Raw genomic sequence first — 576,716 nt, 5'->3', positions numbered from 1 at the left:
ACGTCTGAGGAACAGTTTGGGGGGGGGGGGGGAAGAGAAATAAACTTGGGGAAATAGTTTTGCTTTGTTTAATGATACATCCACTCCCAGTCTTTATTCAAGCCTAATGTAATGATGTCCAGTTTGCAAATTAATTCCAATTCAGCAGTCTCTCGTTGGAGTATGTTTTTGAAGTTTTTTTTGTTGGAGAATTGCCACTTTTAGGTCTGTAATCGAGTGACCGAAGAGATTGAAGTGTTCTCCGACTGGTTTTTGAATGTTATAATTCTTGATGTCTGATTTGTGTCCATTTATTCTTTTGCGTAGAGACTGTCTGGTTTGGCCAATGTACATGGCAAAGGGGCATTGCTGGCACATGATGGCATATCACATTAGTAGATGTGCAGGTGAATGAGCCCCTGATGGCGTGGCTGATGTGATTAGGCCCTATGATGGTGTCCCCTGAATAGATATGTGGACAGAGTTGGCAACGGACTTTGTTGCAAGGATAGGTTCCTGGGTTAGTGTTTTTGTTGTGTGGTTGCTGGTGAGTATTTGCTTCAGGTTGGGGGGCTGTCTGTAAGCAAGGACTGGCCTGTCTCCCAAGATCTGTGAGAGTGATGGGTCGTCCTTCAGGATAGGTTGTAGATCCTTGATGATGCGTTGGAGAGGTTTTAGTTGGGGGCTGAAGGTGATGGCTAGTGGCGTTCTGTTATTTTCCTTGTTGAGCCTGTCCTGTAGTAGGTGACTCCTGGGTACTCTTGAAGTGGTTGATGTAAAATGAGGGTAGAATTTGGCCCATAGGTCATCGCTGCTGCTGACTTGAGACTTTTTTTAATCTCTTCACCTTTCTTATATATAGTCTTATCATAAAACTTACAGGAACAGTAGTAACAAGGAGTCTGGTGGCACCTTAAAGAAGCTTATGCCCAAATAAATGTTAGTCTTTAAGGTGCCACTGGACTCCTCTCAGAGTAACAGCCGTGTTAGTGTGTATTCGCAAAAAGAAAAAGGAGTATTTGTGGCACCTTAGAGACGAACCAATTTATTTGAGCATAAGCTTTCGTGAGCTACAGCTCACTTCATCGGATGTTTTTGTAGATACAGACTAACAGGGCTGCTCCTCTGATACTAGGAACAATAGTGCCACCTACTGGCAGCTTCTAATATTGCTCAAATTAATGCAGTAAACCGTTCTCAAAGATGACCCAAGCTATATATTTATAAAAACTTGAGCCTGGGACTTTTATTTTGGGTTGTATGATGTACAGAGAAGCCTGAAAAGAATTTTTGAAATTCCTTCATGTTTTTTAAATTGGAAGTTTCAGAGATGTCAACCCTAGTTTTGCTGGAGGATTTGTTGGATTTGAAACATTATTCAGGTGCGTCTCTGGTCAGCTGAGATTGTATTAATGAAGAACTCCAGCAGTTGCTGCTATCTTTAGTAGAGCTGTGCAAAATATTGGGTTTTTTAAAAAAGTTTAATTACAAGCCCCAAAATTAGGGAAGAAGTGTCACGAGCATTGCAGATATTTGCAAGCGCAGGGTGAGCGTTGTGAACTGAAGTCATGTATGCTTATTTATAAGATTGGGTGTGGGTACCATCAAAATTATTTTTATAAATTTCATCACTTCAGAAAACAGCTGGTGCTTGGTTTGGCTGAGTGAAGTCAGAGATTTCTGAACTGGCTTTCACATTTTTCCTGTCCGTAAGCTGACAACTGGCTTGCAAGTAATGAAGCTGAGTATTCAGGCAATCATGGCTGAAATCAGGACTATACCACTTCTTAGGTATAAAGAAGTAAAAAATATTGGTACTGTTTAATATGTTCAATTAGTTGTTTTAATGTATTTTTGAAGTAATGTTAAGTGAATCACTGGCTTTAATAGAATCTAATATGAAGTATATGAACTATGACCCTTGGACTCCATCTTTGTAAGCAAACCTGTTTACAACTTAGACACTGGAGTCCTCTGGCTCAAACCAACTTTTCCTGCCAGAGCAAACCCCCAACATTCTAGTCCCTCAAAACTTTTCCCATCTTAGAGATTATATAAGATCTTGCTCAGCGCCTGTGTGGTGCGGGCCATTTCAGCAGCAGCGAGTACATGGTCGGGTCTTCCTAACACTCCAAAGCTAGAGAGAAAAGTACCATCTATCCCGCAACAAGGTTGAGGAAGGAGAGACTTGTCATCACTATCCCTGTCACAGCGAATCGAATCCATCTTACCAGGGAGGGTCCTGCTTTCCTGGTGTCCAACATCCCACAGGGTCTCCCCACCTGTGACAAAATTCAGCAGTTGTCAGGACTCCCCAGTGGTCCTCCTCAAAGACTTCCACTTAGCCGGAGAGTAGAAAGTCCTGGGCCTCTCGTCCATGCATAGTGTTCACTAGGCCTAAATCATAGAAAAGGTTTCTGTATTTGGGTTTCATTAATTGTTTTTCTGAAGGCCAAAGGACGTTTTCTGGGTCTCAGCTTCAAGCTCTGAAAGCCAGTCACTAAATCACTGTATGGTCAAGTTTTGTGTTTCTTCTCTCTCCCCCCCCCCACCCCATTTTTCTGTACTTTTGCCCTTAATACACTTACCTTTGTTTGCACCATATTACCTTGTCTTGTCTTCATTTTTATTACATCGCACAGGGAGGGGGAGAGACCCTTATTGTAAGCTAAATCCACCGATGACAGATACGGAAGAGAGTAGAGTCTGTCCTTCTGAGAAAAGGCGATTTCCTTTTATCTCCCCTCTAACATTTCTAAAGTTTTCTTTTCTAAAGCGTTGCCTTATTCCCCTTGAGGTAACACACTGAAGGACATCTTGAACTTGCATTTATGTTGTTTGGAATAATTATGAGAGTGTCAAGGTTTTGAATAATTTTGTAGCTTCTCTGTTCAAATCTTGATTGAATACTGGACATTTTAAAATCAATTACTTTGAAGTAGATGTTGTGACAAAGTTCCTCCTCTGCCTTGGTAGGTCCTATGCTTATTGGCGGATTTGTTCGCCTCAGAGGTTCACGGTAGCCCTCAGTTTGGCCACTTTTGTGGCTCAAATCTGCAATTCACTCAGTTAGCCTCATCACTGGCCAGCACGGGGAAAAGGAAGAAGAACAATCCCTGCAGTCTCTGCTGATCCACCTAGTGGATCGGGGAACAGGCCAGAGACCTTCCCCTCTGGTGGAACCCACAGTCCAGGTCAACTCCTCTGGTACCAAGTAGGGAGTTGAAGGGAACCTGAGCCCGCCCTCTACTCCGGGTTCCAGCCCAGAGCCCTGTGGACTGCAGCTGTCTACAGTGGCTCCTGTAACAGCTGCGTGACAGCTACAACTCCCATGGGGAAGTAGCCCAGGCCTCCTCCCAACACCTTCTGTATTCTCACCACAGGACCTTCTTCCTGGTGTCGGATAATGCTTGTACTCCTCAGTTCTCCAGCAATATGCCTTCTCACTCTCAGCTTCTTGCACCTCTTGCTTCCAGCTCCTCGCACGCACACCACAAACTGAAGTGAGCTCCTTTTTAAACCCAGGTGCCCTGATGAGCCTGCCTGTCTTAATTGATTCTGGCAGCTTCTTGATTGGCTGCAGGTGTTCTAATCAGCCTGTCTGCCTTAATTGTTTCCAGAAAGTTCCTGATTTGTTCTGGAACCTTCCCTGTTACCTTACCCAGGGAAAAGGGACCTACTTAACCTGGAGCTAATATATCTGCCTTCTCCTGTAGCCATCTGGCCTGACCCTGTCACAATATATTCATAAAATTCCTTTGCTGAATTTGGGTAGCTGGTTTCACCTGTCCCCATTTGTATTTTCTTGGGACTTTTTCTCTTCCTTGGAAGCTCAGGCATACTGACTATCTCCAACTTTAAATTTTTCTGATGTGTTTGTTTCCAGAACACCCACCCACTGTACAGCTTGCCCAGAATCCCAGGATTCAAGATCTGCATGGCTTGCCTTTGGCTTTTCTGGTCAGTGACAACCATGGCATGTGCCTCTATTATATCAGGGAAGCTCATATCCCCTCTAAGTGCAATATCTGCTGGTCTTTTCCTAGCCAAACCCATCAAGCCCATGAGCACAGGCTTAGAAGATTCCTGATGGACTGTGCAATGAGGCCTCAGTCTGATCCTGGCCTATCAGACCAACCTGTACGATGGGCAGAGGCACCAAGAAGCTCACCTCCCAGCATGGTGGTCTCTGGCCTGGGGACTAAAGACTCTTCCAGACAAAAACCATGAGGAAGGTGAGAGTAAACATTCTCACAAGAAACATGAGAAATGCTCCTCCATGTCCTCATCTAGAAGAAGCCATCCTCTCCCACACTCTAACTTGGGTGGACTCTGGTACAAGAGTGTCCAGAGCTTACAATGAGCACAGTACCAGTTTCCTGGCACTGAAAGGCCAGGAGTGCCCTGAAACCATCCCTAGCCAAAGACACGGCACCATCCTTGGTACTGGCGAGAGACAGAAGGTGGCAGGTGCCTCCTACACTAATCAGTACCAACACAGCAAGAGAAGGAGTCATTGGTTCTGAAGCCATTAGCTCTGGCACCACCCAGGGACAGAAAATCCCAGTCCACTCTCCAGTATCAGGGCCTAGATACACTGCCCTGGAGGACATTACTACACAGATCTGGAATCAATGTGGTTGGATCCAGTCCTAACCAGGCATGTCCCTAGACCATTAGCCTTGACTGAGCCCTCAGGCAATTTGTTCTAACCGGTCTCATCCTCTTGGTTGACAGGACCTTATGTATCTGTGTGACACTTTTTTTTTTTCAGGAAATTTTCCCTTCTATGGCTACAGGCTTAATTAAGAACAGTCAACATGCCAAACAAGCAAACTCTGGACAAACTGATCTCCCCTTCTCCCCCCAAGAGTTCTGAGTTCTCTCTCCTGGTGGGATAACAGGGAGATGGGGTGTGTGTGTGTGTGTGTGTTTCCTTTGTCCCTTCCCCACCCACATAAAGACTGAATATAGATGTCTCCCTACTAGGGAGGGGAGCCCATCAGGACAAACATGTAGCTCAGGGTACCTGGACTCATCAAGCATCCCAATTGTACATAAACCTGTCTGGAGCTGCATGCAGCATACAACGCCTACAAATGATTTTGGACTTTGCATGCTCAAGTCATGTTGGACAACATGACAACGATTTACTATATTAACAAATGGGGGGGGGGGACGGGGGGCAAGGGCCACCCCTCCTTGCAGAGGTTGCCAATCTCTGGAACTGGTGCATTTGTCACCAGATCACACTGTCAGCAGTGCATCTTCCAGGGGTGCACAACATGTTGACAGATTGTTTTTCAGAGTGTGAGATTAAAACCCAAGTTTCTGGGGTGTGGGGCAGCCAACACCTCCATACCACTACACAACAGCTATGATAGGGCCATATGCATTATCACATAGACCCTCTGGAGATAAACACTACAGGAAGTACCATCTTGGAGACCAAACTGAGAGCTTCCTTCATGGCCTCTGAATGGTCAAGGGGCCCTATTTAAATCTAGGAAGAGCAGACACAGTACCTATTTTTAAAAAGAGGAAAAAGGAGGATCCAGGGAATTAGATGCATCAGCTTAACTTCAATACCAGGAAAGATACTGGGATAAATTATTAAATCAGTTTGTGAGCACCAAGAGGATAATAGGGTTATAAAGAATAGCCAGCATAGATTTGCCAAGAGCCAAACCAACCTAATTTCCTTCTTTGACACAGTACTAGCTTAGTGGATGCAGGGAAAGCAGTGGACATGGTGTCTATTGATTTTAGTTAAGCTTTTGACGGAGTCTCACATGACATGCTCATAAGAAAACTAGGGGGGGAAATGAGTGCAGAACTGGTTGAAAGACTACTCAAAAAGTAATTATCAATGGTTCACTGTCAAACAGTGGGATGTATCCAGTGGGGTCCCAGATGGGTCAGTCTTGGCTGGTACTATACAATATTATCATTAATGACTTGAAGAGGGGAGAGTATGCTTATAAAAATTTTGGATGACACCAACTTGGGAAGGGGCTGCAAGCACTTTGGAGGATAGGATTCAAATTCAAAATGACCTTGACAAATTGGAGAATTGGTTTGAAATCAACAAGATGATATTCAATAAAGACAAGAGCAAAGAGCTACTAAGTTAGGAAGGAAAAATCAAACATACAACTGAAAAATGGGGAATAACTGGCTAGGTGGTAATAGTGCTGAACAGCATCTGGGAGTTATAGTGGATCACAAATTGAAGCAGTTGTAGAAAAGGCTATTATCCTGGGGAATATTAACAGGAGTGTTCTATGTAAGACACGTGAGGTAATTGTCCCACTTTACTCCAGCTGAGGCCTCATCAGTGCTGAGTACAGTGTCCACGTCTGGGCACCACACTTTAGGAAAGATGTGGACGAACTGAAGAGAGTCCTGAGGACAGCAACAAAAATGATAAAAGGTTTAGAAAACTGGACCTGTGAAAGAAGAAGACGACTGAAGAGAACAGACTTCCCAGGGAGGTTGTGAAATCCCCTTGAATGTGTCTTCCTGACTGGCTGTGCCCACAGGACCATTCCGTCATTTTGTGTGTCTGTATGCAAGTGTGCCTCCTGCGATTTGGCTGAATAGGATACTGGGAAAGTTCAAAATTATAATATACACAATGTGTAAAAATGCTACTAACAAACGCAATGAGCTGAGTTCTGCCCAGTTACACCCATAACTGGCACTGGTGCAACCCCTGGGAATGCACGGGGCTGCATGGATATACCTGAAGGCAGAATTCAGCCCAGTGAGTCTTTGTTACTGGGAACATATAAAATCAGAATAAGGTGTTGAGGGCCTGATTTTCATCAGTCTGAAGACTGAGAGGCATGTCTATTTGTGCATCACTTTATCCATGCATTACTTCAACTGTGCATGGATCAAAATATCCTTCTGGGTGCACAATTGCCAGATTTCCAAATGCAGTCACACGCATTTGTGTAAAAAGTAGGAGTGTAATTGTCCATACAAAGATGCATGTGGACATTAGGTCTCAGATCTATTAAAATCAAACCCTGGAAGTCAAAACACTTTTCATAGATCCAAATATTTTTCGTTTGAGCTGATGATTCCTTTCCCTTTGTGAAACTGTTGTGTGATTACAGGCCAGTCGCAATTCTCTGGCTCCCCTTGTTGGATTTTGGCTTCATAATTTGCTACATTGTCTCAGAGTTGGGAAATGACTAATTTTCTGTGCCTATTTATCATCTCTGCCAGAATAAATGATCCAATAAAATCTGGCGGAAGACAAGATGAATGTGCAAAGGAACTTTGTAAATAGGCCAGTTCTCAAACTGACAACAAACGGTAAAGACATCCTGGATAGCTGACATTTATTTTGTCTCGTACTTCAAATTCACATGATGCTATCTAGCAGGTGAGGTATATTAAAACAGTGGTTCTCAACCTTTCCAGACTCCTGTACCCCTTTCAGGAATCTGATTTGTCTTTCATATGCCAAGTTTCACCTCACTTCAAAACTACTTGCTTATAAAATCAGACATAAAAATAAAAAGGTGTCACAGCACCCTATTACTTATAAATTGCTTACTCATTTTCTGTATGAAATTTTAGTTTGTACTGACATCGCTAGTGCTTTTTATGTAGCCTTTTGTAAAACTAGGTAAATATCTAGATGAGTTGATGTACCCCTCAGAAGACCTGTGTGTACACCCAGGGATACAGTAGTTCTCAACCAGGGGTATGTGTATTAAATCAAACCTAATAACTAAGGGCCTGATCCAAAGTCTGCTGAAATCAGTGGAAAGATTTCCACTGATTTCAATGGATTTTGGACTCATCCCTAGATCCTTAATCTAAAGAGCTTGCAAACTAAATGAAATACCAATAGTGCAGATGACCGCCAGAGAGTGCCATGTGGGCACGTCACTCCTTCACAAAACAGGTGTGCTGTCAAAAATATTTTAATTTGAACGTTACCATTTTGAAACAAAGGAAGCATTCTCGGGGTGTATTGTTCGCAAGCACACATCAGAATTCTGAGGCAAAGGGGTTCTATGCTGATAAGACAGAAACAACATACTAGGCACAACTGTCATATTAATTTATTGCTCCCTGGGTATTCCTGGCTTCACTATAGCAGGTATATATACCACTTTGATTATAACTATAAGCAATACATTCTTCACCAAGGTAGAAAATGATAGATGCTCTGTTAGACTGAAATCTGGTATAATTTTACAGCCATAAATATATCTCTAGTCCAGTGTATGGTAAGAATAGTTGTTGGATACTTTTAATTGTTTCAGTGTAATTGGACCCTTCCTACATAAAAATCTTTTAAAACAATGATTCTTTTATAATTAACATTTGGGGGACTCTCCATTACCAATTTTTACATAGGGAAGTCCTTTTTCTTTCAATTGATATAAAGGTAGCAATGAAATTTTCCTTGCAGAGAAAGTTGTACAGGGGCTAATAAGTTGTGTGCGTCAGTGGCTGGGCACCTTAAAAAATGGACAAGAATACTGTCACTCTCTGCCCCTTCCTGGGAACACACCTTGTTCAACACTGGTGTCTCTGGTTGCTAGTACAGCCAGTCTCCCCCACTAATCTTCCCCTCAGGACACCTGTCTGTGTATATTGTTTTTTGTTTCCCCCCGGACTGGGGCATGCCTTGGTCCCCGGGTTTTAAACACTGTGTAGTGTGCGGCAAGTCTATGCCCAGGAGTGACCCTCACATTTCCTGTCTGAAGCGTTTGGGGGAAAGCCACCAAAAAGAGCACTGCGAGATCTGCAGGGGATTCTGTCCAAGGACTCAGAAGGCCAGGGATCAGCGCCTCACATCCTTCTGATGGAGGCTGCTCTCTGTCCGCAATCGGACCCCAGATCAGCAGAGCTGACGCTAAGCACCTCATCCTTGGAGCGCAGTGCGCCAGCAACAGATGAGTCAGCCCTGAGGAAGGACTCCGCCAGAGACCCTCGGCACCATATGTGCTCCACTCATAGGGGGCTCCATGCATGTCAGTGGGCGGCACAGTTCCCAATCCCTGGTTCCCCATAAGAAGAGGAGACCTGAAAGGGGCCATTCCCCTACACCCAGACCGACACACAAGGAGCCCGCTACCATGAGACCCATATCGGGTCACATGAGTTTGGCTCCACAGAGTAGGGTCTCATAGAGTCCGGGCCCACAACACTCCCCTACCTGGGAGAGCTGCGACCTACAGTTGCCATCCATGCTGTAGGCATTTGAGGCGGCCAAGGACCTCATCGCCCTCGTGGCACCGCCTTCCCCTCCAAGGTGGGACAAGTCTCCTACATGGATGCTGCCAAGACCAAATGAGACCCTCAGTGCCATCCAGGAGCAAGACTGCGATGCCACGCCAGTCACAGTCCCCTCAGAACCGGTCGCCAATGCCCTCCACCAGCGTTCACATAGGGGAGCCGCACCAATCCGAGTTCCTGGCACCAGTCTCTTGCACTGACGGGCACCGCCCCTCCATGGTCTTCCTACACAGAGTCCTCAGTCAGAAGCGGAGTCTTACCGGTCTAGGAGAGCCAGGAGATCTAGGTTAGGCAGGCGTAGACAGCAGCCTCATCCGGAAACGTGGCCTGTTCAGTGGCAGGCTCCTGCCCGGTGGCCATTCTGGACCCCCTGGGCATTCTGCCAGGGCCAGGGTCAGCATCAGAGGTCCTACTCCAGGTCTGCATCGGTGGCCTCAGCATCGTATGTACCTCTGGCATATTAGCAAGACCAAACAATTGCCCCGACCACGCCAGCACCAACCACACTGGCCCAGGCACCGATTGTGTCAGCACCATCCGCACCAGCTGCAGCACCGATCACACCGGAAGAGCAGGTGCTGCGAGATTCCCTTGGTGCCCAGGGCAGGGAACAGCACCCGCTCCCGGATAGGGCCTCGTTCTCACTTGATGAGGTGGTGGCAGGAATGTCGATGGCTCCTACCCTGGAGGACAGCAAAGTGCCTAGCAACTACTGAGGAGGGTGGTGCAGAACCTGGGAATCCAGGTGGAGGTCATTGAGATTAGATCCCATGGTGGACATTCTCACCCTCTCTGGTCCCTCCTGTATTGCTCTGCCACTGATTGAAACTATTAATGATGCCACCAAAACATTGTGGCAGACCTCCACCTCCTTACAACAGCAAAGAGGAATGAACGAAAATACTTCATTCCCTCTAAGGGGTTCGAGCACCTCTATACTCATCGTCTGCCAGACTCCTTTGTGGTAGCCGCGGCAAACGAGCGGGAGTGCCAAGGCTACCAGGGGCCCTCCCCAAAAAACCGTGAGGCTAAAAAGCTGGACCTCTTCAGGAGGGGAAAAAAAACTACTCCACTGGAGGGCTCCATCTCCAAATATCCAACCATCAGGTCTTCCTTAGCAGGTATAATTAAAACTCCTGCGGAGCTATGGCAAAACCTACAGAGTTGTTGCCAGAGGACTCCAGGGTAGAGTTTTCCTCCTTCGTAGAGGAGGGCAAGCTCGCTGCCCAAGCTTCATCACAAGCTGCCCTTGATGTGGTGGATGTGGCCACCCAGACTGTAGCCTTGGGGATAGCCATGGGAAGGAGTTCCTGGCTACAGGTTTCAGATACAACAAACTATTCAGCGTGACGGGTTGGGTCACAAAGACCCTCTTGGGACTGCCAACTGATGTGCTGAGACTACCTCTGAGCCAGTTTTCCCTGGCAGCTTGGGCCTTCAGTACCTTGCCTGATTGTGCCAGACACACTAGCCTGCTACAAACACAGACCCAGGTCTGTACTACGTCCCCCAAAAGCTGCAGGCTTAACTGAAAACAGCTTAAGAAGTGCTTCTGTCTCCAACACCCAAATATCCAGTTCCCACTGGGATCCAAACCCCAAATAAATCCGTTTAACTCTGTATAAAGCTTATACAGGGTAAATTCATTGTGACTGAGTAGGGAGGATTGACCTGGGGATGTTGCGGGGGAGTTTCTGGTACTGTCTGCATTGGTGATGGGATATCAGAGTGTGACCTCACTTGAGGGACGATACCTGAGCCCAGGAGGGGAATGGGGCCAGGTGACACCTTCTGCCCGGGAAACTGGACAAAGGCTGGAGGAGGAGCCATGGGGTGTGGCTGGGTGAGACTGCTGGGGGGTTTAGTTTGGAGCTGGTTGGGGAAATGGAGGGAGACCCAGAGCCAGGGTACAAGCTCCCTGCCCCCCCAATATGGACTTGACTGAGGGGGTCCTGTTGTCTGTACCTGCAAGCTCTGTTTTGGACTGTATACCTGTCATCTAATAAACCTTCTGTTTTACTGGCTGGCAGAGAGTCACGGTGAATCACAGGAAGTGGGGGGTGCAGGGCCTTGTCTCCCCCACACTTCCTGATAACTGGTGGCAGTGGTGGGATCTACTGAACCCCGTGCATGGCGCTTCCTGCAGTAAGTGACTGGGGAGCAGTGAAATGAAGGGGGATTGATGAGGACCAACACACAGGCCTTCAAGTCCACAGTAATGTGGGACCAGCGGGAAGATGTATAACCATCACCTTAAGAGGGACCTGGTCAAGCTGTGAAAGCGGAGGGGGCTGCGCATTGGGAAGCTCAAAGAACAGCTGATTGCCCAGCTGGATGAGGAAGATCACTTGGATGAACCGATCCCTGTCTCTGAGGGAAGCAGCCCCGCAGACGCAGGGCGGGCACTGGGGTCTGTCCCGGCAGGGAGGGCATCCCAAGACCCCTCCTACCTATGCCTAGGAGAGGGGCTGGAAGGAGCCCAGGGAACACCGAGGGCACCCTGACCCCTGCGGCCAGCAGGGGATCCTCCCAGCAGAGCTCCCCATCACTGGAGCTGAGGTGGCTGGAATGGGTGAGGGAGCTAAAACTGAAAGAGCTGGAGCTGAGGCAGCAGGAACTAAAGGAGGAGCGGGAAGAACGGGAAAAGCAGTGAAAGGATCGCGAAAAGTAGCATCAGCATGAACTGGAGCTGGCAAGGCTGAGGAGCAGAGAGCGCCCTGCTGCGATGAATGAGGGGGGACCTAGGACTGCATGGAGCTTTGATAAGTGCATCCTGTCCTAGCATAAGGAAGGGGAGGACCTAGATTAATTCCTGATTGCCTTTGAGTTGCACAGTGTTGACCCTGCAGACAGGCTCCGGTTCTCACCCCCTTACTGGGCCCCAAAGCCGTGGGGCTGTACAGCCGAATGGAAGGGGTGGAGGCAGGAAACTATGAACTGTTCAAAAAGGTCCTGCTACACGAGTTTGTGAAGACTCTCGAGGTGTACCGGAAAAAGTTCCTCAGTCTGCATAAAACCCCTGAGGTCACGTATCTGGAACTGATCCTCCGAATGCAGGGATGTCCACAAGTGGGCAGATGGGGCCCAGACTAAGGAGGACATGGTTAACTTGATTTTACTGGAACAACTGTCTGAACATTGCTGAACTGACCTGAGGATGTGGTTGGGGGACAAAAAGCCAGAGGACCTGCAGCATGCAGGGCAGCTGGCCGATGAGTTCGTGGACCGTCCTTTTCAGGCGTGGCTGGTGTCAGTGTATCGGCCAGTTTGGGACAGTCTAGACAAGATTATCACTCTTCCTTGTCTGGTCCTCTACTCCCTGATATGGTGGCTCAACCCGCAGGAGATGTGTGCGAGTGTTCCCTTTGCCAGACCACAACCAACCCTCTTACTCGTGATGCATGCATCCGCGTTGGTTGGGGTGCCCACATGGGAGACCTCAGGACTCAGGGCCTCTGGTCCCAAGCAGAGCTCTCACTTCACATCCATGTCAGAGAGCTGAGAGCAGTCTGTCTGACATGCCAGACATTCCAAGTCCATTTGGAAAGGAAATGTGTATTGGTCATGATAGACAATACAACAGCAATGTTTATATAAACAGGTGGGGGTGGTGCATGCTCCTCTACCCTGTGCCAGGAAGCCCTCAGACTGTGGGATTTTTGCATAACTCACTCAATACACCTGGAGGCGTTGTACCTCCCCAGAGTACAGAACAAGTTGGCAGACTATCTCAGCAGGTATTTTCACGGCCACGATTAGTCCCTATGCCTGGATGTCACGATTACCATCTTCCAACAGTGGGGGTTTCCCCAGATAGACTTGTTCACCATGCAACACAACAGGAAGTGCCTACAATTCAGCTCCTTCCTGAATCACAGCCCAGGCTCCATCGCAGATGTGATCCTCCTTCCCTGGAAGGGACACCTTTTGTACGCGTTTCCTCCATACCTCTCATTCTCAAGGTGCTCCTCAAAGTTCGAAAGGACGAGGCCGCAGTGATATTGATAGCTCGGGCCTGGCTCTGCCAGCACTGGTACACATCTCTCCTGAAAATGTCTGTGGACAACCCAATAACCTTACTATTCTTCCCAGACCTGATAACTCAGGATTACCGCCATCTCCAGCACCTGAACCTGAGTTGCTTCACCTCACGGTATGGAACCTCCATGGCTGAACTCAATGGAGCTCGCTTGTTTGGGTCCAGTCAGAGAAGTCCTCCTGGGCAGTAGAAAATTCTCCACTAGGGCTACCTACCTAGCCACATTGAAAATATTTACAATTTGGTCATCCCAGTATCTCGTCTCCAACGCGTTCGTCAATATCGATTATATTAGACTACCTCCTCTACCTCAAACAAAGGCTTTCCATATGGTCAATAAAGGAACAGCTCGCCACCATCTCTGCCTTCCATCCAGGTGTGGAGGGCTGTTGAGTCTCTGCCAACTCCGTGGTGAGTAGTTTCCTAAAAGGTCTAGACAGACTATATCCTCATGTACAACAGCAGATCCCTGCCTGGGACCTTAACTTGGTCCTTTCCAGGTTAATGGGCCCACCCTTTGAACCCTTAGTGACATGTTCTTTGCTGTACCTCTCATAAAAGGTGGCATTCCTGGTAGCGATAACGTTGGCCTGGAGTGTGTCAGAGCTCAAGGCCCTAACATCTGAGCCTCCTTACACCGTGTTCTTTAAGGACAAAGTCCAGCTCAGACCACATCCCACTTTTCTCCCTAAGGTTGTCTCCCAGTTCCATTTTAACCAGGATATCTTTCTTCCAGTTTTCTACCCTAAGCCGCATGCAAGCAGCAGGGTGCAAAAACTTCATTTGTTGGATGTTCGACGGGCATTAGCCTTCTATATCAAGTGCATGAAACAGTTTCAGAAGTCCATTCAGCTGTTTGTCACAGTAGCAGACAGAATTAAGAGGGTTCCAGTTTCCTCCCAAAGGATTTTGTCATAGATCACGTCCTGTATCTGGGCATGCTATGATCTGGCAAAGATACCAGCCCCTCTGCTTACAATGCAGACATCGTCAGCGGCGTTCCTTGCCCCTTATTCCAATACAAGATATCTGCAGAGCTGCAACTTGGTCATCTATACATACATTTACCTCGCATTATGCTATGGTAGGCCAAAAGCCTAATGGGGAAAAATTGGCTCAAGTAAATTGTACTCCATTTTGCTTTGTATTCCATTTTGCTAGCTTTGAATTAGTAAAAAGAAATTGTTCTGAGTTTATTCTTTGCTAATTATGCTAATAATTCTTCTTAGAAGAATAGAATTATGGCTGTAATTATTGCCTTATTTACTGTTTGGTGTGTGAGTGAAGAATGTATGGTATACTGATTAACTGAGAAGAGACAGCTGGGCCAGATGGTCAAGAGGGGAGTGGAGGAGTTGAGAGGCACCAACTTTATTATCAGAATTACCTGGATGGCAGATTGATGACCATAAAGCAAAGGCATACACTCCAGGGGCAAGATAACTCCTCCCGGTAACAACTCAAAATAAGGCTGATTTAAGAACAACCTTGAATACCTCATGATTAACAGCTCCAGTGTGACACAGCAAAGTCCATAGGCTTGTATGGAAAATTATTACTATAAAAGAAGGGTGTATTGCCATGGGACTTTGGGTTCTTCCTGCATCAACATCAGAGCTTCGAATATGTTCGACAGAGACCCATCTCCCCTCCCTCGTGTGCAGTTTCAGCTGACTACTGGAACTGACCGAGCATCACTAAAGACTAGTAACTATAAGATCCAGCTGCAGAACCTTTTGGGGGGTGGGTGTGTGAGAGAGAGAGAATGCATATGATGATTTTAATGCTTAAATTGTACTCTCAAACATGGCATATTGCCTTATCCCCTTAGATTCCATGTGCTTCTTGTAAGTATAACACTATTACCCTGCAGGCTAGAGACAACTCAGCTTTTGGGAAGGCGGTGGTTCAGTCAGTGAACCTTTGAGCTCCAACCCTGCCTCCGAAACCTAGGCTTGGTAATCACCTAATTGGAATTGACATGAGCAATCACTCGAAACAAAAAAAATGGTTACCTACCTTCTCATAACTGTTGTTGAAGTTGTGTTGCTCATGTCCATTACAATACCCACCCGCCTACTCCTCTGTCAGAGCAATACGGCAAGAAGGAACTGAAGGGGCGGCGGGGCAGCAGGGCCCTATATTCAGTGCAATTAAGGCACAACCTCAGGGAGCGCCTGGGCCAACCCCCCGGGTACTGCAAGGGGAAACGCCTTCCAGCTGCTGCGCACATGGCGTGCGCACACCTACTTCGAATGGAGATGAGCAACACCTCTCAAAGAACACCAATTATGAAAGGTAAGTAACAGTTTTTTTCTGTTACTTGGATTATTACATTTTTTTCTTCAAACCTGTTGTTTTCCAAGGTGAAAGGACTAGAGCCTCCTGCATGATTTGATGTTGCCATCTATTTAGTTTATTTGGCAGAGGAGAAAAAAGGAGGAGGGTTTTTTTTATGCTCCTGAAATCTGAGTCATTATGTCCATGAGTAGAGGTTACATAAACCTGATAGATTAGAACAAGATTTAGTTGCATAAACACCACTATTGGACTTCAATCTGTCACAGAGTCAACCCTGCAGATTATTGCAGACAGAGCCAACATGGAGCTCAGATTCCATCCTCCTGAACTACCTTTGGCAGGGTATGCGCTTGATGTATCACTATATTCCTTGCTCCGGTTTTTGTTCGAACCATCTGTACTATTTTATAGCTCTTATTTCTGCATCTCCTATCGAACATATAGTACCATTAGTCTGCCTTTGCAAATGTGAACTGCTACTCAGACATACTGGCTGAATAGCTTTTATTCTGTATTTCATCTGAGCAGGGGCCATGCCTCTAAATGTACTGTAGGCTAAATTATTTGGAAATATTCTAAGTCAAAGACGTAAACAGAACCCTGATTAGGGCTGCACACCATTATACTAAATAGTGCGTCAAGGCTGCAGTGCTTACACCACGTTAACTAGACCCATACTTCTTTTTTGGACCATTATCCCCCATTTTACAGATTAGAGCTGAGGCACAGAAAGACAGCCCAAAAATGCCAAGTGTCCACTTTCCAGGGGAAGAGTGAGGGCAACATTTTCTTCTCATTTACATTGGAGCAACCGCCTTGAATTCAGTGAAGTTGCATCAGTGTAGCTGAGAGGAGAATTTGACCCTGTGTTTTTGGAGCTGAAGAACATGGGTCCAGAGGCGTTTTTCCTTCCGGAGTGAAAAATATTTTTGGTACCCCAGAAGTAGCCAAACAAAAAAGAAACTAGCAGAATGATTTGGCAACTGCCCTGATCACCTGTCCTTAAGGTCAGTCCTGTACCTAGGGCCTGATTGTTCAGAGTATTTAGCATATTTATAGCATGTGTGACAAAGTTCCGAGCCTGTAATTGTGGGTCCCCACACTTCCTGGTGGATTCAGGGGCCTCAAACTCACTAAGGCCCCAACGTGACCTTCCTTTCAGTGTAGTGGCCAGAGTCACAGCCTATTGAGTTACTTTCATCACAGGCCAGTATGGGAGATGGAAAGGGGAAACACCCCACAGTCTTTGTTGCTCTGTAGAGCTCAGTAGGCACAGTTCGCCCTCCTGAATGGGCCGAGTCTTGCTTCCCCTCTTAAGGGGATCTTCGTAGAGTATGGGGGGGGGAGGAGGCAACAGAACCTGGGCCTGCCCTCTACTCCAGGTTCCAGCCCAGGGACCCTAAGGGTAGCAGCTCTTGGTGGCTTTCCCTCCACCGCTAAATGCTGCTTTGATTCCCTGGGCCACTTCCCCCATGGTCCCCTCTTCCTAGCTTCACCCATACCTCAGGATACAGCAATGCTGCTTCCTCCTCCAGCTCCTTTCACCTGGGCTCTCCAGAGAGAGACTGGAAAGGAGAGCTTTTAAGCAGTGTGAGTGAGACCTTGATTGGTTCCTCCTGTCTCCATTAGCCTCATGACCTTAATTGGTTAATTGGCATCAGGTGTCTGATTGGCCTGGAGTAGCCTTTGTTTGGCTATCCAGGGAATAGGGACCTGCTCAACCTGCCTTCTACGCTTTTGAGGTCATCCTGCTGGCTGGTTGCCCCCCTGGCTGCTGCTGCCGCTGTGGGGAGGACTCCGCTGGTGTGACCCTCAGAGGGTAGTGCGAGGCCTCACTTGTTCCATCTGTTTTGGGGACTCCCCTGGCTGGGCTGCTGCTGCCCTTACTGCTGCGCTAGAGAGCCTGTCGCTGCTGGAGCTGAGGAGGGAGTTGAGGGGGCCTTGTTCTGTGGAGGGGGTTTGTTGTAACATCTTTGCTTCCATGGTGGTAGGTGCCTTTGCTGTAGGGAGCTGGGGGAGTGGCGTGGAGCCCTCCCCCTGGTCTGTTCGCTCCCCTACTGCCACCGCCATTGCCCCCTCCACCTACATTCTGGCTCTATTCTCCACTCCCCAGCCCAGCAGTTTGCTCTGCCTTTCTATCCAACCGAGACAGTAGCGGCAGCAAGCGGGCACTTGTTTCTTGGGCACCCGTGGGTGCATGTTTCCTTTCCCCTCCCTTGGCTTTGTCTTTCCTCCCTTGCGGCATTTGGCAGGTGGGCCCCCTTCCCCTCTGCCTCGCCCACTGTCCTGATCTTGCAGCTGTTTGCCCCCTTTCCCTTTGCTGCCTGCTCCGCCTGCCTCCCTTCTAGCCACCCCGTTTGCTCTGTTTTGCACTGTTCTGTTTTTTGGTCCTTGGTTAGTTTGTCTGCCCCGTCCTTGTCCCGTGGTGCAGGCATGCTTGCCAGCCCCATTCTCCTCCCATTTTGTTTGTTTGTTTTTGAACCCACCCTGTTTTTTGCTCCACACCTGTGGCATACTTGTTCTGACCCCTCCCCCCCATTTCAATCCCTTGCTGTTTGCTCCCGTTCCTGGCAGAGGATTGTGCCCCCCTCACTGATCCAGTGGAGATGCGCGAGAGGGCCAGGGCCTTCTACGCTGGCCTTTTCTCCCCAGATCCGACCGATGCCGAAGCCTGGAGTGCTTTAGGACGGACTCCCGACCATCAGCATGGACGACGGGGAGCGGCTGGAGCTGCCTCTCTCTCTGGCAGAGTTCTTGGAAGCCCTCCGTCTCATGCCCACCAATAAATCTCCAGGCATGGACGGGCTGACCGTGGAGTTCTACTGTGTGCTCTGGGATGTCCTTGGCCCAGACCTTGCCACTGTCTGGGCCGAGTCTCTGGAGAGTGAGGTCCTCCCTCTGTTGTGCAGGCGAGCGGTGCTCGCCTTGCTACCAAAGAAGGGGGACCACTGTGATCTCCGGAATTGGCGTCCCATCTCGCTCTTCACAGCACGGACTATAAGGTTGTGGCGAAGGCCATCTCGCTGCAGCTGCAGTCCGTGCTGGTGGACATGGTCCATCCAGACCAGACCTACACCGTCCCGGGCCATACCATCTTCGACAATCTTTATCTGGTCAGGGATCTCTTGGTGCTTGGGTGTAGGGATGGTCTGTCATTCGCCCTCCTGTCCTTGGATCAGGAGAAGGCTTTCGACTGGATGGACCACGGGTATATCCTGGGCACTCTGCTGGCATTTGGCTTCGGGCCCTGGTTTGTGGGGTTTCTCCATGTGCTGTATGCCTCCGCGGAGTGTCTGGTCAGGCTCAACTGGACCCTGACAGCACCTGTCAGGTTCGGGCAAGGGGTGCGTCAAGGCTGCTCGCTGTCGGGTCAGCTGTACACTCTGGCCATTGAGCCCTTCCTTCGTCTCCTGCACAAGAGGTTGACGGGGTTGGTGAGCCGGAGGTGCGTCTGGTCCTGGCAGCGTATGCCAACGATGTGCTCCTTGTGATCCAGGACCCGGATGATCTGGTGCGGGTGGAGGCCTGTCAAACTATTTATTCGGCTACCTCCTCCGCCCAGGTCAATTGGGTCAAGAGCTCTGCCCTGGTGGTCGGGGCCGGGCGAGCTCCCTCCCACCTGTGCTTCAGGCCATGCGGTGGAGCGCAAGTCCACTGCTCTATCTTGGCATTTATCTTTCTGCCACGCATCTGTCTCTGCCGGAGAACTGGCATGGTTTAGAGGACAGGGTGATTAGGCGGTTGCTTGGCTGGACGGGACTGCTCCTGTACCTCTCCCTCTGGGGGAGAGCGCTGGTGCTTAGCCAACTGGTCCTGCCCATGTTCTGGCACCGACTCAACACCCTGTGCCTGCCCCCGGTGTTCCTGGCCAATCTCCAGAGGCTGGTCCTGGAGTTCTTTTGGCCGGGACTGCACTGGGTCTCTGCAGTTGTTTTCCATCTCCCCCTGGAGGAGGGAGGACAGGGCACGCAGGTCCATGTCTTCCACCTCCAGAGGCTTTATAGTGTGGGTGGCTCGGCATGGAGAATATTGGCGCATGCCTTCCTCCGCCGCCTGCAAGGGCTCCGATATGACTGGCAGCTCTTTTTTCTCCACTCGAGAGATCTTCCGCGAGACCTCTCCAAGCTGCCGGTTTTCTACCGGGACCTCCTCCGGGCCTGGAGGTTGGTTTCAGCAACCAGGTCCTTCGTGGTCACCGAGGGGCTAGATCTCCTCGCGGAGCCCCTACTACACAATCCCCATCTTTGTGTGCAGGTGGCGGAGTCCCCCTTGGTGTGCTGGAGGTTGGTCCTGGCAGGAGTCACCAAGATTGGAGACCTCCTGGCCTAGGACCTGGGGGGTTGGGTGGGTCCCCAGGTGCTCGGTCAGCACATGGGCCTCTTCACCCTTACAACTCCCTGGCGCATACTCCAGGAGGTGGAGGCAGCCCTGCTTCCTGCGGCTCAGTTTTTCCTCTAGTGGGTCCTGCGAGAGGGTGCGCCCTGCCCACCCCTCACTCCAGGCTCTCCAGATCTTTCCGTTGGCTCCCTGCCCCATGAGCCTTCCCGGCCTCCCCCTCCTTGTACCTCAAGCCGGCTGCGTACAATGCAGCCGGTTTGTTTCCAAACCGCACCAAGAGACCAGCTATACACACTCGTGCTGCACACACTTTGCTACCCCACCCTTGTGTCCTGCCCTGATACCAAGTGGCGGGACCTTTTACCAGCCCTGGGGGGTGGGGAACCCCGGTGGGCCAGTTTATATTTCATCTTAATCCCACAGCCCGCTGGGGATATCAGCTGGTGGCTCCTCCATGGAGCTGTGAGCATAGGTGTGTACTTGGCGCAGTTCACCTCTGTCCCTGAAGCCTATCCCTTTTGAGGGAGACCCTGATGCACGCATATCTTCAGTGTGCCAGGCTGCAGCCCCTTTTCCAGCTCCTCCAGAACCTCTTATTGATGTTCTGGCTGCACTTTTCCCCGTACTTGTTTATTTATGCACACCCGCTTCAAAGACCCACAAAGTCGCAGGACCACCTCGTCAACCTCCTCCTAGCCATGGCCAAGGTGGCCATTCGTAACACCAGGGAGAGGAGGTTGGCAGAGGGGGTGGGTCTGTGACTGTGGGGCTGTTTTTCGCTCCTTTATCCATTCACGCATCTGGGCAGAGTTCCACTGCGCAGCGGCCGCAGGCTCTCTCACTGTCTTTGAGGAGCAGTGGGCACTGTCTGGGGTTCTCTGCTTGGTGTCCCCTTCAGGTTCCCTAGTTTTGACCCTCACACCTTTCCCGTTATTGCATTTGTTGTCCCCCAAACTCAGTTGGGTTCCGGGTTTAATAGCCCCTCCCTAGGCTGGGGGAGGGGCTTTTAGGAGTGGGCGAGCTAGCTAGCGCTTGCCCATGTCCCGATGCTCAAAAGGACCACTCTCTTGTATCCTTCTGGTCTGACTCTGTCACACGTTATATGTTCAGAGCATAATTCCAATTGACTTCAGTTGCACCTGTGAGTGTTCAGTGCTTCTAAAAAAGAAAAGGAGGACTTGTGGCACCTTAGAGACTAACCAATTTATTAGAGCATAAGCTTTCGTGAGCTACAGCTCACTTCTTCAGATGCATATTGTGGAAACTGCAGCAGGCTTTATATATACACAGAGAATATGAAACAATACCTATTTCCACCCCACTGTCCTGCTGGTAATAGCTTATCTCTTATCATGTCCCAGTGTATCGAGCTGGGCATGCAGAAAACCTGTGAAAGTTTTGGTTTAAATGGCTTCCCCAGCATTACACAGGAACTTTGTGGAAGAGGCCAGAATATAATATGATGCTCCAGAATGGCAGTCAGCTTCTTCAGTCAGGAGACTATCCTTATTTCTTTCTGCAGTCCCCTGGCACATTTGCCTCACACCTTCCGACATCTGCACCAAACAAGTCAGGGTCCTATAGACAATAGCGTCACATACTACAGAACTCTGATTCCCATCCAAACTGTTGAGTAAATAAGGTGGGGGTATTGTGAAAAAAACAGTATGTGCTCATGTAACAAGAGACTATATAATAGTACATTGGGACACAGGCGCTGAATTAAGGTTGCACAGGCATGTCTTTATTTTTATACTTGATTTGGCAACCTTATTTTTATATTTTAGTTGGGGTAGGATTTTATGTAATTTCCTCAGATTTTTTTTGTTTTTATAAGATGAACTGAAATTCCATGCATGTTGGAACCAAATTAACCTCCAGCTCAGGTCATAAAGAGGGTTCAAACCTTTAGCTCCACAGGACAGACTTCCATCACTTGAGATAGCTGCCTACTATTGCAACCAATTTCTGAGTGGCTCTCTGTGTGGAGCAGCCACTACAGGGGAGGATGAGACCTATATATGCTTTGCCTGTGGATTTCACAGCTAATTGCTAGACAGCAGAGGAATGCTGAGACTCAAGAATCCTGGTTTGAAGTCTAGGTTCTGGAATGGAGTGTTCTCTAGTTATTATAGACCTTTCTGCTTCTGTTCCTCTAGCTTGCCCCGTTCCACTCTGCTCTTATGCCCACCCACTCCTGTCCTGTTACCTTCAAGTACTATCCACTGCCCCCAGCTCCTGTACCTGTTACCATCCGCTCCTGTTGCTGCCAGCATATCTCTGTCCCCCACCTACTTCTTGTCCCTCTGCATTTAAGTCCGGCTGCATCCTCCTCCTCCTCCATGCGGCTTAGGTACCAGCAGGGGGAGCACTGAGAGCACAGGAGAGTCTCCCCAGTCAGTTCTGGTGCCTGACACTAGAGCAGCACATGAGAAATGCAGGGGAAGCTCTCTTCAAGGGCTGTATCTCCAGAACAGAGCAGTCAGGGACTTGTATTGGGATTCATAGATTCCAAGGCCAGAAGGGACCATTGTGATCATCTTGTCGGACCTCCTGTATAACTCAGGCTGTAGGACTTCCCTGAATTAATTCCTGCTTGTACTAGAGCAGATCTTTTAGAAAAACATCCGGTCTTGTTTTTAAAATTGATGGTGTTGGAGAATCCACCAAGACCCTTCGTAAATTGTTTCAATGATTAATTACTCAATTTAAATTTGCAGCTTTTTGCTGAGCTTCATCTTTCAGCCATTGGACTTCATTCTACTTTTATCTGCTAGACTGAAAAGCCCATTATCCAATATGTTTCCCACATAAGTAATTATAAACTGTGATCAAATCACCCCTTACCCTGCTCTTTGTTAAGCTAACTAGATAGACTCAAGGAGCTCAATCAATATAAGCCACATTTTCTAATTTTTTTAATCATTCTCAGGGGTCTTCTCTGAACCTGCTCCAATTTGTCAACATCCATCTTGAATTGTTAACACCAGAACTGGACATGGTATTCCAGCAGTGATTGCAGAAGTGTTAAGTACAGAGGTAATTATCTCTCTACCCCTACTTGAAATTCACTTTTTTATATATCCCAGGATCATATTAGCTCATTTGCCCACAATGTTGCACTGGGAGCTCATGTTCTGCTGATTGTCCCCAAGACTTTATCAGAGGCCCTACTTCCCAGATTAGAGTCCCTCATTCTATAAATATGGCCTACACTCTGTCCCTAGATGTATAACTTTAGATTTGGCCACATTATACATATTGCTTGCTTGCATTCAGTTTACCAGGCAATCCTGATCTCTCTGTATTAGTGACCTGTTTTCATGATTTTACCACTCCACCAGTCTTTGTCATCTGCAGATGTGATCAGCAATGATTTTAGGTTTTCTTCCAAGTCACTAATAAAAATGTTAACTAGCATAAGGCCAAGAACTGATCCCTGCAGATCCCCCCTAGAAACACACCTGTTCAATGATGATTCCCTATCAGTTAGCTAGTTCTAAATCCATTTAATGTGTGGCACATTAATTTTGCATCATTCCAGATTTTTAATCAGTGTCCTGAAGCATGAAATGCATGGAAGGAACATGTGTAAGCTAATTAGTACATAGGAGCTGTGTGGGAATAGAGCATGCTCAATGCATATGGAATCTTTGGAAAATAATGTTCTGAGTCTTTATAACAAACTGATTTTTCAGAAGCTATAATATTGCCAAGTTTGGGTGGAATTTCACAGGAACAGCATTTCTGACAACCAGGTAACCCTCCCTCCCAGCCACATTTCATATCCCTGCTCCAAAACAGAGATCATTCAAATTATTTTAACATGGGCAAAACGATGTGTTTTCCCCTAACCTTGTTCTAGAAAATGGCTGAATTGTGTTTCCTGAAACTTAACAACAACAATATAAGGAGCCTGAAGTACACACATGACAAATTTCAGCCTGAACCGTTAAAATTTGGCAAAGCTATAAGTAATTAAAAACAGGGCCTTACCATGAAAAGTGTTAGGCAACCTTAACTAGCGTCATTGCTATGAGTGCTACCTTTGAGCCAAATTTAGTTATTGGTCACATAAACAGAGCTCTTATTGACTTCAGGGGAGTCTTGTTTACACATACATGGGCAGAATCTGGCCATATGCTGTTGAAAGAGAAAAATGAAGACATGCATGTAGACACGGGAGTTTGATTTCAGCCAGCCATGTCCAGTGTACTCACAAAGCACTTAATATTACTTTCCACCTCCCTATCTCATCGCTTGTGACAGCACCATCACTGCACAACCTTTTCTTTATGCCTCTCTCTCCTGGCAGTTAGGGCCTAATGCTTCTGCTGAAGCTGGGGGAGTTTTGCCATTTGTGTCACTGAGATCAGAAGCAGGTCCCTGGAGTCACGGTCTTTCCAACACACTCTCTGTGAATGTGATGGGGAACTGTCAAGGTTCCTCCCCCACTCTGAACTCTAGGATGAAAAACCTCCTAAGCTTATCTTTACCAGCTTAGGTCAAAACTTCCCCAAGGTACAAAATATTCCACCTGTTGTCCTTGGACTGGCCGCTACCACCACCAAACTAATACTGGTTACTGGGGAAGAGCTGTTTGGACACGTCCTTCCCCCCAAAATACTTCCCAAAACCTTGCACCCCACTTCCTGGACAAGGTTTGGTAAAAAGCCTCACCAATTTGCCTAGGTGACTACAGACCCAGACCCTTGGATCTTAAGAACAATGAACAATCCTCCCAACACTTGCACCCCCCCTTTCCTGGGAAATGTTGGATAAAAAGCCTCACCAATTTGCATAGGTGACCACAGACCCAAACCCTTGGATCTGAGAACAATGAAAAAGCATTCCGTTTCTTACAAGATGACTTTTTATTAAAATAGAAGTAAATAGAAATAAAGAAATCCCCCCTATAAAATCAGGATGGTAGATATCTTACAGGGTAATTAGATTCAAAAACAGAGAACCCCTCTAGGCAAAACCTTAAGTTACAAAAAAGATACACAGACAGAAATAGTTATTCTATTCAGCACAATTCTTTTCTCAGCCATTTAAAGAAATCATAATCTAACACATACCTAGCTAGATTACTTACTAAAAGTTCTAAGACTCCATTCCTGGTCTATCCCCTGCAGAAACCAGCATAGACAGACAGACACAAAGACCCTTTGTTTCTCTCCCTCCTCCCAGCTTTTGAAAGTATCTTGTCTCCTCATTGGTCATTTTGGTCAGGTGCCAGCGAGGTTACCTTTAGCTTCTTAACCCTTTACAGGTGAGAGGAGCTTTCCCCTGGCCAGGAGGGATTTCAAAGGGGTTTACCCTTCCCTTATATTTATGACAGGAACATACCTCTTACTCTTACCTCCAAAATCATACTCAACAGCTCTATTATTAATTTATGCAGTTTGGTTCAGAGACAAAAAACACATTTCCTGATTCACAATCTTTAAGAAATTCAAGAGATTTATGATGTGCATTAATGTGTGTTATTGAAAGAAGCCCAGTCCACATTTTGCAGGAGTGCCTTGGTGTACACGACCTCAACAATGAAGAATTTTTAAGGTGATCGAGGTGTGTAATTTTTATTTTCATTGTTTAAATGAGTTTTCCAAATTGTGCTCTTTTGAGCACTGCGTGGTCACTTTGCGCTGACTAACCTGGTTTCCCCTTGAGAGAAACAAAGCAGATGGAAGGGGGGCAATGAAACACACAGCAAAAGTAAACAGTGTGATTAACTTCTCAAAAAGGAGAAAAACACTTATTGCACTAAAGGCAGCTTAAATCTACCAAAATACTGTAATATTGTCCTAATATTTTTCCATGCAAACTATTGCTGTGTTTGCCACAGGAACATTATGCAGTTGTGGATGGGAGGGCAGACAGTCTGGCGATAGTGCATGGGAGGGGAAGCGATCTGGGTGAAGGTGAAATGAGAGAGGAGATGGCCATGAGACAATCTCTTGATTAAGATGTATAAACCAATTTTTTCCCAGTGTGAAGCACAACAACTATTAAAAAGAAAAGGCAAACAAGAACATGTTGTAATCAACCATTTCCTTGGTTGAAAAATCAGCTGCACTGCCTTGTAATTTGCAAAGTCTTTGAAATGTTTACCCTAAAAGATTAACTGAATCAGCAGCTCCACTGCAAACTGCATAGGCTGACTAGAAGCAGAAGAACTGGTCTGCTTAGCTGGAAAAGCTGCTTTTAAATCCAGGGTGATAGAGGAAGGAGGTGACATAGCTCAAAAATACCAGTCTCCACATTACTAAAGAGCCCGAAGGCTTTCAAAAACATTTCCCAAAGAAAAGAACACCACACCCATGCTGCTCCTTGAAAGAAGGGATGATAATACTGTTATAACATTATTCCCAGGGAAGCTGAATCTATAAAGCCTGCCAGAATTCAGTCATGACTTTATGGAACCAACAGATGAAAAAAGACCACAGGAATCATCTACCTTCTTCATTCACAGAAAAATAAAATTACAGAATAGAGGCTTAGTTCATAGACTGAGCTTGAAATAATTAGACCATCTAACCAGCAGTCGTCTTCTCCCAGAAGGAAGAAATGAAAAAGTAACTCTGCTGCTGCTTATTAGGTGAAAATGCCCAAAATGAGTCTGACAAACCATTCTGTGCTAGGTTTCAGAGTAACAGCTGTGTTAGTCTGTATTCGCAAAAAGAAAAGGAGGACTTGTGGCACCTTAGAGACTAACCAATTTATTTGAGCATAAGCTTTCGTGAGCTACAGCTCACTTCAGCGGATGCATACTGTGGAAACTGCAGAAGACATTATATACACAGAGACCATGAAACATACCTCCTTCCACCCCACTCTCCTGTTGGTAATAGCTTATAGATAGGAGAGTGGGGTGGGAGGAGGTATTGTTTCATGGTCTCTGTGTATATAATGTCTTCTGCAGTTTCCACGGTATGCATCCGCTGAAGTGAGCTGTAGCTCACGAAAGCTTATGCTCAAATAAATTGGTTAGTCTCTAAGGTGCCACAAGTCCTCCTTTTCTTTTTGCATTCTGTGCTAGCATGCTTCAGAGCTAAACAGACCACATCTTGCAAGGCATAAATGCAAAAAAATCTTTGCACATTACAAATTAGTTTTCTTTTACTATTGACCTACCTTATACTGGATATGCTTGAGTGCTTATAGAGTAAGCCTATTACTGCTTTTCAACCACAAAGTGATTACTGGTCATAATTGTTCATATGTATTATAATTAGACAAATTCAAGTAGTAAGACATGCAAGTCTTTGCAGTCTTGGGTCATTATAAATCAGGTGCTGTTATAACCAAGACACTGGTGGTGTGGATGACTTTAACCATCCCAAGAGTGCAAATACCACCTTGAAAGTGCTCTTCCCAGAGCTCTTCCTGTTGGTGTAAAATGAAATTACCACATAGAAATGAGAAGAGAGATCTAGGGTTGCCAACCCTCCAGGATTGTCCTGGAGTCTCCAGAAATTAATCTTTAATTAAATATTATGTCATGTGATGAAACCTCCAGGAATCCAGCCCACCAAAATTGGCAACCCTAGAGAGGTCAGAACTGTATATTTTCTTCTAGATGTTGTAAACATGAGTGTGAAGTCACTGGCATCAAGTCAGAAAGCTCCAATTTTATTCCACATGCTAAAACTATTTCATGTTTTACTAATCAGATACATCTCTGTTCTGAAATGGCAGATGGGCTGCAAAGAGAGAAGCCTGTAGCTCCTCAGATTTTTAATGGAACATAATACTGGGAGCAGTAGGAGATTTGGTGTGGATGCAGTGTGGTCCAGGCCCTGTGTATGGAGAGACATGAGCACAGCTGTTCTGTCATATGTCACAACATCATGACACTACACCAGGGGTGGGCAAACTGCAGCCTGCCAGGCCTTTTAATCCAGCCCTCAAGCTCCCACTGGGGAGTGGGGTCTGGGGCTTGCCCTGCTCCATGTGGCTTCTGGAAGCAGCCGCATAGCCCCACTCCAGCCAGGGTGCAGGGTCAGAGGCCGCTCCACACAGCTCTTGGAAGCAGCAGCATGGCCCCCCCCTCCAGCTCCTACGCATAGGGGCAGCCAGGGGGCTCTGCTCTGCATGCTGCCCCTGCCCCAAGCAGCACCTCCGCAGCTCCCATTGGCTGAGAACCGCAGCCAATGGGAGCTGCAGGGGTGGTGCCTGTGGACAGGGCAGCATGCAGAGCTGCCTGGCCACACCTCCTCATAGGAGCTGGAGAAGGGACATGCCACTGCTTCCAGGAGCTGCTTGAGGTAAGTGCTGCCCGGAGTCTGCACCCCTGAGCCCCAACCCCCTGCCCCAGCCCTGATTCCCCTCCCACCCTCCACACCCATGGATCCCAGCCTGGAGCACCCTCAACCCCTCATTCCCAGCCCCACCCCAGAGCCTGAACCCCTTCCTGCATCCCAGCCCTGATCCCCCTCCTACCCTCCAAACCCAAATTCCCCATCCCCAGAGCCCACATCCCACTCCCCTGCCCAATCCTAGAGCCCCTTCCCATACCCTGAACGCCTCATTTCTGGCCCCATCCCAGAGCCTTCACCTCTCCTGCACCCCAACCCCAATTTTGGGAGCATTCATGGTCCACCATACAATTTCTATTCCCAGATGTGGCCCCGAGGCCAAAAAGTTTTCCCACCCCTACACTACACCATCATCATGATGCAAATCAATCTGAGGCCTTTACAGGCTTAGTGCATCCCTGCTGGGAAGTTTGAAAAGTAAAACAGGACTCAGGAAACTGCAGATTTATTTCAAAATTAAGCTTCGTATATTATATTGGGCAGTTCATGCATGGTCTAGGGGATGCAAACATGGCTAAAATGCTATTATTTGGTTTTGATGCTGTCACTTTTTTTTTTAAAACATATCAGTATGACGCTTTGGAGTTCACCCAGGACATTAAGGGGTTCAGTCAACAACTGCCTTGAACTCTGCATGCCAAGAATGCTACATAGCTCTGACACCAAGAGCCAACATACAGGCATGTATGTGACACTCTGGCTTCCTCTGCCTGGATACTCTTTGCAATGGGGACTTCAACAACTCTTCGAGCCCTAAGTTCTCCACCCAAAACTTCTTTCTGCAGTGCACAGCCCCTCCCACTATAGCACTCAACACATCTTTGCAGATCCTTTAAAGAGACAGCACACAGCAGCCTGTTAATTTAACTTGGCTTAACACACCCTTCCCTTCAGTCACAGAACTGAGTTGGATTGTAGGAAAAATAAAACAAGTTTATTAACAAAAAGACATAGGCTTAAGTGATACCAAGGAGAAATAATAGGGATAGAAATGGTTACAAACAAAGAAAATATGATACTCAACAAACTAGAATCTTTTATTTAAAATGTTTTTTTCACTATAGTCATTCTTCCAGCATGGCTGGCTAGTCCTTAGCCAGAATCCAAACATAGCATTCAGTTACTTTGTCCCACAGCTGAAGGATAACTTTGGGGTTTTCTCTCCCCCTCTCTTTATAATCCAGGAAACCTTTGAAGTGTATCTTCAGAAGAAGGTCCTTTTCCCTGCTGGGTGAAGTGCCATAAGGGTTCTCATACGCTTGAGATTTTTACAGTGTAAATTATGATCGTCCTGCACTTTCCAATACAAATGAATAGTACCCTGTCCTTGGCCATACCTGGCTTGAGGTGTCAGCCCTTTTCCTTCATCTGGAAAAACCTGTTTAACAGTTTCCCCTGTGGCAAGATGGCCAATGTTAGTATGGTGGGTCCTGCACTTTTCTTGGCAGGGAGCTAAGACACCATACCTTGCCCCTGCTCTTGGGGCACTGAGGTCCCCAGTAGTGGTCCAGGAAGGTGGTAAAAGAGGGAAGGGGTCTGGTTTTGCTTCTCACGCTGAGCCCCAGCCCCTCTCAACCCCTGCAGGTTCTTACCCTCAGTCCTTAATTGCTGGAGGGAAGGGAGTCTCCCTGTCCTGCTAGGCAGGGTCTTCCAAATCTCTCAGCATACCTCCAAGCTCTAGTCCTTCATCCTTCTCCCCTGTCTGCCTGAAGCAGGGGGTTTTATTAGGTTCCTGACAGGGCTTAATTGACTGCAGGTGCTCCAATTAACCTGCAGCCACCTTCGCTAGTCTACAGGGAACCATGCCTTAATTAGCCCCAGGCTTATATAGTTCCCCTCTACCACTCCATGACTGCTCCTTCTGTATCAGCCCCCTGCGATACCTGGTTTAAACACATTCTGATCACATGTGGCCAGCACATCTATAGAGTTCTTTGTAAGTTAACTGTACATACATCATGCAAGAATATGAATGATCAGTGAGTTTTTAGTTTTCCAATACTATATTACATGCTACTTTTTGGATAAATATTGACAACGGTATCTGAGGTGTACTGAGCTGTTGAGGCCACATGAGTCTCGCTGCTACAGATCAGAGAGCTCTATGCCATCTGGCACTGCGGTGCTCTAAGGATCACAGTCAGAACCCCACAATGAATACATTATCAGAGCTGGCCTATTTACAGCTTCCCAATTAATCATTCTTGTCTACAAGTGGCCACCGCTTCTGTAAGTAGAAAATTAATATAAAGTCAAATGAATTCTACCATTAAAATTATTGCTAAGCATGCAACATAGTCTTGTAATTGAACTAAAAATTAAGCATGAAATGGTTTGTAACACCTGAGAAATGGAATAGATTTATTTGTAAAATTCCTATGTCAAAAAAATTTCTTTAAATGTAAGTATTTTATATGTCAAATTTGAAGTCCCTGCTGGATCTACAAATTCAAATGATCCCAAATTTTCAAAGTTAGAAGTGCACAATTATTTGCATATGCTAACTTAGGCATACAAATACCTGCTGGGCATGGACACATACCTCATTTCTGTACACACAGGCTATTTTTGCATACACAAATTCATTGTTTGCAAATAACTACATGAGCCAAACTGCAAACCTGGGCACTTAATAGCTCATATCACGTCCATGAATGAAGGATGTTAGACTTGACTAGGAGTTAGCCAGTGTTCAAATGGGAGAGCTTCTAACTGGTGTTGTGTAATAACATTTTACTGTGATTTCTAAGATAGAGGTACATCGGGTTGTGTTGTGTTAAGTTGTGTCATAATGGTTGAGATTGCTTTAGATTTCTTCATAGCACAATCTAACCCTTTAAAAATTTACAATATAAAATCTTCAATATGACACCTTGGAGTTGATCCAAATTGCTGGTAGCAGATGGAATTCAAGGAAATGAGCAATGTAACCTACAAAATGGCATATCTTCCTGGAGGGCTACATTATTTTCATAGAATACAACAGATAGTAAAAATACATTAGGGGAAAGTCAGCCTCTTGGTGCTGGCTACAGGCAGCCTGGTTGCAGGTGCAACTTCACTGGTTTAAATGGAATAGACTCATGTGACAGTGAGTAAAAGCCTTCCTGAACCCTCTTTAGCAGAGCCTGCAGCCATGATATACTCCACACCCCTGTGGCTCCCATAAGGGAAGAGCCCGCCTTGCTACAAAGCAGAGGAGGGGCTTCTGTGAGTGAAATCCAAGCTGAGTTTTCCCAGTCAACTGAGAGAGGCACTTCCAACTGAGCCTAGTTAGGCTGGGGAGGTAGGAAGTACTGGCTTGAAAGCCAGGATGGGGGTGTTCGAGAAACAGATGGGGGTGCTCTGTTTGCTTATATTGGTTTTGTGTGTACAGATAGTTCTGGATTTGGAGTTTAAGGATTTCAGCTGCACTCAGTATTGCCAGTGATGAGGTGCCAAAATCTTAACAAGTTCCCTCCTCACCACACAAAGGGGGTGTGGCCTGCCCCGCCTCCCCCCGGGACTCCTGCCCCATCCAACCCCCCGTGTTCCTTGATGCCCCTACCCCGGGACCTATGCCCTATCCACCCCCTTCCCCTGTCCCCTGACTACCCCCAGAACCGGGCAGGAGGGTCTCGTGGGCCACTATAGTGGTGCCCACCCTGCCTCTAAAAGCCAAAAGGAACTGCCGGGGGCAAGGTGGGGAGTTCTGGCGGTGTTTACCTGGGGCAGCTCCCAGGAAGCAACGGGCAGGTCCCTCTGACTCCTAGGGGCAGAGTAGCGTAGCTGGGGGGGAGCAGGGGGAGCGGCCGCTCCCCCCACTGATCACATCAAAAGTGGCACCTTAGGTGCCGACTCCGTGGGTGCGCCAGGGCTGGAGCACCCACGGGGAAAGGCAGCTCCCGGCTCCAGCTCACCTCCACTCCGCCTCTGCACGCACTGCCCCGCTCTGCTTCTCCACCCCCGCTTCCTGCGAATCAGCTGTTCGCGTGGGAAGCCAGGGAGGGCTGAGAAGCAGGCGGTGGCTTCACACTCAGGCCCAGGGAGGCGGAGGTGGAGGTGAGCTGGGGCGGGGAGCGGTTCCCCTGTTCGTGCCCTGGGTTACCTGCTGTGGCGCGGGCGGCCCTCCTTGCGCCCACCCCCGCCCCAGCTCACCTCTGCTCCGCCTCCCTGGGCCTGAGCGCAAAGCCTCCACTTGCTTCTCAGCCCTCCCAGGCTTTCCACGCTAACAGCTGATTCCCAGGAAGCCGGGCGGGGGCAGGGGTGGAGAAACAGAGCAGGGCAGTGCGTTCAGGAAGGAGGTGGAGTGGAGGTGGGCTGGGTGCGGGGCGGGGAGCTGCTGGTGGGGGCTCTGCACCCACCAAATTTTCCGTGTGGGTGCTCCAGCTTTTGGCTGGAACTACTGGTTCCAGCGAACCAGCTCCAGCTCACCACTGCGTATTGCCATCCACATGTGTTCAAACAGCATGAGTCAGGCCCTGCAAAATGACGAGACAGGTTTTAAATCATGATATTTTTGAAATAACACATGTTGGGTTCTTTTTACCTTCTGCCCTCTGAACCTTCAGGAGTTACATTTTGAAGCTTTTGTTCACTGCACTAAGGGCTAGAAACTTATTTTACAAACCAAGCAACACCGCTGAGATTCTTATGTCATAAAACGATTCAAGGAACTTGGGCTCTAAGAAAAACTCCAAATACCCTGAGAGCTGGCAACCATGCAAGAATTTTATTTCATAAGAACCCTGTAAAAATAAACCAGAAACCCCAGGGAGAGTGAATTTAAGCAAAACACAATCCTGTGAAGTTTCTCCCCACCTGCCCAGACCCTATGTCTCACCCAAACCCTGCCACAAACTCACGCTAGGTTTGGATAGCATCTGAGGAATCCAGAGACCTACAATTAAAAGGTTTTTTTTTTTAAGTAGCACCCCACTCATAGAACAGGACTGCATGGTGCTAGGTGCTGTACAAACAGAGAACAAAAAGATGGTCCCTGTGCAAAGAGCTTCTGATCTAAGTAAGTATATAATCTTTTATATTCAGTTCTCCTTCCATTGTGAACTATTTTAACAAAGATACATTGAATAAACTGCCCCAAATTGAATTTTTAAATTATTTTTGTTCTCATTCAGTGTAAAAGTAAAGAGGCATATGTGACCAACAATAAATTGTTGGGTGTGCCAATAAGGGTATGCATTACTGAACTATGGGGTGAAATTCACACTTGTGTGACTGGCCACTATAAAGCCTAATCACCACTTTAATCCTACAATGCCTCAAAATAGTCTCTTTGCCACTCTTTATGGCAGTGACCTAGGCTCAGGGATATTTTTTGGTTTTGGGTCTCTCCATCTCAGAGCACATCTCGCCCCATCAATCAGTGAGTTTTCTTCCTTCTCATTTTTTCTGCTGCTGATTGGCTGAGGACCATGAAGATTGTCGTAGAGACTGAGGTAGAAGAGAGAATTTTGACACTCATGGAAATATAATTATTAAAAAATAAAAAGTCAGAAGTCACCAGAATCCTTCAGTATCCATATAATCTGTATTTTGCTACTTTGAATGCAAACAGTCAACAGTTTTGGGTATCTGTGTTCCTGAGCAAATCCAAAACAAAAACTAGAAGGCCAAATACCCCCTCCTGCAGAGGGCCTGAGAGGAAAGAAATGCTTTAAGATATGCTTCAGAGAGTTTTCTGTATATTGTTCCCTCTAATGTTTGGGAGATTGTAGAGGTTGGAAGGGGTGATTGCTCCCAGCCTCACAGAGCATGGAGAGTGGGGGTTTGCAGAAGCCAGGGTGTCACTGACTGAGTTCTCCTATACCTGCCCAGTAACACCTATGGAATGCTGCTGGTATACCAACAGTTACCAAGGAACAGTGCCTTCGAGAACAGCCTTTCCACCTCTGCCCCTTTGGCACCTTGGCCGAGGATCTCTTGTTGGGGGCAAGGAGTGAAGAGAAAGTATAGTGGAAGTGGCATGCCCTGTCCCCTCCCGTACAGACAAGGGAAGAACTGCCCACAGAGCATCCCTGCCCTCCTCTTGGGCACACTGAAGGGGACATTCTGGACCATGCTGATTTGGTGAGCTCCTCCCTCACATCCCTGAGGTGAGCCCCAGCAGCCTACTATAAACACCTGTTTTGGTTTATTGCTCCAATAAACATTGCAGATTAAAAAATGCTTTACAGACTCCAAAAGGCTGTTGCTCAATAAAACAAAATTATTAACCCTTGATTTGCAGCACAACAGCGGCTACTGCCCTACAACTTTACAGCCTGAGGTCAATTCCTATGTGTGGGGAGAGAATTTGCCTGGAAGGATGCAGATAATCACCTTATTTTGGCAGTAAAGCCCAGCTTTGAAGGCTGAGAGAGAGCCCCCTCCCCTTCCTATTCATCTCTTTCCGGGGAAGGGGAAGCGTCAGAAACTGAGTCTGCTCCCGCCCTCTCCCAGCCAGACTGAGATAAGAGTGGTGATGAGGGTTTTATATGAGAGCTTAGATATAAAGAGAGCTTATGATGTCAATATTAAACAGGAAAAAAATTAACACATTCATGACCAGGACAAATTAAACAGGTCATGGAGTTTTGTTTTTGCTGTTGTGAGACTCGATTTCCTTCTCCCTGCTCCACTTGTTTTCTCCACCCGCCACCCCAAGTTCCCTCCACCAGAAACCTCCCCACCTTTCTTCCTGCTGCCCCTTCCTTTACCACATAACCCGCCAGTCTTGTGGGGGAGAAGGGAGAGAGGACCCAAAGGAGAGGGGATGGGCCACAACAAAATAGAAGCCACCTAATTACACGGGGAAAATAAAAGATGCAGGGACAGGAGTGGGTAAACAGTAAAAGGCCTGGGAGGATACCAGGCAAAGAAACCTGGACAGTGTCCACTTCTTGCGCTATCTTGTTTTTCCTAGAGACACACCACCTTCCCCTCTTATCACAGAGACCTCACACAACCTCCTTCCCCTCACTGCTTCAGATTCCCTCACCAGGGACATCTCCCACCTACTTGCCTTGCTTTATGCTTCCTTTCTTCATCCACCATCAAAGTACTCCCTTCCCATTGCCTCGTTACTGTTCAGCCCAATTGGGTGTAAGAGACCCATCCACCATACTAATTCTTGTTTCTGTCTGTTTCTCTTCCTGCCCCCCCCCCCCGCACCCAACCTGCTGCCAAAACACCCCTCCCTCAATATTGCACATTTCCACCAGGCTATCTTGAATTTCCCCTTATTTTCTGGTGCTTCTTAGTAATGGGTTTGGAGCAGGTCTGTGTTGCCTAGGGTCTAGACAAAAGAGCAGCAGGCTTGATGGCTGTTTTCTGAAATCACCAGAGAGGGCAGTCTTTGACCTGAGTGTCAGAAAAACAGCTTCAGATAAGGGGAAGCCTTTTGTGGCGGGGTTTTGTGAAGAGGGGAGAATGAGAGAGAGAGAGTGCTCCATGAGTTTGGCTAAGTATCTCAAGTTCAGCATGTTTATCCAAAACACCCCCCAGACTTCTAGTATTGAATGTCTTTGTGGGTATTTGCAATGTTGACACTGGGATGTGTGTTCTTGAATGTAGTTTTACGGCTGATTTTGTGTGGCTTTTGCATGCACTTTTTCAGTATGGAGCTAGGTTTTATGAGTATTCTCTTACCATATGTGTTTTGCAATGTTGAGTCTGTGTGTTGTGCATTTTCATAAACGAATATTGACAAGGTAGTGACTGGATAGTTGGATATTGTTCACTTATGTATTTCTGCAATATCAAGGGCTGGGTTTTGTGCATTTTCTTATGGATTCTTGCAAGCTAGAGGCTACACTTCGTGTGCCTGGTTATATTTTGGCAGTTCCAATGCTGATAAACGTATACTTTTAAACCACTTTGGTTCAATGAAGATTTTTCCACAAAGTGAAAATGACCTCTAGAAAATAACTTTGTGATAGAAAAATCATTTTGATTTGTGCCCGTTCTATCTGTTGCTGACTAGTTTATTCACTGTGTTGGCCATCCTCAGGCCTTATGTTTGTAGTTCTTTTTGAGGCCCTGATAATTACGAGATTCAAATTTAAACTAAAATTTACCAGACCTCTTTTCCCCAACTTCTTAGGGGAGTTAACCCGAGGGGTGGGAGAAATAGTAAAGCACTAGCCAGAATGTCCACTGGGCCAGCCGGACATCCCTTGTCCTCCTCCTCCTCCTCCTATTCAACCCAAGCAGATGCTACTCCTCTGAATTTACCAGGAGATTCCTGTTTCAAATCCATGCATGCAAAGCTGCTGTTTATTTCCTTCTTTACAGCCTTTAGAGACACGGAAGCAGCAGGTGTTTCCCAGCCATATTTTCCAGTCTGTGTGAGAATAGGGAGCAATTATGCCCCAGGTAGCAGCAGCAGTCCCTCTGTGCCCGGGTACCCACACTTTGCCACATCGCTCTCATAACCATCACTGTAGTCACTCCTCCCCCTCCCACCTTATTCTCCTCTCTTCCCTCCCCACTTTATTTTCCGCCTGCTCCTCCTCCTCTTTTGTGACCCCCCCCACCATCTGCTCCTCCTTCTGACCCCCTCTCTTTCCCCTCTCCATGCTTCCTTATCCTTTGCTGAGTTGCTAGCTATGCACAGGCCCAGTCTCTCTAATCAGATGAAGCAGCAGGATTATCTCTCTCCCTCCCTCCCAGGCTCCATTTTGTTTCTTCTTTAGTCGTGTGTGGGGGGGGGGGGGGAGGAAGGGGTAGGAAGAGGCGTCACCTGTAGAAGCAAAGGAAACTGCATCCCTTAATCCCTTCTCCATTTGTTTTGATGGTCTTCACTCCCCACTCCTCTCTCCCCCCGCATACACCTTGTTACCAACAGGAGGAGGAGCAATCTGAGTTTTCAGAGGAAACCTAAACTCTCCTGGCTTTGATTTTCTCATTTAATTACTGAGCATCTTTTGAAATCCTCCCCCACCCAGGTAACCTGGACTGGCAAGCTGGATGTAAAATCTCTCTGAGTAGGGGGAAGGTAAGGACCACAGGAGATACATGTTCTCTTATTTTCTTCTAATACAATGAGATCTTTTCATTTTAAAGGCATGTCTTGGAGAATAACAAAGCAAATTGTATGGAAGTGAGAGGAGCTGCAGAGAGACAGACCCAGAGTTCTGTGAGTATTGTGCTGGGTGGGGGCTGATGATAGCTGGACTCTGAGAGGGAGACCTAAAATCCGGTGATTAAAACTGAAATAATAATTAATCTGCAGAGTTTTATTTTTTCCTAAAAAGAGAGGAGGACCTCTCAAAGGTGGCATTTGTTTTGAGTTTTAAACAGATCTCATCCAGCTCTGCAAAAGGCGATTCTCTTTCCATGCCAAATGCCTGAAAGATTTAATTAAAATGTGTGTCTGTTTGTCCTTTAATCTCTGTGTGTTCTATGGTATTTTGTAGAGATTTTAAAAGAATATAAATACATTAGGTGTTTCTCCCCTGAACCCTTTGGATTGTAGGGATGCTCAGCTGCTGTATCCAACTCTCTTGTGTGTGTTTTACTTTTATGGTACCAAAAAAGTTCTGCTAAAAGGAAGAGGAGATAACTCGTATAGTAGTTTTACTAACTCTTATTTCTTGGGTGTTTTTGCTGTAATATTCCATCAGAGAACAACCTTCCCAGCACTGTACCACGTGGTCATCCCATACATTTTTGAAGCTGTCAGCAAATTAGTGCACAACAGCAAATGCAACCTGAAAAAAATCACTGCTCCACACTTGCATTATACCATTGTTTTAAATGATGTTATCGGCTTTATTTTCTCTGTTGCTGCCCTATGTACAGGATCCATCATGGCTTCAGTGGTATCTTTTGTCTTCAGCTGTTTAGAATGACTGACTAAAAATTTGCTCTGAGCTGAAACCTGGTTTTCAAAAGTCTCAACCCAAGTACAAATTGATTTAACAAAACTCAAATGGGGGGCAATTATTTTGCTGTGTTGAAGTCCGAGACTGCAATAGGGAATTGTGTTTTGTGTGCATTATCTAGCTCATGAAGTCCCATGTTAAAATTAAAAACTTATACTCAGTGCATTTTAGGGATTAGGGGAAAGAAATGAAGAGAAACAAGCAGGTTATTTTTATGTAGTGGCTTGTACACATGAAATATTGACTGGGAAGAGAGAGTCATTGTATAAGAACTTATTTTTTTTAAACATGGGGAGGTACACAAACAAGGCAGAACATATAAATACAAAAAAAAATCTATTTGTCAATAATCTATGTATTAAATAAAGTAATCATTTGATGCAAAACACCAGTTGCTGTATTGTGCCTACCTGCAAAGGTGATGGTTGAGGTCCTGAGCCTGTGAACACTTAGGCATAAACTTAACTTTAAGCACTTGTTTAATCCCATTGGAAGTTAATCATGCGGGCAAACATTTTCAGGATTAGGGCAATAGTTTGCCTAATGCTCAAAGACCTCTGCAATAAGACAGAACAGGATTTAAGAAGTGTCTTTTTAATTTTTATTTTTTAAGTTCTGGCTTTTGTTGACTTTTTTAAGCCGTAGTGTTCTGTGTGTTCTTTTCATTAAGATGTATTTTGTTACTACTCTCAGGGGAATTGTAGTTAAAATTTAATTTTTTATTTGATAATTGCATACAAACACTTAAACATTAAGAGCAATCACTTGTTCATAATGTCCTTGGGCTTTTTATTTGTGCTTATTAATAAGATTATTCATTCATTAGATAATGGTGCCAAGTTAAAGCATCAGAAATATATTTACTCTTTTTACAGTAAACTAAGTTTTTGTTTTCAAATAATCAAAATCAATTTGAAAAATAAGAGCTGGGGGGAGAGGAGAGCTATGATAAAATAGCACAAATCAGGTGTAGCTTTAAAATGTCCAGAGGAGCAGAGCCATTTGGTGCATTAATGAGATGATGTTACACCTGTCTGCATGCTGGGTTAGTTCTGTGCAGAACAGCAAAGGGTTTCCTCCTCTTTCCCTTTCTGATAACTCCTTTTTTTTTTTTAACCTAAACAGGTTGCGTTCTTAGCTGCCATTCCCTGTAATTAGAATCTTAAAAACAAAACCTCTTATAGTCACATGTAAAGCATCGCTTTAATCTACTACAGCAGGGAGATTCCAGAGTTAAAGCTGAAACTTTAGTCTAAGGCCACCTTCTTGTGCTTGAACATTACAAAATGTTATATAGTACATGGCATGAGAGATCCCTCAATGCACGGAGACATCTTCCAATAATTACAAACAGCAGGGTGAATTGAAGATACTATGTTAAGTCTTAACTCTGTTTTGTTTTCCCCTGGTTTTTATTGGTTTAAGGGGTATTGGTTTAATACATTTGAATTAAAAATTGTATTTTTATTTGTGGTTTGTTTTGTTTTTTTGTCACAAGGTCAGTGTAATTGTAAGAAGTCAGAGGAAAAACTATTTCTTTTTTTCAGTTTGCTTGGTGCATTTGACCACAGTATGTGTATAGTCAATTTTATTTTTTCTTATACAGTCAGTTTCCTCCATTGTGTGAGTGCTTTGCACAGCAGTAAGGGACACTAAAATAGAAAAAGACGTGATTGTAAAACTACGAAAATTGGCAGGTGGACTTTGCAAGGTAGAAATGTGGACTTAGATATTATGCTGATGCTCACTCTAGAAAACCATACGATAATAAATAGTGCCTGACACTGCCTTCAACTTCATATTTTTAAAATTGATTTGAGTTCATGTGGACAGTCTCCCTTGAAGTTAGATCTTGAGTATATATGGAGGCTGGGGTTTAATATTTTTCCATATAATAGAGTGAAACATGTCACTAATCTTATGTAGCTATCCTCATGTAGATTCACAGTGAAGCTATTATGATGTATACTGTAAAGGTGTATGTATAAATCTTGCATCCATTACAGCAAATCTGTGCCAGTTATGTGAAAGGGGCTTTTGTTTTTTCCTGGTAGCTCAGCTGTTTTACTTAATTTTCAAATTCTGAAAGGTTTGAATCCACAATGAACTCTAAATATTAATTTTGTTTTTTACAAGAGTCATTTCAGTGACAAGCTATATTTTTAACAAGAAAATTGTCTAAAACCAACAACCATTTATTTTACACTTCTGTGACCTCAACTGTTTTTGAGAACAAGGGGAGGGATATGTTGAAGGGGCAGTGGAGTGAAAAGATGTTAAACCATTCTCCAGCTGAGAACGTTGATGCCATAATTCTTATGGATGAATTAAAACTACTAAATTAATCTAATATAGAAACGCTTTATGGGTGCAGCTATAAGCAAAGAATTACCTTGGAAGAATGTTTTCAATTTGTTTTTAAATTGCTAGATCTTACAAAAATTCCATTCAGAAAGAGCTCCTTCAGCAACAGAAACATCTGTTAATTAAACTAAAGCCATGTTGTGAACCTGTTTTAAGTAATCCCTTACTCAATTAGGAAATGGGACTAGGGACAAGCTAAGTGTAGATGAGGTTGACACCAGCAGACATCTCAGCCTGAGCAATGCTATGAGCCTACTCATTAACTATTAGTGCTTTGGTTCTGCATTGAAAAGGGACTGTAAAAATAGCACCTTCTTACTCAACCAGTAGTTTCTTTGTGTGTATTTAAAGTCACATCTGCTCAGACAGATGGCGTTACTCCTGTTTGTGCTGTGGTGCTAACAGCACAGAGGAATGAGCTGGATTCTTTCTCCTTGTGCAAAATGTTTACCAATTAAACTCCAGTGAGTCTACACCTGTGTAATCAACTGAATGGAATGGGGCTGAATGGATGTAAATAAGGCCTTAATTTGGCCTGCAGAATCTTCTACTATCAGTAACGCATGGTAGTGAAAGAACCTAGTTTGCCCATGTCGAATTAGTAGGGATCAGATCTTTTTACTTATCAGCTAAGCAAATTTTGATCTGGAAAACAGATGGTAAATGTGCAACCCCACCATGATATTTTTTGTTATGTTTAAAATGGCACCCTATTCTAAAAGATTTCTTTGCTCATCACTTTCTGCAAAACATGTATCTAACTAGGGTAAGGTGAATGTACTGTATCTTCAGTGTATTTTTTAAATTCTGCCAGAGAAGATCTTTCCTATTTGTGGCCTTCTTCCTGTTCTTTAGTTCTTAAAACAGTTGCTTTCAAAGAGAGGTTTTGATACCTGATATACAATGTTGTGGTATCCCGAATGTTGTCTTGCTGAATTATTTGGACTATGATCACACTGAAGTCCATAATATAATGGAAGTAACAAACTATATGGTTTTGGGGTGTTCCTGACGAATTGGGAAGACACACTAAGACTTTACTGTTTTTGTGTGCGTTGACTTGATCTTAATGTAGAATGTAGGGGGAAATTCCTCTTGTTAATGCTTTATCTAGTGGTTTGTTGTCTTAACCCTTTCAACAAGTGGTGCAAGTTCTACCAACAAAAGAAAAAAATTAACTTATGATACAAAATGTTAGTAACCCATGTATAGATTCATGAATGGCAAACATGCCATTGTCCAAATGTTGGGCAAAGGCCCAAAATTAAGGAGACAAGAAAATACTAGTTCAAATATCTTAAAATCAAAAGAATTGCGATAGTGGAATAGACCAGTTATTCTCTGGATCAGTATCTTGTCTCCAGCAGTGCTTAATAGCAGTTGCTTCAGATGGTCATCTATAGTTATTTGATATAATAAAGGTGGGCAAGGTATCTTCTTTTACCCAAGCTGATGTTAGTTTTGAAATGTTTAATCTTCATGAGCTGGAATGAATTTCTTTAGGGCTCATAACACTTTCTATCATTATGCTTCAAAATTTGCTTTTCTGATGTTAATAACAGATGGTAATAAAGAAGTGGGGGATTCTGTAACTGACTGAGCAGTCAGTTGAGAGAAGCCATTGTCTTCAGATCAGCCAAGCAGTGGGGAAGCACACCTGTTCCCACAGAATGGGAGATATATTTATTCCTGAAAATACAGTAGCTTCTCCTCAGAATTTTAGACATACTGTGAACAATGCTGATACCATGTTTGCAAATTATGGTCTCTAGTTGTTGCCACACCTTGTGGTTTAGGCTTTTTTGGCGCTCTTGGTTGATTGCAGACAGTCTTTTGTAGGATCTTTTGAGAATGGACATTCTTCCATCCCATGGCTTCAGCTAAATGCTCCAGTACAAACATTTTTTCATCCCTTCCTCTCTGTGTCCTGGGAGAACAGATTAATCGTTCTTGTCTCTGAAAATGGTCCACAGTGACTGCCCAAATAAATCTAATTACAAGAACTCAAAGTAATCATAAGTAAGAGGCATAAAATACCTACTCTGTTCGGATATGTACACCATCTGATGGGGTCAAATTGTTGTAGTTATAGTTGAGTTAAGCCAAAGAGTAAAAGCTTTATGTTCTTAGGAGCTCAAATGAGCCTTAGGGCTTCTCTACGTTACAAAATTAAATCAACTTAAGTTGACATACAGCCACTGCACTAATTACAGCAGGTGGTTCAAGTCCATACATGCTCCTTCTGTCGGCAGTGTGCATCCTCACGAGGAGCGCGTCCATGACTGAAGTGGGCCACTGACAGCTTGAGCCTGGCCTGGTTGACAGCTTGGGCTGTAAGTGCTAGGGAGGGGTGGAGGTGGAGCTCCAGCTGTCAGCCCCGCTCAGGGCTGACAGCCAACAGGTGATGTAAGTAATGCAGTGTCTACACGGACCCTGCGTTGCCCTAACTACATTGACCTAAGCACTATGCCTCTCGTGGAGGTGGAGTTATTGTATCGATGTAGTGGGTGACTTACATCTTGCAGCATAGACACTTACATAGTTAGGTCAATGTAAGTCTCTGAGGCTGCTGGGATTTATTTCTTGGACTTTAGTTATGCCTCTCTGTGGTGGATCTTGTAGTTATGCTGTAGGCTCACTTCGGTGTTTAGGTATGAATATCCTGCATCATCCCATTCTAGCCACAAGTCATCATCTTTGGCAACACTGATGATATTTTCTCACTCCCAATATCTCTGAGTGAGGTTATCACCTGTTTATTTGCTAATATGATAACTGTTGCACCCAATATATAATTAAACAAAATTTCTAGATGGAAAGTCTTTCTGTCCTGTTCCCCCTTCTCCCCATTCCACTTCATGTGACCCACAACATTTCAGAGGAACAAATCCTTTGTATGATACTTCACATTAATTAGGTAGACTAAACTGTATTTACATAACTATTCTTGTTACTCCTTTTCAAACCAGTTCAACCTTCTCTTGCACAGATGCATGCTCACTTCTCCCCTCTGGGCAGAGATTGCTCAGTCTCTGCCAGTGCAAAGACGTACTGCTTTTGCCATGCTATTGGTACTCATGAAGAGTTTAGCATACTAGAATAAAAGCTAGTAAGTGAGTGAATCTCTATAGGTAAGTCTCCAGATTCTGATGATTTTTCACAGCTCTGTTCTTATGGACATAAATTCAGCATGACTCAAATTATGATAAAATATTACATCATAGTTCACCCCTTGTACCAGTGTGTGTGTTCGTGGTAAACCCTTGCATACTTGAGCAGGAGTGCTACATATCACCACGTGAGGATATAGCTATGAAATAGGGTGCAAGCAGCATAAAACTGACCTATAGGCAAGTATAATTATGACCTATAGCAGACAGATCCTGCCTCTGGTTTATTTGCTGGAACAAGATTATTCCAGCACAGATAAAAGTTGTTGTTTTTTTAAAGTCAGTCCCAGCAGTAAGTAAAATGCTTATTCTGTGGCATCTGATGGGAAAGGCATTTGAAGACAACTGGTTTTTATACTGGCGCTTTCTTATTGGAGAAATTGTCATCTATGGTGAAACAATGTTACTGTTCAACTAATCCTTGCTTTACCTATTCGAAATCCTTTGGATTAACCACTCTGACCTAACACTGGGAGTCTGAGGAAGTGGATAGGTCTGCACTGATGCTGGTAAGGAGTGAATAGAATGTAACCATTTCTGATAAGGTAGTTTTCTGTGAATGTGGCAGAAAGTTCATTATACTGAAGAAACTAACTAATTATTTCAAGCAAGGTCCTTCTTTTAAAAAGGTAAAAAGATTTTTCTCCTAACATCCTTCATCCAAGGATTTCGAAGTGCTTTGCAAGCATAAATTAAGCCTTGCAAAACCCCTGTGATGTATTTTTCTTATCCCCATGTTACAGATAGGTAAGCTGAGTCTCACAGAGAGGGGGTGACTTGTTCAAGGTCACACAGTGAGTCAGTGATCCAGACATGGAGATAGAAACCAGTAGTCCTGGTTCCCATTTCCTTTCTGCAATCACTGCACATTCCTCACCCCTTTTCATAATTTTAAAATCTATTTTCTTTTTGTTCCATGTTGCTGCTTAGAGTAACTTTAAGTAACTTTTGGAACCTCAAAGTCTAAATGGGTACAGACTGTGGTATAGGAGATAGAGAAGGAAAATATGAGAGCCAGGGAGAGAGAGAGAACCTATTAGGGTATTTAGTCCATCTGCCACCTATAATACTGATGACACTGGGTTTGTGAAAGAGACAGAACTGTCTTCATCCATAAGAAGATAAAGAGAGCTTCCCCACTGATCTGTTCGGTGGGGCATCTTTCAAGCATGTGAGCATTGGCTTCCCTGGGTGTGTGGAGAAATTCTGGGATCACCACCCATCTTTTTCCTTTATATTTCCAGTGTCATTGCTGCTACCACCCACTGCAATTTATAAAAACAACTGCCGTCTTTCTGCCAAGCATGATATCATGTGAGCATCTCCAAGGACTACTGTCACTGGAATGTGTGGCAAAGAGCTCTAAATGTATAGAACGCCAGGCACACTGTTGTCCCTTAGTCTGACACCTTATTGTTGTCCTGTTCAAGCTCAGCTAGCCAAAGAAATCTTAGTCCTGAAGTTAATGTTGAACTTGGGACTTTGATAGATCATGACATTAGGCCAGATCAAATTCATTTCTTTCCATTTTAACTGTTGCTGTTAAACTTCCAAACCAGCAGTGAAACAAAAAAACAAAACACACAGGAAAAAAAAAACCCTGCAAGAATATCAGAGTATTTTAAAGCAAGTATAATATTAATTTACAAGTGCATATAAATATTTCAGTCATCTAACCTCTTGGAGTGGAGTGGGCTAGGTATGCAAGACATGGGTGGTTGCATGCAGCCTTCTGTAAACAAATTACTTTAGTTTGGCTTCCTGCTTTCTTCGTTACACTATCAGCAGCAAATCATGGCTTTTATTGTTTTTATTTCTATTGATTTCCTGTGTGCATGGAGCAGCCCTGCAGACAATCTCAAAACATAGGTCCCTGACTCAGAGTTTTCAGGTCCCCAATCCTGCAGGGACTGAGATGGGTGGATCGTTGTGTCTGCACAGAGTTCAGTTGTAGTCACTAGGTGCAGGGGTTGATCTATGTGGTTCTCTTTTTGGGACTGGGGACTGTGGCCCTGACCTTGCAATGGGGTTTACCGAGGTGGAGCTCATCAGAGGCTCCAAGCCCAGAGTTCAAACTTACATCAATGCCAGCCTGGAAAGACTGGGGTGGGGTTTGTGGAGGACAAGGGTTACAAACTTTGTTGATGCCTTTCACTTTTAATTTGCATTTGTCTGTACATTTTTGCTGTGCTATATTTTTGATGGTTGACTTTGATTTTAAGTTGGATTTTAAGTAGCACCCAGTGTTAAGGAGTTGTAATTTATTTTTTTGAATCATTCTGCATTGTGGTTGGGAAGCCAGGTATTGGTCACTGTCACGTTTGTGCATTAAAGAGTTGAAGTCCTTAAGAAACAGCAAAATGCTATACCCACAAAGACTATTGTTTGCTGACATTTAGCTGAATATAAGTTGCAAGATATTCCTACTTAAATGTGGCAATTAGATTAAGTCTCTGCTCTGTGTAACTTTAGTCTGTTGTTACAGTCTAGAGACCGTGTGTTAATATGTAAATTCTGCAGACAGCAGAGCTTTCACTGTGAGTATAGTACTAGGTCATCTCACTTCTCACAATATTTGATGTTTTTCTTAAAGCCTCATCTACTGAAATCAGCTTATTACATGAGCATCTAGCTTTCATTTTAAAAAAGTTTTTAGCCTTCATGGTTGTGGAGAAAAGCTTGAAAACATGAACCCTAAATGCTCTAATGACGGGAGGCAAATTAAAAGCACGCAACTTTTATTGGATTTCAGAATAATCAGATTTAAAATATAGCATGGTTTTTTTGAGACCTGACTCATGATTTTTGGCAGTTGGCAGTGCTCCAGGATGTGGTGTGTGTGGGAATGTATGTATGCGTGCGGATGGAGGGGACATAAAGGGCAGAATTTATTGGTCATATCCATGTGTAGTAAACCCCCAGGTGAGTACTGCAGGCCATCCCTGGATTCATGAGCAGAGGTCAGGCAAGGTGGTCAAATGTCCGTACACTAATTTATCACATGAATACCATCTCCATTTGTGTGATTTTGCTTTGAGCACATAAACTATGGACATATGGAACTTGTCTTTGTGATTTGATTGCATTTTTTATTAACTCAGTAAATATAGAAACCCATTCATTTTTTCCACAAAATAGCTATTTTCATGTTATTGTCATTGCAAGGTAATATTATAAGCAGGGTTTCCCTGATATGTCATTGTTTTGGGGAGTCAGTGAGAGGAGAGAGCCCCTTGCTGGAGCTTTGAGTATTCCCAGACACTTCCTCACTTGATACAGAGTGACTCAGGCACTCCTGCTTCTTCCTTTGACTCCCTGTCAGTGGGTAAGTGAGATGTCTGTCTGATATTCCACACCTTAGCCACGCTGAGGAACAGGAGGGTAGTGTTGGAAATCAAAGGAAGCTTGCTTGGAGTTAACCATTGTATAGCTGATAAGAAGTAACAGACGCAGCTGATCAGCTTATTTATATGTATATGGAGTGTATACGATCTAGGCTTTTGTATTGAACTCATCGAGTGCCTGTATAACATTCTTGTTATGTGCAAAGAACTCTAATGTGGGGCACACTTGTTTTTTCTTGCACTCCCATTATGATCTCCTTATTTTAATTGCTTAATCCGCCCAGCTCTAAAATAAGGAAATGTCAGATATTTGAAAAAGGAAAGCTCTTTAGACATTTAAGTATAGTAGTTTTCCCTCATGGGTGACTACAACAGAACTCTGTAATGAAGATGCACTCTGCACTTCTAGTATTGATGTACGGTATTCCCTCCCCCATCCCACCATGCAGTCTGTAACTGATCACAACTGCTGCTGCTTGGATTGCAATGAAAGTTCTTGAACGTTTGCCATATGCTGTCATTAATAACAACTGTAGCCTCTCTCAGGCCATTCTTCCTGAGCAGTATGTCAGGGAATTTGCAGGTTACATTCAGGGTGTCTGTAATAGGCTTAAATAGAGTTAAGAACCTAGATATAGCAGCCTTCTACTGGAATAAATCTTATAAGTAAATTAAAATCACGCTGCCCTCTTGGTATAAAACATACATACATCTGTCCTGGTGTTAAAGAAGAATTCAGTGCCCTGAAGTTGTAGTGCTGTGAATGTTCTGCTGACAGACTTTTTGAAGCCTTTCATGAGGTAGTTTAATAAATGCTGACACAAACTAGAATCAAGATTTTAAAAACGAAGTCGTAATTTTTAGGTGCCCAACTTGAGATGCCTTAACAGGGCCTGATTTTCTGAAATTCCTGAGCACCCAACCTCTAAAAATCAGGCCCCTTTCAGTTGTCTCCTGTTGGAGACCCAAAATTATTAATCATTTTGAGACTCTTGGCCTAGGTCTATTATAGAACTCTTTCTTTTAATTTCACAGGTATTATATAGTCTCCATTTGTGGCAAGGATGGTTCTACTTTGAACAGATTTACTCTGTAATCAGAGGCTGAATTTGAAGGCATGGAGCAAAATTTTACAAGGATCCATTGCTGTGAGATCTTCATAAAATACTGCCTTCCTGCCTGACTTTAAGAATAGCTGGAGGAGAGGAACGTGCATTACAAGCATAATACCCAAAACCAGTGCTGTCTGGGTTTCTTATAATAGGGTTGTCGGCTCTGCCATCATTATTCTTTCTCTAATTATGTGCATTATAGCCAGTTTGTGTGTTGAATATTACATTTATGTAGAATAAGTAATCCATAAAAAGTTATTGATATAGAATATGGACAGTAATCACTAGGGATACTGGAAATGTGCAGGAATTTTTACAAGATGGTGGTGAATCTGTAATGCACTCTCTCCTTGCCTCTTGCCAAGTTCTGCAGAGAATTCATAATGTACATATTTAATCTGTTTTTGAGAACTTAATGTTAGCACCACACGTTTCCAATTTACAGAGCAACGAGTTTAAAAATGAGCACAGCTAACCATCAGTCACTTTAGCGTGACATAACTAGCTAAATAAAGCTGCTGCAGATTTCTAGATGACAATATTGTTTCACTTGTTTCACAAGGCCTCCTTCACCTACTGGAGGAAATGCAAACATCCATACATCTCTCGTCAGCATACCCCTTCCATATATACTAGTATCAAACCTTTATATTGCACTGTATTTTTTGTATAAGTCACAATGTACAAAAAAATTTTTTTTTCTGTTTCTCTCCTATTTATCACATTTCTCCATCCATAAAGAGAGGTTCTCTTAGTATCAGCTATCCAGCTGTATGGTATCTTGGGATAACTAAGGGAGGGAATTTCCAAAGTGCACAGTGTTGACCTAACTCTTGTCTCTGGAAGTTGTGGTAAAAATCTGCGCTTCAGTGGCTGCAGCATTAGTCCAACACTGAGCTCTTTTAAAACTCCTGTCCCAAAATGCAATAAAGGCAGCTTAGAAATGATCTAAAATAGCTTTTCTATGTATGTTGTGTTCTAAAAAGTCCAGTATCTTATGTGTGTTTTTTCCCAAGCCCCCAAACAAATCTCATTCTATTAGCGAAGAAAGATTCTTGGCTTTCTGTTGGTGGGAAGAACGAGGAGTACTTGTGGCACCTTAGAGACTAACAAATTTATTTGAGCATAAGCTTTCATGGGCTAAAGCCCACTTCATCAGGTGGAAAGTTCCTGTTTCTAATCCTGATAGTTTGTTCTCAGAGTGGGTCAATATCTGAAAGACAAATAAGTGACCCTGTACTAATGACAATAGAGGGCTGTATGTTATCTGTTTGAGTGAGTACTTCTGTTTGAAATGTGTTCTGTTAACATGTTAACCTCAACCCCCACATGGCATCTGTACCTCGGTACAGAGTCAAAACTGGGTTTTTTGCATCTCGTGCACTATCAACATAATAAAGGTGCTGTGGTCAAATTAAACGTTTAGTAACATTGGTGCAGCTTTACTGACTTCAGTACGGTTTCACAGGTGTAACTGATTATAACTTAGAAAATAATAGTGTTGACCTTTTAAATGGAAAAGAATGTTTAGTTCTCTTAGCTATGTTGGTTCTGCAATGCCAACAAGAGTAAAGAGAGCAGTCAGAGCTCAGTACGTGAGCTGTGTGTATTGGCAGTCAGATTTTTTGAATAAGATGGTGCTGTTTGGATATAGTAATTCTTCAGAATTGCACTTTAAACCCTTACTCTAGAACTGAATTTGACTTGTTTAGTATCAATTTAATTTGGAGGAATAAATCCATATTTTGGTAGGGTAGGGGGCAATGAAAAGTTTTAGGGACAGATTTTATAAAAAAAATTGTTAGAAGCTTGTTAAAAAATTGTTAGAATGCTATAGACTTCATGATTAGATCTGGAATATTTTCTGACAGAGATGGACTAGGGGACAAAGTACAGGTGAAGCAACCAAATGTTCATGATGAATGCAATTTATCCCCAGGTTATCACTAGCATAGATGAAGTGTATGTGTAGAGAGAGAGAGCAAGATATATATTCAGTCTTAATACCGTTTAGAAGCTTAGTACAAAATATTTGGATCCCCATAATCAAATGTTTCAGTGTGAAATGCAGAGCACATGGATTAAAAGTGGTACAATTTCTGGAGAGCTCTTTCAAGATTACTACCATCTGGTGAGAATTGTGTGTCTCACCCATTTTTGTGGCAGGAAATGGTACACATAGTGCATTTTCACAGAGGATAGTAGAATTCTGTTTCATGGAAAGTTCTTTAGAATTCAGTGAGTCAGGTAATCATTCAAATTCCTTTTCACAGGTATAAGAGATTATTTATTTAATTTGTGTAATGTGAGGTTTCATGCCAATTGTGGCTGTTGCACAGGCTTGGTACAGGAATGATGGGATTGCGAAGCCAAGTAACTGAAAATAATCATTGTTCTTTGGGCTGGAGAGTATTTTTCAAGGTTACATTCTAAAATCAAATCAAATCCAGATCTGAAATCAGCTACTGTAACAAATCTGTGTGTATATGCTGTATAGAGCATTAGACATTGTGTTATTTACATATTCAATTAGTTAGAAGGATGCTGTTGGGTTGACTTAAAGCTCAAAATATAGAGTGTATTTTTTAAAAGAATAATTTCCATTGCTTAAAGTATATTCCAGTAAAATTGGTTGTATTTTGTCTAGACCTAAATATTTTCCTGCAGCATTTAGTACATGCAAATAGTACTACACAGTGTTACTTCATGAGAACCAGAAAATGAAAATAAGTCTCTTTAATTATACAAACTGAGTAAGATGAAAAAATAAACTGAATCAGTGGTTTAAGTTTTTTTTTTTTTTAAATTTCACTTTTATCATCTAATGTGCAATTAGTGGCACACACAAATCTATTATTAGTTCAGATTTTAACAAGATAGTGTCCCTTTCTTAAACGTGCCATGGCAATAAGTGGATGAAACATAGGGTAAATCACATTTTGGGTGGGCTTTCTAAATCATGAACTTAGCAAATAAATTTTCCTTTAGGTCCCAATCTTGCAAACAGTAATTCACATGTTTAACATCACCGGTGTGTGTAGAATCAATGATGTCAACAACTGCATGACAATGAAGCACCAATGCAAGTCTTTATACAATTGCAGCTTAATTTCTGTTTTAGTTCCTCTACAATGTGCACAATAATATTTCCCTATCTCACAGGGCTATTGTGAGGTGTCCAGATATCATATGTGACAGGGTCGGGCCAGATGCCTACAGGAGAGTGATAGAAGGCAGATATATTAGCCCCAGGTTAAGCAGGTCCCTTTTCCCTGGGTAAGGTAACAGGGGCAGTTCCAGAACAATCAAGAACTAGCTGGAACCCATTAAGTCAGACAGGCTAATTAGTACACCTGGAACCAATTAAGAAGCTGCTAGAATCAATTAAGGCAGGCTAACCAGGGCACCTGGTTTAAAAAAGACCTCACTTCAGTCAGTAAGGGGCACATAAGGAGCTGAGAGTGAGAGGGTGTGCTGCTGGAGGACTGAGGAGTCCAAACACTATCTGGCATCAGGAGGAAGGTCTTGTGGTGAGGATACAGAAAGTGTTGGGAGGAGGCCATGGGGAAGTAGCTCAGGGAGTTGTAGCTGTCACACAGGTGTTACATGAAACACTATAAACAGCTGTGATCCACAGGGCCCTGGGCTGGAACCCGGAGTAGAGGGCGGGCCTGGGTTCCCCCGATTCCGTCAACTCCCTATTGGATACAGGAGGAGTTGACCTGGACTGTGGGTCCCACCAGAGGGGAAGGTCCCTGGCCTGTCCCACAACCCACTAGGTGGACCAGCAGGGACTGTTGGGATTGTTCTCCTTCCTTTTCCCCATGCTGGCCAGTGATGAGGTTAGCTGAGTGAACAGCACGTTTGAGCCACTAGCAAAAGTGGCCAAACTGAGGGCTGCCGTGAATCTCTGAGGAAAGCAAATCCGCTAATAAGCGCAGGATCCACCAAGGCAGAGGAGGAACTTTGTTACACGTAGTGACAAGCATCCCAGAAGAGTCTATTTAATGTCTTTAACAATGCAATATATGAATTGTGACACAGCAATTTTTCAAGGGAGAAGAGTACTAACTACTCAAAGAGCTATTAAGCTATTAAACTTTTGTGCTATTTATAAACAGATGAGAGTTTAGAAACTGGTTTGTTCTCCATTACCACAGTTATGAGGGTGCTAATAGGCACTTGGCTGCTAGGATGAAGGGGCTATAAAAGCAACTAAATCAACAAATATTGTATGTCATATATTTTCTCTTTATTGACTTGGTTTGAAGTTGGGCATGTGCAGGGAGTGCAGAGTTGGGACCCACTGATGCAGTGTCATCTTCCCAGATAAGCAGACAAACAGCACCTGCTGCTCCTCATAGCTTTCCAAAGCCATAGCAAACTGAAAATTGCTCTTACTAATTTTCACTCCTACTACTAGAACACCCTGCGGGAGGCAGGAAAACTGACAAGAATCAGGTCAGTTTCATGCTAATAATGCTTGTGAAAACTCTGAAGAGCTGCTGAAGCAAACACTGGGTAAGAAAATTGGAAAAAGTAGCACCATGGGAAGAATCCCTTCCTCTTCCCCACCAGCTTGGGGCACTTGGTTTCTCACCTGGCTGTTGCCCCTGGGCAGTGACCCTATAAGTGAGGGACAAGGAAAAGATACACTATCATCTGTTATGGAAAAGATAATGTGTAGTGAAGCCAGGAAAGGAGTGGAGCTATAACAAAAGCAATTGAGGGGTAGTAATAAGTAGGGCTGGTTTAATAGTATTGAGTAAATTGATGCGGACACAACGGCAGAATGAAGACCGATCGATAGATACACTCACGGAATTAAGTGGTAACCCACAACTTTTATTAAACTTTTAGCACAAGGAAGGAGTACTACCTGCTCACTACCCACGCTTGCCTATGCTAGGCATTTAATTGGTTCCAATGTAGGTGTTACAGGGCTCCTTACCATATAACCCATAACTGGTGCTAGGGTTACAGGGCTCCTTAATATATAACCCACAATGTGGGGTAAGCTCTCCTCAGCCTACCCCCCAGGACTCAGCTCTCTCTGAATCCTACCTAGCACCCCTCCCTCCACGAGGGGGACAGAGGGTGTAGCAGGATAGGGGACCTCGGCCCACGAGGGCCACAAGGTCTTACCCACGGCCCATCACCAAATTCCAGAGCCACCCAAAAGGGGGGCAAATTGGGCAATTTGCCCCGGGCCCTGCAGGGACCCCCACGAGAGTTTTCAGGGGCCCCCATGAGAGTTTTCTGCAGCACACCCGGAGTGAAGGACCCACCACTGAAGTCCCGCCGACACTTCTTCCGCTCCAGGTCTTCGGCAAAGTGCTCCGAAGACCCGGAGCGGAAGGACCCCTGCTGTCGAAGTCCCCAGGCCCCCTGAATCCTCTGGGCAGCCCTGCCAAAATCCCAGGTCTTTTATCTCTGAGAACTGTTCATTTTATTCTCTCAACCACACTGGAAACCGGCTACAAGTTGTGACGAATAAGTAACACCACCCCAGTTAGGTAACATGTGTTCCTACTTAACCCCCTGTTGCTTGCAGATGCTGTGTAGAAGGCAAAACAACTCCCTGGTCCTCCGCCAATTTGGCCCGAGAAAAAATTCCTTCCTGACCCCCTGAACAGATGATTGGCTAGACCCACAGCATCTGTCAGGCCAAGTTCTCATTCCTAGTTTGGGTGGGTAGGGTGGGCTGCTGGAATGGAGCTGAAAGAGGCTCCACATGGCCCCAGTGCTGGGCTAAAATTTGGGAGCTTGGGAATGCTGGCCAGTCAGCACCCCTCTCACCCTGCTGGCCAATGGGTGCCAGAGACCCCATGTGAGGCTATTGTTCCTTGGCAAGTGCCTCTCTTCATCACTACTGGGAATGTCCCCCTTTCACCTCTGGCCCCATCAGTTTCCCCTACCTGTTGATGCGGTTGGGTGGCATTTTTTAATGGATCTCACTGGTATTCGTCCAGCGTTGTAACTGCTCAGATAATTCTTGGTGAATATACTATATGACACATATGTGTAAAAACTCACTGACAAATATATTTTACTGTTATTTGGTCAGCCCGAGTGATAAATTATGTTTTAAAAAAATTAAACTGAAAATTGATCGGCAAGGTTCTAGTTAAGCAATAGCAAATGAAACACAAATATTTAATTTATTTAAATTACAGATGCACATGGCGTGGGGTGCATGGGGATACAGGCATTTTGTACTTTGCTGAGTAGGATTATCCTGGAGCTAGTAGGTGTCAGGTACCTGATTCAAACCATGGAAGAAAGACTTTTTAGTACTATTCATTTTGCAAGTGATAATTTTGATGAAGACAAAACTTTGTCTATGTAGAAAGATTATTGCTGGTATTGTGTGTAATGCCACTTGCTTTGAAAACTTGATCCAGATGCCAACATGGTTTTATGGATTGTTTTGCATTTTATCCATTTACGTTCTGTTTTCAAAATTGTAATTGAAAACATATGCATGAAATATAAAACAAAATTGAGAAATTCATTTAGGCATAGTAATTTGTCAGTAAATCTCAACTAGTAAAATGCACAAAATGTAATATCCTTATAGTAAATTTACTAATGCATTAAATAGGTCACAACTTTAATCATAAGTCATAGAAAACCACACAAATTTGTTGCTTTCAAGTAAAGTAGTTCAGTGGAATTAGTGAAAGCATCCTAGATCCCCTCATGCAGCCATCTGAAGCTAAGCCAAAAATAGTGGATGTTAATTCCATTTCTATCCTAATCCTTTCTGTGCTTGTCTAACAATTTTGTATATACTCCTAACATATCTACTTCAAATGGCATGCTTTCTTGTTCGTGTATCCAAGTGCAGACATCTTCAGATTCTTGAACTAAAACTTTTCACATAATGTCAATGTAAACAATAGATATCTTTAAATAGAATGAACCTCAGGGGTGTGTTTTGTTGAATTTAAAATAAAACCAAGCAATTCCCTCACCCCACACACTGAAAGAAAGGGACTTCAGATCTTCAAGTTCCCCAGCTTTAACTCTACCTTTATCCTTTTCCATGCTCTACGTGTGTATCCGAGTTTCTGATTCGCTTCTGCACAAAATGCAAAAGTGCCCCACTGACTGTGTAAATTACATTAGCAGTGATCCACATTTTTATACATACCATTCTCATGACACCAGTATGGCTTTTGTGAAGATACACATTTTGGTATAATTGCTGGGATGTGTGCCCACTCCTTTCCCCTCTTCAAATGGAGAATTTCTAGGTACACTGTACGTAACCCAGTATGTGGAAGAGAATCTCTCTGGTGTATATTGGAAGGATGAATGGTATATAGAGTGGTGCCTCTATGCCACAGGGACATGGTGTATGGGGAGATGATGATGGGTTTTTCTGGACTTTGGAGGTTCAAGTCTGCAGCATTTTGTAGGCTAGTCGCTAGAATGTAGAGTTTTGGAGGGAGGATGAGTGTGTGTGATCTGAATTACATACCTGCCAGTCCCTTGTGATGCAAAGCAATTTCATTTTAAGTTTGTGTAAAGTACTGCCTGATGGCATGGCAGACCCATCCCCAGGGGTGCCATTTAATTAGTTCTGCACCTACCTCCCTGCCCCGTGTCTACATTTCAGGAGGCTCTGAGATGAAAGGACTGGGCGCTTCAGTAGCGCTCCCAGGCTTTTGTGTATGGGTTAGTGACAGAGAGAAGGAGAAGGAGGCAGCTGCTCAGCATATGCAGCAGCATTGACTGGCTGTCCTTCCCCATTATCTTGCTTACTGAGAATGCAGCCAATCAATGTGCGATTTCTCTGTAGAATGACTGGGTTTCCCCCATTCACCTACAGGAGAGTCAGAAACCCATAGTGTTGGCGGGTCTGATTGTTAGAAGGAAAGATGGAGGGTAGTAGAGGGAAGGTTAAGAAGCAGGAGTGAGCATCCCTTGCCCCCACTTGGGAATAAAGGTATATCATAGTGTAAGTAACACAACAATGTACTGTTAACTGCCAAGTGACCTTGGGAAAGTCTCTTCACATCACGGATCCTCAGTTCCTCATTTTACAAATGGAAATAATGATGTTGCTCCTCTTTTGTAAGGTGCTTTGAGATATGGGTGAACGTGCCTTATAAGAGCTAAGTATTAATTATCAACTCAGACATACATATCTTAATTCTGGCTCACATAGAGTGTATTGACTGAAAGAGAACTTGGGCTATGGCCAGTATTTGGTGGGTGGTTGATTGCTCATGGATTATTACATAGGACTGAGGAGAATAAGATTTACAGGTAGAAAGAGGGCGTGGAACTGGGGGGAAAGATGAGGATGTCTGTGGAAACTTTACTTTGAATTTCCTGATATTGGTGTGGAGGGCGGGGGAACATGTTTGTAAAGTATATTGTTCTAATAGAGGTTTGTTCATCTTGTTGGAAGGTATATCTTTCACCATCCTTAACTCTGTCTTAAAGTTATTGTTAGGGAATTTCCCTTTTTGTATAATCATTTTAAATTTTTTTATTTAAGGAATAAGAAAGTGACTGTTTCCATTATTTTGCGGTCCTATGGTCCTGGGTGCCAAGAGCAATATTTATCCTCGATCACAATTGAATATACATGTATCTGAACAATAACCAAATTTAGAGTGCTAGGTCTGTAAAGCAATAATTTACTTGCTGTCCATAGAGTGAAATAACCACGGATGTGAGGTTGGCTTTCTAATCTACTGGTGTTCAGTTACTCAGTGTAGCTGTGTTTAAAATTATCTGTAGGTGTGGATAGCATCAAGAGAGACAAACACAATTTTATAAAGTAGTTGTTCCTTTTTGGAATTCTATTGAAAACTTAAACTTTGAAGTTTTCAGCTGATGTTGTTATTGGCAATAGATCATAAGTTCATGTAAAAGTATTTCTGCCATATTAGTGATTCTTCACCTGAATTTGACATTCAAATCCCCCCTCAGGCTCTCCTTTATGTAAACAGTTCTCTGTTGCACTGTTTACTGTAATGTAAAAAGTTTTGTTCATACTTTGATGTGTTAACAGATCTTTACCTCCCAAGTCTTACAAGTTTCATGAGTTGTGTCCCTGGAAAAATTCCTGTAGACTTCAGTGGGAGTAGGATCAAGCCCTATATCTCTACCTTCTCTTTGTTGTATTGGAGACTTCCTCTCATCTGAGACTTATAGATCCTGTGGCTGAAGAAATGTACATTGTGAAATATTGGTTAGCACCAATGGTGTCTTAGGGTCTTTACAGATGTGTAGGAAAACAAGATCGCTGCCCTAACAGTTTAAATCTAAAGCCCTGACTTTGCAATCAGTTATGCCCACGCATACAGTTGTACTCTGGCATTTAATCCTGTTCATTTCATTTAGAGTACATGTGGAAAGATATGCTAGCCGGTGTATCTGTATGCAGGACTGGGCCCGTGTGTGCATTGTGAGAGAGCTGGACCAGTGAAGTGTGTTTAAAACTAGATATCATTTCTATCACATGCTTCACTTCTCATGTGCTCTCTGAATGGGATTTTCTAAACACTTTCAGTTATGGGGTAGCAGTAGAGTTGTAAAGAATGAGTTATTCATATTGACAGCAAGTGGTGGTTGTCCATCATTCCCTTCTGACTGTGCTCTCCAGTACCTATCACATATTGCTTTTGTAGCAGATTAGTCATTGGGAACATCATGTTGCTGTCACAGATGATCAGAGTATGAAGGGTATAGCACTGGGGTTAGGTAGAGGCAGTTCTGAGCACTTTACATCTCTGTGGAGCCAGGACTCCAGGGGTTCATGGCCCCTGCAGCCCTTGCCACCCCCCATTCAGCAGCACTGGTTAATGCCCTCAGCAATCTCGTGTATGAGCTTTTCTCTGAATTTGGGAGACTAACCGTTGGGTGTGGGAGAGAAGGGTGACTGAGTAGGGGTTAAGCAACAGGCAGGTCTCTCAGTCCCAGACAGCAGGGACAGTGGAGCATGGGCTCCGTAATTGATCAGTGGATTTTCTCCACTGTTGTTCCATTCTTGGACAGCAGCAGAGAGAGCGGGGGAAGCCTTTGGGGCGCCAGTAGTGTCCCAGCCCCATGTATTTCCGGCTACATCATCTGAGGGAACAGTTTACATTTATTAATATTATACATATGAAAGGAATTAATCCTGCTAATTAGGGAGGCATTAGTTTGTACAGAATTGGGGAATACAAGCAAACAAAATATGAAAATAAATGATAGGCAATTATATATTTGTATCACAGGACACCTAGAAGAACAGTTAGAGCAGCTCAACTCTCCAGTTGTGCTAGCTGCTTTGTACATAACACCAGGGCAGTCCCTTCCCCAAACATCTTAAAATCGACATTAAAAGATCTTTTAAAACCCCAATATGTAAATGATTGGGAACTATGTAAGCACATGAACTTATTCCTGTTACTCTCCTCCTCCTCTGCCAGCCAGAAGAAAGGTGGCTGTATTAGAAGCCCTCACCTTCTGTTCAGGGATTGGGCAATTTACTGGAGAGATGAGCAGAGTATTTTGATCTATTTACAGGGTATTTTTGTTCTTGTGTGATGAACTTATCAGTTACATCTAGCTTTCTTGTCCCAAGAATTAAAGTTCTTTTTTGAAATGCATTCTAATGGCATGAATCGTGTATTTGCAAATGCTTTCTTGTTGCAAAGCCAGAATATGCAGCGTGCATTTCCTTAAAAGTTCTTAAAAACATTGGGACTTACATAGTCATAAAGGTTAAGGCCAGAAGGAACTGCCAGATCCTCTAGTCTGACCTCCTGGACATCACAGGCTGCTAATCCCCACCCAGTTACCCAGTATGGAGCCCAAAAACCTGGTTTAGACTCAGTATTACAGTCCTCAGGAGACTAAAACATTGTATGCTACAATAGAAAATAGGAGAAACCAAGGTGCACAAATGCCTGAGAGGCTGCTGCAATGGCAAGCAATTGATTTGGTTAGTTGCACCCTGATTATCCTAGCAAGCAACCAATGCCCCATGATACAGAGAAAGACTAAACCCCCACCAGGTTCCTGCCAATCTGATTTGGGGCAGAGTTCCTCCCTGACCCCCAAAATGGTGATCAGTACAAGTCTGAGCTGACTGAGCACGTAAGAAAGATCCACCAGCCAAACATCTGCATGAGAGAATTCGCCATACCACCTCAGAGTTCCAGTCTATCCTTTTCAGTGTCCCATCTCCAGCCCTGGCCCTTTTTGATGCTTCAGAGGAGGAGTAGGGAAACAAACCTGAAATACATTGGGTGGGGAAAAATATTTCCTTCTGGACCTCACAATCCTCTGAAGCCTGAGGCATGAAATTTAGGAACACTTTCATCTGTACTTCTATATAAAAAAATACTTAGTATTATTTGAGCTGGCCACTTAATTGCATGCTAATAAATTAAATGCTGCAGCTTGATTTAACTATGTGTTGGTTGAAAAATTGAGTGTGTTCTTTTGAATACATTCTGTTGTTGCAGAAAGCTGTTAAAATAATTTCGCTTCAATTATACATCAAAGTGTCTGGTAAGAGGAGGGAAGGTGAATAGGCCAAATAGTCAATGCAAATGTTGCAACAGCAGGAGAATAGAATAAATGACATTAAAAAGAAAGCCACTGGAAGAAGCTACTTTGGGCCTGTTAAAGCTGGTTAAAAACAAGACTGTTACTATTACAGTTTCTCCTAAATGAGGAAATACTAACATAAGCATTTGTAGGGGTCACAGGGGCAAATAGTACTATACCAGCCAGTGGAAGCAAGTATGTTCTTAACAGAAGTTGGATAGTTCTCTTGTCAAAGACAGAAGAATTGTAATATTTCATTTGAAAATGAGCATTTTTCACCTTGCTGTTGGGTATTAGCTTCAACAGTTAATATGAACTTCTGGATTCTTAAGGCAATTTGCAAAAGGAAACCCTGTTCTGAGATGCAGAGCTCTTCTGGTTTCAGCTGGGTAGCCGCGTTAGTCTGTATCAGCAAAAACAATGAAGAGTGCTTGTGGCACCTTAGAGACTAACATTTATTTGGACATATGGGCTATAACCCACTTCATCAGAAGCACGGAGTGGAAAATACAGTAGGCAGGTATAAATATACAGCACATGAAAAGATGGAAGTTGCCTTACCAAGGGGGGGGGGTGTGTGTGTCAGTACTAATGAGGCCATATAATCAGGGTGGATGTGGCCCATTCCCAACAGTTGTCAAGAAGAGCTGAACTTCATGTCAACTGTTGGGAATGGGCCACATCCAGCCTGATTGAATTGGCCTCGTTAGAGCTCTTCTGCTAACTCACCTGGTGGATCCTATAACTGCAACCTTGAAGTATAAATGGCCATGACAGTCTCTCTGAGGTAGGACAGATAACAGGGGAAATCCAGCAATAATCTGAATTGTTGTGGTTGGGTGGGTGTGAGTGTGTTAAGGTAACTGCCAGGAAAGGGGTAAATTTAGACCATATGCAGTGTGTGTTTGTACTGCTAGCAGCAGAATGGGAAAGCCACATGACTAGTCTCTTTTACCTCTTTTACCTTTTTTAAACAATATTTAAATAAGGCTTTAAAGGATTTTCGGCTTATTTGGGGGAGGGGGCAGGGCAGGAGAGTTGATTTTTTTTTTCCAATTTAGAAACTTAAATCCAGTTTATGCTTGAAGACTCGATGACTGGATAATTTGTGAAAATCATGACATCACAAGGAACTAAAAGCTGAACAGCTGTGAGAGGAAAGGATTTTTAATCTTGAAAACATTTTTGTGTTTTGTTTGTCACAACAGCTGTTTAACGTAGGTTCCGAATAACTTTTCTCCTGAGTGTTCATCTTTGTTTAACAATGGGCCTTCCCTTCAGTTAAGTTGTGGGTGGTCACAGTGCCTGTCTCTGGACATCGTAAGAAGTGGTTTTCAGTAAACTCAGGAGAGACTTGACTCTCCTTCTGTATCATGAAGTACAAACCCAATTTGGGAAAAACGTCCTTTGTATAACAATCTTAATGGTAAAAACAAGCTGATCCACTTGAGGATAAAGAAAGATGTTGTACTTTGATCTCTGGAGGCACATGCTTTTGACTATAAAAAGCAAGGGAAGCCTAAGCAATGGCTCCATAGGGATGATAAGTATTTCCTGATCTAGAGTATTGCTAATTACACATTCCTTCTTGAATTGTTTTTTAAAGTCTCTTTCCTTCCTGCAGGTCTCTTATTTGCCATGGCAGCCAACAGCCACCAGGTCCCAACCCATTCCCCTCAGGAAACACTAAATTCTGTTTGCCACCATCCCCTGAATCTGAACAGCCACCCTCTGTCTAAGAGCTCCTCAAGTCTGGCGTGCCTTGGGCAAGTGAGTTCTGATGAAAGACAGAGCAGCAAACAAGATCTCAAGAAGAGCCTCAGTAGTACTGTCTGCCAGACACAGGTGAGTGAGAATGATGTTGGAAGTACCCCTAGTTCTGAATGGTCTTCTACACAGTCGGGAATGGTGGAAAGTTCATCTGCTGTCAGAACGACGAGTGATCATGCACAAGGTGATAATGTGCAGAACAGAGCTACCACTACAAACCGTTTCCTGACCGTTGACCAGATTCCAATATCCCTGGAAGAAAAGGACACTAGGATGCATGTCAAGAGTAGCACTGTTGAAAACATTTCTTCAGTCTGTGATACACACCAGCAAAGTGTGACTAGAACGGAAGGACTGGAAGCTGTAGTTCAGAGAAGCCATTCTGACCTAACATGCAGTTGCAAGCAGCAGAGTTCTGTCACCCACATGGAAACCAGTGCCACACACTCCATTATCAGTTCTTCTGGCAGTAGTTATGATACATCAGTGCATAACACCTCTTTCCTAAGACCGAGATATGGCTCTGGAACATATGAAAATACTCCTAACTATCAAAACCAGGTGACTCATATTCCCACGTCATATAGCGACCAAAAAGTGCCCACAAACAGCTTTGACAGTGGCGGTATAACATATAACACTACCATTTATACAGATCCTGGAACGTTTCACACTGCCATTCTAGGACCACACATGCCAGGAGGTGGTTTCCCAAACAGGACAATGTGCAGTCAATCAATTGGGCTTAGTCAAGGTGGCATGACTTACAGTAACGTATCAAGCGGTATATACCCTGCCACAGTGATGACAATTCACAACAGCACTGCTCTACCCTGCAGTGCAAGGCAGGACTCTGCTATGAAGATAGACGGCACTGTTTCTGCCTATTGCCATTCTTTGCCAATACCATCTCTTCAACTTGTTCCAAGGTTGGTATGCTCAGTTAGTGAATCGGGAAGAGAACAGGTAACTCCTGGATATCGTCAGTCCTTGCCTACTTCAGATATCATGACCTTTCCTAAACTTGTGTCATCTGTTAGCGAATCAGGTCTGGATGCAAAGCGAATCCTGAAATGCTGTAGTGTTCCTGGGGAGCATCTGTCACATGCTCAGCACTGCATTCAACAGAGCAGAGCTCAACAGGAAACGAAGGCTTCTTACATTGTGTTGCATGACCAGCAACGTGCAGATTTGATAATGAAGACTAAAGACACATGGACTATGACCTCTATGAATGACTTAACCAAAGGACTGAAATCTCCTCTTCAGTGCAAAGATGCAGAGGTACAAACCCTTTCAACAGTGGAATGCAAGTCTGTGGCCACAAGCCCATCTGTTGTAGCTGAAGGTCACCCTCATGTGTTCCCAGAGGTTAATTTAGAACATGACCAAGAGGCCCCAAAGTCTCCAGTACGTGAAGTGAGATGGGATGATGAAGGGATGACATGGGAAGTATATGGGGCAGCAGTGGACCCAGAAGTTCTTGGATTAGCCATTCAAAAACATCTTGAAATTCAGATAGAACAATTCCAGACAGAGCCTATAGAGCTCTCTAGGAAAAGTACTGAGGAGTCACCTCCAGCTAAAGAGGCAAAGAAAAGGCCATTTAGAACAATGATGCACTCTTTGAGACACCCAAGCTGCTGTGCCCGTTCCAATACTGTTGTGGAGTGAACATAGCTACATGACTGCAACATTTAAACTGTCTTGTAAATAAACATTACATCTTAAGACTTAACGCAGCTAGTGTGGACAATCCAGTCACTTTAGAATAGGGTGGGAAACTGTGAGTTGACATAAAATAAGAAACTCCAAGGAGATCTATTACCTGAGAACTCAACAAGAAACTCCAAGGAGATCTATTACTGGAGAAAGCAGAAGGGTTGTATATTTGTAGCTCCTTGACTTTTTTGTTTACTATAGTATTCCTCTGTCCTTGTGTATTAGATGTGAATAATATTACAAGCAATGATACACTTTTTTTTCTAAAAGACAGATCTTTTTAGGTCATGTTATTGTACTTTGTACTTTAATAATTTCTAGTTAGGAAAAGTTTTTAAAAATACAACTTACATTCTTTAGCATCCTATTAGATTGAAATTGTTTGGGGAAATAGTATGCTGTTTTTAAAAACTATAACTTAATTGCATTTTAGACTTTACAGAGCCATAAATACCACTTTAGTAATATATAAAGGGCATAATATTAATTACACTGTAATTGCTATATAGTTAATGAGTAAGAGTGATCTGTAATATAAATGTGCAGAGTAACTTCAATTCTGCTAGTCTGACTTAATTCTATACATCACATATGTCACGGACAATGTATAGATAGACGACACTACTGCAACATCACTTAAATTAGTCTATATAGTTATAATGAATTACACGATAAGTATCCAAAGGAATTAGTACTTGCAATGTAACTAAGACATAAATGTACAATATTGCCAAAGATACCTAATGAATCATGAATGACTCATGTAATGTGAATTTTATCCTGAATAACTCTTTCTTACAAACACATGACACAAAAAAAGGATCTCAGGTTAATCTGTCATACTGTGTCTATATTACAGATTATACGTGGTCAGTTTGGTTTCCTGACATTAAATGTAATTTTTAGTGATTTCTGGATGTGCATCTACATTGAATTGTGATTTTTTTAAAAACTGCATACGTGATAAATGTATAGTCACAGGGATGCCTATTTGGATGTGTACAGTACACTAGCGGGGGGGCCATCCTGAACAACTTGCCCTCCACCAACCTCGTGTCCTCATTTGGCTGGAGTGAAACATGTTCCTAAAGTCTGGTTTCTGTTCATTTGCTTTTAATATAATGCAACTTAAACTATAAGGTTAAAATTTCCAGCTAATTGATTTGCCATGTGAACTGTAGGATCCCCTCTTCCCAAAATGTGTGTGTGTGTTCACACACAAATTTTGGGAAATCATTTGAAAATAATGGGATAGTTCTGATCACTGTAATTTTTTTCAAAATAATTGTAATAAGTCCTAAAATAGTATTGGTATTGATTAGAAGGGAATTGTAAGCGGAAGAAGAGACCAATTAGGATCAATGTCTCTGAAACAATGATAGGCTGCTGTACAGTGTAGATTAGAAGCTAGTACTACAACTAGGAATAGCTCAGTGGTTTGAGCATTGGCCTACTAAACCCAGGGTTCTGAGTTCAATCCTTGAGGGGGCCATTTAGGGATCTGGGGCAAAAATTGGGGATTGATCCTGCTTTGAGCAGGGGGTTGGACTAGATGATCTCCTGAGGTCCCTTCCAACCCTGATATTCTATGATTCTATGATTCTACTAGGTTATATAAACCGCTGCAGTGAATAAACCTATAGTACTGTACTGGCACAGATTTGCTCCTACACTACCAATATCTGATTATCACCGTAGGAGAAAAATAAACAGCAAATGCAGGGGAAGGACAGCAAGGCAATCAGGTCAATGTCTTGCTAATCAAAAAAAACAGATGCTCCCTTATTTTGGGCATTTCAGGTCTTTAGGCTTCTAATTGAGTCACTGTGGCTTGTTAACAAATATAGTGTGTGCATCTGCGGATTTCCTTTGCTTTTGGAAAGGATTAAAATAGAAGAGATTTTTAATGGGAATTTAGGAAAACTAAAATATTCATCTGAATATTAACTCTGTGGATGAAATATGAAAACTGCCTCTTTTTTTAAACTGCCTCTTTTTTCACTTTGGATGTGGTCCTTGGAAAGTTACTTTTCGCATTTTGAATCTAAATGCCTGTCAGGTAACACGTTCATCGAATCTTTTCCATTTTTGACCACTGTTCAAAATTCTTGTTGTGAATGTTCATGGAACTGGGGTGTTAGATTTATCAGAGGCAGAAGAGTAGTTTTTGACTTCTGAGTTCGAATGACCTGGAATGCTGTAGATTCAGGCTTGTCTGCATTTAAAATTTAACTAACAGCTGTTGAAAGAGAATTGGCACCAAATTTATGTTCCAAAAACCAGAAGATGCTACTCTGGATAACAATTGGTGCTGACCTGTCTAGATGCTGGGGAGAAGGGCATGTTGGAACTATCAAGATAGTGGCTAATTAATAAATTTTAGAGAATGGTAACTTAGCACTAGAAGGACTAGCTAGAAACTGAACACATGGATTCTGAATGGCTCACGGCTTGCTTAAAGTATAAGTTACAAAGCTGTTCCCTTCTAGGTCACTGGTTCAGCTCTAGTCCAAATTGGCGTTGATTGAGAATAGGTAATACCTGATGTGGGTGCTTATTAGGTAGTATGTGTGAAATGAGTTACCTTAGTCCAGTTACCAATAAACAAGTATCAATATCATTAAATCTGCTCTTTCCAGTCTTGGAGAAGAGGCCAAGAACTGAATTAGACCCTCTCTCACTTATTGAAAGTGGCCCCTCAAGATCAGTATTAGAGATTAATTGGGCTAGGCAGTGAAGAAGAAACTTGCAGAATAACCATCTGTGCTGTACCTGTTCTTGGTTGGAGTTCTTTGATCTCCAAGACTTTCATGAGCACTAACCAGGCTCCAGTTTTTTTGAGAGACAACAAATAACACCAGCACTTACTAAAATAATAAAAATAAAAAATATGCCTGTTGATCTTTTTTTAATCTGGCCCTGGGATTATAAACCATATACTCTGAGCTTGGTGCACCTGAATCTGCACCAGGACTCCAAGATGAGAATTTCCATCCCCAGAGGCTCCACTTGCCTTCATGTGAAAGAATGCAAACTGGCAATGAATTCAAGACAACCTGGTATTCTGCCTCCCAGTGTGACTAATTGCTGGTACTTCAGAGGAAAAGAATCCCTACTCCCTATAAGGCAATTAGCCAGTTGTTCAAAGACATATGTGTTTGGGGAGGCATTTCTTCCTGCCGTCCTTATGATCTGAAGCAATAAGAAAGGATCACTTCTGTGGTGGCAGGCTCATTACACAATTATTTAGCTTTTTTGTAAATCCAAGGAAATAGTGATCTGCCAGTAAGCGTGGTGAGGTAAGAGGTCCTTGGTGGGACAGAAGGTTGTTTGTTCCTTGTTAAAATTAGAACAAAGTCATATAGTTCTTTGTAGGAAAAACACTTTTTGGGGAAGGGTGCGGCTAAGCCATAATGTCTGATGTGGGGCTCTTACCACAAGGTTGGGAGCCAGAAATTTCTGAGTTCTAGTCTTGGAACTGACCCTTACATTCTCTGTCACTTGGGCAAGACACTGCTCTCATGAGTTTTCCCAGCTGTGAAGGTAATACTTGCAACTGTTCCTTGCAGCCATGTTGAGGAGATTAATTCATGGTTTCAAAGCTCTTTGAAAATGAAAAATGCTATATTAGTGTTAAGTAGTATTGTTAATTGGAAAAAAGGGGTGGGAGAAGTATAGTTTATTAGATGGAAATAAGTACGTTCAGTAAACCCTTAGTGTGGGCTAAATAACCATACAGAACTCTTCATGACACTAGTCATTTATGTCTTGCTTTCTTGGCTAGGAAGATAGAGATTATGGGGTTTATTTGGTTTATAAATTACATTTTTTTCACTTTCTTCAGCAAAATAGCTTTGAAATGAAGGGCTCAATTAAAAACCAATGTCTAATCCACATCTTTTTTAAAATCTCACCCCGTTAATAGTTCATGTTGCTGGATTCATCTAGCCATTTGAGGATAAGAAACCGGTGACTGTAAGTTCTTCTGGACAGAGCCCTTATTTTTCAATATGCCTGTAACTACTGCACACCCTTGTATCACTACAGACAATGAAAATGAGTAGTGCTGTCTAGCCTCCTGTGTTGAACTGGACATTCTAAATAGGCTAGCTCTGCAATAGGGCAGAAAGGTAACAGGATGTGTGTTCATTTTGCATGGAGAGTGTAATTTGTAGATGAACAAGATCTGTGTTTTTCTCATTTGGAAAGATGAAATGTCAGTCTTGCAGCTAAAGACACTGGTTGTTTTAAGAATGAATGTTCTCACTATCACCACCACTTTATAAAATGAGAGATTCAGCTTCCTGGCCTAGAGAGATTGCAACTGCCATTGGGGAGTACTGTACAACTGGTTCATTTCCTCTTCCTGTCACCCCCTTTCAGGGCTGACATGGGCTTGCAGAACTGAAGCTCCTGTTTGGAAAAGAAAGCCCCAAAGAATAACGGGATTTAATTAAGAAAAGGAAACTTAGGTTGAATATCAGAAAAACCTTTCTTATGGTTATGTGGAACATCCTTTCAGGGGAAGTGCTGGATGTCCAATTTCTTCACACATTTAACTCTTGTCTGTATCAGATCAAGAAACACACTTGCAGGCTTTGCTGCAGTTGTTTGAATGTACAGTTTCTGCCTCTCTAAAGCTCTAGAAATTCTGGGTCTTGAGCTTACAGTCATCACATGCAGAAGGGTCAATGCATTCAGATAGCAGAGTACTAAGCTGCAGTCTGTAAGTCTTTAGAAGCATTAATCCCAAATAATATGTGACTTAAACAGATGCCATCTATCTTATTATCAGCCATCCATATACGACAGAATACATTGCTCAAACAACATTTCAAGGGAATTTTTAAAAGGAAGGGAATAAACACGAATGAGGAAATGATGCCAAAAAATCTTAACCCTCTTCCAACCACATACTGTTTTCTTACTGGCAAAAAAGCAACCCCAGCAACAATTAACCACATGGTTTTGCAAGCTGTTTAGCCTCATGAGGAGAGATTTTGTTCCCTATGTGGTTAAAGGTAGCATAATTTAATGAATCTGGGTCAAGAGCTTTCAATGAATTAAAGTGTGTTTGTGTTACTTCATAGAAAATAGGTTCCCTAGCCCCATCTGCTGCTCAGTGGTTGGATCTGCCACTCATTTTTATCAAGTAATAAAAATCCAATGGCTTTCTTCATTTGAGCTTGTAAATCATTAATCATAAAGTGGATGTTGGACCAAAATTCCCTAAACATACAACAGTACCTTGCAGAAATGCCCATTTTGTTTGTGCCTTCCAGTGTAAAACTGCTGATGAGAACCACCCTCCCACAGCCAGTCATAACAAGAATGCTAACCACAGGCAGAACCATCCAGGGCTTGGTGTTTTGATCTGCCCTGCATTGTTTTGCTGTAGTTATCATGAAAGTAACAACAAGCTGTGGTGTTTATGGTCCTGTCCCTCCAGTGTCATGTTCAGTAATAACACTTGTGCTGCAGTACAAAAATTCAGTCTCTCTTCTTTTCTCGTCTGATCAAGTTCTTGACAATGATTGTAGACGGTTTGCTTATGCTGCTGTTAGTGCTTTCTTTAGCACAAGCATCTTCAGTCCAGAATGCACGTCATCCCAAATTCCTGAACGTCGGTAAGTTGACACTACATGATCTCTTTTTTTTTTTGAAAAAACTATTAAACAGGCTAATGCCATTAGCCAGTGGATTTTAATTCAGCAGATCCTGTGCACACGCTTAAACTTGTTTGATAAGCTCGTTCCTTCCCTGCTTAATAGTGCTCTCTGTTGCCAAATGTTCCCCCTTCTCCGCATCTGCAATATAATTACTATAAATATGACTTGATTAGTGCCATAACACTGTTGGCTGTTAATGATACCAAACCCTAATGGCTGCTCCCTAGAAACTGGCAAAAAAACCCCAAAACAACCAGATAATAATAATAATTAATACCATGAGGTGAAACGGGGCACCTCGGGTCAAATCAGAAGGAGCTATTTGGGTTCCATGGGGATTTCTTTCTTTGGTCAAGTGCTCAGCAACCCTACCTAATAGCCCAAATAAGTCATTTCTTCTGCTCCTAGGTCAGAAGTTGCCATTTCTGTTAATATTTTGAAAGCCCCATTTTAAAAGGGAAGTCTTGGAGACTCCAGTGACGGCACGACACCTGGCAAGATTGTCATGCACCTGATTTACACACTGGAACCAATTGTGTGACTAGAGATTGCAGGATCAGGCTCCTGATGAAGGGTGGGCTATTTTTAAATACCCAACTATGTACTTTTAATTCACATTTCTTCAAACCTGTCAAGGGCATTTGTCCCTATTGCCTTGTGCATCCATGGTAAATATGAAGTTTCTGAAAGATGCAGTTTGAGGTATCTGAGTGAAAATTCAAAAGAATGTGTCCAATAAACCAGTAACACAAAACCAATAAAAGATCTGAAAATCTTCTCACAATAAGATATCTCCAAAGTAGTCAAACAGAAAGTGATCACACATTCCAGAGAAACAATCATTTGTAAATTGAGAAGCAAAAGGAATTTTGGCCCAAAAGCAAACTAGTCATAGACATTTGAAAATAGCAGCTGTGGGTGTAAAAACTAATAAGCTCACACAATAAACTCTTCCATGTATTTTATTGATCTATTTGAAGTTTTAAAATCTATTAACTTTTTTACTATCACTATACATGCATGCATAATTGTACAAAAGAGAGTAATATGAATACAAGGCTGGTGAATACAGTACATTGTTAATAATTGTCATTTTACCCCATTTTTCCAAATTCTCTGCATGTTTGAGTTGCATGCCCCATCATTTCAGAATCAGCCTACTACTGTTAGAACATGATCTTGTGGACTTCATTTATTTAGCTATGTATTTTAGATTGGCCAACAAACTGTGGTGTTCCATATGTTCAACCAAACACGGTGGAGAGGATTATATCAGGCAACGAAGTAAGGCCACATTCTTGGCCTTGGCAAGTCTCATTACAGGTAACAATGACCTTTAGACAGAGTAACAAACCTGGCTGTCCTTTGTCAGTACAACATTTTTATTGAAGTCAATAATAAAGTTATTAAGAGTGTGTGTGCAGCCAAGCAAGTGAATGTAACTTGTGTCTCTATATTGTGCCACAAACTTCTCCTACTGAAGTCAATGGTAAAATGTATGTATAGATAAAGAGTGCTTTTCACAAATCTTTTAAATAAAGGGATTGCAGTCTAGGAACTATTTATATAATTTTATATATAAGTAGTTTCTTATGGTTGTAAAATATTTGTGAGCTACAGTATGTAGCCATCAAACCTGAATTGAAGTATACTTTCCAAAAAGTTGATGGAAGCACATTTAATTAAGGATTTAGTCATCCCAACCCCCCTGAAACCAACTGGTGAAATTTTCTTTTCTCTCTTTAACTGCCCTGTATATTTAATAGTAGGAGGACTGGCCAGTTTAAAAATAAATTTTAAAACCAAGAATTGTATAGCAGCTTCATGGGAAAATAATTCCCTAGAAAATAATGAAGACTTGGTTACAGACGCAGGCAAGAGGGATGAAATAGAAAGAAGTATGACATTGGTGAAAATACAGAACTTCAAGACAGCAACACATTTTCATCATTAGTAATATAGTCTGTTTTGTATCTAAGCAAAGTAGATTGGTATGTGACTGAATTATTCCACCACAATAAAAAAGGAGATCATAGTCTCCTTCATCCAGAAGGAGTCTTTTATAAACTGGTTTCTCCAGAACCTCTAACTCAGATAGTCCCCTACTTTCCACCACTGATACATTTTTCTTGGTCATCAAAGAAGACTATATTTCTGCTGGAGAAAGCTCAGTCAGGGAAGAGAATGGGATGTATATATAAAGAATCAATAATCGAAGTGTGGCTGACATCTGATAATTTGGACGTGGAAATGGATAACATGCAAGGGCAAATGGAGTTAAAAATAACTTACCATAACCTATGATTTAAATAAAATGAGAGATAATGGGCTGTGATAGGATTCACAAACAAAACACAAAGGAGTCTTCCGTGCAAGATTCTTCTGTCCTTGTCTTCCATATTAATGTTGTTACCCTCCATGTGTTTACTGCAATGTTGGAAGAGGAACCAACAGGGGGATGCAAAGAAGGGAGTGATGTGATGAGAACAACAAACAAGGTAAATGATCCTTGCAACAATGTTTTGAATAGACTTGAGGGGGCAATAGGGCTGGCCTCAATGCTAGAAAAGACCAGATTACAGCAGTAAAACATAATAATGAGGGCTTGGCAGTCTGGACATACAAATATCTTCATAATTATTGCTTACTAGTTAACAGTGGTTTTCACTACCCCATCTTTATTCCACAATGGCATTAGCAGACAGGTCTTTCTTAACAATTCTTTAGCATCATTTTACACACAGAAAAAAGAATGCCGGGGTAAACAGATTTCTTCCACAACTGCTAGTAACACATATTGCTCCGTAGAGGGCACTTTAGTTCATCCATTAGCCACCATTAGTTCATCCATTCCTTTCAAGTGCCCAAGAATGAAATCTCCTCTGACATAAAGTTCTATTATTTTCTAACTTTATTTTTCTTTCTAGGTTTGGACTAGAACAAATAGCAAATTTATTCATGTTTGTGGAGGGACTCTCATTCACAAAAGCTGGGTTCTCACTGCTGCCCACTGCTTCCAGAAGTAAGTTTTACATTTGCAGTTTTTGCTTGAGTTCTTGGAGGTTATGGAATATATTTTTGTATACTCATTACCACTGAAAGCAGAAATAAGTGCAGAATTAGATGTATTCTGTACTTCAGCCATTGTGACTCAGAGCCACCATGAAAAGGGACATCAGAAAGACTGACAGAAATTAGGGTTACCGTATTTGAACATTCAAAAAAAAGAACATTCCATGGGGGTGGGGGGGTATTTGCTCGCACCCCCCTGCCTTGCCCCAAATCCACCCCTTCCCTGCCCCCATTCCAACCCCTTCCCCAAAGTCCCTGCCCCAACTCCATCCTCGGCCCGGCCCTGCCTCCTCCCCTGAGCGTGCCGTGTTCCCTCTCCTTCTCCATCCCTCCCAGCCACACGAAACAGCTGTTTTGCAGCACAAGCGCTGGGAGCTAGGGGGAAAAGGCAGGCACTCTCTCGAGTGATCAACATTCACTCTCTTTCTTGAATGATCAACTCTTCTTTGGGGAAAAATAATAATGGCAAAATTCCAGACGTTTTCAGATATTTAAAAATTCCTCCTGGATGGTGATTTAAGAATCAAAAAGCCAGACATGTCTGGGAAAATATGGACGTATGGTAACCCTACTGATCAAGGGAAATTGTGCACACCAGTGGGGTGGTTCTTAAACTTACTCCTGGGGCATTCAAGGCAAAAAACTAAAAATTCTGGGCACAATATTTTAAAATTCTGCAGATTTTATTTGTCAAAATAACACTACATAATCACACCAGTTTCAATTATTTTGATAATTTATTTCAAAATACCTGTCAGCAGGTATGTCTCTAACAATACAAACGCACAAAAATTCCCCCAGGAACAAAGAAACCCTATGACAACCCAGTTCCTATTTCTCTTTCACCTTCCCCACCCACCAGAGCCCAGTGGGGGGGAGGGGAGGGAAGAGCCTAGCTGCACGGCCCCCCGCAGCCAATACATCCAAACCCCCTCCTCCCCAGAGCCCAGCGGTGGAGCCCCCTAGCCCAGACACCTGCCTCCCTACCCGCCAGAGCCCAGGGATCCAGAGGGAGAAACAACCTGATGCTCAGTGTCAGGTTTTCACGGAGTTTCCTGCGCACTGCCCTCTCCTTCCCTCAGGGCATGCTGGGAACTGCAATTGCCAGGAACCCTCTAGCTCTCTCCCCCTCCCTCACAGCGGTGTCTTCTATGTGTGAGCTGTGCTCTGCTGGGTCCTGCAGTCCCTAGTGGCAGCTAGCAGCACTGCAGCCCATTTCTATGGGGCAAAGGAAATTCTGTGTGCTCGTTAATTTCTGGAAAATTCTGCATTGCGCAGTGGTGCAGAACTCCCCCAGGAATATAAACTGGGGAACACAACCTAGAAATTAGGGTGTTAATAGCAAAAGAAAAATCCATCAAAATGCAAAAGATGACAACCATGGGATATTACTTGGGAAAATATATTGAAAGAAAGCATATAAATGAGGTCAAAAGAACTTCTAGTTTTTTTACGTGGACTGAGAAATATACCATCACAGAAAGGAATAAAATCAAGCAAATATGGATTTACCCAGTTCTTAAAATGTCTTGCTTTCTGCGATCAATGTTCCACACTTGTTCTTGAACAAACAAAAAACCACTATTATTCTTTCATATAATGACACATAAAGCAGTTATTTTCTGTACTTGGTAAATTTTCTTTGTATTTAGTGTTCCTTTTCTTGTACCATGTATGATAATGACTTGTGAATGTGTCACAAATTTGGTAACTCCCCTTTTAAAATAATTGTAATGTAGTTTTTAGTTTATACAGTATGGAGAAGCCATGCAGGTGAAGTACAGTGTAAAACAAGTAACAATAGAAACTAATGCAATTGATCTTGCATTGATCTTGTTCAACAATAAGTCATTCCAACTATTCAGTAAGTTACAGTCTAACTAAGAAAACTTCAAACTTTCTGAAAAATATCTGGCCAACCTCCATGCCAATATGTAATTTGGTGTAAGATTAAAATTCACCCTGTTGCAAAGACCCTGTGTAAAGCCTGTCATGCCACTTCAGCTGCACGGTGGTAAAGCTTGACAGATTCAGTAGCTAGAAATCCCATCTAAAGCTACAAGTCCTATGTTCTGCCCATAGTTAGAGCAGTGAGGGAATGAATTCCATTCTCTCCAGTCCTCATTTAGGCCTCAACTCAGTAAGGTTCTTAAGCATGTACCTATCTTTAAGCACAGGAATAGTCCCAGTAAATACTTCCTGAATGAGAGCTGAAGTTCCTGGTATAAAGCACATTTACTCAGGAGGAATGCATTTTACCCTAAAGAAATGTATAAAATTCATTCCTTTTTCTCAGTCAACTAGAAATGGTACTGAATCTTTGATCCAAAACCTTGTTATACATTCATGTGCAGTGTCCAAAGGAGAAGGACAAGTGCACTAAGCCTCTAAACCTGCTTTTTATTGTTGTATTTTATAGATACTTCCTAAGCATCTATAATATGTTTATTCCCACTGTATATGGAGGCCTGCTGTAAATAATGATGCATTGTTTCCTCCTGCAGTGAAGAGTCAAACTGTATCTTTGTTGCTGTTAAATACTAGGAAAGCTGCTTTTTACATTTATTGTGTCAGCAGAATCCTTTAAAGTAATTTCTAATCTACTTCTTTGGCAGGATCTCATTTTTCATCATAAATATACCCCCACTCATTTCAGCAGGCTACCATTTTGCACTTCTAAACAATGTCATTTTAAACTCACAACATTTTATTTGTCAAAATAAAACTACATAATTGCAAGTTTGGGGTAAACAGCCTTCTGGTCAATTATGTGAGTGTGGGGAGTATTGCACATAATTAAGTGGAAAAAACTCATTAAAAAGAGGGCATTAGGTTCAATATAATGACACCCTATGTTGTTTTAATTTTTTAGAGGAAAGGTAGAAGATGCAGCAAACTGGCGAATTCTCCTGGGCAAGCATAACCTTAATCGTACCGAATCCACAGAGCGAGTCTACCGTGTGAAGCGAATTTATCAGCATGAGCATTTCTGCTACCCTCACCTAAATGAGCTGGATTATGACATTGCCTTGGTCAAGCCTGTAGAAGACATTATAACAAACCATTTTATTCACTATGCCTGCCTGCCTAAGAGAGACAGCACTCTTCATCCAGGACAATTCTGTTGGGTGACTGGATGGGGGAACACAAGAGGTACTTCTGAGTGCTTCTCATAGCATGGGTTCAGAGGTTAGACTTCACGAGTCTGTGGAAGGTGAATGCCTGTCAGAGACCAACTTTTAGCCAGTTACTCTTTGAAATTCCAATGATATAGAGGAGGATTATTTTAAAAGCACATAGCAATATAGGCAGGGTACCTTCATATATGCTGAGGCACAAGAAAACCAAATAGCTTACCTAGTATAACAGCACTTCTTGAAATAGGTGACTGACTTATTCTCTTAAATGTTACTGTTATAACAGCATAACCATAGCACCTAGGAGTCCCAGTCAAAGTCAAGAACCCTATTGTGCTAGGTACTGTATAAACACAGAACAGTCCCTGCCCCAAAGAGTGTACGTGACATTTTGGTAACAGTTACTGCCCATGCTACCATAATACCTGCATACTTGCACAGCTAAATCTTTCAACAACCATTCAGATTTTATTCTGGGGTTCTTCCCTGTTTTCATGTTTATGTATGTATGTATTTATTTATTTATTTTATATTTGGGTAGCACATTTGCGGTTCCAGTCTGGATTACAGCCCCATTTTAAGCACTGTACAAACATCTGTGATACAATCCTTGCCCCAAAGAGCTTATATTTTAACTAATGCCCATGAAAAGTGCCAGGCTCTTTAGTCCTGGAGACTGAAGTCTCATTATCTGCAAAACAGATAAAACATGGACAGCAGCATTACAAACCTCCCTCTACTGCCCTGCCACCATACCATGACCCTGCCCAGGGATGAATGAATAGTTGGATCCTGTGACAATAAATTGTGGGGAAATGCAATTTCATAGTTGACTATACTTGTGGAATAAACACACAATATGACTATTTAAAACAAACAAAAAATCTGAATTAACAAATTGGAAACAAAAGTGTAATGGTGGGAATCTTTTAATCTGGAACAAAGTAGACCCAAGTTCTTGTAACTTGTACATGAATACTGTTAAATTACATTCCATGTCACTTGAAATGTTCATATTTAGAACGGAAATGTTTTTCATGTTCCCTTTTCTCATCTATTTTATCTATTTAAGGTGGGAAAGAAAACCTGGCTTTGTCTGAGGTTTTGAACCAGGCCAAGTTACCAGTCATAGATTTCAGTACATGTCGCCTAAAGAAGTTCTGGGGAGACAGAGTTCGGCAGTCAATGCTCTGTGCTGGATTCAGGGACACTGGGGAGCCTCCTGCTGCCTGTCAGGTACAAAACTCAGCTGTTAATTCCAACTATGAATGAAAACATCAGGCTGTTCAGTACAGGGGTAGCTAACATGTAGTTTGTGGCTTTCTAAAAAACGGCCTGCTGCTGCCCCTATCTTTAAAGAGAAGTGTGTGTGGCCTGTGAATATTATACTCTCAATATGCAAGGGTCCATACTGCATGCTGGGATATGTAGTTTTCAAGGGGCATACTCCCATGTTTGGGATAAAGGCTGTTACAAGCTTCTCTGTTAAAAGCAATTAAGAGGTTTAAACGTGGTATTTAGTAGGACAACGTTTGGACATCCCTCATACAATTGGAGAGAAATAGTTTTAAAGCAGTGGCATAGATTAGGATTGTCAGAGGCCTTAAATTACAGAAGACAGTCCTGGTTTGCAGCATTAGTTCTGTATCCTGACCTCAATGTGGGGGGGAGTGGGAGTGAGAATTGGGAAGAGATTATTTTAAGCCCATTGCAGTTCAACGATATATGGAAAAATGTTCATAGCTGTATATATCCTTAGAAAAAAGGTTGCTAAAAATGCCCCAAACTGCTGCAAAGGTATCTCTTGTCAAAAGCTTGTGTATTATCACTTTTTGACTAGTCAAATTAAAGGTATTTAACTTTTCCACCTCTTTGTATTATAATGAGTGAAAGATATGTACCAATTCCAAGGTAATTTCTAGGAATATATTATTTCATATATTTTATGATGATTTTTTGGTCAGGCATTACTTAAGGGAATTAATAAATTGTTTTATTTTTGGATGTGGGAAGACTTGGGGAGTGTTAATTTTTAGTGCTTGTGAAAAGTGACTGGTAGCCCTGAATACTGAAGTTATTTGTATTTCCCATAGATCAGCTACAGCACAAGCAGCTGTAGTGCAAACTTCCCTACACAATGCTGCCAACATGCCCTTTACCCTCTCTGGATACATCCCTTCAAGAATTACTAAAGTAATTGGCTCATTGGCCTATGCAGTCCTTGACCTCTCTGCTATGACTGCGCCCAACTGTAGGGCATATTAGTGTCAGCAGAAATGGTTTTTGTGATCTGTACATTTTTCTAGTAGGAATCGGATCAAGACCACTAATTCACTTCATGTGGGCCACTGAACACCCATCAGATGTTAGTAATGACCAACCTAGCCTTGATCCAGACCTATGATATAAGAGATGAAACACATTGTATACTGTTACTACATCTTTGAATCATCCACTTTCTTAATCCAATAAATGATTAGACAGCTTTAAAGAACAAGGAGATGACTCAGTCTGCATCTAATATCCTTATGTGTTTGGCAGAAAATGCTGTTCAGGTGGCCCATGTTGTTTTGAAACTGTGCAGTTTAGGTAATCCTAAAGAGGACTCTAACCTGACAGCTAAATCTCATCAAGAGTATCCTTCTAAAACATGGTGCTTTCCTCGCTTCTTGTAAGTAGCACAAGATGCCTCAGAGTTAAGAACTCCAGTGTAGCTCTACATCCTTTTCTATACCTTAATGACACCTGTTAAAAATAGATCTAGGAGTGTTTTATGCATTATGTGACATGCAAAAAGTCTGATTTGCTCTGTTTGTTAATAGAGCTATTAAAGAGCACAAAGTCATTGGCATGTAAGCAATTTCCTGCAATTCCAAGTCCTGTCTAATGGTTGTTTGTTTCTTCCAGGGAGATTCAGGTGGACCACTGGTCTGTCAGATTAGAAGAGAAAAGTGGGAAGTGCATGGTGTAGTTAGCTTTGGACCTATTGGATGCAAAGTGGAGAACAAACCCAGTGTCTTTACAAGGACTTCTGCTTACATTTCCTGGATTGAAGCAACCAGAATCCGGGACTTCTTTTTGTAAAGACATGAGATACAACTGAAGTGGGGGGAAAAATAAAAATCTTTTACATAAATAAATGTGTTCATTTCTAACTTTGAGGTTAATTAGGCTCTTTGCAGAGGGCAAGATAGATGAACCTGCTGTAGTCTCCACTTGTTTCCTCTTTCCTGAGTACCAGATATTAGGTTAAATTTTCAGTCGTGTAAAGTTCAGGTAGCTGTCTTTCATAGACTTTTTCCCTTCTCATCTTGTGTCTTTTTTTTCTCAGTCCGCCATCTTCTTTCTGTCATTTTTTCTTCTTGGACCCCAAACTCTAATTCCCCATGCCTCTACTCTCTTCTGCAAACGTTGATCAAAAGGAATAGGCTGCACACCAGACAATACTGAAGGCTGCACGAGGCAACAACAAATTATGGGACAGCCTTAAAAAAGAAATTCAGGATACTTAACAGTTCAGCGTCCCTTGCCAGGTCGTTTGTTCAGTGATTAAGTAAAGGAGCCCTGTGTTTATTATGGGGATTTGATGAGCTACCATATTTCAATTTTCTTAATTAATAAACTTGAAAAACATTTCTCTTTCCATAATATATGGGGTATAGGCTTGAAGTTGCTTTGGGGAGAGAGGGAGTGTGCTCCTTCAAAAATAGTTAAAAGATGGGGAGAGGTGGATGGAGATTTTTGGAGGTTGGGGAGAAAGCAGGAAGATAATGGAGTTATTTCTGCAAAGTGCTTGATCTCTAGTTCTGGGTGTAGCTTTGACTTTTTCTGCTTTAAAACATTAATCTTTATATAGTTCCATCCAGTATGCAAATTAACATCTCACTGCAGTGAAAAGGGAGTGGTGAGGTATTGTTCACACCTTTGTCTATGCTATTGTTTAGGAGATGGGTTTCCTTGAGGGGGTGAAACAGCTCTGTCACCCCTCCCCCACCCCTCCTCATATCTCTGCATCTATTCTTAAAATCAGTAGTAGTTCTCAAACTATGGGTCACAGAAAGCTGGAAAGTCACAGTGACTTCTACAGGCATCCAGCTATTCTGAAAAATTAGCTTGAAACAAGTATGAGGAAACAGCTAGTCTTCCTCCACCAGTGGACAGAGAGGATGGGAGAGTTGCCCTTGGGAACTGGACCTACCCAGTGAAAAATTTGTTAGTGAAAAATTTCTGAATAAGGTATTTTCTACCCAAGTATGTGCTGCAGTTGCCACAGGGATGCTATTGGATAGTGAGTGGCAGTGAAAAAGCAAGATGGGCAGTGCCATGTGGTTGGTGACAGAAAAATGAGGTAAGGCAGTCTGGATGATGGAGAGTGGGAGGGGTGACTAGGCTGGGTGCTTATGGTTGGACATGTTGGCCTATGCTGAATGGGAAGGGAGGCTTGGTGCTGATGGGTAGCTGGGGAGGCTAGGCACTGGTAAGTAAGTGGCCATAGGGTTCTTTGCCTCAAGCTGTGGCCTCCTTTGAGACAGCCTGACAGTTCTGCCTTAGACCAGGCTTGCTGTGGTTTGGGAGCTGTCTTTAGGGCTGGGCCACCTGCTCCCCTCTCCCCCACACTCATTGCAGCTCGCCCCATCCCTTCTCAGGTCCCCCTCCCTCAGCCGGATGCTATGCATAATAGCAAGTTTTAGAGGTAGGTGGGAGGGCTACAGCTCTCACCCACAATTCAGCCAGGATCTTGCGGACAAACATGATGGGGCAGTCAAAAGAGATCTGTGCCACGTGCCAGCCCTGCCTTAGTAAAAGCAGTGTTAGTGATGAAGACATTTCTAGGCTTTCTCCTGGTCTCTGCTGCCAGTTCCATTTTTGTCCCATATGCCAGGATCCCTAGGGCACTGAGGGGGGATTTTCCTTTCTTTTTTTGGCTACTGAAAACCTGCCAAGGAATTCTTTTGACCCGCCCTCCCAAACTGGTGTATGATAGTGTGCTGGGGTACTAGCTCGTCTCATGCCAGCGGGGGGTTCCTGAAGTCCCAGCCGCGGGAGTCCCGTGATTCGTGAAAACTGAGGGCCTCAGGCAAAGAAAAAAACAGATGTTTCTAGCCCAAGGGCGACGCGAGCGCACCCCACGCGCGCTGTGCTGCCAGGCCAACGCGACCCAACCGCTCCGTGCGGCCCCAGCCTGGGATTCGGTCAGTCTCGCTCACTCCTGCCTCCTGCCACCTGCCCCGAGAGGCGAGGCGAGGGGGAGGGTTTTACGCATGCGCAGACCCAGTTCTAGCGCAGCAGGGAACTCGGGCTGGCAAGGTGCCCGCGTGCGTAGTGGCGCCGCTCTGCCGCTACGGATCAGTGCACGCAGAGTGCTCCACGCGAGGCTTTACGACGGGCACAGCTCTCGCGAGAGTAGCCGCTCGTTCCCCCCCTCCCTTTTTGTGCTGAGCCTCCAGGCCGTGAGGTCAGACCGCTGCGTCTGTGGAACCTTCCTCGCCCCCCAGCCCGGTAAGTGCGGAGCGCACCGGGACCCGGCACCCCCGCCGCGCAGCGCGCGGACGCCCCGCCTGCGCCCACCCGCTGGGGAAACGCCGCCGGCTGGTGCTCGCCTGGAGCCGAGGGTCCGCCTCGCGTGCAGGCCGGCCGGGCTCAGCCCCCGTGTGCGCCGGGGGTGGCGCCGCCGCTCCGGCCTGGCCGTACGTGGCTTTCTCCCGCCCTTCCCGCGCCGCTAACTGGCGGGCGGGCGGGCGGCCGCTCTGGGCCGCGCTTCCCCCGGGGGCTGCGTCCCGGCGGGGTGACAGTGACTCCTGTAACGCGGCGGCGGCGGCGGGGGGGGCAGCCGCGCAGGCAGCCGCGAGGAGAGATGTTGCCTGGACTGCGTGGGCGGGGAGAGGCTGCCAGGTGCAGAGAGCGGAGTGGGGCGGGGGCGAGCGCGGGGGGAGCGTAAGCGGAGGGTGCGGGAGGTGGGAGGGGGACTTTGGGACGGCGCCCGCAGATACGTTTCCTCTATTTGAGGAGCACATGCTGGGGGCTACCACAGTCTACATCAGTGGTTCTCAGCCTCTCCAGGCTACTGTACCCCTTTCAGGAGACTGATTTGTCTTGTGTACCCTCAAGTTTCATCCCACTTAAAAATTACTTGCTTACAAAATCAGACGTTGAAAACACAGAAGTGTCACAGCAGACGATTACTGAAAAATTGCTTACTTTCTCGTTACCGTATAGTTATAAAATCAATAAAATATAAATATTGTACTTGAATTTCAATGTATAGTATATAGGGCTGTATAAACGAGTCTGAAGTTTTAGTTTGTACTGACTTTGTTGGTGCTGTTTACATAACCTGTTGTAAAACTAGGCAAATACCTAGTGAGTTGATGTACCCCTTGGAAGACCTCTGTGTACCCCTGATTGAGAACCACTGATCTACATAAAAGGAGCTTGTCAGTTTTGTACTCGCCTCATTGCAAATGTAAGGAATATGACTGTTCTTTTAAAAGGTACCATTTGCCAAACAGACTAAACAAAACAATTCTCTATTTGATGCACTAATAAAGAATAATAAACAAGGTGATGGGTGTACAATATGAAAGCACTAGTTTGTTTACTCTGAGCTACACTGTCAATTGAAAAAAATCTTTTAAAAATTAAGAATCAGAAGCCTGGTTGGTTTAATAATTTATCTTACAGTTTATTATGGGTGGCACTGAGCCTCGTTAAATTAAACAGTTTTGAAAATGAGATTTTTCTTTGTGTTCAAATAGTGAAATAATTCCTGCATCCTAACCTACACAATCATACATAAAGATAGTAGCATTTCTTATCATGTGTTCTTGGTAAATATATTTGAGCATGATCAAAAATCTTTTTTTGGCTTATGTTTGTTAGTTAGATTTAGGGCAAAATTTTCAAAAGCACCTAAGGTTGTCTCTGCACCACAGCATAGCTGTGTCGGTGCGCCAGCACAACCCTGTACTGTAATGTGGAGACATGCTATGCTGACTAAAGGGGTTTTCTGTTGGTGTAGGCTCCTCAGTAGATGGTGACTGGGTCCATGGACTTCTTTTGACGTAGCTGTCTACGTCTGGGGGTTAGGACAGTATAGCTGTGTGGTCAGGTGTGTGGTTTTTTCACACCCCTGGCAGCTATTTTGATCTTTTCAGTGTAGGCCAAGCCTGAGTCACTGGGACTTGAGCATTTTGGAAATTATCTGTAGTGATTATAAATTTGCTTTTTAATACAGTGCCATAGGTGCATAGTGTTCTGCAAAGAGTTTAACTCCAGGCTAGGTAAGACATAAGATGGAAGAATTCTTAAAAAATTGCAGGTAGGTTACAGAAGTGCTTAGATTTGAAGGGAGGGTCAATATAAGTAGCTGTCTGATGTGGTTTTTGAAGGGCGAGAGGGAGGCTGTAGTGAAAATAAATGTGGGGGTACATTCCAGGTCTCAGGGATAGCATGGGAGAAGGCAGAGAGGTGCTTATGGAAGTATAGTACCAAGAGAAGCATAATTGGGAGAGCAGGGCTGGAGTAGAGAGTGGTGAAAAAGATGATGAATATGGAAGCAGTCTTAACGGGAAGAACATTTGGATTTTCCTTGTAAGGTCACTAACAATGGAAATACGTTAAATTCCAATAATTTTAACTATATCTTGAATGCCTCCCCCCTGTAACCAGGTTAAGGGTTAGGTACCACTTCACTTCTCACCTAAAAAGTTAGTTTTTATTTCAGGTCCTAGTGTCCGTCCTCCTGCATTGTGACAACCCACCATGCATCATGTTGTGGAACTCCCCAAAGTTATTTCTTTTGACATACTGCATGTTTTTTTTTCTCTGAAAGCCTCTTTTTTTTATATATATATATATATTCTAAAAGTATAAAATATAAGCAACGTTAATATATGGCATGATGTTTTTCAAGGGAATGTGCCTCACATTCCATACTTCATTGGGATTATAGAATAGCCTTGAAGTGATGGAATGACTGGTGGATATCATGTTAGAACAGAAATGACTATAACAGGGACAGACATAGGGGGAATCTGCAAAGAGCTTTCATTTAATGGGCAATTTTTTCCATTTAACTTGGTTATTGAGGGGCAATCAGCATATTGCTACTGGTGATAGGATTAAAATTACATTTGCAAATCACACTAAAGGAAGACTGATCTCCATTTAGGCCTCCATGAACAAACAGCTCAAATCAAGCTACAGAATCAGCCAAATGGACTCGCAGTAGCTATATTGGTGGGGAAATCTCTCCCATTGACAGTGCTGTCTACACAGGGAGTTCAATGTAGTTATACCGACCTCTCAGGGGTGTGAATATTTTACACGTCTGAGTGCTATAGTTATGGCAATATAGGTCTGTAGTGTAGACCAGACCTGAGTAAATTTTCCAAACCTGAGTAAGTTTCCCAAAGCTCTGTGTAAACTCAAAAGCTTGTCTTTGGCCCCAACAGAAGTTGGTCTAATAAACAATATTACCTCACCCACCTTGTCTTGCTAATGTCCTGGGAGAGACTGTACTCCTGGGGGAATTCTGTGCCAAAAAATTAAAAATTCTGTGTACAGTATTTTAAATTTCAGCAAAATTTGGCATATTTTATTTGTCAAAATAACACAGTATAGTCACACATTTAAATTATTTTGGTAATTTATTTCAAAATACCTGTGAGCAAGTATGTGTGTAACAATACAGACAAAAACAAAAGATTCAGGAAATGTTTTTGACAAATAGATTCCTTACTAGGCATGTTAATACAGAACTTTTGAGTAATTAATTTAAACTACAATACAGAAATGTATTTCCTGCACCCCTCAGAAGCAGTGCAAAGGCTTGGGGGAGTTGGGGTAATGGAGGAGCTGAGGGAGAGGGAAGTAATTGCTGGGAAGGAGCCTGAGAGTGAACTTGGAGGTTTGTCAGGTGTGGGTGGGAGAAGTATGGAACAGGGGTTTTTTAGTGTGTTGGGGGAAGGGATTGTTAGGGAGCCTCTTCCATGCAGACCCTGGCTGACCCCTAGCCTCTCATTCAGTCAGCCACCCTCTTCCCCCATCCTCATGTGTTCCTGCACCCCCACTAAGCCACCCTCTTCTACCCGTCTCCATGTGTCCCTGCACTCCCATTCAGCCCATGCCCCAGTCCGTCCCCCCACTAGCACTTCTGAACCCCAGTCTGTGACACCCAAGCAGCTCCATGTGCCTCACGCTTTCTGTACCCCCCCATATCCCGTGCCTCCTGGCCCCACGGGCAGGCACTGTTAGGAACGCAGCCTCTGCTCTTCCCTAGCCGCAGCTGGGGCTGCCCGGGAACGGCTGTTCTCTGTTCTGGTGCCACACTGGGTGACTGGGCAACAAAATGGCAGATGAAATTCAATGTTGATAAATGCAAAGTAGTGCACATTGGAAAACATAATCCCAACTATATGTATAAAATGGTGGGGTCTAAATTAGCTGTTACCACTCAAGAAAGAGATATTGGAGTTATTGTGGATAGTTCTGCTAAAACATCCACTCAGTGTGCAGCGGCAGTCAAAAAAGATTGTTGTGGATCATTAAGAAAGGGATAGTTAATAAAACAAAATATCATATTGTCTCTATATAAATCCATGGTACACCCACATCTTGAATACTGCGTGCCAGTGTGGTTACCCCGTCTCAAAAATGATGCATTGGAGTTGGAAAAGATTCAGAAAAGGACAACAAAAATAATGAGGGGTATGGAACGGCTTCCATCTGAGGAGAGAGAAATAAGACTGGGACTTTTCAGCTTGGAAAAGAGACAACTACGGGGGGATATGATAGAGGTCTATAAAATCATGACTGGTGTGGAGAAAGTAAATTAGGAAGTGTCATTTTTTTCCTCTCACCACAAGAAGTAGGGGTTACCAAATGAAATTAATAGGCAGCTGATTTAAAACAAAAGGAAGTATTTCTTCATATAATACACAGTCAACCCGTGGAACTTTTTGCCGGAGGATGTTGTGAAGGCCAAGACTATAACAGGGTTCAAAAAAGAACTAGATAAATTCATGGAGGATAGCTCCATCAGTGGCTGTTAGCCAGGATGGGAGGGATGGTGTCCCTAGTATCTGCTTGCCAGAAGCTGGGAATGGGCGACAGAGGATCGGTCACTTGATGAGTACTTCTTTTGTTCGTTCCCTCTGAAGCACCTGGCATTGGCTACTGCTGGAAGACAGGATATTAGGCTAGATGGACCTTTGGTCTGATTCAGTATGGCAGTTCTTATGTTCACAGCGGCCCCAGGTGGCCAAAAGGTGTAACTGCAGCACATTTTGGCAGAATGAATTTTCTGCTGGGGGAAAAAAAAATCTGAGTGGCACATGAGTTCTGCATGTGTGAAGCGATGCAGAATTCTCCCAGGAGTAAGACATGACTGCAACAACACTGCATGCTAATAATGAGTATAAGCAACAGTTACCCCTCTGGTGCTGAAAAAGGTTTACTTTTAATGTAAATGCCATAAAACCACAATCAGGCTTTCAGAAGGGTGCTGAACTTTTGTGTCCCAACTACATTACAGACTTCCAACAATTAAAAGAACCATTTCAAACACCTAGAACACATGTAAAAGACTTTTCACACTAGTGTTTGTAATGACAGGTTTCAGAGTAGCAGCTGTGTTAGTCTGTATCTGCAAAAAAAAAAGGTGTACTTGTGGCACCTTAGAGACTAACAAATTTATATTTAATAAATTTGTTAGTCTCTAAGGTGCCACAAGTACTCCTTTTCTTTTTTTTTAGTGTTTGTAATGTTTCTCAATTGTGTATTGATATTACTGCATTAACTCTGAGCAAATCTTATAACTGGTTCAGTCTGAACTATTCCAGCGTTAGTGTGAATGGAAGTGTAGCAACACAAGTTCACTTGATACAATTCCAAAATGGCATGGGTAGATAAAGAGCACGTCTAATCTTCAGATTTGCAAAGTGCATTATGTGAAGCATTTTTTGTTGTTGTTCATTAAGGTGGTGATTCCAAATTCCTCTCATGTTTTGAGCCTACTGCAGCTTCTGTACCCATGTATGGCTTCTGTTTTATAAGGTACAGCATACAACAAAGACCTGTGTTTTGGGGAATGCTGACACCAAGTTTTATTAAATGCATGCTATTTTAGACTGAAAAATGCTTATTATAGGGATTACACTTTACATTTTGCTACAGCACTTCTCCATCTGTTAAGAGGATTTGTGGGGCTTGCATTTTGGGATGGGTACTTCAGGAGAACCACAATTCATTGGTACTATAATGGGAAACATCTCAGTCTTTTAATATAGACAGAGTCCCAGATCTCAAGCCAATTATTTTTGTCCTTGCTGAATAGAATAATAAGATTTTGATGTGGACAGATTGACTCTTATGTAAACTGTGGAAGATTTGGTTGAACAGCTAAGTTACAGATCTTTCTGAGAAAATGGATCCATATTTGTTAGCCAAACCACATACACAGATTGCATGCTTGGCCCTAAGCAACTGTGTGCAGGTTTGGTAAACAAAATTCCATCTTTTAATTTCCAAAAGGGGATTGTTTAGAGACCAACGTTGCCATACTTCCAGTTTTCTAAGACCCCTAATGTGGCCTTTCCCCTTTGCATTATCCTGTTGGACAGAGGTTAGAAAGACTAAAGTCCATAAGTGTAAGGTGTGTCTCCAAGGCAGGGAACAGGCATCTTGCTCAGCAGCAGAGCTGTGTTCTTTTTGTGCAGCAACCATGCAAAGTAAAGACTCCACTCCTCTAGAAGCTTATTTTAATAAAACTGTTATTAAATCTTAAAAAAAACAGAAAACCCTCCCTGAGTCCCTCCTCTCTCAGTATTAGCAATCTGGCCGCCTCTCGCAGCTTTATGGTGCAGCCTCCCTCGGCTTTCTGTTCAGGCCAGTCAGAGCTCTCTGCTGCTACGATTGTTTCCAGGCGTTTCCCTTTGGTGCCCCCGTAAATCCCTCCTTTTTGTGAAGACGTGCAAGACTGAGTATCGGCTGTGGCTGCCCTGGCCACGTGGGGCTCGAGGGGTGGGCTTAGGAAGTAAGCTGCGCTGGCAGATTCCAAAGCCTGCTCAGTGCTCACAGCTGATAAATTTGCAGGGGCTATATAAGAGCTTGAGAACCTGGGCTCGTCGTACGGGAGGGCAGACGAACAGTAAACAGGTAGGACAAGCAGGCTTGGCTTTCAGGCTGCAGGGATGTGACATAAAGTCAGCGGTATGGGTGTATGCTTTAAATATTTGTATAAAATATTTACCACAGGGATTTGTGATTGCATGGATTTCTGTTAGTATGTTGCGTTTGTTATATTCAGAATAGAATGATAATGAGAAAGTTAAACAGCTCTGGGAACACTCACTTAGACACAAGCAAAGTCTTTGGTTTTCAGACTTTTTTTTTTTAAGCAGAAAATTTAATTGCATTATCTTGTATGAAGAATTCATGTGTTGCTGCCTCTGCACTAGAAACCGTTCTGTGCATTCTTGAGCAGATATGTGTTTGGAACAAGACTGCAATTTTGTTTAAAAGAGGTTTTGGGTGAGCCCTAGAAAGCTGTATGAATCAGTGGATGCTGAAAGAGAAAACACTAAAAAAATGTGTATTGGAAGCAGTGTAATTCAGCCTTTCAACCAAACAAAATTCTCACTCCGATAACTGTTGTGAATGGGAAAAAAATAAATCATACCTTTCAGAGTAGTTCTGTGCCTCATTTAGGGTTGTCCTGACTAGCAAAAAGATAGGATGTAGTTGGGCTTAGCTAAATTTTCCTACCTAAACTCAGCCTAGACTTGACCACTTTTCATAATCAAGAGAAGGCCAGAGATACTGCACATTTCTGATAGTCATTTGAAGTGAATCTCAAGTTTTATAGCAAATCTCTGAAGAATCTATTAGCTCTTGTTCTAAATTTGGCCTCTCAAGAGTACAGTGTTTTCTAAAAATTCCCTAATGCTGCAAACATAGGTTCGGCTCCACCAGTGACAGAAAGTTTTCTCCTCCTATCCCCAAAACCACAAAAGGTCTTACATATAAAGTGTGTCACCCAGAACTGGACACATTACTCCAGCTGAAGCTTTACCTGTGCCAAGTAGAGTGCACTGTTACCTTCTGTGTCTTACATACAAGACTGCATTTCAGAGTTACATTAGCTTTTTTTTTTTTTTTTGCAACAGCATCATGTTGGCTCATATTTAAGGCTACGATTTGATCATGGAGGTCGCGGAAGTCACAGAATCTGTGACTTCTGCAGATATCCGTGACTTCAGCCTGTAGCCGCTGGGAGCTGTAGGGTACCCCCACCTCCTGTGGTGTCCGGAAGCTGCGGGGTACCCCTGCCACCACCAGCGGCCGGCGGGGGAATCCCCGTCAGCTCCCCCGTCCCCATGGGCAGGAGTCCCCTGTCCACTTCATAGCCACTGCAAGTGGCAGCAGATCTCTGCAGTTCCCCAGCTGCCACAGATGCAGGGGACCTATGCAACTTGCAGCAGCTAGGGGATCCCCTGCAGCTCCCCAGCCGGCACAGATGGGGTTTCTTCCCAGCCATGAGGCAGGGACTGCAGCCACAGCAGGGCAGGGTGCTTGGACCCTCCTCCCTCCCACTTCTTGTCATGGACCGTTTCAGGGACAGGTCACGGTTTCCATGAATTTTTGTTAATGGCCCGTGACCTGTCCCTGACTTTTACTAAAAATGTCCATGACAAAATCGTAGCCTTACTCCTATTTAATTTGTGATCCTTTATAACCCCCAGGTCTTTTTCTTTTCTGCCTAGTCAGTTTTTGCCTAGCCCCATTTTGTATCTGCATTTAATATTTCCTTCCTAAAGTATAGTACTTGCATTTATTGAATTTCGTCTTGTTCATTTCCGACTAATTCTCCAATTTGTCAGAGTCCTTTCAAATTCTGGTCTTCCAAAGTGCTTGTGAACCCTCTCACTTCGGTGTCATCTGTAAATTTTAAAAGCATACTCTCCACTGCAATATCTAAATTGTTAATGAAAGTATTGAATAGTATCGGACCGAGGATAGACCCCTGCAGGTCCCCAATAGATAAGTCCTCCCAGTTTTACAGTGTACCATTGATGATTATTTCTTGACTATGGTCTTTCAATTAGTTATGCACCCATCTTATAGTAATTTCATGTAGACCACATTTATCTAGCTCGCTTATGAGAATGTCATGTGTGACTGTCAAAATCCTTACTACAGTCAAGCTTTATCAAGTCTACAGTTTTGCCCCTACCTTCTAGGCCAGTAACCCTGTCAAAGAAGGAAATTAGGTTGGTTTGGCACGATTTGTTCTTGACAAATCCATGCTGGCTATTCTTTATAACACTATTATCCTCTGGGTGTTTACAAATTAATTATTTAATAATTTGAGTATCTTTCTAGGTATCAGAGTTAGGCTGAGCTCCCGGGTCCTCTTTGTTCCCCTTTTTAAAGATAGGTAGTATATTTTTCCCTTCTCCAGTCCTCTGTGACCTCTCCCATCCTCCATGTCTTCCTTAGCTAGAAAAAAGTTTAAAAGTATTGGAAAACAGAAATCTAATGGGGAAGTTTTAAGCATGTAGATATTTAGCAGAACAGTGTATCTTCTTTTTATATTGTTAGTGTGGATAAATTACTGTGCTGAAAAATTACCCTGAAGAATCTCAAGATCTCAATGTGACCTCCTCGTTAATATTTTTCCAGATAATTTGTTTTCTGTAGCACATCAGATATTGCAAATTACTATGTACCAAAAGTAAACTGAGAGGACAACCAAGGCAAAGATTGGTATATTCAGACATGCTGTCCACAGAGGTGTACAACTTACTGGACATTACTTTCTTATAGCAGTTTTTTTAGTATTCGGTATCTTGACCTCTAGAAAAGTTACATTTCAAATGTGTTTTCAATAACAAATTAATATTACTCAGGTAGCAGATGCAGATGACTGTTCAGAATATGCCCTCCTCATTCTTATCCTTTCAGGGACTTTTGGAAATACTTAAGTTTCACTGTTGTTAAAACAAAATTTCCTTGTGGTTTAGGAACATTATCAAGAATGAGCCCACCGCAGGATAGGAGTGGAAACTCCTGCAGTAAGGAGCCCCTTGTAAAGTGCCTTCAAGCTCAGAAAGACTTGGAGACAGCTATTGCTGGAATTCTCAAGGCTGAACAACAAATTAAAGTGAACTGGAGAGAGGTATTTAAAATGTACTTTTTAAATGTCTAACATTTCACCAGTTTTGGTTGGTAGTTCGACAAGATACTTGGTGTTCTGAGACAATAAACTGAAATCTGTCCTAGAAGCACCATTATTAAGGCTATGATTTAGTCATGGGTATTTTTAGTAAAAGTCATGGACCAGTCACAGGCCATGAACAAAAGTTCATGGCCTGTGACCTGTCCATGCTATAAATACCCCTGACTAAATCTGGGGGGTGGGAGGAAGCCTTGGGAGGCGGGCTAGCAGCACCTATGCCAGTCACACGGACCCCTGCTCAGGTGGTCCCCCGGGGCCAGCCGCACAGGGCTTGCTGCAGGGCCACCTAAGTGGCTGGCTGCAGAGCTGCTCCAGCAGCGGCTGGTGTGGCTGGCCCCGGGGCTACCTGAGCAGCTGACCCTTGAGCCAGCTGCTTGGGCAGCCCAGGGTCAGCCACACTGGCTGCTGCAGAAGTGCTGGAGCTTGCGGAAAGTCAGGTCGCGGGAAGTCACGGAATCCATGACTTCCTCAGCCACACTGGCTGCTGCAGAAGTGCTGGAGCTTGCGGAAAGTCAGGTCGCGGGAAGTCACGGAATCCATGACTTCCTCAATCTTCATGGCAGATGCAGAGCCCTAACCATTATCTCACTATAATCCTTAGAAGACATAAGCATTTGAGTATTGCTAACCTCACCAGGCAAAATAAAAAGTGCAGTTTGTCAACATTTTTTGTGTTAATCGTTTCTTATTTGTAATGGGATTTTTTTTAGTGATTCACTATTTATGCTACTGGAAATAACTTCTTTTTAAACAGAATGATATAAAGGTGCTACAAATAATATGTAGTAGTACGGCTGTTTTAATAAACTGATAATCCTTTGTGTTTGGGTACTCCTTCAATGGAAATGGTCTTGGAACTTTGAAGTGGGGTAACTGGTAAGTATGTTGGGTAAAAGCCCAAGCCTTTGATGAATAAACATGCAATGACATGGATTTCAAAATGGTTTGTATTTGTATTTTATGGGGTGAGAAGAAGATGGTTGGAGGCTAATGTCTGTTTGTGTCACACTGTATTTCCCCCCCTATCCCCGCTGCCTCTGCTTGCCTGTGATACATGGTGGTGCCCAGATTCTGATGAGGGACGCTGGGTGTTACTGTGATATGCATAATTGACAAATATTGCTATTTAATATTATCTGTCTGTGGAATTGGGTAGCCTCACATGACTTTTGTGAAAGTTTAATAATAATTGAAACTGCATTTGTCCTAAAGAATACTCAGACTTGTGTACAATAGTGTTAGGTTTCTTAACCCAGCCAGTTGTGTGTGAATTGTATGTTGTGATGTGTGAGAGTTGGTGACTTCGGTGTGTTCTTTGAACAAAGAAATTTCAGGTTATGGTTCGAGGTGATTACAATTAGTACAAAAATATTAGTATGTAATTTCAGTGTGCGGTTTCTTCTCTCCTCTCTTCCCCCATGAAACATTGGGTATGCTCTGGTTTGAACTACTCAACAGGCATTCTAGAAATACTAAATGGAGCCGGTATTTATCTTGCAGGTCAAAGCTCAGGTTCACAGCTGCATAAGTCGTCATATGGAATGTCTGCGCAGTCGTGAAGTTTGGCTGCTTGAACAGGTAGATCTCATTCAGCAGCTCAAAGAAGAGACCTTGCAACAGCAAACACATCAACTCTACTGGGTAAGATGTGTGTGTTTAACTCAGTTTAGCTATATTGGCCCTTTCAAATACACTGGTCTTGCTAGTATGTATTCATGGTAAAGAAAAAATCTTGAACAGGTATATCCTGTGTCATGTATAAGAATGTGAATTTGAACATGTGATGCCTTTACTGGAGCTAAGGCAATAATATTGTTTTGTTTTTCATATAGTTGCTGGGACAGTTCAACTGTCTTATCCACCAACTGGAACACCCCCATAGCAATGACCTAGTCAATCAGATTTCTGTGTGCCTGGAGAGGTAAAAAATATTACGTGATCTGAATAAATGAGAGTGCTATTCATTTTGACTTTACTTTGAATTTAAACTGTTTTCTGGTCATAATATCTGTAAACCATCTCTTCTACATAGTTAGCTTTTCTGAAGTATGTATAATACTTTACTGTGAGCTATTTTCAGTAATTGCTAAAAAAATTAATGGTGAGATTTCAAAACAGTCTAGGATAGAAGATGAGTATGGCTAAATACCCAGGACTGCTTTGAAAATCTCAGTGTAAGATTTTTAAATTGATCCTTTAAAGAGAAGTCAGGATACCATAAATGGTAATGCAAGCATAACTATTTGTGCAGGTTACTGCAGAGGTTAAGGTTTGATGTCATTTGATTTGAGAGGAATAGTAAGTGAGGAGAGGAGTTTGCTGTTTTGCTGGATATTTCATTTTTTTCTGTTTTTACTGCATAAGAGCCTTGGATGGACATCTTTTTTATTTTTGTGTAAAAAGCTAAATAAATAATTCAAATTAGTTCAGATTTTTGGCTGTTTGCAACAGAGCCAATTAAAAGCCTTTATACAAATATTGGCTCAATTTTATAAGCTTAAAGCTAGTGAAACATTTAACTGAACTTATGGGTGAACTTTAATTTTTATTAAAGATCTCCTTAATTCTTTTAGACTGGGCAGTCTGACCCTCAAACCAGAAGAGTCTTCCAACCTGAACTTCGAGGCTGATACGTCTTTCCTTCGCCAGGCCATCACGTCCTTTGGCTCAATTAAAACAATGGTGAGTACCAAGGCTTTTATAGTAGGATCACTGTTGAAAATACTTGATTCAGATATTTTTAAGGGGAGAGGGTGTCTGCAGATCCCTGATTATTTATTCAACTGGGTTCATTTTAAATCTCTAGTTGAAATAAAATATTTGTGTATGTTTTATTACAGCTTTAGGCACATGAAAAAAATTGCTATATGCAATATTAAATTAACTTCAAAAAGTCTAGAACTTCCTGATCAGATAGATTATGATCACCTAGGTGGGATGTGATATTTATATACAGTAATAACAAAACCCAAGCTATAGATGATTTGTCAAGAAGTCTGTTTCAAAAGTATCTCCTCAGCTGCTGCACAAAACTTTACATATATGTTTTTGGCAGAGGTTGATTGGAAGGTTAGGGTGGGGTGGAGGGCGGCGGGTATGTGCTCTTGCTCTTTGTTGTAGCAGTTGGAATTTAATGTGGGGATTGACTTTAGCGGATGCCAGCTGTAGGCTATATTGGTGAAAAAGGTACATGACCCAGCCTCTGGGAGCATTTACTTTTATAAAAGCAGAAATAATTCTGCTTAATTGCTCTAGACTGAAATTTGCCATAATATCTTGATTTTGAAGGCTCCCCCACTTTTAAAAAAATTTTTTTTTCAGTTACCTTGAAGTTACAGGGATATAAAAGGAGTTTACCAGTTGTAACTGTGCTTTTAATGCTGCTTCATTTTAGTCTTAATGTTTAAACATTTGGTTTTTTTTATTAGAGTTGAGTTTTAAAAATGAGGAAAGTGATATTCTTCTTTTTTTTTTTTTTGTTTAAATAGCAAACTCCTGAGACAGAAAATGCTTCCCCTTGGATGTCAGTGCAGAACTGCACGCTGGCCCAACATGAACAGGTAAAATGAATATTTGTCTTCTGAAAATAGGGTTTGACTAAAGGTAGTATAAGCATAACCTTGCTAACTATCCGGTTTCCTAACTGGTAATTTTCATGGCAACGGTTAAAGTATTGCTGTTTGAGTATTCAGTACCAACGTGGCAAGGTGCATGTCCCAACGAAATGCCTGTTGGGTGGATGTTCTAGTTTCCTTTTGCCATCTTCCCTTACATCAGCTCCTTGACTATGAACTTGAGTTAATTTGTCCCTGGGGATGGAATGGGGCAGCTCCAGCTTGGCTTTTCTAGTCCAAATACTAGAGGATAAATGGAGTTGAGTCCTAAGTGTGCCAGACAAGGATTTGAAACTGTTCCAGTTGTATTGCAACAGTTCACCTGGGAGGCACCATGCTGGGTCCAGCACAGAGATGCAGCTAAGTTCGAGGTATTTTTCCATGTAGATGGAGAGACTATACAGTAAAAAGGGCTGAAGTGATCACAGGATCCAGAACTCCTGTGGGTCATAGGTCATACAGATTAACTGTACACATTTAACTGTTTTCAATCAAGTTTCTAGATAATTAGAAACAATTGGAAAAGCAAACCACACAGCAGTAAGCTTTTTTTTTTTGCCACATAGATGACTGTGAGGCTTTTGTGATGATGGTGTGAGAAGGGACTTCTGTGGTTCTTGTTTTGGTTAATAAATATTGGTACACATCGGACACACTGTACATTCTGAGATTCTCTGTAGATTGCCTCCACAATGAAATAGCTATGTTTATAACCTGGAGACCCCATACGTTCTTTTTTAGCAGAAACTATTGTCTGGGACGTTGGGTTCCCCACTCAGTGACTGGCTACTTGGAAGCAAGTCTGCTAGCATTCGCCAGGCTCCATATGTTCCCAGCATCAACCCTGAGGACTGGCTAATGAAAAAGCATGTGCCAGAGACCAGCCAGGTAAGCTCTTCACGTATTAAAGAGGAATGTGGTTTCATGCTGCAGTTGAAATGGAAAGGGGGGGAGCATATCCATTATACTTGTTACATCTTGCTTGATTCTCAAAATATTCTGAGCTGTCACTGTACAAACAGCTTTTTTTTTTTTTTTTTTTTAGGATTTAAACTCTTCCAAAGTCTGTTATTTTGAGGAAGCCTGGGGAAATCTGAAAGATTTGGAAAATTGGCTCCTGCAGAATCAGCAAAGAGAAGAAAATAATGAAAAAACAGATACCCATAAGCACAGGAGCTCCAGTCCCACCACCTGCTCCTTCTTTTCCACTGAAAAGGTGGATGAATTAGAGTTCCTTGAGCAGGAAGAGATGGACATTTCTGACTGGCTGCTTACTCCTTCTGACCCAGAAAATGGAGGTAGTGCCTCAGAAGAGAAATGGAAATGTGTCTTTCAACCTTTTAGGGAGGAATATAACATAAATGATTGGCTTCTCAAAGCTGACTCCTGCACTTACTGTCGTGGCAGTCAGGCCAAGAGTGTAGAGATAGAAAACCTTGGAAATCTTAAGTGCCTGAATGAGCATCAGGATGTGAAGAAATCCCCCACAGTATCTACCAACAATGTCTGGCTCCTACAGCACCCCCAGACTCCATTTAAAGTGGAAGATGTGTGCAAAGCTAATGAGCCATGCACTAGCTTTTCAGAGTGTGTGTGTGATGACAGCTGTGAAAAGGAAGCTTTGTGTAAGTGGCTCCTGAAGAAAGAGGGGAAGGATAAAAATGGCATGCCAGTAAGCCAGATACCGGTGGTGAACCCTGAGCCTGAGAAGCCTAAATCTGCTGTCAACATCTGGCTTCATCCCTCCAGGCAGCTTCCAGAGGAGTCAGCTACTACCACAGTGAAATTGGATAGTTCAGTGAAGGTTGTAGAACCTCTAAAAGCATTGCTTGAGAGTCCATTGACAACCTGGCTAGCCAAATCAGAGCACAAAGCAGCAAGCACAGAAGAAAAGGCAACCCGGGAGAAAGCAGAAGTTAACTTCAAGAGTCCCTTTCTAGACCTCCTGGCCCCATTCCACCTTCCTCTGCATGTCAACAATTGGGTGTTGTCTTCAAAGAATATAGAAACTGTCAACGAGCCTCCGGTGGAAGATAAATGGCTGCTACGCAAGAAGGCACAAGTGAGCATAGTCTTTAATGTTTATTCCTAGATAATGTGTTAAGACAGTATAATTACCAGTGTTACTTCTTGCCCTGTGTTTACACCAAACTCAAGTTTTTTCTAAAAAATCTTGTCTCCTCAATGCTCAACCACTATTTTAAGAGTGCTGAAATAAAACAGATCTCAGTATTGAAATCCAACTAACTTTGTAAAGCGAATGTAGCCAAGATTCATCTCACAAGAAATATTAGATTTAACTTTCTTTGATCTGACCCCTTTAAAAGAGTGCAGACCCACAGGAAAACTAACTTAGATGCATTTTGGACATAATTATTAAGGACATTCCCTTTTTCAGGACTGTGGCCTTCCTACAGTTTGTGATCTTTTTGCTTGTATGAAACTGAATGGAGATAGAGAAAAGTGGCTGTACCAGACCCCTTTACAGGTAAGATTAATCAGTTACACAAATGCATTGCTAATAAACACAGTTGTGCATTCTATAATCCTTTAAGATATCTACAGTTAGATGTTAAAAGCAACATATGATTTGCTTTCTATATCTATTTTTAGCAGCTCCACCTATTCCTTTTTCTCCGTTCCCACCCCTCCTGGTCCTCCCTCCATTGTTCTTTTCCTTATCGTCTTCTGCCAGGGGAGATTGACGGAATCATTCCCCTGTTAAATAAATTGATATTAAATATTGACTCTTTGTATGGTTTATGGTAAATTACACTCTAATTTGGGATTTTCTTAATTTTTATGCATCACATTGGGGTGTCTGTCATATAGTTTAAGCCAGTGTCCTATATTTGGCATTTGACAGATGAACACTCTGTTTTTAACTTACTGGAAAGCTCTGTTGCTGGCAAGGGAACAGCAAACCCATCAGAACCAAGAAACTTAGCCCCAGAAGCAGTATCTTTATGTGAAGCATTTTCAGCATCCCTTTTGTTCTTGCTTCTCTCACAGAGTGTTACTTTCTCCTTTACCAAAGAACAAAATAAAATAACTCTGTATTTTGAATTGTTTTGTTCTAGAAGTGAAGAACCTGAAGCATTAGAACCACGTTACCTTCCTGCTGATTGCCACACAAACATACTATGTCATTGCAGTCTGCTGAATCATTGTGTTTGTGTCTGACTAGTCTGCTTTATTTTTCTTCCAAACGTTTAGCTAAAAGACAAACTATATTTATATGTAACTGAGTTATGGTGCAGAAAATGCCTTTGTGTTATAAATACTCCTGAGTGCAGGCCTGCTGAATATAAGCACACTGACACAATAGGCATTTGTAAGATTGTATCTTTCATAGGCCTATGTGAAGCTTCTTTTACGGGTTTTCACTTGAAGCATGGTGAAGCTCAGAGCAATTGTAAAATGAAATGTCTTTGCTGTGAAATCTGCATCTCTGGTGCTTGGACTGTACTATATAGCGTTGCAATTTTCCTACCCAAAAGATTGCCCTTCATATTCTAGAACTTTATTTTGAGAAGAATTCCATCTTTTTTAGATAGCTTATTCCTTAGGTGGAAGCAATTTTTTTGTTAACTTTTGAAGGATGGCACTTGTTGCATGCGTCCTATGTACAGGTCAGCCCAAAGTTGTCAAATGTATTCTAGTTTTTGAAAGAAATATACTTTTTTGGCCCCTGATGCATGATGAGAACTGTTAGATGTGTTTTTAAAGGAAGACCTTCCTGTCAGTGAATGAGATCTTCAGCTACTGAGAACTGAGACATATTTGGCCCAGATCTTTTTAAATTGCTTTTGAACTGAAAGTCTTTTCGGTGCTGTTTAGTCTTTGTGAATTGATAGACTCTGAAGCTAGTAGGTGCCCAGCATTTGATGAGGTAACAATTACTATTTTACTGAAACAATTTGGTCTACAAAAAAATGTAATAGTGATGCAAAGATGTCTTATTTTTTAGACTAATTGGCAGTTAACTTATATTCTATAAACTGCTGGTAGTTATGTTTCCTTAGCTGGTTCATAGACAAATATAATTATAAATGGAAACATCTCGGAATGCTTAACAAAAACGGAACTTTGGATGCTTGAGAGCCTCCAAGTAGGATGTAATCTTGTTCAATGTGTTTTCCAGAGGGTGGCCTGCATAGATCCCACCACCTTTTCCATCTGTTTTCGATAGTTAAGGTAACTATCACCTTGATATCAGAGTTGGGTCAGATTAATTTTGATCTGTGTAGCAGTGGACATAGCATGAATATATCTCCCCTAGTATACGTTTTATTTAAACCCTTCTGAAACAGTGCATACATTGTCTGAAGCCATTGGTGTACAAGGTGCCATTGGGCAGTAGGTTTGCTAGCTTGCATGAAGAATTAGCAAAGTTATTAAATATCTGCACAGTTAATTTCCCCTGTTCATTTTCATTAACTTTTTTCTGATGATTTTTAGATAATGTTTTCTTAAAGCTTGTCTGGAGTAAAAATGACCTCAACTTTTCAGTGCAGAAAGGAAATCTTGTTAGAAGGATTGAAACTTAATACCACTTGCCTGGTGCTACACAGTAAAAGTATTCATGTGTGGTATCACTGTGTTCAGATAGCCTGTGAACTGATGTTTTTAAAAAATCTTGGCCCTTTGCACACTGAAAATAGACTCTATAAGGGCTTTAGATTAGCAGACCACTTAAGACCTTTTCTTTTAATAGTTTGAGTTGTCTACTGAAATCAAACTTCAGTTTTTACCTGACCATATTGCCTGTTGCTGCATGGAAAGACTGCACTATGACTAACTCCAATGATAACCCATTTTGATTAGCAGTTGAATTTAATGATGTCTGATGTGCAACTCACCTTTATAATCCTTTTAACCTTAGTCAATGAGTACTAACTTCATAGTCAATTCATTACGCCCTTAAAACTTTCTGGGGGTGTGTTCATTTGCTTTTCACAGAATCCCAATTTAGTTAATACTAATAAATATTTATGTAAACTGTTGATTAGTCTTTTCCATTAAAAAACATTGCAGCCAAAAGTGGGTGTGGTGGTTATTATTTCTTTGTGGAAAGCTGTATTTGGGGAATTTTATAAACTCTTTGCTCAGCTTTCTGTAACTTAAATTGTCCTGTTCCCTACAGCCTCCACCATCATTTGTGGCTCTAAACACAAACATTTGACAGATTTGCACATTGTCCTTTGACTGATATGGGACTATCCAGTAGGCTACATGGGTGCTCTTTAATATAGAAGCTACTCAGAAGAGGTACAGCAACAAATGCCTCCTCAAGAATACTACTGGAAGGTCTTTTCTGTTGCTGTAAGAGGGGGTCTGTTCTAGGTTCCTTGCAGAGGGGAAGATGGAGAGCAGGAATGCCATAAGCAGAGCAACGGGCCACTTGAAGATCTTTTTCATGCAGGCATAATAAATTGTAGGCTGGTCCTGGCTGCCTCTTGGACAGCATGCTTGGCATGGGGAGAGGACAACCCCTCACTACCAGACCCCCGCACTCCCCACTGTTCCTCAGACGTACTTGTCAACTGCTACAAAAGGTTTTTTCCCCCCTGCTCTCCTGATGGCAATAGCACACCTTAAGTGATCACTCTCGTTACAGTGTGTATGGTAATACCCATTGTTTCATGTTCTCTCTATATAAATCTCGCCACTGTATTTTCCTCTGAATGCATCCGATGAAGTGAGCTGTAGCTCACGAAAGTCTTACGCTCAAATAAATTTGTTAGTTTCTAAGGTGCCACAAGTCCTCCTTTTCTTTTTACGGATACAGACTAACACGGCTGCTACTCTGAAACTAGAGGAAGCAATTCATGGCCTGGCTATTTGTCATCACTTCCCAAATTCTTGCAGCTTGAGCAGGGCAAAGCTTAAGGCCAGCCTTAGGTAGAAGCTTCCTTAATACCTGCTTTTTTTTTTTTTTTCTTCCCATCCTTTACAAATGCATTTCAGAGGGTCCCTGCCCCTTTATCAGTTGTTTAGAGTAAGTGGCTAGTAGATACTTGCCACAAGCTGATTATAAAGATAGGTAAGCCATCTTTAATATAAGATGCAGCTCAGGTTCATGGAACTCAGAACACTCCTGTAGAGAAGGAAGTTTCTGAGGCTTTGTCTACATGGAATTCTAAAGTCATTGGAGTAAATGTAGTGGTGAAAAGCCCTAGTGTAGACAGGGTAAATGCTATAAGCTGCAACTTTCACTTGCTTGCCTGAAATTGGCAAATCTGCAGTGTAGACAAGACCTTAGAAATCCAACAGTTTAAACAACATAGGTGAGGGCTGCCTCTTGTGTTTATAGGTTTAGTGATGAGTAAAAATTCAAGCTACCCTGGAGTTTTCTGCCATTTTGCTTATTAGCTGTCTAGAAATGTCATGTATTGTTGTAGTAGACCCCACTTCTGTAAAGTTGCTGTACAAATCTTTTAAACTTCCCTGCAAAATAGACTGAAGTGAGAATTCCCTTCTCTTTGGACTGCTTCACAGCTTCTCTAATCAATCTTTTGCTAGGACCTGGCCTTTGAAAAGGTGTATCATTCTGCATCTCCTCACATTTTAGTTCAGGGAGAAGCTGGGCTGACAGTTACAAGTGCCCAGAGGCTAGGAGTGTTAGCACCTTAACTGCTTTCATGTACATACCCCTATGGTTCAGAAATACACTCTGCCTCAACCAGGAACTATGGGGCTGGGAATTCCAAATGCAATCTGCTGAAAGGTACTTTAACAAGTATGGCTGGAAGAGAGAAGTCATGTGAAAGGGAACAGCAAAAGAAGTTTGTCTTTGGCTGCTCCTTATAATGAATGAATGAACACCTTGCAAACCTGAAAAAGTATTTCTTTACACCTGAAATGTCACGATCTTGCCAGGTTGCTTGGAGTAAATGTTCTCAAACTGATGAGTAGAGTTTGGAGAGCTGGCTGCTCATAGGGTGGCAGCTCTGCACATTCCCAGTTACAATGGAGAGTAAAAGTAGACAGCATGATTAGCTTCTTTCAAAAGGACAAAACAGCTTTGACAAAGAAGATAAAAAAGAACTGCCATGACCACCTTCTCCCCCCCTTTCCACTTACCAGCCATCTCCCACTTTTTCTTTAATCTTTAAACGCATGTGAGCAGTTTAAAACCATTCCCTTTAATTATTCATCTTGAACTGCTATAAAACCACTTCTCTCCTTGTCAAGTCTCAGGGCCTGTATTTTATACTAAGCCTTCACCTCTCTCGTATGTTGATGCTATTATTCCTTCTTGGGTACGAAAGCCAAGGGAGGACTAAAGATTAGCATCCTCCTCCTAGTGGACATATTGGAATGTAGTCAAAGACACATGACTAAGTAGCTGTGACTATGATGAACCAAGGCTATTTACTTACCTTAAAAGTAAAATTAATTAAACTCCTGTTTCCAGTGACCCAAGCCTACTTTGCTTTAGTGGGGACATCACTTCAAAGTAGTTTGAGACTTTTTGTAGGATAGATTGACTGTAGTTAGAAGTCTAGTAAATCTAGCCTTTAATTATGGCCTCAAGGCATTAGTGAATTTGAACATCATACAGGCTAGTAATTAATTTTGCATCTAAGGAATTACAGGTGACCTGCAAAGGAGACAAGAGGCCATCTCAATTTTTTGGGGCCGAGGATCCCAATTAACTGGATAGAGAGTAGGGCTAACATCACAAATCAAGTTTCAGAGTAACAGCCGTGTTAGTCTGTATTCGCAAAAAGAAAAGGAGGACTTGTGGCACCTTAGAGACTAACCAATTTATTAGAGCATGAGCTTTCGTGAGCTACAGCTGAAAGCTCATGCTCTAATAAATTGGTTAGTCTCTAAGGTGCCACAAGTCCTCCTTTTCTTATCACAAATCAAGCAACTGAAATCTAATTGAGGGGAACTATTTTAACTTGCTTTCAAAACTTCAGTTTTCAGCTAACTTGCATGCCCCTCTCCTGCTGGAGGAGTCCATCTGTTAAAGCTTCACAACCTCTTCTGCTTTAGTTAAGATCTGTGAGCTATAAGGCTACATTTCAGTCCTCCTGAAAAAATCTTCAGCAAAATAGGAGGAAACTTTACTAAGTCCTGATATTTCAAGCAAAAAAACTCCCACCATCTCAGATTTCCTTTAGATACCATCACAAAAGTGCAACACCCCCTGCCAAGTATTAAAGGTGACCAGCACAGGAGAAAAAAATGAAGGTGGTGGGAGAGTTGAGGGAGTTCTTAAAAGGAGCCACATGCATTTTCTTGCTCATTGTCAGCTGACCTGTCAGATGTGCTGGATAAATCATCCCTCTGTATCCATAAAGGATGCAGATAGTATGGTGATATGGCTGTTTAACTCTCTACACTGATGGATTATGCTATTCCAATCTGAGCATGCTAGAATGGAGGACAAGCAGCAATTAGGGAGAAGCAACAGCAGTTACTTTTTCACATTATGCACTTATCAAGGAAAAACACAAAATCTAGTTTTAAGTAGCTCCAGTAGCAGAGCTCTGGGGCTCTCAGCTACATCCAGTTATAGTGGTGATATTAAACACCTGCTTGGTACTGTGCTCTAATGACTGATAATTTAGGTTAATGGGTGTCAATTATAAGGCTTGTTAGCTCTAGATAAAAGCTGGTCCAAAAGGCATTTGCTATGGGGTAAAGTGAGGCTCCCCTTTCAAAGGAAGAAAGTCCTGTGAAAAGCCACATCCTTTCATCTCCTCTTGTTGAAAGAAGAAAAGGTAAAATCAAGCCAGGAGCAGCTGCTTCCTGCCTTTATTGATCTCACTGCACTGAGGTATGAATTGGGATGCAGAACTGTTGTTTCAACTGGGAGGTGTTTTTTTTTTTTTAAAAATTACCTTTCACAGGGGGTTGCAGAAATGAGGAGGAAGCTTTTGAGTGTCCATTGTCCTGCTTTCAAACAGTACAAAGGGCTGCTTACTAATTCACAGGCTCTACCTTAAAAAAACAATGGGCAGGGGGGAGTGGGGAGCTACAATACAATAACCCCAACTCACCCTTTACTGTTCCCTTTTCATCCTGATTTACTGCCATAGCATAGGGGGTTTTGCTTTAATCCTGAGGAAATTGACTAGGTCTCAGATGGACATGAACCAGGGAGTGGCTACAACAAAATTAGCAGTAAAAGTAGGTAGGAGAACCACCAAAGGAACTAGAAGACTGCTTGCTGCCTGCAGTGAATCTCCTCCCATACTTTCCAGTGACAGGAACTACTTTTTCACTGAAAGCCAATTCTCTGTGTTGTAATAATTTCCTGGCACGATGCAAGAGCACTATTGTGGTAAAGAGGCTTCCTGTAGACAAACGATCAACAGCCAGAAGATGGGGTTAAGAGAAAGCAAAGAAGGGTTTATTTTAGAGAGAAGGAATTGTGTTGGAATAGAATCTTAGTCCTATATTGGAATTTGTAAGTGCACTGGATTAATATGCACTTCTGTAATGTGGCTTACTGAGGCATATGCTCAACTGTAAGCATATGAAGTTAAGCATAGGCTGCAGCTGTTCCTATTACATTTTTGTAACCAGTAAATGTTAATGTATACACTTAAGGAATCCACTACTCTAGTCATAAGTTCTGCCCATATGATGGATGATTCGCCTTTCCCCTTTCCACCTTGTACCACCAGTGTTACTCCACTGATTTCAGGGGCGTTGCTCCTGATTTATGTTAGTGTAACTGAGAAGAGACTCAGGCCCACACTTCTCAGTGTGGGTGTATTAAAGACAGCTGTTGGAGAAACTGTCCTTTACTGAGAATGAAGGTTCAGATTTCTTCAAAAAGCATAAACATTATCCTGCTTGACTCCACAGAGAAATTTTCACTAGGTTGGAATGGATGGTTTAAACAGAAATTGCTTTCTGAACAGTACTGTTCCGTTTACTTAGTTCCAATTTACTAACCAAACCAGTTTCCTCAACTTATCTTAATTTTGAAGCACTCGTGTTTTAATAGTGAGAAACTATTCTGCAACAGCACAGAGCTTTCAGTTCATCCCAACCACAGCCTGCATGAAGAAATGAGTCCCTCTATTTGTAGTAATAGAAACAAACACAATGCCCAGTCAATTACCCCCTCTTTAAAACTATCACCCTACCATTTATCTGGCAGCAGGAGTCAGTTGGCCTGTGGCTTTTCTATTCCACTGATTCCTATGTATTGCCCTTCTGTGACCTCATCACATTGCTCCTTCAAACAAAACCACGGGTTGGCCCCACCATGTTGCACGATGGACACTTTATAAAATTACTCTACTTCATGAAGGACATTGGGGGATGGGGGTGGGGGGGAGGGGAGTTATGTCATTCAATGTTTCTTGAGAAATTACTACGGACCTCAATTTTTAGCACTGACAAGTTCCTGAACAAACTATTTAAGAATCAAACAAAAACCACTAGACTCTGCATGTTTCTTTGCCCTGTCCAGACAAAAGAGGACAGCTTAGAAAAAGCACATTTGTACCATGCTTCTATTTACTGCCCGATATACCTATTTACAGTTTTCACTATGCTTTTACCATTAGCACAAACCTTGCCTTGTGCTAACTGCTACTGACAGACTCCACCTCGCTCCAGCTGAATTAACAGTGGCTTACAAAACCATTTTTATTTATGTTAGAATTGCAGCAGTTACCTCTAGGGACTCAAACATTATTGGCTAGAAAGTAGCACAATTATAGTACAGAAATAACCAAATGAACCTGGTGGCATAGCACTGTCTACGTGAGCCGAGTTAGGGGACCAGATCTTGGAGCTTATGTCCAGGACTAGTAGAAAGTGAGATGCTGGGGAGACAATCTGTGCCTTTTGAGGAGAAGTTAATAGCCACATTGTAATCATTTGCAGACCCACCAGGTACTGCTGCCTCCAGTAGTCTGCTGGCTAGAAGAGATGTGCCAGTCCTGGTAAATGATGTCAATGAACTTCCTCACAGTACAATAGCTTCCATTCAGTTTCACACTAATTGTAGATAAAATAAGAAGGGACATCACCAGACAGATTTTGCAATCAATTTGATTGGTGAACTACATAAGTGTCCTATAGTCAGTCCTCATGACCCTGCTCAGAGGGATTGTCGTTGTACTGAGCCCTTCATATGCTCCCAGTTATTATAGAGAGCATAGAGGCCAGTAAGCATCAAGCCTACAAGGCCTCCTCGTGCTATTCCACGCACTCCACCTAGAAAAGAAAAATAAATAGCATTAAATAATACCGAGAGTAAGTATTTAGTTAGAGCAATTGGCACCATTTCATCTTAGAGGATCTCAAATACAAGACGCTCTACGTGACTGCGCCTTTTCCCCTTTAAAGTCTAAGCTTATTCATAAAAGCAAAGCTCTCCCAAAGAGTACTTGTAATTTTACTAGACTGGATGATATAATGGGTCTTTCCCGATTCCAGCTTTAATGCTGTTCATATAACTGCCTGTACAATTATTAGCTTTACTTATTTTAAATGGACGGTAAAGGGCTTTTGAAGCAAACAAAAAACTCTTCATAGGTCATATCTTCCATGTATTTCTCTTGTCCTTATGACTGGATGTTGATATGCAGAGGAGACCTTTGCTGCTTTAGAATCAATCTCATGTTTATTGTAGCTCACCTGAAATCCTAATCCTGTCTCTCAAATAAGGTAACTAAGGGGGAAGAGGTGAGGGGACAAGCAAACAACAGCAGAAGCAGATGTGAACTTCTGCAACAGAACTTCTTTGTCTGGCCCAACTCCTTTAATTAGAAATTGAGAGTTAAACAGAATTGCATCTAGGTTTTTATAGTTTAGCTAATTTTGGTAATTTGGAATAAATTGGGGAAATAGGATCAGTCATCAAGCATTTGAGGGGATCATTGAATTGACTGACTTCACTCTCACTAGTATCAGGCAGCTGAGGTCAAGAAAAGGCAATGAAAAAACAATTTATCCAGCTACCACATAGTCGCAGAGAAATATAATAAAACCATTTTAAATGGCTCTCCTATTCCAAGTTTAGTTTAAAAAATTTCTACTACTAATGGTAAAATGTAGGTTTAGCTACTCAATGGTCATAATATAATCAGATGAAGTTTTTCAGTCATTTGACAGTTAGCATTTCAGTTCTATGCCCTATTTAACCATCTTGCTCTGTTAATCGCTGTCCGATTTCAGCTTTCACCCATCTAACAGTAAAATGGAGACTTCTGCAGTTTCCAGTATCTAATACCTAAAAGCTTCCTGGGACATTTCCAGGAACACACTGTACATGCAATGGTATTAGGGACCCTGACCTTAAACTGTCAGGAAAATGTCACTAAGTATTGGAACCTTCAGTGTTTACCAGGATCAAGCCAAGTGAGAGAAAAAGTCCGACACTTAGAAATGGATCACTTTCAGTTTTAGAGCTAGATATGAACTGCCTGCTAGATGGGAATTAGCAGAAGTACCAGGGGAATTTCACAAATTCTTCAGTCTTACTCATTCCTTTTTCTGTTTGTCATGGTAATCTGTACCAATTAATTAGTTCCTCCTAGGTTATTAGTTGTCTCCCCCTAAACTGCTCAAGGTTTTGTAGATCACTTTTAGTGGGGCAAATTGTTAGTTTCATCTAGATTAAGACATTCGAGCATTAAGATTAAGCAGAATCCCTCTGGAGCTGCTATGTCTTAAATCTATTTACATTGGCCTAGGCATGTAATAAAACCAGGGAACAGCACAAGGAATAACCGGTGACCCAAGTTACTTCCAGTCCTACCTTCTGTAACTTTGCAGCCAGAGTAGCTGTGCTTACCTAGCTACAAGATCTCTTGTTTGTAAGTGGGTCAAGAACTCAATTCTGGTTAGGCTCCTAAATAAGTGGGTTGATTCTCAGAAGTACTGAGCCCCCAGCAACATTAAAAGTTATCCTTATTTACCTAAAACAGGATTTAGGAGTGACTCCTATTCTTGAAAATTTGTCTTGAGTACATAGCACAAGAGGAGGTAAAAAGCTGACAGGACATTTGTGCAATTAAGATAATCATCTTGGGGACAACAATAAAATTTTGCCCCTTCCCCGCAATCCTAAGGAAAAACCCAAATGAAACCTTAGCTTGTGCTGTGGGAAAGGATTTGCCATGGAGAATAAATAAGGGAAGGCTTTAACCAGTTAGGTGTAAAGGCAGATGAAAGGAATTTGCAAGGTTTCACCTATTCGCAGAACAAACACTACAGAAGCTAAAACACAGGGTAACCCCTCTCTTCTAAAAATCTCATTCTCCCACTAGAGGGAGGTTGCAAGAGGGTCTGGACTGATTTCTGACAGAAGGAAGCTATTTATATAAAGACAGAATTTATTTGGTTGTTGCAATGAGTCACTTGCCATGTCTAGCTATTTTGTGTGCAAGTTTGGACTCTTCAATTTTCATGTCAATGTACTGCTTAGAGCATCTGATGCAGGGCCAAAGTTTTCATGTGGGCAGGTCAGGCAGTTGAATAAAACCTCACACAACCTTTTACAACCCTCCAACCACCACATACTTCAGTGCAGAGTGGGTAGCTTGGTACTTCTTGTACTTTGCTGAAAGATTTAGAGTACTGTTTCAGCAGAACAGCTTGCTTCATGTAATGGAAAGTGATGCATATGGTTTATACAATGAGCCTTCCTGGTAACTTGAAAGCACATAGGAACTGGGCCCTAATACATACTTAAGCCCCCAGCTATTACTATTGAGTTCTACAATTTCACTCTTGTTTGGTGCAATTTGCCTCTGCTCTCCAAAGCATTCATAAACAGGAGTGCACTGCTAAAGGAGTATTATCCCATTCTGCCAAGTGGGTAGACTGTATTTGAGTAAGATGTTAAATCCTTCCAGCTCTGGTGAAACTGCAGTTTGCTGGCTAGAGCAAACAAAACTAAGTTACTGGGCAGGAAATGCTAAGTGTTCTGACCTGATGACCTTGCTTAGCAATTATCCCACCCCCATCCCTGGGGTGTAAACTAAGTGATAGGCTAAATTCCCACTCCTCCCTTACAATCACGTTCTGTTAGTCTTGATAGCAAGTTGCTTTGGCACACCCCACCAGACATACATAGTTATGCCATTATCTCACTTTGACATGAGCAAGGTGAAGCTAAAAGAATAAAAAAAAAGAGGCTTAATTTGCTAGAATCTAATATTAAACCAGATCTTTAAGGGTTAGCCAAACAACAAAAGTTATTTAAGGAAATGGCCAAAGTTTCTAAGGATACATTTCCCAGACCTTAAGTTAGATGAGCTGTTGTATACTTTTAGCTGATCTAGCTTATCAAAGAATCCTGTCTACTTCCAATATCAGTGAGCATGCATATTCATTCTGTCCCAGTCCTAGTATTAGACTTTATTGTACAGCATACTTGCAGTACTCAAGGAGCGCAACTATCATACCATTTCAATTCACTGCCTCTTCACAAAACTGGAGCTGACAGAGCAGGAGGAATTATGTGCGCAAGCTGAAAAAGCTGGACAGGCACATTTTTAGCCTATAGTTTTCACTGACTCAAACAGGTATATAGGTTTCAGGCAACATTAATTCCTCATCATTTCCTGAAAGTTTAAAAAAAGGAAAACGATGGGTCAGGAGCTGAAGAGAAGAAAATGCCAGCATTGATAACTGCTGCCTATTACCTGAATAGGTAGGCATTAAAAACACAAAGCCAGAAATCTAGACTTACAAAATATGTCAAGTAGAACAAGGCAGATAGTGAAATCTAAACATTTCATGGCTTCCAGCATCTGCCTCCCAAGAACTTAGAATGAGAAATAATCCTTTTTTTCTTTTGCAGCCCGTAGAAGAAATAGCTTCAAAGGTTTAAAGGGCCTGATTTTCAGAGATGATCAACACCTTCAACTCCCACCGACTTAAAAAGAAGCTGTAGTTAATCGGCATCTCTGAATCTGGCCCACAGATTTTGGGCCAGATCTGGCCCACAAAACAGATTTTTGTTTTTTAATATGTACATTTGTGTAGTTAAATGTAGGTCTATGCTAGGAAAATTTTCTAAAAGTTCACTACTGCCCCTGAGAGAGTTTGTAAAAGTTGCCAGGGTAGGAAAGGTCCGCTGGTATAGAAATTACGGAGGGAAAGCTGAGCTGAAGAAATGAAATGTTCTAGAGAAACAGCTCTGATTTCAGACTGCTGTAGCCAGATGCTAAGGCACGGTCCATACTTAAAACGCAGGCTAGGTCCAGGCTACAGACCTTACAGGAGCACCACTGCAGCTGTGTTGCTGTAAGGTCTCCCACGTAGCCACTCTATGTGGACTCGGCCTCGCACTGTCTACACCAGTGCTTTTGTTGGTGAAACTCACATTGGTCAGGGGTGGGTTTTTACCTCTCACACCCCTGACCGACTAGTTTGAAAGACAAAAGTGCTAGTGTAGACATAGCCTTAAGTTGACCTAGTTACATCTCTCAAGGCTATGAACAATTTCACACCCTACGCAATGCAGCTAGGTTGACCTCCCTCCTCACTGTAGCTGCATCTTGGAGAGGTGGATTCCCTACATCAACAGGAAAACCCCTTATGTTCGTCTAGGAAGCATCAACACTACAACAGCACAGCTGCAGCACCTAAAACTAGGAAACTTTCCTTGTTTGGTGGTGGTGGAAGGGAGACAGACTTCATTTTCTAAAGAAAATGAATTTTCCACTTTACCCCACCCCCACTTTACAGCCCCTTAATGGTTGTTAGCATCACCTTCTATATATTAACCAATGCAGTGTTATCTTCCCGAGTCTGTTAGACAGCTCCTGTGTTTCCAGTGGTGATATTCAGAACCCTGCAAGCAGCAGTGAAACTGAGAAGGTGGTCTATTTTACACTGTGCTGCTACTTGAGAGAACTAAGAACAGGCATAAGTCAGAGGTAACTGTTTTACTCAGCCATTCAGGGGTTAAACCCCCAAATGGGTTGTATTTGATCATCCTCCCTTGCGATTGAAAATCAAGTATTACTGCCCATCATTATATGTAACATACCAGTTTGTAGTAAGATCAGACATAAAAATACCCTTCCCTTCTTGCACCAGATGTGGAACATCTGTTGGATCAGAGCATGATTAAGAGTGAATCTGTCCACAACCTAATTCAGTTGAGTTGATTTATTTGGAACTCATGTCAAAGTGGCATCTAAGATGCTGACATTATAAAGAAGGCAGACCACACTGGTTGTTCATTATGTTTCTAAAGCAGGGGCGGGCAACTTTTTGGCCTGAGGGTCGCATCGGGTTTTGGAAATTGTATGGAGGGCCGGTTAGGGGAGGCTGTGCCTCCCCAAACAGCCAGGCATGCCCCGCCCCGCTTCTCGCCTCCTGGGGACTCCTGTCCCATCCAACCCTCCCTGTTCCCTGATGCCCCCCCCCCCCACCTTCCTTCTCGCCTCCTGGGGACTCCTGTCCCATCCAACCCTCCCTGTTCCCTGATGCCCCCCCCACCTCCCATGCTCCCAGTACCCCTGCCCCTGACTGCCCCCCCCCCGGACCCCTGCCCCCATTCAACCCCCCTGTTCCTCGCCCTCTGACCACCCCGACCCCTATCCACACTCCCGCCCCCTGACCACCACCCCGAACTCCCCTGCCCTCTATCCAATGCCCCCTGTTCCCTTACCGCGCTGCCTGGAGCACTGGTGGCTGGCAGCACTACAGCCACGCTGCCTGGCTGGAGCCACCCATGCACCACGTAGCACAGAGCACCGGGTTCTGCAGCTGCGCTGCTCCAGAAGCTCACAGCCCTGCTGCCCGGAGCATTGCGTGGGGGAGGGGGAACAGCAGAGGAGGGGCTAGCCTCCAGGGCCAGGAACTCAGGGGCTGGGCAGGAGGGTCCCACAGGCTGTAGTTTGCCCACCTCTGTTCTAAATTATCTGAATTGATTTCAATTTACAGCTAGGAAGCAAAATCTTCTACAATTTTATGTAGATTCTGAAGACAAGAAATATCACAGACCCTGTATCTACAGCAGGTTGCAAAATACCTCAAGGGTCTCTCCCTGAAGAAATATAAGGGGGTTAAAAAAAGAGAACCTCTACTTCCTAGCAGATACAGATTTAAATTAAAAAAAAGAAAAATCAGACTTGGATCAAGGAAACAGAAAACCTTGACTGGAACAAATCAGGCCTGTTTGCAGGGCTTGCTGTCTTATGGTTTGTCTGTGTGGCTTCTTTTACAGCTAGACCAGTTCTCCTGAACTTCTGCCCATTACAACTACACCAAATTAGTCTCTAGATCTGGCTTGGTTAGACTTTGTATTGGTAGCAATAAAGTGATTAGTCCTGTTTAATGAATTTAGGATTTGTTGACTTTCAGGGTTGTGTCCTGTATTTCTAAAATGATGATTGGTCCATTTTAGCTATTAACATGTATGTCACTTCTGTTCAGATGGACCTCCTGATTGCAACAAATTTATATATATTTATTGCAATAGATTTAGGATCCAGAGACTCTAATCAGGATCACAGCCCCATTGTACTAGGTGCTGTACGCATACATGGAAACAGTCCCTTTCCCAAATGTTAGGTCTCCCTCCTGCCTCCCCAAAAGAAAAAGCTAAACACACTAAGCCATAAGGAGGGAAAAGGAAAGTAATTTACAAACTCGGCTCATGTTTTATGTTAAAGGTTAAGTTTCCTGCTCACTCAATTCACTGTGCAAAGAGCTTTGCTTTCATAGCTAAACAGGTAAATTGAAAACTGCCAAACTTGTTTTAAGCTTGACTGAAGTTTTCAGTGACCCTTGTTTCTGAATCAAAAGAAAGGCTGCTGAATGAATGAGCCCATACAGAGATGGGCTCAATATAAGCTTGAGTCTGAACATGTATGCATCATAACATCCATTGCAGTAATTCTGACCACAACGGATCAGTTCTTATTTCTGCCTATTTATAAGTGGCAAAACACCCAACAGGCAGATTTTTTTAAACGGGGGAGGAGGGGGAGAGACACCTACCACCTTATTGCTTTTACGGGCTTTTCTGATCATTTTATCTGCATGATGCCTCCCTCTTCAACAAGGGGTTTTTGGAATGTCTATAAGGAAGTGAGACTTTGAATTTTAACCACTTCTCCGCAAACTATGATGATGTTGTGCAACCCAAGAAGGGGGAAAAAAAAAAAAAAACAGGAAGAAGGAAGTGTTGACTGGCCTTTTTCTGAGATTATAAATCTGTTTACAAGACCACTTTTGGCAGGCAACAAGTGGGGGGAAAAAATCAGTCTATAACTGAGAGGCACATGCTCCCTGATGGCCTAGAGTGTTTTCCCAACAATGCTCCTGCTTATAATACTGGTAAAAGGAATAGGAGAGGATTTCCTTTGTCTATCACTAACTGTCTACATTCAATTTACTTGAGCATAAGCTTTCGTGAGCTACAGCTCACTTCATCAGATGCATACTTTGGATAATAAGCTATTACCAGCAGGAGAGTGGGGTGGGAGGAGGTATTTTTCATGCTTTGTGTGTATATAAAAAGATCTTCTACGCTTTCCACAGTATGCATCTGATGAAGTGAGCTGTAGCTCACGAAAGCTTATGCTCAAATAAATTGGTTAGTCTCTAAGGTGCCAAAAGTCCTCCTTTTCTTTTTGCGAATACAGACTAACACGGCTGTTCCTCTGAAACCTGTCTACATTCAGTGTGAAGTATGATCTCAAAATGTGTCCCAACAAGCTGCAAGAGTAGTGTAGCAGTTATTACTGTACTTAACTAGCTCCAGTTGTAAAAAGTCTCTAATCACAGCACTTAAGTTTATGCCACAGTATAAACAGAAAATCTTAGATAATTTTGTCCAGAGTGGTCAAACAGTGCATGGTTCCGAAGTTCAACTCATTTTGTTGCTTAGTCATTTATAAACATTTGCTAATCTAGACCATGTGGAATAGCTAAATTCTGCAAAGGATTTTGTTGCAACATAGTTTCCTAGTCTGATCTTGTGACATCTTTGTGCATTTAAAACCATCATAAGGGCAAAATGTGAGATCAAGGGTTAGTTTGGGGCAAGAGTTTTCTAAGTAGCAGCATAATGCACTAGACTCCAACAATGGCCTTCCCAGGAGCTATTTCTGACCAGTTTTCCCCTCATCAAAAGCTCAGTCAAGGCAGTTTTACAAATCCAGTCAATAAGCAAGCTTCATAATGCAGACACAGAAATGTTCAATCCCGCAAGGCTACCACTGATACTGAGTCACAGTGCTACATCCATGCACTGCTGGCAAAGTTAATGCCAAATGTTACATTACTGTATATAAATTGTCCATGAACTCATTGTTAAACAAAAAGAGGGTGGCCGTACGAGACCTGTGCACCACAACGCTGCCTCCAACACAAATGTACCCATCCTTTCTGGATTATAGAATGGAGCTAACTTTGAAACTGGGCACGATCCTGCTTTGCCAGCTGCCAGTAAAAGGTGTGGGAGAGGACACACCATGAACATATAAACCTCTCCTGTGGATATTATCAATTCACACTGGTATATAGTGCCTGGGCTCTTCACATAACAAGCAAAGTCATGGTCCCCATCCTGAGAGCTTAAATCTAAGGGCACGTCTTCACTAGCGCTGTAAAAAAACCACCTCCCCCATCCTGAGAGCTTAAATCTAAGGGCACGTCTTCACTAGCGCTGTAAAAAAAACACCTCCATGAGGGGAGTGGTGACCAGCACTGGGAGTACAGCTATCAGCACTGGTACGCTGCCACTTTACAGTGCTGAAACTTGCAGTGCTCAGGGGTGTGTTTTTTTCACACCCTTGAGCGCTGCAAGTTTCAACGCTCTAAAGAGGCCTTGTCTAAACTGCCAAAGTTAGATACATGACATGACTGATTTGAATCAGTGAAATAACTGCTTGTTTCTGTATGGTACACATGAGCAGTTTTAATTTATTACAACTAGACTGCATTAGGTTGGAGAGAATGTGGAAATGAGAAGTGGATTTGAGATGGAGGCTATAATGTATGCAGGAAGGACATGACTGGCATAGGGGCAGCAGGGGAAAAAGGTGAGTACAGAGGTATTCATGTGCAAAGAGTAATAGGAATAAAAGAACAAAACTCAGGGAAGGGTGGGGGAGGAAGGGGAAAAAGTCAGAGCTGTGTAGAACCTAGAAAGTGAAGATGGAATTCATTCCCTTCAACAAGCGTGAATATCATCTGTGATGTTCTCACTTAAGTTTTGATTCCTTATCATAAACCTTGGAAAGTTTCAATCACACCTATAGTGTAGCAGCTAATACTGTACTTAACTAGGTCCAGTGGAGTTGAATATCCCAATTGTTCTTAGGGTTTTTTTTTGCATGTGGCATTTCATATGTAACAGAGTATAGAAAAATTGCCTGAAGTGATATATTGGCACATACAGTGCTGTGAACATAGGCAAACCACTATCTACACTTCCATTGGCTCAGTAGCTTTGGACATTAGAAGTTAAAGAAATACAACCCTTTTTCCTCTTATTTGTCTTAAAAAAAAAAAAAATCAAAGAAAATCAGTACACTGAAGATATACTGCAGGAACAATCCTGTATTGGCAAGGGAAAGGCTAGGTGACCTTACAAGTTATCCATGCCTGTGCCACCCCAAGACTGGATTAAAGCAATGCATGCTCCATGAGATGGCTAAGAGGGGCTATGGATAAAGGTTTATAAAATCATGAATGGTGTGGAGAAAATGAATAAGGAAGTGTTATTTACCCCTTTACACAACATATGAAGCAGGGATCACCTGATGAAATTAATAGGTAGTAGGTTTAAAACAAACCAAAGGAAGTACTTCTTCACACAGCGCACAGTCAACCTGTGAAAATTGTTGCCCAGGGTTGTTATGAAGGACAAAAATATAACTGGACTAAAAAAAGAATTAGAGAAGTTCATGAATGATAGGTCCATCAATGGCTATTGGCCAAGATAGCCAGAGGTACAGCCCCTTGCTCTGGATATCCCTAAGCATCTGACTGCCAAATGCTGGGACTGGATGACAGGATGGATCACTTGATAATTGACCTCTGCTGTTCATTCCCTTTAAAGCATCTGGCATTGGTCACTGTCAGAAGACTGGATACTGGGCGATATGAACCATTGGTCTCACTATGATCATTCTTATGGTTTTACACTTGAAAACCAATGGGAAACTTCTGGTAGTGTAAAGTATGCCAGCCTGCTTGCTTAGTGGTGCTTCCTGTAGGAAATATCCCATCATCTTCCAATGCTCACTGTCTGGCTGCAATTCACAGTGGTGTTTGACTCCATGTCCTAATGGCTTAGGAAACAAGTTACACAAGAAACAGTGTAAGGTCTCTACAAAGGGTGATGTAATTATATTCCCAAAATTTATCTCCCACAATATACTAATTTGTTTACTAAGGTGGTTTTATAATCCCCCTGATTACAATACCAAATTCTCTGTTGCCTTAAGGAAAAAGGCTACTTCAAATTCTTAGGTTTTCATTTTTGTAGAATTTCATTTTCCTTTGAAATGGTTTGGTTACTATTATAAACAATATGTACTTAGGGTTGTACTGTAATGGTAATGCCAACACAGATGTAACAAGCCTTGTTTATGCGGGGGGAAGTGGTAGATGTGGTATACCTTGATTTTTATTAAGTCTTTTGATACCGTCTCATGTGATCTTTTCATCAACAAACTAGGAAAATACAACCTAGATGGAGCTACTATAGGTGGGTGCATAACTGGTTGGAAAACTGTTCCCAGAGAGTAATCATCAGTACACTGTCAAGATGGAAGGGGATATCGAGGGGCCGTGGGGGTACCGCTAGTACTTATGCTGGAGCATGAAACAATTGATTTAAGGAGTCATCTTTTTTATGAAGATGAAATCCAAAACAATGCCTACTATAGTTGCACTGTTTGTCTATCTAATAGGATTTTATTGGTCAGACGCCCCTCCCTCCCAACATTTTGTTCCCTTAAACAATCTTTACCTCTCAGGTGGCTGAGGATTCACACAGTCTTGGGCCTCATTTTGCCTTAACCCTAAAATCTCTGGTTATAGCAACAACAGGCACAACACATGTAATTAAGTGGTTATTGTGAATCTACTATATCACAGAATATATTCTTCCACCATAAACATTTCCATACTTTTTAAATGCTAAATCATGCTCTAATTCTTAAGCGTAAGTCTACTCTGAAAAGTGACTTTAAAAACAGCACTGTGGAGATTCATCTCTGTTTAAATGATTTCCAGGTTACATTTACCCAGTTTACATAGGCAATTTTCCAGCCCTACAAACTCCCATATGGCTTCTTCCATTCTCACACATCAGCACTGACAGATTCTGCAAGCAAAACTATGCCTTGAGTGCCACCTGTGTAACCACATTGTCTTTAGAGGCTTTTAACAAATATATGAAGGAATAAAACGGCTCACATTCTTTGCTGTGTTGGTTGACACTAAAGTCCTGTGTGCACTCAGAGTTGTATCTGTGGAAAAACTGAGTAAAAATATGCCCTTTTTATATAGTCACTCTTCAGAGCAGAACTGCACTTTAAAAACCTAAGTTTACATTCATGCTTTACATATCTTTGGCAAAAATATTTATATGATCTTCTCAGTCTACCTGTGCATTTGTATAGCATTCCTGTCATGGTCCCAGCAGCTACTGTGTTCAGGTCATCTTCTGCACCTCGTGTTTTCTCTATGACGACTCCAAATGCGCTGTAAAGCAATGCTGGGAGAGGAATTAAAGTTATTGGTAAAATATGAAAACATTTGCACCAAATTACCTTGCCATCCATGTTCTAGAAGAGATAAGATTAACCAGGCCTTGGATTCTGGTGTCAAATGCAGCTTTCAAAGCTATCCATCCTGAGCTCACCATTCATATTTTTCATTTCTGATGGAGTCTTTGCAACTTCCCTTTACTCCTACTATTAATGCCTTAAGGCTATGTCTTTGGCCTTTTCAGTCTTTAACATTACATCATTTCTATTCTATAAGGAGGACATCTATGTCTTCCCTCATTCTAAATTAGGATATTCGGTTTCTCAGAATTTTCAACTGTACTATAAGCTCTTTGTTTCTATCTGCATATAATAATTTTGTCCCTGTACATGAAGAGTGGCACCACCTTACACACTTAGTTAACAGGAAAGCATCAATCTGAGGGACTCTCCCCGTAGCAAAAGGAAATCTATGCATTCTTAATATGGTTGCATGAGCCCAAGCCAGCAAACATAAAGTAATCCCTGGTATAATGTAACAATATCTAGAATCTTCATACAGGGCGAAGAACTTCATATCACTCAAAACAATATAGATACAATACTGTTAGTTATTCTTGTGGCTCTAAAAGCCAGACTATGATACCTTTACTCACATGATTGTACTTTACTCCTCCAAAAACAGCCCCACTTAAAATGTTACTGAATATTAGCAAGGATATTGATCTGGCCTTAAGGGTGCAGTATTAGAGGAAAAAAAATTCTTGTTCAACAGAATCCTTCAAAATGGATCACTCCATAAGTGGACAACTGTAACATTATTGAACCATCTCTGCTTAGCAGAGACTCTTGAAAATTAACACAAACAGCAAGGTGGAAGAGGAGAGGGTTGCCTCTCATTTTTGACACACACATACAAAGCACTCCACACTGAGAAAAAGCCTGGCACTTCCCCAGCACCTAGCACAGGAGAAGCCAGAACCAACTCTCATGTCATGCCTGGCACTCCAAAGGACTATAATATGCTAACCAGAAAGGTCATGTTCTATATGAAATTTGCACACTAGTAGGCCACTGGAATGCATGCCAATATAAGGCAAATACTGAAAAAGGAAGATTACTCAAGAAAACAAACACAGCTGTAAAAAATCTGTTAATATATCACTCATCACACTGGAACCTTGAACTGCAACATGCAGCACCTTTTTCAGACATGTGTTTTTATCTATATTGTTTTCCAGTTTTATAATCAGCTAATAGGTAAACCTAAAAGAGAACTGCCATAATGGAAAAGACCCAAGGTTCATCTCTTCCAGTATCCTGTCTGACAGTGGCCAATATCTTATACTGCAGGGTTCTTGTGCCTTCCTCTGAAGTACCAGATGTGGGATAATCTGCTCCCCACATTGGGTCATCCAGATTTCTAAGAGTTACAGATAGATATTGAACCTGGTGCTTCAGGATTTAAGCTTATTCCAAAAATTGGTGTAAATTATAACTCTGGATATCTGTGAAATTATCCAGTCCCTTTTAGAATCTTAAATTCTTGGCATCAACTTCCTCTGACAATAAATTCCCTAGTTTAATTACACATTCTGTGAAAAGTAATCCCTTTTATCAGTTTTTTGAATTTCCTACCTTTCAATTTCCTTGAATACCCCCTTGTTCTTGTGTGAAACAGGGAGAACAGAAGTTCCCAATCTACCTTCTCTAGACCATTCATTTTATCAACTTTTATCGTGTCCCAACTTTAGCCTTATTTCTAAGATAAACAACCCCAATCTTTTCAATCTCTCTTCAGGCCCTTGATCATTCTTGTGGTTCTCCTCTGGAGTCCCTTTAGTTCTGCAATGTCTACACTGCAGCTGGGAGTAAGCCTCCCAGCTGGGTAAGACTGCTAGTTTTAGCCTGCTAGCACAAGGCTAAAAATAGCAATGTGGACTGACATTACAGCTCAGGCTTTCAAGTTTAGGGGGTTGTGTGGGCTTGAAAGTCTGAGCTGCAGCCTGAGCCCTGCTAGCTTGAGTCTAGCTGTGAGGACTGCTCCGGGCTGCAGTGCAGACATACCCTAAGAAACTGGATGTCCAATACTGTACATAGTATTCCAGATGAGGGTGCACTATTGATTTATACAAAAGCATTATTTTATTATCGACCATCCCATTCCTTATGCATCCTAACATCTTGTTAGCTTTTTTTAACTGCAGCTGCCCCGAAGTAGAGGTCTTCACTGAGCTTCCTACACCACAACCAAGATCCCTTTCTTGGGCTGAGATAGTTTTGCACCATACAGGGTTCTAAAATTAATCAATCTATATGTCGCTCCAGTGTGCATTGCTACTTTGCATTTAGCAACACTGAATTTCATTTACTATCACTTTAGGGAGACACACAAAGAAATAGTTTTAGGATGTCTATTGTCCTTAATTACTGGCATTGATCCAGCAGACCCACAGATTTTTGTTCAGTCTTCTTACTTCTGATGTACTAAAACAACCCATTAGTTGGTTATTTTTACACCTTTAGTCTTCAAAATCCATTTTGGACATTCAAATTTCTCTTAATGTATGTTGTATTTTTCAGAGACAAAAAATGGTGACTAATTAATGACTAAGCAATTGTCATAATACAAATGAAAGGCTGAAAGAATAAGGGCAAATTAATTTTACAAACGTCTCTCTGATCAGAGGATTAGAGAATTTGGGTGCCCAACTTCAGACACCTGAAAGGGGCCTAGTTTTCAGGCATTGCAGAGCACCATTCTCTGAAAAACTGAGCCTTTTAGATGTCTTAAAGTGGAGACCCAAAATCACCAGCTGTGACTGAAAAATTTAGCCATAGGCTACATCAACTCATTTAGTGTGCCAAGAAACCAAAAAGTTTCAAACCCTTTGTACATTATTTAGTTTGAGATAAGTTGGACTTACCTAAGGATCCCAGAGTGTTGGCCCATAGAGCTCCTTGCCTTGTCACCATATTTAGAATTCTGAAGATTAAAAAAAGGCACTATTTAATAAAACTTAAATACCTTATTTATTAATCAAGTGCCTATGGGCCCCAATCAAGATGAGGACTGCATGGTGCAAAGCACAATGGAATACACAGAATTCTATATATTTAATATGGTAATAACTATAGTATGAAGATCTAATATAAAGCCATTCCATCATCAGAGGAGATTATGTAGTCTTAAAACTTTGTTTTTATATAGAGAGACATACGACTTCCTACTAGCCTGCCTGAAGTTTAAACTGATACATCCCTGATGCCAGTCCTCATGTCAGGAGACAATTTAAAACAAATTCTCAGGTTTGACCGCTGATGCTGCTGTTCAGTTTACAGTTGTCTACACTAGCTCTTTTGTCAGTCAGGGATGTGGGAAAAAAACAAACCACCTCACTGACAGAAATAAGCTTCAGTGCTATGTCGGCAGGAGAAGCTCTTGGTATAGCTACTGCTGCTCATTAGGGATGGTTTAATTAGCTCTCCCGGCGGCATATAGCGGCTACTTGAGAGACATTATAGTGACGCAGCTGAAGGGGTACAGCTGTGCTGCTGTAAGGACTATAGTGTAGACATACCTTAAGGCTCCCCTAATGACTTAAGAAGTAGGGATGAGAGGAGGGAATTAGACAAGGAAGCCAATCAATTTTCTTCTTGCTGTGTCATTTCTACCTTGAATGCTACAAATGAAAAATTAGCCACTCAATATTGAGTACAAGTATTTGGCCCTGTCAAGTCCTAAACAAAATGGAAAATATCCTCCTTTCAATTCCCACTCTCATCTGGCTTGTACCTCTCCAAGTAATCCAACTTCTCAGTTTTAAAACACGAGTATACTACAGCTGTGAATGACCTGCTAGCTCAACTATAGCAATATTAGTTGCACTGGGTAATTTGTGCTCTTTCCAATGAAAATCATGACTGTCAATATACAGTAGCTGTCAACCAGCCACACAGAAGATACCAAGGCACTCAAAATTGGAAAAATCTTGTAAGTACAGTGAGTGACATCTCTTCATGACAGTTAATATAACAATCTTTGGCAATTAGTGTGGTATGCATTGGAAGGACTGTGATTATGTAGCTAGATACAAGAACCATTATGCACCATGTAATACCTCCAACAGGCTTGAATGATACAGCCATTGTTACCAACAAGAAAAGCTGCGCAGAAAGCCAGGATTACTTTCTAAGCTTAAGAAAAGTCTCCCTTTCAGCAAACAAATGGATGAAGTTTCAATTTTCTCAGACCCTATCAAGTCAGAATCTGATATAAAACATTAAAATTTTAGGCTGGCTGCAGGTACAGTAACTCCTCACTTAATGTTGTAGTTATGTTCCTGAAAACATTGTTTTGCTTAAAGTTACATTTAAGCGAATCCAATTTCCCCATAAGAATTAATGTAAAGGGGGGGGGGTTAGGTTCCAGGGAAATTTTTTTCACCAGACAAAAGACTATATTATGTATACACACAAACTTAAGTTTTAAACAATTTAATACTGGTACACAGCGATGATGACTGAAGCTTGGTTGAGGTGGTGAAGTCCGTGGGTGGGATATTTCCCAGGGGATGTCTTACTGCTAAATGATGAACTAGCAACTGGCTGAGCCCTCAAGGATTAACTGGTTGTTAATGTTGACTCACACACTCTACAAGGCGGCACAAATGGAGGGAGGGGAGACAGCATGGCAGACAGAGACAGTGAGTGTGTGTGTGTGTGTGTGTGTGTGTGTGTGTGTGTGTGTGTGTGTGTGTGTGTGTGTGTGTGTGTGTGTGTGTGTGTGTGTGTGTGTGTGTGTGTGTGTGTGTGTGTGTGTGTGTGTGTGTGTGTGTGTGTGTGTGTGTGTCATTTCCCCTTTAAGTACGCTGACCTCACTCTTAAGTATTTCATGTGTGGTTCCAGACTAGCATTAAAGAGTGAAGGCAAATGCCTAGCACACACTCATGGAAGCATAGCATTGTTCCACACTGGTGGCAGCTGCCTTCAGAAGCGTGATGACAGACAGATGAAATGGCCAGTATCTTTATCTCCCACCAGTTTAACAATGTCATGGGCATGGCACTGCCGTGGACAGCTTACTGCCACTGGAATTCAGTGTCAAACTATGAAAACATGTTTTACATGTGTTTGTTTCTGAATTATAAAGCTTGTTTCCCCATTACTTTCCTTTGTAACACTACACTAACTTTTCACTGAAAGACACAGGACAACACTGAATGCTGCTACATTTAAATGAGTTGAAAGGGCATGGAGAAGTTCATTCTGAAACTATCTGGTGTAGTACAATAGAGAAGAGGTGCTCAAGTATATCCATCTATCCAGAACACATCAACACCCTCCATTTTCCCAATTTATCAGTTTTACATCAAGCTTGAGCATTTAAAGAGTCAGGACATGTTTCAAATAGCTGCAATGTTAAATAACGTCTCTAGCTGTATTACTGAGTTATTTTTAAAAAATATTTACATAAATGTAAATTTAAAGTTAAGAATATAGATATCTCTTTAAAAAAAAAGCAAAGCTCATTTAACTGATAGCATACTTAACTAAATATTTCTGTACACCACTGGTCTGCCCTAACCATGTCTGGAGCCTTCACTGGTTACCTTGCTTTCATAAATAAGGTATGGTTTGATTTAAGTCGATGTTATAACCAGATAACAGTATAAAGAGACAGATTAATAAACTACAGGCAAAGAACAGAAATTTATGAAAAAGCCTTTGTAATTAATTCAGTTATTGGCAGCAATTAAAATTGAATTTATTAGCAAGATTAAATTAAGCAAAGACCTTTCAGTGTAAAGTCATTAGAGGCATCAGGCTCAGTCCTGCTCCTAATGACACCAGTGTCAAAACTTCCATCAAGTTTTGGGAGAGGACTGTGCTGCCTCATAAACAGACAGAAGCTCCTGGCATACACTAGTAATAGAAGATATTTCAGACATTTTTCAAAAGTTTGTTCACATTCTTTGTGATGGTGATTATTAAGGATACGACTGTCACAGAGGTCATGCATTCCATGACTTTCCAGGACCTCTGTGACTTCTTCCAGAGTGGCCAACACACACGAACTGCAATGTGGCTGGAGCAGCTACCAGAAGTCAGCGCCTGGTAGCACTCCGACTGTTAGTTTCCCTCTGTCCCCTGGGGATTTTTAGTAAGAGTCAGGGACAGGCTTCTGTGAATTTTTTTTTTTTTTTTAAATTGCCCATGACCTGTCTGTCCCTGACTTACTAAAAAATCTGTGACAGAATCTCAATCTTAGTGATTACCTAATACAAAATGTAGTGTGAAGGGAATGTAACAAAATGAAACTAAATTTCACCTTATAAAAGAGACGTGTGCGGCGTGTCTACTCCTCTAGCTGAATATGAAAGAGTGGAACTGAGCTCATGATTTCATTGGCCTTGCATAAGACAAACTTAGGTGGAGTATGTGTGTCTGTTGCCCTCTGCTGGCTCAACTTGGTAAGTTTGACAGTCTCAATTAAGTCTCAATTAAGAAAAGTAAATAGTTAATTTTCTTGCCTCAAGTTTGCTCACTATGCCCCTCTCCCCCACAATCTATAAAGAAAGGATCTGTTAATAAATCAACCATTTAGATAAAAATAAATTTAGATTTATACTATAGAATATTTGGTTTATATGTTTTCATTTTATACACTGTGAAGGAGGAAGGAAAAGGATACACAAACAATGCTCAAACATGAGCAGTCAATGGGGGGGGGGGGAATCACTAGTGAGTGCTAATTTCCTCCCCCAGATGACTAATTCCACGACAAGGTACTATAGCCAACTTAAAATTACGTTTTTCAACAGTTATGCCAATCCAGTTACGAGAGTCTCCCCAATAAAATCATTCTTGAAGGGGAGGGAGGGAAAGCAGTATATGAAGCCTATTTGTCATACAATCAGCTCACCCTGTTTCTGGAGTTTAATCTAGAGACTTGGAAAGAATATAGCCTGTGCAACACTGTAAGGTGAGATGAGTGCTAGGGATCTCAGGAGTAACAGCACACTAGAACAAATTTTGTGCCTTGGACTGTCCCACAGTGGAACTTCCTCCTGCCCCCCCAGGAAAATATCCAGGTGGACCCAGCTGTTTGCTTTCTGTGCTGGCTTGGAGACTGATTCTATTCTGAGGCTGATCTACACTTAAAACTTATATTGGGACAGCGATGTCTGCCAGGAGTGTGAGAAAAGACATATCCCTGACCAACATAATTATGTCAATAAAAATCCCAGTGTAGATGCAGCTGTGCTGACTGAAGAGCACTTCTGTCTACATAGACAATGTCACCTGGAGTGGTGGTGTTCCTACACCGGCAGAAAAACTCCTCCTTTTGGCATAGCTGTGTCTACACTTGGGCGCTATGCCAGCACAGCTATGCCAACATAGTCTTTATAGTGTAGACGTAGCCTAAATCTCTCCCTGCCTGATCCTGCAAAGGCTGGGAGTACTGAAGAAAGAGTACTCAGTTCCAGATAAGGGGGAGGGGAAAAAAAAAAAAAAGCAGCCTCTAGACAACTTGTAATCCCTTTGGGAGTACTTCAACCTGTAAAAATATAGTCTTGATGCAAGGTGGGTTTTCAATAAGCATCCAGAGAATGACTAATGTTTCACTTATTCTCTTTCCAGACCCCTGTGAGAAGGGTCAAACACCCCCACAAAAGCTCATTTGAAAAGTAAAATTAGCACTTAACAGATTAACCAAGGCATTTCACAACTCAATTTACCTAACACTGCATTTACGCTTTGTACACCTTGTCCCACAGAAGAGGCAAATATACTTTTAATTTTGTTATTGTAATATACTCAGTTAGCTTTGAGCCATTCTAATAATGATGGGGTGAAAGTATACATTCATAGGTACATTTATATACTCACTGTACATTTCTAGGTTTGGACCAGGCCATGCTGTGTGTCTCCTTCAATCCCAGCCGCAAACCATTCAGTGCACCAAATGCAGCCCCTATCAACAATACAGTAAACGGACAAACACATTCATTCCCAATCTATAGGACAACATCTCTTCACTTTTATTGTGTCTCATGTACTTGGGATTTAGTACAGTAATATCAATCTTACATTAAGATATTACCTGTCATACAACACCCTCCAATGGTAAAAAAGGCCAGCTCAAACCTTCCCCGAGTTTTGTTTGCTCCCGTGGGTAAGATAAACTCATCTGTATCCTGAAACAGAAGAAAAGGTAAGTGTTTATACATTTGTACTTTCGAAGTAGGCATGGTTTCAGACACATCTCAAATTCTCTCTGTTGGCTTAATCATACTAAGGTTAAAATACAAAACACACACTTCCACATAAATGCTGCTGAACACCATGGGTGGCAGGGGGAAAAAAAAAAAAAAAAAAAAAAATCAGGAATACTCTTGCCTCTCACTAATTATGTTACAAAAAAAATTCAGATTGGAATAGATTAGATACAAAATCTAAAAAAGGGAGATTTTAAATCTGCAAGTTTAAATCTGAGATTCTCTTCCTAGACTAGTATTTCCAGCTAGCTCAATATGAAGTGAAAAAAAACAAGAAACTCAGTATGCATTAATTAATCATTTGTACAATGTTTATTATTACTTATGCCTCATAGCAGGCAATTCAATGTCTAGCCTCTGAAAGAAAGCAACAGGACAGCTGCTTCACCGAAGCCCGCACATAAATAATAAAAGAATTCAGAAGTAAGATATGTTTTTACAATTTGTTATGCAGTTTACAAGTCTAGCACAATATCTACCCTTTAGCCAATTAACATGTGAAAAAGAACAATTGTAGTTTCACAGTTCTGTATTTTTTCTGACTCAATATTGCATCTTCCTTGGTAATTTATATTTTCTGTGGTAAGATTTTCTTTAAGGTAGATAGTAAGTTTCCTTCTTCACTCTAGACAGTAGATATAGCATCTAACAGCTTCCACTTTCGTTCTCAACACATCAGATGTGGGAGAGCAAAGCAATCAATGTCTGCATATTTTTTCTAGCAAACTCCTCCTTTGCCAAAGATAGATCATAAGGTGATCCTGGTTGAGAATTCACAATATTCCCTAACAGTGTTGCTGTAGCATTTGATATTAAATGTATTGTTTGTACAAAATCTATGGAAATTTTCTTTTGTATTTTTCCAACATTATGACTTGTCAGAAAGAAAATGTGTTGCTTGGTTCAAAGATATCTGTACTCCAGAAGTTTAGTAATTTTTACAGTTAGTTCAATCAGAGTGGGTAGACTTGGCAAAAACACACAGACTTCAGGCCTGGTCCACGCATAAAGTTGCACCCGTTCAACTAAAGATGTGACATTAAACTGATTTAGTTAAACCAGTGCAATTTTGTGACCTGACACTCTTACACTGATTTAAACTTGGTTTATATCCATTTAGCTTGCACCTGAAATGCATAGGTGCAAACTAAACAGATAAACCAGACTTAAACTGCTGTAAGTGTCCACACAATTGCACTGGGTAATAAATCAGTTTAATGTCACACCCCTAGTTCAACTAGTGCAATTTCTCTGTACAGATTAGTCCTCAGTCTCTGCTAAACCTTATGTCAGAAAGCACAGTTAAGATTTTTTTTTTTTTTAAATTATCTCCTTCCCCTGTCTGTTCTGTTGGGATCCAAACAATTCTTAGCTTCATTATTCCCAAAATCACTGGGGACATTGGATAAAATTCTAGAAAATTCTGGCTGTCATGTTATGGAACGCACTATGAATTACAAAATGAAACGTAGCGACACTCATACACCATGATGCCTAAATAGTGTATAAGAGACCAGCAAATTCAGCAAGGCTGGTGCACGGTCTACACTGGTACTTTACAGCGCTGAAACTTACTGCACTCAGGGGTGTGTTTTTTCACACTCAAGTGAGAAAGTTACAGTGCTGTAAATTGCCAGTGTAGACAAGCCCAGAGTCTGAACATGGCATTCACTACAGGCTCTGGGCCCAGAATGGACCTGGATTATGTTTTACCCTTCATTTCTCTATGCTAACCTAAGGACTTCCTATGCTGTGTTCCAGTTGACTAATAAAGCCTACTGCTTTGACAATGCCATGTGAGAGTCACTGCAGATGCTTGGTGAGGTGTGTTAATCCCTGAATATACAAGTCTCTACCAGGAGTCTATCTCAGTTGGATTCGCTGAACAGAGCTCACAGTGTGAAACATGAGTGCTGGAGCTCCACATGTTCAGCCTTAGGAGGTGGTGAGGCCCGGTGGCTTACTTTGAAGGAAGAATGAGCCCCTATGGGGGGTCTGGCATACTGAAGGGATTCCTCCAAGAGACTGTTCCAAAGCTGGGGGCATAGCACAGATCCAGTGGATTCATGATACTACTCTCTCAGTTAATATTGGTTTGTTATATCAAAGCAACAACATTTGTTGAGAACTAAGAAAGTCAGTGTAGAATCCTTACTTTTCAAGGGAAAGGGGAGAGAAGAAAACATTTCTCCTTTTCCACTGAATCTTTTCATCAACACTTTGAATTGAGTTTTCTGAGTGAGTTTCTGCAACACCCTATGGACTGATTACTACTCCTGAGGGCATTCTGTGCCTAAAAATTATATACCAAAAAATAAATATGCGCACAATTATTTTAAAATTCTGCAAATTTTATTTGTCAAATAAATGTGGAGGCTCCAGCATGGCATTGGGGAGCACAGGCTACTGGCTGCACAGAGGTGGGAGATCACTCTGCAGCTTCCCCCACCCCCAGGACACTGGCTCAGCGGTGGGGATACACCGAACCCTGACGCAGCGCAAGGACTGGACCTGCCCCAGAAACACTCCAGGGCCTTGCCCCTCTGTGCCAGGTACACCAGGTGTGAGCATGCAGGCTCAGCAAGGCACAGTCCAAGTGTGGAGGGACTTAGTGTGTGGGGGATCTATGTGTGGGTTGAGAGGATTCTGTGTGAGGCAATCTGGATACAGGTGGCTCAGTGGGGGGATCTGGGTGCAGGGGAGATCTGGATGCACAGGGGCTTATTGAGGGAGGTTCTGGGTGCAATGGTAATGGGACTCTGCAGTGAGGTCCAGGTGACGGTGGTTGGGGCTTGGCGGGAGGGTGAGGGGGTGTGTGTCTGGGTGTAGAGGGTTCAGTGAGGGGGTCCAGATGCTGGAGGAGTGGGACGGGGATCCAGGTGTAGCTATTTGGCGCTCGGTGGGGTGGGGATCCAGGTACAAGTGGCTCGTAGAGGTGGTCCAGGTGAAGGGGGAGTGGGGCTCTAAAGGGAGGTTCTGAGGGCGGGGAGGCTCGGCAGGAGAGTCTAGGTAGGAGGGGATCTGGATGCACGGGGGTTAGGCAGATGGGGGAGCAGCTCCCCATACAGTGATCCCACTTCCCTGTAGCTGAGGAGCGATGGGCGCAGGAAGCGGGCAGGGAGGTGGGAGTTTTCAGAGCTTCCTGCAGCCTGGGGAGAAATCTGGTCTGACCCAGCCCTGGATGCTGTGCACGGGAAGAGGAAGTCTCATCCTCCCCAGCCCAGCTAGGACTAGCAGCTGAGTCCAGGGCAGGGCAGGACAGGAGCCACCAGCCAGGTCTTCCCCAGTCCCGCACCCTGCCCCACAGTGATTTACCTCTCTGCCAGCTGCCCTGGGCACCCAAAACATACTGCTGGGAAGAGTCGCATGACTGCTCTTGTGGCTTCCCAGACAGAAAGTCATTCTTCTGCAAGGAAGCAAAGAAATCTGTGGGGTACATGAATTCTGCGCATCTGCAGTGGTGCAGAATTCCCCCAGGAGTAGATAACCAAGGCAAATCTGCCACCAATTCTGGGCCTGGCAGTAGGTGTAAAGACTTCCAGGATTTTCCAAATTCGAGATGACTGACTACCCTAGACATGTCGATATAACAGATGAAGGGGATATTGTAGAGAGAAAGTAAGAAGTCAAGTACTATTTTTATTGGTTTATACACTACAGGTTTTTACTTTTAAATAAAATATTTGAATAGAATACAAGTACTGTTTTCTCTTACTTAATTTAAATTTGATTCACCACTGAGGTTACAGAACATTTACTAAAAGAAAAGGAGTACCTGTGTGCCTCCTGAAACCCCTGTAATTCCCAAACTCACTGAATGGAAGCTCTTTTGAAGGGAGTTGTTACTTTTATTATCTTAAGAGTGAATATGTGTTAACACTCATGCAAAATAAAAGACTGGCGCTAGATCAAGAGAGTAACACATGCTGCTGTACCTGTTTAGCCAAACAGATTTTCTTAAGTAGCAGGTCCCTCCCCTGACCCAGCAAGGCTCCTAGTTATTTTAGATGTGACAACATGCCTTTATTAAGATCATAGGACAAGCTATTTGCACTAAACACCTGTTCAAAACTGAGGACATAATCAAAGAAGTAGCTATCTTATTAGGGATATTTTTGCCATATTTAATATAACTGGATGAAACTGGGAAGCAAATGAGGTTTTCTGTAATAGTTTAATTTGATTTTATCTTCTGATAGTCTATATAATTTGCATATTACCTAGATCTCAGGCAGATTAAACAACAGTGAAGCTGGGAACGGGCAACAGGGGATGGATCACTTGATGATTACCTGTTCTGTTCATTCCCTCTGAAGCACCTGCCATTGGCCACTGTCCAAAGACAGGATACAGGGCTTAATGGACCTGTGGTCTGACCCAGTATGGCCATTCTTATGTTAACTTTGTGCAAGATTAATTTTGCAGACAATTTTAGCAGAATTATTTTTAAGCTTTCTTAAAGCTATATTTAATTTAGTAATATTTGTGTTTTTAGTTGAGAAATACGTTGTACTCAGTTGTGCCTTTTGAGGTGACATCTAGTCTACACTGCCCTTGTACACTAAAAATATTTGGATATTCCCAAACCATTTTTCTTAAACACTATTGTTTCATAAGTCAACTGAGAGTTATTTTATAAGGGATACTTTTAAATTAAACTAATTCTGACGTAGGTGATCTCTCCTCTCGGGTGTAGGATCCAGCAAAGGGAAATGATTAAGCGTAGTATCAGTTTCACAACTGATACATCCTCTTGTTGGGTACTAGATCTTGACCTGGAAGGAAGCATGACTTAAGATTCTAGAAGTTCCATTTCTAATTTGAACTAATTCACACTGTGTCCCTAAACTGGATTTCTCCTCTCAGACACTGTGACATCAAGAAGTTGTATTAAATACTGTGCTGAAACTTTGTTCTCAGACTTCAAGTGATGAATAGTATAAAACTTAATATGGTTCCATACAAATTTTAAGTTTGCAGCTTAGTTCAATTTGTTGCTGATACAGGAGAGAAAAATCAGACCTCTTTACTTTAGGAAAAGCAGCTCTACACAAGGGAGACAGTGACTCATTTAAGATAACTGACTTAATAGAATCAAAATAGAAACATGCTTCTTACCTGTATTAAATATCTGGGATCCACATTTAAATAAGGAGACAAAGGGCTCATTCCAGTTACTGAATGAGGAAGAAAAAGAACTTTGTTACTGGTTTCAGAGTAGCTGCCGTGTTAGTCTGTATTCGCAAAAAGAAAAGGAGTACTTGTGGCACCTTAGAGACTAACCAATTTATTTGAGCGTAAGCTTTCGTGAGCTACAGCTCACTTCATCGGATGCATACTGTGGAAACTGCAGAAGACATTATATACACAGAGACCATGAAACAATACCTCCTCCCACCCCACTTTCCTGCTGGTAATAGCTTATCTAAAGTGATCACTCTCCTTACAATGTGTACGATAATCAAGTTGGGCCATTTCCAGCATAAATCCAGGTTTTCTCACCCTCCGCGCCCCCCCCCCCCCCACAAACTCACTCTCCTGCTGGTAATAGCCCATCCAAAGTGACCACTCTCTTTACAATGCGTATGATAATCAAGGTAGTCCATTTCCAGCACAAATCCAGGTTTTCTCACCCCCCCCCGTAAACATCTTTGTAAATCAATTTATTTATAGACAGACTGGTACAGGTTGTATAGATTATTATTCTTAGGTGCAATAGTTACACATTTCTTTTATTTTTCTTTAGCCTATAGCCAGGCTGAGATGAGCAAGATGATATTTTGTCCGAAATCAACCTGACGACCCCCTAAAACAGGACTATCTGACAAGTAATTAAATGCTTACTACAGATCCAATTGCCTAAGTCATACTTAGCTGTCAAATCCATTCAACTATATATAAAGTCTTGTATAGGTCATCTCAAAAACTGAAGTTTTTCTCAAACTAAGAAGCAAGGCCCCCTTATCTGCTTATCACTCCCAACAAGGACGTGATCATTTTCACGTTTCTGTGCCAAAAGCAGCTTGTATGAATAAATCCTGGCCACGCTCTCAGGCGCCACGCTAGTAATAGCGGATGGAAACACTGAGAGACAGTCAAAGTGCCCAGGGCCTCAGCTCGCACCCTCGATTAGTGCTTTCGCTGAAGACCGATGTATTGCGTGCCGGCTCTTGACCCCCGCTTCTCGGCCACTGGCTCCCCTACGATTGCACAAGACTCGGAGGCCGCAGAGGGCAGCGCACCCCGCCCGGTACCCGTGCAACGCTCGTGACTGGGGCTAGCTGCTTCCCAGGGCTCGAGACAGTGCCCGCTACCGGGGCGCGCGGGGCGAGAAGCGAGCGCGGTCGCCCCCGTCCCCCCCGGAGGGTTACTGCACCTCCAGCTCCTCTATTTCCCCCTCCCTAGAGCCAGTTCTCCTCCTCTAACCCCGCCGGCGCGCCCCGGTTCTGCCCCGCGGCCTCGAGTCCCGCCCGCCCCCGGGGATATTGGGGGGGGGGGCTACGCCGAGCGTGGCGGGAAGGGCAAGAGGCCGGGCCCGGCCGGCCGATACTCACACGGCACCCCGGCCAAGTCCGCGTGGGAATAGCCCGGGCCCCCGGCTCCGCCAGCACCGAACAGGCCGCCGAGGCCTGAGCCCTTCGAGTTGCCACCCTCCATGCAGCCGCCTTTGGACAGGGTCTGGCCTTGACCGAGCCAACGAACAACCGCCCTGCCGCCCCCTCCCTCACCCGCTGCTACTGCTGCCGTAAAGCGAGTCCTCAGCGCCGCAGCTTTTACGTCTCCTGTTCCGCTTTACGACGACCCCGGGCATGTGGCTTTCCGGCCCAAGGAGGCGGGGCGACGGAGGAGCTGTTGCTATGGGGAGAGGGGGAGACATTTTGAGGTGTGTGGCCGCGGCCCCTACCCCCCCATTGGCCTGAGTCCAGCCCTGTGCGGGTCCCTGTTCCCTGTCCGCTCGCTGCTGCCCGGAAGGTCTGGGGCGTGGGAGAGCCGGGCGAGCTGCCCCCGACGCACCTTCGGCAGCAGGAGGATGTGGAGGGGAAGGGCCCCCGCCTTCTCTCCCTTGGGGGCTGCCTCTCCTCCCTGGTGAGCCCAGCGCCGCAGCGCGTTTGGGGGTGCGCGCAGCCGGGGGGGTGTCTCCTAAGCATGAGTGCAGGGGCTGAGTGTGAACCCCCCAGGAAGAGAGTCAGGTTGGCCCCCCCCGCCTCTCCCAGCGGCAGCCGCGGGTCGGAGGAAGAGCAGCCCCCTTCCTTGGACAGAAAAGGGACACTGCAGCCTCCGTCTTCTCTTCCCCCTCTCCCCCGGGAACGAGGGCCCAGAAGCAGCGGTAGTTGCCAAAGCTTGGCAGCCACGGTGGGGAACAAAGGTTTGTGCCACCCGCCTCCTTTTAACCTTCTTCCGTGCATCTCTTTCTGTGGCTGGTTTTCGTCTCTTGTCTGACTGGGGAGAGTCTTTCCCTGTATGTGTGTGTAATTGTGATTCCCTTCCCCATCCCCCCAGCCCCATGTCCATCGGAGAAGCCAAGATTGTACTAAGTGCACAGAGACAAGTATCAGAGTGGTAGACAAGTGCACAGAGACAAGTATGTTGTTCAGTCTTCTGATTGTTTTGTTTGCTTTCATGTACTTAAAATAAACAGGGCAAATGATGTCTTCACTAACTACTCTCTACTAGTCACCACCATGCCTGTAGAAAGAGTTCATTTCCCCCTTTTTTCTTGGAGTTAGGCTTGTTAAGATTTGATACTTTTTATAATCTTTCAGAACATAGTTTTGCTAGGTGTATATTGAGAGCAATAGTTAACCTAGCTAGAAAACTGACCACTTTTCAAATATTTAAAGCGCTATATGCGTGATGAATTTAATGGAGAGAAATGCTTATGTTAAATTATAAGGAATTCACCTGTTTCAGTGGCCAAAAGTTTCTCATGTTCATCCAAATCTGGTCATCCATTGGGATTACAGGAAGTAATGATTGTCAGATTTAAACATTGGAGGCCATTGCAGTGATGAGATTTGGTTGTTGTAGAGGTGAATGGAAAAAGAAAGACAGGGATACGGACAGAGAGTAGAAATGAAGCCAGAGGAGGGAAAGTACTGTACCCCAACAAATTAAGAACACTATGACTTGCAACTGCTGAGTTTCTTGGCTGCTCTGCATGTTTTTATTCCACCAAAACTTCAGATTGTTTACTGGAGTAGCCAAGTTAGTTAAAAGGCTCCAACTAAATGCTTTATGTAGTGGGTTGTTTCAAGGTGAAGATTTAAGTCTTACTGGGTTGTACCATCATATTTGGGGCTTTTTAGCAGCAATCCAGTTATGACAAATACACAGATTGTCAATTACTTTAATATATTTTGAACTTAAAATTCTACTTCAGATTTAGAAATCAGATTTTTTTTGTTGTAAGATTTTGGTTTATAAGAGAGATTCTCTTCTACCTTTCCTTATGTGCTATCTTACCTTCATAATACTAAAATATAAAATAAAATAACAATAAATGGTAGCATTCAGTTACATACACTTGAAAATACAAATTCTAAATTCTGTTCTTCCTAAAACTGGACATGCATTTCAAGAAATTTTCTGGTATGAAAGGATGGGTGGATTGTACATTCACAAAAGAAAAAAGGACTAGATTAACCCAAAAGAGCAAGTTACATACATTCTCTATTTTGAACTTTGGAACAACTGAGTACATAAACTGAGGCTGCTCCAGCTCATTTTTAATACTCTCAGTATTACTAGGCCCATGTTTCATTGTACAATGTGCACCAATTGGCTTTATCAGTCAAGTATATTACGATACTAAAATTGTATGAAGAGCAAGGGAAATTCAGCTTAGTGAGGATGCTGAGGATCTTGCTTCACCCCTTCTTACCTTCTCCCCCTGCCCCAAACATTCTGAGAGTTCAGTGGCTAGAATGTGTCTGTCGGTGTTCACTGCTTGTGGCTATGCGTGCACGACATAGACTGTGTCACCATAGCCCCATATAGTAAACGCAGCCTGAACTGACAGAAGAGGTTTTCCTGTTGGGGTAGGCCTCCCTCAAAATATTAACTGAGTTGTCAGAAACTCTCTTCTTTCAATGTAGCTGCGTCTGCTTTGAGGTTTATGTCGGCATAGCTATGTAATTTTCTATGCCATAGCTACATGGTTTTTTACACCCCTGATCGACAGAGCTATGCCAATATAATTTTCAAGGGTAGACTAAATCTAGCCACTGATCAATAGAGTGGAGCAGTGGTGGCAGTAGAGAAGCAAGATTGACTATCTTAATTTTGCCATTTAAAGATCCAGGATGTGTCTTTTTCCAGTATACTAAAGGTGTATGTTGGTACCAATAGCTAAAGATACAGAAGCATCTAATTTTCCTGTCTGAGAAGTGAATACATCAAGAGCAGCTATATGGGTAAGGTAATTTTCCAACCCATTCCATTGAGTCCAGCCAATTACTTTGTATTCATTGTGAATACTAAGTAGCCAATGCACTGACCCTGCTTTGCAGATAATCCTGGGATGGGGAGGAAGGGGAGGAAAGAAACCTGTGACTGTATCCTAAAAGCAAGCCTGGAGTTTACAGGGAATACAAGAGCTAATTACAGATGTTAAATCTACATGTGTTGTAATATTACATCATTAGTCTGGATCAGGGGTTGGCAGCCTTTCAGAAGTGGTGTGCCGAGTCTTCATTTATTCACTTTAATTTAAGGTTTCGCGTGCCAGTAATACATTTAAAAGTTTTTTAGAAGGTCTCTCTCTATAAGTCTGTATATTATATAACTAAACTATCGTTGTATGTAAAGTAAACAAGGTTTTCAAAATGTTTAAGAAGCTTCATTTAAAATTAAATTAAAGCGCTGATCTTACACTGCCAGCCCGCTGCCAGCCTGGGGTTCCATTCACCTAGGCCGGCAGCAGGCTGAGCGGGACCTGCAGCCGGGACTCCGGCTGGAAGGGGCTGGCAGCCAGAACCCCAGACTGGCAGTGGGCTGAGCGGCTCAGCCCACTGCCGGTCTGGGGTTCCATCCGCTGGCTCCTGCCAGCAGGGTCCCAGCTGCCGGCCCCTCTCAGCCCACTGCTGGTCTGGGATCCCGGCCCTTCCCACATAGAGTGGATACCTACCTTCTCCCTGGTTCTAGCCCATTCTCTTCCTCTCTCTCTGCACTGAACTGAGGGTGGGAGTGCACCGAGCACAGGGCTGGGGGTGAAGGAGCAGGCTGGGGGTTAGGATGCAGGGTGAGGCCAGGAGCTAGAATGTGGGAGGGGGCTCAGGATTGGGGCAGGAGGTTTGGGTGTGGAGTACTTACCTGGGCAGCTCCCATTTGGTGCGAGGGGTGCAGGTGGGAATGTGGGGGGGGCGCAAGAGCCAGGGCATGGGGTGTGGGGGGTGCAGGAGTCAGGGCAGGGGGCTGCAGGTGTGTGAGGAGAGTGCAGGAGTCAGGGCTGGGGGCATGTGAGGGGGTACAGGGGTTAGGGCAAGGGGCTGGGGGGTGTGTGGGGGGTGTAGGGGTCAGAGCAGAGGGCTGGGGGTGTGGGCTAGGGTTGTGGGGGTGCTCCCAGCCCCCTGCCCAGAGCGGCTCAAGGCAGGGGGCTGGAGGGGATATGCCCTGTTTTCAACCCCCTTCTCCAAGGCCCCATCCCCACCTCTTCTCCGCCTCCTCCCCAGAGCAGCAAGCGTGCTGCGGCTCTGCTTCTCCCCCTCCCTTGCAAGGGCCATCAGCAGGGAGGGAGAGGAGGAGGGGCAGGAACGCAGCATGCTGGGGGAAGAGGTGGGGGAGGGGGGAGCTCGCCTGCCCTGCAGCAGCAGCTGGCAGGATCAAGCTTCTTCACCCAGCCCCCACTGGGGGGATGGGGGCAGAGAAGAGCGGGCCGGGGCGGGCAGGATTTTTAATGGCCTGCTACTGTCTGCTGGGGTCCTGGCCTCGGTTCGGCAGCGGGCTGAGCGGGGCTGGCGGCTGGGGCCCGGCAGGCAGCAGCATGCCATTAAAAATCAGCTCGCGTGCCGTCTTTGGCACGCGTGCCAAAGGTTGCCAACCCCTGGTCTGGATGATACCTGAAGCAGGTATGGTAATGAAAACTTAATTTAGATGTTTTACTTGTAGCTAATGGAAAATGTAAACTTCATAGTTTTTGGTAATATTGCAGTTTGTGTCATAATATACATATTATGGTTTTTCAGTTTACAAACAAAGGACAATTACCACTTGGATGGAGAATAAAGGACCCAAGACAATAGAGTTAAAGAGGTAAAAGCTATAATATAAACTTCTTGAAAGATATTTTTTAATTAATGGAACAATTCTTTTAACTGTCTCTAAAGAGGATTTGGGTCAGAAGGTTTATTATAACTTACTAACACAATCATTTTATTCTGGAATAGAAGTAGGACTATTGTAGATACGGCTCTGCTTTCATTGTGGTATAACATAGAGCATTAATAAATCAAAGCTCTTGTTGTAATCCTGTTTTCAGCAAATAGTTTTGCTGTTCCTACAGCTTTTAAGATCATATTCAGTTCTGATATAAGGTGGTGCATCTCCACTGACTGTGATCAAGTTGTAGCTGCTCAAATCTGGGTTTAGTTTGGAACATACTCTTCTTGCTGAGTATGAATGCCCAATCTTGCATTCATAAACTTATTCATAGGCTGGTGTGACAGCATCACTATTACAAATAAATGTAAACTTGATGTACAATCTTCATCTTTCTGCTGGTACAAGCTATTAAGTATACTATCTAAAACATAACTAAACCCACAAAGGTTTAATTTATGTGGTATCTGGCATGAAGTAATATTAGGCAATCTTTTCGGCAGAAAATAATAACCATTCCATTCTCATAATTATCATGTCAACAGATTTATTTTTCACAATAACAAAAAAAAAGCACTGGAAAAGAAAATTGACAGCCATGATGATAAAATAACCAGCAAAAGCAAGGAAATTCTATTAAAGTGATTGATTAAGTGGTGCCCGTTGTACCTGCATATTACAGGGCCTCAGATTGCTATGTGATATCATGCGCCATACATGGTGAAATACTTGACACAAAAAGGTGAATGGAATGAGAATCTTTATTCCAAATTCCCTTTCTAGCTGTGGCTCTAATGTGAGGCCTCTAAAGGGACATGATCAACTTGAAACCTAGTCAGTATAAAAAATAATGAAAAAGTAGGAATGGTACATATATCTGTTCCATAGTCCTTCTGCCAATTTTTATGACTTTTGCTCCTATTTTAAAGACTTGCACAAAGAGGGAAAATTCTGTCTCTGCAAGCCGTTCTACCCAGGTAGAGTTCTGTGCCCACATGAAGCTTGCAGGATGGGGTCCTGACTTTCTCTGTAGTGGAAACTGACACATTGGATATATATAAATGCTGCCAAATATACAAAATAAACAAAAACAAAGTTTTTTTTCCCCACTAGTCTCTTTCAACTATAGTCAGCATAGGTGTTACTTTTAGCAATACGTTGTTTAAAATTCAGATAGAAGGTTGGTTTTTTTTAAGTTGACAGTGTCATTTCAGTATTTCTTGAGAAGTAGACAGTAATATAATCAGAAATATCAGTGAGTAGAGAAACTGATCTAGGTATACAGATTAATGGAGGTGGATGTGAATATTGTAAGATGAAAGCCACTAAACTCTTTTTAGTTGTAACTGGTGTTCTTGTAGCTTCTGCGCTTTCAGTGTCAGGTCTTGAGCAGTGAGTCATTTATCCTGTTTATTTGTATTGCTTAGTTCATAGTACACAACAAGTAATCCATTTATTCATCCATAGTATCTTCTAAGAACAGCAGAATCTTATCATTTGTTGAGGTGGCTGCTGATTTTCAGTAGCTTATCAAAATGTGTTTAGTCAAAGAGTTCATAAACTGTAACAATCAGTAATTTCCCTTTTTTATCTTTTAGATGATGAAAGATTAGGGAAATACCCAACAAAGTACTGTCTAACATTTGATATATGTTACTTATAGACAATTCTATTATAGAACCTTCTATTTGAAGATCTTAAAGTGCTTTATTAACATTTGTTTAGTTTTACAGCATCTCTTTGCTGTAGGTATGTATTTTTATACAGATTTACAGATGAGCAACAGAGAAAGGTGAAGTGACTTGCCCACTGCTGCTTGGGTGCATGCTGGGAATATAAACTAAATCTTTTGATTCACAGGCCTGTTATTTAACCAGCAGATCATGTCTCTGTTCAATCTTAGTGTAATATTTAGTCTAGAACTGACTTAGTTGTAAAATAATAAAAGATTTAGTAAATATCATTTTTTATTAAACTGCAGACTGTTTAGGACTGCTGCATCCAAGAATTATTATACATAAATGTATAAACTGAATGTATGTGGAGTGGGAGTAGAGGTATATACAACATTGGTGAGAAAACAACTAAATTACTATGTCCCGTTCTGGTGTCCACACTTTTTTAGAAGTGTGTAAGAAAATTGCTGAGTGTTCAGAGAAAAGGTACAAAAATGATTTGTGGTCTGGGAAACATGACTTAAATTTAGCTAGTTAAATCATATTGTATTTAGATTATCAAAAACAAGGTTAAGAGATGAGTTGATTGTGGCCTCGAATTACCTATACTGAGAGAAAAGAGACCTCATTTAGGAGGGTCTTTAAGATGGCAGAAAAGGCATAACAAGATACTTCCAATTAAATTTTTCTAAGATGCAACATTTTAACTGTGAAGATAATTAACCACTGGAACAGATGACTGAGAGAAGTAACTAATTCATCATCTCACTTGGAACCTTTAAAGGGAGACGTGTTATCTTTCTAAAACAGGGGTGGCCAACCTCTGGCTCCGGACCCATATGTGGCTCTTCAGAAGTTAATATGCTGCTCCTTGTATAGGCACCAACTCCGGGGCCGGAGCTATAAGTGCCAACTTTCCAATGTGCCAGGGGTTGCTCACTGCTCAACCGCTGGCTCTGCTACGGGTCCTGCCCCCACTCCACCCCTTCCCACCTCCTCCCCTGAGCCTGCCATGCCCTCACTCCTCTCCCTCCCCCCCAGAGCCTCCTGCATACCGTGAAACAGCTGATTGGGAGGTGCGGGGAGGGAGGGCGAGGCGCTGATCAGTGGGAGTGCTGGTGGGTGGGAGGTTCTGGGAGCTGGGGGGTGGGTGTTGATGGGGTGGCTACTGACACATTACCGTGGCTCTTTGGAAATGTACGTTGGTGAATTCTGGCTCCTTCTCAGGCTCAGGTTGGCTACCCCTGTTCTAAAAGATATTCTCTAGTTTAGCTGTAAGTTATTGGACTTTACTGCTGGTGTTACTGGGGTAAAATTCTGTGGTTTGTCTTACATGGTTGTAGTAGTCCCTCTGGCCTTTAAATCTACAAATAAGAATTTCACAAGAAACAATTAAACCCAGCTTTTTACATCTTTTCTTCCACAGTTTGCAGAGCAAAACTAATAACACAGGAGCAGATCCCAAGATGACTTCTGTTAAAAAGGATAACTTGTGTGAGCATGATGTTAAAAAGCTGGAGAATACTTGTCCACAAAGCTATCCAAGAAAATCCGTGGAAACGAGTACAAAATATGTAAATCTGCCACAGACTGGAAACCCGTGTAAATGGGAGGCAGAGGGGCCGTGCAGAGATCAGCCATCAGACACAGAGCCTGTCAAAGGGACCTGGTCTGGAGATCAGTTTAAAAATGCCAATATTGATCAAATGCACAAAACTGGCAAGCAGGTTCACAGAGTTAGTGAAGAAAATAGTGACAATTGGACTCACAGGAAATTATCATCAGGCAGGTCTGTGAAGATGGCAAATAGAAAACATCCATCAAAAGACAGTGAAACAGAAGGAAAAGTGACCTCATGTAATCCACAGCAGCTAAAGAGCTGCAATCCTGTCCATGTAGTCTGTGTGACTAGTGAGCAAGATGAGGTGGATGTAGTTCCAGAAAGCCCACTTTCAGATGTTTGCAGTGATACCTGTGTATCTGATATTGGAGATACAGGAAAACTGAACAAATATCAAAGTAGTTCAGGAGATTCACATGCTTTTGAGAAAGAAAGTGAACCTGAGTCACCAATGGATGTAGATAATTCTAAGAATAGCTGCCAGGGCTCAGAAGCTGATGAAGAAACAAGTCCATTTCTTGATGAGCAAGAGGATGTTGACACATCAAAAGCTGCAAGCAAATCTTCCAGGTTTCAGCGAGGGAATGCTGACCTGGAGTTGAGAAAGTCACCATTTTCTTCCAAATGTTGTGAAGGTGCTCGATATAACCTCCATTTTGAGGGGATGGGTGACTCTGTCAAAGAGGACGAATTGCATACAAAGTCATATGGGATCTCTCCTGCTCTTTCATCAGAATGCAAAGGTGCAAAACACTGTGGGAAGAAGGACTCGAAAATCACTTCCCATTTCATGAGGATACCCAGAACAGAGGAGAAAAGGTAACCTCTTCCTTCTTTCCCTTTTAAATATATTTCTCTTCAGTAATAGCACAGTAGACTTTTATTATCCTTTAAGCAGTTTTGCAAAATTGTACATAAAAGTGAAGAAACCATTGATTTTAAAAATAGCAGATGAGTTAAAAAATGTTTATATAACCTTCTTTCAAGGATACACAATGACAGCTTGTCTTGTGCCATTTGTAGAACACAGAAGAAATATTAAGGTCAGGAATTAATACTGACCTTCTAAAGCCAGAGTACTGAAAGGGCTTCTCTGTATATCTTGTTAAGAAATAGTTTAGAATAATGAGATTTTAATACATGGTGGCACAGGACATCATTGACAAAGAATAGCTTTACTATTCATTGTTTAGTAAATTGTGTAATAGCAAGATCCTTCTAAAATAAAGAGGTGGTATGTATTTTCTTTTGATATATCTTGGCAAACGAGTACTGTGAGTTGTGGAAATACTTCTGAATGTTATATATATGAGCTTGAATACAAGTGAATTTTTCTTTCTAAAGCATTAGTATGATTATAGGACCAAATTAAATTCCTAGTGTAATTCCATTGAATTCAATAGATTTATAGCAAGGATGAATCTGGCCTACTGATCTGTGACACAATCTAATACAATTTATTAGCTTTGAAAGAGATCCAGTGGACCAATTCTTAAATACATGGATAATCTATTTTTGAGGTGTTTGGGTAAAGAATTTAAGCCATTGATCAAGAAGATTTCCTTCAAACTTCAATTGTTCCTTTGTCAATGATCTATATTAAAAATAAGTTAGATTTTTGTGTGCGCATTCATCTAATGGCAAAGAAGGCACAAGCTACAAAATTCAATCAGAACACATGGGAGAAAGGGGCTTTTGTTTTTTTGTTTTTTTATTTGTTTTTTCAATGCTTACATTACTCAGTTAAACAAACAAACAAACCTGACTTAGTTTTGCTCAAACTTACCAAAATATTTACCCTTGGGTTAAGACCAATATGGAAAATTTCAGTCCAGAAAACTTTGAGAAAGATATTCATAATTGGGAAATGTAGTGGTGATGGTGCTTGCTGTTTGTTTTTGTTTGTATTACCATAAAGCATAGAAGTCCTAGTCATGGATCAAGACCGCATTATTCTGCGTGCTCTGAAAATACAGCAGAAACACAAGCTGCCCCAAAGAGGTGCACATGCTTTATAATAGGTTTCTCTAGCTTATTTTTGAAGAGGTCATGTGAGACAGTATCACAATCCTTTCTAAAGTCAAGATGTCATTATTATCCTGTCAGAAGACTATTAGGTTGGTTTGACATGATTTGTTCTTGACAAATCCATGTTGACTGTTGCTTATTACCTTATTTTGTTCTAGGTGCTTACAAATTGATTGTTTGATTATTTGCTCCATTGTCTTTCTGGACAACCAAGTTAAGTCTATAAGTTGGTCTATAATTCCCTGGGTTGTCCTTATTCCCCTTTTTATAGATACTGTATTTGCCCTTTTCCAGTCCTCTGATATCTCTCCTCTCTTCCACGAATTCTCAGAGATGATAACTAATGGCTGAGAGATCTCTTCAGACAATTCCTAAGTATTCTAGGATGTATTACCTCAGGCCCAGCCGACTTGAAGACATCTAACTTGTCTAAGCCCTGGGCTACACTGCAAACTTACATTGATATAACTGTGTTGCTCAGGGGCGTGGAAAATCCACTAAGTGCTACAACCCCCTCCTGTCCCTGACTGCCCCGACCCCTGTCCACATCCTGACAAGCCCCCTGGGACTCCCACGCCCTATCCAACCTCCCCATCCCCTGGCCGCCCCCCCCCCGAACCTCCACCCCATCCAACCGCCCCCTCCTCCCTGTCCCCTGACTGCCCCCCAGAACTCCCTGGCCCTTATCCAACCCCCCTCTCCCCGCCCCCTTACTATGCTGCTCAGAGCGGCGGGACTAGCTTATTAGAAAGCCTGGGAGGTGGGTGAGTGCAAGCTGCTCTGCCTGGCAGGAGCGGCGCACCAGAGTGCTCCCCGCGTGGCGGCGTGGCTGTGGGGGAGGGGCTGGCGGTAGCCTCCCTGGCCAGGAGCTATGGGGCCAGGCAGGATAGTTCCGCGGGCCGTAGTTTGCCCACCTCTGTTCTAAAGAGTCTGTTTCTCCTTAACAAATGCAGGTAACTCCCATGGCATTAATGGAGTTGAGGGAAGAACAGATCCTTTTCAATACAGTATACAAAATCTTTTTGTTAAATTAGATCATAGAGGACAGTGAATGAATTTGGGCCAGATTCCGATTTCAGTTTCACCAGTGTAAATTCTGAGTAATAAAGTGGACATACTAGCAATTTGTGTTCAGAGAAGTGTTGTTTGCTTGACTATATGACATACTGTATTTTAGCTCGATATTAAGCTGCATCTGCCAGTGGCACTGCGTCTGTTCTCAATAGCAAAGAGCAGCAATTGGTAAAAAATCACTTGTGCAAGTAGAAATGTAAGTTTTTAATGAAGTAGATCTTAATTTTTTAAGCAGCAGAAACCTTGCTTCACGAGAGTATTGTATGCTACGCCTATTCCATGGAAACAGAATACTTGGAAGCTTCTGACTTTTTTATTGAGTAATAATATAATTCAAGACTTTGTTTTCTGCCGTGGCTCTTTAGTATGTATCTAAAACTATGTGCACACTTTTATTATAGTTTCACTACTTCATGGTGCACATTGTACTTAAGGTTGAGTCCCAGTTTTTATTTTACTCTACCCCTTGGTGTAGACATGCCCTTACTTTTCAGGACTTTCTCAAACTTCTGAAATTTTCTGTACTTCATCTTTGATTCAAGTTACTAGATAATAGAAATCCATTCTTCAGGTGGCATTTGTTTATCTGTAGCAATTTTCTTGGCTAAAATCTGATAAACAGAGCTAGTTAATTTCTTGGAGGTCTAATCTAACAGAAGAAATTAGTAATATAGTTTGTCAAAATTGTTATGTAGATCTTTTGACTTCTGAAGAAAATTCAAATTGGGATTTTTAAAAAAAAATTTTTGCCTTAGTGGCTGATAATGAATGAGTACACCAGATTTTAATGAGACCATGGAATGAATTGCCACCCATCCATTACAACTGTTGGTTTTATACGAAATAGATTAGCACAGAGACCTCTGGATAGTTTGTATTTCATTGTATAGTCTGGTAGAGATGCTCACCTTACCGTAACAAATGAGTCTTGCACAAGGGGAATTTCCTCACAAGTTAATGTATATATTATATATAGATGTATATTTATTATAGTTTTAGTAAATCTAGATTCAAACAAAGCTTCAGGATGCTATCTCTTGTATCTGTTGGGCACTGAGCAGACTTTTGGGCAATGAGTTAATAAATAATGAAGTGTTCACCAAAATCAGTCTTGTTTCTGGAGATTCTTTGGTTAGTTTAGCCCCTGCCAGCTTCAAGAAATTGAGTCAAATTATTGCTCTAAATTACCTGTGTAAGTCTGAAGTAATGCCAGTGTAACAGAGAACAAAGTTTGGGCTTGTTTCTATAATCTTTCCTTGTGTGTTAGGCCCAATTCACTATTGCCCTACGTTTTGTGTAGTCACTTATGCACATGCAAAGTGGGTGTAAATCATTACCTACATAAGGTGAAAGGCAAAGCTGGATTTTGAAATGTGTAAGAGCATTTGTAGCTCCCATTAATTTTAATGGCAGCTGTGAATGCTCAAGCACTTCTGAATATGCATCTCTACTTCTGATTGAACACTCAGTCTGTGCTTCCACCTTGATAAACCCTTTTTTTTGGTATTCAGCTAGGATGTTGCTTGTCTGTTAAACTGAGATCTATAATCACTCTGAAGTTCTACAACTGATGATTTGTGCCAGGTCTCTACAGTGTCTGCTTAAGCCTTAGTACACAGGTGGAATACACTGGAACTGTTTTGCTGCTGTTTGAGGACAAATACAAAGGCTGTTCAAACTACTGACTTAGGAGTCAATATGTTCCATACCACTGGTAGTGTCTGGGGAGCTGGTGGTACAGGTAAATGTCATCTTGAGAAAGCTGTTGTCCAATACAGTGTCCTGATGGGTTCATATGGTAAAAGCACTTTTCATCATGTATAAATAGAATATTGCATTGAACATGTAAAGTTAACGATTAAACTGATACTTAGATTCCTGTTAATGGGGACCTTAATGGGACCAATGCCCCTGGCTAAGGATTGTGTTCCATTCCATAATGTTTACAATATTTGGAGCAGTTTTGAGGATGGCTTTTCTGCTGTTGAATATGCAACAAAACACTATGGAAAACTGTGCATGTTGCTGAAAACAAGATGTTTCTGGATTCAGCTTTTGCTGTGTTTTGGATGCTGTTAAAAAGTATTTTAGAAAAGAAACTGCTTAAGTGACATAAATTTAGTTTGAAATCTAATGTTAATACATACATTTAGCTATAGAGTTTTCCATTGTAAATAAGATGTGCTTCAATATATTCTTTTTATTTTAACAGCAGAAAAGAACCTTGTGAATTCAAACACCAAAGGCCGGGAAGGAAGATTCCTAAATATATCCCACCTTCACTTCCCACTAATAAGAAATGGTTTGGGACACCTATTGAAGAGATGAGGAGAATGCCTGTGTGTGGGGCTCGTCTTCCTCATTTGAGACCATCAACCAATCACACAGTGACCATCAGAGTATGATAATTCAAAATATTATTTGAAAACACAACCTTCTTATTAAATTGATGGCATAAGACTGATATCCTGCCATTTATCAGTTTTGCAGCTTTACCTGGTTGTGGAAACTTTTGACTTCTCATGGAAAGCTAGCTAGAGTATCTAATATGCTTAAAGATGCCTTGCCTTCTGTGATACAGAGGTCTTACAGTTTGGTTGAGTAGGGCTGCAGAAACATGATTAAGATTTTGACTCTGGCCCTTATGGGACAAACTTTTATTTTAGATAGGTTTGTGCCTCCCCATTTGACTTCCCGGTTCTGGGAACTGCAGGATGTATATCTGTATCCAGAATTGGTCAATGTTTTCCCTTTTCAAAATTTCTCCATTTTGGATTCAAGGTATAAAAGTGAACGAGTGAAGAGGAGTATAAAGGAATCTTAGCCTTGCATCCAATCCTAACCTAGCACATATATATGTGTGTCTGTGTGTGTCTGTCTCTGTCTCTGTCTCTCTCTTTGAAATAATGTACAGTTAAATAATTGTTAAAGTGAAATATATGATAAACTGGCAGGATGTCACAAAGCACAGGTAAAGAAAATCGCATTCATTCTCAATAAATTGACATTTATTTGACTTACATGTTGCTTAAAAGGCATGTGGTCTGTAAGGTGTTCAACTGTTAATGCAATGTTATAAATAGAATTTACTATCAGAAAAGTCAGGAATTTTAAATATATATCCCACTGTATCCACAACTAGTTATCACCATGTGCAATAATAGAGTGTGTTGTCCATACACATAATTGGCTACATTTGGAACCATAATTGTGTGACTTTTCTGTATATAAATTTCTAGCCATATTGGCTTAGAATAGCTTTCAGTATTTTTTACTTTTAGAGGGGAAAAAACCCTAGCAGGTGATCAGACATTGGAATGATTGCATATATTACATTTATTTCAAAGTGCACTAAAATGATCACACTTTTTCATAGAATGTTAGGCTAGAAGGAACCATTATGATTGTATAGTCTGACCTCCTGCATAACACAGGCCATAGAAGCTCACCCAGTAATATCACACTGAGAATTACAAATGTGCTATGTCTGGAGTTTTTAAAATATATCCATGTTTGAGTTATTAGAAAGCAGAACAGCATATAATACATTTTGTAAAAGCATGAAAAAATAATTTTCTGCATTCTGATGGCTCAAAAGAGGCCAAACTAAATTGTACAATTTTTTTTAATCCACTTTTGGGCTGTGTATAAAAATGAATAGCTTTTCACCTGTAAAAGGTGTGTGCTTTCCCTGTGTGACCCATGTGGCCAGATACGTGCAGGAGATACACCCGGCCGCAATGTTTCCAACTGTATCTATTAGTAAATCCACTCTAAAGAATCCAGGCAAGGGTAAGCTGAAACAACATATGTATATCCCCTTTAATAAGGTCTTAGGGAAGGAGCAGTTGTAACAGCAGTTCATAGGCCCTTACCAGATGACTCTGTTTCAGAATTTCCAAACTAAAAGTCCACAAAGAAATCCTCTAGCTGGGTTAGGCTAGCCCTCTGGATCGTGAGGGAGAGACTACTGTCCTTTTCAGCCTGGAGGGCTTCTAGACCCATTCCTTCTGCTCAGTTTCCTGTTCCTGTTTAAATTACCAAGCCCTAAGTTGGGCAGGGGGCCTCCTTTATTACATCCAGGCTGTCTTGGTTGTAGGCTCAAGCCTGCCTCTTAAAAGGGGAAGTATGCTCCTCCAACCCAAAAAGAAATAATTTCAGAAAATGTTATGTAAATACCTGAAAATGATCAATTTGTAATGAAAGTGTCTTCTCCACCAAAATGATTGTTTTCTTACTATAATATCCTAGTGTCTTAGACTGAAAACAAGTGTAACCCACACCAGCACAGTGTGGCTTTTTGTCCCCTTCTGGTGGCTAGACTGCATACAGAAATTTGAGTCTACTACTGCTGACCTATTTGACCAGGTGCTTTAGCTCAGGCAGTAGCTGCACTCTGTTTTAGATCCAGAGTCCTGGGTTCAATCCTCACAGAAAACCCAGGCAGGAGCAGTGTTACACAAACGTGTGTGTCTGAGGCCATGTCTACACTACTGCTGGATTGATGCACCGCTAGTCGATTTAACGGGTCTAGTGAAGGACCTGCTAAATTGACGGCAGAGCACTCTCCGATCGACCCTGGCACTCCACTAAGAACAAGAGGAGCAAGGTAAGTTGATGGAAGAGTGTCTCCCATCAACCCAGCACGGTGTAGACACCGCAGTAAGTCGACCTAAGCTATGTCAACTCCAGCTATGTTATTCACTAGCTGGAGTTGTGTAACTTAGATTGACTTACAGCGGTAGCGTACACGTAACCAGAGTTATGTCTAAGACTATATAATATGGGTCAAATGCCTGCTCTTAGATGTTGGGTATAGTTGCTGTTAAACTTGATGGAACGTGTGGAAAAGGATTTGTGGCCAAAATTTGGCTGTGTACTCACTTTTCATGAGGATTTCTGTTTCTTATTGTTTAGATAGCTTTCACAAGCACTTTGCATAGCATGAATTTTCTTTCTATTCTTTGTTGCAGGTAGATCTATTGAGGGAAGAAGAGGTGCCCAAACCTTTTCCAACTCATTATAAAGATTTGTGGGATAATAAACATGTTAAAATGCCTTGTTCAGAACAAAACTTATACCCTGTAGAGGATGAGGTAAGATTAAAAAAAAATTTCCTTACAAATATGAATGAAAGTTTGGGCAATAAAACTGAGACAGATATGGTAAGGAGTTGTGACCCTGCCTTCTACTACAGTTGCAGATGTTCAGTTTGCCATACTGAACCAGAACACTGGTCTATCTGGTCTGGTAGCTAAGCTTCAGACAGAAGAAGAGAACTCTTCTGCCAGCCGATAATTCATTTAGCCATCTGTATGATGAATAGTATACATGGTAGGGAAAAAGGCTGAGGGGCAGGTTGGGCATGGAAAAAAGGAGAGCTCCCCCCCCGCCCCCCCGGATCCTATTGGGGATGACCATTCACCTTGCAGAATGAGATTGGTTCGGTTATAGTTTGTCACTCAGTGTGCATGTGTTCATAGTTTTCAAGTGTATCTTCTTTATTATGTTACTGGCTAAACCACAAATGGCCTAGTCTTGCTAGGTTAAAGATTTTTTGAAACGAGTATCCTGTTACCACTTGGGAGACTTGTGATTGAGAGATCCCTTAGTTATAGGTTAACAAATTTTTGGAGATGGACCTGTGTGGAGACCAAATTATATTGCCTCTTGACAGCTGTCACACATGTCTATAGCCTAAAGGCTTTTTGACTTTCTCCGCTGTGGTATTTTTGCTGCAGCTGAAAAATTAATAACTAATGAATTGGTGCTTCATAGGAAAAGGATTCATGAAAACCCTATGGCACCACTTAGACAAGACCATTAGCATGACTCTGAAGAGGTCAACTGTCTTGCCCAGCCCCCTCATACCAGCCTCATGAAAATTGCCTGTGTTTACACAGAGTAAGCATTGGAGTTTTTCCAAGTATCTTTTTCTCTCTTTAGGCATATGGCCTTAATTTAAGTATGTGGAAGAACGAGCCAGACTTTCTGTACCTTAATCCCCCTATCTATACTAGAAAAAATGACTGCTTTTGAAGTATGAATTGTTGAATTAATATTCTGAGTGTGAAAGGAGATTTTGGGGGATTTATTAACTCTAGCTATATTATGTCATAATCAAATATCCACTTTATCCTTACTGCTGAAACTTTTGTTCAAGTCTTGGTCATATCGCTCACCTTGCTAATTATAACCCTCCCATTTCTCACCTCCATTTCCAGATGGTCCAGATCTTCGCTAGCAATTTCGTCTCCTACTGCTTTGATGATACCACCTTTCCTTGCCTAGTATAATAAGCATAGAATACCTCTGATTTTTGTGAATTGTATTTGCTTTTCTTCTGATTCTGGGTGTGATTGATGGTGGTGTTTGTAATCTGTAAAGCCCTATGTCATTTGGGACTTGGCTCGTTTAGGGACTTTCTCTTTGCCACTTTACCATTTTGGTAGTTGAGAGGATATATAAGCCACTTTTGCCTACTGTTCATGGATGTGCGACCTTTGGGTCTAGAGGCAGACTGTTTGTGGTGGAGGGTCTTCAGCTATTAAGCTCACTTCTTCCAACAGTGGTCTCCTTTAATAATGTTTTGGTCAACCATTTCCTGCATTAAGGTCCATTAATGCATTATTTATGGCTGAGGGGGTAGTATAGAAAAGACTAACTGTGTGGTCAGTATGAAGGAGAGCACTTTATATATTGTTTAACAAATGTCCCAATTTAAAAAAAAAAAAATTAAAGCAAAATGCAGTGTGATTTGAGACATTAATTAGCAAATTACACAAGTGCTCAAAGCATAGTTCTTTCTAAAAGTGGGCAAATAGAGAACCCCTTTTCCTTTTCTCCCCTCTACAGTTATACTGTGGTATACTGTCAATAACACTGAATATTTTACTGCTACGTGTTTTTTGGCTTGGGTGGTCAAATACAATTTTATTAGCTGAAGTGTTTTCTTTGCTTTGTTCATGTTTTTTATTTTATTTTTTAAAGAATGGTGATAGGACTGCTGGAAGCCGATGGGAGCTAATCCAGACTGCACTACTTAACAAGTTCACCAGCTCACATGATTTGAAGGTAAGGCGGCAATCTAAAATAAAGTCAATGGTCCTATATCTGTCTAGGAGTGCCTTTGCCAATCCTAGTTTTTTTTTCTTTTTTTTCTCTGCTGATGAATGGACCCACATAAACAACTGAAGAAAGTGACCATACAGGGAAATGTGAAACTCATTCTGCAAAATGTGCTGTCAAATGCACAAAGTAAAGATACTGGAAAGAGAGATATTTTTTCTCTAATCACTGTTCCCTTAGGTGTGTTTGATAACATTAGTTTAAAGAAACATAGCAGGCAGGAATGTGATTTTTTTTTTTTTTTTTTAAATGATGGTATCCCTTTATGTAGTGTAGTAGCAGAGCTATTTTCCTCACTGCCTGGTTAAACACAATAAATGCCTAACAGCATTATCCTTAAGTCACGTTTTGTTTTTTGTTTGTTTTTTCTTTTTAAAGGAACTGTTGATTTAGCAATTTAAAAAGAAACCAATCCTACCTGCTCATGGGTTTGAAATTTGAATACAGAATCTTAACCTACCATCTAATTGTTTTAATAGGCTAGACCATTTAAATATGGAAGAAAGCTGGAAAAAATAGAATTTAGGTCAGATTTAGCTTGTGTGTGTGCGCCTTCCTTCATTTTCTGGTTAGTTTTGTGTGAGATAGGTCCAAAACACATCAGGCAGTTTCTCTTTTTAATGTGGTTATTTGTATTTATTTAAATCATAAAGACGCTAGTTCAAGTCTCTAGATGCCATAACACAATAAAATGCCAGCAGCGTTAAATAATCATTTCAACATGTCATCAGCTACCTACAAAAATTCCTTTCTTCCCCTTCATTGTTGTAGGAAGCACATCTTCAGCCCTCTCCAAAACTCCATTCAACAGAGGACACATGCAGAGTAGCAAGATGGTCCCCAGATTTGGGCTATTTTGGACCCACCAAAGAGCAGATTCCACTCTAAGTCCTCACTGAGCACCATGGCATTTTTAACACTCTGAACTGCTTTTTACTCAAAAGTAGCAGGTCTTGTGTACCAGTTTTCAGATGTAAATGGAGATACTGAAAATGAGCAAGAGACATAAGTGGTATTCTTCTAAATTCTCATAAATATTTTCTCTAGTGCCTTTTCCTCAGCAAGCTGCACTGTAACTTCTCCAAACATACCTCCTTGCACATTTGCTTCTCAAGCCCTTGTTTGGAGATTTTTCCAGTAACAGTACTCGTTCAGCCTTCATGTGCGCCATATGCCTCCTTGTGCTGGACATTGAAGCCATAGATGGATGCTTGGGAAAACCGCCCTCATTTCCTTTTTTACCGCCTTGGCCTCAGATGGAGCTCTAGCATGCACTCCTTGAGCGTGCCTCAGTTATTTCAAATTATATTTATAGCTTAAGTTTTGTGAGCGTAGGTCGTTGTTAGTAGTAGTTAGTTACTTAGTGAGTGTTAGTAGTGAGAGGATTGGTTTTTTTCCCCCCTCTTCTCTTTTTCCTTGGGGAGCCTTGTCTTTCTGGCAGGACATGCCTGGCTCTCCAGGCTTCAAATGTTGCCTTTCCTTCTGAGAGGTTATACCTGTGAGCAATAGCCACTCTAAGTGTATCCATTGTTTGGGGCGGTGCAATTTCTGCCTATTACTCAAGTTGAGGACAAGGAAGAACAAGAAGGTTAAGCTCAGACTCTTAATGTTTGAGTGCTCACTTCAGTGTCTGAGTCAGGTCAGGAGATTTCTTCTCCCCCCTGTTCCCCCCCCCTCCACCTTGGCACAGGCTCCCCTTAAGAAGTGAATGTTGTTGGAGGCTTCTGAAAGGGCTCCTAAAAAGGAGCATGGACTCTCATCTGAAAGAGCCCGCTCCAGAAAAGCCCAGTCCCCTTTGAAGAGCTACAGTCTCCAATGCCTTGACCTCTTGGCTTGGTACCATTGAGTAGAAGGACTCCTCATCTGGTACTGGTGGAGCCAGAAAGCCCTGGAGCTCGAGGGAGAGACATGGCTCTGACAGGGAGAAGAAGGGAAAGCATAAACACTGTTGTCCGGTACTGTCAGTTCCAGGTCCATGTCGGCACCTACCCATTTGGCACCCTCGGTACCGAGGAAGCAATGGTGCCAGACTCCATTAGTGTCTACGCTGGTATGCCTGCCATCGGTGATACCGTCAGCTTTGGCTACCATGTCCATAGCTACCACATTGGTACAGCTTCCCTACTCCGTAGCCTCAAGAGTTCAGATATGTGAGGGACTTGTCCATAACTAGGGCCCTACCAAATTTACGACCATGAAAAACGCATCATGGACCGTGAAATCTGGTCTCCTGCCACGGTCTCTGGCCTTTTGTGTGCTTTTACCTTCTATGATACAGATTTCATGTGGGAGACCAGGGTTTCTCAAATTGGGGGTCCTGACCCAAAAGAAAGTTGCAGGGGGGTCGCAAGGTTATTTTAGGGGGGTCATGCTTTTGCCATCCTTGCTTCTGCGCCGCTGCCTTCAGATCTGGGTGACCGGAGAGTGGCGGCTGCCGACTGAGGGCCCAGCTCTGCAGGCAGCAGCACAGGAGTAAGTGTGGCAATGCCATGCCAGCCTTACTTCTGCGCTGCTGATGGCAGCGGCTCTGCTTTGAAAGCTAGGCTCCCGGCCAGCAGCTGCTGCTCTCCAGCTGCCCAGCTCTGAAGGCAGTGCTGCCACCTGCAGAAGTGGGGAAGTAAGGGTAGCAGTACCCCCCACAACCCCCTAGCAACCCCCCCCCCCAACTCCTTTTTGGTTCAGGATCCCTACAATTACAACACTGTGAAATTTCAGATTTAAATAGCTGAAATTGTGAAATTTATTATTTTTAAAATCCTATGACCATGAAATTGACCAAAATGGACTGTGAATTTGGTAGGGCCCTATCCATAACATATGAGCCGGAATCCCAGTTCCTCGTCAGCACTGAGTGTCTCTCAGTACTGAGACCTCAGTCTCCGGACTGCTGTAGTCCCCCTGTACCTCAGGGTTCTCCATCCTTTTCTATGTCCTCCATCGGACAGCGTTGAGGAGGATGAAGGGGTCTTCTATTTGAGTCCAGGGTTCCCCAACATAGCCTGTCAGGAACCCATTCTTTGACAGTCATAGGGAAGAGTGTAACCATCATCAAGGGTGGTGGAACTAACCCTATATGCCACCCCCATTCCTGTATCGGCCCCTTCAATGGGCATACTAGGATCCCTGGGTTGCTTACTGACAGCAATTCTCTAGCCACGAGAGTAGGGTTGTTCAGTCCTCTCCTCCTCAACCAGCTACCCCATACCCTCCTCACCCCAGGAAGAGACACTTTTTAGGAACAGGAGCCCAGGGCAGATGAAGAAATCACCCTCAAACACCAATTTCATCCTCTTCTCCAGGCGAAGCAGTTTTGCCTCCACCATCTTCCAGGGCCAGTGATTTTCAGCAATTTGAAGACCTCATAAAGAGGGTAGCTGACACTCTTCAAATTCCACTTGAAGAGGTCGGGGATTCACAACACGCATAAGCTGTTAGATATTCTACTGTCAACAACACCCTCCAGGTGGCATTATCTATCAGTGAGGCACTCCTGGATCCCGCCAAGACTGTATGGCAAACATCTTCTACTATTCCACCCATGTGTAAAAGGGCAGACAAAAAATATTATATTTCCCCTAAGGACTCTGATTTCTTGTTCTCCCACCCTCCACTGAGCTCCCTAGTAGTGGATGCAGTAAACAAGTAGGGCAGGCAGCACTTCTCCATTTCTGTTCCACATGACAAGGACCATAAGAGACTTGATCTTTTTGGACAGAAGTCCTATTCATCAGCAATCCTGCAGTTCAGGATCATGAACTATCAGGCAATCCATTTCAGAAACTATAATAAATTGATGGCTTTTATTGAACACCTGGGATAGGAACATGGGGAGCAATTCCAGTCCATTTCAAAGGGGCAATTATTGGCCAGCACTGTTCTTCAAACATCCTTAGTTGCTGTGGACACTGCTGCCAGGTCCATCTCCATGGTGGTAGTTATACGCAGGGCATGATGGCTCCAGCTCTTGGGATTTCCAAGAGAAGTACTGAAAACTGTTGAGGCCCTCCCTTTCAGTGGTTGTAGGCTTTTCTTGGGGACAACAGATGAGTCTTTGCATACACTGAAGGACTCTGGAGCTACTTTATATTCCCTGGGCATATATACACCTACTAATAAGAGACAGTTTAGTAGGTCACAAGCTGCCTGGAGATCACGTCCTGATCAGTTCTCTGGATTCCATAGGTCCACTGAACGCCGCAGGAAAAGACATAAGTTTCAGAGAAAAAGGACAGCCCACCTGCCCTCCATGACCACTCAACCATCTCCTAAGCAGCGGTTTTGAGAGGCTGGTTGAGAGTTGGGATCCTCCTGCATCTCTGGTTTTACAGCTGCAACTGTTTGCCCTCCACCCTCTCTTTGGGGACTGCCTTTCTGATTTCCAGCATGCCTGGAGGTGCATTACTACAGACAAGTGGGTTATAGAGGTTACAACATCACACTATATCATCCATTGTATGTCACTCCCTCCTTTCAATTCCCCTTCCCCATTCCTCTTTAGGGACCCCTTTCATGAGGTTGTATTAAGATGGAAGGTGAACTCCTCTTTTAGAAGCAACAGAGCCAGTCCTTGCCCCTCAGAGGGGCAAGAGGTTTTACTCAAAGTATTTCCTCATATGAAAGAAGGATGGAGGGCGGAGACTGATCTTTGCTCTAAGAGTTCTGAACAAGTTTGTAAAGCCTCAGAAGTTCAGGATGGCGATTCTGGCAGCTATAATTACTTCACTAGAGAAGGGGGATTGGTTTTCAGCTCTCGACCTGCAAGATGCCTATTTCCATATAATGATACATCCTTCGCACAGGAAATATTTATGATTCACTGTAGACCAGGATCATTTCCAGAGTACTTCCCTTCAGTATCTCCTCCCCAAGGCTGTTCTGCAAGGTCATGGTGATAGTGGCTGTTTATCTCTGACAGGAGCCAATCCTGGTCTTCCAAGGGCCATTCCTATGAAACAGTGCTGTCTTCCAGCCACCTGGCCCTTGCTCTGTTTTCAAGGTTGGCTCAGAATGACATATTCTCCAGTCAGAAACACCTTGGACAGACAGGTGACTGTTCCTCTATAAGTGAGGAACTCCCTGGATTGATGGAAAGATCAATTCAACATCTTCATGGATATTCTCCTCTGTCACCCAATTACATCACTGACTTTAATGACCAATGCATCGCTATTGGGATGGGGAACTCATCTCAATGCTCTCATGCCTCAGGGCAAATGGACAGCTCAGAAAACCAATCTCCACATCAATCTGTTGGAGCTCAGGGCTGTCAGGAATTCCTGCTTCTATTTCTATTTCACAAGAATTGAGGCTGCTGGAAAGGCTTTAAACCTTTTTTAAAAACAATTAAAAAAAAAAAGCCTCTATGCCCTGTGATGACTAAAGAAAATGCTCAATTTTTATATGTTTCATGAATGACATAGCAACTATTAAATTATTTTTTTGTCAACAATTCCTAGCGTGTGTTTTGAGGCTGACTAATTTCTTGAAGCAGTGTAAAATTGATATTTTAGAAATGTTGTTCTTTGTTTAAAAAAAACAAAAACAAAAAGTGAGTTTAAATTATACAAAAAGAAATCATAAAGTCAAATACACACGCACAAAGAGTAAATTAAGAACTAAGTCAGTTTTTCTTGGAATTATTTTTGGTAAGATTATGTTTAGGCCTGGTCCTTGTTTCTCTGTTTTTAATTGTTCTGCTTAACCTTGCTATGCTTTTGATTCTCCAGTGCCCTACACATGCAAAAGCTCCTGACAACTACACGGGGAGTTTTTTGTCTGTATAAAGCCTTCAGGTGAGGCCCCAAGATAGCAAGTTTGTTGTGGGTTAAGATACTTTTCTGCCAGTAGATGGTGCTATTTCTTCGAAAAGATAAACTTCAGTGAATTGTCATATGCCAACCAAGAATCTGTATTCCAGTATGTGTGTTTTTTTCCCCATAGGAGGCTATATTGAGATATAATGTTGCTTATGCCAAGAAGTGGGACTTTACTGCTCTTACTGACTTCTGTGATAAGGTAAAGAAAGTTTACTTCAAAACTGAAAATGTAAAAGATAATTCAATGAATTCTGGCTATATTTACTATATATCTTGTGTTACTTTTTTTTTCATTTTCCCTTCTAACAAGAGTCACGAGCTGCACATTTCTATAACTGGCCCAAATGTAATACTTTGGTTAGTGCATACAAGGCATTTGCTTCATTCTAGATTTGCATGACTAGCTCAGAAGTTTTAGAGCATTCCTGAACCGTTTGCTTCCAGGAAAAAATCTGTGATCATCCTGCTATGCTGCCAGATTTGTTAGTAAACTCTATTGTGTTTTTCTAAAGAAACATATTAAAAAGAAACTTATTTTTATGTTTCTCCCCAGTTTCATTCGCTGACACAGAGACTGGTTGTAAGTCTAGCAGTATATTTTTCTTTTAAGGTACGGGAGGTCTTGATTTCAAACTTTAGACAAACCCTCGTGAAGATGGGGCAATTGCTCTATCTTCAAACTTTCCCCCTGGCAAGAGGATGGGGGAAGAGAGCTACAGGTGACTGATGCTAGTAACATTGCTTAATGCACTTCTGCAAAGTGCTCAGATGCCATGTTGATGAAGGCAGTACAAGAACTTAAATAGACTACAAAGAAAGGGTTTGTATCTTGAGTTTAAGAGCTCCAAAAAAGACACAGATTCTGAGTTGGAAGGAGAGAAAGAAATGTATTTGGAAAATACACAAGACTGCCTTTGTTTTGGTGATAAAAATTATGGATGGGTCTCCATCCGGGGGCTTCTCCAGTAGGTAATTCAGGTATGGTTGAAATTGAATTTGATTTGTATTGAATGTTATAGTCAAAATAAATGTTTTATAAATGAGAATTTGAATATGGTATGAACTTGTTGGGAAGTTTTTGGTAGTCCATTACAAAGATATGCCAGAAAATTTGAAATATGCCTGCTTTACTATAAAATATAGAAGAAAATGTATTTTCTTTTGTTGACCAATTTGTACAGAAGCAAAAATTTCATAGGAGAAACAATAAGTATCCAAAAGTAGCTGTGCATTTAAACAATTGGTGTTTAGTAGTTTTCTTCATAATTCATGTGTTTGCCTTTTTGTAAGTTCATACAGTACGTACGTGTAAAAACGTTTGGTCAACTTGATCCATGTGGGAAAGCAGGCTGTTCTTTGCAATACCTCTCTTATGCTCATAGGGACAGCTGGATTGGAGTGGGATTTGGTTCTGGGACAACATGGCGGTGACACTACTGCAGAAGGGCAGCTGTAAAAACTGCTTATGGGTTCATAGGGAGCCCTCCTTGTCAAGATTGTCTTGAAGAGGTGCTGAATCAGTCTGTCTTCAGGCCTCTCTGGAGCTGCCCCCTCCTAGTCCTCGTTCATCTTCTTTTGGGGCTGCATTGGCTAGCTTTCATGCCACTACCTTAGCAGTGGTTGTGGGTATTTTTTTGCATCCTTGCTCCTGGTGTGCTTTCCACCACTCAGGGCTTGCAACCTTGGCTGCACCACCAGAAATTAATCTGGTCTGTTGAAGATGCTCCCTATAATATTGTCAAACAATATAATATTTCAAAAAATATAACAACTTATAAAAAAGGGGTGGGAAAACCCCTGTCATAGGACGACCCTGCTGGGGTACCCTCCAGCAGCAGGTTGTGGCAAAACAGGCCTACTGGCCTTAATTTACCTCCTTTAGAGTCACCTGCAACTCTGTACTAGCTTTCTTTACTCTCTAATATCCTCATTGGGGCCAGTTTATTACCAAATATAGTGCAATTTAGTCCATAACAGAAGGCTTAAAACATCATGTATTACTTGCCCACAGTGTATGTAGTTCTTTAAAAATTTCATGACTTCTGGTCCGTTAATTTGGGACATACCACACTCTAGTGTATTCTACCACACCTGGGTTTTTCATTAGTCTTCTACTGACCTTCTGCCAGGACAGCTATCCCTGACCTTCCAGCAGGGATGCAACCCTGTTCTTCCCAGTGGAGAACACACCTCCCTCTTCCCCCTACAACGCTTCTCTGCTGGAAGTTCATCCTCATCCAGGAAGCAGTCCATGACTTCCCCTGCTCCATTAACCTCTCATTTCAGACAGGCCATCAAGTAAGCTCCTCTGCTGCTTATTTCCCATCAGCCCTTTCTGGCCCTCAACTCCAGCTTGAGAGTCAGCCGGCAGCTCCCTCTGCTCTGTTTCTTGTCTTCATCCCTCTGCAGCCCTTTGGCCCTGGCCCTGGACCTTGGGGAGGTCAGCTGGCAAACCCTTCTGCTGCTTTCTTGCATTCGTCCCTTTCTGGCGGTGGCTCTCCCGCTTTAAAGTCAGTAGGCAACTTCCTTTCCTGCTCTCAGCCATTAGCCCTGGCTCTCTATCCTAAGTGGTCAGTCATCAAATCACTCTTACGTCTCTCCTGTCAGCCTTGCCCCAGTAACCTATAGCTTCCTTCAGGGAATTCCTACAGTCTCCTGGTCTCTGGCAGCTCTCAGCTGCCCTTTTTCTGACTGACTCCTTCACTGTCTTTGTCTCTACCCAAATATATGGCCCACATGCCTTGCTTTAAGCTCAGCTGGGGTCAACTGACCAGTCACAGATGACCTGGCCTCTTCCCTTTAAAGGACCAATATCCCCCTGTTTCAATCCCCAATGTTTTTTTATCAAAAGTACTATTGAAGAATACACTCGAATGTTTGAAACTGATACTGCACAGCTACAAATGTTTCTGAGCTTGTCATAATCCCAAGTGATGCTGTGGGAGTTCAAAAACTGTGGATGATCAGACTGGGAGATCATCAGCCAGAGGCAGTAAGTAATATCAGCTGGTACTGGAGAAGATAGGAACAATAGGGAAATAAACTACAGTGGGCATTAATCCATGCAAAAGTGGGAAGGCAGTTTCTGTCACACAGTAACAGTGATTTATTTGTGAGATTCCCAGAGAAATTGAGAAAAGCTGTACCAAAGTCTGAGCTGCAGACCAGGCTTGAATAGTGTGTGTTGGTATACTAAACAAAGAATAATGAAAATCACATAAATTGTACAAAAAGGGAATAAATCCATCCCCCGGTTCAGAAATTAAATGTCTAGAGCTATAGCACAGGAAAATTTCCCTCTCCAAATTTTCTAACTTCCCCATTACTCTCATAACTAAATCACTTCATGGAAATGCATGTATTCATACATGTTAAAAAGTTGAATTCCCCAAAAAACTATCAGAGTCATAGGTGAGTGAGGTAGTATATTTTACTGGACCAACTTCTTGTGGTTAAAGATTCAAGCTTTTGATCTTACAAGTCTGAAGAAGAGCTCCGAGTAAGCTCAAAAGCGTGTCTCTTTCACTATGAGAGGTTTGTCCAGTAAATTATATTACGTCATCCATCTAATATACGGGGAACAAAACAGATACAACAACACTGCAAACAAAAAAAACTATATATTTTAGATCGAGAAATTATTTTAAATCAGTTTTGGACTGAGGAACATGAAAACTTTGAAAGGTTCCATAAATTATCAAAACCTCTTCTTTTGCTTACTTTGCAGTACCAGAGCACATGAGCTATTGAATGAAAAGCTGAGCTTCTGTGGGCACTCAGTGGAGATGGTTGCAGATTGACCTAAACATGCCAGCTGGAGTGAAGTGCAGAGTTTGAACCTATTGACTTTGGGAGCTAGCACTTACAGTTTTACTGATTACTGATGCTTTCTCCTATTTACTAAGTCCATTTGAGAGGGTAGGATGAAAGCAAAACTAGCTGTAGTAGTAAAAGTCCAGGGGGTGGCAAGTCACTTGACTAAGAGGAAATAATTTGCTGAATATGGGTCAAAATTAGTACAAAAAAGTATAAAATTGTGATTTTGTTGTTAGAGCTGGAGACTAAGACAAGAACCTTTGTTTTCATTCACAGCCACTGCTTACTTTCTGTGGTTTTTTTAACTAAGTCCTGTACAGTCTGATTTTCAGAAGAGCTGAGCCTCCACAATTCTAACTGCATTCCACTATTGTCCTCTGGATAGCCCTGTCTGCTGTAATGGCACACTGGGGCCCGTTTGTATCTGGGTGTAACTTTTAGGCCATATCTGTATATCATAAATATTTAACAATGTTATTCCAAAGAACGTTGGCATTGCAATCTCCTGATGCATCTTCTGTGTGCTCAATGCTCCTCACCCACTAGTTTGTTTCATGCTATCCTATTAGCAAATTCTTGTCTTGTGCATCTGCTTGTGATTTTCTTAATTGTTATATAGTCAAAATACAGGGTCATTCTTTAAATTTTTAAATGTAAAATTCAAATTAATTTTCCTTGTAACAGCAATACTTATTAAGATAGGTATTAAACCTTTGGGTGAGTGTTTTAAATATTAAAGCTCCTTTGGCTTTTTAAACCGGTTTAGAAACAGATTCCTGTATGCAACTCAGTGTCTCTATCATTCTCATGTGGGAAAGTTTCAAAGTTCTAGTTTGCCAAAGGTGCTGCTAATTCCAAAGGCTGAGTGATGTAAGGAGGGCAAGATCAAAAGGGACTTCCCCTGTTGGCTGTCAGAATGATAATGCACAGGTGGTCCATTGACATTGTATAATTCTGTCAGCTCAACCTGTATACAGCTAGTTAATTTTTGAAGGTCATTTGTTTCAGTTAGGTAACAGTAAAAGAAGGGGATGATGGTTACTTTGTAGAAAAGTGCATGGGGGTACAATATACAGCCTGAAATGTGTTTAAGAGATCAGATCGATGTGGCTTGGTGATGCCCTCATAAAAAATACCCAAGTATTTTTGAATTGACTATTCTTGGTCTCTTACCTGATTATAGGGCTAAATTACACAGTCTGGTTGTGGGCCTTGGGCAGGAGCAAGAGCTTACGATTTGGTGGCCCTAAGCAGATGGATATAATTCTGCTAGATATGCGGGTGCTTTCATTGAGAATATATAAAATACATTTTATAACAATGGTAAGGTTGCAAAGTCAAGCACTTGAAAGTTAAGAAATGGCAGAACTTGGTTCCTTGTGCAATCTTAAATTGACCCCATTGTGTGTATTCATTTTCATAGTCTGGACCAACGTCATATTGAAAGTCTGACAGAAGTAGCAGAGTCCCAGCTCAGCTGTGTCCCAGTCCAGTGCCTTAAACACAAGAGAACATCTTTTTTCTCTACTTGAAACTTTCTGCCTCATTCATTGTCCATTCTGTGCACTGAATGACTTAGGGGCCCTGTAAAACAAATTATAATTTGAGTTTATAATACATACATACATACATACAATCGAGGTAGTTTAAGTTTGCACAGGAAACCTCAATTCTTGGATTTTGGCCATTGACAACTGATGTCTTAAAAGGCATGAAATATTGTTGTTTAGCCTGGCATTGCTAAACATATTTTGCTGGTTAGTAAGGTTGAATGCAGAGAGAGATTTTTTTTTAAATGTTTCAAACTAGGGAATATGGTGGATTTTATTTTATTTTTTTATTGAATCCATCTTTGGCAGAGTAGTGTCTCTTCTGCCGTATTCACCTAATCTTAATCCCTTTTCTTTTTTGAATTTCTAGTATTCTTTTGCTCACATCTGTTCGGATGGAAGGATTTTTCTTAAAAGGTGTTAAAGAATATTACTAAGTATTCATTTTTTTTAAAGCAAAAAAGTTGAGATGATAGTTTTTGGATGTAGGAATACATGTTTACCTGGACTAGATATTGCAATTGACTCTCATACTTCCTCAGTTATACTTGTGGGATTTGACTTAGAGTATAATTTAAATTCTTCAAGATAGGGAGTGTCTTATACTCTAAACATTTGTTACACAGTTGTAAAATCAATTAAAAAAAAAAAGTATCTACATTATTTAAAAATCCTGGCAACCAGCACAAAGGGAACTTGCTTAAATGCAGGAAAAACAAGGAAATTTGTAGGAAGTAAGCCTCCTATAAGTAGAACAAGTGGCATGCAGTTAGGTAACTCCCAAAGTTACCTCCTTAGAGACATAAATCAGTCTTGAGGATGTAAAATAGCTATTTTATTCTACATAAGCAGCAGTTTTCTTTGTGGTTCATTGTGGCTTTTATGTCAACTGAGCTGTTTTGCATCCCGGTCTGTGGTGTAGGATCAGTATAGTAGGCTTATTAGCTGATCCTGATAGCCAGTTTAATATTATAAATACAGATGTCTTTTAGGGAGGAGTGGGTGAATTTAAGAAATAAAAATACTGCCCTCCAGCCTTCCAAGCCCTGTAAAGTGCTATAGATTGAAATCTTCAGGAGTTTCATATGTCATTAGAAAGTGAAAAGGGATTTGAGGGAGGAAGTATTTATCTAGATAAAACAATAACTGTGTGTTTGTAATGGATTTAGTCATATTTCTATTAGAATGATAAATTGCAGTTAATATGTTCACCTTTACCTTATTCTATCTGTGATTAGAAAATTAAAATGTAAAAAACACTAAATATTGCCACTTCAGCTCAGCACCATTTTCAAGTGCTAATGTTGGTCTTCCTCTCTGCCAACTGCTGAAAACAGCAGAAGCTAACATGCTTTGTTTTATGGCTCTCCTGTTAGCGTTCCACTAAATTAAATCCAAAACACTTGCCTAATAACTTTATATTCTCAATGAATCAATATTCTTAATGTGGCAATTTTTCACAGGAATATGTGACAATACATTACAGAATGAAGGTCGCCTGTGCTAATGCATTCAGGGTGCTTTTGGAAACGTGTGTTTTAAGACATTCCTCTTGATTTTACCACTTATTGTATGCCTAGTACATTTGAAAGTGAAATTTACATTGTTGAAATAATGCTCTGCATCAGACAGCTTCTAAAAAACAGTTAACCTGAATTAACATCGTCTGATTCCAAATAGAGGATTTTCTTCCTCACAGCGTTCCTAGATTTAACTTATTTGGATTTCTAAGAAAAAATGTAGTGTGTTTTGGATTTATCTTTAAAACCTTTGAAACAAATCTTGAGCGTAACACACTTTTCCTAATCCATGTATTGGATTCTTTTTGGGAGGCTGCAGTTCTAAAATAGATTTTTGTGGTTTTGAGGTGAGGGAAAGTAGAACCCATGTTAAACCCTGTTGGTCTGGGGAGAAAGTGCTATGGTAGGAATTATTTTTCCTCTACGTCCTGACTGATCCACAAGGGATACTCCTGTCTAATGCAATTATTTGTTGTATCACACAGCTAAAAGGAGCAGTAGAGTGAGGGACAATGCAAGGTAGAAAGCAAGTCATAAATAGTGAAATACTGAAGGTGAAATTACAATAATTTTTTACTCTTAAGTTTTTTGTAAGAAGTCAAAAATGCTTTTGAGAGGCACAGCACTAATTGCACAAGTAAGCATGAAAGGCTAAAATACTAACATCAGAAGTTATGTAGATTTGTTTCTTTTAAATTATGTTGGACTGAATCATAAAACATCTGTTATGTTATGGCTGGCATTATATGACCATCTGGAAAAGTGTAGGTAAGATGTTTTTCCAACCCATCAAGAATAAAGATGCCTTCATTTTTGCACTTTATTTTCAGATTATTTTATAAAAGCCATGGCTAATTAATTTTGAAAGACGCACGAAGAGGCTTCTGTGGTATGAATTCCTGAATATTTCTAGCTTATTTATTCCTTTTAATGGCAGATTACTTACAGAGTAAGAGTTAACACTTGATTACAATTTGTAGCTCTACGTAAAGCTCTGAGAAACACTGATTTGATAGCAGAAACAAAAATACGTTTGCATATGCATATACTTTTGCACACATCTCTTGACAGTGAGTAGGAATACCAAGGGGAACAATGTATTGTTGAATTCACCTATGTGCACTGGAAAGAAATACTTAGTGCTGCCTTTCGTATGTCACTGGGGGATCCGATGTTTATTTTCCCCAGGTAAATCCATTGGGACATGTTTCCTTATTATCTGTTTTTGTTTTGTTGGGTGTTTTAGGTCAGGCTAATTATTTTATTTTTTTTCTTTTAATAAACTGTACATCACATTTGATTTTTGTATGTTTTTAATGCAATCATTTAACAGGACCTAGGTCAGGGGTGGGAAAAGTTTTTGGCCTGAGGGCCACATCTAGGAATAGAAATTGTGTGGTGGGCCTGAATACTCTCAAAATTGGGGTTGGGGTGGGGGAGGGGAGGGGATGAGGGCTCTGGTTGGGGGTGCAGGCTCTGGGGTGGGGCTGGGAATGAGGAGTTTTGGGTGTAGGAGGGTGCTCTGGGATGGGACCAAGGGGTTTGGCGGGTGAGAGGGGAATCAGGGCAGGTGGTTAGAGCACGGTGGGAGGCTCAGGGGTGCAGGCTCCGAGTGGCGCTTACCTCAAGCAGCTCCTGGAAGCAGCAGCATGTCCCTTCTCCAGCTTCTACGTGGAGACGTGGCCAGGAGGCTCTGCACGCTACCCCATCTGCAGGCACAGCCCTTTGCAGCTCCCATTGGCCGCGGTTCCTGGCCAATGGCTGCTGCAGGGGTGGCGCTTGGGGCGGGGGCAGCATCCAGAGTGGAGCCCCCTGGCTGCCCCTACGCATAGGAGCTGGAGTGGGCAATGCCGCTGCTTCCGGGAGCCACATGAAGCAGCCCCCAACCCTGGTCCTCGGCAGGAGAGGGGCAAGCACCAGACCCCGCTCCCCAGTGGGAGCTCAAGGGCTGGATTAAAACGTCTGGCGGGCCAGATGTGGCCTGCGGGCTATAGTTTACCCACCCCTGACCTAGGTGCTATTGTTTATAAGATAATGAATGTGTGATCAAGCTGCTTATAAACCTCATAGTTGACTTTAGATAATTAAAGTGTAGTAGCATATCTTTCAAGCATAAGAAGTTCACTATATATAATTAATCCATGCAATATTTTGACAAACCTATTCACTGTGTTAGTATTTTTGCTTAGATAAATATCCTTATTGTGTATCTTGTGATGACTACTTGAACATTTCACGCCTAAGGTCCTGTTCGATGCTTCTCTTCCTGTACTATATTATCACAGTTGAAACCAGTGATAGCGGTACAGCTTCCTTATTGTAAATGGGAGGGGGATTCTATCTGGGAACTCTTCAGAAAAGTCCTTGGACCTTGCTCTAGCAGTCTTCCACTCTCTGGAGCCATCCCAAATTTATTAATCTTCTAGGCACGCTGCAAAGTCCATGAAGTGTTTGAGTGGGCAAAGGATTGGATTTATTTTATTATCCCAATTTCTGTTAAGGTGGGGTGATCAGTCCATTATTATTATTTTATTGGTGTTCTGTATATTTATGCAATAGGCTCCTGTGAGGGCATTTATAAATTTAAATAAACTTAGCTGAGACGGATTTCATGCCCAGAGGAAATCTGACCTATTAACTTTTTTAAGTTATTTCACTTTCCCAAAAAGACAGGTGTAAGTAATGTTTGCCCAGCACTTCTGGAAATTTTAAGTGCATAATATAAGCGCTAATTATTGTCATTAAAACTTATGTTTAATTTTAATATTAATTTGATTAATAGTTTTAAGTACAAAAAGTGTTTTTTGTTTTTTTCTTTGAAAGACTATTTTCTCAACTATCAAATGCATGTCACCAAAGCCTAAGACAAGTAATGCAGATCAGTCAATCAGCACAGACTGACATAAAGCCTGTACAACATTCTGAGACCCTAATCCTGGAGACGGATCTGCAAGTGCTAGTGTGGGAAGAATCCCAGTCCCTTTAATGGACTGACTGGGACTATAGAATAGCAGGATTGGGGCTACAGAATACTATTTTATGCATTATATATGTGTGGCAATTAACTGAGATACAGTACAAACATGCTAATAAAAAGGACTGAATTTTTACATGTATGCTTGGAATGCTGTTTATATTGTTTGCGAGTAAAGCTGTGGAAGCAAGTTATCAAATATCAGTCTTGTACGACTTATAATCATGCTTAAGGTTGGTTTTTTTTTTTGGGTATCTCTTGGAATGTGCCTTTTCAGGTGTGTGTTCTGCAAGTTTTGTGGTCTCATAGACTTGCTACAGCCTCAGGGGTGACTGCAAACCAGATATTTTGAAGGTAGTCAGTACTACAAATATATTACATACTTTTACAAGATGCCACCTGACGTTTGTTTTCTCTTTGTGCTTTGGAATCTCAGATTTAAAATTTAATGGAAATTCTCACTCTTTCTGGACTCCTTCCCAGCATGAATCAGAGGATGTTTTAATCAGTACAGACTGCATTATTTTACGGCTCAGTTTAATTTAATTAAAAAGGACTGTTTAAATCACAAGGGAGCTAATCAGAGCCATTAGATAAGATGAGCTAGACCTAACGAAGCATGACATTTACATTTTGTGTGTGTCGTTAAAACAGTTGAGGCATTTTATCTGAGATTGCTATATATTACTTGTACTATTCTAAGAAATCTGAACTGTGATATGAGCTGAAGAAGTGACAACTTAGATATCAAGTGCTCTTGGTACCTTTTAACTCCATGGATCTTCACTCCTTGAGTGCCACGCTTTTTAAGGCAGGCGGTGCCTGTGGAGCTGCATGATGGTGTATGTGTCTTCTTTGGACATGCACTGTGTTTATAGGTTAAGTACAGATATAGGTTGTGCTTTCAATGCATCTGTGTAATTCATATTTGAAGGGAGTTACTCTTTACAAAGGGGGAGATTTAGTGCTTTACCCCTTCCCTCTTTTGCACAAAGCCTGTCGGCTTTGTGGGAGAACTAAGCAGTGTTGGAATATTTTATTTTTTGGGAGGGGGGCAACCTAGAAACTATCTCTGTGACTGTCCTGCTCCAGCCTGGAGGCTGGAAGAGCAATTGTTGCCTTTCCATATTCTTGTGTTAGAAGTCCAGGGTCTTACAGCCACTGACTCCTCAAAAGTGCTGTCTAGTGACCTCTTTCTGTGGCTTACCCCTGATTGCTCAATGCCATGTTAGTCTGTTTGGAGCTAACATAGAGTCAATTCTGTGTGATTGTACTCTCCTCCCCCTAAATGCCACTTTGTCTTGCCTATGTACCAAAGGACTTTTGCTATGTGGAGGGCCGTACACGTATGTACCGCCTGCTCAATTGTTTCATTTGAACTGTTAAAATACAGAACTTTAGAAGTAAGAGTTTTAACATATTGGACAGTACTCCATTAGCCCAGACCAGCCCTTACTTGTGAACTTTGTCACTGAACCCATAGCATTCAACTGGAAAATATATCAGCTAGAAGAAACAAACACCCTTTTTCCGTAATGTTAATTAAACGCATCCATATGCACATCAAACAATTTGTGTTAGACATTTCTCATAGAATTATTCCTCTGTGTCGTGGCAGGATCAGTTTAATTATCCCTTAACTACCTTGATGGATGGGTAGTGTACAGTCTAGTTTTGATTATCCCCAGTGATAGTAATTCCACAGGCTTTCTTGATTATCCCCAGTGATAGTAATTCCACAGCTTATTCACTGTCTGGTTTTGATATACTGCCGTGCTTTAATACACACTGAGCATGTTCCATTAGGTTTATATAGTACAAACTATTTTGCTTTGTCATATTGATCACACTATTTACCAACTTAATCCTTACAGTTTAAATTTTTTAACCTCCTGCAGCAGCTTTGAACTACAGCTAAGACAAAACAAAGATGATTATTTTATATTTTCTAGCCACCAGACAGTAAAAAGTGATTAATTGACTGATTTATGTGCAGTTCATTCAGTTTTGTCATGTACAGCTCTTAAATTGTGGTTTCAGGGGCATAACTGTAAGGCCTGTAAGCCTGACTTCAGTACCGGTCAAACTGGTTGAAACTATAATAAAGAAGAATATTGTCAGACATATAGATGAACATAATTTGTTGAGGAAGAGTCAACATGGTTTTAGTAAAGGGAAATCATGCCTCACCAATCTACTGGAATTCTTTGAGGGGGTCAGTAAAGCATGTGGACCAAGGGGATCCAGTGGATAGAGTTTACTTAGATTTTCAGAAAGCCTTTGACAAGGACTCTCACCAAAGGCTCTTACGCAAAGTAAGCTGCCACGGGATGAGGGAAGGTGCTTTCCTGGATTGGTAACTGGTTAAAAGATAGGAAACAAAGGGTAGGTATAAATGGTCAGTTTTTAGAATGGAGAGAGATCAATAGTGGTGTCTCCCAGAGGTCTGTTCTGGGACCAGTCCTATTCAGCATATTCATAAATGATCTGGAAAAAGGGGTAAATAGTGAGCTGGCAAAATTTGCAGATGATACAAAATTACTAAAGATAGTTAAGACCCAGGCAAACTGCGAAGAGCTTCAGAAGGATCTGTCAAAACTGGGTGACTGGGCAACAAAATGGCAGATGAAATTTGATGTTGATAAATGCGAAGTAATGCACATTGGAAAGCATAATCCCAACTATGCATATAAAACGATGGGGTCTAAATTAGCTGTTACCACTCAAGAAAGAGATCTTGGAGTCATTGTGGATAGTTCTCTGAAAACACCCACTCAATGTGCAGCGGCAGTCAAAAAAGCCAACAGAATGCTGGGAGTAATTTAAGAAAGGGATAGATAATAGGACAGAAAATATCATGTTGCCTCTATATAAATCCATGGGATGCCCACATCTTGAATACTGTGTGCAGATGTGGTCGCCCCATCTCAAAAAAGATATACTGGAATTGGAAAAGGTTCAGAAAAGGGCAACAAAAACGATTAGGGGTATGGAACAGCTTCCGTATGAGGAGAGATTAATAAGACTGGGACTTTTCAGTTTGGAAAAGAGACGGCTAAGGGGAGATATGATTGAGGTCTATAAAATAATGACTGGTATAGAGAAAATAGATAAGGAAGTGTTGTTTACTATTTCTCATAACACAAGAACTAGGGGTCACCAAATGAAATTAATGAGCAGCAGGTTTTAAACAAATAAAAGGAAGTATTTCTTCACACAACGCACAGTCAACTTGTGTAACTCCTTGTCCGAGGATATTGTGAAGGCCAAGACCATAACAGGGTTCAAAAAAGAACTAGATAAATTCATGGAGGATAGGTCCATCAATGGCTGTTAGCCAGGATGGGCACGAATGGTGTCCCTAGTCTCTGTTTGCCAGAAGCTGGGAATGAGCGACAGGGGATGGATCACTTAATAATTACCTGTTCTGTTCATTCCCTCTGGGGCACCTGGCACTGGCCACTGTCGGAAGACAGGATGTTGGGCTAGATGGACCTTTGGTGTGACCCAGAAGGGCTATTTTTATGTTCTTGTGTATTTTTTGCCATATTACTGGCTAAGAAAAACTGGTTTAAATCCAAATAAATTGCATATTGAGTGTCTGCAGGTGTTCAGAATGAGACTGTTTGTTTTTTGTTTGTTTGATTGTTTGAGTGTTTTTAGAGCTGGCCAGAGGATGGTTATTCCATTTCGTGGCAACTTTCAAGGCTTTGACGTTTGATTTTGTTCCACATCAAAACAAAACCTTCTGAATGTTTTCTCCTTCCCCTCTCAAAAATGGAGTTGTGTTGAAATTTCCACTTTTGGGCTTGAAAGATGAGCTTTTGGATTTGCAAGTGAGTGGAGAAGAGAAGACTGGTGATTAGGGAATTGGCCTGGGATGTGGGGGACTCGTATTCAAGTTGCTTATTTGCCTGATTCAGAGCAGAGTTTTTTATTCCAGATCACTCTGGGGTCTCCCAAGTCTCAAGCCAGTCCCCTACCCACCAGACTTATAGGTGTCAGTATCTCTCTTTCTCAACTTTCCTGACAAAAACTTTTGTTGAAACTGATAAGTCTCTGTGATTGTTGTAGCCATGTCGGTACCAGGATATTAGAGACACAAGGTGAGTGAGGTAATATGACCTGAAGAAGAGCTCTGTGTGGCTCAAACGCTTGTCTCTCACCAACAAAAGTTGGTCCAATAAAAGATATTACCTCACCCACCTAGTGTCAAGTCTCCTTTAAACATTTTGGTTTTGACAAAACGTTCCAAGTAGCTCTAGTGTTTTTCCAACGCAAGAGGGAGCTCATACACTGTTTTAGGAATAGTCTCTTTCAGGATGCAATTTAATGTGTGAACGCAAAACTCACATTCCAGAAATAAGGAACATTGTCTTAAAACATTTTGTAAGAAACAAAGTTAAAATGAACACTTTACTTTTTTAAACATAACTAAGTAGTATTGCACAGAATTCCTCCTAAGTCAAGATGGCTCACTTATCCCTAATGGATGCTACCTAGGATTGATATCTGGTAGGTGGACAATTCTGTTGACGTGTATGGAATTGACACACAGTTTTCTCTTGTTTTCTAACAGTGGCTAACCACGTGTGTGATTCGTTTGCACATCATTGCTAATATTGTCAGCTAGATCATGAAAATCTTGCTGCTTGAAAATCATGCTGGGCTCTAATCAGATGGCAAGGAGGAAAAGTTCCAAAGTGATAGGAAAGAGTAGGCAATGAAAGTAAGGGTGAAGAGCAGGAGGTGGAAAGGGGGGATGTTGCTGGGGTTGGGGCTGTCGCAGTCCCAAGCTGAGATGATGATAACCTAATGGTGGTGGGGCTTCACTATATGACAACAGACCAGTGGGTTTTATTTAATGGTCCCCTATAAACAGTGCTCTGTTTATTTTTGTAACCTTTTTCCTTTCCTTTAGTGTATATTTACCATTCCACTTCCAATTATCATTCTCTGAGTGGGCAAAGGATTGCCTGAGCCAAATCCCAAGATCTGTGAAAGGCTCCACCTCCAATTGCTTCTGCTTTGTCTCGGGAAGTTAATTCCAAGGACAAAGAGGGTTATATCTGCTAAAGACATCCTTTGTTACTTCCTACAATTTTTAAACTTTTTGAGCTTAAGCATACTGTTGATGCTGCTTGGTGAATTGCTCTTTTGTTGCTTGTGACTGCGCCATTCTTTGAAGAGTTGGAGAAACTTTTGAATTTTAAATAGACATGGCACCGTTGTACACACTGTTGGAGTGACCAGTGCAAAAACAAAACCCGGCTTGCAAATTTAGTTTTGTTTATATAGAATGTAGCAGAGACTTAAATGAGTAGGGCCAAATTGACACTCCATTGATTTCACAAATTGGAGGCTTTCTCCAGCTTCAGAACCCAGTCTTCAGTAGAATCATTGGAATTCTGCCAGAGTAACCAGCAGAAGAGTTGGCACAGAGTTTGTTGTACACTGATTGTACAGGGGAGTTGTGTCAAGCTCAGAGATTTCTGACCTCTGTATAAAACTGAGCAACCATAGCAGCAGTACTTAAACTAACAGTAAAGCTGCTGGTGAAACAGCTCAGGACTGGAGTCAGAATCAGCTTCCCTCCTTGAGAAGGATCTATGGGTTTTAATTTTGATTTTTAGTAGTAGAAAATAAATGTCACCACTGCCAGAATTTGCTGCAGACTAAATCAATTGCTAAGTAATAGAAATAATGTACTTGCCTCTTATACTTAAATGAAAGAAAGGAATCAAAACCAAAAGACCCAGTGATCATATCTTGCTTTATCTTCTACTGCAGAGTGGGGTGGGAGTGAGACACCAGTTGTCTGCTGTGGTCTTGTCATTCTATACATGCAGGCAATGAGTATATATACTTCAGGACCCTCCACACTTAATGGATGGATGTTTGTGTTACCTCATTCGGTAAAAAAAAAAAAGGTTAAATGTTCATATTAAACATGTCATTAAAGGACAAATTGTCAACTTTGTAGGTTATTCCTACACAGAGGTTTGTAAATGGAAAGTCTGGACTCATGAAGTTCCTGACTGATTTTCTGTGAAGAAAAGAGATGAGAAGTGGGAAATGGCCAGCAGTCAGACTGAGGTGGGGAGAGGAAGTGGTGGTGATACTATTATAAGCTCATCCACAAAAATGAAACTTCTCCCATGTGAATAATCGAAATGAGTGTAGCTCAGACTCCTTGAGCTTAGCTCCCCTTGGTGGGGCTTGTACATGTTTTGGTGGGCTCCTTCTTGATGTGGCAGAAGGGAAGTGGTGGGTTCACGCCAATACCCCTTGTAGAACCAAAATGATGTCACTCAAGAAATGGAAAAGACCTGTGATCTACCCTCTCTTATGAGGAATGAAATAATTTAAATGTCAATATGGTTTACTATCACTGGGCATCTGAGTTGAGATGAGTGGGCAGCTCACACCTCTCTTGTTCCAGGCTCTCCACAGCTTACATCTCTGCATCAGCTAAACTCAGTTCAAATTTTTACAGCTTTCTTAGCAACCCGAATAGCTAGAAACCTTTTTAAAAAAAAAAAAAAAAAGGCAGCTGAGATATTGCTGCTACTCACGTTTTTCAGAGAGATGCCGGTATGGTGTGTGGGCACACACTAGCTGTTTCCAAGCCCTGGATTTGGTTATGCAGATTAGGAAGGGAGGATTTCTGTGCCCGATGCCTTGAGTGTCAGGAAATTTGTTCAAGACCAGGTGCGTCCATTCTTGCTCTCAGTTTCCATTTAAACACAGTTCCTTTAGGAGGGACTCTATGGCTCCCAACCCTCCTCTTTTATAGGGTTTCCTTTTTTTGTGTGGGGGAAGCTGCATAAATGAATGTTGATTCATTCATCACTTACTTGGGTACTCCTTATGAGGCTGGGGATGGTGACATTGCCCCAGAAATGGGCTAACCTTCTGACCCATCCCTTCCCAGATACAGAGCTCAATCTTTGGAGTCAAGGGAAAGGAGGGTCATGCCATAAAACCAGTCCTCCCTCTTTTCTGGTCCTTTGCAGCTCGGATGCACTTTATTTTGGCTTTAAGATGCTAAAATCTGCTGTTCTTATTAATTTATTTTTAGGATCAGTCAAGGTCTATACCATTATATAATTTCTGGTAAAATCTATAGAAAACAGAGAGTCAGCTGTCAGACTAAAACAATATGGCATAATTTGTCAAAGGTTAATGGAAATAGGTAAATCTTTATGTAGCTATAGCAGCAGAAACAAGTGATCTGTCCTGTTGGTCATTCAGACTGAAGAAATAATTCTTTTTTTCTTTTAATCCTCACCTGCTCATCTTTTCGTTCTAGCTACTGGATCCTTATGAAAAGTATGGCTCTGTCATGGTGTAAGGTTCCTTGTTTTCTTTCTTTACATACAGATCTGTGTCTGTGAATCTTGACTAGAACATCATTGCATACATCTTATTTTGAATGAAAATTAATTGCTTTATTGCAAATACGTATGTTTTTCTTCATTAACATTTGTTTCTTCTTTATTATTAGCAGTTTTAATTACAGCATACGTTGAATCATACTCGCAAATGTTTTGCATTTACACAGATCTCAATATCTAAATTTTGGCTTTGCAATACTTATGCAGGTATGGGCAGAAAGTACTTGTTTACAACAAGCTTGTAGAAAGGTTTCTTTTAGTTTTTTTGTGTAGACTCCATGTAAATTCAAGTTCATTGCGGTGGAACCCACTGCAATGGGCCTCTGATTCCATTATTCAATATTTTGCACTCCAGAATTATTTACAAATGTAAAATATGGCATAATTTTATTATTGAGGTAGACCTTTGCAAATTCACACTTTCTGGGAAACCTGTTACTGAGCTGGCTAATTTAGTGACTAAAAACACACACAACCCAAGATAATGCATTACTAAATTTACTTTGTTCATTTATTTGATAAAGGATAGTTTCGTTTGATTTATACTACTACATAGTGTACTAGTACACGTGACAGTATATTTTGTAGAAGTGCTGATGTTTAAGTAGTAATATTTCAAACAGAGTAGCCATCGCTCCATCAACTCTTTTAGAATTAAGGAGCAAATCTTGTGTGCAAATGATGATGGTATGCAGACTAGCACAGGTCAAATTAGTATGGCTCTTCTGTTAGAGGAATGGTCTGGTCATAAATATCAGTAAGCTGCTTCCTCCTTTATATGGATGAAATCAATACGGTCCTGTCTAGGTAATAATATACTTCTATAATCTTTCACTGGAAGATTACAAAGAGCTTCACAAACCTTAAATAATTAATCCTTGCCATCTCATTTATCCTTATACAAGTGTTAAATTCCTCACTTTATAGATGATGAAATGGAGACTCAAGTTAAACAACAAGCCTAAAGGTCACATGGTCATTTAGTACCAAGATCTAGTTAGAATCTAGAACTTCTGACAGCAGTCCTATTCTCTAGACTATACTCTAGTTTTGAAAGATGTTCATCTTAAGAACACATAACTAATATTCGGTACATTTATCTTGCAAGAATGATTTAAGTGTCTGTTTACTAGGGGTGTGTGTATGTGTATATGTATATATGTGTGTGTGTATGTATGTGTGTATATATATATATATATATATATATATATATATATATATATATATAAAATAATGGTTCATGCAGTTACTTTTCTGTATAACTACCAGCCTTCACATAGGGAAGACTGGAATAGTCCTTGATATGTTTTTGTTTGAACCAACTGCTTGAATAAATGAGTGCTGTAATCAATGAAACCAGAATAAAGGAAAATCTAAAGTACAGGCTTGTTGTACTGATGACTGGGTTTTTGATAAATTATCTTCGTAATTGGCTGGACAGTGCTAACAGAAGTAAGCATTGTTGAGAGAGGTCAGCACTACAAATGTAGGCTTTTTAAGCAAGAAACAACATGTCCTAAGGCCTGAAATAACCTATCCACTGCTCCATTCTGGATTTCATATTAGTCCAGATGTTTTGAAAAAATTTCATTACATCAGATTAAAAAAGAGTAATCTAAACTGAAATGGTTTTGTGAATGTGCGGTGGAGGGTTTTCTGTTCAAAGTAGCAGAAATGAATTTTTCCCCATACCGAACAAAATATAAACATCTCTAATATGTGAAGAACTGAAAAAAGTTAGCTCAAATATTGGAAGTGTATTTATCTGAAATGTACAGATTTAAAATGTAGAGGCTAAACATTTTAGACAATAGCAATAAGGATTGAATTACAGGCATATAGGTGATTTTCCATATCTATCAGTGATTATTAAAAAATGGCATATGCAGGCACCATGGTGATGAGCGTGGCATAGAAACAGATTTGCCTTAAGTGGGGTGGGGAGGAAAGTAGGCTACTCACTTGTAACAGATGTGGCGTTATAATTATGTTATGTGCGCATAAAGTTTGTACATATGCATTAAGCCATATGGAAAGGTGTATTTTAGATTTTTAAAATGCAGTGAAACTATGCAAGAGACCGCTTCTATTAGACATCTAATTAATTTGAAGGTACCTATATACGCAGCCTTCATTTGAAAGCCACCTCTGCTCATCAGTCAGATTTTTGTCAGGCCTTTTGAGTGGTTGCTTTAGGCAGATTTTACTGTAATCATTAGGTTGTATGAAAACTATGCCATTACCCACAACAATTCCTTGTCACAAATGAGTGAGCTACAAGCTCTTTCATCAGAACATTCCTCTTCTTGCTTTATTTCATGGTGTCTCCACATAATAGGTGTCAGAAATAGTTGTGCCACTGAAAAAGTTTCAAAGGTAAAATCTTTCAAAACTTTGAAGTGCAGTGCTATCCTGAAAAGTGGCTGTGGAAAAAAATGGCAGTGCCATTTACAGATATTTCCAGTCTGTCTTCAAAGTCCTATCTGCTTATTCTTGTAACTGAAGGTTTTTAACTGCTTTTTTTACTCCTGCTGTCTCCTCTTAGAAAGTGACTTGGAGTCTATTCCTTATAGTATCCTCATCAACAGAATTGCTTACCAAGAGCTGTCTACTTACTGAAGGCCGTGAGTTTGCACCAGATGTTACTGGGGTTCTGATTAGGCACATGGCATCTTTATTACTAGAGATATTGTTCAAGTAGGGCTCTCTGTCATGTTAGGTGTGCAGTGCTGGCAGCTGGGAACACTGATTCAAAAATGGACCGTGTTAGTAGTGAATGAAATTTGTTAACATAGGTTGCCTTTTTCGTGGCATCCACAAATCAAGTTTTTGGTGTCAAGCCTGTTCTTGGTAGACTTTTGAAAAACGCTACCATTACAATGCTTTCTGACACCGTTTCAAAAAAATTTATTTTATTGGGTTCCACCCGCCCCTATGAGAGAAGAACAGAGAATAGAGACAAAAGACCAAAGCAGTAAAAGAAGAGGAATGGAAAGGGAGGAGGGGAAGCAAAAAAGTGACATTTTGGTTTCTATTTTGTAGAGATTAATCAAAGATTCTAAAAAGTTAGAGCAAATCTTTTCAAATGTATCTGAGGTGTGAGGTAGTTGTTTGGTTTCAAGCACTGCTCTGGAGAACCAAGCTTTCTGTGAGATGGAGATTTTCCAAGATGAAGGGATAAATTGCTAAACACAGTGTGGGAAGTAATTTTTAAGGAGATATCTACTATCATATTAATCTTCCTACTTATTTCTAGCCAAAAGGATTGTATCAGCTGCAAAACTTTTGAGACTGTGTGTGGCTGCAGGAAACCCACATCTCCAGCAGGAGTCTCTTTTTGGCAAGGCCTGTCCACAGTAACCTATATGGGGACCAGTATCAATGAAATATAATTCTCTGCTGGATAGAGTTTTTAATGTTTTGCAAGGCACTTCCCCATTGGCTAGTGTTCAAGGATATACATGCATGGTTTAGGCAGTTAAATTAGGGAGGGTCTTTAGGGCCTGTAAGCCATAATGGGCTCCGGTTGGTTGGGTGAACTTAATGAAGCTCTCACCACATCAACAACAATTCTGAAGTCTCTGGTCCTTCCAGCGCATCAGGCTCAAATGTCCTTCAAGAGATGCTTAAGCTGCCGGTAATGTCATGCAGGTGGACCGAGTAGATTGCAGGGTTGGAGTTCTTGGAATAGGAGAAACTGATCTCTGCAATCAACTGAGACACCCAAATTATCCCCTTATCCATCCACTCTACCCATTAATGATTTCTTGTCCATTTTCAGCAATGGGTTGACCCAAAGTACAGTATGTATGTGTCAAGGTTCCTCCCCCACTCTGAACTCTAGGGTACAGATGTGGGGACCTGCATGAAAAACCTCCTAAGCTTATCTTTACCAGCTTAGGTCAAAACTTCCCCAAGGTACAAAATATTCCACCCGTTGTCCTTGGATTGGCCGCTACCACCACCAAACTAATACTGGTTACTGGGGAAGAGCTGTTTGGACGTGTCTTTCCCCCCCAAAATACTTCCCAAAACCTTGCACCCCACTTCCCGGACAAGGTTTGGTAAAAAGCCTCACCAATTTGCCTAGGTGACTACAGACCCAGACCCTTGGATCTTAAGAACAATGAACAATCCTCCCAACACTTGCACCCCCCCTTTCCTGGGAAATGTTGGATAAAAAGCCTCACCAATTTGCATAGGTGACCACAGACCCAAACCCTTGGATCTGAGAACAATGAAAAAGCATTCAGTTTTCTTACAAGAAGACTTTTAATAAAGAATAGAAGTAAGTAGAAATAAAGAAATCCCCCCTGTAAAATCAGGATGGTAGATATCTTACAGGGTAATTAGATTCAAAAACATAGAGAACCCCTCTAGGCAAAACCTTAAGTTACAAAAAAGATACACAGACAGAAATAGTTATTCTATTCAGCACAATTCTTTTCTCAGCCATTTAAAGAAATCATAATCTAACACATACCTAGCTAGGTTACTTACTAAAAGTTCTAAGACTCCATTCCTGGTCTATCCCCGGCCAAGACGACTACAGACAGACACAGACCCTTTGTTTCTCTCCCTCCTCCCAGCTTTTGAAAGTATCTTGTCTCCTCATTGGTCATTTTGGTCAGGTGCCAGCGAGGTTACCTTTAGCTTCTTAACCCTTTACAGGTGAGAGGAGCTTTCCCCTGGCCAGGAGGGATTTCAAAGGGGTTTACCCTTCCCTTTATATTTATGACAGTATGTGTGAGAAGAAACAGAATTTAATATTTCTAGCCAAACTGGCCCACGCTTCTCTGGTAGCCAATATTATTGGGGAAATTCTACAATCAAAAAGGTAATAGGTTGAACCTACTATTCCTGCCAGTGGGAGAGGATGTATATCAGCTTTTTTGGCAGTTTCAGCAGTACATGTGTCAAAGATTTGAGTAGTCATGGAAGCTGACTCCTAGAGACGATCTGCTCAGGTGAGTGGTGGAGCACGTTGGATGGTCAGTGTTGGGAAGCTTGCCTTGCTGCTGCTGCTGCCTGTGCTGCAGCTCATTTCGGGTAATGCTTCAGACTCCATGACTTCAATCCAGCATCTTTCAACTGTAGTACATAGTTACTAGGCTTTCCCTCGTAGGGGTCTGCTGGTGCTCATAAAATGATGGAGCTCTACTCTTGCAATTTCATGGTGACAGAAAAGCTTCTGGAGTAAATTAGTTTTCACTCACGGGCCATATAGTAAAGAAGGAAGTCATTAAACATTTTAAGGATAATGGAACCAAGATGAGTGGGGGAAAAAATATAGACTGAATATCAGAATGCCTGATGATGAAATCTGTTAGGCTTTTGACTAGTCTCAAAGTAGGTGTTGGAAGCCCCATCACTTGGACAAAGGAAAGTACTGATGTGAACAATCCTTCATAGCTAGGGAGATGGCTGGTTATTTCACATAAGTGACTTTCAGACGTCAATGACTTTCAAGCATTACTGATGCAGACCAGCAACTGAGATGTAAAAAGTATAGTATGTCATTCACCAGACCCAGGTTGATGTCCATGCCCATGAGGGAAATGTTATCTTTCCAGTACTGTGGTGAAATATGAACTGTTTTTTTAAAAAGTACATTAAAATGAGTCATAAAAATAAATTTAATACACTTTTTATAATTATTTCTCATTAACCGTTTGGACTTTATTTAAAAATTTGAAAAACTGTAAGAATGAAGCTGCAGTTGTCAAGGTTGATAGACCTGAGAGATCATTTCAGGGTTCAGTTGGCAGGAGACATATATGAGCCTGCAAAAATTTTAAACAAAAATGAATTAACTTCTCTCTTGTAACCTGTCTTCCTTTTTCTTTTCAAAGTGTCAGTTTGTGGTTTTGATAAATGTCAGAAACATTTCTCTTTTTTTCAAATAAAGTTCTTCTCTGCATAATCCTGTGTTGTGATTTTTTCTCATCCCTCCAAAGATTACTTTGTTCTTCCTATGGTTTCTCATCGGAAGAGTATCTGAGTAATGGGATGGAGTTGACAGCAGAGTGTGTTTCCTACTTAATTAGTTTCATGTGATAACTTAAAAAGGGGAGAGGAGGGAGTTCATTTGTTTGGCTGTTTTTTGTTTTGTTTTCCTATAGTGTTGGAAATTCATTAACAATTCTTAAAGTAAGAATAAAAATAAAAGCCTAAACACTTACTGTTTTTTTTGCTGCCAGGCTGTAGGCTTTCTTGTCATGCTTTCTACAGTGTTTTGGATAAAGACAATGATTAATAGTTTGTTTTACATGGTACAAGGCTATATATGTATACTTATTAGAGAACTGCACCCTCATATCTGTGTATCAGTCCCTGACACAAACCATTGATAAAATGTGTAGGTGTGTGCTGGCACAATGCAGTCAAAGTGGAATCATAATTATCTCCCAAGCAAGAAGCCAGGGTTATGTGATAGACAGCAGTTTGAGTTAAATCACTGTTTATAAAGTGTCCTGAGGATCTCTTCTCAGTCAAACCAGGAACAGGTTAGATTAATATGTAGTTTATAAATATTTACCAAATAAACTCATAGGCAAAATTACTTTTCGGAATCCCCAATGTTTTGAATCATTTCTGTTTTAGCATTTATCATATGCCTCTTGGGGAGTCCTGAATGGTTATCGATGAGGTTATTCTTCTTTCTGGTAAAATATTGATGTATGATAGAAAATTGTTCCGTTTATATTGTGGTAGCACCTAGGACTATCTGTCATGGACTGGGACCCAACTGTGCTAGGTGCTGTACAAACACACAACAAAAAGATGGTCTGTGCCCCAAAGGGATGACAGTCTAAGTAAGGCCCAACTTGAATTGCAGGATGATTGTCAAAAAATTGCAGCTGCTTTGTGGACAAGCCGTGGAAAATTGCGGAAAAGTCCATTATTACTTTTCCACGATTTTGCACTGTTGATTGCCTGGGGCTCCCGTTATCAGCTTCTGGGGTCTGAGAGCGGGGACTCCCAGTGTCAAAATTGCGGTGGAAGTCTAATATTGCGAATCTGCTATATCGAAAGTTAAGTAGGGCCTGAAGTATAAGACAAAAGACAACAGATCAGGGAAGCACAAGAAAACAAGGAGCCAGTATTGGTTAATGTGATAGGCAGTTCTCATAGGACTCCAGCTGCCTAACCATTTTAAAGTTTGTTTTTTTTTTGTAGGCTTCACTGCAAGGGATAGTTTTAAGGAGGTATTTTGAAGGAGGATAATGAGGTAGCTTTACAGTTATATACAAAGAACTCTTCCAAAGCACAAGAAAGGTAGTCTTTTGGAAGCTTAATGAGTGCATGTTGAAGGGTGACATCATTGACTGAAGGGAGATGAGAGTCAGCATCTCACTAGTGTATGAGACATGATAGGCAACTTTGGGAATAGGGCTTGAAAATGAAGACAAGCAGCTTATATTTGATCTGATGGAGAAAGGGAAACTGATGGAGGGATGCAAAGTGGGGTGACCTGGTCGAAGCGATGAGCTAAGAAAATGACCTCTGCAGCAGTATTTTGAATGTATATAAGCAGGACAAAATTGTGGCCTTGGTAAAGAAACAAACAAATTAAAATCTGTAAATTAATATAGTAAATGCTTATTGCTCCCTCCCCAAATGGGAACAATGTGTTTTACTTTTAATTATTATTGCTCTGCTTTATTTTCTTTTCCATGCCCTTATCCCTTTGATACACAAAAAGGGACTGAATTTTATGAATATGACTTAATAGTCAAATGACCTCTCTGCACTTTCTCTTCTTATGGGAGTAAAATTCATATTAAACTCCTTTAACCCAGAATTTCAGTTTGTTCTTACTTTGTAAATACAAGAATAAAATCTGCTTCATTCATATTTTTTGTTCATTCCTGGAACTATATTATTGATTCAAAATCTCTCTGCTGGCTTCTGAATGTGTGTGTATGTGGCTACTGAGTGTGCACATTTATTTATTTATTATAATATAATATAATTTATAATTAATATATATGTAAAATCCAGAAATTAATATTGTATTGATTTTATTAGGCACTAGGAATATTGAGGGTATTTTGTTTAGGGGGAAATAGTATAGTCTGCTAAATTTAAACATAAAACTCCTTAAGTTGAATGCAGTAGACATGATATTACAATGTCACATAAAATCAACAATAATTGTTTTAGCTGTAGAGTGGTTACCACCTCCATCTATATTGCATCTACTGTTACAATAGTTGGCGAAACTGCTTAGCTGGAAAGGCAGGTCATGACAGTAACTAGTATTGTGGAAACTGATTCCAAATATGAAACAAGATGTTTTAAAACAGGAAAAATGTTTTCTTACAAACAATACCACTGCAGTTTGAAGAGCAGAAAGGAGTAAAATGACCAAAATAAATTACAGTTGGGAAACACAGATTTCATCAGGTCTGAAGGAAACATTCATTTTGTTACTGAAGTGTTGTTCAGTCAGTCAGCATCCTGTCACAGCAAGTTAATATGGGGAAGAGAAAACAACCAAGTAGAAAATGTTAAGCCATTGCTGTCTCTGCATGTTGTTTTTGTCTTTTTGGCTTCATTATTCTACCTTCTTATGTGATGGATAGAGTTGTCTAAGTGCATGTTTCGTATGTTTAGTTTGTTTGGTTTGATGGGCTGTCAGATTTAGATTTAAACTCCCTGCCATCACTACCACCACATGCTACCTCAGCCTCTTCTCATTTGGGCTGTCAGGCACATTTGTTCATTATATTTGGAGGACCAGTTTATATTGACAAGCAGTCATTACTTATGGCAGTGTTTAGTCGGGCTTCTTTTGCTGCAGTATAAATGTTCATTTTGCTAAATTGCAAGTCAAGTATGCTTGGCCAGGAGCTCTTACCTCTGCTACAACTCATTAAACCATTTGCATCACTTAAGTCATAGTCATTTAGTCAACCACTCAGGTGCAAACCTTGATGAAATTACCAAATTATATTTGGCAATTAGTAGCTCATGTTTTGTAAATAAACCCTAGAGCTTCCCTGAGAAATAAAACCCTCCTAAAAAGATCTTAAAGCTTTAAATATTCCTTCAAAATTTTTGGTGATAGGTAAAATACACTGTAGATTTCATTCAGTTATATAACTTAGTTTCAAATCCAGTTGCCCAAAAAATGCCGCAAAGGGTAAGTACATGTTAAAAAAGTAAGGACCTAACTGGTCAACTATAGGTTTTTATTGCTAATGTTTTTTATTTCCCTCTATCAAGAAAAATGTTGGCAACAATTTTTATGCTTCTGTACCTTAAGTTAGAAAAAGAGAAATAATGTAAATTTATCCACAAATGAGCATGGCTTAATGTTCCAAAGTTTGGGCATCTGCAATCAAAAAGAATAGATTTTCATCATTTGAATCGGATCACAATATTATTATTATTATAATTAAAGTATTGTATCACTTTTTCTCATTGCCACTGTCACAGAGTGAGTGGACTTGTAAGGAGGTTAGAGTTCATCTACACCTGAGCCCGCCCTGCCCCGTGTCCCCAGGTGGAAGAAATGAATTAAAGTCATGTGACAATCAGATGACTAGGAGCTGGGTGCACTGGGAGATATAAAGGCAGCATCTCAGTAAGAGGAGAGCCAAGTAGAGAGGACTCCCGGGAGAGGAATCTTGGGAGTCTGTGCTCTATAAAGAATTAGGAGGGCAGTCAGGAAAGCTGGTAGTATAGAAGAAAAGAGAAGCAAGACAGGTAGTGGTTATGGGGTTCAGTCAGTCCAATTTTTAGTGTTCCCCGGGCCAGGAATCCATAGAGGGTGGGTGTGAGTTCCACTTGTACTGCCACTCTGTTTGCACTCTCCCACCCTCAAATGTCCCCTTTATATAAGTGGGAATACCGACTGAATAGAGCCCACAATGTCTTGTTGCTGAGCCTGGGAAGGAAGGGCTGGAATTGAGGTGACAAGAAGACAGACCCTCAGGAAGGAATGACTGGAAGACTTCTGTGTGTGTTTGGACTTCAGAGCCCAGAAGGGGTTCTTGTGACTTGGCCAGAGGGTTAAGTCACCTCAGCAGTGGAACTGTGCCGATGGCCAAGAGAATTATTGGTAAAAACTAGGAGGGAAACTGAGTCACAGTGGTTGCAATGTTTGGCAGGCCATAAGGGGGTGTGCTCTTGGTCTGCATCCTGCAACAGTCACGTTAGTGTGTTTTGTTTCCACCTGAAAACTTGATAGTTTAGTTAAGTTTAGAAGTGTTGTTGAGAAGATCTAGTGGGCTGGGGAAAAAGGGGAAGTACCCCCTTCATCACCTCTCCCCCCCCTTTTCTAGGTTAAAGCACTGTGAATCTATGGTGAAAACTATTTAGGGAACTCTGCCTTGTAAAAAGGAGAGGGTTGAAAGCAATGATGATCCCTAGAGAAAAAGCTGGGAGATCCTGGGTATGCTTGTGGATTTAGTACCCAGTCTTGTAGCCCTTACTCAGGTAAATGAGTTCTGTTAAAATAATCAGTGGGATTATTCACTTGTGTGGGTGCTGTAGGATTAGGCCTTTAGGTCCTGATACTGATAACGCTTATTCCATGCTTAACTTCATGTACGTGAGTAGTCCCAGTGAAAGTACTCCTGTGCATAAATGTCTGTACTTTGCCTCATGATTTGTACAGGGAGGATTCCTAATCAAACTTATAGGTGGGTAAGAGAGACAGAGGAAGATGCTCTTGTAGGGGCATAAGGAGGGAAAAGAAAGGGAAAAAGGAAAGCAGAATTGCAGAGTTTAAAATGTGCACTTATATTCATTTAATTACGCATTTGCCATCAGACTTGTGAAGTTGCTGGCCTTGGTTCTGTTTCAGGAAGGATGTGTGTCATACTATCATTACATTTTCTGCAAAGGAGTATAAACAAAAGGTTGAAGTGTTGACAGCTATGACAAAGTTCAGTACCATAGTGTGTCACCAGATAAGTGATACTGTATAGTTTGTGACAGTCAGCAAAGCATGGCGGCTACTATTCATGTGTCAGTTTTAAAAGACAGGAAGCGTTACCCAAAGGAGAGAGAATATCAGAATTTGACAGCCTGGTGACACTTAAGGTTAAATGTCTTCTTTTGAATAGATTTAATTTATATATGTATTCATTTTATTTTATGGCTTGAAGTCTGAAATTCCAGACTTGCAACACTTTTTTGTTTATCTCATTATTCGGGGGTGTTCGTGCTGTGGGAGAACAAGCCAACATCTTTAAAGTTTCCTGCTAAAATTGAAGGGTACTAGATTTTAGATAAAAAGAAAAGGAGGACTTGTGGCACCTTAGAGACTAACAAATTTATTTGAGCATAAGCTTTCGTGAGCTACAGCTCATGCTCAAATAAATTTGTTAGTCTCTAAGGTGCCACAAGTCTTCCTTTTCTTTTTGCGGTTACAGACTAATACGGCTGCTACTCTGAAACCTAGATTTTAGATGTTAACTTTGATATCCATGTTTTTTACTGCACAAAAATGCAAATGTACATGAAGCCAACAGCCAGCCACTGCAGTGCAGTAGGTGCCTTATTCAATTTTTATTAAGACATGTCCCGTTTCTGAAAATAATATATTGTTAATAGATTGATATATAACTTGCACTCAGTTGCTCCACTGCAGCCAAATTTCCTTCAGATTTCTCAGACTTGCAACTTTCTTTGCAAGATGAGCTTTAATTCAGAGTGTTAAATGGAAATTTAAAACTCTACATCATAGTCTTTTTTTTTTTTCACATGAACATCTTATAATAAGATTCTAGGATTGTCATTCTGTCCATGTCTCACTCTGAAGCCTCGGATATCTGAGTCAGTACAAAGCAAAGGAAAAAGCTTCAAGGATGGTTGAGTGCTCTTTTTGTCTAGAATATCATCAGGCTCAATCATTACTGGAATTCATGGACTTCTATGTCCAATTTTTAAGTTTTCAGCCATTTTTGGCTTTTTTACACTTTACAAATTTACCCCGAATGACAGCACGGACTTTCACCTAGTTATAAATAATAAACTAGAGCCACACTATGTATGTATTAAGGTTGTATTATCCTCCTTTCTTTCACATATTTAGTTTGTTCCATAAGTTCCATAAGTTCCTTTAACTTCCTAAGCACTTATATTCATTCCTTCGCATCTCCTGTACATGCTGTAGAAATAATTTGGGGAAAATTGAAGGCAGAAGTTTTAAGGGAAGAACAAGCCACAAAGGTGAAGAACTGAAGTAGTATATGGTGGTCCAGTGGAAGCTAGAAGGTCCCCTTTGCAAGAAATCTATCTGCAAAGTTTCAAAGAGACTTCAGTGTGTAGTGAAATCATATAATGGACACTTGAAGCAGGAAAATTACTAAATATATGACTAAAAAGAAATATTTTCTTTGTAACTTTTGATTATTTAATCTCTGAACTCTTATGCGTGTCTAAAGTCAATAACACTCATCAGTGTTTTTCATATTAAGTCCACTATCTACTATACATATTTTTGGTGTGTACAATATATAAAATATTTAGAAAGCAATTCTGGATGTTCTAAATTGACAATTTGGCTTCAAAACTATGGAATACTAGATCTCCAGATTTTGGGGGTCGTTGTTGGTGAAGGTAATGATCTTAGTTGCCTATTGGAGGGACCCAACTATCTTGCTCTTCAGATTCCTTCAGTGCCTTGTGTTAAACTAGAATAAAATATACACAGATGGAGTGACATCAAATAAGAAGAGGGAGGAGAAGAGGAAATTGGCTGAGCCAAAAAAAAAAAAAGCATAGAAGAACTACCAGATGTATTCAGACCTGCCACTTCCCCTCAAAGATTGTAGGCCACATCCTCAGCTGCTGTAAATTAATGTAGCTCTCTTGACTTCAGTTGAGCTTAACCAATTCCCCAGTTGGTATAAACTGGTAATCTTGAGTGAAAAGTTCCTGGGATTTCCCTGACCCCCATTTTTTTTAATCTTCCACACAGTCTAGCCAACGTTAATTTTTCTCTACTGCAGCTTTTGCCACCTGGAACATATACCTCCCAAAATTTCAGGTGGCTAAAGTGGTATGCAGCACCACTCAGGTTTGGTCCATCCACATAGAGATGGAAGGACAGACTGGCCAGATTTGATTGATGTTGCAACCTAGCACATGGGATTGCAACACCAATCACATTTAGAGGAGAAGCGGAGATGGAGAAGCAGACAGGCCAAATGTGAGTGGTGCTGTGAGACCCTGTGTGCCATGTCACACCACCACCACTGGGTTTGGGGCCCCTCTCAAAGCGGGGTCCAGGGCAAACTCCATCTGCAGGGCAGCCCTGAATGGAGGAAATGTTCACTTCAACCAGGACAGGGGGTTTTGGGGATCAAAGCAGGACTGTTCAGTTAAACCCAGGACAGTTGGGAGATCTGGGAACATTCTTCCTGTTTCTCTCTCCATCAGCAATTCTTCATTTCATTTTAAATTACAGCTAGAAACATCTCTTCTCCCTTGCCTATACGTCTTAGGTTTCTCTACCCTTTGGCTCTTATTTCTTAGTAACTTTATTATTTAACTCTGTAAAGTGTCTTTGGATAACCATTGTCTTGTCTTTTATTACATTAGAGATTAATTAGCGGCTAATTGGATTCTACGTTCACCTTGTCATTTCCGTCTTATTTTGTCTTGGACAAGTCACTTAACCTTTGCTCTCATCATACATATAAGTAAAATGGGTGGATAATGGTTACCTACTCTGTACTTTACAGATTATTGGGAAAGATAATTAGTTTGTAAAGTTAATTGAAAACTTTGGATGAAAGATGCTATAGGAATGAAGAGATTATTAAACAAAATAATTTAAGATTAACTTGCCTAATGTTTACTATTTTCCAGTGTGAAAAGTGGACCTGTGCAGTCTTTATCTTGTTAATATCAATCACATTTTTGGTGCAAAAGAAATCTTTCTTTTTGTAGGTGCTCGAAGATGCAGAGTCTCAGCATTTGTTCCAGTCCATCTTGCCTGATATGGTGAAGCTAGCACTTTGTCTCCCTAGTATCTGCACTCAGGTAAGTAAGCACAAATAGGTACACCCCTGGGGCAGATTAATTTCCTATAAACTATAACTAATTGCTGGGGTCAAAATGCCATAGCCATGTTACGTTTCTTATTGAAAGCTATGGTGGTTCTGTCTCATTTAGCTGAGGCCTAGGGAACAGGGAGGACAACACACACCCACAATGGTACAAAAGAACATTAAAAACTCACTGTCTCATTTCTGAACCTTAACTTAAGCCATCAGTCAAAATTCTATATATATTAGAAATTTCTTGTTCTTTCTAATGAAATGACCATGAAATTTTTAAACTTTGAAAATATTTTAGTTGATTTTTATAGCCTTTTGGATTTGAAACCACTTTTAAAGCTATTTTAATCTTATGTGAATAATGCTTCAGATAAGGCTTCTTCTTTTACGTATAAAAATACATGATTATATTTACACCTCCACAGTGTCTGTGAATATACGGTTCTCAGTAATGATCATGAATGTTTTACTTTATTGTAATAGGGCCAAATCCTTTAGGCACTTCTTAGTTGGTATAATGCTTACTGCTGGGAATAGTCACCTCAAACTCAATAGGACTGTTCATGTGAGTAAAGGCTATTTAGATGAGTAAGCATTTGCAGGATAGAGCCTCTAATTAGTAAGCACGACTGTCTCAACTTTTAAAATAGGTTTTTCAAAAGTAAGGTGTTTGTATTGGAATAGAAAAGCATTGCCCTGCTTAGTTATGCTAAAGAGGATGTTTACAAAGGACATGAATTCAGAAAATTGGAATATTTTCTGGTCTTTTTACCAGTCATTTGGCTGGAAGAACTTTTCTGACAGCTACAAAGCTTTTAAAAGTGAATTCAGCATGCACAGGACACCAAGATGATTAAATTATGCATATTTTAAAGGAGTTTTACTGCCTTGAAATGTTTCTATTTGAGAGATGAGTTATTGACCATTTTATACTATCTCTAGGTCACTCTTTGAGTTTAGAGGTAGCTGAACTTGAGATGCAGTAGTGAAATCTATTTTATACACTGAAATGACTTAATCTACAACAGCAGTATAGTTTAGCTAAATAAACTGAATTCTGTGAAACAGGATTTTTCAATCTTTCTTCCATTTTTTCTTCTGTGATATCATAACCCAGTCTTACAGAGCCCTAATATGAACAGATGAATATATGGAGAAAGAAAAACCTGTAGCCAAAAGAGAGATCTAAATTCAGTGAATATAAATTTAATAACTTCACATTTTATAAAAATATGTCAAAACATTCTTAATGGAGATTTCATTTATTGCATGTCTCCTAGGATTGTATATCCAATAATTCTACTTATTGCACCTGTTCACACAGGAAATGTCTCTACACAGCTAGTGCTAAAACCTAATGACCCAGCTCCACTGAAGCTGTGCTTGTTGCATTTGCGGAGAACCAGAAGCAAAGATGGCAATTGTTTAATTGGGAGGGAGGAGCTAGAAGAAGGGATGAAGAAATGTATTTTCATTTGATTATTTTTTAAATGACTATTACAATAGCTACTAGCCCATTACTTAAATAATTCTAACTTATTTTGTAATATTGTGTCAGATATAAAAGTGGTTCTTAAACTAAAATCCCTTGAATGTTATGGGAAAAACTCAATGAAGGAAATTTTTCAGACTTCTTTTAATGCACAGTAAAATTTTTCATGCTGTCAGCTATGATTAAAGGATAGCAGGGTCTGCTAGTTTGATTTCAGTTTCTAAAATCTAAAGAGCATTAATTTCATCCTGTTTTTCAGATGTGTAATTGCTTTTGCTCGTATGAAAATGTGGCTTTTCAAACTCTGCATCTCCTGAAGTCAAGTTACCAAACCAAAATGACAGGTTTCAGAGTAGCAGCTGTGTTAGTCTGTATTCGCAAAAAGAAAAGGAGTACTTGTGGCACCTTAGAGACTAACAAATTTATTTGAGCATAAGCTTTCGTGAGCATGCCGATGAAGTGAGCTGTAGCTCATGAAAGCTTATGCTCAAATAAATTTGTTAGTCTCTACGGTGCCACAAGTCCTCCTTTTCTTTTTGCAAACCAAAATGGCAGTTGAGAGCCAATTTGGTTTCCTAATCTTATAGTAGACATGCAAGTAGATTAGTAAAAATACAAAATGGTCAATTTACTAGAGATGAGTGGGAATCTGTACCCGTTTTTGAAGGTCTCCTTAGAAACTAAGAATGATAGCCAAGGATTTAATGCAGAGATTATTGATGTGCTAATACATTCGTGAAAATGCTGCATGCATCTGAGGCTTTTGCTTTCTCTTGTGTTGTCTAAAGGTATACATCTCTTTTTATTCTAACACATTCTATTCTGCCAGTACACAGTTTCTCCTCTTTAACAAAATGTTTCAAGACATTTTTATAGCTCTGCAACAGTATTTCCTAGTTAATGCTGAATAATTACTCTAAATCAGAAATGTCAAAAACATAGCCCCTGGCCTGGATTCAGCCTTTCTAATGTATGTTTTGTGTGTGTGTGTGTGTGTAAGAGAGATGGCATGTTCACATCCTGCAGAATCCTAACTTCCACTGGGGAAGAGGAAAGTTGGTTTCTTGTTGTTGGAAAGCAGACATTGAAAACATGGATCACTTTGCACAGAACTTGAAACGGTAGCTTGGAGAAGTGTGAACTCCATCACCCCCATTCATCTAATTGATTGGTTAACTCTAAAACCTAGTGATCATGCTTTAAATGTGAGCATTAACTACTTCATTGCTGATCATTTTCATGGGAGTGAAGCTCATGGGAGATGAGAACTGGAAATTAACGCAAGGAGGAAATGTGCATTGAAGAAAAGAGGAAAGACACGAAGGAGAAAAACAGGCAAATAGAGAAGGAAGAAACACAAAGCAAAAATGGGTGTGGTAGTAATGGAAAGCGTATTTTTTTCACTGAATGGTGTGGAATTTAATGATAAAATTAACAGTAATAACGTAAAGCTTAGTTTTTATATAAATGCTATAGTCCACCTTTTGAGTTTTGTGTAAAGTTCTAATTGCACTGTGCAAACTGAATGCTCCTTTTGCAGTCGTTTTACTTATCAAAAAGAGACAACCTCCCCGCCAAACAAACAAAAACACCCACTTCCCACTTATTGCCAAAGAATTTAGAGAGAGGGAAGCTGATATAAATCTCTGTCCTTCAGTCTCTGCAGTGGCTCCAATATGCTTACCCTGGTTCTCTCCTTTTACCCATTCAAGCCTTTTGGAATTCCTACAGCCCTACCAGTAAAGTGGCTGTCCCGCATAGCTGCCAGCTGGGGTGAAGACCAGCTTCCTGCACTTACCACCCCTCATACTTACAGCTATCTCCCTCTTATTGTAGGTGTGCTGTTTGCAGGGAGTGGGGACAGAAGATACCCTTTCAGAGATGCTTCCATTGTGTGTGTGTGTACTGCAGCCACAGGGTGTGGTGGCAGTTCAAGTAGACATACCGGAGCTAACTTTAGTCTAGTTAGCTTGGATCCTGGAGTAGTGAAGCCACAACAGTGTGCACTTCAGTGCAGGCTAGCCCTGCGAGTAATTACCCAAGGTTCTTGGGCTCATACAGCTCATGCTGAAGCATGTGCTGTCATGTCTTCGTTGCTCCAGGACGCAAGCTAGCTTATTAAAGCTAGCTTGGGTATGTGTCCACTTAAATAGCAGTCGCATACTCTGACTGCAGTATAGACATATCCTAAATCTGTGGCTGCTGTCTAGGGGAAGGTAGCATTTCTATAAAGGGGCAGAAACCTGCTCCCCTCTCCAGGTCTTGTAGAGCACTCAGAGAAGCAGCTCATGATGATTTATAAAACCAGATACTGAAGATTCTTTGTAGTGTATGACCCCTGTTAATTTGTTGGCAGAACTCCCAAATAGAGCTGCCAGCAAGGAGAGTCTGCTTTGGGTTATAGCCCCTTTTAAGTTTCTTTAGCTGACATCCTGTTCACTATAGAACATTTTGTGGAGGGGAAAACTTGCAGAATATGCTTAGTGCATCTGTTAACATTACTCTCATGAGTTTAAAAGCCATATTTGGTGTTCAGATAAGAAGCAGGGACCATCTTCAGTGGCCACAGATGTTTCACAGCCATTACTAATGAGCAAGTGCCTTGTCAGAATAGTGAGCAGATTCAAAGACCTGGTGAACACTAGAAAATTAGGTTGGTTTAACTACATAGGCTGGGGTGTGAAAAATCCATGCTCCTGAGTGGCATTGTTAAGATGACCTAAGTCCCCATATAGACAGCACTATGTCAACAGAACAATTCTTCTGTCACCCTCACTACTGCCTCTCGGGGCGGTGTATTACCTACACCGACAGAAGAACCCTTTCTGTCGGAGTAGGTAGTGTCTACACTGACGTGCTACAGTGCTTGCCACTGTAGTGTTTTGTGTGGACAACCCCAAAGGATAGTTTTGTCTGATGTGAACTTATAGATAGGGAGGGGGGAAAATATTCTTTGTAAGACGCTGTTCTTTATTAGTCTTTACTTAAGACTTTTTGTTTTTTTCCTGGATAACTTTGAAAGTTGGTGGCTCCTGTTTTCAGTATTTCTTTTCATTTTCTGGCCCCCAAACTTTTTTGTTTTGTTTTGGTCTTCATTAGGGTTATTTTAATAATAATAATAAAAAAGTTACTGTTCCATTCTGGCTAATTATGCTTCCCTTAAAGTATTAAATCTTTAATTATGTTGTCCTGGTCTTCATAACATTCATGATGTAGACTTGTAAATTCTTTGGAGAGAGGCATCTTCAACCTGAGGATGTTGCATGGAATTGTGAGATTAAGATGGATTGAATATAAGTGGTAACAAATGGTGTCAATAAAGGTTTAATCATACAAGTTACCAATGTGGATAGTTGTAAGTTGGCTCTGTACAACCTTCTCGATTCATTTTTGCCAGTGCATGTCATTCCTGATCTCATCCCAGGCCTATTCACAGCTCTGTTAATTCACTTTAGTCTTGTCCTGTAAATGTATTGCTAAATTTGGTCCTTTTTATATCATGGACTGCTAGTTGTGCTAATTTTTGTGCTGTGGACAGATGCCCACTTAGAATGTAGAATGAGATTCTCCAAATTGGTTTCCACCTGTGATCAAATAAGATTTGAACAGTGATTCCTCACAGGAGTGAAAATGGTGAACTAAATTCCTCTCCAACTCCTCCACTCCATCCAACATCTTCCTCCTCAGGCATATCATAAAGGGACAGAATTTCTAATTTATGCACTGCACATGTTTTATAGGGTGGGGATAAAGAAAGAAGGCCTTCAAATTGATAAGCCAGTCATAAAATAAATATATAATAATAATGGTGCTTGTTGTGTGTGTTCTTGAATTCAAATTATATTTGAGTCTTCTAGTTATCCAAAACACAAAATTGGATGAGGGAGTCAAAATAAATCGTTGAGTAATTAAATTTTTTATAGTTAAGGTGACATTTGTCCCCTCATTTTACAGCTGTAAATGGGTGAGTGCTGTAATAATATATTTTCTTTAAATTGTGCAACAGCATTGTGACAGTATGCTGAGGTTCCCAGACTTGAGAGTTAATGTTAACCCTCTCAGCCTCAGCAGCTGAGAGTTTTGGTATTGCTAAGAAGTGTGACAACTCACTGACACACCAGCTTCTCAGCTTTCCCAGTAAACTCTTCAGGACTCTCAGTCCAGCTCTTGCCTTGCAGGTAACAAACTCCCCCAGAGACTTCCCTAGAGACCTCTCAGTGCAATGTCCAGTCTCCTTAGTGAACAAACAGAAGTTAAATTTGTTGCTCCTTTAAGGAGACAATATACTGCAGCCTGTTAGCTTAAGTGGGTTTTACACTCCCTTCCCTTCAAAAAGTGCACTTAATAGTTTTATAGTAAAAGTAAAGCAAATTTATTTAACAAAAAGGACAGAGGATTGAATGATGCCAAGTATAAGGATGAAAGGTTACAAACAAAAGTAAAAATACACTTCTAAGACTAAAATCTGATTCAACAAACAAGACTCTTGTTCAAAGAAGTGTTTCTCAAGTCTCTTTTCTACCATGGCTGACCAGATTCTCTGGCCAGGACCCTTCATAGATCTCAAAGTGCTCAGTTCCTTTATCCCTTCTGGTGAAGGATGCCAAAATGGCCTTTTCTCTCTGCTTATATCTTTCCAAAGTTCATTGACCCTGCTTCAAGAGATAGGTGGGCTTCCTGGGGTGCAATCTTCATCCCCCATTGAGATTGCTAAATGGTCATCTTTCTCCACTTGCTCTCCTGATGTCTTTGTTTTCTTGCATGTCAGTGTGCTTTTCTTTGTCTTTGGTCACATCTTGGCTACTTTTCAACGGAGAGACATTCAAGCAATCAGAATCATATTCCTTTGAAACAGTTGTATCTTAAGCATTGCTTGCCAAATACATTTTAAGAACATAATTCTGGAACATATTCATTACCCTTTGTGTACACCTCTTACACGCACCATGCAATGATTTTTGGGACAAGTATGTTACCAGTTTGTGTAGATATATTACATAACACCTTTTAGATACAGATAATGACACCAATGTGTGGGGTACAGAAGGTATGTCAGGCCTGACAAGAGTTGCTGAGACAGAGTAGTGAACTACCCACAGGCATAACTTTAGAATCCAGCTGCTGGAATAAATAAAATATAATATATATATCTTACTTGATTTTAAGATTGCCCAGTTATTACTATGTTCAGTCTGTTTCCACCTCTGGAGCCTGTTTTTTCTCTGATAAGTTGTGCTTTGTTGGCCTTATTGTTACTGATTAGAAATCTGCTATTTGTCAAACAAGCTAGTTCCCAATCATCTTAGTTGAACAGCCCTTGACTTTAATGGTGCTGCTGATTTAAGGACCAACCAATGGCCCTAAATTACCCTTGCTCTAATTTAGCAAATGTAATTTTGTGCTCCTGCTTTTTTTTTTTTTTTTTTTTTTGAATTGCTAAACTAATTATTTCTCTCTCTCTCTCTTTTTTGTCCATTCTATTCTGGTAGCCAATACCTTTACTGAAACAAAAGATGAATCACTCCATCACAATGTCACAGGAGCAGATCGCTAGTTTTCTAGCCAATGCTTTTTTCTGCACTTTTCCACGACGCAATGCCAAGATGAAGTCTGAGTATTCTAGTTATCCAGACATTAACTTCAACAGGTATGGCATTCTTGAATAAATGGATCAGATGACCCTTCAAGGAAGATATTGTAGCCACTTAGGGGAGAATTCTGTTTTTTCTTTCACATCAGTAAAAGGCAATTAACACCAATTCAGTAGTTGATCTTTGCCTCTAAAATTATAAGGAAAAAACAGGAAACAATTTAATCACATTATCTATGGGAAATATGAGGGTCTTGTGGATGAAAAGTTAATGCTTGATAACAAGGTTGTCCTACCCCAATCTATTCACAAACTTGCACTGATTTAATTAATTGACTGCAACCCCCCCTGTGGACACTCTTATTTCCATTTATGAACATTTATAAGCATGAAAAGTGCTATATAAGAGCTAGGTATAATTCTTATTAAAGAGTGCCTTACTTCTTTTTAGCTTCAGCCTGTTCCTAGAAGACTTAAGTGAAACTGAAATAAATCTGGCTTAAACTGACTGTGTCCACACAGCCTTTTGTGATCTGGTTTAACTACAGCAGTTAAAATTGCACCTTAAGCTAAAACCAGTGGAATTCTGAGTGTAGACAAGCCTTTAGTCTCCCCTTCATGGGCTCAAACTTGCACTGAAATAATTAAATTGATCTTAATTCACAACTTTTGTTAAATATTATATTGGGCTGTGCCATGTTGTCTGCCTGTAATGCCTGCCTGTCCCTCTTTTTTCTCTTTAAACTCTGCCCATCAACCAATATAAATTCCTACATTGTTTCATCACCACTTTTTAAATCAAAGTATCTCAAACCTCCTGCTCAGAACATACGCTAAAACAAACTAATCCCTTTATTTACATAGGGCAGAATGTTGCATGCATGGAAGGCTACTGACGCTGGGGAAAGGAAGAGAACATAGTGTCCCTGAAAAGTGGAACTGTCTTTGTTCTTAGGGCTTATCAGAGTCCCTGTTGATTTTTACAAAAAGCGTGTTTTGTCATGGTTTTTGTAAACACTTGCAAATTTTGACCATTGGAGCCGATGCAGTTACCTGTTTAGCCAGTCTGATGTTATCTCACCACCATCTCCCCTAGTTCTGTTACATAGTGGAACCATGGGTATGCAATCCTTCATAAGTCCTTGGGCTACTCCTCCATTGCATTAGAGTCCAATCCACATGGAGTTGTTGTCTAACTCTTACTCCAGGCAGTGCTGTAAGTGACATGTCGACAGAAAGATCAGCTGTACTGCAGCCATTTGCTTGAAGTAGTAGTCATATCCTCGGCCACCATGACCTCTGCTTCCTATCTCCCTTGCACCAGTAATGAATAGACTAAGGAAGGGCACCTGGTGTGGAGGGAAAACAAGCAGCTGACCATGCATAGGGGAGAGTGAATAAATATAGCAGAGACAGGGAAGGATTAATAAGGCATGAGCTGTGGAGGAAAGCATACAAAAAGTAGATTGAAGGATGGAGGCATTCAACCATGAGCACTGGGAGAAACTGACCCAGAGGAGTAACACTGTTTCCTACCTCACCTTTTACTGTAACATGGCCCCATTTGTATTTTGAAAATGGGGAGAGGTAGAGAAGGAAAGCGTAGAGTTTGCATCATTTTCTTCCTACCCTCAATGCCACTGTCATCTTCTCTCCACATTTCCTGGTTTTTGAAAATATGGGCATGTCAACAGGAAGGAAAGGGCAATAAAATAAATGTCTTTAGCCATTAGTGGTGTTGCATGCTTGTAATTAGGGCAGAATTTGTCCCAATACATTCTATAAGATTTGAAAATACAAACAATCATTGACAAGCTGGCAGCATATGTACAAAATGTACTGGGCAGTGTCCAAAATCATAATTTGTGATTGTTATAACAATGCACTCCACTTTTAAGGAATATTGGGGGCTTTTTTCCTACTGTGGTTAGAGAGGGATATATTAGAAGTTGTTCTGCTGCAGCAACCCTGCTTCCCCACAGCAAAGTGCTATGGCATGGAGACTTAAATTGTGTGGAAACTACTACGTTTTATCTTCTGCATAATGGAATGAATTCCTTCCATTACCTGTAGAAATTAACGTACTATACTCCTTTAATGAAGCAGAATAATTGTGTGCATATTAGCAAATTTTTGTGATTTTTTTTTCTTTTAACAAATGCATTATTCCATAATTAAACTGACTTTCTGCCTTCCCAATGTTTGCATAATACACATTTTTCTTCCCACCAAATCTTTAAATAATAAAATTTGCAGCTTAAGGTAAAAAAATACATGTGCATAAGAAATCTGTTAATCAAATGTCTTTAACTTCATACAGTAGTCATGTTCCTAATCTTTGATTATTAATTTGTTTTATTCTACAAAGAAATTACTAGGTATACACATGTTCAGTGATTGTTTTGGAAAGGACTATAAAATCGTCGGCCAAATATAGGTATTTTCAACCCTGTTAATTTTAGGGCCTGATACTATGTTTTGCTATTCAATCTTGTATCTTACTGGATTCTATGGGAGTTGATGGTGCTCTGCACTTCACAGTATCCATCCCTCATCGTTAACAATGATGGACTTTTGTTTCAAAGTGAAAAAGATCTGTACCCTCATAGTTGTGTGGATTTGGCTTTTATATCAAATTGCAGAATGAATTATGCCCCTTTAACCTCTATTAATTTTAAACACATTTAAAAATTGGTACTTCATAGATGGTTAAACTGAGAAAGATCTTAAGTCTAATTTAAAACACTTTAAATCTGCTGTCAGAAAATGTCCCCCTTTTCCACTCTAGGGCTTGGCCATTTTAGGTAATAAAATGAAATGATACACTTGGTATGTACATATTAAATAAAAATTGTCACTGTTTGCTTACTGTGATTTGACAAGGCTATCAATCTGTTTTATCAAACAAGCCATACTTGGTACAAGAGACCTGCGACATACCATTTATTTTATTTTCTGTAAACCATCTCAAATGTGCCACTCCTTGTTATGTGCTGATGAAGGCAAGTTTCCTGAGTGCTTTTCTGCATGCTGACCGCTTTATGGTCATCTGGAAGGGAGAATGCTTATACATCAGCATAACATAAGCCATTTTACACTTTGCTCTTTCCAATCCAACTCTTGCTATTGTCACCTAAAATAAATATATATGTGTCAGTACATCTTTGATTTTGTGGTGCTTAACTTTATAGTACATTGTAACATTTTCATGTAAATTTAGATTGTACTTCCTCCTACAAACTAAGAGGCTATTAAGTAATAATATAATAAAGTAGTAAAACACTTGCCAATGTGATTAAATACATCCCTTTTAAACCTGGCAAGGATGTGCCTTTTTGGGTTTTTAAAGTTGTTAATAGTATAATATATAAATTAGAAGTATATCTGATGAAATGGAATGGTCTCTAAGACTCTCTTTAGATTACAGTGTTAAAATGTTGCCTTAGAATTGTAATTAGGACAATGCCTATGCTGTTTCCTTTCAGAACATTTGAAATGTGAGTAAAAATATTGTGAGCAATATTTTAGAAGGGAGAGAGAGAGATTAAGTTGACATGGAAAAGATGCATTTTAACTTGTCTGAATTAAAAAGAGACAATCGGGGAATTTAGGTGTTATGGTTGAAATGCCAATCTTATCTCCATCACAAAATAAGTAGTCATTAAGTTTGTTGTTGTGTGACACCCTTGTTGACAGACTCTGCAGAGAGGTCAAGCACCAACTGTGCTTAGAGAATGAATTACATTTTTCAGTTCTAAAGGTGATCCTTCTAGAACATAGTTGAGGCACGTTGTTAGGGTAGTTGAAGAAACTTACGCTGCTTCTGCTTACGGTGTATCTGTTCTGTGAATAGACAGAGAATCTGAGTTGTGTCCAGGGCTTATCTATCTAGTACCTTTTTAGGGAACAAAATATTCCTCCTTGTTCCCTCCCTTGTAAAATAAAAAAATAAAACATGTATGGCCGATCCTTTGTTCTTTAATTTCTCTACTTTTGTGTGAGGATTGCAGATGAGAATGGTCTCTGTCATGAGGGTTTGTACTGATTGTGATACTGTTGAGTTTGCCTGTTGTTCCTATTGAGAGTTATTAGACTTGCCTCTTAAATTCCTAGACTTTGGGAAGCCCCTTCATGATATTTGGGCAGTTTTTAAATAAAATTGAGTTTGAAGCAGGTTATGAGGGTAAAATACGTTTTCTTCTCAAAGTAGTTTTCTGGATAACTGTAAGAGGGGTTGAGTGGCTTGTCAAGAGCTCATACGCTTTACTTATGTGGCTCTGATCTGCCAGCAGTTGTTGACTCTTAGCTATGGTATGCTGCTACAGTAGCTCCTTTCCCCGTTTTCCTGTAACAAGAGACTGTGCACATTAAAAGCGCATGGTTCCAAGTCACAAATAGGCTTAGCTCAGATCACAGGGTTCAGCTTCATATTTTAAAGTGGTACATACACCGGCATAAACCTGGAGATTTTTTGACGCACAATTAAGACAATAAAATAAAGTTATATAAAATTACATCTAAACTGTTGTGCATTTCTGCAATAGTGACAATATAATATACTGACACCACCAATATGTATCCTAAATTTAACTCCAGCCTTGTCAGGCAGGATCTTTAAGCTAATTATTTTAGTGAATGGAAATAGGAAAAAATTTACACTAGTTAAGATATATGCATCTTTTATGGATTTTTTTTAATATAGGAAAGGAAATGGGCAAACTGTACAGACACTTATACAGGGGAACTGAAATCTGATTTAGCAATAATGCAGTTGTCTCGTACCATAAACAACATCAATTTCATAGCATTGAGTATTCTCTGTGGAGTAAATTATCCAGTGTATTTGAGGTGATCTGGTTAGGGAATAGGAATATATATTGTTTCTATAAAAAGTGGCTCCAGTTACCTCCTAACCATAAACATTTCATTGCAAAGAACTGAATATTGCTTTTAAGGGTTTTTTTTCCCCTTTAGGATGATGGCTGTGGATTCTATTAATCTTCATTGTAGATGGAAATGTTTATTTTTAAATGCGTAATTTTCTGTACAACTTACAAATATACATGTGAATTTGGGTTATAAAATGTGGTCTAAATTTCAAAATGAAAGTTCTTATATTCTTAGAATAATTAGTAGAGCAAACTCTAATGATTGGATAATGAGAATTTGGTTTAATGCTTAAAGCATAAAAACTTGAGTTTTGGGTTCTATTCCTGGTTCTCCTATTACCCATGGTCATACAGTGAGTTAAGTCACTTAAGGTATATCCACACAGCAGCTAGACACCCGCAGCTGGCCCATGCTAGCTGACTCGGGCTGGTGGGACTTGGGCTGCGGGGCTGTTTCGTTGCTTTGTACACTTCCAGGCTTGGGTTGGAGCCTGGGCTCTAGGGTTCTGCGTTGTGGGCGAGTCCCAGAGCTCGGGCTCCAGCCCAAGCCCAGAAGTCTACAAAGCGCTGAAGCAGCCCTGCAACTCAAGCCCCATCAGCCCGAGTTGGCTGGCCTGGGCGAACCGCAGGTTTTTCTTTTCTATGTAGACATACCCTACAATTTTCAAGTATTTACTAATTTTGAAAGCGTCAATTTTCACATGCCTAACTCATGACCTAGGGCCTAACTTTCAGTTACTGAACTCCCACAGTTCCCTCTGACTTCAGCGAGAGCAAGATTTGCTCCTTAGCGTAAATTTGTGGTTCTTAAGACTAAAAAAGATCCCCAGTAACTTTAAAAAAAGAAGTTGCTATTATTTTCTTTGATCCAGTTCACTTACCAAACATGGGAAAAACCCAGAAATGAGAGATGCCTCTTTTTTGGGGGTGTAGTAAGGGAGGGCAGTGTTTGCAATTGGATTGACCAACAAAAATTACATTGCTCCATGTATATATGTTCATACAAACCTTAATGAAAAACATCTTTGTTTTAAAGGTAAATTTCTAATTACACATCAGGTTGTTAAGTGCTCTGGTTTTGTCTGTTTCGCTGACAATATTTTACACCTGTGACAGTTAATAGTCTGCAGTAACTAAAAGAAGAAATTGCCAGTGAAGTTAAATGGTTGAAGTATAGTATGTTTCTTCTCTTTGAGGCCAAGGGGAATCCCAAACCTCTAAGCTACTCTCTATGTAAAGAAAGGAATAGAAGGCAGGTTTTAATGTAGAAAGGTGGGATTTACTTACTTAATTTGAAAAGATATACAACAGCATCAAATCTATTTATTTCACAGTGCCTTGTGTGTTTGACTTGTATAAGTCTGCTCTGAAGTTTTTCCCCACTAGAAAACATAATAGCTCGTTAGATAATTTCATTTCCTCCTGCATTACCACAAGAGTGATAATTTGCAGTCTGCTTGATACCCATCATGACAGGTTTTCTCAGAATTATCACCTGGATTGTTAGAGATCAATTATTTGGGTAAAATTTTGACACTGTAAAGAACATTCTTAACATTAATCCATTTGAGAGACCTGTTTTTCCACAAAAACCTCATATTAGTGATTTACTAAAATCTGTATCAGCTTGTACATAAAGAGTAACATTTTCAATAGTATTAAAGAAACTTAGGAGCCTGATTTTCAGTGAGACTTAAGGTCCCAAGTCACTTGGATGTTTTTTTAAAATATTTTATTCAGCAACGTTATTTTGTAGTTACCATTTTTTAAGTTTGAGTGGTAGCCATGTTAGTCTGTATCAGCAAAAACAACGAGGAGTCCTTGTGGCACCTTAGAGACTAACAGATTTATTTGGGCATAAGCTTTCGTGGGCTAAAACCCACTTCATCAAATGCATGGAGTGGAAAATACAGTAGGCAGGTATAAATACACAGCACACGAAAAGATGGGAGTTGCCTTACCAAGTTGGGGGGAAGGGGACAGTGCTAACAAGCCAATTCAGTTAAGGTGGAAGTGGCCTATTCTCAACAGTTGACAAGGAGGGGTGAATAGCAAGGGAGGGAAAATCACTTTTATAGTGCTAATGAGGCCAATGCAGTCAAGGTGGCCCATTTAAAATAGTTGACAAGAAGGTGTGAGTATCAGCAGAGGGAAATTAGTTTTTGTAGTGACCCATCCACTCCCAGTCTTTATTCAGGCCTAATTTGATGATGTCCAGTTTGAAAATTCATTCCAATTCTGCAGTTTCTCATTGGAGTCTGTTTGTTGAAGAATTGCTACTTTTAAGTCTGCTTTGGAGTGTCCAGGGAGATTGGAGTGTTTTCCCACTGGTTTTTTAATGTTATAATACTTGATGTCTGATTTGTGTCCATTTATTCTTTTGCGTAGAGACTGTCCGGTTTGATCAATGTACATGGCAAAGGGGCATTGCTGGGCACATGATGCCATATATCACATTGGCAGATGTGCAGGTGGATGAGCCCCTGATGGTGTGGCTGATGTGGTTAGGTCCTATGATGGTGTCCCTTGAATAGATATGTGGACAGAATTGGCAACGGGGTTTGTTGCAGGAATTGGTTCCTGGGTTAGTGTTTTTGTTGTGTGGTGTGTAGTTGCTGGTGAGTATTTGCTTCAGGTTGGGGGGCTGTCTGTAAGCGAGGACTGGCCTGTCTCCCAAGGTCTGTGAGAAGAGTGAAGGATCGTCCTTCAGGATAGATTGTAAATCCTTGAAGATGCGCTGGAGAGGTTTTAGTTGGGGGCTGAACGTGATAGCTAGTGGCGTTCTGTTACTTTCTTTGTTGGGCCTGTCCTGTAGAAGGTGATTTCTGGGTACCCTTCTGGCTCTGTCAGTCTGTTTCTTCACTTCACCAGGTGGGTATTGTAGTTTTAAGAATGCTTGATAGAAATCCTGTAGGTGTTTGTCTCTGTCTGAGGGATTGGAGAAAATGCAGTTGTATCTTAGTGCTTGTCTGTAGACAATGGATCGTGTGATGTGGTCTGGATGAAAGGTGGAGGCATGTAGGTAAGTATAGCGGTCAGTAGGTTTCCAGTATAGGGTGGTGTTTTTGTGACTATCGCTTATTTGTACTGTAGTATCCAGGAAGTAGATCTCTTGTGTGGACCGGTCAAGGCTGAGATTGATGGTGGGGTGGAAATTGTTGAAATCCTGATGGAATTCCTCAAGGGCCTCTTTCCCAGGGGTCCAGATGATGAAGATGTCATCAATGTAGCGCAAGTAGAGTAGGGGATTTAGGGGATGAGAGCGGAGGAAACATTGTTCTAAGTCAGCCATAAAAATGTTCGCATACTGTGGGGCCATGCGAATACCCATAGCAGTCCCGCTGACTTGAAGGTATCAATTGTCCCCAAATCTGAAATATTTGTGGGTGAGGACAAAGTCACAAAGTTCAGCCACCAGGTTTGCTGTGACATTATCAGGGATACTGTTCCTGATGGCTTGTACTCCATCTTTGTGTGGAATGTTGGTGTAGAGAGTTTCTACATCCATAGTGGCTAGGATGGTGTTTTCTGGAAGATCACCAATGGATTGTAGTTTCCTCAGGAAGTCAGTGGTGTCTTGAAGATAGCTGGGAGTGCTGGTAGCCACAGCTAATTTCCTTTGTTTTCTTTCTCAGCTCTTCCGTGGAGCGGGGGGTGAAAGGGCTTGAGGATACCCCACAGGGAGGAATTCCCAAGTGCTCCTTCCTGGGTTCAAAGGGGTTTTTGTTTTTTTTGCATTTGGTTGGCAGCAGTGTTTACCAAGCCAAGGTCAGAGAAAAGCTGTAACCTTGGGAGTTTAATACACACCTGGAGTGGCAAGTATTAATTTTTAAAATCCTTGTGGGCCCCACTTCTGCACTCGGAGTGACAGAGTTGGGATTTATACATGTGCTAGCAAGTATGGCTGTGTTTTATCTTTTCTATTGGAGATTAGAATTTCCCATTCTAAATTTCTTTACGTTTCTAAAGATCTCTATAGACTGCCATCCTATGCTCTGTAGTTGACGCTGAACTACTTAAAGCTGTGCAACATACTGTTGTCCACAAAAGCACTAGTGGAATGTTGTGGAGACCATTTCACTTGATGATGGGAATATAAATAACAGTAGCAAACACTTATTGTAGCTCTTTGTTCTTCACAATGGCTTTGATGAATAACTGATTCCAGCACAATTTCATCTTACAGAACTCGATCAATATCTGTGATGGAACACAAAATATGTAAAAATGTAAATAGAAAATATTTGTTTAAAAAAAAAACCCTATTGTCTAAGGGTGACTAGAATGATAATACTAATCAACTGCTTTTATTATTAGCCTGAAACTTTTCAAAGGTAGTTGCTGCACTTATATAAAGAAACATTGCAATCTGCAAATACTCTGTAGAGAGATTCTCCTGATTTTCCTGATACAAAAACCTAACTCTGTGTGGTCTCGGACAATGGTTCTCAACCAGGGACCTGAGGCCCCTGGGGTGTCACGAGCAGGTTTCAGGGAGGCCGCCTAGCAGGGCCCAGGGCAGAAAGCCAAAGCCCTGCCACATGAGTTTGAAGCACAGGCCTTGAGCCCCGCCACCCAAGGCTGAAGCCGAAGCCTGAGCAATGTAGCTTTGCGGGGGTTCCTGTGGCGTCAGGCCCTAGGCAATTGCCCTGCTTGCTACTCCCTTATGCCGGCCCTGACTTTTATATGCAGAAAACCTGCTATTGTGACACAGGTGGGCCATGGAGTTTTTATAGCATGTTGCGGGGGGCCTCAGAAAGAATAAGGTTGAGAACCCGTGGTGATTAAACTTGCTTGGAGTATAATTGAATGAAAAGGTCAGATAATGCTGATGATGTGACAGGATACTTATTGAAAGGTTTCAGGCAAATGTTTATAACAACGTAAATTGAAGTCTAATAGATCTTTAATAAGTGAAAGAAAAGATGGTTTTGAAAAGAGAAAACATTTCTGTTTGCATAAGACCTCTGTTTTCCTTAAGCAATTCTATGGGTAGGGGGGAGAATCTGAAGTCAAGTTGCATGGTTCGAAGAAATAAGCAATGATAGTTGAAAGCAAGTGCTTCTAAGCTCACTAGTTAGCCTAGTAGATGATGATGTTAGTGTTTTCCCATTTAACCCCTGGTTTTTCTCTTTGGGCCTTGTGAAGTGGGGTGGAGTGTCCACATCTCCCACTGACATCAGTAGGATCTGAGTGTGCTTAGCTTAGTAAAGGATAAGGCTCTTAATACCTAGTAGACTTAAGTGTCGTCATAGCCATGTTGGTCCCAGGGTATTGGAGAGAAGGCGGATGAGGTAGGATCTTTTATTGGACCAACTGTTGATGAGAGAGAGAAGGTTTTGAAACACACAGAAGAAGAGCTCTATATGGCTCGAAAGTTTGTCTCTCTCACCAACAGAAGTTCATCCAATAAAAGGTATTACCTAACCCATCTTGTATCTCTATGTAGACTTAAATCAGTCTTCACGAAGGACATACAAGCATAATAGTTTACCTCCTAAGCAGATCCACCCAATAAAATGGACTGTGATGATAATAGCTTATTATTTGGGGTTCAAGTATTTGGTCAGCCTATGCATTCAAATGAACTTTTGCTTAAAGATGTGTTGTATCCTTCTGATATTTTTGAAATGGAAAAGTGAATATTCCTTATATGCATGGCAGCTTTCTTTGTCCCAATAACATATTATTCTCAAAGGATGAAATGGATCTTTATGCCAGCTCCATTTAAGTCCTATATTTTAAATTTCATTTTAAACTATTTTAAGGTCTTAAGTAGGACTTCGGTGGTACATATGTGCTGCCCCCCCGCACAGGAGTAAATGTCGTCATCCACTGTGAGAGCATGTTAAAATCCAGGAAACAGCATGAGTAATCTGATTTTATGTTCAATTGCATCAGCAGAGATCAGTTTTTTTCTTGATGAATAGGGTTGACTGCAGAATTTAAATTGCACTCTCTGATAACTTTACAGATTGAGGTTGTTCAGGGAACCATAACTAGTGTGTTTGGATACATGTAAATGTCCTGGAATTACAATCAATACCATGTATCTGTGAATGGGAAATTTTATATTGAGATTTGGCGTTTGAGCCATTCTTGCCATAAAATGCAAATCTTTAACCATTAGGGTAATTAACCACTGGAACAATTTACCAAGGGATGTGGTGGAATATACATCATTTAAATAAAGATTGGATACCTTTCTAAAAAATATACTGTAGATTAGCCACAAGATATGATCTTGATGCAGAGATTACTTGATGCAAGATATTATCTTGATGAAACTCTATGGCCTTTGTTATGTAGGAAGTTGAACTAGAATAGATGATCATAAGGGTCCCTTCTGGCCTTAAAAATCTATGAATTGGGACACAGTTTTTGGAAAAAACTTACTGGAATAGTGGAGTTGCCTGAATTCCAAGTTTCAAAATTAGATGATTTTATTCTGATTTAATGAAACAGAAGACATTTTCAGAACCATTTACTTCAAAGGTTCAACTTCTTTCCATTAGACAAAACCCATGCCCTGTCAGTTTTTTGTAGCAAATAATGTAGTGTTACAAAATTAATATACTTATATTGACATGATGACCCACTATATTTGAAATATTTTTTGCCTTGTAGTTTTGCCATGAAATGTCTATAAAATATGATATCAGGAAATTTATTGTGTGAACATGGCACCATGATATTCAATTAATCTAATCTCAGTATGTCCAAGTCAGAGCTGCCTATATTTCTGATAAATATGTACGTTTATTCCTGTAAAACAGCAGTGAGATGGAAGGCTGGTTTTCTTTCTTAACTAGCATGTTACCAAGTTTGTTTCCAGTTCCAGAATCTCTCTTGCTGACGATAGTGAAGGAACCACAGAAAGAACACAGCCCAAACTAACTGGGCGAGGCCTTCAGAAAAGCCATTGAGCACATTCTTAAGTACTTTCCTGAACTGGAGCTGCAGCCCTAACAGTTGGGGTGTGGGAGAAGTTTACTTGTAAAAGTTGTAAATTCTATGTAGAAGTAATTAGACAATAAACATGGAATCTCATGATGTCATTTTAAAATCAAATCAAAATTTTAAGCAAAGTGGAGAATTAAAGAGTGTTTTTAAAATATTTTCTTTGTTTCTAACCATATAGTATTGAAATTGTTTATTTTAAATACTCCTCATCACTTACTCTGTCATATTGCATATTTTTGTGGCATTCTAATATATTGGAACTAGAGCTGTCAATTAATGGCAGTTAACTCATGTGATTAACTCAAAAAATTAATCGCAGTTTTAATTGCACTGTTAAACAATAGAATACCAATTTACATTTATTAAATATTTTGGATGTTTTTCTACATTTTCATATATATTATATTCTGTTATAATTGAAATAAAGTGTATATTTTTTATTATAAATATTTGCACTGTAAAAATGATAAAAGAAAATAGTATTTTTTCAATTCAACTCAGACAAGTACTGTCTTTGTCATGAAAGTACAACTTACAAATGTAATTTTTTGTTACATAACTGCACTCAAAAAGAAAATAACGTAAAACTTCAGAGCCTACAAGTCCACTCAGTCCTACTTCTTGTTCAGCCAATTGCTCAGACAAACAAGTTTACATTTACAGGTGATAATGCTGCCCTCTTCTTATTTACAGTGTCACCAGAAAGTGAGAACAGGCATTTGCATGGCACTTTTGTAGCCAGCATTGCAAAATATTTACGTGCCGGATATGCTAAACATTCATATGCCCCTTTATGCTTTGGCCACCATTCCAGTAGACATGCTTCCATGTGGATGATGATAGTTTAAAAAAAAAAAAAACGCGTTAATTAAATTTGTGACTGAACTCCTTGGGGGAGAATTGTATGTCCCCTGCTCTGTTTTACCTGCATTCTGCCGTATGTTTCATGTTATAACAGTCTCGGATGATGACCCAGCACATGTTGTTCATTGTAATAACGCTTTTACTGCAGATTTGACAAAACACAAAGAAGATACCAATGTGAGATTTCTAAAGATAGCTACAGCACTTGACCCAAGCTTTAATAATCTGAAAATTATTCAGATTATTAAATAATAATAGATTTTATAATAATAAATAATAATAGACTAGATTTTGGCCTTCCAAAATCTAAGAGGGACGAGGTGTGGACATGCTTTCAGAAATCTTAAAAGAGCACCACTCTGATGTGAAAACTACAGAACTGAACCATCAAAAAAGAAATTCAACCTTCTGCTGGTGGCATCTAACTAAGATAATAAAAATGATCATGTGTTGGTCCACACTGCTTTGGATTGTTATTGAGCAGAATCTGTCATCAGCATGGACACATATCCCCTGTAATGGTGGTTGAAGCATGAAGGGGCATACAAATCTTTAGCGCATCTGGCATGTAAATATCTTGCGACACCAGTTACAACAGTGCCATGAGAACACCTGTGCTCACTTTCAGGTGATATTGTAAACAAGAAGTGGGCAGCATGATTTCCTGCAAATGTAAACAAACTTGTTTGTCTGGGCAATTGGCTGAACAAGAAGTAGGACTGAGTGGACTTGCAGGCTCTAAAATTTTACATTGTTTTATTTTTGAATGCAGTTTTTTTTTTACATAATTCTACATTTGTAAATTCAACTTTCATGGTAAAGAGATTACACTATAGGACATGTATTGGTGAATTGAAAAATACTATTTCTTGGTTTTTTACAGTGCAAATACTTGTAATCAAAATTAAATGTAAAGTGAGCACTGTACACTTTGTGTTCTGTGTTGTAATTGAAATCAGTATATTTGAAAAAAGTAGAAAACATCCAAATATATTTAAATAAATGGTATTCTATTATTGTTTAACTGTGTGATTGTGTGTGATCACGATTAATTTTTTTATTTGTGCAATTAATCACAATTAATTTTTTTGATTGCTTGACAGCCCTAGTTAGAACATAACCACTGTAGTTTTTTATGATTTTTTTTGTATCAAGTGTAGGATTTATATTCAGAACATAATCACTGAAAACAGTTGAAGATTAAATCAGAAAAGATTTTGTTTGGCTGCTAATGTTAACTGAATGTCTTGTTATGTTGCTCCCACAAGTCTGCTTACTTTTATTATTGACCTTCACTTCTGCCTGTCCTTTGGTTCCTCAGAATACCTAAATATCTATGTAAAGGGCTTCAATTTGATAAGCATTGCAGCTGCATTTGTTGAGAAGCTAGAAGGTCAAAGATAAATTGTAGGTTGCCTCAGTGGTCAGCTCGGCAGACTTTTGGCATCTGTCTCCTTACTAAACTGAAGTAGCTGTGTGGCAGTTTGACAGAACATCTTGCACAAAGCAAAAGTGGCTTACTGGATGAAAATATGCAGTTGCAAGTAATTTATCAATTACTTTAATTTAAAATGGGGTTTGCAGTGCTTTGAGTTTGATTTACAGTGCAGTTTAGTTGGATGAATTCTTAAAAATTGTATTAATGGTTTCTTGCCGTGGATTCTTATATTGGTAAATTGATAATCTACATTCCACTCAGGGAATTGCTTTTTTGTGATCTTGTCATACAGAGCTCAAGAAAAATTCCAGTTAATATATATCATGCCCTAACAAAACCTATTCTTTTTAAAACTACAAAACTCTGTACTTGAAATAAATGTTTCCATGATGTTGCATATTGACCAATTCACTTTAAGTTTCATGTTAGCAAGTACAGGTGTTAATGAGACCTCACCATTAAATTAATATTTGATATTTCTGGTTCTACATAGAGACAGTTGATACTCTAGGTTGTTGTATAACTGTCTATTAATATTTTCCCAGTGTCCTAGTAATTTCTATTAGTGCGTTAGCGGCAAAGTGTCCTGTGGCACCTTATAGACTAACAGACGTATTGGAGCATAAGCTTTCGTTGTCAAATACCCACTTCGTCGGATGCATGTAGTGGAAATTTCCAGAGGCACGTATGTATATGCAAACAAGAATCAGGCTAGGGGTAACGAGGTTAGTTCAATCAGGGAGGATGAGAAACCAACAGAACTCTACTGGCCATCACATACAGTCCTCAACTATAAAACCTCTCCAGTGCATCATCAGTGATCTACAACCCATCCTGGACAACAGTCCCTCACTTTCACAGGCCTTCTACTACATGCATCCGACAAAGTGGGTATTCACCCGCGAAAGCTTATGCTCCAATATGTCTGTTAGTCTATAAGGTGCTACAGGACTCTTTGCCGCTTTTACAGATCCAGACTAACATGGCTACCCCTCTGATGCTATTAATTCTTTGTCTCCATGTTGGAGATTTGAAAGATATTTAATTGTATGATGCATATGCACTTGAGACATGATTTGTTCATGTGGTGTTTGGACTTTTTCTTGGTAGGGAATGTTGCATTTATTTAGATAAAATATTTTTGTGTGTGTCTTTAGTTCATCTCCTATCCCCTGCCTTCAGGAGAAAGAGCTCTGCTCTTGCAATTGAAAACTTGGCTCTGGAATAGATTCACTTTCTCAGACAGAGAATAGAAGTCTGGGGTCTGATTTCTTTTTTATTTTATTTATTTATTTTTTTTCTTCAGAGGTTCTAAGCACCTAAAACTCAGATTGCAGTCAATGGGAAAATGTGGATCTCTGCACCTCTGAAAATAGGGCCTTTGGCTTGTCAGGATGTGTGGAAGGTGGCTGACCTTACAGCCCTTTTGAGCACTTTGCAGACAAGTCTGGTGTGGGAAGAAAAAGTAGGTGGATTTAAATGGAGTTTTTGGAAACTAATAAACTGAGACTGTTTAGTGTGTGTTAAGATTTGGGTGTACATATTAATATAGATGAAATTTGAGACTTAGCTCGCCAATAACTTTTTGGGCAAGATTTTTAAAAGCATTCATCGTTGTCCTAATTTTGCTCCCATTCATGTTCATTGTAAAATTCCCACCAACTTCAGTGGAAGCTTGGTTAGGGCAATGGTGTGTGCTGTTGAAACCCCCACTCTCTGTTACTATAGTAATAAGCTTACTGCCATAAAAAATGACCTACTGCTTTATAATTTATAGGGAAGGCCTAAGAGGTTGTTTGTACATTTGTTTGGGGGGGGATTTTCATGAAGATTTCATGCTTGCTTTTGATGTTATAATCCAGCTAGTTCTGTAGTCATTCAAGGAGCCCTCCGGCAATGTAATTTATTTTTAAATGTGAAACACTTTTAAAACCCCAACAATCTTTCAAGTGTTCATTCATCACAATGTCACCCCACCCCCAAAGGCATGTACCTCCTTCCCTCCCTCCCTTCTGCAGGGACAACAACTTTAATGCTGTTTGGAAGTCTTCTAATTTGATCATTTAATCTCTTTGGACACTGAAAAAAAAAGATATATGAAGTAAACTGCATAGTGAGATTACATTTGGATGCATTTTCATAAACTGATAAATGTAAGGATTTAGGGGCTGATCCGAGGACCACTATAATCAATGGGAACTTTTTCACTCACTTCCATGGCCTTTGAATCGGGCCCTGAGTTTCTAGAGATGTTTCTGAGCCTCAAATGAACAGAAGTTTCCTGTCCTAACTGTCTCAACGTTGCAAAGAACCAAAATGTTTCTCTCATTCTGTTTTGTATTGTTAAGTGACTTACAAAAAGTGTGGCTGCTATATCACATTTTTGATCTGTATTGACAAACTCACTAATTAATAAGCCTACATGGAGATTGTGAAATGAATCCTAGCATATTCATCCAGTATTTTCACTCATTGTTTTTTTCACTTAAATTGCCACTCCAATACTTCATTTGGTGAAACTCTTTGATTTGAACAAACATTAATTGTGATGAATTCAGAATTATTCTGATTGGAGTGAGCATGGATTTGGGGCTAGTGTCAGGGTTACATCTTTCTTAACAAGTAAGTATGGAACCACTGGCTTAGGGGAGGTGCACTGATTTACATTCTCATCTAACTAGCCTTTGCCCATGAAATCCTTTTTTCCACTTATTGCCATGGAAAAAAGTTTTAATAATGAAGGCTTTATCTTAAATATAAACAATTAAATTGGAAACGAAAAAATATTTTATATAAATGGACTTCTTGATTGTAAATATAACTCTCCATTGCTTTAAGAATGAAAAAAAAAAACCTGGAACTGGGAGAAGGAAATAGGAAATCAATTAATAGATTCTAAGGCCAGAAGGGTCCGTTTGATGATTAGCAAGTCTCTCATGTTTAGGAAATCCACCCAAATACTTCTGAAAAGATACTCTGTGTTGGTCTGAACTCCACTCAATTGAAATCAATTATAAAAATCCCATTTACTTCAGTGAGAAAATTAGGCCAACAATGAGCACTGCTATTCCAGTTCTTGGCTTTTTCTGTACAGAAGCTGTCTGTTATCCTGAATCGTTGTTGGCTTTGTGATGTGGACGGCCATCCACTGAACATTTTGGTTGAGATTAACAAATTTATTTGCAACCTAAACATTATTTCAATTTAAATTGAAGAGGCAAAAGGCTAGTGTGCGCATTATTAGTCCTGTATATAAACTGTCTCAGATAAAGAGCACAAATATTAAAATAAAAAGTCAGAAGTTTTTAGAGGAAAAACCTTTAACAGACACCTAATTTGTTTTTATTTGTTTTGCTGAGTCAACTTGCCTCCTTAACTCTACAATCACTGTACTTTATTAGTGCCTGCAGTAACACCATTTTAAAATGGGGTGTACAAGTAAAATTTGTTTTCCTGAAGTCCTTATTTACAGGTCCTCCCCACTGTCCCTCCCGATTAGTGAAACCAGGAGTAGAGACTAACCTTCTCTTCCCTCCTCCCCAATTAATTTTTTTATTGAATAATAATTTCCCAGTAAAATTAATCTGTTCACATTGAATATACTCGCTTCACATAGTTCTTATGTAAGTCGTCTTTTCTAAATATGAAAAATCTAATCCATTTCAATACTAGAAGGCTGAATTCACCTAAAGCTTTTTGCTTTTGAAGCAGGGTTGTCTTTATGTTACATGGAAGTAGATGAATAGCATTCTGTCACTTTGCATTCCCATTCCCAGCCAATTTTGCTGTACTTTAAGAATGGCTTTCAGAAATGAGATCTTAAGCCCCAAGGGCTTCTACTGTATCCAACATCTTTTAGTGAACTTCTTACTGAAGGCATATTGCTTCCAAAGCCCCCTATTTTCTTCCCTCCAGACAAATTGCATTATGTGTTACCAATAACAATGCCATGTCATTTTGTAGGAAACCAAATTAAGCAATGCAAGTGCAGGTTGTTGGAAGATAGATGATGCAGTAAAAATAGTATTTTGGTTAACACGGAAAGAATGCATTCACTTAATGGCTAAAAGTAAGGACGTTTCTTTTTATTTCTTAGATTTTCATAAATGGATTTCTGTATGTCAGAAGTAGCCCTCTTGGTAATTTAAAGTACAGCTTTTCTTGTTTTTATTTTGTTTTTTAATCCAAAGAAAGGGTAGCTGGTGTTGTGTTTTCCCCTTGCAATGAAATTTCTGAAGGCCAATGTTATATTATTTCCGTTCCAAACATGATCATTGAAGTGTAAGTAGATAAAATTCAGTTTTGACTGGAGGAGTTAGATGGCTTAGGGTACTGGAATTTGGATTTGCAGCTTTTAACTTCTTGGTTCCTAGTGCCAGTCCTGTGCAGAGCAGTATCAAAACAAACCCTCTTTAATATCTGCTAGTCCAGGCAGCCAGTATGTAATGAATTAGTAGTTTCAGCTGCAATTCCCAAGGACAGGTTTCTTTTTTTAACATTACAAAATCCCTGTAAATAGGACTAATTGGTGTTCTTGTTGGCAGTCTCATCAGAGAGACCAAGCATGGCATAGATATAGCAAGCAAATGAATTTTTCACCCCAGAGGTGATCTCTGCAATTCAAAGTTGAAAAGTATTTGTGGTATAACATAGAGAAGCTTGCATTCTTGCTGCCCATACTGTAGCTTTTCTGTAGATAGATCCTAGTTTCCACGATTGTCAGTCTGGTACCTTTCATGAGCACTAAGGTCATGAAAGAATTTTGAAATTAATGAGCAAAGCAATAACAATATCAGTGTAAACTTCTCCCACACTTTCCCGTCAATATTTGTCAATCCTGAGCTTGGAGAAAAGAAGGTAGACTCCATAGTTTGTGCTGCTTTTAAGTTCTGCGTTTTAAGTACAAGGAACAAAGTGTGTTCTAATATTGGTCCCAGTCCTGCAGTTGGATCTGTATGGGTAGACCATTGTGTTTGTGTGGCATCAGATTGACTCCAGTGGGATTCTGCACAAGCCCCTGGGTCTACCCATGTGGCTCCAGGTGCAGAATCATATATTGGAAACTTCTGTTTTTTCAGTTCTCCAAAAAAAAAAAAATTTCCCCCCAAATTTATGGTCTCTCAAAATATTTTGGTGAGTTCATTCATCTCTAATTTAAAATATTGAGTTTCTGTTGGGTTTGCTATTCTCTGAATTAATTTTAAGGTGATATCTACTAGTATTTGTAGATGTACCTGAGCTCAGATCTGTCTCTTTATGAAGTGATGTATTTAGTCTTGTAGGGATGAGGTTATCCAACAGATGCTTTACCAGCTTTTCTGTGGAACACACATTGGCCTTGGTGCCAGTTTTTAGTTAGCAGTACGGAAACACAGAGGTTGCCAGATTCTGGTTGCCAGAATTAAATAAGGAGAAGTTTATTTCAGTCCTTTCTTTAATTTTGTTGTCCATGGTAGCACAAAGGGGAATTTGAGGAGTGGGAGGCTGTGGGACATGTGGTTCTAATTAACCCATGTTAGGGAATAAATGAGTCTTCCATAGATGGGTATATATTTGTCAGTTAAGGATAACTTTTTATTTATTATCATATAAGTGATTTGTTATCCACAACTGTCCTCTTACAAGCTGTTGTTATAAAGTTACCAATGCTAGAGCAAATGTACATTATAATGCATTTTGAAGGAAGTAACCGTGGCTAGGTTGAGGAGTAGTTGTAGATGATCTGTATATTTACAAACCAAATAGAATGAAAAAGAACTAGAGAAACATATGCCCTTTGTCACATTGACCACTTTGTTTGTATTTCGTATGCCTTTTCCTCACTTGTCATCTGCCTTTTGTCATTTTAGGAGCCAATCCTGCAAACAAAAGTGTACCTTTTCTCACTTGAATAGTCTTACTGAAATCTATGGGGAATACTTCTCTGAGAAGAATTAAAGAGGTGTTTCTAGGATCAGTGCCTTTCACTGTAAACTGTTTGGGGCAGGGACTATATGTCTTTACAACTCCTGATATATTTTGGGTGCTTTTGCAATATAAATAATAATGTAATGGAGGATAAATAGGGGAAAAACAGGGAAATATGATAATTGGTTTTTTAACAGATTTCTCTGAACTTCTAGTTCTAAGGCAGGAGCAGGCAAACTTTTTGGCCTGAGGCCCACATCGGGTTTCCGAAATTGTATGGAGGGCTGGTTAGGGGAGGCTGTGCCTCCCCAAACAGCCAGGTGTGGCCCGGCCCCCACCCCCTATCCAACCCCCACTGTTTCCTGATGCCTGCCCGCCGGGACCCCTGCCCCATCCACACACCCCCTACCTTCCCCACACTTCCTGTCCTGTGACTGCCCCTGGACCTCCTGCGCCTGACTGCCCCCCGCTGGCCCATCCAACCCCTCCTCTCATTCCTGACTGCCCCCCCCCAGAACCCCTGCACCATCCAACCACCCCTTCTCTCTGTCCCCTGACTGCCCCCAGAACCCCTGCCCCTGAATGCCCCCCCACCTCCTCCCCATCCAACCCCTCCTCTCATTCCTGACTGCCCCCCCCCCGGACCCCTGCCCCCATTCAACCCCCCTGTTCCCTACCCCTATCCACACCCCTGACCACCACCCCGAACTCCCCTGTCCTCTATCTAACCTCCCTGCCCCCTGCAGTGCTACAGCCGAGCCGCCCAGAGCACCAAGACAGGCAGCCGCGCTGGAGCCAGCCACGCCAGCACACAGCACTGGGTCAGGCTGTGGCTCTGCAGCTGTGAGCCCGGCAAGAGCTCGCTGCCCTGCCGCCCAGAGCATTGTGCTGGCTGCACAGTGAGCTGAGGCTGTGGAGGAGGGGAAACAGCAAGGGAGGGGCCAGGGGCTAGCCTCCCGGGCCAGGAGCTCAGGGGCCAGGCAGGAGCGTTCCACGGGCCGGGTGTGACCCTCAGGCTATAGTTTGCCCACCTCTGTTCTACTGGCACCTATTTCTAAGGAAACTGATAACATATTAAAAGGTTTAGTGTCTTGGAGAACTGAAGATTACAAGGAGATCTGAAGCTTTAGTTGTGTACTATTATCTCATTAAGGATTTTTTCCCCTTTAAAATAAGGATGGGAGTATTCTTCCATTTAATCAACCAACCAAAATAATTTGTTGTTTGAGCCACTTAATACTAGTGGGATTAAATTAACCCCACTCTGGAGGGCCAGTGCAAGGCTATCTGTACCACTTAAACCCTGTAGAGGTTCCCCAAGGCTGTCCACTGGCTGAGCAACCATGCAGGTATGCCTCATGCCCCCAGGGTGCTGCTGAAAAGGTCTCTGCACTCAGCCTGCATAGACCAGCATGTAAATACAACATTGAGGGCAGGCCAGGGGAAGGCTGTATATCCACACCCCATACAAATGCTGTGGAAGGTCTGTGGTTTCAAGCTTGTAGACTGGAATAGTGGCTGTGGAGGGGCCTTGGAACCTGACACTTGGTTGTTGGGTGGATTTTTTCTCCTCAGTCTCTCTACTTCATCTGCTTAAAGCTAAAGTATTTGGGCTTTATGCAGGCAACGAGGATTTTAACTAGAGGTGTAAGTACTACTAACTGATTAAAGAGAGAAAATTATGCATTTGATTTACAGCCCTCTTTGAACAGAGAAATCACATTTGTTTTCCATGTTACTTTTCAATTTAAATGGGTGTGACACTTTTATCTTATTAAACATCTAGAGAAGCCTCTTGAAGTTATCCTTATTACTTTCAAAATCCAATCAGATCACTGTTATTAAACAGCTTAATTATTACTCTGTGTGCCATTGAAACTAATACAGTCACTTTTCTATCTTTCTTTTTATTCAGATTGTTTGAAGGGCGGTCGCCAAGGAAGCCTGAGAAGCTTAAAACCCTTTTCTGCTACTTTAGAAGAGTCACAGAAAAAAGTATATCCTCTTATTAGTTCATTTCTTTTGAATGCTGTGAAAAATGCCTTAGTCTGAGTTGCAAAGCAAACACATAAAGAATGTATAATAAATGGAAAAATCTACGCCAATACAATGTTATGGTGAAGGTTTTGAACAAAGAAGTCAAGAAATTGAAAAATATTGGTTCCCACAGGAACTGTAGCTTTGCCCTGAGGTACAGACTATATAAAGTGTTAAATTATTATGTAAGATGCTAACTGCCATGCACATGCACACGTGTTCTCTCTCTCTCACTCACACACATGCTTTAACACTTTGTGTATGTATATGTGAGAGGATGCAGTGTAGTAGCTGTGTCAGTTCCAGGGTATTAGAAAGACAAAGTGGGTGAGGTAATAACTTTTATTGGACAAAATTCTGTTGGTAAGAAGGACAAGCTTTTGAGCCACACAGAGCTCTTCTTCAGCTATGAGTACCTTTCCCAGACCTGAAGAAGAGCTCTGTGTGGCTCGAAAGCTTGCTTCTTACCAACAGAAGTTGGTCCAATAAGAGATTTTTACCTCACCCACTTTGTTTCTCTAATGTGCGAGGGTATGGCAGTTAGCAGAATATTCAGTAATTAAAATATATGTATTATCTTAATTATTCCATATGCTGCTAACTGCCATTCTTTTTCTTGTCCATAAAAAAGGAGAGAGAGCACTCACGCACATAGCAGCAGTTAGAAGCATATAAATACACACTCTCACTGTCAAAATAATGGTTTCCGGGGAACTGTAACTTTGACTTTACTGGCTTAAGTGTGTCCAAAATCTCAGCTCTGATATTGCAATAATGCAGGTTTTTTCATTTTTTCCCCAACCACTTCTATCCCCTTCTTCCCCAAAAGCTCATAAGAGAGCTGACCCATGTTTAAAATAAACCCACTAAATGAGCGACCCAGCGAGATGTTGGGCACCCTCAACTCCCATGGAACTTAACTGGATTTTAAGGTATTCAGCCGCCTGGCAAGATAATGCTCAGAATGTGTGTAGCTGGACAGTCCAATAAGATTATATAAGCTATCTGAGATTCAAGTTAATGTACCAAGTTAAAGCTTCTTACATGGTCATGGAGTTGCACATTCACATAAACGTGTAAAAACACATATATGTGGCTGAGCACTTACTGCAATAAACATGTACCTATGATGCTCTAGTTGTATGCATAATCATTAAGGCTAAGATTTAATAATGGGTATTTTTAGTAAAAATCATGGACAGGTAAAGGGCAAAAAACAAAAAAATCACGGCCTGTAACTGTCCGTGACTCATACCATAAATACCTCTGATTTAATCTTAGTGTGGGGGGGGTGCTGTGAGGGGAGGAAAGCCCCGGGCAGCCAGTGGCAGCTCCGGCCACTGCTGGGGGCAGGAGGGGAGTCCCAGGCAGCTAATGGTATCTCTGGCCATCCTAGGATGACTGCAAGGAGCCCCTGAGCTGTGGCTGCTCCTGCCGCCCCTGGGACTGCTGATCAGGTAGTCCCCGGGGCCAGCTGCATCAGCCACTGCCCAGGGCTGCTCCAGCAGTGGACGGTGTGGCTGTCCCCAAGGCCGCCCAAGCAATTGGCCCCAGGGCTAGGTGCTCAAGCACACCAGCTGCTACAGAAGTCACGGAGGTCACAGGAAGTCATGGAATCCGTGACTTCTGCGACAAACATGGAGCCTTAATAATCATTCATACAATATGTATCTTAATTATATCTGAAGTATCATATCTTGGTCTGGTGTTAGATTTTCTGATGGCATACTCCATATGAACATCATGATGTTTTCTACTCTTAAACTTTATTTTAGAAAATCATTTGTTCTAACATGTAGAGAATAGTAATTTTCCCTCATAACTAACTCATACCAAATCAGAAGCATTTGTTTTTAAAAAAAGACATTTTTGAGGTATTCAGGTGCAAAATGGCATTAAAAAAAGCTACTCCCATACTTGGGCCAAAAAAAGGTTCCCATTTTATCCGACAGGTTTCAGAGTAACAGCCGTGTTAGTCTGTATTCGCAAAAAGAAAAGGAGGACTTGTGGCCCCTTAGATGCTCAGATAAATTGGTTAGTCGCTAAGGTGCCACAAGTCCTCCTTTTCATTTTATCTGACAGTCATTCTTTTGACTTGAGGATTGATACTGCCACCATGAAAACTAGTAGAGCCACATCCTGTCCTTCATATACCTACCAAAGTCTCATTTGTGAATAACATCTATTGACATCAAGGTCAAGAGTAGAATGTGACCCAGGCATATGACTTTGTGTATACCTTATTACATTTTCACACGTTAGTGAAAAGATGTTTACATGCAACCTGAATTACAGCAACCTCTTACTTCTAAGTTATACAGCTGCTCCGCCTCTTTATGTACTTAAAATCATTTGGGATTATGTTCTATGTAACCAGTGAATTGGAATTTTTTAAACTATAATTCCAAATAATATTTAATGGGATTCTCAAATGTTCTTCCTTGAATTAGTAACTTACATTGCACTTTCAAACAGACTCTGTCCCTTTTATTTTCTCCCCTCCCACCCCCCCCGTATAATGAATTAAGACTGAAGTAATTTAGCCCTGGAAATGAGTGGAAATTAAATGTTTAATTCCCCAGCCCTTTTATTATAAATAGTAATTGAGTTCCTTGTAACAGAATACATTGAAGCGTATGCAAACCAAAGCTTAGTACTCAAAATGTATGCTTAATTTGTGAAACATCACCTCCATAATACAAGAGAACCCTTGTGGGGAAACACTTGATTAATACAAGACCTTCTCTTTAAAAAATTAAGCTAACCTTTTTAAATAAAATTCTTTATACCCTCATAACATTTCTAACAGTATTACAGGAATATTTAACACTTTCTGAGGAATATTTTATTCTTTCCAAAAAAATAGGAGTTCTTAAAGAATAGAAGTTTTAAAATTATGTTTTTTATTTAGATGATACCACCATTGTTTCTAATAGTTTCTAATGTTTCTCACTCTAAGAATGCTTTTCCACAGAAAAAATGGAATTGCTTTCTGGACAAAGAACAGATTGAATAAAATAAGTTTCTTCCAAATATTCAAAAACTGATTTTTTGTTGCTGCAACTAAAACATATTTTTAGTGAAATAAAAGGAAGTCACATAAATAGAGGTAATCTCTTATAATATGCGTCTATACACATCTTTTTTTCTGTTGAGGGCTGGAGTCCTCCAGGAATCTTCCTATTTCCTCTCTCAAATGCTTCAAGAGATAATGAACTTCCTTCCTCTGAAATCCATCAGTCCTTCATGTTAATCAGCCAAGATTCTTGGCTGAAAACGTACGATGCTTCCCTACTACTTGCATGTAATGCTTCATGACCTACTGACTGGAGCCTGCTCAGGATCTGAAGTCTGATTTTTGTCTATGGCAACACATTCTGCTCTCGCCTGAGCTACCAAGCCAGTCTCATGATGTTTACAGCTTAAGTGGAATATTTGAGAAACAACGTGCTTTCCTTCTTTGGTCTGGTATTGCAAAGAAACACTTTCATGTACTCGAATTGGGAAGGGACATAAATCATACCCCCAACTTATGACATATGTCATACCCCCACTTTACTTCTGCTGGCTGATAAAAAGAAAAATAGATGTAAAAGGAAGTGGGGGCAAGGAGGTGAAAGTTTGATCATCGCATACATTTCCTTCAGTTTGAACACTGGCACTGTCTGTGAGGGAATCAAACTTCAGTTTTCCTTTTAGGAGAAACAAATATTTATTTTAACTAGCATTTTTATTTTAAATTGGTTTTTAATATTCCTGAGTAAGAACCACATGTGTTGTAGCCTTAGTCTCTGAATGATTTTAAGTGGTAAGCTTTTAAAACTTGAAACATACAGCTGATAATGTATGTTGTATTGTTTTTTGTTATTTTTTTAAAAATAGAACCAACTGGATTAGTGACGTTTACAAGACAAAGTTTTCAAGACCTTCCAGACTGGGAAAGGTAAGTTAAACACATCTCTCAGTGTGAGAAATTGTTTTACTTGATTTTGGTGACTTAGGGCCTTATGCAACTCCCAGTAAAGTCATAGGCTCCCAGTGACTTCATTAGGAGTTGAGTCAGGCTCTTAATCATTACAAGGGACACTATTTTGTATGGATCTTTGTTATTTTTATTCATCAAGTTTGCAGGGGGGGGAAGTCAGCTGAACTGATGCAAAAGCAATTTGGTGGTGGAGGTTGTTACTCTTTGGGGGGGGAGTTGTTTCAGTGTTCTGTAGAAGTTGATAATTTAGTCAAAAGTTCTAAAATTTTGTAAAATTAATTTCTAACTTGAGCATATTTATGTGCTTCAGCTACCTCATTTCATTTTGTTTGTTCATGATTTAGATGAACATTTAAACAGTGATATTTCCATGAAAATTTGCAGGTATATATGTGGGGATGAGGGAAGCCTGGGTGTAATGGTTCATCTGAAGCAGCAATGACAGGAACTTGAATGCAATGTGGCTGACAACCAGCATGAAAATTTTGATTTATTAGCTTTTTCATTGGCTAGTGCCATGTCATCAGCAAACAGTCCAAGTAAGATGATGGCTGCTTGTCTGGGTATGTGAAGTTTTAGTTTTAAGCAGAGTTTTGGATGTTGGAGTTTTGGGGCTGGGAAAAGAGGCAAGAAATTGGATGTGTAACCCTAGAATCAAAATCTGCAAATTTAGGATTATAGCTATAAATACTAGTTAAGATATAACATATGTTAAATTTGTATCGAAAACTGTAAGTAGCACGGTGTAGACTTACTGGCTATTCCATGCTCTTTCTTTTTTAGACTTACTTTAATAATAGGTGTTTATTAAAAAAGAAACTCTTATAACTGTAGTAGTTACAATAGTTACTACCCCTAAAATGTGCTAAAATAACTAGTGTGTACATTCACTTTTGATTTACTTGCTATACAATGCATATTAACTATAATCTAAAAAATGTACCCTTGTTAGGCACATAGTAGAATGAAAGGTCTGATACTATATCTTGCAAATAGCATGTCATGGATTTCTTGTTAGTTTTACCAGTTCTCAAATATACTATAGTTAGTACATGATAAATGGATGCCCAGGCCCTAAAGGGTATAAAACAAAAGTTATTTTAGAAGGTAATCCTATTGAAAGTAGTTACTCAGTGTAGGAGCTGACATTGCATTCCCTTGGCACTCACTGCTTGAGTAATTTTGTGCTCTCTCTTTCAAAGAGATTGATTTCTTGAGGTGATGGTGGCACAGTGAATTGTAAGGAAAAAGCACTCAGCTTGCTCTGGTTTCAGGGTAAATATGCAGTGATTACTGAGAGAGACTTTGAGGTATGGCAGAGGAGAATTAAGCCACCATTTTAAAACGATGAATCAATTCAGAACGTCATATTAACCCCTGAATTGCAGAAGTAAACAGGTATATATATGTGCTGAGCAGAAAAGATGCTCTCATTTTGGGGTCCAAAACATTTTTTTAAAATCTATTACTGTAAGTCTCGGAGTACATACATTCATGCATCTTTAGTAATAACAGAGTACACATGGTTCCCCTAGTCTTCCAGGAAACTGCACACCCTTACAATTGTATATGTCAAGGGCCAGATCTTCAGCTGGTGTAAATCAGTTTACCTCCATTGACTTCCCTGATGCTTTGCCAGTGTACTCAAATGAGGATCTGACCCAAAATTATTTTTCAAAATCTGACCAAATCTTCTGTCAGATGATTTTGTCATATTAACATAGTGCTTCTTTGCTCTATCTGTGTAACTACTGTTTAGGGGTAGGAAATATGTAATTGTATGCTATTAAAGGTTTTTAAATGGGTGATTGAGGATATAGATATGTTTCACTTTAACCTCAATGGGAGCTGAGTGGCAAATGTTTTTTTCTTTTTAAACAGAAAGGTGAAACATCATTTTATTTCTTGTTTGCTGAAGTGAGGAATCTAAGCCATCACTGATATGAATGTAATTCAGTCTATGTACTAGCTTCTCACACAGAATATTCTGTTTCTTAATATCCTGCTCAAGTAGAGGGCAGATTTATGTCCCCTGTAAATCTATTAATAGATGATTGTAACTAATGCAGCTTAATTTAAACCTCTTTTTCTTTTTCTTTTTTTTTTCTTTTTTTTAAATTCAACTGTATTATTGTTAAATATGTCAGTGACTTTCTTCTTTACAAAGTGTGGGAGTAATTGTTCTTTCTGGAGGAAATAAAGGCAGTAAGTCAAAAGATTGAATACCATTATTAATGAAAGTATATGGTAGATTAGAATATTCTGTCCACAACACTGGTGATCAACCCATAAAATTAAGTTATTTTAATTTTACAATTCTGGATAGAAATTAATGATCAAAAATGATCATTCTGATCAAAATAAGGCCAATTTTGTGAAAACCCAAAGAGTAGTTGTGGGCTGGAGGGTGTAGTTCAGCAGAAATAAAATGGCAGCGTGCAACAGGATTTTTCAACAGCAGCAAATCTTTATCAGCATAGATCAAAATAAGTTACCATAAGCATAAAGCAACAACAAAAAGATCCCCCAAGGTGGGGTTCACTCAGGGTATGGCTACACTACAGCTTAAATTGACATAAATTATGTTGCTCTAGGGTGTGAATTAGGCACACACACATACCAAGTGACATAATTTATGCTGATTTAAGTGCTGGTGTGGACAGTGCTATGTCTGTGGAAGAAGCTCTCCCGCTGACCTAACTATCGCCACTCACGGAGACTGGAGTAATTAAGCTGATGGATGAGCTCTCTCCCATTACCTTAGAGTGGCTACACAGATTGTTTATTGCAGCTGCTGTGAGCTCTCTCATAGCCTCAGTACCTGAGTGTGGAGTCCCGCCTTCCAACAGACGTTCCTCTCTTTTGTCTTTCCAGCATTCCTGCATATAGTTCTTCGCCTGAGTTGCTATGTAACAGAAAAGAAAAGGGAAGCTATAGTTAATCCTTTGTGAACAGGGGTGCAGATGGTGCCCCTACACTCAGCCACATCCAGGAGTATCAGAATTCTAGGCCCACACCTGCTGTTCTCTTGTTCTGTGGCCTTGGGCAAGAAACCTAACTTCTGTTTCACCATCTATAAAATGAGAATAATAAAACCCAATTCACCAAGTGGTAGTGAGGATTGACTGATGTGTTTATAGGGAGCGGAGATCATTGGATGGAAAGTACGATGTAAATGCAAAGTATTCATTTTCTTCACCTCCCACTTCCCTAACTTATATCTGACCTTTGTCACATTGTACCAAATTCTGTTCTAAGTTATACTGGTCTTAGTTGTATATCTGGAGTATTCCTTTGGAAAGCAAACAGAGCTTTTCGTTGAAGTCAATGGAGTTACTTTGGATTTACACTAGTGTAACTGAAAACATAATTTTGTTCATTTATTTTTTTGCAGATTTTTATAATGGAGACTTTTACATTTGGTGATGTAGTTAATTGATTCTCTGTAAGGTAACACTGTATCTGTTTATATTTTTAAAATTATAGATCTCATAAAAAACTGACCAGGTTGTATGTCACATATGAGGGCACTATAGAAAGCAATGGACGTGGTATGCTACAGGTAAGTGCCTAATAAAAATAGGGCTTTATGCTGTGCTTTTGGCACATTATTGATGACTGGGCAGTTTAGCACAGTTATTTATATACTTCCTTGTTTTTTGTTTTGTTTTTTTTAAAGTAGTGACATTATACCGGATAAAAGAAACCACAAAACTGATCATTCTGAAAGCCTTAGTAGTGTCAACATTCCCCAGTTTTTTTTTTTCACATGTGTCCCTGTTTCCAAAACCATTTGACAGAAAATCACAAGACCTGGACAGCTTCAGGTCTATAAGTTCAGACATGGATTGGAGATTGACAGGAGAGGAGTTTCCAGGGTATGATCTTGACAGGATGTCACAGTTTTCAGTTTATTTTTTAAAAGCTGTTGCTGTGCCCCATCTGGTGACCAGTTCATTAGTCAAAAGGCTCTTTCTGCTGCCAGCACAGTTGTTTTGGTCTGAGAGCTGTCAGCTAAAACCGATTGATAAGGAGAATGTCTCCTCCATTTCCATAAAGAAATATTTAGTATTGTTTGAAGGGGTGACAAGTTTAGCTTTTAGAGTTTAGTATAAAACTTTGAGTTCTATCCCTTTTATGAACTTATCCTGTCATTTGAAGTTGCTTTTAGTTCTTGCAATCTCAGTTGAAAAGGGGAAATACAGTCCTTGCCTGAGGGAGAAATAGATCCATAAAGTCTGTAGCTGGAACTACAAGGTTGCTGGATAACATCTGGGAATGTGTTTGTTAAGGGGGGAGCTCCATGTGATTTGGAGTCCTCCACAGAATTTTCCATGGGGAGTGACCCTTTAAAAAGACCCTAGCATCTCCTGTTTACCAGCACTAGTGGCCAGATGGAGTCTGGAAAGTCTGTCCTGCCTCCTGTGGAGCAGTGCTAGGGAGGTGGTGCCTTTATCACCTCAGAGGCTCCAGGGATGTCAGCTGTTCCATGCCAGTTCACACCTTACACCTGCAGTGATCCATTCCTGCAGAGTTTAGGAAACCTTCCGGGCCCCAATGGCCAACCAGGAGGAAGGGGGCTTACATCATTATATGGGTTGTCTGAGAGCATTATGAAAATTGTGTAAGAACATAAGAACGGCCATATTGGGTCAGACCAAAGGTCCATCTAGCCCAGTATCCTGTCTTCCGACAGTGGCCAGTGCCAGGTGCCTCAGGGGGAATGAACAGAACAGGTAATCATCAAGTGATCCATCCCTTTCGCCCGTTCCCAGCTTGTGGTAAACAGAAGTTAGGGACACCATCCCTGCCCATCCTGGCTGATAGCCAGCGTGTGTGTGTGTGTGTGTGTGTACACATTGTTTAATACATATAAAATCTTGTGTGTGTGTGTATATATATATATATATATGTATATAAATATTAAACAGGAACCAGTAATGCAAAGTAGAAGTGCGGAGATGAAACATATAAATATAAAAAGGAATGTGCCCAGGGTTACTCTTTCTGTGGGACAGCAAATATGAAGAGTACACAGAAGATAATGGTTTGATAGGTTAACAAATGCACAGCAGAATGGTTCCCAAACATTTATACCTCTACAAAGTCCCTGTGTAACCATATGAACTTATTAGTGTTACCCTTATCTCTCCTCATCTCTCTCCTATTTTTTGTGTCTTGTCTTAAATTTAAACTGTTAGGCCCTTCAGAATAGGGAGGGACCATGTTCTACCTTTTTGCTTGTACAGCAGCTAGGACAATTGATCCCTGATCCTCACTGGGGGTCTTTGGTTGCTACCACGGTATACACATAATACTATTATTATCAATAATAATAGTACATTAACTAGTTATTCCAGGCAGCTCTAAAATATTGTAGTTGATACCCAGTAGGCATTAGTGCTGCTCCAATATTAGCCACAAGCAGACACACGATACTGGACCCAATGATGTGACCAAGCATGGCATATCCGATGTCTCAAGTGAGAGCATGACCACAAGTAGATTGCTGATATTTTAACAGGAGGAAAATTCTTCTCCTTGAAGCCCTTCATAGCTTCATTAAATCCAAGCAGCCAGAATCTGCATGGAGATGATAAACTTAAAAACTACACAGAAATATTAATTTTTCTTTCTTCTCCTTAGCCACCCATCCTGTAACCCTCGGAGGGAGGAGGAAATTATGTTGATACTTTTATAATGCCTTTTATGTGTTGTATAAATTTACATTAAACTCAGCTAAAACAAATATACCCTGAGGGATGATGATATTAACAGAGCACGTAATCCCTCTGCTTGGATTAAGAACTCTGGCAAAACATTTTGGAGAATTTTCATTTGAGTTTTACATACCACAGTTACTTTTAGCAACACCTCAACCACTAAGTGTCTATCAACATTTTCATCATAAGTTTCAGTGGGAATTTGTTGTTATTTTGGCTAGTTGTTTCAGGGCCTTGCCACTAAGATTAAAAATCATTTTAGACTTGACACTTCATACGAGTTTCTGGTCCAAGGGGGTTTATTTATTCTGCCATCCTCTCATTTTGGTTCAACTCTTATTATCTATTATGAATTCAGTTATCTTAAGAGAGATGTGGAAAAATATAATAGCATTTGAAAGATTAGGATGGAATAGCATCCTTTTTTTAAAAAAAATAAAACTATAAATGTATGCTGGTCACTAGTTTATAATGTAGACTCATGGACTTTAAGGCCAGGAGGGACCATCATGATCATTCAGTCTGACCTGCACACTGCAGGCCACAGAACTTCACCCACCCACACCTGTAATAGACTCATAACCTGTGGCTGAGTTACTGAAGTCCTCAAATAATGATTTAAAGAGTTCAAATTACAGAGAACCCACCATTTGCTCTAGTTTAAACCTGCAAGTGACCCGTGCCCCATCCTGCAGAGGAAGGTGAAAAATCCCCAGGGTCTCTGCCCATCTGACCTGGGGGAAAATTCCTTCCTGACCCCAAATAGTGGCAAGACCAACCAGCCAGACACCTGGGATAGAATTCTCTGTAGTAACTCAGAGCCTTCCACATCTAGTGTCCCATCTCTGGCCTTCGGGGATATTTGCTCCTGGCAGTTGCAGATGGGTCACATGTCGTTGTAGGCAGTCTCATCATACCATCCCTTCCATAAACTTATCATGCTCAGTCTTGAAGCCATTTAGGTTTTTTGCCCCTACTGCTCCCCTTGGGAGGCTGTTCCAGAACTTCACTCCTCTGATGGTTAGAAACCTTCATCTAATTTCAAGCCTAAACTTGTTGATTGCCAGTTTGTATCCATTTGTTCTTGTGTCCACGTTGGGGATTAAATAACTCTTCGCCTCCCTGGTATTTATCACCCTATTTATTTATAGAGAGCAATCATACAACCCTCAGCCTTCTCTTGGTTAGGCGAACCAAGTCAAGCTCCCTGAGTCTTATCTTATATCAGCAGTACCTCCCAACTTTTTGTTGTCTGCAAATTTTATTATGTCATTCCCACTTTTGCGCCAAAGTCATTAATGAAAATGTAAATAAGATTGATCCCAAGACCGATCCCTGAGGAATTCCACTAGTAAGCCCCTCTCAGCCTGACAGTTCACCTTTCAGTATGACCCATGCTAGTCTCCCTTTAACCCAGTTCCTTATCCACCTTTCAGTTCTCATATTAATCCCCATTTTATCTAATTTAACTAATAATTTCCCATGTGGAACTGTATCAAATGCCTTACTGAAATCCAAGTGGATTAGATCTACTGCATTTCCTTTGTCTAAGAAATCAGTTATCTTCTCAAAAAAAGAGATCAGATTGGTTTGGCACAAACTACCTTTTGTAAAATCATGTTGTATTTTATCCCAATTACTGTTTATCTCTATGTCCTTAACTGCTTTCTCTTTCAAAATTTGTTCCAAGACCTTGCACACAATTGAGGTCAAACTAACAAGCCTGTAGTTTCCTGGATCACTGTTTTTCCTTTTCTTAAAAATAGGTACTATATTACCAATTCTCCATTCGTAGGGTATTCATTAAAAATCCTTGCAATAGGGCTTGCAATTTCATGTGCCAGTTCCTTTAATATTCTTGGATGGAGATTATCTGGGCCCTCCTGTTTGGTCCCATTAAACTGTTCGAGTTTGACTTCTACCTCAGATGTGATAAGTTCTTCTTCCAAATCAACATTTCTATTAGCCACTCTGCTACTACCCCTAAACTCCTCATTATCCTTATTAAAAACTGAGGCAAAGTGTTTGTTTAGGTGTTGGACTTTGCCTAGATTATCTTTAATCTCCACCCCATCCTCATAGACTTTAAGGTTGGAAGGGACCATTATGATCGTCTAGTCTGACCTCCCGCACAACACAGGCCACAGAATCTCACCCAGCCACTCCTGTAACAAACCCCTGACCTATGTCTGAGCTACTGAAGTCTTCAACTCGTGATTTAAAGACTTCAAGGTGCAGAGAATCCTCCAGCAAGTGACTCGTGCCTCACGCTGCAGAGAAAGGTGAAAACCCCACAGGGCCTCTGCCAATCTGCCCTGGAGGAAAATTCCTTCCCGACCCCAAATATGGCAATCAGTTAAACCCTGAGCATCCTCAATGCTTAGCGGTCCCACTTCTTTCCTTGTTTTCTTTTTATTTATACCGCTGTAGAGCCTTACTATTGGTTTTAATTTCCTTTGTAAGGTCTAACTCTGCTAGGCTTTTGGCAATTCTCACTTTATCCCTACACTTTCTGACCTCCAAAAAGTAGCTTTCCTTTCTGATCCATTCCATATTGGCTTTTGGCTTTCTGCTTTCTCTTAGTAACCTGTTTGAGATGCTTGCTCATCCAGTTTGGTCTGCAACCCCTCCCTATGAAATTTTTCCCTTACAACCAGTTCTTCTGTGAGATCCTTACTACTTACCAATACTAAATCTAAAATGGCATCACCTCTTGTTTGTTTGGTGACTATTTGGTGGAAAAATCTGTCAGCTGTCGCATCCAGGAGAATCTGGACACTACCATTATTAGTAGCACTTGTTCTCCAGTCTATATCTGGGAAATTAAAGTCTCCCATAATCACACAATTGCCAGTAATATTTATTTCATTAAAAATATTAAAGATGTCTCTATCCATATCCACATCAGATCCTAGGAAGTCCATAGCATACCCCAAGCACTAACCTAGAGGAACCTCTGGTAATTTTTTCCCCTGAAGTGCTTTTGACCCAAATAGATTCTATTTTATCCAGTCCGTCACTTTTAATTTCTTTACAGTCTACCTCATGATTAATATACAGGTGTTAGTTCACCACCTTTATCTCTATGGATGGAGGCTTTTTTAAAGTGAAATACATGCTATTCCTACAAAAAAACAAGAGTTTAAAGCTTATCTATTTTAAACAGTGTGTCAGTCTATTTTGAACAAAAAGTCTCATCCCATTCAGGTGTCCTCAGCTATAGTTCACAGTGAATCTCACTAGGTAGAGAACTGCTGGTACAGTTGCATTACCAATCTATAAATGGTTTAGGACATGGAGCTGATGGCCAAATGTTTAATAATGTGTAATTTTTCTAACCCCTATAAAATATAGAATGGGAAAATTGTAAAGGGATGTAAAAATGGAAACAACAACTATATTTTACTCCAATAAATGTTTGGAAAGAAAGTGTTCCTTCTAAGGATCTTGGGCTGAGAGCATTTTGTCAAATAATAAACCCCCACCCCACATGATCCACTAACTGCTTTCTGCTTCTTAGGTGGAGAAGTTAACCAGGGGACAGGGCGCAACAACCTCTTTCCTATCAGCCTGCTGGACAAGCCACCTTTGCAATTAAACAGGGGCAACTCACCTTCTTTGTCAAGCCAGACAAAGGTCCCCACCACTTAATATGCAGTGAGGGCAAGGTGGGGTCAGTCCTGCTAGTTGCATTTCTAAATGCAAGTAGGCAAACAAAACAAAGGCTGAACAGAAAGATGAATCTCATACAGCATTTATTTACCTTATTAAAGAAAGGATGTAAAGATGTTTGCCTATTCTGTAATCATCTAGGACATTTTTTCTACTAGGTTGATTTTGCAAATCGTTTTGTTGGAGGTGGTGTCACTGGTGCAGGACTGGTACAAGAAGAAATTCGTTTTTTAATCAATCCAGAGCTGATAGTATCTCGGCTCATCACTGAAGTCCTGGACCACAATGAATGTCTTATAATCACAGGTTAGTCTTTGTGAACTCTGTGCGGAACGTTTCAAATACTTATCTTCCTATTATATATGGAATCAGTGTGATGCCAGGAGGTTTCAGTTGACATCTCCAACATCACAGAAGTTCAGGCACTGTCAACAGTCATATACATACCCTGATTTATTCATGCCGTTTTTCTTTTAGATCACAAATTTAAAAAGTGTCCTGTGCACCTATCTCCTAGTCTTCACACTCACTGCAATGCTGTTTGTTGATATTTCTCTTTGTAGACCGTTCTCAAATGAGCAATTATTGTGATAAGAGATTAATGACCTAATTATGTTCCACTGTGAGTTTATGCTAAAAATCCCACTGACTTCAGATAACTCAGTAACAGGCTTTATAGTAAAAAACAAACCTCTTTTGAGTCTAATGGTCTGATTGTAAATTCCACTTAGGGTCTGCTGTAACTTGGCTATAATACCTACATTAATACTCAGTCTACATAATGTCTCAGTTTATTGTGGGTTTCTTGAACTAAAATACTAAGATTTGATATTGAAGATAGTAGTTATGAAGTGTATTGGAGATGTCTACCCTGCACAGTTATGTACAGAATATTTACTATGCTCACAAAGTTCCATTTTAGTAAATCACGAGCCCAGTGTAAAACCTGGCATGGCTTCTTTTGGAGGTAGTCTCTTTTTTGGTTATGTTAGTATTGTGGTCAAGAATAGAAAGTGGCTCTTATCAGGATGGTTGCATTATTAGCATATCTAGGAGATGCACAGGATTAACTGATATGCAGATTGTTAACAACTTGTGTGTTTTGCATATTAAGCCTTTATATTTTTAGTGAAATTGTGACATTCATCCTGAAGGGAGTCCAAAGCACTTCACCGTCTTTAAAAACACTCCACTCACTACATCTGTTTGAAGTGCTGTTACAGCTGGGCTGGAAAATTACAGCTGTTTTAATGTTTGCAGAGGTGTTTTAGTAGCACACAGCAATGTATGCAACAATTTAAGAAAGGACTTTAAGAGTTAACTGTGTTTTTCTGGATTAAATATACCTGCGAAGAACACAATATGAATACATAAATAGATCTAAAACCCTACAGGAATATAGTTTCCCAAATTTGAATTGGCCAAGAGATCAGAGATAAAAGGAGAATATTTATACTTAAATTATTAATATAGGGTCTCAGGTCTTACTGAAGTCTGTGGAACAGCTCCCATTGACTTCACAGGGAGGTGGACCAGGCCTTAGACATGGAATAAATATAATGGAGTTTTATTACTACTGTTAGGAAAGACCAAGCTATTTACAACCTGCAATATTTTCCCTACTACTATTTCTTTTTCTGTGGCTTAATCTCATATTTCTTCATCTGTCACTGTATGAGGCAAAGAACAGTAGAAACAAAATGAACTAATACTTTTCAATGTTTTGAATTTTTTTTTTAAGTTTGAATGTGGATTTGAAAATATTTCAGTTAGGTTTATATATCAAGTTGAAGTTTAAAAATGGTACAACAGTGCATGTGTTTTTTAAAAAAACAAAAACAAAAAACAAATTGTCCATTTCCAGAGAAAAAGGCCAATATACAGCATAGAATATTTTTGTGAATGAGCTAGTAAAAAAGTGGCCAACAGCAGGCTGACAAGAGAAATAAAACTCATTTATTACACACAGGTCTCTGGAGACTCCTAAACAGTCTCCATGGCTATTTTTAAGATTTAACTAAAGAGCACTGCAAAGAAGAGTCAGTAAGTAAAAGCCACAATCAGTCACCATTAGCAGATACTTCTATTTCGTCAAAAAACAGTTTTCCAAATCCTTCCTGGAATCAGCTACATTTAACCTGATTAAAGTGGGAGATTGAAAACTCAGTCTGAAGAAAGAAACTGGTTTATAGTCACCATAAAAGGAAAAAAATCAATCAACACAAAGAGCAGAGCAAGACAAGGCAATCCAAGAAGTCCCTCTCAGACTGTTGATTTTGCAAGTTATTTAGACAGAATATGCTCAGGGTCTGCACAGTGCCTGGAATATGTTGTTTTGAGACTGTTTACAGAAATGTGCAATCTGTTACACCTTTTAGAATTTGGAATTTACTGTTACTCATGTTAATACAGTTTCTAGCACCAAACCAGGATGGATTAAATCAGGCTTCTGAGCCCCACAGAGTTGAAGGGAGGCTGAGCTGTGGCTTTGAGCTATGTAGTGTTTCCCGAAATAATGATGTGCTCAACTGACGGCTTGGGTGAACTGTATCACTGGAATGGTAGACTGAGAGTTCAGGAGTAGAAGATGAGTCTGGGGGGGATCTGGAGATGGGGAAGGAAGGAAGAATCTCTTTGAAATTAAAGTTGGTGTGAGGGGTCTACATTTTAATGGAACCCAGATTCCCTTTAATTTTAATTCAGACCAGAGGTTAAACAGTGATAAAAAATTTTTATAAGTTTATAAATACATTTAAACACATATGTGATAAAACCCTCTGAAAGAATACTTAATGAAAGAATGTACTCATACAAAAGATAGTTTAGTACAATGTCCATTTTTCAGGGTCTCATTTTAAATGTGATTATCTTATATATAGTTGTATCAATAGGCAAATATCTTCAGGAATATAGTTCATGTGCCATAACACATTTGCTGTAAGGTGATATGAGTTTCAGGTTCTCAATCAAATGCCTTGAAAGAATCTAGAAGAATCTTGAAAGAAATCAAAGGCCCTAACAAGATTAAAGCACTGAATTACTTCTCCTCTGGAAAGGGTTAGCTCTTCCAGGTTAAGATTACTAAAAGAGATTGTAAAGGAGGAGTCATCCCAAGAGAAGTCTATATCTCTGGATACAGTAAACAAAGATTTTGAGGCAGCTAGCCATTCACCTTCAAAAATACAAGCATTTGTTGCTAGGGTCAAACAAGTGTGACATTTTCATTCAGCCAGTATTCTCCCAATTTTTTTTTCAATCCACTTTACTTTATTATAGTGCCTTCTAATTAATATCTGTGATGTGATGTTCTGCTCTCTTAATGGAAATGGCCATTTCATCATTCTTATTTGATCTCTGGCTTTCTTCCATCTTGGTTCTTAGGCATGTCTGCACTGTATGCCACTATCTTCCTGATAAATTACATTCTTTCTGTGATGCATCTTGATGCAGTGGCCTAATGGATGTAACTGTGCTACTCAAATTTGCAGAAGAGTCTGAGAAATTGGAAAGAAATTAAATTTGTTCTGATTGTGCAGCATCTGGTTGAGATCATCACTGTAATGAATATGAAACTGGTCATGCAAACAAAGTAGTTCAACACACAGAGAATTGTCTGCCTACAGAAATGTTAGAGGGAATTCCAGTGATATATTCCTACTGTATTTTCTTGTTTACATTATATATCACGATTGCCGCTGACTGTGGTTTCTACTCAGGTTGTGAACAAGTTCTGATACGCTAAATTCAGCCTTTTTACCATTTCAGACCAAGTATGTTCAACCAAAGTAAAAACAGGCTGCTTATTCTGCTACTTCACTGGATACCAGTGGTACTAACCTTCCTCCCTCAGAGGGTATGATGTTCTATCTTCTTCCATGCAGACACTATAGGAAAAATAGGTGGGGCAGTGCCCTTTTCCTCCTCCCCTATAGCTAAGTAATTTAATTTACAATGGTAGATCTTAAGCATAGTAAGATCCGGAGTCCTTACCTTGTTTCTAGTAACATACACAATTCTTTTTAGAGGCTCTAGCATATGACAAACATAGTTTTCCTCGACTTCTGTCATTCACAGAAGTGCTAAAGAAAATATATTCTATGCTACTTTATTGTATTTGTTTTTTCTCCTTTTATAAGCACTACCCTCATCTTATTTTGCAGCTTGTCCTCTAAACCTTGGCACTCCACCTATATGTTTTGTTTCTTTCTTTGCTCTCATTTTCTTTGTTGTTTTCTGCTTTGTAAATGGCAAATTATCCTCCTACATTTCTCTACTTGGTTGTTTTCCCTAGTGTTCTGCAGTATGCTACTGTGTATACTTTCATTTTAATTCAGATGTTGGAAATGCTAATCAATTTATCCCAAAAAATAGGGCAGAAGATAAAGGAGCCTCTGAAATTCTCCAGAAATGTTTGCAGAGCTGATTCTTTTTCCAGCCTCAGCTTGTAAGCCTGTGAGTCACAGGCAAGACTGCTGCCTGTCAAGTAATAATTTTTATCTGGTATCTTTCCAGAGTTTCATTTATGAAAATCAATGGTTTTCATTAATGTGGGTTTCTGGGACATGAGTTTAAATTGTGTGTGATTTCTGTGAGCCTCTTGAGGATTAATTCATCTCTTCATAGTTTGGTCATCAGAAGTTGCATTTTCATAAAAAGCAAATGAAAATGACCCTTTAAAAAACAAAACTAATACTTCTACACTCATTAAACTATCATGATATGGTATAGTTTCTCCTTCCTGATAACCCAGTGCTTTCCTTCTAACTGCTATACCCGAAGGGAACGTTTTCTTCTCAAAGTTGAAGGTTTCCAAGGCTGTCCTGATAGAGAGCTGTCAGCTCTTATTTGCTTTTCTTGTTGTTTGCACAGACATTTTCCCCAGGCATATCAATAAATATGAATTTTAAGCAAGTCAAGAACAGCCTGTATTGAAAGCTGATAGGCTGTATGTTTCAAAATAAGGTTTGTCTTTTGTATTTAATACTTTATAAACTGTACACAGCTATATCTTTTCTGTGTGCATTTGTGTGTATATGAATGACTGAATGCACTGTCTGTGCCAGATTCACTTGCGTTTGTGACTCTTAGCATTTTTAATGGTAATCATACTCTTAAGATATGTCTATACTTCAGTGTAAGCCTAGGGTTAATAGGACTTGAGTCAGCTGACCTGTGGGAGAAACTCCTGGGCCTGAGCGTCTACACTAATTCTTAAACCTGACTTAAGACTTTCTATCCCAGGCTTGAACCTGGAACTCTGGCTTCCACACTACAGTACACACACCTGAGTCAAACCAAACTTATCCCGGAGTCCCTAGCATCCTCCGGAATTGTGGCCTCTCTAGCCCTTTCACCGTGATGCGCTATGGGAAAACTTTACTGCCCGCCCTGCATGTTACAGAATGTTTGACCCAGCCTGCCGACACAGCCAGCCGAGGAGTGATTTTGGTCTGTGTGCTCTCAGCTTAAGAGCCAGTAACATTGGGGAGGTGCCTTTTGAAGAACTTCTCTTGCTTGCGCTTTCACTCATGTCAGGAAATGGGCAAAGCTTCCATGAGACACTTGTGGACAGCATTTTCTGACCCACCAAAGGTACCTGATTGATTCCATGATGGAGGAGGGGGGAGTACCCTGGCATGGCAGACTCGTACTCCCTTATGCTGCTCAATACACTTGGCATAGCTGCTGATGCCCCCTAAGTAGACTGCCGCTTCTAGCGCAGGGCCATAAGCACAGACTGTTGGGATCACGTTGTCATACAGACCTGGGGTGACCAGCAGTGGGTCCAGAACTTTCACGTGAAGAAAGCAACATTCTTGGAGATTTGTGAGAGGCTTGCCCCAACCCTCCAGCATAAAGAGAGATGAATGAGGTCACCCTGGCCAGTCCAGAAGCGGGTCACTATAGCTGTCTGGAAGCTGGCTACCCCAGACTGTTATAGGTCTGTTACCAACCATTTTGGTGTTGGAAAGTTGACTGTGGGTAAAGTGGTGGCGGTGGTTTCTGAGGCAATGAGGCATGTGTTTTACCTCAAGGTGGCAGGCGTTAAAGATATTCCTTAGGTAATTGCTAGCTTTGAGACTATTGGGTTTCCTAACTGCGCTGAGGCCATTGATGGAACTCATGTTCCCATTGTTTGTCCTCATGAAGGAGCACATCGGTACATAAACCAGAAAGGGGACTATTCCATTGTTATGCAGGCACTAGTGGACCACAGAGGTCGATTTATGAATATCAACATGGGTGCACTGGAAACGTTCATGATGCCTGAGTTTTTCACCAGTTGGGAGTCTCTGTTGATGGACAGTCTGGGACACTGTTTTCATCAAATGACATTGTCATAAACGGGGTTACTGTCCCCACCATTATTCTGGGGGACTTCACGTACCCTCTTTTTCCTTGGCTTATGAAACCGTACCCTGATTTCAGAGGCCTTGGCAAAACACAGTTTAATTACACTCTCAGCAGGTGTAGAAGGGGGGAGCAGAGGCAGATCTAACAAAATGCATGGATGTGTGGGAGGACTGTGACTGACTGGGCAAAGGAACTGGGAGACAAGAAGCCAGGGAGTGGATGGGGAAAGGAAACAGAGATTGGATGAGGAGACTGGGATTAGGAGCTAGCGGGTAAAGGAAGATGGATCAGACGAGGAGCCAAAGAGAGGGGGAACTGGTACTGACTGGACAAGGAGACTGGGGACAAGGAGTTGGGGTGGTGGAGGGACTGGGACAGGATGTGGGAAGGGGGAATGCTTGGGAGTCATGGGGAGAAGAGATTGGGACTTGAAAAAGGATCCTAGAGGGGAAGACTAGTAGTGGCTGGGCAAGGAGACTGGGACTGTGAGAAGCCTGAGGAATAGGAACTGGGTAGAATAGGATAGTGGGACTTGGACAAGGAGCCAGGGATGGGAAAGAGATAGAACTAGAGTTGGACAGAAAGGGTCAAGCTTGGGGGAAATCCAGTGCACAGGAACTGGGGGGGTGAATAAATGTTGTGTCATGAAGGATGCTGTTGTCTGGAGGACCCCTGCCTTGTTTGTTGCAGAAGTTGAAAGGTGTGTAGTAATGAGGCAGAGGATTTCAGGGAGAAAAAAGAGGGTCTCATGGTTAAGGCTGTTGAAAGCTGCCCTGGACAAGTAGATTCTATCCCTGCCTCTGCCACTGGGCTTGGCTACACTTGAGACTCTACAGCAGAGAAGCTGCAGCTGTGCTGCTATAGTGTTTCAGCGTAGACACTCACTACAGCGACGGGAGGGATTCTCCCATCAGCCTCGGTAATCCACCTCCCCGAGAGTCAATAGCTAGGTCAGTGGAAGAATTCTTCTGTCAGCCTATCACTATCTACTCTGGGGACTAGATTGGATTAACTATGTTGCTCAAGGGTGTGGATTATTCACACCCCTGAGTGACAAAGCTGGATCGACTTAACTTTTGAGTGTAGACCTGGCCTTAGAGTTCCTCTGTGATACCAAGCAAGTCAGTTAAATCAGACTTTTCAGAGGTGGTCACTGATTGTGTGTTCCTCATTTTCTGAGTGTCCATCTTGAGACCCTGGGCCTGCTTTGCAGAATTGCTGAGCGGTCACAGCTGCAACTTTGGTCAATGGGAGATGTGGTTTGAACATAAGCCCTGTGTAATACTAAGTACTCTGAAAAATCAGATTCTAGGCATTTCAAATCAGGGATCTATCCAAAATTAGTAGCTATTTTTGACCTGAATCTCTCGGTGCCTCAGCTCCTCATCTGTAAAATGGGGATAGTATCACCCCCTCACTTCATAGGCATGTTGTGAAAATAAAGTGATGTTTCTAGAACACTCGGATACTATAGTGATGAGTACCATAGCAAAGCCTATGAGGACATTTATAATTCTGTCTTTAGAGCAGGGTTTCAGTTCTATGGAGTAAATGAGGTGGAGGGTCACACATTGAGGAGAAAACAAAATATTGAATAGCTGCTCGTTAATTGAGCACCATCCATCCTGTGCGCTGAATGACAAAGGCTTGTTGTGGAAAAAATCGTTCAATTGTGATCCTAATAGCATTCCAATACCAGAGGGCGAAGGGCTTCCTGGTATGTAGAAGTGAGCCTTCGCTGGCCGGACCAGCTCAGTGTACCCCAACTCATTGTTGTCATAATCTGTATCTAAAAGGTGTGATGTAAGGTATCATATATGAACTGGTAATATGCTGGTCATTAATATTATTGTGTTGTGAAAATACAGGTGATAGATGAAAAATTATAAATATGTGCTGGAAATATGTTCTTAAAGGGTGTTTGTCAGGCAGAGCTTAAATCACCCTGTCCTAGACAAAGGAATGTGGTTCTGCCTCCATAAATGTGTCTACAAAATAAACTCAGCACGAAGAGACAATGAAATTACCTTTATGTGCAAGGTAGATAAAGCCATCCGGCAAACCCAGTGTGAGGGATGTCCACTTAACACATACAGTGCAGGATGGAAGCTGCAGCTCCAGGAAACCTTCCTGCCTCCTGAAGCAAGGTCATTGAATTTTGGTACAAGGAGAGAGAGAGCGCCATTTTGGCATCCTTTACCCGAAGAGTCAGAGAGCTCAAATAACTTGGTTTGTGTTGGATCCTGGCTCAGTAGTAGCAACCCATGCGTGAAGAACAGCTGTGGTGAGAAAATTTGAACGAACAACTCTAATTTGTTAAGTTAGGTTTCAGTCTTAGATGTAGGTGAAGGGGAACATGATCTGGGGCAGTCAGACTTTTGATTGGAGCTGTGGGGACACAGATTATACACTCAGTTAGCAATCCATAGATGAATTGCCAGTTGATGACCTTCAGGGCTTGTCTACACTGGCACTTTACAGGGCTGCAACTTTCTTACTCAGGAGTGTGAAAAAAACACCCCCCTGAGTGCTGCAAGTTTCAGCGCTGTAAAGTGCCAGTGTAGACAGTGCCCCAGCGCTGGGAGCCAGGCCCCCATGGAGGTGGGTTTTTTATAGTGCTGGGAGAGCTCTCTCCCAGTGCTATGCCGCGACTACACAAGCCACGTGAAAGTGCTGCCACAGCACCACTTTAATGTTGCTAGTGAAGACGAGCAAGTGGAGGTAAGGGTATAGCGGAAGAAGCAGTCACGGGTCTCTGAGGTCCAAGGTGACAAACATCCAGTGCAAGACAGCCCTAGACCAGATGTATTGATTTTAAGGTGTGCAGTCTGGGTGCCCAAGGCTCCTGTTGGGGTGATGCAGCTCTGCACCACTCCTGGCACACAGTCTTTTACACCTTCATGTATTCTCTAGACTTTCTTTCAGAGAAATTTATATTGCCCTGTGAAAATGTACTACTCTCTGAGATCGCATTTTCCTCCTCTTATTGTGTTTCCTTCATTAGGTGTATCATTCCAATCTTTCAGTGAATGGTGGTTAATACAGTGTAATTATATTCTGAATAGCGGAGTATTTTATTGTCATTGTAATATGTATGCGAGTCAACTTGTTTCAGTGTCTATGTACCTGCGAACCTACTGCCCATTTAGCTCCTGGTCCAAATGAATTAATAATTCATGTCATGTTAAGGAGTTGAACTATGTATTAATGGGTTCTAATATGTTAAACCTTGTCATATCTAACTATCTATCTATCTATATATATATAAAAATAAAGGTTTAATATATATAAAAAAGAACTTGCCATATTATGATTTTCTTCCTCCTTTTCCCTCACTTTGCTGACTCCTGGTATTTCAAAAATGTCCTAACTGAATTGCCAGTTGAAAGAGGAACTCCTAGGGTTAATAACTTAACCCTTCCTAAGAAATGTTTCGCATGAAATTTCTGATCTTTGAACAATATAGATTAGAAATCATTGTCAGATTATTAAAATTCAGGAAAATATTTTTGCTCATATGAAAGAACTAATTTTCTTGTGTCTCAAACAAAAAACCCCGGTCGGTAAGGCATCTGATTTCTTTGTTAAATAGACGTTTATCAGTGAAAACTTGAAGGAAAAATAGTTTGTTGGAAAAATTCTGTGTTGGATTAACTCGTGTCCTTCCATTCTTCCCTGTCCTCCTCATCGTCGTCCTCTCCTCCCTCCCCCACAGCAAAAATTAACTTGCTACTCACAAGCTCTGCATCCTTAGCTGTCAGCCCAGTGTCTTTCCTGGTGAATTTCACTGTGGACTAGGGAGGGTGAGAACAGCAGGTAGTTAAATGTATGTTAGGAGTTGTGGACACAGGTAAAAGAGACCTGCAGTTTTGATTGCCTGTGTTGGACACTTACTACCCTATGTAAGTACTACCCTAGTACTACTTACTACCTTACTTACTACACTATGAGGAAAAGAGACTCATATTGATTACATAGGGTTCAGTTTGCCTCGTAATGTTCATATGTAGCTCCCATTAGTATTAACATAAGTTGCACATATATTCAGAGGAGTGAAGACTCCTTGGAGGGAGGCGATGTATTAAGAAGAGAAACATCTGCAAATTGACAAATGGCAAATGATTTATTTCAGGTACTGAGCAATACAGTGAATATACAGGCTATGCAGAAACATACCGATGGGCAAGAAGCCATGAAGATGATACCCCAAGGTAATACATTCACTGTTGAGTAGCTGAGATAATTTTTACAATTAAAGTTTAGCCTTTATTCCTGAAAAAAGAGTAAGGAAACAATCATGAATGTTGAACTACGGCTCTTGGGCACTTTTTAGCTTCTTTTTTACAGTTGGGTTTTTTAAAACTGCTAGAAAGCATGTAGGTGCTTTGTTATAGATAAGGCGCATATATTCTATGGCAGGGCAATTTACTGCAGAATCTGTTCTTTGCAACAGGATAGTTTAGGGTAATAAACTAATTCATTAATTTAAAGTCGTTATGGTTCCAAAGAAAACCTTTCAAAGAGGAACCAAGTGCAAACTGTAACAGTATTGTCTTCCTTAGACTGGACAGCTTGCAACAGCAGTTCTGAGAGGCATAAATTGCATCTATTCAGAAAGGGTGCTAACTCTGAAATCTGATGACAGTTTATCAGCATTTACTGTTTCACTGCTGAGCATTACCTTGTTCGGTGCCAAAAGCCACAGCTACCTATGACTCCATTTTACTTTCTCATAACTTCTATGGTGTAGTTATGAGTCTTCAGTACAAAAATATCTGTAACACATTGAAAGGGCTTTTTCATGGCCTTCATCACCATGATATCAGTGCTTCACAGACCTAATGAATGTATTTTCACATCACTGTGAGGTAAGGTGGTGCTATTATCTCTGCCAAGTTTGTGTTTCAGAATTGTAGCTTAGCCTACTGAAAGTGTTAACCTGCTGAATGAGTAATGAAGCTTTGAGTCACACTTCAATTTTTGGAATTGTTTCTAGACACTATATTATTGACTACACAAAATTTTGCTGTCCTCCTTTTCCCAATGCAGGGATGAATGGCAGAGGCGCTGCACTGAAATTGTTGCTATTGATGCATTTCACTTCAGACGTTTCCTTGATCAGTTTGTTCCTGAGAAAATTAGAAGAGAACTCAACAAGGCCAGTAACTTCTAAGGCCCATTATTTACAGCCATTTCATTAATGTTGGAGTTATGCTTTCCCATAGTTCTTGCAGGATCGGCAACTCCTTTGAAGGGGACATCTTGTTTAATTGCAGTACCTTTTCATAATAGGTATCCTTCATATTTTGCAATAGTAAGATTAAAGTCTAAGCATGCCAGATAGAATACTTGTTAGTAAATGGTTTCTGACTTGGCATACATTTTTTAATTTTCTAAATGGAAACTAATAGGTCTGTCTAAATCTTCCCAATAATGTTTTTCAAAGGTTCTAAGCCCAGAACTAAAAAGTTACCACTACCAATATTTCCTGCAGTTTGTGTTTGACTGGTTAGCTGTAATGAATCTAGCCTACCCTATGATTTTAAAGAAACAAACAAACAAAAAAAAGTATAGTACCTCATATTTCTATAGAGTGACAGTTAACAATACTGATATTGTTAACCTTCTCTTCTCCCCCTCCCCCTGCCCACAGTTTCTAATTTATGACCAAATTCTGGACTAATTCTTTCTCCTCTAAATGAGTATCCAATTTAAGTTTCTATTTTCACTCAGACACTGGAGAGGGAATTCTCTTGCTTTATTATGGATCAGATCCTAGCCCCATCTAGAAACCATGTAAACATTGAATTCTGATGATACTGTACATTCTTGGTATACCTTTCCAGCTACAGGTATCTTTAGTTGCAACTCTTTTTTTTAAACTAAACAAGGCAGGTTTTTCATTAATTTCTATGCCCTGTAATTAATCTTTTGCAGGTGTACATATGTACTATATAGGCCCAACTGTGAAAGGTACTGGGAAACCTCAGTTTCCATTTTACATCAGTGGGAATTGAAGCATTCAGCACCTTTCAGGATCAGGTCCTACTATAGATATGTAAATAAATTCAAGCAAGTATAGGCAAGCTTTTCATTAATCTTCCTACTGAAAAGGAAATACCACTTCTAAGGTTATTTTTCCAAAAATGATGTACACCGATCAAGACTAGTTTTAGTTTAAAAACCTGTGTTTCCTGTATAAAGTCGCATACATCACATCATTCCATCACTGATGGTAATGAAATAAGCCCTGAAAAAGACAGTAAATTAATTTAGTAAACTTCAGTGACAGTTTAATTGGAAAACTAAATCGCCCACCCCAATGCATTTGAGATCAGACTAAACTTATCAATCATATTGATAGATGCAAATCCTTTCATATATTAGGATAAATGTATGTATTTTCTTCTGTTTACAACTCCTGTTAGGCAGCGGTAGTTCAATGTGAACAGGTTAATCATATCTGAGGAAAATGCTAAGCCAACTGCTGAGTGAAATAGATTTTACATTCCATTAAGTAAGGTAAACTTAAATATAAGGGGGAATTTTATACTAAATCATACTAGAAATCACCATGCCTTCTGAAGACAACATATTGCTAGTGTATTTGTCTACACTGGTTTTCAGTCAGTTTATCTAAACCAAGAGAGTTAATTTTTTGTGCGGTGTGGAAACAATAAATTTTTTCTTATCTAAAATATATTATGATTTAATTAGTTAGACCATTTATTTATTTAGGCCATCAAATACCTGTTTATACAAGAATGGCACCCCATGATAGGATAGGGATCGGTATCCATTGACTCCTGTAGTTCTGTTATACTTCTATTCTGTTATTAAGCATTAGGAAATAATTGAGAGAGATATTTAATAGAGTGGTTTTATTTTTTAAAAGGATCCTATTTTATAAGTTGGTATTTTACTCCTTTTTAAGCTGCACTTATCTCAATGGGACCAGATGTTAGTTGTCACTCAGCTTTCCCAAGAGGTAGTTTGTTGGGAGTGACACCTACTCGTGGTGTTGGAATTATTAATATTATTTGAAATTATTAATATTAATATGGGAGATCACCAAACACTAATTCAACCATAAATTTCTTTATTAAGTCCAAAGGACAAATGGTATTTATACAATTGCTCAAAACATGCCTAACAGCCCAAAGATAACCAGTCACTACACCCAATACAGTAACAAATTATTCATAAGCATGTGATCAGTATATTTAAAAACAGGTCAGACCCACGGAAAACAGTCTCATCCTGGTGTGCTCCAGAATAATCAGGTAGGGTCTAACAAAGAACGTTCAGATTCATGGCTCTCTTTATACCCATCAGCTAACTTGCTAGCTGTAGCAAAAACCCAGTTTGAAGCAATTTATCCTTGCTTTTATCCTTCCTTTCTTGTCCACTCCCATCTCCTTGTTTACCAGCAGAACAGTGGGAAGGTTTGTGCTTGTTTCTTTTGAAGAGAAAAGGTTTTAAGACCGTTTTCCTTTGTCTTGCTACTGCAGCTTTTTATTAGTTTTTTTAACCATGCATCCGTCCTACACTATAACTACTACTACTAATTATTCTCATAGGCTTCCTTTATTTGCTGATTAGGTTCTTTTTCTGCTTATTAGCCACAAACTATGAAGCAAATATATTATTTTTTAATCAAAGTTAAGATAACTATAATTCTTTGGTTTTATAACTGGCTGTATACCTGGTTTAACCCATCCCTAAAAAAAACTGATGAATGTTGTCCGAGATCAGCTGTTTAGAATTCTAAGGCATCCATTGTGCCTGATTTCAATATTAAGATTTGCAAATACACAATGTAAGAAATGTAATAGTAAGATAGTCCACAGGGCTACTGTATTATCATCATGATTCCCTTGAGAATAGTGCTAGTTAATAATATTCTATCCCTGGTGATACTTTATAGATTAATTATCAAGATGCAACTTGCTCTTTTTAATTTCCAGTAGAGCATCACTTATCACTGTTTAGAAATTTGAGATATTTTATGACGAAGACAGTTCCACCCTTATATTGGCTATAAGGGTCATTGTGGAGCAGAGAGGTACTCCGGGCACTCAGCTTGCTAGTTCTGGAGCTCTTCTATCTGTTGTTTAAATAGGACAGTGAGAGGATATAAAGGCAGTTTCCATGGTCTCCATGTATTTTTGAAGTACACGAAGAAAATACATGTCCCACTCCTTCCTGCAAATAAACAAACACAGAAACAAAATGGCTGTCTTGTTCCAATACAGATCCAGTTCTTTCATCTGGGGAGGCTTATTTTCCACACAGCTGTGTAATGGTTTGCTAGGTGCTGTCATTTTTCACAAACCTGCTCCAGTCATTGAGCACACCAATATTTCTGACTTGAGAGAGATTTTAAAAAGCCACATGCATCTGATAGAACAGGTAATTTGTGAACCATTGTGTAAGCTCTCTGTTTTAAACTTTGAATAATGGTGTACTGCCAAATCATAACTAATATCTGTCAGAATTTACAGACTACATGGGGACAAAAAAAACCGAGTTTACTAATCCGTACCAGACAGTGCGTTCAATAAATTTTTATACCTTTGTAAACATTTCAAGGAGAGATTTGCCCTTTTGCCCCCCCTGGGTCTTTTGTAGAAGCATCTTTCTTTATTCAAGATTTGTGAGTGACTATGTCAGGTTTTCCTCCTCCTTCCCTCACTTAATATTATATAAGACCTGTATTTTAAGATGGCTTTGTGTATTTTATTCTCAGTTTCAAGGCTTTAAAGAACATGGGACAGATTTGTCCTGCTGTTACATAGTGGTTTAACCTACTGTAATGGTCTCATAATATTTCATGTGTGGATCAGTGATAGGCCTTTCAAGTTTTCACTTCACAAGCAATCACAAAAATGCTTCATTACATTTCATTTAGTGCTGGAAATTTGTCTCCTTTTCTTGTAAGGTAATTCTGTTTACTTGGCTCAGATGAGTTTCTTTTGTCTTTGCTATGATAGCTGGTAAATCACAAGTTGGTCCTTTCTGGGTCATGCTCTCTGTCAATTCTGATTGCTTAACTGGTGAGAAGAGATTTTACACCTTTATGAGAAACAATTGGGTGGTCAAAAGACCTAAACAAAAACCTTAAAAATATAAAAAGGACAGAATTTTATTAACTTTATAGTATTGGTATATGAGAGAGGCACAGTAAGAAAAGATATACCATTTTAAACCTATAGCTAATCTAACCTTTAGTTTTGTGAAAGCCAGAAATGAAGTGAGCTGTAGCTCACGAAAGCTCATGCTCAAATAAATTGGTTAGTCTCTAAGGTGCCACAAGTCCTCCTTTTCTTTTTGCGAATACAGACTAACACGGCTGTTACTCTGAAACCTGTTCCTTATCCTTGAAAGGTGACAGTTATGCAGGGCCTAGGGCAGCAGGAGTTGCATAGGGTAAAGGGGATTATGCAGAAAAACTATAAATACCTGTGCTTGGATGGAAGCCCTCTAAGCAACCTGCATAATGTGGTTTGGGAGGTAGTACTCTTCCCTCTGAGTAGATACTGAACTGAAGCCCCAGCATGATGTGTCCTAGTACTGTACTGCTTTCAGATGAGACACAAAAACTAGGGCCTGACCAGTATGGTAATTTAAAGAGACCATGGCATTTTCCATACAAGTAGGGTTAATCCCAGGGTCTCAGCCACATTCCGTTTAAGAAATTCCTATTTACCTAAATACGCTCTCAAGTTTCAACTGACTACAAGTATCCTCTTTCTTTGCTCAACTTTAGCATAGTGTAGCTATTTCACTGGAAAGGTTTCAAGTGGACCAAGTGAGCTTTCACTCGATATAGAATACACATTACGTTTAAATATGTAAAGTGCCTTAGGGTTTTATGGAATGAAAGACATTGTTTTACAGGTATTCTTGGAATTCTACCTAGGGCATGAGGGATTCCCTGCTCCTCATTAGTCCTGGGGAAATAACTAGGATTTTGTTTTCCTATCTGATTTTCACTTTAAATGTTTCCATTGCCTATCATTGCTCATTTGCCAACAAACTAGTGTGTGAACTTTCACTTTTAAGCCAGCCTGAAGCTATATTGAATTTTAGTTTACCAGAAAACAGTAGAATAAAAATGTTGATTACTGTTATCTAACACTAAGCTTAAGAATATAACAGCAGAACTACTGTCAAAAACCTCCTCTGCTGATACACTTTTTGTCTGATTGCAGGCATACTGTGGCTTTGCTCGACCAGCTGTTCCCCCTCAGCATCTTTCAGCAGTAGCCACAGGAAACTGGGGATGTGGTGCCTTCGGTGGGGATTCCAGATTGAAAGGTAAATAATAGCAGTGTTTTAAGGACAGAATGAATCAAATCAAATGTCAAGTTGGAGTAAGCTTTCTATTTTAGGTGCTTGGAGACTTTGGTTGAGAAGGAAATAAGTTTGTATTCCTCCCTCTTTAAAAGTCCCGAAAATTGAAATGAGTTTTCATAGCAAACTGCTGGCCAAGGGCTGGAGTAGTACTAAAACCATCTGTAATACTAATCCAAAAAGGAACATGCTTGTTCTTAAATTCATGTATTTTGCACATTATAGTGGGAGGAGGCTGTAATTCTGTTTTGACAGGCAAGGTCAAATGGAATGAGCATGGGAATGGGAGTCAAGAATTTGAGTTTTAAATCGTTGCTGTCACTGGCACACTCTGTGGCTTTGGGCCAAACCTCTCTGGGCCAAACTTTGAGCCCGATCTTAAGTGGACCTTTATTTATGGGCCCACAAAACTGTCTTAATTACCTAATTCTACTCACAAATCCTCAGATACCTAAATTACCTAAAATGCAGGAGCAAATCATTTTGGTTGCAAAATAGTGCCTGCAATTATTTGCAAGCACAGTTTGCTGCCACAGTTTGCCTCGCCCTCAGTTTCTTTAATCTGTTACAAGTTATTCTCATTCTTTTCTTGTTTATCCAATGTATGTTTGCACTGATTTTTACAGAAAAATCATTAGTGGCCACTGCCTTAAGCAGACTCCTAATCAGAGCAAAACAGGGTTGATACCTGCCCATCTACCCCACGCAAGGGTTAATATCTGTCTAGCACTCCAAAGATGTAAAATGTTAAGTATAATACAGTAACTCCTCACTTAACGTTGTAGTTATGTTCCTGAAAAATGCAACTTTAAGCGAAACGATGTTAAGCGAATCCAATTTCCCCATAAGAATTAATGTAAATGGCGGGGAGAGGGGGTTAGGTTCCACGGAAATTTTTTTTTGCCAGACAAAAGGCATTATATACATTTTAAACAAGCAGTTTAATACAGGTATAAGTTTTAAACAATTTTAAAGAAACAATTTAATATTACAATCATCACTGCTGAGTATGAAGCAATGGGAACATCATTATTACGTATGAAGCAATGGGAGGTGCCCCCGCCTTACCCCACACAGGCACAGCCCACTGGCACTGCAGCCAGTGAGGCAGGCAAGGACGCTGAAGGTGCCATAAGCTAGGAGAAGCACGTTGCTCAGCAGCAGCTTCCCCTACTGTGCAAGCACCAGGGGTGGGGGGCTCAACCCACTCCAACCCTTCCCCCAAGTACCCACCCTTAACCCGCCTCTTCTCCCCCTCCGTCTCCTCCCCCTTTACTCCGCACACTGCCTCCTCACTCCTCCTTTCTGCCTCCTCAATGCTGCAAACAAGCTGATTGCCACGGGCAGGAGGCAGGGGGAAGGAGGCTGATCTACAGGGTCTGCCGGTGGGTGGGAGGCACTGGGGGAGTGGGGCTTAGGGGAGCTGATAGGGGGCTGCCAGGTGTGGACAAAGCAGGCAGCAAAATGTCGTTATAGCGGAGCATTGCACAACTTTAAGTGGAGCATGTTCTGTAATGGAACAGGGATGTAAGATCGAAACAATGTTAAGCGAGAGGACGTTAAGTGGGAAGTTACTGTATTGGAGATTGTTGGCTGATAAGAATGAGTTGCATTATAGGAGAGCTCATGCCCTGTAGCGGGGCGGTCACCCTGCTCCAGCCCTGAAGGGGTTAAAACCATCCTTGGGAAAGAGCTGCCCCAGGAAGCCAATAGGAAAAGACTGGAAGGCAGCCAATCAGGGCCAGGCTGGGCCCTATAAAAGAGCTTCAGGGCCAGAAGGCAGGGCAGTCTCTCTCTAACAGTGGAGAGAGAAAGACCTAGCTGCCCACACTGGTACCTGAGGTAGAGTAGTGCTGGGGAAAGGCAAGAGGAGCTGGGGAGCTCCAGCCAGGTAACTCCCCAGGCTGCAGCTTTGTGCAAGGCCTACAGAGGTACGGGGCTGCAGAGGCGTGGCCCCGGGGTTAGGCAGAGGCAGCTGGTCCAACCCGCTTGCCAGTGATGAGTGGTTTACTGACTGCAGTCTGCCCCAGTGAGCGGGGGCTAGATGATGACTGGCAGTAGCCACTGAGGCAAGTTGGGGTTTAGAGGGTTGGGGATTTCCCTGGGAGGGACCCAGGGCCAGCGGCAGGTGAGCCACTGGCCAGGAGGAGGCCTGGAATCGAGCTAATTCCCAGGATCACCGGCAGGAGCACTGTGCCGGGGAGTCTCGCTTTGCTACATGCCCCATTTTCTCCCCTACCACTTTGAGGGCACCAATTGCCTGTGCAACATACTTGACATCATCGTCAGGAAAGGACAGGAAACATAGCTTCCTTTGAAGCCTCTGTAAATGCCTCTTGATCTCTGCTTTCCTAAAAGGCAAAGTGTATTCTTGAGACCTTCCTTGCAACCAAATCCCTCAATTTCTCTTGCCCTGTCCTTAATCAAGGCATTCAACCTACAGCAGACCCCAAAGTCCTGGATTAATTTGGGACTGCTTCCCACTTTGTGGGTACCTGCAAATCAAGCACTCGTTTGGTTTCTGGATTAGTAGATCCCCAAATCTAGTTCTGCATAGTTATAATTTTAATATAATTTAAATCTAAACAGAAACTGCAATATTTTGCTGCTTATTGTCAGGTGTTTGGGGTGAAAAAATATTTTCAAAAGTTAGTTTTATAACTATGACCTAGTGAATATTTTAGGTGGTTATGTTAGAAACTAAATGTAAGCATCATGATCTTCAGGCTGCCAGCTTCATTAGTTTTCTTTCCAAATGTGTTACACTCAGCGAGAGCCTATTTTTCACTCTGTGCTCATTGATTTCGTGACAACTGTTTTTTGTTTTCCATTAAATAAAATAGATTACCAAGTTCAGGCCATCAATACAAAGAGCCACATCTGCTGCAATCTGTGATCATATTTGATGGACAGTTCAAGTTAGGGAGTTTTAATAAATGTTTTAATTTGCATAAGAGCTCCTTAGTCTGAAATGCAATATTCCAGTGTAATCCTAAAATGTATGGGTTTCTGCTAGAAATAATGATCACTTGACTAAGGTACGATTGCACCAACAGTGGACATGAACTTTACATTGATGGTCCTACACTGAAAATACCTTTCACGCAGAGGTCCAGTCTGGGGGTGACCAGTAGGACTGTCCCGGCAGATTTGTTGAGGAGAGAGGCATTTCCTTAAAAATCAGTGTTGAGTAGATGAAAATTAAAGGAGGACCTCAGAGAGAGTGAGCGTATAAGGGCATGGCATAATTATAAGTGTGTTTGTTTAAAGAAATATAAATTATGTTATGAAGCATAAATAAGCTTTTTTTTCAGTTACAATATATGAACAGAAGTTTAATTTTATTTGGCTTTTGTTCACTAATGTTGTGGCCTATTGATGTTAGAAAATGTTTATAACCTGATCTCCAGAAAGCCAAGTGCTATAATTATCTCTAGTCTGGCAAGAAAAAACTAGCCTCTTTCTCTACCTATTGGTGGAATTTGCCTTACTTTCTGTATCTATCTATGATTTTTCAGAGCTGAAATTCTCAATTTAGTACCACTTGAAAGCAGGTTTTGCTGCAGTTACTGTGTTGAGAATACAGATCAGAATATACAAATGTATCCTCTAACCCAAGGGTTCTCATACTTCATTGCACCACGACCCCCTTCTGACAACAAAAATTACTTCACCACCCCAGGAGCGCGGGGACTGAAACCTGAGCCCGCCTAAGCCCCACTGCCCAGGGGGTGTGGGCAAAGCCTGAGCCCACCACTCTGGGTGTGGGGGGCAAAGCTGAAGCTCAAGGGTTTCAGCCCCATGCAGGGGCCCTGCAACCTGAGTCCTGCCACCGAGGGCTGAAGCCCTCGGGCTTTGGCTTCGGCCCTGGGTAGTGGGGCTCGGGCCTCAGCCCTGGGCCACAGCAAGTCTAAGACAGCACTGATGACCCCATTCAAAGGGGGTCGTGACCCACTTTGGGGTCCTGACCCACAGTTTAAGAACCACTGCTCTAACCTTATGCTGTGCTTCCATCAGATATTCTAAACTTTGGGGCTGATCCACTGAAATTGGTGGAAAGACGTCAACTAGATTCGGATCAGGCTCTAACCGGGGTTTGGCTGTGTCAGTACTTGGTTGGTAGAATTAGGGAACAGCTAGGTGCTGCACAAGAGGTATTATGATTCAGCATGTGACTTTTTTTTTCCTGAGTCAGTGCTGATACGATACTTGAAGGGTTAAAACAGCCTTTTTGAATAAAACATGGGGCAAAACTAAGAACTTGACCAACTTCTGATCATTTAAAATCCCATGATTCTCTTCCTGAGAATTGAAGTGGTAATTCCTGGCCAAATTCAAACTACTTATTACGTTCTGCCTGGGCAAATTCCCTATATGATTTCAAGTGCAAAAGATATTTTCTCCGCTTGTCCTCAAATGTTATATACCATTGTTTGCACTATGAAATTTGGGAATGGTTTCATCCCAGTAGTAGCTCAGTTTTTAGTGGTGGAGAAAAGTCTATCGGGTAAAGTTTGTAAAGAGCTTTAGGATCCTTTGTGATGGAAGGAATTACATACATGTAAGATTATCAATGTCATCTGTAGTTTTCATGAACTAAAAGAAACTGATATTATAGATTTTACAGGCTGTCTTAAATCTGACAATATATGGCAGTGAGAAAGCAACTTTAGAAATGAAGAATTTGTGTACTGATATGACATTTGGGGCTATATTTTGTATATGTATTTTTATAACCCTTTTTAGTATGGTGTTGACCAGTGTTTTTATTTGTGTTCAGAAATGCAAAGATTCAAGTTTGAGATATGAATTCATTTTCACAGATTAAAAAAGCAAAATAGTCTTCATCTCCAAATGTTCTACCAAGAGATTCTGCTAGGGTGACCAGACGTCCCAATTTTATAGGGACAGTCCCAATTTTTGGGTCTTTTTCTTATATAGGGTCCTATTACCCCCCACCCCTTGTCCTGATTTTTCACACTTGCTGTCTGGTCACCCTAGATTCTGCAGATGTTTCAGGAGAACTTGGTTATTTTATATATTTTTTTTTTAAAAAGTACATTTGTTCTAGAAGCCTTAATCACACTCCAGCATGATTGTGTGTCACGCATTAAAGAAAAGCTATTGTATTGAAAATACAGTCTGAATCAAGGTCACAGTGAATGACCTGAGAACGCAACAAACTGCAGTATAAAGAAAGAAAATTATTCCTGATTATAAATAGAGGAATGCTATGTTGGCTAAATAAGACTTTTTGAAGTAGATTTCAGCTTGTTTGTGACTGTTTTCAATGATCTTAAGCTATGAGCATAGATATTTTGAATATTTAAAAGGTGAGTTTATCTGGCTGTGTACACACATGTGGTAATGTCTGTCTGTCTATCAGCTAGAGATACAACTGAGCTACAAAGTTTGGATCCACATCCATAAACCTTCCCAAAGATTGGGGTGCTTGGAGGCAAGGTTTTGATTTGGATTAATTTCTACTTTGTATCAAATGTTATCAGCCTGAGGTGAGGCTATAACGGATTTAAAGTCACCACAGAATTGGCTGTTTATAGAAATGCCCCTTTTTTGTCTCCTTCAAAAAATTCTGCTTTAGTATTGTGAAGTGGGCTTTGTTTGTTTGTTTTCTGAATTGCACTGTATGTATGTACTGGAAAAGGTTAAGGATATGCATACAATTATCCTGTGGATCTCTGACTTACTACAGTCTAACAGCCATAGTCATCAGTGTTGTTCCCATGTCCTCTAAATTTCTTTGCACTAGAGCTGTTTGGCCTCTACAGTCTTTTCTATAGTTCCATGAAGTATATCTGCCCTTAATTCTGTAGATTCCTACTGGAACACTTTATCCAGGCCAACTTAGTTTTTTCTTTAGAAAAATCGAATAGTATATCATAATCCTATATTGCAGTACTGCCAAAAGGTTCCACTTAGGATTCATGGTTCCATTGTGCTAATTTGGGGGGAATAATCTGAAGTGATGCTTCTTGTACAGAAAGGAATTCTTTCCTGATTGTTTTAAAATATTTACCCTGTTTTCCGGTATGTTCAAGTTAAAAGGGAGGAGCAAGGTCTGAGATAACTAAAATAAATGCTAAATGTTCAGTATCGTCATAGTGTTACGAAAATGTATTTTAATGGGGTATGTTATTTGTGATTACATGAGAGACAAGGTACTTCTCAACTACCTAGATCACTGTTTTTATAAAAACTTCTCTAACCTGAAAAAATCTGTTCAAAAAACTAAAGTGAGAAACCAAAGGGAGGTTTTTTCCATTAGCTTCAAAGGACATTGGACTAGGCCCTAATAGAGGTGAGGGAAGGGAAAGGGAAGGGTTGTATGGCGGGAAGTCTGACTGAAGCCACTGCTGTTTGTTCCTCGCTTTCATGAGTGCCAAATTTACAGACTTTTAGCAATTAAAAGTAAAAACTCGGGTGGAAAGCAATTTGCAGAGTACCTTCTCATGCTCCTAGTGCAATGCGCATTTGCATAGTTCATTTGGCCTAAATGTGAAGATTCATTAGATTCAGTTCTCCTATGCAGGTTAGTTCATTAGGCCCTTTATAAAACAGAACTACTGAAGTGTTACCAAATCCACAGGCTGCTGGTTCAATATTTTAATTAAAATATCATCCCCAAATTGAGATTGATTGTGTATGTGATGAGTGTAATGAATAATTTAGTTCTGGGTTTAAAAGGGCCCTTTGATTAAAGAGCATAGTATGTTAAATTTGTCCTCCTAGCTGAACAATGAACACCTTACTAGTGTGCTTTGCCCTGTCAGGTGTGACTGCAAGGACAATTCCCTATGTCATATTTTTGTTTAAAATAAAATTCTTCACCACCTTCTACCTGGTGAGTATAGAGTAGATAATATCCCTGACGGACATTGTGAATGGAAAGATTAGCATTCAGACAAGTATATCTCTAGAGACGAGAAATAATGGTAACCCTCCATAGATTCAGCAGTTGATAGAGATCCATCGTTTGGAACATTGTAAGGCTGATTGAGCTAAACGTGATTAAATAATACATAAAGTGCCTATCACGCTACTTGCTAAGTATGGTTCCTTAACATGAATACTTACACATTTTACTCTTCGGAAGAAAGTAGTCTCCCTATTTTCCATATGAAAAAAACGGAGACAGGGAGACTAAGTAGTATAACATACCCAAGCTCATAGAGGGAGCCTGTGTCAGAGCAGTGGAGGCAGCGTCATCCAGTGGGTAAAATATAAAACTGGGACTTCGGAAACTTGGGTTATATTCCATGCTCTCCCACTGACTCTCTAGGGGTCACATAAGCCCCCTTTATTCATGCTGAGCAGTAGTTTACTAGGCTAGATTGGCAATCTGCATTGAGTAAAGGACAGTGTGTATCTGCACTGGCTGAGGGATTCACATTTGATCCCTGCTTCCCCCGTGTTCTTGGGGGAAGGAATCTATACTAACCCTTTTCCTGGCATAGTTTACACTCGGATGTGCCAGGTTTTATGTTGGGTGAGGAGCGAAGGCTCCATCCACTCCCTGCCCACCTGAATGGAAGAGGGCATATTTTCTCAATGGTTGTTGCTCTGCACTTATCTGGCTTTGTGACCCACAACGCAGACAGCTCACACAAGGGAGCGGGGGATGCTCTCTTAATCCACAGTGCAGGAACATTCGCCAGTTTATAATTGAGTCCTACTTGAATAGACCCATTTACTTCAAGGGAACTACTTGAAAATCAAGATACAACTTGATGTAAGAGGACAGAATCTGGCCTATTGTGTACTTAACTGCTCTGAGCTTCAGTTTCTGGTTGTTTTTTGTTTTAAGTGGAATGATACTTGCAGTTTTTCAAAAAGTGGGCTTTAAGATCTCCAGATGAAGAATACCATGTGGTGTGATTATTAGTTGTGAAAGCTCCCAACCTTAAATTTAGACCACAAATTACTCTACTTCTATAATAAATTGTCTTATTCTATATTTACCTGTGTTCTCTCTCCCTTTTTAAAAAAAATTATTTATGTATTTATTTATTTATGTATTTATTTTTTGCTGCAGCCTTAATACAAATCCTTGCAGCTGCGGAGGCTGGGCGAGATGTGGTTTATTTTACCTTTGGAGATGCTGAGCTGATGAGGGATATTTACAACATGCACACCTTTCTCACTGAGAAGGGCCAAACTGTTGGTAAGCATAAAACAATCTCTCTCCACTGTGAAATATAAAGAGGAATAAATCCCTCTCCAGTGTGAAAGTTGAACAATAAGAAATGTAGACACTAGGATCATAAAAGTGCTGAATTTAAGTGAAGAAAACCTCAGCATTACAGATCTATGCAAGAAGCTATTCCTGAAAAAGTGGTAGATAATAAACGTGCCATCATATTAGTTAGTTTATGGTAACTGAAGGCCTGCCAGAGCTCTAAATAGAATTTGAAATGCTTTTCTGTCTTTAAAAAAAAATAGGACCCACATTTTTGTTCCTCGTACTATTCTGGTATGGTATTATGAGCCCTATGCTACAAGCCCTGATGCACCTAAGTAGCTGGATTTGAAGTCATTCAGACTTCAGTGTATATACATACAGTTACTGTGACACTCCTAGCACAGAGTTCAGGTAGTTTTTTTGCAATCAGTTGTGTAAGCAATGGATTTTGTGCAAGGAACTGAGAAGTCGAGTGGGACCCAAAGCCTTGTTTTCAACTAGCTAGCAAACCACAGATTGACACAGTCCCTCTTGGTCTGCATTTCCAGCCTACACACTGAAATAAGAGCTGCTGCCCCTTCGCTTCCCCTAAACAATGTTCCTTGCCACTGAAATCCATGTAAATGCAGATCCTCTGGCCTGTACACAGTTGTTGATTGTGAATATATTCATACTTATAGTATGATGCAGTAATTTTAGAATTACTTTATTAATTTTATTTCTTTTCATTTTCAAGGGGATGTTTACAGGCTGTTGCTCAGATATTATAATGAAGAATGCAGAAGCTGTTCTACTCCAGGACCAGATGTGAAGCTTTACCCTTTCCTATATAATACCCTTGAATCCTATGCAGATTCCACCGATGAAGATGAGAAAGGATTGGGCTTTGATGACTAAAATAAAAATTTATGAGGAGGATTTTTTTCCTCTCCTAATATATTGAATTGCTGGGTATAATATATGGACTGGCTTAACTTAATATCAATGTATATAATACTGCATTTGTAATCCTATAAACTCTCCTAACCTAAAACCAAACTTTCAGAGGTGAGATTTTCTGTTTATACAACATAAAGCCCATCCATCCACATATATAAAGGGTTTGTTTTGTAAATCCTATTTGCATGTCGTCTTGTTCATCGGCAGATTTTGGTCTATATTTGTTACCCTTTGGAATCAACAAATACCAGTTTATGTGAAAACTCTCTCTTTAAGAGCACCTATAAAATATACAGATTTCCAACATAAAATCATTACTAGTAAACCCACAGCCATGTAACTCATGGGCGTGATGTTAGGAAAGCCTGTAATTATCCATTTCATTGGAAATTCTAACAGTTCCAGTCCATCCCTGGAACTGCCATGGTACTTTTGCCTTTAATTTTCATTTATTAATTTCTGCAGCTTTAAAACTTCACAATTTTAAATATGTTTTAAATAAAAAGTAAAAGTTTAAAAACTGCAAGGATTCTGGGGAAGCAAAAATTAAAGCAGCACCCACAACTACTCTTCTGGTGTTGGCACTCTGAGGAGAGAAGAACAGGAAGTTAGACTGGGAAAGGGAAAAGAGGGGCTGAGTTATAAGGAAAAAAGAGAGAAAACATTAAAACTAGAGGAAGCAGAGGGAACAATTTCACATTGTTTACTTACATTCTTAAAAATTTGTAGTAGGTCCTAAGTATTATATAAAAACGGTGAACAAGTTCTTAAACATTCTGATGAATCTAAAATTACTCAGTTTGCTGCAGTGATTTGTAATATTGCTGGAATTCAGTTATTTGTTAGATTTACAACAGCATATCAATGATCCCCTACCTAGAATATATACAGATATACACATGTAGATGTGTATAAATGTGCACACAATAGAAATGAAACGAGGATATGATAATTACTTAGGCATCAGTGGGCAAGAAATCTTTCCATCCTACAAAAAAGAAAACATTAAAACAGCAACTGTTGGTGGGAGCTGTGTGCGCGCGTGCCATTTGAAGTATGGAAGAGATACCAGTGGAGGTATGTCACGTGAAGTAGTGTAGAAATTGTGCTATTACCATCTCCATGAGTCCAAAATGAATGCTGCTGCTGTACATTAAATAAAAAGTATGAATGAGTTTCAAGGCTTCAGGAACATAACTGTAGCATAACATCCCAGGAATGTATCCTGGCCAAACTCTATTGATTTCAGTGGAAGTTTTGCCTCTGGTAAGCAGTCTGCAATTTAGTCCCAAGGTGGAAAGTATGGCCTTCTCTCCAGTAGGCTTTTTTGGTCCAATCTCATTATTGCTGCTGCTACCAGTTAAGCTCCGCAGGTGGTAGTAATACTGAAAGCTGTAGAGTAGATAAAGCACTGTTGGCCACCAACGTTTTCAGCATGATGTCTGGTAGATCTCTGAGTGGGCTTAGACAACATGGTGCTTAAATACTGGTGTGCCTACATTAAAGCTCCTGCTGCTGCTCGTACTGTTGGAGCTGAACTAGTGGGGAATTTGGGACTTGAAAAAAGATTAGTGCAGACGCTCTGTAAAAATATCTTCACAGTTATGCTCATGGTTCAATTAGGAAAGATCACCATTCCTTGTAATTTAATACATTATGGCATAGGTGATTTAACCCTGCAGTTCCCAACTGTTGTACTTTTGGTCCATCCAAATCCATTGAAGAGCAAATTGAAAAAGAAATCTCGATAAAGAGACTTGGAATAGCATTTCAGAACCTTTACTTCATTTATACCTGTGGCTTTAGAGCTAAAGGAAATGTCTGTTCCAGGAATTGCTCAGATTCTGACTATAAGAGGTTAATGCTCATAGTGAACTCTTATTCCAGGCATTTTGTTCTAAGGATCATGTTTTAGGATTTGACTCCAATGCATTGCTGATAATAAACACAACCTGATCATACATGTGTACAGAAAATTGAAGCTAAATGTCAAATCCTGTTCAGCTTACTACTTATAGCAAAGGTGAACAGGATTTGGCCTAAACAACTGGAAGAAAATACAGCAGCAAGTCCTGTAGTTGGGCATAACTTCCCCCTTTTTTAAATAAGTCTTAGTGAAAACAAGCATTGTGTTCATCTTTGGGGAAAAAATCAGTTTTGTAGATCAAACTCTACCAAATGAATTTCTTGTCATTACCAGAAAGTCTACTTCAGCCATGAAAATGGAGAATATTTGTAACTATAAGATGATTTTCTCACGTTCATTTTCTGACTGTACCATAGTGTATTCAATTCAAAGAATAAGATGTTGGTAGTATCAAGAATTTCCAGGACAACCCATGTGATCACATCTATGATTTTTTTTGTTTTGTTTTTTTCTTAAAATCCTGGAGAATTAAATAATGGTGGAGCAGAGAGAGCAACTTATTCAAGCTCAGTTCTTTTAATGTATGTTCCTCCATATATATATTCTTTGAAATTTAGTTAATAAATTCTCTGCTTTTTCACCTGTCCATACAGAATTCATTTAATTTATATATAGTCACCTGAAAAATTAGAAGTAATATCTCCTGTATCTTTATTTACTTGGTCTTTGAAGGGGGAATACTGTGAAGGCACTTGCAATGTAATGTTGAGTGCAGCATAAAGATTATATTTACTTATACAGACTCGAAGTAACATAGCACGCGGTTAAGAAGTTGTTAAAAGCATTATATTCCCAGGCTCTTTCTAATCTGAGAGAAAATTTAAACTGTCCAGGACGTTCCATCAAAGCCAAAAGGATAACTTTGGGTCAGTGTAATATTCACTCTACATCTTAATTTCTTTCCCACCCAATCAGCATCATCCATACTTTCTGGAGCATACTATCTAGCCAGAGGCGCTTCTGTTGCTGAATTCAAAATATTGAGAAATGGAGAGTGCTGATGGACTAATCTTGCAGTCAGGGAAGCTAGAATTTTACTCTTCTAGAAACCTGTTTGTGGAATGCTCTATTCTCTTCATTCTTATAGGGGTGTTTGCTACATATGTTCAAATAAACAGAATTATTAAACTTCCTACCCTAACAATTGATTTATACTGTTTTAGCTGCAAAATAGAATGATCAATATGTAACAATGGTGGGCAGTCTATTAGATTGGAGTGTGGTCTTATAATCAGGTTAGGGGGACGGAGTGCCTCTGTTCACTTTACAGCTATTACACCTAAATACCTTGGTCAGGAGGTGCTTTTATCCAGTTATGTGTACCAATAGCTGAATATATTAATTTACGGATTGCTGAAATATTCTTGACACATTCTTAAACTTGCAGTTGATGCATCATATTTTGATTTTTTTGGATGCTAATGTTTACATGATTTTTGTAGGAATAAAATATAAAAAAAATCTGATGATCAGAACTTTGTCCTCTTCATTATTTACAATCGTGATGTATCATGTCAGGTAAATTTGAGACGGGTTGAGATTTCCAGTATGTTTACATTGTATAATATTGGCTATTTACCAAGGTAGTGTAACAGACTAAAAATAAATTGTAGCAAAGAGTAGTCCAGCTAAACCTTCTTTGCCTGTTGTGTGCTGTTGCTAAGCAGTGTTGATCAATTGCAGCATTTTTTAAAAAGAGGATTACTATAAATTTGAAGGATGAGCAAAGTGATTTTGTGCAGGGGTCTAACTAATAAACTGTGTTAGTTTGCAAGTGCACATACAGTTGGCTATTAAATTCTTTAATTTCCATTGGCAAGCAATTAACAGTATTATGGTATTCACAACTTTGCTTTAAAACGAGTGTTGGAAATACTACAGTACCGTTAATTTAAAAAAAAACTGAAAAAATTTAAACAACAAATGCTGTGTGTCCTATGCTTGCCCAATCAATTTGTAAAAGTACTTTGAGATTCCCACTAGATGAAAGCTCTGAGAAAGAAATGATTATTGTAAAGTCGTAATGTAAATGAATTTCAAAATCAATTTTCTTCATTACAGAAGAATATATATATATATATATATAAAATTTTCTCATCAAGGCTTAAGTGTTTGATTATAAAATGCTTTAGATTCTAATCTAGCAGGCAACAACCATCCCTGCAGATCTTGTCTGTCTATCTAGAACTTGTTTTAAAATCTGCATCAATCAAGCCCAAATGTAATACCATTACATGTAGCTGTTCATCTAAATCTTACCCCAATGAATCAGTCTGGAATGAGGTCCAGTACATATAGGGAAGTTATTTCCTTATAGAGGTAGCAATGGAATCTTAGTTTTTATTGCTTACTTTTAAGAAGTGCTGTGGCAGAAATAGGAATGTGATTCCAAATTAAAGCAGGAAGTAGCCAGCAAATCACAGCACCTGAAAAAGTGTTTGCTTATCTGGGTGATGAGGGATCACAGATTAAGCTTGCTGAAAGTGAATAACAATTTGCCTTTTAATTGAATGGTGAAATATTTTGCTGTAGCTTGTCTTCCTTAGATTCCTATTTTGCATATGTAAATATTCATGCAGAGCTGATCTTTTAAAACCAGATAACATCAAAGGGAGGTTGAAGTGGCTGCCCCACAGTGGAACTCCTACATCGGCAGGATGCTATCAATGGTTGCTCCTCTCTAGAATTGCCCCCTACTTCCTTGTTTGTTTATGACCTTTTAAAAAAAGTAAATGCCATAGCCCGGAGGCCATGTGTATCTAATGTAACTCAAAGAAATTCACCCTTTCATTCATCATATTTTTATTAAAGGAAGCATCTGCTCTCTCTGATGGTAGCACTATTTGCATGATGACACAGCTAACCTGCAGTGGCAAACACTAACATGGAAAATCCACTGGTAGCTGAAAACTTGTTTTGTGTTTTTCTTTGGATGCATTGCTATTTTAAAAAAGAGCCTACCTTTTGAAAGCCCTCCACCTTCTCTCACCAGTTACCACTTGTGTCAATTCCCCCATACTGTGGTCTCCGTTTATCTGCAAGCACACATGACACAGTTCTGTCATTTTTCTTTTCTTTGAACACTTATTTTTTCTGCAAATGGCCACTAAAGCATATTATTGCTTGTGAATGTCAAATATTATTTACTCCAGCTTTCTAACTGCAGCATGCCAGTGGAGATCACCTGGATCTGATTGGTGTTGGCCATCCAATTAAAAAGCAGAATGGATTACTAGATTGATAGCTGCCGCAGGCCATTGGGCCCTAGATAATCCATGACTGGCTGGGAGAAATATGCTGTAAACATTAGAAGGGCATGTACTAATGAGAGAAGGAACTCTTCCACTCTGCTCCTGCAACATCTTAAGACCTAAAGTAGCCATCACTCCCTGTCACAGAGTGGTGTAATGCTATGGTACCCTGGGGCAGCAGCCTTGGGAAGTAAGGTCAGCTAATTCTTAATAGAAATTAAGATTCCGAGAAAGGAATTTATGTAAATGGCACTGGGGACTAACCTGAGTTGCAAGGTCTGCTTTCCCATGGATTTAGTCAGGTTTTGACTCTTGCTTAAATGCAAGCCTCCAGTTTCCTATTTAATGTCTCTGTCGTTATTCATAGGAACCTCAGGCAAACAGATTTTACAACTGCCAACATTTACACTCCAAGTGTTTTTCCATTTCACAGATCTTTGCTTGGGCCTTGGAATGGGGTTAAGGATGGAGTTATGCAGACGCTGGGACACCAACAAGCTGCAATAAACACTTTCATGTTTACCAGCTTAATGTTTTATCACCCCAAAACAGACAAGCTCTAATACTTGCTATGAATATCTGTAGTAAAATGTTTCAAAAATGTTTATAACAGCATTTTCCACCCGATATTATCTGGCATGTTTAACAGGATTAAAAACATCCATAAAACCTTAGAAGGCTATCAGCTGTATCTGTCTGAAGGTTCGCAAACTATAAACTGTATACTTGTTTTGTGATTAATGGTATTTCATACTCCTTTATCACTGTGTAAGTGAGTGTGACCTGGAAGCTATGTAGGAGGTGTGTCTCACTGATAACTCCATTACAGTAACACATCAATTTCTGGTTAACTGAGCTGTCAGCTGGAGATACAAAACTATGTGGTTCTGCTAAGTGACACTTGGTACACGGTTAAAGGAAGCTATAGTATGTTCTAAGCATACTTGATAGGTTCTTAGACACACAACGATCATTAACATCCGTGGCTGCTTGGTGTCAGTGGGGATAGACGTTAGATCTATTCCAAAAGCTAAATGACCCCACGCGGTTAGCAGTACTGGGTATATGGTCTACAGCTGATCAGTTGTAAATCCATCTAGTAGAGGGCAGTAGTTCCTATATAAAATAACCATTTCATTGTATCTTTTGCTAACCTGAATTTACTACCTGGCTCTCTTTAAAGTTGTCTATATTCTCTAAATCTTATTCTCTAAATGCATTTTAGAAATCCCACCTGTCCTACCTACCAGACAGACAAGGGATTTAATTTCAAAAACAGATTACGAAAAAGAATGACAACACTAGTCTAATCTACAAAACTCCTGCCCCAGTATTGTCCCTACCATGGATGGAACAAATGAAAGGGAAAACTGGACTGTAAAATAAGAGAGATTTAGTTATCTCGTGATTTGTCTCCTTTCAGGCTCACCATTCCAACAATCAAGTTTTTAGAGCCGTGAAACCAAAAGGGAGGGCTCTCATAACTATGAAAAAAAGATAGAAAAGAAGATCCTGAATGACAAAGGTGACTGAGGCACACAGTGCATGGCACCCTTCTATCACAGGTGGCATCTTCTGAAGCCTGTACCCCTCACCTGTAGTGCTTGGAGAACAGTGTAGATGTCCAAATAGCCACCTTGTTGATTTATTTGTATTTTCAGTGGTGCCTTTCTCTATCTTGTTCTCAGTTTGCTTCCCAGCAGGAGGCCCTGCCTAATGAACTAAAAAAACTACCCCTGAAGAGATGCCATCTACTATTTAGAAATTATTAGCATTGTGCCACTTACTATACAGAGAAGGATCACCAAAATGGCATCCTGCACTGAGAGAGACAAAGGCCCCATTCAGTGGCTGGAGACAGTGAAATAGAGACGGGTAAAGGGGTTGTCAAAAAGTCCACATTTACCAGGTATCAGCACACAGCATCATCTGAGATACTGCCATTTTTCACTATATTACAAACTGGGGGTGGTAATCATGTAGTAGCTCGGCACTGCCATTCTAAAGACTTTTTTTGTAGATAGGGTGTTATAACTAATCACTTTCTTTTAATAATTCCTTAAAATGTTACCCTTAGACAAAAATTTCCCTGCTACACTCAGGCAAGACATAAAAAAGGTATGTCTACACAACAGCTGGGAGGTGTAATTCCCAGCTTGGGTAGACATATATGCAGTAGCTCTCCTGGAGCTAGCACGCTAAAAAGAGTGGTGTGCTCACAGCAGCCCAGACAGTGGCTGAGGCTAGGCGCTTGAGTAAATACCCAAAGAGGTGGGCAGAATTGTACTCAAGCTGCTAGCTGAGCTGCTACTTGTGTTGCTGTGGCCAGACTGCCTGTTTTAGCACAGTAGCTTGAGCAAAGTTAGTGTGTATATGTCTACTGGAGCTGGGAATTACACTTCCAAGCAGCAGTGTGGACATACCCTAAAAGTCTGATACTTGCTATCCATCAACCTTCAAGGCCACCAGGAATTCTTAATTCACACAAGGAACAACTGTTTTACATCAGAATTAGTGGTGAGAAATTGAAACCTTCTGCAAATCAAGGTTATGTCCTTGTATAGGAGAAGGAGCATCTGGCCATCCAGCCACAGTTGTCCACCCAGAATCGTTATCTCCAAGACAGGGCCATACCAAGGAAGTGGAAAAGGGAAAGTTTGAATCTCCTCCATAGGTTCCAAATACATCACCACCTTTCTTTTCCACTCCTTTCCTGGGCCTGGAAAATTTAGGTGTTTCTTTTTTTTAAGTTTGTCAAATTATTAATAATACAATAAAAGTTTTCACGTGTTGCTGTAATGAAGTGAGTGTAGAGTTATGAACCAGAGTAACATCATCAATATGTCTAGATTTTAGCATGGGAATATACTGTAGTTGTATTCTCTGTCTGTGTGTTTAGATTTCTCTCCTCTATCTTCCATCTTTTGGTTTATTTCCAGAGCACCCTCTCCTTTATTGTCTAATATTCAAGGCTTTCAGAATTAAGTTGGTGTGTTGCTGACCTGTCTCCCCTCCAGGAAGGATTAAATGTGAAGCCCAAAGACTATTTCAAGGTACAGTTTATTCTTCAAAAACCAAAACTAAAAAAGTAACACAAACAAAGGTATTGCCCTGACTAAAATCAGCAGCAGAGGCTTAAAGGCCTTTCTTCTTACATCTCTCCCCACTGCTCCACAGTCTTCCTATCACCGGATGCTTCCCACAGCTCCCCCTTTAACAGAGTTCTTTCAGCTCTTTATAGAAATCATCCAGTCCCGTCCCAGCTTGGTTTTATAATCCGCTCTTGCTGGCCCAAATACCTGTTCTTAAAGGGAGTCTCTCTCTGAATGGGAGGAGTGGGCTCTTAGCCCTTAAAGGGGCAGACCACCTTGTTAGTGGGGATACACTTTAGGCAAGCTTTTTTTGCATTGTTGCCCATTTGCTAAGGTGTCCCTTCTCCACAAGGTGATCTTGATGTCAAAGAACAATACAGCAAAGTTCATATCCAACATATAGTGGCCTCCTTTGTAGGCTTCTTCAAGTGTTTGTATGAGCACCAAGATTAACAGACATTTCTACTCTAACGTGGCATTATCAGTTCTTGAATCAAAATGGCTCAGTTTACAGGTAAAAAATATGGCATTTTTCTCATTGTTATATCTACAAACACAAAACTGAGCTCTGGCCTGGAGATGCTCATTTTAGGACCCACAGGGGCAAAGGTAGTTGCAAGCCACCTGTGACAAAGTTCCTCCTCTACCTTGGTGGGTCTTGCGCTTATTGGCAGATTTGCTCGCCTTGGAGATTCACAGCAGCCCTCAGTTTGGCCATTTTTGTGAACCCACAGTCCAGGTCAACTCCTCCTGTATCTGAGCAGGAGTTGGGAGGTTTGGGGGGAACCCAGGCCCACCCTCTACTCCGGGTTCCAGCCCAGGGCCCTGTGCAATGCAGCTGTCTAGAGTGCCTCCTGGAACAGCTGTGCAACAGCTGCAACTCCCTGGGCTACTTCCCCATGGCCTCCTCCTAACACCTTCTTTATCCTCACCATAGGACCTTTCTCGTGGTGTCTGTTAATGCTTGTACTCCTCAGTTCTCCAGCAGTACACCTTCTCACTGTCAGGTCCTCCTCACATGCGCACCACAAACTGAAGTGAGCTCCTTTTTAAACCCAGGTGCCCTGATTAGCCTGCCTTAATTGTTTCTAGAAGCTTCTTGATTGGCTGCATTCTAATCAGCCTGTCTGCCTTAATTGTTTCCAGAAAGTTCCTGATTGTTCTGGAACCTTCCTTGTTACCTTACCCAGGGAAAAGGGACCTACTTAACCTGGGGCTAATATATCTGCCTTCTATCACTCTTCTGTAGACATCTGGCCCAACCCTGTCACACAGCTTAATGCTTCCCTACTCCGGACACTACTGGGGGATGGTTTGGGCCCCACCACAAGTGAGAGGAGTCTCTGCGCCAGCTACATCTACTTTAAGCCACCCTAGGAGTCTTCGATGGTGCCCTTATTAGGGCTGCTTTGTTTGCTTGGCCTTACTTGAGCGGCACAGGCCATTACTGAAACAGAGTTCTTTTACCTTGAACATTTTCACTGGTAATAAATGTTCCTCAGGCTGAATTAGGCCCTTAGTGACACCTGTCTCACGCTCACTGTCTTTAATAGCTTTGCAGAGGTGTGGGAAAACAATTCTGTTGATGTACTAACTAGATGAGAAACCAGATTGTTCCCTCTTACCTGTATTGGCTCTTCAGGGCTAGTAAGAGTAAAAAGCAGCATAAACATTTTTTTCCTCTGGAGTCAGCTGGCCAGATTCTAATCTGTTGAGTAAAATTGTGTTATTTTCACAGTATTTTTCAGATTAAAACTGCACTTGAACCAGAAAGTTGCAGTGCAGTGCTGCAATACATTAATTTATTTGAATCATCAGGACATCCTGGCATACCTGATGCAAATATAAATTTACTATAAATCCCAGTTTGACCAATTCTAATTCTGCTAATATTGTTCAGGGAAAGATTTGACTTACATTTCCAAAATTAAATGGTGAAAAACCTGCTTTGGATGGCTGCATTCTGTAATTAAATGACACAATTTTCCTTATTGTACTAGGAATTGATTGAGTTTAAACCAAAATGTCATTGAAATAAATTTGGGTAATTGTATATGTTTCACATTTTTTTCTAAAAAAAGGACAAGGCCCAGAACAAATAGTATTTTCAAATCTTGTGCTAACTCTATCTTAGAAATGCCTACATTGTAAGTAATTACCCTGTTGAAGTTTTAAGTCATTATTTCCGCAGTTGCCTGAGGAACTTTACAGAGAAACAGTATTAATAAGATGCCAGGAGTAAAAATTTCGTAACTCCATCTCTGTCATGAAACAGAAGTTGTATAAACAAAATGGCATTTTCATTCATAATTACTTGACCTTCTGCAGATCTGGGTCAAGAATGAGGGAGAGTTTGATTTTATGTTCAACTTAAAAGGAAAACTTTAAATTGGAGGTGGAAAAGCAAAAATCCAACATCCACTGTGAATTGAGCATCCCAAACTCTGATCAAAAAAGGCGTCTACTTATAGTTTTCCCACAGAGAAGGTCTCAGCAGAGGAGTCTTCAAAGCTTACAATGGAAATTTCTCATGGAAATGTCAGATTGCGACTTATTTTAATGAGAGGGAAGAAAGTGTGATCCACAGGTTAGAGACGAGAACAGGGAATAAATATTTGGGGTTCTTTTCCTGTACATTTCTGCTTGTAACTTACAATGCTACTTTGGGCATTTTGTATTTAATCTTTCTGTATCTGTTTCTCTATGTACAGAATAGAATTGGGTTAATAGCACTTATCTGCCCCCAATAGAGTGTTTAGAGGTGAGTCTTTATTCATGAATGTTTAAGAAAAGCATTACTGTTATTTATTAGTAAATGAGTGAATCCTCATGGTTGGCTAAACACCCATCTCCACTGTGTTTTGTTTTGTTGGGTGAGAAGAGTGCTACAGCCATTCATTTTCCCTCCTTGCTGCCTTCTTAGTTGGAATGTCCAATGTAGGGCAGCAGGATTTTTTGCATCTCTTTCTCCCCCTCAGTTGTGTTGAAAATGGGTTTCTCTAACAAGACAAATTGGAAAGACTCAATTCTGCTAGTTCAGAAGAACAAACAAACTTCGCGGGTCTCTTCCACGTAGCTGGCAAGTTGTGAAACAAAACTGAAGTGCAAGGAGGTGCAAGGGCACCAACAGCTGATGGAGCAGCTTGGGTGTCTGTGGTTCCTGTACCACCCAATATAGATCTCAAATTGGGGCCCCTGCGGAGGTCTCGAAGGTGCGTCCTCCCTGAGGCCAGTGGCCTGCTCCCAGGCACTACTCAGGGTCGGGTCATCTCGCTGCTCCTGCATGAAATCTTATATCTCACTCCAGCTCTGCCTGCATGTTGTCCACGGCGGGTGCCTTGCTGCACAGGAGTTGGCGGGCATCTTCCCAGCCATAGCTGTCCCTTCCCCAGGGTCTGCCTCTGGTGTGTGTCCGAGCAGCCCTCTCCCCAGAGACCTAGCCCCTGCCATTCATGGGGTGGGTGGTTGATACTGCTGGAGGATCTCCCTGAATTCTGGCCAGTCTTGCCCCAGCACTACGGGGTAGGCCAATCTGGGGCCACACCCACGTGGAGGACTTTCTCCTGGTGGCAGATCTCAATCCTCACCCAGGCTGTGGGATAAGGATGGTTGTCCCCATGGACACATTGTAAGTGCATCTGTTCACCAGAGAGTTTAAGGTCAGGGACCAGCCCTGCCCCTATGAGGGTCTGACTACATCCTGAGTCCATGAGGGCATTCGTGGGGGGGTCTCTTCAACCCATACAGGGACCACGATTTTTCCCAGTCCTCTTTTCCGAGCTTTTTGGCCAGCAACCCAGACTTGCCCGTAGTTGCAGTCCATGAACGGACATTCCCACCAAAAATGTCCCTCTTGGCCACACTCCCAGCAGCATTCTCGGGCTTCTTGGGAGTGCCGATCCCTTCAAATCAGAGTCTGGGTGATCCTGTGTCTGGGTTCGGGGCTGGGGGGTTTAGTGAGTGTGGGGTGGGCGATGGACTGAGGTTCCCAGGGGGCTTCCCTTGCCTGGCCTGTCCCTTCTGTTCAGGTTTCCAGATTCCCAGGGTGGTGCCTCAGCTCCCTTGGCTGCCAGATAGTCCTCCATCAGGCTCACGCTACTGACAAGGTTGTTGGTTGGAGGCATCGCACGCATGCTCCCCCTCCTGCCGGGAGGATCTGGGTGAACTGTTCTAGTGCCCCCATCTCCGCCACCTGCGATCTGGTCAAGCCTTCTGGGTCCAACCATCTCCAACAGTGGTCCCATACCCGTTGGTCCACGGCCCGTGGCCAAGCCCCAGGAGGGTACTGTTCTTTGCAGAGGCGCTGGTGGTAAGTCTCTGAGCTAATGCCGGTATGCTCCAATATGGCCGCCTTCACCCCAGGGTACTCCAGGACCTCTGGGGAATCAAGGTTACAGTAGACACTGTGCCTGTCCAAATACAGAGCTAGCATGGTGGCCCAGCGCTCCAGGGGCCACTGGGCGGCTGTAGCGACCAGCTCAAAAGTGACCAGGAATGCCTCAGGGTCGTCCCCTGGTCCCATCTTAGTTAGGCATATTGGCAGCCCCACCAAAGTCTCTCCTGGTGGGCATAATAGAGTTGCCACTTGCTGGACCAGACACTCTTGTTGTATTTGTTGCTAGGCAGCCAACTTATGAAGAAGCTGCTGCTGCTGCTGTTCCTGATGCTGGATCATCTGCAGCTGGCTGGCCATCTGCTGCATCATCTGAGCCTGTTGCTGTCACTGTTGGGCTGCTTGCTCTTGCTGACTCTCCAGCATCCACTTGAGAAGCTTCTCGGTCTCTATCTTGGACGGTGGTGGGGCTCCCGTCATCTAGATTCGTTCCCCTGGACCTTTCAGCAGGTCCTGGTCATTGCCCACATTCTCCACCACGTGTGACGGTCTACGCCCCTAGGGTCAGGGTAGCGTGGCCTAGCGGCCAGAGTCTATGGAGCAGCCCTTGGGTGCAGGGCAGCGTGCCCTAGCGGTCAGAGTTCAATGGGGGTGAGGCGCCCACCAAGGAGTGTAGCAGCCCCGGTAGGGGCATCCGGGCCCACCCGACTCCACTGGGCCCGACCCAGGGCCATAACAGTGGTATAGCGACTTGCTACTGACTCAGTGTGGGGGTCCTACTGAAACACGTTGAGGTTTCCCGGGTGCGAGGTAGCACTCTGTCACCCTCCCTGGGTCACTTCCTACTAGTATCTGCGTTGGGGTCTCCCATGAGCCTTTGGATTCTCCATGGTCAGTTGGGCCGGTCACCTCCTGTGGCTCCTCCAGTTGCTGGGGTTCAAGTGGGCCCAGGGAGGCTCTGATTCCCAGCGCAGTAAGGAGCTGTGGCTGGCCCTCTGCAGGAGCTTCCCAGACAGGTCCTTCCCCTGCGGTCTCCAGCCCACAATGAGCTGGGCTTCCTCCCTTTATACTGCTAGAGCATTTGGAGTATGACCAGTCCCGCTGCAGGGGTAGGACTTCTGCTGCCAATAATATGGGCTTAACCCTGTCTGGGCTAGTGCAGGGTAAGCATACCCCATCATGCAAACCAATTCTGACTTTTATCTGTCTTTATGTGTAATCATTCAAATCTATCTTTCTGTAGTTAATAAGGTGACCAGATGTCCTGATTTAATAGGGACAGTCCTGATTTTGGGCTCTTTTTGTTATATAGGCTCCTATTACCTCCCCACCCGATTTTTCACATTTGCTGTCTGGTCACCCTACTAGTTAATGAAGTTGTTTTATTGTTTCATCTAAGCCAGTGTGTTTGTTTGAGAACCTCCACTTGAGATAACAGGGTTTGTGCATATCATTTTCTATTAATGAAGTGACAGACTTTCTATCAGCTTGTATTGTCCAGAAGGAAAGAGGTAGGCAGTACAGGACCCACATTTCTGGGGACAAGTCTGGGACTGGGAATTTGCTGGTGTCACTCTCAGGAGTGGCTGGCTAGAAGCACTCCTGTAATTCAGCTAAGAGTGATTTTGCATGCATGAACAGACCAGGGGCGGTTTCTCTCACAGCGAGGTAGTGTAAAAGGCACGTCAATTGGAGAGGTTAGGGGACACAGATGTTCAACCATCTAGATTGTACCCTGGGGAATGTCACAGTCCACTTCCCTCCTCTTTTGCTTGTTTTCTCCATGTGTTGTCCAACCACATGCAGGATGTTTGGGGTGTGGATAGTATTTTCGTTATGTGGGTGTATATTGCTCTACTACAACCCCAGTAATAATAATCAATAGTCCCATTTCACTTGCTTCAGTGCATCTGTCATTCCTCAGTACTGCCAGCCCAAAAATTATGAGTCAGGTCCTAAAATTTGGGGTACTTTTTATATGCCTCATGGTCTTTGAACCTGTAGGATTCACATTTTCAAGTCTTTTCCTGCAATCATCATGGCTAATTCTCGGTAATCAACTGACGTCAGAATCTGGAGCTTTAAAATCCCTCTCCAAAAAGCATGAGACGTGTTAAAGTCAAGAGAGCTGGCAACACTGAGACTCCCCTCTCCCAGCCCCTCACATGTGAGCTTTAGAAACAATCAGATGATCTAGCACAATAGCTGTATTTTCTTGGAACTTTTCCATTATGATAGACAGCAGGATCCTCCAATGGCTGCTAATGGGATGCAGGCTTTTGTCATTTCCATTCCATACTGCTCAAATTCTGTTTCCTTTCATCAAGAGCCCCCATCTTTGTTTCTGCAAAGCTTAATAAGTCTGGGGAATTCCATATACCTATTAGCTTTAGACAGCTTCAAATTATTTAAGTAATAAATTGAGTCTTAATTGGCCTCTGTAGTACTGTAGCAAAAGCTTTTGACAGGTCAATATAAAATTGTACCAATGAAAAGCCCATAGTCTGTGACCAAAGCTAAGTACTTATGTACCAAGGAAACTGATGGCAGAGTGCTCTGCCCTTCTGAAAATGCAGAAGGCAGTGGGGTTACTAAACTATGGTTTTTAACATAATCTTAAATTTGTATCTGAGATTTGAGCTCTAATAATGTTGATCGAATTCTTCACTGGATGTTGTGTGGATGATGTGGAACTGCATCTCTAAACAACAGACTTCACATGTTTTCAAACACCTTACCTTAGCATCTCCCTAGGGCTCAGAGAGACACCAGCAGGCAAAGAATACAATGGTTCTCATGTTACAAACATTTATGAATATTAATTCATATTCAAAACACACTATAAGGTGGCATTATTTGAATAGTACAGATAGAGATACTGAGACATCCACAGGTTAAGTGACTTGTCCAACTCCCACAATGAGTCAGTGTCCTCTGGGTATAGAACCCCAAGCAGCCTGGCTCCCAGTGTCCTGCCTGATCTCTTAGCCGCACCCGATAAAAGATCTTGCTTTTGAAAACCTCTGTGCAGTGACATTTTCTTCAAAAGGTGAAACTCCTGCAACCACAAAACTGAAACCTTCCCATAAAATCTAGGTTTATGTTTTGTCCTGTGCTCATGAAAGTGTTCATGTTGCTTTAAAAATATTTTTATAAGCTCTCTTTTTATATCTCCGCACTCTGGTATAATGGCCTTATCACTGCTCAGGCTCTTCAGCTCTGTCTAGTCAGTGATCTCAGCTCTGTCCTGAAAGGCTCAGCCTGTCTAGAAGGAAAGTCATAATTCAGTCTCCCTATTAGTTTAGGTCTAAGCCTCTAAAGCATGGAGGCTGCCAGTAGTGATAGACTGTGCCAGTTATGCTTGGTGGCTTTATAATATTGAATGAAATGTCAGCTTCAGACTCATTTTATTTAGGATGTAGGCTGATCATGATCCATAGTCCAAAACTGCATATGGACTGCTTTCTGCTCTGATCCAGATCTCCTCTTACTACAACATCCAAGATAGTGCAATGGGAGAACAGCAGGTAAGGAGAACCGGAGGCACTGCAAAAGTGGGAGGTTAAGCACAAGCCCACAATACCACTCACTCAAACTTGCCATAGCTGCCCTCCTGTCATGCCGCAGGGAAGAAGCTCTGCCATTACCCCACACAGCTCTGGTCAGGGGCCAGATGGGGGGCCTGGGACCCCTACCCCAGCACTGCACCCCTGCCAAGTTACATTCTCAAAGTGGGGGTCATGGGCCCCTCTGTTTAAAAAGGGTGTGTGTGAGGAACAAACCGAGCAATTATCTTTCCTTTCCTTTCTCTGGCACCTATGAGCAGGATTTGCCAGGAATAAATTTCACACTTTCCCAAACTTTCTCATAAAGCCTCAGACAGATTTTTTTTTTCAATCGGCAGCAATGATAATATGACAAACACCCTGCAAATCCATGAGCACTAAGACACATCCTTGCATGAAGAGCTCCATAAGTAATAAGCAGTATTATTAAATATCCCTTCAATATACAGCTGTGCAACTGAGGAAGACCGGTGGAGAGGTCAGCAAGAACCTGAGTTCTGACTGAATAGCACCAATCCTAGGGCAGTTCCTAAGGTAATTACATATCCTTGGAGCTCTTCATGCAAGGATCTCAAAGCTCTTCACAGGGAGGGTTATGTAGCATTATCCTCATTTTACAGATGGCAAAACACAGGACACAGAGAGAGTCACTAGGACGGAAAAGAACCTAGGTCTTCTGACACCTGTTTCAATGTCCACCACACCACACTGTCTCGTTTAAATAATATAATCAGCAAAGCATGGATGGGAGGGAGAGCTGGGAAAATGCGGGAACTTCTATAATGAGCATAGGCCTGAGCTGGGGAGCACAGCACAACGTGGATGGCAATAGCCAAGTGAACACAAGAGCAGACAGCTGCTCAGAGTCTCAGATCAACTGTTCACCTTCTTTCCAAATCTCCAATATTAATTTCCTTGAAAACTATCTAATGGAATTTTGGCTGCCAGTGGATCAATGGTTAATGTGAACAATAAATGAGAAACCAGTCTTGTTCCCCTTGATCATGTAAACTCAGAATTAAACCCATGAACCCTTACAATTCCTCAGTATGGTAGGAAATAGAAAAATCCAGGCAATGAATGTTTAAGGGAAGTGCAGATCCACCTTCAGCATTGTGGATGCAATGTTTCCAAATGGCCACTACCAAGAAAATAAGAATTGATTGTTACACAGTTTGAAATGACCCCTATATCCAGTCAATCTGTCATCTTAATGGATTCAATACCTAAGCACCATGTGGTTTTCAAAGCTGTTGTAAGACATTGGATATTTTACATGAATGCTTTTAGTGGGGGGCTGAGGAGGAGAAAGGGGTGAACATGGAAAGAATGTGTTTAAAAAATTATAAACCTTCTGCTGTACAAGAAGTTTGGAGAATGGCTTCAAAGGATTCCATTAAAAATAGATATGGGGCCAGAACAAAAGTAAACAGAAGAAGCTGTTTAGTTATTGCAGAATAACCCAGTAGGAGCAATGCATCTAAGAGAACTTTAGCTTTGAGGCACAACATGGTGTTGATTAGTGCAAATAAACCTCTAAGAGAGGCACCTTTCAGCAATTACAATCAGACATTGCCACTGGGGCTTCAAAAGCTTCATTAGCAAACCCACTCCCAAAGCGAGCTAAAAATCTCAAATACCAAAGAAATTAAATTGCTCAATAACTTTTTTGCCTACTATTATTTGTGCATGGTTATTTTCTTTTAAATTAAAATTTAGGAATATAATTACACACATTCATAAAGAATAAAATATCATAATGGCCCATCCCTGAATACTGAAAATAAATGAAGCATGTGATATAGAATAGAAGGGTAAAAAAATCTTTCTGAATGTGTGGAGTTGCATTGATGTTTTACAGTCATTTAAAAGAAACTGTAAAATCTGAAAAATGAAGGTTCATTTAGACATTGTTTAGGGGAATACTGAAGAAACACTCAGTAAAACACATGAGATAATTCCTTGTTTTTGTTAGGGCTGTCTGATTAATGGCAACTTTCTTTCTTAGGTCCTGATCTTACAACACTTAAGGATGTGTGTGCATAACTTTACTTGTGAGTAGGCCCACTGAACTCTATGTGACTATTCATATGAGTAAAAGTGCACACGTACTAAAGGCTTGCATTCTGAGAGTTTCGTAAGGAATAAAGAACTGTTGTGAATGGCACCAGTATTAGACATGTTTGCACCCCAAGCAGAAGCACCCAGTAACTCCACCAAAACCATTTAGACCAAAAACCTTTCTCCACTCCTGCTGTCACAGAGGTTGTTCAACTACCAGAATTTCTAGTTAAAAAGAAGTGCTCACGTATTTCCAGTTTTTTACTATCAATTGTTCATGACACGCTATCAAATTTTTAAAACATTTATTTCCATACCAAGTTGTAAAAAAGTTTTTGCTGTTTATTATGGAGCAACAGCCAGCATGACTCTATCTATTGCATCACTGAAGGGGGTCTTTAATTATGTCAGCATATTTCTGGGAAGAGGGTTTGCTAACTTATGATGCTTCTGTTGGCTGGCTTTGTGTAAACTGTTGGCTACTGTTTTTGATTTAACTTCTCAGTTATAAACCTGAGAGTTTTAAGATAAATAGTTACTTGGAAGGTGGAAGATATTCCCCATCAGACTATATGTTTCAGAGGAACAGCCGTGTTAGTCTGTATTCGCAAAAAGAAAAGGAGTACTTGTGGCACCTTAGAGACTAACCAATTTATTTGAGCATGAGCTTTCGTGAGCTACAGCTCACTTCATCAGATGTTTACCGTGGAAACTGCAGCAGACTTTATATACACACAGAAATCATGAAACAATACCTCCTCCCACCCCACTGTCCTGCTGGTAATAGCTTATCTAAAGTGATCAACAGGTGGGACATTTCCAGCACAAATCCAGGTTTTCTCACCCTCCACCCCCCCACACAAATTCACTCTCCTGCTGGTGCTAGCCCATCCAAAGTGACAACTCTTTACATAATCAAGTCGGGCTATTTCCTGCATAGATCAAGGTTTTCTCACATCCCCCCCACCCCCATACACACACAAACTCACTCTCCTGCTGGTAATAGCTCATCTAAACTGACCATTCTCCAGGTTTAAATCCAAGTTAAACCAGAACATCTGGGGGGGGGGGGGTAGGAAAAAACAAGAGGAAACAGGCTACCTTGCATAATGACTTAGCCACTCCCAGTCTCTATTTAAGCCTAAATTAATAGTATCCAATTTGCAAATGAATTCCAATTCAGCAGTTTCTCGCTGGAGTCTGGATTTGAAGTTTTTTTGTTTTAAGATAGCGACCTTCATGTCTGTGATTGCGTGACCAGAGAGATTGAAGTGTTCTCCGACTGGTTTATGAATGTTATAATTCTTGACATCTGATTTGTGTCCATTTATTCTTTTACGTAGAGACTGTCCAGTTTGACCAATGTACATGGCAGAGGGGCATTGCTGGCACATGATGGCATAGATCACATTGGTGGATGTGCAGGTGAACGAGCCTCTGATAGTGTGGCTGATGTTATTAGGCCCTGTGATGGTGTCCCCTGAATAGATATGTGGGCACAATTGGCAACGGGCTTTGTTGCAAGGATAAGTTCCTGGGTTAGTGGTTCTGTTGTGTGGTATGTGGTTGTTGGTGAGTATTTGCTTCAGGTTGCGGGGCTGTCTGTAGGCAAGGACTGGCCTGTCTCCCAAGACTTGTGAGAGTGTTGGGTCATCCTTTAGGATAGGTTGTAGATCCTTAATAATGCGTTGGAGGGGTTTTAGTTGGGGGCTGAAGGTGACGGCTAGTGGCGTTCTGTTATTTTCTTTGTTAGGCCTGTCCTGTAGTAGGTAACTTCTGGGAACTCTTCTGGCTCTATCAATCTGTTTCTTTACTTCTGCAGGTGGGTATTGTGGGGGGGTGGAGGGTGAGAAAACCTGGATTTGTGCTGGAAATGTCCCACCTGTTGATCACTTTAGATAAGCTATTACCAGCAGGACAGTGGGGTGGGAGGAGGTATTGTTTCATGATTTCTGTGTGTATATAAAGTCTGCTGCAGTTTCCACGGTAAACATCTGATGAAGTGAGCTGTAGCTCACGAAAGCTCATGCTCAAATAAATTGGTTAGTCTCTAAGGTGCCACAAGTACTCCTCATCAGACTATAGTTATTTTAGAAGAAGTCAAATTTTGAACTTAAGTTACTTAACAAGATAAAGGTTGCCAAAGTCAAAATATAAGTGTGTGACACGCCTTTAATCTCAGTGGCATGCACATCACAAAATACTGCAATCTGCACTTGTGCTTTTGGAGCTTAATCCTTAATGACAAATAGTCACCAAAACTTGACAGAAGGACCAGCACAAGAGTTATATGAACTTTGGTTTCTTTTAGTAACGTATGGCACATCTAAAAAATATTGTTTTCCTTCATGACATTGCCTTCACAGAACCATGCTGTAAGAGTGGCATGCCTGGCCACAGAACTATCTAGAGCAGTAAGACCATCAGAAGTAGGTGTAGGGATAGGGGTGTGTGCAGTGGTGAGCTGGAACCGGTTCGCTCCGGTTCGCTGGAACCGGTTTTTAAATTTAGAAGCCCTTTTAGAACTGGTTGTCCTGCGAGGGACAACCGGTTCTAAAAGGGCTTCTAAATTTAACAACCAGCCAAAAGTGGCACCTAGGTGCCGACTCCGTGGGTGCTCTGGGGCTGGAGCACCCCTGGGAAAAATTTGGTGGGTGCAGAGCACCCACCGGCAGCTCCCCACCCCGCGCCTGGCCCCAGCTCATCTCTGCTCCGCCTCTGCCCCTGAACGCGCCGCCCTGCTCTGCTTCTCCGCCCCCTCCCCTGGTTTCCCGCGAATCAGCTGTTTGCGCGGGAAGCCTGGGAGGGCTGAGAAGCAAGCAGCGGCTTTGCGCTCAGGCCCAGGGAGGCAGAGGTGGAGGTGAGCTGGGGCGGGGAGCAGTTCCCCTGTGTGCCACCTGGGTTATCTGCTGTGGCGCGGGCAGCCCTCCTCATGCCTCCCCCCCCACCCCAGCTCACCTCTGCTCCACCTCCCTGGGCCCGAGCATGAAGCCGCTGCTTGCTTCTTAGCCCTCTGGCACGAACAGCTGATTCACGGGAAGCTGGGGGGGGGAGCGAAGAAGCAGAGCGGGGCGGCGCATTCAGAGGAGGAGGCGGAGGCGAAATGGAGGTGAGCTGGGGCCGGGCACAGGGCGGGGAGCTGCCGGTGGGTGCTCTGCACCCACCAAATTCTCCCCATGGCTGCTCCAGCCCGGCACACCCACGGAGTCGGTGCCTGAGGCGCCACTTTTGATGTGATCAGTGGGGGAGCGGCCGCTCCCCCTGTTCCCCCCTAACTACTTTACCCTGACCCTAGGAGCCAGAGGGACCTGCCAGATGCTTCCTGGGAGCTGCCCCAGGTAAGCACCAGTGGGACTCCCCACCTCACCCCCGGCAGGTCCCTCTGGCTCTTAGGGGCAGGGCAGAGTGGGCACCCACTACAGTGCCCGGTTCTGGGGGCAGTCAGGGGACAGGGGTGGATGGGGCAGGGTTCCGGGGGGGGGCATCAAGGAACGCAGGGGGTTGGATGGGGCAGGAGTCCTGGGGGGGGGCCACGACCCCCTTGTGAGGTGAGGAGGGAACCGGTTGTTAAGATTTTGGCAGCTCATCACTGGGTGTGTGTGTGTGTACTTTGCACCTCACATTTCATGCACCAAAGGTGTGTGTATGCCCTTCTCCTCTTCTGAGTAGTTCTGCATTTACATTTTTAAAATAGTTAATTAGATTCTTTAGTCAGTTGTAGTGTAGCTGGTTTTAGCAGTTATTCAGGTTAAAATTGCTATTGTTCTCGCAGAGCTTTTGGGGTAGGCCACTGTTTCTCAATGACCAGCCTGTGGACTGGTGCTGGTCCCTGAGATCTCCCTGATACAGTTTAGGAAGGCAGCAAGCTGGTTCCTGGTATCAAAAAGGTTGAGAGTAGACTCGAGTAACCAGATGGAATGTTCCATTTTAGGGATATACATGTCTTGACTTTTCTACTTGTCATAACCATAAGGGTAGCCTAAAATTCCTCCTTACCTGTAAGGGGTTAAGAAGCTTAAATAACTTGGTTGGCACCTGACCAAAGGAACCAATGGGGACAAAAGATACTTTCAAATTTGTGGGGTGGGAGAGGATTTGTTTTGGGTTCTTTGTTTCTGTGTTCGCTCTTGGGACTAAATCAATCCATGTCTTCCAAACCATCCTGAACCAGTCTCTCATATTACAGAAATTGTAAGTACTGCTAGGCAAGGCATATTAGTTTATCTTTGTTTTCTCAACTTGTGAATTTTCCCTTTGCTGGAGGGAGGTTCATCCTTGTTTTGTTGTAACTTTGAAACTAAGGCTAGACGGGGTTCCTCTGTGTTTTGTGCATCTTTTGTTACCCTGTAAAGTTATCTTCCAACTTGATTTTACAGAGGGGATTTCTACCTTTTCTTTTTTAAAAAAAATAAAATTCTTCTTTTAAGAACTGATTGATTTTTTTTTTTTTTTAGTGTCCAAAGATCCAGGGATTTGGGTCTGTGTTCACTTTGTAACCAATTGGTTAGGATATTATTCTCAAGCCTCCCCAGGAAAGGTGGTGTAAGGGCTTGGGGGGATATTTTGGGGGAACAGGAACTCCAAGTAGTCCTTTCCCTGATTCTTTGTGTAAATCACTTGGTGATGGCAGCATACTGTTCAAGGACAAGGTGGAATTTGTGCCTTGGGAAATTTTTTAACCTAAGCTGGTAAAAATAAGCTTAGGGGGTCTTGCATGCGGGTCCCCACATCTTTACCCCAGAGTTCAGAGTGGGGAAGGAACCCTGACACTACTCTAAATGGATTAATTACTAGAGTCATGACTGCTACAGTGTGGCTCTGCATAGAAAACACATTTTCAGAACAACAGCTGCTTGATAAGTAATCTGATTTTTATAGTAATCCACTTAAGGGGGAAGGAATTTTTCAGATTTGTTATCTTCATTTTCCACTGCAAACACAATGTACTTCTAACGACGGTGTTTTCAGCTGGAGTGGTACCGTCCGCAAATTCAAGATGGAGAACAGTTCAGTCGCTTTCTTTTTGGTAACTGGATAAAGATACCTTGAACAAACACCACATTTAAATCTAACCACAGACATGAGTCTAGCTACTGGCTGAAAAATGACCACACATTTGAGCAGCAAGTAGCTCACACTCCACCATCATTGTTAAATTTGCATGAGAGTCACAATGTAAGCAGTAAAGTGCCTGGACTGATTTTTGTTGGGGATCTTCACACAACCAGGAAATCCAGATCTCCAGATCTCTAATTTCAGTAGAAATTAGCCTTGAGAAAAGAAGGTAAATTCTAGGAAGTCAGATATTTTATTACCTGTATGACAGACAAAGTAAGGACTGAAGGATCCAATATAATCAAACATATGGATAATAAAAGTAACTAATTTATGAAACTCACTGTATTTCCTTAATTAACTCATAATTGAAGGAATATTGGAGAAGATCCTCAAAAGTATTTAGGCTTCTTACTTGATTTCATTGAAATCAATGAAAATTAGGAACTTAAATATCTGAGCCATTATGCCCTTACACTGGATGGCAAAACTTGATAACCTATAAAACTAGTAACCCAAAGTAAACAAAAGACATTGGGTGAACTCCTGAGTTCACTAAGTCAATAGAAGTTTGGCCATTGACTTTACTGTGGTAAGGAATGCCTACTGAACTCAGTTGTATATTTCAAAATTGCTTAGATCCTAAAGTGACTCCACTCTTGGAACACTCAAATTTACTAAACATAAGAAGGGGATGTGTTGGCTACACAGTGGAGACAATGAGTATATAAATATGTTTGTTAGACTAAAAATTAAAGTTGTAGTGAAAAAAACACAGCATTAGGATTGGGTGTTTGTCATAGAAATCGCTTGCTTTCACTAAGAACCTGTCAGTTGCTGCTCAGTGTAATTTGGTTCTTTCTAAAACGATGGTATGAACCACAGGGTGATAAGTATGTGTACAATCAATATATTCTCACCCTAATGTATATAGACGGAATCATGACACTCCAGGGCTGTTCGCACAGGGAGAATGTTGGCTCTTGTAGCAAAACAGTGTAGAATGTAATGACAGCAGAATGTGTGACATTAGGGTGGCAGGTGAAAAATGAAAGGTTTCTGCTGTGATCTGTTTGGGTTGTGCTGAGGGATGGCAGTCAACTTTCTGAGTGAGCTGGTTGAGAAACATAAGAATGTGTGAGGAATTGAGACTGTATCTGGTGTGTCTGAATGCCTAAACTATCGTGTCCCACCTGCGTTAAGGCCTGTGTGGAAAGATACAATGGCAGGTGAGGGATTTGTCCTTCAGTATCTAATTTCATTATGTTCCAGCTGGGTTGTATGGGAGGAGAAATATTAGCTAAGACAATTAGCACAAACCCCAGCTCTTAAGAAAAGTGCCATAGATTCTTTAATATTCATACAAACAAGACAGGTCTTTGATTTTTATTCCAAAGATCCATCCAGAGTAAACAGCATGGAATTCAAATGAACTACGTGAAGAATTAAGGACTTGATAGCATTTGAACCTGCTCTTCAACCTGTAGTTTAGATCTCTAAACCAGCCTCTCCATGGCTCTTTGGTATATTTACAAACTTAGTATTAGGCTTACTGCTGTAGTGTGTTTGCAGTTCTCATTTGGAGATGTGCCTTGCTTCAAATGAGAGAGAATATTTAATTTACTTTAGATTGTATTCATAATGTAATTACATGTAACAAACAAACCGAGAAAAACATTTTTATTTATTTTTATTTTTTAATGTAAAATGGAATTTCTATGCTGGAGTTCAGGAAACACTGTCAAACGTAGTAGAAATAGGAATATAAAAACAATAAAGTGTCTCAGAAAATAAATATCTATCTTTCAGGAGGGGAAGTTATTAATGAGACTGTCCTTCTCAGAGTAGTCTGTATCCAGACCATCTCTAATGAGAACATCCTTTGAAGTAAGAAGCATACGGAGAAGTCATGCTGTGTTAAAAAAAAGGGTTGTGTGAGGCAATTAACTACTGGAAGTGCAATGTTGACCGCATGTAGTTGTCAATCTGGCAGGCAGAACTGATGTACAAGAAAGCAAGTAAGGATAGTTGTGAGGAATTATAGTAGCTTATATTCTATGAAGGATATTCATTTTGAGTCTGATTTTATAGTTAAAGGAGGTTCCACAAAAGACTACCGAATTGCTCTGTTATTGGAATAATGCCAGCTACCAAGTGGCACTTCTTCCCATAGTCAATGAACAGTATACAGTGAAACAAAGAGCTGAATTATGCCTTCCCTTACACAAACACAGCTCCCGATGAAGTCGATGGGAGCTACGGTGCATATCCGAAGACATAATTTGAACCTAGTTTGGTCAACCAATGGGACCGAATTGCGGACATACAGGAAAAATAAATGGACAACTTCTCATTAGAAAGCACATCTATAAGTTACAACTAGAAACACCCTTCCGCTCCCCCCTCCTACCTCCCTCCCCAGGATAATTGGTCTTAAGAAAAATAAATCTTTTGGGCTGAATATCTTCAATTTATAGCCTACACAGCATGCAATTACAAATGTTAGACTGTTATCTCTAACACTAACTATTTGGCATGGCTGTCATAGAAGCATAGGACTGAAAGGGACCTTGAGAGGTCTTTGTCCAGTCTCCTGCATTCAAGGTAGGACTAAGTATTATTCAGAGTAGATGGTCCCTGACAGGTGTTTGTCTAATCTGCTCCTAAAAATCTCCAGTGAGGAGATTCCACAACCTGCCTAGGCAATTTATTCCAGTGCTTAATCACCCTGACAGTTAAGAAGATTTTCCTAATGCCAATCCAAACTGCCCTTGCTGCAATTTAAGTCCATTGCTTCTTGTCCTATCCTCAGAGGTTAAATCAGCAGTCATATGCTGCTGATTTTTTTAATGTCAATGGGCAAAACTCATCCACAGTGTAACACCACTTACTGCAGTATGGAGTTGAAACTGGGTGACTTCAAAGGACTTACACCACTTGTGAACTGGCTCCATAGCTTCTGACACTTGAGATTTTTGTGTGCTATCGTTCTGCACGTGGAAACTCCATTCAAGTTAGCGGGAGCTTTATGTAGAAATCAAAGCAAGGTAAGTATGTGTCCTATTCAGCAGGCAAGTAGGATGTATGATGAAGTAGGTCAATGGTTACACAGATTTTGCGTCATAAGAAAATAGCCCAGAAGACTTCACAGGAGTTCATTAGAAAGCAGCATGGGATCAGTAACATTACAGGCACACAAAGGACCAGATTGGTGGACTTTCAATACAGGAGAAGAAGTGGAAGCAAGCAATTCCCAAAAACTTCAAGACAATGTCTTTGTAGGGTAGAGGTAGGCAATGAACGGAACAGGTGCCTACAAGGAGAGAGCTATAAAGAAGCAAAAGGGGAAGCAAATAGAAACAATAAGTACAAACAGGTTGTTGGGTGCCCCAAGGCAAAATGAAACAATTAAATGTAGAAGCCTGGTCTTACAACACAGGGCCAGATCATCTTTTTACATAAAAACCCATGAAAAAGGAAATTTGCTGCAAAAATTGTGCAGAGTTCAGAGAGCAGAATTAGCACTTCAGCCCAGATCCACAAAGGTATTTAGGCTCCAAACTTCCACAGAAACCAATGGAAATTTGGAGCCTAAATACCTTTGTGGATCTGGGTCTTAGATACTTTTAAGAAAGGGGAAAAAAAATGATCCAGGTAGCTACAGGCCTGTTAGTTTGAGATCTGTAGTATGCAAGGTCTTGGAAAAAATTTTGAAGGAGAAAGTAGTTAAGGACATTGAGGTCAATGGTAATTGGGACAAAATACAACATGGTTTTACAAAAGGTAGATCGTGCCAAGCCAACCTGATCTCCTTCTTTGAGAAAGTAACATTTTTTTAGACAAAGGAAACACAGTGGATCTAATTTACCTCGATTTCAGTAAAGCGTTTGATATGGTGCCACATGGGGAATTATTAGTTAAATTGGAAAAGATGGGGCTCAATATGAAAATTGAAAGGTGGATAAGGAACTGGTTAAAGGGGAGACTACAGTGGGTCCTACTGAAAGGTGAACTGTCAGGCTGGAGGGAGGTTACGAGTGGAGCTCCTCAGGGATAGGTTTTGGGACCAATCTTATTTAATCTTTTTATTACTGACCTCTGGCACAAAAAGTGGGAGTGTGCTAATAAAGTTTCCGGATGACATAAATCTGGGAGGTATTGCTAATTCAGAGAAGGACCGGGATATCATGCAGGAAGATCTGGATGACCTTGTAAACTGGAGTAACAGTAATAGAATGAAATTTAATAGTGAGAAGTGTAAGGTCATGCATTTAGGGGTTAATAACAAAAATTTTAGTTATAAGGTGGGGACGCATCAATTGGAAGTAACAGAGGAGGAGAAGGACCTTGGAGTATTGGTTGACCACAGGATGACTATGAGCCGCCAATGTGATATGGCTGTGAAAAAAGCTAATGCGGTCTTGGGATGCATCAGGCGAGGTATTTCCAGTAAAGATAAGGAGGTGTAAGTACCGTTATACAAGGCACTGGTGAGACCTCATCTGGAATACTGCGTGCAGTTCTGGTCTCCCATGTTTAAGAAGGATGAATTCAAACTGGAACAGGTACAGAGAAGAGCTACTAGGATGATCCGAAGAATGGAAAACTTGTCTTATGAAAGGAGACTCAAGGAGCTTGGCTTGTTTAGCCTAACCAAAAGAAGACTGAGGGGAGATATGATTGCTCTCTATAAATATATCAGAGGGATAAATACCAGGGAGGGAGAGGAATTACTTAAGCTCAGTACCAATGTGGACACAAGAACAAATGGATATAAACTGGTCATCAGGAAGTTCAGGCTTGAAATTAGATGAAGGTTTCCAAGCATCAGAGGAGTGAAGTTCTGGAACAGCCTTCCAAGGGAAGCAGTGGGGGCAAAAGACCTATCTAGCTTCAAGATTAAGCTTGATAAGTTTATGGAGGAGATGGTATGATGGGATAACATGATTTTGGCAATTAATTGATCTTGGACTATTAGTGGTAAATAGATCCAAAGGCCTGTGATGGGATTTTAGATGGGGTAGGATCTGAGTTACTACAGAGAATTCTTTCCTAGGTATCTGGCTGGTGAGTCTTGCCCACATGCTCAGGGTTCAGCTGATCGCCATATTTGGGGTCGGGAAGGAATTTTCCTCCAGGGTAGATTAGCAGAGGCCCTGGGGGTTTTTTGCCTTCCCCTGCAGCGTGGGGCATGGGTCACTTGCTGGAGGATTCTCTGCACCCTGAAGTCTTTAAACCATGATTTGAGGACTTCAGTAGCTCAGACATAGGTGAGAGGTTTATTGCAGGAGTGGGTGGGTGAGATTCTGTGGCCTGCGTTGTGCAGGTCAGACTAGATTATCATAATGGTCCCTTCTGACCTTAAAGTCTATAAAATGATGAGGATGGTATGTTTATCCTAGCGTATATACCATGCTCATCACTAAAGTGTCTAAATGTTTATTAGGTATACCTGCTTTCACGTGAAGTCAATGGGAGTTCTGTAAGGCTTTGATGACACTATATCTTTTAATTGAGTTTATAATCAGTGTAACATGATTGCCGCTAAACAAGGTTTGTGCCTGCTTGCAATAAGATTAAAACTTGGTTAGTAACTATGGCAGCTAACAGTGTTTCATTCATTGCCAGCAGACTAGACTATCATATGGCTGTTTTCATGTAACTGGTTCAGCAAACTTTTTGTTTTGCAATGACAACAGGATCCACTAACCAGTTTGGCCGGTCCACCTCCCTCCCAGATCTGTGTGGCAGAACATCACTAAGTGCATCACTTCATGAACTGCTCTTTGTGCTTCACCCCTGGGAACTCTACCCCAGCTCTAAAGATCATTTCACAAGAGCATTTTAACTTAAATTGACAATACTAATAATTATTCAAAATATGACAATTGCTTGAAAAATATTCACGCAGTTGGTAGAACTAGTAAGATAGTAATGAAGATTTCTAATGTATCTAATTTAGCTGATTCTGAGGACCAAGAAATTTTTTATCTCAATGAAAAAATATGTTCCTGTATTCTAATCAGCAAAATTAGAGTGAACTATCAATTGCTGTAATAACCAAGGGTCTAATCTGATTCTGGGGTAATTTAAAATACATTACAGTAGAGGCTCATGTAAAACCTGCCAGTGCTCCTTCCTGTCTGAGATTTTGCTTATTACTGAAGTCAAGTTGACCCTGATTAAATCATTTTTTGTAACACACTCTTTGTGTAGAATAAATTATGACTCCCTCACCATCCTCCTTCCCTTCTTATCCAGGTACAATTTCTTCCATTATTGCATCCTACCTCAATTTGCCCAGAAAATTATGAAGCATGTGGATATTTATGCCATGGTGTCAACTGTAAGCTGAGGTAACAATTTTAGTTGGCTCTATAGATGATTGACCTTGGTTGCATGTTATTCTGTAGTTTTATCAAGGACAGTTGAAATAACAAATATACAACTTTACATATAATCAAGCAAAGTACATAAATATTTGTAGCTCGAAGAAATCCAGTAAAGAAGAAGCCTGGAATATATTCCTCAAATAATAATGACAGCAGGAGGAAAAATCAAAATCTTGTTGCCATACTATCCTGTACTGTATATTCAGGCACATAAAACAGGGCTAATCATATAATTATAAGGGCTTAGACATGTTTCCAATCATTTTGTCAAGGTCTAGAACTGTCTCATTTCATACCAATATTGGATAGAAAAGCATAAATGTCCTCAAAACATATTATATCTTATATGTAGCTTTTGGTAATTCATTCCCACTATTCCAGTAAAGACCTTGCATTTTAAATCTTCCTCCTTTCCTCCAATTTTCCTGCCATATTTCTTATCTACTCATTAGTCGCACATACACTTGTAGTCTATCTTTAATGAAATATTGCTGGGTAAGGATCAAAGGACCCTTCTATGCCATCTGTTAGTTTAACAGTGTTCTGTGTTTTGAATGAGGACTAAGACCAAATTAAATATTTGGCTCTTGCCATGAGTTTTGAAGCTAACTAGTGTTGTTAAGAAGGCATATAGTGGCAACTTCATGGTTATAACAGTCCTTGTATCCCTAGGATTTTGCTGCCTCAAGAAGTACTTTATGACCTCGTTGTTCTATGTAGATGCAAACAGGTTCATCTTTAGTAATCCCATCTTCCTTGCTAACCACCTGAAAACCTCCAGGTTGAAACTACTTTCTCTCTAATTTTTGTCTCTTCATAAAAGTCATCTCTTCTATTAAAGACCCTTTGATTTGAGCTGCATGTATTGATTTTGTTTTGTTCTATCCAACTGAGTCTGGGAATTCTTCATGAGGACTGTGCTCCTGGTTTTCCTTGCTTGTTCACGTATAATACTATTATGTTGTCCTTTACGTGACTGTAACAGGTAGTGACAGCAGAGTGTGATACATAAGCAACACTGCCTTATAAAGTTTTCAACTAGACACATTAAATATAGGAATACAGGACCGGTGGTTAGACATCTGAATTCTACTCCCAGCTCTGAAACTGATTTGCTGTTTGACCTGGGGCAATTAATCTTACTGGAATGGATGCTGCTCTTGATCGCCCCACTCTAAATCTTGATTAGCTCTACTGAAGTCTGTGGGCCTGATCCTGATCTTTCTTACAGTGTTTTTTACAGTCGCTTAATGCCATTAACTACAAGGGAGATAGTCTTGATTTACAATTGGAGGAGATTAGAATCAATCATATTGAGACAACTTCTCTGGCTTGCTCCTGCCTCTTTGTTCTGCTGGTGGGGAGTAAAGGGGCCAAAGAAACTGCTGGATGTTCAGAGCTAAGGACTTTTCCACTGTAGGGGAGTCCCCAACCAATGTAGAGTAAGTTTGCTCTTACATCACCTCACATACAATCCCCAGCATAGGTGCAAGACAGGAGAGAAGAGGGGATGTGACTAAAGCAAGCAATATTCTGGTAATCCTGAACTAGTGGATGACACTTTGAGAGCTGTCAGTAGCTGGCATAGCCTCATGACTGCTATAAACTGTGCTCGTGTAGAGCTAGCCTGAAAATCAAAGTGCACAACTGACTCCCTTGTTGGGTCACCTTGCTCTGAAGAGAATCAGAGAATGTGGGCCACTGACTTCAATAAAATTACACTGGTGTGATCAGAACTACACACTGACACAACCAAGCCTTTTGTGCCTCAGGTCAGTTATCTCATTAGCAGTAGCAAGTACATATATTGCTGTAGTGCCCCATTAGGACCCCATTGTGCTGGGCGCAGTACAAACACAGAAAAGAGACAGTCCCTGTCTTGAAGGTCTTGCAATCTAAAGCCATAGATGGACAAAGGATAGGGGATGAAACATAGAAGCAAATGGTGAAGAACTGGCATGGTTGATTATCAGTGATATGGGTACTTACCTCTCTTCAGGGAGGCATGGTAAGGCTTAAACCTTTGTGGCATCCTTTGATGAGAAGGGCTTGACAAGGTTCTGTAATATTATTACTAGTTTGATGGATGTTAGGAAACAACACCCTAGTGTTTGTGACGTCTCCCCCACTGGTTGTGGAGCAGAGTTCTGCCATGGCTGTTGTGGTGAAGAGGGGATGGCAAACCCTGAAACCCCTCAGCTGGAGAACAGGAAGTAAGAGTGAGAGCCCATCCCAAGAAAAACAGGGTTTCTCACAAGTGCTGAGACTGATGTGGGGTTACAGCAGCGTCTAAGCCAGTGGGCCGTTGAGGGAGAAGGAGAAGGAGGTGAAGACACCGCCATTAGGTGGAGGAGGCAGAGACAGGGCGAGTAGCTTGAGGACAGTGAGGTGAGCGGTGCGGGGGGAGAGGGAGGGCGGTGAGGGGAAGGGGACCACAGGTGGGAACAGCTGAGAGAAGAGAGAAGCAGGGGAGGGAAAGAGGGGTCCCCTGGGCCAGAGGGGACATGAGTTGGAGAGGGCCCCACAAGGCAGAGGAGGGTTGCCATCTCTGAGATGCAAAAACAAGGGACACCCGAGATGCTCCTGAGTGCCTGGGGCGGACGCAGTTTGCGGGGGGAGTGTGCCGTCCCGTGGGGCGGAGGGGGAGACTGCTGGCCGGGGGCAGGAGTCCGATGGGGCGAGCGGCTGGCGGGGGCGGGGTCCCGTGGGGCGGCTGGCGGGGGCGGGGACCCCTGGGGCGGCTGGCGGGGGCGGGGTCCCCCAGCGTCCCGTGGGGCGGAGGGCAGGTGGGCGCTCCCAGCTCTCCCGCCTTCTCTTGCCTCTGCAGCACCGCCCTGCGGACAGCGCCCAGTGCTCGCTCGCTCGCTGCCCACGCGGCCCCTCCCACCCATCGTTTGATGACCTCACCGCGCCCAGCGGACGCCGAGTATAGATTCCGAGCGCGCGGCCATCCTTCTCCCACGTGACACAGGTAATTGTCCCCTCCTCGCCCGCCCCGCAGATGGGAGACCCCCCCCCGTCCCTCCACCCCCCCCCGTGCTGGCGCTGCGGCGGTCGGGGCCGTTCTTCCTCAGTAGCGGCCCGGCAACTCGGGGGGCTGCGCCGCGCCGCGCCGCCTCCAGGACCTGCCGGAGCCTCCCCACCCCTCGCACAGGTCTGTCACCCGCCCGGCTGCCGGAGCGGCCCGCGGGGAGACCGTGCCCTGGGCCCAAGGGGCGTCTGTCAAGGCTGTGCCCCCAGATGGGGCAGGCGGCCTGGTGTGGGGAGAGGGGGCTGGCGGGGATCAGCTGGGCATTGCACGTTAGAGAAGAGGCAGGTAACTCCCCCTGGCTGGAGGAGGAGGAGGTGCAAAATACCTTTGTAAAGCAGGCTATTGATTTTAATGGTCAAGGCCTGGGCACCTCGGGTATGGGTCACTCTGGGCACAGGTGGGGCCTCTCGGTTTGCCCTGCGGGTGGGAAAAGGCTGGATGAAGAATAAAAATCCTCTTCAGAATTCCTTGGCCAGCAAAGGCTCTTTGGGGCGTGGGGCGGCATTTTAGGGATAAGTGCCTGTTTGTTAATGTTGCTGTGTACCAAGCAGAGCAGACTGCCTACAGTAGGCTGCTTCTGGACCATGGTGGCTAAGCTGGGTGTTTTATGATGATGGACTTGAGTTGCTGTAGTCTAGCCAGGTACGTAATCCAAATTAATAGGGTCACCTCTGCTTTAGGCAGTACGTATGTTTTGGACTAATGTAATTTGGCTACTACTGTGTATTCAAGTAATCCTTGATTACTCTGCATTGCATTGTGTGACCTCCCTATGGGTTGCAGCAGCACAAATATGAAAAAGAGTAAATAAATTGAAAAAGACAATCTAATAGTGTTGTCTATCACTTTAGTTTGCAAAGAGATGGAGACTTAAATGGTCATTCAAGTTTTTCTCTAAAGTTCATGATTAGAATACCGTATGTAATTACATAATACTATCTACTTCTATGGGAGGTAGTATGGCATCGTTGATAGAGTACAGATTTGGGTCTCAGAAGACCTGGATTCTATTCTCAGTGTGACCCGCTGGCTGATCTTCAGGAAGTGACTTCACCTTCCTGTGCTTGCTTTCTCATCTGCAACATGGGAATAATGATGCTTACCTCTTTTTTAAAGTGCTTTGAGATCTACTGATGAAAAGCTCTATATAAGAGCTAGGTATTTACAGTCTGGCACTTGGAATGGAAATATGTTTTTAATTGTGCCCTTAGGATTCATTTAATCCTGAATCTGTAAAGGAAAGTCTTCAATATACAGTTCTCCCCTTCTCTTATTCATCCAAGAGTTGTACTGAAAAGCAAAAGAGAATGGAAATGCTGATCCTAACTTGATTACTAGCTTTCCAAAGTGAGGGTCTTTAAGTGAGAGGCCTGCAGAGCTGAAACAATTAGAGAAGTCTGTTTAGCCTTTATTATTATGCTAAAATTTCATACATCACTATGAATGTTTTGACAATCTGATTAGCTATAATTATCCCATCTTGGGCAAGGTGAATAATAGACTGATGACATGGTTGTGTTCAGTGGTCATGGTAGGTTAATGCATTTACATTTCACACAGGAGATAGAGGGCTTGTCTTCACTACCGCACTACATTGATGCAGCTGCGCCAATGTAGTGTGTCTGGTGAAGACACGCTTATATTGTCGGGAGAGTGCTCTCTTGTCAACACCTCAATGAGAGGTAGAAGTCGGTGGGAGAGCGTCTTCCGCTGGTATAGTATGGTGTAGACAGCACTTTAAGTCGATGTAACTTACATCGCTCAAGGGGATGGTTTTTTCACACCCCTGAATGACATAAGTTACATTGACTTAGGTGGTAGTGTAGACAAGCCTTTGAAGAACAAAAGTGACTTTCGTTCTCCTTTCTTTCAAGTACTTGTCCTAACTACTCCAGGAAACTGGTGATAGTAGTAATTATTGTGATGCTACCAACTTTATTGTCCACTAAAACATACCAACTTGGCTTTGTTTGTTTGTAAAAGATAGGGTAGTATTTTCATTTCCTGACTTATTTTTTCCCACTATGTGTTAATTGGGTTTTGCTTGCATATAGAGGACTTCAAGTATTTATTGTGTGTGAATAAATTGTTTGGCTACCCCCTCCCCTAAAAAACGCAACCCAAACCATTAAGGGAAATGGATATTTCTACATTTAGTACAGTTCCTCTCTGCAGGAAAAAATAAGGATTTAGTTTTGCAGTGATGTCTGAGCATTTTTCTGAAGCAATCCTCCTTCCCTTCCCTATTCTCCTATCTGCTTCTGTGATCGAAGGCTTCTTATTCATACCTCTCTTATTCAGTTCAAATATCTATAAGGCACCAGCTTCTATGGGGTTTTTTCTACCTTTATCCATTCTTCTGCACCAACCATATGTTATAGAGAATTATGCTGTTGAGGAAACTCTTAAGAGGGAGTTGCATGGAATGCATTTTGAAAATTAACCATGCTAAGGGACAGATGTTTTTCTGAAGCTTGGGCCAGACTGTTAATGTTCTTCATGGAGACTTTATACCACAGAGATCTAAAAGAACCACAAAATACACCTGGTGTTTTAGGAGGAGAATGAGGTCAGTACAGTCTATGCCATCCTTAAGTCTAATGAGCAATTAAAACAATCAGTATATCAGAAGATTACCATTGATACCAGACCTACTGTGCCACAACCTTTCCCTTCCACCTCTGCTTCCTCTAAAAGGAAGATTAGACACAGGGCTGTGGTAATTGACAATCTTGTCAATGTCAAAAGCTAGTTTCTCCTGCAAGGGTTGAAAACTAGTTTATCTTGAGCTGTATTACAGTACAGACATGTAGGCTTTCAGACTTAAATCCCCTAATGCTGTCTGTCTTCCTCCACTATTTTAATGCTGGAGTGGTTTATTTTGTTTAATAAATATCAAGTTTGCTTTTCCTTCCAGTTCAGTACTCCCTTCTCATTTTTCAATCCCTGGTAGAGATTTAATTAATATTTTCCTTTTGGTTGCTCCTAACTCAGCATGCTCCCTTGCCAATCACTGTTTTCATTTCAAGGTTGATTTAGGAGGCATTGTGAAATGGAATAATCCTAACTGCTTCTTGATTCTGTCTGTTGCCCTTTGTGCTGGTTTTTGAATGATGGGCTCAGGGCTGAGTAGGCCAGAATGCTCTGTGATCACACTTGTGGTCTCTGATTTGCTAAGTGTTGATGCTGACAGCTGTTGTCTGTGCTGGAGAGCAGCAAGAGCAAGGAGGAACCAGGAGGACATTAGATTTATTGAGCAAAATTAATCCTTAATGTAAACCTGTTGACTTTGGAGTTACATCAGAGATGGCTTTGTCCACTTCTGTTTCATATCTGTGTAAAATGAGGTATCACTTTTTTGTTAGTCAGGGATAATATGTCTAGTAACATTTTTGCCTCCGCAATAATCTTTATACCGTCCTGGAGGACAACTAATTTGTCTTTGAGTTTGTGGATTATGTAGTTGTTAATTGGATTATCTCTTAAAATGGGACACTGACCCTCTTTTGAAATTTAAGCAGAACAAGTGGAAGATGGCTGAAGTCACTTGTAGACACCTTGCTTCTCTTTTTTCTCTGCTGGAATATTTAAGGGATACAATCAACTTGAGATCTAGTCCATATTTTTTAAAAATGAGGTAAAAGTAGCTTTTGGTGTTACATCTGCCATGAATACCCCGGTCAAGTTTTGTGCTTTTACCATCACTTCCTTATTTTTAAAATGTTTTTCTTTTGCAGTTGCTCTCGGCTCTTTGCTATAACAATATTACCAATACTTGTAGCATAGGTAGGTGAAATATCTTCCAATATATAGGTATGGTTTTTAAGTTGATAGTGACCCTTTAAGGACTAATTCAGTGTGCATGCTTTGTATCCCTGTATTTTTTCATGCCTTTATTTATGCATGCATACCAATGAGCAAAGTGATGTATAAGCAAGGATTTGTACCCACTTACCTCTTGGCTTTCTTGTTCCTGCTGTGAAGTCATACGCCTCATTGTGACGTATCCGTTCTTTCCTTGATAACACATTGACATGAGAAATAGAGGACTTTTACATTATGCTGTGGCAGATGATATGCTATGCACATCATTGCTTTTAATGCCATTATATTAAATAAACTATGTACTAAAAATACTACTTAGAGGTCTAAAAATATATTCTTAACTCTGCCAATGTGATCCCAAATGGCTTTGGATTTTTGTATGACTATCATCTGTTTCCAAAAATATTTATTAATTATTGGTATTACCATAGCACCTGAGCGCTCTAGTATGACTAGGAGTCTGTTTTGCTAGGCACTGTACAAACACAAAACAAAAAGACAGTTCCTGCCTCAAAGAGCTTACAATAAAAGTATATAATAACAGATGGGAGCACAAGGAAACAATGAGGCTGCGTTAGTCAGTTTGATAGCTAGTCATCTCAGCCTACCAGGGCCATAACTGTTAATTTTTATGTAGGCATCATGGAAAAGGAATTTTAAGGAAGGATATGAAGGATGATGTTTTTGGCAAGCTCCTCCCAAGTCTGAGGGGCATCACGGGAGAAGATATGAAGATGTTTGTTTGAAGATATAACAAGCTGGTGATGGAGGTTGGCATTATGGGCATATCAGAGTTAACATCTCGATAGTGAATTAGAGATGATAGGTAATGTGGGGGTAGACTGTGAAGGGCCTTAAGCGGATGTCTACACTGCAGCTAGGAGGTGTGATTCCCAGGATGGGTGGACAGACATACTGGGTCAGCTTGAGTTAGCATGCTAAAGTAGCAGTGTGGATGTTGCAACACTGGCAGTGGCTCAGACTAGCCTCTCAAACTTGGACCCAGGGGGTCAGGTGGGCTTGGACTTGGGCAGCTAAACTGAGCTATATTAAGCAGAGCCAGCATGAGTTTGTCTACCTGTGCTGGGAATCACACTTCCCAGTTGCAGTGTGAGCATACCATGAGAGTGAAGACAAGCAGATTGTTTCATGCAACAGAGAGGGGGAGAACCAGTGGAGGAATGCAGAGAGAGGGGTGACGAAGTCAAAGTAATGGGCTAGGACAACAATTTTAGCAAGAGCATTCTGAATGGATATGAGTGGACCAAGATTGTATTTGTCAAGGTCAGAGAGAAGGATGTTGCAGTAACTGAGATGAGAGCCCGAATGAGAGTTCTAGCTGTGTGGAGGAATAGGAAAGGCTGTATCTAGTAATGTTATGAAAGAATTGACATGATACACTGGGAATATGAAACCCTCATTGATGTCAATGAATGCTGAGGGCTCTAGGCATAGATACCATAGCACATGCACTACATATTGTAGGACTAGTATCTCGTAAACTAGCTTATCAGTTCCTTTTAAGATGATCATATTAGCTTAGTGGTCACTGTGAACAGTGGCAAAGTACATAGGGGTAAGGATTGTATTTTCAAGATGGCTGTAATTTCACAAAGTCAAGTTGCTGTTTTTATATTCATGTTTCATATTGGGAACCTGGTGTACTCTGACCTCAGAGTCTTTGCATGGTGACTCAGCATCCTGGATATAGTCTTTCCTGACTTCTGATCCATTATTAGAATAGTTTTTCTGTCCTTGAGATTCAGAGTGACAGGGCATGTTTGTGTCTCATGACAGAGGAGGGACTACATAGTAGGCCTTTTAGTGATGATGATACTCCTTTTTAGTAGTAATACTACTAGTAATACTCTTTGAGTAGTCATTAAAAATAGGCTTAAATAGGAAACTAGCTTCAGCATTTACTTTGGAGGGAGTAGTGTACCTTCTTAGTAATAAGATTTTTTGCGTTGCCCTACATCTGAAAGCACTGTTCAAACACTAACTCATCTTTGCCATAACCTTGTGAAATAATTACTAGTTATCTATTTTAAAGGGGAGGAAACCGAAACAGGTTAAATGGTTTGGGCAAGGCCAGCCAAAAGCAAAATCAAGGTTAAAATGCAGAAGTTCCTGGCTTCCAGCCCCGTGCTTAGTCCACCAGACAGTATTCCCAATTATTTTCAGTCGTTGTTGGCATGTTGATCTTACTGAGGAGGACTCCATTCATTTCATCTTGTACTTCTGTAAGCATGTCCTCCTTTTCTCCTTATTGATCTTCCATATGGTTAGATTGGTGCATGCTTTGCATTATATTCTTCCTAGCTGAAACGAGTAGTGCAGGTGAGAGTATTTGGCAACTGCATATCTTGTTGTTCGTTTCCAGTATGGCCACAAGGATATCCTTCTGTGTGCCCCTAGCAGGCTGAAACAGATACTACTTTTGCTCCAGAGGGAACTCTGTGCACACACAGAATTCATGTCCCCCACAGATGTTTTTTTCTCTGCAGAAAATGCATTCTGGTGGAGAGGCACTGCAATTACTCCTTTTGCTCACCAGTGGCTGCTTTGGTGCCAGAACACAGGGAAGGCAGCTCACTGGTCAGAGCAGCCAATAGGGAGGTGGACAGGCTGCGTTCTTCACATCACCCTGCCTGCAGAGCCAGGGGAGGAGGCATGGGATATGGTGGAGACAGTCAGCATAGGGCTGTTGGGGTGGGTCACATAGACTGGGGTTCAGAAGGGCTAGTGGGAGAGAAAGACTGGGATGGGTGCTGACTGGGAGTGGGGGTGCAGGGACAGGAGGATGGGGTGCATGAGTGGGGGTGCAAGGACACGTGGGGGGGGGAAAGGGGTGCATGGGGATAGAGTCAGATGTGCCTGACTGAATGGGAGAGGCTAGGGGTCAACCAGGGTCTGCATGGGAGAGGCTCCCCAATTCCCTAATAATCCCTCTTCTCTCCCCCCCCCCAAAACAAACAAACAAACAACCTGTTCCATACTTTTCCCACCCACAACCAGCAATCCCCCAGGTTTGCTCCCAGGCTCCTTCCCAGCAATTACTTCCCTCTCCCTCAGTTCTTCCATTACCCTTGTCTCCCCCAAGCCTTTGCACTGCTTCTGAGTCATGTGGGAAATAAGTTTCTGTATTGTAGTTTAAGTGAATTATTACTCAAAGTTCTGTGTTAACATGCCTAGTAAGAAATCTTTTTCAAAAAATATTTCCTGAACCTTTTTTGTTGTCCGTTTTGTTACGGACATACTTGCTGACAGGTATTTTGAAATAAATTACCAAAATAATTGAAACTGGCGTGTTTATATTGTGTTGTTTTGACAAATAAAATATGCAGAATTTTAAATTATTGTGTTCAGAATTTGTAATTATTGGGCGCCGAATTCCCCCAGGAGTATTCTTTACACTCAGGCTTATTCTTTAATGTGGAGACAGTGGAGAAACCGTGTATCACAGTTCTTGATCCAGAGAGAATGTATATCACAGTTGCCTGCTGCCCTCCGTGTGTGAGGTGCAGTATCCACAGAACTGTAAGATCTGTAACAATGAAAGGAAAAATGATGGTGTGGAATGCACACCGGACTAAATTGCCCTATGTCTTTCTTTAATATATGTTTGCCTGATAAGGGGATTTTGTAGCCTGTATCTAACAATGATGCAGGGCTTTCCTTTCTTTTGATAGTTGTCAACAGAGAAATGAGTGATAACTGAGAACTGTTTAAGCATATTTTACTAAATGCTCAAAAATCCATAACTGAGAGAGAGACTATACTGGTTTTAAAAGAAATCAGCCTGCTTTGGGATGAAGTGACATCAGTGGAATAAAGGGAAAGTTGATAGCACTGAATATAAATTAGAAGCTAGGAATTGTAGAAAACCAGTAAAGCAAGCAAAAGGACATATGGAGAAATCAATGGCTAGCAGAGTTAAGGACAATAAGGAGGAGTGTAAGTATATTAGGAATAAAGGGAACCCTAACAATGGTATTGGTTCATTACTAGATAGAAATGAAATTTTCAGTAATAATGTAGAAGGCAAAAGTGTTCTAATATATATTTCTGTTCTGGTTTTAGAGAAAAAGGATGTTTTAAATAATTAAAAACTGGCTGATAGCTCTCAAAATTAAGTGTAGGCAGGGAATCTTCATAATCAAAGCTGGTGTGTTTCTAGGGGTGTCCCTCAGGGGTCAGTTCTTGGCTGTATGCTATTTATCATTTTTATTAATGATCTGAAAGAACTCACAAAATAATGACTGATAGAGTTTGCAGATGAAACACAGATTGGGGGAGTGGTAAGTAATGAAGAAGGCAGGTCACTGATACAGAGCCATCTGGATTGCTTGATAAGCTGGGTGCAAGCAAACAATATGTGTTTGAGTATGGTAAAAGGAAAAGTCATACATCTAGGAATAAAGAATACGGGCCATACGTACTCTGACCTGGGAAGCAATGACTTTGAAAAAGACTTGGGGGTCATGGTGGCTAATCAGCTGAATGTGAGTTCCCATTGTGATGCTGTGGCCAAAGAGGCTAATGTGATATAGAAACAGGGGAGTATTAAATAGGAATAGGGAGGTTGTATTACCTCAGCATTTGGAACTGGTGCAACTGCTGCTGGAATATTGTGTCCTGTTCTCATGCCCCCAATTCAAGAAGGATGTTGACAAATTGGAGAGAAGAGCCATGAGAATGATTAAAGGACTGGAAAAACATGCCTTATAGTGATATACTGAAGGAGCTTCCTCTGTTTAGTTAACGAAAAAGGAAATTGAAGAGGTGATTTGATCAGTGTATACCTACCTAGGTGGAGAATAGAAATTTGATAATAGAGGATCTTCGATCTTGCAGGGAAAGGTTTAACAAGATCCAATAGCTGGAAGTTGAAACTAGACAAATTCAGACTGAAAAAAACATTTTTAACAGTGAGGGTAATTATCCATTAGAACAGTTTACCAAGGGCTGTGGTGAATTCTCCATCACAAGATTGGATGTTTTTAAAAAGAGAGATAGGCCATTGGACTCCATTGTATTAATTTGTTTGAATTAGACCATGTTGTGCAGAACGTCGGACTAGAGAATCACAATGGTCCCTTGTGATGGGGTGGACTAGGCCCAGAGGCCCCCGCTACACCTGTCCCAGGACAGGAGCAGTGAAGCAAAGTCTTCAAAATGTGAGTTCAATCCCTGAGGGGGCCATTTAGGGATCTGGGGCAAAAATTGGACATTGGTCCTGCTTTGAGCAGGGGGTTGGACTAGATGACCTCCTGAGGTCCCTTCCAACCCTGATATTCTATGATTCTAAGTGGCTTAGAAAGACTATTCAGGAGGTTGCAAGGGGCTAGCCAATTAGAAGATTGCAGGCTAGCATAAAAGGAGCTGCAGTGCAGACCAGAGTCAGTTCCTTGCTAGAGCCAGAGTAGTGCAAATGGTGTTCCTGGCTGGTGAAAGGGAACTGCAGCACCATGGGCAGCTCAGTGCTAGGAGGGAATGGAGGAGGGAGGAAGAGGTGCTCCTGGTTGGCTGCAGGAGCTGAAAGGCTGGATGGGAACCAGGGAAGCAAGTAAGGACCTCCTGACTGTCTGCAGGAGCTGCACGTGCTAAGATAGATAGTTGCTGGCAGGGACTGGGGGGCAAGTAAGGTGTTCCTGGCTGGCTCCTGGGACTCGACAAAGCTAAGGGCCGCTGAGAAGTGGCCTAGGGAAATGTAGTTAGTTAAAAGGGATGTGGCACATGGCGGCTGCTACTTAAAGGGTCCCTGAGTTGTGACCAGGAGTAGTAGGAGGGCCTGCTCCTCTGGGGAGGTAGTTATTCCCTGAGAGAAGGGCTCAGAAAGGGCAAAACCATTGCCTCCAGGGAGGAAGCCCTGAGGGTATGGCCTGATACCAGGGCCAGGACTGTTTAAAGACTTCAGACACACCCAACCAGAAGGGGTGCTTGTGAGGGGTGGGTGCGACCCCGTTATATTCCTTCAGGCTTTATGATCTTTGAATCTAAGCTGGAGAAAGTTGACGTGTGGCGGTGTGAGTACTCCCTACAGTGGATTGCATATATGTTAGAGGAAAATGTTGTTATTGAAGTCTGACCCAAGCCCATCTGAGCCTGGTGCTTTGTACATCATAAGGGATTTCACAGCAATTACGAGGCTATCCTTTTTAATGGTCCTAGAAGTGCTGCTGCTTGAACGTCAGTGAGATTAGTTGGTGTAGCTTTTGCTAAACCACCTTGCATGCTGGTGATTCCGTCAGGGGATTCTTCCTGCTTACCGTAGAGAACCTTTTCTAATTACACAAAGTTATTTCCTCTGCTTTGCTGGTTAATGTGTTTTGTACTGGTTGAAGGATTTAGGAGATCAGGCTGGATGATGGTTGCTTTCTCATTTGCTAGCCTTATTTTCCATATTCCTATGTTCATAATAATCTTGTTTTACATATTTTGCCATTTTTTAATGTAATAGTTGTCCTGTTTTTTGCTGTGGAGATTTTAGCATCTTTATATTTTTCTTGCACTATGTTCATGAATGATTTCCTTTCCCCTTCTCCTGCACCCTCCCCCGCCCTCCAAAAAAACCCCCAAAACAAAACACCCACACACTTTTTCTAGGAGCTGCACCTTCTGTACTTTTTCTGGTCTGAGGTGAAGGCATTAATTTTGCCCCAAGGGTTATCACAGTGGGTACTTGTGTTAGCTCTCCAGTATTACCAAAATGCAAAAGATTTTTTAAATATTTAATAGCAATTGGGCTAAAAGCATGCATCTCCTTAAGAGTAAGTTACTTGACCTTTGTGACTTAGGATAACATCTTTGGGGCTGCTTGCAGCAGAGGGAGAGACATCTGGAATCAGGAGAAGGTTTGAGAAAAATGAGGGGAGGATTTTCATGCCTATCATTTTCATTGGATCTCTTTTAGGCATGAGGAGATGATCTGTTGTGGAGCATGCTTGGAGCAGGAACAAAGCAGGTGTTTGTGTGCGTGCTTCAGATGTGCATAGGAATAGTTCTTTCATTACCTCACATGTCTGTCAACACTTGCCTTCTGAGTGCACAGGGCTGAATCTGTCTATGGTAAGAAGTAGTGTTATACCAATAAAATAAAAACCATCAGGACCTTATTAAAGGGGATAAGACAAAATGTCACATTTATTGTGAATACAAAAAGAATCATAGTAGGCAGTCAGTTATAGCTCTAACATTTCATTCAGTTTCTCGCACGCACGCGTTCTGCAGCTGCTGTATACTTACCAGTCCTGAATGTAGCATGAGTTCTAGGCTTGGGTTCGTAGCTTGTGGCGGCTAACTGGCCAGGAAAGCCGGGCACAAGGAAGAGCTGGGTCTCTGTTGGCCATGCACCAATTCCCTTTCATGTTGGCAGCAGAATGTTACCCTTCAAAATCTTCCATCTCACCCATCCTTTTTGTAGGCTTTAATTTGAATCCAGAGTCTATAGGTCTTGCTGTGTCACGCTGCCTCTGGGTTTGGTGTGATGGATCACCCGTCAATTGCAGACATGACTTTCAGCCTAGGACCTGGCTTTGATGTTTCTTCTATTATACTTTTGTTCTTTTCTTTTGAGGGTGGACTCCTCTTGCTTTGTCAGGGCTGTTGTCCGCATCTTCAGCCGTTGGGTGTATACACTTTATTTCATCAGGACAGGCTGGGGCTGGAGGTTGATTCCATCATCCACCCATACCTCATTCACATATCTAAACTAGTAAGATTACAGCAGGGTTTTTGCAAAAATGAAGGTTGCAACAAGCTTTTACAAAATGAAGTGAGCATTTTAAAATGGAGTTTGGGACAAGTTAAAATGGAGTTTGAGTTACAATATGGATAAGTGTAAGGAATGGCAAACAGTGAGCAGAAGTTACAATGTTGAAACAGGTTTCAGAGTAGCAGCCGTGTTAGTCTGTATCCTCAAAAAGAAAAGGAGGACTTGTGGCACCTTAGAGACTAACAAATTTATTTGACCATAAGCTTTCGTGAGCTACAGCTCACTTCATCGGATGCATTCAGTGGAAAATACAGTATACGTTTCAGCGATTTAAGCAGCAATTGGATTGAAAGTGAAACTCAATTAGTCAGTTATTGGGGTAACCAGTTTTATGAATGAATGTTTCATTTTACAAAACTTTGATTATGAAGTTATATTAATAAAGTGAACAATTAAAAACCATTTCATTGATCAGTTCTACAGTAGGAGCACATTTAAAATGCCCTTTTCAAATGAGTTTAGTGCCCCCAGTTTGGGCAGTGACTGCGTAGAAGTTGCCTGTGAGAATGTGAGGGAATATTTTTCTTTTCTCCAGATGTTGGTGATTGTGATGTCTTCAGAAATATTTTCATGCCAATTCTCAAACCTACCTTTGTTCGAATGGGTTAGAAATAATTGCCTTTTCATTCCCCTTCCAATTTAGGAGTTTTACAGCCACCTCTTCCTGATTTGTGTGTGTGTTTGTTTTTTTTTTTTTAGTGTCTTTCTCTCTCCTGTTGCAGCATGAAGGACTCGCACAAATAACAGGGAAAACTGATTCTACAGGGATTATTTATGTGCAGTTGAACTGAATATACACAAAGTGTTTTCAGATGCACAAAGTGAAAAATATTTTTCCTCTAATCTATGTCAGTTGTAGTCATCATCAATGTTGCTGATAATTATAGTAGGTAAAAAATAAAATAAAAATCAGACAGGTGATTTTTAAGTTGGTGACCTTTTTGAATCTTTTAGAAGTGTATTTAAAACTTTAATATGCTTCTTTAAAAGCTTTGTTTTAGTGATTGTTTAGTTAGTGACCCAAGTAACACAAGTAAGGAAATTCACAGCTAAAACTGGCAGCATAACTAGATAATCCATGCGAAGACCAGTCTCAATGGATCAGTGTAGCCGATTACTGTGCTTTGATTATCGTGTTTGCAATACCTATGCACAATAACTCCGAGATGTCATCCCTGACATCTGCTAACTTTGAATATCTGTGCTTTAGTTTTTCAGGTGTTTTAAAGTGAAAACAAAATTACCATCTTCCCCTAACATTATTTTTGGTCTTCCTGCATTTTGATTTGTCTAATAGTTGGATTCTTGTATAGGTTTCAAACTGTAGTTTACATTTAGAACTGTAATTCTGAGTGAGAGCTGTGTATCCTCAATTGGCATCACTGGAAGTTTTTAATGCTCAGAATTTCTCAGATGAAGATGAAACTCTTTGCGTGTGTGTGTGATTTTTGTTTGTTTGTTTGTTCAACATTCTAGGAAATTCACTTGTCCAGTTAAAGCAAGCAAACAAAGAAACTAAGTGGTCGTTGGGTGTAACAGTGTACCACCTTCACTTTTCAGGAGTGCTCATTTACACAAATTATAAATTGCTTCAAAAGAATAACCTAGGTGGTCATTCACAAGCCACTTCTTACAGTAACCTTGTCTTACTTAAACCTAAAGCCAACATGAACACTTAATGTTCCATGCACTCCCTCCATAACACATGGAGCTATGAATCTGGGACCAGCAGCTCCATCTTCCCCTCCCAGGCGTAAGATGTGGGCGGAAGCCCTCTAGGATATCTGTAAGGGGTTTGGTCTTTAAAAATGCCACATCATCCTTCAAGGAGAGACAGCAGCAACAGCTGCCAATATCACCAAGGGGTGTGAGTAAACCTCCTTTTTCTTCATGCGTCCAGGACATTGGGGGCACATAGCTCAAGCAATTCCCTGTTTATAGCCATAGAAGCCCTCAGGGTCGTCATTTCCAGATTCTGTCAGCTGTTTGGGAGATAGACTGTTGGGTGTGGGAAATGGGAATGGGCAACTCCTTAGAAACACCTTCACAGCTGTAGACAGCAGGGATATTAGAGCATTGGCTTCATAACTGATCAGTGGGCTTTCCACTGTCTTGAAGATATTTTGTATTTAAGCTTGAACTTTGTTAACGTGGAAATATATGGCACAAGGCTAGATTTCATAGTAAGATATTGTAGTGCGTTGGGCATTCTTTCGACTATGTTTATTTTGTCTTTTTTAATAGACTTGGATCTTCTACCTAATGAACAAACATGAGTCATTTGAGGTTTCTTGTAGCTACCTTGAAACCTCATGGCATTCAATTTTTGGTAAAGCAAGATGTAGCCAGAAAGGTATTTCTGCAGAGCCAACGTTATGTTTCATCGGGAGCCACAGAACCATTCCTGAGTGGAAGTAATTCAAATTATGTAGAGGAAATGTACTACACATGGCTTGAAAACCCTAAAAGTGTGCATAAGGTAAGTCTAAATGTTAACTGAAAATTCTACTGTTAAGATAAAAAGTATAAATATTGATTCCACTCTTTGACTGTTTTGTAAATTGTCTTTTATTAACTGAAAAAATGAAACTTATCTTATATATTGATCATTGCAAGATATGAAATTGCAGCAACATAAAAATATAAGAAGCCCAAGTATGGTGAACTGGTTTGAAGAATATGGGATGTCTTGGTTATGAAAATATTAACAGAAGTAGACATTTGATTTTCAGAATTTTTTTGTAGCAATATGATTATTTAATCAGTCTACTGAAGGAAATTAGTTATGATTTACAGAAATTTCAAGCTTCTAATATTTGTAATAGTCACAACATGTTCTCTGCTATACTTAAGTCATATATATGGTGTGGTATTTTATAGCTGCCTAAGGGAGCTGAGTGCTTAGTTCCCCATGCTGGATTTGGAAATTCCAGCCTTAAATGTTTTGTAAAACTACCTTCTTTAAGTTTCTATAGTTTGGAAAATATTTCACTCTGTACATGTTTCTAAATTCCAAACACCTGCTAGCTATTTCTTAATTGTTACCTCTAAACTTTGTATTTTTGTTAATGAAAAATATTTTTTTTTAGGGCTGTCGATTAATTGCTGTTAACTCAAAAAATTTAATCCTGATTAATCTCAGTTTTAATCGCACTGTTAAACAATAGAATACCAACTGAAATTTATTAAATATTTTTGGATGTTTTTCTACATCATCTTCAAATATATTGATTTCAGTTACAACACAGAATACAAAATCTAAAGAGAGCACTGTACACAATTTTTGTTTACAAATATTTTCCCTGTAAAAATGGCAAAAGAAATGGTATTTTTCAATTTACCTCATGCAAGTACCGTAGTGCAATCTCTTTATTGTAAAAGTGCAACTGACTCATGATGATGAAAATGAACATTCATTGGTCTGTGTTGCTTTGGATCGTTATTAAGCAAAACCCGTTGTCGGCTTGGACGCATGTCCTCTGGAATGATGGTTGAAGCATGAAGGGACATATGAATCTTTAGCACATCTGCACTTAAATATCTTGCAACGATGGCTAAAACAGTGCCATGCAAATGCCTGTTCTCGTTTTCAGGTGACATAAATAAGAAGCGTGCAGCATTATGTCCTGCAAATGTAAACAAACTTGTTAGTCTGAGCAACTGGCTGAACAACAAGTCCACTCAATGCTACTTCTAGGCTCTAAAATTTTACATTGTTTTATTTTTGAGTGTAGTTATTTTTTTTGTACACAATTCAACGTTTGTAAGATCAACTTTCATGGTAAAGAGATTGCGCTATAGTACTTGTATTAGGTGAACTGAAATAAATAAATTTTATATATATATATATATATATATATATATATTTTACAGTGTAAATATTTGTAATCAACAATAAATATAAAGTGAGCACTTTACACTTCTGTGTTGTATTTGAAATCAATATATTTGAAAATGTAGAGAACACCAAAATAATTAAATAAATGGTATTCTATTACTTAACAGTGCAATTAATTGCGATTAATTTTTTAATCGCTTGACAGCTCTAATTTTTTTTCTTACTCTATGATGTTTTCTGTCAGTTATTAAGACTTGCTTGTTTGTATGGGGATGCTAATTCACTTAAAATATTTGCTTTTATGCATTAATTTTTTGCATGGATTGGAATCTTAACTTATTTAGTTACAGAAAATTACTCTCCTGTCTTGCTCTGTAAGTAATAGTTCAAACAAGTGTTTGGTGAAACCCTGCTATTGTGTGTTTGTGTTTAGGCACATTTTTATAAATGTGTCATATTTAGAACTTGGTTTTACTCTGATAAATCATCTAGAAATGAGTCAAATGAGGCTTACAAATTAAAAGGGAGGCCAAAATTAGCAATTATGATTTTTCTTTTGGTTCGTCTGTGTGTGAATTTAGTTCTGGTGAAAGGTGACAGCAGTGGTGACTGAAGCTTCTGTTTCTTCACAGAACAAGTACAACACAGACTGTGCAAGCTTCCCTGTTTTACCTTACCTCTGAGCTGGAGGGCCCATCTCCAGGGCCAAGAGAGGTAGTTCAGTTTCCAGGCCCTTTCTGGCTTTGGTTCCTATGAGGAGACTGCCAGCAAAGTTACCAACAAGTGTTCTATAGGATGGTGGGGTTTATGAATTCAGTGGATATAGTCCTGAGACCACCTTCTTTTTTCACATATGTAATTCAACACTTCTGAGGTGGTGACAATTTTTGGTTATTAATTACATGGGCAGTTTTAAAAGTATTTAAGGGGTTTTAATTTTTTCTCCTCTAGATTGCCAGGGTTTATGGCTGCTGTTAGCATCTCTTTTAAGAAAAGTGCAATTGTTTACTCTTTTTATGCCTGACTGCCCCATGTAGCTATGGAACTTACTCATCTCTTCTTCTTGTCTTAATTAGGCTGAAAACAAAATTTAATTTAACAAATTTTTTTGTGTGTGTTGGTGTTCAGCTGATCAAAAGGAATATGTACAACATCATTCAATATAGTAAATTGATAATGTGGCTTTTCCCTTTTTGGCCAGTAGTAATTTGGAAGCCATTTTTTTGATTGTGTTAGGGAGTGAAGATTTCTTGGAGTAAATTTTTCAGCAACCAGTCTGTCTCGTCTATCTTAAGATCTGATCCTGTACACACATGAGAGTGACTCGCATAAGAAAAGGGCTAACGACTGTTCTCTTAAAGATTTGCAGGATAAGATCTTTAGACTTTAAGATCATCAAGACGGAGAATATGCCTTACTTTGTTTGCAAAATGATGTGGAATCATACATTTTTATATAATGATTAATACACTTTTTCAAGTGTTTCACAGCATTTTAACATTGCATGTCCTATTGACTTTGATGGATTTTCACGGCTAGAAATCCATGTAAAGTTGAAAATTTTTCTACATGTGGTGTTTAAATTAATATTAACTGTGTCCTCAACACAGGTTAAGTTCTGCACAATGATGTTAAAATAAAAAAGGAAATAAGATTCACCTGTTACAGTACACTGATTACTGATAGTGGAGCTTTAGGAGGATTTTATAGGTCAATAGGCATCTGTTATACTTGCAAATATTGCCTTTTTTTTTTTTTTTTTTTTTTTAATTGTGCGTGGCAACACAGTTCAGAAAAATGTGACTTCAGCTAAGCTGCCAGTTTGGGTAGAGGGGAAACTACCATGTTATGTGAGAACTTTGGTGTCAGCTTCTCTATTATTGTATTACACTAGCGCTTAGAAGCTCTAACTGAGATTGAGGTCCCATGTACTATGTGCTGTAAAAATGTATAGTAAGGGACAATCCATGCTATGGTGACCTTATTAGGTAAGTGGAAAAGAGACAAAAGGTGGGAGAGAAAAGGGAGGCATGGAAAGATGGGGTGACTTGCCTATGTTTATAGAGCTAGAATTAGAACCCCGGTCTCTGTCCCAGTGCCCTGTCCATTGGACAGTGCTTTGAGAACCACGAGGTCATACTTGCAACCATGGTGGTTTATTAAGAGAAAAACAAAATCAATCAACTTTATTATCTGTGTTTTTTTAACACTTTTATTTTGAGAGGTTTTTAAACAGTAAGTACACTTGTATTTGAAATAATTAAGCTATTGAGTAAATGAGAAATGTTTAAGCAGGATGATGCATATTATATATTGACCAACATTCTTTGATGGGCATCTTACCCCTAAACAAATAGTGCTTAGCCGTTAGGGTACAAGCTCTAAAGCAGTCAAAAGAAACAAAGATTGTTATCCTGGTCATTGCCAAAACTGCTTGCCTGGAGGTCTGTTGTCTTCACTTTGCTTCTGGAATTAGCTGAGATCTATTCTTCTGGTAGTAATTGACTCTTTAAAGGGCTGCTTTGCAATTTTAAGAACTTGTGGGTATTTCAGTGTCTTGTAGGTAAAAACCATTCTAACAATGCCTCAGATACTGTAATTTGATCTGTTTGTGTCATTTGTGAAGTTGAAAGGGACATGATCAGATTAAAATCATAATTAAAAAAGAAAATATTCTAAATTACTATAAACAACTTGAATGATTAAAATTGAGATTTAGCAAATCTACTTTTTTCTTTTCTCTGGTTATGCTGTGTATTTACTTTTTGCAGTCCCCCTAGTCTGGATAGTGAAAAATGCCCTAGTCACTTTTGCTTTTGTTTAATGAATTTAATTTTTAGCTTCTGGCACACAAACTCATTGCTACAGTGTTTGGATTGTAAATATCACAGATCATGTTTAACAGACAAAACATTTCTACTGGATTTTTTTTAAATGTCACGTAAATGATTTTTTTTTTTGTCTTAAGTTCTGTACTTGTTCGTTTTTGTTTTTTTTTTAATCAAATCTAAATTTTGGGCCATTTTTGACTGCAGTGTTGCTTTTTTGAACTACATTCCCCAGGACCAGCCCCTTAAATTCAAAAAACAGAAAATGGCCTTAATCTTCCTTCCACCCTTCGCATTAACTCTGTAACCTGCTATATTATCTCCTCTCTAAAAGAAGATTATAAAGATTCTGCTTCCAGAGTCATGGCTGCTCTTGCCACCCCTTGCCAAACCTAGCATGCAAGATTTATTGAGAACATAGACATACAGGTTATATCATTCCCCTGTTGTCTGTCAGAACTTGCATTTGAAGTCAAATAACTGTAAGGAGTTCTAGTGAACATTGGATATGTTTTTTTAAAAATCTAACAATCTTGTCAGAGCATGGTAACTCTTAATCTATTGCATTACACTTGCTGAGATAAAGTTTTAGCTGGCTTTCTACCTAGCTTTTATTTGTGTGTAGGCACATATATTTGCGCTTGCACTTTTGTTGGCACAGCACCAGTATGCATGCCATGTAAAGTCTAACCCTTTCAGTTTTATCTCCTAGACTTACATGAGTGTTAAAATTTGCAGTTTCAAAACTCATTGTCTTCATTAGGTTTTGCAGGCGTAAATTCAAGCACTTACATATGTGTGCAGGTGTTAGTGTACATGCAGTTATTTACAGCTGCAAAGTGCAGGGACAAGTATGTGGCTCACGTAATCCTGCACGTGCCTAAATTAAAGGCGGCATTTGCAAATTTAGGTTGCATTCCTGCGGTTGTGGGAGGCTTTTAGTTTTCTCCCTCTTAACTCAATTCTGGGTGCAAGGGAACTTTAAAAGACTGCTGCTGGGTATGTTTAGACCAGCCATTGTGAATGTTTAAAGGGACACAATCAACTTAAGTCACTTTTTTGAACATTTTTATTTAGGGTGTTACAAGTAACACTAGTAAGATTTATGTAAATGAAAGATGCTAGTTGAAAAACAAATATTTTTTTCAATGTGTTTTCTTTCTGCACTTGATATTATTTTGCTTGTAGCCAGTTTCACTTTTCCCCCTTGTGTAGTCAATATCCCCCATTGTTTGAGAGTTTTTCACACAACAGCAAGGGGGAAAAAAAAGAGTTCTTTCATTTGTTTAAATGGTGGGAGGGATGCAGGGGAGGGGAGAGGGAGAGAAACCACAGAAATTTGTGGGGAGACTCTAACAAGTAGAATCGCCAAGATTACATTTAGCTCTCTTGTAAAAATGGACTTGATTTCAAGTCAACGTTGTCACTTTAAAGAGATAAGTGCACAGAAGATGTTTTTCATATCATTCAGTGAATCCAGATGAATTTACAAATTAATCAGGCCATTAAGGGAGTCAAGGAACTCATCCTAAAGCAAGAAAGATGTAGTAGACTTAAGATGTTAATATTTTATTGATGGAAAGTACTGTGTTACACCAGTTAAGAATTTGAATGTTTCCTTAACCCATTGGGCAGCACTAGAAACTAATATGTCCAGCATAGTTTGCAAAGGCCTGATTTTGCATCAGGCTTATGACAATTATAAAAGCCAGTGAATCTGAGTATTTTGGATACTGTACCAAGGGGTTATTTCCCTTTACTTTGGACTTCCTCTGCTGAGCTGTAGGATGTCTCCTTTTGAATCTGGGAGGTGGTAAGATTTTAAGCTGATTCCGCTCACTTCTTCCTGGAAACTCCTTTAAATCTCCATGAATCTCTGCTCCCTACATTACTTTTCTCAGAAGGGTGCTAGAAGGTGTGGCTGCTCGTGTGTGTGTGTGTAATATATATATTTAAAACCTTCTGTTTGCAATGTAATTATGAATCTGAAACTGACACTCTCATTGTCATCAGTGTTGGCACTTACAGATCTCTCTGTTATGCAGATTTTTGGAATATTGAAGAGAGAATAAGGATAATTTTTCCAGGGGAGTGGGAAGGGGAAAGTGCAATGGGATTTCTCTTGGAAACTATTTTAAACCCCCATTCCCCTCACCCCAGTTGATCCTTTTCTGAGTTGCTTTTGTACTCCTCTGTGTTCATCTTCCTCCTCCTGAAAGTAGTACAGTATCTAAAACAGCTATGGTCATAAAATAACATGATCTCTAACAATGTGTCGTCATTTCTGCTCATAGAGTGGTGTCAGGGACATAGATCATAGGGAGGGGGCTTGTCAAGGCTCAGTTATTACTATTACAAGATTAATTACAGAACTGCATGGTTTGATATTGAGTACATAATGGTTACCATGTTTTCCTGTATGCCGCCACTATACCGTGAGCGTGTAATTGCTTTCTTATGTTGTATGCTTAGAAATCAGTCTCTATAAAAGAGAGACGACTGCTGTATGAATGTGAAACTAAAAAATAAGTTCAAGGAACCATGTTCTAAGGCTTTATTGTGCTGCCTTTTCATGATAGGACAAAGTACATTTTAGCAGAACATGGAAATAGGCTTTTTAGAATAAAACTACTTTAGATTTTTCTGGAGTGATGCTAGAATATAAAATAGCTAGTAACCTACCTTTATGTATGTTGATATCTACTGCTTTACAGTAAGTAATAACAAAACACTGTCATTGAATCATTTGAATTGTGTTTATATTTGTTTAAGAGTAAAAGCACATATTTATTTAATAATTTGCTGCTTTGGAAAAAATGTTGAAATACAGGACACAACAAAACTTATTAAAGGTTTAATTCCTTTTTATATAGCTGCATTTAATGTAATCATTCTGCTGATAGTCTGTTCTTCCTAGTACTATAACTTAAATAACCAGATCTGTGGTGATACTTTTATCTTTAAGAATTTTACTTTTTCAATTTGGAAAGGCTGTGGAACTAGGTGGATCTCAATCCATTCAGTTGCATGATAAGCCTCATTGGTAGAGAGAAAATCTGATGCACAAGAGCTCCAGAAGACTTCATTGTGATGTCTTTCAAGATTGATACCATACAATTTTCTGAAGTTCTTGATGGATGTGTGTCTCGGAAAAACTAATTTTCTTTAGCTAAATGGTGTGTTTTTATCCTCCCCTCTGATGAAATGTCAAACCTGCTCAGCAAATCAATACAGTCAAGAACATCAATAGCAAAAGTGAACTTATACCCCCTGGCCCCATGTGCCTCATCTGCTTGTATCTTCAGATGTAACCATTCTGAAGCTATTTCTGAAGTAGTTTGTCATATTGAATTTGCATAGCGGGAACGGGGTCTGTGGTTATAAACCTTAAAAACAGTTAACTTGTTAATAATTTCTGAATAGACTTTCCCACCAACAGCCTCAAAGACCATTTGTCTAGAGCCGTATTATTCCATTGCTTGTTGGTCTGCCTTGTAATATACTGTTTTTATATCTAAATGTAAAACCTTGTGAGAGACGTAACTTTTACTGTTATGTCTCTCACAAGGTTTTACATTTAGATATAAAAACAATGTATTACATTTGTACCTTCCATGACTGTAACTTAGAATTTATGAATATCAAATGTCAAATATGCTGTGAAAATTAGAAACCTGAACTAATAAGCTGTTTGAAGCTTCTTAATTTTTAATGATCATTCAGAAAGGACACTAATAAATGCTGTATTAAGCTACCTTATTCTCGCTACCTGAAACTTAGTTAGTTCAGTGTACTCTAATGTGTGAATCTTTAATGTTCCTTTCTGTGTAACTATATGGAAGAGCTCTTTCAGGAAACCTTTCTTAATACAAGTGTGATCACGGAGTACTTTGGATGAGCAGTCCAGTTTACCAGCTCAACTCCAGTCATCTAGAATCTACTATATACCCTGAAGATCTTGTTTCAGTATCCTGCTGAAACTGTCTTGGATAAAGAGATTGTCTTGTGTCTGATTTGAAGCAATGAATTTATATGATAATGCTTTGCTTATGTTGCTAATTTTGTTTTTAAAAAAAGTTCAACCCTCCCCAAATAGCTGTCTGGATTTTGTTGTTTGAATTGTTTGGGTAGGGTTTAGTTAGAAGGGGATTAATCAAATGGGAATAGATGCTAACTAATCAATGGGATTTGAAGTTAAGCATGTACATAAGCGTTTGCAGGATCAGGGCCTAGATCTTGAAGATTGATGTGGAATCATTTAGTAGAGAATTTAGATTTCAGATGGTTAGTATCCCATGAATTATAGAAATACCACATCAGAGTAGAAGGTTATCACTCCAGAGACGTGCACTTCTGAGACCCAGGCTGTAGGCCTTCTCAGATTTTCTACGCTAGAATCAGAATAACTTTCTTAAGATATTAGTAAAATGTGGACTTAGTACTACACTGGAATAGTCACAGTTTTGGTCTGTCTAGTACCTGTTCTAGGATACAGTGGAGGCCCAGCATTCAAGGATTAAATGAAGATGTTCAACCTATCTACTTGTGCCCACACCTAATTGATGGGGAGGACCAGGACCTCTTTTTCAGTGACTTCAGAATAGTTTTTTATGAGAGTTGAAAGGATTTCCACCTCTTGGGTTCAAATATTCCCTTATGCAGGAAAAATGTGGGGGGGGGGAGGGGAGATGACAAGCAACTGAATTCCTACTAAAATATTTCTCCACCCCGCAAAGTGAGGTATGTATCTAGCTGTCAGGGGCATTGCGTGGGAGGCTGTGTTGTAGAGGAGGAGCTTCTACATAACCAGCAGCATCAATGAGCATCAGATCGGAAAACCTGTAATGTACTAAATATAAATCCTGAATAAATAGATGGTGACAGTCTGCTTGGCACCATTTTTGAAGGTATAGGTGTTTGACAATGTGCCCCTAGGTACAAGTACCCTGCTGGGCAGAACTCTATGGATAGTGACATCTGGTTGAAAGACTAGCTCATTTCCTCTGGTTTCTCTGAATCCTGTGCATTTCAGAAAGGAAATTTTAATAATGAATTAAAACCCCAAAACTACCGAGTTAGTTGACAAAATACGACTCTCTAAGAAGTCTGAATTTCCCTAGATAAATGGGATGGCTAAAGGGTGAGGACGTTTGCAGCTCATCAATAGTGTACCTGACCGCGCTCTTGAGTCTACAAACTGAATTCCTCTCGTGAATGAATAAGCTTCTAAAAGTAGTGGGTTATTGCTACTAGCTTAAAATTAGCATGAATACCAAATAACTTCAGGAAAAAATCATATTTGGGGGGAAGAAAGGTATCCATCCTGTTTTTGCTTAGCCAAAGTGATGCATTTAAAACCTATCCAGTGGCTGGAGACGGAACAAAGCATTCTAAGGAATTAAAGAAGTGTTGCTTTGCTTCATCAAGTTTAATGGGTGTGGATGGGGGAGGGAATAGCGGAGCCCCCTCTGTTGGGCTATCAAGTTGCTCTGATTTATGCCAGTTCAGGGCCATGTGTATACAGTGCAGAACTTTCAGTCACTCAGGCTCCCTGGAACAATACAGCGGAGCAACTACATAATAGAGAACACAATCCTGCTAGTTGTTTGCAAATAGCTTTAAAATTAATGTAAATAAGAATAAAGAACATCAGAGACTCTAGAGCCTACAGGCTGTTAAAACACCCAATCTAAACCACATATAACATTTTGTGTCCGCTCCAGCCACTGAAATAATACCTGGCCCTGGGATTTCAGTGTTTCACAAATATTGAATATCACTAAACCCCAGGGAGGTGGGAAGCAATATTGCCACTTTACAGATGGGCATGCTCAGGCACCGACTGATTGTATGGGTTACCCAAGTTTGTGTCAGACCCAAGAATGGAACCCTTCTGACACATGGGCCCAGGCCTCCATACGTAGGGAGGGAACTTGGTTACTGTCATGCATGTGCTTGCACCATTGGAGCTCCCCTTTTTCTCCAAGGGTACCATGAGAAGAGAATAGCTGTAACTTGCATTTGGAGCCTCTTGGAGCACTGTGGGCTGAGGCTAGCTTGAGATATGCTGATTCAGTGCATCCTGGGTGCCCTGTCCTGTCCTCTTTCCTGTCAGCATGACCCACTTTAAGGACTGTACTCCCTGGGCCCCACTGGGCAGACTTTCTACCTCTGGTTACTGCACCCTTGGTTACAATGGACAATCAAATCCATTAGCTGTAAAAGAGTTTAGAAAACATGTCTCCAAAGTAGTCAATATTGTTCTGACTTTCTGTAGCGCATGTGTTTGGACTCCGGTTCCACTAGGGAAAAATGAAGTCTTGCTAACGTTTCAGGGTTTTTCTTTATTTAAAGATTAACAGTTGGCCTAGTGAGACTGCATTGCAATTAAATTCCATATCATGGCATTTACCTTCTACCGAATCTGAAAATACCATCTATTGGAAAACAATCACAATTGTCCTTTTTGGTTTCCAGTAATGTTTGTTACATAGTCTTCCTATTTCAACAGTGAGGACAAGTTGTGTGGTAGTTCTGTATCTGACAAAGGGTTTAAAATGTGATGGCTGGTGTGATATTTTGCTGTAAGGGTTCAATGCAGATGGGTTTTTTCGATGATGGTTTTTATTTTTTTAAACATAATGGAGGTTCTAATATCCAGGACTTCAGATTAGGTATTTGTTTAATTAGATCCATTTCTGTTTTAAAATTTTTAAAATAGAATCTCCCCAGTTTGGCTAGCTCAAGGGGGAAAGGGGGAAGTATTAACAATTTTTTCCAATCCAATGATGAAAATCAGAGGTGGAACAGACTTACTAGGCAGCCCCTGGTGATGCAAGATTGTTCTTGTTTTGTTTTTATTTTTATTTTGTCCTGTTCTGCTGTCCACTTCTGTCATCATCAAAGCATTTAATGATGTGTGGCAACATATGTGTTTAGATTAGAAGAGCAACACTCTCCTCTGAAACGATATAGCTCAGGAACCTGGGTGGTGATGGAAAAAGAGGGGGATTTTTGTCTTGGTTTCTCTTATTCATTGTATTATTACATTTAAGCCAACATTTGTGTTGTACCTCAAGGAGTTTGTATGTCTTGCCTGAGAAATAAATATAACCGCAGGGAAGGAATTAGCTCCAGGCTTTTTAATTGTAGGGGGAACTGGATATTATGACTTTAAATCATAACCATTTGCATTTATCTGGAGACATTTGAATAGGACTAATTGATGCAAATAGGTGGATCTTTTGTTTGTGACATTTTGACTTTTGAAATGAGTATCTTCGTAAATTATGCCTCAGAGCCACTTGCATAACCCTGAAATCACAGCCCTGAAGTCTGGCTGACTATGTAATATCTTGAGATGCTGAAGAAAAGAGCCTACTCCTGAACTCATTCAGACAAAACTCTAAATGTAGTCGATAAGACCTCTACTTGAGTGAACAGCTCGTGCATTGGCCCTGAAGAGAAGACTACTGGAGTATCCGAAAACCCTTAAATACAATTAAAGAAACCTACCTGTTTTATTAATCAAGACTTTCAGATTTAGAGCTTATAGATGCAATGATAGAACTTTCCTGGTTATATATCTGTTAATGTTTGCCTGCATTAGCATCATAGGTAAATGGCCTAGATGGATAATGTTATGCCTTTAGCAGTGTGACACTTTAGATTTCTCTAAAATAGCCAACCAGCCCATCTCCCCCCTGCAAATAAAACCTGTTCTTCTTGACTTTTTGAAATGCCTGTCTGACAGGTCATCTTTATCTGAACGGGTAGCAAGCTGGCATTTGTATTTCATTCTTCAGTGGCATAATGGAAAGCTCTGTAGCATGGCAGAAGTCAAAACCCTAGAAATCAAACAGCAATAATAGTTTACATTTAGCTGGTACCATGGAGTTGCCACAGAACATGAGGGTGGGAGGGGATACCCTGCAGTGTATATGTAATCTTGTCTGAAATTGCATCACAAAATGCATGCGACTTCAAAGGGATCTCACAAAACTGGGTGATTGGGGCAACAAAATGGCAGATGAAATTCAGTGTTTGATAAATACAAAGTAATGCCAATTGCAAAACATAATCCCAACTCTACATGCTAAATTAGCGGTCACCACTCAAGAAAGAGATTTTGGAATCATTGTGGATAGTTCTCTGAAAAAACATGCGCTCAATGTGCAGCGGTAGTCAAAAAAGCTAATAATGTTAGGCATTATTAGGAAAGGGATAGATAATAAGACTAAATATCATAATGCCACTGTATAAATCTCTGGTAAACCCATATGAATACTGTGTGCCGTTCTTGTCACCTCATTTCACCTCAAGATGTATTAGAAATGGGAAAAGTACAGAGAAGGACAACAAAAATTATTAGTATGGAACAGCTTCCATATGAGGAGAGATTTAAAAAGACCGTGACTTTTCAGTTAGGAAAAGACAACTAAGAGGCGATATGATAGAGGTCTATAAAATCATGAACGATGTGGAGAAAGTGAATAAGGAAGTGTTTTTATTTACCCCTTTGCATAACACAAGACCCCCAGCGGTCACCCAATGAAATTAATAGGCAGAAGATTTAAAACAAACTTCTTTACACAACACACAGTCAACCTGTAGAACTTGTTGCCTGGGGATGTTATGAAGGCCAAAAGTATAATTGGGCTAAAAAAAGAATTAGAAAAGTTCATGGAGGATAGGTCCATCAATGGCTATTAGCCAATATGGTCAGGGATGCAACCCCATGCTCTGGATGTCCCTAAACCTCTGACTGCCAGATGCTGGGACTGGACAACAGGGCATGGGTCACTTCATAGTTGCCCTGTTCTTTTTATTCCCTCTGAAGCATCTGCCACTGGCCACTGTCAGAAAACAGGAAACTGGGCTAGATGGACCATTGGTCTGACCTAGTATAGCCATTATGTTGCCACATTCACTGTCGCGTTTAAAGTTTACTGCTTTGAATCATGGGTTTTATTTGATCTAACAAAGCAATTTTCTTCCTTCCTTCCCTTTTTCTGTTCATCCCTCTTCTCTGCAACCTTGTCCAGTCTTGGGATTTGTTTTTCCGAAACGCTAACGCTGGAGCTCCTCCTGGTCAAGCTTACCAGACACACTTACCAGACCTTTCAAAAAGCAGAGCGTTGTTGTTTCAGAGCCATGGATTGGCAAAGGCACCAGGTAAAGCTGAAAAACTAGTTGAGGACCACCTGGCTGTGCAGTCATTGATCAGAGCATATCAAGTAAGTGTACTATTGCTACTTATCAGTATATAGGGGAGGGAGTTTCCTTTTAAAAGCACTTTGCAAATATTAACGGATTGCTTTCTTGTGTTTCCTCTGTCTGTATGTTTCCATCTGTTTTATGCCTAGATTGTAAACTCTTTGGTGCAGGCACTGTCTTTTTATACTGTTTGTACAATGCGTAGCTCAGTGAGGTTCAGATCTATAATGGGGTCCCTGAGTGGTACTGCAATACATATTGATTGGTCCTCAAACATTTTTAAGAGACCAATAACTTTATCCCAGTTGTCCACACGGGACACACAGAAGTTAAGTGACAGTACTGCAAAGGGTGTCCATATCCGAGCAGGGCCCGTTTAATTCATCTTGGTTCTTTTATTTCACGCATCACTGTGGAACTGGAGTACCTCTAGGGTTTGGCCTCTTCACCAAAACACAGCTGGTCCTCAGCTCCACCTGCTCGTCTGACTCCATCCAGATGGAGAACTGAGTCAGAATAAAGAAATGTTCTGAAATCCAGCTTTTTCACTGTAGCAGATTTTTCTTGGGTAATAAGGGATAATACAATCTATTGCAAAACAGTTGCATATTGTGCAGTAGCTTAAACTGTAGCTGAATGAATGTCTGTCTTATTTTTTTATTAAGGTATGTGTAGTGAAGTGACACTCTTTGTTGTCCTCCACAGTGTGCTTTGCTTTATCTGAGTCTGTTTTCAGACAAGGGAAAGCCACTGTGATCTGTATCAGTTTTACCTTCTATAAGCTCTGAGTTCTCTTGCCCTAGGAAAAAGGAAGCAGTATACTTTGAATGAGCGAGCAAATTCAGCAAAATGTGAATCCTGATCACTGTGAATACGAAAGTTGGAGAAAATAGTTTTGTGACTTCCCTTTCAGCTCATTCTATGGTATCATGTAGTTGAGAAGTAGCATCCTTGTCCTTGTGCTAAATGTGTTCCACTCTAAGTGTTAAATGAATGCATTCTGCAGTATGGTAAATAGGTGCAAAGACCTATGTAAATAGTCATGTCATGGAAGTCACTTAAATAAAAGTAGACTATGCAAAAAATATGGTCAGTTTCACACCATCCTATTGTTCCTTCACTTGTGTGAAATCTATAGCAAAATTTTGTTGAAGTAGCAGCAAGAATTACAGAATGTTTGGTTACTCTGATGCTAAAAAAAGCAGTTGGAAACAAAATACCCAGAAAACACAACTTTCCGTTATTTGGGATTCTATATTCCCTGATGTAATTGATGGAATAGAGGTGTCTTTGTTTGTTGTAGGCATCTCCATGACAAAATAATGAAAGGATTATTTAAAAGCATTTTGGTGATTATAGATGTATCTAATGCTCTTTATAAATTGTCTTGAAGAGATGCTATCAATTGTAAATGCTTCTCTGTCAGATAATTAAATATAATGGAGAACTTTTGATTTCTCGGACTTGCTAGTTTTGTGCTTTTGTAGTAGACTGCTTTGTGGCCCTTCTGTTGGGAAATTCAGTAAATGTACTGCTTTTTTCTAATACCGGATTCTAGATTCTGTGAAGGAGGACTTAATACAAAATCAGATAGTAATTTATGTTAATAATCCTTTGCCTTCCTTCCCACCCCCCAAAAAAAGACTAAAATGTTTCCAAGTAAATTTCCTGATTTCTCTCATAATATAGATGATCAATTATAGGATTCCTTATCTTTCCACAAGGCATAATAAATCTAAAGCACATGCTTCTGATAATCTGTGTGCTTACATTTATGCAAAAATTGTATATGAATATTAATGCAAATTTCTAGTCTGTTACCATCTGGAGATGTTGACAGGGATGATATCTGTATTGATATATTTTTCTTATTTTGCTGCTACCACACTCTGAAACCAATGTGGAGAGAGGGAGAAAGTCTTGAGTCTTTGTGGTGATCACCTCAAACTTCATTCTCCTTTTTCAGAGTCCTGTATCCTTCTGTTCTTGAGTAGGATTATGTTTACGTTTGAAGCCAAATCAGAGCTAGTGTTTAAGTTCTGTAATTACACCGAAATCTTATTCATTGTTTGCCTGAAATTTTGGGGCACACGTAGTGGAAATCTCTCAAGAACAGTTAAGTAGGAGATTTTTACCACCTTTGGCTGAAATCTTGCAAGAAACATTATTTCAAGAATTTCAGCCATATGTGAATTGAAAAATAGGACTGTTCAAATTTTGCATCCAGTGCAAAATTATTTGATCCTGAGTTTTGAATAGGAGCATTCCTGCCTCCGGCAATTTGAAGGGGATCCATATGAGGTTTTTGTGTTTTGCCCTTCTGTATTAGTTCTCTACGGGTGACAAACAATTCCATTAAAATAACTGATTAAAATGCCTTACATTGTGATTAATTATAGAATCTTACTTAATATTTACTAAATTACAATGCTATCTTAACCATTAATTTTAATGTAGTTCATGGAAATGCCTCATCACTTTTTCTTTCTTTCCCTGTAACTATAAATGGGTCTCTAAAATATGCTTTTGTACAGACTGTTCCTAGCATGATTTCTGGGAAACAATGTAGAGTAAGATGACCTAATTCAGCTCCTATTTGAATAGATGGTAAAACAGGGATTTTAAAAACTTGAGTATGATTCATTCTGTTTCCTTAAATGTGCGGCTGAATTTTAACAAAGTTTAAAACCTAGTCATTTAAAAAAATGGGTAAATCAATTTTGAAAAATATGGAACTTGTTCTACAGAACTTTGAAAGGTTTGATTTAATCTATGTTGAAATGGAAGTTGTACTTTCTCAGTCATATTATAAAGCTTCAGATGCTCATCTTAAAGATGATATTTTTGTTAATTATTCCTAATAATGAGACGCTTAATTTTTAAAAATTGCTTTTACTCTTACAGTGCAATTTTTTTGTCCAGTGTAAGGTAGCTAATAAATGTTTACATCAATAGTTTTGCACAATTATTTCTGCTTGCAAGCTGTGATTCTTTGAAGCTTCATGAATTTAAGGGTCTTGGAATAATAGTGAACATTACAAAGTTGTGAGCTCTTTGCTGGGAAGAGCAAGCTCAAAGATTGAGTATGAATGTATATTCTTAGGTAGGGCCAAAAGCAGTGGTCCTATGTGATGTACATTGGTAAGAAAATGGGTGTAAATTATAAAGTAATGCAACCTATAACAGATTATTTAGGGGCTTGCCATATCTTGGACATTCCCATCAGTTGCTTTCTGCTGCACCTCTTTACCACCCCCACTCCCCACCACCTATGACATGTAAGTTAGTCATTTTGACAAATTGAGGCAGGTAAAACCACTGTACCACTTATGCCTGATGTGTGACTTTTATATTACCACTCACTTCACTGCATAATTTACCCCAGAGACTACCATTGGAACCTGCATCTGGTTTCCCCAGGTTTGAGTTTTGTCCTCACTGACACAGCAGTGAGTAGGAGCCGATTCTAAACACAGGCTGAACTTTGGTGTAATCTCAAGAAGTCAGTTGAGTTCTTTATTTAAAAAAAAAAAAGTTTGATTAATAATAAGCACAATAATAAAAGGCACAAACAAACTGCTTCCATGTCCTCTTCTGTTATATCTTATTTCAAACAGAGGCTTTCAAGCTACTTTGGGTGGAGTGGTCAAAGAAGCCTGTCCTAGTGGTCAGTAGAATTAAATGTTTTCTTATGAAATGGTCTGCAGAACAAAACAGATGGGGGAACCTCCTGATTTTGAAGGTGGAGAGTCAATTAAGCTTAAATTGGTTTATTGGAATTGTTGGAATTTTCCTTAATAGGGTGAGGAGGAAACCAATATTAAAACACCTTTGAAAAGAATTCCCTTCTGTGCATTCACTCTTGAACTGATATGTAAAGTATTAACTCATTTCACAACACATTGTAAATTTGTATGCATTATTCTTCGCACAGCATTCTCACAATTTTTTTTTCTATTTCAATAATTTAGCTTATTTTTAATATTAATCTTGCAAACCGGGAGCACTATCAGACTTGTGATTTACATGTGTCCCTAAAAACAACGTGTCTTGAAAGTGTTTTGCCAAGAGTGGGAAATATTATTCAAATGATAAATCTAAGTGTGGTGCAGAAGTGCTTCTTTTGACATTTACTGTCACTGTGTGTAATAATTAATAATTTTTTTGCCAGATGGCTTTTTGTGAGACTTTTACTGTTATACCTCACATGATTTATGTTATGTTGTCTTGGAATAGTTATCTATTACAGAGATTAATTAACAGGAGATAATTGAAAATGTTAATATCCATAGAAAATTGTTTCCCTTTGCTTTTTATTACTTCCCTCTTTCCTGAGTTTGTGCAGTTGATCAGGATAAAACCTGTAAGTGACAGAAAATAAAAATAATACCCAATGGAAATCTATTGAGAGGCTCAATCTTGCAAGCTCTACCTACAGGGCATATTGTTTACTACCATGAGTTCAGATGAGATTACTCGCAGTAATAAGTATTAGGTTTTGGTCAGAAGTGTTTGCTGGATTGGGCCCTGAAGATGAATTCCTGGTGTTAATTAGTGAATTTTGTCACTCACTTCAGTGAGATCAGGATATTAGAATATGACCCTATCATGTGAGAGACCAGCATGACTTTGGAGATGTCCATCCTAGCCCAGTGGTTGGGGAAGACATTTTTTAAAATATTTTTTCCCACACCGCTGCAGCATTGAACCTGAATTTCTTCACCGCCCTCCCACCTCCACTATTTGTATCTTGTAAACTAAATCAATGTGAAGTAGCAATTGAAAAAAGAAAACGTATATGCTATATCTAGCATTTTATATTGTAATAGACAATGTTACTGTTTTGTGCTTTCAATGAACCAAGTAAGCATCAAATAGACTTACACACAAAGTGCCCTGTATTCATATGCATATATAGCTGCTGTAGAAATGAAATGCTGAATTTTCCTTTCTGGCGTGTGTAGTTCCCTCCAAACTTCTTTTTTGAAAGTGTGGCTTTATGCTAAAAAGATGTACGTAAAATGGCACCATTTTAATTGACAGATTTTTTTTTTCAGAATTATAGCTGTTAATACTAGTGCCCCAAATGAGTTACTTTTACTTCTTCTGTTAATGCTGCAGAACAAACACAGCTAAACACTGATGGAGCTGAAGATTCTGTTCCATCTTGAGTATCATCAACAGAATTGTTTGCTCAGATGTGTAGCCATTGTAAACAATGGGGTTGCACAGATGTCATCAAGAGCGCAATGTGACCCACAGAATTTTTAATACTGGTGATGATGCACGACAACCCTGGCTCGATCTATGCTAAATTTATAAGACTGGCAATTATAGAACAATTGTTTTGTTTTGGCTTTTTTCTTTTTTTTTCTTTGTAAACAGAGCACATATCATATGGAAAATAGATGCAAATACCAAACTCCACAATGGCATTTTTACAGAGTCACTTTTAAGAGTACAACTGCATTTTACAAAATGTTCACAGTTGCTACCTTTTGTACTGAAATTCTAGTTCAGCCCTTGGCTTTCTAGTTTATTTTCACTGATGTTTAGGACACTAATATATTGAATGAAATTGTAGTCAAGTGACTCATAATTTATCCATGAATTTAAAAAATAAGCTGTGTCTGGAAGTTTTATATTAGTACCTGAAAAGGGAAATGAAAAGAATATCCTATTACTATTATAAGATATGTACATGGTTCCTTAAATTTGCCCAGAGTTTTACAGAACATAGATAAATTGTAACGTCTATCAGAAATTGCTGCTTATGTACAATTCAAAAATTAAACTGAAATGTAAGCAAGATAGAGAGAACATAATTGCTTATGTTCCCAGTGTTGAGGTCAGTGTTCATAATAGGGATTATTGGGGCATATATCCAGTGACAGTACTCCTTATTTTCAGTTCTTTTCATAGGGCACTATATTGTGACACTTACATTAGTGGTGTGTGTGTGTCCGTCCCCAACTAAATATATACCCCAAATCAAAATCACAAAACAGAGTACCAAAAAATGCCACCGTGACTAAATAATGGAGGAAAAAATGGTGGTTAAAGGCATATTTTGAAAATTGATAGTCTGGTCCTACTGAGGGCAATAAAAAGGAGCATAAACTCTAGCAAGTGTAAAAGTACAATGAGGCAGGCTAAAAAAGAATCAGAAGAGTGACTAGCTAAGAACGCAAAAACTAACAGCAAAAATTTTTTACATCAGAAGCAGAAAACCTGACAGTCAGTGGGTCTACTGGACAATTGAGATGCTGAACGAGCACACAAGGAAGACAAGCCCATTGCAGGGAAGCTAAATGAATTCTCTGCATTGATCTTCACTGCAGAGGAGGTGGGGGAGATTCCCACACCTAAGCCATTCTTTTTAGGTGCCAGATATGAGGAACTGCCCTAGATTGAGATATCAGTAGAGGAAGTTTTGGAACAACCTGATAAAATAAACAGTAATAAGTCACCAGGACTCGATGGTATTCACCCAAGAGTTCTGAAGGAACTCAAATATGAAATAGGTTACCTACAACAGTTACTAGTTCTGCAATCACTTAAATCAGCGTGTGTACCAGGTGACTGGAGAGTAGCTAATAGAACACGTGTTTTTAAAAACAGCTCTAGAGGCTATCCTGGCAATTATAGGCCAGTAGGCCTAACATCAGTACTAGGCAGACTGATACTTTTGTTCTTTGCTATAGTTTCAACCAGACACATAGGTGAACACGATACGGTGGGGAAGAATCAACATGGCTTTGGTAAATGGTGAGACATAATTTCCAATCTATTAGAATTTTTTGAGGGTATCAACGAGCATGTGGACAAAGGTAATCCAGTTGATAGAGTATACTTGGACTTTTAGAAAGCCTTCGACAAGTCCCTTGCCAAAGGCTCTTAAGCAAAGTGAGCAGACCTGAGATAAGAGGAAAGGTCCTCTCATGGATCAGTAACTGGTTAAAAGATAGGAAATAAAGGGTAGGAATAATTGGTTAGTTTTCACAGTGGAGAGATGTAAACAGCGGGGTCCCCAAAGGTACTGTACTGGAACCTGTGCTGTTCAACATATTCATAAATGTTCTGGAAAAAGGGGTGAACAGCAAAGTGGCAAAATTTGCAGACAACACAAAATTACTCAAGATAGTTAAGTCAAAAACTGACTGCAAAAAGTTACAAAGGGGATCTCACAAAACTGCGTGATTGTGCAACAAAATAACAGATGAATTCAACGTTAAGGACAAAGTATTGCACCTTCAAAAAATAATCCCAATTATACATATAATATGATGGAATCTAAATTAGCTGTTACCACTCAAAGAGGTCTTGGAGTTTCCTGAAAACATCCGCTCAATGTACAGCAGCAATCAAAAAAGCTAACCGAATGTAAGAAACCATTAGGAAAGGGAGAGATAATAAAACAGAAAATATAATGCTGCTATATAAATCCATGGTATGCCTGCACCTTGAATACTATATGCAGTTCTAGTCACCCCATCTCAAAAAATCCCCAAACCATTATTAAATTGGAAAAGTTGCAGAGGAGGGCAACAAAATGCTTAGGGGGTGTGGACCAGCATCCTCCAAGAGGGCAGAAAAAATACTGGGGTTGTTCAGCTTAGAAAAAAGATGACTAAGGAGGGATATGTTAGAGGTCTATAAAATCTGAATGGTGTGGAGAAAGTGAATAGGGAAGTGTTGTTTACCCCTTCACAATAACACACAAAGTAGGGATCAACTAATGAAAATAGGCAGCAGGATTTAAAACAAATATAAGGAAGTACTTTCCACAATGCACGATCAACCTGTGGAACTCTTTGCCATGGAATTTTGTGAAGGCCAAAAGTATAAGTGGGTTCAAAAAAGAATTAGATAAGTTCATGGAGGATAGATCCATCAATGGTTGTTAGCCAAGATGGTCAGGACACCACCCCATGCACTGGATGTCCCTAACCCTCCAATTGCCAGAAACATCTGGCACTGGCCACTGACAACAGGAAACAGAGAAACGGGAAAGGAGGAAAGAATGCACCGCAGCCTGACTCAACAATTCAAATCTGCCTTTCCATTGGGAAATGCCTGCCCCAACTGTGACAAGACCTGTGGGTCAGGGATTGGTCTAATTAACCACCTGTGGATCCACCTGGGATAACGGGCTATCATTTTATGGACGATAATCATACTCTAACTCTGAGGGATGGTTGACTGCTACTGGGCTAGATGGACCATTGGTCTGGCTCGGTATGGCTGTTCGTATGGTTTTTGTGTGTGTATGTTTGATGATTCCATAAGTTATCTGTGTGTTGGGGGCACAATTATTGGCAAGTTCTCCCTTTTTACTGACTTTATCATGATTTTTTTTTTCTTGGTGTTTCCTCCCTCTTCCTACCTAATTGCACCCATACAGATCCGTGGACATCATGTGGCTCAGCTGGATCCCCTAGGAATCTTGGACGCAGACTTGGATTCATTTGTTCCATCTGATTTAATCACTACTATTGATAAACTGGGTGAGAACTGCAAACTACTTTAATATAAATCAATATGTTTGGCCAGAGGCATGTCTTGTGGTACAATGTATCCTCTAGAGAGAGTCACTAGGCAAGATAATTACAACAACTGAGTGTTCTGTTTTTCTTAGATAGGACAACTATTAATTAGTGAAAATATTCCTCTAACCTTTTTGGTTACTTTATGATAAATCACTGTGACTTTGCTTTAATTGTGGTACGTTTTTTGTGGCTCTAACCAGTGACCACTCCTCAGGGAAATTTGAAATTCCCTCATTCTTGCACTACCTATTTGTAGAAGCAGCTATAGCTCATTGTTCCAAGCTTGGGGCGATCAAGCATGCTTTTAGAACATTAGAGAACAGAGTATGGATTGGCTGATGAGATGGTAATATATGATGTAAATTTGGCAATTTGCACACTTATATTACAATAAGATGGCTAAATCTTTCCAATGAAGCTTCTCCCTTTGCAGCTGGTTGCCACTGCATGCTATCTAGTTGGAACTTTTATTATGGGGAGGATATAGGGGACAACAGAATTAAGAACAAGTGCATAGTAAATGAACAGTTACACAATGCCCATAGTATCTTCCTAGTGTATTAAAAGGACAGGAAACAATCATACACAGTGCATGGTTCTGGACCACATCTAAAGCGACTAATAGATATAGACATTTCTATAATTGCACATCACTATGGTTTGAGCACCGTGCAGCAGAGATCTTCATTGTCAACTGAATCAAATACAAAATGTATCCTATTCATTGTTATATAAGGGCTAGTTTCTAATAATTATTATTTTTAGTCATATGGTCTTATTGTTATGACTTAGATATATTCCAAAAACCATATTGTCCTAAAGTTTTTTTTAGAGTGATATTATAAACATGCTAAAATCTTAATACAATAGTTCAGTGACTGATAGTTTTTCCTGTTCCTTATTTACTTCTGTGGAACAATAGATTGTGCATTTCCATGAATGAATCTTTCTGTGAATGATACAGAAGCTACGTATTTTTAAAAAGTTTTGATATAAGTTTTCTGACTAAATGAAGAGATGCCCAAACTAGTCTTAGTCCTCTCAATATGAATCCTATCTTCTTTTCTTAATTTGAAGAATCTGTCCAAGCTGTATCCTGTATCTCAGGGATTGGCAACCTTTGGTACATGGCCCACCAGGGTAAGCCCCCTGGCGGGCTGGGCCGGTTTGTTTACCTGCTGTGTCCGCAGGTTCAGCCGATCGCGGCTCCCACTGACGGTGGTTTGCCGCTCCAGGTCAATGGGGTCTGCGGGAAGCTGCGCGGGCTGAGGGATGTGCTGGCCGCTGCTTCCCTCAGCCCCCATTGGCCTGGGACAGCGAACCGTGGCGAGTGGGAGCCGCAATCGGCCGAACCTGCGGACGTGGCCGGTAAACAAACGGGCCCGGCCCGCCGGGGGCTTACCCTGGTGGGCCACGTATCAAAAGTTGCCAATCCCTGAGATACAGGATACAGCTTGGACAGATTCTTCAAATTGACAGATTCTTCAAACTGGCGGACTGCGTGCCAAAGGCTGCTGATCCCTGCTGTATCTTAGAAGAAGAAAATGGAGATTGTAAAATTTTGAACACTGACTGTTAATCTCAGTCTTGCAGTCATCACTTAACGGTGTCTTAAAGCAGTGGTTCTCAAACTTTTTTTAGCAATCCAAGGACCCCCATTTTGATTTATAATTTTTCACAGACTCCCAAACCCCCTGCTCAGCCTCAGGCCCTGCTGCCCCTCCTCTTCCCCGCCTCCCCCCCCGAGTGCACCCCGTCCCTGCTCCTCCCACTCCTTCTGCACACCACTGAACACTTGTTCTGTGCAGAAGGTGCTGGGAGGGAGGGGAGTTGATTGCTGGAGCCAGCAGCCCCAGACATGACTCCCTGACCCGGACTCCAGCTTCAGAAATCCTGTCTTAGAGGAATAATGCAGTGTGTCCTGGTTCTCCAAGATTGCTTTAGCTTTCTTAGATGGCATTTGTTTCAGAGATGAAGCAACATGATCATGATTTCTGCTAGAGCAGAAAGAGCTGAAGAAACCCCATTCTTAGTCCTTGGGGAGTCTCCCTTATCTGAGTCTGCTCTCTGGTACAAGCAAAATAATTAAGATATGCTAGGACCTGAGGAGCAGTAATATCTGTATTATTAAATTAATATAAAATTAACAAAATATAGTTTAAAATTAAAATACTTGCATCACCTTATACTATGTGCAGTCTGCTACTGCTGATTATGGTACCTGTTGAAATGCAAGGCACAAAAAGCAGCTGTAGATGGGAGGGGCTGTTGTCACAGGGATTGTGGGAAAAGAGGAGGGTTCCAACGTAAAACAGAGGTGGCAAAAATACATAGTGATACACATAATACAGAAATACATAGCTTTGACGTACTCGGGGTGGGGGGGTGATCTATATCTTTTGTCATGCTAATCACAGACTAAATGACAGTAGAGGTGACTTGACTGACCAGTCTCTGGTGGCTTTATGTGAGAGCTCAATACCCAGGCAAGGTGAAGAAGGTGCATTACACGCATTGTCAGTGGTGCAGGTTAGTGGCTTCATGGGAGTCATGCTAGTAGCTAGCCTTATGCAGGTCAAGGAGTCATTTTGTGATTCCTTCTCATAAAGTGACACGTTGCCTTGAGGGGAGTGCAGGGTTTTTCCCCCTCTTGGGATGATTTCATTTCTTCTCTTTGTTGTTTACATTTTCTGTAAAAGGAAAGCCTCAAGCACTCAGGATCCCAGCTGTATTATCTTCATTGTGAAAAATAGTCTGCACTTTTGATTAAAATGAGGTGGTTATTTCCTCCAATGTGAGGCACCATCAGAACCCTGATGAATTTGGCTCCCAGACTCATGCATTGCGTAAGAGAGATTAGTTTATGTTCTCATTCTCAGCCTGCTGGGAAGAGAGATGGCAGGGAGAGCACAAAGGTCCTTCAGGGCAGTGGTTCTGAACCAGGGGTCTGGTACCCCCTGGGGGGCCATGAGCAGGTTTTAGGGGGTCTGCCAAGCAGGGCCAGCATTAGACTCTCTGGGGCCCAGGGCAGAAAGCCAAAGCCCCACTGCATGGGGCTGAAGCCCAAGGCCCTGAGCCCCACTACCCAGGGCTGAAACTGAAGCCTGAGCCATGTAGCTTCGCAGGGGCTCCTGTGGAGCGGAACCCTGGGCAATTTCCCTTTTTGTTACCCTCTAATGCCAGCCCTGACCTTTATATGCAGAAAAACAGTTGTTCTGACACAGGTGGGGAGTAGAGTTTTCATAGCATGTTGGTGGGGGGAGGGCCTTCAGAAAGAGAGAGGTTGAGAACCTCTGCTTCAGAATATCCAGAGCATACATGAACCTTAGCATGACTTTGAGTACAAGTTCAGTGCAGACCATTGGCGTGTCTTCTCTGAACCTCAGAAATAATGCGATGTGAAATCCTGGGCATCTTGAAAAACTATCAGTAGTGTGACATCACATGGAAAAAGAAACTGGATACTTGCAATCTGAAACAGGAAGGGATGGCATGTTTAGAAGGGATGGTGCCATGTAAGCATGTGTCTTGTGGGATGTATGATATGAATATGTTGTTAGAAAAAGAAAGTTGGAGTGTGGATAATGGGATTCCCAAGCTCAGTGCTAAGTGTTCCCCTGTAGCTTGAGACCAATAGGGAAACTTACAAAGAGCCTCTAATGACCACACAAGATACTTGAATATGATGGCCAGCAACACATATTTCCTGTATGTAGTGTCCCATGCATCAGTTCCCTTTAGGAGTTATATTTACAATACAGCTAGTTGCGAGAACACATTTTGCAAAATAGTAATGCCTAAAAAATACCTTCAGTGAGGTCTAAGCTCAAAGGTCCCTATCCCTTTAAACCTGAAGTGATGCTGTAGTAAATTTGCAGTGCTGAGGTAAAAGACACAGCTGTGCTATTTGTGCCTACATCACTTCTATTACATGTTCCATTGTTTGCATGACTGCCCATGAAAATTCTGCTAAGTCAGAGAGTGAGTCAGCAAGGAAACAAAGAAAAGTAAAGTTGGTGGCACTGTGTTCTTTGCTTTAGTGTCACAGACTCAGAACCAAATCTCTTAAGTACTAGTAAATTGCACTGATTCAATTCTATGTATGTCTGTATATGTGCCTTTTTCAAATTTAAAGTGAAAAATGAAGTGCTATTTATCTAGTTACCATTTATACTTATTTAACTTATTTTAAATGAAAAGATTACGTATTAGTAATAACAATATCAATGAACTGACACTGTTGCATGGTAAGTAGTACACTGAATTCCATAGTGGTTTGGCCTTTACATTGCTTAGTTCTCTTCTCCCCTTCTAGAATTTGAACACTGATCCTTTTTTCCTTTCCTTGTGAACTCTTAGATCTCTGGGTATTATTCAGGCTGTCAGTCAATGAATGCTAAAGTACTTGCTTACAGTATGTGTTCAATCTATAATGGGTTAAGATTAAGTTACCTCACCATGTACTTTGAGCAATGCTGTGATGCTGGTTGGTCTTGTTTATACCTCATTTCTTGGAACTGCAAAAGATAGGTTAAAGATTGGCAGAAACTGATTTCTTGGCCTCGGCAGGTTCACAGATCCCTAAATCAAGGGTGGAGATGATGCATTCTTTTCACAGTATCTGGCCTTGAGAGGAACTCTGATTTATAAACCATCTGGTTCAAATCTGAAGTTATTGGTAGGACTTCTGTTACTAATAGCAAAGACAGGGTCAATTTCACCTCCTAACGTTAAAATGAGACCCTGAGATTTTTTTCCCCTGTGGGTTTCCAGGTCAAATGTAACCTAGATAAGATGTTTGATGGCATGTGTAAGATAAATTGATAATCTCAGTGAATATCTCCATCTTGAAGACTAATTGGCACTCTAGTTGGCACTCTCAAAAGCCAAGGACTGAATGTGTGTGCAATGCAATTATAGCCCAGCTTCTGCTGCATCTCTGATAAACACATATATTATTCCTTCAATCTGGATTTTCTTCAGCCTGTATAATTACTTCTGATTTTTGCTGCTGCTGCTATTTTTAGGCAATGTGGACAGTAATTTATTGTATTGGCCAGTGGTTGTATAAAAGCATTCTATTGGCTAAAAGACTGCTAATTATTTTATTTGTCATGATCTTACTTACAGACTTTCTAATTTTTACACTTTTAGATTCTAGAAAGAGTTTCAGGAAATACAATTTTATGGATCAATCATTGTTTTCAAGAGAATATAAAGAGAGATTTTAAGAGGAGAGTTGCCAGAAGTACCTGGAATGAACTTAAATGTGTTATGTATTTTTGTGACACCAAAAATGCATTGGGCACAAAAAAAAGTAGTCGTAAGGGAATCATCCAGTCCCTCCCTGAAAAATCTTCCAGTTTCAATTTAGAAATTACATCAGTGAGGATCATAAAGTAAAAATTTGGAAAGCTAAGACAAGGGTTATGGTGTGATGGGTTAACCTACATATGTATCTTTAATCTATTTAAAACTGGTTTTTCTTGTGTTGCCACATTTCATGGCAGAAGTGAGTTGAGATGAAATTTAAAAAAACCCAAACCTATAGTAGTAGGAACTTGGAACACAGGGCAGGCGCCATGTTATTCCCCCTAGTGAAGGTTTTCTGTCACATGCAGCCTTCCATTGGAATATTGTACCACTTGCTTGCGTAGCAGATACCGATCTAATAGATGAGATTTGCTCCTTCATCTGATAAACCTCTTGAAAACTCTGCCGATGTGCTTGTTAAATATGGGTTTCTCCAAGTGTGTGGTGTTCATTACAATCTGGCAATTCAAAATATTTTCCCTTTTCTCCAAAGGTAAGGTGTCTTACAGCAGCCTTAAACTTTCACTGTGTATTGTCTTGACCAGGACATACTGTCTGTTTAGCTTGTGCTTTTTGTCTCCCCACCCCCTCTCACCAATTGACACACTGTAGGGCTGTATGGGTTGCATGAATCTGACTTGGACAAGGTTTTTCGATTGCCTACAATCACCTTCATAGGAGGAGATGAGACTGCTCTTTCTTTACGAGAGATCATCAAGCGGCTGGAGGTCAGTGTGGCGACATATCTTGTGTAACTGCTTTCATCCAGATGGAAGTGAGCTGTTGTCAGTTTGTATATTATAAAATTGGTCCATTCCACTTCAGTTGACAATAGGACACATGAGGGAACTTCAGATGGCATTCAAGGTGACCCTAGAGCAGTGGTTCTCAACCTGCGGCCCAGTCAGCACAGAGCTGCAGCCCATGTGACATCCTCAGGGCCAAACAGGTAGTATTGGATGCAGCCCACATAACACATTGTGGGCTGGGTAAATAGGTTGAGAACCACTGCCCTAGAGTTTCTATAAATGGTAGAAGCTGTCGGGTCATCTTTCAAATGCCAGTGTAACGTAGGAGGTGGTGGTGGGCCATGGCAGCACAATACTAACGTAGGCCCTATTCCTGCAAAGGGATCATGCTAGCTGATCGCTTTGCAGGATAAGGGCCCCTAAAACATTTCTTTGTGTTTTCTTTGGGTCTGTCACAGAGAAACTCCTTATAAGCCACTAGTTTCCATTCCATGCATTTCCTCAGGACGCATTGTGAGCTCAATCCTTCAGCCTTGACATCTGTGAGACTTTTTTTTTTTTTTTTTCCTGGTGTAATGACTTTGGGATTGGGCCCTAAACTCATGACCACTCCAATACAGATTGGAAACAGCTTGTATGATAGTGGTTCTCCCCTCCCCCCCCGCCCCGCATAGTTATATTTTTTTCCCCAATAGCTGATGTAATTATGCTGTATGAATTCAGTGAAACTGGAAGTGTTTAAGAGAATAATGTGGGAAGAACCCAAAATGAGACCGCAGATAGCATTAGAAACGTATCAGTACAATGCCTGATCTTGCTGAATGCTCCTTTGAAGTACTGAATGCTGTCACCACTGGCTCTTTAGCACTTTGCAGGATCGGACTCATAGCGCATACAGGGACACTGTAGGGGATCCATGGTCATTTTCTACGTTGCAGACGTAGAATGGATCTTTTAAAGTTGCTTTGTGCCTGACCGTATTATCTCCCCGCTATTTGCGTGGCAATTTTAAAATCTATTTGCATATCACATACTCATGAAACGAAACATGCTATAAAGGGGAAAAAAAAATTTAATTGCAGAAGTTTGGATTAGTTTTGTCAACATTATCACAATCACACTCTCTTGTATATTTGGTTTGGTGCTTTTTTTACTGTAAGAATCTCTGTATTTGGTGCTCCTGTTAACTTCCTCTTATGTATAATATATCTTTCCAGTAAACATTTCCTCTAAAATAAATAATAGAAAACTTTTAAATACCCACAAAGGCAAACTAGAGTTACTTCCAAAATATGTTGATTTTGCCAGTATCGAAGACAAAATTAGGTTACTTCCCCTACCCTCTCAATTTAGTTGGAAATCTGAAATGGATTCCTAGCCTTTTAAGAATTGCCAGCTATCAAACAATTTGTATGGGGCTTCATAAATGTCTTTTCACTGTCTTTATTACTTGATTTCATTTGATAATTTTTTTAAAAAACCCTTTGGATAAATTCTGATAACCAATTTGAATTTTTTCCTGAAGCATCCAAAGCAATGACCGTGATCTGGCTACATTTTTTTTTTTTTTTGTCAGTTAGATTAACTTCATCAATTAGTTTAGGGCATATATATTGACCTACTTTTAAATGATTATTACCAGTTGCGAGAAATCTTCCAGATTCCAAGTGTCTGAAATATTAGTTTCTGTGGGGAAAGTTTGTGGGGCTTGGGAATCCTAATCCAGGATTTAGTAAAAGAATTGAATTGCTTACAGCCCCAAGAAAGAATTAATACAAAGGGAAGGGAAATCACATTTTAATACAGGGAATGATAACGGAATGGTGGTGGGAATGATAACAGAAATAAACTACTTGCTTTAGTTTTAGAATATCTGTCCTACTTCTCCCAATCCATGAACTCCCAAAGTTGTAAGTTTCTAGACTTCATGTTTTACCTCCCAGAATACATACTGTCAGCACATTGGACTGGAATTCATGTTCATCAATGATGTGGAGCAATGCCAGTGGATCCGACAGAAGTTTGAAACTCCTGGTGTCATGAAGTTTACAAATGAGGAAAAACGGACATTGTTGGCTAGGCTGGTGCGCTCCATGAGGTATGTTGGGGTTTGTCCAGCAACTTTTTGTTTTCTGTTTCTTTTGAGGGGAGGAGGGGATAGATCACATTCTTGGGTATTTCCATGGCTTTTGTGACACAGTTAGCAGCAGATTCACCGGTTTGTGTTGGAGGTTTGGGAGAATGTTTTAATAATCCAATCCATGTAAGTAGTTCATAGTTTCTGTCTGAAAAGAACTCTAAGTGGTTTTGAATGCTGTTGCTGAGCTTTCCCATTCAGTCTTACCTTCTAAAGTACCTAATTGTCCACGATACACTGTACTTTTTCCCCCTCTGGTGCCACAGAACTGAAAAAGCCATTGTAACTGGCCCTCTCAGAATTTCTCTGGTGTGAGGAGAATCCCCAGGTAGTGTGTAGAGTAGATGTGCTCCTCCTGTATTGGGCATAGGTGGCATGGCCAGGTTATCCCTGCAACCAACTGATGCTCCACTACCAGAGTGGCCCCTTGGGGTCAGGACAAACAGACATAACTTAGCATACTTCCCCCCCCCCAAAAAAAAAAAGAGAGAGAGGGAGAGGCAGTAGAAAGCTGTTACAAATGAAGTTCCAATAGAAGGTACTGATGTTTTTGTCACTGTGTGTGGTGTTCAGCAATATTTTTGGTTGGGGAGACGACAGTGCATCATTCTTGTCCAATTTTAATGAAACAGAAAGGAATTTTAGTCAGACACTTAATAGTCAGGTGAACATGGCATTTGAGTGATGGGTTGTTAAACAACTTGTCTGTATGACGTTTCCTCATTTATCTTCCTGATGCAGAAATTTGTATTACTTCTGGCTGTGGAGGGACCTGATTTTGACCAACAGGAAGGAGCCAAACGTCTTATCAAATTTTTTTTGTCTATGGGAAAATACAGAAAGAAGTACTTAGATGAATTACTGTCCCACCCAGCTGTGGACACAATTTCTACTGAAAGAGGTTGAAAGTGTTAAACCTATTGCTGTGCAAAATCTGCTTCATACTCATTGAGTTTGCAGCCTTATAGCTAATATCACTGTAGATTTTAAAATTCAGTTTTAATAATCTAACTTCTTCTCATTTGTGCTGTTTGTTTACTGGTAGATTTAGAAATGGCACCTAACTCAGTTTTTTATTTTAGAAAATATGTCCATTGCATATCTCTGGAGACTCTCACAAATGATAAACACAGGCAATGTTAGGCCCTGATTCTTCAATCTGATTCATGTGGCCAGACTCTAATGGCTGCACACCAGCTGGCGGGATCAAGGCCTTTCCAGGCATGTCTGTGTCTCTCCCTCCCTGCTTCTCATGTACAAGTCCTCATGGTGTTTAGTTTCACAGTCTGGCAGGGAGGATGTTTAAATCTAATGAAAGCTGCTACTTTAAAAAAAAAAAAAAAAAAAAAAAAAGAACAAATCTGTGTGTGTTTGTGTAAAATACATTTTTGTGAAAGTTTAACCTGAATTTCAGCTAATTCAGGGACAATTTAGGTTATGAAAGTTTTGTTTTGCATATATATCTCCATATAATTTTTGACTGATTTTTTTTTTTCCTTTGGTGAAACTTTCACTTTAACAACCTTGGCCTGAATTAGCTGCCATACTCCCTTGAAGAGTGTGATGGGACTACCAAAGCGAGCCCCGATTGTTTGGGAAGTTTCTGACTTGGCTTGTTTAAATATCCTGTGGACCTGGAGGTTACATCTAAGATGTCAGGCCCTAGGCAACATGTCCTTTTCTCTTCTTCAGAATATGGACTGGTCAAAATCTGATCAAAATGCTAGTAGAACCATAGAACATCCTTGGTGGTGGTAACCAAGCCCTATGTTTCTTTAGATGTTACAGGCAGTCCTTCAGGTAAGGTACACTGATACCTCCTCGCTATCCACATATGAGTATATTGCCCTCTTGAACCGCCACAAAGGCTTTGGTTTTCCAAATGCTATTTTAGAGTCCAAATGTTACCAGGGTAAAGGGAAGAGAAAGCTTTTGTTCTTTTGCTCATGTCCATTCCACGCTAGGTGTGTGCACAGTGTGTGTGTACTGTGGCTGGAAATTTTTCCCTCAGTGGTATCCGTTGGGCTGTCTCTTGCTCCTTCTGGTGCTGCACGCTTATGAACCAGTATAAGGGGCACTGTTGGCCCTACACCCTCTCAGTTCCTTCTTACTGGCTGTGACAATTGCTGGAACTCCTCCTCTTGCTTTGGCAAGGCATTATTCAGTGGTTTCTCTTTAGCTTAATTTATTAGTCTTCTCACACAAGATGTCCATTTGGTTCCTTAAAGGATTAGAAAGACTTTACCCTCAAATTCATGAACCAGTTCTGCCGTGGGACCTAAACCTGGTCCTGTCAAGACTGATGGGCCACTATCATTGTGCCCTGTGCTATATCTCTCCCGGAAGGTCGCTTTCCTGGTGGAGTTACCTTGGCCAGAAGGGTCTCAGAAATTAGGGCCATTATGTCAGAACCACCGTACACCGTATCCTTCAAGGACAGGGTTCAACAGCGCTCCCACCTGGCGTTCCTTTCAAAGGTAATCTCGTGGTTCCATAGTAACCAGTCTCTTTTCCTGCCAATTTTCTTCCCAAAACCACTCAAGAATTCAGAGGAGTAGCATCTCCACTCATTGGATGTTAGACGTGCCCTAGCCTCCTACACTGAAAGGACCAAGCTGTTCCATAAATCCACTCAGCTCTTCATGGCAATAGCAGATAGGATGAAAGGCCTACCAGTTTCAGCCTAGAGAATCTCATCTTGGATAACTTCCTGTATTCATGGATGGTACAAGCAGGTGGGTGTCCCACCTTCTGCCATCTTAACTGCCTACTCGATGAGAACTCAGGCCTCATCATCACTGTTTCTGGCCCAGGTCCCGATCCAAGACATCTGCAGAGCAGCGACCTGGTTGTCAGTGCATGCCTTCTCCTCCCACTATGCCATCACCCAGCAGGCTTGAGATGATGCCAGGTTTGGGAGAGCAGTATTGGAATCCTCATGTCCATGAACTCCAAGCCCCCTTCCTTAGGTACCGCTTGAAAGTCACGTAATGTGGAATGGACAGGAGCAATCACGTGAAGAAGAAAAGAAAGGTTACTAACCTTTACGTAACTACTGTTCTTTGAGATGCGTTGCTCCTGTCCATTCCACAACCCACCACCTGCCTCTCTGTCTGAGTTAGCCAGCAAGAAGGAACTGAGAGGGTGAAGGGCCAGCCATGCCCCTTATACCAGCACATAAGCATACAGCACCAGAGGATGCTAAAGCCAGCCCAACAGATAGCACTGAGAGAAATTTCTGGTGACCGTGCATGCAGTGCGCACACACTTAACATGGAGTGGGCATGAGCAACACATCTCAGAGAACAGCAGTTATGGAAAGATTAGTAACCATTTTTTTCCATATTCCCATGTGTGGATGGAGGGAGGCAGGAAGAATGGGAGGTTGTGAGGAGACCCTTTTAATGTTACCAATTTGTGACTGTTCTATCACATGCAAGGCTTTAATACATGGTGAACACAATTTATCAGCCGTGTCCACCTCCTGCCTGCCTGCTCGTGAATATTTCTGACTTTTGTTTGGTAAGGACACTAGTTTAACCAGCTATTTCTAAACATATGTAACCAGAATCTCCCTCCCCCGGCCCAACATGTCCCAAGTGTAAGATGTCACTTTGAAATGTTGAAAATGCTTCCAAAGTCAGTGGCAATGTGCTCTGGTAAATACACTTCCTAACTGGAGGGAGGGAAAGAGTTACACTGTGCAGTACTGGGTTAACATCAAACCCCCAAAGGATGGAAAATCGCAGATACAGCTGCCATTTTAATTCACCCCCTTGTCTAGAGGACTTATGCTGTCAAGGAGCCAGACCTTCAGCTTTTCGTAAATGGATGTGGTTCCATTGATTTCAAGGTGCTATCAAATTTACATCAATTCAGGATATGTCCATTGTTCTTAAAGTTCTACGCTGCCTTAGATCCAAACTGTTGGGTCAGCTTAGGAGAGTTTTCTGGCAACATTCCATTTCACTGCTGTTATGGCTTTTAAGTTTTAGATCATAAGGGAGGTAATCTTCAGCATTATACTTGGAGCTGAGTATTAATGGACATTGTGACATTATCAGGCCTTGCATTACACTGATGATGTAACCACTAACGTTATTTCATGAAGATTTATTTTTCTTTGTGTTCAATATCTTTAGGCTTTATAAATGACCCTTTCAGCGTTTGTTAAAAGCCACTTTAACTGTGTGTGGTGCCTCTGGCCCTAACCCATTAAAAGACGGAACAACATAGAACTGTCAGTAAAGGACAGATTTTATGTCTGTAGTTACTGATTCCTGAGACACAGATTCCAGTGTAGCGGCTCCTGGCAAATTACCAACTATTACATCACTTAGTCTGTGGAGCTGTGCCACTGAATAGGGTTTCCAAGATTTCTCCTGGAATTACGTGTTTTCTGCTGCAAGTTTTTACGCTGCCATTTCCCTTAATTGTTTACTCACTGTTATTTCCAGAAGATATGGGATTCTCTTTTGTCTCCTCTTGGATCTGCAGGGTGGCTTACTCTTTTGACATTCTGCCTACATGTGAGGCTTTCCCTATTGTAGTCAGTAGTCACTTTCTGCATGTAAGGACAGCAAACTAGAAAATTTTTGCCATAATTTCTATGCTTTGATTTTGTTCATCATAATATTGTCCAGGTGTCAGAATCGATTCACAAAGTGCTGGTGAGAACTTTTAAAGGTGGGCAGTAGGGCAGGCAAGAGATAAATCTTTTCTCTTTTATGAACTTATTTTTCCCCAATAAAATTCATGCTCTGAGAAATATGAGTATGTATTAAGAAGTCTTCTCTAAAAGTCTTCTCAGTGGGCATCTTATGTTACTTCTCCAAATGCCCTTCAGTTGATTTAAAAAAAAAACCACCATCTGATGCATTTCCTTAACTTATTGCTTTTCTCTCCCTCTTTTGGCAAGATTTGAAGACTTCCTTGCCCGCAAGTGGTCCTCAGAGAAGCGCTTTGGTTTAGAAGGGTGTGAAGTAATGATTCCTGCTCTTAAAACCATCATTGACAAATCCAGCGAAATGGGAGTTGAATATTTAATAATGGGGATGCCTCACAGGTAACTGTTCATTTAAAATAAAGGCAAATAACGATGGACTCATTTGCACAGTGTGGTATACACTGCTTTAGGTTTCTGGCCCCTTTTAGAGACTGGGAATGTGATGTTATAAGGGAGGTTGGTAAAACAGGTTAGTTATCCCAACTAAAAGATATATTGAGTATCAATATCACAGAGTCCTAAGGGAGCTATCTCTCAGTGAGGGGCTAAAACTTTCATCATGGGAGACTAGTCAAGGACCTGCTTTGAAATAGGAAGAGAGTCTGGCAGGCATTACACTTCATTCCCCACTGTGGAGTGCTTGGAATTGAGAGGGTGTACCAATTTCCCACATCTTTATCTATACTCTGGAAGGCAGTGCCAGGAATGGGGACACTATTGACGAATAATACCTTAAACAGGAAGGGGCAGAGTCATTTTGAAAAGGGGAAATAAACATCCTTATATTTAAAAAGTGAGATGCACATTTGCTTGTGGGGTTTCTCTTTGGTTCCCAGGTTTCAATCTGCTACAGGTGGCAATAGAATCAACTTTGAAAACACTTTAGTATTTGGAACATGGCTGCTGAGTCACTAATTCTTGTTGAAAGGGTAGTCAGTTTTCTCATAGGTGGGAAAAAGGGGTCCTTATAATTCAGGGAACCTTAAAAGAAGGGATAGGAAAAAATAGTGAACAATATATTATATTCATCATAGTAGGAGAAAGGGTTCATAACCATTCCATGCTATTTTCTCATAACCTTGTACTAGGAGCTACTTTTCATACTCACAGAATGTTATATTAACTTCACAAAACTGTGGGGTTTTTTAGCTTAAAATTTTTAAATACAAAAATCAAGAAATGTAAAATGAAGGAGCTGTACTGTGATAGCAATAAGCCACTCCAGGGGTCCTTAGTTGGGTACTGGGGCATTTTTTTTGGCCTTCTGCCCAGTTGATGAACAGCCCACTGTAGCTTATTGCTATAACCATTCATTAAAATATATTTTCAAAGGATCATATCCTGCCTGCACTTGGGTGTGCATGAGAGTAGCTGTACATATATATCCAAAGGCAAAATATGATGCCCCCCCAAACAGCCAAAATAAGTAAAACTTCCCCAGTCTCTCATCTGTGATAATTGTCAAGTAACTGGTCTAGATAATAGCACTCTACTGATGGCATGTTAGGGTTGTGATAGAAACTCACAAAAGAAAAATCTCTAGCTTGTGGTTAAATACCTAGGCACTATGGAGTGCCAATGGTGATGCAGTAGGGACACTCTCTGGGATGGGTGGGTATGGGTGGGTGGGGGTGTGTGTGTGTGTGTGGGAGGGGTGGGGAGTGATTGGAGGATTAAGGGACAGTATTTGTAGATGTTTAAAATACATTTTTTTTAAATTTCCAAAATTGTTTGGTAAGATTTCATCAAAGAACTTTCTGTTGTTGTTTAGAGGTAGGTTGAATGTACTGGCCAATGTCATCCGAAAGGAATTGGAGCAGATCTTCTGTCAGTTTGATCCAAAACTTGATGCAGCTGATGAGGTAACATGCAACTTTATTACTGATAGAGAATAAGTACTGAATTGTTCTGGATGTTCTTGTCCATGTAAATACGCAGTATTAGGATCTATTAAAGTTCATAATTTTGTTTTGTTAAGTGATCAGAATCAATGGGGTTCACTGATAACTTTATTCTTTATGAAACACTATAGCACATCTTTCAAATGCAGAAAGATTCCTAGTCATTAACTCTAAACAGTGAATTCAATTCACCGGGTATCTCTCTAACATAGTTTGTTTTAGCTCCAACCATCTTCCTCTATTTTGTACAGAGACAAGCATGTTGTCTGTGCTTAGTTAATATGAAGTGTTGTGTTCTGACACCGAGGTATTAAAACAGAAACAAATGTTTTAAAATTTGAAATTATTTTCAATAAAAATACCATGCAGGGTGACACGTAACAACTAGCCAGATTCATTTTTCAGTATGAAGTGTAGATTTTAAATGTTGAATTGGAAGTAGTTTATATGGCTGGCGTACATGAACCTTGACTGTCTTTTGTGTGTTAGGGGTCTGGGGATGTAAAATATCATTTGGGAATGTACCATGAAAGGATCAACCGAGCAACAAATAAGAACATCACTCTGTCGCTTGTGGCTAACCCATCTCATTTGGAAGCAGTAAACCCTGTTGTTCAGGGGAAGACCAAAGCTGAGCAGTTTTACAGAGGGGATACAGAGGGGAAAAAGGTAAAATTACAAGCATGCTAGGATAACTTTTGCTGGTGTGTGTATGTGTAAGTTTTTCTAATAGCCCAGTTTACCAAAGTTTTGAGCTCTAGAAGTGGGAGGTACTTCAAGACACTGAAACATTTCTTTGTGTAATTGGATATGTTGGCCTTTGAACTAAACTAGTAATTTTAAATTAGCACAGGGTAATGCTTCCTAATTCTCTGACTGATTACCAGGTTGATTAACTTAGTTCCTGAACTTGGAAACCTCAGATAGGTTGTAACTTTCACTCAATTGGGAATCAAGCAAAGCAGTCTGAATGTGGACAAGCATGCATGTTATGATTTCTTATATTTTTTTTTTATTTGAATTGTGGTCCTTCCTAGGAATCCCAGCCGTAGACCAGGGGCCTATGGGGCTGGCCAATGTAAAAATACATAACAAAAAGTTCATGCCCCCTAGGAACTGACAATTACACTTTTATCTGATGCTTTTTTTTTTTTTTTTTTCCTTCATTCGTCCCTTATCTTAGGTCATGTCCATACTACTACATGGAGATGCTGCCTTTGCTGGACAGGGAGTGGTTTATGAAACCTTTCATCTCAGTGACCTCCCATCATACACCACAAATGGCACTATTCATGTTGTGGTCAATAACCAGGTGAAAACCAGAATTTCTTAAGCAATTTGGGTCTGATGACTTCCCATATATTCCTTTTGTTTTATTCTTGTCATGATAGATTGTATATACCAGCCCTCTTTCATTGACTAGAATGATTATACCCTGAAAATGGTCAGCACATTTGGCTGTGCTCAGCATAGGAGACACGGATTTTGTGGGATCCAAATAAGTAGATAAAAATGATGCATTATGTTAGATGAATTAAAGAAGAAATTACCTTCCAAAGTGAAAAGCCTATAATTACTGTCATGTAAAAACTAGGTATTAAACTAAGATTTCAGGCATTCAAAAGAAAAGCAAAAAAACCCCTTTTCTCACACATTAATGGAAGCTTGTTTTTTTCTTAGATTGGCTTCACTACAGATCCCCGAATGGCCCGCTCGTCTCCATACCCTACAGATGTTGCCCGTGTGGTCAACGCACCCATATTCCATGTGAATGCTGATGACCCTGAAGCAGTGATGTATGTGTGCAATGTAGCTGCAGAATGGAGAAACACATTCAATAAAGATGTGGTTGTAGATTTAGTAAGTACTGGGTTAATTTTAACTCTTCACTTTGCATATTTTATGCTAGTCTTTTAAAATAAGTCAGTAACGTCAAATATGTTAATATGGGTTCATAAACATTGCTGCGCTCATTGCATTTATTGGCTTGAATGCTACTGTTAAGTAGTTTTCCCTGCCTTACATTATTACTTGTATTATTGTACTGCCTAGAGCAGGGTTCTCAACCTTTCTTTCTGAACCCCACTCTCCCCAACGTGCTGTAAAAACTCTGTGGCCTACGTGTGTCACAACAACTGTTTTTCTGCATATAAAAGCCAGCCCCAGCGTTAGGGGATAGCAAGCGGGGCAATTGTCTGGGGTCCCGGGGCTATTGTCTGGGGTCCCAGGCCACAGGGGCCCCCGCGAAACTCAGTTGTTCAGGCTTCAGTTCCAGGTGGTGCAGCTCAGGGCTTCAGGTGGTGATGCTCCAGGGCTTCACCCTGCTTGGTGGACCTCCCGAAACCTGTTCGCGGTCCCCCGGGGTCTGTGGACCCTCAGTTGAGAACCGCTGGCCTAGAGGACCCAACCAGAACCGGAGCCCCATTGTGCTAGATGCTGTACCCAAAATAAGAGTTAGCTCTTACCCCAAAGAGAATTATGTTGATTTTAATGTCTCTTTGAGCAAGAACTTTAATGCCTTAAGTTCATAAATCTCTAGAAAGCAGGAAATGTTAGAGAATAGTTTCATGTCGCTCGTTATTGACAGATATGAATCTTCCCTGTGTAGGTTTGTTACCGAAGGAGAGGCCACAATGAAATGGATGAACCCATGTTCACCCAGCCCTTGATGTACAAGCAGATTCACAAGCAGGTGCCAGTGTTGAAGAAGTATGCTGACAAACTGATTGCAGATGGGACTGTAACACTGCAGGAGTTTGAGGTACAGTATTCAGCAGAGGTAGAAGGCCATTTGTGATGTTGTTTGCAGAAGGAAGTGACTGCATGCTGTTTCCTTAACTACTTTTTGCTTCACTACTTTGTTGCCTTCATTCTATTCCTTTTTCTGACTGTCTTTTGTTTTGTTTTACATAAAATAGAAAATAGTACTACTGGAGAAATGTGTGGCAGGAGATGAGCTTAAATTTCATTGCTTACCTCACATAAGGCTTAAAGATGGAAAAAAATGGAGGATTGTCTCTAACTGGTGAAGCTGAGACACTTGTGTTGATCTGCTATGTACATAGCTACTATCAACCAAGAAGGACTGGAATGTTGTGTAATAATTAAAATAATACATGGTACCTAGAAAAACAGGTTCTCCTCAGTTCTTAGGCTGATACAGTGATAAGGTAGGGCTGTTAAGGCTGTTAATATTGGCTATGTCAGTGCTTCAGCAGCCTTTGAAAAATCGCAAATTAGTATGATTTAAAGAGCCTAAGTGGAGGGGAGATACATGGAATCAAACTCATCTCCCTGCCTTGGATCTGTGGGAACACCAATTCAGAGGTGTCTGAATATTCGTGATTATATCTACAGCATCTCTAATCATGGGAGCTTCTTGTTGGAGCATCTTATGTAATTGACGATTGTAGGCAATATGCTGATGTTTACTCAGAATAGGATAACAAACTCATTAGTTTTGTGCCTCAGTTGTATTGAACCTGTTGTGCTCAGAGTTCAAAGAGATAAGTCTGAACTACCATATAAAAATTAAATCTGCAGATTTTACTATATTGGTTATTCATATTAAACTGGCTAACTCTTTATATTGTACTTCTATACTTGTGAAAGTGGACGTAGCAGTAGCAGCACTGTAAAACAAGGCATTGCAAGGGGAGACTGTTCCAACTTTTTAGGAACATAGGATTCTAGATTGAACCAAAGATCACTAAGTCTGGTATCCTGCTTCAGGCAAGAACCGTGCCTAATAGTTAATGAGATGGCCCAGATCCACAAAGGTGTTTAGGCTTTTAACTTCCACTGAAATTAATGGAGGTTAGGAGCCAAAATATCTTTGTGGCTCTGAGCCATTCTGCCCACAGTACCCAAATAATGCACCTAGACAGTTATACAGCTAAGCTACATAGGGTGCGTGGGGAATTCCTTCCTGATCACTGTAGTGACACTGGAAGCCAGTTGGATAACCCTAATCTTCATATGTATGGCAACAAATTACGTGTTTTGTTCTGATGCTGACATGGAATACCACTTGCTATTCTAGTGTTGGATCTTTCATCTAGTGTTGGATCTTTCTAACATGCAGCAGAATCTGCCCAAAGAACCAAACAGCAGGGTGGTTTTGTTTTAAGAAACGGACAAATGTGTTTTAAGAGGTTTTGAGCTGAGCAAAACTCCAGTAGCTCCACTGAGATTAGTGGAATTACTCTGGGTTTACCCTGGCGTAACTGAGATAAAAACCTGGAATTTTGTGTGCTGTAATGTGGATGTTTTTATCGCTTTGGAATGGTATGCACTTTCTGTAAGCAGTATGTCAATTTTGGGGTTTTTTTAATCTCTAACTCCTTTTATATGGAAACTTGTTGTTCTATAGGAAGAAATTGCAAAGTATGATAAAATCTGTGAAGAAGCTTATACTAGGTCTAAAGATAAGAAAATTCTACACATTAAGCACTGGCTTGATTCACCTTGGCCTGGTAAGTATCCTTCAAATACCCTAATGCCAGTGAGACTGGTTGGTGCCATTTGTGCTTTCCTTTTGAACCAAAATCCTGCCACCTTTATTGAACCCTTTGTTAGGCACCACATCCTTCTGAAGTGAAGGATTTTGTTCTTGGTTTGTATATGCTAGCAGAACGAAAGGATGCCAAAACTGTTTGGCAGAGGTGCAATTGTCAGTACAGCTTTAGCAATGGATGTGGCAAAAGCAAGACTTTATCACTTGGAAAACCGATTTTTTTCAGTCTCCTATTAACAGAGAAGTGATTTATCTGTAATGTTACCTGCCTTTATTGCTTCAGAGAGAAATTCCACCTCTGTGGACCTCTATTTTCAGGCCTTAAGCAGGTCTGAAATGGTGCATGTGTCTTGTGCTGACTAGCTCTCTGCACATGTTTTGAATTTCAGTCTCAATCAGAGAAAGTAAAACAGCAGATGAAAGAGCCATCTTGTGTGTGTGAGATCAAGAATTGTTCCGTATAGGGCCTGGAAATAATCTGTTCCCTAATTTAAAAGGTGTGGAAATGGCTCTTGGCTGTTGAAAACAGGAGGACATTTTAAGAGTGTTTCTTTTAACAGTAAAATTCTTATGTTTTTATTTTTATTGCAGATAGAGTAACTGTTCTCTTAATAATTAGAAGCCTCTATTCATCCAGAATGCCTTATAAAATTTCTCCTTCCAGGGTTTTTTAATTTGGATGGAGAACCAAAGAGCATGACTTGTCCTCCAACAGGCATCCCAGAAGACATGCTGAACCACATTGGCAATGGAGCTAGCTCTGTGCCCCTCGAGGGTTTCAAAATACATGGAGGTCAGCTGGATTCTCTGCTATATCAGACATTGCTTTCTTTGTCCTTTCTTTGTTTGTTTCTACACATCAGTCGCAGGGTAGTTGCTCTTCTGAGGTACTTTGGTAAAGGGGAGGAAGGAGCTGGTGATCTGCCTTCACAATTCACATATGCCACCTTACTGACAGGTGGGAAGGTGACAGTGAACATACTACTGAACTATTCTCCATCAAGAATTTAATATTCTTTTATCATAGCACCTCTCTCCTAACCTTATTAAAGTAAATTCCTTTTCTCTGTGGTCTTATAATGTGGAGGGAAGTGAGAACATCTTTGTAACATGCAGCTGGCATGTTACAAAGAAGGTAAGACTGTAACTACCCAGACTAATCAAGGCATCTGTTCTTTTTCGGATGTGTAATTCATGGCATGTATGTCTTCACTTGTGCAGATGGACACATGCTTGTATTCTTTAATACATAGTATGAAAAGATGTCTGTACTACAAGTACAAATCTAACTTGCTTCCTGAAATGGGAGTTCTAGGTCTGAGCATGTTTTTAAAATACTAAAGGCAGTTATGATTGTGGAGACCACTCCTTATGATGCTTTCCTTGTGGGATAAATAATTTCCTCTCCATACAAGGACTCAGCTTAGTCTTTTAATGGTTTTGTTCAATATCTTAATTAATGATCTGGAGGATGGTGTGGATTGCACCCTCAGCAAGTTTGCAGATGACACTAAACTGGGAGGAGAGGTAGGGATAGGATACAGAGGGACCTAGACAAATTAGAGGTTTGGGCCAAAAGAAATCTGATGAGGTTCAACAAGGACAAGTGTAGAGTCCTGCAGTTAGGACTGAAGAATATAGCACATGCACCGCTATAGACTAGGGACTGAGTGGCTGGGCAGCAGTTCTGCAGAAAGGGACCTAGGGGTTACAGTGGATGAGAAGCTGGATATGCGTCAACAGTGTGTCCTTGTTGCCAAGAAGGCTAATGGCATTTTGGGCTGTATAAGTAGGGGCATAGCCAGCAGATCGAGGGACGTGATCATTCCCCTCTATTCAACATTGGTGAGGCCTCATCTGGAGTACTGTGTCCAGTTTTGGGCCCCACACTACAAGAAAGATGTGGAAAAATTGGAAAGAGTCCAGCGGAGGGCAACAAAAATGATTAGGGGGCTGGAGCACATGACTTATGAGGAGAGGCTGAGGGAACTGGGATTGTTTATTCAGCTGAAGAGAAGAATGAGGGGGGATTTGATAGCTGCTTTCAACTACCTGAAAGGGGGTTCCAAAGAGGATGGATCTAGACTGTTCTCAGTGGTAGCAGATGACAGAACAAGGAGTAATGGTCTCAAGTTGCGGCGGGGGAGGTTTAGGTTGTATATTAGGAAAAACTTTTTCACTAGGAGGGTGGGGAAGCACTGAAATGGGTTTCCTTGGGAGATGGTGGAATCTCCTTCCTTAGAGGTTTTTAAGGTCGGGCTTGACAAAGCCCTGGCTGGGGTAATTTAGTTGGGGATTAGTCCTGGTTTGAGCAGGGGGTTGGACTAGATGACCTCCTGAAGTGCCTTCCAACCTTGATATTCTATATTCTAGTCAAACAATACTGTTTGTTTCAAGAAATCATTTTCTAGTAAAACCACATGGCATATCTTTGTACTGTGCTTGGTGTGAGGAAGTTTGGTCAAACTTTCTTTCAGCTTGTCGGCAGACATGACACATGTAGTCCAGTGACTACATTAAGTCTTGCTACTGAGAGTCAAGTGCTTTCTGGAAAAAAAACAAACAAAACTTAACCCTTAGCATCAAGGGGCTTAATTCTGAACTAGTAACGCTACCATGATTAAAAGTTAAACATTAAATGATTAACTTTTAATTATGTTTAATGTTTAAACAATTAAAAGTTAGCTAAGTGGGAAGTGGTCTGCACTAGCATGCCAAGGTCTGAGCATAATTTCTTTCTCCCTGTGCTGGTGGAATCTGAAGGCACTAGAGAGGCAGTATGCTCAGCCTGTGGGGAAGAATGGAACCACCTGACACAATAACCCCCATTTACCTTGTCCATATCAGGTGAAGGACGGTCACCTGGGTGTGAGGGCTGTTCTTCAGCATAGGATCCTCCCTAGAGAATCTTCTTCCCCTCTGTAACCACTCTTCAAAAAATTAAATGTCAATATACATCCGGAAACCTCTCAATGTCAGCAGCTGCAATAGGACCTTCTGTGTGTACTTTTCCTTCAAGAGTATTAAACGTAGCAAGCAGTGGTAAGGGGATCCCTAATTATGTTAGCATGTTTATTGAACCAATTACTGTATTAACTTTAAAAATCTGGTGTGCATTTGTGGAAGAGGTACTGGATTGCTGTGACACTTTGATTAGTTTTAATATTACTGTAAGAATAATTTTAGGTGTGGATTGTACACATTCTAATTAAACATAGCTTTCTATTTCTCTGTGGAGTGGCATTCCTCTAAGACTATCTGTATACTGTGACAGGTTTCCGAGTAGCAGCTGTGTTAATGTGTATTCGCAAAAAGAAAAGGAGTACTTGTGGCACCTTAGAGACTAACCAATTTATCTGAGCATAAGCTTTCGTGAGCTACAGCTCACTTCATCGGATGCATTCAGACCAGTGCATCCGGTGAAGTGAGCTGTAGCTCACGCAAGCTTATGCTCAAATAAATGTGTTAGTCTCTAAGGTGCCACAAGTACTCCTTTTCTTTTTGTGTATACTATGAGTGTTACTTCCCCTGCTCATATACTGAGCTTTTAGTCTGGATGTAGCCTTAGGCAGTAGTACTCTAACTCTGGTCTGCAGAACTCTTTCAGGTGGTTCAAAAGGCCACCAGAATAGATGGAGAAGGAAAGGGATTGGGGAGCTGGAATGGAAGGTGCTCTGTGAAGATGTTAGTGCTTTTTATCCAGAGCAAAAGCCACTGCTTAGATTGTCTGGCAGTACCTGTAGTCAATGGCCAGTCTGTGTTCTGCCTTGCACATATTGATAGAACTTTACTGTGCAAATCTCCAACTGGGGATCCAGGTTAAGGAATGAACCTCCCCCAAGTGCCCCATTATAGTGCACTAATCGTAAACCACCAGATGAGCTGTTTAAGATTTGAAGTAATTTTTGGTGACTGAATCTTGAGTTTATTGGTTAGGAGTGTTTTATGCGATTAAAATTCCTAAAACGACGTTATGGCTATGCTTTCAATTAAACATCTTCAATGTTTGTGTTCAAGTGGCATTTAATTAGCATAAATAATTTGTCTAAGTCGAACTACAATTACCCATCAGGAGGAAGATTCTGATAGTACACTGTAGCAGTCAGTCCTCAAATACATTTTCAATAATCCTTTGCTATGTTTAACATACAGATTTCTTGTAAAATCCACATCAGTACAATTTGGGTCACTTGGTGAGAAGGCATGTTATATTTGTTTGTACTGCATCAATATTGTGCTTTACAGAGCGGTCTCAAGACAAGAACCCTCTGCAAAGAGATGACTGTGTAAAAAAACAATCAGTGTACTAATTAGAGACATGGGTTGGAAAGTTAGAAAGGTATGTATTTGAGTGGTGAAACAGAGCACCTGATTATCTGGAGAAGGGAACACTGTTTGTTAGGGAGGTTATTGGCATTTTGGAAAAGTATGATTTGAAGGAAGAGAGAGTTGCAAACTGCTTGACTGAGTGTGTAAAGGGGGTTTCAGGTGAATGGGGCTTCCTGGAGGACAACTTGGAGACGAGGACGTGGTGAAGGGAGTAGTTAGTTAGGTAACCTGGGCATGGACAAGGGTCAGATGAAGAGAAATTAGAACAGAGTGGAAGCAGAAGCTAAATGTACATAACTTAGAAGATCAGGATGAGTGTTGAGAAGCTAGTGAAGGAATGTGAAATGGGGCTGGAAAAGATTGGGTAAATGGAAAGTGTAGATGGATGTTTTGGACAGATTCAAAGCAGGCTAAAGAGGAAAGAATCAAGGGGCTGGAAGTGAGAAGGTTGTGGTGATTGAAATTAGATGTATCAAGGGCAAGGGTTTTTGCGGTAGGAATGGGGAGAAGCAGAGAGAAGGATTTTGGAGGTGTTGCAAAGGGGGCAAATGGCAGGATTTAGTAACGGTATCAATATGGAGGCAGAAATAGAGAACAGAGTAAAATATGACACGCAGTTTGCGAGGCTTGTATTCTCACTATTTGATTTACACTGACATAAGGAGTTTTCAGTTTTGTTCTCTGTGAAAGTCAGTGAGGGTGCACCTTGTGCTTTATTTGTTTACTTACTTACTTACTTAAAATTTCTGTGCAATTGTAAAGAATGAAGAAATTACAAGATCTTCCCTGTGGAAAACAGCTGGTGCATAAACCATATGCTATCTGAAAATCCATATCTACTTCAAATTAAACAAAAGTCCATATTGAGACAGGTCTAGTAGTGTAAAATACAAAAACTGAACCAACCCCTGTCTGCTAATTTCAATCTTCTACAAAATAGAACCAAATCTATTTAAAAAATCCTTTTGTATTGCTGCACAATGATCTTCCTGGTAAACTCTGTATCTCACCTTATTTCCAATCACTAAACCGTGATATAAATAACTGTTGTAGTTTAATATTAATCAACTGTTGGTTCTGTCAGATATTGTCTAGCTATTTCTAGCCCTCTCTTCTTGATCTGTATCTTAAGCATGGTTGTGTGTTCTTGGATATACTAGGATCTGTGTGTGTTTGTTGTTTTTTTTAACTTGTGCTGCTGCTGGTTTGGATTTGCCAAGTACAGTGGGTCAGCATATAACTGTGGGAGTAACCATTCAAACTTGATACTCTTCCCTGGCTCAGCCTCTGCTTTCTGAGAGATGTGAATTTAATATGCATGTGAAACATTTATGAACTAGCCTCTTTAATTCCCAACTGTTACCCCATATAGGGCTTTCTCGGATCTTGAAAGGCCGATTGGAAATGACCAAGAACAGAGTGGTTGACTGGGCCTTGGGAGAATACATGGCTTTTGGATCTTTGCTAAAAGAAGGGATCCATGTCCGACTGAGTGGGCAGGATGTGGAAAGGGGCACTTTTAGGTGAGTACCAAGTTGGCTGCTGCCAAATACCAGTGGATGAAAAACTGCATGCAAATACAACTAGGGGTTCTCTTATGGATTATGATACTCTGGAAGGAATTATAGGCTTACAGTAACTAATTACATATGCATTTTGTGTGCTGTGTGTGTGTATCAATCAGGTGTCTGTATGTTTTATGTTTATATACTTAAAGATAACTTCCATAGGATGGAAGGATATAAAATTAGCAGCAAATGAATACTTGTTTTTATTAATGTTTAATAATTGTAATTGTTGTTTAACCTTTATATTGAGGTAGTGCCCAGAGGACTTGTTTAGATCTGGGGCTCCATTGAGCTAGGTGCTGTTAAACTTGTATGAGGAGACAGTCCTTTCCCTGAAGAGTTTAAATCAAAGACAAGTTATATACCAAGGGGGAGGGGAGGGGAATGGGTACAACTCAGTATATACAACTTTTATATATATTTGTATTTTTGTAACTAAAGACATGTCAGCTATCCTCGCACACCCCCACCACCAAATTAACCATCAGTAACTGGCTAATTTCTTATAGCTGTTACAGCAGAGGTAAGAAGTAAAGTGGGGTTTGACTGTGGAGAACTTGCTGGCTGTGGTGGTGGAGGGTGTTTGTGCATTTAGGACATTTGTGGAAGAAGGCACTGATAATTGTAGGGAAAACTGACAAACAGAGGAGGCTGCGATTTGGGATTTGGTGGAGGGAGAGAGGCCAGGAGAATGGAAATGTAGATTGGGGGAGTACTTGACATGATTTTAGTTGCTCTCCCCAAGGACATAAAAGGCAGAGCAGGCTCAACCATCCTTCAATTCCTTCTTACTGCCTATGGCAGCATGACAGAACCCCTGTGGTGTCCACTCTCTCCCATACTGTGCTAGTGTTGGTCAGAACTATAGTTATGTAGTTTGGCAAGTATGTGGTTTATATAGTTAGTCACCCATTAGCAAAAATATATATACAATAGGCTGTCAAGCGATTAAAAAAATAATCATGGTTAATCACACTGTTTAAACAACCATAGAATACCATTTATTTAAATATTTTTGGATGTTTTTTACATTTTCAAATATGTTGATTTCAATTACAACACAGAACACAAAGAGTACAGTGCTCACTTTGTTTATTTTTGATTACATATATTTGCTATAAAAACAAAAGAAATAGTAGTTTTCAATTCATCTCATACAAGTACAGTAATACAATCTCTTTGTCATGAAAGTTGAACTCACAAATGTAGAATTATGTACAAAAAATAACTGCATTCAAAAATAAAACAATGTAAAACTTTATAGAGTCTACAAGTCCACTCAGTCCTACTTCTTGTTCAGTCAGTCACTGAGACAAACAAGTTAGTTTACATTTGCAGGAGACCATGCTGCCCACTTCTTGCTTACAATGTCACCTGAAAGTGAGAACAGGTGTTCACATGGCACTGTTGTAGCCTGCATCACAAGATATTTATGTGCCTGTTGTGTTACAGATTCATACGCCCCTTCAACCACCATTCCAAAGGACATGCGTCTATGCTAATGTGGGGTTCCGCTCTCCAAAGCAGTGCGGACCAACACACATTCACATTTATTATGTGAGTCAGAAGCCACCAGCAGAAGACTGATTTTTCTTTTTTGGTGGTTCGGGTTTTGTAGTTTCCGCATCAGAGTATTGCTCTTTTAAGACTTCTGAAAGCATGCTCCACACTTTGTCTCTCTCAGATTTTGGAAGTCACTTCAGATTCTTAAGCCTGGGTCGAGTGCTGCAGCTATCTTTAGAAATCTCACGTTGGTACCTTTGTGTTTTGTCAAATCTGCAATGACAGTGTTCTTAAAACAAACATGTGCTGGGTCATCATCCAAGACTAATATAATGTGAAATATATGGCAGAATGCGGGTAAAACAGAGCAGGAGACTTACTATCCTTCCGCAAGGAGTTCAGTCACAAATTTAATTAACTCATTGTTTTTTTAACGAGCGTCATCAGCATGGAAGCATGTCCTCTGGAATGGTGGCCGACACATGAAGAGGCATACGATGTTTAGCATAACTGGCATGTAAATGCCTTGCAATGCCAGCTATAAAAGTGCCATGCGCATGCCTGTTCTCACTTTCAGGTGACATTGTAAATAAGAAGTGGGCAGCATTATCTCCCAGAAATGTAAGCAAACTTTTCTGTCTTAAGGCACATCTACGCTGGCAAAGTTACAGCGTCAGCAGTTACAGCGCTGCTCAGAGAGCTCAGAAGGAAAACCGCTGTTGTGTGTTCACATGGACAGCTGCTTGCGCAATAGCGTGTTCATACTTGCGGCACTTGCAGCGCTATTTGGAGCGGTGCAGTCTAGGCAGCTGTCCCATAGAGCACCTCTTTCTCTTTTGCCGCTAAGACTTGTGGGAAGGTGGAGAGGGTCGCGGGGCATCCTGGGTCCAATACCCCATGATGCATTGCTTCGCATCCAAGCAAACCCTGTGCTTCCGTCCACATTTGGCGCCATCTTTCAACAATTTGTGTACTGCGCGCCCTGTCTTTCCGGCTGCAGGAATGGATCGTGAACTGCTGACCAGTATGCTGCTCACTCTGACCAACACGTCACGAGTGGCATTGGAGTTATTCCTTAAACTACAAAGTCAAGAGGAGTGCGACATTTATCTCACCACGCATAGTAGCCACGACACGAGATTGCTTGTGGCATTCACGGAGGTGCTGACCACGGAGGAACACTGCTTTTGGACTCGGGAAACAAGCACTGAGTGGTGGGATCACATCGTGATGAATGTCTGGGTTGACGAGCAATGGCTGCAGAATTTTCGAGTGAGGAAAGCCACATTCCTGGGACAGTGTGATGAGCTTGTTCAAGTTGTGCGATGCAAGGACATGAGAATGAGAGCTGCTCTGTCATTGGAGAAGCACGTGGTGATTGCATTGTGGAAGCTGACTACTTCAGCCTGCTACCGGTCGGTCGCTTAACCAGTTGGGACTGGGAAAGTCGACCGTTGGACTCATGCTGATGGAAGTGTGCAGGACCATTAATTGCATCCTGCTCCAAAAGACCGTGACTCTGGGCAACGTGTGTGAGACTGTGGATGGCTTTGCACAAATGGGCTTCCCTAACTGCGGAGGGGTGATAGATGGCATGCACATTCCAATTCTGGTACCAGACCACCTAGCGATCAAGTACATTAATCACAAGGGGTATTTCTCAATGGTTCTCCAGGCACTTGTGGATCGTTTCACAGACATTAACGCAGGCTGGTCCGGAAAGGAGCATGATGCGTGCATCTTTCGGAACACTGGTCTGTTCAAGAAGCTGCAAGCAGGGACTTTCTTCCCATACCAGAAGATCTCCGTAGGGGAAGTTGAAATGCCCAATGTGATCCTGGGAGAGCCCGCCTATCCCTTAATGCCATGACTTATGAAGCCGTACACGGGGCAACTTGACAGCAGCAAGGAGCAGTTCAACAACAGGCTGAGCAAGTGCAGAATGACTGAGTATGCATTTGGCTGTTCAAAAGCCTGCTGGTGATGCCTGCATGGCAAGCTGGACATGGCCGATGACGATATTTCTATGCTTATAGCCGCGTGCTGTATTCTCCATAATATTTGTGAAGGGAAGGGTGAAAGCTTCACTCAGGGCTGGACTGCAGAGGCTCAGTGCCTGGAGGCTGAGTTTGAACAGCCAGAGACCAGGGCTATTAGAGGGGCACAGTGTGGGGCCATAAGGATCAGTTGCAATTTGGGGCTGAAAGCCACTAATATTTGTTGCTATACTTGGGATTTTAGTGCTTTTAATGCTAGGAGGTGATTGGTGCACGTGATGCAAGAAGGGACCTTAACATAATTGTATGTTGCTTTGCAGTGCTCTTTTTGCTTTCACTTAATAGAATAAAGATTGTTTGTTTTCAAACCAACACAATTCTTTTATTAAAAGACGACAACTGGAGGAGAGAGTCAAACAACAAAAATACATCAGCAGGGAGGAGAATGGGGAAAGAGAGAGTCTCCAGAGGACGAGTGGTCCCAGGACAGCTACAGAATTGTGTATGTCCAGGAGTCATACCCAACCTTCTCCTTTGGAGTACAATGCAGCGGGTGCTGTACGTCAGCAGGGCCAAACTGCAGAGGGATGGGTGTTGAGTGCAATGGGTAATAGGAGTCCACGCTGCTGGACTGCGAGGAGGGAGGAGTGGAATGCTGTGGGTAGAGAGTGGAGCCAGGAGGTTGATAACAGTGGGGTGGCAGTGTGTATGGGGCACATGGGAAAGAGTTTTGTGACAGCAGCTGCAGGGGAGGGTGGGTGTGGAGCTGCTTGGTTTGAAGAGCCAGTGTTGCCTTGAGCGTGTCAACTTGGCGCTCCATAACATTTAAGAACCGCTCCACTTCTTTCTGGTGTGCCGCGTTCTCCTTTCGTTCCCTCTTCTTGCTGTCCCGCCTTTCCTTCAATTCCTGTTTCTCAGCAGCAGAGTGCATCATAACCTCATGGAGAAAGTCCTCCTTAGTTCTTCGTGGCCAGTTGCTAATTCTGCGCAGCCATTCTGCTGCCGATAAGGGAGGCTGGCCTCCCAAGGTCATCTCTGTGAAGTTGAGGATCTGGATGACCTTGTAAACTGGAGTAATAGGAATAGGATGAAATTTAATAGTGAGAAGTGTAAGGTCATGCATTTAGGGATTAATAACAAGAATTTTAGTTATAAGCTAGGGACGCATCAACTAGAAGTAACGGAGGAGGAAAAGGACCTTGGAGTATTGGTTGATCATAGGTTGACTATGAGCTGCCAATGTGATATGGCTGTGAAAAAAGCTAATGTCGTCTTGGGATGCATCAGGAGAGGTATTTCCAGTAGGGATAAGGAGGTTTTAGTACCGTTATATAAGGCACTGGTGAGACCTCACCTGGAATACTGTGTGCAGTTCTGGTCTCCCATGTTTAAGAAGGATGAATTCAAACTGGAACAGGTACAGAGAAGGGCTACTAGGATGATCCGAGGAATGGAAAACTTGTCTTATGAAAGGAGACTCAGGGAGCTTGGCTTGTTTAGCCTAACTAAAAGAAGGTTGAGGGGAGATATGATTGCTCTCTATAAATATATCAGAGGGATAAATACCAGAGAGGGAGAGGAATTATTTAAACTCAGTACCAATGTGGACACAAGAACAAATGGATATAAACTGGCCACTAGGAAATTTAGATTAGAAATTAGACGAAGGTTTCTAACCATCAGAGGAGTGAAGTTTTGGAATAGCCTTCCGAGGGAAGTAGTGGGGGCAAAAGATCTATCTTGCTTTAAGATTAAACTCGATAAGTTTATGGAGGAGATGGTATGATGGGATAACATGGTTTTGGTAATTAAATATTCATGGTAAATAGGCCCAATGGCCTGTGATGGGTTTTTAGATGGGGTAAGATCCAAGTTACCCGGGAAAGAATTTTCTGTAGTATCTGGCTGATGAATCTTGCCCATATGCTCAGGGTTTAGCTGATCGCCATATTTGGGGTCGGGAAGGAATTTTCCTCCAGGGCAGATTGGAAGGCCCTGGAGGTTTTTCGCCTTCCTCTGTAGCATGGGTCACTTGCTGGAGGATTCTCTGCTCCTTGAGGTCTTCAAACTACAATTTGAGGACTTCAATAGCACAGATATAGGTGTGAGGTCTTTTTTAGGAGTGGTGGGTGAAGTTCTGTGGCCTGCATTGTGCAGGAGGTCAGACTAGATGATCATAATGGTCCCTTCTGACCTAAATATCTATGAATCTATGAATCTATAAGTTTAAATGCAACATTTTACAGAAGCGATATTGTTTGCAACACAGACAACACTAGTTCAGTGCTTTAAAACACAGCCTGTACTCTCACACCTGTCACTAACTGGCTCACCCCAGGCAAGCACACATGAGCCACAAGACCTCCTCTCCTGTTTGCACTTCACCAAGATCCGACTGCTGTGGTTGGCTAGGCTCCTCCAGGGTAGAAAAGAGCTCCTGGGCATGCATCTCTGACCTCCGAGTCATCCTCTGCCTCTGGGTCCCACTCCCTCTATTTGTCCATGATTTCCTCCTCCTGGCTTGGTCTACTCTCGACTGGCACGTGAGCCAATGAAATAGCCACAGGGGCCTTTGCAGTGGAGGTGATCGCCACCGAGTATTGTGTCCAGCTCTTTGTAGAACCGGCAGCTCGTGGGCACAGCACCGGAGTGGTAGTTTGCCTCCCATGCCTTGTGGTAGGCATTCGCAGCTCCTTCACTTTTACCCTACACTGCAATGTGTCCTGGTCATGGCCCCTTTCTGTCATGCATAGTGAAATCTGTCTGTAGGTATCATAATTCCCATGGCAGGAGCGCAGCTGGGACTGCACAGCTTCCTCTCCCCAAATGCAGATGAGGTCCAGCAGCTCAGCATTGCTCCAAGCGGGGGATCGCTGGGTGCGTGAACCAGGCATGGCCACCTGGAAAGATGCGCTGAGACCACTGCACGCGTCACCGAGCAAACAGGAATGGGACTTTCAAATTTGCAAAGGAATCTACGGGGTGGGGATGACCGTTTGTCACCTGAGGGCAGGGCAGTGGAGTTCAAACTGAAGACCATAATTTTTCCTTAGATAAGCTTCAGTTAGGCTAGCTCCTCTTCCCTCATGCAGGGATACTAGCTAAATCTAGTATATATAAATCTAGTGGCAGAGGCTAAATCTCCAGGATTTGAGACTTGTCCCTCACATGATGCTTATATGTCTATTAACAATGGGCATTCCTGATGCCCTCCACTGCGAGGGAAAAGGACGTATCCTGGAGTGGTGTTCAGTATGTCACTTTTTCTTCAAACATAGTGGCTGCTGCTCAAGAGGGATCAAGACAGCAGAGACCTCCAAAGTCCATACCAAGAGAGAAGGACCCAACAAAATTGGATGTCTCGGGCCACAAAGTGTATTCATCTGCTAGCCTCCATATGAAGGTGGTTAAATATTCTCTCCAAATATACGGGGTTAAGTTGTCCTCCGAAGGAGTACCAGGATTAAGTCTATCACGGTAGAGGGACAGTTGACTGCCTAAACTTCATTACAGGCTGTGCTGGACATGTCTGACACTGGTGTGCACTATGGCCACTGCATTAGCCATGAGGAGGTCAACATGGCTTCAGTCCTCAAGGATGCCCAGGGAGGTCCAAGCCACTATCAAGGCCCTCCAATTTGAGGGCAACGAACTATTTAACATTATACAGATGATGCCCTCCATTCCTTCAAAGATTCAAGGATGGTTCTGAGCTCTTTGGGCCTCTGATGAAATGGAGAAACTGCCAACCAGCATGGCAGGGGTTAAAGAGAGCCTTTGGGCCCAGCTAGTCCCGCTCCATTATACCTGTAGCCAATGGCAGGCCTGGAGGGGAGAGAATAAGAGAGAACCTGGCTCAATCTGAATCTGACCAGTGAAGAGGCATGAACTAGCTGCCTCCCTAGGTGAAAGGAAGGGTCACTAGCCTGCCAGCCAAGGCTTCCACCAGGGAGGAAGCACTGTCTTCCCAGCCAAGGGAGACTGTGGAGGAGACCTAGGAGCCTCCAGCAACTGAGGTAGATGGGTGATTGAAGCACAGGGACATTGTGGAGTTTGGCCTCACTAAACTTATGGCTGCCTCACCCAAAGGAACCTGACACAACAGCAGGGCACTGCAGCAAGTCCATGAGGGGGTGCTACTGGAGGCAAGTCACTCCAGTGACTTGGACTATAGGGGCCACACCCCAAACTGAAGGGACAGTGCTAAGAAGTAGCCCAGGGCAGTGGATTTAGACTCCCTGCTGAGAGGTCCCCCTGTTCAGGGGTTGGCTCACATGGGACCCTGAGATGGCACCAGGTGGAGAGGGAGGGCCTGGGTCCCCCTACCCCACCACGTAAAAGACTTAGGCACCTTGCCTAGAGGTCAGGTGCACCAACAACTAGGCTGCCTGGCCCTCCAAGCACCCTGTTACAGGGTCTTTGTGTCCCAACCACAAGGAGAAAATGATCACCGCAAGAGCAGTCTTTTAGCCAGTACCTATATCCAATGTTACAATCAGCCATAGAGGACCTCAGAGCCACTGAGGGTGAGACAGATATTCCATCATGACCAACCCTCTGCTGTCTTTTCTGCTCCCTCGCAGTCTAGGACTTCCCCCTGGCTGCAGGTTTGATGCCATCATTGAGAACCTGATAGAACTACCAGAGAATTTTTTTGCATTCTTACACCTCTTCTACCACCTCTGGACAGCTGCCTTTTTTATTTTCAGAAAGGCTTTTTTAGTTTGGGCTAGGATTACCTCAGATCGCTGGGTCCTGGAGATCATAAGCAAGAGGTATCCTATTCAGTTCCAGTTCCTTACCACCTCTCCCTAGTTTCTGGATCTCTTTTTTGGGTACCCTTCTTCTGACTGTTAAAACAAGTAGACCCCTTCTACAAATTGGAGCAATGGGACCTTGAAGTTCAGGAGCAGCTATTTTTATTCCTTTTTTTTTTCCCTCTTATTCAAAAAGGGAAAGGGGATTTGCACCCCATCTGGGACCTTTGGCATATCAAAATCTTCATTTGACATTTCAACTTCAGGATGGTGACTTTTGCCTCTGAAATCCCCTTTTTGGATCTTCGGAGCTGGTTTGCTGCTCTCATCATGCAAGATGCCTATTTCCGTATATCAATCCATCTGGCCCATAGCAAAAACCTCAGATTCCTGGTAGGCACATCTCTCGACCAGTACAAGTCCTACTCTTTGGTCTTTTCTACAGCATCAAGAATATTCAGCAGTCCTGGCAGCTCATCTAAAGAGACAAGGGATACAAGTCTACCATTAAGTCGAGAGAGAAATCCACACTGACTCAGACTCAGAGCGTAGCTCACAGAAGTGGTATTAGACTTCAGGACAACAAGGCCTACTTCTCACAGCAGAGATTTCATACCATAGTAGGTCTCATCAACCAGCTCCAAGCCCACCCAAGAACATCAGTGAAACATGGCTCTTATTTCTGTGACCTAATGCACTTGTTACACAGCATGCCAGACTTCACCTATGCTCTATGCAAGAGTGGTTGAAATCTGTATCTGCCTAAGACCACCGTGCATGTGGTGGTCATGGTCCCCCAAGAAATCCTTTCCTCATTTAAACTGGTGGAAGGATCTCCTCAGATGCATGATACTGTACTCTTCTAAGCATTTCTACCTGCCAAGACTCTGGTAACAGATGTTTCCATGTGGGGTGGGGCGGTTTACCTAGATCAGCTTCAAATTCAGGCTTGTGGTCCTCTCAGGAAACTCTCCTTCATAGAAATGTTTTAAAGCTCAGAGCCAGCTACCTGGCATGCAAAGCATTCCCACCTCCTCTTCAGGGACCCACAATACAAATGCAGACAGACAACACTGTAGCTTTGCACTATGTCATTAGACAAGATGGAGCAATATTATCCCCATGCTTCAAGCGGTCTCTCTCCCGAGCCTGCTGGGAGCTGGTGTGGGGCTCCTAATTACTGCATGTTTTCAATGCCACTCCTCTCTCCACACTGGCCAACCAAACAGGCAGGAAGCAGCGGTCTGGGTTGGAGCTGAGCCAGATGGATGGTGGCACATAGTGATACCCCCCCACACTCCCAATCCCTGCCACAAGCAGTTGAATTAGCTCAATACTATGATTTTCCCCCCACAACAATGGGGAGGCAGAATCATGGTTTACACAGGGCCTTAGACCTGAATGAATACAGAATTCGATTGCTTGACAAAATGTAAGTGGTGCCCCTGTCCCGATCTGACTCTCAATGGAATAAAATCTTAATGATGTATTTAATTGAATCCTTTGATGCGAAGCCCATTGCTGGTAGTGGATGAACTAGCAGCTGCCCTATGCTTAATTGTGATTGCCTACAGTAACTCACGATGAACCAATTTGGCCTGTTAGCCTGTTTCCTTCTGGTATGCAGCTCCACATGTTTCTGCTTAACTTCATTTACTATCAGACCTTTGAGGCTTTCTTCTCCCCCTTGTTCTTTTACTGTCATTTTAACAGAATCATTGGGGCAAGCATTTTTTAAAAAGAGATACTTTCAGTGGATTTATCTTCCTAGCTTCAGTGTTAGGATCTGTTTTCGTAAGGTGCTCAGCACATCCAGGGAGATGCTCAGCACCCCAGCTCTCCTTAAATTCAGGTAGGAGTTAAGGTGCTCAGTTCTTTGTAGAATCAGGGCATTATTCAGCTCTCTTAAGGTGATGATTAATATAGTGGCATTCTTGCATAGACCTGCAACAAGGCAACATCCTGATTCTGTAATATAGCTTGTGGGATAATTTTCTTTTTAGAACAAACAGCCTGATTTCAATGCAAGTGTAAGGAAGTAAATAACTTAGTGGCTGCGTAGCCACATAGGGTATGTCTAAACTGCAGCTGTTGGGTGTGGTTCCCAGTGTGAGTAGACAGACTCAGTACTCTAAAACTAGCAGTTTTAACATTGTGACACAGGTAACCACTTGGACAAGCCACCTGACTCCAAGCTCACTTGACCCCCAGGGTCCAAGCTTGGATGCCAGCCTGAGCTGCAATGTCCATGCTATTTTTAGTGCGTTAGCTTGAGCGGAGCTAGTACACGTCTGTGTGATCACACTGGGAATTGCACCTGACAGCTGCAGTGTAGACATACCTATAGGGAACACAAAACCACTTGCTAGTTTAAATGACTTCTCTTAAGTGACATGAGGCTCCTACTCTATCTGATTATAGCACTGGAATTTATTAATCAGCCTTTTGGAAAATCAGGGCTGTTGTGTGATTTTAAAAAAAGTAATACAATACCATTTATTTAAATATTTTTGGATGTTTTCTACATTTTCAAATATTATTGATTTCAATTACAACATAGAATACAAAGTATACAGTGCTCACTTTATATTTATTTTTGATTACAAATATTTGCACTGTAAAAATGACCAACAAAAGAAATAGTATTTTTAAATTCACCTCAAACAAGTACTGTGGTGCAATCTCTATCCTGAAAGTGCAACTTACAATTGTAGATTTATTTTTATTACATAACTGCACTCCATAACAAAACAATGTAAAACTTTAGAGCCTACAAGTCCACTCAGTCCTACTTCTTGTTAGTCAATCGCTCAAACAATTTTTTTTTACGTTTGCAGGAGATAATGCTGCCCGCTTCTTGTTTACAGTATCCCTGAAAGTGAGAACAGGCATTTGCATGGCATTGTTGTAGCTGGCGTTGCAAGATATTTGTGTCAGATGCGCTAAAGATTCATATGTTTCTTCATGCTTCAACCACCATTCCAGAGGACGTGTGTTCATGCTGATGACGGATTCTGCTCAATAATGATCCAAAGCAGTGCAGACCGACGCGTGTTCATTTTCCTCATCTGAGTCGGATGCTACCAACAGAAGGCTGATTTTCTTTTTTGGTGGTTCAGGTACTGTAGTTTCTCCATCAGAGTGTTGCTCTTTTAAGACTTCTGAAAGCATGCTCCACACCTCATCCCTCTCAGATTTTGGACGGCACTTCAGGTTCTTAAACCTTGGGTGCTATCGCTATCTCTAGAAATCTGATATTGGAACCTTCTTTGTGTTTTGTCAGATCTGCAGTGAAAGTATTCTTAAATCAAACAACATATGCTGAGTCGTCATCTGAGACAAGGATAACACAAAATACGTGGCAGAATGCAGGCAAAATCGTGGAGCAGGAGACCTACAATTCTCCTCCAAGGAGTTCAGTCACAAATTTAATTAATGCATTTTTTTTAACAAGCATCATCAGCATGAAAGCATGTTCTCTGGAATGGTGGTCGAAGCAGAAAGAAGCATATGAATGTTTAGCTGATCTGTGATGCCATGTGAATGCCTGTTCTCACTTTCGGGTGACATTGTAAATAAGAACCGGACAGCACTACCTCCCATAAATGTAAACAAACTTGTTTCTGTTATTGATTGGCTGAACAAGACGTAGGACTGAGCGGACTGCTAGGCTCTAAAGTTTTGCATTGTTTGTTATGGAGTGCAGTTACGTAAACAAAAAAAATCTATATCTGTAAGTTGCACTTTCATGATAGAGATTGCCTACAATACTTGTATGAGGTGAACTGAAAAATACTACTACTTTTGTCATTTTTATAGTGCAAATATCTGTAATAAAAAATAAATATAGTGAGCAGTGTACACTTTATTTTTTGTGTTGTAACTGAAATCAACATATTTGAAAATGTAGAAAAACATCCAAAAATATTTAATACATTTTCAATTGGTATTCTATTGTTTAACAGTGCGATTAAAAATGTGATTAATCGCGATTAATATTCTTAATTGCATTTTTTTCATTAATCACATGAGTTAACTGTGATTGATTGACAGCCCTAGTAAAAATGAAATAACATAAATGCTTGTGGTGTTGAACACTAAAGTCTTCCATGATCATAACTGTTTGATTTATGGTAGCCTGCTCTTGCTTTACTGTTAAGCTCATGTTTGCCTGCAGCAGCGGGAAGGATCTGTCAAGTGCTTTTGCTAGAGTGGAATGACTGTATATCTTAATTGCAATTGATTAGGAACAGCTGGACAATATGGAATGAAATTAGAAAGTACTCCCAAAAATCAGGCTAGGTCATAGTATATCAAATGATGGTATTTAAAAAGAAGTGTGGAAAAAAAAATCCCTGTAGAAATTTGTACGGCTTAACATGTAATATTCAGACTGATTTTCAGCAGGGGAAAGAGGCAGAAACATTTTCTAGGCATGGGGGCACAGCTAAGAGTCTGTGTAGCTTTAAATAAATCTTGTCTGTTGTTCACTGATTATGTGACCTGATGTGTTATAATAAATGTGTGTCACTCCCATAATCATTAACAGGAGTTTCCCAAAATTCCCATGCATTGATATTAGAACAAGTCCTTCTACAAGAGATTGAGGAATGAGCCTTATCCAGACATGCCAAACCCTTGAAAAAAATGCAGAAATTGGGCTTGTTTTTGGCTTAATTAGTTTGTGAGTTGCTTGTTGGCTAGTTTTTGGCTTGTAGCTTGTTGCTTCTTTTTTTTATTGGCTCCCGGCAAGGGGGGAGAGAGTCAGGGGTGCACAGCAGGCCCACCACAGTCCCAGGCTGCACGCTGAGGGGATCTAGTATCATAGAGTATTAGTTTCAGAGTAACAGCCGTGTTAGTCTGCATTCGCAAAAAGAAAAGGAGTACTTGTGGCACCTTAGAGACTAACCAATTTATTTGAGCATGAGCTTTTGTGAGCTACAGCTCACTTTATACATACATCCGATGAAGTGAGCTGTAGCTCACAAAAGCTTATGCTCAAATAAATTGGTTAGTCTCTAAGGTGCCACAAGTACTCCTTCTCTTTTCTTTTTATAGAGTATTGGGATTCTTAGGGATTGGCTTGTTTTGGCCTTTTTTTTTTTTTTTTTAAATTGGATTAGCTTGATTTTTGGCTTATTGTGAAAGTTGGGGTGTTTATTTACCATGTGAAAGTTGGCAACTGTGATTGTATCCAGTGTACCCTTGCTTCAACCTGTGATTACTATAAAAATCAAATTAAGTAAAATTTGAGAGATATGCAATTAGTATTTTAGAAGTACTGTATTGCCATAATGAGAACATCAGGGCAGTTGTTCATTATTGTTTTTGCTATCTTGTAGCTTCCTAAGGTGTTAGCAGTAGTGTAGTCAACAGTACTTTCCATAACTGTTTGGTTCACACCAGGACTCAGCCATATCTTTGTGGTGACACTGGGCAACAGAGGCTAGTCAGGGATCTGGAACAAGATACAAAGGGTTGTCCCGTATCCAGCGGCCTCCACGCAGGATCCCCATTATATTAATGTTAAGAGTCCTGTTTCTTCTCTGAGGGGACACTATCCCATTAGCTCTCACTAGTAAACATGCAGATCAGCTAAAAGAGTAGAATTTATAATGAGCCTTTTACTTCCCACCTCAGCACTCCATATTGTTTATAATTAGCAGTAGAAAGGGAGCTGGATACTGCTGCAGGTAAAAGTACAGTCCCTTTCTCTTTCAGCACCTAGGAATGAGGGAGGACAGGGGGTAGAGGGAGGGAACCTGAATCTGCATCAGCATGAAGAGTTGCAGAGAGACTGCCAAGGGTCAGTGCAACATCAAGACGTGATTTTTGTGTCTGTATAATTCTGATGAAGTGGCTCTCCAGCTATGCTTACTCTAGTCAGCATCTACTAGGGAACTTAATTGTCTTCCCCAAAAGCATGCCATATATTAGTTTTATTTTCCCCTGGTGGGTTTCAGGGGTAGGGGAAGGGAGGTAGTATCAAGAGAGCATTCCTGCCTCAGAGCTACCCTTTATCCTGTTTTTAGTGTTGTCTTCAATAATCCCGCCTGTCCCTGCTCTTATGCTATTAATTAATTTCTATATAGATATGAGAGCTGTTTTGCTAAGATGCATTAGAACAGAGGACTACAGAAAGAGTCTGTCTCTAATTTGTTCAGCATCAGCAGCTACACAGCACATAATAGCTATTATCAGTGTAATAGCCCTCCTTACCTTAGTGGTTGTAGAACTGAACATATTGGTGTGATTCACTCAGTTAGTCTTGCTCAGGGAGTTAATGGATTACAGTAATTACTTCAGTCATCTCTGTTTTGATAATGTTCCTTGGTGCACCATTCTAATGCTGATTAATGAAGTTCTGGAGAGCTGTAAAAGGTGGGAATGGCAGTGTAAAGTGAGGAAGAGGATGCAACTGTTCTAAGTCTTAGTCCTTAAAAATACTCAATAGGTGATACTTTGCTGTAAAAAGACAAACCACTGTCATTTGAGTAAGAGGACTAATAGAATTTCACAGCTCGTTGTAATTTGTGAAATGGCTACCTTCTGTGCAATGGTGTCCATCTTTCATGTTGTTTGGAGTGCAGAAATACCAGTCTAGCTTCCATACTTATTACCTAGCAACAAAACTACGGTATTCTATCTGCTAGAGAAGGCATAATGCTATTTTAATAACCGAATATTAACTGTAAAAGATCTTCTAAATTTTTATTCTTTTTACAAATGTTTTTAACAAAAACTGCAGTGATACTGATGCATTTTCACAACTCTCTAATCTCTCCGGTGTCGAAAAACCAACTGTGAATAGCCCGTGAAAGAACACTTATTTTTATGTGAATACTCTACCCTTATGTATGGTGGTACTTCTGTGATTCAGACAGGCGCTATAATGGTGTATAGAAGAGGTAGTTCCATTGAAGTCAGTTGCCAGGACATATTAATTTACCTCTTAAATCTTAGAAACTCTTTGGGAACATATGAAAAAATATAGCCAAATAATCATTTGTATCTACATCTGTTTGTAGCCATCGCCACCATGTACTCCATGATCAAGAAGTTGACAAGAGGACATGTGTTCCCATGAATCACCTCTGGGAACAGCAAGCCCCCTACACTGTGTGCAATAGCTCCCTTTCGGAGTATGGAGTTTTAGGTAAGTCTCGGAAAATGCCTGGGAAGTTTTCTTATGAAGTAAGATGTCTCAAATGAGATCTGGAAATTGATGACTGCTAATTAAAAGCAATTTTGTTTAAATCATAAATTAAAGATGGTTGAACCTGCACCTATTGAAAGGTTCTGTTCCGCTAAGATTTCAGACATTCAGATCTTATCTGAGCCTCTTAACTCTTCCCTTAGATTTCTAGTACTTCCTGCAGCTGGTCAGACTGGAAATGCAACAAAAACAGCTTTTTGTTGTAACTTAGCACTTCTGTTCTAACTTAGTGCTTCTGTTCTAAGTAGTAACGTGCCGGGCAAGGGCATGAAAATGAAATAGTGTGACTGCTAATCAGTTTTTTGTTTTTATTGAACTACCTGAAAAATTTGTTTGTCAAATTTACTCTAGTAATTTTGTTTGTCATTTGTCCTTCCTTGATTAAGGTGGGGTTTTAAAAATTATTATTACAACTAATAGCTGAGAGCTCTTGCTATTGCACTGGTGTGGCAGTGGGTGTAGTAATCCACCATCTGTGCTTTCTCTCTCCCACAACCAATGCAATCATTGCATGCAGATTAGCTGCAGAATAAGGGTAGTGATTGGTTGTGTTACTTCTGATATCACTGGGGTCTAGGTCTCTTGGTATGGCATGCATTCCTTGCTGTGGCTGTACACCTCATGGGTGTAATTGGTACAGTCAGAATGGCTGAAAATTTATAAACTGGATGGTAACGGACTTTGAAATCCAGTGATTTATTGAACTGGGTCATATTCTAAACAAAAAGAGCTCTCAACTATGCTTGTAGCTATTTCCATCACTAACAGACGTTCTAGGTTTTAGAGAGACAGATAGTGACAATCCTGGAATCTTATTATGTAGACCAGAGGTGGGCAAACTTCAGCCTAAGGGCCGCATCCGGCTCACCAGACGTTTTAATCTGGCCCTCGAGCTCCTGCCGGAGAGTGGGTCGGGGGCTTGCCCCGCTCCGCGCGGCTCATAGAAACAACAGCATTTCCTACCTCCGGCCCCTACACATAGGGGCAGCCAGGGGACTCCACACCCTGCCCCCGCCCCAAACGCGGCCCCTGCAGCTCCCACTGGCCAGGAACTGCAGCCAATGGAAGCTACAGGGGCGGCTTCTGTGGACGGGGCAGCCCGCAGACCTGTTTGGCTGTGCTTCCGCATAGGAGCCGGAGTGGGGATAAGCCACTGCTTCTGGGAGCTGCTTGAAGTAAGCACCGCACAGAGCCTGCACCCCTGACCCCCTGCCCCAGCCCTGATCCCCCTTCTGCCCTCCAAACACCTCAGTCCCATCCCGGAGTACCGTCCTGTACCCCAGCCCCCTCCCAGAGCCCACACCCCTAGCCGGAGCCCACTCCTGTATCCCAACCCCCAAAAAGTTTGCCTACCCCGATATAGACCCTAATCCAAATTTTGCCCTTCTGTGATGGATCACGATTTGGTCCATTGTGTCATTTTTTAAAAAAATGACACAAATATGTAAAATGGACTGGAAAAGTTTTGTTGGGTTTTTTAATGTTGAGACTGATGACGACCATGCCTACAATATCATGCATGCAGGTCTGCTCAAACTGTAGCATCATTACACACCTGCTGTAAAAATGCTTTCTTCCACTTCTTCTTCACCACTGTTCCTGTCAGCTGCTTAAAACCTAATTGTGCATGGTGTGAGGGGAGGAAAAAAGCAGGTGCAAATTCAGAAATCCTACCAGAGAATAGTTGACACTGATCACTAAAGGAGCATAGAGCTGAAACACCCCAGGCATCTATCTTCTACAATTTTCTGTTAAAGACTAATGGTAATGGTGAAGTCATTATATTTAAAATCTATTTTAGGAGAAGGCTGTTGGGCAACATATGCAGAAATTCATCAGCAAAGATTATGGGGAAAAGAATTGTGAAGCTGTCAGAGTCCAAACTGAAATTAAAATGGTTCAGAATATTCCATCTTCTCATGTATTAGCACTTTGAAAATACACCATCTCTACATCATAAAGCAGTGGGGTTCTTTTGAGGGTATACACTTGCTAAAGAGGGATTTTAGCTATATAATGTGGCTTTGCAAATTTATTAACAACTTGATGAGAGGCGGTGCTATGAGTAAAATCATGGATGCCTGGGAATATAGATATAAAAACCTGTTCCAACCTTGTGTATTGAGTGCTATTCCAAATTTACTACATAAATTGAGATCACAAATCTTTGTTAAAAATTGCATTAATCATAGTGAATCAAATGATACTGCGGCACTGGCCAGACATTTCACCTTCAGCTGGGGGTGAATGGATGACCTCACTCAGACAAGCTGTAGGTGGCAAGAGGATGATATGTGAAGCACAAAATAAAATTGATACATTTAATAATATATCAAGAAGCTTTATTGGCTCTGTGGATAAATAATGAAGAACTATTACATATCTATTTCACAATTCAAATGAAAGCAAAAGGGAAAAAATGAAGGGTTAATAGATAGCAGTGGCTTATAATAAGATTATCATCTGTTACGTGGATATTTGGCTGTATAAACATCTTGAGGATTGTATTTTAATGTGTGTTTGTCATTTGGGTCTACAGTGTTAAAATTCAGATAGAACAAGGCAGCGTGGTTAGAGCACAGGCCTCGGAGCTGGGGGTTCCTGGGCTCTTCTGTGTTCTTCCCCTGACTTGGTGTGTGAGCAGTGATGGGACACTTCAGTGTTGTATGCCTCAGTTTGTCTCTCTGTAAAAATGGGTATATTGATACTTACTTGAGATGGACATGAGGGCAGAATTTCATATGGGATAAGATTTTTTTTTTTTTTTTTTTGCAATCCTCTCCTATATTTTTGCTCTAATTTTTTTTTTTTTAATCCTGTACGTTTTTAAATGGTGCACTAATTCAAGTTCTGTAACTAGGGAAGTGGTTTTGTTTGTTTGTTTTAAATAAATTCACAAATACTTAGCCAATGTCTGCTTTTGAAAAAAGTGAATACTGAAGCAATATTTTTTTAAATTAGCATGGCGTCTTCTCTCATCTAGATGGAGACACTCCGGCAGATCAAGGTACAGCCTTGTATAATATGACCTGTCAAATCTGATGTTTCCAGGGTGTGACAGTGGCAAGGAAACAATAATGGGACTCTTTTTATACATTTTAGAAGGGCAGTAAAAAAATTTGTTTTGCAATTCCTCTGAAATGTGTGTGGATGAAGGGTACTACATGAGCACAAATTAATATTACTAATATTGATATTTTAAAATAACATAATTTTAAAAAGCCATAGTTATGGCAGTCTCCAATAATGAAGGAAACAAAACGGGCAGAGCAATTTACAGTGGGTGAGTGTGACAAACCAGATTTTTGTAATTAGAAATTTTTTATTAGAAATTCCATCTTGTATGTGAGTGGGTTAAAATTTTAATATAATAAAGTCCTTTCCCTCTTTCTTTAGCTGTAATGACTTTAATTAATTTTGTTAACATTTACCATATATCATGGCGCTTGGAAATGTTTACTTTTGCAAATATGTATTTATAGAGAGAAATAGTTTTCAGATGAGAGAGCTCCAGATGAATGTTTACCTCTTTTATTAAGAACTTTGATCAAACATAACTTCTTTATCATTCTAATCCATTTTGCCAGTAACATTTTTAAGGAAAGATTTTTTTTTTTTTGAATGGATAGTTTATTAATGTAATGTCATAGCTTCTAAGTGTTCAGAAAGCTTTGTGCACAAGGAATAGATTCTTCCTCAGGAGAGAAATCAACACCTTGTTCCAGTTCAAGTTGTATAGAGCTAGAAATAGGAACTGTTCAGTGTTATCTTATGTGTTTTTGAAACTTTAAAGAGTCTGTTTTAAAGGTTAATATTCAAACAAAACTGTTTTGTAAAATCACTCCTGTAAAAACAAAAGAAAAAAACCATTAATAGCCAAAGACAATATATGAGACAGAAACCCAACGATTGCACAGACACAGGATTAATTATTCTAGTCCATATACAATTATTTACTCACTTTACAAGTTGCAGTAGGACTGCAGATATTAAAGCAGATATATTGTATCTTGCTCATCATCCTGGTATTTGTGCCTCTAAATCAAGGCCTTGCCTACGTGGGATAGTTGCCTCAATTTAACTTAAATCTCTGTGTTAAACTGATACAAATCCCTATGTGGAAACTCTTATTTTGGTTTAACTTACGCAGGATGCTGGTTGGGTGTCAGTTATTTCTGCAGTATTTGTTTGATTATTAGAGAGTGGTGGGAAAGAGGGCTTTCTATGCAGAGTAGTTAGTGACTTCTGCTTTCTGGGCTATCCTCTTCTGAATACAAGGGGGGGGGGGGAAATGCAAACTTTCCCAGTCTGAGGATTTGCTGCTTCAAGAGAGGAAGATGGAAGGAGGAGCAGAGTTTTTGTTCTAGGGTGACCATATTTCCCAAAGGGAAAATGGGACACTGTGTGGGGATAGCCTGAGGCCCCTCCCTCTCCCCGAGTGGGGGACTGACCCAAGTCACTCACCGGAGTGCCATCCCCGCTCCTCTTGCGAGGCAAGGGGGTGCTGCTTATCTGAGCCGCCCTCCCCTCCTCCTCCCCCCCCCCCCCCAGACTGGGAGTTGCTGCTCGCCTGAGCCCTGCCTGCCCCCACCCTCCTCACGCAAGGCTGGCATCACTACTCATCCCAGCCACACCCATGTTCCTCAATGTTTTGATCAAAGTGGGCCTTTGGCAAGAGCAAATGGGACAAAGGCCCACTTTTGCCAAAAAAGTCAGGACGGCCAGGACAGGGCTTAAAAAAAAAGACTGTTCCAGCCAAAACGGGAAGTGTGGTCACCCTATTTTGTTCTCCCATTACCGCTACTGCATGCACAACCACTGTTCGACAAGAAGCTTTGGAGTGGTTGTCCTGGAAGTCTCTAATATTGCAGTGTGGCTATGAAGGAAAAAGGAGTTATTGTGGATTTAATTTGTGTCTGTGTAAACATGCAAGAACTCAAATCGTTTTGGGAATTTCCTTAGTTTCTGTGGATTAGAGGTCATTAAGTAAGAATGGATTGAATAGCCTGCATGACAATACCACAAATTGTTTCCCTGGCAGGTGAAGAAGCAGAGAGCTGGCACCTGTTCAGAGCTGTGAGGTCTGCGCCAAGTTATTGCTTTCCCTGTTAGGAGCACCTGGGGTATAATAGCTCCACTAAAATGATATTCTGACAAGGCTGATTTGCCTTAGTGATAAAACCAGAACAGGCTAGTTACTTTGCATTTTAAAAAGCTATTTGTTTTCAGATGCAAAGTGAGAGGGATGTGTACATTTAAGGGTTGTATTCGGAGCACTTCTTCTACTGTTTTAGATTTTGTTTGTTACAGTGCAGCCTAGTGGATAGGGCATTAGACTGTGATGTGGCAGGTGTGGGTTCAATTCCTGGCTCTCACTATTCTGCTGCTTGATCTTAAGCAAAGAACTTCCCTCTCTGTGCCTCATGTACCCATCTGTACATTAATTGAGATAATAATACTAAACTTTTTAAAGTACGTTGAGATCTAAAGATGAAAAGCACATATAAGAGCTAGGCATTACCATTCTATTAACCTGGGTGTATTGTTTTAGTTATAGCTGGATTATTGCAATTCAATTAGTCTCATAAAGATAGTATTTTAGCTGCAGGTTATTCAGTTTCAGCAATAGGGAAGTCTGGAAGCATAACTGAGTTGCTCTGGGAAGGTATTAAGCTAGGGTTGCCAACTTTGTAATCACACAAACCGAACACCCCTGCCCTCCCCTTCTCTGAGGCCCCGCCCCTGCCCGCTCCATCCCCTCTCCCTCCAACACTCACTGTACCCCATCCTCACTCACTTTCGCTGGGGTGGGGGTGAGGGCTCTGGCTGGGGGTGCAGTCTCGGGTGAGGCCGGGGATGAAGGATTTGGGGTGTGGGAGAGGGCTCCAGGCTGGGGCAGAGGATTAGGGTGTGTGGGGGGAATATGGGCTCTGAGCTGTGGGGACAGGCTCTGGGTATGGCCAGAAATGAGAGGTTCAGGGTGCGGGAGAGGGCTCTGGGCTGGGACAGGGGGTTGAGGTGTGGGGGTGATGGCTCCAGCTGGAGGTGCGGGCTCTGAGGTGGGGCTGGGGATGAGAGGTTTACGGTGCAGGAGGGGGCTGCGGCCAAGGGGTTTGGAGGTGGTGAGGGCTCTGGCTAGGGGTTTGGGCTCTGGGGTGGGTCTGGGGATGAGGGATTTGGGGCGCAGGAAGCGGCTCTGGGCTGGGGCAGGGGGTTGGGATGTGAGGGGGGTTGCGGGGTTTAGGCTCCAGAAGGGATTCTGGGCTGGGGCAGAGGGTTGTGGTGGGGGATCCTGGCAGTGCTTACCACAGCTCCCAGGAAGTGACCACCAGGTCCCTGCAGCCCCTAGGTGCATCAGTGAGGCTCCGTGTGCTGTGGCTGCCCTCGCACCAGCAGGAAGCTTGTCTAAGCCCCGGGCTCCTGCTGCACCACCAACCGGACTTTTAACAGCCCCTTTTCAACCAGGCATTCTGATTGAAACAGGACGCCTGGCAACCCTTTATTGAGCAGAAGGCCAGAATATAGTTTATCTAGACATGTTAATAGAGGAAGAGAGCAGACATAATTTACAGGCCCCTTATACACACTCAGCCTACTAATACATATTCATTTGTTACTTTAAATGTGTTTTTTTTGCGTATACTTCCATCTTTCTTCATTCTCTTGAACCTCCACAGGCCTCTTATTGATGATATTCTCCTTATGGGAGTATGGTTCTCTCTGTTGAGCTCTGGCTGGATACTGGCTTCATGATTCTAAGACTTTCCCAGAGTCTCAGGTGCCTCAGAGTCATAGAATCATAGAAACTTAGGGCTGGAAGAGACCTTCAGAGGTCATGTAATCCAGCCCACTTCACTGAGGCAGGACCAAGCATACTTAGATCATCCCTGAAAGATGTTTATCTAACCTGTTCTTTAAAACCTGCAATGACAAGGATTCCACAACCTCCCTTTGAAGCCTATTCCATTGCTTAGTTATCCTTATAGTTTGAAAGTTTTTCCTAATATATAACCTAAATCTCCCTTGCTTCAGATAAAGCCAATTACTTCTTGTCCTACCTTCAGTGGACATGGAGAGCACTCACTGACTGTCCTCTTTTTAGAACAGCCCTTAACATATTTGAAGATTTATCATATTCCTTCTCATTCTTCTTTTCTGAAGACTAAACCTGCCCAGTGTTTTTAACCTTTCCTCTTTGGTCAGGTTTTCTAAACCTTTTTGTTGCTCTCCTATGGACTCTTTCCAATTTGTCCACATCTTTCCTAAACAGTGGAGCCCAGAATTGGACACACTACTCCTGTTGAGGCTTCATCAGTGCTGAGTAGATTGTATTGCCTTATGCTGGGGAAAGACAGAACTCCCAGACACATGAGATTTGAAGACAACATATAGACCACTAGAGACTCCTGGACCTTCTTAGGCCTGGAGATGGAATTCAGTATGATTTTATGGTTGACGGGGAAAGGTGAGGAAGAATATTAATCTATTGATTTTAAACTTTTTTGGAAGTCTTAAAGGTTTGAATTAATTTTGTCATTTGGATTAAGGCTGATGCTTAGGGCTTTCTGAACCATTTTGTTCCTAGTGAACAATTATAAAATCCTTTACAGCATAGTAGTCTGAAAGTCCACAGTACCTTTCATTGTGAATGATCCCTATGTTTATGTAGAGAGAGCTGCATATCTGTGGTGAGATCATTATCTCTGTGTTGGAATATGGCACTGCACCATTTTTTTAGTAGATGAAGAGATAGCCAATATCATTATCCAACTAAAACTGCAGCAGGAAATTAGGTATACAATGTAAAAACTGAGGGCCAGGTTCTTACAAGACCATATAGTGGGACTGTTGGAGGGCATAATGGGGCTTCCCCTACCTCTTGAGCATCAGTATTTCCATGGTTCAGAAACCAAATAGATGTTGTTGATCTCACTGGCTCTTCTGGGCTGTATTCAAGTTAGTGATTTAAAAGAGAGCTTGTGTATCCCAGTACCAGTCCCCAGTGTATTTCTTTAAATCTAGCAGCAAGTCTTTCCTTATGGTTTTCCGCTTACTGACATCAGACTAATAAGTCATGTGTGGCCATCTCAAAAACACTTGCTAGATTATTTTAATTTTCATGCCTTAGGACACTTGAAAATCATACGAATTAAGCTGCAGCCTTACTTTTGTTTCTTGAAAGATGCAAGTTCTTGGGACAAGTCACGCAAACTGCTGTGGGGGAAAACACAGAATGGGTTGTGCAGGTTGACACTTTGCTTAACACCACCCTATCCCTGCTATAATGACAAAAGAATGATCGAGAGAGCACATGGAACAGGAACAGAACTAATAACTTGCACTTATACCTTGCCTTTCATCTAAGGATCTCAAAGCACTTCGCAAACCTGAAATGAATAAGCCTCACCCAATGCCCTTGTGAGCCTGGTAAAGGATACATATGTGTTGGGATCATCTGAGCCTCCCCTTAAACACAGCCACTTCTGGGGTACAGTATAACAGTGTTTAGTGGTGCACAGCTACATTAAATAACAGTTTAGGACAGGAAGAAAGGAAGAGTACCATATTCATTTGAAATTTCAAGATAATATTGGTATACAGAACTTAATTACCTGGGTCAAAATTTTGGTCAGGAGACAGGGTTAAGCTCCCTATGCTTATTAAAAGTTGATGACCACAAGGGTCAGGACTTCAGTTTTATGTCTCTTCTGAAAGTTAGACTACCCCTGTCCTAGTAGAGCACAGCATATGTGCAAATAAGCCTTGAACAAATTAGCCATATTGCATATGTTCTCAACCATGTCACCCAATCAGCAGAAATAGTCTCTTAATGTTTGTTTAAAATTAGAATGGGATTCAAACCTATCTGGGGAAATCTGTTTTGTAAATACCTTTGGGAACTTGCAGTGAAGAAGTTATACAGGCTTTACGCTCTTTGAATGTTCTTAGAGACAGCAAGACCACACAGAAAAGGAGGGCTGAGGTTTAAAATGTCTTCTGGAAGATAGCATTGTTGGGGGTGAGGATGGGCAGCTAGGCCCATCCAAGGAGATTGAATTGAAGGGAAAAGGCCAGTCCTTCTGAGCCTTTAGCCTTCTTTTGGCAAGAAGAGAACAAGGAGCATCTGTTGGAGTCATGGATGGGCCGTTCACAGAGTTCAGCACCACAGGGACATAGTGGTTCATCAGCTTTCTTTCATCAAGTTGGGTCCAAACATCTGGAATAGAATTTCCATAGGAAATGTGCATAAAAAGTCACTTTCCAAAAGTGGATACAAACAATATAGATCCATGTATAAAAGGATTCGTTTTTAGGATCTCACTCCCGCCCCCCCGCATCCCATTGACATAGTCAAGTTGTCCTACACATTCATCAGCCTTCCAGGAGAGTGTATATACTGCTCATCCCAGGTAGGAGGACAGACTTGCGGATTGCAGCAGTGACCATTAAAAGTTTAGACATAAATATCTTTGGTTTATGCATTTCTAACTAACTTTCAAAAAATCAGGTGATATATGGCAAGAGGATGTTCTTGTGGTTAAAGCACTACGCTGGGACTCAGGTAATCTAGGTTCAAAACCCAACTCAGCATAAATGTCCTGTGTGATCTTGGGCAAATCTCATCATCTTTTCCCCGTATGATCTCAGTTCTCAATCTGCAAAGTGGAGAGTCCCCCACTCCCATCCTTTGTCTGTTTTGTCAATTTAGATTGTAAACTCTTTCACAAAAGAATTGTCTCTTAGTATGTGTATGTACAGTGCCTAGCACAATAATGTCTCTTAGTATGTGTATGTACAGCGCCTAGCACAATAGGCCCTCAAACTTGGTTTGGGCCTCTAGGTGCTTCTGTAATATCATTAATGTATTCTTGCAGTCCCTTGGTTTCTGTAAGACTTTATGATCTAAAAAAGAGAAGTAGGAAATTGATGCAGAGTAATGTAAATGGTAAGATGAAAAAAACAGAATAAAAGCTAAACAGAAGGGAAAGGGTTTGTTTCAGTGGAGGTTAATCCTGTATTGTTCCTACAGGGCCAAGTTCATAGCCATGTGCTGATGTCTTTAAAAATTAAATAGTCCTATATTATAAGTGCAACATGCGCCTCTCATTTGATTCTTAATTGTAGTGTTTTCAGTTTCATTTTATTTTAAATCCTAATCTAGTTCTTGACACAGAAGAGTATCAGAGACTCAACATTTTAGTGCTGCTAAAACCCCCTTTCCTCCCTGCAGTGGTGTAGGTATGCTTTGCCTGATTTCTATATCACAGCACTCTGTGAAGCAATCTGCATATCCAATAAATTCCTATAGGAGAGATGATCCTGGAGGACCTCCAGTCACCATGGTGTAAATCACAAATGACAAGTACATGAAGCCTATCACTGAGCACTTGCTGATGGGTTTTGAAGCAGTAGCCTACTGTGTGCAGAGAATATCAAGATGCCAAGTTGGTCTCCATCAGTCAGCATGAGTTTCAGAGTTCCTAAAACTTTTCTAATTAAAGGTATAAGAAGTTTGATCATAGCCAGAAATCGTGATTGCAGAGGTTTCTTTGTATGTTTATTTCATGTCTTCCCTATAGGTCTCTCACTTTCTTGGCTAATATTGCTTGTTAAAGAAAAATTGCTCCTGGATTTTACCCATGTGCAGAGTTTTTAGGGGAAGATTTTTCAGAGGCCAAAGGGCAGTTAGGCGTCTAGTGCCCATTGACTATCAACAGGAGTTAGGCATCTAACTGCCTTTTGTGCCTTTGAAAATCTAACCCATAAATGTAAAGTTATACCAGTTCAATCACTTACTCTTGTCCAATATTTTAGATCAACTGTAAGTATAGAGGGGCCTAAACTAACACACCAGTTTTAGACACACACACAGCCTCCAAATGTGAGTTGGTTTGGCTCTGCAACTTTGTTTTTTTTAAATGGGATTGTGCACTAATAACATGGTAGAAGCTGGTGGTAGTGGTGAAGACCCAGATTTGGGAATGAATTTAGGTTTTCTGTAACTTCAGGTGTGCTAGCTTTCTGCTGGGCACATGCAGGCTACATTGTAGAATAACCTTTGTGTTGGTCTCCGTGTAACATGCAGCAAACTTAGGAAAAGACAAAAGGGGATGAAATGAGGCAAAAAAAAAAAGGGGGGGGTGAGGTGGGGTTTTTTTATTGATAAACAAACAAAGTGGGGATCAATATAGACAGATCTCACAGGAAAAAGACGCACTCTCACTTTTCAAATCTCACTATGTAATTAGGTATGCAGTGGAATTGTGTAGCTGTGTTGGTTCCAGGATATTAAAGAGACAAGGTGGGTGAGGTAGTATCTTTTATTGGGCTAACTTCTGTTGGTGAAAGAGACAAGCTTTTGAGCTACACAGAATTTTTCCTTTGGTCAGTGACCTGAACTCTGAGGGGCTCGAAAGCTTCTCTCTCTCTCCAACAGAAGTTGGTCCAATAAAAGATATTACCTCACCCACCTTGTCTCTGAGGGTAATTAGGTTGCAGAGAGAGAGTGTGTCTGTACAAGGAACAGAAGTCAGACCAAGTTGTCATGTTTTCAGTTGGTTTCTTCTCAGGTCTTTGTTTCTGAGCAATGGTAAGTGTACGTATCCAGAGAATTTTCTAATAAAATCCGTGGACAGTAGAGACTGACTATACCAATTTGCTGCTCTATTTGGTATGTGTTGGATGGGATGGCTCTCTCATCTTACAGTACCATTATTTAAGATAAATGCTTAGAGTCTGCATGACTTCAGCATAAGCAAACAACTCTTACCGATGTCCTCTCTAAACATAGTGAACCATAGTCTCTGTCAGTCATAGCCCTGTGAATCCATAGTAGCCCCACTGGAGTGACCCAGCTTTGCAGTGGTGAAACAGAGGGTAGAATTTAACTTCTTGGTTTTAATTGTTTCATTCTGTAAGTGTTCGGTATTTTAAGATGCAGTTGGTTTCCATGGTTGGCTGCCAGTGAGCAAGTGCTACACAAGTACAGTTAAATGTGAAATCGTTGAAAGTAACTTGGAGTCAAGTTGTACCTGGCCTGTCTGCAGGTGTGAACGGGAGCAGAGGGCACCCAGAGCCTTGAACCTTTGCATGGGACCCAGCCATTAATCTAGTGCTTGCACTCCTGAGGCTAGCACTGCCTGTGATACTGGTCTGCCTAAAGATAACAGGGATACAGAGTTGCCATTGGCTTCCTACCCCTTTACACATGGAGGAGAGCTGGATCTACCCAGGCTAGAGCACATACTGCCCCCATTAAAGGATGCAGCAAAAGAGTCTCGGGCCCACGCTTTCTGGGGTCTCTGAAGAAGCTGTGGTACAGTGCCTCCAGCAGCTCCCTCTGGGGCATTGCAGCTTCACGCCCTCTGTACTGTGGAACTGTGCTTTAAAAGTGCAATTTTACCCTTTGACTAAGCAGAGTGGTCTGTCCGTCATATCCACTGTCTTCACCTTGTATTGCAATTTAGCCTATGTGGCGTCATTCTTCATTGCTGTAGGAATATTTATGCTCTCACTAGTTTTATGACCTATGTAAGTGGGAGCATTGGAATTTTGGAGGAGTGGATTTTCACAAATAAGCCATTAACTGTGGGACATAAGTAGGGGAAAATATCTTGAAGTTAAGATAGGTCATTACAAGGAGATTATTATTACATGCCTTGTATTTAACTGTATTTTCACGAGCTCTGACTCTGCTTGAAATCTTGCATTTTAAAGCTGCACAATAAAGCCCTGTAGCAGATGTAAATACTCTAGCAGTTTGCAATTAATGCGTCTTAGCACAGCTGCTGAGTGTGAATTACAGTAGCTGGTTTGTATTCTAATAACTTTTTGTTTGTTTTTTGTCTTTGCCAGTCATTAATCACCCCAGTCCCTGCAGTAGAATTGGGGCTTTACAGCACTGCCACAGATCTCTTCCAACAAGAGCAGGCATTTGTTCTGCATCTAAGCGATGACCACATAGCCTGTTGCGAGCATACTTTTGGGTCTGGAACATGACAGGTTTTAGGAAAAGGCAACAAGCATTCTGGCCTGTTACATTGCACAGTGTGTAAAATGTAATTTATACTGAAAATCAGATTGCTGTCAGTTTGTGTGCTTCCCACTGCACTTAACCATGATCTTTCTGAATACCTGGGTAAAACTCAGCCCTTGGGTCTGTATTCAGAATCTATGTTTACATTTGTTTGAATATAGAGAGGCAGGGTTGTCTAGTGGGTATAGCATGAAACTAGGGAAACCTTGGCTCTAGTCCCAGTTACTGTTACTGACTTGCTGACCTGATGGCAAAGTCATGTGGCCTTTGTGCAACTCAGTGTTCCCCGCCTACCTTGGACTTCAGTACAGCAGAGGGAACAGTGATTGGAAGTGCCCCAGATCAGGTGCATCTGGGATGAGATGTCGAAAAAGAGGGAAAGCGGAGACTTTGCAGCATGCTCCCTCCCTTTCTTATCCCAGTCCCATGGACCCTGTGGAGTTCTGGCTGTGCTGGTTGGGAGGAGTGAGGGAGAGAACTGCTCTCTCCTGCTTATCCTCCTGGAAACCTGCAGCGATTCTCCTGGTTGCATTAGCTTAAGCAGAGATACCCTCTCTGCAGTAGAAGTGCTCCCCATGCCTGCTTCCCTCAACACAGTATTGGGACAGATGTCAGTGAAGAATGCAGAGGGACATGACTCATGAGGGAAGTTTTAGCCCCTTATCTCTGAGGGAGCACTTTAGCTGCATTGCCTCCAATAACTTATCTGAAACCTTTTATTTTCTTTGCTCAGTTTTGCACACCTAAGGAATGATCCACGGATTTGCAGAGCCCGTTGCCTTTGTAGTAATAATCACATCTTTAGAATCTCTTGAAATGTTCTGAAAATTTAGACATTAGCTTAAAGTTACACAGGACAAAAACATGTAGAATTCTGTAACTAAGAAAAGGAAACGAGGAATGACTGATAACAGCCAAATGCTTATTTATTGAATAAGCATTTCCAAAGTGCCATTCACCACATTTTCCAGTCACCATTTGGTAAATAAAATGTATATTAAATGATCCAATTTACGCACGTAAAAGACCAGCCACAGCAAATGATTCCAACCAGCACCTGTATAAATGTATAGGCACATTCATAGCATTGTGCAGGCTTGTGTAATGCAGAAGGTAGACAAATAGTTTAACTGAACCCTAAATATTAACTCTAAATATATTTATAGTTACTTTTATTAAAAGGGTGGCATCTATCTAGATGTGTGTATAAAAAAGTTTACTGCCAGGAGAAAAAAATAGTGTTAATACCTTAACTTTTTCATGGAACCAGAAGTTTCCACATGATGTCATTGACTGGGACTACTAATGTAAGGAAGAGTTTGTAGGATTGGACCCTATATGTGTAAACAAATGTCTGCTAATCCTAGCAGAAGTGGTACTATTGAAAACACTGTTGCACTTCATGAGTATACATTTTGATGCATATTCTGCTCTCTTTTGTTTAATTAGTCACAATAGAAGGGTGCTGTCTTAGTTTATGGAAAACAGAATATAATTCTAATCAGGATCTTTTACTTTTTCTTTCTACCTGTTTGTTTTTAGGTTTTGAACTTGGCTTTGCTATGGCAAGTCCCAATGCTCTGGTGTGCTGGGAAGCGCAGTTTGGCGACTTCCACAACACTGCGCAGTGCATAATAGACCAGTTTATCAGCCCAGGACAGGCTAAGTGGGTTCGACACAATGGGATTGTGCTGCTTTTGCCACATGGAATGGAAGGAATGGTAAGGCTTTCACTGATTGGAACAATAAAGGTGCTTTGGCATAAAGTAGTAGAACAGAAAATACAGAACCTTTAATTGTTCCTTTTTTGCAGTGTACAAATGCAGTTTCAGGATCTTATAACTTTTAAGAAAAGAAAAGAGTATATTGCTGACATACATGTTAGACTGTTCCTCTATCTCAAAAATAAATGTGCTTGCAGTGACCAGTCTTAGCAATTAGCCAGCAATGAGAACAAAAGGAAAATAGCGCTGATATATTTCTGAACATTCTGTCTCCTCTCCTTGTGCCCTCCTCCGAATGGGTTATTTTGCAGTGGTGTCTGCCATTGTTCCCCTACTATTTGAGACTTACTTGGTCAGTACAATGTGTGTCAATGCAAAAAATATATTTTTCTTCATTAGAGCTTTGTGGTTTTGAAAAATTATAACTTTAAATGTAAAGTTCCTAGAAAGAGCAAAGTATAAAGGAGGCAGCTTGGGATTCTCAGGTACAGTTAAAATTTCAATAGGTTTTTACTTTATTTTATTTTGTTCCACTTTATTTTATGATGACATGAAACAAACCTCAGATTCTCAGATACATGTGTTCTACCTATATAAACTTTACTTTTAAGTTAGAACATTGTTTCAAGGGGTTTTTATGGAGCTTCCAAACAAATACGTTCTTTTAAAAATGATGATGATTTGGGTAACTTGGAGGAAATAAGAAATCTGCTCTTTTAGGGAGAGAATCCCTTTGAATGGTTGCCCACTCTCCTTCTCAGTAACTCCTAGTGAGCTAGCCACAAAAGCTCTGTAACCAGATCTTTATAAAATCTACATGTACCTCTTTCCTGTGTTCTGAAGTTGGAGTTAGCTGTAGGATCACTGTAGGCATCTTTTAAATAATTTTTAAAAGTGACATAGCATTCTGGCCTGTGCTATTTGAAATAGTTATTTCCTTTTAGAATGCACTGACACTCTGTGTATTGTTCATGTATGTTTACAGTATTTCTGTTAACAAATATATGTTACCATGATACTGATGTGTTTGCCATAGCTGTAAATGTTCTCTTTCTTTCACTTTAAGTGGACATAAAGGCATTTCTTCTTGTTCCTGTTCTGTTTCTATACATTTAGTTCCATGCAATTCTAACCTTTCTATGACACACTGCTGTTGGTTCATGCCTAGTGGGTGATTTTCTGTGTGGATGTTTATACAGAGCACAGTCCTGCTGACAAATACCCTAACGAATTCAGCTTTGTTTGAGTAAAGACTGTAAGATCATGCCCAAGATGGATCCTCAGGACTTTTTTCAAAAAAAAAAAAAAAAGACTCCAGCATGAAATCTGTTAGGGACAGGATGGCTTGGGGAGGCATTGGTAATGGGATGGGAATCCTTTCACCTCTAGGTCACTGGCTAACATACAGCCTGGTTGGTTGTGATTGAAAGTCTTTGCTACCTGATAGCTCCTTGGTGGCTCATGTGCAACTAGCTAATGGATTCTATACAGGTCCTGTTGGACATGGGGTCTGAAACCTTCCCCCCTCCCAGCCGGTAACTGGCAGTCTTGTTAGCAGTTTCAGCAAAGAAATTAAACATAGGCAATGAGTGGAGTCTGGTTTGAGGATTATCACTGGAGCACTGTGTGTGTGTGTGTGTGTGTGTGTGTGGTTGGTAGGTAGGTAGGTTGGTAGTGGGCGGGGTTTGGGAAGCTTGCGTTTTTGCTGTCTCCTTTGTAGATACACTTCTTTTTCCAGTGCAGTGAATTCAGCAATTTTATTGAATACTACATTCATTTGTAAACAATTTAAAATGTTTCTAAAATAGGAGGAGGTTGCTGTGTGTGTGTGTGTGTGTGTGTGTGTGTGTGTGTGTGTGTGTGTAAGAATTATGATTTACAGCACATGAATAGATGGAAACAGGAGTGGCACTAACAACATTAGACTCACAATGTGCCAGAACTGTGTGGCTTTGCGGTTCTCATCCACTAATGAGCAGACAAATTTGCACCACAAAACTGAGGCCAGTTTGCAAGAGAAGTTACACAGGACACAGATATGCTAGCTGCTCCATCTTAGTGTTCCTTTTGTGCGTAGGGAAGATATTGATAGTTTTGTTAGGGGCTCGCTCTACCTGTACAATAGGGAGGAGTTGAGCAGTACACATTACTTTTCCCTTGTTCTTTTAGCAACAGTTTCTAAGGCTATGTCTACACTATGCACTTTTTAGGGACACAAGCGTGCTGCTAAAAGGCACGCAGTGTAGCCGCTCTTTCTTGGCAGGAGAAAGCTCTCCTGCTGACGGACTTCCACCCCAATGAACGGCAGTAGCTTTGTTGGCAGGAAAGCTCTCCTGCTGACAAAGTGCTGTTCAGACTGGCGCTTTTTGTCCGCAAAACTTTTGTTGTTCGGCGGGGGGGGGTGTTTTTTCACACCCCTGAACGACAAAAGTTTTGTCATTTAGGTTCCAGTGTAGACAAAGCCATCACTGTGGTGTTCTCTGGGATTCCTGAATGTGACTTCAGTGCAGTAACAAACAGAAGGTGGTGTGTAAGGGAGTGAGCCCTGGTTTGTAAGTAGAACTAACGTATGAGTTGAAAGGTTAAATGCAGTTATCTTTAGGATGAGATACCTTATGGTTTTCTCTGGTACAAAACCACTTCTTAATCATAAATATTTGTCACCCTTACAAACAATGACACCCAGAATCAGCAATAAATAAAACCACACACCATATTCTTTTGCTGATTGCAATTACCTCTCTCCAGCCTTATTAATAAGGGAGAAGAGTGGGAGTCGGGAGACAATGGGTTCTGTTCCATTCCCTACCACAGACTTACTCTGTGACCTGTGTTCCTGTTTCCCCGTTGTAAAATGGGGGCCAATTATCATAGAGTTCCTCTCTGTGGTGGGCTAATCATAGAATATCAGGGTTGGAAGGGACCTCAGGAGGTCATCTAGTCTAACCCCCTGCTCAAAGCAGGACCAATCCCCAATTTTTGCCCCAGATCCCTAAATGGCCCCCTCAAGGATTGAGCTCACAACCCTGGGTTTAGCAGGTCAGTGCTCAAACTACTGAGCTATCCCTCCCCCCCCATGCTTACCCACTTCAGTAAAGAGCCTTGAGATTTAGTGAAAAGCACTGTCTGAGTGATCAATATTTTAACTATAGCATAACACAAAATTCCTATAAGAAGATTTTATGGAGTAATTGGCTTAGCTATGCCAGTTAAACTTTACTCAACCTAACATGGGTTACCACTGATTCTGCAGGGAATTGGCCAAAGTACATATACCCATCTAGAGCATCCTGTCTTATGTCAAACTGGTGTGCTAGTGGGCTTCTCCTCTACACACACACACTCACACACACACACACAGAGCTTAGGGTAGGACTGTAACCTAGTGCTCAAGACATAAATAATGGGAGGATCCAGCTTCTGGCTTAGCAGGTGATCCATGGCCTCAAGCATGGGCGACCTGCTGGCTTGTGAATGTGTGCTGCTCATTTTTAAAGGATCACAGATTTGCACCATACCACCTAACCTCATCTTGCACCATTCTGTGATGGATCGGCAGGATGGCTGATTGCCCCAGGCACTCGGTCTCTTGCACAACCACGTTGACTATTTAACCTTTAATTAGTGGTAGTGACATTGGAGTTCTATGTAACCCATCTCCATCTGATCTGAGACTAACCTATATAAGATACTCAAGATAACAGCTCCTGTATTCAGGGGCACCACCATGTTACCCTCTTCAAAGCTCTCCCTCTTCTCTGATTGTCATTGTTACAGCATTTCTTCTCTGGCTGAGAGGGTGGGTTCAGCAGCCTGTATCAATGCTGCTCCATGATGATTAGGCTGACAAGAAGCACTTGTGCAGTGAGTGATCTAAAAAGACATCTAAATTGTTGTTGGTTTTGTTTTAAATGATGTGATTACCAGGGCCCAGAGCATTCTTCAGCCAGGCCGGAGAGGTTTCTGCAGATGAGCAATGACGATTCCGATGCTTATCCAGTAAGTAGATTCGTCAACAGCAATGTCCTTTTTCCTGCTTCAGGCTTTTCAGAGACTTATTTTAAACCAGGTGTTGTTGGGTTTATTACCTGAGAAATCAATTTATTGCCGCCAAACACCATTTGTCTTCCCCCAACAGCTTGAATATTTTCCTGCAGGGTTGGAAGTCACCTTTTAAGACCGCTAGTTGGTGTATTTTAATGTTTAGCTCAAATATTTGCTGTGACTTTCAGCTCATTTCGATAATAAAAGTGACTAGTCTAGTCTGCATTTCATTTGAAAGCTCAGGTCAGATGTAATTTGTCTCTGGTAGTATTGTCTCTTTATGGGTGTTCCTAGGGGACAGTAACTCTTCCAGTTTATATAGCTGGATGTACCACAAGCCGATGTCTGTAACACATTTCTAAGGAAGATCAGATAGGACTAAAACCCAGTGTTCTTGTAACACAGCAAACCGTCCAGCGGGGAACTTCAGAATGCAGATTCAGTGTAAAAATCTCTGCACCGAGTGTGTGTGATGTTATGTTTAGGTGATCTGTTCCCAGTGTTTTTAATTCTATAGATTTATTTTATTACTATATTTGAATCATCTAAGTGCTTTAAAGGTTGATCAAAATATTTTTTTCAGCTAAACTATAATTCTAAAGATCAACTAGATATTCCCCTTCTCCAAGGTGAATTATTAAACATAGACTTAAGATTCAGTCAGTTTAAAAAAAAAAATAGGCTAAGGTAGTGTTGGATTCTAGATAAAGTTGGCCTGTAGCTGTATTCCAGTTTTTATGGTTTTACAGCCTCATTGTCTTTATTTTTTTTTAATGGTTATTGTCTCTGCTTGTGTGTGTGAAAGACCCACCCGAACAGGGGAAATTGACTGGTTATGTATTTAGCACTGCCAAATGTATTTAATAAGCAAACAGAAAATTATTATTATTTATAATCCTGGAGTGCCCAAAAGCCACAGTTATAGACCAGGACGTGCTAGGTGCTGTACAAACAGAGTAAATGACCAGCTCCTCCCCAGAGAGCTTATTGTCTAAATCAAAGCATAACAGGTGGATGACAGAAAATACAAGCAGGGAGTGTTAGGATGAGTTAACAATAATTACTCCCAAAAAACATGTGTTAAAAGAATATTATTAAGATTGCAGAGTCAGGCACTCAGAAGTTAGGAAATGCCAGAATGTGCATTATGATAGTCTTTTCAGCCTTCCAATTCCCCATCCAAAGTCAGGGTCATCCCCACTTTCCCCTTGTTTTCCTCACCAGTTCCCGGTTAGTTGCCTTTCCTAAGGTGTTGCAGCCTCTCCACCTGGCTTCTAGCCTCCTGGCCCAAGCAGGTCCTTGCTTCCCATCTGTTCTAGTTCAGTCCCAGCATCCTCCCCAGCGAGTCCCAATCTCCTTGCTCAATTAATCCCAGCCTCCCTTTCTGTTCTAGCTCCCAGTCCCAGTCTTTATCAACCAGTCTGAGTGTCTTCTCCCCACTACCATGCCCCTCAACCCCCCCCCCCCCCGAATCCTGGTCTCAGCAGGCTCCTTGTTCCTGTCGAGTCTTTTCCATCCCCCACAGTATGGCTCTTATCCCTCTCGGCATTGAAGTCAGTTTCCTCCTTGCTATCTCAGCTGAACCGTGGGAGGTTGGGGAGGCGTGTGCCTCGTGCACAGTTGTCGGAGATTTTCCCCTCAGCAGTACCCAGGGGGGCAGCATGACTCCTACAGGTGCCTCATGTCACTGCACATGGGCACAAAGGGCTGCGCTGCCTCTGACCCCTCAGTTCTTTCCTACCACCAGTGATGGTTGTTACTGGAGCTGCATTCTTCATATCTGCAAGTCTTCCCTCTTTTAGAATATAATAGTACCTACAGTGTTGGTTTTTAGTCTAGTGAAGTGTATTTGTACACAGTTACTTATAAAACTAAGCTTAGAACAGTATTTCTCTAGAGTGGGACTCCCAGTTCCTGGTGAGGTACTGAGCTCGATACCAGACTCGGGTCTCATTATCCTGGCTTCAAGGTCTGCCACTTATGTAACCTATCTATGTCAGCAAGCAACCCCCACCCCAGCTGCCTTAAGTATCTTGGAGAGGTGCATGGGAGTGACAAATGTCACATTTATAGGGGGTTCAAATGCTGATCTTAAAAAACAGGGCTACCAGACTGTAGTACCTGCTTATGGAGTCTGCGTTTTGGCTGCTGTTGGAACCTTTCCACTGGGAACAGCGGAAAAATCTCTGCACTGAGAGTATGCAATGTTATGTCTAGGTGATCAGTTCTCAGTGTTTTTTAATCCTATAAATTTATTTTATTACTATATTTGAATAATCTAAGTGCTTTGTATGCATACCTAGCACATCCAAGTTACCTAGCACATCCAAGACGCAGATCTTAATAGCCAGTACCTAAGCAGAGACCATGCAAATCTCCTAAAGACTCAGTACAAGGTCCTTCAAAGTCTGTGATGAAGGCACTGAGCAGAGGCAAGGACTTGGAGGTGTGCTCAGAGAAAACACACACCCCCGCCCCTCCACGCTCAGTCCATAAACCATGAGGGATTGCTGACTCCGGAGCACTGGAAGGATCCATTGAGACCACTCCCTGAAGGACTGGACACCTTTTGGTACTGCAGACTCAGGAGCCCTTTCTGGTGCTGTCTATGGCTGAGGCTTTTGAGGCAGCCAGAGGGTTGCTTTGCCTGTCAATGCTGGCTTTCCATGCTGTTCAGGAGTCTCCCCAATAGCAGGATTGGAAGTGCTCACTCCCACAGTCCCAGCCCCAGAGCACAGTTCATGTCTTCTACAGTTGTGGCACCTTTTCTGTAGGATTCCATCCAGCGATGATCTCGCTGGTACCCCATGTCCAGACCCAGAGCTGGTCTCCCTGGTGCCAATAGGGTCAGCCCACCGTGGTCTGAAGAAGAGAACTCTGAGATGGCAACATTTAGTGATTCAACCTGAGCATGCCCAGCAGCCCCAGTGGGGTGCCTGCCCACCATGGTATGGGCCAATTGCCTTCACATAGCTGGGTCCCACCTCCATAGCAGTGGCCCTTTTGGATCCCTTGGGGTTTCCCTCCACATTGGAGAGCCTCTCCTCTGCCTTCCTGCCCTTCTACATTGGCTAGGTGCTGGGAGCATCTGCAGCAAGGTCACCATTTTCCCTCTTCCAGTACTGATACCGTGCAGTGGGAAAGTGCACTCAGGACTCTCCTGTGGAGGAATTGGAGGAGGGACCTCCTCCACAACTCTTAGCTGCTGCTGCTTTGTCACTTGATGAGGCAGTCGTGACTGAGACTACTTCTCCCCTGCCCTCCATGATTTGAGTCTTGTTGAGGAGGCTTGTTGCAGCTCTGGATGTCCAACCAGAAGAGGATCTGGAAAGATCTTGCAGGCTCATGGACGTTTTAGCCCCTGCAGTCCCCATTACAAGTAACTCTCCCTTTTAATGAGGCTATCCTGGAACCAGTCAAGGTTTTATGGCAGAATATGCCATCTTTTCTGCCTTCTGCTGCTAAAAGGGTGGAGAAAAGATATGTTCCTATAACCACCCTCCTCAAGGCTCCCTCATAGTCACTGTGACTTATGAAAAAGAGAGTTGGGGACCCTTTCTCTGAAAGGGAAAGAAGCAAAAAAGCTAGGTCTGTTCAGCAGGGAACTTTATTCCACAGGAGGTTTACAGCTTAATGTTGCAAACCAGCAACACTGGGTCGCTACAATTTCAGCTGGTGGGATAATGTCCTGAAGTTCAAAGACAAGCTTCCTGAAAGCAGAAGTTCACTGTTACAGTGGAGGAGGACAAATTAGTTGCCAGAACAGCATTGCAAGCATGTCTGGATGCAACAAACCACATGGATTGAGCTATGCCTTCCTCCATCACTATGCATTGTGCATCTGGCTGCAGTCATCAGGTCTTCCCATGGAGGTGCAACAAACCATTCAAGACCTCCCATATGAAGGCCCCTTTCTGTTTTCTGATAAGACAGATGAGGGGCTTCGTAGCCTTAAGGACTGAAGAGTGACCCTTAAGTCTCTGAAGATTTATACACCAATAGCAAAAAGAAAGCTGTTACACTGACAGCAGTCTCAGAGGTTTCAGCTCTTCCTGCCATGTGCCCAGGACACAGAAAAAAGTGGAACAGAAGTTACCACATGTCCTCCTCCTCCCACCTCTTCTGCAGCTGACAGTTCTAGGCAAACTGGGTCCTCTAAGCATTCGTTTTGACCTGTTGGTGGAGAGCAGTCTACTACCTACCAGAGTGCCATCTTTCCCCACCCCAATTTTTGCCAACTACTTATCCCATTGTGAGCTTTAGTAACCGAGCCTCCCTATGCAATTTTCTTTAGGGATAAGGTTTTCCTCTGACTTCACCGTAAATTCCTGTCTAAAGTGGCTTCTGATTTTCCTATTAACCAAATAGTTTATTTACACTCTTTCTTTCCAAAGCCCTATTTGAGTAAAGGGGAAGAAAACTCCATACTCTAGATATTAGAAGAGCTTTGGCTTTTTACCTGGATAGGACTAGACCATTCAGATCTTCGTCATGGTTTCAGACAGAACGAAGGACCACCCACTATCCACCCAGAGGATCTCTGCCTGGATTTCCAGCTGTATTAGTGTGCTATTGACTGATGGATATCGACTCTCCACATCAAGTGGCGGCTCACTCAATCAGATTGCAGGCAGCTTCTGTAGCCTTTCTGGCTTGTGTACCAATGCTGGGCATTTGTAGGGTGGCAACCTGGTCACTGCTCCATACGTTTGCCTCTCACTGTGCCATCTCTCATCAATCTAGAGATGATGCCAGATTTGGAGAGGTGGTCCTACAATCCCTGTTCAAGTAGACTCCGAGCCCACATAGAGCTCAAATGGCTTGTGAGTACCGACAGTGGAATGGACATGTGCTATCACATGAAGAAGAAAAAATGGTTACCAGCCTTTCTGTAACTATTGTTCTTTGGAAACGTGTTACATATGGGCATTCCATTACCCACCCTCCTTCCTGATAGGAAGGAACTGAGGGGGGTCAGGGCAGCAAAGTCCTTGATACCTCTGTGCAGTGGTGCAGGGCACCATAGGGTGCTGACAGTGCTCCAGCAGATACTGTTGAGAGGAAAATCTCCAACAACTGTGCATGAGGCGCGCACATACCTGCAGTGGAATAGACATGTGCAATGCATTTTGAAGAACAGCAGTTACAGAAAGGTAGGTAACTTTTTTTCCAGTGCTCAGCCCCACTCGTGCTGGGAGCAGCAGTTATAGGGAAAGTCTGGCTTTGCCATTGTGGCCCTAGGGTAGAGCATGCTCAGTCACTATGTGGGGATGGTGCATATGCAGTCTGGTCAGATAAGGAGCTGTGAGGGAATGGAGCACACTCAGTGAGGATGGAATCGTCTGACATTCTGGCTGCTAAATTCTAAGACAAGCATGTATAAACTGTTATTTTTTTTCAAAAGCTTGTATCTTGACATATTTGGCAGATTTTTACAGGACTAGCATCCCTTAAACAAAGGCCACTCTCCTACCAAATATGAAGTCCCCGCCCCACAGCATACGGGCATTTGAGCTGTTCAAAGGAAAGGTTGTCAGCATTTTTAGCATGGGGAAAACATTTTCCCCTAGTTTCTTTCTCAGGAATGGCTCAACCGTTACGGCTGAACTTAAAATACATAAATAACTCAATCAGTCTGAGGAAGACGCCCAGCACGGAAACATTTAGCACAAACTGCTAAAGTTTGGCAAAATTCTAAACAACTGAAACTAGGGTCTTATAAAAAGTTATGGGAAACCTTAATAATAGATGGCACTTTCAGCTGCACCTATAATAATAAGATGTTTTTGTATGGGTTAGCTGTGTGCACAATTGGTAGATGTAATAAGCTGACTAGTAACAATCTTCATGATCACAGTTCATCTCCTGCCTACACGTTGTTTGCAGATATCTGTTGGCATCATGGTAGACTCGAGTGTATAAAAACCTACCTCTTTCTGTTAGAATAATCATATGCATTATTTGTAACAATAATAGGTACAACATTTTCAGATCCAAGTGTGATTTTGTTTTCCTACTTGACTTTCTCTTTAAAGATACATTTTGAGGTGAAGTAAAGCTTGGGAGAAAGTTTGACTTGAGAAAGAGATGAGATTGAGTTGCTGGGGCACTTATCTCTATACAACAAAACATTGACAAAAGACATGTACTGATGAGGTTCAGGAAAGGGAACTATAGGGAGCAGGAAATGGGAGCATGCTGGTTTTCTTGCCTTTAGGGTTGTGTGTACATAGTGATTATGATCCAAAACCTGCTGAGCTCTTGATCAAATAAGTGTGGGAGACAAACCTTGAAGTTCAAGAATGGAGCATCTGCAGTTTTACTCACTGGTAGTGGTAAGTGCATCCAAGGTTACTTATAGTTCCTTTCTTGTGCACCAAAATGCATAACATATTGGAGCCTAAAAAAGTTAATGGGGGGGCAGAGTTGGGAGGAAGAGAAAGGAGTTGGGAGGAAGAGAAAGGAGGCAGATTTTCTGATGCCTTTAATGTCTTTATTAGGAGTTCAGTGCAGACTTTGAAGTTTCCCAGCTCTATGAATGCAACTGGATTGTGGTGAATTGTTCAACTCCAGCCAATTACTTTCATGTCCTCAGAAGACAGATCTTGCTGCCATTCAGAAAACCAGTAACTACTTAATTGATATTGTTGTCTAATTATAATACTAAACCACTTGCATGCATTGTTTTGTTTGTATATAACATCTGACAGAATGGAAGATGTATGCATTTTAGTATTTCTCCATGAAACTCAAGTTGGAGACTGAGGACCTGATTAATGAAATCTCAGCTTTGCTTTCTAGAATTGTACGGCCTGGGTTTCAGCCTAGCTTCCTTTTGTCCAAGCAGATACCCACCTACATGCTTTTTTTTTAAGCACTAATGCCTGGGTGTTGCTCAAATGGGTTTTATAAATTCTGTCACCTGCGGACATAGGTACAAGTGCTTGAAAAGTGCATGTGTGTGTTTGTGCACAAAAGGAGGACACCTTCTGCAAAACAGGCTCTTCTTAGCCTTATCTACAATGATTTTTGTCACTCTTGCAGACACTTAGAGCAAACGTGCTGCTCTGATGTAAATCATGACTTGCTCTGGTGCAGGTTAGTCCACATTTCAATTGGGGTAAACTGTATACTATGTCACAATTCATATCTTTGCATTGCATCTGCATTAGGGATTTGCTTTGGTATAGCTATACTGGTCACTAAAACCACAATGTAGACAAGGCATTAAAGATGAAGTCGAACCTGATCTCTGTATAATTAAGTTGTGGTGCCCTTTTGGTCCAGTTGACAAAGGGCTTGTCTCTAAGCATTCATTCAGTTTGAGATTCTCATCCTCTCTATCTCAGGTTTAAGGCCAAGTTAGCACACCTCTAATTACTTCTCCACTGTGGGAAGATTTGTGCTAAGAATGAGACCCTTTCCAAGGGCAATTGCCTTGAGTTACATCAGATTCTAGTGTGACTTAAGCTTTGTTCGATGCCATCCCATTAACACTGAATAGCACAAGTGTTTTTAAGGAACCTCAGTGCAAGTTTCTGAAGCAATTTGGATTCTATACAATTTGAAGCCTAAAATTCACTAGTTGGATGTTTATCATTAAACAAAAGCGCAAGAGGTTTTTCTGATGGTTCTCTACCTTAGTCCAGCTCAAAAATTTATAATTCACACTAATTTTTTGTGTCCTCAGAGGGCAATAGTTATGTAGGCTGGGACTTTCAAAGGACCCTATGGAGTTAGGGAAATTCAGTTGGAGTTGGGTGCCTAGTTGCTCTGGGACTTTTTGAAAATCCCAGCCTTAGAGATTCCTAGCGCCTAATCAGTGTCAAAGAATATGGATTTTTTCCATTGTTTAGTTTATTCCCAAACCCAGTCCATTAAGAATCTGTGATAGAGTACCACATGCAGTATCCATTTGTGTGTCAAGAAGAATAATGTGTATGTACAGCAGGCAGTGGATCAAGCAGCAGCTTCTGAGAGTTATAACAATCTGTATTTTACAGCTTATTATCTTTACACCCAAGTCGCTGCTGAGACATCCTGAAGCTAAATCCAGTTTTGACGAAATGGTATCTGGTAAGTCAAGTTACAAATGTTGTGAACTCACAAGCATCTGTATGCAGTCAGCGTGCCAAACTATGTATTCAGAATGCTGAGTATCCAGTCCAGAGAGAGAGCTGACTTCACCTTGAGGAGCTCGCATGCATCTCTCATTGACTGATTTCCCTAGGAGTTGCCGTGTGCCAGGGTGGGAGAGATCTGGCCTGGATTTTGAAATGTAATTCCTATGTCAAAATAATCTGTATCCAAATAAGGATAGTTCTTAGACTTCAGTTTCAGTATATAGTGGCATATCTCATGGCCAGTTGCTCTCTTAATGGGAGGGTTGGATGCGGGGTGGCATTCATCTCTCTGCAGGGATCTTCCCATCCTCCTAGGTTTGTAGGGATCCATCTTCATCATTTGTCTTCATTTAAAAAATGTTCTTTGTACTGCTTTTGACAACTCCATGGTTTTAAATCATTCCCCCTTGCTTCCCTTTCCAGGAGTGGTTCTGGTTCCACTGACTTGTCACTTCCTTCCACTCCCAGTTCTGGGCCTGCCTTATCCCACTGCTAACCTAAAGCAAGATCCTAGCCAGTAAAAGTGAGGCTTTAAGTCAGTGATTGGCAGTCTGAAGCTTTGCTCTTTGTGCTGGACAGCACCAGGAGGCAGTGGCGGCAAGCCCACCATCTCCATGCAACCAGGAAAAAAGGAAAGGGGGTGTGAATTTGCCACCCAATGTGGCACATGCAGGGAGAGGCGCAGAATAGCTGAGTGATCAGAAAGCGTAAACAAACAAGCAGGGCCCTCTGCCTAAAGCTGAGTCGTTGGACACACTGGTAGTATTCTAGCATTGTGTTTAAAGGAAAAATTATTGGTCAGATTTTCATCTCCTTAGACCTTAGGTTTGTAACCTTTGTGTCATTTGCACCATCCTCCACAGTAATTAATGAAGCAATTGTTGCCATTAAGTATTTGCTTGGTTTCAACTTTGTTCCATTCTCCTCTTCTTGAGGAGATTGTCACTAGGAAAAGACAGTGTGTCCTTTGTATGAATGCAGTGCCGATCATCAAAGGGATTTTCCTGGATTTGATTGTGTTGTAGCCCATAGAATTAGTCAGTCTGGAAACCTCACACTAATGAAATTCGGGATTCATTAATAATTTTGGTCTGGTTCCCTTATATGCTGTCCACTCTTAATTTATTTCCTGGGTTCCCCATCGATTTTACATTAGCCCACAATAGTGGCCAAAGCCGGTAATTGCTAATTCAGATGTACTTGTTTTACTGCTGTAGATGACTTTCTTTTATATCTGTGAAGGCTGAGGAGTCTAACTCCAGCTGACCCAATAAAGCACTGATTCTGAGTAGTCTTTAATGATGAACTCTGGTTCTCAGTCAGACTGGATAATTCTGACATAAATCAGTTTTTCTTTCATGCATTTATGCCTGTTTTGCTCCCTAAGATGAATGACACATTTATTCTCCTGATAAGTGGGTGTGTTGTGTTGGTTCAGACTTGGAGGTCATGCTGCTATTTGCAACCTCACAGTTGGCTGATTAAAACTATTTCTATATCAATCATAGAAGCGAGCGATGGATGAGACCTATTAGACCATCTAGAATTACTCCCTATTGTATATTCTAGTTTTATGTGGCCCAAGCAAAAGGGCTTGTACCTATTCTCTTGGGAGATTGTTCCACAGGGAAAATGCATCCCACTGTCAGGAAGTCCTTTGTGATAAGCAGCCTAAATTGTATCCCAGTACTCAAAGCTGTATGCCCAAGTACTGTACTAATTCTTCTTTTGGGATAATTCTGTTTTAATGTCTCAAACAGAAGGTCGTGATCACACAATACAACAAAGACGCTAGTTATGTAAAAAGAAAAGGAGGACTTGTGGCACCTTAAAGACTAACCAATTTATTTGAGCATAAGCTTTTGTGAGCTACAGCTCACTTCATCGGATACAGACTAACACGGCTGCTACTCTGAAGCTAGTTATGTACTTGCTTACATAATAGAAGCTCCATTATAACCATCTGTTCTGGCTATTTGAAGGTTTTTGCTGGTGCACAGCCTTGTAATATATACAAACACACATTTTTAAAAACCTATTGTACTGGAATGAAAAGTAAATTTTCAGCATATACCAAGCATTCTTGCAGACTTTCTAGAAGTATTTACTTAATTCTGTAGCTAAGATTATTTTGGAAATAAGATTTTTTTTTTTAAGGTGGCATGTTTAATTGTTAAAAATGCACCTAGGTCAGCTATGCGGTGCTATTAAACCAGCTCCTCAACACCAAAAATACAGGTTATAAATAGGTGATGTATGAGACAGACTAATAATATCCGGTAATATCCTGGACAAACCTTATTGAATTGAGTTAAACCTTATTAAATTGAGTTTTTAATATCTTTGGAGTGCATTACTTTAAAAATGCAATCATCTGTGTGTAATTGAGGGACTGTGGATACTTCCATTGGAAGGGTAAATAGGAAAATAGCAGGAGGTGATTAGGTAAATTCACTCATGTTGTAACATCCCCCAGAGAAATTCCATCCCCTTGAGAGGCCTGTGTATGCTAATTCAAACTGGATTCTCTAGGGACCAACAGACAAAGAGAGGATTTTTGATAAATAGCTGGTTTTAAACTGGTTCAAAGCCTTCTTTCTGGTCCAACAAATGGACAGGAAGAACCCCTGGTCCAAGGTGAGCCTCAATTCTTAGGGAAGGGTTGGAAGGACTTGTCACCAACCAGAACCTTTATCAGAGTGAGAGGGTAATCTCAGGTAATCTTATTAGCATGTGTGTAGGTTCTGTTGTTTTTCTGAAGTGCTTTTACCTCAAGAATAAAATAGGCTTGCATAGAAAGAGCTGTGTGGTATCTGTAACTGGGGGCAGTCAGACTGTTAACTGTCTCTGAAGAGAAAGCAAGCAGAGGTGCTTGGGTAGCCTGTCTTTCCTGGGAATAACACAGTGAAGACAGGGAACTGTGCAGCCTGGAAATACCCTTATCAGAAGGGGGTGAGATGAGGGTCTCCACCCAAGGAAGGCAAGGGCTGGGGAGCTGGAAGCACGAGAGTGGGTGCCCTTGCTGGACCACTGAGGGGAAATACAGGTGCAGTTTCCCTGAACTGTGATAATGTGAGCCTAGTACCTGGCATGACAAGAAAGATACCAGTCTTGAAGTCGTCCGTCCCATTAAGTTGTGAAGACTTGTTTATCAGAAACCCTTTAATGCACTCCCTCTTTGAACTGGATGGTATTTAAATAACCTATGTCAAAATCTGGAGTCTCAAAAGATCTAGGAATATAGAGGATGGGGTGATACAGTCTCTTGGGTACAGAGCACTGTGACAACTACTCTGTGGATCACCCAAGATAGGGCCGGCCTCAGTAGAATTTCTTGACTGAATGTGACCATCACTAGAAGAATGCATTTTTATTTTAATTTTTGGTATGACTAGGTACCAGTTTCAGGCGTGTGATTCCTGAGGATGGGTCTGCAGCGCACACACCGAATGAGGTTAAGCGGGTGATTTTCTGCACAGGGAAGGTGTACTATGATCTCATTAGAGAGAGAAAGAATCAAGATTTGGAGAAACAAGTGGCTATAACTAGGCTGGAGCAGGTGAGTGCCCTGAACCTATTGAAAACTCAGACTTTGGGAAGAATCTCAGCCAAGGATTGTGACTGAGCCAACTTTTAAATCATTAGCAGTTGCAAGACATGATGATAGTGATCATACCTATCATTTGTATTGCATGTTTTATCTTCCAAGACATCAACTAATCCTCACAAGCTCCTTGTGAGCTAGGGAAGGACTAGTTTTCCTATCTTTATTGTAGTGATAATGAGACCAGCAAGGTTAAATGCCTTGGCTGTATAGCAAATCAGTGGTAGCAGAGCCAGGATTAGAATTTGGTAGCTTCTGGTTCCTAGCCCCATGCTCAGTTTGCTAGATCAAAGTGTGTCTTGAAAATGGTCATGTTTGCCAAGAATGACTAAATAGTACAGTTCTCCAGTTTTCCCAAAGCATCGTTGGCAAAGGATTAAGTGCTACAGAAGACATTTTCCCTGAAGCCCTGTGCATAACAACTGTACTCCAGAGTAGCAGAAAAGTGTGCTTTTATACTTCTTGTTACCAATGGTAGTGAGTACTGTGACGTTGCAGAATGTGGTTATTTGTCTGTTAAATTTAATTTTTACATTGTAGTTACTTATATTTACTCTGTTAGAATGAAGTGCAATAATTTACAAGAACATACAGGTACTAGGTAGCTTAGTAGTAAATGGATAGTAACAATTGCAGTGCCCAATATTTGCCATGGACAACCTTGCTTTGTGATATCTGTCCATGTAAAAGAACGCATTGCCATTTGTTTTCAGTGTATTATCTCTTTAGATCTCTCCATTCCCCTTTGATCTGGTAAAGGAAGAGCTTGAGAAATATCCTGGAGCTGACTTAGTGTGGTGTCAGGAAGAGCACAAGAACATTGGCTACTATGACTATGTCAAACCTCGTTTCCGCACCATTGTGAATCACACTCGGCCCATATGGTATGAGACTGACTTCCATGTTTCCTTTGCATCACGGGCATGATTTGCCTTCCAGGCTTGATACTGGTTTGTTGCTTTGGGATGGGGTGATGCATGTATGGAAAAATCAAACTCTACACACCTTGAAAGGTCTGAGTTTTGAGGCTTCCATCTCCCTCCTTCTTCTGTTTCAACCTGGTCTTTATGGCCCCAGTGTGTGGTCCACACCGAACTCCCTTGCTCTGGTTGGTCTGCACCTGCATTGCTTACCTACTATGGTGGGTCAGTACATAAACAGTACAGCAGTACATTCTAACCATCTCTGCTATCCTAAATCGTGAGAGCCTGGTGATCATCCCAAACCAGAGTCTCTAACAGGTGAATTCATTTTTAGTTAAATAAAAATCCAAAGCAATTTATCAAGCCAACACTCTTCACCACTGTCTATATCGTTTGGCCCTATCACACTTTCATGCCTTATATTTTATCTTTTGTACTTCTGAATGGGCTACTTTTCCCTTCTAAAAATCCCATTTCAAATTGTGCTTCTCTGGAGGAAACAACCATTGAATGGAACAATATCTAAGCCACTAAGCTCCCTTCACGGTTATTTTTCCAGCCTGTTTGCTCCTATATCACTGTAGGGAGATTGGTGCAAGAATGATCAGATTCTGGTCCCTACCTCGCCAATAGCAGCCTATCTAATTAGTGAAAGCCACCCCTTCCTCCACTCACATAGACCCAGACTTCAAATAGATCTGTTGGGCCAGGTCTTCAGCTGATGACATTGTCATAGCTTTGTTGAAGCCAGTGGAACCTATGCTGATATACACCAGCTGACCTTCTGCTCTGTAACCAGAAACCTGCAATATCCAGTGGAGCTAGAACTGGAGGCATGAGAGCAAGTCTCTCATGGACAAAAGACAGGAGAGTTTTCTTGTCTTATACTTACGTGTTGTCTAAAGCTGCTGTTTAGCAGTGTATTCTGTCTACATTACATGTACGCATCCGTGTTAGTTTTATTGTTCTATCTCTTCTCTCCTCGCTGTTGTCTACCCAATTGTCTCTTCTGTTACAAAGGTATGTTGGCCGAGAACCAGCTGCTGCTCCCGCCACAGGTAACAAGAATGCTCACCTGGTGTCGCTCAGGAGATTTCTGGACACAGTTTTCAACCTGGAGGCCTTTGAAGGAAAGATGTTCTGACTCTGAGACACGATCTCCATGCAGAATTGTTATAAAACAGCACTTCCAAAGGAGTAAATAAAAGCACATGGGAAAACTATTGAGGATTTTGGTTTTTGGCTTTCTAAGAAAATAGGTTGTGAGTAGATCTTCCCCTCTAAAGCACTGTAGGCAAACTGGGGAATGAATGAAGGAATAAAGCCTTTATAAATGTCTGTAAAAGGTAACTCCAGGTATAGGGCTGCTCTGAGGTTAATAAGGCCAAAACAATGGAAAAAATTAAAGGGGTGAGGAGTTAGGGGAAAGTATATTAGTCTCCTGGAGTCACAGGACACCCAGTTCCCACCTTAAGTTGAATTGAAGCAATTTCTTTTCTAGACAACATAGTTAATTGACCAACTCTACATAGCTATTGGAGGCACTAACAGTGTGCTTGGCACTTGGGAGACATGATCCCCGATCTAAAGAGTTACAGTCTCAGTAGACAGAAGGCCATTCAGACAGGAAATGCCCTACCTGGCCAGCAGATTGCTTCCATCATAGAGCATGGCGGGTTTGGTATGTATAGTGACAGAGCCGTGGTAGCATTGCTCTGGTGGGACAATGTTGAAATGATCTGTGGAAGAAATGAGTTTCAGAGCTCTGAATGAAGAGGGAGAAATGAGGACGTTTCAGACTCACGGAGCAGGATGAAAAACCAAGGACAAGCCTGGGAGCAGAAGGAAATAGGCAGAAAGGGTTGAGTGAAGGAAATAAGAATAGATGGAGAGGAAAGGTGGGCTTGGGGCTAAGCTGCTGGACTGGCGTTTAGAAATGTGTGGTTCAGTTCTCTGCTCTGCTACATACTATTTGTGTGACCTTGGGCCAAGTCACATACTATTCTGCACCTCAGTTTCTCTTCTGTAAAATGGGAATAATGTCTCCCACTTTTTGTCTGTCTTGGCTACTTAGACTGTGAGCCCTTTGGGGCAGGAGCTGTCTCTTTCCATGTATATCTATGTGCCTAGCACAATGGGACTTAATCTCTGTTGGGGTTGGTAAGCATTGCTGTAGTAGATGATACATAATTAGCACAGGGATGTGGCCACAGGTGGAGTCATGCAGAGTCTTGAAGCTGAGGACAAGAAGCCTGAACATGGTGACAAGAGGAAGCAATTGGAGGGGAATGATATGATCCTAGCAGCACACAAGGAAGATGATTTTAGCAGTGGCCATTTGGATACATTGGAGGGTGGTGAGGAGGGGCAAAGCAAAGCCATAGAGGGAAGGTTGCCATTGCTGTCACCTGTGTTAGCTGTAGCAATTGGCTTAGGTATGGGTTTGTTTATTTTTTTTTTTTTAAAGATGATGTAGAGAGAGAACCAGCTAGATTTTGGTGATGGCCTCTGGAGAGAGAGGTCTACATTTGACTCCAAGGTTCTGTGCCTTGGAGGATGGGGGTGCCCTTTACAGCAGTGAAGCAGGAAGAAAGCGGGGAAAGGGTTTAGGAAGAAAGATAAGCTCAATTTTTCTGTATTAAATTGGGGCTGATTAGACTGGATAAAACAGAAGAGGTCAGGGATGGGGGAGGTAGATTTGGGAGTCACTGCTGTAGAATTGAAGCTTTGGGATTACGAGTATGAGAGGTAGATGTGGGACATAACGGGACCAGGAACAGAACCTTGAGGAATGCTAGCAGTAGGAGAAGAGAGTCAGCACAAAGGGACAATTGACAGAGCAGCTGGAGAGACATGAGAGCGCACAGGATGGTAAGGGACTTTAAAGGAAATCGGCTGGTTATGCATGGATCCATTTCCGCTCCTGTGGTGGCCCACAATTTGAAGCATCATGGCAGAGAAAATAGTACAGAGTCTTGCTATGCAGGTTCTCTGCTTCTAGACAAGCTCATTCTTCCATTTTACTGCCAGAATGTGGCTTTTTTATCTCCTAGGTGCTTTCATGCCCATTTGGGGTAAGGGGAACAAAGATTTGGCCCTTTATTCACTTTTGATGGAAAGTCAGTTTTCTCTGTATGGTTCCCTATTCTGTGCAATGCTAAGTCTCCAGGCTGATTCTCTTCACTTTTGCTGGAGTAACTGTTGACAGCAGTGGAGTTACTCTTCATTTATACTGATATGAGAAGGGAATTGGGCCTCTTGTTTTTTGAGGTTTGGTGGTTTTGCTGTTGCTCGCTGCCCCAAGGCCTTTGAGTTTTTATTGACTTGTAATTGTTTCATTTTCTTAACTGCCTCCTCAGATACTGACTTCCTTGGAATCTGAAATATGGATGTAAAAACTAGCCATTTCCAACAGCCAGGCTGATCTTCTCTTAAAACAGCTCATATACAGCATGATTTCAGGCTTAGAGGAATAGAAGCTGAGATGATGTGATTGAAACATGCTGCCAGGTAGAACCTTGTGTTTTTGAGGTGTGTGATTCTTCTAGGTTTCTGTAGGTACCTGAAATCATTACAAATACCCAAGAGTGAAAACTGGGGCTGTACAAAATGCTTGCAGTGAAGTTTGAAAACAGTGGTGACAATTTGATTGTGGAAACGGTCCAGTTAGTCAAAACCTTCAAAAATTTCATTGTTACCTTGAAAACAGGATCTTTTTTTTCCTTGCAGACAACATTTTTAACTTGATTCAACTTGCAAATGGAGTTACATGCTACTGTTAGCACATTATGCAGTTTAAGCAGGAGCTCATGTTCATACAAAAAATAGTCCCTGTTTTCTGATAAATAATCCAGTTTTGAAATTCAAAATAGTATTCAGATAAAGATGCACTTCATATCCCAACATGACATTGCAAAAAAAAAAGTTTTTTTTTAGAGCCTTGTGGAAAAAACATTTTGAAGGCACAGAATCACATGCGAATCACAGTGAAATAACAAAAATGTTGACCAGCAACTTGGCAAAATAATTGCATGTGGCTCTAATTAGAAGGTGCAAAGAATGTTACCCATCCTAATTTTACTTTGTATGCTTCAGAGTTTCACTTTTGCATTTCAAGCTGGACTGACTCTTTCCTGACCCCTCTTTTAAACCTGGATGAATGAAAGAGGGCATTGAAGAGGTGAAGGGAGGGCGGAATCCGAGCAGGGAGGAGGTGTGTGGAAGCTATAGGTGAGAGAGAAGATACTTCTGAACACTTAATTAACCTGTAAGGCACTCATTAGTGCAATATAGATAGCTCAGAAGGAAAAACAATGTACATTAATTTTAGATATTTGACCCCTCTGTTTTGTCTCATTCTCCTGGTAGTAATAAGCTCCTGCTGCTTCTGCTGTCATAGGCACCTCTTGTGCCAAAGAAAGGAAAACATGCTGTCTTTAGAAGACCTTGTTAGGGCCAGGGGACCAACCACTTGTTGATAGAGCCAGCCTGGCAGGCCAGAGTCAAACCCTGGGGAGCACCTCTGGGGAAATAGTGGCTAATTTTACCACAGAGACCCTGCTTGTTAAACCATCTGCCAGAGTGCTACTGAAAAGACATTTGATCCCTGCTTTATGTCTTGCCCCTTCTCCTGTTCTCTCCTTTGGTCTTCAAAGTGGGGTGTGCGCACCGCAGGGGGTGCGCAAGGTAATCGATTCAGGGGCGCAGCAGGAGGAGGGCCGCCGGAGCAACAGGGCAGCGCGGCAGGAGGAGCACCGCCGGGCGGGCGGCCCTGAGTCCTCCGGCCCGTGGAGGAGCAGCCCTGAGTCCACGGGCCCGTAAAGAAGCGGCACTTTGCCCTTCAAAGCCGGCCGGAGAGAAGCGGCGCTTTGAACGGGAAAGCGCCGCTTCTCTCCGGCCGCTGGCTGCGCGGCTGCCCCGGCTCCTCCTGAGTCCTCTGGCCTGTGCTCGCAGGGCCGCATTCCGAGAGGGGCTTTAGAGCTGCAGGCCGGGGCCCCCTTAGCCCAGGGTCCTAAAGCCCCGGCGTTCCGGGTGGCCTTGCCTGTGCGGGGGGGGGCAGCTCCCAGAATCGTGGCCCTGGGGGTGGTGCTGCGCTGCACCAAACAGGAGCTGCCCCAGGTAAGTGCTCTGCACCTCCCGCCTGCCCCAGCCCTGAGCCTCCTCCCACACCCCCACCCTGAGCCTCCTCCCGCACCCTAACTCCCTTCCAGACCCCGCACCCCACCCTGAGCACCAGCTGTATCAAAGTGTTAAACCAAGATTTTCAAAAATAAATAAAATAAAATAAAAAAAAAATTTTAAATAGTTTGTCATCTTTATCATCATTTTTTAATTTCTATTTTTTGTGTATGTTTTATAATTTACATAATATATGAGTACAGTATATAATTTATGCATATATGGGGGGGGGTGCTCAAAAAAAATTTACTGATAGGGGTGCGCGATTAAAAATGTTTGGAGACCACTGTCCTAGAGCATAGGATTTAGTGGTATCAGAAGCCTGGCTTCCTCTACTTTTATTTCCTGCCCTGGGCCAGCAGCTCTGAGTGGGTTATCTGGAGCAGGCAGACTAACCTCAGGTGAGCTTGTTTCACATGCAGGATTTTTTAATGAAAGCTGCTGATCTCCCTAGGAACACCACAACTCCTCCTCTTCTCTGGCAACAAGGCTGGCTTGTCCCTCTGGTGGACTCTAGCTGTTCTCTTCCAGCCCTAAAGGTCTTGCAGTGGCAGTGAATCTTCCCTTCCTTGGGCCACGTGCAGTCCTCTCCTCCTGCAGGTGCAGACAGCTGCAAGATCACCACAGTAAGCTGTGCAGGGTAGGAGGCCACAGGCTGTATGGGGTATTTCACAGCTGCTATATATTGGGGAGGAAGCGTGGCCAGTGATTCCACCACATGACTATACCTCCCTGTTGCTGCTACAGTCCAGGGGCTGCAGTGGTAGCAGCTAAGCAGTGATTCAGGAACATCATGTCAAGCCACTGGGAAGCAAGTTGAAGGAATTCTTCCCTCAACCCATCTTGGATTCCCTGCCCAAACTATGCTTACTCAGCCTTTGTGTACTGCAGCGCTGGGGTGTGCTTGGTCTGTGGGCAATAAGGTCTGCCCCTGTGTTGCTGCTGCTGCCATTTGGCCTGTGATGTCACCAGGATTGATGGGCCAGACTTTATCCTACTGTGTTTTCTTAAATAGTTGATTGATGTTTAACTGTCCTTCAGATCTCAAAGTCCATCCTCTCCTCGAAGTGAGCAGTAGCCCGTTAAAACTGAACTTTGCAGCTGAGAGTTTCAGCCAAGAACACAACCAGGACACGAGCTTTCTTCAGCATCACAAACAGGTGTACACCTCCTCCGATCTGTCCCCTCTGCCTGCAAGATAGCAGGTTAGTGGAATGATCCATCTGCCAGAGTAGATGCACAAAGTGATGAGGTGCTCACCTATCCCTGGCATCCAAAACCAAGCTTAGTACATTCAAGAGCCTTAATGGTGTCCCTTTTATATTGGGCTGCATGTCTTGGGTTCTTCTCTCACCTCTGAAACGTAATAGTTGATTCAGTCTTTGAAGTTTAACAATCTTTTTAGATGCTAGGAAATTACTGCAAGTTTAGACCAGTCAAATTTGTCTCCTAGTCATTCCTATAGCTGAGAACATGATTAGTCTTGCATTGGATTGTGGCCACTGACTGTTATTTCAATGCTGTTATAAATGCATATTTCAGTGGCAAGTGGGTGCAGCTAAATAATGGTGGGACTATTTATTGTACTCTGTGTGCCATCTCAGTACAACATGAAATATTTCAGTCTTCATTTCTGTGATAGATGCACGCATGGCTCTGTATTCACAAAAGTAGAAAACAAAATTAACATAGAAATAAAAGTAGTGAATGACAGGTTTCCATTTTCATTGTGTTTCAGATTGTGGCATTCTGTTTTTTTTTAAAAAGAATCCATCCAAGAATGTAAAAAAATATATGTATAAATTCTCTTATGGCTGTTTTTGACAGTTTCTCCTTTGAGGATTGGTATTAGCATCCCATTCATAAAAGTTCTGGCATCTCTCATTTTGTCTGCTTTCTCTGTCTGTTTTCTACCTTAGTGGAGGTCATTTCACTTTAGTAAAAGGGATGGAATTGAGATATTTGATAGGGCAGAAAAAAGTAAAGCAGTAGATGGTTTTGAACAATCTGATTAAAAATAATTGCATGACACTGAGGTTAAAATAAAATATTTACCTAATAAAAAAAAATTAGAGCAGTGTAATGAGTACATTACTTTGTGCCAAATCAAAGCGTATTTATAAACTATCAGAGCCTTATTTTAAACAGCTGTTAGAGGCCTCTTGGGAGTAACATTTTGGTTCAAAAGGGTTATTTACTTAGCAAGTTTCTACTGCTTAGTCTTTTGCTATTGGCTCCATTCACTAGACAGTAAACTTTCAAAACTCTCAGTTGAGAGGTTTCAGAGTAACAGCCGTGTTAGTCTGTATTTGCAAAAAGAAAAGGAGGACTTGTGGCACCTTAGAGACTAACCAATTTATTTGAGCATGAGCTTTCGTGAGCTGTAGCTCACGAAAGCTCATGCTCAAATAAATTGGTTAGTCTCTAAGGTGCCACAAGTCCTCCTTTTCTCAGTTGAGAGTCACTGTTAGCAATAAAGCATGACAATGAATAGCCAAAATCCTGCCAGTAATGCCCAAGCTCTGCTTTAGTTTCATTAATGTATGATCCTGCTGCTGTGCCGGAACATGACTTTTGAATAAAAGACCATTTGTGGACCTTGAATGAAGGCTCCTAAAAATGAGTGCTTGTGTATTAATTCTAAACTCAAGTTTCCACGGAGAGCCAGAGGCTTGGCATTTCCCACTCCTTTTTAAACAAATGAAATAAGCTAGATGTCTCCCTGAACGCTTTGAAACAGAAGGCTGTTAACACGTGCAGTATTTGGGGTAGTGTATCTTATGTAAAACAGAAGTGGTTAATATTTGTATAGTGCTTGGAAAGAGGTCAAGTATTATAGGCCCCATCCTGCAAATCTTCTGCATTTGAAACCTGAGTCATTATTAAGTGACATATCAAGGTGTTTCTTCACTCAAGAGGAAAAATGCAAACCACCACAGGATAAGAACGTATCCATTGTGTCGTATTTGCCAGTGCGATCTCTTACCATGTGTATCCACAGTAGATTGCTTGGGTGAACAGCCTGTGATATGAATTTTTTGTTTCCAGTCTGTAATAAAGAAAATTAAGAGTTTGATGATTTTTAACATTATTAGCTGAATGGGTCCTTTCCGCTTTGCTGTCTGTTGTCTGCATCACCAATCTGCCATAACAAAGGGAAATCACTTTCTTAAAATGATGGGACCATTCAAACTTTGTTTGCACTCATCCTAAGGCAATGCGAGGTAACATCTATGACTGGAAAAGAAATGGCAGAGCCTGCTCATTGATCATCGATTTTAACAACAAACCCAAAAAACAAACAGGAAAAACCCCACCCCTCTAAAAACCTTCATTTTAGGGTGTGATTTTTCAAGAACTATCCGGAGAAGAGACTCTAGACAAAACCCAACAACTTTTACCTTCCTTTCTTTGAAACTAAGCTCATGCTCAAATAAATTGGTTAGTCTCTAAGGTGCCACAAGTACTCCTTTTCTTTTTGCGAATACAGACTAACACGGCTGTTACTCTGAAACCTGTTTTCCAAGTGTCATTCAGTAAACTAAAAGCCCCTGATTTTTGAAACTTCTTGTTGGCACACTTGACTGGGATGTAGTTACATAGCGAACCTATTGTGAGACTATGTAATGCACATGAAATCCTAAGGTATCCTGAATCTTATATATACATTAATCCTGAAAAGAGGACACAAACCATTGTGGTAGCAGGTCTGTTCAAATAGCTAGGAAGTTGTATTGTGTCAGTACCTGGATATTAGAGACACAAGGTGGGTGAGGTAATATCTTTTATTGGACCAATTGCTGCTGGTGAGAGACATAAACTTTTGAGCTCTTTAAAAGATATTATCTTATCCACCTTGTCTCTGAAATAACTGGAGGAAGAAAGGGCTTCCTTTAGACTTGTAAAAAGAAAAGGAGGACTTGTGGCACCTTCGAGACGAACGAATTTATTTGAGCATAAGCTTTCGTGAGCTACAGCTCACTTCATCGGATGCATGAAGTGAACTGTAGCTCACGAAAGCTTATGCTCAAATAAATTTGTTTGTTTCGAAGGTGCCACAAGTCCTCCTTTTCTTTTTGTGAATACAGACTAACATGGCTGCTACTCTGACTTGTGTGCTGTACACTTTATTTACTTGAGTGATATTGCAAACGGTGATAATCTTCCTGGAACAGCACCATGTTTTGGCACTACACACACAGCTGGGTGATGTATTTGGCTAGGGTAAAGGAGAAGCAGAAGTTAACTGAAACATTCTGTGAATTTGTGTTAATTCACTGAATCGTTTCATTTGGGTGGGGGGGGGCTGAAAAAGTCTAAAACGTTTTGTTTTGGCCTTTTGGAAACATGTAAATGTTTCAGTGCAAAATGATTTGGCCTATTGATTCTTATTTCAATTTTATTTTTTAAAGGTAAAAATATCCCAAACCCAAACATTTAATTTCACTCGGGTGGAATTTTTTTTCACTTTTTGCCTCAATGAAAACTTTTTACAAATTTCATTTTGGGTAACATGAAACTATCTTCTTCTTTTTGGGGCTCAGTTGCTGCGTTGGAAAATCAATTCTTCGCACAGCTCAACATGCTGTGATTCGTTATGGCATTAAAGGCTGCGGAATTTGGTGTGTTAACACAAACCGGTGCTTGGATTTCAGCAGAAGACCAAAATAAGGCACAAAACTCAGCAGTCAGGGGGCAAAAGGTTGGTTCTAACAGGCACTGTAGCCTTCACAAATGCTGTTAAACAAAGATGGCTGCTTCGCCCTGCCTTTGGATAGGGCAGGAATGACCATGCACTGATTTTAAAGCGTGAGGGGAGAAGAGGAAAACTAGGACTCAGTAGTTCATAAAGTGTGGTAGGCATCCATCCCGCTGTGAATCACAAACTGTCTAGTTATTGATCTTGTCTTTATTACCCATGCTTAAAAAATAGTTCATTTATTCCTGTTCTGAATGCGCTTTGCTTAAGAAGTATATACACTGTGAAACAACGTGGCTGTAGACACTACACTGCAACCATCTAAGTACAGTAGATACCTTTTAAAATCTGACATGTTTGTTACTGTGAGTGCAATTCTGGGCACGGCTGAACTCTCAGCACACATTGACTTCAATAGGGGAACAGGTCACACAACACCTTACAGGCTCGGAGCCTATAATCCCAAATGAGTGGATCCTAGGGAAGCTGACCAATTAGTGGCCGTGACCTTGTAATACTTCACTGGCAAATGGTCAGGCCAACCCTGCATATTTTAGTCAAAGTTATCCTCATTGCCTATAGCTGAGACTATTTTTGTGGTATTTCTTTAAAATACATTTCCAAAATGTCAGTCCTACATCATTAATAAAGTTAATTGTGAATGTCAAAATCACATTTAGTCCTGACTTAACATAGCCTTCAAATTATTTCTACTCCTTTCACTTTGTTTCTGGGAGAGGGATGGAAACCAGCTCTTTAGAGCAGTGTCTCGCAGCCTTTCCAGACTGCTGTACCCCTTTCAGGAGTCTGACTTGTAAGTTGCACCTCACTTTAAAACTACTTGTTTACAAAATCAGACATAAAAATACAAAAAAGTGTCACAGCACCCTGATACTGAAAAATTGCTAACTCTCTCATTTTTACAATATGATTATAAAATAAATCATGACCCCCAGCTAGAGAAACACTGATCTAGTATATAGAGCAGTATAAACAAGTCATTGTCTATGTGAAATTTTAGTTTGTACTGACTTTGCTGGTGCTTTTTATGTAGCCTGTTGTAAAACTAGGTGTCAAGGTTCCTCCCCCACTCTGAACTCTAGGGTACAGATGTGGGGACCTGCATGAAAAACCTCCTAAGCTTATCTTTACCAGCTTAGGTCAAAACTTCCCCAAGGTACAAAATATTACCCCCGTTATCCTTAGACTGGCCGCTACCACCACCAAACTAATACTGGTTACTGGGGAAGAGCTGTTTGGACGCGTCCTTCCCCCCAAAATACTTCCCAAAACCTTGCACCCCACTTCCTGGACAAGGTTTGGTAAAAAGCCTCACCAATTTGCCTAGGTGACTACAGACCCAGACCCTTGGATCTGAGAACAATGAAAAAGCATTCAGTGTTTTACAAGAAGACTTTTAATAAAAAATAGAAGTAAATAGAAATAAAGAAATCCCCCCTGTAAAATCAGGATGGTATATATCTTACAGGGTAATTAGATTCAAAAACATAGAGAACCCCTCTAGGCAAAACCTTAAGTTACAAAAAAGATACACAGACAGAAATAGTTATTCTATTCAGCACAATTCTTTTCTCAGCCATTTAAAGAAATCATAATCTAACACATACCTAGCTAGATTACTTACTAAAAGTTCTAAGACTCCATTCCTGTTCTGTCCCCGGCCAAGACGACTACAGACAGACACAGACCCTTTGTTTCTCTCCCTCCTCCCAGCTTTTGAAAGTATCTTGTCTCCTCATTGGTCATTTTGGTCAGGTGCCAGCGAGGTTACCTTTAGCTTCTTAACCCTTTACAGGTGAGAGGAGCTTTCCCCTGGCCAGGAGGGATTTCAAAGGGGTTTACCCTTCCCTTTATATTTATGACACGCCCCCCAAATCTCAGCTAGGGTGAAACACTGGCTGGGATTTCTTCCTGGAGCTCTAGGAAAACAGAGTTAATAAGACACATGCATCTCTAAATATACTACCAAGTACATAAAGACTAACAATATTTTCCACATCTCAAGGACGATTTTAACCAGTTGATTCTGGGAAACTTTCACGGGAGAGTGCATCAGCCACTTTGTTAGAAGCTCCTGAGATGTGTTGGATGTCGAAATCAAAATCTTGGAGAGCTAAACTCCACCGAAGAAGTTTTTTGTTAGTTTCTTTGACAGTGTGAAGCCACTTTAGTGCAGCATGGTCGGTTTGCAGGTGGAAACGCCGTCCCCAAACATATGGGCGTAGCTTTTCCAGAGCGTAGACAATGGCATAACATTCTTTTTCAGTGACTGACCAGTTGCTTTCCCTCTCAGACAGTTTTTTGCTGAGAAACACTACAGGGTGGAATTCTTGATCAGGTCCTTTCTGCATTAAAACTGCTCCCACACCACGCTCGGATGCATCTGTGGTTACTAGGAACGGTTTGTCAAAGTCTGGGGCCCTTAGTACAGGGTCAGACATGAGTGTCGCTTTAAGCTTGTTAAAGGCCTTCTGACACTTTCCGGTCCACTGAACAGCAATTGGCTGTTTCTTTTTGGTTAGGTCTGTCAGTGGGGCAGCGATTTGGCTGTAGTGCGGTACAAATCGTCTGTAATAACCGGCCAAGCCTAAGAAGGATTGAACCTGTTTCTTTGACTTTGGGACAGGCCACTTTTGGATAGCATCCACTTTGGCCTGTAGGGGGCTGATAGTTCCTTGACCCACCTGGTGTCCAAGGTAAGTCACTCTGTTTAGGCCTATTTGACACTTCTTAGCCTTAACAGTTAGTCCTGCCTCCCTTATGCGCTCAAGGACTTTTTGTAGATGTTCCAGGTGGTCTGCCCAGGAATCCGAAAATATGGCCACATCGTCAAGGTAGGCGACTGCATATTCTCCTAATCCCGCTAGGAGACCATCTACAAGTCTTTGGAAAGTGGCGGGTGCATTTCGCAGCCCGAAAGGGAGTACATTAAATTCATACAGCCCGAGATGTGTGATGAAGGCTGACCTTTCCTTGGCAGATTCATCTAGCGGTACCTGCCAGTACCCCTTGGTTAAGTCCAAGGTAGAGATGAACTGGGCCCTTCCCAGTTTCTCTAATAGTTCATCTGTGCGTGGCATGGGATAGTTGTCTGGGCGAGTTACAGCATTTAGCTTACGGTAGTCCACGCAAAAACGTATTTCCCCATCTGGTTTGGGAACTAGAACCACTGGAGATGCCCATGCACTTTCAGAGGGGCGGATTACACCCATCTGTAACATATCCTGGATCTCCCGTTCTATAGCAGTTTTAGCTTGAGGAGACACCCGGGAAGGTTGGACCCTAATTGGGTGAGCATTACCTGTGTCAATGGAGTGGTATGCCCGTTCAGTCAGTCCTGGGGTGGCTGAGAACGTTGGCGCGTAGCTAGTGCACAGCTCCTGGATCTGCTGTCGCTGCATACGCCCAAGGGTCATGGAGAGGTTCACCTCTTCCACACCACCAGCGCATTTCCCTTCGTAGTAGACACCTTCAGGCCACTCAGCGTCGTCTCCTCCCTGGGCTGTAAACTGACAAACCTTTAATTCTCTGGAATAAAAGGGCTTTAGAGAATTAATATGATACACCTTAGGCTTTCGGTTGGAGGTGGGGAATGCTATGAGATAATTAACAGCTCCCAGGCGCTCCTGGACCACGAATGGCCCTTCCCACGATGCTTCCATTTTATGGGCCTGGAGCGCCTTTAAGACCATGACCTCGTCTCCTACTTTGAAGGAACGCTCTCTGGCATGTTTATCATACCAGGCTTTTTGCTCTTTTTGAGCATCCTGTAAGTTTTCTCTAGCAAGGGCTAAAGAGGTTCGGAGGGTGTTTTGTAGGTTGGTTACAAAGTCCAGAATGTTAGTTCCTGGAGAAGGTGTAAATCCCTCCCATTGCTGCTTCACCAACTGCAATGGCCCCTTAACCTCACGGCCATATACAAGTTCAAATGGGGAAAACCCTAAACTGGGATGTGGTACAGCTCTGTAGGCAAAGAGCAACTGCTGCAATACTAGGTCCCAATCATTGGAGTGCTCATTTACGAATTTACGTATCATGGCCCCCAAAGTTCCATTAAACTTCTCCACCATGCCATTTGTTTGATGATGGTAAGGAGTGGCAACCAAGTGATTTACCCCATGAGCTTCCCAAAGGTTTTTCATAGTTCCTGCCAGGAAATTAGTCCCTGCATCTGTGAGGATGTCGGAGGGCCAACCTACCCTGGCAAAAATGTCTGCTAGTGCCTGGCACACACTTTTAGCCCTGGTGTTGCTTAGAGCTACTGCTTCCGGCCATCGGGTGGCAAAATCCATGAAAGTCAGTATGTACTGCTTTCCTCTGGGTGTCTTTTTCGGAAAAGGACCCAGAATATCCACAGCTACTCGCTGAAATGGAACTTCAATGATGGGGAGTGGCTGGAGAGGAGCTTTGACCTGGTCTTGGGGTTTTCCCACTCTTTGGCACACCTCACAAGACTGGACATAGGTAGAAACATCCTTGCCCATTCCCTCCCAGTGGAATGACCCCCCCAAACGGTCTTTGGTCCTGTTCACCCCAGCATGGCCACTAGGGTGATCATGGGCTAAGCTCAAGAGCTTCGCCCGGTATTTAGTTGGAACTACCAACTGTCTCTGAGGATGCCAGTCTTCCTGGTGTCCCCCAGAAAGAGTTTCCTTGTATAAAAGTCCTCTTTCTACAACAAACCTGGATCGATTAGAAGAGCTGAGAGGCGGTGGGTTGCTCCGTGCCGCCGTCCAAGCTCTCTGGAGGCTTTCATCTGCTTCCTGTTCGGTCTGGAACTGTTCCCTTGATGCTGGAGACATCAGTTCCTCATGGGATTGTGGACCTAGGCTTGGTCCCTCTGGAAGCGATATAGGGGATGGAGCTGTTTCTGTTGACTGTGAACCGCTCTCCGCTGGTGCACTATGTTGGGATTCAGGCTCCGGCTGAGCCTCTTGTGTAGGGTTATCGGCTGCTGCCAGTTCAGGTTCGGTGGGGCCCTCTGGTGTTGAGGTTGCAAGTACTGGATTCAGTGCTGACACGGGGTCTGGTGTTGGTTGTTTGGCTGGTTCCGGTTCTGGGACTGGTTCCGTCTGGGTCTCCGGGACTGGATTCACTACTGCTGTTGCAGACATTGGCCTGGGGTCCAGGTCCATCACCTCTGACTGGGTCCTGATAGAAGTTTCCGGAACAGAGCTAGGCCTCACGGCTTGTTTAGCCTGGTTGCGGGTGACCATTCCCACCCTCTTGGCCTGCTTCACATGATTGGCCAAGTCTTCCCCCAACAGCATGGGGATGGGATAATCATCATAGACTGCAAAAGTCCACATTCCTGACCAGCCCTTGTACTGGACAGGCAACTTGGCTGTAGGCAAATTGAAAGAGTTGGACTTGAAGGGTTGAATCGTCACTTGGATCTCTGGGTTGATTAAATTGGGGTCCACTAAGGAAGCATGGATAGCTGACACTTGTGCTCCGGTGTCCCTCCACGCGGTGACCTTCTTCCCACCCACACTCACAGTTTCCCTCCGCTCCAAGGGTATCTGGGAGGTATCTGGGCCTGTGGACCTCTGGTGTGATTCCGGTGCAATGAACTGTAATCTGTTGGGGTTCTTGGGGCAGTTGGCCTTTACATGCCCCAGCTCGTTACACTTAAAACATCGTCCAGCTGACGGGTCACTGGGGCGAGGAGGGTTGCTGGAGAACGGGGTGGTGGGACGATAAGGGGTCTGGAGGGTTCTTCGGGAGGTAGGTGGGGCTTTGGGCGGCCCCCGGTAATAGGGTGTGGTCTGGGGTGGTCCCTTCTGGTCTCCGCTCCAACTGCGACCAGTTTTCTTCTTCTCTGCCACCTCCACCCATCTGGCTCCAATCTCTCCTGCCTCAATTACAGTTTTGGGTTTCCCATCTAGGATGTATCTTTCTATTTCCTCAGGAACACCCTCTAAGAATTGTTCCATTTGCATTAGGAAGGGCAAATTTACTGGAGATTCAACACTTGCTCCTGATATCCAGGCATCCCAATGTTTTACAATGTGGTAGGCATGTCGGGTAAATGACATGTCTGGTTTCCACCTTAGGGCTCGGAACCTCCGACGAGACTGCTCGGGTGTTATCCCCATTCTGACTCTCGCCTTGGATTTAAACAGTTCATACTTGTTCATGTGTTCTTTAGGCATTTCAGCTGCCACCTCAGCTAAGGGTCCACTGAGCTGCGGCCTCAGCTCTACCATGTATTGGTCAGTAGAGATGTTGTACCCAAGGCAGGCCCTTTCGAAGTTTTCTAAGAAGGCCTCAGTGTCATCACCTGCCTTGTAGGTGGGGAACTTTCTGGGATGGGAAGTGGTACCTGGAGAAGGATTGCTAGGGTTTGTTGGTATATTCTGCTGGGCCTTTATCCTCTCCATCTCCTCCACATGCTTCCTCTCTTTTTCCTTCTCCTCCTCCTTCAGCCGCATGAGTTCTATCTGTCTTTCATGTTCCCTTTGTTTTTCCTCAGCCTGAAATTTGGCTAATTCCAGCTGTAGTCGAGCTGAGGATTTGGCCATTCTAACCTCTCTGTTTTTAACTAACTTTACACCCGAGGTTTAGAAATAAACAAACAAAACTTGGCTGTAAAATTTTGCTGTGCTGGAATAGAATACCTATTCTCTGATAGTGATTGTCAGCCTACAGAAAAAGACAATTCCCTTGTCTCTGCTCTGGGCCCAAATTAAAGCAAAAAACCTCCAACTACTTGGAAAACTGCTTACCCAGCCCAAAGAAAAAAAAATTTCTTTTCAAACCTGTGCTCCTTGTAAAACAAAAAAAAAATCAAAATCCTAAAAAAACCCTGCCACTTTTGTCTCCAGGCAAATGGGTAGAGCACACACCCCCTATTTACTTTTAGGAAGAAAAGAAAAAAAAACCTCTGGGTTGGAAGACTGTGAATTTCCCTGCAGGAGTTAAGTACCCTGCCTCCAGGCAAAGAAAACCTGCAATTCACAAGATAATCCCCTTTTGTCTCTGCTTGGCCACAAAGCAGAGAGAAACCAAGCTGCTTTCAGTTTCAAAGCTGCTTCTGGACTTCCTAAAAATTCCTTTTTAAAATCTGTATTTCTAGTTCAAAAAATCTCAACTGGATCTCAAAATGATTTCAGGTTAATCCCACCACTGTGCCACCATGTCAAGGTTCCTCCCCCACTCTGAACTCTAGGGTACAGATGTGGGGACCTGCATGAAAAACCTCCTAAGCTTATCTTTACCAGCTTAGGTCAAAACTTCCCCAAGGTACAAAATATTACCCCCGTTATCCTTAGACTGGCCGCTACCACCACCAAACTAATACTGGTTACTGGGGAAGAGCTGTTTGGACGCGTCCTTCCCCCCAAAATACTTCCCAAAACCTTGCACCCCACTTCCTGGACAAGGTTTGGTAAAAAGCCTCACCAATTTGCCTAGGTGACTACAGACCCAGACCCTTGGATCTGAGAACAATGAAAAAGCATTCAGTGTTTTACAAGAAGACTTTTAATAAAAAATAGAAGTAAATAGAAATAAAGAAATCCCCCCTGTAAAATCAGGATGGTATATATCTTACAGGGTAATTAGATTCAAAAACATAGAGAACCCCTCTAGGCAAAACCTTAAGTTACAAAAAAGATACACAGACAGAAATAGTTATTCTATTCAGCACAATTCTTTTCTCAGCCATTTAAAGAAATCATAATCTAACACATACCTAGCTAGATTACTTACTAAAAGTTCTAAGACTCCATTCCTGTTCTGTCCCCGGCCAAGACGACTACAGACAGACACAGACCCTTTGTTTCTCTCCCTCCTCCCAGCTTTTGAAAGTATCTTGTCTCCTCATTGGTCATTTTGGTCAGGTGCCAGCGAAGTTACCTTTAGCTTCTTAACCCTTTACAGGTGAGAGGAGCTTTCCCCTGGCCAGGAGGGATTTCAAAGGGGTTTACCCTTCCCTTTATATTTATGACACTAGGCAAATGTCTAGATGAGGTGATGTACCCCCTGGAGGACCTCTGCATACCCCAAGGGTACACATACCTCTGATTGAGAACCACTGCTTTAGAGACAGTAGAAAGCAAGTCTAAGGGCCAAACTCAGTCCTGGCATTCAAGCAGCAAAATTGATGGGGTTACACCTATTTATGCCAGGACTGAATTTAGCCTCAAGTATTTAGAAGGCGGTGCTTTTATTATTGGAAATTGTAAATGCAAGGGCCCCTTCCACACAAATCTAATAATAATATTTGGGCCTCAATCTTGCAATCAGAACTGTAGCTCAAATCACTGCACCCACATGGAGCTCAATTGATGTACAGGTTTTATGTATCACTTTTTTACCTGCTTGTTGCATGGCCATGCAGAAGACATCTGTGTTTCAGGTTTCCCATCTGTAAAATAGTGCTACCTAACTACCCCATGTGAGCGTGCTGAGGTTCCTTTGCAGAGTGTTTTGAGATCCTTAGATGAAAGAATTTTGCGCTTCCATAAAAACTATTCAAACTCCTCTATCCCTAGAGGCACCTTTTGTTGGCTAAGAATGACCAGTCTTTCCTGGCCCTTGAAGTGGTCCCTAAGGGATATGAGACATGGCAGCAGGCCAAGCAAGGGAAGATTACGCTGTTGCTTTCTGTGCTGCCTGTTTTCTGTAGACAAAAGGTTTCAGGTCCTGGACTTTTGATTCAGCACTTTTCATGAACACCAATTTCATTCCAAAACCAGAAAACCGTGTAGACTAATGAAATAGCTGCAGCTGAGTCTGGTGCCTTGGGTATGTTGTTTCCTGTTGCTCTGCCACTTCTTTAGGTTCCGGGGTAGCAAAGGCCAATTCAGGAGCGAAATTACATGTCTTACAATGCTTTAAATCTCAATGCCTGATCTCTACCCACTTTAATCAAAGGTCTTAACGTGTTGTTTTATCCACCCTCAGCCATTTTTGTATTTCAGCATGTAAGGTGTTGCACTGCAACAGGAATATTGATGTGATGGAGCCCACGGATTATGTAAGGCTGATTCTCTGGCTAAGAAACAGGGTAACATTAAAGACCAAGGACACAGATTCAGTTAACTTTCCTTAGTCTTCAGAAAAAAAACAAGATCGGAAATCCCTTGCACCCTGAAATACAAAATGAACATTTTTGGCTGCAATGAGCAAAGAGCAGGTTTTTTTTCGCATATTGACACTTCTCTACATTCGTTTCCTGTTTCTTATTTTAATCTTTTCAGATTTTAAACACTTCCTGACACTTAGTTCAGATGTAGCTTTCATTCTTGTTATTCCATTATTTTAAAATGTGGTTAATTACCTAAAAGAGAAGATGAAAAAACTGGGGGGCAGAGGGGATTTATACAGGAAAGGAAAATGTCTTTGGGTTTGTTGCTTTGCAGAATTTCTCAAAAGCTATTTAATTATTGATAAAGTTCATCAGCCAATTGCTTCGTGAGCGATTTAAAAGTAATGTAGTCATTAAAGGTAAATTAAGATCTAGCCTCTTTGGTGGTGGGTTGGGGAGACCGGACTAGTTTTAATAATAATTGAAGATGCCTTCTCAAATGAAACACAAACAGAATTTCTATTGCAGGGCTCCTGTTGGTTCTGCATCCTATTAGGAGTCCCATAAATATCTTGATTCCCTTTACCCATGTTCAGGAGTAAGAGAAATTTGTGTTCCATTAACTTTGCTCCTAGCAGATTGGTATTCTCTTCTTCCACAGAAAGACTCCTGTGAATGTAGGAATAACCAGCAGAACCTAAAGGAATTGCTTTCTTATCTCTCAACCTTTGAACCTGCCCCTCTGTGATGGAAGCAATTGAAATCTATTTTCAAATGACTGATTTGTGCAACACCTGACAGGTTAAGGAGTTTTAACTTTGTTTTCCTTACTTTGTGAATTAAATAAATCAGTTGTTTAAAAAGAGAAAAACCAGAAATCCCATCACTTGCAAACATACGCTCCCACCCCAGGTCACCAGTAGTATTTAGACCCTCCTCTTCACAGTGTCAGCCTCTTTCACTCCGTCTACTGGGGAGTGGATTGGCCGCTACTGGGGATGTGACACAGGTTTTGCCAGTTGGTTATACAACTATTTGCTAAACCGTGATAGACTGAAGAACAGTATTCCTGAGTTCTGTTCCTGGCCCCGAGGGAAATGTGGGCTAGTGGTTAGAACAATTATAAGTGTATACATTTGGCGCACACTGAGAGGCACTCTGGATGAAACTTGGATGTACCATGGTAGACACCTGAGTTCTGTCAGAAGTAAGCTTGTGCAACCTCTTATTTGTAAAATGGGAAGAATGCAGCTTGCCTCCCTCCTAAGGTAGAGATATGAGGACATTCTCAGAGCCTGGCATGTGAAGTGCATCACAACTAAACAGTAGTCAGTATGAAAGAGGTGAGCTATAACCGTGCCTTCGTGGGTCACAACTGAGAATAGCAAATTCAGGACAAATGGCTGGAAAATAGGGTAGACACCCCAAAACTGGTGGTTATTCTCCCATAAGATATACCAAACCAGCACCAAAAGTAAACTTCTGTTTCACCACACTGGCTAATAAGTCAGAAAAGCAGGTTCCTTAGGTATTCCAGTCCTTGTATCACCACCAAAAACACTGGACTTAAAGATGAGTGGTTCTTTAAAACCAATTTCATCAAATAAGAGGTGGTTCTGATCCCAAAGGACAAGCCGCAATATATAACTCAGATCTTACCCAAAAGTCACGCTGTTGACAATCCTTTCGTGTCTAAAATCTAAAGGTTTATTTATAGAAAGAAAGAAAGAAAGGTGAGAATTAAAATTGGTTAAAGGAATCAAATACATACAGTAATTGCAAAGTTCTTGGTTCAGGCTTGTTGCAGTGATGGAATAAACTGCTGGCTTAAGTCAAGTCTCTGGTTGCTTCCAAATCATTGGAAGGTCCTTAGTCCATTGGTTAGAATGCTCCCATTAGGGTAAGTCCATAGTCCAGAGATCTGAGCCGGAATGAGGCAAAATAGAGCTGTTTCCAGGGCCTTTTATAGCTTCTGCCAAGTGAAGAGAAGCCCATTGTTCTCACTGTGGAAAATTACAGGGAATAAGATGGTGCTTGGAGTCACATGGGCAAATCACACGTTCATGCATGATTTTGCTTAGTCATAGCAGGAAAGTCCATTAAGTGTAGATGAGTGTCTTCCATTGTGAGCTAAGTGTTATTTAATGGGCCACTCCAGTTGAATAGTTCCTTCACAGTGTGTTGGCTAAATAACTTGTGGGTGTTGCCCAGGAGCAAAAGTTTGAAACGCAGGTATAGAGCCAATACTCATAACTTGAAATACAAAAAGATACATGCATACAAATAGCATACAGCAAATATGATTCAGAAAATCATAACCTTTTCATAGACATGTTACTTGACACATTTTGTATAAGATTTGTTGCAATTCTATAACAGTGGTAGCAATAATGATCTACATGGTCATACCTCTTAACTTATTTGTAAAAAGGGAAGAATGAAGTTTGGCAAATGTTAGGTGCAAAATTGCTTAGTCTTTGTAATGAAGTTACCCCTCACTCTAGCCCACCTCCATTCATCTTGCTCTGGTAATGTAGCGTTTGCTGCATCGGGTACCCCCTTGCTGCTCATTACTTGCTCTGCAATAGTCTTTCTTCTGATAATGTGGCCTGCTGGTCAGGTCGCCATTTAGTCCACCTCTTCCAGGGTTACAAAGTCCAGCAGGACAACTGTCCAAATACTGTTTCCAGACAGTGTTTAACCCCAGCTGGGGGTTCTATGCCACTCTACCAGTGGCTGCCAGTGGAACCTAGGCCCATCTGGCATACTGGGTTCCAGACCAGGGACCCTATAACTAGAAATTCAGGCCCCCTGTCCTTGTTTCCCTGGGCTCCTTCCTACCAAGCCTCACTATCGTCTCTTGCCTGGTTCTGGTTTTACCATGGGCACCTACTCTACTCCCTGTGGTTACTTCACCCACTTCTAGCTTCTTTTGCCAGGCTCCTTACTCCAGGACAGGTTCTCAGGACCTATTTTCCCCCTGGACTTCCCCTTGTTCCTGCCCCACAGGGAGCAACTACAGACTTTCCCCTGCACCCCCCTTCCTGCTTTTAGCTTCCTGTCTTTGCAGTGCTGTTCCAGCCCTTCCCCAGCTGGGCTTCACTTTCAATTAACCTTGGCCCTCCCTCTCTCAGGTGATGCCAGGTGACCTAACTGGCCTCTTAGGCAGGAGCACCATTTTAGATTTTGGTGGGGGCAGGGAGGGGCAACTTTAACTGTGATTCCAAGGACTACTTAGGCACCTGAAAACTCTAGGGTGTTTTTGCAGATAATTTAGAAATTAGCTGATAGGAGCACTGTACTTAATTCCTATATAAAAAAAGAGGATTTAATAAATATTAGACCCACTCAGCTCTAATACTAACATGTTCTCACATCTTGTGTCAAGTCACTTAAGTACCACTGGTTAGGTTTAAAATTTTAATGTATATTTGTTACTAACTCTTGAATACAACAATTGAAACAACTGTAGAAAAATCTAGATTACTTTCTATCACTTTTTTGCAGTTCACCAAGCTTGGAACAGATCATTTAACTTTGGAACATCCTACTATAACTAGGACAAGGCCCCATGAGTTTATACTGCACCTGCCTGGGGCTCTAGAGGTGTCACCTCACTACAAATAATAGACAGAAACTGACCTTAAACAGGAGTGAAACTGACATTTTCAAGTCATTTTCACAGTATTGCCAATCCCAAACTTTCAAAAATCATGAATCAGTCTCACCAAAAATCATGAGATTGGCTTTAAAATCATGAAATTATGTAAAAATACCAGATTTGGGGTTCTTTTTATTTGCCTTCTGCTTTTTGAGACTTTGGGGTGCACTGGGGTCAAATTTTGAAGCTTTCTCCGCAGCCACGAGGACTAGAAACTTCATTTTTCTTTAAGAACGAAGGCTGAAATCATCACATATCCACTTGACTCCAGGAGCTGAGGCTTTAAGGAAAATTATAATTATCATGAGACTCATGACAAAATCATGAGTTGGCAACACTGCTTTCACTTCTGTTTAAAGGCTAGTTACTTTTCAGACGGCTGTTAAACACAACGCTACAGTGCTTGAGTTGCAGTTCTCACAGGAGAATATTTTAAACCAAACACCAAGAAAATTCTATATTTTAAAGTTGAGGGAAAAAAACCTGAGATTTCTGAGGTATATCGGGGCACTGCAGGCAGGAAAGGCAAATAAACAGACACAGGAGCTCTGGGCAGCTCTTCCTTTAGAAAGAAAGTTGGAGGATAAAATCTTCTAGTCCTTAATCAACTAAAACATCTATTGCCATCAGTGCCTCCACTCGTAGATATAAACATCCCAGTGACCACGTGATAACATGTGTGGTCAATAACTGTACACTTCCTACTTAAATATCTGAGCCATCTTATCCAGAGTTACACATCTTATTATATGCATTGGTTCAGGGACTGGATTTTCTGGCATATTAAGAACAGTGCTGAGCACACATATGGTGCCCAGTGAATAATGCAAATCATGACAATAATAGTCAATTTTATGGACTCTGTGGATGCAGTTTCTTTTCTTTGTTCTAGAATTGGCCTGAATACAGCTGAAACCCTAAGAATTTGAGGCATAAACACATCTGATACTTATATGACACTTTCTCATTCCTTTCTTTTCTCGAACTCAGAACAAAAAATGACCAAACAAAATGGTTTTCCGTTAAAATGTAAAATTGCACAGCAGCCATTGCTTTACAACCCAGCATGGGGCAGGACCTGCCACCTCTTGGGAGTTAAGTGATCCCCTCTTATCTGACGCTCATTCTCCATCCTTCCTAACCTCTGTGTTGCTTTTCATGCTGTCAACCATGACATCCATCCTGGGACCATTTGCTGTAATCTCGGAGAACTGGGCTCCTTGGTTTTGCTCCCATCTATCAGAGTCCTCTTTTTTTTTGCAGCATGCAGCAGAGAGAGAGTGGCTGGTCTGCTGGATAGGGAGCTATCCCTCAAAAACTTGTGTTCTGCTCCCCCCAGGGACTTCCTGTCTGACCCCAGGCCAGTGCTTAAAGGACAAAATTTCAAAGGTTTTTAGGCACCCAAAGATGCAGCTAGATATCTAGTAGGGTTTACAAAGCACCAAACCTTCTAAGTGCATTTGAAAATCTCACTAAGTGCCTAAATACCTTTGAAAATCTGGCCTTTAATCTGTGTGTGCCTCAGTGCCCCATATGTACAATGGGGATAAGAGCATTGCTCTACCTCACTGAGGGGCTGGGAGGAGAAATCGGTTAGACACTGTGAGGCGCAGCCTCAGATACTATGGTGAGGGGGCCACATAGGTAGAGTGGGAACTTCTCTGTACTCTGCTAGCCCTTCCCTGGGTTTGACCCCTTCTTTTTACCTACTCCCCCAAATGTCCTCCTTTTCTGAATGTAACCTAGGCTCAGAGCTTTGCTGTATTTTTTCTGAGCCCCCTGTGTTCCCTCTAAAACAACCCCTTCTCCCTACAGAGGGATTCCTCTTTTAGAGGCTATATCCTTAATTAAATCACCAGCCCTTTCTTATCTTAATCACCCTGCCTCTGTTTGTAAACAAAATACTGACGCCCTGCCCCAAGGGCACCTCTCCTCTGCAGAACTTACATTTCATATTAATGCTGTGCTGTAGTTAAGAACTCCACCTGAAAGCTTGCACACCTGTATGAAACTCGGGGCTTCTGCCCTCCCCTATTTCCCCCCCCACACACACACACACATTAGTGCCCTTGTTCTTGGGCCCTCGTTAACCTTATCAGGGTGATACATTTGGGCAATTAAAGTTGATTGGGTAGCTGTAAAAAGTTTTAAGTAAATATATAATTGGTTCCTAAATTTAATCTTGATTTCACTCCTCCTGAGTACTCTCATTCTTTCAACTGAATTATTTTGTGAGTGAACAGAGAGAGAAAAACATTTAATTAAAAGGTCATTAAAGCCCATTTAATATTATGAGGCACAGTATACACACTCCAAATGTTACTGCGTACATAGTACATAGATTTGGAAGTAAGGGCCATGCACGATCCCTGGCTCCATCTTCAATAAGTTACATTATAATTGGACCTGTGAATTATATACAGGAATGAAATATGTATTAACTGGAAAAGCTTCACTTTATAAAACATTAAGGTTGTACAGTCAAAATAAAAAAGAAAGTGCAAATAATAAAATTCCTACAGCAATTTGTATCCTGGACTGGGATCTTCCTTTGTGGGGTTTGAGGGACAAGATTGTTTGAGTCCAGAATTATAACCTATAACTCCCATGTACTTATTTTTAAATGTCTCCTCCTGGTTACTGAAACCAAAAATAGCAACATGCTGATAGCAAAGCCTTTCATCCTGCTGTGGAGGAAAGGAAATGTTTGTTATCTTCAACCTCTCTCCATACTGAAGACTTAGTCTTCATAGGTCTGCTCTTTCCAGAGACCCACACCAAAAGACCAAGCTTTTTTTTTTTAGGAACTGGCCTTTTATCCCAAGTAGTAGGTGTATTTAGGTAGAGTAATACCGCTAGTTCCAGTCCAGACGTGCCTCTCTGTAAACAGGAAGTGATAAGACACTCGCCTCCAGTGGAAAATGCAAACTACACCCCAACAAAGGCCTAGTTTTCCTCAGGTTCAGCAGAGCAACAGGACTTTGTTTGAGGTAAGCACAGGGCTTTTATGTTCCATGTTGTCAATAAGTTGGGGATATTCCTGATTTAGCACCCATGTCCTATGTATGTTATCGTATATGATACACAGTTAACTAAACATCAGGAATAATAGCAATATTAAATGCAATACTATATGTATGCAATGTGGCTAAGTTACCATTTCTGTAGGAACCTCAACTTTTTCATTTTGTAACTCTGCATTTTAAGCCTGCCTCTTCAACAGCGCAGTAAGTTGTTGTGTGTTTTAGTGCAAGGCAAGGATTTATCATAGATACTACGTGTAACACCCTCACCATTTACTTCCACATTGCTCATCTCCACAGCAATACAGAGGAGACTGTGGACATCTGAAATCCACGAAGTCCTTATTAAGCCCCCCTTCAACACAACATAAGAAGTTCTTCATCTTGCATACAAGTTGTGATAACTATGCATGGGGAAAGAATGGTAGTCTGGGGCCTATTTCTGTTGATTATATAGTGTCAGATAAATATTGATCACTCATCTGTAACTTGAGGATTCTGAATGAATAATCAGATACAAATGCTTATACCATCAGGATTTGGAAGATTATATTGTATGTCACTGCAAAGGTAATTTCCACTGTATTTGCAATTTTATCTCAGATACTTTACCTACGGTAAGTCATTTCACTACATTCATTCATAGTTAAGTACGTGTATAATTTTATTGTAGCTCAGCCAGATCTTTGCAAGGAAACTTGATTAGTAACCCAGTTATTTTAACATTAATTTCTAGTCTATGTATGCTTATTCCTCAGATAAGTAGCTTCATTTTTGTGGATACTATTATTCTGAAGGCTGAAATAAAATAATATGTTTTCTTGAAACAATGTAATGAATACAACTGGATAAAATGGTGGTACATAACCCCCAATGAATGGAAAGAAATGTTTAACAAACTGTTCCCAATAGGCATTTTAGAGATGCAATATTTATTACTATACATTAATTAAGGCTTTACAGCAGTGCTTGAATAATTTTTTAAAAGGGAGGGGCAAGCAAGGCTGATCCCTTTGGGATTTTTGTGCAGTTAAACCTTCTTGTGTCAGTGGTTCTTGGTGCTAAAATAACGTAAATTTCATTCAGTCCTCTTTTAATTAAACAATATTTACAATGTTGAGGCTGTGGCGTTGCACTGTGAACAGTTGACAGTTGCTCTTGAGTTTTATGGCACAGATGCTGGCATCGGATCAGCAATTTGGCATCTGGACTGAAGCAGAATAGCTTTTCAAAGCATGAAATATCTTATTAATATGGCTGAGTTGCATATGACTCCTGGGATATTCTCTGATTCTAACAATCAATTGTAAAGCAGTCTTTGTGTCAGTTTGTCTGGTTTTTTTAGTGCAATATACCTGACAAATACATATATGTGAAATACAAAAATGGTGTAAGACTATTTCTTTATTTTCCACCTTCAGGTACCAAAGGAGTCAAATATTTTACAGCTTTACTCATCAAGTAGCCTTTCATAGGAATTTTTGCATTACATATACTGTTAAATTACTCTGAGAAAATGTATTGGATTGTCAAAATCTCAAATTATTGTTGACGCAATTCTAATTCTGGTTTGAGATAATTCAGAGCTGAAGCTGTGTGTTGCCTTCTGAGGCTTTTAAATCAGATTCTTTTTTTCTCTGATAACAGTGTACTGACTCAAATAGAGGAAGTGGCATTTTAAAGCTGTTTAATGCTGTTCCTGTGGTTCCAAATGGTAGCTAGACAGACTCCTATGCAGTGTTTGCGTAACTAACTTCTCTTACAATGTGAATACTGTTATTTGAAAAATATCTTTGCTCATTTCTGACCATCGATCCTTATTTAATGGTAACCCAGAATCCTTACACTACAATATACTGAGATTTTTATAATGGCAAGAGATTTCTTTTGTTATACATGGGCCAAATTCTGAAGCTCTTGCTCAGGCAAAACTTCCACTGGCTTCAGTGAAAGAGCTACCTGAGTATGGATATCAGGATATGGTCCCATATAAATAAAATTGCTCCTGCAGAGACTGTCATCAAATTCTTCTGATATTTCCCTGTCTCTTGGGTGCCACTATTGTGATCTTCATTTGTATGAGAAGAAAAGAGATGGAAATTCCAGACTATAGGTGGTTATTTTTAGGTCTTGTTTCAAAGACCATTCAATTCCCTTATTAGACATACTAATAGAATACTATTTGTTACAGTGAACCCACTACTAGAAAGTTCATGAGCTCAGTAGATATATTTATGCAGAGAACTGCAGTAATTTTATGGTATCTGTCTTTGTTATGAAACCCAAGAGACAGCAAACTGAGTTTCTCTTGTATGTTCTATGGCCTATCATTAATCAGTGAGCACACAACCAACCTTACAAATTCATGACACTTCAAACTATACTTCAAATTTCCTTGCCAGTAACATGCATATGTATATATAACATCGTATTTGTTTAGTGCTTCTGTGCATACATGTATGTGTGAATGAGGAAGAGTTCCTTATCTTTAACATACTGCGCAAGATGTAACAAAGTTTAAACATTTTTTCATTCAGTTGGCAGGTTAGTAATGCAGCTCACCATTTCTTGCATGAGCCTATTTGGAGTAATTTGCTAGCTTGAGTCATATATTCCTTGCCAGAACAGAAAAATCTCACTTGTATATTACGTTAAGTTATTTTCCAGTAAAACAAAAAAAAGAGATAAATTGGTAGGGAATACTCTCAAGATTCTAAATATAGCATCTCAGAATAACCCTAAACCATTATTAGCAATTACAGAGATACTTCAAATACATTAGTTAAAGCACAAAAATCTTACATTTGTTCATTGGCTAAAACCTGTGAAAGTAAATTGTATTTTTTTCTCTTTAAACATTCCCCTGCAGTATTTGCACCCAGATTATTGCAGTACTGTAGTATGTGTTTATATGGCACTTTTGATCAGAGAATCTCAAAACACTTCACAAACGTTGAAGAATTAAGCCTCACAACAGTCCTATAGGTGAGGATTATCTCCATTTCAGATGGGGCGGGGGAAAGAGAGAGAGGTTCAGTGACTTGCTCAAAATCATACAAGAAATATGTAGCCGAGCCAGGAATATTGCTGGTGCATGAGGAACAAAAGATTAAAACTGACATTCAGCCTTTTCTAGTTTCACTGCCGAGATAAGTGCCGCACAAAAAATAAATATTGAATCAGCATACATGGTGAAAAGTAAATGAGACTTCTTACTGTTTTGGATTTTAATAATGTTAGGTACTGTTAGTAACAGGTAATAGACCATTTAAAAATACAACATCCTGACAGTGTCCCTATAAGAACATAAGAATGGCCATACTGGATCAGACCAATGGTCCATCTAACCCAGTATCTTGTCTTCCAACAGTGGCCAATGCCAGGTACTTCAGAGGGAGTGAACAGAATAGGCAATCATCAAGTGATTCATCCTGTCTTCCACTCCCAGCTTCTGGCAAACAGAGGCTAGGGACACTCAGAGCATTGATGGACCTCTTATTGATTAAACAGTATTCCCAGATCTGTGCTGGCATCAGCCTTTTTTAAAAATTCTTCCAAGTAAATTATTGACTGTGGCAGCTATAGGAAATGAGTGATTATCATGCGGGAAACTGTAACTTTAATGTATAAAATAAGAAGAAGAGGCTTGTGAGCAAACAAGATATATGTTGCTTATCCATGTGGGGAGATATTTACTGCTTTTCACAATGCCTGTGCATCGTTTAAATCTCAATGAAATGGTGCACATGCATGTTGCTAGTCCTCTCCATTTCATTGAATTTCATTAAATTACACTCTTTTACCAGTGATGATTATTGCCATGGCTATGATAGGCTCCTGAGAATTTACAGCCTGAAAAAAATGAAGTGAAATAACAATAATGATACTTAGCTTTTATATAGCACTTTCCATCAGTAGACCTCAAAGCACTTTACAAAGGAGGGCAGTGACATTATCCGTGTTTTACAGACTGTGAAACTGAGGCACGGGGAGGTGAAGTGACCTGTCCAAAGTCTCACAGCAAGCTAGTCCTGGAGCCAGGAATAGAATCCAGGTCTCCTTCATACCAGACCAGTGCTTTATCCATTTAGCTACTCTTCCTGCAGAGCATCACTCTTTTTCATCCTGTCATATGTGCACTAAAACTGCTCATGGCGGTTCTTAGAGCTCACAAAGAAAATGTGTTGTTTCAAGGCATGGTTCATGCAGCCACTGGAAATAATGGCCAGGACTTTGACCTACCAGTGCAAATGGTGTGTCCCCAGCATATTCTGTGATGCTAGATTACACTTTTTTAAATGGAAGCTCAGATGCACATTCTATGTAATGCTTTATAGATAAAAACATCACACACCCATCAGAGACAGAAAAGACTCAGATTATTTTCTCTCCTAGTGTCCATTCTGCAAAAGGAATGGCATGAGTACCGCATAACCATAGCCCTATTGTGACCTATGCTTGCTGCAGTTGTTTTAATCCTTTATTTACCAAATGTTAAGAATTTATTAAATGTCTTTAAGTTCTTTCAAAACTACAAATATATGGAAACTGACAGTTTGGTTGTTCCCTCCTCTCCACTTGTTAAAAAATTACTGGAAAATAGTCAGATTTTTGGAAGCATGCATAAAACATAAAGAAAATCATGCAATACAGCATAATCATCTTGTACAAGATTATTACTCTAATAGGCAAACTATTTTAGTTATATTGTGTTATTCTGCCATTAGTAACACTTGACTGTCAACTGTGCAGCAGAGGGGCTGCAATCAACAAGGATTTTTGTGTGTTTTCCATTGTAAATAGTATTGAGGACAGAAGGGAGAAAGGCACTTAATGGCACAATTTCTTCAGTGATTAAGAATACTTGAGATCCATTTCAATGATCAGAAATGTGTCTTAATGAGACAATTAGTCAAGACATAAAGGCCGCATAGCAATTGAGTTTGGGCTCCTACTGGTACAATTTAGTGTTTCTGTGTTCCTCATGATTTGACTTTCACAATATATGGTATGGAGAGAGAATCTACAGGTAAAATTTCCTTGTTCAGTCATTCCCATGTAGCTCTAACTGTAGGACATGCTAAACATGAAGATTTGAAAGTACAGTAGTCACTTTAAAACTTTTTTAAACATTAAATCTCTTTGCTAAAGTACAGTGCAATAGGATATCCAGCCATCTAGAGCCACCATGGCAACTAATTCCCACTAACCTTTGGGTGGAGGGGTTGAAACCCTCAAAGTAGTACTTAAATTTGTATTTTAAAAATTATTTTTTCCTTTTGCAACAATAAAACAGTGGTGGAGACATCACACATGCTGGGGCAAAATTAAGCAAACCGGGCCTAAGATCTGACTAACAAGTTCTAACAAGGCTGCCTAAGAGTTTGATGGATTTAGTTTTTGTCTTACCCGTTCTGATAGTAGTGAATCTTTTCTTGGTTTGAGGTGTTGCAGAGCAGTGATGATGTTACTCTAACTCAGTGGTTCTCAACCTATTTACCACTGTGGGCCACATATGCGGCACAGAATGTGTTATATGGGCCACCTCCAATACTACCTGTATGGCCCTGAGGATGTCACATGGCCACAGCTCTCTGCTGACTGGGCCACAAGCGGCCCACAGACCGCTGGTTGAGAACCACAGCTCTAACCCAAAAGAAGATTTACCTCTACCTGAATTCAAAATTCAGACTCTTATCCCACATTCCTTCCACACCCAAAACTCTATCCTGGCAAAAGCAGCCTCAGCTTCCACTAATGTCAATGAGAGCTGTGGCTGCTAATAGCAGAGATGAATTTGGCCACATGGCATCAATGGGAGATTTGGCTGTGCAAAGAATGCAGAGTGAGACCCTCAGTAGGTTATTGGTGAGGCCACCCACTATGAGTTTTTGTCGAAAAAATGTAGCTCCTGACCAACTGTTCAGTAAACAACTTTGGGGTTCCTGTAGATTCTTAAAAGTGAAATTCACATCTGCATGTTCCTGAAGGTTCATAGTATATCGATCAGAGGGACTCTATTTCAACTTTGAATTTAGTACAATATTTTGAATTCTTTTATACATTCATTCAAATATGAGAGGTTCTTTGTAATTAAATTAAATTAAATTAAAAATTAAATTAAATTAAAAATTAAAAAGAGGCCATGTCCTTGTGTAATGTATAAACTAAAAACTTTTAAACTTGTTTAGAAATAGGGCTCACTCCTTCAAGCTCTCTGCATATCTCTTCCATTTACTTCAATGGGCATTCCATTTACAGAGAGCTTAATGGGCCCCTAGTCTTCCATTCCTGTGTATAAAATGTTCCCAAAATTAAGATTGATCTAAATTAATTATTTAAGCCAAAATTAATTAATCTAAGAGGTGCAACACAGAACTTGCTGCCAAGTCCTTTTAAACCACCACTGAGCTTTCCTGATTCTGGGTTGTTCCAGGTGCTGGAATGGTCTCTGGCATAACTTAATACAGCTCATAGACAGCCCTCAAGAGCAGCTGTGCTGCCTAGCATCCCTGCAGTGCTATGTGCTGTTAATCCACGCTGACACATTCCTATGCTGGGGCTTGGAAACAGTCCTCTGAAGACAACCTGTGGCTGTCTTCCTCAGTTCCTGTGCTGGGGGAATTATCTGGGGTTTTCAGAGCCCTTTATGCTGTTCTGGTCCCTTTACCAAGCATATATAGACCAGAATGGGGGGGTGAGAATCTCAGTCCTTGTCTTTTGTATTCAATAGTGATCGTTTCTAAGTGTAGAACACACCTTTGTCATTGGTGTAAATGTTAATTTTAATACTCAAAATGATACAGAGAAGGCTATTTCTACTCCCTCTTTTACTCTGAGAGTAAGTCAGGAAGCATCCCATTTGAAGAAGGCAAAAAAGTTATTGTTTTGTTTTAGTCCTCTGAAGGGACAATAAAGTTCCTGCTTCACACAATTTTAGCTACTGGTATGCTTAGTTCTTCCCACTTATTGAAGATGGGTTCTTAAATGCCTCTGGCATTCTTGTCTTATTAGTAAGGGACCATAGCAGGGCATACTGATGGTATTATTTTGACATTTATTGTGATGGTTTCATTTCTTTGCTTCAGATCCATGCTGCAGTAAATGCAGTTTGGTCATTTGTAATTGAAACGATCTCCCTGCAGGTTATGGTTCATAGGAGATGTTGTATGGGGTAGTGTTTGATTATCTCTTGCTCTATAAGGGTGAGCTTCTGTCTTCCTGTAGACATGTTATTAGAAACTGTGGTTGTACCACCTAAAACTACTTTAGGGCAACTACCACGATGCTCCTTTGTTCAAATAGTGGCACTAGGATGCAAAGATTGATCCAAGGAGTCTTTCTGTTTCACAGGAAGGAAGTAATCAGTTTATAATTTTTTTAAAATGTATCCAGGACCTGAACTGAATAAGCTTTCAAAAATGCCAGCAAAATGATCATTTTCAAACTACTGCATTAACCTGGGCAAAATTATTAAGATGGACTTAAGGTTGACAGTTGCTTGCAGTGTTGTTGTAGCCATGTTGGTCTCAACATATTAGAGAGACAAAGGTGGGTGAAGTAATGTCTTTTATTGGACCAACCTCTGATGGTGAAATAGACTAATTTTCAAGATACAGAGAGCTCTTCTTCACTTCTGGGAAAGGTACTCAGAATGTCACAGCTAAATACAAGGTGGAATAGATTTTTGAGCATAAGTAGTCAACACATTTTAAGGCCACTTCACCTTTGGACATAAATTGGTCCAATAAAAGATATTACTTCACCTACCCTGTCTCCCTTAAGGTTGACAGTATGTATCAATAACTTAAGGATAAAAAAACCCCTGGAGTTAGAGCGTTAGAGAGCCAGCAAATTCAGAATTAAAGTTTTAAGAAACACAAACATTTTAAAAGTATGCTAATAAGCAGTTAAGGTTACCCAAACAACATTAACCCTGACCTCATGATAACATTCTCTCATCTTCCTTCCCTTAGGATGTTTGCTAAATACTCTAGGTTGTGTCTAGTTACAGAAAAGGGCAACAAAAACTATTAGGAGTATGGAAAAGCTTCCATATGAGGAGAGAGTAAAAAAGCCTAGGACTGTTCAGCTTGGGAAAAAAAGATGACTAAGGGGGGATATGGTAGCAGTCTATAAAATGGTGTGGAGAAAGTGAATAAGGAAGTATTATTTACTCTTTCACAGAACACTAGATCCAGGGGTCACCCAAAGAAATTAACAGGCATCAGATTTAAAACAAAACAAGGGAAGTATTACTGGTACTTCACAAAGGAGGCCAGAATCAGCACAACTTCTGTATGAGTGAGTATGGGATACTAGTTTTGTGGTCACTGATAAAACTAACCATTTAGTATGGATGGTTAAAGTTGTATAAGAGATTCTGATTTTTCTTAGGAGAGCATTATGGCTCAGAGATTTTATTATGTAGGTGTCTTAACCACATTTCCTACTGTCAATGTTTTTGTTTCTTTTAAAATTAACCTTAACTCTGAACTGATGGTCTTAACTTGAAAAGCTTCTCCCTAAATTTTCTTCATGGCAGAAATAGTTACACACAGTGATGATATGTTGCATGAAGAGCTGTCTTAAACCTAAACTCTAGAATACCCATGTTGTAATTTAAAAGAATTTATTAAAACCATATAGAAACTATATATGAATCTGTAATATATTTAAGATTAAATTAATATATAGTTGATTCTGTAAGAAGGTAATACATGTTTATTTGACATGACCATATTTTATTTAATTATGCAGAGAAATACTAAGCAATGTGAAAATGTACAGAACGACCTTTATCCTGGCATTTCGGATGCCATTGTAATATAATTCCTTGGTCTACAGTAAACCAGTGTGAGAGAACATGTGCCTGATAATCAGTAGGCATTTAGCACTGCTATTCTGGCTTCTTCACATAGTGGATCCAATTTGCCATCACCTCCTAAAGGAGAAAGATAACAAAGAATATGCAGAGTAAATAGATTTTCATCTCGTACTCCTCCTCCTTGTCATAGCATTCATACACTCCTTTAAGGTCTCTCATTCAAGTACTGGAACCCAACTCAACCCTGCCTCTTCTGTGATATCTGACAGGATTCCTAAAAAATTGGTTAAATCTTCAGCCCACTGTAAATCCTGATGTCTTGGAATTATGGTAGTATCTGGGTTTTCCTGGGACCCTATACAAGTAACAACCAGGACTGATCTTGGTTAGCTGAATAATTTGATGACACTGGATTCAGTATTTGGAGTGGAGAACTTCAGAGAATACAGATATGTTGCAGGCAATGGATGCACACTGCTGGTGATTCAGTAGATGGATAGCACTCCGCTCCATAAGCCAGTATTTAATCAGTGCACCAGCATGGAATTAAGTGTTGTTGGCAGTGACATCTTTCAGATAACAAAACTGAAGTCTTTGCTGCATGTAATCGATAGTGATTCTATGACATTTTTGAACTGATAGAGCTGGCTGGAAATGGAGCTGGAAAAATTTGAGCTGGCTGGAAAATGGAAATTCCTTATGGCAAAAAAATTCATGCTTTTGGGAAAAAAAAGTCCCAAATCGAGATGAAAAGTCAGACTGCCAGGAAGGCTCTCACCAATTTCACTTTCTCCCTGCAGGCAGAAAATGAAATTGGCAAGAACCTTCCAGGTGAGCAACCAGGGAGGTGTCATTTTGACAAAACTGGATGGGGAAAATTTCCTAGGGAAAATTTCAATTTTGCAAAAAGGGCAGTTTCTGTTAGAAAATCATTGTGCTGAAAACTCCCAATCAGCAATAATATTAATTAGTGTTCTGGCCAAACTCCAGTATAGGTTATTAGATGCAGGTATACTAAATTTCACCTGCCATTTTAGTTGAAACACTCTTCACCTTTTGTCCTAACTTGCTGTGCCCCGCACCAAATGCAGCTTTAGTCTGAAATGACCCTGTTATATATAATCTTAACTACCTCACATAACTGTGAGGATAAATTAACTATGCATCATACTTATATGGCCTTATTACTGTTGATTCTGAGAGCCTCACAATCTTTAATGTAGAGAGACAAGGTGGGTGAAGTAATATCTTTTATTGGACCATTCTTCTGTTGATGAGAGAAACAAGCCTCGAGCTAACACAGAGTTCTTCTTCACAATACCCTTGTGAGATAGGGAAGTACTATTTCCTAATTTCACAGATGGGGAACAAACATACAGAGAGATTAAGTGACTTACCCAAGGTCAAACAGCAAGCCTGTGATGGAGCAGAGATATGAATCTGGGTCATCAAGCTCCAAGCTACTGCCCTAACCACTGAGCCATCCTTTTTCTTGCTGTGCACTTTAAGATGCCTCACGTATAAGGCATTTTAGAACTTCTAAGTATTAATATTAAAATTGACAGAAATTTGACTATGCCTTAGGAAGTGCTATTATTTCAAAATTAAATAGCTTTTAAAGAGGAGTTACAGTGAAGAAACTCCTATACTTACCAAAGTCCAGGTCATTAATGTTGCATTGGAAAACAGTCTCTCCATTCACTATGAGTTCTACATTATTCCAATCTAGTATCTTTTCTAGAATAAGTTGGTGACCCTCCACTAGCAACACAGCTACAAAAAGAGCAGAAAAACAGCATGTGGTAACACTCATTTGCTTGGTTTTCCATGAACTTTTAGTATTTCTAAATTCTGGTATTCATAAGAGCAAGGATCTGATAATAAGGCACAGTGCAGGCAAGCACAGTGCAAGATTACCCACAAAATTCTACCAATTCTAATTTGTACCTTCACTATTACAATAATGGGCCTGCTTCGATGGAAAAACTCCACTCTCTCAATTATAGTCTTGCATTAAAAGAAAGGCAGGACGCTCGCTATGCACTTAAATATGCTATTAATGGTCATAACAGCCTTGAGGAACACAATTAATTTGTAGGTAATTTCAAAAGAAATCTTCAATAAAACATTAAAACAGTGTTATTGTGCAATTGGAGCAGCAGGCAATCAACCTTTAACTGTACGGTTGACTGGCACATATAATTCATCTTGTTTCTGAAAGAGTGCTTAGAGAATTATTTCTGAATATAATTTAATATTTCTGAGATTTTCTAAAGTAGTTGGAGAATCTGATCAAACACGTCCTCTGTTTGTTTTTCCAAAACTCGATTGGAGATCCATTCTGAACAGAACGTAAAGGAGTACTAGTGGCACCTTAGAGACTAACAAATTTATTTGAGCATAAGCTTACGTGAGCTACAGCTCACTTCATCGGATGCATTTGTTAGTCTCTAAGGTGCCACTAGTACTCCTTTTCTTTTTGCGAATACAGACTAACATGGCTCGTACTCTGGATTCTGAACAGACTGATCCATGTTGGCCACCTGCTTTCACAAACTAGGAGGGAACTAGTTTGTTGCAGCACATTGTACAGTGCTGTCTTAAATTCAGCAAAACTGAGGAAATAGGAGGATTGGTTATTAATACAGTTCTAGCAATTCATAATTAGTGTATTGTTCTGATTTGGACCTTCATATGCTTTGTAAATGGCATCTTATGCTGTGTGTGCGTGTGTTTTGGCAGTCTAAGCAAAATCATGAAGCAGTGTACCGTTAATTACTTATCATTAGAAAACTAAGAGTTTGAGCTAATATTAAGATTACCACCAATGCAAAACAGTCCTTTTCAGCTCAGTGTTCCAGTCAATGTTTCTTTCAGAAAAGTAAACAGAAGTATCAACTTTTTGCATCTAATTACTATTACAGTTATGACTTTTATGTGTCCACTTCATTGTTTAATCAGTTTAGCATAACTAGAGACAACTGTGAAAAATATGATTATAGAATTTTAATTTAACTTCTTGAGAAACTGCAGATAGTGGCTCAGCAAGGAGTCCACTTAATAAGGTAGTGCTCCTTGAGTTTCCAGCAGCCTGAGAGTTTGGGAGAGGCTTCATTAGCTACTTCATTAGAATGCTTTCTGGAGAGTTTTAATGGTCATCTGTGATAATTAGCTCTGTAAAGTTCATATTTACAAAATATAAACTACTTGCTGTAGGTGGTATTCCACTTCTTTACTGCCCACACCACCATTTATCTAATGTCCTCTGAATTAATTTCTGAAAGAGATAGTTCAATGAGGGACTTAGTCAAACAATTTCATTAGTTTAGGATCTGATTCTGCAAAATCCTTACCCATGTTTCTTACATATTCCATTGATTTCAGTGGATGTCTTTACATTAGTAAATACAACATACACAAGTAAAAGTTTGCTGAATCAGACCCTTAATTAATTTTTTCTTTTGTTTTAATAAAGATATTGCATTAGAACAAAAAGATATATAATTTATTATATGACAACTCATTTTAGGTGCATTTCCAGGTTTGGATAGGCAGAGGGTTTTTTTGTGTATAAGCTATTGTAAATGGAAACAAACAATACAATTAAAGTGGGAAAATATTACTTATTCCCTAATAAATGGAAATTAGACTACAGAAGTTCTTCATTCGTGTACATCAGAAAAGAGTTTTGCAGCTATATTAATATAAATCATTTTAATTACAATTCTTCTCTCGTTTGGGACGCTGAAATGAATATATTTTCCCACAGCTATGTATATCACCATTAAACTCTTCTAGCCATAGACAGCTCTACTCTACTTCTCTCAGCACTGCACTAAAGGGTTAAAAGCTTCTTTAGCTACCTTTATACTATTTAAACCTCAAGCATAATATACTGTGCACCTCCAGGCCAGCTCAGTTCCCAATTCAGATGTCTCAGCTGCTTACTGAGGGTGAAATCCTGGCTCCACTAAAATCAATGGGAGTTTTGCCATTGACTTCAGTGGAGCCAGAATTTCACCCTTAGCCTCAAGGTATCCTTCTGTCTACTTTCTATTAGTTGTTGAGAGTTATCAATGATCTGTTAAAAGGAAGACTAAATAAGATTACTTTGCTGGTTTCCAAGTACTTTATTTTACAGCTATCTTATCATGAATTTATGTAAACTATGAAAATACACAGAATTTAAGTTTAACTACGCTCAGCAAAGCTTATGCTTTTAATGGATTTTTGTGTAACTGGAAAACTCAAAGGAAAAAAAACATGGAAATAAACATAACTTAAATATCAGCTTACTTTATGAGCTAGAAAGGATTTTAAGTACTCATTCTTACTAAGTCAGACTTAAAGATCTGCTCTGTTCTCCAACACAGTGGTTCTCAACCAGGGGTACACAGATGTCTTCCAGGGGGTACATCAATTCATCTAGATATTTGCCTAGTTTTACAACAGGCTACATAAAAAGCACTAGTGAAGTCAGTACGAACTAACATTTCATACAGACAAAATGAGAAAGTAATCCATTTTTCAGTAATAGGGTGCTGTGACACTTTCGTATTTTATGTCTGATTTTGTCAGCAAGTAGTTTTTAACTGAGGTGAAACTTGGGGTACCCAAGACAAATCAGACTCCTGAAAGGGGTACAGCAGTCTGGAAAGGTTGAGAACCACTATTTAACTTCTGTTAATGGAAATTGCATGCCTAATTGCACTGATTTCAACAGAGTTACATGAGGGTTGAACTGGGTCTAATATGTGTATTAGTTGAATTAAGGTGTTATATTTTTGAGGGCCAGTTTAAATGTCAAATACATGTATTTGGTAGATCAACTGATAAATCACCGTATAAAGCAAAGGAGAGAATAATTAAAGTTATTCTTGACAGCCAGTTGTCATTAATTACATAGATGTTATGAGATGTTATAATCTTACTGAGCCATTATTCAAACTTCCCCAAAAAACAAAATCTGATGATTGGAGTGATAGTTTGTAAGCCATTTGCACTGTGTAAAGAACTGCACGATTAAAGCAGAAAGAAATTTTTTTTCCCTGGCATATATAGAAACATAGACTATCCTCAGTGTTTACAAGCAGTGAACTGAAAATGTAAATGCTGCTGCTGTATTAATAGGGATGAGAGGAATATTCACTCTAAATCTGACTTATATATGTATACTTGTAATTTGCAGGCATTTGTATTCAAGTGAGTGACCAAATAACTATAATATCATCACCGCTTTCAAGTTTAGTGGAGATGAGATGTGGAAGGTGTGTATTTAAAATTGAGGAATAGTTACTGAAGCATGATCAACTTAAAAGTCACATTTGTATGTGAAGACTATTTATCTAGTGTTATATAGAACATGCAAGTTAAATATAACTGAAAGCTTTGAAAACCCTGAAAAATATCTGTGTAACTTCTCTTGTACGTTGACAGTCCCTTGTGGATAGACACGTTGGCCCCAATCCTGCAACCACTTGTACAACTTAGGTAACGTTATGCATGAGTGTAGGTAGTGTGTTAAGAGTTAGTTGAGAGAGAGTGTTTACAGCAGGGGTGGTCAACCTGTGGCTGCCGAGCTACATGTGGCTCTTCAGACGTTTAATATGTCTAGGCACCGACTCTGGGGCCACCTTTCGGTTTACAGGATCAAGGCTGTAAGTCAGTTTCTGCTGTTGCTTGTGTGAGACTCACATAGTTACAGCCCTGCCAAACCATTTTTACAGAAACAGGAAAAGCTGAGGTAAACCCCCAGAAACTGGCCCCGGGCCTCACCCCCGCCTAGTGCATGAACCTAGTCCAACTTCTTTTAAACTAACTGGATTTCAAGTTGCCTTCCAGCGGGGGATTTCATTTCCTCCTCTCGCCCCAACGGCAACGTTTGGCTGCCGCTGCTTGTCCTCTGTCCTTATCCCGTTTCCTCAGGGGCAGGGCGGCCGGTGCCCCTACACGGGCCAGATGGGGGTGAGCAGCTGCAAAGATCTGAACGCAACTCGGGACCGAGCCCTTCAGGGGTGGGCGGAGAAGCGGCTGACGTGACGGGAAGGCCCCGTACAGCTTTAAATGGGCGCCCAGGGCCGGCACTGCCGGCGAGGATCTCCCGCCCCATTTGTACCCGAGGTAAACACCTAAAGCGGGCTCCGTGTGAAAGCTGCTGCACGAGGCGTAGGCAGGGGCGGCCGCGCCCCCCCCCCCCCCCACCGCTCCCCACATTGGCGCAAGAGCTGAGGAGACACCTGGGCGGAAGGGCTGACAGCCGCTCCCCCAGCCGGCCTTGGGTCTCTGCCCTCCCCCCGCTGGTGGGTCGGGGGGGAGCCGCCCACGCACCTTGCAGGCCCTGCAGGCGGAAGGGCCTGTGCTCCAACACCCCGCAGCTCCGGTAGGGGCCGAAGCGGAGCGTCACCAGCGCGCGCGGGGGCATGGCGGGCGCAGAACCCCGGCCCCAGCGACAACAGCCGCGCCCGGCGGTTGCTACGGCAGGGGACTCCGGGTCACGGGCGTGGGGCCGCCCTGCTGGGTGCGGCGCCCAGGCTCTGGTCTCCCCAGCGGCGGCGTGTGTGGAGAACGGCGGGGACCGTAATTTGCCGCACCGAGGGCGGCCGCCGCTGCAGCCGGGTTTCCGGCATGGAGCAAGGGCTGGCTGGGCGTCGGGCTCGGGTTGCGGGTGGCACACAGCCGGGCTGTGCGCGGGTCCTACGCAAGCCCACACAGACACACGCAGCGCCTGGCAGGGTCTGTGCGTCACACACGCTTACACACAGCCTGGGGGTCCCGCACGCGCAATCTGGAACCAAGACAGAGCCTGGCACTGTTTGTGGGACACCCCAACCCCCAGGTTCACAGTTGCCAGCTCTCACATGATAAACAAGCACCCGACTTTCAAATTAAGCCAGAAATCAAGCTAATCCCATTTCAAAACAAGCCAATCCCTAAGAACCCCAACACTCCATGTGACTAGATTCCCCCCCCCCCCCCATGCAGTCTGGGACTTTGGTGAGCCTGCACTGCACCCCTCACTGTCTCCCCACTCTTTCCCCCTTTTTGCCCTTTGCCCCTGCTTGCCCGGAGCTGATAAAAAACAAAACAAAAAACAAGCCAACAAACTACAAGCCAAACAAGCAACGAGCTACTATCCAACAAGCAACTCACAAGCCAATTCAGCCAAAAATAAGCTCAGGTTTTTTGGGGGGTTTGGCATGTCTGATCAGGTTTCACTTTCATTTCAAAAAGGGGTTTCATAACCTTGTGTAATTTGCAGTCAGTTCCCCTTTTATAACAAATAAGCATGAGTGTTTATGTTAATAACCACATGGAAGCACACTCTGAAAATACAGGTTTCAGAGTAACAGCCCTGTTAGTCTGTATTCGCAAAAAGAAAAGGAGGACTTGTGGCACCTTAGAGACTAACCAATTTATTTGAGCATGAGCTTTCGTGAGCTACAGCTCACTTCATCGGATGCATGAAAATACAGTTACTGAATAAATGAAACGTGCGTCTGTATAAAGCACTGCCGTCCTGATGGCATAGGCTAAAATGTTATTTCTGAAACACACTTTTCTCATGTTTGTTATGGGAGAGCATAAGGGCTGACCAAGAATGGACCCAGTGTGCTAGGCACTGGGAAAACAGAGAGCAATAGGCAGTCCTCGTTACTGAATAATGTCATGTTGACTATAAAGGTTATTTTGAGACGTTATTTAAGGAAAGAAGAGTCTGGGATAGCAGTTGAATTCTCTGCCTAAAGCTTCCTGGACAGGAAAATAAGGTTCTCAACCATACCTCAAATATTTTAGGTATTTTAAACTGGTATTGTTGGAATGTAGAAGCAGGATTGAAACCTATAAGGGAAGGAGTACTATGTAGTGGTTAGAATGTGCACTTCCAAGTTTTGTTTTTGGCTCTGCTACTTATATGGGGAGGTGACCGTGGGCAAGTCACTTAACCTGACTGATTTAGGTCTCTTCATTCAATACACAACATAGGGCTTTCACTGCCTTCCATTTTTGACAGTGTCGTGATGCAGTCTCAGCTTCTTCCCATGTCAATTTGATAGCTTTCAGTTCTGCTTCAGTTGTGCCTTCCCATGTTATCTTTGGTCTACCTTGTCGCCTCTTGCCCTGGAGATTCCAGTCCAATGCCTGTGTTATGTTATGCAGCTCTTTCCTCCATATATGTCCCAGCTATCTCTATTTTTGTTCTGTAATTTCCTGTCTCATAGGTTTTGCTCCTCCATAATTCTTCATTTGTGACTTTTTTTGGCTATCTAATGTTGAAAATTTGTCTAAAGCAGTTGTTTATGGAAACTTGGAGCTTAGATAATAAGGTCTTAATAAGTCTCCAAGTTTCAATACTGTATAGTAAGACCAACTCTCGAATGGTATTAAATATTCAAAGTTTCATTTGGAGAGTAAGAATCTGTTTCTCCAGATCCACTTTCAAGTTACAAAGGCATGTCTGGCTTTCGCTATTCTGGCTTTAATATTTTCATGTATGTATAGATCAAATAGTAACCCTATGTATCATCACAGAACTGCCAATCAAATAGCAGTCACCACTTTACATGAATTTTATAGATTTCCAAAAACCTTTGATACAGTGGAAAGAACAGATTTATGGAAGTTGCTAAGCCACTATGGAATCCATCAGAAATTTGTAAACATCATTCAGAGCTTCTATGAAAACATGACATGTCAAGTAATACAGAACAGTTAACTGACTAAGTCATTTGTCATCAGACAAGGATGTCTTATGTAACCCATGATCTTTTTACTGGTAGTAAGTAGGTTATGAGAGAGACCATAGAATGCTTATTGGCAGGGGGGTAGAGTAGATGATCCTTGCAATCCCTTTTAACTTTTGACTCTATGAATAACCAAGGGGCATACAATGAACTTTTACACAGAAGTTAGAAGACCTTTGTCACAGACAGGCAGGGCCATCCCTAGCCATTTTGGTGCCCTGCGCAGTTCCCCCCCACCCCTCCGCAGGGTGTGTTTGTGTGGCCCCAGGCCTCTGCGGGGCAGGGGTGGGGCAGGAGCAGGCTTGGGGCCAGTAGGGAAACCGCCCCCCAGCATGAGCCAGTGGACCGGGTTGGGGCCAGGTTGCTGCACTTCATGTTGCCCAGTGAGTGCAAGATGGGCCTGACCCTGCGCTTAAGGGGTGGCGGGAACTGAATTGACCCAGCCCACTCCACTCTGCTCCCCTGGCTCCCGGACTTTGGGGGAGGGAGGAACTGACCCCCAGCACTCGCCGGTGGCGCAGCTGGGAGCTGGTGGCATGGCGCAGGCTGGGGCTGGGTCGCTGCACTTACCGCCGTCCGGTGAGTTCAGGGCACTCGACCCCTGATGCAGCCCTCAGGGGAAGGGGTGGAATGGGGCCGGGGCGGGGTGGGGGCGGGGGCCATGGAGAAGAAGTGGAGCAGGGGCTGGAGCAGCATCCAGCTGTGGAGGTAGCCGAGTTGCCGAAGCAAAAAAACAAAACAAAAAATCCCCCGCCGGAGCAGCCAAATCCGCAATATCGGGATAAATGGCATCCCAACCATGCATCTGTCAGGACGTGGGACAAAGAACTAAAAATCAGGACAGTCCCGATTTTATCAGGACGTCTGGTCACCGGGGTAGGGACGGCCCTGCAGACTAGGGTTTGGGTGGCCAGGTCTAGTGGTCGGAATTAGAGGCAGAGGCCAGAAACAGTACTAAGGATCAGAGCTGCAGTCAGGAATCAGGAGTCAGAGCCAAGGGTCAGATCTGTGTGAGGAACAGAGCAGAACAGGAGCAAGGCATGTATCAGCGCAATCGAGTGGCAGGCAAAAACGTTGAAGAGCCACTGGCCTGGTGCTGTTTCTGGGCTTCAGAGCAGGCGTGGCCTCTCGGCCAGTCAGGGAGTCTGGTCAATCAGGGTGTTTAGCTGGTCCCAGGCATGGCTGCAATCCCTGATTCCTGACAACCTTGACTTTGCACATTACATCAATTTGCTATTCCATATCCATAGAGACGTGCAAGCCAAAACAAATGCTTTCCAGGCCTGTGCACAATTAGTAGGGTTGAAAATCAACACTGAGAAAACCAGAACCAGGCCATCAACACATAAGAAGAAACACCAATTACACTTTCTGGGACTAACATAGAAGAGGTCTGATATTTCACATACCTTGGCAACATTGAAAATACGTCAGATGGAACAGATGAAGATATCATAGCACATAGTTTAAACATATTTGCTTAAGTAAGAAATGAGGCTAAAATAACTGCTGTCTATATGATTTAATAAACTCAATCAGGTCTTTTCTTGCAATACTTTTTATTGGACACAGATTTTTACTGTTTAAATATTCTGAGTTCATAGTACCAATATACAGTTTACTTCAATTTTATATCTCTCTAGATATAGATATTTGTTTCCTTAAAGCATAAAACTTAGAACAGAAACAAAATTAAGATGCTATAAATACACATTTACATTTGCCATAAATCTATACTATGTTATAAAAATAAAAATGTCACTAAAATATTAATTTTGTATGGTAATTCACATACCATAAAAGGTTCAGATACATTGTTATAGCCATTTCCTACTGAACTTACATGCATAGTGTCACTGAGACTACTCACAGGGATAATGCCAGCAGTATTTTATCCCTTAATGTGCATCACTATTAAGATTTCTCCCACTTCTGTCTGTTCATTGTGAATTTTGATATTCATGAGAGTCCTCTTTTTAAGTGAGATATCAGTCCATAAATATCTTTGAGCACAGTCTAGCACTGGGTGAGTGGGTGGGTGAAAGTGTGTATAGGCTTGGGTTGATTAGATTTTTATTAGTAAATATCAGTAAACCTTGATTTCACCTTACACACACAAACCGATGAAAAATATTTCCACTGATGATCAGAATCAAAATTTACATATAATATTGCTGAGAACATTACATAAAAATGTTGCTGAGAACTTGTTAAGTTTGATTTATGGATATTTACTTTGTATATGTTGATACTTGATGTTGACAGTTTATTTTTAATGGTTATATAGCTTTAACTTTTTGAATCTGTCTACTATCATTAAATAATTGTCTGACCCCCCTGCATTTTACTGCAACTCTGAAAATTTAAATAGATAAAAATTAAAAGTGCTTAAAACCCATAATTTTGTGCAACTGTGAAAATTTAAATCAGTAAAAACTGAAAAAATGCTTAAAATAAGCAGATATCTGTCAAAATTATTTAAAAAATAATTTTGCCAAGCCTATATACAGTATATGTTCGTATATATTGCACAAAACCTTACCATCCTAAACCATTTTGCAGTTAACAGGTGGATTTAAAGTGTCATTAACATGTTTATAATAAATCATTGCCACTTGCTATATTAATGTAATTATATTGAATTCATCCTGCCAAACAACATTCTCAAAACACTTAATATGAGTGATCCATTCACAGTTTTGTAGTTGAATAATATGTAATAGTTTTCAATTAGCTTTGCATAGTTGCATATGCTGAGATTACGTGTTTTAAAGCTGCAGAACAAAATTTTATTCTACTGGTCTAAAACAACTAATTTTAAATATATTAACCAAAACTAACCACTTCCTGAAAGCCACAAAATATTCCACTACAACACAGTTTCATACAACATGGTGATATGTGATTTAGTTAACCGAGAGGCTGGACCGTAACTGAGAAATTGAGAACACTTTCCGGCATCACAGTTGCTATGAAGTTTTATCCAACTTGCATTCATTAAGTACAAACTGTAAAATTCAGCCACATTTGGACTGACTGCATTTCTTGTGCACAGAGACCCTGATTCAGTAAGATTCAGTGATGTGAAAAGCAGATGAATAGGAAAAACAGGTCAATATATCTAAGTCTGGAATCATTAAGTAATTGGTGGTAATCAGCAATCAGTAAGTATTGGTGGTTGTTGATTTCTTATTCAAATGAAAGGATGATGACAAAACCTTCTATTGTTAATCAATTTGCAGTGAGGAAAATAAAAGCATCTGCAGATGAGTGATGTATTCTTTTGTGGTCAGTTTTTTCTGCCTGTCAATTAATAGTAAATGAATATTATAAAATACTATGATTTTTTATCCAATCTCAATTTCAATGCATACAGTTGTATGCTGAGTACATAATAATTAGTCAGCTATTTTATGGCATTTGCTTGTGCCAAAAAAGGTGTGCAAGTAATACTTTGAAACACACATTGAAATCTGTCAAAATGTAAAATATTTTTCCAATCTTAAATATATCTAATTAGAAATAATCATAACCACATTTTCTATAAATTAGCAAACTTGGAACTTGCTCATCGTTTCAAAAAGCTCAGACACAATTTTGTGATCAAAAAATCAAAATATTTTGGTGTCAAGCTTGTATTAAAAGTGAAGACTGCCTTCACAGTGACATAGAACAAAGCAAGATCATATTGAGAATGTTGAAAGGTAATTCTCTTAGCAGCAGTATGAAAACAAAATGTAAAGTCACATTTTAAACAGCAAATTAAAAAAAAAAAGGTTACTTGCTAGACAAGATACCCGCTACATAGTTAATGTAATTTTTTGTTATATTAATTTTGGAACAAAATCATGCTGTAGCATTATTTAATACTTTAAAAATAGTCTCTCTTTTTACTATTCACTGAATGCAGTTCTGTGCTGTAATGAAACTGCTTTTTTTTTAAGCAGCAAACCCGCATTAAAATATGGGACCACATCCTCAGCCAGTGTAAAATTAATGTAGCTGATTTACACAAGTTGAGGAATAGGCCCATGGTGCTTAAATGTAACAGAGCCCTATATAGCCCTCCTCCAGCAGAGTACCTCAGCATGTACTTAACTCGAAGTACATGAATCGTCCCAATAAAGTTAATGAGACTGCTCGTGTTTAAAGCTAAGCATGTGCATATGCGCTTTACTGGGTTGGTTCCTAAACTTGATTAAATAAACTACAATTATCCTTACAGCTATCCAGTTAGTTTTGTGTACTGGATCATATCTGGTCCCATGCTCTTAGGGCTATGAATGATGAGGACAGGCATTCAGTTCAATGGGAGGAGAAAGCACAGATCCCTACTCCCTCCTGTCCAACTACAACCCTAGCTAAACTTCTGAGAGTGACCCTTCTGGCTAACTGGGGGTCTCCTCCTGCTCCTAATTCAATCAATAAGAGTCTTTCTATTGATTACCATGAGAGTTGGATAGGAATCAGGATTAAAAATCTCTAGACTGAACTAGCTGTGTCTTTCAGTCAGAGAGAAAGTCACTGAAACAGAGGTGGGGAGTAGAAGGGTTTCCCCACTCCCAAAATAAATTGTTCCAAAAGTTGTACCGGTGGTATATTGTTCTTACCACTTAGTTAACTATATTAAATAACATTGAAGCAAATGCTTTATTTAAAGACACATAATCAATGCAAGACTAAAATGCTCTATATACTGTGTATGAATCACTACATCTGTATCTAAAAAACAAACCAAACGGGATGATCAGAGGTTAGAATGAGTGAAAAATATTCTTAAAAATGGATCATGTCTGTAACTTCTATAGTGGGGACTTCTGCAGCTTGCAGAGCACATTTGAGTGCCTGCCTCTCTACTCCAGGTGTTTGTAACTCTTTGATTTCTTATGGTTGCATGCAGCTCTACTGTTAGTCATGTGATTAAAATTCATTCCTCTGCAGAGAGCTGACAAAGAGATTTAAGTGGGACAAGTGCCTCGGCCTTGTGCTGGGCCTCTGTAAAGGGATGTATTTCACCCAGTAAGAGGAGGAAGTAAGTAAGTACGTGAATTAATTTAGGGCAAAATTCTCTCTGCTTCACTTGACTCTGATGTACTGGTATGCACATGGAACTCCTCTGATGAAAAGACCCCATGTAGATTATTCTTGATTTTACTAGGAACAGATGTGTGCTTGGGGCTAGTCAAGGTCAGAATAAAGATGGATGTTAAAACTACTTTTGCATATTGATAGGAGTGGTGGTACAGTATGGTTCCATATTATTGCCATCTTCAGTTCAACTAAACAGACCAATCGTTATTGCTGACTCTAGAGCAAAAAACTTAAACTTCAGTATTATGGTAGTCTAGCTTTCATCTTGATAAATGATAATCATACCTAAAACAAGCTGCATTTTTGTTCTACAATAAAATGTTTCTCATTATACCTTGCCTTTGAACAGTTGTATCATTGTTTCTTCATAAGGATCTGCAGAGTGGGAGAAAGGAAAGGGTGCAGGAAAATAAGTCACAGACCGTTAGAGCTTGCGTCCATTTTGAGATTTTGCAGCTGCTTCTTGTTTAGCCAGTGATTTTGTCGTAGTAGAGTTGCATTTGCTGCACAAATCTCTCATTTCCATGAGACTTTCTTCTACAGCTTTAGCAAACATAACTGAGGAGGTCTCTTTACAGTCTTTAAAGCTTGAGATGCAGAATAATATATGCTCTGGCTGTGGGTTGTAACATGCACCATAACCATTGGGGACCACAGGCCCATAACAGCAGAACATTTCCATGGTGGTTGGAACCTGATAGTAGGGAAAAGAGTGATTTCAAGTTGAAGCAGTGAAATAATCTAATTAACATTAAATAATTATTTTTTAAAAAGCCCCAAACATTTTAAACGTAGAGGATTCCCTTAACAAATATGGTTGCCTTAATAGGAAGTCTGGAGCACAGAGCTGGACACCAAAATCAGCACTTTGGCAGATAAAACGGCTATGTATGGCTCTAAACACTGATCTGAGTGTCCAAATGCAGATTTTGGATGTTTTGTTCAGTTGCTATATTTGAAAACTGGGCTCATTGTCTGAGACTGAAATGCATATATTTCACTTATTCTATCATTTTAAATAGACCTTTAATGGCTATTAGCTTTGCATATTGATTTCTACAGAATAACTATCAATAATTTCTACAGAATGCATATAAACAATTATACTGCCTAAAATTTCCCTAAGATTTCACTCCGCTTATCTCAAGGTTAATTTAAACTTGTAATGTGCAAAGTTTAATTAGTTATAGAATGTAATACTTTTTCAGCTCTTAACATTTATAATCCGGAGGCCGGGAAAAAACAGTGTGTTTTAATTCATTCAGCTATTAGTTGAAACAATTTTTCTGTTACATTTCGAATTTAATTGTGACATAATGCTGGATAAAACACTTCCTACTGAAGGAAATTTAAGATTTGTTAGAAATCTATATGTTTCAGACTTTGTATACATGAGCCTTCAAAAGTGACATTTGGCTTTTTAATGGCATAGAACAAGCCATTAGTCCTGCTAATAGAGTCACAGAATTGTCGGATAAATTTGCTGTGCAACAGCCGAAGGCCATAAAGCTATTCAGAAACACTTTTTTGCTCATGGATGGTTTCTTGGAGAATTTATGTAGTGGTATTCTGGCTACAATCCTCATGTCTGAAAGCCCACAAACATTATGACAAGATCAAATTACTTATTAAGGTTTTTATGCTTCAGCACAATATTATCAGTCCGTTTTATTGCACACTCCCAGTCCTATATAGTTGAGGTAGAGTTTCAGTAACTGAATTACTATGTAGATGTCTTTTTTCACTAAACCTGCTACTGTATGTAGAGAAACGTTTAATTTGTAAGTTTTGATGACCCCAGTATTATCGTTCAAAATGTTGAATCTAGGAAATATTGGTGTGGCTAATCATCTTGTTACCAGAATATACCATTTGTAAATGTAAAAGCTCATTTGCACATCAGGAATTGCAACTCTGACAATTTTTGTGAATATCTGAAGGACGGCTAAGCCTATAGTTACGATATTTACACTCTACATGCCCTAATCTGTTCATGTTGTTATTCCGTGTATGTGTTGAACAGGCAGAGCCAGTGATGGTCTTAGGCCTGTGCCAACTATGAGGTTTGCCTTTGGGGCTCCACACATATCCAATCCACCAGTCACAGGATCCGAAAAGCACACCTTCATTTCTAGTTGTTGTGTTGCACAGTTTTCATCTCATCTTCTGGTTAAAGCTCTTGAATGTGTTTCCCTGCTGCTGCCTTCCTCCTAATTTACTGTTCAGTGGAATTTCCCATCTGGTCTATTCCAGAGTCTGTAGGCGAAAGCCTTGCAACCAGGTATGCGGGCAGTGTGTCACAGTCATGTAACAGCCAGTCAGTATTGTTTTAAGTGTGAAAAGGTGGGGGTATTCACAGATGAGGAAAGGCTGCGCAAGGCCTTGTACCTTTTAGTAACATGCATAGATCCTTGCAAAACCTAGGCTAGCACTAGCCTGAAATTTCAGACACAGCTGCTTTTAGAAAGAGAAATATTTGTTCATGCTTCTTGGCCTCTCTAGCCACAATGGCAGGACGTCTGGCTTGGTGGCTGTGCTGTCTGTGGAAAACAGAATTACTCCAGGAGTTGGTGCTTTCAAAAAGGGCAAGGGAAGAAGGGAGACCTCAAGTGGAAGGGAAGGAAGCACAAGGCTCTCATACAAGTTTTGTTGGGTTTTTTTGTGTTCAAGACTAGGCGTCGCAAAGTTTGTCTGTCAGTTGGGGTACAGTTTTGGGATAGAAAAGGGAAGTTATGGCTTCAGCCAATTTTTGTTATGTGCATTTTGACTATAGAAAAATACTTTGGAATGAAAATCAGGAATTTTGCATGGCTGTTAGTGTCACTGTCACAATATTTCAAAGCCACCATTCTCATTGTGAACTATAGACTCAGCTGATTAGGAATGAATTAGTTCTGTAACAGGGAATCTTGCTACAACAAGACCCATGAATTTGAAACACTCACCTGGCTGGTTGAGAGGATAAATCGACTGCTTGTCAAATATGTTTCCTCTGTAAATATCTCTGGCAGTTCCTTGAAGTGCTCCCGTGCTGTCTCTCTGAGCCCTAGCAAGTGATTGTCTATTGCCATTCCAGTAATGGCCTAGCAAAATATAATTGAAAACAGACGGTTTTACTGACAGCATTCAGAACTACAGAACTCCCAGCTGTTGCTGTCATTTCCCTTGGTTAGACTTGGGGGACTTTGTGTGGAATAATGCCCTAAATGTATTTTAAAATTACTCAGCGTATATTCACTGTGGATAATCAATAATAAAAGTTCATATGGTACTTTTAAGTGCTATGTAAGAGCCTGATCCTGAGAAGTGTTGAGCACCACAACTCCTACTGAGGTCATCTGGGGTTATGGGTGCTCATTATCTCTGAAAATCAGGTCCTGTAAGTATTATGGGTGGGATTTTTAAAAGAGACGAAGGAAGTTAGACATCCAATTTCCAGTGAAACACCTTTAGGCACTTGTGAAAATCTTAGTTCACAGTACATGTACTGGTTTCAAGGAAATTTTCTTAGGAAGCTCCAAAACCTCTCCAAACGGCAGCAGATTATTCTCAGAAATTTCACTGCTTGTGGATCTGGGTCTGGGCTGATAAGGGGCTTAGGGTCCAACAGAATTTATATCCACAGAGTTATCTAGGGTTCCCAGTCACTGGAGAAGAATAGGGCCAGGCGGTGGGGATGCTCTCTGCTCCTTAGTGTCTGAAGCTACAACTGACTTAACTTCCAAAGTCCTATCCTGCCATGCATTGGCCTGGGATGAATTCTCTTAGGGCCAGCTCTCCTCTGATTGCTCTAAAGTCCTTATCTAGAATGTGGAAGAGAGAACCCTAAGATACCATAACCACTTTGTTCCAATCTTCGTGTGCTTTAGGAGATTAGAATTGAATTAACTGAAAATTTAAAATTATTTTAAAAAGTCTTGGCCACAGCAGCCTAGGTTTTGGCTGGTCTGAAGTGGGTGGAAAGTCACTCCAGATTAAAAGATACATTTAAATCTAATTTTTCCTTCAGTTTATTCACCACAACTGCCAGCCATGGATGCTGTCAAAAACCCTTTTGGTACATATTCAAGTTCTTGGTGAATGTGTAGACTTTATCTGGGCCAGAAAGATATAGTTCCTCACTGATGAAATCATTTGGGAAGGGCAGATCATTTAGACGTAGAACAAGAAAGTTCAAATGGCAATTAAAGTAGAACTGATAGCTAACGGGGCACAGAACCCTCAAGGACAGGGAAGACAAGATGCTCTAAAAGGGAAGGAGAAGAGTAAGAAGGCAGCAATTTGTTTTTTCTCTCAGGCAAAGAATTGTCCCAATGTCTAAGATGAATGATGCAAGGGGAAGGGAGTAAATAACCTTGTCTGGCTCATGAAGGAGAACACACCCTTTGGTCAATGGTCTGTACGCCTGTCAGCACATATGGTTCAGAAACACTGGAGAAAGGATTGTGCAACGTAACAGTGGTTACCTTGGTTTTTCCTATCGAGGGAAATTGACTTGATGATCAAAGGACATCTTTTGCTATCATACAAGATTTATAAGGCTCTTAGCAATGACATTTTTGCAACATAGATCGATGCCATGTCTGAAGAGAGACTGAGACAGGCTAACGAAATAAACTGTGAGTCAACACATAGGAAAAAATTGTGCTAAATTGAATTTTAGGGCTCCAAGTTTAAGATAGCAATGTTGCTGGTAAGCCCTAACCAGGGAAAATAAAATCACCCTAAACTGCTGTTTGTGTTATGAGGTGGATGTTTTATTTTCTTCATGGCTGGTATATTTCAGTCTGTAACATATACAGTTTAGTCAGATTGTGTAAACCTTCACTTGAATTTTCCCATAGTTTTAAGGCACACCAGTTAAATTATGTTTTTATGAGAATGAGGGAATGCCCAATGATCAAAAGTGGGTGGAGTACTTTTACATCTAAAATTGAATTTCATTGTCTCTTCAAGTGCATGCTAATATTAAACTGTCCTCAAAAAAAAGTGGGGGGGGGGGGAGGAGGAGCTAATGAAATATTAAGGTTGAGATTTTAAATTCCTTATAAATTAGGAAAGCCAGAATTAAAGTTCCCAAAGCAATTTTAGCTCTGCCCCATGAGTTACACAAAGGTCTAATGTTTGTAACATTGCATTAGACTGAAAATGAACTACTGCATATTTTTGGCAATTTTAGGGAAAGGAGGCACTCTTAGTTGTGTTAAGGGAGTGCCCAGGATCTCACTGAGATTGGAGCCCTTTTGTGCTAGGGACTGTACATACTCACAGTGAAAAACAGTCCCTCTCCTGAAGAGTTTAAAATCTACATAAACAAAGACAGACTCAGAATGTGAGAAAAGAAGTGTTAATATCCCCTTTTTAGAGATGGAGAACTAAGGATCAGGAAAAAAAATCTGTGGCAGAACCAGGATCTGATCCTCCAATGTCCTAGTGCAGTGCTTTCACCACAAACCGTCGTTCCTCATCCCTTTCTTCATTCCACAGTCTGAAGAATGCCTCCTTGGACATGTCTTCCCTCTCTCACTCTGCACGTGCTTTGGGATAAGGACTAGTGGAGGATGCTTTCTTGTCTATTACTACTATTTAAGCAGTAATCAGCAATGATTATGCCCAGCAGCTTACAGTGAATTTGTTAGGCATTGGACTGAGGCAAAAGTAAAGGTGGTAAATTTTACAACAAAACTGGTTATTAACAATTATTAACCTCATGAGTGACTTGAGTAAGTTATTAGTATTGTAAGTCAGCACTTTGCCTTGACACAGCAGGTTGTGAAGTGTTACCAAGACTGAGCTGCTTCACTTTTAATCAACAGAAAATGGGTCGTTTTACTAGTAACGTGATTTCTTCACTGGGGTATCCCCTTGTTTTATTGTAGAGCATGTTCAATAGTCTTTTAAAGGGAGTATCGTACAATTATTCATTTGCTGTTAATAACCATGCAAGTTCTAAGTCAATGTTTGGCCAAACTCTAAGCCAAATTCTCAGCTGGAGTGTATGAATGCAGCTCCATTGATGTCACTAGAGCTATGCTCGTTTACCTCAGTGGAGGACTGGGCTCTAAAGGCATAGCTGCTTCCCCGGAAGGGTAATATAAAAATACATCACTAGCCAGCTTTAGAAAAGTAACCCCCGGTATAGTAGAGACCTTCTTGAACAAAAGCCTTGGGTCTAAATCCCTGTAAACTCTGGGAGAGATGTGCATGCTTGCTTCTATTCCCTATCAGAATGGAGTTTTTGGACACTAGAATAAATACTGTGCTGAATAAAGGAAATATAGGTGGGTGTCTTATTGAGCTCCTGCATCTGCCTGCCTGTCTGTATCTACCTGTTGCGTCTTTTTGTATACTTATATTGTAAGCTCTTTGGGGCACGGAATGTCTTTTTGTTCTGTGTGCATACACTGCCTAGCACAATAGGGTCCAGGACTGGGGCTCCTAGATGCTACTGCAATACAAATAATTAATAATAATGTTAATAATTAATAAGTGTCACACAAATGCCCAGTGTCCATGTAGAGACATCAACTACACCAGGCCATCTTCTGTGACAACACTATATAAGAACTATCATATCCAGAAAGGTTGTGCCCAAGAGTGTTATGTCCAAAGATTATCATGTAAGCTAACGAGCACTGTCTCATGCAGATGTTTAACCTTGCCATATCAGCTTCTGGGAAGTGTTTCTTGAAGTGAGATCATAGAAGATGGAGCCATATGGCTGTTTGGATGGTAGGTCTGATAGTCAACAAGATAGTGTGAGGCACTGGGGTCCTCCGTATTCAGAGGCACCTAAAGTTTTTGAAATTCATGTACTTAGTGATTATGTCTTCATGTTTTTGTATAAAACTGACTGGTTTTTATCCAGGCAGAACAACAGTTTACTCACCAAAATAGTATAATTAGTCTGTGCCGTGATTGCATCTTTAAATCGTTGCATCTTCTCAGATTCCTGTTGGTGGAATAGAAACATAACTATTACTGAAAATCTCTCCAGGAAGTAACTTCTACTGGCAACGAGCCAACAACCAATAGTACACCCAAATGCCCCCGGTTACCCCAAAATACCTACTTTGTTGTGGGCATTCTGAATGAATGGAAGGCCACTACGGTTCAAAGTTATGCTCACTAGTATTGCCTTATTTTTTGAGGGTCAAATAGGTCATAGGACCTAATGTAAAGCCAATGGAAGTCATGGAGAGACTTTCAATTGACTTAATAGAATTCGTGTCAGGTCCATAGTCAACATAATGCCTAATATATTTTTTAATCATACTCTTATCTGATTGGCAGCAGGCATCAATAAATTAAAAGCAGAATGAACTGTGCCATTACATGTATTGTATTAGTGAACAGAACCAGTTTACTGAAACTAAAACATGATCAGTAGAGATGAGATGAACTGGTAAAGAAAATTCTCAGTAACTGTACACAGGGTCAGTCAATGTAGGTCACTGTGGGCAGTCAGTAAAGTTTGCAACAGATGAAGGTATGACTAATTAAAATTTAAAATTTAAAAGGTACAATAGTTGCATAGTTTAATCCTTGCCTTGCAAAACCATCATAGAAATTTACCAGACCAGGCACTAAATCTGTTGAGCATCCTTTATCATGATGACAGGGACAGTGATGTTAATGAAAAAAAATATTGATATTTTACCAGCTGGTCAAGAAAATCACTCCCCTGAGTGAATGGGCAACTAGAATTTTCCAGGGCTGCTTTAACCTTTGCAGTTACTACACATCTCTGGTTACAGAACTGTAAATTTTGGCTCCTGCCAAGTAACAGACTTTAGGTCATGGGATCAATTTTAGGCATAGCTGCTAGTGTATATCAAGCGAGATGTTGCAGATTAGGGAGATCATGAAACAGGCAAAAGTTACTGCCTTCTTTTGTGTAATGCTAAATGAACAGGGAAGCTTTAGCTTGCATCAACAATGAATGATCTTTTGAATAAAGAATTCATTTTAGAAGCAATCCAAGGGCATCATCAGAAACCTTCACAGCACAGAATCTGATATCTCTCCATGAGACTAGAGCCAGGTCCCAGGTCCTTTAGATAGATTACATTAGAAAATGCAGTCTTTAAATCTGATTTACAGTTTCTCAAGCACTCTGTGCAATGTCAGAGGTTCCTTCCTGTAAAGATGGTGTCTAGTGTATGATATATATCTCCTGTGTTAGATAATCAATCTGACTCAGACTCAATCTTTGGTGATTGTTCAAACTGTCATTTGAAAATCACTTTCTTTGGTATCAGAAGCAAAATATTTTCTGATTTGATTTGGACTAATGGCTACCAGCAAAAAATACTTCAGAGAGTTCAAGGCTCCTTAAATCAAAAGACATGTCTTTTAGTACAACAAAAAAACCCAACCCCGTTTCACTTCCATTGGTGGAGTGTAGGTCAGCTAAGGGAATCCTGTTTCTCATTCTTTTTTTAACTATAGTATATATGGATCTAACACTGGAAAAGAATGGTCATATATGAACAAATGTTTGTGTTCCAAAAAATTATGGGTGAAATATCCACAGAGTAATTCAGATGCCTGCACCTTTCCAAATAGATATTCTAACAAAATATGCATACTTTATAATCACCAGGAAAACCATAATTCCATTGGGCAGAACTGTATGATGTTTACAGGATTCTTTAGATGGAATAATGACATCATTCTCCTCCATATTTATTATTGCCAAGGGGTGAGATAAACATTTGGAAGGTTGGAGCACACAAAATGAGGCACAGGCTGGCAGAGGTGGTTCTAGAGAAACGAGGACTATGTGGTCACCTGTGACATTCCCTTGCTCACTCACATGATTCAACACAGTTAGGATATCACTGGTGGGTACACTGTCTCAGAGTTGAGGCAGTAAAGTACTGGGAGATGATGAAGCTTTGCAAGTGCTGGAGAAGCCAGATAGTTGAATATGAGTGGACAAAGGGAGGGATAAGAGCCACCAGCAATGGTTCAAAAGGGCAAGAGAAATCAGATAAAAAATTTGTCAAGAGAACTTGGGGGTTGGAACTGATTGGGGCATCTGTCTTCTGCTAGAGGTTCTGAAAGTATGAGAGCATGCACTGGGGTGGCACCCAGGCACTGCGTGCTGTCCAGGGGCAGGGACTGATGCATGGAGAAGGGACTGTTCTGGGGAAGTACCTCAGGGCTTGCCCACTCTGGACAAACTTCATCTTCCCAGGCAAGCTGCATTGTTGACAGTAGCACTGTATCACCAGAGAGGTTACCGGCAGGCAGAAGCCATTTTCAGCATGATAGTGAGTCCTATGTAGGATGGGTTGGCCAAAGTATAGTGATTACCATTAAAAAGTCATGTCCTGTTCAGGAACCACCTCAGCCTTCATGCTGTCAGTGGATTTTTAACATGGAATTTCTGAGAGCCCTGTTCAGAACAAGATGGGTTTTGAACTGGACAGCATACAGAGGTGGAAGATGTGGTGGTGGAATGTAAACTGTCACCTCCTTATACAGTTCTCCAGCAACCTCTGGAATTTTGTACACAGGTCTGTACTACACTTACACATGTACAGTGCTGTGAGTTAAACCCACCTTTGTACAGCTGAGTAGGGAAAGCGCTGCAGTCTGTCCACATTGACAGCGCACTGTTGTGGCCACATTTGCGGCTGCATTGAGAGCGGTGCATTATGGGCAGCTACCCCAGCATTCAAGTGGCTGCAACCTGCTTTTCAAATGGGGTGTGGAGTGTGACAGGGAGTGTGTGGGGGGGGGGAGAGTGGGTTTTTGGGGTGCTGAGAGTGTGTTAGCGAGCTGTCTTGTAAGTACAGACCCTACTCCCTCCCCCGCCTCTCTCTCACTCACTGAAAGCAAAGGGCAGCTGTTTCTTTTTTTCTCATAGACAAGATAAGCAGCCGCTCGCCGAACCGGACCCCAATCCCCCCTTCCCTCCCCCCGCGCCGTCTCTGTCTTCAAGCAAACATTAGCTGTCGGCACTCCCAACGGAGCCCCCCTGCCTACCTCTCACTCATTCCAAGCAAACAGTAGCTGTGTTTGGTTTTTTGATAAGCAGCCCCCGAAAGGGAGCTTTGAAACGGCACTTCCGCGTCCATCCGGAGTTCACAACAAAACAAGAGAGGACGCTTCAGTTAAAAGGATTATGGGGAGTTTCCAGAGGTCAATCAGTGCATAATAACATTACTCCCCGTTTACGCTGGAGCGTCTCAGCCAATGCGCAACAGCTGTTAATCCTCTCGGGGAGGTGGAGTACCAGGAGCGCTCCAGCCAGGGAGTCAGAGCGCTCTACGTGCCTTGGCAGTGTGGACGGGGAGTGAGGTAGAGCGCTCTGGGAGGCTTTACTGCAGTATAACATGCAAGTGTAGCCAAAGCCTAAGATTTCTTAAATCACCACACCTCCTTGCATTGCAATGTTTCTGTTAAAGTTCTGATACTTGGAAGCAGCTACCCTGACTATCCCCTGCTAGAAGCAGCTCTGTACAAATATGTCCAAATTCTGGCGGGGTGACACATACAGGCACCCACCAGAAAATCTGTGCACAACAGAGGTGGAATACTCCCCTACAAAACCTGCAGAGATGTACAGAGGGGCTTTCCTGCAGACTGCAAAGGGGAGAGTCTAGGACAAAAATTAGGGTAAGCCTGTTTGTGCATGTACACTCCCTGACCTGGCAATTGCATTTCGCCACACACCCTCCCACCAGTGCAAATTATTCATATTCCTGGTAGGCTGATGGAGTGTGTGCAGGAGGAATCTGCACATAGGGCAGCTCAATAGTGCAGTTCCAGAAAGTGTCTGTCAGTGCATTATGGAAAACTGTTTCCTAAGCTTGACCAAGACTTAAACATCTAATATCAGAAGTTTTAGCCTGACTGGGCATATTAGATAAACACTATCTATGTTTGGCAGAAGCGTGGCTATAGAAACAAACAAACCAACTAATATCTAGTGTGCAGTATATGACCCTGAACTTTCAAGTTCAGTGTGAAATTCTCCAAAGAGCAGAATTTGGCTCTGCGGGTGTAAATTACAAAAGATTCTGTTAAGTAAGTTTAGACACAGATTCTGTTTCTCATGGTGTAATTATCTGTATCATGCTTTTGAATGGTCAAATAATAAAATGAATATTCATATTTAGCATAAAGCTCTGGTTCTCACAGAAATGAGTTCCTACCTCACTAAAGTCTATGAGGCATTTTTGTCACCCTATCTATAGGTACTAGATTGAGAAGCATGATTTTTTTTGTTCTGTTTTAAATAAAAGCAAAAGAGAGGGTTAACGTACCGGTAGAGATGACTTGTCATCAATCATTGCTTTTACAAAAGCTAAAACTTCTGGGGTTGCAGACCTAATATTGTCGACTCTTCCCTCTTCAAATCGGCGTATGGAAGCACTTTCATAGGTAGGAACAAGTCTCCTGTGGCATCTGAGAGAATGAAATAGGAAAAGCAGAGAGTAATTGTTTCAGGGAATCATAACGGCAAAAAGAAAAATAGGCTCAGTAGATTTTATTTTTATACGGTTGATTTTATTTTTGTGTAGTATTTCATTTTAATGTTAATAGAATTATATAAGAAATTGCCAAAAGATGGATACTATGGCCCTTTCAATACAAAGAGCTGTGTACAGTTGAATATATTTTATTTATGGAGTGCTAGTAAAATATTACTTGGTATGTAAAAACAAGGCTAATAAAACTAGAATTTACTGAAAGATCTCAAGGACTGTTTTATTAGTGCCACACGATAAAATAATTGTGTGATCAATCATTTACGTACAAGACTGGAACATGTTTTATTTAAAACAAGAAAAAAATGCATTGCATGTTTTCTGTGTGTGTGCGCATGTCACAGAAAATTATAAGAGGAAATGTATGCCATTTCAGATTTAGAGCCAAAGGTGAAAACCCAGGTTACAAGCAGAACTGTACAAGGAAATTAGCACGTTACCATCAATTTACAGTCCTTTGTCCCCTGCTTTTGCAACTAGTGGACTTACTGGTATCCCCACTGAAAATAACTTACAAATTACTTTGGCTTGTCTACGCTACAGTTGAATCAGGGGACCTCTTATAGCTCAGTTGTCCCCCAGTCTATGCAGCAGAGTTGAAATCTGTATTATAGTTGGGACCTACCATGCTCTCATAACCAGGCTATGGACAGTCCTTTGTTGGCATTATTGGATTTCAGCTAACAAAGTGCGTGAAACAAGCTTGGTATCTGGTCACGTGAAAGACCATTTTAGATTTTAATTTGATAAGTTTAGGGATTGTTGGTGTAATGGGTCTACTGTAAGAAACCCCACAAGTGGTCACTACCCTGGAACATTCATTGTCCTGACAGTCCATAAGCGAGCCTGTGACAATGGAAATGCCATGGAGATTAGTATAGTAAAAAGAGCAAGCAAGGTCAAACCCTGGGGTGCCCATTTTGCTTGGGGCAAGCCCAACAACAGCTTATGTCAGCTGTTCAGGGGGAAATAAACAGTAACTACTACCCTGCAGTGGAGCTTGAATCCTATATGCTGCTGAGATATCTTCAGAAGGTCTCTGTTTTTCCCTGTGGATGGGGAACTGACGGCATTATGGCAGGTTGTGCAGTGTGCTTCAAGCTGCACCCTCTACTGGCAGATGCAACGCACAGGTAGGTGCTTACTGCACAGGGGAATTGGTTTCCAACAGAGGTCTAGGGCTTCTCTTTCCCTTGGCCACTTCTGGTGCCATGAATGGGGTGGGCAGCTCCCACCACATTCAATGCCTATCCTCCAAGCTCTCCACTCTCCCACCCCAGTGAAAGTGGAGGGGAGGTTGTATGGGACGGGAGAGGAAGGGGTGGGAGAGAGGGCAGGCAAAGTGAAACAGAGAGTGAGGGTGAGAGAGACAGAGAGTGAATACGGACTGTTAAGTGGTGGAGACGAGGTGATAATGAATGTGGGGTATGGGATGAATAAGGAGAGAGGGAGCGGTAGAGTGGAGAGGCAAGGGGATGGAAGGGGAATAGATTGTGCTCATGGGTTTTAACTATGGCTCAGTCAGTCATTGATTCCTTGCACAGAAAAATAAAATAGAAGTGATGTTGGTGTGCACTGCACAGAACCTCTGGGCCCAAATCCCATATAGGAAAGGGAGTGGCACCTGGGTCTACTATTCCTGCCAGGGTCTGTATCATTTGTTTATATATTAGCAGCTGCAGCCTGCCTATGCCTATTTAGACAGGTTGTACTCTTTCCCCAGGACTTCCTTTATGCTAAAGTGTCTACTCAGTCATGTGTTTACTCATTTCAAGCTTTTGGGTGACGTGATTGTGTCCCGTAATTACACATCATTATCAGAGAAGTCCAGAACTGGGTATGTTTTCATTATATTTTATATGCTGAATCTGAGCTACAACTTGGATTATAATAGACAGACAAGAGGCTGTAACCATTCTCTGATTTATCTGCAGATGACAATTTGCTTCCCTTCAGCTTTTTAAGCTATAGGCCCTGTAACTTTGCAGTAACTGTGGATGTTTTGCTTACTTTTCTAGCTGATCTAAATAGTTCCATTATAATTGTAAAACAAACATATGCCCTATGAGAGGGTGCTATATGTCAGAACAAAGTGACTACTATTATGGGTTCCCATCCTGTTTTTTAAGGACCCCATCCAGCAGGCCTAACCTTTTATGCCAATGAGAGTTTGTCTGGGTGCAGGACTGGGCCCTTTGTTTTCCTGATTAATTGTAAATCTGTGCTCACAATATATTATTCCCATGATTTGATAAACATACCTGTAAAATGCCAGCTGAAGTGCAACTTGAATGTAGGCATCTGGGCTAGTCTTTTGTTTCTTAATAAACTCTTTTCCATAGTTTTCAAATGTATAAGCAATAAAATCAAGATTGTTTACTATCCTAGAAAACAAGCAGGGGCGTTTGTTGTAGAGGAAAATGCAAGATTCCCATATAACGTGGTTTGCAAGCAATATTTAGAAAACATTTTCTCCACGTACTGTTTACCACATATCTCAACTAGCATCTATAGACATTTTCAGTCTAATGTCTGGCACTTGGCAACCAGTAAACTGTTCTCAACTAACAATCTCTAATCATGCACTAGTCTACATGCAACTTTAATCTTCAGCACTGCTTATGAGCTGTGACACTCATGTAGTTGTGCTCATTTGAGTTAAACACTCCCCCCCCCAGCAATTCTGCTCCTGAAGGATAAACATGCTCTTCTTTGTTCTAGATTAAATATCAGTGAAGCACTTGTGTTTAAATAATGGATAGATTAAAAGTCTAACGCAGGCCCTGATTTTATTATGAACTCCCATTTCAAAGAAATGTCACCTTTTGTTTATTTAGAAACAAAACATTTTTTATTTTATTTTTGGTATCTGGAATGAGCTAATGCCTCTCGTATTAGATCTTAGATTTTAAACACTTTGTACCAGTGCTGCCTTATATAACGGGATCACAATAAGCCAAGATTTAAAATTGGTCATGTGTACATTGTTAATTTTCTGATGAAACTTAGACAATAAGTTTAAATCTCTCAAAAAACATTTTTGTCATTCAAAGTCACCGTAAAAAATTCCGCGCATATCCACTGTGATCTAGAAAATCCAGCTCCAAAGAACTGGCCTTTGTAGTAACAGTGTAGATACAAGCAAATTAAATGCTTGTCTATTCAAACCAGTTGTTTACAACTCCCCTAAATACATTTCCCACACAGGCTTGGCTATGTACGGGTCAGATCAAATCATATACCTGTACAAATAGAGGCCATTGTTCGCATTTTATGTAAATAATGAATGCTGTATCAAATTTATTTCCAGTGGTATTTGTAGTTTCATTAACTTGTCCTATATTTAGATGAATGGAATGGAATGGAATGATAGTGCAGTTCCTAGTGCATTGTATTAACCATACAGCCTGATCCTGTGAGGCACTGAGCACCTTTTGCTTTCATGGGAGTTGAGGATGATCAGCACTGGGTAGGATTGAGCTGTATAATAAATTAGTTGTTTGTTAGGTGGCTCACAACTTGAAGCAGTTCAGAAAAGTCCAAGAATCTGCCGTACCTTTGAAGTTTTTCTGCTGATGATGCTAAGTGTCCTTGAATTTCTGGAGAGCATTTCCATCTCAATCTCCTTGGAGTAGGAAGCTCACTCACTGAATCAGCTCTCACTAATTTCTTAGAGCTTTCCTTCCTGTAAACACGTCAAAGAAAATACAAAAGGAACATGGTAATAACCTATTCCTTACGAATGATGTGATAACCGTTTTCTTGGTAAATCATTAGTTCCTGACGTAGAGAAACCAGAGTAAGCTCTTATATTACGGATGTTCTGTTTTGCTGGGAAAAACACACAAATGCAATGGGCCTAATTTTGATGTCACTTATACCAGTGTAAAGCAAGAGTAAATCCAAAGAGCTGATCAGTTTGAGTTGTCTTTAGACACATGGTTTTTATTTGGGTCTGTTTCCGCTTGTTGGGGCAAAGCCAAGGGTGAAACTCCCACTGAAAAAAGGCAACTAGGATTTGGTCCATTAAACAAAAGTGGAGGAAAATGAAAGTCCTAAATTGTTTCAATCCTTTCTAATGCGTAAACTGCGATTCCAGTTATAAAGAACCATAATCAAGAGTGTGAAGTTGTTCGGGGCAAGGGGGGAGGGAAACGTGATTTCACTGTGGGTTTCAAAATAGAGTTCAAGTGGGGCTAAAGCCATAGGGGTGAATTTCTGAAAGAGGATCCCAGTTTGTTTAGAGCAGATACTGCATTTTTTGTTTTCAGGCACATTCATTTCTTTTAACACTTAAAGGCCCAATTAATGCATTTGAGCAAAAAAACCCAGGATGCTGTCCTGTTATGTTAAAAATGAAAGAGGACTCACATGTGCTTGAGCAAATGTTCGGTGCACTGTACCAGGACGATCCCATCGAAAGGGGAGTGTTCACACACAGTGCCACAGACTCCATCTCTTCCCACAACAAACTAGCAAGGGAAATGCCATAGCATAAATAATAAGCATAGGATAATGAACTGAATGCACTGTGCTTCGGATAAGAAACAGCAAGTATGCTGATGGCAACAACATAGTGGAGGGCATTGTTATTTCTCTGCTGTGGTATTTGCACATGTCTGGAACCTGCTCCCTCCAGAGGGCCACTAGGGCCAGAGTTGGGAGAGCTTGAGGTTAAAGTGAAGGACTTGGAAAGAAGAGGAAATATCAGCTGCTCTCATCCTTTTTCTTGATCTAGATTTCCTAATTCAACCTTTTTTCTTTCTTTTAGTCTGGGGTAAAGACATTTCTGGAATGTAGACGAGACAGATATCGTCTCAGCTGCATGGGTAAAGAGTAGCATTATGAATTCTGCAAGTGATTAAGTGTTAAAAAGAACACACTATACACCGCAACACTTCCTGTTCCCCAAGTAGGACTTGCTTCCCCTGTCTGCCATCGCTCATGGACAGGAAGCCATTCTGGTCTCAGTGCCAGTGCTTCCCAGCCTCTTGCTTGACACGCTGCTAGGACCCCCCTCACCCCCCCCGACTCTGCTGATTCCCCGTCTGACTATCCTGCCTTTGCTCGTGGTCTATGCCTGATACTCCAAAGGAAATGAAAACCCTCTGTGATGTACTTGGCCTACTATGGCATGCAGATGGGTATCCATCCAGACCCCTGCGGTGATCAGCCCTGACACATGAGACTTGAGTATGCCATGGTTAGTGTGTATCAGAGCACAATTACATGTCAGAGTACAGTAAGATTTTACCTGCATGGGTTTGTCATACCAGCGATTGGCACCATTTTTATTATAGCCTCCCCCATGCAGAAGTTGCAAAGCCATATTTGTATCGTTGAGTTCCACCCCACTTGGGCCATCCAGACACACCAGGCATATACACCGTTCAATCATATCCAGGGAGTCTCGGTTAGTAGAGTCTGCGGATAAAACATTGACACATTTACAACTGCATCTTATTATTTGCATTACAATAGCACCTAGAGGGCCCCATAGAACGAAGTGGTGTGCAACTATAGACCATAATCCTGCAATGAGCTCCAGGCAGAAGGGCTCCTCTGTCCTGCACAGCCCTATTGCCATCAGAGCTCATTGAAGGATCAGAGGTATAGAGTAGGAGGACAATTCCTACTCCAAAGAATTCAGTCTTTTGTGTTAATTTTGCAGTATAACTGTCTTTCTTTTACAGTAGTTCAATAGTATCAGTCTCCAAAAATTACACACCTTACCATAGCTCATGGGGCAAGTCAGGCCTTTGGTTCTCCTGAAGTAACCATGTAGGAACTCAGGTCCACTTCACTTCACTATGGACTTTTTCATCACATCATATTTGGGCAGTAAAATGACATCTGTTAGCTTTATTCACATCACATTGCTTTTCATAAGAAATATTTAGGCCCATATTGTGAGAATTTCAATTTTGGGCTTCTTCACTCCAAGTCTCGTGTGTAATAAAACACTGGGCTATTGCTTGACAAAAGTTCCAGGGGGGACATGTGCAACTAGATTTTATCAAAGCAGATGTGACCCCTGAGATGTGGCTTGACAAACATTCCACGATGAAATAACTGGATCTCTTCAGCGTCACCCCCTTTCATTAAGTAGTTTTCACAGTAAAAATCCTTTTGGAACAAAAAAACATTTATTTGTTCTCTCATTTAGCCTGAAAATTCTCAACTTGGGAGCATTGAAGAAAATCTGCCTAGTCAGTAAACTCAAAGTTTCTTGTAAAAAAACAAAACAAAAAGAGTCTCCAACTTTGCCAGCTTCATGTCAATAAAGAAGATAACTCTACAGCTGAATGCTAAGTTGGTCTCAAATCACTGTCTAGAGGACAGAGCCCTGGACTGGCAAATGGGAGACCTGGGTTTTGGTCCCAATTCTGGCATGCTTGGGGACCTTAGGCAAGTCACATCACTGCCCGGGGCCTCACTTTCCCCATCTATAAAATAGGGATAATTATACTTATCCCTTTTTGTAAACCACTTTGAGATTTACTGAAGAAAAAAAAGCCAGATAGGAGCTAGGTATTATTATAATTTGAAAATGGAAAAATATGAAATTAAGGTTGTGGGGTTTGTTTCATGAACACTTTGTGTAATCCATGCTCCGCTTCTCCTCCATCCCTTTCTGTCTCTGACACACTTTGAACTAAATGCACTTATTTTGGTTTTCAGTCTATGCTTCTCTCCCCTATTCTGTGTCTGTCTCTGTCTGTCTCACATTCAAAGGTGATTTGCATAGGATTTTTTAACAGTTGGGCTTGTGCTCCCTTTTTCTTCTTTGTGGTGGATAAAGGCATGAATGGTTTGTTTGTTTATTTTATTTTCTGTGTGGCTTTTAACTCCCAAACATAAGAATGTAAAGTCTAGTCTTCCCTGGGAAGGCCAGTAGGAAGTGTCAGAAATGTTTATTGTTAGTTCTTAATCCCTTAAGATAAAAGGTAAAAGTGTGGCATCTTTCACAAAGTCTGTGCTTGTATTCCAAAGTATATTAGTCAGTGATTGACATGAAATAGTTGTTATCAAAATCAAACAAAAAACAATTTCATACACGGACTTAAAATCCCTCTGAACAGCTTCATGTGATGTTGTCATTTACACTATCTCTTCAGTCACGGTGCAGTGAAAAAGAGGAAGAAAATGCACAGAGAAGAAAAGGCTACACAAGAGACAGAAAGGAGAACAAACAGAAAAGGACATGAGAGAAAATGGAAGCGAAGAACTATTCTGGGAGTTTGGGTGAAGAGGTTCACTCCTCCACTAGCTCAATCTAAGGGCAGCTCCAGCAAGAAATATTTGGGATCCACTGGTTTAAAGTGATGAACAGGTCCAGGTTGTGAGCCCCTTGCTTGCTGTGGCAAAGCAAGTTACAGGAGTAGTCTCATTGACCTCAGTTTACCCACAGGAGCAGACCTATTGCTCACCAGGACAAGTAAAGGACTCATAGTCTGGCTCATAGAATTCCTGTGTGGTCCTACACGTAGACTTTAACCTCAAAATTGTGAATGAATAGATAAGATGATCTTGAAGAACTCATTTCTGTATCTTAGATTACAAGCCGTGGTTTCTGTTAAATTTAATTGGTTCCCTTGCAGCATGCATGATACGCCATAAATATAGAGCTCTTTGTTGCTGGGCATTGGCTTTAAAGCTACCATGGCACTTTTGATAAGAGTAGGTCTTGTCCCAGTGTCCTTACGCATACATCTCTTCTTTCCCCAGTGTGTGCCATTCTGACGTGTCCCGGGATGGCTGTATGTCACTGGTGCTATGTGTGCATTATTGGTACATCCATTAGCATTCTTTAAAGGTGGAAGATGCTATATAAATGATTAATGTTGTTATTTGTATACAGAAGCTTCCTAACACTAGGGAAACAAAAACTGGTTGGATAGCGAATTACAGAACGGCCATCCCTGTTTGCTTACTCTGTGTTCAATGTTTCGCTTATGTTACCTCACAGGCTTATGAGTTTTATTACAGCAGCTGCCTACAACCCAGCAACCCTCACTCTGACACATGGAGTCAGGGCTGCAATAACCTAGGTTTTTAAAGTGAATAAAATGAGACTCACATGCTAGACACAGCAAAGCAATGGGAAAATGCCCTTACCAATGAACCAGAACATGTCCAGAGAACCAATCAGTCAAACACTGACAAGTTTATCATGTAAGCAGAAAATGAACTGAACAAGAACTCATGTACCGTGATTTGGGATGGGGAAAAAATTTTAGAAGGAATGAAAGCAAGGGGCTAGCAGAGAACAAAAACTGCACGAACAATTTGTTCCTTTTACCCCCTTACCTAACATACATAATTGCATTTAATATGGTAAATCAATCTTTTTGGAGGAACTATTTTTTTTTAATAGGAAAAGAAGGGAAGGGAGTCATGGGCCTAATTTACACACTGTAGGTGAGACTGCACCTCTAATGACTTTAGTAGATTTTCACTTGCTTACACCAGATCTGAATTTAGACCTCTGAATCTTATTAGCTTTGCGATATGAACTCACAGTGAATGACTGTGTGTGTATAATGGTGACCAGTGTCCAAGTATGTCACCCTATAGCTCCTCTGCACCCTCACCCTCTAAATACCCATTCTTTCTTGTGTATTTATCTGTCGAATCATATTTATATGGCCCCCATTTCCCCATTATATCTGAATGCCTCACAATCTCTAATATGTTTATTCTCACAATACCCCTTTCCAGTGTAGAAAACCCATTCCTGCTGCTTTGCTCCCTCCACTGAAGAACTACCACTGGCTAACTCTGTCTGCCCCACCTCCCATTGTAGACCATCACCTGCGCCTAGATGAGTTTGTTGCCAACTCTTGTGTTTTTATTGCAAGCTTTGTAATATGGTTAGGGTACTAGGCTAGGACTTGAGAGACCTGGGTTCAATTCCCTGCTCCATCACTTCCTCTGTGGCCTTGGGCAAGTAATTTAGCCTCTCTATGCCTCTGTTCCACAACTGTAAAAATGTTCCTGATGCCTCAGTTCTCCATCTGTAGCAATGACTTACCATATTAGTAGCCCTTCCCTACTTCACAGAGGTGTTGTGAGGATAAATGCATTAATGATTGTCATATGCTTTGAGATGCAAAGCTCTATCTGTCAGGTATTATTATACTATCACTTAGAGCAACAGCTCCTGGAAACAGATGATTAGCTGAAAACTCTCAGCTTCATTTAAAAAAAAAGTTTCTGCCCTCATGGTTGCAGAGAAAAGCCTGAAAAAGTGGTACAAGGGTACCCTACAGGCTTAGCAACCAGAAGGCAAAGATTTTTTTAAAAAAAAACTCATGTTTTTTTAAGCCAATCTCATGACTTTTTTTTGAGGTCTGGCATGTTTTTTTTAATGCTTGGGATTGGCAATACTGTGTTTCTGTTATCTGCCAGAAAATGGGAATAATTGCTTTTAAAATAACAAAATCAGGATAAGCTATACTAGCTCTTTCTGCAAATGTTTGGAGCAACTCAGCTGACCGGTTTGTCTTTCTTCTTTTGCTGAAATTCACTAATTCTGTAGCTATGATTTTTTTATATCCAACTATTACTCTTTATGTCCCTTCAATTCTTTTTTCCTGTGACATCAGTTCGGCGACAGATCTCCATGCATTAGTGGCAATAAAACTGCTAGGTGTCCAAAGTCAACCCCTAAGCATATTTTAATGCTATTATATCTCACCATCTGCTTTGACTCACCAGGATGAAGGTGTTTCCTGAAAGTCTAGCCAAACTCCAACAGCATGAGAGTGCCATGGCCATGTTGATATTTTATTTGTTTTTAGAACGTTGAGATCTATGAGACCAACAGACTCAGAGAATTGGTATTAGGATAGAAAACTTTTTATGTCAAGGTTACTGGTATGAATGTGGCGTGGGTTGATAGCTTGGGGATTTGAGAAAGATATTGACATATTTTATGCTGTCTCTGATCTGTTGACTTCAGTTTCCAGTGCTGTGAATCTGGTATCCTTTGTAAACACAAGACAGACTTTTTTTTTTTATCATTAGAAGCATACTCTGATCAAAGGATAAGCTATTTGCTATGAGAGGGGAGCAATAAGAGGGCATGAAATGTGTACGCTTATATCCCTTGCATACATGCAGAAGTAAAATGTGTATTTCCTTCTAGCACAGGCTCAAAATGTATGGCAAGTAGAAATCCAAGGAGCAGACCATTTGCAAAGCAGAATGAAAAGTGGATTTAAAGGAACTATGGAAAACAAAAAAAAAATAGCAATGTTTTAAAGAAAATGTTCTCTTCCTACAAGTTCATACAAAAATGGCCACCATTTTGCTGTATGTAAACTTGTACCCCCAAATGTTGTGATATTTTGATAAAGGCCTGAACAAAAGCCCATGGAAGCCAATGAGAATCTTTCTGATGATTTCAATGGGCTGTGGATCAGGTCCTTAATTACTATTTTTCCATCTAAAAAGAGCTTAGCAGCTTGGTGAAATTTTGTCTCAGCAGAGGGGCTCTTTTAATAATAATTCTGAAATGACTCCTGCACTTTGTGTTTTGGTGGCTGATACAGGTTACAATTAGTGACAAAAAGAATTAACATTTATTTCACCATAGTATTTACAGAATTTCCTGCATGTAGAATGGGAAATACCACAAATGCTGGGGTAAACTTAATTAGGAAAACCATTTTTTCCCCAAGGATAGTCTTAATTGACTACCAATCCAATAGGGAAATATAAAGGAGGTAGGTTTGATTTTTGGGACCAAACTTTCATAGCCTTGACATGCACTAACATCTACATGACATTTACTTGTGCAAAATCTGTCTGTCTTGGGTTTTGCACATCCTTTCCTGTGCCTCCACATACAGATGCTCCAATCTCTCACCTGAACAAGTAGGTGTCAATACTTGAAAAGTGTTTGCATACATAAAATTGCACACACAGAAACAGAGTCTGGTTTTGCTCATATACGTTCCAACACTCAGTTGTGAGGAACATTAGCATGAAACCTCTGAGGTTTGAAGCCTTCTTTCAGAATCTGGTCTTTTAAATAACTCTTTTTCCATCTAGATATCCTATTTGTCATCTTAGGTGGCCTCTCTTTCTTTGCTGGTATCTAGACCAGAGAATTCTCTCAGAAATTCACTGGAAGTTCTGTGTTTACATAGTGATTATTTACAAACCACATCAAGAGAAATGTTGCTCGCTGCTCAGGAATTTGGAGGAATGACGCTCAGAGAGTGAAAGGGTGCTGCAAACACAAGACTCAACAATGAAAGCAACTGAATACTTAGCCAAAAGTATTGAGCCATTGAGTAACCAAAGTTAACTGACTCGAAAGAAAAATCAGAATATCGAAGAATCAAATCAGAGCTGTCAGAATTTAAAGGGAAGGAGTTAAAAAGCTCTGATACAGTACTATAAAATCCTCTTACCTGTAAAGGGTTAAGAAGCTCAAGTAACCTGGCTGGCACCTGACCAAAATGACCAATAAGGAGACAAGAGACCTTCAAATCTGGGTGGGGGGGAAAAGGTTTTGTCCATCTGTGTGATGCCTCTGGCCGGGGACAGATCAAGAAAGCGAGCAATTCAATTCCTATAAAGTTAGAAAGTAATCTAGCTAGAAAATGCATTAGATTTTGCTTTTGTTTTTGACTTGTGAAATTCGCTGTGCTGGAGGGAATGTGTATTCCTGTTTTTGTGTATTTTTGTAACTTAAGGTTTTGCCTAGAGGGATTCTCTATGTTTTGAATCTGACTGCCTGTGAGATTATCTTCCATTCTAATTTCACAGAGGTGCTTCTTTTACCATTTTTCTTTCTAATAAAGTTCTGTTTCTTTTAAGAGCCTGACTGATTTCTCTATGATCCTAAGACCCAGGGGTTTGGGTCTGTGATCACTTTGTAACCAATTGGTAAGGATATTATTTTCAAGCCTCCCCAGGAAATGGGGTGTAAGGCTTGAGGGAATAGGAACTCCAAGTGGTCCTTTCGCTGATTCTTTGTTAAATCACTTGTTGGTGGCAGCGTACCCCCCAAGGGCAAAAAGTTTGTGCCTTGGGGAAGTTTTACCTAAGCTGGTAGAAATAAGCTTAGGGGGGGTCTTTCCTGCGGGTCCCCACATCTGTACCCTAGAGTTCAGAGTGGGGAGGGAACCCTGACATGGTGGCAGAGCGGTGGGATCATTTTTGAACCAAAAGCACAGCAGGATTTTAAAAGGACAAATTTTTCTCTTTGTTTGAAAAACAGGGAGGGTTTTTTTTAAAGCTGATTAGAGCTTCAGGTTCTGTCTCTGTGCCTGGAGACAGAGCAGCTGCATAACAAAAGGATTTTTCTGTTAGCTGGGAGGGAACCCTGAGAAGAGCCAAGAACATTAACTCTTTGGGCATTCCAACAAGCTGGCACATTGCAGAAGATGACATTCCTAAACACAAGTCAATTTTAGTGCAGGACAATGGTATCAGATTGGCACTTCCTTGATAAGATATTCTCTATCCACAGAACAGATACTACTGCTGTAACAGAGGGTAAGCTGCAGGGAGCTGCAGAGTCAGCCCTCTTACAAAGGCAATGTTCCTGGGGATCCTGAGTGGATGAAAACACAATGAGCCAGACCCTTAGCTGATTAAAATGGGCTTAACTTCCTTTGAACTCAATGGAGTTACACTGATCACACCAGTTGACGATCAGGTTGAATATGAAGAAAACACTACAAGAAATGAGCCTAATTATTCTTCAATAATGTTGATTTTAAAAAAGATAGAGAATTTTCCAATCTATACTTAACACTGTAATTTATAGGCAGAAGGTCTCCAGAAAATCATTTCTATACTATGCATTTTTATAGAAAAGTTAATGCTTAAATTCCATTTTTCTTGTTTAGTTGTAATGAAGGCTGAGGGTGGGTGGATTGTGTGAAAAGCCATTATCAGTAATCTAAAAGGGAAATGGGTATACTCCTCTGGGGAAATATTTTGAAATGACAAGCTGTTTGGTAAACTTTGGTGCATTTCTAATCGTAATAGCACAAAATAGTATTCTTCCTAGTATCTCTGAGCCAGAGATAAAGGGATGATTTAGCATTTTTCAGAGAGGAAGATGAACTCCAACATTGTCCAGAGAAAAAGATAAATAGGAAAATTTCCCTTACCTTGCTTTAGTCTGAACACAGTGTAAAACATAAAGTGCTAGACTATCCAACACTTTCTAAAGCCTACGGATGCATTGTACTCATTATCACAGTTTGACCATGAAGAAATAGACAAATCACAAACTCTGATGGTATGTTCAGAATTTATCAGATGAAAGACAAAGCATGGGATGAAATCTCGCAACATGGTATTGCCCTTGGAGTTACACAGCTGAAGGCTCAAAATCATACAAGAATTGAACTTCCTCATGCTCGAGGAATTCAACAACATGGCTGAGATTTTAGCCATCTATTTGCCTTAAGGATCACCTCCCATCAAGGACAAGTGATGATGATGATGAGGATGAAGAAGAGAAGGTTGGGATTGCCGATGCTAACCTTTCATGAGGATTGTCCTGGCCTCTGCCCACTCGGTTCTTCCATCAGATGTCAGTAGACCAATTGGAGGCAGCCTCTCTTCTTCATTCTCTGCCATTTTGACTATCTTTCTTAACTGAGTGAATAGATCCCCTTCGCTGAGACGGCGGAAATTAATTACAACATCCAAAACAAAGAACTGCAGGGAAATGATAAAAGTCAGAAGGATCACAGACAGATCATACTGAGCTCTGTAAGAAAACATCTCGCTCAATGTGGGATGGCCTGGAGGTGCTGCAGCTCTGCACAATGAGAATTACGTGGCTGAGAGAAGTGGTGTGCTAACATGCTGGGGCCTGATACTGTGCTCTCACCTGTGTTTGGGTTTGATACCAGTGTAACTCCACTGACTTCAGTTGAGTGGCTCCTGATTTACAATGGAGTGAGAGCAGAATAAGGTTATATTGTTTGAGTAAGTTTAAAAACACCTGAGCCATTAAAACCAGGAAGCATGTTAATAATTTCCATAGTCCCAGCTCTTTTAAAAATAGCATAGGGATATGCAATACTGTTACATGTGGAACCCACAGAGCTTTTTATAACCCATTTATTATGTGCTAAATTACGCTGCTTGCTCTCTAAAGTTTTGCCAGCATTCAAAAGCTGACCATTAGCAATAAGTAAACTGTAGAAGATTAAGTGATCTATTGTGGATGGATAAACAACCAGGTGTCTGGATGCTTTTCCAGATTAATCCAAACCACCTTGATGGAGAAACTGACAGGGTCAGATTAAGACCAGTTGGGACCTAGATCTACCAGAACTTCCCCTCCTGCCAAAAACAAAACAAAAACCTACACCACAAAAAAGATGACCAGATTCTTTCCCTCTGATTATCCATCTTCAGCCCCCACAAATAGACTTTCACTGCCAGTTCCTTCCCCATAGACATGTCATTCTTCACTCTTCACACCACCCACAGGTTCCTTAATCTTCTGCCCTCCCATTATTACTCTCAGTTGGCTTGTTGTTCTGTTAGGCCCACACAGGCCGGCAGGCAGGGATTCCAAGGATGCTGCCTTAAGCTATCCAGAAAATTTCCTCATGACATTGCCAATGATTCTGAAACTTTGGCTTTTCATCTTGATTTAGAAAGAAAACACAATTCAAAATGTCAGAATTTTCTGTGGAAGAGAAATCCTGTTTTGTGACCAGCTCTGCTCCTTATAATACATTTAAAAAAGCAAAATCTTTGCCTTTGGAATGCACCATATTGTACTAAATGTCAGGAACTTGCAAACAAATGCTGTATGGGAGGGGTACTGTAGAAGGTCTCTTCTCTTCTCACCCTCACTCTAAATTATACATGCTGAACACTATGCGGTATGCCAATATACCCAATAGAGTTTTCAGGTTAAAATATAAACATTTCAGCAAATGCACATTGTATAAATTTGTTTGCCAGTGGTGTTGCTTCCCTGCTTGAGAAGTGTTTTTATTTGAGTGGAAACTAAATTAGTATTTTCCCCAGTCCCACATACATCCTCGCTGCAGCAGTGTACTCACAATGTAAGCTGGGCTAGGAAGGGAACAAAACGATGGGAGCTTCTTGTTAAACTGCTGGCAGCATATCACTGATAAGAACTGAGTATGGGCTTCAGGACTGAGTCCAGTGCCATCATCTATTGTATATTCAATGGGATCCTGGACCAATGATCTTATTACATTGCTATCAAGCAAATTTATGCATACCCAATTTCTGAAGGAAAGAGGAAAAGGTTTAAAAACATAATGTCTACTCACCTGATTGTTACAAGCAACAATAATGTGCTCTGGTTCTGGCATTATGCTGCTTTTCTGGGCCACAAGAGTATCTTTGGTATGGCCTGGAAGACGATAGGAAGAAAAGAGTCCATAGTATTGCTTCATACAGAGAGGATGACCAGACAGCTGTCCACGAGCAAAATCAACAGGTATAGCATTGCTGGAGAGAGAGGAGAGAAACAAAGCCAGAGAAAAGTAGAAAGAGAGAGACACAGAAAGGAAAAGAAATCTAATCTGTCCTTTGTTCTGTTACAATTAGATTAGGTACAATACAAATGGAATAATAAAAACAAGATTACAGTGTAAGGAAATAGATGAATTCCCATACCAAAGTTAAATACATCATTCCTGGCAGATTCATGCATATTCATTAAGCAATTGTATTTGCATTCAATGAATATGTGTTGGAGACTCAAACAATAGCAGAGCATGCAAATCAGTGACTGCAACATATATTCATCATTTGTGAATATACAGTACACTTGCACTTTTCCTCATCCAGTATAAAATCTTTCACATATGTAGCCCCTGCCCATTCAAAAACAAAACAAAAAAAAAGGACCCCCAAGAGTCCTGTGATAGGAGTAGGGAGCTTGCTTAGAAAGGACCCTCAAAACTCTGTAGAATAAATGAAAGTCAGCTGAACATCTGAAGTTGACATGCACCCTAGAACACGGACGGGCAAACTTTTTGGCCTGAGGGCCGCATCGGGTTTTGGAAATTGTATGGAGGGCCGGTTAGGGGAGGCAAACAGCCAGGTGTGGCCTGGCTCCCCCCCCATCTGCCCCTCCCTGCTTCTTGCCCCCTGATGCACCCCTGCCTCATCCACTCCCTGTCCCTTGACTGCTCCCAGTACCCCTGCCTCTGACTGCCCCCCGCCGCCTCATCCAACCCCCCTTCTTCCTGACTGCCCCCCCCCAGGACCCTTGCCCCTATTTAACCCCCCTGTGCCCCGTCCTCTGGCCGGCCCGACCCCATCCACACCCCCGCCCCCTGACCACCACCCTGAACTCCCCTGCCCTCTATCCAGCCCGCCCTGCTCCCTGCCCCCTTACCGTGCTGCCTGGAGTACCTGTGGCTGGTGGCGCTACAGCTGTACTGCCCGGCTGGAGCCAGCCACACACTGCGCAGCACAGAGCACCGGGTCAGGCCGGGCTCTGCAGCCGCGCCGCCCCGCCCCAGGAGCTTGCAACCCTGCCACCCAGAGCATCGTGTCAGTGGCACAGTGAGCTGAGGCTGCGGGGAAGGGGGAACAGCAGAGGAGGGTCTGGGGGCTGGCCTCCCGGGCCAGGAGCTCAGAGGCTGGGCAGGACGGGCCCGCGGGCCGGATGTGGCCTGTGGGCCGTACTTTGCCCATCTCTGCCCTAGAAGGCCATGTTTGGTTTGTACTGGAAGTCCAGGCTAGAGTTGCTTAGAATGTTTAAGGGAAACATCTCCACCTCAGGAAATCAGTAGAATGTGCAGGATGGAGGGGAATCATCTTGACTGTGAGGAGTTAATCTGACACTGCCAAACAACTTTGGTCCTTAGTGTGACACATGGGGGAAGTAAAGGCTGAAATTTAGCAGCTGGATCCTTTTTAATTGCTAAGAGTCTGGCAACAATACACACTAAAGTGCCTCTTTAGTGACCAGAACAAAATCTGGTTACTTTTCTGTGGAATATTTTCTTTTCTGATTACAGATTGTAGGACATTATACTGTCAATGCAGTAGAAACTAAAATAGTTGTCATTGTAGGCAGGGGCCACAGGGAAATTGCTGGTATTGTGGTTAAGAATACTAGACCAGGAGAAAGTTGTCTAATTCCCAGGTCTGCCATAGACTTCCTGTATGACTTACTTCCTTGGAAAAGTCACTTAATCTCTCTGTGTCTCAGGTCCTCATCTGTAAAATGGGGATAATAATACTTCATTTCTTTCCACCCTCCACCTTTGTCTTGTCTATTTAGATTGTCAGCTCTTTGGGCCAGAGACAGTCTCTTATATTCTGATGTAGTGCAAAGCCCAATGGATTCCCAATCTCATTTGGGGCCTATTTTTACAAGAATAGTATATAATAACAATGATGATAAGAAAGCCTGTGATTATAATGATTTTAGGAAGGGGACATTATACTATATTGTTCTGACAACAAAACTTGCACTGATTTAATACCTTAAGCTATGTTCTTGTGTTATAATATTTTTGTCTGTCTAAGTTAGGCTTTGTTTGAAATACTTTACCCAGGCAACTGGGCTATCTACATAGCTAAAACTACATACAAATAAAAGCTGTGTTATCCGGCACTTTATCAACCAGAAAGCTCTATTAACCAGCATTTCTGATATTTCCCATTACAAATCTTCATTCTAGTAACTGGGACTAGTATACTGCCCAGGAGGTTATGCAACTGCATATTCTACACTCTACTTTTATGCAAAAGAGGTGGAAGACAAGTAAGCAAGCCGATACCAGAGATTTATTCAAAACACCAGCTTCAAGGGTATGTCAGAGGGTCATTAAAGATTCAACGCAATCTCCTACACCTTCTACATCTACAATGATAATTGATGTTTATAATGATGACGCCAAGGCACTGCAAGATCCTGAAGTGCCTTCTGAATCATCAAAGATTAAATTATGTTCAGTATAGTTTTAGTGTTAAGTTTATTTTTAGTGATCTGGGTGTCCGCCATGCGCAGCCCATAGTGATATGTAGTGTCATAAGATAACCTACTGTATAGAAAACTTTAGCTGTATACACCTAAGTGCTTCAAGAAACCAATCACTCTGCAGTGCACTACTACTACTGGATTGGTGAGTACAGTACCTGTATACTATTTTATATTTTATTCATTTTTTGTATTCTATTTCTTTGAAAATTGGTATTCCATTGATAAGTATAACTCTTACTTAACTGGAATTTTTGACTAACCGGCACCACCATTCCACCAACATGCCAGATAATAAAGTTTTTACTGTACTTCGGAAAGTTATGAACTGCTTTTGCATACTAGTTTTGTGCCTATTGTGTTTGCCTATGTAGTGATTCAAAAGATGCTAGGATTACATTGATTATCCTATGGCTGTAAAAGGGCAACAATGGATATTGGAATATTAATAGTTATAATGAGGAAATATTAGTGTTGGTACCCAAAGGTAAGCAACAACAGTAGAACTTCATAGACAAAGGAGTAAAGAATTATTAAAGAAAGGCAAGGAATACTGTGACAAGTCTTCTTTAGATCAAGGAACCCAGGTCAAAATATTAAAGATAAAATTTTACATCTTTGCTAAGCAATATGTATTCCTAGCTCTTCACAGATGCATACCGTACTGTCATGTAAAGATGTAGTGACAAAGTAGTTTATAACATATCAACATCTGTATTTTTAGATATGCAGATATGGCATACAGTTCTATAGTTTATCTTAGACAAAAGCACATGTTCCTGAGCAATCAAGTGTGATAAGTTTTTGAATAGTTTTAGATTTTGAAGTAAAAAAATCCAACAACTCCTTCCAATTTCTTTTCTTATAGTCAATTCACAGGTGGTGAGACTAGGGTGACCATATATCCCGATTTTATAGGGACAGTCCCCATATTTGGGGCTTTTTCTTATATAGGCACCTATTGCCTCCTCTCCCCGCCCCCCCTGATTTTTCACACTTTCTATCTGGTCACCCTAGGTGAGACCTCGGATGGCTAAATATCGACTTTGTCTTTCCCTGGCCCAAAAGAATGCTGGTCAGGATGCGTGACAAGGGAGCTCTCATTATCCCATGATTGAAAATGTTCCCTTCCTCCATTATGGTGCAGTGTACTGTGCCTTGGTTGTCTGCCACATTCCATTCTTTGGGTGGATGCATTTCAGTGGTACTGCTGGAATGTAGTTTGTAAAATTCTTTTGGATGAATGGTGCTATATATGTAAAATACTGTTATTAATAGTTCTCAAGGACTGCTGGAGATATTTTCCTACATTTACAACAGGAAAAATGGATTACAACTTTTTTGGTTAAATACCAGCAGTAGAACCTGGTGTGATTACGCTTCCTCTCGTGGGGTTTATTATTTTGGGATGGGATAGGGGATGTCTATTAACAAATTAACCACGGTGGAGAGGTGAATATCAGAAATATGGAAAATTGTAGAGATACTTGTGAGGGAGTTTACTAAACTGGTGGTTCTCAAGTTAATACATAGGGCTGTTAGCAAACTTTGCTATGACACACCACACAACAGAAACATTAACCCAGGAACCAATCCCTGCAACAAACCCCGTTGCCAACTCTGTCTGCATATCTATTCAAGGGACACCATCATAGGACCTAACCACATCAGCCACACCATCAGAAGCTTGTTCACCTGCACATCTACCAATGTGATATATGTCATCATGTGCCAGCAACGCCCCTCTGCCATGTACATTGGCCAAACCGGACAGTCTCTATGCAAAAGAATAAATGGACACAAATCGGACATCAAGAATTGTAACATTCAAAAACTGGTAGGGAAGCACTTCCATCTTCCTGGACTCTCAATAACAGACTTAAAAGTGGCCATTCTTCAACAAAAAAACTTTAGAACTGGAATCTGCAAACTTGACACCATCAAATTAGGCCTGAATAAAGACTGGGAGTGGCTGGTTCCCTCTGTTGATACTCACACCTTCTTGTCAACTGTTGGGAATGGGCCACATCCACCCTGATTGAATTGGCCTTGTTAGCACTGACTCCCACTTGGTAAGGCAACTCCCATCTTTTCATGTGGTGTATATTTATACTTACCTAGTGTATTTTTCACTCCATGCATTTAATGAAGTGGCTAATAGCCCACGAAAGCTTATGCCCCAAAAAATTTGTTAGTCTCTAACGTGCCACAAGGATTCCTCGTTATTTTTGCTATGACACTGCCACTCATTGATCTGTGGTTGGAGAGGATGGACTCCTTAGGTACATCTGAAACAGTCACATTAGTCAGATTTTTACATTGTACTGTAGGTTGAACTGTGTATCTGACAGATGACTGACATGACTATGAAGAATCCTCAACTGGCACCTCATATTGTAGTCATAAAGGAGAAGCATGTAAAGCTACCATGGTGTTGCCAAAGCTACCATACCTGAACCATTTCAGTTCCTAACATTAGACTGGTCCAACGAATTATGGCCTAATGTAGCCTGACTTTGGACACCTCCAAGCATTCCTAATCAGAGCTCTTTATATTTGTAGTCAGTCAGTGATTCTATTTCCAAAATACTTACGCATCCAGTAAAGCTTTATAATCCAGCACTCCTGAAATGAGATTAGCAGCAAACCTGTAAGTGAAAAATAGACATAACCTCACTCTTTTGCCATGCAGCAACTTGGTGCCATTTCTGGGAGTTCAGCCTGAGCCCAAGAAGGCCCATAAAGATCAATTATACTCTACAGCAGTGGTTCGCAAACTTTTTTTTCCGCAGATCACTTGAAAATTGCTGAGTCTCAGCGGACCACTTAATGATCTTTCCAAATGTTATTTTGTACCATTAGCTAACTATTGTAATGCGCTTTAGATAAAAGCGCTATATAAAAAAAATTAATAATAATTAATTTTTTTTGGTTCTACAGATAAAAGCACACAACTCATATTTTAATATCAGTAGTCTCATCTTTCGAATGCGATGGATGTGCCCTCTCTCCCCCCGCCACGGCAGTCCCCGAGCTGGGGCTGGGAAGGAGGGGGGCTCTCCCTCTCTCCCCCTCCATGGCAAACCCCGAGCTGGGGCTGGGAAGGAGCGGGGGTCTCTCCCTGCCTCCCACACCACAGAAGCCCCTGATCTCTCCCCTGCCACAGCAGCCACAGAGCTTAGGCTGGGAAGGAGGGCCGTCTCTCCCCAGCAGCTGCAGCCCTGGAGCTGGGAAAAGTTGCCTCTTTCTCTGGCCCCCACAGCCCTGCACATCCCAGATTCCCCCCATCCCCTCTTCTCACCCCACTGCCTCCTCCCACCTACCCCTTATTCCCCCCAAGTCCACCACCTCTCCTTACATGTGTGTCTTCTCTGGGGTCCAGGCACCTAATTAGTGGAGCCCTGCCTGCGCAACTCCATTAATTAGGTGGATAGCCCTTTATTCTCTCGTGTGTGGCCATCCAGGCATGCACTTCAGAGAGAACTTTTCACGGACCACCTGAATGGAGCTCACGGACCACAGTTTGAGAACCTCTGCTCTACAGCATAACGGAGTCTGTCTCTTGGCAAGAACAGAAAAAAACAACATCTATGATCAATTTTAAAATACACATGCAAAGGAAGAATTTGTTGACTAGTGTATATAATTAGTGTTATGTATTTTTATGAGCATAGTGCCTAATCACGGACCAGGACCCCATTGTACTAGGTGCTATACAAACACAGAACAAAATGACAATCCCTGCCCCACAGAATTTACAATCATGTAATGATGATCCTTACTTAACAATTAAACAAAATTAGACTGGATACCACAAGAGGATACTTGGAAGTAGTTGTTTACAGAACGGGATGGGGGCTGCATCCTTGATAGGAGTCTCAGCAATATAAACACTTAAATACTACCTGGTGTATTGAAGTACTTGCTGTCCTGAAATATATACTCTTGCTCCATGGCTGTAGGGCAGGAACATTATTTCCTCAGACCGCCCATTTGCTGTGTTTCTGAATGGGATCTTCTATGCTAAAAGTGTTTGCATGTTACACATCATATGCATTAGAGAAATGCAAAACAGTTTCATAGAAAAGAATGTGCACAGTGAATCTATTCAGTAACAAGAGGAAGCACATTTATTCTAATGTTTAGAGTAGGTTTAAAAAAAAGACATGGTGCTCTATCTATGCAAAATTTTAATATAATACAGATCAGCTTCAAGGTTCTGGCTGTTTTTCAAAATTATAATAGCATAAATTCATATGCAATTTAGTGTTTCAGTAATGCGCAGCTGGAAAGTACTAAAAGCAAAGAGGAAATCTGCAATATTTGAAAGTAGCTTTGCTTTGTATTGCTGTTTAAAAAGATTTGGCAAAGGTTGAGAATTGGAAGCTTACTTTTTTAATAGCATCTGGGGATGTATGTTGTGTACTTGGCTTGTATAAACTTTGTTTATTCTTTGTTTTCACTTTTTAAAATAAATTTAGCCACCCTTATATCCATATAGGGAAATGGTCAACACCAAAAATGTTCTTTGGATACTGGTGATTTTAGAAGGAACAGGGCTCCAGAATTCGTTGGTTTTACGTGCAGCAGCAGGTATAATCAGGAGTAATGCAATTACTTTTTGATATAAAGTAATTTTTGAAAACACTGTCTGTTAAAGGGACCCTTCTCCCCCAAACCCTGTTTTCTTATCCTTCAAGTCAGCTCTGTTGTACATAGCCTAATTCTTCATGAGCCCTGGAAACGATTTTCTTCTAGCTCATGTTTTAATATTGTATCTCCAAGTTCTTTTCTTTGGGCTCTGCAGCAGTCTTTTACATTAATCTGTTATCTGATCAATGACAACAAAGCACTCACTGTTGTTTTAGAATGGATTTTATCGTATTGTCGGAGGGTGTTGATTTCTTGATACTAGTTCTTGGTATCCCAGTTGTTTCCATTGCACTTTCAGGTTGTTTTGACACTAGCAAAGTTAGTGCCCACTTTCCAGCACTTGCGCAGCCTGGGGGTACATGGTGGGAGATGGGGCAGTATACTAACTTTTGGGCTTATATTTTCCCTACTCATCAGTCCCCAGGAGATGCTCAACTGAGTACAAATGTTTTTCCTGCATGGCGCAAAGACCTCCGATTAGGGTGGCTGACATGTAGGGCTCTGCTACAGCTTGCTGAGTTGTAACTGTAGCATATTGGAGACTGTTCCAGTCTAAACAGCACGCATGGAGTCAGGATTTCTTTTCCCAGCAAAGAGCTCTGATTTGGGAAAGTATCTGATGAGCAGTTTAAGATGCTTCACAAATATCCCTAGTTTTAAAATTTCCACTAGTATATTTTGTCTAAAATGATAAATGTGATGGCAAAATTTTCTATTAAAAAGTATAATTCTTAACTTAAGGTTTCTGCGTGAGTGAAACTAGAAGCTGCCTCTAGCCAGTATGTACAGTAGGGAATGGTTTAATGACTGGCACCCTCATTTGTTCAAACAAGCTACTTGTCTGTTTGCCAGAGTAGCATATTTAAAGGGTTTTTTTCAGAGGCAAAAGCTGTGGTCTTTAATACGTTACCTCAGCTGGTCATTCACATCCTTGAAATGTTGACGAGCAAAGATAATTGCAGGGCTGGAATTGACTGGAAGAGCCAACCGGTTGCTGAGGTACATGTCATCCAACCAGTAGTTAAACACCTAAGGGAAGGGGAGGAAACATCTTACAACCAAGTAAAAGAGTGTGTGTGTGTGTGTGGGGGGGGTGGCACTATGCATTAAATGTGGGCTTTGATTAATGGGGCCATTGATCATTTTCAGTCTGGGCTCAGTGGGCTCAGCTCACTCTAAATCAGCCACAAATCCATTATCCTATCATTCAATCTATGGTAATTTACAGTGTACACCATAAAAAAAAAACAAGTTTATTGTATTATTACCTATATATTTGTTCACAACAAAGTAGATTTAAGAACCAATGGTAAGTGTTTATTTCTTAATGGCCCCAACTGTATTTTCAAGGATGGGTAGAATTTAACCAGTGTAGGCTTTCCTTGTGGAGATAGTTGCTGCAAATGTCGGTTGATATTGCCTAGATGCTAATTTTATTATCTTTCAAGCACCTTCAGCGTACTTACTGCTGTGCAGTATGTAGAGGTATACATAGCCCCAGCGAACTTAATAATCTAAGGCCCTGATCCTGCAGATAATAGTGGATGGGTGGAATCCTTAGCCTGCACAGAACCCTATGATAGTCAATGGGGCTTCATGCATATGCAGCAGTCCACTTACATGCCATCAGTTCCAAGATCAGGGCCCAAATTAGACAGACAATATACTGTAGTTAAAAAACAAGCAACATCAGGACCTAAATTTTCAAAAGTGACTAGTGATTCTGGGTGCCTGAGTTTTTGGATGCCCAACGTGAGAAACCTCAAAGGGACTGATTTTAAGAGGGGGATGGTACTTAGCATTATCTGATCATCAGGACTATTTGAAGTGGGGAACTCCAAAATTGGGTCATCTAAAACACCAGTCATTTGAAAATTTAGGTCCATGTGACCATATGAAGGTCAAAATTTCAAAGCAGTTCCAGCATGGGGTGTTTGCTTGTTTTTTAATTTAACAAATTTGTAGGTGGATTATGCCACTGAGAGATGTGGAGAGAAGCACATCAACTGCTGGCATGTCAGAGTGTGATAGTTATCAGTACTTGGCCCATACAAGCACAAGTAATGACCTCCTAAGCATTTGTGTACAGAAGTTGAAAGTACAACAAAGACATTCTCATATCCTCAGCTACTGTTTCACGCTGTTGCTGATCACCACATTTTGGGAGACAGAGAGTTGTTTGGAAAATCAAGTTGTCTGTCTGAATTTAGCAGACATACTTTGAGTACAGTAAATATAAACAGAGAAATTATGCAAAACTAATTATGAATTTATGCATCTGCTGAAAAAGATTTCCTTTGAGATTTTTTCAACGTTATTGGAACAGATGTTGAAAATAACTCCTTCCCCCACATTCCCTGGAGTCTTCAGGAAAAGAGGCCAAAGCTTTATTCCTGGGAAGTTAAATTCCAAATTAAAATAACTCTAGTTTGTCTTAACAATTGAATGATTACTTTTACTAGCCAGACTGGATGTTGTGATATTTCAGAAAAGCCTTATATGTGGCTCAACTATCATTCTTGTACCCTTCAGGCAGGTCACATTTCTTATTTGAATGATCAGCTCTCTCCTTAAATAGTTATTAGAAACACATTTTTATTTAATAAATGTATTTTTTTCTCCAACAAAGAAGATGAATTATTGTTTCAGGATCAGAATAACAAAAGGAGATTTGACCATTCAGTGCAGCTTGCAGATGATATCTGTGTGTAGTCTGTATAGCAGGGAGAGAATTATTTACTTGGAATGCGTTGGCTTTTAAAATCCAGCTGTCATGTCATCATTACAATCTAGGTCTGAATATAGGAACACTTTAATTGTTCAAAGGTTCTTGTGGATCATATCACTAAAGCTGGGGGGAAATTCTGGCCTCACTGAAGTCAAGGGCAAAACTTCCATTGACTTTAGTGGGGCCAGGTTTTCCACCTCTTCCTAGATGAGATGGATAAACCTGAATACATACCATTTTTCTAGTTTAGTTACAATTTCTGTCACTCATTCATTATCCAATATGCTGTCACTACTGCCATTTTTCAGATTGGCCAGAAGAGACAGCTTCAGAATGGATGGCCTGTAACTGTCTGCAAATATCAAACACAATTTATCCATAACGTATTGAACTTTTCTTGCTTTAGGGAGCAGAAACCTTGATTGTTTAAAGATTGAGGTCTTCAGCATGGCGCATACATTTTTTTTTCTGCAAAGAGGGATTTTAAGCAAATCTTTTGACATACTATACAGAAAGAAAAATAATAGTCTTCTTTGAAACCATGTTCCCCATGTATACCGCCCAGAATAATTCGATTTGATCAGAGATCACATGGAATTGGTACCCATAGTACACCATGCCCACAGTCCTTGTAGTCCCATCAGTTTGTGCAGAATTCAAACTCTTTTTTTAAAATAAAAAATTTCTAGCGCCCAAGGCTCCCCAGAAAGCCTTCCAAAAGGGATGTGATGTAGCGCTCTCTGCCTGAGTGTGCAAATAGCTTAAAACGATGGCTCTGAGAGATGTGAACTGCCCTCATCCATACTACTGAGTTGTTGACCCTGAAGTCTAATGATGGCATTGTAAATATCTATATTTTTAACAATATCAGTGGCTAGTCATTTTAGAAACATTCCAGTCTACCCTTCTGGGAATGTGGGTAGAAACACCAGCACGTTTTAATCTAGTCTGACTCCTGGACTTGATCCAAAAAGTTGACATGATTTATAGCAACCTTATATAAAGGTTTTTCATGTAACTCATGTAGGTAATCACGAATAACTTATAAATGAGCAGCCTCTCACACAAGCCATTCTTTTTCTAATGTGCATTTACTTACCCAGTTTCCAATCTTCTCCCTTCTATCTAGAAGTTTTTGCTGTAAGGATTCTCCTAGACCTCCTGCAACTCCAAATTGTTCTACTATGGCCTTGGTCTTCCTAAATTGCTCATCTGGAATCAAGTGTTTCACGCATTGTAGGTACATGTGCAAGGTCTGTTGCAGTGGAGGCACTGGAAGCTTGGGCAGTGTCTAATCATAAAAAGATGGAGCGGTAAATAATGTTATGCATTCGTAGTATTTCTTTAGTTTTGGGTGAGTTACAACAGATGATGTGAATATTTTAGAGGAATATATAGGTTCGGATTGGATCTTGGTTTTGAGATGTTATTATCTGAGACCAAGCCCATATTCCTAGCTTTGCCCAAATGTCATTTCTGTCACACATTTTTTTACATTAACTGCTATAGAAATAGCATGAAAATGTTTTTTCTTCTTTGTATTAGAAAGATGAGCCAGATGAAGGCAACACTTAAAGAAATCTCCCAGGAAGAGTTAAAGTTCTCCTTAAGGGAAGCCTTCCTGATGATGCTGGAATCTTACCAAGTTTAACTGAAAATATGCAGAGATTCCTTTGGAATTAGTTGGTGCTGCTCTCAACATGCAGATTGAGTTTCAGGGATAGATGCACAGAGCTTTGTTTGAGGGCGACTGTGACAGGTTTCAGTTGGTCCACCGAGCCGCTGGGGGGGGCAGTGGGGAGCTACTGCCTCACCGGCCGGCCTTGATCACACCTTTCTGTCTCTGGGGAATTAGCGGAGGGAGGTGTGCCGGCTAGAGTCAGTGGCACACCCCTCAGGCAGGGGGAGCGCCGGCAAGTCTGTAGCGTGCCCCTCAGGCAGGGGGAGCGCTGGCAAGAGTCTGTAGCGTTGTCAGGATTCTGCTACCCAAGGCGGGTTGGCCAGGGTAGGGGAACACAGGCCCACCCAAATCCACTGCGTTCCAGCCCAGGGCCCTGACAGTGGCGGGAGGAAAGGGTCCCGACACTGGGTCAGCGGGGAGCCATCTGCAACATGCTGACCAAATAGACCCGCCGCACTGTACAGTTCTGCCCCTGGGCTACTTCCTACCCAATCTCTCGAGCGGGTCCCTCTGGTCCCCCCAGCTCATCAGGGTATTCCGCTCCAGCTCCCACTCCCCCTCAGGCTCATGCTGGCCCGGGTTACTGCCTGGCTCCTCCAGGTACTAGGCAGCTGGCAGTCCTGGTAGCCCCAGTCCTTCCTCCAGGTCAGGTTTCTCCTGGCCCAGGGCCTCCCCTGGCTCAGCAGCAGGGTCTGGAGGGAACAGCCAGCAGCCTGTGCCTCCCTCCCTCCTTGGTGTGCCCTGACTGGGCTAAGGGCCCCGCCCTTTGTACGTCCTGTTCCACTCCTCCCCTTCCGGGGGTTGGAGTAAGCTTGGTCTGGCCCCACCCACTCAGGCTGAGAGAGTGGCTCTTTACCCTCTGGTTCGGAGGCAAACCACCCTGGCTCCCTACAGTGACTAAAAGGGGAAATATGGAGGACCACATGACCTCTTTCTCTAGAAAAGGTTTCAGCCATCTTAAGAAAACTTCCCTTTTGGACACCTTTAATTCTCCTGGGGAGATTCCTTTAGTAGCTACTGTCTATGTCTTTCTAATAAATCTGCATGCCATGTGCAGTATCAATGAATTCCAATGGGATCCTTGTATATTTTACATTTGTAGTGTCTCGTAGCAGTTGGGGTTTTGAACATTGTGAGTGTAACTGTGTCACTTCAGTGGAGTTGGATCAGTGATGATGTTGACCCAAGATAACTTGGGTGTAAGATCTCTGATGAAGAGCATAGTTAGTTGTCTATAAAATAATGAATCAATGGTGGCTCTCAAACAGCATTCCTTAGTGTTCCCATGCATTGCTTTGGGACATTATCACTTTGTTTTATAAATTGGAATTAAGCCAAACAAATATGAGCTTTCATTAAAAATAAAAAGAGCAGAGAAGTCTGGTGGATAGGGCAAACAAAGCTGGGATCCATGGAAGAATGGAAAAATATGAGGAATTTTGAGTCTATTGGAAATCACAAGTGTAGTCCCCAGAGAGGTGTACGGCGGCCTCAGAGTCCTGAAATTGATTTTCACCTAGTGAAGCCATCCATACCCACCCATTAGTATTTCGCATACAACGGGATGTTTGTGTGGATCAGTTCTTTTAATAGATATTCATTCTTTTTTTTTGGCTTTTGTCTGTTTCATAAACAGGCAGTCTTCAGGTTGCTTTTCCCTAGTTGATGTACTAGAAATTCATTTTTAACAGGTTTGTTCCTTTATCAGAGAAAGTATGTGAGTGAGAGAGAGCTGTGCTCTGTGCCAAGAACTGGGAACCAGGGAACTCTGAGTTCAAATCCCAGCTCTACCACTGCCACTCAATGCTGCAGGGAAAGGCACCACTTTGCCTCCATTTCCCCATCTGTAAAATGGGGATAATATTTACTTACCCATGAAACATGTGATGGGATGAATTAATTGATGAAGATGAAGGGCCAGTTGAGCCTGTAATGCCTCTATATACATCATAAGTGAAAAAGTAATTAAGTGATTTTTGTCCATTTGGTGCACAATACAGGCATACAACCTCCTTTGGAATTTATTTGAGCAGTTCAGTGGTAATGGGCATAGAAATTTGTATGTCCTGGTGATGTCAGATATTCTGGTTCCACCATGTTTTGTCCAAGTAACATTGCTGTTAGTTCCACATCTTTACTAAGGCCAAAAGTTTCACACTTGATGGATTTAGGTAACTAATTTTGGGCATACTCATCTGAATTTCTGGTCTAAGCTCCCTAAATCAATGTATTAACTTTTTAATATTTTTACCCAGCTGTCTCACAGATGAGTTGTATGTGAGAAACTGATAGGCAGCCTGTACTACCTTGTGGTAGAATGAAATGAATACTGGCCATTTCAGACTTTGTTGTAAATAATCTGCTCTATTTTTTTGTTGTTAGTCTCTGTTTGAGATGTGGATAATAATACATAACTACCTAGTAATGCAAATGCAACAGGGGACGGGTGAGGATGAATTATTTGTACTTTGAATACGAAAAGTGCTAAGACTAGTTTAAGGTCTTGATACTAGACTGTTGCAAGTGACCATTGTTTTCCAAAAATAAAGAAATGAGGTCAGGAATAATGTTTGTATTTACCACTGAGTTTCATTGATAACACTGCTCCTATTGATAATAACTAAAAATCATCTTTCTTTAATCCAACTCTGTTTTGTTTTTGTCCAAAAACAGCCACCTACTGTCTCATCTTTGCTGCATGCATCTTTCTCCTTCTGTGTGGGTTTCTCTAGCACAGGCATCCTTGCATTTCTTTTGAGATCTTTTACTGAGGCCAGAAATTGAAGCCACTTGGGGGCACTTACAGAGCAGTACACCTCAGTTCTGGAAATAGAAAAGATTTAAAGCCAAGTCAGTGACAGTTATTTATTACCAAAATATGCACAATATATAGTGTTCCCTGTGCAAGCGTACATTGAAGCTTAAGAATGCAAAACTGAAGAGAAACAGAACTACAATATCTAAAGTAAACTGAATTGAATCCTTTGAATATTACTTTGTCATTCAATTTGTTGCATTTCTCTACAAATTCATTTCTATAGAAAGATCCCATGCACTTAACAGGTTCTCTTTTGCCAGTTTTGATTCACTTTAATTCGTCAGTCTAATTTACTTCACAGTATGTCACACCATTTCAGAGTAAGGCCTGGTCTGCAGCCAGCTTTTGTACTAGTATAACTATGTCGGTCAGGGGTGTGACTTTTTGTTGACATAGTTATACCAGTACAACCCCTACTGTGGATGCAGTTATACCAGTATATTCTGTCCAAGGTACTTCCAGGGCCCCTGTTACCACAATATCAGAGCACCTCACACTCTTTTAATGTGTTTTTTTCCTCACAACAAACCTGTGAGGTAAGGAAGTGTCAAGTGACTTGCCTAAGGTTACAGAGGAAGTCTGTGGCAGAGCGGGAAATTGAACCTCCTGAGCCCCAGGTGAGTGCCCTAACCATTGGACCATCCTTTCTTTTATCTGTGGCACTGCCTTATACTGATATAGCTTGTTCTCTTTCCCATTCAGGGATAAACTATGCTAGTATAAGCAGATATATTGGTATAGCTGCATCCACATCAGGGGATTGGGCCGCTTTAGCTATAGTGGTATCATTAAGGTAGTCCAACTTTTGTGAGCAGACAAGCCCAGATGCTTAAAGGTACTTAGACACCTCTCTGCCTCACAGTTCAGATGTCACTGACATTTTCAAAGCTGCTGCTCAGCAGCTGCCAAACCTTGTAGGCACCTAAGTCTCTTGGATACCTAAATATCTGCCAGCCAGCATTTGCAAAGCCGCCTAAGCACTGATGCCACCCCCACAAGTAAAATAAATAGATGTTGATCAAGTAGATAGAGAGCTTCAATGTTTATAAAATACTTGTGACTGTACAAATGCAAGGTAGTGGTATGATTGCTACAATGGGGTTTTAAAAGAATTGGTAGGAGAATTTTTGTGTATGAAAGTGAGGGGTGAATAACTGGGCATGCTGTGGAAGGCACTGTGGGTTATTTCCCTCACACAGCTGTATGCAAGGGAAATTTAGGTTAGATGGCAGGGAAAACTTTCTGGCTCTAAGGGTAGTTAAGCTCTGGAATGGATTTCCAAGGGAGGCTGTGTAATCCCCATCACTGGAGGTTTTTAAGAGCAGGTTAGACAAACACCTGTCAGGGATGGTCTAGGTTTACTTGGTCCTGCCTTAGCACAAGGGGCTGGACCTGATGAGCTGTTAAGATCCCTATGGTTCTATGTCATCTTTGCTATTCCAGTCTTTTGGCGTCTGCACAGCTCTGCCAAAAAAGTGTCATTTGAATCCCCTTCTGTGATTCTAGTCCAGAGCCTTTGCTGGACAAACTAACACTTGTGCCATATTGTGAGATAGCTTTAAAACACTGGTGGATGTCCACAGGGCACTGGAATGAAACATACCAAACTCTTTTTGATCTGTGATGTGCTTTATCATAGATATGAGGTGAAAGGCTGCATTAACCCACAGTACCACTCAGCTCCCTATATAGTACTACAAAAATCTTGCCAAGTATTTATGAACCATTAAGCGAACAACATAAACTCAAAAAGAATTTAACAAAGAATTTAACAAAAGAATTTAAACTTTCCGTAATGCTCACTGAAGTCTGTGGCGTATGTAGCTGTGAACCTGTGATCCCTTAGTTCTCTGTGTACTGCCTTTAAATTCATAAAAACCTACGTTGAAAGACAGAGCAGCCAGTTTGTCTTTGGCACTGACGCAGCCTGTGCTGAGGAAGCACACACGTGGTGCTCTCGCAGTCAGACTTTACTTTCTTTCCTTATTGTTTCCTTTAATTTGAAATAAATGTCATGCAATCTCAAAGTACGTGTTTGTTCTTGGTCTGTGGAAAAATCTAGCAAAGGCAAAGCCCCTGGGGTTAATAGAATCATAGAAATGTAGGGCTCAAAGGGACCTCAGGTCACCAAGTCCAGTCCCCTACACTGGAGAGGACTAAGTAAATGTAGATCATCCATGACAGTTGTTTGTCCAACCTGTTCTTAAAAACCTCCTGTGATGGGGATTCCACAACCTTCCTTGGAAGCCTGTTCCAGAGCTTAACTATCCTTAGAGTTAGACAGTTTTTCCTAATATTTAAACTAAAACTCTCTTGCTGCAGATTAAGCCCATTACTTCTTGTCCTTCCTTCAGTGGACATGGAGAACAATATAAAGAAACAATATGTATTATGTACAAGGACTTGGAGAAATATGGGAAAGCTGACACTGTAGTTACTTTTGTTTTGTCTCTTCTGTGGATAGAGTCTCACTTTTAGTCTCAAATACATCCGATGAAGTGAGCTGTAGCTCACGAAAGCTTATGCTCAAATAAATTGGTTAGTCTCTAAGGTGCCACAAGTCCTCCTTTTCTTTTTGCGGATACAGACTAACACAGCTGCTACTCTGAAACCTGTCAATCTAGCATCTCTCACAAATATTAAATTCACTTAAATGTTGTATAAAGAAGATGAATGTTGCCCTAATGATGGAAAATCCCAGAGAAAAGCAAGATGACTTTATAGTTACTCGCTCTGATTGAAAGGAACATTGTCAAAGTTTTGGGGCCAAAAATTAATTTTCATGTCTTTAATTATGAGTGGCTCAAGCACACTCCCACTGTTCCTTCAGTTAACTCCATGTTTTTCAGCAGGATGCTGACCTTTGCAGGAATCATGTAGTGTTCATCATATTTCAAAGCAGCAGCAAAAATCCACAATAGAGAAGACTGACCTCTTCTTTAGCAGATAACAGAGAAAGAGTGACCGATCTAATCCACTTATTTGGCTTTGTTTCCAACTCATTGGAGTCAATAGATAGCTAAATCCTATCAGTTAAAATGACTTCTTGCAATTTATAGTGTAATGGTAGTTTTACATGAACAGCTCACAACCGATCATGCTAATTCTCTTTGGTATCAAGAGTATGCACTTTGAGCTGTGCGTTACTAGGGCTTGTTAAATGTTTGAAAACGCTAAAGTCAGGGCTACTTAATGACTAATTTAAGTCTCAGCCAGTCACATGGCCATTGCTTGATATATGGTGTCTAGTGCGAAATCACAATTAAATCTTTTGCTCTTCCTTTTCATATTCAGACTTTAACTATTTGATGTGGTGGAAGGGTATACAGTACTGGGATGAAAGTATGAAGGGGAACATTTAGGCAGCATGTTAGGAGAAATGGGAGAGTGAAGTCATTCAGATTTCATCCCTTGAGACATTTAAAGCTACATTGCAGGAAATAGTAGACAAGGCAGGGAACAATCCTGGATCCGCTATGAGATAGATCAAGTTGACCCAGTAGGTCTTCTGCAGTGTGTCTCAGTGAGCACTGGGCCTGATCCCTCAATATGCCAAGTGCCTCCTACAAGGTTCTGATCCCCTTCAACTCCCAATGACATCAGTGGGGATTGAGGGCTTTCAGCACTTTGTGAGAGACCCTCAGCACCCCTCGGGCCTGTTTTCTAGCGTGCTAACCAGGCCCAGGGTATGCCAGATGAACAACTCAAGGATCCACGAAGTCAGCTGAGGAGGGGAAAGAAGACTTCGAGGGCTATAGCCCGTGGGTGGAATACCTACCCCAGACGGAATCAGAGCTACTAGTGTGAACCCAGCATCTAACCTTCCCCTCTGGCAGTGTTGAGTGGGATCACGACAAACTGCCCAGCGCTACTGGGGTGCAGCCGCCGCTGGGCTGGGGAGGGCAGCGGGGCAAGCAGCAAATTTGCCGCTGCCCGAGAGCGAGCGATAGCGGGAATATTGGCCGGGGGTAGGCGCGGCGGGGCAGGTCCTGTCCTACTCACGCAGAGGAGGCATTGGGAGGTCTCCTCACCAACGCCTCAATCCCTTGGACAGCGCAGGGCTGAGAGCTCGGTGCCTCGGGCTGCGTGCTGGGCTGGGCTCCCGGGCAGGGGCGGTGCGGATGAGGGGTGCGGGCTCCCGCAGGGGGCATTGGAAGGGGGAGCGGGTGACCGCTCCGGGTTACAGGCCGGAGGGCCGCTCCCGCTGATCAGCCCGTTCTCTCTGCGCGGCGCGGCGCGGAGCCCCTGGAGCCCGGATCTCTCGCTGCTCTCCCAAGCCAGCGGTTACCTTTAGCTTTCGCTTTGCTCGCAGCCGGCATTATCCTGTTTCCTTCTTCCTCTGCCCCTTCCCATCTCCGTCCCCCTCCCCGCCCTGCCTGGCTGGGCAGCTGGAGCCTTTCTGGCCATGCCCCTGGCTAATCCCCTTTCCATCCATTGGCTTCTGCGGCCACCCCTTCTCGGTTCTCACCCTCCTGCCTCAGTTTCTTTCTAGGCGATCCCGAGGGAGGCTATCGCAACAGCAACGGGTAACCGCGGAAAGCAGGAGATAAAGCGTAGGCTTTGCGCTGCTGCTGGGGGAGGGGAACACCCTAGTTGAGTTTCTGCTGTGAATAAAAAGTTATTGCGCTCCAGCTGTGCTGAAAGTAACTGGACTTAGGTACGAGCTGCGGTGAATGGCAGTGTCCGCTGCGCGCGGAAAGCCTGGAATTGCTCAGGAGCCGGGCAAACTCCCGCCCCGAGTCCTTGGGAAAGAGTTTGCCACCGAGGCTGGATCTTCCACTTGAGTCCAGAACCCGCCCCTGGTGCCAGCCTTTCCTCTTCGCCCCGGTGGGGTTAGTGCAGCCACCTCTGGGGCTGCCACCACTTGGAGGCGGATTCGTCTGTTACAAACCCATCCACAAAGACACAGGTGTCCCCAAAGGGCGGAGCGCTGAGTTATAGACCCAGCCCTGGTTCGGACCCCTTGACAATCTTCCCGATCTTCCAAGCTCTTGAGCCCTGATGGGAGGAGGCAGCCTATACAATATTTAAAGGGACAGCAAAGATGCTGTCTGCAGCCAGCTCCTTTGAGGAAATGATTTAACGCGTTGGAATAGTCCTAGACAGGGATTAATGGAACTTGCCAACTGTATCAACATAATAAATGGTTAGCAGCAGAGCAAATTAATAACAGCAATAAAAGTCAAATCTTCCCCTTACCGTTGCTCTGCGCTCCGAGTGTTAAATTGATTATAAACTGGAGGCGTCTACAACTTGTAAAAACGGATGCAAATATCCCCCCTCCTCCCACTCGTCTGGTTTTAGTCGCCTCCCGGCTAAATGAAGGAACTGTTTGAATGTCTTTAGCTGATTCCCCGGACATTCTGCAGAGGCTGGCGATTTGGTTTGTTCGGGGGTGTCATTCTACAGAACAATGTCTGCTGCAAAGTGGTTATAACGCGCGCACACACAGGGGTGAGAAAGGCACATCTGTCTGGTGCAAAGGTGGGAAAAGGCACAAGCTAAAGAACATCGGACACGCACCCTTGACGTGCGTGCGAACAGCTCTTGAATGCATCAGTGCCAGCCAGCGGCTGAACACCCCTTACCTGTTCCAAAGCGAGTTGATTGAAGTCAAAGTTTCAAACGCAAATGTCAGGAGCAGAGGGAAACCTGGGGGTGGATATTTCAGGCTTCAAAGCGCTTCTTGAGGGCTCAGAAGCGCTCTGGGCAATGTGGAGGCTTTGGAGCCTGCTTTTGCTCTGTCCAAGGTACTTTCATGTCTCCCTTTCCTTCTGGACACATACACTGCGTTGGGAGAACCTCTTCGTTCAGCCTCCCCCAGGTCTGGCTGTCTAACTCCTCCTTCCCTCCCTTCCTATTCGTGCAGCCTGAGCGGCCTCCCATAAGGCAACTCAGCCCAACCTCAAACCATCCTCCCGCTAGAGTTCAGCTTTCCTACAGGCTGGACACGCGGAGAGCGTCCTCCTCTCCGGGGCCAGCGGCAGGGGTTTTGCATGGTTCGCGGTCCCTAACCCAGCAGCAGACTGTGCGTTTAAAAGCAACATGGCACTAGTCTCTCTCAGCAACTAGTGCCCGGGAGCGGCTTGTCCGAAGTTACTGGGCATCGCCCCATGGCGTGTATTTCAAAGTGAAGGCGCCTTTTTTTCCGAGTGGAAAGCTGGTGCAGGGAAGGCAGGGTCCCCCTTCTGCGCTGACTTCGATAAAGCCACATTTTCTTTCGGTCTTTCGTTGCTTGACTATCAGGTTAACCTGCCACGTGCGGCAGTCTGACGAAGGGAAAAGGGCAGACACGCAATGGGTACGCAATATACATGTGCTCTGACCTCTCCCGATTCCCGATCTGCTTCCTCGGCCCCGTTGGGAATCCTTAATACTCTCCAGCCCTTAAAGGAGCAGGCTGAAGGACAGGGCCTCTCCTGTGTATTGAGCAATGCTTCCAAGCTTGAATTAAAGTTCTTTTCCTTGGCGTTCATTAGATGATTAACGGTGTTACTGGGGGTAAGGGAGTGGGAGGGAAATAAACAGCTCTGACTCCAAGGAAAAATTCAATTCCCCATTTTTGCTGCCTTTAGTTCAGTTGTAATGCAAATTCTCTCCCCTCCTCCCCCCCTTTAAACAATAGCAGCTTCTCCTTTGACCAAGTCAGGTCTTTATTCCCCGCGTTCGTTAGAATGGAGTCATATCTTATTTCTAAATCTCTAGCCCGCTAGCTTCGGGGGTGCGGGTTAGTTTTAAGGAGCAATTGGCAGTGCATTTCGAAAGAGCTTATTAAATACCCTCTGCACCCGGTGTTTAAAGTAGTACTCGTCTATTGGCGAAGATGGTTAACCAAAGGGTTTTGAATAATAAGAATCGGAGTTCTGTACAGAAATTATTTGTTCCCCTAGAGTCACAGCTGGACGAGCAGCGGTCTCGCTCTCCCTGTCTCTCTCTCTCTCTTTTTTTTTAATACAAATTGGCTGTCCTGAAAAAGGTAAGCACTTTCTCTTTTTCCGCTGGTTTAAAATGAAATCAGAATGTGGGTGTTTAATTAGTGTGCAGTCCCTGGGTTTGTAAATATTGCTACCCTGGTTGAGCCTCCTTACCAGCACACACAAAAGCAAATGATCATTTGAATCTAGCCACACTGAAAAGAAAGTAAGCTTTCAGACATTAACTAAAGTCATACCAATAGCACTATGGACGGATGCCAGGGAAATCCCAGTTATCTAACTCCAGGCGAAAAAAAATTGTTACATCCTTAAATCTTCTTTTTGGCAGTTGCAAGTTGAGCTTTATTTTAGAAATGTGGGACTCAGCTTGGTCCTATGGTCATTATTGATTCTTTGTTACCGAAACCAAAATGCCACTACAAAGCAGCGCTTCCATTGTTATTTGTTCCTCTCAGAGGGGACTCCGAGGCCCTGAAAGCTGCTATCATAACGCCCTATGTCAATCAGAGACCTTGATGACCAAGTGAAATTGATGGCTGGTTTGTTGTGTTTCTTCTTCATTTTTCTAGGAACTCTAGCGGGAGGGGACTCTTTATTTTTTAGAAAAGAAGCCGTTTGTTTTGTCTAATAGATGGTTGAACATTTAAATAAACGATGTATTATAGCGACCTATAAGCAAGGGGGGAATCTACAGGGAAAAAATGTGAGCTTCGGTTTTATATTTGCGTTTGGACCACAGGTTCCATCATTTGGATATGTTTGAATAAATCACCTTCGCCCTTTTTAGCCCGTGATACTGACATCCTTTGTGAAGCGCTCTGAGATCTATGGGAAGCGCTGTATAAGAGCTAGGTATTATTATTTTAATCCCCATAGATTATAATTATGTGATATAGACGGGACTACATTCTGGGCAAAGTATTACATTTTCCTTACCGTAAATCTACGTGGGGTAAATGCAAAATTCGGAAGCATTTGATTATGTAAAGTCTTTATTGAAAAAGTGCTGTATTTAAAAAATAAACCAATACCTTAATACCAAGACAGTGTATGCAGCGAAGTTTGATGCCCTGTTTGCAATTCAGTACACATTTTCTGTCGGAACATTTTTACATTGTCAATCTTTGAATTCTGAGATTCCACCCCAGGGAATTTATTTGAATTTATTGAATCGGTCTTAAGAAATAAACGAGGCTGATGTTATAGGGAACTTCTTGACATTTGTTAGAGTAATATCCTTGCCCTCAAAAACAATGAAAGAAAGACCATGGACCCCTCAAACTTCATTTATTCAGATCATATTATCCTTGTAGATTTGGACTTACACATGATACAGTATATTGCATTTACCAAGTAGCAGCACAACAGAAAAAATGATTACAGCGCTTCAGCTGGTTCTCAAAGAAGAAATAATACGATGTGATTTTTGTTGCTGTTGTTAAATATGAAACCAAGTGAAAGTGTCAGTACATATATACAAGATTTAGTAAATTTAAGTCCCTGAATATGCCATCTGAATTTTATTACAGACTTCCCTCCCTTTTAATGTATTTTTACAGAGATATACAGTATGTCACACATAGAGTTTTCAACTCGAGAAAACTTTTGCACAAGAGACCTCAGCTAAAAGTTTTTGGAAGGACCACCACAGATTTATGTAAATGCATCATTAGATTAGTCTTCTTCGTGCTTTTCCCTTGCCAGTGTCTAAGGAAATACCAACTTAAAACAAGTCGAGAAGACATTACAGCATGATAAAGGTTAAATTGTATATAGTGCACATTGGTACATAAACAGACGGCAATAATGCTTCCCCCCCCCCCCATTTTAACCCTTGTTCTGCCAGCTCCGTGTAACCTAACTGTATTCATAGTCTGAAGAGTCCTCCTCCGAGGCCCCTGTCAGGTCTCTGTGGTAAGAGTCCACGCTGTTTCCTTGCATCCCCCCTGTTGGATGGGGGGTTTTCCCCTTGCCTTTGCGCTCCTCCATTTTGATGGTGTCATAGAGTCCTTTGGGTCCTTCCTCCAGCAGGATGTTCCTCTCGGAGTGAGAGGCTTTCATTTGGCAGACGTTTTTGAGGAACAGGAGGACCGGGGCGTAAAGCACGTTGGCAAGCCCCATGCCCAGGTTCAGCTGCACGAAACCTAGCGAGTGCACGATCTGGCTGGCGACTATGGGCCCCAGGGCATACGCCAGGGAGTAGGAGATATCCGCTATGGCATAGACGCTGCCGTAGACGGAGACGTGGCGCACGTCCACGAGGAAGGCAAGCGTGGGCAGCAGGGCCGTGTCCACCAGGGCGATCCCGAAGCAAATGCCGCAGAGCGGGACGATGAGCTGCCCGAAGTTCCGGCAGGCGGGCACTGTGCACGAGCTGGCCCCGATGATGACCATGCCCAGGGCCCCATAGAACCACTGCAGGTGCGGGTACTTGGCGGCCAGTTTGACGGTGATGTAGACGCCCAGCACATGGGGGAAGAAGGCGGGGAGCCACGTGACCCCCATCTCCCACTCCGAGGCGCCCATGGTCTTTTTCATCCACGTGGCGATGGTGGGTTCGAGGAAGGCCAGGGGGATGTTGCACGTGGTGAGGGCGCCGGCCACCACGGCGATGTAGGGGTCGATCATGAGCCTCTGGATGGGGGTGCCCACGGGCATGTTCTCCCGAGCCCGGCTGCCGAAGGGCTTGATGACGGTGAGCAGCAGCAGGCAGTCCAGCAGGCAGACGCAGGCCAGCACCAGGAAGGGCACCCGCCTGCCGGCGAACTGGTGGAGGATGCCGCCGAAAGGGGGCGCCACCAGGCTGCCGAAGGAGATGAAGGCCAGGGCGATGCCCAGGGCCCGGCTGCGCTCCGACTCCTCGGTGTACTTGTCGGCGATCATGGCGATGCCGGAGGTGTCGGCGAAGGCGGAGCCCAGCCCCTGCAGGCTGCGGGCGGCGAAGAGGGTGGCGTAGTTCTCGGCCAGGGCGAAGATGATGGTGGAGAGGAACATGACGGTGAGGCCGATCAGCAGCGGGATGTCGTAGCCCACGCGGTCGATGAAGGTGCCGCTCAGCGGGTTCACCAGCAGCTGCAGGATGGCCTTGGAGGCGAACAGCAGCCCGATCTTGATGTCCTCGTTCTCCGGGGGGTACCCGGGCCCCAGCACGGACTTGGCCCAGCTGGCGTTGGCCCCGCTGGCGTTGCTCTCCCGGGCCTCCCACTTGGTGAGGTAGCTCGGCATGATGGGCACGATCACCATGTAGAGCATGTTATCCAGGAAGAGGGCCACGCACACGATGACCAGGATCAGCCGCCGCTGCCGGTGCACGTCCTGCATGGCCGTGCCCAGCTGCTTGGTCTTCTCGCCCATGGCATAGGACAGCTTCTCCACGGCGGACTTGGCCAGCCCGGCTCCCCCCTCGGTCGCCATCCTCCGATCCGGGGGACACCCCGTCCTGCGCCCGGCAACACAGCCGCTGCCCTCCTCAAACTTCAGCCTGTCCGCTGCGCGGGTGCCTCGCTATCTGTGCATGGGGGGCCGCGGGGGGAGAAGCACTCTGAGGATAGAGAAGGCTGAAGCTCCGGTCTTTTCCTCCACACACCCCTCCTCCGGCCTTTCCCTCTTGCCGCCTCTTCCTTGGCGATACGGCTCCCTCCAGACACACCTCCTCCAGTCCTGCCCTCCTTCCTCTGCCCCTGGCTCTGCTTTGCCCTGCGCTGTTGCTCGTCTGCTCCTCACAAGCCCGGACGCCTTTCACGTCTTCAGGGAAGCCGGCAGGGCGGCTCACACTGTGGCGCGGGCTCCAGACGCGCGTTGGCAGCTGCTTCCCCTTTGCCTCGCCACTCCTTGACGGACGGGCTGCCAGCGCGCCGGCTTACTTCGCTTGGCTTTGGCCGGAGCTCACTCCCAGTCCGCAGCGACCATCCCTGCCAAGGCTGCGGGGCGGATGGGAAGGGCTGGCCAGCCGCAAGAACGCCCCCAGCGGCCCCGCTCCCCAGCTCAGAAGGCCGCGGAGAGCCGGGTGCCCCCAGGGCTCAGTCCCATCGCTCGCGAGCCGGCCGGTGGAAGCTGTGCCCTCAGCCCCGCGCAGGCATGCCGGCTTTGGGGGCCATCGGCGCAAATTGAGTTGCATGCTTCTCGAGGCTTACTCTTATTTTTTTTTTCTTCCCCCCAAATAATCCCGTTTCCCCTCCCCAGCCAGGGCTCTGACGCACAGTCCGCGTTGGCCCCCAAGTGGTTACTTTGCCAGCTGCGTCTCTTTATGCTAATGTGACACATGGAGGAGCCGTAGCCAATTACCAAGGAGAGAGCCGTGCCCCGAGCGCAGCCCCTCCGAATGGAGTTCCCCCCGGCTCGGGGACCAGCACACCGCCCACGAGAGAGGGAGGCGGCGCGGCGCTGCTACGCCCTGAAGCCAAGGAAGCCACAGAATCCGCAAGGACGTTTTTGGGACGGGACCGTGCAGTCGTGCCCAGTTGTAAGGCGAACCAGATCTAGCAGCAGGGCCGTGTAAAGTGTAAGCGAGTGTGGCTAAATCTGATCGTTCACTGCACTCCGCGAGCTAGACCTGCCTCGGGGGCACTTCTTGGGCAATTTAAATGAAGGATTCCGTTAGTTTATTCCAAACCCAAAGGAAGAAAGAGGGGAGGTGGGTTCAGATCCCCACGGGAGAGCAACAAACAGGGCACCGATCTTGTGGAGAAGAATAGACTCTGTTTTATCTCCCATTTTATCCGTCCCCGTAGAGGCCAGCGGAGACTTTCAAACCGCACACGCTAAAATCCCCAACCCCAATCGCGAACATTTGAGCGGAGCGGGAGGGCTGGGGGGATGCCACGTTCCCTTTGCTTGAGGAGTCTGGCATTTCGCCATCTAAATAAGCCCATTTCTGAATCATTTCTCTGACAGGGTCCTCTGTGCCTGAGGTACAGGAGAAGGAAGAAGCAGAACCTAAGACCCCACTGATCCTGTCCCTAAAATGTTAGCAGTCTTTCTCCAAACAGGGCTTACGTTTGTTCATGGAGTTTTCATTAGTGCTGCTTCCCCCGAGGGGCAGCAGGTGAAATGCTCATATGGCCAGACTGAAACTGCCTTTGCTTAGGAGAGATGCTCTCAGGCTCAGTCCAGTCTCCAGCAGCCCTGATTCCGTTCGGTTTTCAGACACGGTGCTAGGTAGCAGGGGATTAACTCTTTGGACCCTGTGCTGTTTCGTCTGTAAAAAGATTTTCCCCTCAGCTTTGTGCCGACTGTAAGATCGCCGTGACTTTTGTTGTCATTTTGCCGAAGAATTAACTTGATCTCTTAGGCGCCACATGTTGGTGTAACTTACGACAGTTACGACAGCATTGCGATTGAGAATTGGCACATTCACACACAGTTTCTACGCCCTCACACCCACAACAACATACCTAAGGAGCTTGTCTTGACACTCTGCCTTTTCAAATAGGAGCGAATGATACCCCTGTCAATGCTTCATGCAGGCTCTGCCTTCTCTTGATACTCCTTTTAGTATAAGCGAGAATGGCTAAAGTGGTTATAAATTAACCATACGCGATACGTCCCCACCCCTGAGTTAGGTAAAGAAGGAAATTTGGGAGGCACTTTCTGAACAATTTGTGTCACTCTTTGTAAATCCCCTAGCCGCTAGTTCTTATTAGATTGTCCTTTGAGCAATTTAGTTTTGCTGAAATGGAAAACAGAAATACTCTACATTCAAATAACAACTAAAAGAGGATTAACTTTCTACATTAAAAATCTGTTTCAGATGTCATTAAGTCTAGCCTGAATAATAGGAGAAAATAACTGAAGTGGCGCTTGACCCTGCAGCCCCTAAAACAGGTAACTTTCTGGGTTCCCAGTCCATGAAGGGGACACTGTCAGGGATAGTTTGAGTTTGGATTTTAAGAACAAGACCTTTGGAAAATTAAAGCCAAGAGAAACAATTCATGACTCCTTTAAAATTCAGAAAAGTTTGTTTGGATTTTAAACATTCTCCTGCAGTGTGTACAGCATAAACAGTACAGCCTTGTGCTAATTTAGAAGACCAGGGAAGTGAAATTGACCCAGGAGCAATATGAAACTGACTAGTCTGTTTTCACCCCCTAAAATGAAAGAAATGCAAAAACTAAAACAACAGAATAAATTAGGAAAAATATATTAGATGTGTACATTTCCTGCATTTTTAATCAGTGAAGTGGAGATACTAAGGCTGCAAAGTCTTTTTTGAATGCTGTGAATAACACATTACCAGTTTGATAAATACCCAGAAAAATGAAATATATTCAAATATATGCATTTCAGACATTTTAGATTAGATTTTAAAACAAATACAATCAGAATTATGACTTCAACTATATACTCCTTGTAGCAGAGCCCTTGCTCCCCATTGTGCCCTGTGGAGTTGGGAGCATACAGTAAATAAATAAACATTCCATATAGCAGAATTATGTGTAGACTAATCCAAGGAGATAGTTCTGCAAATGCTGTTTAAAATAATCAGACCTCTCAATTGAATGAAAAATGGTTTCTTCATTGATATGGAGTACAAGACTCCTTCATTTGCTTGCATTGCACTCTGCTGGGCTTCTGAGGTCAAAGAGAAAGTCATTCATTCTGTCAGTTGCTGTGTCTTGCACTATTGAAACAAAACAGTCTAGATGACCAGAAAGACTCTTAAGATGAGTGTCTGTATGGAGACAGAGGTATACAGATGTAATTGTGCATATACAGAAATGGAGAAGCAAAAGAAATGTAAAATTATACACTTTCACCTGTTGCTGTTATTTATTTATTTTATTTTATCCAATAACACTCACATTCGGGACTAAGATCCCAAACAGAGACCCTGAGAATGATGTAACATTAGTCAAAATGACTATTTTCACAGAATGAAAAGAAAGCAGCCAGGAGGAAAACTAGTTGCTCCTAAGTTACTTAAAGGCCATTGCAGTTACTTCTGGATGCACAGTCCATGTCAGTTGTTTCCCTTGGAAACACTGCTCTTTGGACAAAGAATTTAGACTGGAGCGTCCACAGAAATACCCAAGGGGATCAGGCTGAGGAGGAGATTTCAAGAACGTATAAAGGCATACCTGGGGTTGGGGAGCGAGAGAAGAGAAATGAATCTAAGGATAAGAATAAAAATGCTGAAGGACATTCTCCCTACTTGTGATGGATGTCACGTTTACACCAAGTGGTAATGGGTTGTGTGTGTGGTGGGGATTTGATTTTGGATTATTGCTGTGCTGTAGTCAAGAGTATTGGAATCTTGGCTTTTGCTTGATGATGCACTTTATTTGATTAAAGGTTCCCTTTTAATCAAAGATATGGCCATTTCCCGTCTCTAAAATGGAATCTGGCTGGGGCCATGCCTGGAAAATACAGGGACTGGTTCTCTTGTCTCAGGGGAGCTGATATCTCATTTATTACCATCAAGGGTAAGCTGAATTATACTTGTAAAATGTCGCATAATAAATTTAGCCTTCTTAGTAAATCAAATCAGTTGATTCATTTATCTACGACAGGTGCGTCATAGCTACGTGAACTTCATTGACTAGACAGAACTAATAGGCAGAGTATGTACCTTCAAACGTGGTCGAAATTTATGGAGCTACAGTGAAATGAAGTAAGAAGCAGTGCCACAAGGTCAGTTTAGAAACTAATAATACACTATAAATAGAACTCTAAGGTTAGGTGAAAGCACTTTGTCCCTAGGTTCTGTTCTTCCCACAGCCCAAAAGACACTAGTGCACACACTCACTTTGGGTTGAAGGGGAAAATGCTAAGGAGCAGATGTCCTTCACTTGTCCTACATTGCAGTACATTAGCTCTTTGGAAAACTACCATGGATATCAAGATGAGTAAGAAGATTCTATATCCATAAAGGGAATGAAATGGTATGGGCTAGGATTAGTTACCTCCTTTGTTCTAAAGGTTGTAGATAAAGGGAAGGGAAGCCTGTGATGAGCACTCTGTCCTACTTGTGAGTTTAATGGCAAACTGACATTGAAGGAACTTGTAAAGAGACTGCTTTTGTTGACGAGTCTTTATATTCGTTTTATCATAATTTCATTCATTGCCATCCACCTTGGCACTTACATAAGTGGTAAGAATCAGGAAAACACCTGACTTTTCATCACCTATATTTTCTATGTCTAATGAGCTTTCCAGCCCTCATAGGCTTCAGATCTCCTGGGTTTTTCAGTTTCCAGATAGTCATAATTAGAACATTGTATCTACCTCACTGATGCTCTTTTTAGGATAGTCCAATCCAAAACCTGTTAAGACAAAATGTTGTGATTTTTTTAAAATTGAAACAATTAGTGGAAGTGATGTTTAGGATAATCAGATTTCCAGAGAGGAGAGAATTTAACACATTCATATAAATAAACACACAAAAGGCTAGAATAAAAGTTGGATTTGATTATGAGTGGGAGTGACTTGTAGCAGAACCCACAGGTTTGTAACACTCACTTCAGTAAAAGTAAGAAGTGAAAATCCTTAGGAAATTCTGAAAATGAAAAATTTCAACTTACATGTTCTAATAGGAAAACAAAGGCAATGACCTTGCAAAATCTGCACTCACCTCACTGAATTACTGGTGACTCAAAGAAAACACTTGTGCTTTGGATTAAGAATTGCTTTAAAGGTAAAATTAGTGCAATTTTATAAATAGAGAAATGATAAGACAGTATTGTAAAGAATGGATTTGAAATAGTTATAAGGTGTTTAGAAATCTGCGCAACAGAAAAACTTCTTGGTATAAGGAGACTAAATACAATGACTCAGAAGCTTGGACCACTTCATATCTTCAAAATACTAATCCCCTTAATAGCCCTAATTCTTAATGTTTGTAATAAAGAGCTCATCCTCTTAAGGACTGACAATACATTTTGGCACCCATCACAGAGAAAATTATGTTTCCTTTTCTAGATAATTTTTCACCAAGATCTGTATGTCTATTTCTTGCAAACAAAAAAACCATCACCTATTTAGACAAATACTGTATTATTTGTCTAGACAGGGCAGGGAGAAAAGGGAGGAGAGTTGAAGTTCATTTTTCAGTAAACTCAGTTTCAAGTATCCCGTTGTATGGTAAACAATGGAAGTAAAAATAGAAGGATGTATATTATTTTTGTATGCAGAATTTAAGAGTAAATGCAAATATTTTGCATCAGCCAATGATATTTTTTCCCTTGCATCATTGATATACCTAAGGTGTCATCCTGATCCCATTCAAGTCAATAGGAGTTTTGCCATTGACTTAATCAGAGTAATCATTTCACATCCATCTTTTGGAATGCATTCTGGGACTGTTAACTTTAATTTCCTGATAATTTTCAGGAAAAATACAGCGGAAATCAGAGAGGTAGGCTTTACACTATAGCATATTTACTATTTGCATAAAACCAGTGTTTAAATTGTATCATTTCTCTCTGGAAATATTATTACTGCTTAGTTGTTGACAGTAGTAAATCATCAATTTGTTTATACTGCGTACTTCATATAGTTTGAAAACTGCTGTCATACTTCCTGAATTTTTTGCAAATAGTGTTTTGAGAGAGAGTAAAACAGGTGACAAATAGGAGACAACAGGCAATCAGAAACTCCAGGTTTATAAATTATGGTATAAGTTTGTGTTAGTTTAGTGACTGTTGATGTTCTTGTTAATACTTGTGGGTAATATCATCACAGAGTTGAAATTGGAAGAAAGCGATTAGATTGTGATTCACCCCCTGCAACGGTAGAGTTATTCTCTACGATATATTCTTGAGTATTTTTATTCACATTAGTTTAAACAGCTCAATCTACTGGGCTTGCACCACTTCTTGGGAGAAAACTTAGAGTCTAATAGGGTTCACTGCTTGATCACTCCTGATATTCAACCTTAAACTTCCTTTGATCAGTTTTATCTCATTAATCCTAGTTCTGTTCCCTTGGATCACATTAAACAATCTCCTTCCCTTCCTGGGTTTTTACATCGTTCAAATACTTATTCTGTCAATCACAAACCATGCCTTTTACATCACTGGCATACCCATTGATTGATCTCCTGTATCAGTCTTCTCTTCCTTGAGCTAAACATGACATCAGCAAGATCTCAAGGAGATCATCTGCACATTCCCGCCATCAGGTCTCTTTCTAGGCACCACTGTCACCCTTATTCTATCAAATCTCCCTTCACTTCACTGACAAAACTTGTTAAAGAGATTCCCCAATCAGCTCTAAAAACATCAACCTCACCAAGTCCTCTTTTCTCAGCCATTCAATGCTAAAAATACAGACTCTATTCACAAGAATAATTTGTGCAAGAACTCACCTGTCATCTGATAAAGATAACAGAAAACCCTCCTGACATTTCAAGAATACATATGTGTGCGTGTTTGTGTAGAAGATACATATCTAAGTTCTTTAGCTTTGAGAGGCCAAGTGAACCGAGAAAGTCACAGAATGAGGAAGAAACAGAGTTCTAATCAGAAGGAATTTAATCTGGAGTAGGAGTAAGAGGCCAACAGCTGAACAGAGCGAAGTAAACAGGAGTTGAGTGAGCAGGAAGACTGCAAATGTTTTGATGGTCTGAATATTTGGGGACCCTGTCTACGCATAGCTTATTAATTCTGTTAGATGTTGGGTGCTTTTTATGTGTATCTGTGTCAGACTGCAGACTCCATTTTGAACATGGGGTTAGTTTGCCTTTGAGAGCTCTCCATGGTGGACTGGAATTCCAAGGGGCAGTGGCACAGGGCTAACACTATAGTGTTATTAAATCAGGATGGTCCTCTATTCAAATAAAAGCACCATAGACAAAAGACCAGCTCCTGCCCAGGAACTGGGAGAATAACCTGTTGAAGTAGGGGTCTGAGGTCACCTGTTGAGGCTGATCAGGAAGTCCCATAACAGAGGAGATTGGAAGGTTATAAAAGGGCAGAAGCTGCTCTGCTTTTGGGTCTTTGGCCATTTTCACCAGCTCAAGCAGAGGAAAGTTGCTGCAAGACCATGATGATGAGGCAGGGAAAACCTTCCTACCTGAACACAGATGGACTCTCAAGGGAAGGGTGACTCTCAAGGGAGGAATGTGGTGGTGGTTTCTACATCACTGGTTTTCAAACTGTGGGGTACCCCCCCCAGGGGTGCAATGAGGTATCGGGGACACAGGGTGTGGGGTGGGGCTGGGTGTACATCCTGGGGAGGCTTAGTGGAGACTGCATTGGTTTTGGGCCTAGGCAATTGGACTTGAGGGGTCCCCCCTGCTAAGAAGGGTGTCAGACACGAGGCCTGCATTTGGAGTGCGTCCCTAGCAGCCCAACAGACAGACAGACAACATCTAAACTCTGCCCACCCTTGCAAGGGAAGGGCACATGGGATTCAACATTTGGATCCCCTCACAGCAATCTGTTGAGTATCCAGGAGGGAGAGCGTGACCAGATCTGACAGATTTTTATTGGAAAAATTGTGTGAATGGGAAGACGGCAAATGCTTTGATGACATTGTTTCTAACTCTCATCTCTGCTGAATGCTCATCTTTGTTCACCTCTTAGTACCATACTCCCACTCAGATTAAATTCCTTCTTATTAGGACTCTTTCTTCCTCCTTCAGTGCTTTTCTCAGTTCACTTGGCTTCTCAAAGAATACACACACATACATGAAATGTCAGGAGTGTTTTTGTTTTACAAATTGTATTTAGCATCTTGACAACCAGCTTTGCTGGCATTTTACCTGAAATTTTTCAATATGCTAGGTATTCTCACCATGCTTTCTGCATAAGAAGAGTATCTAGACAAAGCTATCCAGAATGTCACATTAGGTAATCTGTGAAGTGATCAACATTGTCTTATGGAGAACAATTCTCATATGACTTGCTTGTCCTCCCAAATTGAAAGGCAAATGTTCTCGAAAGGAAAATGAAGAGCATTCTAGTGCTTGCAGAACATACTGCATGCAATATATTCCAGTGTGCATGGCACCAATCAGCCTCTGTTCAAGTTGTTAAATTGAAGCTTTCTTTTCATAGAATTGTAGGACTGGCAGGGACTTTGAGAGGTCATCTAGATCAGTCCCCTGCACTCGTGGTGGGACTAAGTATTACCTGACAGGTGTTTGTCTAACCTGCTCTTAAAAATCTTCAATGATGGAGATTCTACAACCTCTCTAGGCAATTTATTCCAGTGCTTAACCACCCTGACAGCTAGAAAGTTTTTCCTAAAGTCCAACCTAAACCTCCCTTACTGCAATTTAAGCCCATTGCTTCTTGTCCTATCCTCAGAGGTTAAGGAGAACATTTTTTCTCCCTCCTCCACGTAACAACCTGTTATGTACTTGAAAACTGTTATCATGTTGTCACCGTGCCTCCATGGGTCACAACTGAGAATACCAAATTCAGGACAAACTGCTGAGAAATAGGGCAGACACACCCCAAACTGGTGGTTATTCTTCGATGAGATATACCAAGCCAGCACCAAAAGTAAACTTCTGTCTCACCACACTGGCTAACAAGGAGTCAGAAATGTAGTCTCTTTAGGTATTCCAGTCCTGGATTGAACACCCAGACACCAGACTTAATGATGAGTAGTTATTTAAAACCAATTTCATCAAACCAAAGAACCAGCCACATACCCAGGTCAATATATAACTCAGAACTTACCCAATAATCATGCTGTTGCCAATCCTTTAGTATCTAAAATCTAAAGGTTTATCTATAAAAGAAAGAAAGAAAAGTGAGAGTTAAAATTGGGTAAAGGAATTAAATACATACAACAATTGCAAAGTTCTTGAATCAGGCTCGTAGCAGTGATGGAATAAACTGCTGGCTTGCTAAGTCTCTCGTTGCTTCCAAATCATTGGAAGGTCCTCAGTTCCTTTGTTAGAATGCTCCCTGTAGTATAAGTTCATAGTTCAGAGGTTTGAGCAGGAAAGAGGCAAAATGGAGCTGTTTCCAAGGGCTTTTATGGCTTCTGCCAAGGGAAGGGAAACCCATTGTTCTATTTTGTGGAAAATTACAGGTAACAAGTTAGTGTTTGGAGTCACATGGCCAAGTCACATGTCCGTGCATGCTTAGCTTAGTCATAATAGAGGCCATTACCCATACTGTAGTTTGAACGTTCACATGAAAGTCCATCAAGTGTAGATAGGCGTTTCCCATGGGCCATTATGAGTTAAGTCTTCCTTGATGGGCTATTTAACATGAATAGTTCCTTCAGGATGTGCGGGCTAAATACCTTGTGGGTGTTACCACATGAGCAAACATTTGAAATACAGATACGTAATTAATATTCATAACTTCAGACACAAAAATGATACTGTATACAAACAGCATAATCATATTCAGTAAATCATAACTCTTCCATAGACATCTTACGACACACTTTGTACAAGATTTGTTGCAGTTATATAACAGTGGTAGTAACAACGATCTATATGATCATATTTTAATCACATAATGTCACACGTCCCCTCTCAATCCTCTCTTCTCCAGACTAAACAAACCCAATTTTTTCAATCTTCCCTCATACGTCATGTTTTCTAGACCTTTAATCATTTTTGTTGCTCTTCTCGAGACTGTCTCCAATTTGTCCACATCTTTCCTGAAATGTGGTGCCCAGAACTGGACACTGTACTCCAGTTGAAGCCTAATCAGCACGGAGTAGAACATAAGAATTATATCTTGTGTCTTACTTACAACACCCCTGGTAATACATCCCAGAATGATGCTTGCTTTTTTTTACAATAGTGTTACACTTCGACTCATATTTAGCTTGTGATCCACTATGACCCCCAGATCCTGTTTTTTAGTATTCCTTCCTAGGCAGTCATTTCCCATTTTGTATGTGTGCATCTAATAGTTCCTTCCTAAGTGGAGTACTTCACATTTGTCCTTATTGAATTTCATCCTATTTACTTCAGACCATTTCTCCAGTTTGTCCAGATCATTTTTTGCCAAGAAAGCTTCACACACAGCGATTTTTGTAATGCTTTAACACAAAATTACAATTAAAAACACAATTATGAATAAAACATAAATAGCTGGGTCCTGATGTCCCTGGGATAAACAGAACAACCATCCCTCCAGTAAGAGCCTGGGTAAGCCATCCCTCCAGTAAGAGTCTGGTATGGTGCCACTCATTGGTCAGAAAATGCAAGGTAAAACTAGATCATTAAGAAATAATTATACAAGTCCACAAACATGTATGCATACTTGTGTGCATGCATTGTATGTATGTGTATGATAATATATGCATATGCTATATGTAGCTAATGCTGTCACAGGATCTATAGCTAATGTTGCCTATACATTTTCATTATAATTCCCTATTTACAGTAACTCATAATTCCGAAATATTCACCTTTGAGCTGAAATTTTCCATAGCTGGTTTCTGCTTCAGAATAATTATTCTGTGTATGACAAGTTTGAATAAAACACTCAAGAATGTGGAGAGTGGGGAAAAAGGCCCCTTTTCCCACTGTGAATAAAACCAGCTCATTTGCGCTTGGGGCCTGTTCATGGGCACAAACTAGGATTCAGGCTTGTGCCAGTTTAGGGATTAAACACTAGATATGGGCTGGGGTCCTTTTCAAGACTTTGGGCTGGGTAGAAGATCAGGGCTAGATTGTGGGCCCAGCCTAAACTTATGGTGGGGTCTGGCATTAGGCCAAATATAATGTTTACTCAGTTTGGGACAGACTAAGGTCAGTTTGGGGCTGTTTTAGGCCAGGGATTGGGGACAGTTACTGGATCCACACTAGGTTTAGGTTTAATAAGGATCTTGGGCTTGGGTTAGGATAAGCATTGGGAAAGTGTGAGAATCTTGTCTAGCGTCACATGGGGTGCTTTATCTTGGATGCAAACCAAATATTTCTGCTTTACACTATGTTCAAACCATTAAAGTATTGATCAAGTAATGTGCAATTTGCTTCTTTTTCTATGCATTAAATAAGCCTATTGAACAGCCTGTAGGGATTTTTACTGTATAAACAAATATCTTTGAATGACATCTAAATGATTGTATTAATGAATACAATGTGTTATCTACCTCATCAAAACCACACAAACCTTTTTAAACCATCCCTCCAGTAAGAGCCTGGTATGGTGCCTTGCAGTATGAGCAGAATAGAAAACTCAGACTCTGCTGGAACAACAGATGATTGAATCTCAGAGTTGTTTGCTCCTCATTGAACATTCCCAGCCTAATAGCCCCCAACACTGCTCCCTGTGAAAAGTTCCTCTAAGTGGCTTGGCTGTTGCATTTTGCATAAGCTGGTATTTGTGGGTGTTCATCAAATATTGCACCAAGCAGAGCACATTGAAGTAGTTTCATTTGGCGATGGCAAAGGCATTGGTTACTGTGATGAAGACAGCATCCAAAAAGAATGGTCACAAACTTGTAGCTTAGGGTAAGTGGAAAATAGCTCTCTTCATCACTGCTGCTATCTGTACTGTTTAAGAATCTAAAAATTGAACTGAGTGTAAGGTTGTAAACTTGAATAACAAAAGGGCAGATAAAAGATTCTCAGTCTATGGGGTAATACCATTTTTCTTCAGTTTCTTCCCTTGCTCTATCAACATTACATGACAGAATAGAATGCAGCAAGTAAGAGCACAGGGGCAGATGTATTGTGCATTACTTCCTGACTTTTTAGGTGATCATGTTATGCCCCTAAGCATGAGATTTATTGTCCCTCATTTTAGCTTGCACTACATACAAATGGTACTAGCATTCAGGGTAGATAAAAAATCAATGATTTTTTAAAAAAAAAACACAACTTTTTTTATGTAGATTGGAGTTTTTAAATTTAAATTCAATACATTTTTCTTTTAAAAATGAACCTATTTAAAATTAAATTTGAAATGACTGCCTGTGCTATGGCCTAAACTTATTATAATCTATAAAAATGATTTAATTAAATAAAAAACATATGAATCAATCCATGTTTGTTGCCAAAGTTTTAAAAAAAGCTAAACCACTGAACAGACGGAAGTCATTGGCTAAGATAAACTGGTAGTGCTAAACCAGGTTTTGACAGTAGTAGCTTCTTCTGCAGGTGCAGAGAGAATATCATCTTCATTTTAGTTTATTCAACTAGTTCAGTTCAATGACTAGTTCATTCGAAGCTATGAAACTGATTGGGGGTTGAAAAAGCTTGCTTGCCTTGTCCAATCCATGAGTTAAAACTAGATGTGGGAGGATGAGATCTACTGTTCTAAAATCTTGAAGGACATGGCGACCAGAAACAATCGCTTTGATTCACTAGCTACAGATAATATTAATTTGTTTAATAAATCAGTTAGTTATAAATACAAAATATGTTTTCATAAACTTTTATTTTCCTTATATATTCTGTACATTTAAGGTAGTTTTATTTAACTAATAAAAAAGTAAAATGCTGGTTTTGCACATTTTTAATTGAATTCCAATTTTGCAAAACAAACAGGGCGGGACACAAATCACAAGTAAAAAGTTACCCATTATCTAATAAATAAGAAATGCATCATTCACCATTTTCTAACACAGTCAAAAATGTAGAAATTAAGAATCTGAATAAATGTCTAAGTTATTTAATTGCTTACGTAAATGTGTATCCTCCTGATTAGCAAAAAATATATCAAATTTAGTATAAAGGCTATGTTTAGTTACAAATCTACATGTTTTAAAGGTTACCAACCAGTGGGAATCAACTTTTCTTTAGGAAAGTAACTAAAAAGTACAAATGGAAAACAAGATTTAAATCACCAGTTTTAATCATGGTTTAATTTAAACCATTTGATCAAGCAGAAACCTTGATTTAAATAACTGATTTCATGACTTTTATTTAAATCAATCCACCCTTCTAGCATTTTTTTTTTTAAATTTAGGCATAGTATTTGACTCCATGACCTACTATAGCCAAGAAATCCACAGGTTGACTATATGGTATGGGCAAAAGTATTTCCTTTTATTTGTTCTTAATTTAACTTCCCATTTATTTGCTTAAATAACTCCCTTTTTCATATACCTTTGGATAAGGTAAAAAGAGTGAGATGAGCATTTTTCACTCTGCCCTCTGTAATTTCAAGTGTCTTGGTTAAGTCTTTTCTAACTGTCAATCCAGCTTCAGACTGGCATATGGTACAGAGAATGTGCAGTTCTCATTGGCTGATGCACCCTTCCTAGTGATGTACAAAGGTCAGGTGTTCATGCTGGTTCTCTTAGATCTATCAAAGCAGCCTTTGATATCGTTGAATAGTGTTGAGTGAATAATTCATAATTAATAATACATTAGACGAATTTGTCTTCATTCTCTGCTCAGGAATTATCTGAGGTTGCTTTGCAATTGCCTCACATTTATTCTTTATTTGAGAATTTTGTGAATCATTCTTGGTCTGTAGCTTGTTCACAAACAGTTTGCTGCAAATATTCAATATCTGAAGTGTGAATTGTGTGCTGCATTGGCTAGGTTTGATTGGACACAGGCCTTATATTGTTTCTGTTCCCTGTCTGAAAGAGCATTTTTTTTACTGTTATATTTCTGACTTGTGTTTACAAATTAAAAATTCACTATTTGTGAACAGTCTCTTAATGTTTTCTTAAAATGTGCTGTTTCAGTGAACATTCCTGCCATGCTCATCATTGTAGTATATAGATTACAATAGAACTGCAGGGAGCATAAAATTGATGTTGAACATATGGTGTAATGGATGCCTCCTTTTACATAGAGACAAATGGAGATCACTGCTAATGAACACCTTTGCACCCTGGTGAGATGAAGGACCGTAATGGGATCCAGTAGGTTTTCATCTCTTCCTAGCAGTGAACTTTTAATGAGGCCTCTTCTTTTCTCTGCTCTATTTAAAAATGTCTCTACCACTTCCTGAAGATGGCACTTGAGAATTAAAAAGAGGAGGCAGTGATTTTGCCTTTCCGCCATCTATTGCTAGGGTAAAATTCTCCTGTGCACAGTCTTGGTTTCTGCTCTTCCTGTGCAGAGCTCCCTTTGACTTCAATACCAAAATTTAGTACTTCTGTGCCAGAGACTTTTGTCCTAATTATCTCTTACAGAGGGTGCATTAATTGGATGCCAGGATTCTGATTGCCATCCCCAGTGCTGTCATAAATCAATTCTTGTATCCTTAAACAAGTTATATCAGCCTAATGGGAAAAGATCTGCAGAGACCATTAAAAGAATTAACCCAGGGAATTGGAGGTCGATACCACTGTATAATCTATCACTTAGTGTTGTGATCAGTGCAGTTGAATAGCCAAACCCAAATCTCTCTCATGAGGAAGCTGCATTTCCAACAGCATCTGACACTGGGACTCTAAGACTTCCAAGTGCTTGGAGGCTGCAAAGGTTTAATTATTTTTGTTATTAATTTGTATTGCTCCAAGGTGGAAATCATCCGTGTGTGTGAATGCATTCACCTGGGTATATGTGTAGATCTTTCTGTCTAATACTATGTATCTCTTCCAATAAAATCAGAGCAGAGGCAGTAGGACTGAACTACGCTAATGATTTAATACTTTATAGCTATGCAGTTTTTCTTAATCACTGACACAAGAAAGTTGAGTTGCAATATTGATTATATGCTTTAATGGGTTGCCTAAATCTAACCATGTGGGACTGTTACCAATAGAAGGTATCATTTGGAAGACTTCATATTAGAGTTATATTGTAGAACAAATTATGGTAAGATTTAGAAAGCCAGATAGCTGTGAAAATTCTATCAAAAGATGAGGTTCCAATGATACTAGAGGAAGGTTTCCTCAATTTTGTCACAGCATCATTCCCTTTGGCACGTTAGGGTCAAAATGAAGATGTGTCTGTTGAATATTTATGGCCTCGATATGTGTACCAGGGTCTCCCGGTGAAATCAGAGAGCTGCGCATCTGAGAGATGAATTACTCCTTCAGCATCCAGTAATTATTACCTGGCTCTGGCTTAGCTAAGTCCTATGGAAGAAAGAAAAAAAATATTGGTCCTTTCCATTTCCCTTGGGTGCGCTTCAGCTTTTCCTGGAAGGTACCAAAATATCCTCAGGGAGGCTCTCTCACTGTTGGAAAAGCAGTGTAACAAAAGCAATAGCATTAGATACAATATTAACCCCCTTTGCTGGCCCTGATACAATTAATTGTAGCATGCTAAGAGAAACCAAAAGAAAATCAGACTCTGCACTGAAATTTTCTGATTAATCAGAAATTTAGCTGTCTCTGAAACCCTTTTATTTGACCCTGTGTGCTCTAAATGAATGCATAATAACTAGGGCTGTCAAGCAATTAAAACAATTAATCTCAATTAGTTGCGCTGTTAAACAACAATAGAATACCATTTATTTTAAATATTTTTGGATGTTTTCTACATTTTCAAATATATTAATTTCAATTACAACACAGAATGCAAAGTGTACAGTGCTCATTTTATATTTATTTTTATTACAAATATTTGTACTGTAAAAAACAAAAAAATTGTATTTTTCAATTCACCTCATACAAGTACTGTAGTGCAATGTCTTTATCATGAAAGTTGAACTTACAAATGTAGAATTATGTACAAAAAAAGAGACTGCATTCCAAAATAAATCAATGTAAAACTTTAGAGCCTACAAGTCCACTCAGTCCTACTTCTTGGTCAGCCAGTCACTCAAACAAAAAAGGTTGGTTATAATCTGCAGGAGATAATGCTGTCTGCTTCTTGCTTACAATATCACCTGAAAGTGAGAATGGGCATTTGCATGGCATTGTTGTAGCCGGCGTTGCAAGATATTTATGTGCCAGATGAGCTAAAGATTCATATAGAATCATAGAATATCAGGGTTGGAAGGGACCCCAGAAGGTCATCTAGTCCAACCCCCTGCTCGAAGCAGGACCAATTCCCAGTTAAATCATCCCAGCCAGGGCTTTGTCAAGCCTGACCTTAAAAACCTCTAAGGAACGAGATTCTACCACCTCCCTAGGTAACGCATTCCAGTGTTTCAACACCCTCTTAGTGAAAAAGTTTTTCCTAATATCCAATCTAAACCTCCCCCACTGCAACTTGAGACCATTACTCCTCGTTCTGTCATCTGCTACCATTGAGAACAGTCTAGAGCCATCCTCTTTGGAACCCCCTTTCAGGTAGTTGAAAGCAGCTATCAAATCCCCCCTCATTCTTCTCTTCTGCAGGCTAAACAATCCCAGCTCCCTCAGCCTCTCCTCATAACTCATGTGTTCCAGTCCCCTAATCATTTTTGTTTGTTGCCCTTCGCTGGACTCTCTCCAATTTATCCACATCCTTCTTGAAGTGTGGGGCCCAAAACTGGACACAGTACTCCAGATGAGGCCTCACCAATGTCGAATAGAGGGGAACGATCACGTCCCTTGATCTGCTCGCTATGCCCCTACTTATACATCCCAAAATGCCATTGGCCTTCTTGGCAACAAGGGCACACTGCTGACTCATATCCAGCTTCTCGTCCACTGTCACCCCTAGGTGTCTTCATGCTTCAACTACCATTTCAGAGGACATGCTTCCATGCTGATGATGGGTTCTGCTTGATAATGATCCAAAGCAGACTGACACATGCTTGATAATGATCCATGTGGACTGATGCATGTTCATTTTAATCATCTGAGTCAGATGCCATGAGCAGAAGGTTGATTTTCTTTTTTGGTGGTTTGAGTGTTGATCTTTTAAGACTTCTAAAAGAGCATGCTCCACACCTCATCCCTCTCAGATTTTGGATGGCACTTCAGATTCTTAAAGCTTGGGTCTAGTGCTGTAGATATTTTTGGAAATCTCACATCGATACCTTTTTTGCATTTTGTTAACTCTGCTGTGAAAGTGTTCTTAAAATGAAAATGTGCTGGGTCATCATCTGAGACTCCTATAACATGAAATATATGCAGAATGCGGCTAAAGCATGGAAGGGGCATACAAAAGCTTAGCATATCTGGCATGTTAATACCTTGCAACGCCGGCTACAAATGCCATGCGAACGCCTGTTCTCACTTTCAGGTGACATTATAAATAAGAAGCAGGCAGCAGTATCTCCCGTCAATGTAAACAAACTTGTTTGTCTTAGTGATTGGCAGAATAAGAAATAGGATTGAGTGGACTTGTAGGCTCTAAAGTTTTACACTGTTTTGTTTTTGAGTGCAGTTATGTAACAAAAAAAAATCTACATTTGTAAGTTACGCTTTCACGAGAAAGAGATTGCACTTCAGTACTTGTTTGAGGTGAACTGAAAAATGTTATTTCTTTTGTTTATCATTTTTACAGTGCATATATTTGTAATAAAAATAATACTATAAAGTGAGCTCTGTGCACTTTGCATTCTGTGTTGTAATTGAAATCAATATTGAAAATGTAGAAAAACATCCAAATATATTTAATAAATTTCAATTGGTATTCTATTGATTAATTTTTTTTAATCATGATTAATTTTTTTAAATTAATCGCCTGAGTTAACTGCGATTAATTGACATCCCTAATAATAACCCATGGGATTGACAGCTTGTGTCAGTGGGCACTCCTATCACTGTGGATATATACTTGGCTCTCAGAAGGTGTTTTCTCTCCCATGTTGCTGCACAAGAAAGTTTTGGGCTTTGGAGAACTGATCCAACCCAGGACTGCATGATTGCCGATAATCCCATTTTGTCCAAGACAGTCTGAGGTTATTGACCTCTGTCCCAGGTCAATAACACCAGCTAAGACTGAAAAAAAATGGTTTCAGTTCTTTCCTCTGTTACTAGAGGCTACTGCTGCTGCTGGGGTGGCCATTGGTTTTCTTCCCATCCAACCCCGGCAGCTTCTTCAGACAGGGAAGTGGTCACTAGTAGAATGAGCTTCAGCTCAGTTCATTTGGAGGAGGCAGATAAGAAGCGCCACCATGGGTGATGGAGTAGAAATGTAAGGGGAAACCTCACAGAGGGCAAAGGAATTGGAACTCCACAGGACAAAAAAGGAAGGGGTAGAAAAATGAGTGACAGGGTGTGTTGTGGGTGAACCTGACTACCAGAACATAAAGGATGCAGTTAAATAGGATCTGAACATTGCTGAGAAGCTGAATGAGTCACTTGCATTAGTTTTCATTCACCATAGAGAACGCTGGGTGGGGACCTCAGAGATGATGCACCACTGGAGACTGAGATGTCAAAAGAAAAGGTGCTAGTCGAGCTGGTCAGAAATATTCATCAGAAAATGCTGGTTTGTCGAACCCCAAATGGCTTGTGAAAGCAAATCGGGTTTGACAAACTTTTGTTGATTCACAGGTAGGGTTCCATGGAAACCCTGCCATGGTCTGCTTTCTGAGAAAGTTTCTGACCAGCTTGACTTCTGGGCAAGGAGAACATTGCTATGGCCTTTGCTATAACCACTGGACAATATTCCGTCCCAACCAAAGAAACCAATATTTCATCTTACTTATGTTTAGTTAGATATTTAGCACCAGAACAAAAGTTCATATTAACAAACTCCACTTTAAGCCACATATAGAAAATAGATTGATAGTAGACAAGATATTTAGTAACTGACATCTATTGTATAAGAGAGACAAGGTGGGTGAGGTAATATCTTTCATTGGACAAACTTCTGCTGGTGAAAGAGACAAGCTTTTGAGCTACATAGAGCTCTTCTTCAGGTCTCAGAGTGAAGTTTTTGACTTCTGTCCTAGATCAGTAACAGGGTCTGGGACTGTAGGTCTCAAACCTGAAGAAGAGCTCCGTGTAGCTTGAAAGCTTGTCTCTTTCACCAACAGAAGTTGGTCCAGTAAAATATATTACCTCACCCACCTTGTCTCTCTAATATCCTGGGGTCACCATGGTTACAACACTGCAAACAATGGAATCTATTGCATATAAATACATACAGATTGTAATTAATTTTTGTGTGTTCTGCATTTAGATATATTTTCACAATTATGTGCTCAAGAGATATTTGAACAGAGGAAGGCATCCATTGGTGCAGGAAAACAAAAACCTGGGATGAGAACATGAACAATGACCCACCCTTCAATCCGCAACTTTACACTCCCCTGTAGTGGTAAGTAGTTGGAAAACGTTTGCTTGTACTGCAGGAAGTTCCTTAATTCAGATTAAGTTTTGTGGCTTTGTTCCTTTCTGCTTGATTTTAAGATCTGTTTTGTGTCCCCCTTTTTAAAGTACTAGCTACATATCTGGAAACACAGAAATATTATATTAATAAGGAACAACAACACTTGCAGGCAGGAGAGAATAATTTAACAGACTTAACCCTGCACTCTTGCATGCCATTTACTGCTGGGTAATGCACACTGGCTGGTAAATCCTTCCAAACATAGGGAAGTTACGAAGGCCATTTAATGCTTTGGTTCTGGATTACTATAAGAATACTAGTTATCTGGTGCAGATGATTCTGTTAGTGTGATACCTCTAGGAAAGATCTATATTCATTGACCTTTAGACTCACACTTCCCCTAACTAGTGTAGTGTATGTTTACCACTGCAGCTTGTGTTATAAAACAAGCTGGGATAATTTATTGGCTTGCTCAACACCTGCTGAAGGATGCTTTCCCGCAGGGCATTCTTCTGTGTCTGTGTCATGGTCATAGACCTGTGCCATTCTTCACCTACTTCACATGCTCTGTCCTAAAGGTCCCCATCATTTCGAATGAGGGTGACATGGCAGTTCCCTCTCAGACTATCAAAACCTCTCCCTGCCACAAAGGGTCATTGTGGAGCAGTGTGAGGCATTTCCTTTCCTTCTGGCTAGACATACTGACTCTGCAGCACTGCCAGGCCCTGCTACTCCCAAGGAGCAGGAGGTTAGGATTTAAAATCTGATTCCTACCCCCAGGCTTAGTTTTTGTGGGCTCCTCTGTGGACGTTGGCAATGCTAATGGTTGGTTTGCTGCATGTTTCCATAATTGTATATGCACATCACTGGAGCCATTTTCTACTCTTCTTTGGGTAACAAAATTACAAAAAAATCAACTTTATTTTATAATGGTGTTCCGTAAAAAAACAGGAAGGGAAGAATTTTGCTATATTTTAGCTATATATTTCCCTCTAAGCAAGGCACCCTATCAAAATGATCTTTTTGTACACAATGATAATTATTGGGACAACTTATGCGCTCATTTACACTACTGTAAAGATGGAGTAACTCCTCTGTCTTCATCTGCAACTACTCAAGTCCATGATTATGTTTCCACACTCAGGTAGCCCACACTGCTCCAGGTCTTTGTGATATGCAGTTGTATATCTAGAAGGAAACTAACAAGTTGGACAGAAAGGGACGAGAGAGAGAGAGAGAGAATTGTAATCATTCTTGTACCCCTGCAATGGTATGAAATAAACATGGACTGTCATTCCTAACTCTGAATAATATTAAGGTTGTGAGATGATACAGGAAAAGCCAGACATTCAAATGTAATTTGATTCATATAACTTTCCTTTTTCAGGTAGCATTAAAGAAGAAGGAACAAAAGTGGTGGTAGTTATGCAGACACTTGTCTCAAAGGTCAGAATGGCTTTTTGGAGCTGAACCAACTGTGTGTGTGTATACTTATATATGTATTGTACACTTTATGATCATATTTTGCAGCCCAAGCTGAATGGCTATGTCCTGGGGAAAGATCTACAGAGGACGAAGGGGAAGCAATCCTCTCTCTCAGTCTGCTCCACAACTGCTATTGCAGCCTAGGATTTATGTAGCTTCTATGTGGATTTAACCCACCCTCATGTGGAGGGAATGATTAGGGGAGTTAGTTAGCTATGCTTACTCTGGCCCCACTTCTGAGGAAACGTGGAAGAAGCAAATGCCGAGATGGGGTCTGTTCTACACGGGAGATCCACACCCTGTGTATGAACTCCCAGCATCCTATTCGTTCCTTTTCTCCTCATGCAGTTGAACTACTGTTCTGCTGTGTCCAGGGCCCATTTTGCCCATCGATGGGGATAAAGGGAAAGTTGAGCCACTTAAAAATGCGAAGTATCTACAATTTACCAACATAAGCCTATGTTCTGGAAAACATATAGCAATTCCACTGATCTCAATGGAGTTACGATGGTGTAACACCGATGTAATTTAGCAGTGAATCAGGCTCCTTGTCCATGTATTATATAAAGAAGTCAGTGGATTTCCAAGAACTCAGGGGCAGGTTAAAGTGTACATGTGTGTTTAAATCTGAGATGTCAAGCAGCTTGGAAATGCTCTCTGCATAAGTAAGTACATCCTGGATTACCATTGTGGCATATGTGTAAGGCCACAATACTATACATTATACACAAGATGGTGTCTGTGGGTTTTATGCCTTTATATTAGATCAAATTCCACTCTCAGTAACAATCAGACAGCGAATATACATTTTCCAAATGTGACTGCAGCCCTAAAGTTCTATACAAGCATGTTTGAAACATCAGTTAAGTAAGGTAATAATAAAATACCTGACAACTCATTAAGGGGTCTGGAGGAAGTTATTGCTCAAATAAATACAATGCTTTTTTCCACATTTGGACATTTGTCAAAGCACCTGGGGCCAAATTCCTTGCTGACGTGACTCCACTGAAGTCTGCGGAGAATCTGCTCCACATTTCCTAGCTAGACCATTGAGTGTAGTATGGTTGTGTGGATATACCTGAGGGAAGATTTTGGTCCAATTTTTTTGGACATCCCCCATCTCTAGTTTGTTACAACATGCAGCACAGATGGCATGCTACACATTAACTTACCATGCTTCTGTTTTGCAGATTTTTTCCCCCATGCATTTCCACTTCTCCTGGGATTTTTTCCTGCAAAAAGGGAACATATGGCCTTCAGTAGCCTATAATTCAGTAGCCTCTAGTGCACAAATATGACTGATAGCTTTATGAAATATGTAATGAAAAAAATTAAAAGAGAAGCCAGTGTTTGTGCAAAGAAGCTAATTTCTTCCTTTCTCTCCCCAGCTGATTTAATGTCAGAAAGGAGGGCTTGCAGCTGCGCCTGCCCAGTCATCAGGCAGCCAAGGCAGAACCATCTGAGGCAGTCAGGTGTCTTGCTCTTAAGCTCCACAGCTGCAGAGGCTTAGCAGCTGCTCATTGCACATGTCCACAGGTTCTCTGTCACCAAACCCTACTTTTGCCCCCCCACAGCCTTGTTCTAGCCTAGCCCCTGTCCTGCACTGGGCCTTGTTTCAATCCTCTCCTGACACCCAGCTCTGCTTTTGCCTTCCCTGACTCCAGGTAATTCCTGACCTGTAGCTCTGATTCTTGGTTCTGACTCTATCTCAACCCTTGGCTCTGGCATTTGGACACTGACCTCCAGGCCTGACTCTTACTCTTAACATTAGGCCTGACTGCCTATGGCCCAGTCTCCTGGCACTTTGCCCTTTGCAGACTTTTAGGGAACTCATTTTCCCTTTTAGTCTCATATCCCTCAAAGGGTCTCTGCTGTAGTGCCCCTTCCTGTGATAGTCGAAGCCTGTGTAGCTTGTCTTTAAGGGTGTGTCTAACTAAAGTTTGGGGTCTTGGTTGAACTTGAGGTAGATTGCCAGCTAGTAACACTCACCTGATAGTAAATGCTAGCGTAGACGCTCTACAGATGTTTGGAACACAAATGGTGGGTTACTTTAGATCAAGTCTTAGTTAATTGGCAAATAATTAACTTGAATTAAAACAGGGCCACAAACTGGCACCAAATAAACCTTTTATTGGACCAGCTTCTGAGGGTGAAAGAGACAAGCTTTCAAGCTATATTGAAGAAGAGCTCTCTGTAGCTTGAAAGCTTGTCTCATTCACCAACAGAAGTTAGTCCAAAAGAAAAAAACAATTACCTCCTCCACCTTATCTTGCTAGTGTCATATGATCAATATGGGTACAACCACACTGAAACCAAATAAACCCTAAGTTGGCCAGAGGTGGTCACCAGGGCCTGATGGGAAATGGTGGTTGGTTGGTCTCAGAGCCTGCTAACCTCAGAGTGCAATGTTAGGAGCACAACTGGCTCTCAGCCTGGTTTCTAGGTGGCCCAGTGAGCCTTCTCCAATGGCTGTGCTTCCTGACTGAGCAGAGAGCCTGCAGCCTGCTACGTGAGCCTTAGAATGGCAGCAGTACAGTGGTTGCTCAATATGTACCACACCTGCAGCTGTGTTTGCCCTGGTCCTGCCTCCAGCCCTTGTTCCAGTTTCCACCCCTGTCCCCTCCAGTCTAGTCTTTGCCTCCCTGCCCTGCTCCCGATCCTGACTCTGGTCCCGACCATTGGTTTGGCTTCTAGACCTTGACTTTGGCTTTGCCCTGAGCTCAGTACCTGACTCCTGGATCTACGCTTGCCACTACTCCATATTGCCATTGCAGCCACCAGACGAGCTCGTAGGCCACCCATGCACCAAAGGTTTACACCCAGATCCTGATATCCCATGTGTGTGCTCTCTAAACCACCCAATTGGCATTAAAAAACAAAACTTATTTCCTATTTCTTAGGAGAGCTCATCTGTGTAAAACTTTATTTAAAAAGTCATCCCTAAGTGTTGACTGTGAAAACATGCATTGCTGATATATTTCTTTTCCTTATAAACCTAAAAGGGGTTAAATAATTTTAAAAGTTAGCATTAAATGTTATTTAACAATCTTCTGTAGTGCAATGTACATCTTTAACAATGCTGAGTTGCAGAATGTTTGGCAGATTGTAGAGCCATTCAGAAGCAATAATTAGTGGCCAAATTATACATTCCCTGGTTAGAAGAGAAAATCTGACACAAATAATCTTTCTCTTTTAAATTGAACTAATACTGGTGAGAGGTGCCATAATGACAGCCCTGCAAAGTCCTGTCTTGATCGCCAGAACAGGCAGCAGAAATGCAAAGTTTCCTACACTGTACCCTCCCAATGCATGATCCTGGACAGTATAATTCAGGGCTATGTATTAGGATGAAATATCCCACTGAAACTACCCTGAGTTACCTGGACGCTATGTTGCTGGTCCACATCTAACTGCAATATAATGGTGCAGAAACTAAGGGTGAAATCTTGGCCTCTTGGAAGTTGCAGGGATTTTTGCCACTGACTTCAATGTGGCCAGGATTTCGTCCTATTTTTAAAAAATTCTAGAAAACTTAAACACCTTTAAAAATATTCACAGAGGCTTTAGATAATGTACACATGCATTACTGGAAAACCTTTACATCTGCTACGTATGTAATCCTGCATGCCCGACAGTTGCTGCCTCTGCTTGGCATTCAGCATTTCCAAATAACTGGTTTCTTTTGGGTGTATCATACTGTGGTGTAGCATCTGCTGCTGCTGACATGGCTCTGTTTGCTAGACCCAGGTGCAGGCTGCAGTGAGTTTACAAGGTGCCCAGTGGTTCCTCACTGTACTGAAGGGGTGTGAAGTGTGCAGGAAGCAGATCTATAGCTGAAGATGAAAGCAATACCCACCGTCAGGTACTTAACTTCTCAATTGTGATATGGAATGGGTCTGAGCGTGCAGTAAATTCAGACATCGCCCCTGGAATGTCAAGACAAACATGGGGTTAAATTGCAGCAAGGGTGGTTTAGATTGGGCATTAGGAAAAACTTCCTAACTGTCAGGGGTGATTAAGCACTGGAATAAATTGCCTAGGGAGGTTGTGGAATCTCCATTACTGGAGATTTTAAGAGCAAGTTAGACAAACACCTGTCAGGGATGGTTCTGCTTTGAATGCAGTCCTATGATTCTGTGCTGGAGGCATCTATGAAAGGGAGGTAGACTTGAGGGAAGATGCAGACATCTTATTTTTTTTCAGCCCAACATCAGTCATTAGCTAATTTTATTGCTCCTTTTCAGATGACAGTCTAATTGCCAGATCTCACACTGTTGAAAGCACCAGTGACTATGGACAGCCCATTAAAGAGAGTATATAACTGATTTGTGGCAATTTAATGCCACCTTCTGGTTAGAAAATATAACAGAGCTACTCTTTTAATGATTTTTTGATACCTTTTACTAACTAAACAGGATCAATCAAATATAGAGCTGCACGCATCAGTAATCTGCTTCCATTAATAGGTTTCTTTTTAACATATTCTCCACAACACAACCAATTCATCTGCTACTGTATATTATCTTTAAAAATAAAATAATAAAAAAATCAGCATTCAGTGATTTGCTATTGCTCAGAAAGGAAAGAGTAAAGTTTATGGAATTAAGCTTTGGACCCCTCTTACCGAAAGCTGTCAAAGTGAATTGGCTCTGTCAAGCAGGTGCAGCCCAATGGATCAGTGCTACTTGTTCCTAAGTTCATGATTTTAACTGTGTATTAAAATTTAGTTTAGTAAATTTTACACTCACTTTGCATGTTAAAATAGCTTAAGCACCCATAGTAAAGAGCAAGAATACAGTTTTGTTGACCTTCCAAGAACGTGATAATTTCAGAAAATAAGGACTTTAGATATTGCTTCTCCTCATTATGTGTTAATCTACTGAATAAACTGTTCCTCAATAGAAACTAAGGGCAATTGCAAGTTTAGTTAGAACTGATTTATTTAAAATGATATCTTTTAGTCTGAATGTTTGAAATAAAATACAAATCTGATAGTTAGATGTACAGGTTAGAAAGAAAAGAAGCATTAGGTGTGGCTAGGATCCTCTTGGGTTTTGCTCATGAGTTTTCCCCCAGCAGGGGGTGCAAATGTATTACTCATTTGGGGGGAAAATCCTACTGTTTTTCTTCTGAACATTCTGAGTTTGATTCTCTACTGCCTTACATGTGGTGTAGTCATTTACGTGAGTGTAAAATGAGTGCATTGTGATTATAAATTGCTACCACTGGTGTAAGTGAATGGAGTACTCTGATTTGATAGTATTTCAAGCTCATTTGCACTTACTATAGAAGGTTCAAGGCAGTGGAGAATCCAGCTCCTTCTGTTGACTACAAGCCCATTTTATTGTAATTGAAGATAAACGAGTTGAAGGTAAATAAGTGTTTTGTAGTGAAGGTATATTTTATTTCTTTTATTTGGATTGCTGAAGAGATGCTGGGGTTTCTTTTCACTGGCATAAACTATTTGATGCCACCTTTTAGAGTCCCCATAGAAATGTCTTTGCTGAAGTAAGTAGGAATTTGATTATTGTGACACATGGGAAAGATAGATTGCCTTTCTGATTGATATAATTTGGACATTTACATGTATTGAAAGGGAATGGCCCTGGACCAAAATCTCAGATCCAATGCCACACCTTATGTTTGTGGCTGGGTGAGTTCCTAATTTCACAGTTGGCTCTACTTCTGTTATTGAATAAACCAAAACCCCTCTGGGTACCCCTGAATTTTTTGGGTGTTTGATATTTGAATGCATATTTTGCAGTTCATGTTCCTCTCCATTAGTGACACTGCTGGTATGATACATGCTCGTGGTTTGTAGATATTTTCCTCACGTGATCTATCCTGACATAAAGCTCTGCACTAAACCATAGAACTAACTCAACCCCTCTAAGACTTGTGATTGTGGTGGGAGTTGTATGGTTGCACCAATTAGTTATTTCTATAATGTTAAGCATTCTCACTAGATGCTATGGTAATGATAAATTGTAGCGTAAAATCATTTGAAACTAAAAAAAAATGGAGCAACACTTTTTAAATGACAAAAATAAATTCCTTTTGAAATTCTGGTATTTTTGTGTATTTCATTTGATTAAAACATTAGGTTCAATCCTGTAATTTTTTCTCATTATAGGAATTCCATTCTGCCAGAGAAAGGACTGCAGGGTTGCATGTGGGCAGTATTTTTCTGTATTCCCATTGCTATCATTGAAAATATCTTTTTCATAAAGGTTTCCTCCCTCCTAGGACAGGATCACCCTCTACTCAATCCTTTAGTGAAGACATAATCATGTGTTTATGATGTCATGAAGTATTATCATTTTGTCTGTTGTGATGTCACAGATTCAGCATTATGACTTTACTGCAAATGAACTTGTTTAACATGATTAAAATATACTATAAACACTACCTGAGGTTTAAACTAATTAAAGATCTTTAGTGAGATATATTTCTAAATTCTTCATTAACACAGTTTGTTTCTATTAAGAGCGAGCATGGTGGTGATATATGGTCAGAGTGTTGTATGGATATCATCAGTAGTTACCTTTATTTGCTGCCAACTTGTCAGTAGACTAGCCAGTACTTAGGTCCTCAATGAAATCCTTGGTATTTATACAAGAACACAAAACAAACAACATCTGCTCTGCCTCATCTGGTTAGAGTAGATTAAGATGCAGTCAGGTGTCTTGCTGTAATGCTGACTATGTAAATCAGCCTTGAGTGACAGAGCATTGAACCTTGGACTTGATTATACATAACTATGTCCACAAAGCCTAAAAGAAGGTAGAAACTGAAGTGTGGCTAGATTGCTGAAAAAGCAGAGAGTCAGAAACCGTTGAATGAAATGGTCTGTTGGGGGCTTTCCCTTCAACTCCTCACCTGGTTTTTGTCACGCAGACAGAAAGCAGAAGACCAAAAGTCTGAAGTGCAGGCAATGCGATGTTTGTTTGGGTTAGTTTCAAGCAAGCATATCCATAACTCTTATGCCGCAGAGCCTTGTTTCCCAGTATCCCATCCGCCCCACTCCTTAGCAGGCATAGATATACCTGTTGTGCACACCCTTGGTCTCTTATAATTTATGGTCATGTTTCATTTTGGGAGGTCGTGAGTCTGGGGGCTTCATCCCACCTCTTTTGTATCCCATGTGAGGGGTAAGGAGTGAGGTTGTATTTCGGTCAGGGACAGGCATTTCTTTGGCCTTAGTGTTTCTTATACCTCCCACCCAGCCCCACCTCCTTGGCCTCCATGGTTGCTTGACCTTGCCTTGAGATAGAGTCAAAGCAGTCTTTAAGTGTGCGCTCGTATATTATACTCCCACCATACCCAGTAACACTTTAGCTGTTCTTATTTGTTTCTATTATACTAACAAACCCATCTGGCTAGGCAGAAGCCACACACAATGTCTTTGTTCTTCGTTCACACACATTAGTAAGTATATAAGTGTATCAAAAATCAAACGGGCAAACAATACCCAAAATTCTATCTCAGGCGAAAGGGTCTCGGAATATACAGGCCTGAATCCTACATTATCATCACTAACACTCCTAACATGGTCCATTAAAAGAAAAGATATTGATAATTAATTAATTTTTAAACATTTTAATTGTCCTCTGACCAGTCTCAGAAAACTAGCTACCTCTGGCCTTTTGATAATGAACATTTTCTGTGGATGTGAGTCCTCCAGGTCATACCTTAAACGTCAAGGACCCTCTGGATAAATCCTGAAGTCCTTTCTCGGTGTTCTCTTAGTCAAATCTCACTTTGTAGAAGAACTGAGAGCATGCTAAATAAGGACTTCTGGAACTGTCCAGTATACTTTCTTGTAACTCAAGATCCAGGAGGAAAAATAAAAGAAATAAACCAAAAGGCCAGCCCTGCAGTCACAGATCGCTTGGAGGTGGCTCCAGAGCAATCTTGAGATGGAGAGAATGGTTAATACAAAGATACATAAAATGCTCCCTCCTCCCAAGTGGCTAAGCATTCTGCCTTCTCGGCACTATCTGCCAGCCAAGGATCGAAGGCCTACATCCAAGTTCTTCCTCCCGCATCATGCTATTGTTGGACAGCTGGACTGGGCCTAAATAACACTTCAATGTCACATGTTCATTTACAATCTTCTAGTAGTTGATTCTTTGCTAGGACTTTGTAATGATAGTTTTTGGATTGTGTGTCCTAGGGCCACCAGTTGCAAAGTTGGGAAAATAAAGGGAAAGCATTTGCAAGTGCTATTTGGGCATTATTTGGGCATTGCACCCTATTCTAATCTAGTAACATAAAAAAGGTCTTGGTGGGCCCTTTATTCAGGGGTGAATTTCACTCTTTATGAATAGGTTGGAGTCAGTCATGTCATTTGTAATTCACACAGAGCATTGTGTTAAAACATGCACTTTCTTCCCTGATTAGGAAGGATGGGAACACTCCACATTGCTCTTCAGACAGTTCCTTCTAGTGTATGAGGCTGATGTTCTCTGGCCAAAGGGAAGGAATCTGGGCTGTGGTGCTTTTTGGGAAGGAGAGAGTGAAGGAGAGGAAATGGTGGGACCTGCATTTCAAAGCATGGTGTTGCTGCTGGTCTGGTTGTAGTGTTCAGCCCAACCAGATCTGGGTCCAATGCCTAGGCCTGACCTCTAGTTGACAGGGGCTGAGGTGAAGCGCAAGGTAGAATGCTTAGGCCCTCCAGTGGGCTCAGTTTCTAGATAGAGAGAAATTCTTTTGTCAATTATGTTTTCCTTTAACACTTAAGAACAATTGTTTGTTTTTAAATATTTTTGTTAAAAAACCCAATATGTGATTTCATTTCAGCCCCTCTTTCGGGATTGGGAAGGGATGGGAGAAAGCTGGTGAAAAAATTGCTTCTCATATAAATTTTCAGTTTTAAAAGAAGCAGCTGGGATTATCTTTCTCCAGATATTTCCAGGTCTCCTGTATATGAGACTCAAGACACAGCACACCTTTGCTTCACTTAGGGAAATTAGAATATTAGTTTTGTCAGTGGGAAATGCTTGTGTCATTGGCTTGAGGGAGGGAGAGGCTTAGAATTTTGAAACAGGAAGGGAGTAAATGTTCAGGCCTTTAGATCTTCACATGGCAGTTCAATCCTTCCAGCTAAAGAAGATTGGGTGAGAATTCTTTTAAGGCCCATAAAGGCTACTCCTTAGTTGATGGCAGAGGTCATTGCTACTATATCAGATACATGCTATCTGTGGAGTTTCGCAATTCATGTGTATAAAAGCCTGGAGGTAGTGTGTGGTTTTTTTGACACAAGGGATTCACTTTCCGAGGCCACTTTCCTCCTTTTTGCCTCTTCAGTGAAGCTATGGTCTGAATTTGTGATGTGATATAGCCATGTTTGTGCAACTGGCTGGCTATTGTGATTCTCTGTGGGACCAAGCAGAAGGAGAATTTGGGTTGTAAGGAAGAAAAGCTTTTAATTGCACACAATTTGTTAGTTTGGACTATTTATATTGCTCCTTAAGTATTTGTAGTGATAGGTGAACTATGCAAAACCAATAACAATTCCTTTCCCCCAAAAGTTTTCAATTTAAAGGCATCAGGGAATATAATACAATGCAAATACAGAGTGAATTGTGCTATTAGAACTTCATGGAATAGGAAGGCTTCCAGATGTTTTTAAAAGTGGAGAGGGAAGCAGTTTAATGTACATTATTTGGGTGGGTGTTCCAAGTATAGACAATACCAGCAGGAACACTGGCAGAAAGGAATGTAAAGTTGGGAATGGGCAAAGGAGAACAAAGAAGTGCTCAGAAATGAACCTTGGTCAGACCATAGCTAAAGAGTGTAAAAGGAGAGAAGGCCAGAGATATAGGCTGGGTTAAGAGTCATGGAGAAATCTGAACTTAATGCAGAAGAAGAGAGCAGCTTTTGCAGAAATGCAAGAAGAGAGAAGACCTGGCCAGACTGGTGGGAAACGAAGAACATTAGCTAAAATCCCAGTAAATTATTGAAAAAGAAATTAAGTAACATACATTTTTTTTGGTGGTGGAAACTCAGAAAGGTACTACACATTACTCTTTATTTCTTTATTTAGAGATGCACAGGGTAAGCACTGCCTATAATTGTAATATATAGGGAGCATGTGTGTGTGTGTATTATATATATAATGCACATAACACACAGCATGAACTTTGCAGGTTTATAAAGGTCTCACAGCAGCTGAAAGACTGTTAGCATTATTGAGAGTGTCCCTAAGCACATAATAAACTTAGGCTATTTCCTGGGATTAGTCCAAGGTTTTTTTCTTTTTTTCCCCCCTTGTCTTAATGGAAGTGTCCCCTGATGTCATGGATACAACTTATAGAAACTTCAGGATCAAAATACACAAGAAATCAGTCTTCAAAAATTTAGAGCAAAATTTCTGAACTTCTTGAACCTGTTTAGAATCAGGTGGTATTTAAAACTGTAGCCAGACTCTATAGCATCACTGAAGAGTATAAGAAGATTAAACTAACCTGTATTTCCTGAGGAAATTAGAGCATAGATAACTGCTTAACTGGCTAATCTCTTGAAAAGCATCAGTAAACATGGTTTAAAAATATTAAGAAATTCTACAGAATGAAAGTAAATATAAGAACCAGGTGTCTCTGGAATACACTGAATGAAACCTAGACTATTACATTTTATAAAATGCCTGTTTTAACATTGTTTGCTACTTATAAGAGATTTAGTATGAGACAGCTGATGCTCCAGTGTTTTTGAGCAACAAGACAAGTATTTCAGGGAACAATGTCCAGTCATTTGCTTTCAAGAAATACCACACTGTGAACAGAAAATTGTAGTAATGTAGGTGATTCTGACCATTTATAAATGATAGCACTTGAATACATTCCCCATTGAACATGGTGTTTTTTCACTGTCTATCACAATGGATCAAAATATATTTTAAGATGTGCTATAAACCTGGTTTAAAATGAGCTGAATTTAAAGTTCCTCATAAATCAGCACTTGGGAAATATGTCATTAAGCAAAGAGGTGACACAAAGATATGTTCCAGTTTGAGTTGTTGGGCAGTGTTCATTCTAGTGAAGCCAGTGGGGTTACTCCCAATTCATACCAGTGTAAGTAAAATCTAGTTTGCTGTGACAAAAGCCCACTTAGTAGCTTCTTTGTTTTCTTTTCTTTTGTTTTATTATGGTAGTGCCTAGAGGCTAACTGAGAACAGGGTCCCATTGTGCTAGCCATTGGCAAAACAAAATAAGAGACAATCCCTGCCTCAAAGAGCTTACAATCTAAATAGACAAGACCAAAACAGGGTGGAGGAAAACAGATATAGCTGGAGTATCGGCTTCGTTTGCTCCCTGAAGGACTTGGAATTAAATACAGAAGAAGGCAAACAGGAGCATAGGGCACCAAGACCTTGAAATAAATGGGATTATTTACATGCATCAAGGCCATAGTGAAGAGTTATCCATTACAAATGATAATTTCCTTTGATTAGTAAAGAGAGCAGCATGAGAATTAAATGAATCCTGCAAACATCTGTCTGTGAATATTTGTTTGACTTTTGAAACAAGTGCTACATTTGCCTTCTTGTATTTGTGTTCCACTAATTTTCGAGTGAATTAGTTTACAGGCAAAAATGTTTGTGGAAACAGTAAGTTTTAAAGCAATTATTGTAGGTGAATTTCAAATTCTTATTTACATGGGTCATCCAATTTTAACAGTTGCGCTCAGCCAATCAGGGAATAGACAGATACGGTAACTTGTATGTCTAATGAAAATGGGTCAAATTCCCAGTATTGGAAGAAACTCCTTGTGACTAAATGACACACTAAGAATTACTATCAGAAATTAGTTAGCAAATGGTTTTGTTTGAATAATTCATACATTTGAGAAGATAGTCATCAGTGAACTGACAATTTTCGGATTTGTTACTCATTTTTTGCCCAGCATTAGACAGCACTTGAATTGTTTCCAACAAGCTGAAATAAAATGGGCAGGCAAATACAATCAAATGTACTTTAACTTGCAGTCTTTGCACAAACTCCTTTCTCTTCCCATTTCTGGGCAAGTGTTTGGAGGTACTCCTTTTCTGTGGGGTATGAAAGCCAGGTTTGTCAAGGATAGCTTGCTTTATGTCTACACAGTGCCTACAAAGAGCAAAATAAGATGCAGCCGAACTTGCAGCCTTGTAAGTTCAGTACTCAGCATTCAAGACAAACCTTTACATTTCGTGAATCTTGCTCCTGATTTTTATTTACATAATTGTGAGCCAAATTCTTTGAGTCCCTTTGTTGTTGTCCCCTCAGAACAGGCACAAAAATGCTGAAAACTCATATTCCAGTTGGTCAGGATGTCTGGATAATTGACCGCATAGCTGTTGGTGCAGCAGCAGAGAATACAGGAAAGAGTGCTCATGGATTGGGGTGTGTGTTGAAACACACAGACTTAATAACACTGGAATGCATCCTCAGTTGCAAATCTGACTCTGAATACCATGGATTTTGGAGAAATGGGGCAAGATTCATCTCCTGAGTATGGTTATGCTCTCCTCAGCTCAAGGACTGAGTTTTAACACTGGTTTGCTAATTCATAACTATCTTTGTGCTCAGACAATCCTTCCATGACACTAGTATTTTAATGTTGGAACCATACGTTTCCCTTGAAGCGATAGTCAAGTACGGTATTTAATTTCAGTTTCTTCACTGAAGTAATTTCTGTGTTTCAAACTTCCTCTGTCTCTGCAGTGTAGTGACTCTTCATGACCTAGTGATGTTATTTCTGTAGTTTGTCAGTGGTTCTCAACCTTTTCAGACTGCTGTACTCCTTTCAGGAGGCTGAAGTGTCTTGCATACCCCAAGTTTCACCTCACTTAACTACTTGCTTACAAAATCAGACATAAAAATACAGAAGTGTCATAGCCCACTATTGCAAAAAAATTGCTTACCTTCTCAGTGTTACCATATAATTATAAAATAAATCATGACCCCCCAGAGTGAGAAACACAGATATAGTATATAGAGCCGTATAAACAAGTCCTTGTCTGTATGAAATTTTAGTTTGTACTGACTTTGCTCGTGCTTTTTATGTAGCCTGTTGTAAAACTAGGCAAATATCTAGATGAGTTGATGTACCCCCTGGAAGAACTGCGTATCCCGAGAGGTATGTGTATCCCTGGTTGAGAACCACTGGTTTAAGTGGTGTGTCAGCCTTCCTTATGAAAGAATCAAGGAACATATGAAGAGCTGTCCTGGATAAGCTAGTGGGAGTTCAATTCATACAGAGACTTTGATATGTGTTATACGTTCAATTTTGTATTAATTTACTAGTGCAGAAAATATAAAGAAGCAGGATGACCAATCCCAGTTTATTACAGCCCTTTGATCAGGATATGCAAGTGACTGAGGACAGACATGGGAATGGATTTAAGCAGCAGGCCACAACTTTATGCAATGGAGCACCCCAGTGTTATCTGCACTGCACCATACCAGGCATTTAAATGGGTCCACTGTGGGGTTTATAGGGCTTTCAGCATATAGCCTATAACTCAGGGTAGACTTTCCATTGTCTACGCTCAAATTCAGCTTGCTCTGCTGAATCTTCTTACCCTCCCCTGTGTAAAGGGGACAGAAGTGAGCTGTAGCTCACAAAAGCTCATGCTCAAGTAAATTGGTTAGTCTCTAAGGTGCCACAAGTCCTCCTTTTCTTTTTGCGAATACAGACTAACACAGCTGTGTTAGGGTGCTTATTCCTTCACCCACTTACTTCCCTGGTCCTTCTCGCATGAACAGAGAGCAACAATACCCGAAGTCCAAAGGTGCAAACAATTCGATGTTTATTGGGGTGAACTTCCAGCAAGCATGATTCCAGTTTCCTTCCTTAGTATCCTCCTTCCCAGCTCTGACACCACAGAGCCTTACACCTGTGTCCCTGTTCCCATTCCTACCCTTAGCCAAACATGATTCCAACTTCCTTACTCCCATTCCCTGTTCCCATTTCCCCCTTTAGCAAAACATGATTCCAATTTTCTTACCCCCATTCCCTGTTCCCATCTCCCCCTTTAGCAAAACATGATTCCAATTTTCTTACCCCCATTCCCTGTTCCCATCTCACACACCCACATGCCCACCCCCACCCACACCCCCGTCACTTCCTCATTGACTACAGATTATATAGTAAAACTTGAGTTCTGCTTAGCTATACCTTAACCAATCATTTTCCTGAAATTTAACTAACCAATCCTAACATATTGTAACATGATTATGTAACCAATTATATCCCACCACCTCAATTAGTTTACACCCAGCAAAATTAATTATACAGCAGACAGAAACAATCACAGAACCAGACAGAGATTATACAGACAAACAACAGCAAAGTGGGAACTATAATGACAAAACAATACAGAAGTGAGGATTTCACATCCCAGCTATTGATAAGTGAGTTCTTGCCAGACAGGATGCTATCAAACTAAGTTTCCTTTTACATTTTCTAGGCACTTCCCTTTCTCTGGAGGTGATAGGAATACAATCCTGTCCTGATAGTGCCTAACAGCCCAATAGCACCTTATTTCAATGTGACTAGTTTGGAATGTGAGGATGTGACCGTTCGCTTCCCAGCTTATGGCTGCCTCTGCTGCTTAGCCAAAGGCCTTAGCCTAAGAACAGGGCCTCAGACTGTCACAGTAAGAGAAGGCCCTTACACCAGCAGACAGTGATTTTGATTCTTTCTTTTATACCTCTATCACTAGCCAAGTGATAAGAATACACCTAAATTCTTAGAGTACAGGCCTTTGCAGACAGGCCTGAATATCTATATCCTAACACTCCACCCCTTTTTTTTCTTTTTCTTTTGGGATCCTCCTGCCCAGGTATCCCTGGAAAAGCATAGGACATATGGCGACACATTTCCTGATAGGGCCAGGCATCAAGGTGGAAGGTGTCAATATTCCATTTGTCCCACTGCCCCTTGTGTAGTATAGTGCCCTGCACCTTCTCTCATACGGGCATACCACACCTATTCCAATTAGTGTTCCAGACTTCCCATTAGAGTGGGCCTGAGAAGGTTGGGTCCGGGTTGTCTAGTACACTGCAGGGTTTGGAGGGCTTATTACATTCCTAATAGGTTATCTCCCTATGCAATGTAACACAAGTACAGTTAACAATACAAAATCCACAGCAACACCGAGTCCTGACCACTGCAGTATGGTCCAACATCCGAGACACCCCCAAAATACTGCCTCTCCTCCTTCGATGGGGTCACGATCTTGTGTCCAGTTGCTGGCAGTTGCAACAAGCTGCTCCTGCAAGTTTTGTATGCTTTTGTCCATATCACAAGTCCATTGAATGTTCACAGAGAAATGGGATATTGTCCAAACCAGCTTGACCACTTGGTATGGAATCAGGCAGTAAGCCCTGGCTTATTCACAGCAATAAGATTCACAGATCCATTTGTGCACCAAAGTCCATATAGCAGCATGTAGATGGGTGTAGTTTGGTTATGGGCTGGTGTAATTGTGCCCCCAGTAATATGCACATTCCCAGCAAAACACCTTAGAGTACAGGCCTTTGCAGACAGGCCTGAATATCTATATCCTAACAGGCTGTTACTCTGAAACCTGTCAAAGAGGGACTGCAGTCTGCAGATGTGCCTTTTCCCCCCAGTCTTGAGGTCCACCAGCAAAATCCCAAATCTCTTTTATTTCTGGGTGCAGGCCCCTTTGGACCACTGGATGCTGGCCACAAGTTGTAATGCACTAACATTTACACAAATACCAAATATTAAATGTCTAAGTCCTATTCCTATTTAACCTAACTGTGTCTCCATGATGCTTTGAGGAAGGTGAAAAAAACTACCAGGCTGCCGCCAGTTTGGCCCCTAGGGGAAAGATCTCTAAACCAGGTGCTTGGTCAGGCCCACAGCACCCCTAAAAACAAAGTTTCTATACTATATAACTAGCGGGAGGGAGGGTTCAGCTGAAATGGGGCAAGAAGGTCAAAAAACCCCAGGCAAAGGTTTACATTAATGCCGATGGGGAGCAAAGAGTCAATTAGTTCCCATTTCTCCCTGGCTGACTAGTGGGCAACAAAGTGCCCAAAGGGAGAAGGGTCTTAACTCTGCATACACTCACTCTTTTATTCTTAATCTGATCCAAGCAGATCTTCCACCCATTAAACCAGGTGGGTGACATTCTGTTAAGGTTATTTTACAGTGAGAATATTGTAATGGATTTGCTAGTGTGTGCCCCAATACCTTCCACTGAATGGAATCATCAAGTTTATCTGTGTGTCATGGGCCCCATATTGCTAACATATAATGGAGACTTTGATCATAGCTAAAATGGTGGGGGCTAGTCCTTTTTGAGTAGGAAGCTTTGATTTCTCTCCCCACTATCACAAGAAGATCCAGGTCTCTATCGTGTGCCACATAACAACAGCTCGGAAGTCCTAGGGGGCCATAAAGTTGTTAAAATATTCAGCACTGCCTGTTTATTCATTAAACTATACAATATAAATGCCATTTTTCCAAATAAAAAGTCTGGAAATCACTTGTGGTTTTCTTAAATGATTATTATGACTATTCCAACACAGTTAACAAGAGTCACTTGGGTGTTAACATTATATTTAAACTGCAGAGTATATTTAGCATTTATGGTGCTAAAAGGATTATATGAAAACAAATACTACATAAGTGGCCATAATCAGATCACTGCTTAGCAAGAAATGAGTGACAGAGAATGGGGTGCCAATCTGAGATTAAATTTCTAATTTTAGGGTGCTAACAAGAGAGTCACATTGCAGTCACAAGGTAACTACCTAGATTTCTCAGACAAGGTGTCTCATGTTGTCTCCGGCCCACTCAAAACTTTATGGTCAAATTGTAGATTATATATTACCTTCAAATAGAATTAATAAAATCAAACCAGAAACTTTGTGTTATGTCTCTGATGAAATAACCAGATTACATTTCAGGAAGTCAGTTCTTTCTGCTTAAAGGCTACCAAAAGTTGAAGTTTAACAAGCAGGCTGCGTGACCACTTTGGGTCTATTTTATGATTGCTAGTGGCAGTTCTTCACTAACTATAGCCCTGTTCCATAAGATATCAAACATGATTACAGCAAAAAGAAGGAAAGCTAGAGGTGCTGCTGGCTAACACAAACATTAGGTTGCCCTTTCCTTGGGTGCTGTGCCCGTCAGGGTAACCCTCTCCAAAAAGAACCTTCCAACTTATTTCCTTTTTACCAACTTAAAAAAACATTAAGCATATTAACGTCAAAGGCTCGCATGAGTCACAGTCTTCCCAGTCTCGCAGGAGGCAGGGTGACTTCTAAAATCAGGGACAGTCAGTTTCTAAACTGGTCAAATGCTCTTGCTGCATTACCAAGTTATTAGCTGCCTCAAATAAACAGGTCAATGTTATTGAATAGGGGTTGGCATATGAAACAAAAGGGAATGTTCTGCAGCCTTTATTCCCCACTGCATTACATTTTTGTATGGTCATTTGCACCCGTGCCAAGGGGGCATAAAATGCACACATTTTGCCCAGGTGTAAATGACTACACAAGGTGCTATGCAGTGGAAAATCAAGCCGTGCAAGGATATTCTATTACTTAGAACAACAGGTATGTTTTTGGGAGCAAAAAGGGACAAAAAAGCAGAGAAGTACTGTGTATGCAACAGTGACCTTGCAAAGGGCCAGTACATGCCACTGGAGCACCAGGGTTCACTTACAAATACAGTCGCCGTACCCGTTATTGTAGCTTGCTGGAGTCTTACTTAATAGCAGGCCATGCTCTTGCATTTCTTGTGTATCCAAAACATTTATTGAGCTGGAAGAATGCAAAGACTGGGCCCAAATGCAAGATGGGCATTTGGAGAATACCTGAAATAAGCCTCTTTTTATTCCTGTTTGACTGTAGGCTTTTAATGAGACTTTAAAGTAACAATAAAACCCTCTTAATAGGATATGTGTACCCATGTCACAACCAATTTCATCCTAAAATGAATCTTTCAGTTCTGTCACTTGTCTCAGTCTACAGATATTTTTTCCAACAGGAAAAACAAAATGCATCATTTGAAACATATATGTGAGCACTTGCAGCAGAAAGTCACCTTCACATAGGATTATACGTTACCTATTTCCCAAGGGTGTAACAATGGAAAGTCGATGTAATCAACTCAGTTCTTGTATGGGGGACACTGGGCCCCTGCCGAAAAGCACCATATGGATATTGAATATTACTAGGTAACAGCATTTTAAATTGCTCCCAGCCCATTCCAAAAAATCTGTACTTTTGTTTACAACACTATTACCCACCCTTGCTCATGAAAACCTCTTTAGAAGCAACTGAAAAAAGGGGGGGGAAAGTAGGTACTTAGTAAATGTTAGAGTAAGACAGGCTGTATTATTGCTTGTAGTGCTGCTGTTGGTAAACTCTCAATTTCCTGACTGATTGTTTTACTTGTTGATTATTTTTGAGTTAGAAAATGTATACCCAATGCCTATTTATTAAAAAAAGTGTGGCTAAATATTTATTAATAGCTTGAGAGACAACAATAATTCTTTCTACTGTTGAGAAGTCAAAGGAAAAGGGAGACAACTCCCAACTCCTAAAGCTTTGATATTTCTAGATCTGGCTAAACCAGGAAGCAGAAATACTGGAAATCTTATGAGAAAAGTTGTTCTCATAAGATTTCCAGTTAAATTTTGCAGACTAAAATAGCAAAATTGCTTTGCATAAACATCCTAAGGTTTGGGTACTTATCTGAGGCAAATCCAAATTCCAGATCTACTGAAATTGAACCAGTGCTAGTCATATAGGTCTGTGCACTGACAGAGAAGAGCACTGGAGCTGGAAGTGTAATTTCCAGCTTGGTTAGACATACATGCACTAGCTTTGATCAAGCTAGCGTGCTAAAAATAGCAGTGTGGCCATGGCAGTATGGGCTAGCCACCGAGTACAATCCTGTCAGAGACCCTAGGTACATACTTCACTTCCAAAAGATTCTATAGAATTAAGGCTTCCAATTTAAATTGCTGACTAGCTTTTAATCTTGGAATCGAGAACCATGAATTTTTTCCCTTACAGTTTCAGGGCTAAAATCACTGCTGCTTAATGTGTTATATTTAGCTGTATCACTTCTATATGCCTTTGATTTTTGTGTATGTCATTTTTAGATCTGTAAGGACACTGCAATTTGCAAAGATGGGCAGACAGACTGAGAGGCAGAGTTACTGCTCACTGTTTAGAGGAGACACACACACACTATGCTCTCTCATAGAAACGTTATAAACATTCTCATTCTCAGTATATTGTTTCCCTTGAGTTATATAGATGCTATTCAGACAGAAAGGACAGCTTTGCTCTTTGAATATGTAAAAATGTTACATCTCTATTAAACTTCTCTAATGTATATGCTAATTCTTCCAGTCTCTTTCTGGAAAGTTACAGTTCATTGTTGATCCTTATATTCCCCTGGGATTCAGACAATTTGTGGCTCAATTCTGTTTTCACGTTACACAACAAATCTGAATCTGTAGAAACAAAAATGTTTAATTTCTCCCCAAATCCAAAGGAACTCAAAGTGTGTTCAGACGATATAGACCTAGTTATAGAAATAAGTCCAGACAGGTATGATTCTTCCTGAGACCATACTGGAAAATATACATAACTTACTTGAATGTAAACAGTGTAAATCAGAGATGAGCAGGAAGAAGATTCAGATTACTGGCTGTAGAAACTTAGCATTGTCAACACTGGAGACACTTTGGCACCAATTTAATTTCACTTTTTCATAGGTGGTTTGTCTCTGCTTCCTCAGCAAAGGAGTTGTGGAAAAACATGTCACTCCTTTATTAAACTGTTAAAACTTCAGATGGCCTCTAAGCCCAAATTTCAGCTCCATTGTGTATTCAAACGTTTCCAGAGTTTTAGTGTGTTCAGAATGGGGTTTTGTTTACAAGATAGTCAGATTTGGATCAAGTACAAATTTTGTTTATCACAGATTCTATGGTCAAGAATTTTTTAAAAATTAGGAGCCTAAATTTTGATCTTCTAAGTAAATGGGTTTATCTTCAAAAGTGCCTAACACCTAGCAGCTCCCATTTAGGAGCCAAACTTTAGTCGCCTATTTTTTAAAATCTTGGTCCAGTTTGATACCAGCTGTCAGCAAAAGCTTAATCCACCAAACCTAGGGTTACTAACGGACACGCTGCTGTTGCATTTGCTGGCCAGTCTAGTAGGGGATTACATTATATCAAATGAGTGCCTCCAAAGACATAGCATAATGTCAGGGCTGGATACCTTTCTAGAAAGGTAAATCAGAGAGGGTAATGAAGCAGGAATTCATAGAAAAGCAATCATATTGTATTCAGCAATACATAGGGCCAAATTCTGATCTCACTTACACTGCTATAACCTAGGAGTAACTGCATTCATTTAGATACAATTACTTCCAGTTTACACCAGGTTAACTGAGGTCTGGCTCCCAGAATGCAACTTGTTCTTCCTATTGCTACTGTTCCACTGAACTGTGAAAAAAATGAAACGTGATGTCTAGAAGATAGTGAGACAGAACTTGGAGCAGGTGTTGTTAAAAGGTATTAGTGGCCATGGCTCCCAGACACAGACCAGACCCTGTGATCTGAGTAATCAGAATCTGAGAAAGTAGAAGAGGAAAACTTGAGCTAGGCACAAGACTTGAGTGCAATCTGTCCTCTCTGAATTTTTGGGCATGTAGTAGGTATCTTCTTTGTTTTTGAATTTTTAAACAAATTTCACCTTTCCTAGAAGGTGTCCTACCAACATCACTGGAAACGGAAAATTTGCATATATCCACAGCACGAATAAAGCATAGACAGCAATACTGCAGACTGTGAGCTTTTCTCATCAACGTGACTCAACCCTGAATGAGAGGGATCGCCTCTGAGGGTGAGTTCTTGGCATCCTGGTAGCGCTAAACACTGTCATTCTGATCTGGTTCCATTTACTGTCAATCTGCAATTATTTTACATGTGTGTAAATGACTATACAAGGTACAAGGGGGTGGAGAATAAGGCCCCACATTTCCAGTTCTATTATTAAGTATTACTGCCTAAGAAATCTTGAACAAAGTTCAGTGTAACTAAAAGTTAATCATTAGGGCCATGATCTAGCTGAGCAATTAAGCAGCATGCTTAACTCCTGTTGGCTTCGATCAAACTGCTCATGTACATGAAATTAAATAAATGATTAAATGCTTTGCTTGGATCAGGGCCTAGGTCTCTAAGAACTTAATCTCCAGTGCAACCCACCGGCTAGTGTATTTTATATGAAGGCAAATCCAGATCCCAGCCCAGTGCTAGGTGAGTCCTTGCTCTTCTGTTCTGCTACACCCACTATAATGTGATGTTGCCTTCTTAACAACCAAGTTCCGTATGTATATTGAGTAATTTAATATACTGCCCACTAGAGAAAGCAAGCAGCCATAATACGCTCTGTGGATATCTAAGGGGCTTAAACTATAGAAAAGATAAAGAAGGTGGTATTTGATATTAATCTTTGTGCATGCAGTTTTTTAATTCTATTTAAGTTTATACTAAACTTCCATCAGTTTTGGGACTTTCTTGCACATTTGTGCATTTAATTTCAGGTGTTCATGGACTTCTGGTTTTCCAATAAACTCTTGTGTGGAAATTCAGTCACGTGAGATAATACACAACATTTAGTATGTGTGTGCACATGCATGCTCACCATATTTTCTTTTTAATTAAAATGCACTTCATTCTGTTTGGAGAGGGAAATGCACATTTTCACAGCAAAACATACCTCATATTTACCAGACTATCCATATTGGCTTATGTAGAACACTGAATGTTTCGTATGCTATATATTCTCTCTAGCTGTGAATTTATATACTCTGGATATATGAATTCCAACATCCATTTTTGCATGATAATGTTTACTGTAGAATAGACTAAGGTGTGCATTTTCAGTCCACCATTTTCATAGATAACACAACATAATAGATTTAAGTGGGATACTATTGAAAATAAATATGAATTTGTGACTAATACCAAGAATTTTAAAACTAAGTTTTATTTATAGTGGTTGAACCAAACTCATAATTAGATTAAGAGATTACTCATAGATTATAAAGACAAAGGAATCACAGTGATTTTCTAGTCTAATCTCCTGTATAACACAGACCAATGAATTTCCTTGAATTCCTGTTTGAACTAGAGTATATCTGTTACAAAAACATTCAAGCTTGATTAAAAAATTTCCAGTGATGGTGAATTTCCTACAACCCTTGCAAAATTGTTCCAATGGTTAATTACCCTCACTGTTAAAAATTCCACAGAATGCCTTTTGAACTCAGGGACATTTTAGAAGGTAGCAAATGATCTAACCCACGTTTGGAGAACAGAAGACAGCCTCATGTACTTACATGACTTCCTCCCATGTTTATGGAAACAAATTAACAGCATTTTCTTTTTAAGGAGAGAGGGTTTAGATTTGCTGGAAATAAATGTCAATATGCGAGGAGTCACATTACCTTCCTAGGATGTGTAATCAGTGAGAATGGGTTGGAGCTTCACCCCAGAAACTGAATGTTATAAAGGATTGGAAGGTTCCTATAAATCTGGAGGAGATACAGCAGTTTGTAGATCTCTGTGGATTCTATAGGCAATTTATAAAAAAATTCAGTGGCTAGTGCTATTATACCTGCTAACTAAGAGCAACTTTGTCTGGATGGTAAATCACCAAAGAGCATTTGAGTCACTGAAGAAAGCATCAGAGTCACTTCTAAGCCATGCTGTGCTTAAATTCCCATACGTATCCTGTCCATTCATGGTAGCCTGTGATGCATCAAAGGTGTCTGTTGGATTTGCACTTGAGCAAATAGATGAGTTCAGTAGGTGCCACTGCATGGCTTTTGGAGGTCACAAGTTAAATGAGAGGGAAACCAACTATTCAGTTACACAACTGGAGTGTCTGGCTATTGTGGAGGCCTTCAAGGCCTATCATCCCTATTTATTAGATATGGAATTCACAGTGTACACAGACTACAGTGCCCAGTGGTGGTTCCTTACAAAGCACAACTCAGAAAGACACCTGTGGAGATGGCTTCACAAACTGTCTAAATATACATTCCTGGTTCACCATAAACCTGGAAAGCAAAATCTGTTGGCTGATGCTTTCAGTGGGGGTAAGGGCTATGAGAATAGACTCAGCATGGTCTTGTGAAGATATCTGCAAGAACCGTCTAAGGACTCTAAGTTGTGTTTGGTGTGCCAACAGACCTACTGAAGGAGACCTAGACTGGGGAAGTTCAGTGAAGTTCAGGAATGTTTATCCACTGATCTGGTTATCAACTTGGTGATATATAACGGTAACAGGTCCATTGTCTTGCCAACAAGCTTACAGATAATGGTACTGGAATGACTTCCTGATAAGGAAGTGATAGGCCACCTGGAATGCAAAAATACACAGAACTATGTATCCAACAGATTTTTTTGGCTGGGCATGGCTGCTGTAGATGTTAAGGACTGGGTGCTTTCCTGTCTTGTCAAGAAAGGAAAATGCCAGCAAGAAGAGGCAGAACTCCGTCAGGGGAAATGCCACAACCTAGTAAACCGTGGGAGTTCATACAGACTGGCCCACTACCAGAAACACTAGGTGGAAATTGTATTTGCTGGCACTGTATGATCTCTTCTCTGAGTAGATGTTGTCATGCAACCACTGAAGGATGAAATTACTGAGATGGTTATGGATATATTGATGAAACATGTAATGCTGCAGTTTGGCCCACCAAAGTGAATCTGTAGTGATCAGAGGAAGGAATTTGAATCACAGTTGTTACATAAGGCTTGCCAACCACTGAGATAACCAATATGAGGACTACTCTGTGAGTAATGGGCAACTGGGGAGAATAATCCACACTACTGGTTCTATGTTTAGAGTCAGTGAAGATAAACAAGACTGGGATACGAAGTTGCCATTTGTCATCTTTGCATATAACATCAGCAGGCACTTCATTACCCGTTACTCTTTATTGGATTATTTTTGGACTCTGCAAACCCATGCTTGCCTGTGACTTGCCAGTTCTTGCTGCCTGAACGTCAAGACCTAGAGTTGCCAACCCTCCAGGAATTAAAGATTAATCTTTAAAGATTGTCATGTGATAAAATCTTCAGGAATATGTCCAACCAAAATTGGCAACCCTATCAAGACCCCACGCACCTAAAAGATGGATGATTGAACAAAGTATTTCAACAGGTGCCATTCCAAGAAGGTGGAGGAACAGCTGAGCCAGACATGAGTGCCAGACACAAGATGCCAGGAAAAAGGAAAATAATGTGCCCATCCAGGAAAGAAGGTGTGGCCACACAACTGGAAATAAGGTGTGGCCACACAACTGGAAAAAGCATCCTGGAAAAAAATCCCAAACTTATCTGTTTTGGAGGGGACCTCACATAGTGAATAAGAAACTAAACAGCTTATCCTTGCTGATACAAAAAGCAAGAGCTTGCCCCTTTGTAATGCATTGAGAACTGGTGCACAGATTCATTGAAAGAAAGGAGAGGGCAAATACTGAGGATGCTCAACAACTATCCCAAAGGATGCAGAAGTGCAGGTGGAGGTACCCCAGCAGGTTCCTGTGGCTCATAACAGATCAGTTGTGTTGGAGGAATTGCTGGGATGTTCTCAGGGCCTCAACACAGTGCTGTCTTCAACAGAAAATCTGTCCACTACAGATAGAACTGATTTAGTGGACATGAACCCTGCACTCACTGATAATCTGGATCCAACTATGAGTGAGGTGTCCATGGCTGAATATAGGACTTGAGTGGGCAGATGCCCACGGAAACCTGTGTGGATGGCAGACTACCTTGATTCTTAGGTGCTCTTGTTCAACTTTTTATTTAATTGTGTGTGCATGTGTGGGGGGAGGTTGCGATATTTAGTGTGTAGACAGCACCTTCATCAGTAAATGCTATATCCTTATTTTAGTGTTAAATTGTCTTGTACATTATGCTGTTGATTTGAGCTGGGGCCTAGTGGGAAGTTTAGTTCTGCCTGTGTGTACTGGAGTGCGTACTTGCAGTGTCCCAGTAAATCTCTGATGCTATGAGCATTACAATATATACAGACTGTGATCATGTCACCCCTTAACTTTCTCATTGTTAAGATAAACAGATTGAGCTCTTTGAGTCTGTCACTATAAAGCACTATTAGGACTGATCTTTTTGGCCTTTTTCAGGTCCATATTTACTGAATCCATACCTACCTCTTTCTCCTTTTGGGTGGTGGCACAACCAGGTCACTTATATTTTGCACTGGAGGTGCAGTGTAGTATAATGGTGGACAAGAGAATACTACAAATTCTTTGCCTGACCCTTAATCCAGTTCCAAAATCAGTCTTCAGTGTTGTGAGAAAAAATCCTGTATTTCCTAGGAAAAATGCATAAAGACAAGAGCAATGAAGAGAAACCTTAGAAAATCTGAATCTCTTTTTATCACAGTGTAAGGTTTTTTGTAGTTGTAGGTGATGCTGGAAGACTATGTTAGCAAGAGCTTGATTTTCAGACTTCAGTTGGAGTTATGGGTGGTTGCACTTCTGAAAATCAGACTGCAAGATATTGAGTGTTAGAAGTTCGTCTGCTGGAAGAAAAGCTGAGGAAATTATGTTGTTTTTATTTAGGGATAAGGAGAAGAATTTCCCTCCTTTCTTTCTTTGGAAGTCTATTTTTCATCAATGCATCAGAGAATTATAACGGTAAATCCCACTGATACGAATGGGAATAATGAGCATAAATACCCTGAACATTAACAGGGGTATCTCTTATTGTTGGCAGAGTTAAAATACTGCATATTCTAAAACATTAATAGAATTATTGGGTGCTGAATCAAGCAATTTAACCTGGAGGAGTTGAACATTTTTCCTTATGTTAATTCAAGGACAATTGCCAAGCTGTACCCAGCTGAGGGCTGCAACAGGAAATTTACCCGTAGTCCAAGTACTACACCTAATTTGTAAAAATTTGTGACCCCAATTTGGCTCTCAGGCTTCACTTTGTAAGAATATTCTAAAACTTGTTTCCAGATAACTCCACTTAAATCCATATTGTGTCCTTCAGACTCTAGAGTGCATGGAAGCATGTTTTTGCACACTTGAGTACATGCTCTACATGAAGTATGAGTCCTAGTCTGAAATGATTTATCCGCAGAGTAAGAGACAGGTTTTATAATGGAAACATTGCGAGAACCATGACAGTCAACTCTGATGTAATGTTGTATTAGTGAAGGTATATTGTGCTAAGGGTAAATATGGGAATAGTGGTGCAGGCTAGCTTCTTGATACTACACACCTCCATACCTTTTCCTAAAAGGGGAAAAATGAAATACGCTTGTTAATGGATATCAGCAGTCCCTACGTTATACAATTAGAATGCTACTGGGAAAGGCTGTATCAATTGCAAGGGAACTTTATATTTCAGTGTCAAGTTGCCAGATGTTTTCTGTATGTTTGTCTTGCTTTTTTTCCTTTTTAAAAAATCAGCCAAAAAAGGAAGAGAGAATCCAATTTTCTACACCCTGGTAAATTCAAATCTCTCCAGCAGTCACAAGCTGGCTGATTTACTGCTTTCTTCACTAGCAAGTATCAGACAATGTGTGATGAACTGGATAAGTTAGTGAGGTCACTCTTCAGTCCAAACAACTAATTTAAATAAACTGTATCAGTTTAAGGTGTGCAAGATGAAAGAGACCAACAACAGGAAAAAAAGAAATGTTTGATAGAGAAAATCTACAATTTTTTATAGAATTTTCTTTGGCTTTTCCCTTCGAATATATAAATATTCAAATCTGCTGGGCAGTTTTTGATTTATAGTCTGCTTTCCTATTGTGACGGCTGTGCATGAGGTGAGAGCTTAGGGATAGAGCTTAGATCTGTGTAAAGTGAAATTTTCCCTAACATGAGTAACACTCTCCTATGTAAAATTTGTTCAGGTGTAATGGAAAATGTCTCGGTTTGAGGCTCCTGGACATAGTCTTGCTATTTGGCTAGGAGTTGAGAATCTTAAAACACAATAACCTCTGATTTTTCTTGACTCGTGCCTTTTTAGTCAGCATTAAAAAAATTATTGGTTTCCTCACTCACAAACACTATTAATAACTAACCCCTGTATGACTCGTGTATGTCTCCTCAGTTGCAATGGCACACTGAGGAGAGGAGTTCTTGGTTTTTCATTAGGTCAAACTGCCTTTGAAAAAAAGACATCCCTTTCTTTTGCCCATTCCTCGAAGAATGCACACTAAATTAACATTGACTTACCCAACTGTGGAATTTTGAGGAAGTTTAGATCTAGATCCAGAACTGGATCAGAATTTAGAAGAATGAACAGAATCCTAAATCAGAACAACCATGTGCTTTGCAAAGGTTCAGGTTCACATCTCACTCTTGGTCTGAATTTTAGGTCTTGGGCTCTTCTGTAAATGTGAAAGGTTTGAGTATCTTTATCCGTAGCTCTCTCTCTCCTTTTTATAAAATGGCCTCTGTATTTTCAGGTGCTAGCTTGGACCAAACTGGAAAGTGCTGAGACGTCATGAAAGAGACTTGTGTTTTTCACACTCTTTCTGGCCTGATGTGAAGCATGAAATAAAGAAGTTTCATGGATGAACCTGTCCATGGGAGATTTCAAATCAAATTTTACAGACTCGTGCAGATAATTTGCACAAGCACTCAAAAGTTTGTATTTGTACCCAGCCCTTCACTTACCTAAACTAACTCCAAACCTTTTGAGATTCCACATTACCTCATGCTTTTTCAGATATGGTGTGTGACTCTTAGATTGTTAGCTGCTCAGAGCAGTGATAGCATTTTTCTAGAGGTTTATAGAGCGTTGGTCAACCTTGCACACAATAAATAACAATATTAAGGTTCACCCATCATAGTTTTCAACAAATACTAAAAAAGGATACATAAAAACTAAACAGAGAGAGCCATAGGCACTGCTGAAACTTGTAACCATGCAGGGAGGTAAAGAACACAAGATGAGTTCTGCCACTTGTTGAATGCCACCCTGCCCCTAAAAAACGATCACAATACAATGCACAAGATTACTTTTAAAATGCACTGAGAGCCAAATTGTGAGGTCTTTACTGAGCCAAGTTCTTTTCGAAGCCACTGTGAATTTACCTGAGTGTGGGCTAATTAAATGCTGGACAGACCTTAGAATTTGGCCCTAAGCAAATAAAATAAACCTTTGTTCCAGGATGGAAATATGTAAGAAAAAATGTTTCCAAAGAACTAACTCTTGAGGAAAATACACCGCGTTGGCTGTTTTATTCTCTAGTAGTGCACCATGCCACCTTTCTGTATTCCACTACTCAACACTCTCTTCCCTCCAGTAAATTATGTGTTGGAAATGGCAATTGTGACTGATAAGACTTTTCCTTTTGGAGATTCAAAAACTCTGTTACTTTCAAAAAGAAAAGGAGTACTTGTGGCACCTTAGAGACTAACCAATTTATTTGAGCATAAGCTTTTGTAAGCTACTCAATTTGTTAGTCTCTAAGGTGCCACAAGTACTCCTTTTCTTTTTGCGAATACAGACTAACACGGCTGTTACTCTGAAATCTGTTACTTTCAGTGTTTGGAAACTAACCATGAGCTCTCTCTAAGAATCAGTTGGATTTGAGTCTTTATACACACAATGTCTCTTTCATTCTAATGTGTCATGAAACCTATTTTTGTAACTAGATCATTTAGAGACACATCTTGTGATAACAAGCAACATCCAACTGCCAGTTCTAAGTTATACAGGCACCATGAACAACATGATAAAATACAAAAGTCCTAAATGCACACTACTGATCATTCACTTTAATATGGGCCGGTGTCTGCTCTCAGTTATATAAGTGTCTGCTGTAAGTTATATAAGGATGATAGATTCAGGCCCTAAATTTGCAAACTTCTGTTTTATGTGAAATTAAAAAATGCAGCTGAACAAGCCATTGACACAAACATATGGTATAATTCTGGATAATGCTTTAATCTTTTGGTTACCCAGACATACCATTTGGATAAATAGAGCACAAATTAATACTGGTAGGCCTCACTGGATAACCTGATATCCACAGTTCATTTTCTAAACTTTGATCTTAGTCCAGCAGGAAAAAAATGCTTCACAGCACACAGTTTATTTGCAATGACATATAAAATGAGACTGACAACAACCAACACAGGTTTAAGGCAGCTTGTTTGACAAGCAGCTCGTGACAGATTGAAAGAGAAACTCAACAGTGATCCACATGACTTTCTTTCAGTATTTCATTGCTTGTAGACCATGCAGAACCTTTCCAATGTGGAACCACCTTTAATTAAAGTTAGCGTACGTACATGGTTTCCTCTGCTGGTTTTGCTTTCAGTTCTGTGTCTGCATTAATTTAGCTTAAAGCCATACTGTGTTACTTAGTTTTGTTATCGACCTCTGCTTTCTCAATCTTCTGTCCTGTGAGGAACTGCCATATTCCTCCTCTGTAGTTCTCATTCCCCAGGGCATAGACAAAGGCATCCACTGTTGGCACAGTCTTGGCAATAATGGCAGGTATCTGTTGTAAGATACATACACACAGAGAACAATTTTAATTTCATGTAAAAAATGTAAGTTTCGGCAGAAATTGCAGTGAGGATCTAATGGGCTTGTGTAACATCACTTCAGTCTAGCCCTGAGAAATGCTTGGTTTGCCCCTCACCAAACAAGTTCCTGCTGGATTATTTTTTAGAAATGAATTTGGTGCTCGTGATGAGTTTTGAGTCAACTGAAGAGAAGTCCTTTACCCACATGACAGGTGCAAGACAGACTCTGAAACGTCTTCAAATTGCCCAGCCACTGTTCCTAGTGGGGAGGGAGAGCTTAGTGGTTTAAGCATTGGCCTGCTAAACCCAAGGTTGTGAGTTCAATCCTTGAGGGGGCCGTTTGGGATCTGGGGCAAAAATTGGGGATTGGTTCTGCTTTGAGCAGGGGGTTGGACTAGATGACCTCCTGAGATCCCTTCCAACTCTATGATTTCTATGACTAGAAAGGGACCACCTCCAAAGTGAGAAAGTAGTTCAGTGTCTGTACTCTTGGGATTTTTCAGTTGAGACTGAAAACAAATGTACAATTTGTGGTAGTGAATTTTGTGATGTAGGCACCTATCCAATGTAAAGTCAACTGAGATCACAAACTCATTTGAGATGGGATACTGAACACCTAATATATGGTAGTAACTTTTAGCTTCTTGCACCTTTGGATGGATTTTAACCAGTGAGCTGCAGATGAAAGGCTTCATATGTTATTACTGAACCCCTGAGCCAGTCAGTTCCCCAAGATAAATTATTCTGATTTTGAAATAGAATGGTAAAATACTTCATGCACATATGCTAAACTTCCATCCTTTTTATATGCAATCTTAGCATCTCCTTTTGTTTCCTACAAATGTAGAACAGAGAGAACCTAGAGAAAAGCTTAATTTCCTCCAATTCCAGAACAATTTTTATTCAGAGAGGAGTCCTCTGGGAAAAGTAAGCATTTTAAAAGTGGCTTTACTAATTAAAGATTCACTTAAGAAATGAATGCCCCACACTGGAAAACAATGGGGCCAAAACCAGCTCTTTAGAGTAATACCACTTGAACTTAGATGAAAAACTGACCAACCGAATAATACTCAGGCTACATATCGAGATCCAGAATCAGCTGTTGAAGCAACAAGTGAAGCTTATTAAATAGTTTTCAGTCACTTGTGGCGATCTCACTAATATAATTTTTAATTATTGTCATTACTATACTTAGCTTCTTTTCTTTAAAGATAGTAGATGAATGATAAACTATGTAGAAACCATTTACTTATTTATATATCCTGTGTCAAGCTATTGATTAGTGAAATGATATCATGCTGTAGGAGTAAGTCAGAAAACAAAGAAAATGTGAGGGCTTTTTCAACATACCATTCGGAGTTTTGGTGAGATGAAAGTCACATTTTCAACTGCAGCATAGAAGCATAAGAGGGAGTAGGGGCCCCAGCAAATGACCAGTGTCTTCACTGGTAAACTTGTATTAAACTGAAAAAACAAAACCACACACTCATTCTATTACATAGTAATATGTGGCATTAAACAGACAGGACAGACACAGTTACCTAATATTCTTTGCTCAAAATCAGTGAAGGATTTTTAAATAGAAGACACACATGTTAGAGACTGTCCTCGTTCTGCTCTTAGCTTTTCATTGATGTCATTTGGATGAAATTGTGTGGAATTGGCTCCCAATGTTTTGGGCTCCCCCTGCTGGGACAGCAGTAACTATTTGCCTGTGAGTGCTATTCTTAGAGAGCTGACATAGATCAAGGGGTGACATAACAAGGTGAAATGTGAAGTGTCCCTTGAAAGCAGCAGGGATGCTAAATAAGCAGCTATGTTAATTTCATTTCCACAGAAAACAACAGGGTGTAGGGAACAACGGGAAGCTTGCAAAATGGTCAAATTAGTGATGGGGTGTGATTTAGTAAGCATGTAAGAGGGTATTACAAATGGGACAAAGCAAATATAAGAAATAAAACAAAAAATTAAATGAGATCATTGATATCAAGTGTTGTCATTGTGTCTATATTTTGTAGGCTTTTCTCTGGTTCTCATGACCATAGTATTTGAGTACCTCACATATTTATGTGTGTGTATACACATTGAACTGTAGTTTTATTGCCTATACATTTCTTGCATCATAACTAGGATTACATAATACCATACGCTATTGTACACCATCCTATAATAGGCAAAGGCATAAGTTGTCAGACTCTTCCATAAACTCACTGAATTTTTTTTTTTAATCTTTGTTAAAGTAATATATTGCTTGTGTACATACCCTGTATCCAGGGGTGAAAGTAACTTAAAGGACTTACCCGTACTCCGGAGTCTGTAAGAGGGGGCGGGGCCTCAACCGGAAGAGGTGGGGCCTCAACTGGAAGAGGCGGGACCTTTACATCTCCGGGCCCTTTACATCAAGATTTAAAGGGCCCAGGGCTGGGACTGTGGTAGCAGCAGCTGGGAGCCCCGGGCCCTTTAAATCATCCCGGAGCTACCAGCTGCAGAGGCGTCTGGGAGCCCCGGGGTTCAAGGGTGAATTAAAAGGCCCGGGGCTCCAGCTACCAGAGCAGAGCCCCAGGCCCTTTAAATAACCATCAGAGCCCCGGGGGCTCCCGGCTGCCACTGCTACCCCAGGGCCCTGGGCTCTTCCGGAGCTTTAAAGGGCCCGGGGCTCCACTGTAGTAGAGGCAGCTGGCAGCCCCTGGCCCTTTAAATCGCCATCCAAGCCCTGCTGCCGCTGCCCCAGGGCTCCAGCAGCAGGGCTCAGGTGGTGATTTAAAGGGCTCCAGAGGGTAGTGGCAGTGGGAGCCCCAGGCCCTTTAAATCGCCATCCGAGCCCCGCTGCCGGAGCCCCGGGGTAGCAGTGGCAGCCGGGGGCTCTGGCGGTGATTTAAAGGCCATGGGGCTTCCAGCTGCCGCTACTGCAGCAGAGCCCCGGGCCCTTTAAATTGCTGCCGCGACCCCCAGGGCTCCAGCAGCAGGGCTCGGGCAGCGATTTAAAGGATCTGGGGCTCTGGTTGCCGCTACTGCCCCGGTTCCTTTAAATCGTCCCCGGAGCCTGCCGGAGCCCTGGGGTAGCGGCGGCGGGGCTCTGGCGGCTATTTAAAGGGCCCGGGGCAGTAACAGTGTCCAGAGCCCCAGGACCTTTAAATTGCCGCCTGAGCCCCGCCGCCGCTACCCCAGGGCTCCGGCAGGCTCCGGGGACAATTTAAAGGAACCGGGGCAGTAGTGGCTACTGGAGCCCAGGACTCTTTAAATCATCCCTGGAGCCCTGCTGCCACTCCAGCGGCTATTTAAATGGCCCGGGTCGGTGGCTGCAGCAGGAGCCCCAGGCCCTTTAAATCGCCACCTGAGCCCCGCCGCCACTTTCCCAGGGCTCTGGCAGCAGCTCTCTGGCGGTAATTTAAAGGGCCCGGGGCTCCAGCTGCTGTTGGGAGCCCCAGGCTCTTTAAATTGCCACCTGGGGAAGCCGATCCGCTCCGGTACAGTGCACGGACTCTTGCCAGTATGCCGTACCGGGGTGTACCAGCTTACTTTCACCTCTGCCTGTATCCTATACACTAGTCTGCTAGGGCAAATCTTTGCCTCAAATTTTAACTCTGTTCCTTTTTTTAAAGGCGGCCATGAGAATGAATTTGATAACTGAGGGAGCTGTGTGTATGAATTAGCCAGTCAAGTGTAAAGCCCACTGACTGTACAATATGTGCCTAAAAAAACAAGTTACATAATCACCACATTACATCATCATAAACCTAGCGCTCCAGAACATTTCTGAAGAAACAATTCCTTTGTTTCCACCTCATAAAGATTTCTGATTTACCCTAGCCAAGTGTAGGCAAGTCTCATTTATAAAACCAGCCTCCCCGAGTCCTCCTCATAATGTTTCCTTTTCAGTGTTGTTGGTCTCAGAGAGCTTTGATGTGCTAAGACTTAGTTAAGTAAGTAAGAATGAGCTTTCATGAGCAAAGCTACTCTGGATGATTATTTATATAAAATCAACAAAAATTCCCCCTATTCTGTTTTAGCATGCACTTGTTTTAGTGTATAATGTGGGAAGGATTCTGTAGGGAGGGGAGCAGAGGGGTTGTTTCAAAATCTTGGTCAATGATACTGAGGCCAGGAGTGAGAGTGTGTTTTCAGGACTTTATACCTCACATAGGTGGTCTTGTTTTGGGGGGAACTTGGGGAAGCTTTCTTACCTTGAACTGTTGTCCACTTTTCTTGAATTTCTGCTCTATAGATTGGTAAGCTGTCAGCATGATGAAGATAGGGATCACAAAATTGAAAAAAGCCATAGGAAAAAGGAATGTGACGAAATTTCTGGTGGGTAGAGGAAAAAGCCCCCATTAATCCTTTTCTGATGTATTGTTTGTTGTTTATAAAATGCACTAATCAGAGTGTGCTCCAGCACACATGCAATATTTGAAATACTAATTAACAACCATTCTATATATTACCTTACTATAAATAAAAGACTGCATAGGAAAGGAAATTCAGATCTCTTGTAATCTTTTCTCAGGCAAAAGCTTCTAAGTATTTATATATTTGTAAAAATGCAAAAAAAGGACAGATGCTTTAGGTGCAACAGACAAGCTTTGGGGGATGTTCTGAAGCTCAATACAGTTGCACTCTGATAGACCAGGTGTGGAAGTGGATTCTGGTAAGAAGAGCTACTCAGGGAAAACACCCCACCACCTGTTTCCTCCTAGTTTAGCTCTAGGACCTGTTGGGTCAAGAGTTTTATCTGATGTCAGCAAACAGATGGTATTACATAAAGATAATGATAAGAATGATAGTGTAATTAATTAATTAATATTGTGATAGTACCTACAGTCCCCAGTCAAAGATCAGGGCTTGTGCTAGGTACAACACGTGAGTAAAACAAAAAAGTCCAGCTCAGAGTGTTCAGAATCAAAGATCATGACATGATGTATTAAGTGGATAAACAGACAGGAGAGCATGAGGGATATTGTAACACTAGAGGTAGCACAGTGAGTATTTGGCATAGTTCACACAGCAGCTGCTTAGGGTGTCGATTTTTGAGGGCTGCCGCTGACCCAGCTGCCCTCACGCCTGCGAGCTGTACCTTGGATCCAGCTCTTTGAAAGGTTCCAGGGCCTTTGTGACAGCAGCAGTGAGTAGGATTTGCCATACTAGTGGGTCTCTGGCCCAGCTGCTTCCAGCAGAGGTTTGCTGAGATACTTCACACAGCAGTAACCATGGCTGGGGGCTGAGAGCAACCACACTAGCACATCTCCACCCAATTGCTCTGTCCCAGAAAGATGGGGCATCTAGGGCAGCCAGATGTCTAATGTCAGCTCTGAAAGATGAGTGTTTCCTATAAAATACTGCTGGTTTTGTCACCCATTTCACAGATAGCTGAGGGAATGATCCCATGGGCCTCCTCACCTGTCTCCTTTGGTGTAGTCCAATGTGCAGCAAGTTCTGAGTGGCTCATAGTCATATTCACCCCACCCCAACAGTGGCATTGCAGACCAAAATGCAGAGAACACCCACACAAATATCACCATTGAGATAGTTGTGCTCCATTGTAGCTTACTTCCTGCAAAGCATAGAAAAACACAATCTTAAAACATGAAAAAGGACTTTTATTTTTCCCTTTTCAGGACTGACTTGGCAGAAATATGAAATGTTATTTCCCATTAAATGCAATTATCCAGCCTTTGCTCTACATTATACCTCCAGTGGTTGAAGCCCCTCAACCTTTGGCCTCCTGCCTAAGGGCTAAATCCAGTCCCTATGCCAAGCTTAAGTAGCCAGGGTTGGCAAAAGGCAGATGCCAGTGGTGTTGCTGTAAGGAATCCCTCCAGGGCACAGAGTGGCATTAGAACTACTCTGGCTATTACAGTAGCCCTGCAGTAGGTTATTTCACTCCTCCCCCTTCACTTGGCCCAATCTCCAAGACTTGTTGTGCAATGACACACAAATGGGGTGCAGCACCCCCATAAAGGATGCTCAAGTTCTAACCCTCTGCTGCCCCCTCTTGTTAGCAGTGGAGGGATGAGATTTGTCCCTAAGAACATCACTTGATGGGTCAGGTACTGTTTTCAAGCTATGGATACATGAATGTCCCAAAAGCTGTGGCCAGGAGGAAAACTGCAAAGTGCAATTTGTTGTGCCTCTGTCCTGGCTCTTGCAAAAATTGTGGCTCTTACAATCTCTACTTAGCCCCTTCATGGGTCATTTGCACATTGAGACGTGAAGGGTCATAGGGGGTCAAGGCCATGTTCTGTTGCAAATGATCTATTCTTGCTTGCCATAAACCCGTCTTTGCCAAGATTACTTTTGTTCCTGGTGTCTTTGTGGGGTTGTGTAGAGCCAGTGTTGTCTAGAATCTGGGTGCAAAATCAAAGAAACTCAGGATATGATCCAAGGTGTTAGTAATTGCTTTCTGCCATATTTTATTGTCTGAAGCATAGGTGTAGGTACATCAGGCTGATTACAGTGGAATTACACTGTCATATGACAGTGATGCATCAGTTCAGGACTTCAGGAATCAGGAAACTAGTCTCCTTTTTTTGGCTTAGTCTTATCAGATATCTAGTATATCACTGCTCAACTTTATACAAAACAGGAGGTACATGTGGTGCTGTAGTTGAAATGTTCCTTTTTTTTTTTAATGTGTCTCCACTAAAGAGCTTTTCATGTGTTTTGAAAACAAGTTTTAAGAATTTGGTCAGGCTAGACAACTGAAGGAAATAAAGAAGATCCCATACAAATAGAGGGGTCAGGGAGATGAAATGGGATTCAAAAAATGAGTGTTCACCACAAACTGTTGTTCTGTTCAGAAATGTGATTCTGTAAATAACTTTTTGGGCTACTTGTTTAATGTGGGTCAAAGATTCTAGAGCAAATTTGCTCACTTTACAAATAATAATGTTTTCTAACTGCAGACATAACCTAAGGTCATGGGTTATTTATTTATTTTTTTTGGTTTGTGCATCATCACCTATAATAAAGATTCCACCAGTTAAATTATTCTGCCCTCAGAAAGTATAATCGTTCAGCCTGGTCAGGAGATGAGTCATGGGAAAACTGATAGAGGTACTTGCCCTTCATAATTTTATAGTAAAAACTGATTAGTCATGCCTTTATACCCAGTCCCATAAAAATAAGAGGAATAGGTTCATAAATTAAATTGATTGGTAAATTTAGACTATATAGGAAATATTTCTTCAGAGAAGGCAGGCAGTCTGTGGAATTTGTTGCAGTGCAGGGTCACTGAGTCAAATACTGTGGCTGTATATAAAAAGGGCTGGATAATTTTCTTACCAAGATTACCATTTATAGTTATACTCAGGCTGAGATAAGGCTAATCAAATCTCACGCTACAGGGGATAAACTAATCTTCACTGAGGCTGGGAAGCAGTCTTCTTCTCCCCCTTGAATGAGTAATGTACAGTTAACCAGGAACATTATGGGATATTTGCACCTTTGTTTGAAGAATCAGGAATTGTACACGGCCAGAGGGCTATTATAGGACCTATTATCTCATTTGGTATGGTTAATCTTGAGTTCCTATGTTGTTATGACACATAGCATTCTGGGAGTATAAACTGGAGACTGAGGATGTTATTAAGAAAAAATATCACAGGAACCTCCAGCAATGCCCCACAAGCCCCACCCTTAGTGCTTTGAACCATTTCTGTAGCATACTGTAGTACTTTATTTCTATCCCTTCTTCTTTTTTTAAAAAAGACATGTATTGGGCAGGAAGCATTAAAAGAGAGGTGCACAAACTATGGCCCATGGGCCGGATCTGACCTGCGAGCCGTTTTGAGCCAGCCCGCGAGCTCCCGCTGGGGAGCGGGGTCTGGGGCTGCACCACACAGCTCCCAGAAGTCGTGGCATGGCCCTGCTCCTGCACTCCAGCTGGGGATCAGGGTCGGGGGCCGCACCATGCGGCTCCTCACAGCCACGGCATGGCCCCCGGAAGCCTCCTCTCGCGTCCCAACCCCCTGTCCCAGCCTTGATTCCCCTTCCCGCTCTCCAAACCCCTCGATCCCATCCCGGAGCACCCTCCTGCACCCCAAACCTCTCATCCTCAGCCCCATCCCAGAGCCCGCACCCCTAGCTGGAGACTGTACCCCTTCCTGCACCCCTGCCCCAGCCCTGATCCCCCTCCCACCCTACAAACCCCTCGGTCCCAGCCCGGAGCACCCTCCTACACCCCAAACTCTTCATCCCCAGCCCCACCCCAGAGCCCACACGCCCAGCCAGAGCCCTCACCCCCCCCACTCCCCACCCCAGCCTGGAGCCCCCTCCCACACCCCAACCCCAATTTTGTGAGCATTCATGGCCCACCATACAATTTCTATTCCCAGATGTGGCCCTTGGGCCAAAAAGTTTGCCCACCCCTGCATTAAAAGGAAAGGAAAAGTGAGCTTCAAACTGGTGAAACTCTGAAGATAGACAAACAATTGCTAACAACACCCAGGCTGGTTTTTGAGGAGCAGATTAGGATTAGGATCAGGATCAGTTTGCTAGCTGATTAGTGCAAAGAAAGGTCCCCAGTCATAGAAGTGATGTCTTACTATTATGTTAAAAAGGGTCTCCCACTAAATTTTCCCTCTTAGCCTATGACAAATTTCACGCATCTGAAGTGCATGTGTTTGCAAATGGGAGATATATGGGAATGGACAATCTATTCATTTGTTTTTCCCTGTGAACAAAATTGCTTCTGCATAACCATAATCAAGGAAAACAAGATTATCATTTGGCAAGCAAATTCCCACTAATTGTATTGGATGGTAACATGTTTACGAAAAATGTATTGAGAATATAATTTTTTGTGCAAGCGATAAATATGAAGTGAGTGTGAGTGAAGACCTTGTGTGGAAAAGCTGAGCAATTCTCTCTGGATATTAAAAAAAACCCTAACATCAGATGCAAGCTGCTCCACTCCAGAGGCAATACATTTGCTGTCCAGAAATACTTTTATGACCCCAAGGGATAATCTTCTCAGGGGTAAGTTCCATCTGAGAGGAGATGGCTCCCTCAGAGACAGGGATACCATTTCAACTTTTCCTTTAGGTTGGTGCTAGAAATGAAAAAGGGTTTAGCCGCTGCTCCCAAGACCCCTCCTCACCATTATACCAAGATAGCATGAGAGGTTCAAAATGGATACTTTGAGGTACAGAGCGCCTTCAGTAGGAATTGAGAAAGTGCAGCACCTCTCAGACGGGTCAGAGAGCTTTGCAGGATTGGGCCCTACGTGAGAGAGACACCAAAAAGGAAGAGCTCTTTATCAGAGAAACTCAAAACTGGGGGATACAGTTGAAAACTTTGGCTCTAAAGTCTCTTTGCCTCAATTTCCTCATTTGCAAGGCAGAATAACGATATTACCGTATGTCACAACAGTATGTTTAATGTTTGTAAAGCACTTAGAGATACTTGGCACTGAACTGAAGCCAAGTGTTCTGTTATATTATTCAAGGAAACTGAACCAGCAGCCTGCAGGTTAACAACTGAATTGACTTGGAGCTACCTTCTTTTTGGAGGTGGTCGCTTCAGAACAGAGATGCCACAATGGCAGGGCAGTGTAAATAAAGCTTGCGCAGCCACTGCTTGTGCTGTACCTGTCCTGGGCTTAGAGAATTTGGACAGACCTAAAGAATATGAATGACATCTTCCCAGAGCATTACAGTCACCTCAGCGATGGGGTCAATTAAAGAAAACAAATTCAAGAGCAGTCAAGTTCCCTGGATCTGGTAATGCATTGAGGAAATTAATAAAACTAATTTCAGTGAAAGAATAGACAAAACCACACTCTCAGATCACACTGAAACAGTATTATTTCAAGTGTTGGAGATCATATGACAGTGTTGGTACAAAACAATAACTATTCAATACCGTGTAGATCAGATTATGGCTTTATGGCAAAACTTCTTGTCTAGTCTCTTACAATTGCCCAGAGTAGGAATAAAGGCCCAGATTGTGGAAAACAATCACATACCTAAAGGTCATGATGTGCTCAAGTGTTGTGTGAATAGAGCTGCTTTCCTGAATCAGGGCCAAAATATAGTACTACCAAATCAAAAGGGTAAATGTGAGTACTTGCACAAAATGCAAGACCGTAGAGAATCAGACCTACTACGAGTAATCGAATCTTGTGCTCTGGCCTTAACTCCTTTGAGGGTCAGAAAAGATATTTTCTCTGTGATGTACAGTAGGACATTGGTATGGGCAGTTTTAGGAATGGTCTATACAAGAGGGTTGTCTATACATGTTACACAGAAAACTGTGTTAACAGGACATTAAAGTTGCAAAGTGAAGCACTGAAAAGTTAGGAAATGCCAGATTTAAGATGAATCCTTAATTCATGCCCTTGTGCATTAGTATAGTCTTTAATTACATGATCATGTTTTGTTTTGTTTTTTCCACTCGACCAGTGTTTCCCAAACTTGGGACGCCGCTTGTTCAGGGAAAGCTGGTACGTCCCTCGGCCTGCGCCGCTTCCCGCAGTCCCCATTGGCCTGCAGCGGCGGACTGCGGCCAGTGGGAGCCACGATCGGCTGAACCTGCGGATGCGGCAGGTAAACAAACCGGTCAGGCCCGCCACGGGCTTTCTCTGAACAAGCGGCATCCCAAGTTTGGGAAACACTGCACTAGACTATGCAATCCTTGGAAATTTTAACAACTAAATTCTGAGGAGTACCTACTGAGCATCCGGGAACTGAAATATTTTCAAACTATTGTAACTTGCTCAAATTTGGGTGGATTTTAACAGAAACCATAAAAGGTACATCCCTGACTCAAAGACCACCCACCTGCCAAATTTTGAGTCCCTGCTCCAAAGTAAGAAGGAGCTACAGCTTCTCAAAGAAAAGGTCACCAGAATATTTTAACACAAGAACTGTTGAAATGGCTGAACTGTTGTGGCTGATATTTTCCAAAACAATTCAGCTTGAGGCAGATACTGCACATGAAAAATTTCAACCAAAATGGTTAAATATTGTCAAAGTTATAAGCAACTGAAAATGGGGTCTTTATAATGGGAAATATCACGCAACCTTAATAATATGCGGTGCCTATAGTTAGGGTGCCAGTAGATGATGCCCAAGAATATGTAGTAATGTTACTGGCTTTTGTAGGAGCAATAAGACTTCTTGTTGTGCACTGAAAAATGGCTTCTTTACATGTAGCTGTTAACAAGGTGTCCCAGGTAAAAGGTTTTTACTCCTTTGATTCTTGTTATGACTATGGAGGGCCCCAAGTCACTTTGGCAAATGGCTGTGAGTAACCTTTCACTGCCTGTTGCAATGCAAATGCATGAGGATTTGTGTGGAAACTTGAGCTTTTTCAGGGCTTCACAGAGAAACAATGAAATAGCTGCAAGTCTAGATAAAAGGAGAATGACAGAGCAGCTACACTGAATACAATAAGTCACGAAGGACTGCTTCGGAATTGTTCAGCACTTACAGCTAGCAGATGAAGACACAATAACTGTCTAATCACTGAATATTGATGTAAAAATCTCATATTTGCCTCTTTTTCCTCTGATTGTTGAAGAGCAATGTAAAATTTGCTCAAATTTTATCCTTTTTTCAAAATCCCTTCTGATTTTGTTCCCTTTTCCTCTCTAACAAATACTAATTGAAAATCTTTGCAGATTTTTGCCTTTTTTCCTCTCTAATTGTCAAGTACTGATATAAAATTCTCTCAGGGTTTGTTTTCCCTCCTCCCTTTTTAAACTGCAATCACACATGCTTTTGAAGGGGAAAACAGTTGGCCTCAATCAGTGATTCAAGCTCCAGATGGAATGACCCATTCAGATGTCCACCTGAATTCCATTTCTCACTTGCCAACTTTTTCTTCATCTCTAGGTAATACCCATTCCCACTAGCAACAGACTCTTCTGGAGTCTTCTCATTCCAAGCTTCCCTCTCATCTCATGCTACAACTTCATCACTCAGGGCTTTCTTTTTGAATGGTAAGAGAGTGGGAAATAACTTTCTCCATAACTGCTGAATTTTGATACCAAAATCTCATATTTTGTCCCAATTTCTTGCTAATTATTGAATATTGATGGGATGTCCCCATAGAATTTTCCCCTTTTCTCTCTAGTTGTCAAATATACAGATAAAATTTCCTCAGGTTTTATCCTTCTTTTGCTAATTTTCAAATATCTATATAAATCCCCTTTGTGCCTAATTTAAAAAAACTGATATAAAGTCCCCTAATATTTTGCCCCTATTTTCTCTAATTATCAAATACTGATATACAACCCTGTCAGATTTTGCATCCCCCCATTCTCTCCTTTTCTTAAACAGCTGCCACTTCTGGTTTTGGAGGGAAAACAGTTGGCCTGAATCAATACCCCAGAATGGGGCTGAAGTTATTAAACACCCCACACCCTTCCTAATGGTCAGCTTTCTCCTCAGGAATGAGAATCACATTTTTCTCTTTCAGTCAATGAAAACTGACATGTTTGCAGAGTTTCACCATAGTTTAACTAATGAAGGATAGAAGCTTTCATTCCTCCCTGAGCTGGTAATGTCCCCAAATGAAACTGCCCTTTTCTAGATGGTTAATTGAACCCCAGTTCCTCCCACTGCTACCCACTCCCAACTTCCACAGAATCTTCTTGAAATTACTGGTTCCAGTCTTTCCTCCCTTTTCCTAGTAAAGGCATCATCACTCAGGGGCATATGCTGCCTGTTTGAAATGCATGTGAGTAGAGAATAACTGTCTCTGTAATAATCAAATTACAGTTTGAGTAATTACAGAGTTGAGTGTATGGACTGAGGGCAGGATGTGGCCTGGAGTTTTGATGCATCGGATTTATAGAGATCAGGAATTGTGAACTACTTTTCCTCACAATCAGCATGTGAAGTAGTCTTGAGCACTGGCTTTTAAAACTACTCTGTTCTTCTTTTCCTTTTAATTTGAAATCTTCAGTAAGAGCGTTGCTGTTTAGTTATCAGTAAGTAACAATTCAGGCAAAATAAAAGAGTTTATTTGTGCCCCAAGGGTCCATCTGCCTTAGCTTTTAAGATAATACTGCAGTGAATGGGTGGGGTGAAAAGCTTGTGCAACACACTCCACAAAAGAATTAGCCAATACTGCAGAGTGTAAAATGTCTTTCCAAAGCCATACTTATTTTCAGTCCAGCTCTCTTATCAGGTAAGGATGCCGCTGTTCTGTTCTGCTTCCAAACATATTTCAGTGTCCAAAGAATATTAGTATGCATGCTGCTTATGGCCTGTGCTATCCCAGGGCCTTTGTTTGGGTCTGAAAGCAAAACTTTTCATTGCCTGAGCTGAATTCTTGACAAAAGCTTCAGAACAAAACGATAGCAAACCCTTTTGCAGCTAATGGAGTAGAGTTCTCATAACAAATAGCTCTTTGCAAGCTCCACATTTAGTTTTAATATTTGCTGTTTTAATCACAGAAATGCTGTATCACAAAAGCTTTATGAATACTAAGCTAGAATCTGGCATTGGGAATGGGGAGTAGAGAGTTGGTGATTTCCCAGTTAACTAGCAGTTCACTTTTTGAAGACATTTCTTTACAAAAGGATCTCTAAAAATAGACGTGCTCAGATTATACTGTGCTGTGCTTTAGCACAACAAATAAAGGGCTTGATTCACCCACCAACATAACCAGGGATGCAAGGACCCTGATCACAAAATGTCTTTGTGAGGCGTGTTGTGGCAGCAGAAGGTGCCAGTCACCTCCAGTCTGTGGGGGGACTCATAGCTAGTTTTTGCAATCCCAAAATGGAAAGTGCTGACTAAGTATGTGGTGTTGCGAGGTAAAATGGGAGAAGCATTGATTCAGCATATCCCATGGGCAGGTTTGGCTTCCCCAGCTGCGGACATTCTACAGAGCAACCTCCTGTATGCTTAAGGGGTACAGGTCAGTGTTAAGGTTAGGTAGCTAGCCAAATAGTTCAGATTATGGAATTTCCACAGGAATTTCCATTTGCAATTTCTTGCTAGCCAAAAGAACTTTGAAGTCTGGGAAATTAAGATTCATATTTTCATGGTTTTTTCCCTAGCTTTTTTATTTTTAAAAGAAAACAGGGCTTCACCTCCTCTTGAGTGCCACTCAGTGCAGAATATGAAGGTGGCTTTATCTTTGCACCTCTCTCTAGTCAATAAAGGGACTGTCTGGAGGGCAATTTGGTTCCCAGCATATATTATAGCAACCTCTGGGTAGCTCTGTCTCCTCTGAGACCATATTACACAAGTCTGTACACATTAAAACTGAAATCTTGTGCACGCATGCACAAATGTAATGGGATCCTGGGAGATGGTCTAATTCAATGGAAATTTCCACTCACTTTACATATGCACATCAGCACAGTGCCCATAGAACATTAGTAGATAGTTTTATAAGTAAAGCTAGTTCACATCCCGATATCTTAAACAATTCAGAACCAATTTTTACAGGATCAGAAAACGGTATTTCTGTGCTCAGTATTTAGACGGTTCATTGATATCTCCACCAAATATTAAATTTCCATCATTTCCAACTGAGGTGCTAGAACTAGTATTAAAAAAAAGTTGCACTTTTTTTTTTTTAGCAGAAAAACAGCATTTCCTCCACTCTGTCAATGCTTGAAAATGATACAACAATTTTTGTTGAAGCTCTTAGGAAAACTTTGCTCCCTGACTGAGAACAAATGTATTACATGTCAGTAAAAAAGGGGAAACTTGAGCAAGTTGCAAGAAAATAACTCTTTAGAACATAAGCGCTTGGGCCATCTGAATATGGGTGTCATATGCTGCCTGTAATACATTGTACCTATTTTTGATATGGGCCCCAATCCTGCAATTGTATTTGTGCAGAGCCTAATTGCAATCGATGGGGCACCACCCAGGCATGAAGGGCTGCCGTGGGGATCAGATTGCTGAGTTTGGGGCAAGGGTACATATTTTTTTACACATGAAATTTAATCAGTTTGGGGTTTCTGGATGATTTAGGGAAATAATAACGTGGAACCATGCCACTATGATCAGTATTTGGAGATGACCTGGATGATGTAATACACCTATGCTCCAAATCATGCTACTAATTATGATTCCAAATCCATATTCAATCACTTACTATTATCTGTTGCACTGAGTCCCCTGCATGGCCAAGATCACATCATCACAGTTTTATTTATGCCACATCTTAGACATGTTTGAAAAGAGTTTTAAACATTTAAATATTTAAACACTTTAAAACATTTATTGGGGTATATTTATGTTTTTGTAATGGTTTTCATACTATGGCAGGTAGAGATTTTTGCAGCTTAACCAGTCCTATTTTAAAATGAAAAATCAAAATACTGGCGCTAGATAAATTGTAGGACTTACTGGTACAATAATGGTGATATCGGTCCCAGGCAACTGCAGCAGAGGAGCTAATGCTTGCCAGGGCTGTCACAAAGCCCTGAAATCCATGAATCTGACAACCATCAGAGCCATAGGGCCAGTACCTGCAAACGAATAAGGAAACCATTCAAAATGTAATAGAAATAGGTGAAGACATCTTTGCTAATTGAAATAATTCAGAAAAAAATACAATATATAATTGTTTTCCTGTTTTGAAATGTGTAAATGCTACTACGGAGTGGTCACCATTAAATGTCTATATTTGCCAGTAGTTACCACACAGTTGTGGCTGATATACTACATTTTGTCTCTGTTTTGAAAATAGAAACCACCTGTTGTTGGTGTATTGGTGAATGCTGACTTTGTAAGCAAACAATCTACATAGCATTCAATTATACAACTTTAAAATATATATGCACTGTGTGTGGATAACTTGCCAATATCTTAATTTAAGCCCATTTAGTAAAGTTCATACAAAAATAAATGGAAACCAGTTACTAAAGCTTAGTCATGAAGTGAAAAGAAATGCAGGAGAGCCCCATTAAATGGTAATTTGCTAATTTGTACACAAAGCATAATGGTCCACCTCACAAAGATTTTTTAGGGCTACATTTTAATCTCAGTCTTCACCAATCCTGCCTTTTTGTGGGTGTAAAACTGAGGTTGAAGTCACCTGGTGATGTCCCTTTCTGTGTACTTATATGACCCATAACACCATAGTATGAGACTGTGGTACTAAATATGTTTCTAAATCCATGTTTAAGTATTCAAATAGGAGTGGCCTGACTTTCAGAGATACTAAAGAACTCAGGTCCCATTTAAATTAATGGGAACTGTAAATGCTCAGTAACTTTGCAAAGAGGCCCCTTCTATTTAGGTACATAAATATGGATTTAAGAACCTGACTTTAGGTACCCCAGTTGGAAAATGTGGGCCTATGCCTGCAAATCAGGCACTCACTGGCCATCCAAGTGACAGTAATTGAATGCACAAAATTGTGTCTGCAATTATTTGTGCTCACACTTTGTGGATGCAAAAAGGATTGTCAGCTTTTGCAACTAGAGTTTTTAATATGGAAATTTTTAATATTGGGGCTGCAAACCTTGCACCAGTTAGGAAAGGGTTAAGCAGCTGCACTGGGCCCAGGCAGCTTCATCCCACCACACCTGCAAAGCAGTTCTAAATGGGAGCAGGCCAGCTCAGTAAAGCAGCAGACTGTGGAGATGAGCTGACCTACATTCTGAGCTCCTCGGAAGGAGCTCCACAGGAACGTCTGTGCCCTGAGGCCTGATGCCTGACTGTAGCATGGCCAAATGCAAAGGGAAGAGGCTTGAGATTTATAGAAGATCTGAAACTATCTTTGATTTCCACTTATTTTATGTCTTTACCCATTGGAAAAGAGGGAATGGGTAGGAAGTAATCCAGGGAGGCAGCAGTATAGCACATTGGTAGTGCAGGACATAGCTGTCTACACTGGGCCCTGGATTGGAACCTGGTGGGGAGGGTGTGCCTGGGTTCCCCTAAGGGGTGTCAAAAGCAGAAGTGGACCTGGTACAGGGAGTCTAGAGGAGAAAAGGGCCTGAAGGACAAGACCCCAAGATCTCAACCCGGTGGAGACCCAGAGACAGTCATCTAACCCAGAAGGCTACCCTGTTGTTGGGATCATTGTATACCCTGAAAGGGATGGATGTGAAACATGTAACCTGGCCAGCGGACACAAGTGACAGAAGGGCCAGATCACAGCAGGACCAGAGAGGCTGTCAACAGGGGTGCCAGGAGGGAAGAGGACCTGTCGTACCCTGCCTGACCACTGGTGAGTGGACCCCTTCAGAGTCTTATTTATTATTTATATAACAATAGTGCCTGGGAGCTCCAGTCATGGACCAGGACCCCATTGTGCTAGATGCTATAGAATCACAGAACAAAAAGATGGTCCCAGCCCCAAAGAGCTTACAGTCTAACCATTAGTTCCATTACTTTTATAACAGAACTGTTAGTTGCTGTGCTATTCATTTGCTGTGTACTTGATCACCTATAGTTGCATGGTATTCTGTTTCCTGATTGAATTACTAACACTTATGTAAAGGAGGAAGGCTTAACAGGTCACAACTGGTTTGAACCTCCATGAAAACAGATTTTGTTACCAACTTTTTTCGGAACAAAAATGCCCTTGTGCAAGTGTTTAGGGAAACCTCTTAGACAGGGTCACAGATAACTTTGGAGCAAACTTGGAGGTTTATTTGAATGAAAAGTCAAATAATTGTTGAATTATTCATTTTGATCTGGTATAGTCTTTAGTGAAGTTCTTTGGCTTTAGGTTATCGGTGATCTGACTGGCTGTGCTAAGAGCTACTCTTTAATTTGCACGGTGAAAACACTAAGGCCCAGATCCACAAAGGTATTTAGGCTCCTAACTTCAGTGAGCGTTAGGATCCTAAATAACTTTATGAATCATGGCCTAAGTACTGAATCTATTTTTATAATTTTTAAGTTAGACAAAGATGGTTAGATGGTGCAGTAGAAATGCGTTCATTAGATTAAGCTATTAGGTTTAGAATTATTTATTTTTGATGTAGTGTAGTCCTCTTGAGTTAAAAAAAAAAGAAAATGAAATGAGAAGAAAGTGTAAGATGTAGATACCTCAGGAAGCTGGAAAAAGCAGCAATGAATGCATTGATGCAGATCCCACAATCAGCCAACGCAAGACTGAGAACCAGGAAGTTACTGGGAGTTCGGAGTTCTTTGATTTTGCGAAAAGAAATGATTGTCAAGCCATTCAGACAAAACCCAAGCAGAGCTGAAAAACATCATCATTTTGGCTAGAATCAACTGAAATGGGAAACACAATGAACACCACTGTTTTCTGTAATGAGACAGAAATAATTGCTATGAAAACATATACACAATAAACAACTGGTGACCCATAAATATCGTAGTGGTCAACACAAATAAGCAACAAAAGGATTTTCAAGGGGAGAAGACATGAATGGCAACTGAAGCCATGTCTCCAGCTGCACTATGGTGTCACGAGTGTGATTGCTCATATGAAGCACAAACTATTTTCATACATATTTCTGTATTTCACTCTTCCCTCTCTAGTCAGAACTTTGTTACCAGGTTCCATATAGCGATCCATGAGCTAGAACAACAGAGGTCAAAAGGACAGTTTTAGGAGGAGCAGCCCTCAACATACATCTTTGGGCTTATCTGCAGGGACTGCCATACATCTCTGGGCTTGTCTTTACTAAAAAATAGGTCATGTTTAACATGAGTTTTTCTCCCATAACAACTATAACATGACTTGTATCTAAACACAAAAGTTCCTCAATTGTGTCTCAGTCGGCCTGACTATATTGGACTTCTCCCAAAGGTTATCCTTGACAGAGCCTGAATTGTCAGCTCAATCTTGTTGTTGCCCTTCCTCAATGGATTATTTATGGCAAGTAATAATCTAATTATAAAAAAAATCACTGGTGGATGTCAAACCCAAGTTATTCTGTTTCCTAAGAGAGTAGCTTCTAGACAAATAAGACAGAGCTCTTGATCAGGTTATCTTTGAAATCAGTTCCCCACAAAGTTTAAAATCACAAGCTGGCTGCAGTTTACTGCCCTCTCAAATTAGCCTTTATTTTTTCAGCAAAGATAGGGTTGTTCCCTGACTTGGCACCACTCACATTAAAATTTCAAATGCCGATGCCACCAAATCTAACTCGGATAACACTTCAAAATCCTTATCACCTGATTCCTTAAAATGGTAAACTTACTTGCACCAACTGTCTTGATCGTGCCATTCTACAGACTGGACAGTTCTGCATTTTAAGCAATCCTTGTCCTAATTTAATTGTCCTAATCAATGGTGGCATAAACTTACTAACAGTAACCCTGAAATCTATATTCTCTTGCAAAAATAGATACCAGAAATATTTCAGAAAAGAAATATATGCAATGCTCTTTTTTCACTTGATCTGTAGCAACAGCCAGGGGGAGAGGATATGATTTCTCCTGCATCCCTCAGTTTTCCCCTCAGCAGCTTACCTTCCACCAATAGGGCAGTGCTAATACAAACCATCTCTAATTCAGTGAAGCCTTCGGGGAGAGGGTTTTGAAGTAACCATATTTGCAATAATAAAACTAACTAGCCCAACCTTTACGTCTTGCTAGCAAACACTTGTCAGCCTTTTTCATGGATTCCCGTACCAGAAGCCCAAAGCAGCTTTCTTCTTAAAGGGCTAGTCCTTGTGCACACTTACATTATGTTAAAAAATAAACAGTGTTGAGTTTTCAGTTCAAATACTGTAATCCTGTCTAATCAGTGATGTGAATGAAAACAGACACATTCTCCATCGCTTCTACTAACTGAATTGGCACACCACAGCAAAGGGGGGAAAAAAACAAACAAACGGGAAAGCCTTCATTGCACTTACAACAATGTCTTTGTCCTTTCTTACTTAAAATTATTTAGTTTTATAATTGATTATACACATTTCATTTTTTTCTCCAGGAAGACAATAACTATAAAGTAGTACTTCAGTGTACTTTAGTGACCTGCAAAACAACCAAGAACGCTGTCTAAAACAGTGTTTTGAGCTGTCACAATTTCATAGAATCATAGGACTGGAAGGCACCTCAAGAGGTCATCTAGTCCAGTCCCCTGCACTCATGGCAGGACTAAGTATTATCTAGACCATCCCTGGCAGTGTTTGTCTAACCTGCTCTTGAAAATATCCAATGATGGAGATTCCACAACCTCCCTGGGCAATTTATTTCAGTGCTTAATCACCCTGACAGGAAGTTTTTCCCAATGTCCAAAGTAAACCGCCCTTGCTGCAATTTAAGCCCATTTGCTTCTTGTCCTATTCTCAGAGGTTAAAGAAAACAACTTTTCTCCCTCCTCCTTGTAACAATCTTTTATGTACTTTAAAAATGTTAGCATGTCGCCTCTCAGTCTTCTCTTCTCCAGACTAAACAAAACCCACTTTTTCAATCTTCCCTCATAAGTCATGTTTTTTAGACCTTTAATAATTTTTGTTGCTCTTTGCTGGACTTTCTCCAATTTGTCCACACCTTTCCTGAAATGTGGCGCCCAGAACTGGACACAATACTTCAGCTGAGGCCTAATCAGCGCAGAGTAGAGCGGAAGAATTACTTCTTCTGTCTTGCTTACAACACTCCTGCTAATACATCCCAGAATGATCTTTACTTTTTTTTTTTTTTTTTTTTGCAAAAGTGTTACATTGTTGATTTGTATTTAGCTTGTGATCCATTATAACCCCCAGATCCCTTTCCGCAGTCTCCCTTTTTCAGTTGTGTTTACTCAAATGCATTTAATCAAATTAGGTCATAATTTTTTAAAACCCTAGCATGTGTGAAGTTCTGTTTTCATGAAATTCGTATTTTATTTGGGTTTCAGTCACCAAATGCTTGTCTCTGTGGATTGTATGGAGTAATACACATATACTCTCTTTATGTAGGTGTGTTTTATCACAAATATATGACAAAGATCGCTAAAATGAATTTGCATTGCAATGAAGAGCTCTGACTCCTTTGCAGCATCTACCGTGATAAAAGTGACTGTTATAAAAAACCTTAATGGTATATAGGCCAAAAGTGAAACCCTAGATCTGAACCTGCAGAGTTCAGATCCAACTTTAGGTAATCTGTTAAATACATATGCCCCTGAACACTCATTGAGATGCCAGTGGTTAAACAGTTAAAACTACTCACTGGTTAATTTAGCAACCACCAGAAGAGAATTAAGGTGTTAGACTAGATTTGAAGAAAAATACATATAATAAACACGGACAAGCAGGCATAGATAAAATAAGAGCCAACCCAAGTCTTTTTCCAGAACTTGAACCAAACATTTTTGAGGTCATAAAATATTTCTTATTTTTGTACATTGCTTCACTTTTTGGTTGAAAGCAGACTTCAGACCCAGTCTCTGGACTGTAAGCCAAAAAGACTGAGAGAGTGCTGGCCCGAAGAGTCCTGTCCTCTGGAGTGTGACCAGAAAGCAAAGGTTACTGTAGACCAGAAGAAGAAGAAAAAGACCTGCACTCTATCCCCGATACCAGATTACAAGTAGCAGGAAGAATCAAGTCACATGAAGGGACATGGTGCTTAGGCAAGTAACAGCCAGAGACTGGAGCTAAGAGGGGTAAATATGGGCTGTGGGCAGATGATTTAGAGGAAAAGAGAACAGAATGTCGAAGTGCAGGAGACTGGAAGGCCCGTTAGCAGGTAGTTGGGGAAAGTTGTTTTCAGAATAGGCCTGGCAGGTGCTGCTGTTCTCTCTTTGCCAGCACTGGGCCCTGTCAGCCCAGAGAATTGCATCTGGAATACTGGGGTGTTTTTTTCCTTTCCCATATTCCTGAGGATGAGCTATAGAACAAAGGCTTTTTCCTTCTTGATGGCACTTATGGTGGGTCTCCTTGAATGCTGCCAGGACCTCAGACCCAGAGCATGGTTCTAGGAGGGGGATGGGAGTGGGACCCAAAAGTGAGAAGCCTGCACAGCTGCATGCTTTGCATGGGTTAGAGCTGGCCCTGAATAAGGGCCAGCAGCCAGCATTTGGGGATGGCTACACGAATAGTCTTTGATAGATCCCAAAATACATATAAATTATCTATTTAATTGGGGTCAGAAGAAGCTGTATATGTTCTCAAAAGAGCAGCCTATGGACCAAGAGACCATCTTGGCTAAGTTATGTTAATTGAGTCTGTTCTACCTGGAGCCCAATTCTTTATAGTGCTCAAGCTTTTGAGTTTCATGCAGCTATATTTCTGTTCCCTAGATTTACCAAAAAAAGCTATTTATTAAAACTACACCAAATCAGTCTGAATGTATTGTAAATTACATTACTAAATTTTGACTTCTCTGATTATAGAACGTCCATCACATCAAACAAAACATGAATGCTACATATTGGCTTGGCATCCTGAATCACTTCAGCATCCCTTCCCTGACGAAAATATAACAACACGTAAAAAATCAACCACAAAAATTGCATCCCCTTCGCCCACAGTCAATTTCTTTCTAAAAAGGGCAAAATACAACCACCGGTTCTCTCAATAATGTAGTTACACAAACAAGAGTTCTGCATTGCAAGCAACCTCCTCCCACTCATCGTCTTATTTTAATTATCAAAACTACTGATTATGTGGCCATAGAAACAACAGCAACCCGAAGTCTATGTTGCTGTATTGCAAATGCTTCTCTTTGCTCAAATTTTGCAAACCCCATTTTTCTAGACTTTCAGGAATAACAATGGAGAAAAGATCTGATTTTTTTAACTTTCCCCCCAGCTTACCTTCTACCAGCAGGGCAGTGCCAATGCCAAACACCTCGAATTCAGTGAAGCCTTCAGGCAAAGGATATGAAGTGACCATACTTGCAATAATAATGCCACCTAGTTTGGGCTCTGTACCCCACCAGCTAACAGTTTGTCAGCCTTTTCCCCTGATTCCCCTTTTGCAGCAGCCCAAGGCAGCTTCCTTCTTAAAGGGCCAGTTCACGTGCAGACACATGTAAGTTATTATGTAAAAGCTTTGGGGTTTTAGTTCAACACTGCAATCCCTACAAGAATGTAATTAATGATGTGCATAAAAGCACCCCTGCCCTCCGCAAATCGTATTGCAGACCATAGCAAAAGGAAAGCATTCATTGCATTTACAAAAAGGTCTTTGTAGAGACAGGATTAAGTACACTGTCCAGTTAATTCTGCAACACTGAAAAAGAATTAAAGGGTCTGGATTGAAAAAAACACATGTAATATATAATTGGGAAGTGACTTGAAAAACAAAGGGACCGTTATTGAATGTCTAATTAGGGGAAAAAAGAGCGTACAGGGAATTTCTGGTGTGTATAGTTTTCCCCATCAAGTATTATTAAGAAATATGAAGTATGTATTTTTTTGATAGCAGTGGCTCTGAATCTAATCCTCCCTCACCCTCTGCCCCCTTATAACATGTTTTTAAATTCTATAGGACTAAATTAAGATACTTTTTCCAGCGTAGATGTGTATCTCACTGGCACAGTCCAACTGGGGACACACACATGGTAAAAAGGCAATTAATGCTTATTAACTAGGGACCCAATCCTGCAAACACTTACACATATGAGTGGTAATGGGTCTAATGGGTCTACTCACATGTTTAACTTTATGCATGTATGTATGTGTTTGCAAGAGTAGAGTCTTGGTCTGATGAACTGAGCTTTGTGGAGTATGTGGAATTTGTAAAGTGATTATCTTCCACCCAGTCCCCCCGTAAAAATAAACTATCCCACAGAGTCATTCCAATAAATACAATTGTAGGGACTATGCCAGTGTCGCCAGTTTTGTCCTTTTTATTTCCTACGTGGTTCAGTTAGCTGATTAATATATTGCTTTGGAAGGTTGTAACCCATCAAATTGCAGTCAGCCACTTTGATTATTCAAGTGACACAAATAATAAGCATTTCTGAGACACTAACATGCCAATATTTGCCTTTAATTCATGGCATTTTTAATGCTTCACAAACACATACGGAGGTCACCATTAAAAAGTCAGTGATTTTACCATGTTTCATGAGACACTGTCATTTCACTTTATATTTAGGCTAAGAAATAACTGATACTTGTTGAGGAATGTTGATTTTTTAAAATGGTGATCACTTTAGATGTCTTTGCATTTCTCTGTTCCCCCCTTTTCTTATGTCATTTCTCTCTTTCTCTTCTCCTTTTCTTCTGCCCTGGGTAAACTCAGCTATGCCAGGGACCTTCTATCTATCTTAGATATTTACATAGCCTCCATTACCATAATATCTTCACACCTTACAGTCTTTATCTTTATAACATCCCCTTGTTATAGGGAAGTACTATAACCCCTATGGTACAGATGGGTATCTGAGGCAAAGAGACACAAAGGGTGAATTGCTTTACTTTTATTTAATGTGATTATATCCCACAACTAAGCATCATGAATTCTCAGTGATCTTCTAACATTCATCATTTAAAAATACTTCACAAGTTTACCAATCTGTAAATTGTTGTAAGGAACATAGAGAAAACAGATTAGAGATGTTCCTTTTGCCAGATTTCCTTGTGGTCTTCATAGGACAAAATGTGTTTGCCAAGTTGGCACATCAACATTAATAAAATATGTATAGCTACAAACACAGTGAAAAAGGTGCAGTGCAAAGATAATAGAACACTCAAATACAGTCATGACTTTTCTCTAAACAATCAAAGCTGATTGACATATATTTTTATATTCATGGAAGACTTTAGTTAAATTGATATCTTATTATTTAGCTGCCTTTCTAACCCTTTCCTCTGATTCAGGTTCAGCCAACTGTCTTTGACTCATTATATTGAAAACACTTATTAAATGCCAAACTGCAACATTTTATGAGAGAACATCTCAGGATGCAAGCCTACTGGAAGTTAGTTTGGTCACACAGACAAGCTGTAGCTTTGGCTCTAATTGGAAATGCTCCTAATCAACGGTTACAAGAGAAAACAAGAAGCTCATTGTCTGAAGACATATGATTTAACTTGACCAGCTTAGTTGGTTTTGAGTTTCAAACAGTGATTGGGGAAATGTTTTAGACAGTCTGTAGGCATGTGATGTCTGCAGTGGGAACAAAGACATAGAAGATGATACTGCAGTGCAGACTGTATTAAGGTTAACCGTGTCAACCCTTGGAACATGTTTGGAACCTCTTAATAGTCACTCCACTCAAAATAACAAGATCCTGAATGTGTGTGTGTCTAATCTAATTCCCCTCCCCCGGCTTCCGTCAAGACTTCTTTAGAGAAAGAAATAATAGTGAACACAAGAATTTCAGGGTCTAGTAGCAGAAGATGAGGTGATTGAAGCCTTTGGAATGTAGTTGGAGTTGGGAAGAACAGTTAACAGTCTTGCTGTTAAGGTGGAGTTGGAGAGCTCACTCTCCCTGGGGGATCTTAATTGGGAGAACAGCAATGGTGACCATCCATGAGTAAAAATGAAGAGGATGGGGTATGAAGGACTAACAGAGCCTGTCATAGAAATTAAAAGGTGCAAAAATCTTAGGTTAGCTCTCCCCACCTTTTTATGGATGTGGAGCCTTTGGACCAAGGGCATGCACAGCTGGCTGGTTGCCTCATTAGCCTTAAAACATATCTGCTTGCACGCACATGAACTCACATGCTATAGAAACAAACAGTATGCTAGAATTCACAGTTCCTAATACCTCTCTTCTCCCATGTGTAGCTACCTTAGGTACGGAATGGACAAAGTGGTGTGAGTAATATAAGAAGCTATGTGACCGAAACATGCATCCACCTTGAGCACCAAGCTCAAAGGAAATCGATGCTGAAGCTCTGAAATACTCAGACTTTTCTTTTAATTTTTATACATTTATAGATTACCAAGATCTCTTAGGAACTAGACATGCAGAAATGACCAGAGAGAGACTTTTCTTGGAACTCTAGCTGAGACAAGAAGTGGAAGTACTGCAAATCTTGTGAGGAAGGCCATTATATAGAATCAAAGGTTTTGGATAGTTCAGATCAAAATGTTGGATAGCTTGGATCAAAATGTTTTTCTGCATTGAATTTGAACTCTAAAACTTCTGGAGGTTTGCCCTACACTAATGCAAGCAGCATGGCCACTGTTTTCAGAGGCCCTAGGCCTGACAAAAATAGACAAATCCTGCCATCAGGAAAAACTCCGTGCCAGGGAAAACCATTACCAAGTTCAGGGCTGGATTAAGGCATAAGCAAGTACCTACATCCCCAGCTCCTAGAATCATGTGTTGACTTCAGAACAGCAGTTTTAATTAAAAATAATGTTTCTAGTCCATCTGGTTACAAAGAGAACCTTAACACTGTGATCTGCATATTAGCAATGCAGTGATGTTTGCTTGAGCTGCAGACAGCCTGAAGTAATAGCTCTCAAGAGGTCTGAAAGGCTCAATTACATTCTATCTGTCAACACTGAAACCCACTGCTCCGTGTTTCCATCATGAACACCAACAGTACTTTTGTAGAGGACTCTTTAGGAGGTCCTCACTGCAGCCACCCTCTCATGGCTTTGATGATATGTTGGAAGGTCCCTCCCCACCCCGCACTGAACACAGAGAGTGTGGCCCAGGAAGGGGAAGCACAGTCTGTTTAAAGAGAAATGGTGGTGGATCTCCCTTTTCTGGATAGTCCCTGCTACTGGCACCCCAAGGAGGGGTAGGGCCATGGTGCAGGTGTGTGTGTGTGAGGTCATGACATGGGGGCATGGCCATAGTGCAGAACAGGGCCATGGAGGAGCCCTATATAGGGGTGTGCCTACTGCCCCAGTTTGATTTAATCCAGCCCTGGGTAAATCAGGAAAAAAAAGGGATTGATACCCATCTACATGCAGGAAGTTTAGAACAGTGGGATGATACAGTGGGGCCAAAAGATGCTTAGTTTTACTGGGCAGAAGTCAAGCCCAGTAAAATTAGGTCGAAAATATAGGGATGTGGCCAGATTTAGAGTTATAGAGGAAAATGATTAGGCAGAAGCAAGATGTCAGTAAAGCACCCCAAAAATGGACTCGCCTGCTCCCTCCCGAAAGCTAGCGCATTAACTTGGGCCAAAATAACTTTGTGATCGGGTGCACATGCAAGTAGAAATGCCTTAGCGTTGCCAGACATGTACAGTAATCCAATCTCATCCAGGTTGTCCCCACACTCTAAATTGGTTTACAGAGTGGGCATAATGGTGCAGATAGTTCACTCCATATACACTAGCCTGCTTGGGGAAAGAATGAAGAAACTGGCTATGGAATTTAGAAGGGATATAATTCTGTGTTGCACTTGATAGGTTTTTGAGTGGTTCCTATAGAGCCATAGGGTATTTCCATAAGGGATGTGAACAGTATGTCCATATAATCTGAGAAATATTAATTATGTAATGCATAGATATAATAGTTCAGTCACATCTATTATTAGTCATTGCTGAGTAACTCTGATGTAATCATTATCAAATGTATATTTTGTTTAAATAACTCTATATGATGAATGCATTTTAGATATATATAAATGATAGCTTTCTTGCATCAGATTTTTATATGTATCATACAATAATTAAATATATGTCCCCTCTGCACAGAACAATAGTAGAATTCAGGGTATCTCAGCACAGCTTCCAATTGGAGAAGAAATCAGTAATGTGGAGTCTGGGTATATTCTTATATTCTTTACACCCTAGATCAGTCCTTGGACAGAGGTGGTCACAAACAGCACACAAGCAAGCCCCCTTTTCAGGAATTTGAGTCACAACACCAATGACCAGTTCCCAGGGAGCAACTCTGCCCCAAGACTGTATTAGAGAGATTAAGGCAGAGACAGCTGTTTTCTACAGCTCACATGAAGACATTGCATAACAAAACAAACATATAGCATTTCTTCAAAGACTGTGTACTGCTTACAGGCTAAGAAATTAAAGGTAATTTGCCAAATTGGAGCAAAATAGAATGCCAAAGAATCAAAATGTTCTCTTCATTTATTTTCCTCTGACTAAATGGGGTAAGCCTCAAAACATATTATATAAGAGATAAAAGCAAACATAAATATCTCTTTTTAATCCCTAATGGATGCATTTATGCAATGAGAATGTAGAAATCCCTAGAGTTAAAGGTGGAGAAGTTAAATGCAGGCACTGAGGGAAGAACTGACTCAAAATCAGAAAGAAGACAAAAAGGGAAACATTATGCTCTACTAACTTTCCACAATATATTGTTAAAAATTCTTAATTTCATATATTCATAAAGGAAGACATTCACTTCCGTGTACAGAATCTGCACAAGGCCCTCTGCACCATTTAATTCCTACCTAAGATCCTTAACAAGGATCCTTTCGCTGGACTGTGAAATTCATCCTCGGGTAAATTTCACCCAGATGGAATCTTTATATAAAATGAACTCCTAACATTGTGTTTTAAACATCAGCTTTCTTCTCTGATGTATAGGAGATGGTGGGACAAATACATCCCTGGTGTAATTCTGTTGAAGAGAATGTAGTTACTCCAGTGATGAGTGTGACTCAGTATAACTTTATAACATATCCTAAAATAAGACTAGAATAGCAGGAATGTTGCAAGTCAGCACTGAGGTGCAGTTTCTAACTGTCACATGCTTTCATTAGAAAATAAGAATGGCCCTACTGGGTCAGACCAAAGGTCCATCTAGCCCAGTATCCTGTCTTCCGACTATGGCCAATGCCAGGTGCCCCAGAGGGAATGAACGGAACAGGTAATCATCAAGTGATCTATCCCCTGTCACCCAGTCCCAGCTTCTAGCAAACAGACGCTAGGGACACCATCCCTGCCCATCCTGGCTAACAGCCATTGATGAACCTATCCTCCATAGATTTATCTAGTTCTTTTTTGAATCCTGTTATAGTCTTGGCCTTCATAACATCCTCTGGCAAGGATTTCTGCAGGTTCACTGTGCGCTGTGTGGAAAAAATACTTCCTGTTGTTTGTTTTAAATCTGTTGCCTACTAATTTCATTTGGTGACCCCTGGTCCTTGTGTTATGAGAAGGAGTAAATAACACCTCCTTATTTACTCTCTCCACACATCCCCCCCTTAGTTGTCTCTTTTCCAAGCTGAAAAGTCCCGGTCTTATTAATCTCTCCTCAGATGGAAGCTGTTCCATACCTGTAATCATTTTTGTTGCCATTTTCTGAACCCTTTCCAATTCCACTATAACTTTTTTGAGATGGGGCGACCACGTCGGCACACAGTATTCAAGATGTGGGTGTACCATGGATTTATACAGAAGCAATATGATATTTTCTGTATTATTATCTATCCTTTTCTTAACGATTCCCAACATTCTGTTTACTTTTTTGACTGTCGCTGCACATTGAGTGGATGTTTTCAGAGAACTATCCACAATGACTCCAAGATCTCTTGCTTGAGTGGTAATAGCTAATTGAGACTCCATCATTTTATATGTATAGTTGGGATTATGTCTTCCAGTGTGCATTACTTTGCATTTATCAATATTGAATTTCACCTGCCATTTTGTGGCCCAGTCACCCAGTTCTGAGAGGTCCTTTTGTAGCTCTTCGCAGTCTGCCTGGGACATAACTATCTTGAGTAGTTTTGTATCATCTGCAAATTTTGCCACCTCAATATTTACCACTTTTTTCTCTTTCTCTTAGATCACTATTGCCTTTATCTCTTTTATTTCTCTGAGGAAAGGACACTTGCATATCGTCCAGTTATATAACTCTAGAGAAGAAGCAAATGAGGGGCAGGTCAGTAGGAAAATCATTTACAACCAGATCTGATGGCCTTTTTTTTTTCTGAGTGGCACCTTACTGTGTGAATAGTCCCATTGGTTTCAGTAGGACTATTCGCAGAGTGAGGTACCACCCAATGTAAGTCAGGGTATCAGAATCTGTCCCTGAGCCATTTGAGTAAATTCTTCAAAATGGAAAAAGTGTAACCCCCCAAAACTCCCAACCATCTCTCAAAATTGCAATAACCTTCCAGAAAGGCAGAAATTATACTTGAAAACAAGAGTGCTAATAATATACAAACACTATGGCATTTAGTCCAAGGGCAAATGCAGTAATATATTTACATAGAAAATATATTACCTATACTGTGCACGTCATTAATATATGCATTGATTGTGTCACTGAATGTAATAAATACAGAAGAA

The 576,716-nt window shown here is 41.2% G+C and overlaps 10 protein-coding genes and 2 long non-coding RNA genes across 31 annotated transcripts; 6 read left to right on the top strand and 6 right to left on the bottom strand.

Annotated features, from left to right (window-relative positions):
• Positions 1 to 36,940: 36,940 nt before the first annotated feature.
• GPRIN2 (G protein regulated inducer of neurite outgrowth 2) lies at positions 36,941 to 64,035 on the top strand. 2 transcript variants are annotated; one of them, XM_073354912.2, is made up of 2 exons: positions 36,941 to 37,225; positions 61,288 to 64,035. In XM_073354912.2, the coding sequence occupies exon 2, from the start codon at positions 61,302 to 61,304 to the stop codon at positions 63,105 to 63,107; it is 1,806 nt and encodes a 601-aa protein (XP_073211013.1). In that variant the 5' UTR covers positions 36,941 to 37,225; positions 61,288 to 61,301; the 3' UTR covers positions 63,108 to 64,035. The 2 variants fall into 2 exon arrangements, with proteins under 2 accessions (XP_073211013.1, XP_073211014.1); XM_073354913.2 differs by lacking the exon at positions 36,941 to 37,225 and adding an exon at positions 37,238 to 37,366.
• Positions 64,036 to 71,148: 7,113 nt separating this feature from the next.
• LOC140915189 (elastase-1) lies at positions 71,149 to 78,139 on the top strand. Its single transcript, XM_073354766.2, has 5 exons — positions 71,149 to 71,322; positions 71,752 to 71,846; positions 74,769 to 75,049; positions 76,106 to 76,269; positions 77,941 to 78,139. Exons 1-5 carry the CDS (start codon positions 71,149 to 71,151, stop codon positions 78,115 to 78,117), a joined length of 891 nt encoding a protein of 296 aa, XP_073210867.2. The 3' UTR covers positions 78,118 to 78,139.
• A 2,290-nt stretch (positions 78,140 to 80,429) lies between these two features.
• Positions 80,430 to 98,928, top strand: NCOA4 (nuclear receptor coactivator 4). Of its 6 annotated transcripts, none has more exons than XM_073353319.1 (10): positions 80,430 to 80,532; positions 90,057 to 90,211; positions 91,772 to 91,912; positions 92,104 to 92,192; positions 92,845 to 92,953; positions 93,760 to 93,831; positions 94,627 to 94,773; positions 94,931 to 95,947; positions 96,284 to 96,373; positions 96,966 to 98,928. In XM_073353319.1, exons 2-10 carry the CDS (start codon positions 90,071 to 90,073, stop codon positions 96,969 to 96,971), a joined length of 1,812 nt encoding a protein of 603 aa, XP_073209420.1. In that variant the 5' UTR covers positions 80,430 to 80,532; positions 90,057 to 90,070; the 3' UTR covers positions 96,972 to 98,928. The 6 variants fall into 6 exon arrangements, with proteins under 6 accessions (XP_073209420.1, XP_073209425.1, XP_073209423.1 ...); XM_073353322.1 differs by lacking the exon at positions 80,430 to 80,532 and adding an exon at positions 86,013 to 86,088; XM_073353323.1 differs by lacking the exon at positions 80,430 to 80,532 and adding an exon at positions 87,082 to 87,189 and having other exon boundaries at positions 94,630 to 94,773.
• Positions 98,929 to 104,479: 5,551 nt separating this feature from the next.
• Positions 104,480 to 131,607, bottom strand: TIMM23B (translocase of inner mitochondrial membrane 23 homolog B). Of its 4 annotated transcripts, none has more exons than XM_073353313.2 (7): positions 131,395 to 131,598; positions 129,959 to 130,017; positions 124,666 to 124,759; positions 124,452 to 124,536; positions 119,486 to 119,544; positions 116,456 to 116,566; positions 104,480 to 105,081 (listed from the first exon to the last, which is right to left on the bottom strand). In XM_073353313.2, the coding sequence occupies exons 1-7, from the start codon at positions 131,495 to 131,497 to the stop codon at positions 104,966 to 104,968; spliced, it is 627 nt and encodes a 208-aa protein (XP_073209414.1). In that variant the 5' UTR covers positions 131,498 to 131,598; the 3' UTR covers positions 104,480 to 104,965. The 4 variants fall into 4 exon arrangements, with proteins under 4 accessions (XP_073209414.1, XP_073209417.1, XP_073209415.1 ...); XM_073353316.2 differs by lacking the exon at positions 131,395 to 131,598 and adding an exon at positions 130,964 to 131,140; XM_073353314.2 differs by lacking the exon at positions 104,480 to 105,081 and adding an exon at positions 105,088 to 108,437 and having other exon boundaries at positions 131,395 to 131,607.
• Positions 131,608 to 131,642: 35 nt separating this feature from the next.
• PARG (poly(ADP-ribose) glycohydrolase) lies at positions 131,643 to 258,588 on the top strand. Of its 8 annotated transcripts, XM_073353306.2 has the most exons (19): positions 131,643 to 132,206; positions 136,024 to 136,090; positions 139,259 to 140,088; positions 140,188 to 140,272; positions 144,768 to 144,954; positions 147,529 to 147,651; positions 149,546 to 149,629; positions 155,624 to 155,698; positions 186,668 to 186,760; positions 193,759 to 193,916; positions 215,836 to 215,915; positions 219,840 to 219,900; positions 223,429 to 223,504; positions 229,496 to 229,643; positions 239,824 to 239,902; positions 240,741 to 240,849; positions 245,906 to 246,011; positions 254,101 to 254,229; positions 254,984 to 258,588. In XM_073353306.2, the coding sequence occupies exons 1-19, from the start codon at positions 131,987 to 131,989 to the stop codon at positions 255,142 to 255,144; spliced, it is 2,871 nt and encodes a 956-aa protein (XP_073209407.1). In that variant the 5' UTR covers positions 131,643 to 131,986; the 3' UTR covers positions 255,145 to 258,588. The 8 variants fall into 8 exon arrangements, with proteins under 8 accessions (XP_073209407.1, XP_073209404.1, XP_073209406.1 ...); XM_073353303.2 differs by having other exon boundaries at positions 131,644 to 132,206; positions 139,259 to 140,272; positions 144,771 to 144,954; XM_073353302.2 differs by having other exon boundaries at positions 131,646 to 132,206; positions 139,259 to 140,272.
• Positions 242,790 to 287,741, bottom strand: LOC144930744 (uncharacterized). Its single transcript, XR_013636071.1, has 3 exons — positions 286,853 to 287,741; positions 265,082 to 265,164; positions 242,790 to 243,896 (listed from the first exon to the last, which is right to left on the bottom strand). It is a non-coding gene; the product is annotated as an uncharacterized LOC144930744 (long non-coding RNA).
• OGDHL (oxoglutarate dehydrogenase L) lies at positions 287,739 to 397,316 on the top strand. 4 transcript variants are annotated; one of them, XM_073353298.1, is made up of 23 exons: positions 287,739 to 287,834; positions 301,741 to 301,975; positions 315,207 to 315,398; positions 323,783 to 323,885; positions 329,853 to 329,968; positions 331,933 to 332,087; positions 337,045 to 337,191; positions 338,624 to 338,714; positions 339,243 to 339,422; positions 339,937 to 340,065; positions 340,434 to 340,613; positions 341,362 to 341,514; positions 343,126 to 343,228; positions 343,934 to 344,062; positions 348,971 to 349,121; positions 364,452 to 364,579; positions 379,218 to 379,396; positions 383,327 to 383,398; positions 389,944 to 390,069; positions 391,447 to 391,519; positions 394,962 to 395,125; positions 395,900 to 396,054; positions 397,114 to 397,316. In XM_073353298.1, the coding sequence occupies exons 2-23, from the start codon at positions 301,769 to 301,771 to the stop codon at positions 397,235 to 397,237; spliced, it is 3,057 nt and encodes a 1,018-aa protein (XP_073209399.1). In that variant the 5' UTR covers positions 287,739 to 287,834; positions 301,741 to 301,768; the 3' UTR covers positions 397,238 to 397,316. The 4 variants fall into 4 exon arrangements, with proteins under 4 accessions (XP_073209399.1, XP_073209398.1, XP_073209400.1 ...); XM_073353297.2 differs by lacking the exon at positions 287,739 to 287,834 and adding an exon at positions 287,892 to 288,017; XM_073353299.2 differs by lacking the exons at positions 287,739 to 287,834; positions 343,934 to 344,062 and adding an exon at positions 287,892 to 288,017.
• Positions 397,317 to 401,466: 4,150 nt separating this feature from the next.
• On the top strand, positions 401,467 to 521,631 carry LOC140914746 (uncharacterized). Its single transcript, XR_012159972.2, has 3 exons — positions 401,467 to 402,476; positions 515,493 to 515,630; positions 517,030 to 521,631. It is a non-coding gene; the product is annotated as an uncharacterized LOC140914746 (long non-coding RNA).
• On the bottom strand, positions 430,438 to 437,264 carry C7H10orf53 (chromosome 7 C10orf53 homolog). Its single transcript, XM_073353317.2, has 3 exons — positions 436,864 to 437,264; positions 432,190 to 432,309; positions 430,438 to 430,653 (listed from the first exon to the last, which is right to left on the bottom strand). The coding sequence occupies exons 1-3, from the start codon at positions 436,955 to 436,957 to the stop codon at positions 430,589 to 430,591; spliced, it is 279 nt and encodes a 92-aa protein (XP_073209418.1). The 5' UTR covers positions 436,958 to 437,264; the 3' UTR covers positions 430,438 to 430,588.
• CHAT (choline O-acetyltransferase) lies at positions 444,076 to 485,712 on the bottom strand. Its single transcript, XM_073354911.1, has 14 exons — positions 485,584 to 485,712; positions 482,321 to 482,512; positions 479,404 to 479,522; positions 476,435 to 476,488; positions 471,169 to 471,349; positions 469,387 to 469,564; positions 461,127 to 461,296; positions 460,244 to 460,344; positions 459,429 to 459,557; positions 458,134 to 458,256; positions 455,648 to 455,789; positions 451,258 to 451,320; positions 447,314 to 447,451; positions 444,076 to 445,062 (listed from the first exon to the last, which is right to left on the bottom strand). Exons 1-14 carry the CDS (start codon positions 485,641 to 485,643, stop codon positions 444,793 to 444,795), a joined length of 1,920 nt encoding a protein of 639 aa, XP_073211012.1. The 5' UTR covers positions 485,644 to 485,712; the 3' UTR covers positions 444,076 to 444,792.
• SLC18A3 (solute carrier family 18 member A3) lies at positions 494,483 to 496,564 on the bottom strand. Its single transcript, XM_073354910.1, has one exon. It carries the CDS (start codon positions 496,067 to 496,069, stop codon positions 494,513 to 494,515), a length of 1,557 nt encoding a protein of 518 aa, XP_073211011.1. The 5' UTR covers positions 496,070 to 496,564; the 3' UTR covers positions 494,483 to 494,512.
• Positions 521,632 to 546,141: 24,510 nt separating the features above from the next.
• RGR (retinal G protein coupled receptor) lies at positions 546,142 to 569,495 on the bottom strand. The gene is made up of 7 exons (XM_073353310.1): positions 569,352 to 569,495; positions 564,683 to 564,839; positions 562,025 to 562,146; positions 552,105 to 552,258; positions 550,895 to 551,015; positions 548,061 to 548,174; positions 546,142 to 546,682 (listed from the first exon to the last, which is right to left on the bottom strand). Exons 1-7 carry the CDS (start codon positions 569,428 to 569,430, stop codon positions 546,539 to 546,541), a joined length of 891 nt encoding a protein of 296 aa, XP_073209411.1. The 5' UTR covers positions 569,431 to 569,495; the 3' UTR covers positions 546,142 to 546,538.
• Between the last annotated feature and the right edge of the window lie 7,221 nt (positions 569,496 to 576,716).

This window comes from Lepidochelys kempii, chromosome 7 (assembly GCF_965140285.1).
Source record: "Lepidochelys kempii isolate rLepKem1 chromosome 7, rLepKem1.hap1, whole genome shotgun sequence".
Taxonomy (NCBI): domain Eukaryota; kingdom Metazoa; phylum Chordata; order Testudines; family Cheloniidae; genus Lepidochelys; species Lepidochelys kempii.
This window is presented reverse-complemented; position numbering and strand designations above follow the sequence as displayed.

Excerpts from the sequence above, each read along its gene's own strand:
- GPRIN2 (XM_073354912.2), top strand. The coding sequence starts at position 61,302 with ATGGCAGCCAACAGCCACCAGGTCCCAACCCATTCCCCTCAGGAAACA.
- LOC140915189 (XM_073354766.2), top strand. The coding sequence starts at position 71,149 with ATGGGCTGTGATAGGATTCACAAACAAAACACAAAGGAGTCTTCCGTG. Across the intron at positions 71,323-71,751 it reads TGATGAGAACAACAAACAAG|GTTTGGACTAGAACAAATAG; the intron begins GTAAATGATCCT and ends TTTTCTTTCTAG. Across the intron at positions 75,050-76,105 it reads TGGATGGGGGAACACAAGAG|GTGGGAAAGAAAACCTGGCT; the intron begins GTACTTCTGAGT and ends TATCTATTTAAG.
- NCOA4 (XM_073353319.1), top strand. The coding sequence starts at position 90,071 with ATGAGCCCACCGCAGGATAGGAGTGGAAACTCCTGCAGTAAGGAGCCC. Across the intron at positions 90,212-91,771 it reads TTAAAGTGAACTGGAGAGAG|GTCAAAGCTCAGGTTCACAG; the intron begins GTATTTAAAATG and ends TTTATCTTGCAG. Across the intron at positions 95,948-96,283 it reads TGCTACGCAAGAAGGCACAA|GACTGTGGCCTTCCTACAGT; the intron begins GTGAGCATAGTC and ends TCCCTTTTTCAG.
- TIMM23B (XM_073353313.2), bottom strand. The coding sequence starts at position 131,497 with ATGGAGGGTGGCAACTCGAAGGGCTCAGGCCTCGGCGGCCTGTTCGGT. Across the intron at positions 130,018-131,394 it reads GGACTTGGCCGGGGTGCCGT|TAACTGGAATGAGCCCTTTG; the intron begins GTGAGTATCGGC and ends TTCCTCATTCAG. Across the intron at positions 119,545-124,451 it reads TCCAAACCTAGAAATGTACA|AATTCTAAATATGGTGACAA; the intron begins GTGAGTATATAA and ends TTTAATCTTCAG.
- PARG (XM_073353302.2), top strand. The coding sequence starts at position 131,987 with ATGAGTGCAGGGGCTGAGTGTGAACCCCCCAGGAAGAGAGTCAGGTTG. Across the intron at positions 149,630-155,623 it reads CCAGCTCACATGATTTGAAG|GAGGCTATATTGAGATATAA; the intron begins GTAAGGCGGCAA and ends TTTTCCCCATAG. Across the intron at positions 254,230-254,983 it reads TGAGAAGGGCCAAACTGTTG|GGGATGTTTACAGGCTGTTG; the intron begins GTAAGCATAAAA and ends TTCATTTTCAAG.
- OGDHL (XM_073353298.1), top strand. The coding sequence starts at position 301,769 with ATGAGTCATTTGAGGTTTCTTGTAGCTACCTTGAAACCTCATGGCATT. Across the intron at positions 340,614-341,361 it reads AAGATGTGGTTGTAGATTTA|GTTTGTTACCGAAGGAGAGG; the intron begins GTAAGTACTGGG and ends TTCCCTGTGTAG. Across the intron at positions 391,520-394,961 it reads TTTTGACGAAATGGTATCTG|GTACCAGTTTCAGGCGTGTG; the intron begins GTAAGTCAAGTT and ends TGGTATGACTAG.
- C7H10orf53 (XM_073353317.2), bottom strand. The coding sequence starts at position 436,957 with ATGCCCCCGCGCGCGCTGGTGACGCTCCGCTTCGGCCCCTACCGGAGC. Across the intron at positions 432,310-436,863 it reads CCGCCTGCAGGGCCTGCAAG|CTGTGTTGCTAGTGGAGGGT; the intron begins GTGCGTGGGCGG and ends CTCTTTTTGTAG. Across the intron at positions 430,654-432,189 it reads CATTAATGACCTGGACTTTG|GAGGTGATGGCAAATTGGAT; the intron begins GTAAGTATAGGA and ends TTTCTCCTTTAG.
- CHAT (XM_073354911.1), bottom strand. The coding sequence starts at position 485,643 with ATGCCTGTGCTAGAGAAACCCACACAGAAGGAGAAAGATGCATGCAGC. Across the intron at positions 460,345-461,126 it reads GGTATGACAAACCCATGCAG|TTTGTTGTGGGAAGAGATGG; the intron begins GTAAAATCTTAC and ends TTCCCTTGCTAG. Across the intron at positions 447,452-451,257 it reads AGACTAATTATACTATTTTG|GCCATTACTGGAATGGCAAT; the intron begins GTGAGTAAACTG and ends ATATTTTGCTAG.
- SLC18A3 (XM_073354910.1), bottom strand. The coding sequence starts at position 496,069 with ATGGCGACCGAGGGGGGAGCCGGGCTGGCCAAGTCCGCCGTGGAGAAG.
- RGR (XM_073353310.1), bottom strand. The coding sequence starts at position 569,430 with ATGGTCACTTCATATCCTTTGCCTGAAGGCTTCACTGAATTCGAGGTG. Across the intron at positions 564,840-569,351 it reads CACTGCCCTGCTGGTAGAAG|CTCTGCTTGGGTTTTGTCTG; the intron begins GTAAGCTGGGGG and ends GATGTTTTTCAG. Across the intron at positions 548,175-550,894 it reads AAAGTGGACAACAGTTCAAG|TTTAATACAAGTTTACCAGT; the intron begins GTAAGAAAGCTT and ends TTGTTTTTTCAG.